We start from the raw sequence: 549,363 nt of genomic DNA, 5'->3' as shown, positions 1-549,363 counted from the left end.
TGAGACTGTAACGTGCCAGGCAAGTGTAGACAGCAGGGCTAGTGTATAATTGCTATTTTTGTTGTTGTTGTTGAGACGGAGTCTCGCTCTGTCGCTCAGGCTGTAGTGCAGTGGCACGATCTTGGCTCACTGCAAGTTCTGCCTCCCGGGTTCACGCCATTCTCCTGCCTCAGCCTCCCGAGTAGCTGGGACTACAGGTGCCCGCCACCACGCCCGGCTAATTTTTTGTATTTTTAGTAGAGACAGGGTTTCACCGTGTTGGCCAGGATGGTCTCGATCTCCTGACCTCATGATCCACCTGCCTCGGCCTCCCAAAGTGCTAGGATTACAGGCATGAGCCACCGCACCCGGCCATATAATTGCTATTTTTTAAGTTCCAGGGTTGTGGTCACTCTGATGCAGGGACGGTCCCTTTCTAGGATCAGGATACCCAGACTTCTCCAGCCCTTCCAGACAGCCTCAGACACCTCCCTCAGCTCTGACCCTGTGCTGAAGTATGTGTGGGTGTGTGTTGGGGAGTGGGAGGTGGAGGACTAAGGGTCCCATGAGGACCACTGATGCCTCTGGCCCCAGGCTCCTAACCAAGGGGACCCCAGTTGGCCTTTCTTCCCTGGGGAAAGCTCCTCTACTGTTCTCTCCTTCCCAGGGCAAAGGTCTCTTTCTGGGCAGCTAGGTTGGGGTGTGTGTGGGATGAGCCTCCAGGTGTGGCTTCCGAGGGCCAAGGGGAGGGTTCTTCACTGGGGTGATGGGGAGGCAGGACAAAGACCAGCAGTCCCTGGAACTTCCTGAGCCTTGCCCCGGGATGAGATGATCTTTTTTTTTTTTTTGAGATGGAGTCTCACTCTTTTCGCCCAGGCCGGAGTGCCATGGTGCAATCTCAGCTCACTGCAAGCTCCACCTCCTGGGTTCGTGCCATTCTCCTGCCTCAGCCTCCCGAGTAGCTGGGACTACAGGCGCCCGCCACCACACCCAGTTAATTTTTTGTATTTTTAGTAGAGACGGGGTTTCACTGTGTTAGCCGAGATAGTCTCGATCTCCTGACCTCGTGATCCGCCCGCCTCAGCCTCCCAAAGTGCTGGGATTGCAGGCGTGAGCCACCGCGCCTGGCCGAGAGATGATCTTTACCAAACCAGCCAGTGAATGGTCTTTCCTGGAAGCTCTGGATGTGCCTAGAGTGCATCACAGGTCCTCAGGCCTAGCTTTGGCCATGAAGGGTAGGGTTGGGGGCAGAAGCAGAGCCCAAGAAGGGTGCACAGCCCTCCTGCCTTCCTGAGGGTCCCTCTCTCTCCAGGGAACACACAGACCCGCAGGCCAGTTAAATCTCCAGTCCAGGACCACTCCAAAGTCACCCTTTCCTTTTGTTCCAGAGTTGGAGTCTGAGCCCCACTAAATACTCACTGTGTGACCTTAGGCAAGTCATGTTCTCTCTCTGTGTCTTGGTTTCCTCATCTGTAAAATAGAGGAGATTGTTGCTGTGATTGTTGGGCCTAGAGTACATCACAGCTGGCGATGCTTTACAGAAATAACCAGGCAGGGCAGGTGGCTGAGGATCCAGAACTCTCCCCAAGGGAGTGCAGAAATGAGCCATAAGATCATCTTTGTAGCTGAAGAACATAGGTCCTCGTGCCTAACCTCCTTTTGCTCATCCCCTTACTATACAGATGAGAAAACTGTGGGTGTCACAGGAGTGACCTGGGTTTGATTCCTGGTGCCACCAGTTACCAGCTTTGTACCTTTGGGAAAGTTAGGAAAAGTCTCTGGAGTTAGTGTCCCTCTCTGGGGAGGGAGGGTCATGGGATCCTCAGGACAAAATAAGGGGTGCAGGTGCAGGTGCAAAGGCTTGCCCAGCCTCTCCAAGAGACGGCATACTCCAGACCAGTGGGTCTCCACTGCGGCTGCACACTAGAATCACTCAGGGAGCTTTCTAAATACTCTTTTTTTTCCCCCAAGACAGGGTCTTGCTCTGTCCTCCAGGCTGGAGTGCAGTGGCATGATCTTGGCTCACCGCAGCCTCCACCTTCTAGACTCAAGGGATCCTCCTACTTCAGCACCCCACCCCACCCCTACCCCCCGCCCCGAGTAGCTGGGACTACAGGTGCACGCTACCATGCCCGACTAATTTTTGTGTTTTTTTGTAGAGACAAGGTTTCGCCATTTTGCCCAGGCTGGTCTCAAACTCCTGAGCTCAGGTGATCCTCCTGCCTCAGCCTCCCAAAGTGCTGGGATTATAAGCGTGAGCCACTGCACTCAGCCCAAATACTCCTTTTAAAAATAGTGATTTTTAAAAGCTTCCCAGGTGACTCTAATGTGCAGTCAGGGTTGCGATCCACTCATCTACAGTCTTGCTAAGCTAAGTATGGCCCAGCAACATGGCCATCACTTGGGGGCTTCTTAGAAATGCAGAATCCCAGGTGTCTGGGGCTGTCTGGAAGGGCTGGAGAAGTCTGGGTATCCTGCCCCAGACTTGCTGAACCAGAATCTGCATGGTGACAGGATCCTGACACCCTTACAATTTATGTAACTGCAGTTTTACAGCTTGGGAACCACTGGCTGGACAGATGTGTGTTTAGGGGAAGGATAGAGGAGGCAATTTGACAGCACCTGAGGCATGTGAAGGAGGCGAAGGGGGAGTCTGTGACTTCCATCAGAAAGATGGACATTCAGACACAATGGACTTTGGGGACTTGCAGGGGAAGAGTGGGAGAGGGGCGAGGGATAAAAGATTACAAATATGGTGCAGTGTATACTGCTCGGGCGCTGGGTGCACCAAAATCTCATGAATCACCACTAAAGAACTTACTCATGTAACCAAACACCACCTATATCCCAATAACTTATGGAAAAATAAAATAATAATAATAAATAAAACTAAAAAAGAAAGATGAACGTTCAATTTGTACAATTATAAGACTGAGGCCAAGAGACAAAGTAGTAAAAGGAGATTCTCCCCATCTTGCAGATAGACGCGGGTACTTACCAGCCTGATCGCATTCTCAGTGCAATGGCTCACATGCAGAGACGGGGAGTTTCCATTGGATCTTACTGCTTGCCACCCCATAACCTTGCTTTTCTTTGAATTTTATTTGTTTTCATGTATATATTTAAACTGAGCCTACTTTGGGGAGGAAGGGGGCAGGGAGGCTGTACTCCATCCGTGTTGGATAGAAAAACAGGCCGGGCATGGTGGCTTATGCCTGTAATCCCAGCACTTTGGGAGGCCAAGGCACGTGGATCACTTGAGGTCAGGAGTTTGAGACCAGCCTGGCCAACATAGTGAAACTCCGTCTCTACTAAAAATACAAAAATTAGCCAGGTGTGGTGGCGAACATCTGTAATCCCAGCTACTCAGGAGGCTGACGCAGGAGAATTGCTTGAACCCGGGAGGCAGAGGTTGCAGTGAGCCCAAATTGCAGCACTGCACTCCAGCCTGGGTGACAGAGCAAGACTCCGTCTCAAAAAAAAGAAAAAGAAAAAGAAAAACCAAAAAACAGTTAAGGCCTCCAAGCAGGCAGGTGGCAAGAGAGGAAGTTTCTTAATAAAATGAACAAGGCAATTTCACACCAACTTGATGTAGGCCCAGCCAGCTCTGCAGTGCCGCAATACTATGGTTTATTTCAGGGAAGCTGCTGCAAGTTTCTTGGAGTGTAGAATTTGGGCAGATATGAAGGGGGGAAAAGGAGAAGAGAGAAGTAAAATGGCTAAGCAGCAAATGAAAATAGTGTCCTTGAGCTCCGGGGTCCCCTGTCCCCCATGGCCAGGTGCCTCTGGCTGGTATCCTCTGCTCCTTCCTCGGCCTTGGCTCCCCTGCCAAGCTATTTCCAGGCTTTGAGGGATTCATCCTTCATTCTTGGGCAAGGAGAGGAGGCAATGCAACCCCTCTAGTGTGAAGGTGATCTTGGGCACACTGAAGGCCAAGGTCAACTCGGCATCATGTCCCAGGAAAGGGAGACAGAATTTCGGACCCAGGGTTGCCTGGTAAACTTCTTGGATCCTCTTCCTGCCTACTTTTTCCCCCATGACCAGGCTGACGGGCCCATTTGGTGCTAGGTGTGCCCTGACCCTGGCCTGGTAAGGGTGGCCCTGTGTGAAGTATGGGTGTTGGCACTTGGCTGGAGGACTTTCTCCTCATGCTTGGCAGGGGGCCAGGAACAACCTGGAGGGCTGTAAAGGTCAAAGCCAAGCCACCCAGGTGATGCCACTGGTAGGCTGGGACATCCCAAGCTACTAGGCCAGGTGGGGACAGGCCTTAGCATCATCGCCTCCTAACTTCCTTCTGGGTCCCACAGTGAAGGAAGTTATCTCATGAATCGCCAGTGGGCTAGCCTGCCCTCCAGTGGTGCTCAGCTGTAACTGCACCCTCCCGACCTGGTTTTTCACAATGGGGTGGGAGGCTCCCCCTAAGATCAACTTGTTTTAACTACACGAGGGAGACAGGATGCTGATCTGTCATTTTGGGCATCTCTTCACATCATATGATATTCGGCTACAAAAAGAGAGGAGAACTAGGATAACTCCTTTTTTTTTGCCGGTAACTTTGCTCGTCTTGCTTTCCTGACCTCTCCAACAGTCTTAATGTGTGTGTGTGTGTTGGGGGGGTGGCTGCTAACCCACATACCTCAAAGACAGGTAGCAAAGGGTTAAGTCACATTCTATTCCATGCCTGTCTGACTTCCAAAGCCATGTTCCTCTGGTACAACATACCCATGCAAACTCTCTAGGCCAGGGTCAAAGAGCAGCAAAAAGTGGGGTCAGGTGGGGTGTCAAGACAATGGGGAGTGGTGGGGACTGCAGCAAGCTGAGGCATGTGTGCACATCTAAAAGGCACAGTCATGTGACTCTTCAGTGGGAGTGCTGGATTAGCACTTAAAAGCAAGCAGAATCTGAATTTTTATGTAAAATTCCCAATTTTGAATACTGACAATGAATTCAGAAAGTAGTTTCAATGTTATGCAAGTCAAACAAAAAATGTTTCTAACATGCTGAGCTTCTATAACACCCTCACGTTGCAGGCGAGGTCTGGAGAGAGAAGGTAACTTGCCCATGGGCACGTGACTAGAGACAAGGCCTGAGCTGGGAACCCATGTCTCCTGACTCCCAGGCCAGTGCTCCACTCAGCACACCTCTCTGTTGTTTGCGCTGCTGTCCAGTCCTTACGGCAGGGGGTGAACCACTTCTGACTTCAGTGGGGTAAGAGGAAACATTGGATTCAGGCTAGACGTGGAATACCATTGTGTTTATTGATCAAACCTGGCTTCGAGTGTGACAGAGCCATTCTTGGTTCTCCTTGGAAGTAACAAGAACACTGGGTAACATGTGAAGTGCATGGAGACTCACCTGAATCCCACCAAAGTAGTAGCTGGACCCAGTAGCCTAGCTTATTGTCTTGGCAGTGCCCCCTACCCAGTACCATTAGACCTGGCTTTGTCCCTTACATAGGACAGACTGGGCTTCTCCACTCCTGCCAGGCTGGCCCTACCTCCACCTGTCCTTGGAAGCTAGTATGTAAGTAAGGGAGGGGTCATCAAGTTTATAGATGGGTAGGCTGAGGATTGAGGCAGGAGGGGACTTCATGGCTGAGTCCCTGGCTTGTTCCAGAGCTCTGGCCCTTGAGCCCCTGGAATGGTCAGTGCATGGACACTCTCCCCTCCCAGCTCGGGCGGAAGACTTTTCCTGACTTAGCTGCTCCATACACACAATCTATAAATATGTATTTGCTTTAAAAATTAATAAATTAGATCTTGGGCCAGCCTGAGGTCATCTGGCCAGCCATGAGTCCTGTGACATGGACATTTGTCATGTGTCATATATAGACCAACAATCATGTATCCTGCCACTTGGGATGCCAGCACCCATGCCACAGAACACGTGCCACACTGACTTTCATGTAACGCCACATGTCAAGGGGTCACACTGCCACATATAACCGTATGTGTCATGCATTGTCATGACACCCTCATTGTGTGTCGCATGTCCCCAATTGATCACACATATCCCACGTAATGCAGGATACTCCTTTGTCCAGACCCAGCTCCTGGTTCCCAAAAAAGTTCTCCCTGAGGACTGCAGCAGGACACACGTATCCTTCCTCCTGGGTGGAGTGCAGAGCGCCCTGCCGAGGCTCTTCTTTCCTGAGTCATTTATCCCAGTGGGCGAAAGGTGGATCATTTGGGTGCATCACTTGGCTGGATTCCAAAGGTCTTGAGGGGGCCATCAAGTACCCCAAGGGGCCTGGGGCTGGTTGTCAAAGAAGGCAAAGTCCAGCCTGGGCTCCTGGCTCTTCAGGTGCTGGACCATGTCGCAGGGAATGGGGTTATTCCAGAGGCTGTGGGGCACAGATATAGGCACTCATTCATCCTCCCATCTCTGCCATCTGTCGTATCTGCAGATTGGGAGGCTGAGGCCCAAAAAGGTAGAGCTGTGCCTAGAGTTACCTGGCAGAGGCAGGTGTTAGACCAGCATAGCTGACCTAGGGAGAGGGTGTACCCCACACCTGCCTCCTGAGTCCTCCAACTCAACCTTCCTCCCTGGGAGATAGTGATGCCAGCTAAGGCCACACTCATATGACACATTTGTGCAAATAAGGAAAAGACCCTCTTTCAAGATGTTTTACGGCCATCTGTCTGAAATTGTCATAATATATGATTTTGGTAGAACAAGGTACTTTACTCTCATCTGCTAGAAATCTAGCAGGTTGACAATGTGAATGGTGCCCCTTAGGTTTAATGCCCTTGTGCAGTGCACAACCTATACAACTGTATGTGATGGCTCTGACTATAGCTGCCATTTTAAGTGCTTACTATGTGCCAGGCATTGGGTTCAGTGCTTTATATGCTCATTTAGTCTTTACAACTCTCTGAGGTAGATACTATCAGTATCCCCATTTCACAGATGAGAAAATTGGGGTTCAGAGAGGTTGAGTTATGGCTACGAAGTTACACAATTGGCAAGTGGCAGAGCTGGGGTTTGATCCAAGTCTGCTTGCTGCCAAATTCTTGGTGGAGTGGTCCAAGTCTCCTTTGATAATCCCCAGCCCAGGCCCTGCCGCCTCCTCCAGGGAGTCCCATTAGATCTGGGGGTTGGTGTAGCCTCCCACCCACCATCCCTGCCCCTGCAGGCCTCTGTTACCGGATGACTTGGATGCTAGACCCCTGGGCCAGTCCTTCAGCCAGGAGCCAGGCCCCCAAAGCTGTGATCTGATTCTTCTCCAGGCTTCTCAGTGGACAGTGAGGGGAGGGGAAAGAGAAACACGGCCATGAGAATGGGTGTGAGAGTTTCCTAGGTCCCTTCCTCAGGCCAAGGTCAGGGGACACAGTCTCCCACACTACCTTCTCAGGGAACCCAAAAGACAACAGGGGACTTGTGGCAGGTGCAGCAGGAAGGCTGAAGGCTAGAACCCAGGGGGAACTAAGCCTGGCAGGGGCTTGGAACAGGCCAGAGTGTGCAACTCAAGGAAGGGCTTTCTGGGAGGCAGGGGACTGACCCAGTGGCCTCTTGGTGTTCCCGGGATGTAGGTCCCCCTTTAGCCCGTCCCATTCCTCCCCCGGCCCCTCATACTCCACTCTCTTCAGCCGGCCCATCTGCGGCAGCACCTGGGCCAGCTCGGCAGCCGCCTCATCTCCCAGGAGATTCCAGGACAGCCTGCAGGGTAGGGGTCCCAATGTCAGCGGCAGGAGAGCAAGGAGGTCGAGGGGTGGAGACAAGGCAGCGAATGGGGAAAGCGGGGCGCCAGTCGTGGGGGCAAGGGTTTTCAAGAGAGGCCACCTGATAGGGTGCTTGTGTGTCCTCCCCTGAAGACGTTAGGGTGCAGGTTACCTTCCTCCCTGCTCCCCTCCCCGTCAAGTTTGAATCATGACGTTGTTCACTAGATGTTGCCATTTTTGCCACATACATGTATATCCTGTATTTAAGATGCATCATATTTTTCTTTAAATCGGCCCCCTCTTTTTTCTTACTTTAAAAAATTAATCTTGGCTGGGCGTGGTTGCTCACGCCCGTAATCCCAGCACTTTGGGAGGCCAAGGTCAGGTGTTTGAGACGAGCCTAACCAACATGGTGAAATCCTGTCTCTACTAAAAATACAAAAATTAGCTGGGTGTGGTGGTGGGCACTTGTAATCCCAGCTACTCAGGAGGCTGAGGCAGGAGAATCTCTTGAACCCGGCAGGTGGAGGTTGCAGTGAGCTGAGATTGCACCACTGCACTCCAGCCTGGGCAACAGAGGGAGACTCCATCTCAAAAAAAAAAAAAAAATCTTGAAAGGAAACATTTATTACTACTACCAATGGAAAACTTGTGTTACAGACTCCATATAGAAGGTAGTTACAAAAATAAATATAGTACAAACAATGGTATTAACTTCTAGTTGGAACATATGCCCTTCCTAAGATGTTGGGTTTTTAACCCTTTTGGTTAAAAAGGGAGAATCCAGTGTTAGGTGTTAAAGATGAATTACCACTGATCTGAGACTTTCGCTTTGGTGTAATGAGAAGGGTTAAGACCTTTAGGATGCAAACTAACATCATCTCGTAATCACTTGTGTCCTGTTCTTTAGGAAACAGCTTTGTCCTCCATACCATGGTTAGGGTCCCAGGCTAGTCCTAGAATTCTAGTTTACTCATGAGGCAGCACTGCAAAGCCCCAAGGTCTGGGGGATTCTGATTGCTAAGAGACAGCCAAGCACGGCCAGCCAGCAGGTCTGGGGGTGGCTTTCTCCTGGCTTTAGCCACTGTTTCTACCAACAGTGGTTCATAAATGGAGGTTTCATCAAGCAGGCAAGGTGGTCTATCCAGTTGCCTCCCAAAAGGAAGGTTGGACCAAAAACCTTTAAAGACCATCTGGTCTACCTCCCCTCCCACCAATCTACAAATGGGGAAAAAGGCAGAAGAAGGTAAACTGTTTTACCCAACATTACCTGCAGCTCAAGTGTTAAAATGTCTTTGAGACGATGTCTGAGTAAGGATGATCTTCCCCATTTACAAATGGGAGGACTGGCCAGAGAGGATGGGAGCAGCTCCAGGCCACACAGCAGGCTGGAGCCAACTCCCCCGACCCCTCCCGACTTTTCCTTTTCCCAGCCAGCTCAGGGCTCTTCCAATCACTCACAAGATTACTTCCAGGGCAGGGCAGCTCGTGAAGCTGGAGGTGAGGAGCTTGGCAGTCTGGTTGTCAATCTTACAGGAAACCAGGCTGGGGATGGAGAAGGGCGTGGGATGGGATGGGGGTTGTTTGAGTCAGGGGATCTAGCAGGTCCTGTCTCCCACAGGCAGCACAGGAGGGAGCAGAGCCACCAGGGTCTGGGGTAAGCTAGGCGTTTTAGGAAAGACTTCCTTTCTTGAGCCAGGCCCCCACCATCCCTGGGGCTTCTATCACTTCAAAGGCCTCCCCAGGTGTTAGGCTCAGTCAGAGAAGGGCTGCCCTCAGCCTGCCACTGGTCCCCCAGGCAGGCAGGGGAGGCTACTTACTCTATCTGTCTGAGCAGCGGGAGCTCCTTACAGAAACGCAGGACCCCTCCAGCCAGGTTGTTTTCCGCCAAGCTGCAGGGTAGGGGAGATACCTGTGAGAGGAACCCCCAGACCCGCCCAGGACTGTCCCCGTGCCTGGGCTGGGCAGCCCCTACTTACCTGATCTCTTCCAAATGGGGGGATCCATCCAGGGCCTGGGCCAGGCTCAGGGCCCCACCTGGGCCCAGATGGCTGAATGGTAGGCTGGGGAAAGAGGAGAGGGTGAGAGGAGCCCGAGGGACTGGCGTTTCCAGAGCCCCACCCTCAGCCTTGTCTCAGGCTGCAGTGCCAGCCCGTAGACAGTCTCTGGCTAATTCCCCATCCACACAGGACCTGGGTAGGTATCAAGGACCCTGGCTTTGGGGTCTGAGATCCCAAATTCAACACCCGGGTCCTTCGTGTATGAGTAAGGAAAATTCTCCACACCTCTCCTGGCCTTCATTCCCTTGCCTGGAAAAGGGAGCACATAAAAGTCCCAGCACCAGCCAGGCATGGTGGCTCACGCCTGTAATCCCAGCACTTTTGGAGGCTGAGGTGGGTGGATCACTTGAGGCCAGGAGTTCAAGACCAGCCTGGGCAATATGGTGAAATCCCGCCTCTACTAAAAATACAAAAATTAGCTGGGCATGGTGGCCCATGCTTGTAATCCCAGCTACTCTGGAAGCTGAGGCACAAGAATTGCTTGAACCCGGGAGGTGGAGGTTGCAGTGAGCCGAGGTTGCACCACTGCACTCCAGCCTGGGCAACAGAGAGAGACTCCATCTAAAAAAAAAAAAAAAAAAAAACAAGGTCCCAGCACTCTGGGACTGACTCTGGGGGCTGCCATGAGGCTGCAATGAGGTCAATTGTGAAGTGCTGAGGCCACGTTGATTGGCACCGTGCTCCTGCGAAGCCCTCTGCCAGGATTTCTCATTCGCCCTCAGGGACCCGCTTACAGGGCACAATGAACTGGGATCATTGTACTTCTTTTGCACGTGAAGAAACTGAGGCTGAGAAGGGGCAGGGGTTTGGCCAAGGTCAGGCAGGGGCCAGTGGCAGAGCCAGGACTAGGCTGGGCCTCCTGATTTTCTTGCTGCAGACATCAGAGGCAGGGAAGGAACAGGCAGGAGAGTGGGTACATGCCAAGCTTGACTTGGGGCAGGGCAGCTCAACTGATGGGGGCCTGGACCCCCTCACTGCTCCCGGGGACCCTCCTCCCCACCAGCCCTGCATGGTGTGGGCAGGGGGCCACTCACTGTAGGACCCTCAGGTGCTGGGGCAGCTCCTGAGCCAGCCCCAGGGCTGTGGGATCCCCCAGGGCATTGCAGCCAAGCCTGGAAGAGGAGAGGAATGAGCACTGAGTACTGGGCCTGCCCACTCGGGACCCCCGCCCTGCCCTGTGCCCACTGCGGGAGAGGAGGCCAGGTGGACCTGGGGGGCACAGAGGGCAGAGGCCACCTGGGCAGACACTCACATCAACTCCTCCAGGCGCCTGCAAAGAACAAGAGACTCTGCCAACTGCACTCCCCCGGCTGAGCTGATGCTATTCACTGAGAGGCTGTGGGAGGGGGGCAGCCATCAGGTCCTCTGATGCCCCCTCTCCCCGACACCCCAGCACATCTGCTGGGTCTGCCACCCCTGCTTCAGGGGGCCTAAGAGACAACCCCCCGACACCACACACCTACCCAGACAATGAGGCAGAAAGGCCCAGGGAAGAGCAGGGGCTGGGGTGGCTTAAGGTCCCGCAGTGAGGGCCAGGAGGTCACCGAGCCCCACTGCCTGGACACTGAGGTTGGCACAGGGGAGATTTTACCATGCTGGCCTGAGCTAGGGGCCAGTATCTCCTAGGACCATGGTGTGACCCCTGTGGCCCTCCTCTGTAGGGCTGGCTACTCACTCTATCTTCCTGAGCTCTGGCAGCCCAGGCAGGATGGTAGCTAAGTGCTGGACACCAGCGTCTCCAATCTGGTTGTGGCTCAAGCTTGGGGGAGAAAACAGCTTCATCAGCCTTCTGCCGTCTCATCTTGTCCACACCCCACTCCCAGAAAAAGAAGGGGAGGCTGAAGTCCCAGGAAGGGCCTCGACTCACACAGAGAGCCCCATCACCCCATGTTGAGTGACAGCTCCTAACCCTTGGCTTCTGTTTAGGATGTTCTCCCCATTGTCTGACCTAAATCCCTCTTGCTGCAATTGACACTCTTACATCCTGTCTTTGGGTCCCCCAAGCTTCTAGGCCCCAGGTTGTTTACACAGTGTAGAAGTGGGTGAAGGAGATGAGATGAAGAAGCAAAGGGCGTGCTCAGGTAGCCCCTTGCCCTTGTCATCTTTCCCGGCCAAAATTGTCCTGGGTCTGGGGGCAGAATGGGCAACTCACTCCAGCTCCTCTAGGCTGGTGGCAGCCCTGAGAGCCTCAGAAAGGTGGCAGCAACCGACATCACCGATACTGTTCCTGTTCAGTCTGGAAAAGCAGGGAATAGACCAAGAGGCTTTCAGGAGCTTAAAGGCCTTTGCAGGTGCTGTGCTAAGAACTCTACAGTTTGCAAAGCCTTACACACCCAGAAATTCATATGCTGGTAGCAAAACTTCTGGGGGTCATGGCAGGTGGGGAGTGGTGAGCAAGGTGGGAATTATTGTCCCCAGTGTCCAGGTGAGAAAACTGAGAGCCAGCAGTGAGCTGTGACTGGCCAGAGACTTAGGGACTTGCAGGCTGGGTGGAAACAAATCCAGAGCCCCTGGCCCAGGAGCAGTCTCTACATTTCTTTGCCAAGCTTCACCTCAGCCTCTGTGTCAGGGATCTCCGGGCTGGCCCGGCTGAATGCCAGTTTCACGTGGGATTCTCTGATTCACGCAGATCAGTTCTTAGGGGCATATGTGTTCTCATCCATGCAAATGGTAGGTTTTTCCTTAAACCCAGGGTATTGTCTTTACTGAGCCCTGACCTTGCTCTGCCTGGGTAGGAAAAAACAATAAATAGCTGAGGCAAATGGTCTTAGCCCCTTGGGAAGTATTTGTTTGCATGTTGTTTTTACTTTCTTTTATTTTGCAAATTAAATTTTAATGGGGCTGGGCGCAGTGGTTCACACCTGTATTCCCAGCACTTTCGGAGTCTAGGCAGGTGGATCATTTGAGGTCAGGGGTTCGAGACCAGCCTGGCCAACATGGTGAAACCCCATTTGTACTAAAAATATACAAAAATTATCTGGGCGTGGTGGTGCATACCTGTAATCCCAGCTACTTGGGCGGCTGAGGCACCAGAATCGCTTGAACCCAGGAGGCAGAGGTTGCAGTGAAGTGAGATCATGCCACTGCACTCCAGCCTGGGCGACAGAGTGAGACTGTGTCTCAAAAAATAAAAATAAAATAAAAATAAATAAATACATTTTAATGGATCACCTTTCAGTAAATTAATTTTGGGTGAAATGGTCCAATATGATATAACCTCCTGGAACTCTCTAACCTCATTTCCTACCTACTCTGCTCTGCCCGAGGTAGGGGGTAGGAGGTGTACTTGGATATAAACAAAGCAATGCTTTGTGTCACTGCTTGGATTTGTTTTTAGTCACAAGATTTCATGTTCTGAAAAATCACATTGAAAGTAAGTGTCATGTTTATTTATCCTAGCAGCAGGGAGTGAAATCACAAAGGGAGTGTAGGAAGGCCACCCCATCTGAGTCTAGACCCACACTACTCAAAGTGCACACCATGGCCCCCAGAATTGATACCACCCGGAAGCTTGTTAGAAATGCAGAGTCTGAAGCTAGGCATGGTGGCTCACGCCTGTAATCCCAGCACTTTGGGAGGCCGAGGTGGGCAGATCACCTGAGGTTGGACGTTCAAGACCAGCCTGACCAACATGGAGAAACCCTGTCTCTACCAAAAATACAAAAATTAGCCGGGCGTGGTGGCACATGCCTATAATCCCGGCTACTCGGGAGGCTGAGGCAGGAGAATCGCTTGAACCCGGGAGGCGGAGGTTGCAGTGAGCTGAGATTGCGCCATTGCACTCCAGCCTGGGCAACAAGAGCGAAACTCTGTCTCAAAAACAAACAAACAAACAAACAAAGAAATGCTAAGTTTGGGTGCAACGCCTTAGGCCTGTAGTCCCAGCTGCTTAGGAGGGTGAGGCAGGAGGATCACGTTCGCCCAGGAGTTTGAGGCTGCAGTGCAACACGATTGCACCTGTGCACTGCCACTGCACTCCAGCCTGGGCCACACAGTGAGGCCCCAACTCAAAAAAAAAAAAAAAAAAAAAGCACAATCTAGGCGGAATTCCAGACCTGGGGAATCAGAATGAGCATTTTAACAAGAGCCCAGCGTGAACTGTGTGTGTGCCTCAAGGGTTGTTCTACGACGTGGGCCTAAGCCCTTTAGGCCACTTTTGTAACCAAGAGGAAGCTGATGGCATTAGAAGGCAAGAGCAGTGGGCACCCACCTGGGAGGGCACAGGGATGGGCCTGGGAGGGATCCGCAAAGGATCCCCTGGGAGGTGGCCTCAGTGCTTCCCTGGATGTGGTCCCAACTGCGTGGGAAGTGTTTCTTCCCACTCATTCCCATGGGGCCACTCGGTCACTCACCTGAGGCTCTGCAGGCAGGTCATGTGGCTTAGTCTGTGAGTAAGCAAGGCCAAGGTGGAGCTGTTCAGCAGAAGGTGACTGAGGCTGGAGAAGAGGAGGCCAGGTGAACTTGACGTCTGGGGGTGGGGCACTGTCCAGTCTGGGGGTCTGAGGCCTCTGTGCTTAGCAAGCCTAGGGACCTCCAAGACAGCCACTTATATCCACATAGTGTAAAAATTCTACAAAATGAACTGTACTGGGAGGTCCAAATGCTGTTTCTCTGCATGAATTACTGAGGTCAGGCAGGCAGCAGTTCTATGTTCTGAACCACATGGACCCAGACTAATGATCCGTAATAATGGCGGTCACACATTGATCATAAAATGTGGGCCAAACTCAGGGCTTGGGGCCATCTGGAAAGGTGGGTTTATTATCGTCCCCATTTTACAGGTGAGGAACACCAAGGTTCAGAGAGTTAGAGAACTTGCTTAAGGTCATACACAAAGTGGCTGCTTCAGGAACAGAACCCAAAACTGTAGAACTCCCATTCCTGAGCCCCAACCATATGTGACCCAGGCGATTGTACTTCTAGAGGCCCCCAGCCTAGGCAGGAGAGGAGAATAACAATAGTTAGCACTTGTAGAGTGTGAACTCTGACCAGACTCTAAGAATGTAACACATATTATCTCATTTAATCCTCACAACAACCCTAGCAGGGGAGATTGCTCTTATCCTCAAAGTTAAGATGAGGAGGCCAAAGAACAGAGAGGCTTAGGGACTGGCACGAGTTCACACATTAAGAAACAGAACTGGCTGGGCGCGATGGCTCATGTCTGTAATCCCAGGACTTTGTGAGGCCAAGGCGGGCGAATCACCTGAGGTCAGGAGTTCGAGACCAGCCTGGCCAACAAAGTGAAACCCCATCTCCACTAAAAATAGAAAAATTAGCTGGGCCTGGTAGCATGTGCCTGTAATGCCAGCTACTTGGGAAGCTGAGGCAGGAGGGTTGCTTGAACCCGGGAGGCGGAGGTTGCAGTGAGCCAAGATTGTGCCACTGCACTCCAGCCTGGGCAACGGAGAGAGACTGGGTCTCAAATAAATAAATAATAAAATAAGAGGCAGAAGCAAAAGATGGTCAACTGTCTTGGTTGGCTCAGACCAGAAGGGTTTTTCCTGGATGTGGGACTTTGGGTGCCAAAATGGGGAAAGCTCCAAGCAAACTGGAAGTGTCAGTTACCCTACCCAGAGTTGAACCCAGGCAGTGAGGCTCCTAACTAGGGTCCATGCTCCTACCCACTCCATCACAGGTATACAGCTGGAAGAAGCTGACTGGATTTGAGGGTAACTGCCTGTGGGGAGTTACACTTGGAAATGACAGATCTGAGATGGGAAGAGACCTCCGGGCACTGATGATCCATCCCCTTCCTTCGGACAGGGAAGATATCATTATGCCCAGTTTACAGATAGGGCAACTAAGGCAGCAGGAGGTAAGGAGCAGCACATGGTGCCTGGGAAATCAGGAGGAAGAAAAAGGCCCCCAGGGGCATGGATGAATCTGTCCTGTCCCCGGCCCAGGTGCCCAGCTCAGTACATATTTGTCGAATGCATGAATGAGCCAATGAATGACCTCACTGGGCCTCCAATCCCCTAAATAAAAGCTTCCAGAAGGCTGAGCCAAGATGCAGGTACATGGACAGTGGGCAAAGAAACAGACCAGTGAGACGACAGGAGGGCCCTGTGGTCAAAGGTCTCTGTAATCCCTCTTCTCCTTTTACCTGATCCTCTCCCCAGGAGAAGCAAAGAGGGACAAGCGGAAGAATTTCAATGTTAAGGGGCAAAAAGTCAAAAGGCTACTTTCAAGCTGAATTCAAAACATATGTAGAAAAAAAAATCTGGAGAAAAATTCACAAACTGTTCAACAGAAGTTTTCTCAGGGGGTGTCATCTCCAGGGCATTTCATGTTATTTGTTACATATTTCTAGAATGATGGAACTTTTTATAGCCAGTGTGTATTTTTGGTCATCAGAAAAAGTTAAGAGATGAAAAGCAGAAGATATTCTGTTAAATTTTCTGTCCAGATACTGTCTAAACAGGAATCTGTGCAGGACGGGGACCTGTCTTTTAGACTGAGGCTGTTTCTGGCATTTCTAAGAATTTGATGACTTCAAATTATGGGGGAGAGTAGTAAAAGCTGCCAGTTACCAAGGAAACAACTGTAGACAAATGTAGTGGACATCTGTAGATTTTTTTCTGCCCAGAGTTTCTTTCCTCTTCTGTTACTCACACCCTGAAATACCACCCCTCTAAGTCCAGAAGATAGGGTGTGCATGCGCCCAGGTCTGGCCAGTGATGAGAATATTTTGTGCTCACAGCCACAGTGATTGCTTTAGGGTGGGGCAGGTGACTCAAGCTAGTCCAGTGAGACTCAATCTAGGACCTTTTGTTGTAACCACAGGGAGAATGGTACTCCCTTTCCGCTAAGCTGAGAGAAAGTAAGCCTGCAGGTGCAGGGATGGCCTGCCTGAGAAGGAAGCCAAGGTGGACAGAGAAAGGGTAAGGGCCAGAGTGAAGTATGTGAGAGAGAAGCCTGACAAATACAGAACCCCTGGATCCAGCTGTGCCTGAAGTCATTGGCCTCGTAATTTTCCATGACATAAGCCAATATATTTCTGTCTTGGATTGCTTTGAGTTGTGTATTCTGTTTCCTATGACCAAGGTTCTTGCTGGCACTGAGATCCAGAATAGAAAGTAAAAGGTCATGTAAGGGCATTCAGCTCACCTGGGTCCATCCAGAAACACGGCGGTTTGTGTTCACAAAACATGCAAAGATTCCTAGGCATGCTACTCACTGACCATGCAGCACTAAGCACCATCACCCATCACTCACTCCTTTCCCCATTAACCACTATCACCCCTCACTCACCCCCTTCCCCATTAACCAACCCCACCACTCACTCACAACCCTTCCCCATTAACCACCATCATCACTCACTCACCCCCTTCCCCATTAACCACCAACACTACTCACTCACAACCCTTCCCCATTAATCACCATCACCACTCACTCACAACCCTTCCCCATTAACCACCATCACCACTCACTCACAACCCTTCCCCATTAACATCACCACTCAGTCACAACCCTTCCCCATTAACCACCAACACCACTCACTCACAACCCTTCCCCATTAACCAACCCCACCACTCACTCACCCCCTTCCCCATTAACCACCACCACCACTCACTCACAACCCTTCCCCATTAACCACCATCACCACTCACTCACAACCCTTCCCCATTAACCACCATCACCACTCACTCACCCCCTTCCCCATTAACCAACGCCACCACTCACTCACAACCCTTCCCCATTAACCAACACCACTCACTCATCCCCTTCCCCATTAACCACCAACACCACTCACTCACAACCCTTCCCCATTAACCACCATCACCACTCACTCACCCCCTTCCCCATTAACCACCATCACCACTCTCACCCCCTTCCCCATTAACCACCATCACCACTCACTCACCCCATTCCCCATTAACCACTCCCACCACTCACTCAGCCCATTCCCCATTAACCACTCCCACCACTCACTCACCCCATTCCCCATTAACCACTCCCACCACTCACTCACCCCATTCCCCATTAACCAACCCCACCACTCACCCACTTCCACCATCCATTAACCAACCCCACCACTCACCCACTTCCACCATCCATTAACCACCCCCACCACTCACTCACCCACAACCACCATCACTACTTACTCCAGCCTCTTTAGCATCCATTTCCCCTCAAGGGCCCTCATCAGCACCTTGGTGCCCTCCTCATCAAATTGATTGTTAGACAAGCTGCAGAAGACCAGACAGAGGCGAGGGTTAGCGCAGCCTGCCCAGCCCTGGAGCTGAGCTGTCCTGTCAGCTCCCCTCTCCTGCCCTGTCCCCTGGGAGGCCAACTCTGCATCTGCATGCCCTGGGCCACCCTCGCTGTCCAGGTTCCCCATGGGTATCCCTGGCTCCAGGGCTCAGGCTCTGGGTAGGCATGATAGTCACAGCTGGCCCAGCTGAGAAACTATGCCCTGGATGAAGGCTGCAGAGAGGAAGCTGGGGGACTAGGGACACACACACACACACACACACACACACACACACACACACCCTCTTGTTCTTCAGCCCTCTCCGTAGCCTGACTCCCACAGCCAGCCCAGCAGAGCAAGGCTCATGAGCCCCATTTTCATAGATGAGGCAATCAAAGCCCAGAGCGGAACAGCCATGCCCACAGCCCCTCTGTGAGTCAGTGGCGAAATTCAGACCAAAACTGTGGTGCTCTTCCTTCCCCAGGCCACACCCAGAACTGCTGTACTTCATCAGGGGAAGGGTCATTGGTTGAAGTCTCATTGCCTGCCCTCCCAAACGCCCTGCTCTCTTCTCCACCCCTCACCCTCAGCTGGGCCACTTGTCCCCGATCCCTCCACTCTGCAACTCACTCCAGCTCCTCCAAGTGGTGGCAGTGGCCCAGACCAGATGCCAGGTGGGCGAGGCCCTCGGTGCTCACACAGCTGGAGGTCAGCCTGGTGGGGGTCAAAGGGCAACAGGTCAGGCAGGAGCCGCCCTGGGTCTTGGCAGCTCTGAATGCTGGTGGCTGAGGGCAAGGATGTGGGGTAGGGATGGTGGGGGGCAATGTGAGGAGACCTCCTTCCCTTCGTAAATCTCTTCCACCATGAACTCATTAAGCCACCACAGAGCTTGGAAGCAGAAGCATGGACTAGTTCAGTATTTCCTAAACCGCAATCATTCAGGTAGCAACTTCACAACTTAAGCCAGGATTAGGTATCACTGTAGTTTAGCTAGTTACTGTTGTTTATTACAAACTCTGCATCTTTAAAGCAAATACTGAAGAAGTGTCAAAGATCTCTCTGTCCTAAAGAGTTTCTTCCTTTTTAAACATTTATTTTATTTATTTATTTTTTGTAGAGATGGGGGTGGTCTCGCTATGTTGCTCAGGCTGGTGTCGAACTCCCGGGCTCAAGCGATTTTTCCTCCTCGGCCTCCCAGAGTGCTGGGATTACAAGCTTGAGCCACTGTTCCCAGCCCAAGAGTTTCTTCTTGGTGTAATCAGTTAGATGGAAATAAAATGTAAAGTTAGGAAAGCTACATTTTGCAACTGTCATGCTGATTCATTGATTTAAGTAAGATTTATTAACGGCTGCTAAAATTTGCCGATGAGAGTTTGAGGAAGACTTAATACATAATCTTAAAGTATCTCCCCACATAATCTATGTTGATTACAAAGGGAAAGTTAGTAACTTTGCAAGTGGAGAGACCTGGCAGACGCCACTGTCACAGGTGATCACAGTTAACATCACCAGCCCGAGGACTCTGACACATCATGTGCCCCGATGGAAGGCACGATAACACAGCATCACCTGTGTGATATTCCTGCCCAAAGGGCAGACTCTAACTCTAAACATGAGGAAACATTGGACAAACCCAAGTGGAAGGACATTCTATAAAATAACTGGCCTGTAAATGTCAGAGACAATGCTATGAAAGACAAAGAAGGGCCAAGGACGTGTTCCGGATTGAAGGAGACACTAAAGAGATGACACTAAATGAGACGTGTGATCCTGGATTGGATCCACAAATGGGAAAAAAATGCAATAAGCAACATTATTGGGAGAACTGGTGAGATTGGAGTATAAACTGTAGTTGAGATAATAGTAGTGTATCAATGTCACATTTCCTGGATTTTATAATTTTACTGGATTATGGAAGAGAATGTCCTTATTTCTAGCAAATTCGCTGAAATGTTAACGGGTAAAGGGACATGATTACAACTTACTTCTAAATGGTTCAGAAAAGGAGAGAGGGAGAGAGTGAAAGAAAAGGGAGGTGGAGAAGAAAGAGGGAGGGAAGAAATGAGCAAATGTGGAAAAATATTGGCAAAGGGTGAATTTGTTCTTTTTTTTTTTTTCGGAAACAGAGCCTCGCTCTGTCACCTAGGCTAGAGTGCAGTGGCACAATCTTGGCTCACTGTAACCTCAGCCTCCCGGGTTCAAGCAATTCTTGTGCCTCAGCCTCCCAATTAGCTGGGATTACAGGCATGCACCACCATGCCCAGCTAATTTTTTTGTATTTTAGTAGAGATGGGGTTTCACCGTGTTGTCCAGGGTGGTCTCGAATTCCTGAGCTCAGGCAATCCACCCGCCTCGGCCTCCCAAAGTGCTAGGATTACAGACATGAGCCACCACGCCCAGCTCTAAGGGTGAATTTGGGTAAATGGCACACAGCAGTTCTCAGTCTTCTTGAAACTTTGTGTTAGTTCGCAGTTATTTTAAAAGAAAAACAATGAAAGAGTGTTAAAAAGGGAACAACTTTCTTGCCATGTGGCTCAATGTTCCTAAGGTCATGTTTACGACTAGGTACCCCTAAAAATCATCTCCAGGGCCACCTGTGGTTTGTGTCCACAGGGTAAGACACCGAGTCCTCTGAGCCCAGGGCTGGGAATAACGGGAGGTGTCAGGGCAGGGCAGAGCTGCAAAGGGGACTGAGTGAATGTCTTGTCTACATACCGAAATGTCTTCAGCTCAGAGAGGGACAGCAGGAGGCTCTGCAGCAGCAGGGAACTGGCATCATCGTCCTCACAGAGGTTAACCTGAGACAAGCTGAAAAGGTCCAAGGATATTCCAGAGGATTTCAGGCTGGACACACCTCAGAGGTCATCACATCCAGAAGGGGGTGCCAAGAGAGGAGAAGGGGCCACCCAAGAGCTCCCCTGAGCCACCCTGGGGCTCTCCCTCCCCTCCACTGGCCAAGTATGACTTTCTCCTGCACAAGGAAGTGAGAATGCCAGGGTCACACATGGCCTGGAGTAGGTACCAGGGTCAACCAGAGAACTCAGGGCCCCACACAGAGTTTCCAGGCGCTGACCTGAGCTGCTGCAGCCTGGCACATGTCTCCATCAGCTGCCCGACAAGAAGGCTGTGGTGGGCCCCAAGGTCACAGTGAGCCAACCTGGACACAGACAGGGAGATGACAGTTTTGGAACATTTAGTCTAGTATGTGGGATTCAGTATCTGCCTGCAAGGAGCTTATGGTGTAGGGGTAAATAAATGCTGATCAAATGAAGTCCTACAGTTTGCTATTCACTTATGAGAAGTGCTAGGAAGCAGGAGTCCAGATGGGGCAGCTGGTATGGTTGTGCAGGTTGTTCACTGCACAAGGACACACAGCCGAGGAGGTGAGGTGAGGCTGAGATCCTACCATGCTCTATTTCCCAGAATGTACACATGCAGGGCTGCATCTTAATTTCCCAAACTGTGCCATATGGATTAGAGGTGCTGTGAATCCAGGGATCTATAAGAGTGGATAATGGAAGTGTGTGACTAAGTCTTGGGGTCCAGGGGGCCTCCCTGAGGTGGTGGCATTTAAGCTGAGACCTGAGGGATGAGGAGGAGTTAGGCAGGTGAAGCAGGTAGGCGTGAAGAGAACATTCTGGGCAGAGGGCACAGCCTGTGCAAACGCCCTAAGGTCTAAGCAAGATGGTGTTCGGGGAACTGAAAGTTCATGGGGGTGACTGGAGCTGAGACTGGGGCCTGGAGTGGGGCTGAAATGCCTCAGAAGTGGGTTGGTCAGACCTCTGTAGGCTGTGTAAAGACTTCGAACCCCTAAGGTCTCTGGGCAGGGTGGTGAATATTGGTCAGAAGCAGCCCTGCCCCCTCCCCAACACCAGCCCCTGCCTTGGGGTCCCTGGTGCTGGGTCCCACCTGAGTGCCACAGCTTCTGGATTCTCTTCCTGGCGAGGAAATTCCAGCTGGACACAGAGCTGCTGCTGGGTCTTGGAGATGCTGAGGAGTGAGCAGTAGCCAACGTGAGGTTGGGCAGCCTTCCCCGGAGGGCCCAGCTGGCACCTGGGCTGCCCGGCTCCAACTCTGAACTCTCACTTTGCCTGGGTCCCCTTCTCCCCTGCCAGGGACCAGCTTAGGACTGGAAAGTAGGTGCTTCCGTGAGTCACACGCAATACCCCAAGTAGTGCCTTTTCAACAATTTTTCTCTTTCTTTTTTTTTTTTTTTTTTAAAGAGACAGGGTCTTGCTCTGTAGCCCAGGCTGAAGTGCAGTGGTGGGCACGATCATAGCTCACTGCAGCCTTGAACTCTGGGCTTCAGTGATCCTCCTGCCTCGGCCTCCCAAAGTGCTGGGCTTACAGGCGTGAGCCACCGCGCCTGGCCCTTTTCAACAATTTAAAGTTAATAAGTTGATAAGCCTTTTCAGACCATGACAGAAAGCCATTAGAGGGATCCAAGGGCAGTTCCAGAATTTTCTGAGGGAGGGGCACAAGGACCACAGTGTGGTGGAAGGGTGGGGTAGGGGATGTGTCTGGAGTCTGCATTTGCGCTCTAAGCTCACTGCCTTCGCTTGAATGTTATGTTCATGGGGTGCTTATGGGGAGAGGGCTATGGGAGATGATAAAGTCCCCAGAGCATCCCCTTGCTCACTCCTGGAGGAGAGAAGGAAGAAGCAGGGCAGGCTGTGTGGCTGGTGACAGTACAGCAGACATCTTTACAGGCTCCAGTTCTTGTAATCCTCCCAGCCCTACAAAGGGCTGTAATTAGACTCTTTTAAGAGCAGGAGGTTGAGGCCAGAGAGACACAGTAATGGGCTCCAACCAGTAAGTGACTGAGTTGGGATCTGAACATAGCTGAGTGGGATGCTAAAACCTTTGCTATAAGCTACTCTGTGTGTCATTGTGTTATTTCTGGTTGAAGAGCCATGATGTGTGTTACTGCATCTGGGGGGCCACTTCCAAGCAACCAGCGTGGACTCCCAGCCATGTCTGCCTGGATCCAATAGCCCTTTGTTTTGACTCTGGAGATGTCTTCCTCTGACACTGTGGCTTGACTACTGCACTAGTCCCAACAAATGTGTAGCCCCTCACATATGCCCCAGGAGCTCCTGCTACCCTGGGGACATGGAGAACTAGCTGGTGACACAGCTATTACCCCACAGGATGAGGGAAGGTCAAGGAAAAGTCCCAATGCTTATGAAAGATGAAGAATTCCAAGGGGGCCTCTTCTCTGGACTCACCTGATTTCAGTGACACTGCCTGAGGCCTGGGCGCAGACTTCTAACAGGGAGAGAACCCCGGCTCTGTCCGCCCACGGCTCCTGCACCCTGTCACAGAAGGGGACACAGATAAGGCCCCCCCAAGGTAAGCAGCAGACAATCAGCACACATGACAGGGCTGGGGGGGGAGTGTCAAGGGGGGACCTAGAGGCTTTTTGATTTTTTTTTGCTTATTTTAAAACTATAAAATTGTACAAGTAGGCATCAATCTAAAAAAGGAAATTAACATCACCCTTATTCCAACAACTATTGTTGTGACAATCCAAACAGAAAATATTATTTTTTAAATGATATTTTTATATTTTGTTTTATTTTATCTTATTTTATTTTTGAGACAGAGTTTTGCTCTTGTTGCCCAGACTGGAGTGCAATGGCATGATCTCAGATCACTGCAACCTCTGCCTCCTGGGTTCAAGTGATTCTCCTGCCTCAGCCTCCCAAGTAGCTGGGATTACAGGCATGCGCCACCACGCCCGGCTAATTTTTGTATTTTTAGTAGAGATGGGGTTTCACCATGTTGGTCAGGCTGGTCTTGAACTCCTGACCTCAAGTGATCAACCTGCCTCAGCCTCCTAAAGTGCTGGGATTACAGGCGTGAGCCACTGCACTGGGCCACTGATATTTTTAGATTTAAGAAAAGATTCACATAATGTTACATCACAAAGGTAAGGAAACCAAACTGTATATAAAACATGATCCCAATTTTGCATTTCAAAAAAAGGAAAGTATCTGGAGAAAAAAAGTGTGGAAAGAAAGAGGGAGAGAGAGATGTGTGGAAAACATAGGAAAATATATTAAATGTTTATGGTGGTTGTTTAAGATGATAGAATTCTCATGAGTGATTTTTATTTTATGTCTTCTTTAATTTTCTATATTTTCTAAACTTTCTACAATGCATGTGCATTAATTTGAAAGTAGGAAAAAAGAGAATTAATTCAAATATTACTGCTTTAAAGTTCTGCTGAATTTTTAAAGCACTATTTTCTTTATGTATTTCTGGATTTTCTGCACATTTCAACAATGATTAAATTTTTATTTTTATTTTTATTTTTTGTAGACATGGGGTTTTGCCATGTTGTCCAAGCTGGTCTTGAACGCCTGAGCTCAAACAATCTGCCCACCTCAGCCTCCCAAAGTGCTGGGATTACAGGCGTGTGCCACTTCCCCCGGCCAATATTATTTTTAGACTAAGAAAAGTTTTATTTAAAAATGTTATTTTGGCTGGGTGCGGTGGCTCACGCCCGTAATCCCAGCACTTTGGGAGGCTGAGGTGGGGGGATCACGAGGTCAGGAGATCGAGACCATCCTGGCTAACACGGTGAAACCCCGTCTCTACTAAAAATACAAAACATTAGTCAGGCATGGTGGCGGGCACCTGTAGTCCCAGCTACTCGGGAGGCTGAGGCAGGAGAATAGCGTGAACCCAGGAGGCGGAGCTTGCAGTGAGCCGAGATCGCACCACTGCACTCCAACCCGGGCAACAGAGCGAGACTCCGTCTCAAAAAAAAAAGTTATCTTGGGTGCTCTAGCAATTCTGGATATACAACCAAAATAATTGAAAGCTGGGACTTTCTGGCTGGGCATGGTGGCTCACGCCTAGCACTTTGGGAGGCTGAGGTGGGAGGATCACTTGAGCTCAGGAGATCAAGATCATCCTGGGCAAAACAGTGAGACCTCGTCTCTATTGTTTTTGAAATAAAATAATATTTAAAAAAAGAAAGCAGGGACTGTCAATTGGGCACTTGAATGGACAACCCAAGTGTCAACTGATGGATAAGTGGATACACAAAATGTGGTCCATCCACACAATGGAATATTATGCAGCCTTAAAAAAGGAAAGGGCTGGGTGCAGTGGCTCATGCCTGTAATCCCAGCACTTTGGAAGGCTGAAACGGGCAGATCATCTGAGGTCAGGAGTTCGAGACCAGCCTCGCCAACATGGTGAAACCCTGTCTCTACAAAAATACAAAAAAAAATTAGCTGGGTGTGGTGGCGGGCGCCTGTAATCCCAGCTACTCCAGAGGCTGAGGCAGGAGAATCGCTTGAACCCAAGAGGTGGAGGGTGCAGTGAGCTGAGATCGAGCCACTGCACTCCAGCCCAGGTGACAAGAGTGAGACTCCGTCTCAAAAAACAAAACAAAACAAAACAAAACAAAACAAAAAGGAAGGAAAGTCTGACACGGTGACACACGCTGCAACATGAATGAACCAGAGGACATTATGCCCAATGAAATGAGCTAGTCACAAAAAGACAAATACAGACAAATACAAATGACTCCACTCATATAAACTATTTAGAGCAGTCCAATTCATAGAGACAGAAAGCAGAATGGTGGTTGCCAGGGGCTGGGGTAGGGGGGAAATGGGGTGTTGTTTAATGGGGACAGAGATTCAGTTTTGCAAGAGGAAAAGAGTTCCGGAGATTGGCCGTACAAAAAAGTGGATGTACTTAACCCTCCTGAATGGTACACTTAGAAATGGTTAAGATGGCAAATTTTGTTATGTGTATTTTATAATAATTTTTTACAGGTTATTTTGGGGAACAGTCAGTCCTTAGGTGCCTTGTCACAGGCTGCAATGAGAAGTGCACAGCTCTGTTGGTGACGTAAGTTTTTTGGGCACAAACATGAAACTGAATGTCATGGAGCCTTTTGATCTAACGTCCAGTTTCCAGGAAAGTCGGGGTTAGAGGAACACGTGCCATGACATCATGAGAAAGCCACCAGAGTCAGGAGCGGGACAGTCTGCAGTACACACAGTTGCTGATTTTGTCAACAGACACTGACATGAAACAGAAAGCTGTGGTGAGGGGGTGGGGGCAGTGATGCCGCAGGTTAGAAGAGTCAGAAGACCATCGCCATCCCGTGCAAATGCAGACCAGATGTGACAGATCCTGGATCCCAAAAGCCAGCTGTCTCATCTGGGGGACAATGGGGACATTTTAGATTAGACTAGGTAGTACCCGACACTAAGGAATCGCTAACTGAGTTTCTTAGGTGTCCTGATGGAACTGTGATTACAGAAAAAATGTCCTTATTTTTTGGAGCTTCACGGTGAAATATTTAGGAGTGATGGATTATGAGGTCTATAACTTAACTTGAAACCGCTTCAGCTGAAATAAAAATAAAAATAGAAGCAAATATAAAAAAAGTATGAACAACTGTCAAACCTAGGTTCTGGGAATAGGAGTTTTAAAAAATTATTCTTTCTACTTCGGTATCTTCTTTTTCTGAGTGTTTTAAAATGATCATAGTGAACAGACAGACAAGAACTTCGTTTCAGTTTATTTTTGTCCTCAGTTCAGTATCCTCTGAAACCTTCTTTCTTTCTTTCTTTCTTTCTTAAATCCCAAAGCACAGGCCTCCAGTCTGGGGAAGGACAGTTTCTCTGTGTGCCTTGTGGAGTCTCTGGGACAGATGGACAGGGTTTGCTCAGGGTCCAGATGGCAGGGTTGTGGGTACAGGAGATGACTGGGGCCATGATCCTGGGGGCCTGTTACTCCAGTGCCCACCCCTGCTCCCATTCATGCCATGGCCCCTCCCGGAGGCAGCGGGGGAGGAGGTACCTGAGGCTGAACAGCCCTGCGGGTCGCCCCACCAAGCTCAGGAGGATGGCCAGCTGCTTCTGGCCCAGGCAGCACTGGGTCAGCCTGGGGACAGAGGTCAGTCACTGAGGTGGCTCTGGCAGGGTGCCCCCACCCCTCTGCTGTCCTCACGGGCTGGGTGGGTCACTCACGTGAGCTCCGTCAGCTGCAGGGACTGGCTCAAGCCGGTGGCCAGCCTGGACACGTGCTCTGGCCGGAAGCTGCACTCACTCAGCCTGAGGGCAGAAAGCCAGGGCAGAGCCTGGGTGAGGCCTGTGGGCACTGCTGCCCAGCTTCATCTCAGCCTCCCTGAGGGCCTATTGGGGGAGCATCCCACCTCTGAGGGCAAAGGCCTGGAGCAGGGCCTGAGAGGCCAAATATGCAGCTCCTGCTCTGGGAGCTTCCTGTCTCTTTGGGGAGGAACCTCCCACACCCCCTGTAAGAAAGTATTAGGAGTAAGTTATTTAGGGAGGCTGACTCTAGGTCAGGCACTGTGCCAGCCTCTGGGTGCATGGGACTTCCTGCCTTACCCGCAGGGTCTCCTTTAATTCTCATAGCACCAATTAGAGGTGGGGAAACTGACTAACCCAAGGACACACAGCAGATAAGAAAGAAGGGCAGAATCTGGTTTCCATCCAGGTCAGTCTGACTGCAGACCCCAAGCTCTTAACCACTGCCTTACTCTCCAGGACCAGCACTGGCTGAGCTCCCTGGGGAGGGAGGTGTGCCTGGGATTCTCCGTGGGGCTCTGCTGTCCAGGCATCTCAGCCCTGGGTGGCCAGCAGACGGGCCCAGCTAAGTGAAAGGGCCCAGTGAACCTTGGGGCAGTTCACTCTGATGAGGCAGGGCTGCTGGGATACTTCCAGGAGGGGCTGATGTTTGAGCTGGGTGTTAAAGGATTGGGAGAATTTTATCTCAGAAAAGGCAAGGAAGAGAATGTTGAGCTGAGTGCGGTGTGAGCAGAGGCAGAGAAGCTTCAGGCAGGGCTTGATCTAGGAGCAAATAGTGAAGGTTATGGCTGAACTGTGTGTGTGTGTGTGTGTGTGTTGTGTATGTGGTATTTGTAGGTATTATGTGGTGTGTGTGCTGTATTTGTAATGTGCCAGGTATGTATGTGGGGGGTTTGTTTTTGTGGGGTGTGTGTATTGTGTGGTGTGTGTGGTGTATGTGTGTGTGTATGTGGTATGTGTATGGTATGTGGTGCGTTTGTGTGTTGTGTGTGCTGTGTGGTGTGCGTGTGTTGTGTGTGCTGCGTGCTGTGTGGTGTGTGTGGGGTGTGCTTGGTGTATATGTGGTATATGGGTTGGTGTGTAGGGCGTGTGTGTGGTGTGGGGGAGGTGGGAAGTAACATGGTGGAAGGTGACAGTTGGATCAGAATGTGAGGGAGAAGATGCTAGGGACTTTGAACTTCACCCTGGGGTTAATGGGGAGCCACTGAGGGGCACAGAGTAGCAGAGGGGCACTGTCAGATGTGTGTTGTGAAAATCTCTCTGGGGGCTGTGGAGTGAATGGAGGGGAGGAGGCCTGATAAGATGCAGGGATCAGTTTGGAGGCCCTGTTCACAGCTGAAGTAAGACATGTAAAGGAACTGGCCGTGGCAGTGAGTCAGGGCTACCAGGGGTAATGATAATGATAATAATAATAATAATAATAATAATAATAATAATAACAGTTACAATAACTGCTGACAGCACTCCCATGAGCCAGACCTTTTCCTGGCACTTTATACTTATTAACTCATTTAATCCTCACAATAACCCTAAGGGGTAGGTTGTGTTATTATCCCCATTTTACTTGTCCAGGGCCACATAGCTGGTAAGTGGCAGATCAGGGATTTATTTTCAGTTGACTTCAAAATCTTTAACCATGACACTCAGAAGCCTCAAGGCCTGTAGTCAGGACATGGCAAGGAAGAGAATGTTGGGCTGAGTTGGGCTTAGAATGGTGGGCTAAGAGGCACAAGTTCAATGCCAAGGCCCTGGCTGAGACTGGAGTTACCAGGGCATCGGGGGCAGATCTGGAGGAACAGACCCAGGCAGTGAGCTTGAAGCTGCTCTCTAAAGGAGGAGAGGGCCCAGGGAAGAGGGGGCCATGGAGGCCGCCACAGGGTCAGCCTCCTCTCCCCTCTCTGTCCCCTGTCCCATCACCCTGCAGGGATTACCTGAGTGTCTTCCCAGCCTGGTCCTCTCTGGAGAAGTGAATCCGGAAGCTCTGCTCAGAGCCCAGGCTGCAGAGAGAAGGGCCTGGGGAAGCACGGTGCCCAGACGTGCCAGCCTCCTAGGCACCTAGGGCACCCACGGGGCACAGAGAGGGAAGCGGGGCTGCACCCACAAGGACAAGGGAGGATGGAGGCCTCAGAACCAGAGGAGACCCCCAAACTCATTCTGTGAGCATGGCAATACCTGGCCTTCCCACCCCATGGCCTCCATGGTCCCCATGGCACCCAGGCATCAGGGGATAGAAATTATGATCCCATGCTCAGGAAACCCTGAGATTCAGAGAAAGGCAGAGGTTGCTCCAAGCCACCCAGATGGAAGGCCACAAAGTGTGGGTGCCTTGCTTCTCCCATCATCAGCCAGGGGCACCTGTTGGCCAGCAGAAAGGGGCTTTTCGGGGATCAACATCCCCTTACTTCACTGAGGCCTCCCGGACACGTGGGCAGGAGGGCAGTGTCTCCACCAGGTACAGGGCACTTTCCTGAGAAACGCTGTTGTGACTCAGACTAGAAGGGAAATGGAGATGAGAATGGGGGTGAGGGCAGGACCTCCTTGGAGCCCTGCCCAGCCCCCTCCATCTCCCTTCCAGCTGTCATTTCCAAGAAGAGAAGCCTCCATGTCTAAGCATCTATTCTCCAGATGGACACACTGAGGCCCAGAAGGATACCATCCCCACACAGGCAGAACTGGCACCAGACCCTGAGTCCTTGAGCGCTGCACTCACCCTGCCCGCTGCCCCTGTGGTCTGGGGTCTGGGCACTGGCAAGGCCAGGCTGGCAGCTCTAGCCCCGCATGGGTCAAGGACTCCCGAGCACGAAGCTCAGTTGCCTAGCAACAAGTGGTGTCCTGGAGCTGGCTGTCACTCCCGCGGGTCACAGGGGAGATGGGGCAACCATGTGGATGACTTCCTAAGGCCCCTTGCCTGCCACGGGGACATCTCCAAATTTATGTTCCACAGATTGGGTCAGAAGAATTTCAGGGGCAGGATGGACAGGAGCCAGGCAGCTGCAATCCCGCATCAGCTGGTTGGGGATGGAATGTTGCTTCCCTGTCCCCAGGTCAGTTTGGCTGTAGGGGTGTGTCACCCTGCCATGAATCACAGCCTCTCTTCGGTGTTTGGTGGAGGCTCTGCCCATGGTGGGTGTGAGGGACAGAGGAAAGGACCCAAGGCCAGGGGAGTGAAGGCAAGGGAAGAATCGCCCCTTGCCCTCCACAGTCCTTGTCCTCTGGTGCTCTGGCGGATGCCCTTAGAAGGAGCCCCCATCATGCTTTTGGCCTAGGGGAGCCTTCCTCCTTGCTATCTGTCCTTTATGCTGCTTTCCACTTACTCAAGCAAACCGGAGATGGGCACCTGCGGCAGACATTCCAGAAGGCATCTGAGTCCGCTGTCGCCCAGCAGGTTTGCTGAGAGGCTGTAGGGGTTAAGGAGCAGTGGCGGTGATCAGAGGTGCCTCCTCAGCCTGAGATGCTCCTCAGTCACCAGGAGCCTGCATCCACTGTCACTGCTACTGGACCCCATGTCAGGGTCACCAGTGCCACCACCATCACCACCATCACCAGTATCACCACCATCACCACCACCACCAATGTCACCACCACCAGTATTACCACCATCACCACCACCACTTTCATTATCACCACAATTCTACACCACCAAGCCCAGTACCACCATCACCATCCCTTCCATCACCACTAGAATGACCAGCAACTCCTAAGTTCTCTGCTACTATCCCCTCCCCAGCACCACAGTAAACCCATCCTCATGGTCCTCTTCCATATCGGGTGACCACTGACAGCTCAGGTGCCTCCAGCAGGCTTTCAAGGGTTAAAGAAAAACCAATTTGCCTTCACCACGCCCTTGGCCGGCATCATTTGGGATCCACAGTTTTTGAACGAGAGGAAATTCAGGAAAAAAAAAATGTTTGCAGGATGCATTAAACCCATAGATTTCTTCTTTTAATCTGGGAATGCAATATCAATATTGGAAACCTCACCTGAAGTTTCTTACTTCCCTTCATTGCAGCATTCTGTGGTTTTATTTATTTATTTATTTTGAGATGGAGTCTTGCTCTGTTGCCCAGGCTGGAGTGCAATGGCACGATCTTGGCTCACTGCAACCTCTGTCTCCCAGGTTCAAGAGATTCTCCTGCCTCAGCATCCCGAGTAGCTGGGATTACAGGCATGTGCCACCATGCCCGGCTAATTATTTTTGTATTTTTAGTAGAGACGGGTTTTCACCATGTTGATCAGGCTGGTCTCAAACTCCTGACCTCAGGTGATCCACCCGCTTTGGCCTCCCAAAGTGCTGGGATTACAGGCGTGAGCCACCACGCCCAGCTAGTTTTAACTACAGTTTCAGAAATAATATAACCAGTGTGTCCCGGAACATCTGATTTTCCTCCTAGGTCTGTGACATTTTTGATGTTTGTTAATTTCATCTTTTCCTGAGAAACGTCATTTAAAAATTGGTTTGTCTTATGAAGGCACTTAATAAAATAGTCTTTAAAATAAGAAAAATTGGCTGGGTGCGGTGGCTCAAGGCTGTAATCCCAGCACTTTGGGAGGGCGAGGCAGGCGGATCGCCTGAGGTCAGGAGTTCAAGACCAGCCTGGCCAACATGGTGAAACCCCGTCTCTACTAAAAATACCAAAATTAGCCAGGCATGGTGGCTCATGCCTGTAATCCCAGCTCCTTGGGAGGCTGAGGCAGGAGAATTGCTTGAACCTGGGAGGCGGAAGTTGCAGTGAGCCGAAATTGCGCCACTGCACTCCAGCCTGGGCAGCAGAGAAAGACTCCATCTAAAAAAAAAGAAAGAAAGAAAAGAAAAATTTCCCTCTATAATGAAAAACAAAAAACTCAAAGACATATTTCTTATTCATATCTCTTTAAAATACATTCCAAGCACAGCGGCTCATGCCTGTAATCTCAGCAACCTGGGAGGCTGAGGATCACCTGAGCTCAGGAGTTTGAGACCAACCTGGGGAACATGGTGAGACTTCATCTCTTACAAAACTAAACTATTAGCCAGGCATGTTGGTGTGTGCCTGTAGTCCCAGCTACTCCAGAGGCTGAGGTGGGAGGATCGCTTGAGCCCAGGAGTTGGAGGCTGCAGTGACCTATCATTGCACCACTGCACTCCAGCCTGGGCAACAGAGTGAGACCCCAGGTCTTAAAAAAAAAGAAATCCATGATTTTATCAGTCACATTTTTCTTCTCTGCCACATCACAACAGAAATGAAAATTGTGTGGCATTTTTGGCGGACTGCTCTCTCTATTTCCCACTGGTCCTAGGCTGGATTCCCAATGCGTGTGAGCAGGGACTCTGCATTTTACTAGCTGTGTGACCTTGGGCAAGTTCTTACACTCTCTGTGTCTCAGTTCCCTCATCTGTAAAATGAGAACAATACTAGTATCCAGGGATATGGGAAAGATAAAAAGAACATGTCAAGCACTTAGAACAGTGGAGAAAGTGCTCAGTAGGTGTTAGCTATTGTTATTCCACCCATGCAGGGGCTGACTATTTGAATATCCAAGACAGGCCACGCGGATACCACATCTCAACAATACAAGAGACTGCAAGACCCCACCCTGGCTGGCTCTGCGTCCCTCCTCAGGCAGAGTCATCCGGTACTTTTAACCACCTGCTGGGCCAACAATGAATCCTGCGTTTTAGCCCCCATCTGCCAGCAGAGCTTGCACATACTTGAGGCTGAGGGCTGCCCAAGTCAGAGGGCACACCATGGAACTAGCTCCACCATGGCGAGAGTGGGGGCGGGAGAGAGAAAACTGATTCAGGGAAGCTTTGGGTATGTGACCCAAAGTCCCAGGCATCCCTGACAGCTGGTCCTGAGAGGTGTAGGCAGGCACACATGAGTGTATGTGCACACACAGACCCTCATACCCCCTCCAGTGCCCCTCAGGCATGCGTCCATGCTCCTCTCCTTCCTCCTCCTCCCTCAACTTACTCCACCTGGCTGAGGTCTTTACACTTGCTCAGCAACCAGCAGAATGACTCTATGTGCTCCTGGCTGAGGCTGCAGCCTGTGAACCTGCTGGACAGAGGTAAAGGGGACAAGCAGGGGATGGGGCGTTTGGCCACTGAGACCACCTCCACCCCGGCTAGCCCAGGGCACAGCCTCTGAGCTCCAGGTGGGCCTCCGCTCAAGCTTGGACCCTCTAGAAGTGTCCAGAATCCACTGCTCCCACCCCCACAGTAGATCCCACCCGGACCTGTGTTTCTTCATCCTGGGTGAAACAAGTCCCTCTGCAGGGTTGTTCCAGGGGAATGTTTTGTGGTAGGCAGTCTGCATATTGCTCTGGCCACCCAGGAGGCAGATCTACTGGTCCCCAACATCAACTAGCTGCCTAGGCATGGTTCAAGGGGGCTTACCCACAGCACACGCCTTCCTCCTCCTGGTTGGATCTGAAGTGCAAAGTTGCATGGTGCAGGGACCTGGATCAGACAGCACCTGGGTCAGACAGCTGTGGCCACAGCCTCAGGATGCCCCCACGGGGCCAGCACCCCTCCTCCAGAAGCCCAGCCTCTAGTTGGGTCCTACTGTCTTCATCCTACCCCCTCATACCCACCAGACTCCAGGCGCAACCCTTCAGGACTAGTCCTGGCTGTCCCAGGGGAATGCCCACCTGAGATCCACCTTTTTAACCCGTGGACACAGGCTTAAGGTGTTGGCCAGCAGGAAGGGGCTTTTCGGGGACAGTCCCGTCTGGCTCAGCCTGAAAAGGAAAGGAGGTAGATCCGGCAAGATGAGTGGACAAGGAACCTGGCTAGGCTGGAGGGTAAGGAAAGGAAGGGTGGGGAGGGCTAGCAGCTCAGCAAGGCAATAGGGAAGCAGGCAGGGGATCAAGAGGCACAAATAGGGCTGAGGGTCAGGCAGATTTGGATTTGAGTCCCAGTTCTGCTTACTGGCTGTGTGACCTTGGACAAGTGACTTCACCTCTTTGAGCTTCAGTTTCCTTATCTGGAAATCAAGACTCGTCATGTATGACTCTCGAGGTATATGAGGATTTAATTACACCATGCAGGTGCACTGCCGGGCATGGGACCTGTGCTCGCTGTTATTATTACTATTGTTTTTACCTGCAAGCACAGATTTCACAGGCGAGTCCTTGCTCACAGAGAGTGGGAAGCTTCAGGCCCTTCGGACACAGTTTTTAAACCTTAGCACTATTGAGATGTGAGGTCCAATAATTCTTTGTTGTGGGCTCTCCTGTGCCCTGTAGGATGTTTAGCAGCATCCCAGATCTCTATTCATTCGATGCCAGTAGCAGCACCCCTCACCCGCAGTCACGACCACCAAAAATATCTCCAGACATTTCCAAATGACTCCCAAGGGTGAAAATCACCCCCAGTTGCAAACCACTGCCTTAGAGAAAGTGAGATGGGTCCACTCTGCCCTCAGAGGCAGCCTCAGCACCTCCATTTGCCTCATCCAGTAATCCCCCTATCAGCTTGTCTATAAATTCCACTCTCAAGATCCACCCTGAGTCTACCAACTTCTATCCCACCCCAGCAGTGATCAGCCCCCAGCACCCTTCGCCCTGCTGCACACATCTCTTCCCACTCTCATTTCCACTCATATCTCCCAATCCATTCTCTACCCAGCACTCAGACTGAACTTTTGAAAACCCAAATGAGGACCGGGTGCAGTGGCTCCTGCCTGTAATCTCAGTACTTTGGGAAGCCGAGGCGGGCGGATCACTTGAGGTCGGGAGTTTAAGACCAGCATGGTCAACATGGTTAAACTCTGTCTCTACTAAAAATACAAAAATTAGCCGGGCATGATGGTGCACGCCTGTAATCCCAGCTACTTGGGAGGCTGAGGCACAAGAATTGCCTGAACCTGGGAGGCGGAGGTTGCAGTGAGCCGAGATTGCGCCATTGCACTCCAGCCTGTGTGACAGAGCGAGACCCTGTCCCCACCCTCCCCCACAAAAAAGAAAGAAAGAAAACCCAAATTATTCCTCTCCCTTTCATGTTCCCAGGAACAAAAGTCTAAACTCTCCCTATGGGCGCCAGGCCCCATGCAACCCAACCCGAGCCCATCTCTCTCTTCCTCCTCTCCTAGGACTGTCCCTGGCAGTCACTGTGCTCTGGCTGTCTCGGTTCCGCGCTGTTCCTGGAGCCCACCAAGCTTAATCATGCCTCAGGGCCTCACACATGCCGTTCCCTCTGCCTGGAATGCAGTTCCCTGCTCTTCACAAGGCAAGCTCTCTCTCTTCCTTTAGGTCCCAGCTCAGCATCCCTCCTCAGAGATGTTCCCTGACGGCTTCTGCCACATCTAAATCACCTCTCCAGCCACTCTTCACCACATCCCGAGAAAATTCTCTTATCACTGGCTAAGTTCATCTTATTTGATTTTACTTTACTTATTTTTCAGCTCCCACTATTGTAAGATGAGCTCCAAGAAGATAAGGACATGGTCAACTTTTTCTGCTGTGTCGTCACACAATGCCTGGCCCACAGTAGGGGCACAAGCACTACAGGTTGAGTACTACAAAGTTTAAACCCTGGCAAGGGGTCAGGCTGGCCATGCCACTCCAAAGGCGGACGAGGAGTCAGGGGTGAAGCTATGTGATTTAGGCAAAGAGAAGTCCCTCTCCGGTCTGAGGTTTCCAACCTGTTCAATTTTAACCTGCCACCTTTTATGTCCAAAGGAGTCCTTTCTGACTCATTATCTCCGGGCAGGGTGGGACTATTACAGGGTGCCATGGGGTGCTGTGAGCTGGGCTGTACTTGCCCCCGGAATGTTGTCACGTCTCTTCCCTCCCTCCCAGATAAAACCCAAGCATAAGCGAGATCCTGGAGGTGATGCGAGCCATCTTAGACATCCCAGAGAGCCCCAGCCTTTGCACTGATGTTATTAACATTATGATTTACTTTCCTGTTGTATTTTTTCATCTTAGCTGCAGCTGCTTCCCACCCCCCCTCCCACCGCTAGAAGACTGTTTAAAGTAAATCCTTCTAAAATTCTTTCTTTTTCTTTTTTTCCTTTTTTTTTTTTTTTTCTGAGATGGAGTTTCACTCTTGTCGCCCAAGCTGGAGTGCAATGGCGCGATCGCGGCTCACTGCAACCTCCGCCTCCCAGGTTCAAGCAATTCTCCTGCCTCAGCCTCCCAAGTAGCTGGAATTACAGGCACCCACCACCACGCCGGGCTAATTTTTGTATTTTTAGTAGAGACGGGGTTTCACCACATTGGCCAGGCTGGTCTCAAACTCCTGACCTCAGGTGATCTGCCCGCCTCGGCCTCCCAAAGTGCCGGGATTACAGGCATGAGCCACCACACATGGCCTAAATACTTTTAAAATTCTAACCAGTCTGAGCTGAAATTAGAAAATAGTTTTAATACTTTGGGGGAATTCTGCTTAAATTCCCTTTTTGCAGAGTTTGACGGTGACCTTCAAAAAGCAGCATGTGATAAGTACAGGACCTACATCTGTACAGCCCCTTTCTACGAGTGGGTGACCCTCCGTGGGTGGGGAGAAGTTGGACAGCTCATTTGTCACAGATCTTCTATTTCTTAAGGTGATTTTAGAATAACTTATTTGAGTCCCAACTCTGGGGGAATGGGCGGGGAATATTAATCCCATTTGTCAGATGAGGAAACTGAGACGCAGAGGAGGCAAACGACGCCCCCTGAGGTTGACAAAGTATTAGGGTGGAGCTGGAAGCAGATTGGAGTCCCCAGTTGTGCCAGGTAAAATGATAAAACAACCTAAGGAAAAATGGAGCGGGTAGAGGGGGTTGGAGGGGGTAAAGGCGGGGGGTTGAGGGGTTAGAGGGCAGGTACAGCTTTGCCATGGAGAAGCCTTAGAAACACGAGCACAAGGAACCGGGAAATAGGAAAAACTCTTGTCTTACTGCAGCAGGCTCAGCTGAGGGAGTTGAGGTAGGCAGTCCAGCAGAGTCTCCAGGCTCTGGTCACTCAGGAACTCACAGGACAATCTGTGAAACAAAGCAGGTGGATGAGGTGGGGGAAACCTTCCAGGAAAGCAGGGAGCACGGCCTCATAGCCAGAGCCTTCTGGAGATGGGACCTAACCAGGGTCACCTGAAACATTCCCTCCCAGCACTGGGTCCATGGGTTATCCATGAGGCTGGAAGAAGAGGAAGGTCTTTTAAGTTTGGGAAATACGGGGTTAAGCCAAATTAAATGGTTTTGTTTGCTGCAGGGCTTCTCTGAGGCTGCGATAGGCTGCTGTGCATTATGAATTTCCAAGGAGCTACAGCAGACTTTTCCCCAAACTAAATGGACTAGCAGAATTAATTTTTAAGGGCCATGAAGGTTAGTGTTCCACAAAACATGTTTGTTAAGAAAAGAATGCAGCTGGGCATGGTGGCTCATGCCTGTAATCGCAGCACTTTGGGAGGCTGAGGTGGGTGGATCATCTGAGGTCAGGAGTTTGGGACCAGCCTGGGCAACATGGTGAAATTCCACCTCTACTACAAAAAACGAAAAAAAAATTAGCCAGGCGTGGTGGTGCACACCTGTAGTAATAGCTACTCAGGAGGCTGAGGCATGGGAATCACTTGAACCTGGGAGGCAGAGGTTGCAGTGAGCCAAGATCGTACCACTGCACTCCAGCCTGGGTGACAGAGCGAGTCTCTATCTCAAAAAAATAAAAAAGAAAAGAAAACAGTGCTGCCTTAACCCAGAGGAGTGGATATGACAGTGGAAATTCAGCATACAACAGGTCAGCGAAGGAGACAGGGACTGGCTTGGGTCTCTAGTTGCCCATTAACACCAGACCAACCAGCTCATCATTGTTCAGATAATTCGTCAGAACCCAGTGCATTTAGGAGAAACTCCAGATACCTGCCTTGCTGTCTCTGCTCTAGATGGAGGACCAGGACAACTCAAGACTCTGAGTTCCCTGGGGTTTACCTACAGCCCCTTCCTGGGGGGCCTGGAGCCACTTCCCAACCCCCGCAGACCTCTACTCTGTTCTCCTTCTGCCTTCTCCACCTTCCCCTTCCTCTCTTTCTGTTCCTTCGTCCTCTGCAGGCTGCCCTCTCCCCTCTCCGGGGCCTCCCAGGGCCTGGCCCATCTCTGCTGCTTTCTCCTCTGGCTGTTTGGAGGGGAGGCATGGAGTACAGGGACCCTACATCAACCGGCTCAGTGAGCTGGGGGGCAGGGTAGGGCGGGAGGAGCAGCCTCATGTTGGAGCCTCTGCCAGGGCCCAGGCTGGAGGCCCAACTCTACCCTTTCTGCCCCAGGGACTGGGCATGGGCCCCTGAGGCACAGTCAGGACTGGGGCCTTTATTGAGGGTGGCCTTTCCAGAAACACATCCCATATAGTGTCCCACCAGACCCCCAAATACACCACGGGCTCTGGTTGGCAAAGGAGGTGATTACACCCTCCTTTTTTTTTTTTTCAAAGCAATGGAATCTTTACTCTTTACCACATCCCACATGGTATGCCCATGTGTACACAGGCAAAGAAGACCTGCAGTGCTTGAATTCAGGGATGGGGGATGGAGCCCCACAATCTATCTTCCCTGGCTTCCCCGGTGGAACCCCGGGGAATCACTGGACTTCAGCATTGAGTACCTTGATGACTATTTATAGCAATAATCCTGCAAGTGATCACAGTACTCTACAGTTGACAAAGTGCTTTCATATTCACTATTGCACTTTCCCCAACCACAGGTAACGGAGGGGGACCTGAAACTCCCACCTGTGCTCAGACCGCCCAGCGCTGCCAGTGGGCTTTATTTATTTATTTATTTATTTATTTGAGACGGAGTCTTGCTCTGTTGCCCAGGCTGGAGGACAGTGGCGCAGTCTTGGCTCACCACAATCTCTGCCTCCCGGGTTCAAGCGAGTCTCCTGCCTGTCTCCAGAGTAGCTGGGATTACAGGCGTGCACCACCATGCCTGGCTAATTTTTGTATTTTTAGTAGAGATGGGGTTTCACTATGTTGGCCAGGCTAGTCTCGAACTCCTGACCTCATGATCCAGCCACCTCGGCCTCCCAAAGTGCTGGGATTATAGGCGTGAGTCACCGTGCTGGGCCGCCAGTGGGCTTTTTATATTAAGCTTCCTCTGCAGATGATTTGCCTTGGACAGCAGAGCCTGCATCCCAGTCTCCTTGTGTTCCCAGGATCTGGCCCAGTGCATGGTATACAATAGGTACTTAACAGTCAAATCACGTAAGAGTGCTTTTTGTAGCACTGACTGCAGTGCTACACAAAACAAAACACAACACCTAGAAGCAGTTTGGATTTCAATCTAGACCAAGCTTGTCCAAGCCACATGGCCTGCTGCATGCAGCCCAGGATGGCTTTGAATACGGCCTAACAAAAATTCGTAAACTTTCTTAAAACACTATGAGATTTTTCTTTGGAGTTTTTTTTGTTTTTTTTTTTTTGTTTTTTTGTTTTTTTTTTTAGCACATCAGCTATCGCTAGTGTTAGTGTATTTTATGTGTGGCCCAAGACAATTCTTTTTCTTCTTCCAATGTGGCCCAGGGAAGCCAAAAGATTGGACACCCTTGATCTAGACTCTAGAAGGGTGTGGTGGAGTAACTTGCAGCTTGTCCCGTACTGTGGCAATTTAGTATTAAAAGGCATCAGTATATACTCTGTGAAAACAGGTAAGAGACAATCAGGGACCACTGACCATTGGTTGACTTTAAGGAATTACCATTAATAGGGTAGGTCTGGGCCAGGTGCAGTGGCTCAAGCCTGTAATCCCAACACTTTGGGAGGCTGAGGAAGGTGGATCACTTGAGGTCAGGAGTTCGAGACCAGCCTGGCCAACATGGTGAAACCCTGCCTCTACTAAAAATACAAAAATTAGCCAGGCATGATGGCGGGCGCCTGTAATCTCAGCTACTCAGGAGGCTGAGGCAGGAGAATTGCTTGAACCCAGGAGGCAGAGGTGGCAGCAAGCCGAGATCACACCATTGCACTCCAGCCTGGGCAACAAGAGCAAAACTCTGTCTCAGAAAAAAAAAATAGTGTAGGTCTGATAATGGTTTTGTGGTTATATGTTTGAACCTGGAGAAGGACATGGGAAGGCCACACTCCAGGGGGTCAAACCGGATTATCTGGTTGGAAGGGCTGGAAGGGCATTTGAGATGGGGGCTAGAAAGCAAGAAAAAAGACTGAAGCAAAATGGAAAACACAGATGCTATGAAAACACAGTGCATGAAACTAGAATGCAGCTAGTTTATGACTGCAAACAGGTAGAAACTGAATATGCAAATAGGCAAGGAGTAGACAGTCCTGTGGACACATGACAACATGGATTTGATGAGAGAAGAGGTTGTTTAGGTGAGGCAGGTTTTGTCTTGGATTTCTTTATTTTAAGGTAATTACTATAATAGAATCACCACAATGACAATAAAAGGAAAGGCTGACCATCCACTGTGCAGATGAGGAAGCTGAGGCCGGGGAGTTAAAGCCCTTTTGAGCCAAGAGTCCTGATTCCAGGTCCAGTCTCTGGTTACAGACCCAGATGTTCTGGGGCGAGTGAGGTGGTAACCCCAAGGAGAGTGGGGGTGCCTTGAGGAAGGGCTTTCAGAAGTGCTACGCTCCAGCCATGCAGGCAGGTCCAAGTGGGTGCCCTGGTGAGGCTCCAGGGGTGGGGTTGGAGGTGGACAGGGCTCCCAGGTGCCCTGAGTTGAGTGGATGGTGCAGGTGAAGTCTTCCCCAGTCCAGCACAGCATCTCCCAGTGGGAGACATGCGCTGCCTAAGGCTGGGGGCTGCCGAGAGACAGCCAAGTTTCTACCAAAGGCCAGGGGACTCTCATGGGGCAGGGCTGGTGGGAAGAAACCGAGAAAGACTCACCTGTCTTCTAACCAAGAAGCCCCCTCCCAGGTCACTGGGCAGATCCCCACATGGTGCCCTCTGGGGCTGTGTCCTCATTACTTACTGGAGTTCCAGGGGTCCCGGGCAGTCCTTCAGAGTGGCACAGAGGCGGGTGAGGCTTGGGGGCTCCAGAGGACACTCACTGAGGCTGCAAAGGGGCAATGGGCAGGGCAGGGAATCAGAGAAAGCCCAGGGTCCCTGGCTAGCCCCAGGGGCTCTATCCTTCTCCCAGCATCCCTCACTCTAAGTGGGAGGCCACAGGCCCCTTCCCCTGTGGGGCACTCGCTTCCCTCTCGAGTCTCCCCTGCAGCCCCCAATCCTCCTGCCCTGACAGTGACAGTGCAGGACCCTGAGTTTCCAGCTGCCCTTGTCAGTGACTCTCCAAGTCCTCCCCACCGCCCCCTCCAGAGCCCAGGCCACCATCCTCACTCACCTTGACCATTTAACACCCTCTGGGCTTCCACTCTTGCCTCCCTGCAATCCCTCTCCGCCCCACAAGTGTCTCACATTTTAACACTGCACATCTCACCAGGCCTCTCCCTGTTACCCCCTGTGGCTCCCCATTGCCCTGGGGCTAAAAGTGAAATTGAAATGTCCTTCCTAGGGCCTCACTTGCCTCCACTTTCCTGGAGGCCTAGAGAGAGGTGGGGCCAAGTTAGGGTCTCACAGCCTCTCATGGCAGAGCTTGCAGATGCGGAGTGGATTTGTGGGGAGAGAGGCCAACCCCTTTCTTTCTGGAAAGTGGGTGTCCCCCAGAGCAGATGGAGACCCCAGGCAGAGAGTGGCTGAGCTGCTCTGTTTGCTTCACAGAAATGTGGAATCTTCTCTCCAAGGAGAATGCGGGGCATGGGCCAGCTGAGCTGCCCGTCAGGGGCCAGAGCCCCCCAACTCCCAGCACCCCTCACACCCACGCCTCTTTCTTTTCCTCTTCTCTTAAACTCCCTCTCTTCCCTCTATCCCAATCCCCAGCCCTAGCCCCCTGCCAGCTGTGCCCCCTCTGACGCCTCATCCCTATTATGGTTACCCCAAAACAAGAAGGGCTGGGACAGTACCAGAGGCTCCTGGGGATGCAGCGCTGACGGAACCCTAAGAACTCGGCTGCAGCTGGGAAGTCTGGCAAAGATCCAGTGGCCCACATATCCCTAGGAGGGGGATCATTTAGAAAGGAAAGTTCAGATCACCCCCTCGGACTCCCAGCCCAGCCCATATACCCCTAGGAGGGGGATCGTTTAGAAAGGAAAGTTCAGATCACCCACATTGGACTCCCAGACTTGGAAAGTCAGGGCTGGAAGGCATCTCAGAGACAATGCAGTCACTAGATCCTAGCTCAGTCCCTCATTGTTCAGATGGGGAAACTGAGCCTCAGGGAAGGGAAGCCTGAGTTAGAAAAGCCAGCAGCTTGTTCCTGTCCAGGTGAGCAGGCAGGAGGATCCAAGACAGAACCTCTCTGACCACTGCTTGGCATCACATGACTTCTGCCTCCCTGTACGTCAGTTCTTTGGGCCTCAAGAACCCGGGGGTTCCCCAGAAACAGAGATCCTATCCTGGGAAGCAAGACCACCCAGGCTTGAGCCACCCCTGACTCCTGACAGCTCATCTGTACGGCAGTGCCTCTTCTTCACACACTAGCTGTGACTCTCTCCACCCAGCCAGCTGCACATGGGCCCACCCTGTCCGCTGCCACTGCTCCCAAGTGAGGCCAAGAGGCCTGGTCCCACTAGAGGGCAGCCGGGAACATCATGAAGAGCTAAACTAGTATTGGTTGTTTACTGCGAAGACAGGGAAAATGTTTTTTCAGAGCACCAACGGCCCCTGCCTTCAGAGCGTGAAAGGGCAGTGACATGTATGGAGGGGTAGGTCTACAGAATTCCCCGAAAGGCAGAAGCACAAATGTTCTCCTGTCTCCTCCCACACAGCAGCAATCTGCGGGCACCTGCCCTGCTCTGGGACCTCTCCCAACTATATCCCTCCCTTCCTCCCATCTGCATTGCCTCCTTCCAAGGGGAAAACAGGGCAGTTGATTACTGACAATTTATTGGGGGGGGGGGGCGGTGGTTACTGAAGTGGTGATTAAACCTAGTGTGCTGGACTTGGGTGGTTTAACTGAGAGCTGAGTGGTCAGCATGGGTCTGGGGGTGGGGGGACCTCCAATAGACGGGGACCAGAGCGGGAGGGGACTCCGCCACCCCGAGCGTTCCCTCCTCACCTGCTTGTCTTGTCCCCTCTCAGGAGGATGTGTTGGCTTTCAAAGCTGGAAGCAGAGAGGAAGCAGCAGTTTGAAAATGGTCAAAGACCAACTTCCCTGGCAGTGGCAAGAACCCAGACTGGTCAGGGCAAGGAGGGCCTGGGGTGGCCTGCTTTCTTAGCAAACAAGGAATAGATTAAGCAACAATTACACGTATCAAGCCACATGCAAAACACACCATCAACATTTCTCATTTGATTCTCACAATAAACAATGAGGTAAGAAATTCTTCTTTGTTGTTGTTTCGAAGAAAGGGTCTTGCTCTGTCGCCCAGGCTGGTGTGCAGTGGTGCAGTCATGGCTCACTGCAGCCTCAACCTTCCCTGGGCTCAACTGATCCTACTGCCTCAGCCTCCCAAGTAGCTGGGACTACAGGCATGCCCCACCATGACTGTCTAATTTTTGTATTTTTTGTAGAGATGGGGTTTTGCCATGTTGAGCAGGCTGGTCTCAAACTCCATGGCTCAAACGATCCTCCTGCCTTAGCCTCCCAGAGTGCTGGAATTACAGATGTGAGCCATTGTGCCTGACATTTTTTTTTTCTTTGAGACAGAGTCTTGCTCTGTTGCCCAGGCTGGAGTGCAATGGTGTGATCACAACTCACTGCAGCCTCGATCTCCTGGGTCTAAGCAATCCTCCCACCTCAGCCTCCCAAGTAGGTGCATGCCATCACGCTTGGCTAATTTTTAAAGTTTCTGTAGAGATGGGGGGGTCTCACCATGTTGTCCAGGCTGGTCTCAAACTCCTAGGCTCAGGTGATCCTCCTCCTCCTGTCTTGGCCTCCCAAAGTGCTGGGATTACAGGCTTGAGCCACTGTGCCAGGCCAGTAATTATTCTTATCTCCATTTTACAGATGAGGAAACTGAGGCCTGGAGAGGCTCTGGGACCTGCTCTGAGCTCGCAGCAGGTAAGTAACTGAGCCTGGTCCATCTGCTGTGGCACCTCCCATTCTTGGGGGTCCTTAGGGAAGGGGAAGGGAAGCAGACCTCCCCTGAAAATCATGGATGCGGTGCCCTGAGTGCCTGGGGTGGCTTGGCTGGCTGGTGCCTCCCCTTTTATATTCTCATCAGCTCCCACAATTAAGACAGGTCCCTGAGTCCCCAGTGGCAACTAGGAAGCTCCCAGTTTTCTTTTCTTTTCTTTTTTCTTTTTTTTTTTTTTTTGAGATGGAGTCTCACTCTGTCGCCCAGGCTGGAGTGCAGTGGCACGATCTCAGCTCACTGCAACCTTCGCCTCCTGGGTTCAAGTGATTCTCCTGACTCCTGAGCGGCTGGCACTACAAGGGCTCACCACCACGCCCAGATTTTTTTTTTTTTTTTTTTTTTTTGGTATTTTTAGCAGAGACAGGGTTTCACCATGTTGGCCAGGCTGTTCTCAAACTCCTGACCTCATGTGATCCGCCCACCTTGGCCTCCCAAAATGCTGGGATTACAGGCGTGAGCCACCGCGCCTGGCCCCCAGTTTTCTTAAAACTCTCTGCAGCATACCAACATGGCACATGAATACATATGTAACAAACCTGCACGTTGTGCACATGTACCCTAGAACTTAAAGTATAATAATTAAAAAAAAAATCCTAAAAAAAAAAAAATCTCTAAGGATTATCCAAAGAATGAGTGAGGCAGAGTCAATGAACTCTCTAATGGTGAATTTGGAGAAATTTGAGCATCCGTGAGGCCATACTTATTCATTCATTTGATCATTCATTCATTCAGGGGATGCCCATCACATGCTCTGCGGATCTGGTACTGCCCAAGGTGCTGAGGATGACAGGTTGGCATGAAACTGGTGGACAAGGGGCCCACGTGGGAGCAGATGACCTGTGGGATGGGGGACAGGGGCAGGGCTGGGGGCGGAGAGGCACGCTCACCTGATGTCCAAGCGGAAGAGCCACTGCAGAGTGGAGAAGCACTGAACCAAACCCAACACGGCATCCAGGGACAAACCATTCTCACTGAGGCTGGAGATCACAGGGGTGGCACAATGGAGGTCACTCAGGACCCAAACACATCCTCTTTGTGGTCAGGGCACAGGGCGGGGGAGGGATCCCTGGTTCCAGATGACGGAATCCACTGAACCCAAGATGGTCAGAGAGCACCCCTTGCAAGTCCTCATGGTGGAGATGGGGAAACAGAGTCCTAGAGAGAATCAAGATCTAGCCCAAGGTTATGAGACATGTTGGTGACAGAGCTGAGATGGGCACCCAGTGGGTCCCTCGGTCTGTGATGGATCTGAGGAGTGCTTTCTGGCTGGAGCTGGGCCTCCTTTTCTCCACCTGATAAGGGAGGGGTGGTGCCCAGGACAAAATGAAAATGCAGGGTCTCTTGTGCAGAAAGCAGGAACAAAGTGTCTCCTTTCTTTCAGGGTCTCCTGTCAACTTGTTATTGTTTTCTATGTACTATTTAATGCTGCACTCCCCTCCCACGGGGACACTGGTAGGGCGAGTGTGGACCCTCACAGCACCAGGTCACGAGTCCACACTAATAAGAAGGTCACATGAGGACATACTAAAACCTCCAGTCTTCATGTAATTTGCCTGCAATGGTTAGACCTTCCTTCCTTCCCAGGTGCAGGCCCTGAACAGGAACCAAGGCAACTCCCTTCCTTCCCAGCATTGCACAAAAACAGGGTGTGAGCAGGGGGTCCTTAGGCCCCAGCACTCATTTCAGAGATTGTAGCCACCAACAGAGGCCACGCCTGCAATTTATGTATTTACTGACTGGGAACCAGGGACTCGGAGAGGGGATGTAACTTGCCCAGAATCACACAGCAAAGCATGTTCACAGAGACAGCCTGGAATATAGGACCTGTGACCTCTCCCCCGGGCTCCTCTGGCTTTGGCCCAGAAGTGCCTGGGAGGAGGGGGCGCTTTGTGAGCCAAAAGCACCAAGGGCATTTAGGGATCAAGAACTCTGGTCCATTGCAGGCAAACTTTGGGGATTCCTCCTACACACTCTCTGCCAGGTACTCAGGGATCCTTGGCAGCCCTGGGCACCCTGCTTGAGTGTCCTCTGTGGTACAAACCCTCCCTGTCTACCCTGACCATACCCCAGCTAACAGCCCCAGCCCCTCCCGGCACCCCAGGGCCAGAATAACAACTGCCAGCCGTTAGTCATACTTCGCACCCACACCTGCCCTCCCCAGGGTGGCCTCAGAAAGCCTGTTCAGAGCTGCAGAGACAGGTTCCAGAAGTGAAACCTTGAATCAGAAGTGGGATTATTGAGTCACAGACTCTCTGAGTAAGAATCTATTAGCTAGCCTTCACCGAGCACTTACATTGTATTAGGGGCAATTTTCATGCATTTTCTGATTTAATCTTTACAATAACCCCAGGAAAGAGGGGGATGGGACAGAGAATGCTCCCCCTCTGCCCCAGCCTCAGAGGCTCTGCCTAGCGGGCTACTCACTTCAAGGACTGCAGAGCTCCCAGCCCTGGGAGCAGCTGAGCCAGCCGGGCTGCACCTTCATCCCCCAGAGCATTGCCTGAGAAGCTGGGGGTGGGGAGAAGGGAGGGGAGAACATTAGCAGGTGGGGAGTGGGTTGCTGGCAGCATGGTCCCTGCATTCCAGTTACTCAACTTCCTGAAACTGGACACAGCCCTGGGCTGCCAGGCCAGATCTCAGCAGATCTGGCATGGGCAGCTGGGGTCTCCCCCAGGTTCTTATTCTGAGGTTCGTGGACCTCTGAGGGACCAGGGGTGAGCCTCCGAGAGTGTCAGACATGGGGGATCTGTATCTTGGGAGGAAGAGTCACAACTTTCACCAGATTCTCCAAGGGGTTTCTGACTTCAGCAGGGAAAGAACAGTTGATCTAAATCTTAAAAACCAAACCCAAACACCAACACTAACTCACTGTAATTGGCCCCACCCACCCACCTTCCAACACACAAACCACTCACTCGAGGTGGAGGTGACCGAGGTGGCAGCTTCCTCCAAGAGCCTTGCAGAGCTGCTCTAGGTGCTTTGCTTGGAGGCCACAATGTGTCAGCCTGCCCAGGGACAAAAACACAGTGCTGCATGCCCCACTGAACAGAGGCGGGAAGGAGCCGCTTTCCCACCCCCCAGACACAGAGGCAGAGAATGAGGCTTGCAGGAGAGGAGGGACTGGGATGTATCTGGCACCTAGACAGACAGACAAAGAGGGACCAACACACACGACACCCACAGGATGTCACATATAGGCAGAGGGTGGGCAGAGACACAGATGGAAGGAAACCAAGGCACAGAGACCTCAGAGAGAGAGAGCAGATCAGAGGAAGACAGATAAGACTGAAATAACAGATAAATAAACTGATAAAACAGAAATACACGATGAGAGAGGGAAGAAATGAGAGAAACAGGCAGAGGGACAGAGGGAGATTAGGACAGACAAAGACCAAGAGAGAAGGGGGGAAGAGTGCTGATGGGAGCCCCCAGGCCCAGGCACCAAGATCATGACAGAAGGAGCCCAGTGCTCCCCTTCACCTCTTTTCGGAGTCTCCACAACCCCTCAGCTGCTGGGGGTCAGGGAGCTAAGGGGAGTGGGGTCTCCTGGGCTTGGGAAGGTGGTTGACGGGGCTGCCTTGTGAGCCCTGTCTGGGGTGGGCTGGGCAGGGGAGGTAGGAAGTAGGGAAGCCAGGCCATGACCCCTGGACACAGCAGGTCAGGTGTCCTTCAGGGAGCGTGTGGGGCCTGGGCACAGGTTTGGGAGCAGGCTCTGAGCAGGGGAAGGGAGGGGGCTGGAATCACACACAGGGCTGGAGGTCATCACTGTACCTCATCCTTCGGGAGCTCAGAGGCAGCTCAGAGGGCATCTGGAGCATGAGGCTGTCAAGAAATGCAGCCCTGAAGGGACATCACCAAGGCCAGGCTGAGCAAAGGCCATGTCTGCCATCTCCAGAATCCATCCTCAGCCTGGCCTTCCACCATCGAGCCCTATCCTCCACCTAGAGTCAATCAGACCTTGGTGCCAATTTGGCTTCTCCACTTCCTGGTTGTGTGACCCTGGACAAATCACAGCCTCTCAATGGGAGACTGTATGTGAACTGCCTTAGTTTGGTGCTTGGTGCATACATGGCAAGTACTCAATTGACCTTGACTGCTATTATCATTAATCTCATCCTCCTCCTCATCTGTGCTTCAGAGATGTCAGCCCCAGCTGGAATCGAGCCTTCAGTAGTCCAGACTCTACAGAAGAGATTGTGGGTGGGCTCCGGGAGCAAAGAGCTGAGTCTCTACCCATGCGCTAGGCTGGGGCAATCCAGGACCCTAATGGGTTCTTGTGTGAAAGGGATCCAGAAGTTCCGACCAGGACCAGAGCTACAGGCCAGGCAATCCCCTGGGTTTAAGCTGGAGGGCTCTAGTCTCCCGGAATCCCCCTCTGGCTACCCAACTCCTGCCCTGGCCTGCTGTCTATATCCTACACACTGGGGCTCCTTTCAGGCACCATGAGAGGCGGAGGTGGTCTGGCTTTGGACCCTCCCCCTTTGGGGCTGCATCCTTTGCCAAGCCTGCTCACTTCCCGCTCTTCCGTGAATTTGTCCAGATCACCCTGGCAGTTGACTGACTGGCACTGCCCAGCTGTGGAGGGTAGAGAGGGGAATGTCCCTGACTGAGCATGGAGTTGGGGTGAAATCGGGCCCTACCTCTCCTGGGACCCCTTCTGCTCCTCTGGCTCCTGGGCAAACATGAAGATCACAGTTTTGTGCTGCAGGCTGTGAAGAGAAAAGAGGGGTGAGGAAGCGAGAGGTTATTGGCTCCCTGTTACTATTTCTTTTTGAGAGAAGGTCTCAGTCTGTTGCCCAAGCTGGTGTGCAGTGGTGCAATCATGGCTCACTGAAGCCTCCACCTCCTGGGCTCAAGCAATCCTCCCACTTCAGCCTCCTGAGTAGCTGGGATTACAGGCTTGTGCCATCATGCCCAGCTAATTAAAAAAAAAACGTATGTAGAGACAGTCTATGTTGTCTACTCTGGTCTCGAACTTCTGGGCTCAGGTGATCCTCCCACCTTTGCTTCCCAAAGTGCTGGGATGATAGGTGTGAGCCACCGTGCCCGGCCTGTCACTTTTTACCCCTGGCCCGGGAGGACCTCTCAAGTTCCATCCCCCTGCCTCCAGCTGCAGCCACTTCCTCTGACTCCCCTCTGACTTCCTCTGAGCTTTTGGAGGGCTGAAATCTTTCTACCACAGATATTTCACAAAGGTATCTATTGCCTAAGTAAGCCCCATTTCCTGGCAAGTCTTAAAAGAAAACAAATTCTGTGTTCTCTCTTTTAGCCCCAGACTGAAACCCCTCTCTCTGCTAGTCAGTGTTCTGTCTGTGCTCAAAGTATGTGCGGATTACCCCTGGTAACCTTTGGAGTGGGTCCTTCAAACCTTCCATTTTCTAGTGCAATAATTTTTGTCTTATAAACATGGGATTAAACTATAGATTCTCTTTTTAAACATTAGTTTTTTAAGGGCTAGAAGCAGGGATGACAAATAATTATTAATACTTGATCATTATTGATGGGAACAGATTATATATACCATGCTCTCTCTCTTTTTTTTTTTTTTTTAATTTGAGACAGAGTCTTGCTCTGTCTCCCAGGCTGGAGTGCAGTGGCACGATCTCGGCTCACTGCAACCTCCGCCTCCCAGGTTCCAGCGATTCTCCTGCCTCAGCCTCCTGAGTAGCTGGAATTACAGGTGCACGCCACCACGCCCAGCTAGTTTTTGTATTTTTAGTAGAGACGGGGTTTCACCCTATTGGCCAGGCTGGTCTTGAACTCCTGACCTCAGGTGATCCCCCTGCCTCAGCCTCCCAAAGTGCTGGGTTTACAGCATGAGCCACAGCACCTGGCCCAGATTATACCATTCTTTCTGCCATTGCATATCTTGAAAAACTTTATTATAATCTTTTATAATCTTTTAAGATAATGAGTTAAAATTTTTATGTTTGGCCTGGTGCAGTGGTTCATACCTATAATCCTTGCTCTTTGGGAGGCCAGGGCAGGAGGATCACGTGAGCTCGGGAGTTTGAGAACAGCCTGGTCAATATAGCAAGACCCTCTCTCTACTAAAAATAAAAAAAATTGCCAGGCATAGTGACTCATGACTGTAATCCCAGCACTTTGGGAGACTAAGAGAGATGGATTGCTGAGCCCAGGATTTGGAGGTTACAGTGAGCTGTGATTGTGTCACTGCACTCCAGCCTTGGTAACAGAGCAAGATCCTGTCTCTAAAGAAATTTCTGTATGTTTACTTAATAACTCCCCGTCACCCCTCCATATTGAAACTGCATCTATATTATCATTTTTTTTTCTATGGTTCCACTGAGTTCTCTCTGGAAGTAACTTAGTCTAACTAATATCCCTCGGTTAAACATTCCAGCTATTTTCTTTTTTTTCCTATTATAACCAATACTGAGGTGAACATCCCTACAGCTAAATGTGTTTGCACAATCATGATAATTTATTTAGTATAAGTTCCTGGAAGTGAACAGGGCATCGCTTGGAATGCACTAGGGACCCTTTATTGAATCATCATATACAGTGAACCAAGGTCCCCTAATCTACCTTTTGGGTGAATCGGTTTCCCTCTCCTCCCTTGAGGGGTGTTTAAAGCAGGGACCACCCTACTGGGTTGAGAATGAGGCTTTCCTCCAAGTGGGAACTGAGTTGACATTAATCATCATCTGTCCTCACCTCCCCATACTCAACGGCGAGACTTACAGAAACAGGATTGGGTTCCCTAGTGGCAGAGCCTGGGTCTGTGAGTGGGGTAGGGGGTCGCATGTCACTTGTCAGTTGCGCACGTCATGAACTGACGGTCTGCTCTCAGGAGAAACAGTAAGGGACTGAGGGAAGCCAAACGGAGCAAGTCCTTGGCCTAGTCTCCCAGGGAGCTTTGTCCCACTGGAGAGTTTGGGCTGGAGAGTTGTGCCCTCTGCCTCTGTCATTGGCCACTCTAGGTTAGGGGGAAGTGGGGGTTGTACCCTGCCAGGCATCTCTGGTTCTTATCAGCCAAGGGTAGTTCTCCAGAGGTATAAACCGTGAGCAGCCTATATCCACAGCAGCTAGGAAGAGGGGTGCCGGCTGTAACGGGGTCTGGGTGGGACAGCAGCAGCATCTTCTGCCCGTCCCAAGGCCTGGGCCCAGAAGGAATTCCAAGGGCTTCAGAGAGAGCATGATGGGGGGGGGTGGGTACCGTGGTCTGGGGGAGCTCCCACCTGATGTGCAGCTCTGCCAGGGTCCAGCACGCACTCACGGCCCTCAGCACACAATGCACCCCGGCCACAGAAAGCCCGTTGTCGCTGAGGCTGTGGAGAGCAGGAGAAGGCAGCCGTTGGCATGTGGCTGAGGTACCCAGCCCCAGCCAGCTCTAGCCCCTCCCTGTGGCTCAGCAGCTTGCTGGCTGTCACTCCTGGATGTCCTGGGTCCCTTGCCAGGGGATCTCAAAGGATTCTGGTGCATGTGAGTAAGCCAAAAAATGCATGACACCCCCACCCCATTTGGAAAATAAAGTTGTCCAGCTTGACAGCAAGAACTCAGTGTTTTCACCTCTCTGACCCCCAGTTTTCTCATCTGTAAAATAACCACCATTTTCTGAGCCCTGACTGTACCAGACTTTGTACAAAAGGCTTTGTACATATATGGTTTCATGTGATCCCATTTTACAGAGGGGGAAACTGAGGCCCAGAGACATTCAATTACTTTCCCAGGGTCACAATGCTACTAAGTGACAGAGCCAAGATTGAAATCCAAAGCTGAGGCCCCAGACCACTGCTACCCAATCTCAACACTCCCCAACCCCAACCCACACTTGATCCTAAGACCCCCAAGACACCCCCACCCAAACATCACCCTCACCCCATGCAACACCACAGCACACCCAGCAGCCTAATAGCCTACCTTTCCATCTCACCACCCCTCACCCCAACAGTGTATCCCCACAGGAACACACCACTCCCTACCCTAGCACCCCAGCATGACACCTCCCCAGTGCAACATCCCACCCACCCTGACACCTCCCCAGTGCAACACCCCACCCCACCGTGCTCCAGGGCAGCTACAAAGATGAATTGGACTGCAAGCCACTGATGTATAATGAACGCATTTTACACATGTAAGGGTGCTAGATGATTGGACTAAGACAGTGGCTCATGCCGGAGGCGAAGGCAAGGCATGGTCAAACCATCTTGACTTTGCTGGAGTTGGGAGGAAGCAGGGGTGGCAGTGGATCAGTGCCCTTACTGCTGATTGTGAACACGGGGACCACCTGGGGCTCTACAGGGCCTTCCCTGGTACCCAGCGGTGGAATGGACAACTCACTCCAGCTTCCTGGCGATGTGCAGCTGGGATGCAGCCTCTGCCATCAGCCGACAGCCTTCATCTTCCAGCTGGTTCCCTGAGAGGCTGAGACAGGGGGGCCCAATGCACTGTACTGTGGGACTGGAGTCCTCCCTCAAAATCCCCATCACTTACTCCTCCTTTGCTAACTTTAGTCAAAATGTCACTCTCAGGAATGAACCTTGATAATAACTGAAATCGACAGACTCCATACCACATGCCTGGCAACATCCTAGGTTCTTCTATGACTATTGGCCTATTTCATCCTCACAGTGCCGAAGATGTGGGCACTGTAATTATCCTCACCTTACTGATGAGTAAACTGAAGTGCAGAGTGGTTAAGTGCAGAGTAAAGTTAAGGCACTTGCTCGAGGGAGAACCTGGATTTGAACCCAGGCAGCCTGCCTTCAAGGCCCCACCCTCAACTCTTCCTTTATGCTGCAAGTTACATAATTGCTTTTTGTGATAAACTTCATGATTATGGGGGCATCTGACCTAGTCTGGGAGTCGGGGATGGCTTATTTGTTGCTTAAGCTACTTGCTGAAATAACTGGGAGTTCAGTAGGTAAAAGGTGGGGGGAGAGATGGAGGAAGGGTGTTCCTGGTGGTAGAAGCAGTACATTCAAAGGCCCTGTGGCATAACACATATGAGGACCTGAAAGAGAGCCGGTGTGTCTGGATTGGAGATTGAGTGGAAGGATGGGGTCAGATGGGGTTTAGGAGGCTGGGGGCAGGGTTCTGGACCACCTGGGAGTTTAGAATGTGGGCTTTATCCTGAGCAGTGGGAAGGAGTGAAGGGGGCAGGCATCAGTGAAATGTAATCTACTCTCTGCCAGGTGGAAGTGGCCAGGGTGAAAGCAGGGAAGCCAGCAAGGAAGGCAAGGCGAGGGGGTCATCCAGGTAAGAGATGAGGGTGGGTTGGACTAGAAAGGTGGAGGAAAAGAGGATAGTTTTGAGCGCTACCAGTAGGTCCATCTGGAGGGACTAAATGTGGGAGAAGGGCAAGGGGGCTAGGAGGTGGCTGCGTAACCAGGCGGGTGATGGCACTCGGGGAGGGGCATGCTCAGTGCTGGTGAGGCAGGTAGAAGTGTGTGAGCTTGTTAAAAAACCACCTTCTAATTCTGTCCTGGTTCTCCCAATGGGACGAGGTCCAGGATCAAGAAGTGATCACCACGACAACCCTCACCCCTATCCATCTTACCCTGAGGTGGGGCCACTCGACCCAGAACACATCCTGGCGTTCCATCATCTGCCTTCATGTTCACTTGGAGGTTTCCTGGAGGGGCGCCCCTCCTAGGGTCATGACAGAGCCTCCGTCCATCCCCAAGCACTACTCTCATCGGCTTCAGCCAGGGGCTGGACGCCATGGGAATTTCTCCATCCCGAAAAGAGAAGGTTATCCCACTCTACTCTGGGAGAAGGATGAAGGGGGTGGGGGGAGCCCTGAGGGACTGTGGTTTGGAAGGCAGACCCAGGTGTGGTGGGGTTTCTACTTGGCAGATCTCAGCAAGAGAGGTAGCAGTGGTTATGAGGATGAGGCTGCGAGCCAGACTGTCTGGGCTTGAACCCTAGCCTAGACTCTTCCTACCTGTGTGGCCTTGAGCAAGTTTATCTTTCTGCAGCTTAACTTCCTCCTCTATAAAATGAGGACAGTAACAGTGCTTACATCACAGAGATGTGAGGAGTGAACGCGAGGAGGCATGTATAGTCCCTAGAACAGCACCTGACCCGGGGCAAGTGCTGAATAGTAGCAGCTGTTACAATGATCTGATTCCCCCAAATTCTTCATGAGGCAGCATGCCCCTCCCCCACACCACCCACCCAAAGGCGAGGCCCTGCCCACCCTCTCCAACCTCCTTTCCTGGCTCCTACGCCAGGGCTTCCCGTGATACTCACTCCACTTCCTCCAGGTGAGGGCCTTCCTGAAGCAGGGCTATGAGGGCCTCCGCATCGTGGACCTGGAGCTGACACTTCTGCAGCCTTGGGTAGGAGTGGGGGACAGAAGGGCTCAGGGCAAACAGCTACTCCACGGCCCCTCCAGCTTCCAATGCTGGGGGAGTCAGGGGGCCCACAGACCTGGGTCTAATCCTGGCCACACCTCTTAGTAGCTGGGTGATCTTGAGCAAGGGACTTAACCTGTCTGAGACTCAGTTTCCTCCTCCCTCAAAGGGGAATAATAATGTGTACTTCACAGAGGTTCTAAAGGAATTACAGTGAGGTAATGGATGTAAAACTTCTAGCGCAATGCCCGGCATATAGATAGCCAGGGTCCATTAAGTTGCAGCTATTGTTATTATGACAGATGCTCCTTATTCAAGCCAGGATGGGCTATCCAGGATGGGCACCACACCCGGCTAATCCTTTCCCTGTCCCTCATCTGCTTTTCCCATTATCCTCCCTGCCCCTGCTCTCCCTTGCCTGGGACTTTCCCCCATATCATATCCCTCTCCTAAGGCAATAGATCCCTCCAAGGTACCTGAGCGTCAAGCTTCTGCTCTGAGCCCCTTTCCTCTGGCCGTCACTTTCCTGCAGGTCTGGAGCTCTGGCAAGAACAAATCAAGCATTGGCCTGGGCTCAGGCATCTAGGGCCTGGTGGATCAAGCCTCTTTCCTTGGCTTCTAGAGGCTGAAGACCCTGAAGCACAACCCAAAGTGAGTCGGTAACAAAGAAGACTGCTTGCAGATGCTCAAGATGTGATTCAGCAGAGCAGGAGGGGCAACAGGTTTGAGGTCAAATGGAACCTTTATTCAAATTTTGGCTCTGCCATGTATAGCCATGTGGCCTTGGGCAAATCACTGCAGTCGGCTCCCTTTTCTCTTTTCTAAAATGGATGACAACATCTAGCACATAGGTACCTGAAGGATTGAATGAGACAATGTATGTCCGAGTACCCAGCATAGGTGTAAAATCGAAGGTTAGTAAACAGAAGCTGCTATTGTCGATGATGTGATGGTCTCCATTTGTGGATGTGCTGTCTGTGGTTCAGAAGGCGAGGAGCATGAGCTGTATGCAGTGAGTCCAGGCTATGGTAAACCACAGACTCTCTCCCACTGGGCTGAGGGAGCGTTAGGGGATGCAGGGAAGCTAGGACATCATGAGCCAGGTTTCACAGACTTTTTGGATTGGTGCTAACCATTTTTTTTTTTTAAAGACAGGGTCCCACTCAGTCCCCAAGCTGGAGTGCAGTGGCTCTATCCCAGTTCACTTCAGCCTCAAACTCCTGGGCTCAAGTGATCCTCCCACCTTGGCTTCCTGAGTAACTGGTACTATAGGAGTGAATCATCATGCCCAGCTATTTTTTTTTTTTTGTAGAGATTGGGGGGTCTCACTTTGTTGCCCAGGCTGGTCTTGAACTCCTAGCTTCAAGCGATCCTGCCCCCTCAGCCTCTCAAAGTGCTGGGGTTACAGACATGAGCCACCATGCCGGCCTGTTTAATAGAACTTTCTGCAATGACGGAAATGTCCTGGCATCCGTACCACTTGCTATGGGAGCCACTAGCCACCTATGGCCACTGAGCAGTTGAAATATAGCTAATGTGACTAATGAACTGAAAATTTCGTTTTACTTAATTTTAATTTATTTAAATTAAAATAGCATTAAAATTTTAATTTATTTAAATTGAAATAGCATTAAAATTTTAATTTATTTAAATTGAAATAGCCATATGGGGCTAGTGGCTATCCTACTGAGCATCACAGCTTTAAGCAGTTAGAGGGGAAAGAAAGTGACACTGGTCCTAGTGGGTCGTTTTTTGAGACAGAGTCCCTCTCTGTCACCCAGGCTGGAGTACAGTGGTGTGATCATGGCTCAAGCTCCCAGGCTCAAGCGATCCTCCCAGCGTCAGCATCTTGAGTAGCTGGGACTACAGGTGTGCACCACCACGCCTGCCTTTTTTTTTTTAGAGATGGGGTTTTGCTATGTTGCCCAGGCTGGTCTTGAACACCTGGACTCAAGAGATTCTCGTGCTTGGCATTCCAAAGTGCTAGGATTACAGGCATGAGCCACCACACCCAGCAACATTGGTCCTACACTACCAGGTCATTATACAAGCAAGGAATCGAGATCCAGAGAAGGGAAAGAGATTGCTCAGGGGCATACATACATCTGTCTCTGAGTCTTAGCCAGGAGAGCAAAGTGTGGTAGAGCACAGCTGGGATGGTCTTTTAGGGAAAAGCAGCTTCCTTTTCTCGGCCCATCCAAGACTGGCCAAGCTGGAATCCATGCACAGCTGGAATAGCCAGCATTTGATTGCCCACTGCATGCCAACAGTGCTCTAAACTCCTTAAGTGTAGTAACTCATTTAATTCTCAGAACAACCCTAAGATGTAGGTACCATAATTGCCCTCCCTGTCTTTTTTCAGTTGTAAGGGCTTTTCCAGAGTTTTCACCATCTAGTAATGCCAGTCTAACAGTATCTGTATGTTCTCCCCAAGAGTTTGCCTTCCTCTGAGTCTTCTGGGGATGCTTCCTTCCACAGGGACCAGATGTGGTCTGGACATGCTAGAGGAAGTTAAAATCCTTTGCCAACCTAAGCAGTAATTCATTCCTCAGTGCAGCAGTAGCAGGAAGAATTCCCATACCCCAGCTCTTCCTAGTCTCTTGGTCACCTTTCCCCTCAACTGCCTGAGCCCAAGTTGCTTCTAAGGATGGCCCCAGGCCCACCGCCTCTTGGCTTCTTACCTTTGTAGCTCTGCAGTTGTCTCTGTGGGCGGGGAAAGAAGGAAGATGAGGTCCGCCTCCCTGCAGGATCAGATACCAAGCCATGAAACCCAGAGACTGGAAACCAGCACATCACCCACCACAGGCACACCCTTTTCTGCCCCAAATGTTCAAACATCCAGATAAAGCTGATTTTGCAATTGACAGGGAAACATAACGGAACTAGCAAAAGTGTTTCAAATCAGGCATGTGAAATACTGATTATGTCTTTGCTTGATGAATCCTGCAAGAGTGTTTTAAAAAGTCAGAAAAACAATTTTCACAAGAAATATAATAAAAATTAAGAATGCTGTGAGTTTTTTTTTTCCTTTCTTTTTAAATTTGAGATGGAGATCTCACTCTGCTACTCAGGCTGGAGTGCAGTGGTGTGTTCACACCTCACTGCAGCCTCAACCTCCACGGCTCAAGCAATCTTCCCACCTCAGCCTCCCAAATAGCTGGAACCACAGGCATGCACCACCATGCCCCATTAATTTTGTTCATTTTTTGTAGAGACTATGTTGCCCAGGTTGGTCTCGAACTCCTGAGCTCAAGTAATCCTCTTGCCTTGGCCTTCCAAAGTGTTGGAATTACAGGCATGAGCCACTGAGCCCGGCTGAATTTTTTTTAATAGAAATTTTTATGAGTAAGAAAAATGACACCTAACTTACCCCATGATCAAAACTGGCTATATTGGTTCAGCACCATGGAGGGCAACACACAGTTAATTATTCCTTTGGCTATGCCTGTGCTTCGTAGACTTGTTGACTCATTCCTTCATCCATCCATCCATCCATCCATCCATCCATCCATCCATCCATCTTTTCACACACCTATCCATCTTTTCAGCTAGCCATCTATCCATCCATCCATTCATCTATCCATCCATCCATTCATCTTTTCATCCACCCATCAATCTTTCCATCCATCCATCCATCCATCCATCTTTTCATCCACCCATCCATCTTTCCATCCATCCATCCATCCATCCATCTTTTCATCCACCCATCCATCTTTTCAGCCATCCATCCATCCATCCATCTTTTCATCCACCCATCCATCTTTTCAGCCATCCATCCATACATCCATCTTTTCATCCATCCATTAATTCAATATATACCAAGTACCAGGTGCCAAGCCTGAGCTAGGTTCTGAAGGTAAAGCTGTGAGTAAAACAGTAGGGTATGCACAGATTTATCCTGCAGACGAGGGGCCTCCTCCATTTCCCATCCCACTTTCCCCTCCTCTTTTCTCAAGGCCCATAAGGCCAAGATCCCTTTCCTTCTGCTCACCTGGCCTGAAGCATCCTGACGGTAGGACACGTGACTGCCACCCTTGCCAAGCAGAGTAGGGTTGACACGCAGATGCTGTTGTTGCTCAGGCTGCAAGATTGTGGCAAAGGTGTCAGGAGTGGAATCCCCTACCCCATGGGCCCCAGACCTTCCTTGCCTTGCAAGGGAGTGGGGTGAATCAGGTATAGAGAGGGACTGGGCTGCAGAGGCAGTGGAAAGATCACTTACTCAAGCTTCCGGAGCCGTGGTAGGTGAGGGAGAACCTCCACAATGTTCAGCACCACCTGGTCACTGAGCTGGTTGTCCCGAAAACTGCGAGGAGACCAAGGCCCAGTCCCTTTGCCCTGGGGTTGGGGCACTTGCAAGCCCCAGTTAGCAAGTGACAGGATGGCCACCCTCATGTGGGAGACATAAGACAGGGGCCCAGAAAGAGCTGATGGCCTGCTCGCCGGATTCCAGCAGGCACGGCTAGGAGGAAAGACCCTCTGCTGGCCTCAATTCTGGGTCTATTCTGTTCCTATGGGGAAGTTTTTGCCTGGCGGCTCAAGGGATCTAGAAGACAGGCTGACGGCCTCTTCATGAGGCACAATGAGGAGACCTAGCACCCTGCTCCCAGGGCTTATGCCTGGGATGTGCCTGAGGCCCCCCAGGCAATGAGTAAAGTCTAGACTGGGACGCTGCAGACATCGCTTCCAGCCTCGGCTGTGGCCCTGACTCACCCAGAGCCCTGAGCCAAGCGCATTCCTCTCTGACCTCACTTTCCCCACCTGTTCACAAGCCAGCCTTGCCTGGGTTCCTAGCTGGGGAGACAGATGAGTTGAGGGGAGTGAGGGTGATTAAGAACAATGGTGGGTGATGAAAGACAAAATTAAAGTCACTTTCAATAGCCAGGGAAGAAAAATGTCAACAAGTTCAGTACTTCTGAACCTTGGCTTAATCACGGTTCACAGATGCCCAGCCGAGACGACAATAGGGACTGTGGTCCAACTTATTATTTTCACTCAACAAGTGCTGAACCTTAGTGACAGGCAGCATCTGTGTTGATGAAGTGGTGCCTTCTCTAAATGTCATAAAGGTGCCATATAAACTAGCAGCGTTCTGCCAGGGAGGAGGGTCACTGGTCCCACTCCTCCCCATGGTACTGAGTCCCAGACACAGGGCAGGAGTATATTTGTGCATACACGCTTAGTTAGTTAGAGTGTGCTGGCATCAAAATGTGTACATGCAGTTAAAGGTGCATGTGTGCGCTGCATACATGTGCACACCTATGAGTGGGCATGTGTGGGTGCATATTCTTGCTTATGCCTGTGTACTTCTGTGCAAGTGTAGACATGTGTGCACAAATGTGAAGGTGTGTGGTGCTTCATGTAGTTATGTGTACCCACAGTGCCTGATTCCTGCCTACGCACTGCCATCCCTTCTCCTGGGATTTCAGAAAGAGGGAGGGAGCCTTAACACTCATGCTCCTCCAAGACAGTCCAAAATATTAGATGAAGGAAGCCTTGCTCTGGGGACTCTGGGAGCCTTGGGTTTGGACTCAGCCCTACTGAGTACTTGGACTGATGCCTTCCCTCTCTGGGTCTCACTGAAAAACTACTGGTCAGACTTGGAGGAACATGCAGGCCCCAGGGGGACTCTGGGACCTGGACAGTGGCTCATCTCCCCAGTCAGTGAGCCCTCCTGGAGATCACTCACCTGACTTCTTTCAGCTGTGGACAGAGAGGCAAAGCTTTCACCAGGTGGCTGATGCCTCGGGCAGTGATTTTACTTCCTGCTAACCTACAGAGTAAGCAAAGATGGTGGGGAGGAACGAGGAGGGGAAAAGGGCGGGGCCAGGAATCTGCCTTGTGTAGGATTAAGGAGAGGGAGGAGAGTACCAGGCATCCCCAGCTGAAGACCCTTCTCAGCTCCAAGGCCTGGCTCACCCCAGCATCTGCAGCCTCCCCATTGTCGGCAAGCTCCTGGAGAGGGCTTCTGCAAAGGTGTCCCCACACTTCCTGCTCTTAAAGCTGCCATAAGAAGAAGCGAAGTGTCAGAGGATCAGTGCTGGGCAGAGCTGAGAAGTCATCGCCATCCCCTCAGACAGATGGGGCTTAATACAGTAGTACTAACAAATACATATTATGGCCGAGACTTCTAATCATCCACCAAAGCCCATTCTCCACTTCATCTACAGCAATAGAGCTATCGTGAGGAACATGGTTTCCCAGCCAGAGATCACATTTCCCAGACTCCCTTGCAGCTCAGTGTGGCCAGGTGACTATGTTCTCACCAATGGAATGTGAGTGGAAGGGATGTATCCTAGTTTCAGGACTGAACTTTAATGCATTGACATGCTCCTCCATGCTCTTTCCTTGTTCCCAAGCCAGAGCACAGATATACCCATGATGTAGCTTTGACTGTGCAGATAGGATTCCCAAGGGGATAATGGAGCAAAATGGGAGGGACCTGGGTACCTGCATGACTGCGTGGAGCTGAGCCATTCCACTGACCTGGACCGCCTACCTCTGACTCTTCCAGAGAGAGAAATAAAATTCTACATTATTTAATCTACTGTACTTGGGGAGGAGGTTTCTCTGTTACTGCAGCCTAGCCTTTTCTCTAGCTAATATGCACACTGAGCCTTTGCTCTGTGCTAGGCACTGTGCTACAAAATGTTTTTCATGCACCATCCCATCTCATTCTTGCAATGACCATATGAGTTGGCTATTGTTACAGATTCGTTTTAGGAACGAAGAAACTCTGGCCTAGACAGTGTGCATGTGTGTGCTCCATACACCTGCCCAAAGTCCACCAGCCTCTATAGACAGCCTGGATCTGTGGTTTCAGCCCACGATTGACAGAGAGACTGAGAGTCCAGAAACCACAGACAAGAGGAGGATCCATTTGGACTCCAGAGGTCCTGTCAAGGTATGGAGCTTCCTCTCTTGCATTGCAGGCCATTATGTTCTGATATTCAAGATTCTTATCCAGTCCTCTTGGCAGAGGTTTGCTAGACTGGTTGGCCTCTGCTACCCCAAAAGCCCAATCCCCTCCCCGGTCCTCCTCCACTCTTACTCACCTGAGATTCTCTATCTGCCCACAGCCTACCAGAGCCTCAGGACAGTGGGGCTCCAGGGGACAGCCATCAAAATCCAGGTGGATGGGGGCCTCCCTGTGCTCTAGGATGTTGGTCAGGGTGGCCAGGTCGGTGCAGGTCAGTGGGAAATTGTGGAAGGGCAGTTGATAGGGGAGGCTTTGTGCGGTGAGACTGGCCAGCTCAGGCTCCTGTGTCTCATCCACACAGTGACACAGCTCTACAACCTTTGGCCCTGTGAGCTTGCGGGTGGCCAACTTCTTCAACACCTGCACTACAGCAGCCTGCTTGGCACCTACACAGTCCTCATTGCCCTGCGCCAGGTGGCTAAGGAAGGGGCGGCAGGTGCAGGATGCCAGGCCCGCCAGGAAGGTGGGGAGGTGGTCTGAGAGGCCCAGTCTAGCTTTGGTCCGCTGTACCCAGCGGGAATGGAGGGTAACATACTGGGTAAGTGTGTCTTTGTTCACCTTGGGGCTGGCCATCAGGTGCAGGGCAGCAAGAAACTCCTGCAGGCTGAGGTGGGTGAAAGCATAGCCTGTCTGCTGGTGCCCAGGGCCTGTGCGGACGCAGAAGGAAGTCAGCAGGCTGTGAGTGGCCCCAAAAGCTATCAAGGGTGGAGCAATATCTTTTGCATAGAAGATAACCTTCCCTGTCTCCAGGCCCCTCAGGGCCACCTCCCCCAGGTCCAGTAGGGACGAGGTGGGCAAGTGCCCAGGGGGGCTGAGGGCGAGCACCATCTGCATATAGAGCTGAGTCATGGTGGGCAGGAGGGCCACAGACTGGCCTGGGGCGTGGTCAGGAAGCAGATGGTGGAGGCAGAGACAGGCGACTTGGCACAGCGCGGGCACCGCACACAGGCTTCGGAGACGTCCATTTGTCTGTAACTCCACCAGGGCCCCCTCCCGCGATGGCTGGGCGCTGAAGAAGTGATTCACATATTCTTCCACCCGTGGCCCATCAAAGCCCAACATGTGGACCATGGCTGCCTCTGCAGGCAGGCAGGCAGGCAGCTTCCCTGGACGGGAGGTAGCCATCACCCGGCAGCCAGGCAGGAGGGTCCCATTGCAGAGATGGGAGAAAAGGGTGAGGACTGGGCCTGGGCCATCAGGACCCATAGGCTGGAGGGCCTCATCTAGCCCATCAAAGATCAGCAGGACTTGGTCAGCGTTCTTCTCCAGGTACTGGAAGACAGTGTCGTGGTCCGATTCAGGGCTCAGGTACAGATCAAAAAGGAGCTCGGACGGTGTCAGGAACCTCGTGATCAAGTTGAGCTGGCGGAATTCAAAAAGGAACAGGGCCTGGAAACAGTTCAGATGGCCCTCTGCCCACTTCTGGCAGAGCCGGTGGGCCAGCGTGGTCTTGCCCATGCCAGCCTTCCCCAAAAGCACGGTCACCCTCGGGCCCTTGTTAACCCTGGTGTTGAAGAGGTCCGAGATGCTCACGTCAGCACCGTCTTCCACCTTGAGGTCCCCCATAATGGCCCCCTCCGGAGTGTCTAAGGACGCTGTGGCCCGGCGCAGGATTGGAGGGACATAGACCTGGTGGAAGGCGTGGGGCTGCCCTGACCCAGGGATTTGGCTCCTGTAGCGCTGCTGGGCAGAGGTCCGCAGGAGCTGCAGGTACTTCTTGGCCAACTCTGCAAGGGGCAGGGACATGGCATGAGGAGAGGACCACCCGGCCCTCTGCTCATGTCTTCTCGCCCCAGTATTGGGCTGTTGGGAGCCTGTAGCCCCAGATGTGTATGTATGATGGGGTGAGGGTGGGGGTGTCAAGAGCACCATAGGGGGATCTGTGCCACCCCAACTTCCAGAAGGAATCAGTTCTAAGGGAGCATAGGCTCTCCGGTAGCTATTTAAACAGGCAGGTGGGAATGGGGAAGTGTGGGTCACGGTTCTATCCATTCTGCAATAGTACACATGGTGTAAGGGTTCAGTAAGATGGGGGGAGGGGAATAGGGCACCTCCTTTGCAACATCTCTTTTTTTCTTTTTTCCCGGAGACAGAGTCTCAGTCTTGCCCAGGCTCCAGTGCAGTGGCACGATCCTAGCTTACTGCAGCCGCAAACTCCTGGTCTCAAGTGATCCTCCTGCCTCAGCCTCCTGAGTAGCTGGGACTACAGGTGCACACCACCACACCCAGCTAATTTTTGTATTTTTAGTAGAGACAAGGTTTTGTCATGTTCGCCAGGCTGGTATTGAATTCCTGGGCTCAGCTGATCCACCTGCCTTGGCCCTCCAAAGTGCTGGGATTACAGGTGTGAGCCACCGCACCCAGCTCCTTTGCAATATCTTATTGAAACAACCTCTTTCTGTAATATCTGGATCCCCAGTGCCCCTTCCCAATATTTCAGTTCTGCAATGCCCAGGGGTGAGCACTAACAACCTGTAGGCCTAGGCATTACCGATCGGAACTGTGGGAGCTGGGCCCCTACAGTGCCAGATGTTAACCTTTTAATTCCTGGGTCATTGAGAGGTCTCAGGTGACCCAGGGAAAGGGCTGGGGCTGCTTTTGGGGGAACCCTAGGGGGAGAGGCCAAGGTAGTGAACTATTTTGAGTGGATGTGAATCCTCTGGTTATAGCCATGGTTGGCAGCAGTGGGGGCAGAGAAGGCTCTAGTTAGTGGGACAACTCGTGGAGAACGAGGACCATTCTGAGAACTGGTCAAGAATGAGAGAAGTCCCCTTTCTTCTCTCACTGGCCTGGCCTGCCCTAAGCAGCTCCATGTCTCCCCATGGGCCCCCAGGGCCTCTGTCTTGGAGGTTTCTCCCAGGCCTCCTCACCCCTCCCCATCCCTGCTCACCCCCAAACTGGTCTCCTCCCTGGGTCTCCTTCAACACTGAGGACATAGGGTGTCCCTGGAAAAGCCTGGACAGTGAAGCTGAGACCTGTATGGTGCTTCCAGCTCCTTCAGCGGAGCCCTCTTCAGAGAAGTCCCCATGCAGCCAGATGGGTGGGGAGCCCCTTCGCTGCCAGCGCAGCCCTCTCCTCTGCCTGTGCAAGACCTCCAGTCCTTTTCTCCTGGAAACTTGCGAGACGAGTCACTGGGCCTCTGGAGGCTTGTTGGCAGGGGACAAGGTCCAGGGTCCAGGTCTTGGCCCCCAGGCAACCCCATCTCTCTGTTTATGTTCCTCCCCACACTGGTACCTACCTAGCTGCTGCTTCTTGCACTGCTTCCGGCGGGGTGAGGACCCACAGCTCTGATGTGGGCGCTTCAGGCCTGAAAAAGCAAAGGAAGGGGTGGAGGAGTGGGGTCTGGGGATCTGGGCTGAGGGGGTACCCAGAACCTTTGGGGAACTCCAGTCCACAGACAGGTGGCAGGCAGCCAAGTACACCCACATGCAGGGACTGGAAAGGCAGGCAGCAGGCAGAGGCTGGGTCAACACCAGCTTCTATTTGCCGAGTGGACTTCTAGGCACCCCCATTGGAAGGTGGATGTTCTGGGCCTGGCAGTCTTGCAGTCCAGGATGCAGGAAGCAGGGCCGACAGCCAGCAGCCCCCAGAAACACTCAGCTCCAAGCACTAAATGGCCATGTGTCCATCAGGGAAGGACCAAGCTCTATGGAAGCCGCCGGTGAAGTTCCCAGTGAGTTTGGCCAGGCCTGCAACCTCCCTCCTCTGTTAGGGTTTTATCATCCTGATTTCTTATCACCCACATTTCCTCACTTCCCTTAATAGTTTCTGGAGTCCTGTCTCATTGTATGGATTTTCAACAATCACTTTAATGCCTTTCTGGAAGAGTTTGAGAAAGGAAGAAGGAAAACAAGAAGGAAGGGGACCCAGAAAGGAAGGGAGGGAGAAAGGAAAGACGACTCAGGAAAGAATTTTAAGAAGTCAAGCAGGGTCCTCCTACAGCTAAGCTAAGTGACCAATAGGAACAGCCCCTGGAGCAGGGCCCTGGGCTCCTTGTCCAGCTAGGAGGCTGGAACCAGTTCGAGAGCACTTCAATATCTTAACAAATCCTATATTAAAAAGGGACTCACTGGCCAAATATCAATCAGATCTGGTTACAGCCATGAGACAATGATGCCAGCTCAGTGACACGGGCCTATTGGCCCAGGGACTTGGACAGTTTTGATTCACTGGGGAGCTGAGGTTATAGGGTGGGTTTTCTGTTGGCATTACTGCCATGCACAGCGATAAGTAAAGTCAATGCTTCTGTAGAAATCAAGGTGCCGAGATGAAAGTGTGACCCACGAATCAGTAGGTGGTCATTATTTAATCACTGGCCCTTCCGAGCTCCTTCAGAAAATCAGCCAAAGGCTCCCCCGCTGAAGACAGCAGCTGTGGGTGAGTGTCAAGTCCAAGGTGTACAAGTCGGGAGGGGGTGGTTAGGGCTTCCCCATGAAGCCTGACACTTTGGGGCTGGGAGATGAGGCCCTGCGGGTTGCGGGCAGGAAAGTGAGAACAGGCTTCCTGAGGGGTTCCAGGTTAGACCCTTGAGAATTGGTAACGGGACAAGCTAAAGCCTTGAAAGTCACTGCAGGAGGAGGTGGGGCTGGGAGACACAGTTAGGGGCTTGACACACTTGCAAATGGGTCAGGGACAGATGAAGAGCATGGCCTATGAGAAATGGCTGTGACCAGCCACCACAGCCTCCTCCAGCTTGGAAGTGGGGACTTCACAGTGCTCACTTCCCACCCCCCAACTCCAGTCCTCACCATGGTGGAGCTGAGATTCAGGTTGGCTTTTCCCCTCAGCTCCCAGCTGGCTGGTGAACGCTGCAAGAGAGGGGAGAGTATAATGTGGTATGGGGCTGTCGTGGGATGCTGGGGACCAGCTCTGGCCTGGCGCCTGGCTCAGGGCTCATCTCACAGGGAGATACCCAGCAAGGGAGAAATAAATGGAACACTCAGTTATCTGTTGTGGAGAAAATGTGGTGGTGAGCTTTGAAGGCAGTGCTGGGCAGAAATGTGTGTATATGCAAGTGCATGCAAGTTTATGTATGTGTGCGCACAGGCGTGCATGTGTTATGCATGTGGGCACACTTGCATGCATGTGTACATGGGTTTATGCACATACCCACATGTATACGCACTGTGTGTATCTGCATATGTCTGCACATATGTGCATGCGCCGCCCCGCCCCCCGCAATTCCCACACTCTGCCTTGAAGTAGGGTTCTTAAGTGAGTTCCCATTTTCTCTCCAAAAACGCTGTTGCCCCTCAATGTCCTGTGTTTCCCCTCAGTGCTGTGCAAACAGAAGGTGCCCAAGAAATCCCCACGGATCAGTAGAGGGCAGAAGGCGCTCCCCGTCACTGTTTCTGACCATGTTGCAAAACAAACAAACAAACAAAAACACCTCTAGCCAGGTGTGATGGCTCACATCTATAATCCCAGCACTTTGGGAGGCCAAGGGAGGAGGATCACTTAAGGCCAGGAGTTCAAGACCAGCCTGGGCAACACAGTGATGTCCTGTCTCTAGAAAAGAATGAAAAATTAGCCTAATGTGGTGGCGTGCACCTATAGTTCTACTGTAGTCCCAGCTACTTGGGAGGCTGAAGTGGGAAGGATCACCTGAGTCCTGGAGTTGGACGCTGTAGTGAGCTATGATTGTGCCACTGCACTCCAGCCTAGGCAACAGAGCAAGACCTTGTCTCAAAAATAAAAAACAAACAAACAAAACCCAACAAGAGCAACAACAAACAAAAAACACCCCCCCACCCCCGCCAAAAAAGAAGAAATAAATCTCTCGGGCATTATGGGCTACGTGGGATTTTGTGGCTGGAAGCAGTCACTCAGCAATTCGAGCAATTCGAGTGAAGCCAGGTAGAAGGAGGGGTCCTCCAGGCCCCAGCAGATTTGGGCGCATTAGGAAATTTGTTCTGGGAAGTGTCCAGAAATATAGAATTGAGATCCTGGCTGGGCTACACCCTCTCTCTGACTTAGGTGGGTCCCTGGGCTCCTCCCGGCTCCCCATGACACAGGTACTGGCCCGGCTGCTTTGCGTCTCTCACACCTGCCCTTACCATCATCACAGCCAAAAGTACTCAGCAGCAGCACCTCCAGGTCCAGAGGCACCTCCAGCTGCATGCACACACAATGAATGAAAGACTGCCAGGTGTCCGAACCCTGGACATGCAGCTTGTTGAGTTGCAGGATGACTCTCTGTTCAGGGTCCAAGGTCTCGTTCCTGGAATCCAGGTCCGTGTTGGGGAGGAAGAACTTCATCTTGGCGTTCAGCCATTCTGGGTCTTTGGTGAGCAGCCTCACAAGACAGCTCCACAGGTTCTTGTTGCCGAGCTGGAGGCCAACGGGGTCCATGAGGAGCCGGCCCTGGAGGGACAGGGAAGATAGGTGAGTTGAGGGGGACAGGTAAACTGGGGGCAGATGAGCTGAGGGACAGGGGAACTTGGGGGGAGGTGAGCTGGGGGACAGGCAAACTGGGGGGAGGTGAGCTGGGAGACAGGTAAACTGGGGGGGAGGTGAGCTAGGGGACAGGTAAACTGGGGGCAGATGAGCTGGAGGATGGGGAACTGGCGGGGGAGGTGAGCTGGGGGACAGGTAAACTGGTGGGGAGGTGAGCTAAGGGACAGGTAAACTGGGGGCAGATGAGCTGGGGGAACTGGGGGCAGATGAGCTAGGGGACAGGGGAGCTGAGGGGGAGGTGAGCTGGGGGACAGGAGAACTGGGGGACAGGTGAGCTGGGGCACAGGTGAGCTAGGGGACAGGGGAGCTAGGAGGAAGATGAACTGGGGGACAGGTGAACTGAGGGCAGGCAGGTGAGCTGGGGGACAGGGGAACTGGAAGGAAGATGAGCTGGGGAACCGGTGAGCTGGAGGACAAGTGAATTGGGGGCAGGTGATTTGGGGGACACGGGAGCTGGGAGGAAGATTAGATGGAGAACAGGTGAGTTGTGGGGCAGGTGACCTGAGGGCAGGTGAGTGGGGTAGAGATGAACTAGGGGGAAGGTGATCTGGGGAAGGTGAGTTGGGGGATAAGGGAGTTTCTGGGGAAGTCAAGCAGTCAAGAACCAGTCCCTACATCTGAGCGACATAAAATAGGCAGGGAAGTGGCCTCTCCATGGAGTCTTGATGTCTCTGCCCAGGGATCGGCTCCAGAGATCAGTCTGTTTCTTCTGCACCCCCTCCCTACTCCATTTGTGCCTGCATCCTGGCTCTCTGGAATGGTCGTGTTCATCCCCTGTGGACAGTCCCGTGAGGATGCATTTACTCATTCTTATTTCCATGAACCATTTATGCTGCTCTCAGTCTGAGCTAACCTCATGGCAGAGACAACTAGTTGTCTCCCAAAATCTGTTCTTCCCTTCTTCCTCAGTATTAGAACTACTAAATATTCTCTGGTCATCTAGAATAGATTATTATATCCCAGTCTCCCTTGCAGTTATATGTAGCCATGTAATTTGGCCAGTGGAATGTAAGTAGAAGTGTTGTCTATTCTTCTTTGCTCCTTCCTGTTGTCTGGATTGTTGATGGGATGGCTGGATCTTGGGCAGCCATATTGAATCATGAGGTGGAACCCATACTGAGGAAGGTGGAAGGTAAAGCTGCCCGTCTGCCCTGTGCTCACTGACTTTGGACTTCTGTTACATGGCAGGGAAATACACTTCCATTCTGGTTAAGCCACTGTTGTTTAGTGCTTTCTGCTACTCACAGTGAACTCTAATCCTAGCTAACACAGACCATCACCTCTTTTGCTAAGCAAATTCTTCCCTTCTGAACTGGAACTCTTTTTTTTTTGAGACAGAGTCTCGCTCTGTCACCCAGGCTGGAGTGCAATGGTGCAATCTCGGCTCACTGCAGCCTCCGCCTCCCGGGTTCAAGCGATTCTTCTGCCTCAGCCTCCCGAGTAGCTGGGATTGCAGGTGCACACCACAATGCCCAGCTAATTTTTGTAATTTTTAGTACAGATGGGGTTTCACCATGTTGGCCAGGCTGGGCTCAAACTCCTGACCTCAGGGTGATCTGCCCACCTCGGCCTCCCAAAGTGCTGGGATTACAGGTGTGAGCCATCATGATGGCCGAACTGGAACTCTTAAACCACCTCCTTGTAGAAGTACCAATAGAGGGCACGGGGCATTTACACAGCAAAAGCCTAAATAATGTGCAGTTCCTTTGATTCAGTAATTCCATTTCTAGTACTCTAACCTTGGCAAACGATCATGAACGTATATACAATATTTAATTGCAGAGATGCTCACTGCAAGATTATTTATAATTATTAAAAATTGGAAACAACCTAAATGTCCAACAATTGGGGATTGGCCAACTAAATGGTGGTCCATCATCTAGTGGACTATGCTATCACATTTCCAGATGTACTTTCTGGTACTATGTCCTTCCTCATAGCAGTACACACTTGGAAAGCACTCACTGTGTATTAGGCACTGTCTAAGTGCTTTATATACCTTATTTTATCCTCACAACTCCAGAGAGTCCACCTCTAACTCTGAAAAGAGTAGGAGGTCCACCCAGAAGCCAGCCTTCCCAATTCCCAGAGGCTGAGGCCAGTACTATGCGTCCTGGGGTTTAGAGCCCAGCTGCTCCCTGGGCATGCAGTAGAGACATACTTGGATGTACTGTCAGCCCCACTGGTCATTTCTCCTCAACTGGGCTAATAGCAATAGGTCCTCACTCAGGCAGAGAGTCTTAGAATTTATGAAACATGCTCACACCATGATCCTCAGGCAGGGATCACCACCTCCACTAAGCAGACGGAAAGACCATGGCCAAGGAAGGGCAAAGGGTGTGCCCACAGTCACACAGCAAGCCCATGACAGAGGCAGGAGCAGAACTGAGGTTTCTTGCCTCCCAGGCCAGTAAATTTCCAAGGCCTTGGAGGCCTAGATGGCACCAGACAAGGCTAAGTCCCTGGATTTTGTGTGATCTCGGCAAAAGGATGTGGCCATAGCCTAGGGCATAACTTCTTTTCCAGGCTATGGTGTCCAGCATCCATGCTACCCATGAAGAAATGGTCCAGGGCAGCATGGCACCAGATGGAAGTAAGTAGTGCCTGGATGGTGTGATTTCTGCTGATGTTTCTCATCCTCAAATTTCTCCTCCAGCCAGTCTAACACAATACCTTTGTTTCCATCATTAGTGTTCTATCCCCTTAGGATATGACACAAATCTCTTTAAGGCTAACCATCCTCAGGAGAAAAAACACATGGCATCATTATCAGTCATTGAGATTTCCATGGGGAATAATCTTGGAGACAGAGGACGATGGTTGAAAGATCCATGGCCCAGCTCTGTTACTAATTCTCTGTAGTAGGCATTAGGGCTGTTCACAGATACTCTTTCTCCTCTTTCTAGGCCTTTGGTGGGATTACACTTCTCTGCCTCCTTGAAATTGGGCACAGCCATGAAACTTGCTTTGGTCAATGAAACATGCTAAAAAAGACTCATGTCATGCCTGTAGATGTTTTAAGAACCAAGGTGTAATTCACAGTACTTTTTCTTTTTTTCTACTCCAGGGACCAGAAATATTGCAAATCATGGCTACCCTGTTAGCCTGAGTGTGGGAGACAGGATGATGTGGAGGAGCGATCCCAGTCAATCCACACCAGACAGGAAGCAAGAGCAGGAAATAAACTTTTGTTGCCATGAGTCACTGGGACTTTGGAGGGTGCATGTACTACAGTGTAACCTGGCCTATCCTAGCTGATACACTCATAGTGTGACCTTGAGCAAGCCTTTTTCCTATATAAGCCTCAGTCATACCATCTCTAAAATGGGTAGATTCGATGCTGTCTCAAAACTCTTCCTGATTTTCTGTGTCTGATCATTACATTCTCATGCTGAATGATGGTCAAGGGCAGGTTTGTTGTGTTGGGGGCAGCCCAGTAAGGCAGATTTGGGTAGGGACCAGTCTTGGCAGTAGGAGAAAAGTGAAGAAGTAGATAGGAGGGGAAAAGAGGAGGTGAAGGGGAGAGAAAAATCACCTACTTGGTCTCCTCATTCATGATAGGTGCTCTAGGGTCCCCACGGAGAGGGTCTCATGGGTGTCTGGGCTATGTGTGCCTTGAGCTGGATTGACAGGTTGTTTCCATAGTGCAGACTCCTAAGGGGAGAGAAGACAGGGAGTTTTCCCCACTATTCCAGACTCCAAAAGGAATGCTGTAAACCAGGCACCAGCCCTTGCCCCTGCCTGCCGGAGACACATCTGAGAACATTGGCTCCAGACACAGTCCCCCCAACTCCATCCGCTAGACCTTGTTCTTCCCCGACTGCAGCTCCTTGTGTCCCTGGGTTTACGCAGCCTAACCCTCCTTGATGTCACCTCCTGCCACACCTGGCTCAGAGGATGCCCCTCTTCCTCCTCCAATTCAGATATTCACCTTACAATGTCCTTTGGCATCACAATGAGCCCTGCAAGTCAGCAAAGTTATTACTGCTCATTTATTCAGATGAAAATGAAATAATCCTTACTGCAGATGCCAACTTTTGCCCCCAATATAAAACCCCAGAAAGGTTAGGATTTGCAATCTTCTTCCTATTTAGTTAGTTTTTTAAACAATTGAGAGTAAACATTCTTCTTAAAGAGAAGACCTGGGGGCACTGATAGCTGCTCACAGAAAGCACAATAAAAAGATGAGCTGGCACAAACTCCCACACCACGCAACAGAGATCTTCCTACGAACAAAGAAGAGAACAGGTAGCTACAGAGTACATGGAGGAAATGAAGAGAGGCGGAAGATCAGCGTGTGCTCTGATTGTGTCTCTGTGAAATACGAGGAATGTAACTCGGAGTTCCACGACTTTAGAGAAATCCACGTAAATAGGGCACATTCTGACATAATGGAGGTGGTATGTAGTATGGTAATTAGAAATAAGAAAGGAAAAGAGAGATCTTTTGAAGAGGTTCTGGGGGACTAATAACATATGTCTGTATTTCTGTTCCTCTCTCTTTCTTTTTTCTTGAGATGGAGTCTTGCTCTGTTGCCCAGGCTGGAGTGCAATGGCATGTTCTCAGCTCACTGCAACCTCCACCTCCTAGGTTCAAGCAAGTCTCATGCCTCAGCCTCCCGAGTAGCTGGGATTACAGGCATGTGCCACCACGTCTGGCTAATTCTAGTATTTTTAGTAGAGACTAGGTTTCACCATGTTGGCCAGGCTGGTCTTGAACTCCTGACTTCAAGTGATCTGCCTGCCTCAGCCTCTTTAAGTTCTTCTTTTCTTTTCTTTTCTTTCTTTCTTTCTTTCTTTTTTTTTTTTTTTGAGATGGAGTTTCATTCTTGTTGCCCAGGCTGGAGTGCAATGGCATGATCTCGGCTCACCACAACCTCCACCTTCTGGTTCAAGCAATTCTCTTGCCTCAGCCTCCCAAGTAGTGGGATTACAGGCATGTGCCACCACACCCGGCTAATTTTGTATTTTTAGTAGAGAAGGGGTTTCTCCATGTTGGTCAGGCTGGTCTTGAACTCCCGACTTCAGGTGATCTGCCCACCTCGGCCTCCCAAAGTGCTGGGATTATAGGCATGAGCCACTGTGCCCGGCCTCTTTCCTTTATTTATTTATTTATTTATTTATTTATTTATTTACTTATTTATTTTTTTAAGAGACAGGGTCTTTCTATGTTGCCCAGGCTGGATTCAAACTCCTAGGTTCATGTGATCCTTTTGCCTTAGCCTCCTGAGTAGCTGGGACTGCAGGCATGGGTCACCACAGCCAGCTAAATGATATTTTAAAAAACATTATCACACTGTAACAGGAGAAATAAAGAGAGGCTTTAGCAAATTGAGATAAAAACTTGCCGTGGACTGAATGTTTGTGTCCCACCTCCCCCACCAATTCACCTGGTGAAGCCTAAATACCCAGTGTGATGGTATTTGGAAGTGGGACCTTTGCGAAGTGATTAGGTCAAGAGGGTGGACCCCTTATGATGGGATTACTGCCCTCACAAGAAGAGGCTGGAGGCCGGGTGCGGTGGTTCACGCCTGTAATCCCAGCACTTTGGGAGGCCAAGGTAGGTAGATCACTTTAGGTCAGGAGTCTAAAACCAGTCTGGCCAACATGATGAAACCCCATCCCTAATAAAAATATAAAAATTAGTCAGGCATGGTGGCAGGCACCTGTAGTCCCAGCTACTCAGGAGGCTGAGGCAGGAGAATCACTTGAAGCCAGGAGGCAGAGGTTGCATTGAGCCAAGATCATGCCACCGCACTCCAGTCTGGGCAACAGAGCGAGACTCCATCTCAAACAAACAAAAAAAAAAAAAAAGGAAAAAGGAAGAGGCTGGAGAGCGCTTGCCCTTTCTTTTTGCTCTCTGCCCTGTGAGGACACAATGAGAAGGTGCCGTCTGCAAACCAGGAAGCGCATCCTCTCCAGACACCAGGCCTGCTGGCTCCCTGATTGGGGACTTCCCGGCTTTCAGAACGTGAGAAACAAGTTTCTGTTGTTTAAGCCACCCAGTCTACAGTGTTTCATTATACCAGCCCAAGCTGACTAAGACAAACTTGCCTTCGACCACAGAAAGTGAAATAAAATAAAACCCACTCTAAGTTAACAGGCAGATAAAAAACAACACCACTTTATGTACAACAGGATACTTTAACAGAACTTGGTAAAATTATATTAGCAATCATTTAGAGAAAAGAGGCAGTATTTATATGCCTTAAATATTTCATAATAAAACCGTTGAAGTTACTTTTAAGTCTAATTTTAAGTTAGAATTAGATATAAAGAAACGAATAAAGGCAATTCTATCAAAAGGCTATTTGTTGGGAGGATCAGACAATAGCAAAAAAGCTTCCAAACATAATAAAATATATAACAAGGTGACCATCATTCAAACTTTAAGATTCTTGGATTAAAAATGGAAAAAAATTGGCCAAAGGGATGGAATAGAGTCCAAGTGAGCCTCACACTCATTTAAAATACACTATTTAATCCATGATATTGAAAGAAAAAAGGGGGGAAATAAGTGGCATTAAAATACATAGCAATATGCTGTCTCTTTCCTGCCACCATGAAGAAGGTCTTTACTTCCCCTTTGCCTTCCATCATGATGATGTTTCCCAAGGCCTCCCTCGCCATGTGGAACTGGTGTTTTGAAGCCTGTGGACCTTAATCGTGTCATCAAACTTTTTGAAGAGACTGCTAAAGAAGGCTTAGAAGAAAAACAACTTAAATCTGTCAAGAAACTGGTACAGTGTTATCAGAATGAACTTCCCTTAAGGGATTTAGTACAGACATTTGAAATTCTGAATCTGTGTGCAGTAAAAATTGAAAACCAGCCGCATTTTGTAGAATCTGCATATGATATCATAAAATAGTGCGGCTTGCCATTTTTGAAAAAGAAAGTATCGGATGAAATAACTTATGCTGGAGATACTGCTAGTTCAGTTGCGCTTCTGGGTGACTTAATGAAAATACCAAGTTCTGAATTGAGGATAAAAAATTGTAAACGTATTGTTGACTTTTATCAGGCACAACCACCAAAGAAGCATATTCCAGGTTACCAGCAAGTGAGTTCATCATACAAGATTCAAATGGCTGAAGTTGGAGGATTGGCAAAAACAATGGCCCAGTTAATGACCTTGCTTGAAAATCAACTTGTTGAGAAACTTTGGGTACTTAAAATTCTGCAGCATCTCTCGACTTCTGAAGTTAATTGTGCTGTAATGATGAAAGCACAAGCAGCCAATGGAATCTGTGCTCACCTCAATGACTCAGATTTCTCTGGACAGCTTTTATTTCCTTCATCAGAAACACTTTGGAACTCATCAGAAAAAATCTTCAAAAGAAGAAATTGTTCAACAGCTTAGTAACTTGGAATGTTTACTGGCTTTGAAGGAAGTATTTTAAAATCTATTTATGAGAGGTTTTAGTCATTATGACCGTCAGCTTAGAAATGACATATTAGTGATCACTACAGTTATAGCTCAAAATCCTGGAGTGCCAAAGATTGAATGTGGCTTTACCAAGGATTTGATACTGTTTGCAACCTTTAATGAAGTTAAAAGTCAATCCCTTTGGTAAAGGACTTAAATTTTCTAAATCCTACGAAGATTTTGAGTTGAATAAATTACTATTCACTATAATTGTGATCTTATGTAAAGATTTAAATACTATACAGGTAAAGAGTAATCAAGGCAAGAAAATTAACAAAAATTGTATCACTTTGTAGTATAAAAATATACATATGGCAATATGAGTGTTTTAAATTTAAAGAATTATTTTTAACTAAGCAATTAAATTAAAAATTTCTGCATGGAAATGAAAAACACAGCCACATAGCATTTCACACCCACATAGAATGGCTGTAATGAAAAAGACACATGTTAATGAGGATGTAAAGAAACAGGACACCGTATATATTGCCGGTGGGAATGTAAAATGGTCCAGCCACTCTGAAAAACAGTTTGGCAGTTTTGGCAGTTCCTTAGAACAGCAGTCCCCAGACTTTTTGGCCTAGGGACTGGTTTCATGAGAGATCATTTTTTCCCCGGACGGGAGTTGGGGTTGGGGGATGGATTCGGGATGATTCAAGCTCATTACATTTATCATTAGATTCTCATCAGAAACTCGCAACCTAGATCCCTCACATGCACATTTCACAACTGGGTTTGTGCTCCTATGAGAATCTAATGGCACCGCTGATCTGACAGGAGGCAGAGCTCAGGCAGTAATACTCGCCCGATGGCCGCTCACCACCTGCTGTGCGGCCCAGTTCCTAACAGGCCATGAACCGACACTGATCTGTAGCCTGGGGGTTGGGGACCCCTGCCTTAGAATGTAAAACAATAGAATTACCATCTAATCCAGCAATTCCACGCCTAGGTCTATTCCAAGAGAAACGAAAATATACATCTACACAAAAACTTGTATATGAATGTTCATACCAGCATTATCCATAACAGTCAAAAAGTGAAATCAACCCAAATACCCAAAAGCTCATGAATGGAGAAACAAACTGTGACATATCTATACAATGGAATATTATTCAACATAAAAAGGAACCAAGTTTATGCCATGTGAAAAAAGATCACTAAAGATCACATATTGTATGATTCTATTTATGTAAAACATCCAGAAAAGGCAAATCTATTGAAACAGCAAGTAGATTAGTGGTTGCCTGGGCCTGGGGGCAGAAATAGGAATGATTCTAAATGGGTATGAGGAATATTATGGCAGTAATGAAAATGTCCCAAAACCAGATTGTGGTGATGGTCACATAACTCAGTAAATTTACCAGAAATCACTGAATCGTACACTTAAAATGGATAGATTTTACGGTATGTAAATTACACCTCAATGAAGTTGTTAAAAATAATGCAGTAGAAATTAACATATTATAATAATGTATTCTTTATTGCCTTTTTTTCTGTATAGTAAAAATGGCAACAAACAAAACGAAAGCAACAAACTGGGAAGTGTTTGTACCATCTATGATGGTAGTCTAATTTTCTTTTCTTTTTTTTTTTTTGACACAGGGTCTTGCTCTGTCACCCAGGCTGGAGTGCAGTGGTGCAATCATAGCTCATGCAGCCTCCTACTCCTGAGTTCAAGTGATTCCCCTGCCTCACCCTCCTGAGTAGGTGAGATAACAGGCACACTCCACCATGCCAGGCTAATTTTAATTTTTTTGTAGAGACATAGTTTCCCTGTGTTGCCCAGGCTGGTCTTGAACTACTGGACTCAAGTGATTCTCCCCTCATCAGCCTCCATAAGTGCTGGGATTACAGGCGTGAGCCTCTGCACCTGAGTCTAAATTCAATTTTTTTTTTTTTTTTTGAGACGGAGTCTCCCTCTGTCACCTAGACTTGAGTGTAGTGGCACGATCTCAGCTCACTGCAACCTCTGCCTCCTGGGTTCAAGCGATTCTCCTGTCTCAACCTCCTGAGAAGCTGGGATTACAGGCACCCACCACCATGCCCAGCTAATTTTTGTATTTTTAGTAGAGACGGGGTTTCACCATATTGGTCAGGTTGATCTCGAACTCCTGACCTCAGGTGATCCACCTGCCTCGGCCTCCCAAAGTGTTGGGGTTACAGGCGTGAGCCACTGCACATGGCCCATAAATTCAAATTTTAAAAAGCTGTGGCATGTGTATATTTTAAATGTGTGTGTATTTGCATACATAGAGACCAACTCTGGGAAGCTACACAGGAAACTGATGACAGGCTTGTGTCTGAGGAGGGGTCTGGGGATGCTGGGACAGGAGAGCCTTTCCCACTGTGGACCCTTTTTAGGACCCTTTGAACCATTCAAACTTTTTAATGTGCACATTTCGATTTTTTCTAAAAAAAAGCCACAAGAACATTTACATTAAAAATTAGAATAGACATTTCCCCAATGTGTAAGGAAGAGAAATACAAGATGATGAGTAAATAAGAAATTATCAGTGATAGCTCACAAAAAAATGAAACTTCCCTAAATGACGTGAAATAAAAGAGAAATAGGAAGGCAATAGGTAGGGAAAAATATTTGCACTAAGTATGATGGATGGAGGATGAATATTACAATTAAAAAGCAGCCAGGTGCAGTGGCTCACACCTGTAATCCCAACACTTTGGGAGGCCGAGGTGGGAGGGTAGCTTGAGCTCAGGAATTGGAGACCAGCTTGGGCTACATTGTGCAACTCAGTCTCTACAAAAAATAAAAGATTAGCTGGGCGTGGTGGTGTGTGCCTGTAGTCCCAGCTAATCGGGAGGCTGTGGCAGAGGATTGCTTGAGCCCAGGAGTTTGAGGCTGCAGTGAGCTATGATCTCGCCACCCCACTCCAGCCTGGGCAACAGAGTGAGACCCCATGTCAAAAAACAAAAAATTAAAAAGTTATTCATATCTACTGAGAAAATATTTCATTTTACTTTTGAGTTTAACATTTATGCATGTGTGATAAGGACACTACATTTCTACTGGAAAAGCAGTTGACAAAGTTGAACAGACAATATAACGAATATTTGCTACTTGCCAAGTGAGTACCTTTCAGCATTATTTAATTCTCCCAACTCCACCTGGATGCCTCATGTGCGTTTCAAAATTTCCAAGTCCGAAACTGAGCTCCTGATCTCTCCTCCTAAACTGCTCCCCAGACCACCTTCCCCACTTCAGTTAGGGGCAGCTTCATGCTTCCTTGAGCTCAAGCCCAAAGATGGCTTCATTTTCCAAGTGCATTCCAGAATCTTGCTTCCTCTACTGCTATGGCCTAGCCTGGACACCATCATTTCTCACTGGGATTCCTGCACCAGCCTCCTCCCTGGTCTCTGTCCACCCGTCCCCCAATAACCTACTCCACGCAGGAGTCAGCTATTAAGACAGAGCCTGCATCAAGTCCCATGACATCAGGTCCTATGCCCCTTAGAGCCTTCTCATCTCACCCAGAATGAAAGCCAACTTCCTGCCCAGCACTACCAAGATGTTTGAACAGTTTTTTAAAAAAATCAAACTTGATCACTTTAAATTTATCCTCATTGTGTTGGTTGGTTATTTTTGGCTTTTTTTAAATGAACATTTGACAATTTAGTTTTGAGAAAGTTGCTCATTTTGTCAAGATGTTCAAACATGGTATAGCTCACAGTTGTATATAATATTTTCTTGTATTTTTTTTTTTTGAGATGAAGTCTCACTCTGTCGCCCAGGCTGGAGTGCAGTGGCGTGATCTCAGCTCACTGCAACCTCCACCTCCCAGGTTCACGCCATTCTCTTTCCTCAGCCTCCCGAGTAGCTGGGACTACAGGCACACGCCACCATGCCCAGCTAATTTTTTGTATTTTTAGTAGAGACGGGGTTTCACCATGTCAGCCAGGATGGTCTCGATCTCCTAACCTTGTGATCTGCCCACCTCGGCCTCCCAAAGTGCTGTGATTAGAGGCATGAGCCACTGCGCCCAGCTTTATTTATTTAATTATTTATTTTTGAGACGGAGTCTCACTCTGCCACCCAGGCTGGAGAGCAATGGCAAGGTCTCGGCTCACTGCAACCTCCACCTCTCGGGTTCAAGTGATTCTCCCGCCTCAGCCTCCCAAGTAGCTGGGACTACAGGCTCATGCTACCACAGCCAGCTAATTTTTGTATTTTTGGTAGAGACGGGGTTTCACCATGTTGGCCAGGCTGGTCTCAAGCTCCTGACCTCGTGATCCACCCACCTCGGCCTCCCGAAGTGCTGGGATTACAGGCGTGAGCCACGGTGCCCGGCCTATTTTCTTATAATTTTAAATCTCCTCATGGCTTCACATTTAATTTAGTTTACTTTGTTTTTTCTTCTTTTTAGATTCACCAGCCGTTGGTAACTCTTATGTTTGAAAAACAAATTTTTGTTTTCATTTATCGATTTTGCTGGAGTGGTCCCTTTTCTAGTTCTGTAATTTTTGCTTTTATCTTTTTATTTCTTTCCCCTGATTTAGTGAGGCTGTTTGTTATTCTTTAAAATTATAAACTTTATTGCTTAAGCCGTTGCTAGGCTTTTCCTTTTAAAAAATAATAAAACACTTTTGGCCAATTTCGATAAATGTATATCAATACTTATGTGCTAAGTAGATTGAAATTATAATTTGGAATGGAGTAATTTAATAAAGGGTTGTTTTTAAGGCTTTCTCATTAGTTTTTGTTGCATTACACTGTACAAAGAATAAGTCCTGTGCAATTTCTGCTTTGAGGACTATGTTGAGATTTTTTTTTTGTTTGGTATATAATAAATTTTAAAACATTTCATGAACATTTAAAAAGTGTTCTTTTAGAATAAAAATGGATTTCTATTTCACAATTATATCAAAATAAAGTCTAGATGAAACCAAAATTTAAATGTAAGAAGTTAAACCATGAAAGTACCAGAAAGCTATATGTTCAATTTATAACAATTCATGAAGTTGTACACTTACATTACATTTTTCTATGTGTTATGTTTCACGACAAAAAAGTTAAGAAAATTTAAGTGCTCAAACAAAACATGGGAAAAAGTATTCTTTTTTTATTTAAAAGAATTTCTCTTTTAAAAAATAGAGGCAGGGTCTTGCTCTGTTGCCCAGGCTGGCCTTGAACTCCTGGACTCAAATAATCCTTCCACCTCTACCTCCCAAAGTTCTGGGATTGCAGGTGTGAGCCACTATGCCTGGCTGAAAAAAGTATTTTACAGAAAATAATTTCAGAGTAGCGAGCATCTTGCTAAGCATGACACAAAACTCAGAAATCATGAAAAAAGAAAAAAACAACTGGATGAAACTGATCAGATATAAATTAAAATTTTTGTATTGTCAAAGAATACCACAGATAAGGTCAAAAGCCAGATGACAAATTGGAAAAATATCTGCATCACAGACAAGGTTATAAATGTATACATCATAAACAAAGCTATAAATGTATAAATGTTTTAATAAATCGAGAGTTACTAAAAACCAACACTGAAAAAGCCAATGATCTCATAGAAAACTAGGCAAAGAACATAAAAGGTTTACAAAAAAGGGAAACACCAATGACATTTAAAAAATTTTTTTTGAGACAGAGTCTCACTCTGTTGCCCAAGCTGGAGTACAGTGGCACGATCTCCACTCACTGCAACTTCCACCTCCCCAGTTCAAGCAATTCTTCTGCCTCAGCCTCCCAATAGCTGGGATTATAGGCACAAGCCACCATGCCTGACTAATTTTTTTTTTTTTGTATTTTTAATAGAGACTGAGTTTCACCATGTTGACCAAGGCTGGTCTCGAGCTTCTGACCTCAGGTGATCCACCTGCCTCGGCCTCCCAAAGTGCTGGGGTTACAGGCATGAGCCACCACCCCTGGCCCCAATGACTTTTAAATATATGAAAAGATGTTCAAGCTCACAGAAAATAGAATAAATATAATACATTAGAACTAAAAAGATACACCATTTTCTAGCTATTAGATTCGCAAGGATATTACTGAGTTGGCAAGGTTGTGAATTAACGGGCACTTAGATGCTTTGCATCATTCCACATGGACGTGGAATGTGTATATTTTAAATGTGTGTGTATTTGCATACATAATGACCAACTCTGGGAAGCTACACAGGAAACTGACGACAGGCTTGTGTCTGAGGAGGGATCTGGGGCTGCTGGGAAAGGAGAGCCTTTTCCACTGTGGACCCTTTTTAGGACCTTTTGAACCATTCAAACTTTTTAATGTGCACATTTTGATTTTTTCTAAAAAAGCCACAAGAACATTTACATTAAAAACTAGAATAGACATTTCCCCAATGTGCAAGGAAGAGAAATACAAGATGATGAGTAAATAAGAAATTATCAGTGATAGCTCACAAAAAAATGAAACTTCCCTAAATAATGTGAAATAATAATAATAATAATAATAATAATAATAATGTGTCAACAGTTTTGTGACCCTCTCTCAAAAAATGTGTATACAAATACATGAATATTTCTGGAAGAAATTCATCCGTGGACATGTAGCAGGATACAACCTTTATCTACCAAAGTGGTAAATGCCATGTAATCACACTGAGCAATTCCATACACAGGTATTTAGCCTACAGATATCTTCATAATGTGCAAAATAATATGCCCAGGGATATTTAACGTGGCCTTGCTTGTAATAGCAAAAGATTGGAAAAACCTAAATGATCAAAGAGGACATATTATGATTAAATTATGGCCCATCTATACAATGGAATTCTTTGCAGCCATCAAAAAGAAAGAAGCAGCATCCACCCACTCAGGAGGCTGAGGAGGGAGGATCACTTGAGCCCGGGAGGTTGAGGTAAGCTGAGATAGTGCCACTGCACCCCAGCCTGGGCGACAGAGTGAAACCCTGTCTCAAAAAAAAAAAAAAAAAAAAAGAAAGAGGATGAAGATGAACTTTATGGAATGATATGGAACGGTATCCAAGATACACTGTTTTTTAAAAGAGAGCCGGGGCAAAACAGGGTGTAGAATATGCTTCCTTTGTGTAAAGAAAAAATAAATATGGTGGCTCATGCCTGTAACCCCAGCACTTTGAGGGGCAAAGGCGGGCAGATCACTTGAGGTCAGGAGTTTGAGACGAGCCTGGGTAACAAGGCAAAACCCCATCTTGACAAAAAATACAAAAATTAGCCAGGAGTGGTGGTGCGCACATGTTGTCCAAGCTACCCGCAAGGTTGAGGTGGGAGGATTGCTTGAGCCTGGGGGTATCTAGGCTGCAGGGAGCCAAGATTGCATCCCTGCACTCCAGCCTGGGTGACAGAGTGAGACCCTGTCTCAAAAAAAAATATGTATACAAATACATTAATATTTCTGGAAGAAATTCATAATGGTAATTGTCCCCAGTGAAAGGAATTCTTTTTCCTTTTTTTTTTTGAGACAGGGTATTGCTCTGTCACCCAGGCTGGAGTGCAGTGGTGTGGTCGTGGCTCACCGCAGTCTCCACCTCCTGGGCTTATATGATTCCCCCACCTCAGCTTCCTGAGTAGCTGAGACTACAAGTGCACACCACCACACCTAGCTAATTTGTTGTGTTTTTTGCAGAGATGGGGTTTTGCCATCTTGCCCCAGCTAGACTTCAACTCCTGGGCTCAAGCAATCTGCCCACCTTGGCCTCCCAAAGTGCTGGGATTACAGATGTGAGCCACTGCACCTGGCCTAGAATGTTATACCATATGCATGTGTTATCTAATAAAAATTAAGTTTTAAAAGTTGAATATATCTATTACTTCAGCTATATGAGTTGTCATTCAAACCTCCCAAGTTCACTTTTTTTCTTTCTTTCTTTTTTTTTTTTTAATATTAAGACGAGGTTCCGCTATGTTGCCCAAGCTAGTCTCAAATTCCTGCGCTCAAGTGATCCTCCTGCCTTGGCCTCCCCAAGTGTTGGGATTACAGGTGTGAGCCACTGTGCCTGACCCCAAGTTCATATTGATTTGATTTGAGGTAGCCATCAAAGAATGAGAAAGACATGCTCAGCCACTGTGCTTCAATTGATTTCTCCATGCATAGCTAGTAGTTTTTATATTGCATATGAATTATGAGGTTCACGATATTCAAATGCATAAAGTTTTTTACTGTTCTATAGAAAACAAGAAAGAAGAGCTGCTGCAAACGGAACAGAGAAAATAAAACCCAATGAACTTTCAAGCCCTCACATTTGCATTTTAGCACCAGGACCTCTGGCTTTCCGTTCGAAGTGTTACCTCTAAGAATCCCCAGTGCACCCCTGAGGCCGAGTAATCAAATGGGGGCGCTGAGAGAAAGGTGGAGGGAAAATGGCCAGGGTCACGCAGTCAGTAAGGGGAATCCAGACACGTGGAGTTGCAGTCCTGGGATCATGCCACCCCAGTTCAGACAGAGAGAGGGAAAAGGGCTGGGGTGCACCTGGAAGCTTTATGGGGGCTCTGAGTCTGAGGAGGTGCGAGGGGAGTTTACCCCACCCTGGTTTCAGTGTCCCAGCAGACGCCTCCCTCCAACTGCCCTCACTGCTGTGCTCTTTGGGAATCCTTCCTGCTATCCTGAAAATGCTGTTGACACAGAGCTTAGAGGAGGGAGTGCAGAGATCAAACCCTGTTCTCTCCCTGCAGCCCACAGGCCTTTGCCTTGGCTGTTCCCTTTGCTCAGAAAGCCATTCCATCTCTAGTCCACACTCATACACACATGCACGTGCACACACATACATGTACCCACATGTGCACATGCACGCATACCTCTGGCTGGAGTTATCTTGAAAACTCAGCTCTGGTCTGGCCTCATGCCTGTCTGAACTTGCTATCAGCATCCCACTGCCTCCAGGATAAAGTCACACCATGGAACTGTGACCACCACAAAGCAGCTACATATCAGGTGTCCAGGGAAGGCTCAGGACGAATAAACATTGGCTTATGCCTGTAATCCCAACACTTTTGGAGGCTGAGGCAGGAAGATCGTTTGAGGCCAGGAGTGGGCAGACAGATGCCGAGACGAGCCTGGGCAACATTGTGAGAGCTGGTCTCAATTTAAACAACAAAAAACAAAAACAAAGGATAAATAAACAAATGCCCCTTCATCATCCAGTCCCCGGCCCTCCTAGGCCTCTCCTGCACCTGCTGACCTGCCCATGAGATGCTGCTCACCACCCCCCGGCATTCTCTTTCACAAGTCCCCGCCTTGCACATCCTGCTTCCCTACCTCACATCCCCTTTCCTCTTTTTCCTACCTTGCAGACTTCTCCTTCCAGACCAGACCTCAGCACGGGGATCCATTTCTCACCCTCTCTCCTTCCTTCTGCTATCTCAAGTCTTGCCATTCTCTAGGCCCGTCAGCTTCTCTCAGTGCCTGAATCTTGGTGAGGGCAAATGCCTCCGTACCAGGGCCCTGGATTTGAGTCCCTACTCCACACCAAAGCTGTGTGACCCTGGTAGGTTACGCAGCCTCTTCGTACCTCAGCGTCCTTATCTGTAAAATGAGGATCTTCTAGGTCAGGTCCCTAGAAGCAGAGCCCAAGGGGGTTCCTGTGGAAGTTGTTTATTGAGGGGGTGGTGGAAGAAAGATAGGGTAGCAGAGGCAGCTAAGCAAAGATATGGCTTCAAAAGCCTCGCTTCAGCCTGCCACATGGGAGAACTGGAGCGTGATGATAGAAGAGGTCCATCCTGCGCATGTGCAAGGGGTCTGGGTGGTTGGTCACACTTCACGTCACCGCACCCCCAGTGGGCGGGGGAGGGAGGCATGACTGCCCAGGCATCTCTGAGCAAGGCAATGCCCACCAGGCAAAGGTGACCCCGGAAGAAGGATGTAGGTGTCACCCACAGTGAGTGGGGGCATCCGGGCAGAGATGGGGTTGGGGGAGCTCTGACAGTGTCTGCTATGGGGGGTCATCATAATGCCCACCTGGCAAGATGGTTGTGGGATGGGGCATGTGGAGTCCCTGACATGGAACCTGGCACATGATACAAACTCAATCCAGGCTGGGCATGGTGGCTCACGCCTGTAATCCCAGCACTTTGGAAGGCTGAGGCAGGCAGATCACCTGAGGTCCGGAGTTTGAGAGCAGCCTGGGCAACATGAGGAAACCTTGTCTCTACTTAAAATAAAAAAAATTAGCCAGGCGTGGTGGCGGGCGCCTGTAATCCCAGGCTGAGGTGGGAGAATAGCTTGAACCTGAGAGATGGAGGCGGCAGTGAGCTGAGATCACGCCACTGCACTCCAGTCTGGGCGACAGAGCGAGACTTCATCTCCAAACAAACAAACAAACAAACAAACATCTCAATCTATGTGGAGAAAAGGGAGCCCTCATACATGGGTGGGAATGTAAATTAGTACAGCCACTACAGGACAGTTCGGAGGTACCTCAAAAAACTAAAAATAGGGCTGGGCACGGTGGCTCACACCTATAATCCCAGCACTTTGGGAGGCCGAGGTGGGCAGATCATGAGGTCAAGAGATTGAGACCATCCTCGCCAACATGGTGAAACCCCGTCTCTACTAAAAATACAAAAATTAGCTGGGCGTAGTGGCGCCCCATGCCTGTAGTCCCAGCTACTTGGGAGGCTGAGGCAGGAGAATCGCTTGAACCCAGGAGGCGGAGGTTGCAGTGAACTGAGATCACGCACTGCACTCCAGCCTTGAGACAGAGTGAGACTCTGTCTCAAAAAAAAAAAAAAAAAAAAAAACTAAACTAAATTTAGAGCTACCATATGATCCAGCAATCCCACTGCTAGGTATATACCCAAAAGAAAGGAATCAGTGTCTCAAAGAGATATCTGCACTACTATGTTTATGACAGCACTGTTTACAATAGCCAAGATTTGAAATTAACCTAAGTGTCCATCGACAGATGAATGAACAAAGAAAATGTGGCAGCTGGGCATGGCAGCTCATGCCTGTAATTCCAGCACTGAAGGAGGCTGAGGCAGGTGGATCACCTGAGGTCAGGCATTGGAGACCAACCTGGCTAACATGGCAAAACCCCTCCTCTACTAAAAGTACAAAAATTAACAGGGCATGCCTGTAATCCCAGCTACTTGGGAGGCTGAGGCAGGAGAATTGCTTGAACCTGGGAAGCGGAGGTTGCAGTGAGCCAAGATCGTGCCACTACACTTCAGCCTGGGTGACAGAGCAAGAGTCCATCTCAAAAAAAAAAAAAAAAAAGAAAGAAAGAAAAGAATAAAAGAGTAAAAGAAAATGTGGCACACATACAAAATGGAGTACTATTCAGCCATCAAAAAGAATGAGATCCCATCATTTGCAAGGACATGGATGGCACTGGAGGCCATTATGTTAAGTGAAATAAGCCAGGTACAGAAAGACACACATCACTTGTTCTCACTTATTTGTGGGATCTAAAAATCAAAACAATTTAAGTCATGGAGATAGAGAGTAGAAGGATGGTTACCAGAGGATGGGAAGTATAGTAGGAGGCCGGGGTGGGGGAGGTGGAGATGGTTAGTGGGTACGAAAAATAGTTAGAATGAATAAAACCTAGTATTCGATAGCACAAGAGGGTAACTATAGTCAGTAATAATTTAACTGTACATTTAAAAATAACAAAAAGTATAATTGAATTGTTTGCAACACAAAGGATAAATGCTTGAGGTGATGGAAACCCCATTTACCCTGATGTGATTACACACTGCACGCCTGTATCAAAACATCTCATGTAACCCATAAATATATACACCTACTATGTACCCACAAAAATTAAAAATGAAAATTAAAAAAAAGGTTCAATCCACACAAGCTATGATTACCACTAGTGTGGTTGTCGTTGCTATCGCTTCTTCCGTCTCTCCAGCCCCTGACGCCTGGTGTAAGGAAGGAAGTGAGGGATGCGGAGAGGACAGGAGTGGAGCCACAGACTTCTGGCTGCCATTCCTTTGCTTTCCATCCTGTTTCTGCCTCTTGAGGATTAGATTAAGGAGGAGGTCCCATTAGGTCTTGGGATGGAGGGGAAACAAGACCTCAGTTTTCTCATCTGTGCAGATCAGAAAGGATGCAGTTTGTGGGGTGATAGCCAGGCACTCCAGTCATGACTACAGACATTTGGACAGAAATACCTCAAAGAAACAGAAAGTGCTGCTGTTGTTGGTTCTTTAGGTCCAGGTGGACAGGTCAGGGCCTGGGGACCCTGGGGGAGGACCTGAGGCCACAGAGGCCCTCCAATCCTCCCTGAATCCTACACCAAGCCCTACCAGGGGGACACAGAGAACCCAGCACCTCTGCCTTCCCCCCGGGAATGGCTGATGATGTCAGAGCTTCGGAGAACACCTGAGCCTGGATGCACAGGGTGGCAGAGCAGAAAGAGCCCCAGTGATGGGGTCTGTGCTGGGCCCATTGTAAAGATGGGGAAACTGAGGCCCTGGGAGGGAAAGGCCTTGCTGGCATTCAAAGCAGAGGAAACAAAACTAAGAGCAGGGCTGGGCTGGGCCACTGGTCTCTTTCTGGGAGGCGTCACCCTCCTTTCAGGGGTCCCTTGGGAGGTGCCTTCAGGAATGGTTAGTGGCCATTTCCTCCCCCGCCCACAAATGCTGGCAGGGCAAGCAAGAGATGTCCTTATAGGGCATATCCATTTCTGTGAGTCAGTGATGATGCAGGGGTGACTGTTGCCTTTGAAAACCATCGTCTCTGTTATCCCTCACAAAGACAGGTCCCTAAAGGACTTAAAACACACAGTCATGATGCTTTACACATGAGGAAATTGAGGCTCACAGTGGGAAAGGGACCTGCCTAGGTCACCAGCTAGAGTCGAGGAGCCAGGAGTTGAAGAGGTGTCTCCCTGCCTGGCGGCCCTGGGGATGTTCCTGAGCCTGCACTCAAATTCCTGCCTGCACTCCCAGCCTCAGGCCTGAGCCTGGGTGGTCCCTGTCCCCAGTCCAACAAGGCCATCTTCTTCTGGTCATTGGAAACCCAGCAATCTGGGTCCCAGCCCACATCACTAGTCTTTAAACTGCCTCCTTCACCCCAGCCACCTTCCTATGCTAAAGGCTTGAACTTTCCACCAAGAGCCCCCAAGCTTTCCAGTTGCACCCTCCTCCAGGACTGGGGTGCCCTACTGCCAGCCTGAGCCTGGCTGGGACAGCAGGTGGCCAGCTGGTGGCCTTGCTTCTCCTGCTCAGCCCTGGCAGTTTGGGTCTAGCACCCACAGGAAGGGGTGGGTGGCTAGCAAGGCTGCTAGGAGAAGGCTCCCGCTTGCGTGTCCCAGGCCCCAGAGGCCTCTCCCTGGGGCTTCCAGGCCAGTGGTTCCCATGCTTGTCTGCACGACGGCATCACCTGGGAAGAGGGTCTTTAAAAAATCCCAATGGGCCACACTCCAGACCCATCACAGCACCATCCCAGGAGGTGGAACGCAGGCACTGGCACTTTTGGAAGCTCCCGGGGGGTTCCCCATGTGCCGATGTCTGGGAACAACTGTTTGAGGCTGTGGCACCCAGCTCTCCACTCCCAGTGGGGAGAGACAGGCTTCTCACTACCTCCCACCTGGCGCTCTGCTTCTCCAGCAAACCAGAGCTGAGTGATTCTTGTCCTCTGAGAGCCCCAAAGGCCCTGGGGACAGGAAGGCCACCAAGTTGACCATATTTAGATGGAGACCTTGAGGATGTCTCCCCATAACCAACACTCAGCTCTATCCCCTTCCCAGGGCAGAGCACCTTCCTCAGACTGGGAGCTGTTTCTTGGCACCTCGTGCCCCAACTCTGTGGCTCTGCCAGGGCTTGGCACACCCAAGCCAAAGTGAAAATAAAACCGAGGTTTGGAAGTCCCCTCCTCAGCTCCAACCTTGCCATGGGGCCTGGCAGGAATGTCCCAGAGGAATCTTGCTTTGGTTTGGTAAGTAAGGCAGGGGACAGAGTAAGCTCGAGACATAAAGGAGAGAAGGCCTGGATCCAGGGCTCAGAGCTGCAGGCTGGGAAGTGGTTTGCCCATCTTGTAGGGCAAATCAGCAGTGACTTCTAGATCTTACTGCGCTTCTACCCTTTGACCTTACCACTAAACTTCTCAGCAGAAAGCAAAATGGACAGCCATGGGGCCCAGAATACACAATGTGATGGACTGAATATCTGTGCTCCCCTGATATTCACATGTTGAAACTCTAACCCCTAATAGGAGGGTATTAGGAGCTGGGGTCTGGGGGAGGTAATTAGGTCAGGAGGGAGGAGCCGTAGTGAATGGGATTGATGTCCTTATAAAAGAGACCCAAGAGAATGCTCTAGCCTGCTTTGCACCATGTGAGGATACAACGAAAAGTCCGCCATCGGCAACCCGGAAAAGGGCTCTCGCCAGAACCGGACCATGCTGGCACTCTGATCTCAGACTTTAGTCTCCAGAACTGTGAGAAATAAATTTCTATTGTTTAGAATCCAGCCAGTCTCTGGCACTTTGTTACAGCAGCCCCAATGGGCTAAGACACACAGAGTCTTGGATAAAGAAATTCCAGCAGAGGTCTTTAAACACCCTAGACAGCCATAATAAAGTTTGGTGTAACCACGCTGTGGGATTATGTACAGGAAAGGGACTTATTTTTTGTTGACGTGGCTGTATCTTCAAGATGTATCATGGAATAAACAAGACACATTGTATAATGATATGCACAACATGATATCACTTGTCTCAAAATACACATCAACAAACAGCAATACTGTTTCTTCCCACAGGTCGATAATAGCATGTTTTATAACTTAGAGGCTAAGAGCATGAATTTCGGAGCAAGGCTGCCTAGATTTGGAACTGACCTTTCCACCAATTGCAGGCTGGGTGACGCCAGGCCAGTTACATAGCCTCTCTGGGCCTCAATGTTCTCATCTGTAAAATGGGGATAAGAGCAGCACCTACCTCACAGAGTTATTGTGGGGCTTAAATATGTAAAGCTCTTAAAGCAGTGCTTGGAAGTTAGTAAGCCCTATATAAGAATTATTTTTATTATGTGAAGGTTTAGATAAAGTTCTGGAAACATATCAAATAGGGGTTACTGCAGGAGAGGGGACAGGCATGGGGCTGGAAGCAGTGAGTAAAATAGATTTCAGCCTTATGTATAAAAAGTTTAACTTTCTGCAAGGAGGACTGATTCGTGTCTTACTTGTGTGGTTTAAAATGAATACATTTTTTAAAAGTAAAAAAAAAAAAGACATCAGTGACTTGAGGCTGGGCCCTTTGAACTTAGAAGAATTTTGCCTCCAGACTGGATCATCTGAACTGCTCCCTCCCATCCTGGCAGACATTGCCAAACCCATAAAACCGGGGCAGAAGAAAGGTTGGAGGGGCTAGACGGCTGGAGCCTTGGTTTTGGGTCTCACTGACCCAAAACTGACTTAGAGGCTGACATCCGAACAAGTCCCAGCTCCCTTTGGGCCATGGTTTGTGTATATGTCAAGCAGGAGTAATGCTTTGTATGCAGCCCATCTCACAGGGAATTGTGGAGCTGTTACAAGAGCCTCTAATGCTGGGCATAGTGGCTCACACCTGTGATCCCAGTACTTTGGGAGGCTGAAGCAGGAGGATCGCTTGAGCCCAGTAGTTTGAGACCAGCCTGGGCAACATGGAGAAACCCCATCTCTACAAAAAGTACAAAAATTAGCCAGGCATGGTGTTGTGTGCCTGTGCTCCTAAGCAACTGGGGGTTGGGGGACAGAGGTGGGAGGATCACTTGAGCCTGGGAGGTTGAGGCGCAGTAAGCCGTGATATTGCGACTGCACTCCAGCCTGGGTGACTGTGAAAGACCCCCATCTCAAAATAAAATAAAAGAACATAATTTTTGAAAAAAGATCCTCTGGGGTCAGGAGGGCTGGGTTTAAATCCTGATTTCAACATTTTAGTGCTGTGCAACCTTGGAGAGTTTTCTTAACCTCTCTGTGCCACTGTTTTCCTCATCTGGGTGGTGATTTTACATTTACTTGACAGGATCACTGTGAGGGTTGGAGACATTAATACTACAGCACAAGGAGGGGACATGTCCAATCCGCAGCCAATGCTCATTGGCTGTTATGTACTGAGTTCCCGGCATAGGCTGGGCATCAGGCTACAGTATTCCACCTGCACCTCCCCATTAGAATCTCAAGCAATATTTCCAGGCACGTTTCCTGCATTTCATAGATGAAGAAACAGGCTCCGAGAAGTCAAGCAACAAAAGGTGGATTTAAAATCTATGCTGGCCGGGCGCAGTGGCTCACACCTGTAATTCCAACACTTTGGGAGGCCGAGACAGGCAGATTGCTTGAACCTGGAAGTTCGAGACCAGCCAGGGCAACATAGTGAAAATCTGTCTTTACAAAAAATGCAAAAAATTAGCCTGGCATAGTGGTGTGCACCTATAGTCCCAGCTATTTGGGAGGCTGAGGCAGAAGGATCACCTGAGCCCAGGAAGTTGAGGCTGCAGTGGGCTGTGATCACACTACTGCACTCCAGTGTGGGCAACAGAGTGAGACACTGTCTCAAAAACAAAATAAATAAAACAATAAAATCTATGCTGATTCCAGAGGCCATTTCCTAACCGAAATATAATACTGCTTTCAACAAATGGTCGTCTTTTAAAACTAAATTATCATTTTATTATGTCTTTATTATTTTTCCTGTTTATGAACATAACCTGTACTCATTTGGAAAGTTCTAAACATTCTGGAAGTATACATTATGAAATTTCCCCCACAAACTCACCCTCTAGGGGTAAGTGTATAATTTCCAAAACTCTTTACTCATGTTTGAGATTTTTTTTGACTTATCTGAAAGCCAGAACACCATTTCCTTAAAGCTTTTCTAGAAACCATGTCACTTTTAACTTTATTTTTTGAAGTACCACTTGCCACGAACTGAAGGTATCATCAAAAAGAAACTCAAGGGTGGGGCATGGAGGCTCACACCTGTAATCCCAGCACGTTGGGAGGCTAAGGCAGGAAAACTGCTTGAGCTCAGGAGTTTGAGATCAGCCTGGGCAACATAATGAGACCTCGTCTCTATCAAAAATAAAAACAAAAAACAATTAGCCAGGTGTGGTGGTGCACACCTGTAGTCCCATCTACTTGGGAGGCTGAGGCAGGAGGATCGATTGAGCCTGGGAAATAGAGGCTGCAGGAAACTAGCACGGAGCTGTGCAACCAGTGCTCTCCAGCCTGGGTGACAGAGTGAGACCTTGTCTAGAAAAAAAAAGAAAGAAAGAAAGCCAAGGAAAACAAAAAACACTATGATGCTGTTGAACTATAGCTGGGTATTGCTGCAGACCCAGGGCTCTGACCGGAAGCCTGGCCTCCCCTTGCTGAAAATATCAAGAGTGTGAGAGGTTTACAGATGCGTTAGCACCTGACTGAGGCTTTCTCTTTCACTAGTCTGGAAGAATGAAAAAGAACTGAAAAGGGAACAAATTTGTCACTTTACGATTCAATGGAATCAGATGCCCTCTCCACACACCTCCTAAAATCCTCTTGTGAACTCCTACTGGATAGGTCTTTCTCTGGGAAAACACTGACCTGTCCATTTCAATAAAAGGATTCTGCAGCCCAGAAACACACAGGACACCTTCAAGAACTCAGTGAATAAGACTATTGAGAGACACACAAAACAGCAAGCTATTTCTCTCTTCAAACATGATGCCACGGTAAGATCTGAATGCCTCAAAGCACCAGCTTCCCAAGGCATGCATGCTCCTTCCATTTCACCAGGAGGGACAGAAGGGACCGTGCAGGACAAGGGGTTCTCGAGGGTCTGGCGATGGTACAGGATCCATCCCACCCACAAGGGATAGGTGCTGGAGGATTGGGAAGCTTCCAGGGGTCGGCAGCCTCTCTACATTGGCACAATCTTTTAGGAGAGAAATTTGACAACACGGTTTCAAACATTTAAAAAATAAAAGTTCATATATCCCTTTAGGAGTCCACTTTGAGGATTGAGCCTAAGGAAGCCATCCAGAATGTGAGCAAAGCTCTAGCTACGAGGATGTTCACCAGGGTGTTGCTTACGCCTGGATGTCAGTGGGAGCAGCCCTTCCTTTCTTGAGACAGAAACAGCCAGCTGGGACACCAACCCACCTGCAATGCCATGACCTATAGGAGGCTATGGCCTCTCCTGGGAGCTCTGCGATTCCTGGGGAGGAGGTGGGTGGGCACTCCTCTAGCTGAGGGCTCCTGCTTTAATTCAAGCAGTTTGTTGCTTTTTTTGAGACCGAGTCTCCCTCTGTAACTCAGGCTGGAGAGCATGACACGATCTCAACTCACTACAACCTCCATCTCTCAGGTTCAAGCGATTCTCCTGCCTCAGCCTCCAGAGTAGCTGAGATTACAGGCACGTGCCACCACACCTGGCTATTTTTGTATTTTTAGGAGAGACGGGGCTTCTCCATGTTGGCCAGGCTGGTCTCAAACTGCAGACCTCAAGTGATCTGCCCATCTCAGCCTCCCAAAGTGCTGGAATTACAGGCGTGAGCCACTGCGCCCAGCCCAGCCCATTATTAAATTACAAAACAAAATTGCAAAAATTGCAAAAATGTCATTCACAATGAGCATCTGGGAGCACAAAAGCAGACTTTAAGCAGCATTTTCTCCTCTTCTCCCTCCTCTCCTTTCTCTGCTTTCTTCTTCTCCCCACTTTTTTGTTTCTTGCCATCCCCTCTGACTGGTTCCCTCTTCCTCCAGATGCCATGGCCCATGGTTCCCTGCCACGCTCCCTTTAAGTTCTCTCTCAAATGTCCCAACATCCCTACAAGAAGGCTACGTCTGCCTCTCTATCCAGCATGCTCCACCCTCGCCTGCCTTGCCTTCTTCACTGCAGTCACTTCCATCTGACCTCGTATGACATGCACATCTTTGTTTACTTGTTTGTCTGTTTCTACTGCCTCATCAGCTCCACAAGGCAGGGAGTTGGTTGTGTTCCCGGCTGTAGCCCAGTGCCTAGAGCAGGGCCTGGTGTGTGGAAGCTCAGTGGAGAAGCTGAATGCACTCATGATGGCAGGTGGTGAGCCAGAGCCGGTGTCTGCGGTGCTGGTACCTGCCTCACACGGAGCAGAGGGCATTCCTGGACTCACCGAAAATGCCCTTTTGCCATCCTACCCCTAAGAAGTTTCTGGGAGTCATCTCCCTATGTGGCTAACCTCCCTCCACCTTCTCTCCTTCCTTTCTTCTCCCCTCCCTCCACCCCCTTTTCTTTCAGGAGCAAATACAGCCCCTCCGCCCCACACACATACACCATGCAAAGCACTCTTTTCCCACCCAACATGGTCCTGGTCCCTGTTGGCCATTTTGCACACAGGTTCCAGCCACCTCAAATCCTATCGAAGTATTTTCCCAAACGTATTTCCTTTCCTTCACCATTATGGTGAGAACTATTGGAAGAATTAAAATGTCATATCTTGCTTTTTCTTTTTTTTTTTTTACAAAAAACAGGGAAAACATCCCATATATAATACAAGAAAATGAGACCCGATATAAATATCTAACAATGACGGATATGGTTCAGACATTCTATAAGCAACTATGCCACCATTTTAAATGACAGTATAACCATATAATAGACAAAGAGCAAATTCCCTTAACATGAAAAGTGCTTTTACAACTCAACAGGAAAAAGACCAAAAGCCAATAAAAAAGTGGGCAAAGGATATGAACTGACAGTTTACGGAAAATGAGCTACAGGTGACTCTTAAATATTTGAAAAGATGTTCAAACTCCTTCGTAATAAGAGGCATAAAAAACACACCATTGTTCGTCTCCCAGATTTGCAAATATGGAAATTTGGCCCCTCCCCCTCCAGCTGGTGGGAGCAAAAATTAGTACAACATTTAAGGGGGGATAATTTGCCTTATTTATCCAAGTTCAAACTGCATATTCCCCTTGACCTTGCAAATCCACTCCTGGTTTTCTTAAAGATTCACTCCCACGTATGAAAAATGATGCTTGACCAAGGATATTCATTACAGCACTGTTGAAATAGCAAAAGACAGGAAATAACCTACGTGTTCTACAACTGTTAGATCAATTACAGAGCAGTCGTACCGTGAAATACTATGCAGCTGTTAAAAAGAAAGAGGGAAAGGGCAGATTTTAAAATTTTGATGTAGAAAGATTTCCAAATTGCACTAAGTTTAAAAAAAAAAACCCAAGTTAGAGAACACTACATATAGTACCCTGCCATTTGTGAGAAGGGAAAAGTACACGTGTGTGTGTGTCTATATATGTGTATATGTGTGTGTGTATGTGTGTGTGTGTATATATATACATATATACGTGTATATATATATGTATATATCCATGTTTGTAAAAACACACTTAGACTGTCTTTAGAAGGAGACACAAGAACCTGATAACATTGGTTGTCTTCGGGGAGGGCAATTGGGTGGCTGGGAGACAGGAGATGGAAGGAGACTTATTTTTCATTATATCTTTCCAAATGTTTTACATTTTTAAAACTACATAAATGTATTAGCTATGAAAAATTAAAAATTTTAAAACATGATATCATAAGATTTAATTTTCCTTTAACGCATAATTCCATATCATTTATTTTTAAAAGTGGGATACCATTTTCATGTATAAGTCCATTAAAAATATGAATATATGGGCTGGGCGTTGGTGGCTCATGCCTGTAATCCTAGCATTTTGGGAGGCCAAGGCAGGTGGATCACCTGAGGTCAGGAGTTCAAGACCAGCCTGGCCAACATGGTGAAACCCTGTCTCTACTAAAAATACAAAAACTAGCTGGGCATGGGGGCAGGTGCCTATAATCCCAGCTACTCAGGAAGCTGAGGCAGGAGAATCACTTAAACCTGGGAGGTGGAGGTTGCTGTGAGCCGAGATCATATCACTGCACTCCAGCCTAGGCAACAGAGTGAGACTCCCTCTCACTAAAAAATAAATAAATAAATAAATAAATAAATAAATAAATAAATAAATAAAATAAAAAAGATCTGGCAAACAAATCTGGCTCACATCCTTAGATTGCCTCCAAAGTTTTTACAGTGTTTGGACTTGCATTAGCTTGCCTGGTCCTTAGTTCAATTCTGTATGGAAAACAGAGCGGAGATGCTGGGGTGGTGTATTCGTTTCCTAGTGTTGTCACAGTACTGCTGTATCTGCTGTCACAAAGTGCCACAAGCTGCATACATTAAAACAACTGAGATTTCTTCTCTCGCAGTTCTGGAGGTCAGAGTCTGAGATCGAGGTGTGGTCAGGGCCGGGCTCCCTCTGAAGCCTGGAGGAGAGGATCCGTCCTTGCCTCTCCCGGCTCCCACCGGCTGCCGGCCATTCTAGGTGTCCTGTGGCTCCGAGATGCGTCGCCGCACTCTCTTCCTCCGCCGCCCATGACTGTCTGATCCCCGTATGTCTCTGTCTTCATGTGTCCATCTCCTCTCTTATAACGACACCGGTCCTATTGGATTCAAGGCCCATCCTACTCCAGCATGACCTCAACTTCACCAGTTATATCTGCAACAGCCCTATTTCCAAATAAGGTCACGTTAGGAGGCGCCGAGGGTTAGGCCTTCAGCATATCTTTTGTGGGGAGGCACAATTGAACTCATAACAAATGGGAAAAGTCATGCTAAGAAGTTATGGCTGGGTGTGGTGGCTCACGCCCATAATCTCAACACTTTGGGAGGCTGAGGCAGACTGATCACTTGAGGCCAGGAGTTTGAGACCTCATGTCTATTTAAAAAAAAAAAAAAAAAAGGAGTCCGGGCAAGATGGCTCACGCCTATAATCCCACAGGAGGCCGAGGCGGGTGGATCATCTGAGGTTGGGAGTTTGACACCAGCCTGGCGAACATAGTGAAACCCCATCTCTACTAAAAATACAAAAATTAGCTGGGTGTAGCGGCGGGCGCCTATAATCCCAGCTACTCGGGAGGCTGAGGCAGGAGAATCGCTTGAACCCAGGAGATGGAGGTTGCAGTGAGCCAAGATCGTGCCACTACACTCCAGCCTGAGCAATAGAGTGAGACTTCGTCAAAAAAAAAAAAAAAAAGGAATAAAGAACAACAACAGCAAAAGAAGTTTTGCTGAATTTTCCTCAGAGGGGAAGAGGGTATGTGCGTTGGGGTCTGAGGAGGCTGACCTGGCCCTGTGGACACCCGGACAGCTCTGTATCTGATCCAGGAATAAAGTTCAGCATATTGTGAAACTCTTCCAAGATCTTTCCCCTCTGCTTGTCTGTCTTCTTCAAGGATCCATCTCCCCTCACACTTGTGCAGCACTTTAAGGTTGATCAAGGCACTGGGTGGGCGTGCATCATCTCATTCAATCCACAAAACACAGTTTGTAGGATAGATTTGCATATGTTCATTTTACAGACGAGAAACCCAAGTTTCAAGAAATTGAATGGTTAGTTCATGGTCATCCAGCAAATACCAGTTGTTGAGAGCCCCAGTCTGTCTGCCGTCCACACCATGTGCAGGTCCACCTGGCACTGTGCTTCAGGAGACAAGGCGGGTGGGCATCATGGATGGCCATTCTGGGCTATGGTTCAGTAAGTTTTGCAGAAAGCACGCTGGATGGGAGTCTAGATACATCTGAAAAGCATCAGATACATCTAGATACATCTGAAAAGCCCATGGCTTTTCAAGGTTTATTTCTCCCTTAGAGAAACGGGAAGTGATTTGAAGGGACAATGAGGCTCCAGGATCTGGCCCCGGGGTACTCTCTGCCTCCTGCTACCCCCGGGTTTTAGAGGCTGGGAACTGCCAGTTTTCAAACTGCTTTTTAGGTCTGCAGAAACTTCAACCTTTTAAAAAAGGAAACATAAGAACCCCAACTTATAAAATGGACGCAAACGGCACTGAAGGTAGGAGCCTCTTCCGACCTCCCCGAATGATCACCCCAGCCAGTTTCAGGTCCTGGCTTTCTGGGTGAGAATAGTGACCGAAAACCACATGGGAATGCAGAAAGCAAGTAACAAAACAACACCCACATATTCACCTATCACTTATGAGGTTAAATGTTCCTTAGAAATAATCTGGAGATTTGACATTAAGGAATAACTATTAAAATGTTTGTAGTATGCTGGTGGTACTGTGGTTTTGTTTTTAAAAGATGCCTTATCTTTTAGTACATTCTGAAATACCTCAGTTGAGATGCTATGCTGTCTGCCATTTGTTTCAAAATAACCAGCGGTGGAGATTGGGCTACCTAGGTGGCCTTGGGGTCGTGAGTAGGTGGCCTTGGGGTCGTGACTGTCCAAGCTGAACGTGGATAGGTGGGGCTTCATTATATGAAAACCCGCAGGTGCAGAAGGCTCAACCTAATTCTATTCCTTCTACTATTGTATATGTTTGGAATTTTCCACAATAAAAAGTTGTTTAGGCCAAAAAGTCTAAATTGCGTACAATGAACAGTGTAACTTCCGTAATTGTTTTAGAATCAATGAAAAGTTGCAAAGTAAAAGACAGAGAGAGTGGGTGGCTCCGGTAGGTGACAGGAGCTGCGCAGGGAGGGGAGCACAGCCGCTTACTGTGTCCCCCCATCCAGGCGACCCTCATCTGCCATCCTCTGAGGGCCGGCAACTCTTCCTCCAAACTGCCGGGGCGCATGCTGTGCGCGCTGCCGGGCCACTGGCGCCCTGTCCGCTTACCCAGCTATCCATCGGCCAGCCACCCGGCCACCCGCACCTCCCGCTCCAGAGCCTCTGACATCCCCTCCACCCCTCTCCGTGCAGAATTCGAACCCCGATCCTCTCCCTTCCGCTCGCCCCAGCCCGGGTCCCGCAGCCCCGCGGCACGCCCGGCACTCACCCTCAGAGCTCCCGGCACTCACCCTCAGCGCTCGCGGCTCCTCCGCGCTCTGCGCGAAACTGAAAGTAGAAGCCGCCTAGAGCTGCTCCGCCAGTGCAGGGAACTGGCGGCTGCTGCCGAGAAATCACGTGGATTCGAGGTGCCAGCCCGAGCCAGATGGGGCTCGGGCGCGGGATGGGCGGGGGCCTAACACACCCGCTCCCCGCTGCGCCCACACCCTGGCACCTCCCCGCAGCCCCGCATCGGACCCAAGGATAGTCCCAGGAGACGTGGGGGCGCTCACCCCTTTTGTGGACGGGAAACTGAGGCAGGCGGGTGAAGGTCGGCTCACATGCGGAGCTCAGGTGGGTGGGGACCCTGGGCCAAGACCCTGTCTCAGTGCCTCAGTGGGACTGGGTTGGATGGGAGGGGGGATACGGTGCAGGAGGAGGGGACTTAGAACCAAGGGGGAGAGCGGAGAGCCTCCAGGATGAACTAGGGGAGAAGGGAATGGCAGCAGCTTTCGCTCCTATTCACCGAACCCCTGGCTGGCTGACCCGGGAAAAACAGTCTACCAATTTATCTCATAAAGTAACCCTAAAATACTTCTGCAGGCATCACCCTATGTTCCAGGTGAGCCACTGAGGCTCAGGGAGGACAGAGGTGAAGGATCTTGCCCCAGTCACAGGAGGAATCACAGGCAGAAAGGGGGAGATGGAAAGAGGTAGGAGGGAGAGCAGGGAAGGAGAGGAGGGACTGGAGGGGGCAGAAGGAAGGGGAGGTGGCTGTCCCAGGATGGGGTCAGGGGCCATCCTCAAAGTCCAGCTTCAGCTTCTCCAGGTTTTTGCCCACATCCTGGGACAGGGGGCTCCTCTCCCCCTGGACATACTCATCCGGTGGGCAGCTGTGCCTGCTAGGAAGGCCTTCTACCCACCTCCCAGACATCCCACAGGGAAGCAACTTTCACTCCCAGACCGCTGGTGCTCCCCTGCCTCCCAGGCCTGGGGTGGGTGTGGGTGTGAGGATGCTGCAAGGTAGTGGTCAGGACACAAGCATCAGCATCGGACATCCCTGGTTCAAGTCCTACTCAGAGTGGGAAGGACACAGACTTTGCAGTGATTCCTTGTGTGTGACTCCCAGCTTCACCACTCCTGGTTGTGTAACCTCAGACAAATGCCTTGACCTCCCCTGGCCTCAGCTTCCTTATCTGTCAAGTGGGGTATTCCTAGTCTCCCCAGGCCACTGAGGGGCATGGTGGGAATGGATAAGAATGTGGGTGTGAGCTGTATGCATGGGAGGGATTGATTATGTTCCAGTATGTGCCTGCTAGGAAGGCCTTCCACTCACCTCCCAGACATCCCACAGGGAAGCAGCTCATGTTCACTGAGCACTGACGGGATGACTGGTCCTACATGAAGTCCCAGGAAAGACCTGTGCATGAAGTCCCAGGGAAGACCCTGACCTGCTCCCTGTGCAGGCAGGGTAGACAGACACTTGAACAAATAACCACAGTCCAAGACACAAATGCAGATCATTTTCAGATGCATTTAATTCTGAACAGCCCTGTGAGGAGGGCAGGACAAAGATTATTATCCCATTAGACAGATGAAGAAGCTGAGGTCCAGATAAATCAAGTGAGTTGCTGAAGGTCACACAGCAATGAGGGGCAGAGCTGGGTCTTGACCCTGGAGCCCTTTTCACTCTGGGGGTACCAGGCCTGCCAGAAAGGTTATCACCAAAGTGTTCTGGAAGAGTGACCTCCTCAAACTTTTCCTGTCCTCAGACTGGCTTGTGGCCTGAGAGTCCGCTATCAGCACCTCATACCTTTGGCTAAAAATGTGCTAAAAATGTGCCAGCCCCTCCAGTGTCAATCAAATGGCCATCAGTCATTTACACTTGAGTGTGGAGAAGCCAATCAGATTTTATGGGTTGGAGATGAGAAGGAATCTTGAGTGTTTGGACTTTTGGGTGGGAAACTGGAGATATGAGAGGAAAGGTTGACAGCAGAGAGAACTCAGGAGGTGGGTGGGGAGGGAGTCATGGTTAACTGGAGGATGGAGTGAGTCCGCATGACCTAGACACCTCTGTGTACCTCACCTCCATGAAGTATAACCAATATCTGGCACTCGTGGAGCACTTAGGATATACCAGACACTGTGCTCTCTCCTTTTTTTTTTTTTGAGATGGGGTCTTGCTCTGTCACCCACGCTGGAGTGCATTGGCATGATCTCAGCTCACTGCAACCTCCACCTCTCCAGTTCAAGCAATTCTCCTGCCTTAGCCTCCCGAGTAGCTGGGACTACAGGTGCATGCCCAGCTAATTTTTTTAAAAACATATTTTAGTAGAGACTGGGTTTCACCATGTTGCCCAGGCTGGTCTCCAACTCCTGAGCTCAGGCAATCAGCCCGCCTTGGCCTCCCAAAATGCAGCCGCTCTCTCCTTTAATCTTTTTGTTTGTTTGTTTTTAAGACAGTCTCACTCTGTCGCCCAGGCTGCAGTGCAGTGGCGCAATATCAGCTCACTGCAACCTCCACTTCCCAGGTTCAAGCAGTTCTCCCGCCACAGCCTCCAGAGTAGCTGGGACTACAGGTGTACACCACCATATTCAGCTAATTTTTTTGTATTTTTAGTAGAGATGGGGGGGTCATCATGTTGGCCAGGCTGGTCTTGAACTCCTGAGATACCCCTGCCTCAGCCTCCCAAAGTGCTGGAATTACAGGTCTGAGCCACCATGCCCGGCCTCTCCTTTACTCTTCATGGCAACTGTTATCTTTCTTTTTACAGATGAGAAAAGGGAGGCACAGAGAGGCTAAATAATTTGCCCAAGATCACACAGAAGCAGAGGAGCTGAAGGGTGGACCCAGGCAGGCCAGCTCTGCAGCCCCTGCTCTTGGCCACCATGGGCTCCTCCTCTGGGCTAACCCAGCCCTTGCCAGAATCCTACATGGAAAGTATTATCATCCCATTGAATAGAAGAGGAAATGGAGGCACAGAGGGGCCTCAGGATGGCAGAATTAGTAACTAGGGTTTGGGGGAGCTGGGATTAGACCCAGGTCTGAAAGCCAGGCCTTCCCTCTACCCTTCCTACTTGCCAAACACCCGGGCCCCATCCTGCCCAAGGTCAGCAGCCCAGGTGGCAGGATGTGCTTCTGCCTGGTGCTGGCCTTGGGGAGCACTTGTTTTTCGCTGGAGGAAGCAGCAGGTGTGGCCTTCTTTATGGAAATGATCCTAACTGGGTTGGAGCCAGGACTCCCCACCAACACACACCCAGGCCAGGAGGACTTAAATAGGACTAGGTCAGAGCTTCTAGGCTTGGATGGAGGGGCTGGAATTTGGGAGAGGGGCTCGGAGGTCAGTCCCATTTTGGTAAGCCTCTTGCCCTCTGGGCTCCATATCTCCTGCTAATCGCACTCCTTGGATGAGACAGTGACATGGAAGTGCCTCCCAGCTCAGCCCTGGGGAGACCTCTCCAAGGACAGTGAAGGAAGCTGGGGGCATGCCCCTACCCTTCTTTCTGGAGCAGAGCCCTGGGACCTTCTGGAGTCCCAGTCGGGCTGGGGTCTACAAGGGTTAAGACTCCAAGTGACTTCTCTGTCTGCCCCTCATGCTGATAAAAGTTTCCATTCAAGGAAGAACTGCCTTAGGGCTGCCAAGTTATCCTGATTCTGTCATTGTAGCATCAAGGTGGGGGCCTTGGGCCTTCCCAGCCTCTTCAAGGGGGCATTCTTGGGTGGGATGTGGCTCCTAACTGGTGTCACCACCTCAAAGGCCAATATCCCAAGACCCAGAATTCCCATGTTGGACTCAGGGACTAGCGAGATCACCCTGACTCCTTCTGCCAGGACCCTTTAAGAGCCGCCCATCCCGCCCATGAGTGCTCCTGCTTAGTGAGTCAGACCCTTGCATTAGGCCCCAGGGGAGGAAGAGAAACAGGCCTCAGAAAGCACTTGGAGGGGCAGGGAAGGGCTTGGAAGAAACCTGGCTCAGAAGATGGTGCCCTCCCCTCACATCTTCCCAGACTTGAAGGGGCATCTTACTTCTGAGCTCCCCACAGCCCCAGCCTCCTGGCTGTCTCTCCTGGCTGCTGAAATAAAGGCCAAGCCCTTTTATCACCTTTGTTATGTGACCCTGCCTGCTGGTTGGGCCTCATCTCTCACCCCTAGTTCTTTGCTTTCAGGGCCACACCAGCCCTCTTGACTGTTCTTGAATCCATCATGATTCTTTCTACCCCAGGGACCTTGCACTAGCCAGCATCTTGCTGCGCTTCATCCCATCTCAATTGGCTAATGTGGGAGAGGCATTTTCTTTACACACCCAGAGAAAATAGAGCCTGCTACCTTCCAAGACTGAGATGGTTGGAAGAAACTTTTTGTATTGTAGCTTGAGGGTGGGAAGGAGAAGACACAATTTGAGCATAAGAAGGTGAGCTGGAAGCTGGGCACGGTGGCTTATACCTGCAATCCCAGTGTTAGAAATGCTTGTTCTCCACTGCTGCAAAGAAATAGCACTCAAACATAAATTTAATTTTCTCAGCAAGGCAATTTTTAGTTTCTGTAGAAAGGGTGCTCCTCATAGATGGAACAATGGTGAGAGCACAGTTGAACAAGGGAGGGGAAAGGGTTCTTATTCCTGACCAAGGTAATCACTGCTGCTATGTTGTTCCCCTGTTGGCTAAGGTTGGACCGCACGGTCTAAGCTAATTCCGACTGGCTATTTTAAAGAGAGCAGGGGTATGAGCCAGAGTGGCGAGGTGAGTAGTTTGGCAGGAAGGACAGTTAGGAACAGGTAACTAAAGGTGACTTACATCAGAGCAGGTGACCTACATCAGAGCAGGTGACCAGGGGCGACTCAGGTTGAAGCAGGTGACCGGGATGAGGGATGGAGCAAGTGACCAGGGGAACAGGTGTGAACTACTGAATAAAACTGGTGGAAAAGGTTGTTTACTGAAATTAGAAGCAAGGGGGCGAAGAGAACCAGGAAGTTAAACTTTAAAATGGAGAATTAAAGAATAAGAGAGCTGAACATACAGACATACTGATTCCTTGAAGAAAAACTTGGGGTTAACTATATTTAACATGAGCACTTTGGGAGGTTGAGGCAGGTGGATCACTGCAGGTCAGGAGTTCGAGACCAGCCTGGCCAACATGGTGAAACCCCGTCTCTACTAAAAATACAAAAATTAGCTAGGTGTGGTGGCGGGTGCCTGTAATCCTAAATACTTGAGAGGCTGAGGCAGGAGAATTGCTTGAACCTGGGAAGTGGAGGTTGCAGTGAGCTGGGATTGTGCCACTGCATGCCAGCCTGGGTCACAGAGAGACTCCGTCTCAAAAAAAAAAAAAAAAAAGGTGAGCTGGAAATAAGCTCAGGCTCGTGAGCAGTTTATCTTCTGGAATAAAGTCGTTTGCCTTTTTAAAGGCTCTGTCTTCCTCCATTTCTACCAGAAACCAGACCTCTGAGGGCTCCTTCCCCTCCCACCATCCTCAGGATCTGAAGCCCTGGTCCTCCCTCACTTCCTGTCCAGCACTGGAACCCCATGGGACAGAGAGTGTGTGACAGCTCCTGCAGGAAGCTGGTCAGACGAGGAGAGTGCTGGGTTAAAGGGGATACATTTGGAAGGTATCCAGGGACCTGATCAGGGAGGACCGTGAGTCCCAAGGAGAGAAGTTTGGATTTCTTCCTCCAGTCACCATGGACCTTGGAGGGTTTGGGGGCAGCTGCCTTGGAAGGGCTGAAAAGAGGTGGACGGCACTGGTGAGACAATCCCTTCCCCCTCCCTCTACCCTCCAGCCACAGAAGAAGGACTCCCCAGCTCTTGGATACAGCACTTTAATGCCAGTGGGCCTTTAGGATAGGGAGGAGTTGGGAGCCAATCTCCATCTCCGCACTCCTAACCCAACTTCCACCACGCTGGAGGAGACACCAGGGTTCCAGCTGTGAGCCTGGTGCTTGCCTTCTGCTACAAGCCCCATCCCAACCTCCTTGGAGACTTCTAGCTCAAGCTCTGGAGGAAATCCACCAGCAGGTGCTCAGGGAAGCCAAAGTCCATCTGCAGCAGCAGGAAGCCCTGAAGGGAGGGGCAGTAGGAGAGAGGGGCGGGCTGGGCTGACTCCCAGGCCACCAGAAGGGAGCCAAGCTGGTAGAGGCCCCTCTGTCTGTCTCCCCAACAGCCCCCAGTCACCCCAGGAATCCTGTCTGGGCCTCTCTCCCCAGGAACAGGGGCTGGTGAGGGGGGCTTTGTACTCACATCTCGAGTGATAATCTCGGGGTTGATGATGTCGAAGAGGCTCAGGCCTTTGCTGTTCATGAGGGCTGTAAACACTACCTCGAGCCCTGGGGCAGGGGACAGAGCCCCAGTCAGCCCTTCTTGGGGAGCAAGGCCGGCCCGAGGCTCTGCCACCCTGGGTAGTGGGAGATGCTGAGACCCTTTTGGACCAATATTCTGTAAACATGTGTTTCACTTTGATTTAGCAGAGTGAGCAAGTGCTTCTGAGGATGAGGAAGAGCAGAGTTTGCCTGGCGGCAGGGCTTGCCACTCTGCTGCCAAAAAAAAGTTCCCTTCTGTCCCAAACTTGAGCTCCCAACCCATCCACAATGGCCACATGACCTGCAGTTAGCTGAATCTACCCTGCTAGGAAGGAAACTTTCCCACACAGCTTCTCAAAGTGTTCTTTGCAACCACACAGAGTGGTCTCCTTGCAAGTAGTTGTAGGAACCATTTAATCCACATCCCCTAGTTTTAGCTTCATGGTTCAGATGGGGAAAATGAGGCCAAGAGATGCCAAGACACCCCACTAGGATCATTCCAGTTTCCACGCCCTTCCTCTCCTACCTAAGCCATGTGGACAAGCAGATGTTCAAAAGGAAAGCACAGTCAGCTCAACATACTCTGTGGGGAAGGGAGCAGAAAGCTCTCAGCAGAGCCTGGTCCAAAATACCCCCAGCACACGTGTGCTATGGTATCTGAGAGTCTACCATCCGAGTCACCTCAAAGGGATAAATATTCTACCATTTCAAGGTCAAAAGGAAAATTGGGAATCATCAAGTTCAACATTCTTGTTTCACAGAAAGGGAAACTGAGGTTCAGGGCTGGGCTAGAACTAAGTCTCAGATTCCCAGCCCAGGGCTCTTTCTGCTATATCAGGTTACTATTAGGAGACCTGCATCCTGAAAGTGGGTTGAGCCATCCCGCGGGGTGGCAAAGATAATATTCTGCAGGTAAACCAAGAACAGGGGTCTGTGCATCTGGCCGAGTCATTGGCATGCAATGCCACCAGCAGGGAGAGGAAAGGGGGCCAGGACCGCTAAGTATCAATGACTGGGAAGAGGGGCACCTGAAGCTCTGCCTGGGAAGGGCCCACAAGGTGAAATGGGAAGCTCTGTCAGGCTCGGCACCCAGTTTCCCCTCCAGCCCACACTTACGAGACATGACCTCAGGGATGCCCACAGTGGTGATCATTGACTGCAGGAAGCTCTGGATGGACTCGGAGCTGCTCTGCCAATCAAATGCCCATGGTGAGTCCTCCCTGGAGCACAGAAGTGACCCACAGGGCAGATGCTGCACGGCCTCGACAAGCATTCATCCTCATGCCCATCCGTGAAAAAAATACATCCAACCCACTCCGTTTTCCTGCCCCAGACGGTGCCCCTCCTGAGTGGTCTTTCCTTCGCCCTGGGGAGGCCCAGGATTGCTAGCCCATTCCACAGAGGGAAAATTGAGGTCCAGGGAGGGGCTGCTTGGCCAGTACTCTTCTGCCTAAACCCCAATCCATACCACCACACTCTCATTTTTGCAGCTCAAGGGCTCTCCCAAGACATGGCAGGGAGAAGAAGGGTCACAAGAGACACAGCATGGACCACCTGGTCCACATTCTTTTGGTCTGGTTGCCTGATTTCCTTTAGGGCCCTCCGCCTGCTTTCTTTAAGGCAGGAGGTCCTACAGGACTTATTTCCCCCAGTCTATCCAAGACTACCTACCTCAGTCAAGTTGGAAACAGTCTTTGGTGTAATCCTGAAATAAAAAAGAGATGATAATTTGACCCTCCATTGGGCCCCCTCCTGTAACATCCCCTGGGAAAGAAACTCTAAGAATAGCAGCCAGTGCTTCTGTCTCATAGCTCAGGCCCTTTGGGGCACTCTCTTGAGATTTGCTATTCTCTTGAGATTTGCTATTCTGGCGGCCAGGCCTTTGCTCGGGCAGTGCTCTCCTCCTGCCAGGCCCTCCCTCCATTCTTCCTGGAGCCCCTTCTTCCCCACGAAGATTCTATCTAGGCAGGGTCTTATCTCCCTGCAGTCAGCCCATATGCCCCAGAGGAAAGGGGCCACATTTCCCCACCAACACCCCGCCCTGTGCCTGAGACTCCAAGGGGCCAGGGAGAGGTTTGCGGAGTTGACCGCCCCCTCTCTTCTCTGCAGCACATACTGGAAATCCAAGAGGCTTAAGAAGAGCTTTTTCTTAGAATAGGAGGCCTGGATGGTAGTCACGATATCCTGGGGAGAGAAACCAAATTTGCTGTGAGCCAGGGCTCTTCCCGAAGCAGAGAGCAACCCTCCTAGCTCAGGGCCCCTGATTCTTTCCACTGAGGGACTGGAGAGGCAAGGGTGACACGGGAACCAGGCTTAGCTACTGCTCTTCTGAAAACCGAGGAAAGTTCCCCAGCACCTGTGGCTGTGGGGTTAGGACCTGAGAAGTCACTTTCTTTTTCTTTTCTTCTCTTTTTTTGTTTTTGAGACAGTCTCGCTCTGTCGCCCAGGCTGGAGGGCAGTGGCACGATCTCAGCTCACTGCAACCTCCACATCCCAGGTTCAAGCGATTGTCCTATCTCAGCCTCCCAAGTAGCTAGGACTACAGGCATGTGCCACCATGTCCGGCTAATTTTTGTATTTTTAGTAGAGATGGGGTTTCATCATATTGGCCAGGCTGGTCTTGAACTCCTGACCATGTGATCCGCCCGCCTCAGCCTCTCAAAGTGCTGGGATTACAGGCGTGAGCCACCGTGCCCGGCCGAATAATTCTTTTTTTAACAAATGCTCAATGTTTCAGATTCTTAACAACAAAAAAATAAGTAAATAAAATAATATGTCTACATCCACATGAGAAAGCCAAAAGGAATAAAACAGAAAAAGGAAAATAATACAAAAATTAAAGAGATATTTAAAAGGCTAAATAAACTGGGCACAGTGGCTCATGCCTGTAATCCCAACACTTTGGGAGGCCAAGGTGGGTGGATCACTTGAACCCAGGGATTCGAGACCACCTTGGGCAATGTGGCAAAACCCTGTCTCTACAAAAAAATACGTGGTGGTGCACATCTCTAGTCGGGAAGCTGAGGTGGGAGGATCACTGCTGCACTCCAGCCTGGGCAGAAACAAACAAACAAACAAACAACAACAAAAAAGAATGGCTAAATACAATGTGCTATCCTGGATCAGATCTTGGAAAAGAAAAAGGGTATCATCAGTGGAAAAACTGGGGAGATTCAAATAAAGTTTAGAGTTTGGTTAACAGTCATGCACCAATGTTAATCTCTCCGCTATGACACTGTAGCATGGTTATGTAAGATGTGGACAAAGCGGGAAGTGGGTGGGGGATATATGGGAACACTCTGTATTTTGCAACTTTTATTCAAATATAAAGTTACTCCAAGATAAAAAGTTTATTTAAAAATAACAAAGCACCAGAAGGAAATGCACCCAGTAACCACATCGAAGGCCCCTGGAGAAGGGGGTTATGGTGACAGTGGTTTTCTTCTTTCTATTTTTCTATATTTTCCACAATGTGCTTGTATCGCTCTTGTCTTTAGTTCTTAATGTATTAAGAAATATTGGCCGAGCACAGTGGCTCATGCCTGTAATCCCAACACTTTTGGAGGCTGAGGCGGGTGGATCACTGGAGGTCAGGACTTTGAAACTGGCCTGGCCAACCTGGTGAAACCCCGCCTCTACTAAAAATTAGCTGGGCGTGGTGGCACGCGCCTGTAGTGCCAGCTAGCTACTGGGGAGGCTGAGGCACGAGAATCGCTTGAACCAGGAAGGTGGAGGTTGCAGTGAGCCAAGATTGCACCACTGCACTCCAGCCTGGGTGACAGAGTGAGACTCTGTCTCAAAAAAAAAAAAAATTGAAGATATTCTAAGGAGCATTAAAGATAATACTGATTCTTAATTCCTTATTTGTAATTATAAAATCAAACAGGATCTGAAAACTACAAGTTTTTTCTTAAGTTTTGTTGGCAAAACCTGGCCATTGTCTAGGAAGCTATGTATGGTATTTATCTTGCTTCATATGAGGAGAAATGCCAATTGAGGCATTTGAGGAGAATTGATTGTGGGGTGCCACCCCACACCCTATTGGGGTGTTCTGCAATATATCCAGTGTCTATACACTATACTACTTTTACAAATTCACAGAAGTTCTGAATTTGGAAACCCTTGTGGCCCTAATGAATAAAGGGTTGTGGACTTGGGTAATAAACACCATTGTCCACTGCTCAGCTTAAGGAGGAAAATATTGGCTGGGCGTGGGGGGCTCATGCCTGTAATCCCAGCACTTTGGGAGGCTGAGGCGGGCAGATCACTTGAAACCAGGAGTCTCAGACCAGCTGGGCCCACATAGCGAAACCCTGTCTCTACTAAAAATACAAAAAATTAGTCAGGAGTGGTAGCGCATGACTGTAATCCTAGCTACCTGGGAGGCTGAGGCATGAGAATTGCTGGAACCTGGGAGGCAGAGGTTGTAGTGAGCCGAGATTGTGCCACCGCACTCCAGCCTGGGCAACACAGTGAGACTCTGTCTCAAAAAAATAAATAAATAATAAATAAAAATAAGAATGAAAGAACATATGCTTGGCATGGTGGCTCATGCCTATAACCCCAGCAACTTAGGAGGCCAAGGCAGGAGAATTGCTTGAGGCCAGGAGTTTGTGAACAGCCTGGACAACATAACAAGACCCCGCCTCTAAGGAAATTTTTTTTTTTTTAAATTAGCCAGGTGTGGTGGTGTTTGTCTGTGGTCCCAGCTACTCAGGAGGGCTGAGGTGGGAGGATCACTTGAGCCCAGGATTCAAGGCTGCAGTGAGCTATGAGTGTGAGGCTGCACTCCAGCCTGGATGACAGAGTGAGACCCTGTCTCTAAAAAAAATAAAAATAAGAAAAGAGAGAAAATATTACCTAAGCTGTGGAAACCACGTGTGTACCCCCTCGTTACTTGCATGATGTGATTTTGATTGTAAGGAGCCATGTGCAAGAGACAACCAGTGCCAGCAGAGGTGGTGAGAAGGATCTGGAGGCTTTGGAGACCCCCAGGCCCCTGCCCTCTGCGGCCCATATGTGAGTCAGGTTCCCCCCCTACCACCTCTCCCTGCACCTGCCTCACCTCTTCAAATGTGTAAGCTACAGAATGTTGCTGGTCTGGGCGTGGAAAGAGGAATTTCACCATCACTGAAGAATTGACCACGACTCCCTTGTCTTGGCAGGAGATCTTGGGCATCTTGAGGCAGTGGACGGTGACTTGGGCCTGGCTGGGGAAGCCGCCGACAACCTGTGGAAGACAGGGGTCCCATGGCCAGGACAGGGGCCCATCAGGGCAGCAGCAGTCCATGCCCTCGGAGATGGGAAGGACAAAGCTGACTCGGGGCCCCAGGGCTGGGGAAAAGAAAGTAGCTTGGGGTAGTGCCCAAGCCCCAGGCTGTGCAAATTAGGACTCTTGTCCTCTCTGGGCCTCAGTTTCTCATCTGTGTGCTAGTGAAGCTATTCCTACCCTGAACTCCTCTCTCAGGATGTGCTGAGGATGCCTTCACTTAGCCTTCTGGGCCTCACTTTCCTCATCTGTAAAATGGGGATAATCATAGATCCTACCTCATAGGGTTGTCCTGAGGATGGAATGAGATAATCTGTGGAAAGAGCTTAGAACAGGACCTACTGCATGGTAACCCTCTGAGGGAAGCTGCTGTAGCAGCTGGGCTAGGGGTGGGGATAGAGCAGAGAGCGCAGGAGCTGCGGGCCATATCTGCAGGAGCCCAGCATTTTCCAGGGCATCCCAGAACAGAACGTAAAACTGCAGCTGAGGAGTATTTAAAGGAGAGACACACCAGGCTGTGGCACGAGGGGACCTGACCTAGTCAGGGAGGTGGGAGAGGCCTTCCCTGAGGTGGCAGGAGGAGGAGCAGATGGGATGGGGGAGGGCAAACCGTTCTGGCAGAGGGGACAGTGTGGACAAGAGCCCTGTGGAAGGAACATGGCCAAGATAAGGAATGCGCAGGCAGCCAGCGGGGCTGGGGAGTGTGGCCTGAGGACCTTCGATTACAGCCTGTGGGACTGGGCTCAAGGAGATCACATGCCCCAAGAAACCACTGAACCGCTGGATACACAAGAAAAGGTTTCATTAAATACATAGCTCAGCTCAAAAGAAAGAAAGGGGCGGCGGGGTGCGGGAGCTCACACCTGTAATCCCGGCACTTTGGGAGGCTGAGGCAGGAGGATCATTTGAGATCAGGAGGTCAAGACCAGCCTGGCCAACATGGTGAAACCCCGTCTCTGCTAAAAATACAAAAAAATGAGCTGGGCACAGTGGTGCAACCCTGTAACCCCAGCTACTTGGGAGGCCGAGGCACGAGAATTGCTTGAACACAGGACGCGTAGGTTGCAGTGAGCTGAGATTGCGCCACTGCACTCCAGCCTGGGGAACAAGAGCGAGACTCTGTCTCAAAAATAAATAAATTAATTAATAAAATAAAATAAAATGAAAATCTCAGTGGGTAAGTAAACAAATAAGACACAGCTGTAAAAAGAATTAATGAACTAAAAAGATACTTGGAGAAACTATCCAGAATTTAGGATAGAGATAAAAGAGATGGAAAACACGACCGAGCAACTAAGAGACACAGAAAATGGAATGAGATGGCCCAATGTGTGTCTCATGGAAATTCCAGGAGGTAGGCATGGAGAAAATAGGGATGGGGCAATCATGGAAGAGAGAGTGATGAAGAAATTTCCAGAGCTGATGTGCCAGGTGCTGTGGCTCACACCTGTAATTTCAGCACTGAGGCAGGAGAATTGCTTGAACCCGGAAGGTGGAGGTTGCAGTGAGTTGAGATTGTGCTACTGCACTCCAGCCTGGGCCACAGAGCAAGACTCTGTCTTTAAAAAAAAAAGAAAAGAAAAGAAAAGAAATTTCTAGAGCTGACAAAAGACCTCGTCAACTTTCAACTAAACAGTTACAATTACGCTGGGTGGGAAACAACTAGATGAAGAAGTAGACAGGATGAGAAAATGCAGGGCCCTGGAGGCCATGGGAGAGCGTTTAGCCTGTATCCTACACCGGCTTTAAGCAGGCAGGTGAATGACCAGTTTTGTTTCTTGAAAAGATTGTTCCGGCTGCTGTGGGGAACAGATTATTGGAGGGTATCAGGACACAGGGAGACCCACCAGGAGCTACAGATGGGTCCCCACTAGAGATAATGGTAGCCTGGGGAGGAGGTGGAGACAGACAGAAATGGAAAGACTAGAAATAGGACATCAAAGGAACAGGACTCAGACAAGGGGCTAAGGGAGAAGAGCAGGTCAGGGGCCTGCCCAATATTGTGAGTTGCGTATGTGCAGGGAGAGAGACATCACAGAGCCAGGGAAGGCTGGATGGTCTGAGTTCAGAAGGGAAGAGGGACCGTCCTCTGTTAGAACAGGAGAAGGGCCGCAGGAAGGCGCAGGTGTGGGTGAGTGGGTTGCGACTGGCAGCAGCGACGTGGGGGGGAAGTTCTGTTGGTGGCTCTGCTCAGCTCTCTGGTAAGCAGGTTGTGTGTGGAGAGGGAAGTGGAAGGTAGACAGGAGGGGGCAGCTGGAGATTTGAGGATGGCAGGGAAGGCCTGAAGAAGTCATTGCAGTGGGTGGGGGAGTGAGGTGACCAGAAAGCTGAGGGAGGCTTACCCAGAAAGCACGAGGTCCATTTGAGGTAGGAGATCATGGGTTCTTAGTGGAACCCTGCACTGAGGAGTGGGATTATGAACATCATTGCCACTGGGCATAGCAAGAAGAGGCTGCGACCTCCAAGGAGCTTGCCTGAAGTCAGCTTTGGGATCAGGAGTAATCAACAGTCACTTATTGCTGGGGCCCTCTGAGCCCAGAGTTGTTCCTGGGGTTCCAGCCCCCTACAAGTCCCTATGCCTGGGTAATGGAGCAGGGAATGGAGCATTATCTTTGGGGGCAATAGAGCTAGGTTCAAACCCAGCCTTGCCATTCACTAAGTTTCCCTGTGTGTAAAATGGGGACGGTTTGACCGCCGCACTCATAGGGTTGGTGTGAGCACTGAAGGAAGTCACACACACTAAGCGCTTCACTCCATGCCGAACACCCGAGTAGGAGCTGAGTTCGCTGTTATAATTGTTGCCATTGGTGTTGTTATTGGCTGTGTGGGGGCTCTTGAAGCCAGAGCAGGATTGGGGTGTGTGAGATAAACCCCACACAGGGGCAGGGGGCAGTTACCTCTTGGAAGATTTCCTGGTTGGTGTTGAAGCCCCAGGTCTCCAGCACTGCCTGAAAAAGAAATGAGGAAGTTGGAGGGTGGGTGGAGTAAAGTCCACTCCTCAGAAGAAAACTTCGCAGGGACCAAGGGCAGTTTCAAGGACTGGACCCCTCCTCAGATGCAACTCCCAACCTCCCAGACAACATGTGAGATGCTCCGGGCAGGGTGTGGAACAGGGAACCCCTGTCCCGGCTGGAGGCCTGGCTTCTGCTCCCCACTGTGCCCCACGCAGGCTGTGTGACCTTGCACAAGTCTCTTCCCCTCTGTGGGCCTCAGTTTCCTCATGAGTTCAATGACAAGCACAGCCTGGAAACTACCTAAGCATTTCTAGTACAGTATAGGTGAAGAGTACAGGCTTTGGGGCCACCTCTTACAGGCTGTGTGATCTTCAGTAAGTCGCCTACCTTCTCTGAGCTTTGTGGTTTTTTGTTTGCAAAACAGAGGTAACAGTACTTATTTCACAGGATGAGTGCAACAAAACAAAGTGTAGCAAATATAACTGCAATAAATGTAAGACTAATATCACCTTATATTTAATGCACAGTTACTACGTGCCAAGTTATATCTATACCTAAATCTATTGATCACTCTGTCTATCTATCCATCTATCTATCTGGCAACACATAGTTGACTCCAATAAATGCTGGACTGTATTTTTTTTCTTGAGATGGAGTCCTACTCTGTCACCCACACTGGAGTGCAGTGGTGCCATCATAGCTCACTGCAGCCTCAACCTCCTGGGCTCAAGTGATCCTCCCTCCTCAGCCACCTGAGTAGTTGGGACTATAGGTATGCACCGCTGTGCACAGCAGATTTTTAAACTTATTTTTATTTTTGTAGAGACAGGGGTCTCCTCATATTGCCCAGGCTGGTCTTGAACTCCTGGCCTCCAGGGACCCTCCTGTCTCTGAGAGAAGAGAGACAGACCCTCTCATATTGTTTTATATTGTTTTATACTCAGAAAAAGAAAGAGAAGCGAAACTAAAGGCAGGTAGCCCAACGCCTAGAAACCAGACCCAAAACCAAGGAACCAGACCCAAAACCAGGCCTGGGCCTACCTGACCTAAGCCTGGTAGTTAAAGATGGACCCCTGACCTAACCAGTTATGTTATCTATAGATTCCAGACATTGTATGAAAGAGCATTGTAAAAATCCCTGTCCTGTTCTGTTTCGTTCTGATTACCGGTACATGCAGCCCCCAGTCACGTACCTGCTACTTGCTCAATAGATCACGACCCTCTCATGCAGACCCCCTTAGAGTTGTGAGCCCTTAAAAGGGACAGGAATTGCTCACTCAGAGAGCTTGGCTCTTGAGACAGGATTCTTACCCATGCTCCCGGCTGAATAAACTCTTTCCTTCTTTAACTCGGTGTCTGAGTTTTGTCTGCGGTTCGTCCTGCTACATCTCAGCCTCCCAAAGGATTGGGATTACAGGTGTGAGCCACTGCACCCAATCTGGACTTTACTGCTATTGCTCCAGCTTAGGTGGTCCCTAGTTCTTTTGCCCACCACCAAGTTTCCGAGTTTCCTCCCTCCTCCCCATGCGTGTGCACACACACACGTACCACATGCCATCTGGATTCCCTAGCAGCCCAGCCCCACCCACTCACCTTGAACTCGTCTCCCATCAGGCTGAGCATGAGGCGGCCATCCTGGAAAGCTACCTTGGCCAGGGAGTGGAAGACTCGCTCAGAGAACCAGAAGTACAGCATGCGGGAGTCCCCCAGCAGTGCGGGCGAGAAGGTGGGGAGGGGGAGGTCCTCTGAGACATTCTTGTAGATGAAATGACCCTGGAGGAAGCCAGGACGCTGGCTGGACCCTGTGTGTCCCTACTGGGCTCAGGTCCAGCTTCAGGGAGATTGGGAGGAGCCCCAGCATTCAGCCCAGAGTGCATATGGGGAAACTGAGGAAACAGCTGTACCCAGTTTCCCCCAGCGGGGCTTTCACTCATTCAACAAATACTTCCGGAGTGCCCACTATGTCTCAACCACTGTGGGAAGTGAACCAGACAGACGTGGTTCCTGCCTTTACAGGGTTATATTCAAGTAACGACATTGGTCAGGAGAGCTGGTGACCACGGACCTCCAGCTCCCACCCCGCCCCAGCTGACCACCAGCCCTGCCCCTGCAGAGGGCAGTCCATTGACCATCAGCTCCTGGAGGCCAAAATCAGGAAAACAAGCTACTGCCCAGTCCCCCGCCCATCTAGATCATCCAGCCCATGGGTTGTGAACAGGCTTCAGGAGTGGCCAAGAACCTCTGAAATGATCCTTCTGTCCAGTTTTCTAGGGAGAGGCTCTGTTACAAAGATGGCTGGGTCTGCCCTAAAATCTTCTCCAATCTCTCCCTCCATTCTGTACCACTTAACTTTTAGCTGGTCTCAATATTTAGCTGAAATAAATTCCTCAGTTTCCCTTGCAGCTAGGGTGGGGTCCTGTGATCAAGTTCAGGCCAACGGGCTGTGAGCAGAGTGGGTGTGGTGGTCAGGCCAGTCAGCCAGGACCCTGGGATGAGGCCACGCCTGGGGCTGGCTGAGAACACGTGGAAGGGGCTTGCGAGCCTGACACCCTGCAGCCTCCAGATCCCCCGGGGCTGCAGATGCTCAGACTGCAACAGAGGGAAATAACTGTCTATTGTGTTTAAGCAGCTATTATTTCAGATTTCTTTGTTACAGAAATCTATATCCTAAGTAATAGAGGGTCCAAAGCTTTTGTCAATACCCCCCAGGGGGGGCCACAATCCACTGCTGTAGAGGATGACAGAAGCCAAATAAGCCCTCTAGGAAGGAGCTGGTGCTTTGCTGGGATCCTTGTAGTGGGCAGTCCTGGTGCCTGCAGAGAGGGGTCCGGGGCACGTCGCTGTGGCCTGCCCTCCTCACAGCATCAGGAATGCGGAGGAGTATCAGGAATGCGGAGGAGCGCCCCGGAACTCTTGGCTGCCATAAGGTTGAAGCTGGGGGACGGGGTTGTCAAAGCACAGGAAAGGACCAACTCCCCCTGGGGAAGCTGGGCCCTGCCCCACCCTCCCACAACTCCTACCTTGTGATGGGACTCCAGGTAGGAGGCTGTGATGATGGGATCACCTGTCAGGGAAATGTCCACCCCAATGTCTCCATCTGAAAGGATGCTGGCTGCAGGAGGAAAAGATCAAGGCAGGGCCTCAGGATGGGGGACTTGCCCTGAGTCACCGCTCCCCTGCATCCACACAGCTACCCAACCCTCCAGCCTCAGTGTTCCCCTCTGTAAAGTGGGACCTGGGTGTGCGGGGAGGGGTGTGGCACTTTTTCATTCTCTCTTTTCCCAAGTCTGTCTGTCTGGGTAGGTAGAGCCCTTCTAGAAGGTTGGTTCAGAGCAGAGTCCAAGACTTGGGCTGAAACCCAGCTCTGCTCTGTACTGCATAGGAGAGTACAGTACATGGATGAGTGCCCAGCCATGTGAGCAATCTAATTATCTTTTTTCCTAATCTACTTCCAGGAGAATCTTGGAGTCCTCTTGGACTTAATCACCCATTTGTCCTGAGTTCTATAGACTTGCCCAATGCCACACAGCTTGTGCGGCTGCAGCCCAAAGGGGCAGAGATTTGCCAAAGTATGCTCATAACTAATCATCAATTGTCAGAGCCAGATAGAGCCCATGAGACCTAGACAGGAAGAGTGACGGTCCCAAGGCCACGTAGTGCAGCAGGTGGCTTTCTGGATCCCACTGCTGTCTTCTGAGGCATGCAGACAGAAATGCACTCACCAGCCCTTGTCTGGACAAAATCGGCCATGATGTTAGAGATGACGTTGACCTCTTTGCAGATCTGGGGCAGATAGAGCAGGTGCTTTCCAGGCAGGAAAGGAGGCCAGAGGCAGTGCCTCCTTCCAGCTGCGTGGTGGTGGCAGTGCTGGGAACCAGCACAGGGGACTGGCCACATGGAGAAGGTGGGAGTGGCACCTTCTCAGGGAAGGGCAGGGAGGAAAGGGCTCCAGCCTCCTGGACATGGCCCTGGACCACAGGGAGTCAGCCAGCCTCACTCACCTGTCCCTTCAGGACCAGCTTCAGGGTGAAGGAGATGAAATTTGTGAACAGCTGCTTGATCCACCCAGGCCTGAAGGCAGCAAGCACCACAATGAGCCCCTGACCAGTCCTGTGCATCCATGGAGCGCCTAGTGTGTACCAGGCACCGTTCATGGCTCTGTTGGCCCTGACTCTTGCAGTGCAGGAAGTAAGAATTATCACTCCCATTTTGCAGCTGAGAACACGGAGCCTCAGACCCAAGAATTAACTGTGGCACCATCCCAGAATTCCTCGGGAGGGCCCAGCTCCTGTGACGCTCACACCTGTCACACACACGAGAACGTGTCGAGTCCAAATTCATACATGTATCCGTCTGCTCCAGAATCAGAAAATGGCCTGAATAGAGGTCTCCTCTCCAGACCCCACCCACCAGTTCCCTTCTGCCTTCCAGTTTTGGCATTGGTTACATGACTAGGGTCTCTCCAAACCTTGTTATCTTCCTCTGTGCAATGGGGTTAACCCACAGCTCCTTGACAGAGGGTGTCGGCCAAGACAAAAAGCCCCACCCTGGGAAGCAGGAGAGTAAAGTATCTAGGAACTCAGCTTCTGGGGTCAGAGAATGCTGGGTTCAAATCCTACTCCCATCCCTTAGTGGCGAGCTGTGTGTCCTCAGCAAGTTACTTAGCTTGGCTAGAGTTTTATCTCTGAGTTAGTGTGGTGCTTGGAATGCAGGATGCACTCCGTAGATACGAGCTTTTCCTTTCTAACCTCTCCGTGACTCAGTTTACCCATATGTAAAAAGAGGATGATAACAGAATCTATACCCTAGGGTTGGTTTTAAGGACAAAATCAATTAATTCATGAAAAGGGCTTGGAATAGTGCTTTGCACACAGCAAGTTCTTAATAGCTGTTAGTTACTAGCTGTTGGTTATTGTTGTTTCCAGCCTTTGAGGGTGTATTGATGGGAGGGGGTAGGAAGTGACCCCACTGAAGGTATTGCTGCCCTCAGGTTTGGCCACCCATAAGCATGCCCTGTGTGGGGTTGAGCCTGGAGGGGGCCATGGACATGCTAACAGGATGGGCACGAGCAGGAATGGGGGCCACAGGGTGGTGTACTTACTCTCGCTCCCCTTGGAGATGCAGGAGCAGCTTATGGAAAGACAGGTAGCAGTCAGGGGCATCGGTCCGCACTCTACCAGAGTCACAGGCTGCAGGGAGACCCGACACGACCTCAGGGCAGCCTCCGCTATCAGATGGTATCCACATGCTGCCCAGGCCAGTCAAGAGCTTGGCCAGCTCTGGGGTCCCCAACCCTGCAAACTTCCCAGGCCGGGCCTCCTTTGGTGGCCCCAGAACCCTCTGCCTGCACAACCTCCCCCTCTGCTGAGGCCAAGCCCTGGACTCCAGCTCCCACTTCCCCAGAGGACGCTTGATACATACTCAGCTGTGTGTTGATCTGGAGGTCAATGGCAGAGTCAATCTCGAAGTCAATGGACTGATCAATACCCAGCCTGGAAAGAGCCAAGGACCCAGGACCCTCATTCAGCCCTCCAGCCCAGAGAGGGCCAGGGCATGGGGCATCAGCTGACAGGAATGCTTACCACCAGGCAGTGGTGTAGCCATACTTCAGGGTCCCCTTGAAGACCACAGACACGTTCTGAATGGAGACATCAATGGACTTGGCTTCCACCAGCTCCACCTGGCTGCTGGCGATGGACAAGTGGCTGATCTGGATGCTGGGAAGGAATGGAAGTGAGGAAGGATGTCGGGGGTCATCCAGGGAGCCCAAGGAGTGAGCCTCCAATTTTGTCTAGGCGAGGGTGGAAGATAGAATCATGGCCCCCAAAATGTCCTCCTAATCCACAGAACCTGCAAATATGTTACCCAACATGTCAAACCCTGGGTACCACACTCAACTCGTGTTACCCATATGCAAGTATGGTTAAGTTAAGGACCTTGGGGTAGGTGGGGAGATGATCCTAGATTATCTGGGTGGTCCCAATACAATCACAGGGTGCCGAAAAGTGGAAGAGGAGGCAGAAGAGGAGAGGAAGGGGAGAGGTGACCAGGGAAGAACGCCCGGAGAGAGTCAACCCTGGTGTGCTGAAGATGGAGGGAACCGTGCTCACAGGGAGATTTATATCTAGAAATGCCTATCTTTAAAAAAGAGAAAGATCTCAACTCAATAATCAAACTTTCCACCTTACGGAACTTGAAAAATAAGGGCAAACTAAGCCCAAAGCTAGCAGAAGGAAGGAAGTAATCAGGATCTTAGTGCCTACGAATGAAATAATAGAAAAACAACAACAATCGGTGAAAACAATAGGTGGTTTTTCCAAAAGATCAACAAAATCAACAAACCTTTAGCTAGACTGGCAAAAAAAAAAAAAAAGAAGAAGACTCAAATTACTAAAAACAGAAATAAAAGCAAGGCCATTATTACCAGTCTTACAGAAATAAAAGGAATTATGAGAGAATACTACGAACAATTGTGTGTCAACAAATGAGGTTAACTAGATGAAATGAAATGGACAAATTCTTAGAAATGTAAATGGTATATGAAGAAGGGTGAAAATTGATTCGGAAGAGTATCAATACACCACCAGAGGTAAAGTTAGATCAAAAATAGGTTGGTGGGCCAGCGTGGTGGCTCACACCTGTAATCCTAGCACTTTGGGAGGCCGAGGAGGGCAGATCACCTGAGGTCAGGAGTTCATGACCAGCCTGGCCAACATGGTGAAATCTCGTCTCCACAAAAATACAAAAAAATTAACCGGGCATGATGGTGGGCGTCTGTAGTCCCAGCTAGTTTGGAGGCTAAGGCAGGAGAATAGCCTGAACCCACGAGGCGGAAGTTGCAGTGAGCTGAGATCGCGCCATTACACTCCAGCCTGGGCAACAGAGCAAGACTGTCGCCAAAAAAAAAATAGATTGACAAAACGTTGCATGTCTATATCAAAACATCTCATGTACCCCATAAATATATACTCCTACTATGTACTCTCATGTACCCCATAAATATATACGTCTACTATGTACTCACAAAAATTAAAAATAAAATTAAAAAAATAGATTGGCAAAGACTTCTGGTATAGGAAACAACTAGATTGCTCCAAATTCTTCTTCTTCTTTTTTTTTTTTAATTTGTTCTTTCTTGTTTGTTTGTTTGAGATAGGGTGGCTCTCTGTTGCCCAGGCCAGAGTGCAGTTGTGTAATCACAGTTCACTGCAGCCTCGAATTCCAACGATCTTCCTGCCTCAGCCTCTGGAATAGCTGGGACCACAGGCATGCACCAACAGTGCCTGGCTAATTTTTGTATTTTTTGTGCAGATTGGGGGGTCTCACTATGTTGACCAGACTCCACATTATTCTAAATGCTCTAATTTAGAATTAGACCCTACTACAATCTCCAATCCTCTTTCAGTTCTACAGAAATTTAAAGCTCATACCATTGTTTTGTTTTTTTTTTTTGAGACTGAGTCTGGCTCTGTTGCTTAGGCTGGAGTGCAGTGGCACGATTTCGGCTCACTGCAACCTCTGCCTCCTGGGTTCAAGTGATTCTCCTGCCTCAGCCTCCCTAGTAGCTGAAATTACAGGCTCCCGCCACGACATCCAGCTAATTTTTGTACTTTTAGTAGAGACGGGGTTTCACCATGTTGCCAGGCTGGTCTTGAACTCCTGACCTCAGGTGATTCCCCCACCTCAGCCTCCCAAACTGTTGGGGTTACAGGCATGAGCCACCATGCCCAACCCGTTTTGTGTGTGTGTGTGTGTGTGTGTGTGTGTGTGTGACAGAATTTTGCTCTTGTCGCCCAGGCTGGAGTGCAGCGGGCAATCTCAGCTCACTGCAGTCTCCACCTCCTGGGTTCAGTGATTCTCCTGCCTTGGCCTCCCAAGTAGCTGAGATTATGGGCATGCACCATCACGCCCAGCTAATTTTGTACTTTTAATAGAGATAGGGTTTCACCATGTTGGCCAGGCTGGTCTTCAACTCCTGACCTCAGGTGATCTGCCTGCCTCGGCCTCCCAAAGTGCTGGGATTATAGGTTTGAGCCACTGAGCCCGGCCGCGTACCAAATTTTTGAGTGGAGTCTCTTCTGGTAATAGCTGCGTAAGCTCCTAATACACTAACCTCCTTGGATGACTAAATTCTTGACCTCCGCACAGAATGCAATAAACACTATCTGAGACATTACAGAGTAAGTGAAAACAGTCAGACTGGGCCAGGCTGTGGCTCACGCCTGTAATCCCAGCACTTTGGAAGGCCAAGGCAGGTGGATCATCTGAGGTCAGGAGTTCGAGACCAGCCTGGCCAGCATGGTGAAACCCCATCTCTACTAAAAATGCAAAAAAAAAAAAAAAAAAAAAAAAAAGATTAGCCGGGAGTGGTGGCATATGCTTGTGGTCCCAGCTGCTCGGGAGGTTGAGGCAGGAGAATCGCTTGAACCCAGGAGGCAGAAGTTGCAGTGAGTCGAGATCGTGCCATTGCACTCCAGCCTGGGTGACAAGTGCAAAACTCTGTCTCAAAAACAAACAAACAAACAAAAAAACCCACAAACAAACAAACAAACAAAAAACCCAGCCGGGCTGCAGGGGAGATGCCGGGTGGAGGAAGAGAACAGCGCAGGGTGCATTTCTCCATTTTCACAGATTCTGGCATGAAGCTGGGCTCCGGCTCTCGCTGTGAGAAAGGACAGTGGGAAAAGTCCCTTTCAAGTTCTTGAACTCTGGTAGATCATAGTTTTTCTGGCCTAGAGAACCAGAGGACAGGATTTGGGACAATCGCAGCTGCTGGAAAGCAGGGGGGAATACCACAAATGAGAAAGTCAGAGCAGGGAGCTTCCCTCACCCTAAATAAAAGGAGATGGAGGCATGCCAAGGAATGGGGGAAGCCTCTAGAAGCTGCAGAAGGCGAGGGAATTAATTCTCCCCTATAACCCCCAGAAGGAATCTGGTTCTGCTGACAGCTTGATCTTAGCTCAGGGAGAGTCATGGTGGACTTCTGGCCTTTTAAACTGTAAAATGGTAAACTTGTGTCATGTTGAGCCACTAAACTTGGAGTGATTTTTTTTATGGCAGAAAACAGGAAACTGATACAGACGGCTTCTGGGAGGAGGTGACACCAGATGGAGGGTGGGAGTTTGGAAGATAGTAGGTGGCTCAGCTTGGAGGAGGCCTCAGCTAGGCCCCGGGGGCAGAGGTGGAGCTGCACAATGGGAGAAGCGTTGGCCCTGGGGTCTTGGTGTAGGTACAGCAGAGGATCTGTGCCACCTGTGCCGCCGGGGACTTGGTCAGAGGTGGGGCTCAGTGAAGATCCTTAGGAAGCAAGGATCAGAGAGGAGAGACTGCAGGCAGGGAGGCCAGTGGGCCACATTCACTCTCATATCCCTCTACCCTTGCTGAACTCTCCCCCAGGGCCCGGCTTGAGCACATGGAATATGACACAATAGAAGCGGCCATCACGTACCAAACACATGCTGTGTGGCAGGCACTGTGCTGAGAGTTTATACACATTTCCTGGTTTAATCCTCACAGTTACCCACGAGGTAGTCACTATTGCTGTACCCACTGAACTGAGACAGAAATGGCTCAGACAGCTTATGTGGCTTCAGAAAACCTCAGTAGAAGGGAATTTGATCCTGGGTCCATCCCACTCCAAATCCCATATTATAAGCCACTATGACACACTGTGCCCAGCAAGGAGAATCCACGTATATCTAGCTTTCCCGGTCTGTTCTGTTCTATTTTATTCCATTCGCTTTAGAGAGAATAGTGTGAAGAATTCTCATCTTACCCATGATCCAATTTCATCTGACATTAATCATGGCCAATCATATTTATGGCCAATCATATTTTATTTCTACCCCACTCATATACGTTTGGGATAACAGTTATATATTAATGACTATGACATCTAGTCTATGGCAGTCTGGTCTTACTGAATTATTGCTGATTTATTAAGGATACTATTTCTTTAACTTCTCAACGCTTTTGCCATGTCTGACCTCTTGCAACACATAGGTCTAGGATAGCATTATCCTCTTTTATTTCTTAGCAACAGAGTCTTGCTCTGTCACCCAGGCTGGAATGCAGTGATGCAATCATAGCTCACCGCAGCCTTGACCTCCCCTTGGCCTCCTGAGTAGCTGGGACTGCAGGCACGCACCACCACGCCCAGCTAATTTTTAAATTTTTTATAGAGACAGGTGGTCTTGAACCCTGGCTGAAGTAATCCTCCTACCTCGGCCTCCCAAAGTGCTGGGATCACAGGCATGAGCCACTGGACCTTGCCCATTATTGTCTTTTACAGAAGCCTAAACTGAAGCCCAAAGTCACACAGAGGGCGTGGCTGCGCGAGACCTGGGACGCCCCACAGCACCCGCTAGCGGCGGGAGTTTTCCTGCAAAAGGCGAAATGGCATCCAGCACCGCTGGCGCCCCCTGGTGGCTCAGAAACATTTACCAAGACTCGAGGCCCAATGTGCGCGGGTAGCAGAGACCACCCCTGGGGAGCGTGTTTAGCAGGGCTGGGGAGGAGGAGGAGATTGGCTTTAAGACAAAGACAAGGTCCCTGAACAATGTCTGCCCCACCCTTGGGGCCTCAGACCGACACACAGACCGGGACCCAGGCTCCAGGGCAGCCTGAGGTGCCATGAAGGTGGCTGAGTTCCCGATACTGAGCTGAGTTTGCACATGAGCTCCGCCAGGCTGCTAAACCTCTATCAGCTCCTGTTTCCGTGTTTGTTAAGCAGGGTCATCCGGGCGATGGCATTATCCTCTTTTACAGAAGAGGCTAAAATATATGATAAAGATTAAGATAGGCCGGACGCTGTGGCTCACGCCTGCAATCCCAGGACTTTGGGAGGCCGAGGCGGGCGGATCACTTGAGGTCAGGAGTTTAAGACCAACCAGGTCAACATGGTGAAACCCCGTCTCTACTAAAAATACAAAAATTAGCCGGGCGTGATGGTGGGCACCTGTAATCCCAGCTACTAGGGAGGCTGAGGCAGGAGAATATCTTGAACCCGGGAGGTGGAGGTTGCAGTGAGCTGAGATCGTGCCACTGCACTCCAGCCTGGGTGACAGTGAGAGACTCCATCTCAATAAATAAATAAATAAATAAATAAATAAATAAATAAATAAATAAAATAAAGATTAAGATAGATAAAGGGCCAGGCGTGGTGGCTCACGCCTGTAACCCCAGCACTTCGGGAGACAGAGGTGGGTGGATCACTTGAGGTCAGGAGTTGGAGACCAGTCTGGCCAACATGATGAAACCCCATCTCTACTAAAAATACAAAAATTACGCGGATGTGGTGACGTGTGCCTGTAATTCCAGCTACTCTGGAGGCTGAGGCACGAAAATTCCTTGAACCCAGAGACGGAGGTTGCAACGAGCTGAGATTGTGCCACTGCACTCCAGTCTAAGTGACAGAGGGAGACTCTGTCTCAAAAAATGAAAAACAAGAAAGAAAAAAATATATGATAAAGGTGAGGATATTGTTTGTAAAAGCACCTGGCCCACAACCGACCCTTGACTGTTACCATCATCCCAAATAAAGTCAAGATAGTAATTTTAGGCTTGGGGTGGGGGACTGGTTAAGCCAAGAGTTCAAGACCAACCTGGCCAACATAGCAAGACCTGTCTCTACTATAAGAAAACAACATTTATAAATTTTTTTAAAAAATACTTATTTTGCTGAGATTTTTCTACCCTACCCCCCATTCACTCCCAAATAAGACCTCCATCTTCCCAGGGCAGTGGGAAAGGACCCTTTGAAGCCTGACTCTTAGAGGGGCTGTTGGAGAGGTTGATACACTCCAATAAATCCCCCCAGGGCACCAGGGGATGGATGGTGGGGGTAGGGAAGGTGTCAGGCTCTGGTTCCAAATCAAGGGGAGAGACCTGAGTCCCCCCGCTGCTGCCTTTCCTCCCTGTGGGCTGGGGGCAAGCCCCAGGCTGTTCCTCCCGCCTCCCTAGCCTGGTCACACCCGAGGCCCGACTCACTTGTGCAACCCGTACTTGACTTGGCCAAGGAGCATCATGGCCTTCTCGCCCGTGATATCTGGGTAGCTGGCTCGCTGGAAGGCGGTCTGGATCACCTTGGCAGTCTCTTGGTTCACTAGAGGGGAGGGCAGTGGCTGAGGGGCTGCAGGCCCACGCCAAGCCCCCTGCTCCCACCCCCAACTGGCCTTGGCCATGACTCAGCCTCTCTGAGATGAGGCTCCCAGCAGGCCTTAAACCTGACGGGTTGGACTGGGCCTCCCTCTGGGTTTAAGGTTGATGGAAATTCTAGGGGACACAGAGAGCTCTGACCCTGACCCCAGCCAGAGATCCTGATCATACCCTAGCCTCTGGATCCTGACACATGGGAACCCCACTATCCTAGCAAATGGGGCAGCCCTGAGCCCAGCCGCACACTAACCCTAGCCTCACCCAGACGATGCTGTGACACTCTCTGTAGTCCTGGGGGTCTATAATTCTGGCTTTTGAACTTGGCGATATTCTATTTTAGAAATTGTATCATTTAGCCTCCCTATACCCTTATTATATTGAGCAAGAGACTGAGGCCCAGAGAGGGCAGGGGAGCTGGCCAAAGTCACACAACAGTCAGTGATGGTGCCTCTGTCACCTGAGCTCATGGCAACCCCTGACTTTGGCCATAGAGTGACCCCCAATACCAAATATACACCAACCTCCTAATATTTACCCCCTGACTCAACCCCCTAACCTGGCTCAGATCTGAACCCTAACTCGAAACCCAGTGATTCTGGGTCTCAGACAAACACAAATCCCTATACCTGGCTGTTTGCAACGCAGCTAGGACCTTCTCACCAAAGAACTTGACCTTGAAGGCGAGGTCAGGAGGGGGTGATGACAGCTCCGCTCAGCCCATCTCCGTCCCAGGGCACTCCTCTCTCTGGGCTAGTGTGGCAGCCAGCTTCAGGGCTGGCTTCAGGCCAGGGAGGCTCCTGGCATAGTGGGTGTCCATGAAAAGATCCCTGGCAGGGCAGACAGATGCACTGATACTTACACACCAGGAGGGCAGGCTTGGTGATGCGGCACACGATGCCTGCCTCGTGCGAGGTGCCTTTGGAGCAGGCATGGGCATTGCCCAGCAGGGCCAGGGTCAGGACGGTGGCAGCCAGCATGGTTATCAGGCAGTGGTGTGTAAGTGGCCTGAGCCGTTCAGCCTGGAGCCCGTATATGTATGTCCGCCCAGCCCCCACGGAACATGAGGCTCTTCCGGGCAGCAGGGTCTTCCTGGCCCCAGAGATTCACCTCCTTCCTGCCCAGCCCCTGCGGCCTCCTCTCGAGTTCAGAGCCAGACATTCAACAAGAGCACCCCAACTTCTACTTGTCTCCCCTCAACCATCTGCACCATTTTTGCCATCCCTTATGTTATCTGGATAATTGCTTAATATGTTTCCATGAATTCATTTATTTTTTACTTAAATACATATATCTAGGAATAAACTTTCTCTCTCAGTTGCCAAAATACAATGACTATGAGAAAAAGACATTGAATTCTTGCCAGATACTGTTGCCCGACAATGACCCCAAGCTTGAAGCCTGCTGTTGCATGTAAAGTAAAACTCAGTAGAAAAAGGGAGAGGGCTTCATGGGTGCTAGAGAAACTCTAGCATCGACCTTTCCCTTGTCTGATTTGAAAGCTTGAAAGGATAATGTCCTCACTGTAGTATTCCATGGCATTTGACGCTGCATCTGGGTACCCCAGAAACAGTCCTCTATGTAGACTTTCCTTGATATGCATAAAATAACTCTGGGTGGGTATACAGCCTCTGAGATCATTGGCTGCCTCCGGGAGAAACTGGGTATCTGGGGGAAAGGGGCGGAGCAGGGGGAATGTCTGTGGCATTTGAATTCTGAGTTGTGTGAATGTGTTATCTTTCAAAAAATTACAACATACAGTACTTTACCTACAGCTGGGGCCGAGAACTGCCCTGCAGCAACTGTGACCAGATGGCCAAGTGCTGCCCCCTCAGAGCCCCTAGGAAGGAGCCAGGGCTGCAGGGATGTGGGCAGGATGCTGTGCCCCAGGCAGGGCCAAGGAAACATGAGTCGGGATGGCCTTGCTCAGTCGCCTCTCAGGGGGTCCTGCCCTAGTCCCGAGTTTGCACCTGCTCCAAGCCCAAAGCTGCCCAGAACCACGTGGGGAGCCGGGCTGACCCTCACTGTTTCCCAAGGCTCAGAGACATAAGCTGATTGCCCCTGGGCACCAGCCCTCGGGTTCGTACCCACAGACCTCTGGAGCCCCCTCACTGAGTGAGCACGTACCATCGGCCCTGCCAGGGTGGGGGCTGGAGGTGAGCCCTTTAGCCCAGGCCTCCCCAGCACCCCGTCCTCCGATCAGGCTGGAGGAACTTCATTAATGGGCTCTATTTATCCAGAAACGTGAGGACTTCCCGGCGGCTATTGTCTTCTTGGCTGTTGTTTCTGTTCCCTTCCTTGGGCCACGGAGGGCAATGACCGAGGGTGCCCCTGGCCAGGGTACTGGCGGTCAGTGGCTGGGCCTGGAGAGAAAAGGGAGGTGGGCCCCATCCTCTAGTGCAGCCTGGGTGCTGGGGGCCTCCCAAGGGTGGGAGACCCTGGGGATAATGGATTAAAAAAAGAAACAAATAACTAAACCAAAAAACCAAAAGAGCCCATCCTTTTAAACTTAGAATCCTGCACCTTAGACTCTTAAAACTTAGTAAGAATTATACTAATATCAGCTGTATTTTCGAGATAATGCTTTTTTGCATTATCTCATTTAATCTTTTTAAAATTATTTTTTAGTCTTTTTAAAATTGTAGTAGAATTTAATTTACTGCATAATGAAAACTTACCACTTTAACCATTTTAAAGTGTACAATTCAGGGGCATTTAGTACATTGACAGTGTTATGCAGCCATGAATTTAATTCCAGAACATTCTCATCACCCCAAAATAGAGCCCCACATCCAATAAACAGTCATTCCCCATCCTGCCCTTTCCCAGCTCCTGGCAACCATAAATGTGCTTTCTGTCTCTATGGATTTGCCTACTCTGAACATTTCATGTAAATAGAGTCATACAGTGTGTGTGATCTTTCGTTCCTGGGTTCACTCTTTTCTTTCTCTCTTTCTTTCTTTCTTTACTTCTTTTTCTTTCTTCCTTTCTTTCTCTTTCTTCTTTCTCTCTCCCTTCCCTCCCCTCCCCTCCCTTCCCTTCCCTTCCCTTTCTTTCTTCCTTCTTTCCTCCCTTTCTTTCTTTCGACAGAGTCTCGCTCTGTCGCCCAGGCTGAAGTGCAGTGGCACAATCTCGGCTCACTGCAACCTCCACCTCCCGGGTTCCAGCAACTCTCTTGCCTCAGTCTCCCGAGTACCCAGGATTACAGGTACCCACCACCACACCCAGCTAATGTTTGTATTTTTAGTAGAGGCGGGATTTTGCCATGTTGGCCAGGCTGGTCTCAACTCCTGACCTCAAGTGATCTACCCGCCTCGGCCTCCCAGAATGCTAGGATTACAGGTGTGAGCCACCATGCCTGGCCTATGTCCCTTAGAGGAATGTCTTCAAGGTTTGTCTGTGTTGTAGGCTGTGTCCATACTCCATTCCCTTATACGCCTATACCGCACTGTGTTGGTCCCTTCACCCGTCGGTAGGCATCTGGGTTGTCTGCTATCTCATTCACTCTTCACAGCCACCCCCAGGATGCCTTGATTGCCCTGCTTTATAGGTCAAACAGTGAGGCAGAGAGAAGTTAAACTACAAGCTCCAGGTCACATAGGGACAGAAAGCCAGGATTTGAGCGCTTCAGGAATTTGGGCTCAGTGCTGGTCCCAGCTTCTAAGAATACCGGAGTCAGAGGGCAAGAGGCTTGGGGTCACGGAAGCTCACCCTCTCTCACAGGGGAGACACAGCTCCTGGGGAAGGGAATCCCTGGGACAGGGAGGGGCGGGATAACCTGCACCCTCTCCCGCCTCTGTAATCATAACCTGTAAAACCTTGTCATGGAGGAGAATGCAAACCCCATGTGAATTTTTAAGCAGACTTTGCTTTTCAGAAGAATTTTAGATTTTCAGAGAAACTGAGCAAGTTTCCCATATACAACCCATACTGAGTTTCCATTATTATTATTATTGTTATTATTATTGAGACAGGGTGTCGCTCTGTTGCTCAGACTGCAGTGCAGTGGCGTGATCCTGGCTTACTGCAGCCTCAACCTCCCAGCTCAAGCGATCCTCCTGTCTCAGTCTTCTGAGTAGCTGGGGCTACAGGCATGTGCCACCACACCTGGCTAATTTTAAAAAATTTTTTGTAGAGATGGGGATCTCACTGTGTTACCCAGGCTGGTCTTGAACTCCTGAGCTCAAGAGATCCTTCCGTCTCAGCCTCCCAAAGTGCTGGAATTACAGGCATGAGCCACCGCCCCGGCCTCATTATGAACATCTTGCATTCATACGGTATATTTGTTACAATTAATGAATCAATGTGGATACATTACTGAAATCCATGGTTATTCAGATGTCCTTAGTTTTTACCTAATATCTTTTTCCTCTTTCAGGATCCCGTCAAGAATACATCACATTTGGCAAGGCATGGTGGCTCATGCCTGTAATCCCAGCACTTTGGGAGGCCAAGTTAGGTGTATTGCTTGAATCCAGGAGTTCGAGACCAGCCTGGGCAACATGGCGAAATACATCTCTAAAAAAATACAAAAATCAGCTGGGTGTGGTGGTGCACGCGTATAGCCCCAGCTACTTGGGAGGCTGAGATGGATGGGAGGATCACTTGAGCCCCAGAGTTCGAGGCTGCAGTGAGCTGTGATTGCGCCACTGTACTGCAGCCTGGGTGACAAAGCGAGACCATATCTCAAAAAAAAAATCACATTTAGTTGTCACATCTCCTTGTAGCTGTGACAGTTTCTCTTGTTTCTGATAGTCTTGACAGGTTTGAGGAGCAGTGGTCACGTATACTGTAGGATGCCCTTCTGTTGGGATCTGTCTGATGTTTTTCTTTTCTCTTTTTCTTTTCTTTTTTTTTTTTTTTTTTTTGAGATGGAGTCTCACTCTGTCAACCTGGCTGGAGTGCAGTGGCACGATCTCGGCTCACTGCAACCTCCGCCTCCCGGGTTCAAGCGGTTCTTCTGCCTCAGCCTCCCGAGTAGCTGGGATTACAGGCACCCGCCACCGTGCCTGGCTAGTTTGTGTATTTTTAGTAGAGACAGGATTTCACCATGTTGTCCAGGCTGGTCTCAAACTCCTGACCTGTGATCCACCCACCTTGGCCTCCCAAAGTGCTCGGATTACAAGCGTGAGCCACCACGCCTGGTCTGATGTTTTCCTTATACTGGCATTACGGGCTGTTGTGAAAAGGGTCGCGGAGGTAAAGTGCCATTTCATCCCATCATATCCAGGATGCCCACTATCAACATAATTCATGACAGCTGATGTGACCTCGATCACTTGGCGGAGGTCGTATTTGTCAGATTTCTCCACTGTGAAGTTAATTCTCCCCGCTCCCCCTTCCCGTACTGTACTCTTTGGAAGAAGGTCACTAAGGCAGCCTGGAGTTGTGTGTGCCCTCCTGTAGGGTGGAGAATCTACAGAATTCATTTGGAATTCTCCTGCACAGAAGATTTGTCTCTTCTTTCCCGTTTATTTTTATTTTTATTTATATATTTATCTTATTTATATATTTATTTATTTTGAGACAGGGCCTCACTCTGTTGCCCAGGCTGGAGTGCAGTGGTGAGATCACAGCTCACTGCAACCTCCGTCTCCCAGGCTCAAGCAATCCTCCCTCCCCAGCCTCCCAAGTAACTGGAACTATAGGCATGCCCCACCATGCCCAGCTAATTTTTGTGTTTTTGGTAGAGACAGGGTTTCATCACAGTGCCTAATCTGGTCTCAGACTCCTGGGCTCAAGTGATCTGCCCACCTTGGCCTCTCAAAGTGCTCTCCCATTTATTAATATGAATGTATTAAATCATTTATGTTAGTATAGACTCATAGACACTTATTTTATACTTTGGGCTATAATTTGATGCTTACTTTATTTATTTTGTTGTTCAAGTTGCTCCATCTTTGGCCACTGGGGGCTCTTTCAGTTGGCTCCTGCGTCCCTGTGTCATATCCCTATCAAAGTGGGTTTTCCCCCTTTTTTGGGCCCCATGTAAATGTATACAGATAAAACACGAGCTTTTCGGTACACTACACTTCCACCTTGCTGTGACAACCCAAACTGGGGCCAGGACTAGGGTAAGGCAAGTGCCTGACAAAATTTAAGGGGTGCCAGAAAAACTTAGTAGCCACCATTTAAAAATCAAAATTATGGACTCGGCATGGTGGCTCACTGTAATCCCAGCACTTTGGGAGACCGAGGTGGGTGGATCATTTGAGGCCAGGAATTTGAGACCAGCCTCCAACATGGTGAAACCCTGTCTCTACTAAAAATACAAAAATTGGCCAGGTGTGATGGCGGACACCTGTAATCCCAGCTACTCGGGAGGCTAAGGCAGGAGAATCACTTCAACCCAGGAAGTGGAGGTTGCAATGAGCCAAGATTGCGCCACTGAACTCTAGCCTGGACAGCAGTGTGAGACTCTGTCTCAAAAAGAAAAAACAATCAAAATTATGGACTCAAATGAATATTTGCACACCCGTATTCATAGCAGCATTTTCCATAGCAGCCAAAAGTGGAAGCAACACAAGCGTCCATCAATGATGAGTGGATAAACAACATGTGATATATCCACACAAGGGAATATTATTCATCTTTTAAAAGGAAGGGCATTCTGACACACACAACAATGAGGATGAACCTTCAGGACATTATGCCAAGTAAAATGAACCAGTTACAAAGACAAATACTGTATGATTCCACTTATATGAGGTATCTAGAGTAGTCATATTTAAGAGCCAGGAAGTAGAATGGGCAGGGTGCGGTGGCTCAGACCTGTAATCTCAATGTTTTGGGAGGCTGAGGTGGGAAGATCGCTTGAGCCCAGGAATGTAAGTCTGGCTTGGACCATGCAGCAAGACCCCATCTTTCCAAAAAATAAGTAAATTAGCAGAGTGTGGTGGCGTATGCCTATAATCTCAGCTACTCAGGAGGCTGAAGTGGGAAGATCCCTCGAGCCCAGGAGTTTGAGGCTACAGTGAGCTGTGATTGCATCACTGCACTCCAGCATGGACAACAGAGGGACACTGTCTCTAATAATAATAATAATAATAATAGAATGGAGGTCACCAGAGGCTGGAGGAAGAGAGAACGGGGAGTGAGTTCATATTTAATGGAAATAGAGTTTCAGTTTTTCAAGGTGAAAAGAGTTCTGGAGATGGGTTGTATAATAATGTGAATGTATTGAACGCCACAAAACTGTACACTTCGAATGGCTAAAATGATCAATTTTATGTTATATATATATTTTATATAATAAAAAATCAAAATTAATGCAAAAGGTCTATAATGGACAAAGTATCAGAACCTTAAGTAAACACTGAATCAGTATTACTAATTTTCTCATTTGCTTCCATGTCCAACAAGGCCTGTTGCGGCCCTGTTGTTGAGTCAGTTCCACGGCAGAGCAGGGTGACAGCCCGCTGACCCCAAGTTCTTCCTCCATCCACTCAGTCATGCCAAAATCGCGCCTTCAGAGGATAAGCCCAGAGAGAGGAATCTGTGGCAGAGCTGAGCCCAGAACCCAGGTGGAAAATTCCCACCCTAGGTGGGCGTGGTGGCTCACACCTGTGATCCCAGCACTTTGGGAGGCTGAGGTTGGCAGATCACTTGAGGCCAGGAGTTCCAGACCAGCCTGGCGAACATGGCGAAACCCTGTCACTACTAAAAATACAAAAATTAGCTGGGCTTGGTGGTGTGTGCCTGTAATCCCAGCTACTAGGAAGGCTGAGGCAGGAGAATGGCTTGAACCTGGGAGGCAGAGGTTGTGGTGAGCCAAGATCACGCCATTGCACTCCAGCATGGGTGACAGAGTGAGACTTGGTCTCAAAGAAAAAAAGAAAAGAAAAGAAAAATTCCCACCTTACCAATACAGGGATTCCATCCATCCAAGCTTGGCCATATGCATCACGTATTTAATTAATAGCAAGAACTAGCTAATCAGTTAAGAATTTCGAGATGTGGAGATTATTCTGTATGAATATGAACGGAAGAGGTAAGAAAGAATTAATTATTTATTTATTTTGAGATGGAGTCTCCCTCTGTTGCCCAGGCTGGAGTGCAATGGTGTGATCTTGGCTCACTGCAACCTCTGCCTCCCAGGTTCAAGTGATTCTCCTGCCTCAGCCACCTGAGTAGCTGGGATTACAGGTGCGCGTCACCATGTCCAGCTAATCTTTGTATTTTTAGTAGAGACGGGGTTTCGCCGTGTTGGCCAGGCTGGTCTCTATCTCCTGACCTCGAGTGATCTGCCCACCTCGTCCTCCCAAAGTGCTGAGATTACAGGTGTGAGCCACCACGCCTGGCAAAGAAAGAATTTTAGAAGTCCAGGCAAAGAAATCAGGGGAAACTTCCTGGAAGAGGTGGCCTTAGAGGGCAAAAGGGAGAATTGGTGAGTGGAAGCAGCCATAGGCCAGTTGGTGGAGCAAAGCTTTGAGAGCCAGTTGAGCTAGCAGGGCAGAACCTGGACGAAGCCTGCTTTCCAGACTCCAACTCAGTGGTGTGCTGGTAAAAGTTTAACAACCAGCTCTTGGGGGGCCAGGCAGGAACCCCAATCTGTAGTCTTTGCCAATTTATACCACACATATTTACCTCCCACCATGGCCAACTTCAAGCTATGAATGTGATGCCACTGAATGCAGAATTGGTAAGAAATACACAGTAGCACACAATTCTACAGTATAGCCATTTCCACTATACGGATCCAATCAATATCAATAACCACAAAGCATCAATAATAGTATGCTGGACAGTCTCTGAGCCTACTTAGGCTCAAGAGGCTGCCCAGTAAAAATAAATAAATAATAATAATAGTGCACTGTAGCAAAGTAATTCACAAGTGATGAGTTTTGAGTGTTAACTTTGTTCACCTCAGCCTCCTAAGTAACTGGGACCACAGGGATGTGCCACCATGCCTGGCTAATTTTGTTTTTATTTTTTGTACAGACCAGGGTCTCCCTGTGTTCCCCAGGCTGATCTCCAACTTCTGGGCTCAAGCGATCTTCCAGCCTTGGTCTCCCAAAGTGCTGAGATTACAAGCATGAGTCACGGCACCCAGCCTATTATTTTATTGTATTTTATTATTTTGAAAGACAGAATCTCCCTCTGTTGCCCAGGCTGGAGTGCAATGGCGTGGTCTCAGCCCATTGCAACCTCTGCCTCCTGGGCTCAAGCAATTCTCATGCCTCAGCCTCACGAGTAGCTGGAATTACAGATGTGAGCCACCACACCCGACTAATGTTTTTGTATTTTTAGTAGAGACAGGATTTTGCTATGTTGGCTAGGCTGGTCTTGAACTCCTGACCTCAAGTGATCCACTGCCTTGGCCTCCCAAAGTGCTGGGATTACAGACATGAGCCATCACGCCCAGCCTATAATTTTGTTTTTAATAATAGCTGTGTTCAATAATTGGCTCACAAAATTCCTGAAAATTTAACAATTGACTCCCATGAGCAGACCAGGCTTCTCCAGCCCTCTTTGAACTGCATGAGACTGCCTCTTGAAACTTAAGAAGCTCCAAACCTTACATCCCACCAAGTTTTGCGCTGGGACAATGTTCTGAGCTCTGTCCTCAAGCATGTGTTTCTCCAGGTCATTGACCTACGGCAGGAATGCCCGGCCCCTTCCTCAGCCCTTGGTTGCAAACAGGAGGCCACAGGCTCCTCACGTCCTTCCAGTCAAGGCGAAAGGTCTCTCCTTGCAGCCTAGAGTGAAGCCTTCCTGCCCCAGCTGGCTGACCCCTCATTCTGCCTCTCTCTTGAACCCAGAGGCGTCTTGATCCCCGGGCCCCACCTCTGCAGGACAGAGCCAGGATTTCTGGGAGGGGTTATTACAACCATCCCCCATCTCTTAGCCTGGGACTTTCTGCAAAAGAGTTAGGGGAGTAGGCCACAGAGCAATGGCCTGCCTTAGGTCACAGCTGCTTTTAATCCCAGCTCCCATCAGGCCTGGGTAGAAGCCCTGCCACCTCAAATCACCAGGCACAAAGTCCCCGCACTGGGGCAAATCATAATGTTGGGCCTCTCTTTTGCCCCAGCCTCTCCACCCTAAGTTTATTTTCATCTTGACAGCACCCCATTCCTCCCACCTAATCCCCACATTCATCTTCCCTTCTTCACGATCAACACTCATTGTCTTAATTTTTTGTATTTTCAGTAGAGATGGGGTTTCACCATCTTGGCCAGGCTGGTCTCGAACTTCAGACTTCGTGATCCCCCCGCCTCGGCCTCCCAAAGTGTTGGGATTACAGGCGTGAGCCACCGCACCTGGCCGCAGAGAGCCTTATGAGGACGTGTGCGTGGATATGTGGGCACAGATATGCACGTGTGCACAGATACACACACACCACATACACACTAGCACCCAGCTACACCTGCTTGTGAGACACACACAGGTACACCTGTATGCCCACAGCACCTACCCCAAATACACACACTCAAACATCTTGGTATGCACCTCATTTTTTAAAAGACATTTTCATGGACTATACATTCACAGAGCTTTTAGCATTCAGTGTTTCCTGCAACCTCAATCCTTCAGGAACCACGGTCATGATGCTGTCTTTTCTGCATCTGCCCTAGACTGTTATTTACTTAACCTTTTCAACGGACTGACTTTTTTACTTATGTGGATTTTAAAGGGGAGCTTTATATCCCCACTTTAAATGGAAAATACATTTATCTAATACATTGAAAAATAGCATGCTATTATAATCAAGTGTTTTTGGCTTTGCACGGTGGCTCATGCTTGCAATCCCAGCTACTTTGGTAGGCCAAGGCAGATGGATCACTTGACGTCAGGAGTTCAAGACCAGTCTGGTCAACATGGTAAAACCCTGTCTCTACTAAAAATACAAAAATTAGCTAGATGTTTTGGTGGGTGCCTGTAGTCCCAGCTACTCAGAAGGCTGAGGCAGGAGAATTACTTGAACCTGGGAGCCAGGGACTACAGTGGGCCAAGATTGCACCACTGCACTCCAGCCTGGGCAACAGACGGAGACTCCATCTCAAAAAAAAAGAAAAAAAAAAAAAAAGAAAAGAAAAAAGAAAAAAAAGGAAAAGAAAGAAAAAGAAAAAGAAAAAAAAAGTGTTCTTCCACCTAGAACGGTTTTGCACACTCGTCCCTGGGTCCCGTGTGCCACTCTGGGGAAGTGCTCCATTATTTCACTCCAGCCTTGTGATCCCTGTGCGGTGGGCAGAGCAGGTTTTATATTTCACAGGGTCTGTTATGATGAGGAAGTGAGAATTCAGTGGGGTGATGTGACTTCCTCCAGGCCCCACGGCTGCAACTCACACCAGCTCCCCTGCCCCACATCTGGTGCCCTTCCCTGGGGACAACCCCTCTGGCCTCATCCCTACAAATCACCTCCCCTTTCAGTCTAATGCCAGCAAGAAGGTTGTCATCAGAAGAGACCATCCACCTTCCCTGCGGCGTATCCTCCAGTAGCACCTCAAGGTGGCGCCTCCTAGCCAGCCAGGGCCACCGCTCACCCTCCCAGGGCTCTGTGCAGCCCTCCCTGGCCCCGCATCCTCCACCCTGCCCTCTGTCATCAGCCATCCAGTGCTTATTCCCCAACCCACTTCTTGGAACTTTCCCTCTACCTTCATGCTCTGACCTGGGGTCTGCTGCCTTCCCTGCAGGCCTCAGTGGGGCTGTTCTTCCTCCCACACGCCTCCTCGCTCTTCCCTCATAGAACTCCAGCTCCTTGAAGTACACAACATCAGACTCTGCTGCTCCCGCCCCATGGTGCTGCGGTGGCTCCCATCCCATCTCGACCACATCCCGTTTCTTACTGCAGGTCTCTGGCCCTACGTGCTGTGGCTCCATTTCTGGGCCTGATCTCCACAGCTCCTCTGGGCTCAGCTTCAGACACCTGCCACCGTGCAGAACACACACATACAGGACACACGTACCCGCTCCTGCCCCAGGGCCTTTGTCCTTGCAGTTCTTTCTGCTTAGAGGCTCTTCCTCCAATCTTTGCTTGGTTTGCTCATCATTCAGGTGTCACCTCTTCAGAGGCCCTCCCCGACCACTGTCTAACCACTCCTCCTCCTGGTGTCGAAACCACTGCACTCTAAAATGTCCCCTGCCACGTTATCCCCTCTCCTTTCCATGCTTTTTATCCTAGCCCTTGTCATTTTATGTCTGCTTGTTTCTTTGTAGTCTCTGTTGACCTGCCAGGGTGTAGAGCCCACAAGGACAGGGATCACCTGCAGCAAGTGAGTCCCCAGGAGCTAATGGGTGAGTGCTGACAATGTGGTACATATGCCTACTCAGGTGCTCTCCAGCCAGCTATGTGCACACAGATTCGCAGCCTATCCATGTATAGGCACCTACGCAATCAGGCACACAGATTCTCATGTACACAATGGGCTTCAGAGGGTCCAACTCTGCAGCTGGGTCAGTGGTGCTGTCCCACCCCACCCTCTGGGTCCCTACACCATTTAAATCTCATCATTTCCACCCTGGAGACATCCTTCCAGATGAAGCCTGCCTCTTCCTGCCAGCCTGCCTGGCCTGGTCCCTGGAGTGGGAAAGCTTTAGGAGGCACAGAGCAAAGCTTCAGGCCCTCCCCAGGGCCACCCCCACCTGCCTTTGCTCTCAGGCAGAGCCAAGGGGAGGGGACCCTGCCTGAACAAATGACACAGCCTGCCTGGAAGCAATTCCCACCCCCACTGGCCAATGCACTACACAGGGATAAGGAACTGGACCTCACAACCTCCAGAGCCGGCCTCTGTGTCAGTCAGGGTTCCTCCAGAGAAACAGATCCAATAGCGTATTCATTAACTTCTAGAAATTGTCCTACACAGTTGTAGGGGCTGGCTAGACGCGTCTGAAGCTGTAGGGTAGGATGGTGGGCTGGAAACTCAGGCGGAAGCTGAGGCTGCAGGCCATAGACTTAATTGCTCTGTCCTTGGGGAACCCTGAGTTTTGCAATTAAGGTATTTCAGATAATTAGATGAGGCCCATGCAGGTTAATCACATCTGCAAAATACCTTCATAGTAACACCTAGATTCACGGGGTTTTTGTTGTTTTTTCTTTTATGTTTTTTTGTGATAGAGTCTCACTCTGTTGCCCAGGCTGGAGTGCAGTGGCATGATCTCCACTCACTGCAGCATCCACCTCCCAGGTTCAAGCGATTCTCCTGCCTCAGCCTCCTGAGTAGCTGGGACTACAGGCACACACCACCACGCCAGGCTAATTTTTGTATTTTTGGTAGAGATGGGGTTTCACCATGTTTGCCAGGCTGGTCTCAAACTCCTGACCTCAGGTGATCCGCCTGCCTCAGCCTCCCAAATTGCTGGGATTACAGGCGTGAGCCACCAAGCCTGGCCTAGATTCGTGTTTACATAACTGGGCCTAGCCAAGTTCACACATAAAACTAATCATTACAGTACTCTCTTTGTCAACCTGGCACCTGTATGCATCTCCTTAAACCACACTTAATCTCCAGATAAAGACAGTAACAAAGCCATACTTCCACCTAACATGACTCAACCATCCTGCATACAACAGAAAACATGCCAATCCTTTCCCCATAGAGGCTGCAATGTCCTTGGGTGATGTTTACTCTTCTGCTTGACATTCTGTCACTTCAATGCTGTGATGATCCATCTTATGTTCGGTGATAAGGGAATGAGAGAGGAAAGAAACAAAAGAGTTTTTTTTTTTTTTTTTTTTTGAGATGGAGTCTTGCTCTGTCACCCAGGCTGGAGTGCAGTGATGACCCACTGAGTGCAGTGACTCAGCTCACTGCAACCTCCACCTTCCGGGTTCAAGCAATTCTCCTGCCTCAGCCTCTTGAGTAGCTGGGATTACAGGTGCCTGACACCGTGCCCGGCTAATTTTTGTATTTTTAGTAGATATGGGATTTCACTCTGTTGGCCAGGCTGGTCTTGAACTCCTGACCTCGTGATCCACCTGCTTCAGCCTCCCAAAGTGCTGGGATTGCAGGAGTGAGCCACCATGCCTGGCCTAAAGATTTGTTTTATATCTATAATATGTATTAGATATCATAGCATACAAGTTTGTATATGAATATACAAATATATTAATAACAAAATAAGGAACAGTGTCGGCCACCTACCTTTTGGTCCATGTTTCAGCCAGCCAACCAACCAACGAACCAAACAACCAACCAACCAAGTTAGAGCCCTTTCTAACCCCTCATGCTAAAGCACTGAGTTAAGAATCTCTGCTTAGTGGGCCCATATCATTACGTTCAGCCAGATCCAACACTATGGTCCTTCCGTGATCTCACAACCTTAAAATCTACTCCCATACATGTCTCTTGGATTTGTCTGTGTAAATTGGAAAAATCATGCAGTTCTTTTGGTGTGTAACACACCTCTTCATGGGTCACAGTGTGTACCTTTGTCTCTGGGGCCTGGTGGGACTTGAGTCTAGTTACAGGTCCAGAAGAGGGGAAGGGCATAGGATCCAAGAAGAATCAGAAGTGCCCTGCAAGACAGCTACCTCAGGGAAGGCCACAGGGTTTCTCAAAGGGCTAAGAAATTGTGATGAGGTCAGGCACGGTGGCTTACGCCTATAATCCCAGCACTTTGGGAGGCCGAGGTGGGTGAATCTCTTGAGGTCAGGAGTTCGAGACCAACCTGGCTATTGGGGTGAAACCCTGTCTCTACTAAAAATACAAAAAAATTAGCTGCGTGTGGTGGTGCGCGCCTGTAGTCCCAGCTGCTCGGGAGGCTGAGGCAGGAGAATTGCTTGAACCCAGGAGGCGGAGGTTGCAGTGAGCTGAGATTGCACCACTGTACTCCAGCCTGGGCAACAGCACAAGACTCTGACTCAAAAAAAAAAAGAAAGAAAAAGAAAAAGAAAGTGTGATGATTACAAGGGTAGGGAAATAACACCTGCACACTCGCTGCCAATCTGTGTCCACACAGCTGGACCCAGGGAGGGGTAGATGGGCTGTTTCTACTGGCAGGGAACATAACAGAATTTAGGGATTCAATGTCCCCAGCTTTACTGGAATCTTCCCTTATGTTCCCATTCCAATTTTCAAGTTGCCCTCACTTTAACTGAAGACGCCCTGCAAGGCTGGAATTTGGGAATTGGATTTGCGACATAATTCAGCCACGTGCAAGATGAGACTTTGGGTTTCCTTTTCACAAATCTCAGCCCTGGCCAGGCAGGGTGGCTCACAACTGTAATCCCAGCACTTTGGGAGGTTGAGGCAGGCAGATCACTTGAGCTCAGAAATCTCAACCCTGCAGCTACAGGAGATAGGGGTCTCTTCTAAGGAAGTCACAGCAGTTTTTATGCAGAGCTTGAGCTGGGAATTTGAAACCTTGAGCTCCTCCTTTTTTTTTTTCTCCACTTTGTCCAGTGTAGTTGGGAGCAACCAGCCAATTTAATACTTCCTAGTTTGACTACAATGTTCTAAGGGGTGGGGGGTGTAAAACATAGCCAAGGACAGATGCAGGGGACAATATGGGTGCTAGCTCATGCTTGCACTCTCCCCTGCATCATGTGGGTGGTGTCTTCTCCCAGTTATGACAGGGGTAACGGAAGGGATGCACTGCAGGATTTCTGGACCTGACTGGGTGACTTCCACAACCTCCTCTGAATTCATGCTCAGTCTCCAATCATGGAGGACCCTGAGGCTGGGAGTGCTGTGCTTCCAGTGCTTTGCATGGTCAAAAGGGGAGCCCCGGCTTCCCCTTTTCTCCAGTCTCAATCTCCCTACCGTCTTCATACTTATGTGGAATTCTCTTCAGTTCCTCCCACACCATGTTCCCTCTGCCTTTGCACAGGCAGAGCTCTCTTCCTGTCTTCGCCTGTCACTCCTGCTCACCCTGCAGCCCTTGTGTCGGTGGCACACTTCCATTGCTGCACAGGAGTACTGGGATGGGGCTGTGGATGTTATTTCCCTGTCCTCGAACTCATCACACCTGTCTGCCATCGCTGCTGTACTTGCCACCCACAGCCGACTACAAGACCCAAGAGGGGAGGGGCCACGCCCAACCTATGCCTCATTCTGTCTCCTGGCCCCCAAGCCATATTTGGCACATGAGGACTGCTAAAAAAATTGTAGAGGAGGTCCACTCCTGAGAGGGAGTATTTCTAGTCTCAGATCTGCCAGTTAGGGGTTTGAGACCTTGGACAGGTCTCTCATCTCTGCAAGCCTCTACAAAATGGGAGAACACCTAGATTGCAGGACTAGCTGATAAGACAAAGAGACTATCCTACACACATCCAAGTACTTTGAAAAGGACCAAGTAATTATTACATAAAACCTGGGATTCTCCAGGGGACCTGGAGCCTCCCCCTTTGTCAGTCAGACTGTAGACAGGTATGGCTTCTCATCTCCCTCCTGGCTATGTAAAGAATATTTATCTCCTAAGACTATACTTTCAGGGATCATTTCTGTGGTTGGTTACCAGAGAAGTTTCTCTGAACATGTAGAGCACTGGTAAAAAAAATAAATAAGAAGTCATTTATTTATTTTTTGAGACAGAATCTCACTCTGACGCCCAGGCTGGAGTGCAGTGGTGTGGTCTTGGCTCACTGCAACCTCCCCCTCCCGGGTTCAAGCAATTCTCCTCCCTCGGCCTCCCGAGTAGCTGGGATTACAGGTGCCCACCACGACGCCCAGCTAATTTTTGTATTTTTAGTAGAGAAAGGTTTTCGCCACGTTGGCCAGGCTGGTCTCAAACTCTTGACCTCAAGTGATCCGCCTGCCTCAGCCTCCCAAAGTGCTGGTATTACAGGCATGAGCCACCGTGCCTGGCCAAAAATAAATTAAAATAATTTTATCTCCATTGGTTATTGTGTAAAATGTCACATCTAACACAGTATGTTTGCTACGTAGAATGCCAAAGGTGGTGTTGATTTAGTAACTCATTACTAAATTTCCCAAAATGAGGCACATGGATAGTCCTGGGCCATTCTCAGGAAGGGAAAGCCCCAGCTTCAGGCATATTAAAGGACCCAGAAGGCCTGCAGTGAAGAAATCTATGAACTTGGATCAGCCTGAGGGTTCCAAAATGTACTTGATCATGAAGCTCATTTTTTAGGGGTGGGGGGTGTGTGTGTGGGGGGGGGGGGTTGAGTGTTTCTTCTACAGAACTAGGATTCAAGAAATTGCACCTTAAAAACACAGACTTAGAAAGCTGCTATAGCCAGAGCTGAAATCTGGGGCTTTTTCAGTTATTTACTTGTTACTTCATAATAAAGGCCCAAACCAATAATTTTCTAAGTATTCAGAGTGGTGTGTGGCCCATGATCATGGCACATTGAGTAGCTGTGGTGGAAGCACTGAATTTCTGCCATGTCCCACCTGTCAGCCGTCTTAGGCCTTAATTGCTAAGAGTCCTGCTTGCCCCAGTGGGGATGGGGTGTCAATCTGAACCCTGGTTAGCTCTGTTCAGGGGCACCTTCCTGGCACTATTTATTTTGGGCCTGTAGAACCCAGAGTTTAAGCCACAAACTGACATTTCAGGGGGTAAAATCCCCACTCCTTCAGAAACAGATGGTACCACAGCTGCCTGGGGCCTTGGGCCCCTTGCCAAATGGTGATGGCCTTGCCTCTGAAAAGCAGCAGGCTTTTCCACCCAAGACTTTGGGAATTCTTAATGTCTGTTTTCCTAAACCAGCAGTACCTCATTCCCAAGCATGTGCAGAATCCAGCTGTTTGGCAGGAAGAACACGTCCTGTGGCTGAGCTTTTACTCCTGCTGCCACCCTTCTTACCTTGAGCTGGAGAGAAGGTGAGTCATTTCATACCTCATCATTTTCCCCCCATCATTTCATACCTACTCTAGTTACAAGTCATTTCTTCCTTGAAGCAAACTATCTCTTCACAATTTGTGAATATTCATTGCCTTCTGATAGTTCTGTTCTAGAGGCACACAGTTATTTGAAACTTTTTGCTATTTAACTCCTTACAAAAGGGTTTCAGTTGGCTTTGAAAGCATAACCACACATAAGACATCTTTGTACCTACCCAGCGTCTTGCTATGAGTTGTTTAGTGAATGTTTATCTTAGGTAAACAATGTTTCCAATGAGGATTAATTTAAATGACCACAATCGTGATAGAAAAGGCTGATTTATTTTGCCAAATAGAACACCTACACATAACATTACTCACGTAAAAATATATAAAACTTTGCTTTAAAGATTAGTCCCTGGCTGGGTGCGGTGGCTCATATCTGTAATCCCAGCACTTTGGGAGGCCGAGGTGGGCAGATCACCTGAGGTCAGGGGTTTGAGACCAGCCTGGCCAACATGGTGAAACCTCGTCTCTACTAAAAATACAAAAAATTAGCCAGACATTGTGGTGGGCACCTGTAATCCCAGCTATTCGGGAGGCTGAGGCAGGAGAATCGCTTGAACTCAGGAGGTAGAGGTTGCAGTGAGCCGAGATCGCGCCACTGCACTCCAGCCTGGGCAACAGAGCGAGACTCCATCTCAAAACAAAAACAAGAACACCACCAAAAAAAACAAAAAAAGATTAGTTACCACAGTAGTACTTAAAGGATTAAAATCACAAACATAAGCTCAGCTTACAAAAGCATGAAATTTGAGCTGGTGAAACTATTGCAGATTTGCCAAGGTGAAACCACTAAATTTACTACATTTAAATTTGGGGAATTTAACTTTGATGGGTTCCTATATAAGCCAGTACTGTTTAAATCAGGAAATGGGGGGAAACACAGGTATATTCTTAGTAAATTAAAACTTTCAAGCTGAGTGTGATGGCGCATGCCTGTAGTCCCAGCTGCCAGGGTGGCTGAGGCAGGAGGTGGCTTAAGCCAGGAGTCTGGGGCTGTAGCCAGCTACCAGCCCACTTGTGAGTAGCCAATGTACTCTGGCCCAAGGAACAAAGCGAGACCCCATCTCAAAAACAAAAACACCAACAAAAACTTTCATGGCCTTACCTGATCATTCTTACCAGCAAAAACAGTCCTCTTTTGAAAAACAAGCATTCAGGTTAAACACCGACAACTCAGTTGTTGACTGTCTAGATACAACAAACGCAGAGTAAACTGCTAGGATGACAGGAGTCTCTGCCAGGGTCATTCATAGTAAAACTTTATTGAACAGAAAACCCAGCAAAGGTTTTCACCTCCGCAAAGTTCCCCTTAGTTTAAAGTAAAGCACTGCATTTTAAAAAGCAATTATACATAAGTCTTTCCTAGAAAAGTCCTGCTAAAACATGTCTAGCAATTTCATTGATTATATAAAGTAGTACACTTAGTGTAATTTAAACATTCCAACAGGAATCAAATCGTACCAGCAGAACCACTTCTGCATCTATGACTTCTATGTACAAACACATATGCAGACACACACATTTGGAAAAGTTCCTCAAGCATAGACATGCAACACCTAAGGCCTTCTACTTACAGTGCTTATTAAACTACATACAGTATATATTAAAGCTCTTCAGAATAAAGACATGAGAAGCCTTGGGCATTTTTTGTTCACCAATTTGTATCACGGCTTCACGTTTCTGCTTTTGCTTGCTCACAAAAGCATATCATCATCCACACTGTTTTTTAAAAACTCATCATTGCCATGTCCAGGAGAGGCAATCTAGCTGGAGTCAGGTGATCCAGTCCATTCCTGTCAAAGCCTCCAACAGCTACAGCACAAACACCATCAGTTTGCGATGGCTGGGGGGCCTTCTGGAAGAAGAGAGGCAAAGAAAGTCTTGAAGACAAGCCATGCTGTGCTCATAAATGAGGGGCTGGTCTGCTCGCCATCTAGTACATCCCTATCTGGAGGGAGGTGGTTGGGGTCTTCAGTTTCAGGATCAGTGCCTTCCTACAGGTAATGAAACAATGAGAAAACAATTAGGGCTGTGATGAACACCAAATAATGTTAGGAAAGGGCAGGGTAAATCCCTGCCCCCTGCCCCATAGGCACAGCAGCAGGCAGCCAGGACCCCAGGGAATGATGCCCTAGGCTGGATAGGGCTGTTTCTCAGGCTTCCACAGCACAACTTTGTTGATGTTGTCATAGTTTTGACTGCTCCTGGCAGCAAATATCAAATGAAACAACTAGATCTGCAACTATTATTATTATTATTTTTGAGACAGAGTCTCACTCTGTCACCCAGGCTGGAGTGCAGTGGTGCGATCTTGGCTTACGGCAACCTCCACCTCCCAAGGTCAAGCCATCCTTCCGCCTCAGCCTCCCTAGCAGCTGAGAATACAGGCACGCCCAACTAATTTTTGTATTTTTAGTAGAGACGGGGTGTCACCATGTTGGCCAGGCTGGTCTTGAACTCCTGACCTCAGGTGATCCACCTGCCTCAGCCTCCCAAAGTGCTGGGATTACAGGCGTGAGCCACCACGCCCAGGCTTCAACTATTATTAAACTAGTAGTTAACCACTTCATACCAGTTCTTATGGTATAACACACTGTTACAGACCACTGAACGCTCAAAATAGTGGGTTTAAAAAAATGTTATTTACTTAAGCCAAAATGCAAATTGCCACATGTCAAAAATATGTGATAGAATGTGATGGCACATTCGACGTTTTAAAAATAGCTGCTGCTCCAAGAAGAAATGTGAACAAATCATGAAATATTTAGCCCAATAAAATGGTAAACCGCAAGCTGGCAATCTAAAGGTTGAGCATTGGAGAGCCTGGCATATCACGTAAAGCTCGCCTGGGCTTCGTGGGAGGCTCCATACCTGTAAGTTATTGTTGGGGTCCTGATTTACAACGTCAGGAGGAGGACCATCATTTGGGAAGTTCTGAACCGGCCTCGGTCTAAATGGAAACCACCCAACGTGATGCCTTCAAAGGAAGCACATAAAAGTCCATCTTAGCTGATGTCACAGTGAGACTTACTCAAGAATCCAAGGCTCCCCACCTCTAATCACAGCAGCACCCTGATAAGCTCACTGCAAGACCCATCTACAGAGGCATTTGATCACACTGTCTCCCAGACATTCTCACCAGTCTGTTAGGTCCTTGAAGGCAGGGACTGTGTTTTATTCATCATTGCACACCCAGCCATATAAACAGCACCTGGCACATAGTATGCACTCAATAAATGCTTATTTATATGAACTAAACCTTACCCTTGAAAACCTGAACAGAGCGGGGAGAATGCATATACCTACAAAGCTATAATTATATATAACATAATGACAACCTACATTTGGTCATTTAAATATATGATTCTAGAGACTACAGAAAATATTAACTAAACGTTTTATTTGAAGAAACCAATTAAATCCCAAGTCTTAAATATAATGAAATATTAACAATGATTACTTGTGGATATTTGAGTGTTCATTATATTCTACTTATTCCCCTTTTTTATTTTTAAAAGCTAAAATAAAAATCCATTTCTACTATACAGGAAAATTTCTTCTTTTAGTTTCAACCACGAAGACCCATCACTCTAGGCCAGGCTTTCTCAGCTTTGGCACTAGTGACATATTGAGCCAAATATTTACTGTGGGAGTTGTCCTGTGCATTGTAGAAAATTCAGCAGCACTCTTGCTTCTACTAACTAGATGCCAGCAGGACCACTTCCCCTAGATGTGACAACCAAAAATATCTACACATTGCCAAATGTCCCCTGGGTAGAGAGGGTACAAAACCACCCCCAGTTGAGAACTACTGCTTCGGGCCACAGCTAAAACCAAATGTCAGGTATGTGAAGGTTCCCTTGCCTTTCAGGGCCATGCTAACAGTCAGTGCCTGACTTTACCCTGGAAGGCAGCTGTGGCCTGATAAAGGCAAATGTGTTCTCATTCAAAACAAATACAGTTTTCTGTTCCATGCCTCAGTATGGCTACATAATTGTGGTTTGTGAGCCTGGAAGGTAAGGTAGCTTATCTAGAGGACAAGATAATATTCTTATATTAACACAGGATTGATATGTTCTTGGGACCATACAACCAAGCCATGAATTCCTTGTATTGAAAGTGCCAGAATACATACTATTTATTATGTATTTATTCTAAGACAGGGTCTTGCTCTGTCACCCAGGCTGGAGTGCAGTGGTGCGATCTTGGCTCACTGCAACCTCTGCCTCCCCAGTTCAAGCAATTCTCCTGCCTTAGCCACCCAAGTAAATTACAGGCCCGTGCCACCACACCCAGCTAATTTTTTATATTTTTAGTAGAGACGGGGTTTCACCATATTGGCCAGGATGGTCTCAAACTCCTGGCCTTATGTGATCCTCCTGCCTCGGCCTCCCAAACTGCTGGGATTACAGGTGTCAGCCACTGCGCCCAGCCACAGAGTGATATACTATTTAAACACATCTCCTTCTACAGTAACTGAGACTGCTCAAAAAAGAGCAAAATCTGGCCAGGCGCAGTGGTGGCTCACGCCTGTAATACCAGCACTTTGGGAGGCCAAGGTGGGCAGATCACTTGAGATCAGGAGTTCGAGACCACCTGGCCAACATGACCAAACCCCGTCTCTACTAGAAATATAAAAATTAGCCAGGCATGGTGGTGGGCGCCTGTAATCCCAACTACCCAGGAGGCTGAGGCAGGAGAATCGCTTGAACCCGGGAAGCGGAGATTGCAGTGATTGTGCCATTGTACTCCAGCCTGAATGACAGAGCGAGACTCCATCTCAAAAAAAACAAAAAACAAAAAGAGCAAAATCTGCTTAGTGTGAACACAGTGTAGTGTAATTTATATTAGAGAAACCATCTGCTTACAGGTACATAACAACGGTGGCCCCCATGACCATGAGGAATCTGCTCAGGGAGGAGTAGAAGTAGAGGATACTGAGAAAAACAGAAAATGTAGCTGCTGAATAGGTCCAATCCAACCAATCTCGATTTATTTCATCATCTTCTTCCACAATAGGGCCACCTTGTGCATTCATCCGCAAATTTTGATTGGCTCCAGGATTGACAACCACTTGAGGAGCAGCATTCTGATTGGCAGGCTGGTTTTCAGCTGGAAACTGGTTGTGAATAGGGGCTGGAGCAGGTGCAGAGACCACAGGTATCTCTTGTGCACTTGGTGGTGGAACAAAAGCCCCTGATGCAGCAGTGGCTGCTAAACTAAAATAAAAACGACAGAGGCAGATACTGTTGAGACCAAAGCACCGTGAAGTCTGTGGCTTATTTACACAGCAGTCTTTTACTGTTAAGAATTTCAAGTAGGTAGATATGCCTTTGATTTTTCTTCAATTTAGTGAAGAACTTCCTTACTAACTACATCTATAAATGCCTTTTCTAAGAAAAGCCACAAGGTGAATTTCACCTGGAATTAAACATCAAGCCCACTGTAAGATTATGGCACAGTAGCAAATTAAAATCCTCACAAAACTTTGAAGATAGCACAAATTGAAAAGAAAGTAACATGTTCTAAATAAAGTCACTAAACTATGTATCAGACAAAAGCACCCTTGTGTCAATATACAAATCAGGTAGCAGCTGTCATTTACACTCTACTCTACCCACAGACCAAACAGAGCAGGGCTCTGCAGACTGATGAAAATACACTCATCCCTCCATTCTGAACTTTACAGGTAACACGGATAAAATTCCCCTCAATTCCCGGGAGCCCTGGCCACACCCAGCATGGCGGGAAGGACTCACTATTGCATGTAGTACTGTCGTGCATATATCTGCTGGAACCAGGAAAGCTGAAGCCACCCATAGGGTGTGTAACCGGAGAAACCAGGACCCAGGCCTTGGAATGCCTGCTGGGCAGCTTCAGGCCTATACATAGATTTAAAAAAACACTCATTTTGAGTGGGTTGAATATGAACAAATGAAAACTAAGTTTAAATTAAAATCAAGAATTCAAATCGAAGAGACAGAAGAATGGAATTTACGGCAGTTACATGGTAAATGACTGCATGATGCACCCATGTACCACAAGCACAGAAGGTACTAAATGACACAGCACTTCTACCACAGTCCCATCCCACAGGAAAACAACAGCCCTTGCCACCTACTTGCTGAGTGCACAGATATATAAACAACCTTTTTGGGTTAAGTAGATCCCACCTCAGTTTTGACTTGTTGAGTCTCACTGCAGGTCTCAACCCACTGTTCATCTTTTAGAGAGCAGCTCAAAAGCCACATTTCTCCCAGTCTTTCCTGAAGGAAATCTCTCCCATCCTCCCAATATCCACTTCTTCCTCCATCCTCCATCTGAATCTATAGTGAAGTGTGCATGTGGTATCACCTGTGCATGCTTACTGACCACCGGGGGTCCTGTACAGGCTGCTGGATCCACAGCAATCTCATGAAGGAGATTTTACAAGGGGAACCCAAGTACAGCTCAGGGAAGACAGGGGCTTTGCACGAGGTCACTGAGCTAGTAAGTAGCAGGGCTGGATTTCAGAGCTGGTCTGATGTCAAATGCACGCTTCTTTTTTTTTTTTTTTTTTTGAGATGGAGTCTCGCTCTGTCGCCCAGCCTGGAGTGCAATGGCGCAATCTCGGCTCACTGCAAGCTCCACCTCCCGGGTTCACACCATTCTCCTGCCTCAGCCTCCCCAGTAGCTGGGACTACAGGCGCCTGCCACCACACCCAGCTAATTTTTTGTACTTTTAGTACAGACGGGGTTTCACCGTGTTATCCAGGATGGTCTCAATCTCCTGACCTCGTGATCCGCCCACCTCGGCCTCCCAAAGTGCTGGGATTACAGGTGTGAGCCCGCGCCCAGCCAAATGCACGCTTCTTTAATCAGGCCATGCAGCCCTCAACTTCACAGGGCAGGTGTATGCGAGTTATCTTTGGCTTTGTGCTTCTTACACAGTCAATTTCTTCAGTACCACATCACAAAATTGAAATCATAATAGAATTGCCCAAAGATCAGAAATTGGTTATGTGGTCATTCCTGCAGGTCAACTCATATCCTTAAGCAAAGTTGTATGTACTGGCTGTTCAATAAATATTTGTTAAAGGAAATCAAGTTTAAATATGGTGAGATTCAGAGAGTCAAATATGAGCCTCAATTCTCAAGTTAAGAATAGTTGAATCAGAATAAGGGAAGTAGTTTTAAGTTTTTCTAACCAATAATTTTCTATCCAATAATTATCCAATTTATATGCTGACAATCTTTTAACTAAATTCCATACACAGAGTATTTCTCAAATAGTATTCCAATACAAGTAAGCTTTGGTATGATGCTGTTTTTGATCATTTAAGAAAATTACAGTGCATGGAAATAAAATGATAAGTGCTTTTAAGATTTCTGTTAGATTTGATAATGGCATTCTAGATATACAAGATAACTAAAAGGTTTTCATAGTTATATACTGAAGAATATAGGAATGAAATAACATGATGCCTGGGAATTACTTTTAAATACTTTTTTTTTTTTTAAAGGGAAAGGGTAATAGATGAGCTATGGTAAAACTCTGATTGTTATTTATTAGGCCTGGGTGATGGTGTGGGGATTAATTATCCAGTCCCCACTGTTGTGTATATTTGAAAGTTCCATTCGGGGGAAAAGGAAGAAAAACTCATTCCTAAAACACCTGGCTTTATAAAATATTGTGTATAAAAAGTACTAGAAAAAGGGGGACGGAGAATTGGAGAGTTACAGAATTGCAACTTGCAGTTAACGAATTTTTCCCCAAAAACAATGTATTCCAAGAGCTATAAAAATCCAAATAACAGAGCATTTAGTTCTGACTTTCGCTCTAAAGAAAAGCTTTAATAGTTATAAGAAATTGGCCAATTTTTCTAGTACCCCCAAGTCTTTGGAAGGACACTTCTTAAACAGTCTCTCCCTTGTTGTCACCCATTGTTACAATAAAGCACAAAGCCACTCAGCAAAGCAGCTGCACAATGCTTACGACAGCTGTTTTCTCCTGCAGCAGCACTAATTTCCTATCATGACGGCAACCAAGCGGTCAGCACAATGGAAGGATAAAACGCCTACATTTTCTTTTTTTTTCAATATATGCATTACCTACTTTTTAAATTTGTGTGTACTAAAAGGCTGTGTATTAAGAAAAGTTAAACATATAAGAGATCTTTAAAGCGAAGCTATTTATAAAGCAAAATTCTGTATGTTTAAAAGTTGATTATATACGTGTAAACATACCTTATTCTTAAATTGATGCAAACGAGGAACATTCATGTTGCATAAGCCAAGATCTTTATTATAACACTCACCTTGAGATGTTTTCCCATCCAGGGGAAGAAAGGTTCCGAAGAACTTCCCTTTGCCTTAAACCATCACTTGAGGAATCCTCAGGATACTGTCCCCGATTAGAACCAGCAGGCTCCTCTGTGGATTCAGCCACCTAAATAAGTGTAACATGAACACAGAACAAAGGAGCTGATGCAACTGTCTGAAATCAAGCAAAAGGAATTATTTTGCTGTCAAGGGCTTACATCTCCTACCCCCCACCTCTGAACGTGACAAAATTAAATAGAAGCAACGTTATGTAAAAAATAGTCTGACATTTATTCAACATAATTTTCAATACATAGATGCTAAAATATTCATATTTTTTCCCTAGAGTACGCTACACTTTCATTAAAATCTTCCAATGAAGTTGTCATTGGTGAGAAAGCTTCCTGATAATGGTGCTAAATTTACTCATTGCAGACATCTGACCAACAAGATTTATAAATACAACCCAGCCCACAACTTTCTAAAATAGTATTCCAATATAAGTAAGCCTTGGTATGATACTGTTTTTGATCATTTAAAAAAATTACAGTGCAGGGAAATGAAATGATAAAGTGCTTTTAAGATTTTTGTTAGAACTGATAATGGCAAAATAGGGAACTTCCTATGCTCTGTTCAGATGTTCTAGGAAATATAATGCAAATTTAGAGTGCATCACTACATTAGAATACTAATACCATATATGTGAATGAACATTGTGAAATGAAAAATAAATGGTTTCGTGTGTCATATGTAAGTCTTTAGAGCCAGGTCTAGTGGCACATGCCTGTAGTCCCAGCTACTCAGGAGGCTGAGGTGGGAGGATCGCTTGCCCTCAGGAGTTTGAGAAAAGCCTGGGCCACACAGCGAGACCATCTTTAAAAAAAAAAAATTCTTTAAAGATCACTTGATAAAGACTCTGATCTTTTCCTATCCAACTAATCACAATGAAAATTTCCAAAGGAGATATATTCACTTTTGTACTCTTTATATAAAACTCTATATAAAAAAATTTTATAATTTTTTATAAAGAGTTCTTCAAAGTTCTCCTTTGAAGAAACTTGCTATATGCTAAATTCAATAAAAACCCAATTAGTGTTAGTTCAGTAATCTAGATACACAGTAACCATAGATCAAATCATATCCCATAAGATAGTGCAATATGTAACTCCACCTTTCTACTGCAGCACTAACGGAACAATCTGCTACTATTAACCCAACACTTGTGTTGATAATACAGTTTCTAATTCCTAGGAAAGAAACAAAATATTACTTGGTAATAACACCATACAGTCTCTCAATAAAAGTTTTATCCAACTTCTTTTATTACTCCCCTGAAAGTCTGAATGATACAAATTGTTACCATCATGAAGAGGCAGACACACCTTGGCGTTGACTTCTGGCATTTTTGAAGGACTCTTCACATTGCACACCAGATGCAAAACATGCCGTTTTTCCTGCTAAAAGTAATACGAAGGTACTTAAGGACCTGAACCTAACCTGGTGAGTGCTTAAAAACATTCAGAAGTTAATGTGTAAGTGATGTACCTTTGGAAGCAAGTCCCTGAGACATTGGTGATCCAACAACAGCTTCCCAGAATAAATTAACCTCTGGTCCTCTGGACGCTGATCATGGAAAGAAAGAGTAACACAGGTCAGCATTTCACCCATACAAGTTCCTAAACACAGAATAAACTGTTTTATACAAGTAATTTGAATATGTGTGTTTCCCCCCAGCATCACGGGAAAACACTTTCTCAAAAGCCCCATATACAAGACTTCTATTTAGAAAGTGTCTAACTTTAACTGGTCTCTAACACGCAAATAAATACAGAATGGCAAATTATCGGCTGGGCATGGTGGCTCATGCCTGTAATCCAAGCACTGTGGGAGGCCAAGGCGGGCAGATCACCTGAGGTCAGGAGTTCGAGACCAGCCTGGCCAACATGGTGAAACCCCATCTCTACTAAAAATGCAAAAATTAGCTGGGCGTGGTGGCTTGTGCCTGTAACCCAAACTACTCAGGAGGCTGAGGCAGGGGAATCGCTTGAACCAGGGAGACAGAGGTTGCAGTGAGCCAAGATCATGTCACTGCACTCCAGCCTGGGCGACAGAGTGAGACCCTATCTCAAAAAAAAAAAAAAAAAAAAAAAAAAAGAACGGCAAATTATCTCCAGTCCAAACTTAACTCCCAGATAAACTAATTCCTATTACTAAAAGCAACAAACAGCAAACAGGGAACCTACAACCAAATTGAGTTTGGTTTCAGAGAAAACTCAGAGAACTCCCAAGACCAGCCTTAACCAAAATCACCCAGCAGTGCCCCAAAATAATGTGAAGCTATTCTAAACTGAAGCCTTCACAGACAATTTCCTGGCATACAATGCAGTTATAGAGGAGATGGCGTGTGGGTGACATTATACACAACCACCCTGTGAGATTTAGTATCCCTATTTTAAGGGAGGAAAGTCTGAAAAATTGACTTGTCCAAGGTCATCTGCTGCCACAGTGTCACAATTCCAACCCCTCTTCTCCTCCATATCAGTGATTTTAACGCCATGGGGACTGCAGACTCTTTTATACAAATCTCATTTTTAAAATCTATTTGAAACTCCATCTAAATTGTACTTAAAAATAATGGCCTCAAATAATATTAACATATAATCTGTCTATTGGAGATCACTAACGTGTTAATCTACTCTTGCCAGAATAACTGATTATGCGAAACCTGGAATAAAGGTGTTCCTGCCAAGTAGCTTCAGATAATTAAAGCAAGCTGTTTAAACAAACAAAACAGCAAAAAGTGCATCTACTTATCCATATACATCAGAACTTTTTGACACTGTGTAACTAAACCAAAATAAATATACTGAATGCTGTGTTCACCGTTTTTCTGACGGATGAGAACTTTAAAGGTAAATGCTAATACATACATGAATTTGGAAAACAGTACCTTTTGTATATGTAGGGTCCTGCATTTATTACAGAGTTCAACCACTAGAAAAGGCTGGAAAACCACAGCTGCCAGTGGTTTTGAATTATTTTCCCCCTTTTAAAGGCCTAACTTGATATTGAGTCTTCACACAGATGGCTGATTTGAAAAATATTAAGTAAAGCAAACAACTATTACAAAGTAGGCCTTCTCATATTATGCCATTTTCTACTACAGAAAACAAATGATAAGTATGTTTCAGCCATAATAATTTTTAGACACAAATTTGTATACCTGAGAGGTATTTGTTTACAATGTTAGGTCTTCAGACTGAACAGATGGTAGCGGCATTCCTCATCAAAGGAAGACCTTAAAAATCCTCCTCCAAAATCCTCCCTTTTGCCATATGATGCAACCATAGGCTACACCTGCTTCACCAATTTGTGTACCCAATAGTCATTCTCATGGCAACACAGCCACCCAGTTTCTTGGAAGCAGCTATGGTGAAACTGAAAAATGTGCCAGGGTGAATTCTAGAGGACATGGAATGCAAGCTTACTAAATAAATATGCAAATTTAAAATAACAACTCAGAAGGAAAACTCACTTCTAAAACATTCTTGACCATATGAAACAAAAACAGACACAGGCGCTACCACAAGCTGGAACTCACGACTTCACTATCTTTTCCTGCCCGGATGCCCTCTCCTGTGTGATGAAGAATTATGCTCGTGGGCAGTGAAGAACACTGCTGACACTTACATAATATCAGAGCAGAAAGTAAATACAGGAAGGGCCAGCTTACAGCCTCATCACGTGGTGGCCAGGGCAGGCGGTGCTAAGGGTGATGTTGACAGATGTGTCAACCAAAACAAAGCAAGGAAGTCTTGCTAATAATGGAGAGGCTGCCGTCCTAAAACCAGACTGAAGGCGACTCCTGCCTGCTTCTCAGTCGCTCTTGGTCAGAAAGTGCACGGGGCTCCACCCCGGGACTCGGCAATGGCTGCTCGGTCCAGTGCGACAGGGAGGGGCACGGCGGAAGGTGGCCAGGGAGGAGAAGAGCCACGTCCTGCTTCTGGGTGTGGGGCCTTCCGTCCACAGTGTCTGGGCGGTCCCCAGGTTTCTCAAGCCACGGCCCCGGGTGGCACCTGCCCGCTCCTCTCCCTGCAGAGAGGCTGCGTTCAGAAACCTCATTTTGCAGCACGGATGTTTTCTTACTTCTAGCCATTGGATGCAAGCCCAATTAGGAACACCGAGTTCCCTGGCCGCTGGGGGGAAACAGGCTTGGAGGGTGAAATGACTCGCCCAAGGTCAGGCTGCTGATTACTGACGACTCCTGGGCAACAGAGGGGCGCCCGCGTCGGCGGGGCAGGGAAGGGGAGACCACAGCCCTGGGGGAGGTGACCGGCCGAGCGATCGCAGCCGTCAGCGGGAGGAGGCCACAGGACAGGGCAGCCGGACGTGGCATCCCCAGCAGAGGGCGGGGGGCCACAGCCTAGGGGCGGGAAGTCGGGGCCGCTCTCACCGGACGCTCGGGGTAGACGCGGCTCAGGTGGGCCTTGAGGTGGCCCACACTCCAGCCGCGGTCGCCACTCAGCTCCAAGTCGCGGTGACGCTGGTTGGGGCTCTTCACCAGGAGCGTGACGGGCTCGGGTTCGGTCTCGGACTCCATGGCGGCGGCGGTGTCGGGGCTCCGCTGCGCTCCTAGGTGCCAGGCAGGCGGCGTCTCAGCCGCCCGCAATCTCTGCAACGACCGTTCACGTCTCTGGGGCGCGCGCCCCCGCTTCGGGCGCCTTTTATAGAAGCCCCGCGCCTGGCTCTGCGGACAGAACGCTCTGTGGCTGCCGCCCATTGGCTGAGGCGGAGGCACTGTCCCAACGTGGCCCAATCGGCGTCCGGATCCGGGGGGCAGAGGGCGGACCGAGCACGTGGGCACAGGCTGATGCAACCCGCCGCCTCTGCGTCACCCAGAGGCGCGGCTGTGCCCCGGGAACCTGGGTTCGGTGGCCATGTTTGGGTGCGCTGCAGGCCGCGCGGGGAACTTGGTCTGAGACCTGCGAGGCCCCCAGCTCGGGTGGCTGAGGGCGCCCGAGGCAGGGGGTGGGGAGTGGGGTATCCCAGCAGACCCCAGTTTAGCAGTCTCTGCAAATTATTTCCTCACAAAGCCGCACCCCCACCCTTTTTCACCCCAGGTGTCAGTGCCCACTTCCCTTTTTCCTGCCTCTGTGGCCCCACGTGGAAACCTACGGGGAAGCCCGTCCTACAGGGGAAGCCTACCCACTCGAACCCTCAAAGAACGGCTGGGCGACCCCGAGTGCAAGCCCACCTAGGAGAACTCCACGTGCTCCTAAGAAAGACAACGAAGGAGCAAGGCCAGATTTTCCTTGGGCTGGGAGGATGGAGGCATCCAGGCAGCTGTTGCCAATTTCCCTGGGCCTCAGACTTGAACGTGTGGGACATCACCCTAATGATGATTGACAAGTCAGCCACAGTCCTGCTCACGCTGGAGTCCCCCTCAAAACGCGTCACTTTATAAGATACTCACACATGCAACCGTTAAATTGGGGCTGAGACGAGGAGGGCGGGGTTCTCCGATTCCTGAAGTGGGACCATAAAGGCCTCTTTATTGTAGGCGTTCCCTCCTCCTCCTCTGTAGGAAAAAAAAAAAAAAAAAAGGCTTGAAAAACAAAACTGACATTGCCCCGGCTCCCTCCTTGTTCCAACCCCCTTGGGACATCTGTTTTTTCAGGTGTTGTCAGGAGCTTGTCAAGGTCAGGAAGGTAACAGGAGGAGCCTGGTCTGGTTGGTGGGTATATTCATCTGCTGCAGCTGCCATAACAAAGTGCCACAAACTGGATGGCTTAAGACGGGGTCCCCAACCCCCCTGGGCCACGGACCACTATGAGTCCCTGGCCTATTAGGAACCAGGCGGCACCGCAGGAGGTGAGCCACCAGCGAAGCTTCATCTGTATTTACAGCTGCTCCCTATCGCTGCATTACCACCTGAGCTCAGCCTCCTGTTAGGTCAGGGGGCGTTAGATCCTCACAGGAGCCGAACCGTATTGTGAACTGTGCACGCAAGGGAACTAGGCTGTGCTCCTTACGAGAATCGAATGCCCGATGATGGGAGGTGGAGCTGAGTTGGTGATGCTAGTGCTGAGAGTGGCTGCAAATACGGATTAACATTAGCAGAGAGGTTTCACTGCACAGAGGCCACCATAAATCAATTGCTTGCAGACTCATATCAAAACACTATCAGTGAGTGGCAAGTGACAAGCTGCATCTGGTGGCAGGCTTTACAATGGTAAGTGTATGTACTTCAGTTGTACAGCTGCATCTGGTGGCCTTAAAAGTACGTTTGAGGCTGGGCGAGGTGGCTCACGCCTGTAATCCCAACATTCTGGGAGGCCGAGGCGGATGGGTCACAAGGTCAGGAGTTCCAGACCAGCATGACCAACATGGTGAAACCCCGTCTCTCCTAAAAAATACAAAAATTAGCCGGGCATGGTGGCACATGCCTGTAATCCCAGCTACTCAGGAGGCTGAGGCAGGAAAGTTGCTTGAACCCGGGAGGTGGAGGTTGCAGTGAGCCGAGATTGTGCCATCGCACTCCAGCCTGGGCAACAGAGCGAGACTCCGTCTCAAAAAAAAAAACAAAACAAAAACACAACAACAACAACAACAACAAAAAAACAGTATGTTTGAGACAACTTCAAATCTCCACGTTCTGGGTTAAAGTCTAGGCTTTAATCCTGAGATGGCCACAAAAACACTGAAAAGCCTGCTTTCATTTCCAACATCCTTTTTTTTTTTTTTTTTTTTGAGACAGGGTCTCACTCTGTCGCCCAGGCTGAAGTGCAATGGCACGTTCTCGGCTCACTGCAACCTCCGCCTCTCTGGTTTAAGCCATTCTTGTGCCTCATGCCTCCGCCTATCAAGTAGCTAGGATTACAAGAGTGCACCACCACACTTGGCTATATATATAATTTTTATTATTTTTAGTAGAGACAGATGGGGTTGTGCTATATTGGCCAGGCTGGTCTTGAACTCCTCGCCTCAAGTGATCCAGCTGCCTTGGCCTCCAAAAGTGCTAGCAGTACAGATGTGAGCCTCCATGCCTGGCCTATTGCAACATCCCATCTCTGTGAAGCAGGGTTTTCTGCAGTGACAGCAGCCAAAATGTGTAGACTCAACATAAGCACCATACTTCGGGTGTCACTGTCTCCTATCACCCACAGATGAGACTGTCTAGTTGTAGGAAAACAAGCTCAGGGCTCCCACTGATTCTACACCATGGTGAGTAGTATAATTATTTCATTATATATTACAATGTAATAATAATAGAAATAAAGTGCACAATAAATGTAATGTGCTCGAATCATCCTGAAACAATGCCCCCACCACCCCACCTCTGGCCTGTGGAAAAACTGTCTTCCACAAAACTTGTCCCTAGTGTCAAAAAGGTTGGGAACTCCTGGCTTAAGAAACAGAAATTTATTGTCTTGGTTCTGGAAACTGGAAGTCTGAGATCAAGGTGTCGGCAGGGTTGGTTCCTTCTGAGGCCTCGGGGGAGAATCTTCCAGGCCCCTCTCCTATCCTGATGGTTTGCTGGCACTTTTTTTTTTTTTTTTTTTTGAGACGGAGTCTCGCTCTGTCGCCTGGGCTGGAGTGCAGTGGCATGATCTCGGCTCATTGCAAGCTCCGCCTCCCGGGTTCACACCATTCTCCTGCCTCAGCCTCCCAAGTAGCTGGGACTACAGGTGCCCGCCACCACGCCTGGCTAATTTTTTGTATTTTTAAGTAAGGACAGGGTTTCACCGTTTGCCAGAATGGTCTCGATCTCCTGACCTTGTGATCCACCCGCCTCGGCCTCCCAACATACTGGGATTACAGGCGTGAGCCACGGCGCCTGGTCGATTTTTTTTTTTTTTTTTTTTTTTTTGAGACAGAGTCTCGCTCTGATGCACAGGCCAGAGTGCAGTGGCACAATCTCGGTTCACTGCAACCTCTACCTCCCAGGTTCAAGCAATTCTCCTGCCTCAGCCTCCTGAGTAGCTGGGACTACTGGCGCCTACCACCACACTTGGCTAATTTTTGTATTTTTAGTAGAGATGGGGTTTCACCATGTTGACCAGGCTGGTCTCAAACTCCTGACTTCATGATCCGTCCACCTCGGCCTCCCAAAGTGCTGGGATTACAGGCGTGAGCCACCGCCCCCGGCCTGCTGGCACTCTTTGACGTTCCTTGGCATATAGAAGCATCACCCCAACCTGTCTTCATCTTCTCATGGGTTCTCCTTTTGTAGGTCTCTTCACATCATCTTCCCTGTGTGCATGTCTGGCTCTGTGTCCACATTTCTTTTTTCCATAAGAGTACCAGTCATCATGGATTGGGACCCACACTAATAACCTCATCTTAACTCCATCATCTGCAAAGGCCCTATTTCCCAATGCTGCCACATTCACAGGTACTGGTGGTTAGGGCTTCAGCATCTCTTTGGAGGACTCAATTCAGTCCACAATAGTCAATCTTAATATAACACACAATACAGGGTGATTTCTTTCTCAGCTGTCTTTATATTAAGATGAGAGGTTGAGGGCTTTGGAAATAAATTGTCCCCACACTCAGCTTTCTGCAAGTGGTTTTGGTCGGCTGAGAAGGCTCTGACCTTTTTTTGTTTTTTGAGACGGAGTCGTGCTCTGTTGCCCAGGCTGGAGTGCAGTGGCATGATCTCCGCTTACTGCAAACTCCACCTCCCAGGTTCAAGCAATTATCCTGCCTCAGCCTCCCAAGTAGCTGGGATTACAGGTGCCCACCACCAAGCCAAGCTAGTTTTTGTATTTTTAGTAGAGACAGGGTTTCACCATGTTGGCCAGCCTGGTCTTGAACTCCTGGCTTCAAATGATCCACCTGCCTCGGCCTCCCAAAGTGCTGGGATTACAGGTGTGAGCCACCACCTGGCCTAACCCTTTTTTCATCAAAGCTGGCTTCATGGGTGTGGGACCCATGTAGTGGATGGGGCCTCATGCTTGGTTTAATGCTCTGCTATTATCTTTAAATTCTTAATAAATTTTAAACAGAAGCCTTGCATTTTCATTTTGCACTGGGTCCCACAAATTCTGTAGCTTTTCACACATCAGGATGGGAGATAATAACTGATTATGATCTGGTAGTCTTGCAACTAGGGAGAAGCTAACCAGTGGAGCAAGCCCAGGTAAAACCAACATAGGCATTAAAGGAGGCAGCAAGGCAGGAGGTGACAGCTGCATTGAGAAATCAAATATGCCAGTAGTGTGGTTTCCCCTCACCTGCAGTGACAAGCCTCAGGGCCCCTTAAGACGTTAAGATATCTTATCCCTTTCCACTCAGAAGAAAGAAAGTTTAGGAGTGTGATTTTGCATTTTCTTCCCCTAGGGAAAAGGCAATCTAATTTCTGTGATTCTCTCTTGAGTTATCGCCTGGTGAGATAGCTCCTTTTAAAGAAATTTGGGGACAGGAGTGGTGGTTCATGCCTGTAATCCCAGCACTTTGGGAGACCAAGGCAAGCAGATAACTTCAGGCCAGGAGTTCGAGACCAGCCTGGCCAACATAGTGAAAAATCATCATCTCTACTAAAAATAGAAAAAAAAATAGTCAGGCATGGTGGCGGGCACCTGTAATCCCAGCTACTGGGGTGGTTGAGGCAGGAGAATCGCTTGAACCTGGGAGGTGGTGGCTGCAGTGAGCTGAGATCGCGCCACTGCACTCCAGTCTGGGAGACAGCGCGAGACTCAGTCTCAAATTAAAAAAAAAAAAAAAGAAAAGAGAAATTCGGTGATTCTGCTTATAGCACATTTAGGAAAATGTTAAATACAGGTCAACAAATGTGCCAGGAATAGAAAGATAAACACAGCATGACCCTATTCTCAATGACTTTACAAGTATAATGAGGATGCTAACAAAAACACAGAAATAAAAGACTATCCCAAAGTCGAATACATTTCTGAAGGACTTATGATTACATTGAGAAAAGAAGAGAGGGAGTCAGAGAAAACTTGATGGAAGAGGTAGAATTTGAGCTGAATTCTGAAGGATGGGTGAGATTTGAATGAAAGTAATAATGGCAGCAATTACTGACTAAACACCATGGAGTGCCAGTGACTTTATACACAGAATTTGTATGGGCAGGTAGAGCTCAGTGGTTAAACTCATGGGGCCACAGCCCAACTGCTTGTTTTCAAACCCAGCTTTTGCCACTTACTATGTGACCTTAGCAAGTTACTTAACCTCTCTACCTAATTTTCCTCATCTGTAAAATAGGAAAATTAGGAATAATAACAGTATCTTCTGTTTCATAGGGTTTTTGTGAGGCTTAAATAGCACAAGTTGTCAAAGTTCTTGGGACAAACCCAGACATTTACTATGTGCTCAATCAATGTTAGCCATTAATATTTAGAGGACTGGACTGAGTCCAGTACAGTGGTTCCCAAATCTGACTGCAACAAAATCACTCCAGGAACATTTTTTTTTTTTTTTTGAGATGGAGTCTTGCTCTTGTCACCCAGGCTGGAGTGCAGTGGCGTGATCTTGGCTCACTGCAACCTCCGCCTCCTGGGTTCCAGCGATTCTCCTGCCTCGGCCTCCCAAGTAGCTGGGATTACGCCTGCCACCATGCCCAGCTAATTTTTTTTGTATTTTTAACAGAGACAGTGTTTCTCCATGTTGGTCAGGCTGGTCTTGAACTCCTGACATCAGGTGATCTGCCTGCCTTGGCCTCCCAAAGTGCTGGGATTGCAGGCGTGAGCCACCGCGCCTGGCCAGGATATATTTTTAAATAAGAATAATGACCACATCATTATATTAAGATAATGATAATATCAGATAATAGTGATTGGTAAGACTGGAAAAAAGTCTTGGGACAAGCTTAGAAAAGACTTTGAATGGTCACCCTTGGGAGTTTGGGCCTTATTTTGTGGACAATGGGAGGTTTTTGAGCAGTAGAAGGGACAGATCAGAATCAGTATGGATCCACGTCATTATGGAGGGGGACAGACTCCAGGCCAGGAGACTGATCAGTTCATTCAAGAGGAGATGAGGGCCAGGATTAGTGGCTCATGCCTGTAATCCCAGCACTTTGGGAAGCCAAGGCAGGCAGATCACCTGAGGTCAGGAGTTTGAGACCAGCCTGGCCAACATGTCAAAACTTTGTCTCTACTAAAAATACAAAAATTAGCTGGGCGTGGTGGTGGGCGCCTCTAATCCCAGCTACTTGGGAGGCTGAGACAGGAGAATTGCTTGAACCCCAGGAGGCGGAGGTTGCAGTGAGCCAAGATCACACCACTGCACTCCAGACTGGGCAACAGAGCAAGACTCCATCTCAAAAGATATATATATATATAGGCCGGGCGTGGTGACTCATGCCTGTAATCCCAGCACTTTGGGAGGCCGACATGGGTGGATCACGAGGTCATGAGATCGAGACCAGCCTGACCAACATGGTGAAACCCCATCTCTACTAAAAATACAAAAATTAGCTGGGCATGGTGGCACGCGCCTGTAATCCTAGCTACTCGGGAGGCTGAGGCAGGAGATTTGCTTGAACCCCGGAAGCGGAGGTTGCAGTGAGCCAAGATCGTGCCACTGAACTCCAGCCTGGTGATGGAGCAAGACTCCGTCTCAAAAAAAAAAAAAAAAAAAAAAAAATAGGAAAAAGAAATAAAGTAGGAGAGAAAGCATGTGAGGGAATGCAAGTTAGCAAGCTGAAGGGAAATCCACAGTGTTCAATGGGATTTCTGGAAATGTGGAAATGAAAGGAACATGGAAACTCTTTAAGTTGACTGTGGTAGTGCTGCAGTGTTGCTGTCTCTCTGCCATGATCTAATTCATGTCTGCATTCTGAGATGGGGACAGGAATGGAAGAATCAAGCGCTATCTTATTTTACAATCAGGCTGTGAAGGTAGAGCCTTTGCAAAACCCAAGTCAGCAAGAGATCATTGCCAGTAATCATGTTTTATTTGAAGTAGTCTGGTGTCTTAGGCCCTGCTGAACTTCTATACTTTGTTTTTTGAACTCTTGGGGTTTTTTTTGTTTTTTTGTGTTTTTTTTTTTTTGGAGTAATTTAAACTCCAACCAGAATCTGTGCTTTTTATGGTCATTCTGAAGTCCTAATTTGACCACCCACATAAGCCACCTTCTTTAGCCCAGGAAATGGACGTCCTGTTCCATACTCATGAAACCCTTCCCACAGCAACTCTCCTGCCCTTGCTAAGCCAGAAGCAGCTTTCCTTCTGTACAAAAAGTAGCCCCCCAAGGCAAACCCTCCCTTAACATTGTGGCCCATGACGGGGAAGTGTTTTTGTTTGAAGGAAGGAGGAATCTCAGACTGTGGTTATCAACTTTTGAGGACTTGGGGCAACCACTTCCCTGTTATTCCCCTGTGCGACCTGAGTCCTTTTTTTCTTTTCTTTTCTTTTTTTTTTTTTTTGAGATGGAGTCTCGCTCTGTCACCAGGCTGGAGTGCAATGGCATGATCTCGGCTCACTGCAACCTCTGCCACCTGGGTTCAAGCAATTCTCCTGCCTCAACCTCCTGAGTAGCTGGGACTACAGGTGCGCACCACCACGCCCAGCTAATTTTTGTACTTTTAGTAGAGACAGGGTTTCACCACGTTGGCCAGGATGGTCTCGATCTCTTGACCTCGTGATCCACCCACCTCAGCCTCCCAAAGTGCTGGAATTACAGGTGTGAGCCACTGCGCCTGGCCGCTACCTGATTCTTAAAGGTGTTTGTTATACACAGTTTTTAAATGGAAGAAAATGAAAACAGAGCTAGTTTTTGAGAACCTCAAAGTGTCTCTTGAATAGGAGACACCAGAGGGTAAGGCCAGTCAAGACTGACAACGGGGGCCAAGCTATGGCAGCAGAACAATAGGTCTGATAGTTAAACTCAGCCCTTAGAAAGTTTTACAGTGTACCCAGAGTTGCTGGATAAGTCAATATAGAATTACCAGATGACCCAACAATTCCTCTCCTAGATATCTATCTACCCAAAAGAACTGAAAGCACTTTTCACAAAAATTTGTCCATGAATATTCATAGCAGCATTATTTATAATAGCACAAAAGGTGGAAACCACCTGAAGGTCCACCAGCTGAATGAATAAGCAAAATATGGTATATCCACGCAATGCACTATTATTCAGCCTTAAACAGGAATGAAGTGCTGATGCATGCTACAAGATGGATGAGCCTTGAAAACACGATGCTAAGTGAAAAAGCCAGACAAAAAAGGCCACATAAGGCCACATATTGTATCTACTTACATGAAATATCTGGAACAGGCAAATCCACAGAGACAGAAAGCAGATGAATGCTTGCCAGGGGTTAGTGGGGATTTACTGCTTAATGGGTCCAGAATTTCCTTTCGGGGCGATGAGAATGTTTTGGAATGAGATAGTGGTGATGGTTGCACAACACCGTGAATGTACTAAATACCACTGAATTACACTTTAAAATAGTTCAGGCCGGGCACAGTGGCTCACACCTGTAATCCCGGCACTTTGGGAGGCCGAGGTGGGCAGATCACCTGAGGTCAGGAGTTGGAGACCAGCCTGACCAACATGGCGAAACCCCGTCTCTACAGAAAAAAAAAAAAAAATTAGCTGGGCCTGGTGGCGTGTGCCTGTAATCCCATCTACTTGGGAGGCTGAGGCACAAGAATCGCTTGAACCTGGGAAGTGGAAGTTGCAGTAGCCGAGATCTCACCACTGCACTCCAGCCTGGGTGACAGAGTGAGACTTTGTCTCAAAAAAATAAAATAGTTAAAATGGTGAATTTTGTGTTATGTCTTTTACCACAATTTTTTAAAGACCTTGGCCTGGCACAGTGGCTCATGCCTATAATCCCAGCACTTTGGGAGGCTGAAGCTGGAGGATCGCTCAAGGCCAGGAGTCCAAGACCAGCCTGGGCGTGAGACCCCATCTCTCTCTCTTTTTTAATAAAATAAGAAAAGAGAAAGAAAGAAAGAGAAAGAAAGAACAGGAAAGAAAGAGACAGAAAGAAAGAAAGAAAGAAAGAAAGAAAGAAAGAAAGAAAGAAAGAAAGAAAGAAAGGAAAGAAAGAAAAGAAAAGAAAGAAGAAAGAAAGAAAGAAAGAAAGAAAGAAAGAAAGAAAGAAAGAAAGAAAGAAAGAAAGAAAGAAAGAAAGAAAGAAAAAGAAAAAAAAAAGGCCCTGCTTGGGCTTCCCTGTTCGGGCTTCCGTGTTCTGAGTGCTACTCCCTAGCCTTTCTTCCAAGAGTGGGAGGAAGGCAAATAAAATCACCTCCACCACACATAGGAAACTTTCACTGATTACTCCAACAAAGGACTTAGATCCTGGAGAGGACAGGTAGATGGGAGGCATCTACCTGATTTGGTTGTCTCTCCAACAGTAAATACTTGCTTTTGCCCTAGAGCATGCCAGGTTTATGGCTCTCCCTGGCTGACCAGGTTTGGATCCAGGACAAACAAGAGTCAGGTGGAGCCCGCCCTCCAGGCCAGCATCTAGGGCAAGGGTCATGGCTGAACTCGGAGGCCCCAGGTAACCTCTGAAGCCCACATTCTTTTTCTCCCATCACAGCATCCTTCTAAATATTCTGATTGCTGTCCAGCGTTTTACTTTAAACAGAAAAGAAAAAAACATGTATCTTAAATGTCATGTACCTTTTCTTTTTTTTTTTTTTTTTCTTTTTTTGAGATGGAGCTTCACTCTTGCTGCCCAGGCTGGAGTGCAATGGCACAATCTTGGCTCACTGCAATCTCCGCCTCCCAGGTTCAAGCAATTCTCCTGCCTCAGCCTCCCGAGTAGATGGGATTACAGGCGCCTGCCATCACGTCCGGCTAATTTTTGTATTTTTAGTAGAGACGGGGTTTCACCATGTTGGCCAGGCTGGTCTTGAACTCCTGACTTTGGGTTATCTACTGGCCTCAGCCTCCCAAAGTGCTGGGATTACAGGCGTGAGCCACTGTGCCCGGCCTCGTGTACCTTTTCTTGTACACAGAATATTCTGTAGCCTAAGTAGGATTTTGATCTTGTATTAGTTTCTTTCTTTCTTCACCCAGCAAAACTCCCACCTTCCCCAAGCTGACTTCAGACTAGACCCAGCACTTCAGCAAAGATGCGTAAGACACCAGAAATAGCTTAGGCAACATTTTTGTTCAAATGGTGGGACTTTTGATCTCCTCCATGAATTTATTTCTGCTTGCTCAGCCCTCACATTAAGTCCTGGACTTATCCTCCTGTCTTTATTAGCCCATTGCAAACATCTGCACTTATTCCTGCAACTCTTATCTCTGACGTGGCCCAGTTGGCCTTTCCTGCCCTAGGCCCATATCCATCACTGAGATCTCAGGAATTAACCCCTGGGTGTAGTTCTTTGTGTACAGGCTCCAGTCTCCTCCCGATACGTGCCTTGCCCCAGTACCCCTGACATTAACCAACCCTGTCTTTTTCCAGGAAAGGACCCTGAATATCACAGCACTGAAGGAGGTTCTTCCCTCCCAGCCCACCTCCTCGGTGTGCTTATAAGAGCATACCTGCATCTAATTTGGTGCATATCTTAGCAGCCTTTTCTTTTTTTTAAATTTCAACTTTTATTTTAAGTTCTGGGGTACACGAACAGGTTATGCAGGTTTGTTACGTAGGTAAATGTGTGCCATGGTCATTTGCTGCAGAGATCATCCCATCACCTGGGTATTTCTTTTTCTTTTTATCTTGTTTTGTTTGTTTGTTTGTTTGTTTGAGATGGGGTCTCACTCTGTCACCCAGGCTGGACTGCGGTTGTGCAATCTCGGTTCACTGCAGCCTCTGCCTTCTGGATTCAAGAGATTCACCTCCCTCAGCCTCCCGAGTAGCTGGGACTACAGGCGCCCGCCACCACGCCTGGCTAATTTTTGTATTTTTAGTAGAGATGGGATTTCACCATGTTGGCCAGGCTGGTCTCAAACTCCTGACCTCAAGCAATCTGCCTGCCTCAGCCTCCCAAAGTACTGGGATTACAGGCATGAGCCACCGCACCCGGCCACCTGGGTATTAAGTCCAGCATCCATTAGCTATTCTTCCCCATGCTCTCCCTCCCCTCAGGCCCCTCCCACACTGACAGGCCCCAGTGTGTGTTGTTCCCTCCCACGTGTCCATGTGCTCTCATCATTCAGCTCCCTTTTCTGATCTGAAGGTTTACCTGTCTGCAGATACAGGTAGTGACCTCCAGGGATCTCTCTCAAGATCTCACTCAGCACCTTTGACAACTGGCTCACAAGCTTCCCCTCCACCCTTTGCCCATTTTAACAACTCCAGCGTCCAGCTCACACTCTCAGGATATTTAGCTCACTTCCCTTTATCTTGTCTCCACTTTCCTCTACCACTCATTGGTATGATCCATTCATTCATCGTTCATTCATTCATTCTGCAAACATTTATTGAGTGTCTACTCTGCTAAGCCCTGTGCTGCACCCTAGGGTAAGAGATGAATCAGATATGTTCACCCTCAAAGCTGACATGCAGTCATTCAGCTGTTTCAGCAGTTAAGATACTGAAATACTCCTGTGCCTGTTGGGTCCATAGCCCCTGCCCCGAGTGCCCTTCGGCTGCCCTGGGCCCTCCTCTGGTCTCCCTGCCATCCAGCAACTAAAAGGTACATCTCAAATCCCGCCTTTGTAGACCTCATAGGCAAATGGTGGACACCTTAGAGTTTGGTGTGCTTAAGATGTTTAGTTCCTCCAGAATGTCAAGCTGTGAAGTGCACACGTACTGACCACAAACTTTGTTCTTCTCCTTCTCCCCATCTCCCACATCAACTGCATATTCTTCTTTGTTGTTGTTGTTTGTTTGTTTGTTTGTTTGTTTTAGAGACAGGGTCTCACTCTGTTGCCCAGGCTGGAGTTCAGTGGCACCATCTCAGCTCACTGCAGCCTCAACCTCCTGGGTTCAAGCCATCTTCCTACCTCAGCCCCCAAACAGCTGGGACTACAGGTGCATGCCATCATGCCTGGCTAATTTTTGCATTTTTAGTAGAGATGGGGTTTTACCATGTTGCCTAGGCTGGTCTAGAACTCCTGACTTCAAGTGATCCACCTGCCTTCGCCTCCGAAAGGGCAGAGATTATAGGTGTGAGCTACCGTGCCCGGCCCACTGCATGTTTTTGTTGTTGTTTTGGGTTTTCTTGAGACAGAGTCTCACTCTATTGCCCAGGCTAGAGTGCAGTGGCACGATCTCGGCTCACTGCAACCTCTGCCTCCCAGATTCAAGCGATTCTCCTGCCTCAACCTCCTGAATAGCTGGGACTACAGGTGGCCACCATCATGCCTGGCTAATTTTTTTTTTTCCCCCTTAGAGACAGGGAAAAAAAACCTGTTGGTCAGGTTGGTCTCAAACTCCTGGCCTTAAGTGATCCGCCTGCCTTGGCCTCGCGAAGTGCTGGGATTACAAGCATGAGGCACCGCGCCCAGCCTGCGTGTTCTTTTTGTCTTCATGCTACTAGCATTTCAAGTCTTGTCAAGTCTTGCAGCTCACTTCTGGTCTCCCCATCCAACTGGGAGCTCACGGTCATCATTCTTGAATCCCTCCCTCGTGCCTTCTCCTTCCCTGTTTGCTTGGCCAGCCCCATTGTTGGGAAACATGTCACCTGCAATTTCCATGTTTGCTTTCTGACCTGGTGCTCAGGGGCCCTGCCAGGGCAGATCACAAGGGCAAGGGTCCTGAGAGTTTTGCACCCCAGGGCTACCAGACTTCAGCTACGCCTTTCCTGCTGTGTGGCAAAAATGTCCCCACGTTTTGTTGATTCATCATTGCTACCTTTTCTGCAGTTATTCTTTTGCTTGCATCATCAATCTCTCCCCTCTGACCTATCGATACACTCAGGTCTCTATTACTCGCCCTCACTCTGTAACAGAGACATTTATTGTTCAATGAATATTCATATCTTCCCCCAAATTTCCCAGCACCCTTGCAGTTAGGTGGAGCCATGTGACTATTTGGCTTTGGCTAATGGGCTTTGAGTGGAAATAAATAACGTCCCTTCTGGGTGGAAACACTTAAAAGCCAGTGCGTGACCCTCCAGCTCTCTTTTCCCTTCTTCAGTGAGCTGGAAACTACTGGTCAAGGTGGTGGCTTCCCAAGACAGGAGTAATTTTGATCGTTGAGTCCCGATGTGGAGAAGAGGAACCCCGAAGAGCTGCCTGACTGTGGTAGGAATATTTGTAACAGAAACAGAACTTTGTCTTGTAAGCCTCTAACATCGAGAGGGCAATTTGTTACTGCAGCATAGCCTAGCATTACCCTAATACACGCCCTACGATAACAACAGTCAAAGCACTTTCCTTGAGTCTGTTATTCCCTCAGGTTTCCACTGTATCTCCCTCAATCTCTCCATTGCTGGCTTACTCAAGTATGAAGTCTCTAAGCAGGGCTGCTGTTTTCTTTTCCTGCCCACAAATTCATTCCTCAGTCCCTGGCCCCTGACCTGCCGCTTTACCGAATTATTCACTGCAAGGCTCCCACTGATGCCTCAACCCCAAATTCAACAGCACCTTCAGTGGCTCCAGCCCCTTCGCAGACAGCTACTACATGGTCGACTCTGAGCTTCTTTGATCCCCTTCTCGGGTGCCTCCTCGGTGATCTGAGTTTTCCTCCTGTCCCTCCAATGCTCTTTTCAAGTCTGCCTCACCACTGACCCTTCTTCATTCTGCCTCCTAAATATAGCCCTTCCCAAGGTCTAGCCCTGTTCTTTCTTTGTACTTTCTCTCTTGATCTCACCCAAGCTATGACTTCCATGTCCCTGACCATGAGCATGACTGCCAAATCTATTTACGGTCACTGCTCTCAAAGAGCTGCAGGCTAACAGGGGAGCACCTTGAGCCCTTCCCAGGTTCCAGGACCACAGTTCTGACCACCTGGGCATTCTCACACTTAAAGTACCAAACCCAAATCAATTTGCTTTCTCTTTCCCTTCAGCATTAAGCCTGTTACTCTGCCCTTCATATGACAGGACTGCTACTTCTCCTCCTCCTTTTTTTTTTTTTTTTTTTTTGAGATAGAGTCTTGCTCTGTCACCCAGGTTGGAGAGCAGTGACACAATCACAGCACTGCAGCCTCAACCTCCCAGGCTCAAGTGATCCTCCCACCTCAGCCTCTGGGGTAGCTGAAGCCACAGGTGCGCACCACCACATCCAGCTAATTTTTTTTTTTTTTTTTTGTAAAGAAAGGGTTTCATCATGTTGCCCAGGCTGGTCTCAAACTTGTAGGCTCAGGTGATTGCCCTGCCTTGGCCTCCCAAAGTGTTGGGATTACAGGCGTGAGCCACCGTGCCCGGCCAAGTCTTATTTTCCTATACACACTTCCCTCACACTCCAGGAAAACTGGCTTGTTTCTTGTTCTCCAGACATGCCCGGGGCAATCCTCACTCTGTCTTTTGCTCAAGCTACCCCTGCTGCCCAGAAATCCTTCTTCCCACCCCAGATCTCATTTCTCTCTTTCTATTGAATCCCACCAATCTCTGGAACCTATTAGGCCAAATAATGATCTAGACAAACTCGAAATCCTTGGATCCAAAGGCTCACACTACAGGGGAGTAGGAAGTGGTGGGCTGGGAAGGGCAGTGGGTTGGGGGTGACAAAGGAATGTGTACCCCTTTTGTACACCATGTTCCCTATAAAGACTTTCCTAATCCCCTTGACCTTATGTGTTTGCTCCCTCCTTTGCAAACGTAGAATGTTTTATTTGTAACTTTTATGAGTTAAAATAAAACCACTTGTCCTTTCTTGCCGCTGTCTTTCATCTATCAGACATTTTGCTCTCTGGCCTCCCAGCCAGGTGGTTCTTCTGAGAGTACTTATAGAAACTGTATTTGTGATGGCTCCACTTTTAGGAAGTGGGTGCGTATGTTGTACTTTTGCTTTCGGTCACAGGATGAAACCTCACTTCAAGTGGGAAATTACCAATGAAGCCAGTGGCTGGGCTTTCCTGCGCCCCATTTCTGTGAACATTCTTGGAGCTGGCAGCATTTTTTCCCTGATATCCTGAGCTGTACACAGCTATGAACCAAACCTGGCTGCTTTGCATGTGCCTGAAGGCCTCCCAGCCAGGTGGTTCTTCTGGAACATTCCAGCTGGTCTCATCCCTGTGAACCCCTCCTCCCCCTCACCACTCTAGAGAGTCCAGGCAGGGGTCTAGAAGGGAATTCAGTCCACACGGGGACTCTCCATGTGCTAAGGAGGCCCACAGCTTTCTGCCTGGGTAAGCAGAGCCCAGAGAGCCCATTGGGTGAAAAATAGGTGGTACTGCAATTACTTCAAAGCCATAAGAAGTCTGGGCAGGCACTGAGGGAGGATACTAAATCTGGAGGCTGAAATGCTGAGGGCAAAACTGGGAGCTGACTGGGCAGGGATCCCAGGGGAGAGAAGGGAGGAGCCCCTGCTGGGGTGGCCACTGGGGCTGAGGCTGGCCCTGGCCCTGATGGTTCCCTCCTCTGCCAGCACAGAGGAAGGGAAGGCTTCAAGGATAGTACTTCCCACTGCACAAACTCCTAAATGGGAAGCATTTTGTCATCCAAAGGCAGGGACAGAGAGGCAGTGTGGCCCTATATCTCTTATGCTAATAGGCCAAATAATCATCTAGAGAAACTCGAAATCCTTGGATGCAAAGGCTCACACCACAGGGGAGTAGGAAGTGGTGGGCTGGGAAGGGCAGTGGGTTGGGGGTGACCAAGGGATGTGTACCCCTTCCCCTTAACCCCCACCTCCTGATGCAGCCACAATTTTTGTCAACCACTCCTGGGCCAAACCACAGTCACTGTTGGGTCAGCTGGCTGGGGACACCTGTTCTGGTCCAATTCTTTCATTTCATAGACTGGAGGCCTCCCAGAGACGCGAAGGGGCATATCTGAGGTCACACAGCCAGTTTTGGGGAGACATTGAAACTCAAATCCCAGTCACCTGGTGGCCTTGCCATGGCTCCTTCACTCAACCTGTTACCTCTCTGTGTCAGGCAAGATGGGAAATGCTGGGGGACTTTGATAAAGGCTGAGAAAAATGGTTCCCCGTGAGTCTGCAAATGCATGGAAGAGAATCAAAGGGAAAATAAATGGCTCCTATAAATATTTATGTTGAAATCTGGCACTATGACCTGCAGAACCAGTAGGGGCTCCGAGAAGAGTTCAATCCAGGGTTGGAAAAACAATAGTTCATTTTTTCAAAACACTCAGCAGAGTTGAAAAACAGTGTGTTCCAAAACAAATAAGTTCCGTTGACTGAGTGACCATAGTTTTTATTCATTTCATTGTTTATGGCCTCGCTGTTAAAGCTTTTTATTTTTTACAAAGCTATTATTATTGTTAAAAACATACTATTTCTGACATCGTGAAAATTTTTTTTTTGACACCCAAAGCCAAAACATTCTGTTTTTTGGACCAAGGACTCTTTGAGGTTTGAAGAACCAGAAAATTGTTTTCTACGTGGCTCTAGAAAGGCCAACACTCCCTGATGGATGCTTCCCCTTATTTCGAGTTAAGAATTATCCCAGGATCCAGCTCAATGGCTGGGAGGCAGGCCCATCCTCCAGGTCCCTCAGGAGCACGAGAGCTGTTCCTAGTCAGCTTGGCCGTGCCCCAGTCCCTCGCAGCAAGCCCTGAGGCAGTCAGACAGTGGGGCTTCAGAACAGCCTGGGAGCCCCAAGCCTTCTGGGCTTTGCAGTGGGATGACCTGAGAAATGCTAACATCCTTTGGGTTGTAACTCCAGAAAGGAGACTTCAGACCTCCTTCTAAAGTCTAGAAGTCTTTAGTCTCCTTCTGAAGCCTAAAGTGTAGGCACTGCAGCAGTCTTGGAGGAGGCTGATGAAACCCAAAGATGTCTGTTCCTTCAGCCACCCCAGTGCCATCGGAAGAAGGCACAGGCAGTCGTCCCACCAAACAACTCACCTTTACGCTTCTTGGTTATGTCTAGAGCTGCAAATACCCTCTCACTTGGCCTCACCCACTGGCATTCGATGGCAGTGCTCTTGCACCCTAGCTCTGGGGGCTCAAACACTGGGGATGTTCAACGTGTAGTGACCTGAAGGCCTTCCGTGAGCCAGGTATAGGTCCTTTCTCCATCTCCCTTGTCCTAGCTTCTCTCCCACCTCCAACCCCACTCTTAACAGCCCCTCCCTGCCAGCCCCCTCTGCCGCCTGCTCTTTCCATCTCTTGCAGGTGGCTCCTCCTCCCCTCTCCTTTCACCTGGTCTTGGGCTAGGCTTGGCTCGGACCTGCTCCTGCCTATCTGTTCCTTGCCAACCTTGCCATCTCTACACCCCTCTCCACATCTTCATTCCTGACATCCTTGTCGTCTGTTCTTAACCATGCCTGAAATCTTACCCTTGCCACTAGACTCCTTCAACCTTGCCCCTTCTTTAAAACTCTTTTTTGACTCTCCTGCCATCAATACCCCTCCTCACGTGTTCTGTCAATCTGCTTTTCTTCCCGGTGAGATGAGCTGGGAAAATGGCAATGACACCCAGCCGTGGCCTTTCCCCAGCTCAGCCAGACTCCCTGTGTGTGGACAAATGCAAGGCACAACAGAAAGGTGGCCATGCCTTTCAAATGTGTGGGTCCCCACCCATGAGTGGATCCCAAAGTCATTTTATTGGATTGCAACCAACAGTGAAAAATAAACAGAACAGAACATACTGGAGGACGTCCCCCAGGGAAGGGTAAGTATTGTTTTGTGACATTTTTGTTTTGGTCGTTTCCGTGTGTGTGCGCTGCAAGTCTCAGTGTGAAATATATTTCTTACTGTGTGTTGCAACCAAAAAAGTTCGAAAAGTCCCTCGTCCAAAGAACCAGTGAAGACATCAAAGACCCCTTATTGAAAGTGACGGGAGTGAGAAGTGGTTCAAGAAATTTGCCTGGGCCGGGCGCAGTGGCTCAGGCCTGTAACCCCAGCACTTTGGGAGACTGAGGTGGGTGGATCACCTGAGGTCAGGAGCTCAACACCAGCCTGGTCAACATGGTGAAACCCCATCTCTACTAAAAATACAAAAATTAGCTGGGTGTGATGGCAGGTGCCTGTAATCCCAGCTACTCGGGAGGCTGAGACAGAATAAATGCTTGAACCCGGGAGGAGGTTGCAGTGACCTGAGATTGTGCCATTACACCCTAGCCTGGGCAACAAGAGAAAAAACTTCATCTCAAAAAAATATATATATATATATTTGCCTGGCTGTGGAGGCTCAGAGAGAGACCTGCTTTCCTTAGAGAGCCTGTAGGTCCTACAGGTGAGGCTCCCATTCTCCTATTGGAGGAAGCAGGGCATGATTTAGGAACTTTCACCCAGGAAGGTCTGTAGAAACTGTCAAGATTCACGCCCAGCATTGGGACTCCAATTTGCATACAAATCAAAGACTGAACTCTTAATTAATGGTCATCAAAATCAAAAGAAATCCTTTAAAAGGAATAGGATGCTTTAGAGAGTTTTCCTTGCAGCTCCATCTGCTATTTCTCTAGCCCATAAACACAAGACCCAGGGAATGTGTCCCATGGAAGTGGAGTCCAGCCAGATTTGGAAATCTACCATCTTTTTCGGTGAGATCATCAGATGCTGCCACTTAAAGTGCAACAGAACATGAGTCTCATCCCTGTGGACTAGAGGCAATCAAGTTCCAACTTATCCCACACACTCAGAGCTGTGGACAGGGATGTCAAAGCCTGGAGTTACTGGCAGTAAAAGGTGAGCACGTTTTCCTGGTTTCCTCGGATCAGGATGACTGGAGGTCTGAGGTCCTGGGACAGGGTCTCCAGCCAGGCCATGTACAGCGAGCTGGGGCACTTCCCCTTCCTCCCTATGGGCAAAGTGCTGCAAGGCATGAAAAAGTGGTAGAAGAGAGATTACCACGGGGCCGCTCCACACGCCCAGCTCCCAGTTTGTTTTCAGAACAGCGAGTCTGTTTACTGTCCCTCAGAGCTCCTTCCACCCACCCTAAGAATGACCTCCCCACTTTCCGCACAAACATGACCCAGAATGGACCTTCTGCCGTGAAGCGTTTCTAAACAAAGCCATGGCCCACAAGCCCTATGGGATCTAGTCCTTGCCAAGCCCACGACCTCACCTCCTCCCACCCTCGCCTTGCTCACCCCCGATGCCCTGTGGCTTTCTTTCCATTCCTAAAAAAATGCCAAGCTCACTCCTGCCTCCAACCTTTGCACTTGACGTTCTCCCCACCCACCGGGAAAGGAGCAGCCCCAGCTCTGCACCTGGTCACTTCCTTTGAGTCAGGCAAGTGCACCCACCTCCTCCCTGATCACTCCTCCAGGGCAGGCCGCCCACGCCTCTTCCTCACATCACCCCACTTTACTGCCTTCAGAGCCCTCCACAGTCCCAACAGCATCTTCTGATTTATGTGCTTGTCTCCCCACATTAGAATGTTCGCTCACAAGCAGGCCAGATCTGTCTTATTCACCCCCCTTTTCCCAGTGCCTAGAACACAGTCTGATACAGTCAGGCTCAGTATATATTTGTTAAGTGGGCGACCCTTCCCTATCAGGCCACCCACTTCATGCCAGGCTTGCCTCTCCAGCCCTGTGCCGGCCTGTGGCCACAGCAATGTGATATGTTCCTGTTCATTCATTGTCCAGCTCAGCGTCTTTGTCCTGCCTCCTGCCCTGTGCAGGAGGCCCTGGGAGCAAGACTCCACCGCTGCCTATGGGGAGGCCCCTTGTCTTAACTGTGCAATGCTGCGTGAATAAAAAGATGCCCTGGGAATGCTGTCCAGCCATGTCTTCCAACTATTTCAGGAAGTGACTTTTCTACTATCTGGAGAATTCCAAAAATGCATTGGGATGGCCACAGCTGCCCAGCTCTGGGCTCCAGGAGGGTCTGTGGGCTCCAGCAGTGTCTCACAGGTCCAGCTGGTGCCGCATGAAGTGGGGGCACCAGCACCTTCCGTGGGACTCACTTGAATGTCTGTTTTCCCCAAGTACATCCCCCTGGGGAATGGGCAGGGCCCGCAGCACCGCACTCCTTCACAGGTGGGAGAACTGGGGCGGGAGGAGGATGCTGGAGCGCTGAGGTCAGAGCCAGGCTCTGGCGTCCGAGTCGTGGCTTTGCCACTTCCTCAGCCAGATGACCTTTGCAGAGTTTCTCTTCCCTAAAGCAAGCACACAAAAACCTCCCTCGCAGGATGTTTGTGATGCTAAAGCCGGCAAAGCACACGCAGGCACAGCACAATGCCTGGCACACAGTGAGCGCTCTGTAAGGTCAGCAGCTGTCATCACCACTTAGTACTGACCAGCACGCGACAGCTAAGCCAGCGGCGGCAAAGCTGGAATTCGAACCGAGGTCTTGACATCTTCCCTCCGCAGCAGCCTCTGCTCACAGCAACTCCAACCTCCTCTGAGAAGGGTAACTAGGATCCTAAACAGCTATGTCACACTTGAAGTTCCATCCACAAAGCTTCACCTGGGACAAGCCCTACCCTCCTTTAGAAAGCAATGTCCCGGGCCAGGCATGGTCACACCTGTAATCCCAGCACTTTGGGAGGCCGAGGTGGGCAGATCACTTGAGCCCAGGAGTTTGAGACCAGCCTGGGCAACATGGTGAGACCCTGTCTTTACAAAAAATACAAAAATTAGCTGGGCATGATGGCACATGCCTGTGGTCCCAGCTCCTCAGGATGCTGAGGCGGGAGGATCATTTGAGCCTGGGAGGTCGAGGCTGCAGTGAGCATGATTGCGCCACTGCACTGCAGCCTGGGCAACAGAGTGAGACTCTGTCTCAAAACAAACAAACAAAAAAAAGGTCTCAAAAATTAGGGAAGTTGGGTTGGACCAAGGCCATTTCATTAAGCTATAGTCATCTGAGTTCAAATATTTAGTGACTTTCCAGGAGAAAGGGACATAGGAGTACCGAGACCAAACTCTCCTGACTGAGCAGTTATGCAGGAGGCGGACAACATCCAGGAAATAGTACATGATTTCAGGGACTGAATTCAGAAACTTCAAAGGCCACGAGAGAAATGGTGCCTGCACCATGGGGGTGGGGAACATCCAACACACCTGTGGCAGACTTTCAAGCTTCAGCATGGAGTTCCCTCCCCCAACACAGCCTGTCCACCTGTCCGAGAGACAGCTGTCTTTAAAATCACCCCCGCCCCCACACCAATCAATGACGTGCTCTATTCCTGCTCACAGGATGTGCATGCCTTGAGCTACTAATCTTCAGAAATAAAGCTGTTCCAGAACAAAGGAACATTTTTTCAGAATTACATCTCTTAGCCACAAAGAAAGGCGACTTCAGATCTAACCTAGATGTGAAAGACAGCCCTGCATCAGAACCACGGTCACAGGCTCCAGATGCAATTCCCACTTCCTGTCTGCAAGACCCTGGCCAAGTTACTTAACTCCTCTGAAGCTGCTTCCTCATCTCTAAAGTGGGAGTGAGGGGGTGATTATAATAGAGTTTTGAGGCCAGGCACAGTGGCTCATGCCTGTAATCCCAGCACTTTGGGAGGCCAAGGCAGGTGGATTGCTTGAGCTCAGGAGTTGGAGACCAGCCTGGGCCAACATGGTAAAACCCTGTCTCCATAAAAAAATACAAAAAACTAGCCAGGCCTGGTGGCATGCGCCTGTAGTCCCAGCTACTCGGGAGGCTGAGGTAGGAGGATTGTTTGAGTCCCGGGAGGTGGGGGTTGCAGTGAGCTGAGATCTCACTACTGCTCTCTAGCCTGGGTGACAGAGTAAGACCCCGCCCCTAAAACAAAGAAAATTATAGGACCAAAGAGGCCCAAAGAGGCCTGAGTCACAGGTTACAGAAAGAGAAAAAACAACAACAACAAAAAAACAAAGAGGTTGCCGTGAGCTGAGATCCTGCCACTGCACTCCAGCCTGGGTGACAGAGTGAGATGCTCTCTTAAAATTAGGGCTTTGCAAATTCATAAGGCCTATTGCCTTGAGTACCATATAGAGGCCCAAGCCATGAAATGCAATGTTGATTATTACTATTTTGATTATTGCTGCTTGGCTTTGAGGAGGGAGTGTTTTTAGAAAAAAAGAGGCGTCTGGACCCAACAGGAATATGTTGCTAGGCTAGTCAAAGCTTGCTGGGCTTTTTATGAGGCTGGTTTATCAGCTGTGCTGGGGTAGCCGAGCTCAAACCCGGGGCCATTTGATAACCCACTGATTAGTGAACAGCAATCAATCAAGTGCTGCCTCAAACCGGCTCTAGAAAATGCTCCAAGCACGCTCTCCCAGATGCTAGACAATGTGATCTAATCATTTCACGGAGGCTTGGGAGATTTTTTTTTTTTTTCCCTTCCTCAGAATTTCTGGGCTCCACCCTAGAGCCTGGTCTGGAAGGCACTGAGGAACTTGCATTTTTCACAGTCCCCTGGTGGTTCTGATAAAGCGGACCCCCTGACTGAACTTGTAGAGAAACACTAGGCATGGCTCCAGGTTGGAGATTAGTGATGGAGAGATGCAGCTGCTCTGTCCTCCCGGTGGACTTGGCCCAATAGCTGGGGCCTCTTTGGGCAACAGCTGTAGCTACTGGCATGGGGTGGGATGCCCTGGGCAGGGGTCTTCTCTTGGGTCACTGGATTTATAATTACTTGTATTGGCAAATCCCACAAAGGCTGGTGGGTGGGGGATTGATTTTCCCTGTGAGTTTGGGGGATGGTGGTAGGGATGGGGGGTGGGAAGGGAGAGATTCCAACAGGTGGTCACCTCCCGGGATGAAATTCTTCATCTTATGGCTTAAGAGACTGAGAGACTGATTCTTTTTTTTTTTTTTTTTTGCTTTCTTTTTTTTTCTTTTGGTAGTGACAGGGTCTCACTATGTTGCCCAGGCTGGTCTCCAACTCCTGGGCTCGATCAATCCTTCAGCCTCAGCCTCCCAAAGTGCTGGGATTACAGGCATGAGCCACTATGCCCAGCTGAGACTGACTCATTTTAATGACAAATAAACTTAGAATCACAGCATGTTAGCGTGAAAGAGAATCTTGGAAATACTTTTGTTAACTCTTTATAATTAGGGAAACTGAGGCTAGAGAGACATGGGGTCTTACCCAAGGCCACACAGTGGGCTAATGGCATAGACAAAATGCACACATGCCTCTCTGAACAGAGGTGGCATTCATTAAGCCGTGGTCTGGCACACCCATGCATACCCACCAGGCACCATGCCCAAGGAAGAGTCTGGGGAGGCGTCCCAGGACAAAGCCATTTCCACTGTCTTGCGCTCAGACCCAGCGCTCACCCTGGACCAACCTTGCCCTAGGAACATTCTCTGCTAGGTGTTGGCAAGAGGTTTGGAGATAAGCCCAGCCCCTTTCCTTATCACCGTTCTCCAAGGAAACATGGGGCACTTTCTTTGTACAAAAAAATCATGTCCCTAAAGCCCCAGGAAGCATTGTTCTGGGCAGAGCCAGCTTCCTGGGTGTGCAACCAGCACAGTCACATGGGGCCTTCTGCTCAGGAGGGTCCCTTGTTTATCTAATGCCCTGCTCTCACTGTCTTGACATTCTTCTTTTTTTCTTTTTTTCTAATGCCTTAAGTCACACAAGAAAATGTTGCAAGTGGCAGTTCAACCCAATTGACTACACTATAAATTATATCACTATCTGCAGCTGGGCACCGTGGCTCACGCCTGTAATCCCAGCACTTTGGGAGGCTGAGGTGGGTGGATCACCTGAGGTCAGGAGTTTGAGATCAGCCTGGCCACCATGGTGCAACCCCATCTCTACTAAAAATACAAAAAATTAGCCGGGCGAGGTGGTGGTATTCAGGAGGCTGAGGCAGGAGAATCACTTGAACCCAGGAGGCGGAGGTTGCAGTGAGCTGAGATCTCACCACTGCACTCCAGCCTGGGTGACAGAGTGACTCTGCCTCAAAAAAAAAAAAAAAAAAAAGTTATATCACTATCTGAGAAATAAATACAATCATTCTTTAAAAAAAAAAAAAAAAGCACACACTGGCACTGGGGACATCGGGCATGAGGAATACTGAGTCCCAGGGGCAGACTGACAATGGTCTGCTTCTGGTCTGTTGTTAGACTTCTGCACTCTTACACCCATCTGCTAAGAAGGGTTTGCACACTGCATAGGATATTAGGAATCATGAAGAATTCTACATGCTCTACTGTCTACTGGCACATAGGAAGTGATTGGGAAGAAGAGAAACTATAAGTCAGAACCATTTGCTACAGTCTGAATATTCATGTCCCCCCAAAATTCACACGTTGAAATCCATATCCCCAGAGTGATGGTTTTAGGAGGTGGGGCCTTTGGGAGATGATGAGGTTATGAGAGTGGAGCCCTGTGACCTACGAATAGGATTAGTGCTCTTATAAAGAGGCCCCAGAGAGCTCCCTGGCTCCCTCTGCCAAGTGAGGACACAGAAAGAAGGCCCATCCATGAGTCAGGAAAGGAGCCCTGCCTCTGACTCTGAATTTACCATGCTTTGATCTAGGACTTCCCAGCCTCTAGAACCATAAGAAATAAATTTCTGTTATTGATAAGCCCAGTCTAGGGTATTTTGCTATAGCAGCCTGAATGTTCTAAGACATGATTTCTGAAAACTGCTGTCGTGTATGGAAGTAGCGTTTGAGTATTATCCAAGCACATTTCTAGCTCTGTCATCCAGGCTGGAGTGCAGTGGCATGATCTTGGCTCACGGCAACCTCTGCCTCCCAGGTTCAAGCAACTCTCCTGTCTCAGCCTCCCAAGTAGCTGGGATTACAGGTGTGCACCACCATGCCTGGCTAATTTTTTTGTATTTTTAGTAGAGATGGGGTTTCACCATGTTGGCCAGGCTGGTCTCAAACTCCTGACCTCAAGTGATCCACCCGCCTTGGCCTCCCAAAGTGCTGGGATTACAGGCGTGAGCCACCATGCCCAGCCCCAAGCACGTTTCTAATTGCCTGAACCACTCTCCTGGTGACAAAATTCCGCTAATTGGTAAAAGCAAAAATTTTACCTCTGTCCTGTCAATGAAGAGTAACTGGTGCTGGTGCCTTTTGAATTCTCCTGGGCATCTTTTTTTCATGTGAGAGTTTTTAGTTTATTAATCTTCTTGTAAAAAATCCACAATGGCTGCAGATAACATCACTGCCGCCCCTTTACTCCTTTGGCTGTGATCCAATCTCCAGCCCACCTTTTTTGCCAGCACCAACGTGGCCTTTACAGTCCCCTTAACTTCCTTCATTCTGTTCTTGCATTCCTTTCATTGCTTTCTTGAGGTCTTTTTCTTCTTATACAGGTCATGTCTTGCAAGTCTATGTTTGGGTTCACTTTTCTTTGCATAATCCAAGGAATCATAAATCATGCCAAAGCTAGTTGTCTTGCCACCACCAAAATTAGTTCTAAATCCAAATGCAAAGATGATATCCAGTGTGGTCTTGTATATTTTGGCCAGTTGGTCCTGAATTTCTATCTTAGGTACTGTTGCCTTCCCAGGGTGAAGGACATAGATGACCATTTGTTTCCTCTGAAGTAGTCAGTTGGTCACGACCTTCCTAGTTTGGATACTTACTGATTCATTCAGGATGGCAGTCAGTCCTCAGACATCCAGGGAGGAAAAACCCTCATGGACATCTTAAGACAGACTGGAGGTCCAGAAACCTCCAGGTCAGGTCTCCAAACTGGTTGCTCAGCTTCTAGCCTTTGATGAGACCTAGGAGGATGCGTATCCTCAAGCTTTATCTACTTATCTGCTAGAAGCCATTGGCCAATTTCAGTCTGAACCCATTTGCTGTTTTGATCTTCTCAAAGGGGCACTTACACTACATAAAAGAAACATTGCTGGTGCTCTCCTGAAAGAGGGTATTGCAGACACAGCAGTAAGGGATGCATGCAACTTATACAGTACTCAAGCAACAGAAGTAGGGGGAAAATAGTTTGAGTTGCTTTTATCACCCTCAATGGACCACTTGTTCTGAGGTCTCCTCTCATGAATCTAATATCCTTAGATCCTGGCATCTGCAGTCTAGGTCAAATGGTGACAAGTCTGGGAATGGGTTGTATCACCAGAGCTGAAGGATCCCTCCTATCTGAGCACATCTTCCTAGAACAGTGTGTGGCGCTAGGTTTTTGGGGACCTTCTTGCCAGAGAAAGCAAGCTTGATGAGGCACTTGTGGTTGCTCTCCAAGGCAGGATGCATTTTGCAGATTTATGGAAACGTTCAAACAGGTGAAGGTTGAAAAATGATACCCTGACGTTTCATGCCTACGTCATCATCTGTCTACATCAATGATCAAACTATGATCAGTTGTGTTGAACCCCCATCCCCTCCTCCTTTCCACCACTGTGAGATTTTTTAAAAAACAAATTCCATACATCCTATGTGAGGATGTAAGGGAGACTGCTTTGAAAGGGAAGACCACAGACCTTCTTAATATTTTCTGAGCAAGGTGCCCCACATTTTCATTTTGTCCTAGGCCTTGCAAATTGTGTAGTTGGTCCTGGCTTCAGGCTATGAACAAGCAGTTTCCACGAACATTTCGGCTGTCCTGCAGAACCTGGCATCTGCAGTCCAGGTCAGATGGTGACAGGTCTGGGAGTGGGGTGCATCACCAGAGCCAAAAGATCCCTTCTGTCTGATTCTCAGGTGGTTGGCCCCCAGGAAATGTAGGAGAGGCCAGTTACTTGCCTTGGCAAAGACCCCTTGTCCCCTGAGCTGAGGGCTTGGCTGATCATGTTCTTCTTCTTCCTTTTTTTTTTTTTTTTTTTTTGGAGACAGAGTTTCGCTCTTGTTGCCCAGGCTGGAGTGAAATGGTGCAACCTCGGCTCACCGCAACCTCTGCCTCCCAGGTTCAAGCAATTCTCCTGCCTCAGCCTCCTGAGTAGCTGGGATTACAGGTATGCACCACCACGCCCAGCTAATTTTGTATTTTTAGTAGAGACGGGGTTTCTCCATGTTGGTCAGGCTGGTCTCGACCTCCCGACCTCAGGTGATCTGCCCGCCTCAGCCTCTCAAAGTGCTGGGATTACAGGCGTGAGCCACCACGCCCGGCCAATCATGTTCTTCTTACAGGCCTCAGAGAGAGCAGAGCCACCCTGAGACCTTTGCTGCATAGCTCTCACCTTCCATCCCACATTCTGCTTGCTCAGCCCTGGCTAACACACCCAGGGGTAGCTCAGAACTGGACGTGGGTCCAGTAGGAACAGCCAGGGCTAGGACAGGCCTCTGTTTCTGTTGCTCAGGCTTGGAACCAACATCAGCTGGGAATGGCCGATAGCCAAGGAGGGCCAAGTAGTTCCTGAACAACCAGGAGTTGATGTCCCTCTGGAAAGAGCTGGGTTCCCTCTTTGCCAAGTGGAATTTGGTAGGAAAAGGCAGCCAACAGGAAACAGCAATGGCAAGGGGAGGTCACTGATGCCTGGGACACGTGAGGCCCTCGACCCCTGCCAGCTGGAGCTCAGGTGTGGGGCAGGCTCAGGCCCAGCCACATGCTAAGAATCACCAGGGCTATGTTTATGGGAACTTTGGCCCTTCTGCTTCCTAGGGGAAGGCTTGGGCCCTCCGTGGTGCCCCTGCTGAGCCCCTTCCCAGAGCTGAGACACCTGACTCTGGACAGACTGGTCCTCCCACCAGCCAGGCACTACTTACATGACGATGAGAGCAGCGTCTCGGGAGTAATCCAGCAGAATCTCATTCAGCCTCACCTGCCGAAGGGACTGGGCGGGAGAAAGCCGAGTGGTCACTTCCCATATCATCGAAGTCACTCAATCCTTCACCACGTCTATGGCCTCATTAACATTTTCAACTGGATTCATGATTTACCTGTAGACTCTGCTGCCTCATAAATTCTTATAGAGTCTCCTGTCTCCAGGAAGAAGGGGACCCTCAGAGTAATGGAGCACCAAGCTCACCTCCTCCAAGAAGCATTCTGTGGCTTTTCCTTGCCTGACTTTATGACCATAACCAGCAGGGTAGAGGGAAGAGAGAACACCTTACTAGGTTCAGATCTCAGCTCTCACATTTCGTAGCAGAGAGAACTTGAGCAAGTCAGGTTGCCTCCCTGACCTTCACCGTCTTCATCTGTAAAATGGGTATGATGATACCTTCTCTAGGGGAATTTGGGGAGGATCAAATGAGACAACCTATGCAAAAGCACCCGGCAGAGGGCCTGGTACACAAAAATACTCTATAAAAGAGAGGTTGCCCCACTTCTTCTGTAACAGAATATTGGAAGGTCTTCTTCGGACATGAGGTTTTATTCAGCATTTTCCAAAGAGCCAGATGGCTGCATGGGCCCTTTGGGGCAGGGTCTCGGGGCTGACAGATTAGAGAAGTCCCCAAAACTTGCGTGGGACTGGGTTGGGGGTGGGAGACTCCTTCCAACCCAAGGCCTAGCTCAAATTATTCAGAAATGATTGACACTCAGGAACTGATCGTGGACGGATGCCCTATCCTGGAGACCAAGAGACCGAGGGGAAGGGAGTTAACCTGGGTAAGGGATTCTGGACCTTGCACTGTAGTTATTTGGGGCATACAAGTCCTTGTTGTGGGAAGTGTCCTGCACATCGTAGGATGTTTGGCAGCATCGCAGGTCTCTCCTCACTGCCTGACAGTAGCAGCCCCACCCCTGAGTTGTGACAAACAATAATGTCTCCAGAGATTGCCAAATATCCCCCAGGGGGTAAGCTCACTCGTGGTGGAGAATGACTGACACTGGGGGTAGAAGTAGGACCCGGCCCCTGCCCCCATCGCTCTTGCTCGCGCTCCTAGAGCCTGCCCCACCTTGACACAGTCAGAGCATGGCTACAGGCACACACCCTTTCTTAGCCCTTAGAGTCCTGAAGGTGCTGTCCAGGAAGGGGCACCATAGCTCTGAGCTGTGGCAGGGGTAGGGTCTAGAGGCTAAGCAGGGAAGGTCAGGCAGCCGTGTTGGCCCACAGGACAATTTTTTTTTTTTTGAGACGGAGTCTCACTCTGTCACCCAGGCTGGAGTGCAATGGCACAATCTTGGCTCACTGCAACCTCTGCCTCCCAGGTTCAAGCGATTCTCCTGCCTCAGCCTCCCGAGTAGCTAGGATTACAGGTGCCTGCCACCATGCCCAGCTAATTTTTTTTGTATTTTTAGTAGAGATGGGGTCTCACCATGTTGGTCAGGCTGGTCTTGAACTCCTGACCTCAAGTGATCCACCTGCCTCGGCCTCCCAAAGTGCTGGGATTACAGGGGTGAGCCACCACGCCCGGCCTAACAGGACTAATTATACCTTGGCTGTCACCATGAGTCTCAGAAATCTCTTCCACCCGGCATAGAGGAAGTATGGAGGAGGAGGAGGACTCCGGGCAGTCAAGCCCACTGCCGGAGCTCACTCAAGATGGGCAGGAGGACCAGGCTCCCAGGTCAAGGATAGCACTGAGTTCCACAGCCGGGTTACCCATCAGCCTGAGCGACTGTGGCTTGAGGATACCTCAGGGGCCGGAGTGGAAGGCAGGGTGGAGGATCGAGGGAAGGGGCTGGGGGAGCTCAAGACATGCAGGACACCCGTCCTTGACCCAGTGATGTGTCGCGTTTCCCACCCCCACCCCTCTCTGCACCTTGACTCTGTTCTTCGTAATCTCCTCATCTGAGATCTTCCAGGGGCAGTCCCGCCGCATCTCGTTGACAGTGGCCTCATCCTTGAAGCCATCATTCAGACGGAAGGGTGCAATCATGTCCTCAAACCTCTTGGTGCTGGGGACGAGAGAGTGGGTTGAGGCCGGCTGAGATGATAACCCCATTTCTAGGGGTGCCAGGTCCCTGCGGGGAGCTGGCAGTGTTGCCACAGCTCCCATTTTCAGGCTGAAACCCATCGGACACTGCCATTTACAAAGTGGCTTCCATGTTGAATTCAGCTCTGCTGGCTGGGTCTGGCATCCAACTGAACTTTCACAAGTTGCCCACAACCACTGACCTGTGACCCACCCGACCATCCAGCAGGTATTTACAGAGCATGATTCTGTACCAGGCTCTGTGCTACACAACAGTGAACAAATCAGATTGTGTCCCCAGTCCTCACAGAGCCACGGTGATAAGCAAGTAGCAAATAAGTATGAAGTGGAAGCTTATGAAGGGACAACCAAGTACTGGGACAGAGAATAATGGGTGGGGAAGGCCCTTCTGGGACCTGAAGGAAGTCTATCCTTGCAAAACCAGCCATGCATGGGACACAGGGTGCAGAAGCGAACAGAACTGAACATGCAGAAGCCCTGAGGCAGAGCGTGTTTGGCTCATATGAGGAGCAGTGAAGGATCCTGTGTGCTGGAGCAAGGTGAGTGCAGGGAAGGGTGGGAGGAGGTGAGGACAGGCAGGCAGAGACGGCCCAGTCAGGCAGGGCTTCCTTATCTGCCCCAAGTGAGACCAGAAGCTGCTGGGGGGTCTTCTGTGCGATGTGACTCACATCATTAAAGACAGAGATTTAGGGCTGGGGCCGGGCACAGTGGCTCACGCCTGTAATACCAGCACTTTGGGAGGCTGAGGCGGGTGGATCGCCTGAGGTCAGAAGTTCGAGACCAGCCTGTCCAACCTGACGAAGTGCTGTCTCTACTAAAAATACAAAAATTAGCTGGGTGTGGTGGCACACACCTGTAATCCCAGCTACTCAGAGGGCTGAGGCAGGAGACTCACTTGAACCCGGGATGTGGAGGTTGCAGTGAGCTGAGATGGTACCACTGTACTCCAACCTGGGTGATGGAGTGAGACTGTCTCAAAAAAAAAAAAAAAAAGAGAGAGAGAGAGAGATGTAGGGCTGATTGGCATTCAGATGATGCTATCTGAAGCCACAAGGATGGATGAGCTCACCTGGGACAGAGTAAATGGAGAGAAGGGAAAAGGGTCAGGGCCAAACCCCAAGGATGCCAGCAAGGGCAAGTGAGGTCAAGGAGGAAGAACCAGCAGAGGAACTGGAGGAAGGGCCCCTGATGCAGGAGGAAACCAGTGGAAGGGGTGTCTTGGAAGCCAAAAGAAGGAACGGTCTCAAGAAGGATCACTGTCAAGTGCAGCTGAAAGGTAGAGAGAGGACTCTGTGGGTGTGGCAACGTGGAGGTCACTGATGATGCTGGCAAGAGTGGTCTCAGACAGTGGGGGCAGTGGGTTGGGAGCGGGAGGATTAGGGGAAAGGAGGAGGGGTCAACAAAGAGTGCAAACATCTTGGAGTCTGGCTGTGCCAAGGAGGAGAGAAATGGTCCAGGAGCTGGAGGCAGATGAAAGGTCAATGGAGGGGATTTTTAAAATAAGATGCTAGGCTGGGCGCAGTGGCTCACGCCTGTAATCTCAGCACTTTGGGAGGCCAAGGCAGGTGGGTCACCTGAGGTCAGGAGTTTGAGACCAGCCTGGCCAACATGGTGAAACCCCATCTCTACTAAAAATACCAAATTTAGCCGGGTACGGTGGTGTGCTCCGATAATCCCAGCTACTTGGGAGGCTGAGGCAGGAGAATTGCTCGAACCTGGGAGGCAGAGGTTGCAGTGAGCTAGCTGGGATTGCGCCACTGCACTCCAGCCTGGGTGACAGAGCAAGACTCTATCTCATAAATAAATAAATAAATAAATAAAAATCAGATGCTAGATGGGGTCTGTATGTTGCTCCTGCTGTCTCTTCTTCCTGGAAGATCTCCCTGATCTCTTTTTGATCATCAAGGCCAGCCTTTCGCAAGGCTTTGCTTTTCCACCAACAGAGACAATCCTACTCTCCTTGGCACCCTGATCTGTCTCTGCAGCATTGCAACTGCCCTTGGCTTTCACCAGCCTGCAGCCATGCTTGGAGGATGGGGCTGCAGATTCCTCATCTCTGCCTCTGCAGCACCAAGCACAGCTCCTAACAAATGGTTGGAGCCAATGTATGCATCACTATTACACAGCTCCTTTCTGCTTGTCTTGATTTCCTTCCCTGTCCAGATGGGGGACATCCTTATGGCTGGGAGACGTAAGAGAAAAGTTAGGGCTAGGAGGTCAGGAGGAAACATACCTTAGTGAGGAGACAGTCCTGGAAAACCTCACGCACACTGATTGACAAAATACAAATCCTGTTTGTAAATGTCTTATTTGAAGAAGACGGAGTTACACCATTTGGAAAGCAAACAGTCTCTGCTGAACCTGCCATTGGTCACTGCTACAAATTCACACAGGGGTTTGCTTAAAATCTGTGCTCTTGCCCTTGCGTGGAAGGAGGAAGGAAGTTGTTGCCCAGGTCACTCACCTTTTCCCCTCTCCCAGCACCAATGTGTTAACACAATGTCAGGGGCTGCAGCCGCCTTGCCCTGTGGTCCCCTCAGCCCCAGGGAGGGGACAGGCCCCGGCCACAGCCACTGCAGAAGTTGTGCCCTCTGACACATCTAGGAAGGGCTTGGAGGAGAGACCCTTGCTCCTAGTTTACCAAGGAAAAAGGGGGCAGCCGGCGGAGGGGTCTCCAGACACACAGTTGGCCCTTCTGCCTGGAAGCCCCAAAACAGAACTTACTGCTCAGCCCGAGGGTTCTGGTTGATGTCAGGGAGGATGTGGACTTCATGGAATCCCAGTCGGAACTTGCTCAGCAGAGAAATGATCCTGGAGGACACATGGAGAGGTTTATTGTTATTACTTTTTCTTGAGACAGCGTCTTGCTCTGTCTCCCAGGCTGGAGTGCAGTGGTGCAATCTCGATTCACTGCAACCTCTGCCTCCCAGGTTCAAGCGATTCTCATGCCCCAGCCTCCCAAGTAGTTGGGATTACAGATGTGTGCCACCACGCTTGGCTAATTTTTGTATTTTTAGTAGAGACAGGGTTTCGCCATGTTGGCCTCGGGTGATCCTCCTGCCTCGGCCTCCCAAAGTGCTGGCATTATAGGCTGGAGCCACCATGCCCAGCCTGAGAGTTTTAAAAATGTATTTCTTCATTCAACTAATTTTCACTGAGCACCTACTGACTACATAGCAGTGAGGAAAATAGATCAAAGCCTGCCCTTGTAGAACATGGGGGTAGGGGCAGACAGGAAACGAATACCCATAAAATGGGTTAGATGATGACAAGTGAAATGGAAAAGTAATTGATCAGACTTTCCCAAGTATCTGGTGGCCATCTCTGTACTAGCGCACCCCAAATTTTCACATGTCTACGCATCTGCTGAGGATCTTGTTACCACGCTGATTCTGATTTGGCTGGTCTGGGGTGAGGCCTGGGATTCTGCATTTCTAACACACTCCCAGGGGATGCAATGCTGCTGGTCCACAGACAACACTTTGAGTAACAAAGGTCTAAGGAATAGGAATGTTGAATAAAGGAAATTCTAGAGCGGCTGAGGAAGCGAAGATAACCCACAAGAAACTAGGTACAGACCCAGGAGTAGCAAGACAGACGGCGCTGACTTAGCATCTAACAGGGAAGGAGAAGCCTACTGTGGTTTGTAGCAGTCAGGGAAGACTTCACAGAGGTGGCGGTCTGGCTGGACGGTGAAAGAGGGGTAAGATTGTTACAGGCCAAAGTGGGTGGGGCAGGGGAGGGTCTACACTGATATTACCCAAGAAGCCTTCAAAACAATATACCTGGCCGGGCGCAGTGGCTCATGCCTGTAATCCCAGCACTTTGAGAGGCCGAGGCGGGTGGATCATGAGGTCAGGAGATCAAGACCATCCTGACTAACACAGTGAAACCCCGTCTCTACTAAAAATACAAAAAATTAGCCGGCCGTGGTGGCAGGTGCCTGTAGTCCCAGCTACTCGGGAGGCTGAGGCAGGAGAATGGTGTGAACCTGGGAGGTGGAGCTTGCAGTAAGCTGACTGCACTCCAGCCTGGGTGACAGAGCAAGACTCCATCTCAAAAAAAACAAAACAAAACAAAACAAAATCAAACCAACAAAAAAATACACCTGCCTGGACCCTTCCCCCGACCCCCTTGCCCACCATTGAGTCAGAACCCCTGGGAAGGACATGGTTTTGGTAATGCCCCAGGTGATTCCGATGTGCCAGCCTGGTTAGGGACCACTGGACTGGTTGGTGGGGAACAGTCAAAAGGAGGGAAGGCATCGGGGTGCAGGGGGGTGGAACAGGGCAGTGAGGAGCTGGCTGGGATGCATGGAGTGTGCTGGGAGAGAGGAAGAAATGGGAAACAAGTCTGGAGGACCAGGCTGGGACCCAGCAGGCAAGCCGCTGCTGGTCCCTGATCTTGGGGAGTGAAATTTTGAAAGCAGAGCTGTGGGCAGATTTGTCTTGGTGTGCAGTAGAAGCGGAGGCTGGCAGGCTTGGGCAGTGCCTAGGCAAGGGCAGCATAGACCTGCCCCAGGATTATGTAGAGAGCAGAGGATGTGGCCCAAGAAGGGACAGAGGGAGGCAGAGAAGGGTTACCTAACCTTCCCACCAAGGACATGCTGTTAGCCCAGGCTTCCATAGCCTTGAGCTATACCAAACCCACTGAACCCAGCTTCCATTCAGAGCCAGGACAGGAAGCAGAGACTGCAGAGCAATCTCGTATCTTATTTACTTTTTGGAGATCACAGAGAAGGCAGATGCTGCTTTTCCCAAGCAACACTTTCCTTAGCATTGCTGAAAAGGGGCTTTCCCAGGAGAAAGTTCTTAGTGGGGGTGAGGACAAAGTGATAGGATTGCTGGGTTTCCCTTAACTCACACTGCGGGTGATAGAGAATGGAGCACGGGAGGCCATCCTGGCATAGGACCGGGTGGTGTAGGCCGGGGGATCCCCTCCTACTCTGACCCTGGGGCATCACAGCCAAGATAGTTGCAAAGAGCACTAGAGACCGGGCAGGAGTTCTTCTCTTTGGCTAATTAATTGGATGACTTTGGGCAAACTGCCCCATCTGTCTGTATCCTCCAGCCAACCTCCAGCCTACCACCTCCCACCTCACCTGAACTTGCTCAAAGCAGCAGCTGCCCAATTCCACCTGCCGACATCTGTCAACTCCATACTTGTGTGCCACCTGCCTTACTATTTACTTCCTTTTCTGTTTAAACCAACTCACATTCTGAATTAGATACTTTTTTTTTTTTTTGAGATGGAGTCTTGCTCTGTTGCCCAGGCTGGAGTACAGTGGCACGATCTCGGCTCACTGCAACCTTCGCCTCCCAGGTGTAAGTAATCCTCCTGTCTCAGCCTCCTGAGTAGTTGGGACTGCAGGCACATGCTACCATGCCAAGCTAATTTTTGTATTTTTAGTAGAGGTGGGGTTTCACCATATTGGTCAGGCTGGTTTTGAGCTCCTGACCTCGGCTGATTCACCCACCTTGGTCTCCCAAAGTGCTGAGATTGCAAGCATAAGCCACCACGCCTGGACCAAACTTAGATACATTTCAAAGGGAAATTTTATATCATTATAAAATATTATTATTTAAAAAATAGAGATAGCATCTGTTCTTTCACCCAGGCTAGAGTGCAGTGGTGCAATCATAGCTCACTGCAGCCTTGATCTGGGCTCAGTGATCCTCCTGCCTCAGCCTCAAGTAGCTAGTACTACAGGCACATGCCACCATTCACAGTTAATTTTTTTTTAAGTTTTTTGGTAGAGATGGGCTCTCACTATGTTGCCCAGCCTGGTCTCAAACCCTTGGCCTCAAGCAATCCCCTGCCTTGGCCTGCTGCCAGAGTGCCAAGATTTATAGGCAGAGCCACTGTGCCCAGCCAACATCACAATTTTAAACAGAAAACCAGCACCTCTTGCCAGGGAGAGGTGTCCAATAAAACCCATGTCGATAAACCAGGGTCACTAAGTTCTGGCCAGATGCCATTGCCTGCCAAGCCCATGCGTCCAGCCTACTCCTCTTGCTCAGGGAGACAAGCACAGGTTACCAAAGGGAAGGACGGGCCAAGGCTAAACCAGGACTTTCTGCAGAATCAGCCCCAGAATTGGAGGAGAATTAAAAGGCACTTCTCACCAAAAGACTCAGTGGTATTTGCTGCCTCAACCCCTGGCCACTAAAGTCACCTCTTGTCTCACCCAGAGTCTGCATCCCATGCATTGGAGACACTGCCTTAAAGCAGGGGCCCCTGATCCCCGGGGCTGCCAACAGGTACTGGCCATGGCCTGTTAGGAACCGGGTGCATGGCAGTGAACGCAGCTTTATCTGTATTTACAGCCACTCCTCATCGCTTTCATTACCATCTGACCTCTGCCTCCTGTCAGATCAGCAGTGGCATTTGACTCTTAGAGGGCCACGAACCCTCTTGCAGGATCTTAGAGGGCCACGAACCCTCCTGATGATCTGTCACTGTCTCCCATCACTCCCAAATGGAACCATCTAGTTGCAGGAAAACAAGCTCGGGGCTCCCACTGATTCTACATTATGGTGAGTTGTATCATTTTTAAATTATATGTTACCATGTAATCATAATAGAAATAAAGTGCACAATAAATGTAATGAGCTTGAACCATCCCAAAACCACCACTCTCCCCCAAGCCTGTGGAAAAATTGTCTTCCACGAAACCAGTCCCTTGTGCCAAAAAGGTTGGGGACTGATGCCCTAAAGGATTCTAGCCCCTACTTCATTTCTCAGGAGGAGGCGTGTTCTCCAGCCTTCATTTCCTTTTTTCAAAAAATTATATATAAATTTTTAAATATATATAAAATATTTATATAAAAATTTAAAATATTGGCTGGGGGCAGTGGCTCACACCTGTAATCCCAGCACTTTGGGAGGCTGAGGTGGGTGGATCACTTGAGGTCAGGAGTTCGAGACCAGCCTAGCCAACATGGTGAAACCCCATCTCTACTAAAAATACAAAAAAACTAGCTGGGCATGGTAGCGCACGCCTCTAATCCTGGTTACTAGGGAGGCTGAGGCAGGAGAATTGCTTGAACCCAGGGGGCGGAGGTTGCAATGAGCCGAGATTGTGTCACTGCACTCTAGCCTGGGTGACAGAGCAAGAATCCATCTCAAAAAAAAAAAAAATAATTAAAATATATAAAAATTTAAAACATAGAGACAGGATTTTGCCATGTCACCCAGGTTGGTCTCGAACTCCTGGACTCCTGGATCCAGCTGCCTTGGCCCAGCCCATCCTTCATTTCATACAGGTTCCTCCTGGAGGAGATTTGTTTTTTGTTTTTCTTTTTTATCTTTTTTTTTTCTATTTTTCTTGTATTTTTTTAGCTTTAAATTTAAAAAATGGATTCCTTTTCTTTCTTATTTTTATGCTTCTTGTTATCCAAACCCAGAGATTTGTGACTTTACAACCTAACTCCCCTCCCTGTCGTAGCAAAGCCTAGGGCATCTGCATTTATTGAAGGGGGCAGGAAACCAGAACAACTTCTGGAATGGAGAGAAACCTGCTCCTGCTCCTCCCCACTGCCATGGCCTGGAGAGAGCTGGCCCTGGGCTTTGGGACAATCTCAGTGCCCACCTGGGGGTGGTGGTAGAGGATCTAGGGTAGGGGACAGCCTTGGGTGGAGCTAAGATGACACTGGTCCCTGCAGTCACCCCCGGGCCAGCCCTCCACACTTACGCCTTTCTCTCCTGGTCCATCCTGTTAATCTGGCCGCCTACGAACACACGGATCTTGCATTTGCTCCACCTCTTCTTGCGGCCAAGGAGATAGGGAATGAGGAGGGTGAGGCCTGGCAAGGAGAGTCCCCGTGAGTCATGACAAGAATACACTCAGGACAGAGCACTATGTGAGTTCCTGCCCCGCTCTGCCATTAGCAAACCCCTTCCTCTCCTCGCTGGACCCCAGTCGACCCATCTGTATAATGAACATGGCTGACTGAACTCAAGTCGCACACGGTGCTCTGTGGGGTAGGGTTTATTTGTGCTTGTGCAGCATATTTAAATAAACAAGCTGGCGGCCGGGCACCATGGCTCATGCCTATAATCCCAGCACTATGGGAGGCCGAGGCAGGTGGATCACCTGAGGTCAGGAGTTCAAGACCAACCTGGCCAACATGGTAAAACCCTATCTCTACTAATAACACAAAAAATTAGCCGGGCCTGATGGTGCACGCCTGTAATCCCAGCTACTCAGGAGGCTGAGGCAGGAGAATCACTTGAGCTCAGGAGGCAGAGGTTGCAGTGAGCCGAGATCACACCATTGCACTCCAGCCTGGGCAACAGAGTGAGACTCCATCTCAATAAATAAATAAATAAATAAATAAATAAATAATAAAAATAAAAATACAAAAATTAGCTGGGCCTGGTGGCAGCCGCCTGTAGTCCCAGCTATTCAGGAGGCTGAGGCAGGAGAATTGCTTGAACCCAGGAGGCGGAGGTTGCAGTGAGCCGACATCATGCCACTGCACTTCAGCCTGGGCGACAAAGCGAGACTCCGTCTCAAAAAGAATAATAAAAAACAAAAGTCATTTAATAATTGAGGAGTTTCACATAAAAATCGAGGTCATTGGCAGTTCTTGAAGAGTGAATATTTGACCAGCGTGTGGGAGCCCTCATCCCTCTCTGTTGTCTCTCCACACAAGACCAAGGGCCAGCTGTCACATATCACCTTGTAATCCTCTGTGCCTCATTTTCCTTATTTATAAAGCGGAGTTAATCATGACAGCTCCTACCTGGGGACTGCATTAGGTAGGGAATTCCCTGTCAGGCAGGTAGTAAGTGCTCAGCCTATTTTGGCAGTTATTAATAGGACTCGTTCCATTGGAGCGAAGACATTTTCTTTCTATCTGTGACTCTATCAAAGGTAGGAGCAATAAAGCTGAAAGTCACTTTTTTTTTTTTAATGGGAGAGGTTATATTTCATTGTGAAGTGAAAAATATTCCTCCAGCTTTCCTGGGCACCGCCCATCTCCCCATTTATATCACCTGCCTGTGCCCCTAAGGGCCATCCAGTCAGAAGTTTCCATCTCATGGCGACTTCAGCTCTTCTCTCAAAGCTTCCCATTTTATAACCAAAAAACTAGAGGCCAGACAGAGGGGTCCCTCTGGGCTCCCCTGAGCTCACTGCTGGGCCCAGGAGCCCCTGTCCCCTTTGAGAGCAGGCCAGGAAGGAGAAGGAAGGAAGACCATCACCACCCTGCCCCCGCCGGGCAGGAGGGCTGATCCAAGGGGGTCACTGACCTCCATCGTCAAAGAGCCAGTAGATGTCTATGGTCTTCTTGCCCTGCTCCGACTGGAAGATGGTGGTGGCCTCCTCCTCCTTCACCAGGGCCTTGGGGTCCACTGCAGGAGGTGGGGGCGGGTCAGAGCAGAGCCAGCTGCCACGCATCCAGGCAGGCCTGGCCCAGGGCCCCACCAACGCCCCTTCTGATGTTGAACACGGGTTCTCTGGCAGGTGGAACAGGAACCGGGGCCCAGGACGCTCAGTGCTGTGATGTGCCCCTGCCCTGCTTTCAGCTTCTCTCTCCCGGGATTCTGGTGAGTACTGGGGGTGGGGGCAGTCCCAGAGCCCTCTGGGTAGGTAGGGAAGTGCACTCTCCATTCCCTTAAACACCCCCTGCACCCTTCACAAATGCCCACAGCAGCCCTCCCGCCTGCACTTCAGGCCCCCTGTCTCCCAGAGTGATGGTGGGAGAGGACGAAGGAAAATCCCACCCCACCCTGCATGGCTAGAGGGGCCTTGGCAGGGGTGGGACAAGGGCCCCAGAGCCTGCTAGGTGGGTCCCCATGATGCCGTGACCCTGAATTCTCCACCTCCTGGCAATATTTTTTCTTTTTTTGAGACAGGGTCTCACTCTGTCACCCAGGCTGGCAATGTAGTGGTGCGGTCACAGCTCACTGCAGCCTGGAACTCCTGCCTCAGCCTCCCACAGTGCTGGGATTACAGGCATGAGCCACTGCGCCTGGCTGCTGGCAATCTTTGACACGGCCAAGCCCCTCCAGTTCCCAACTCCAGTTACTCAGGCACCACTGTCACAAGAAAAAACCACCTGTCCTCGACCAAGTTCCCAAGTGGCCCACCCCTAGCCGCCCCACAGGGCGAGAGTGCCCTGAGCTCTGAGTGGGAACACTGACAAGCGCCAGAGACTGATGGCCTGGCACCTCTGGCGCTGGCTTCCTTCCCGTCCTCCGCTGGGTCAAACACGGGGTTAACTGCAAAAGAAGAGGCAGCTTTGTTCACAGGCTCTCCTTGTCTGAGGGCACCGTGGGTTCCTCCTTGACAGGGCTCCCTTAATGCTAGGAAGAAAGTCCCGACGCCCCGCCTGGCCTCCACGGCCCCACTGCACCTGGCCTTGGCCTCCCTCTGACCTGCCTCCTGCCCGGCTCCTCACATTCCAGTCGCGCCTGGCCTCCTCTTGCCCCTCAAACAGGCCACGTTCATCCCCACCTTGGGCCGTGGCGGTGGGTGCGCCCTGAGCTGGAACATACGTCCCCTAGCCCTGGCCTCCTCAGCAAAAGGCCCCCTCCTGAGGGAGGCCTTCCCTGGCCACTACGCCCTGCACCCGTTTTCTCCAGACACTCTCACAATCTGAAATAACTTATGGGTCCACTGGCAAGTGTCTGCTTTTCCCTCTGGAGTGTCAGCTTCTCAAGAACAGAGGCTTTTTGGCTTTTGGTGTGCCTGTAACCCCAGCACCAAGAGCAGCGTTGGTCAGGAGTGGAGTTACTGCTCTGTAAATATTGGTGGCATAAATAGTTATTGACCAGCTGCCATGTGCCAGACATGCCCTCAGCAATGGCACAAATGAACGGATCCTGCCCCTGGCTGCAAGAGACGCGGACTCCAAGCTCCCAGTCTCTCCAGCACTGCCTCTCATTTGTTGCCATACACGTTATTGCTTTCACACACCTCTAGATATTTCCTTTTTTTTTTTTTTTTTGAGACAGGGTCTTGCTCTGTCACCCAGGCTGGAGTGCAGTGGTGCAATCACGGCTCACTGCAGCCTCAAACTCCTGGCCTCAAGCGATCCTCCCACCTCAGCTTCCCAAGTAGCTGAGACTCCAGACACGTGCCACCACACCTGGTTAATTTTTTGTTTTAGTAGAGATGGGGTCTTGCTATGTTACCCAGGCTGATGTTGAACTCCTAGACTCAAGCGATCCACCTGCCTCAGCCTCCCAAAGTGCTGGGATTACAGACACGAGCCACCACACCCAGCCTCTCTAAATATTTCTAATTCAGAGTCTGCAGTCATATATGACTTTAAAATGCAAAACACATCCCTACTCAGTGGACCAAAATGCCCGGTTCCCATGGTCATTATGTATTTTCATATTCTGGCATCTTCCTGCAGGCATTTTCCTCTCCCCTCTTTCCTGGTTTTCTATTACATCTTTTTTTTTTTTTTTTTTTTTTTTTGAGATGGAGTCTTGCTCTTGTCACCCAGCCTGGAGTGCAATGGCGCGATCTTGGCTCACTGCAACATCCACCTCCTGGGTTCAAGTGATTCTCCTGCCTCAGCCTCCCAAGTAGCTGGGATTATAGGTGTGCACTACCCTTACACCCAGCTAATTTTTGTATTTTTAGTAGTGACAGGGTTTCACCATGTTGGCCAGGCTGGTCTTGAACTCCTGACCTCAGGTGATCCACCTGCCTTGGCCTCCCAAAGCGCTGGGATTACAGGCGTGAGCCACCATGTCCGGCCTATATTAGATCCTTTTGCCCCGACCCAATTGTGATTTGGGGAACCCTGAGTTCCAGTCCTGGCTCTGCCCCAGCTGGGAAGCATGACCTTGAACGCGTTGCTTTCTCTTTCTGGGAAAACTGATGGGCTCTAAGGGACCATTAAGAGGCGACTTTCTACGAGTCTGTAACCTTTTATTTCTTACTCATTTTTCCCTCTGCCATTTAAAAACAAAAAATGTGTTCTAGAACTTTCTGGGAGTGGGTGGGGCATGTACTCACTGTGCGCCTGCATCATCTTGGACACGTTGAGTCCCTCCCGCATCCTCATGACACACACGCCATAGTTGAAATCAAAGGCATCACTGGAAAGAGAGGAGGTGAGGTCTAGCTTCTCCCCCAGCTCCCACTGGGAAGGTGACCTGGCACCCAGGAGACCAGATGTCTAGAGTTGGCTCTGCCTCCTACCACGCCCTTTCTGTTCTCTGGGCCTCAGTTTCCCCATCTGTATCCTGTACAGGCAGAATTGGAGAGTACTCCAGGACTCCTCCAGCTCTACAGTCTGTGGCACTGTGGATCCTGCAGATCCGGTACTCGGGGGAACCAAGTCAGCCCTGTCCTCCTGATACATTTGGATAATCCCCCACAACTCAATTCTGCCCATGGAGGTGGGGATGCTAATTATTCCCTCCATTCTATGGATGCAAAAACTGAGTTTTGGAGAGTAACTTGACCATGGTCACACAGCTAAGGGAGTGAGCAGCTGGGATTAGAATCACATGGCTGAGACTGTGGACCAAAGGACAGACATGCTCATGAGAGGAGCTTTACTCCTGCAATAGGCTGTCTATAAAGATGTCTGGAGGCCGGGCGCAGTGGTTCACGCCTGTAATCCCAGCACTTTGGGAGGTCAAGGCAGGTGGATCACCTGAGGTCAGGAGTTCAAGACCAGCCTGGCCAACATGGCAAAACCCCATTTCTACTAAAACGTACAAAAATTAGCCAGGCGTGGTGGTGGGCAACTGTAATCGCAGCTACTTGGGAGACTGAGGGAGAATCGCTTGAACCTGGGAGGCAGAGGTTGTGGTGAGCCAAGATCGCACCATCGCACTCCAGCCTGGATGACAGAACGAGACTCTGTCTCAAAAATAAATAAAATAAAATAATTAAAGATGTCTGGAAGACTCTTGTTCCAAAGGTGTATGTACTGCCTGATTGACACAGTGCCCAAGAGCCCACCCACCACTGGGGTTTGGGCCAATGGGCTGCGCACTGCCCTCCCTGGGCTCCTTAGATCACATATCTCCAGGACAAGGACCTTTCAGGCCCTGCTTTTTGAAGGTTTGGAATGTTGGAGCTGGAGGGAGGCTGGAGATCAGGTATTCTATCAGTTGCTGCTGTAATTCTGTTAGCAACTGCTGAGAGGATTGCTCCGAGTCCTACAGCTGGTTAACAGCATACCTGGAAGCAGGTCTCAGGGCCCCAACCCTCAGCCTCATGTTGTTCAGTGATATCTCACACAACAACATCAACACAGAAAAGCCACTGAGGGAGGCATCTCTGGACCTCACACAGCAAGCACTGATGAAGAGTTTGGAGTCAGCCCTGAAGTCCCCAGGGAGTTCCGTCCTCAGGGCCTGGTTTCACTTCCCTGTTCAGGGGCACCACCTCAGAGCTCTTGAGCTGGTTCCCTGTGCACCTTCTGGAGCCCACAGGGAGGCATGAGGTTCTCACCTAAAAACTCACATTTGCAGTTACTCTGAAAAATTAAAAGATCTGGCGGCCGGGCACGGTGGCTCACGCCTGTAATCCCAGCACTTTGGGAGGCCGAGGTGGGCAGATCACGAGGTCAGGAGATCGAGACCATCCTGGCTAACACGGTGAAACCCCGTCTCTACTAAAAATACAAAAAATTAGCCGGGCGTGGTGGCGGGCGCCTGTAGTCCCAGCTACTCAGGAGGCTGAGGCAGGAGAATGGCGTGAACCCAGGAGGTGGAGCTTGCAGTGAGCCGAGATCGCGCCACTGCACTCCAGCCTGGGCAACAGTGTGAGACTCCGTCTCAAAAAAAAAAAAAAATTAAAAGATCTGGCAACATTGGGCCCACATTTCTGCACGGGCACTAGAGCCCATTCTGCATGGACATGAGCCAAGTAGAAGCCACTCTCTCTGGGTTGCCACAGTCTCCACTGCTCCCTATCACCCCATGCCTGGCCCACTTCACTCATGGTGCTACCTGCCTGGCCCCAGCTGGCTTTGGTGTCCATGACTCACAGGTCAGAGACGGGCATCTTCAGCCTCAGCGTGTTTCTTCTTTAGCTTTGAGAAAATGGACTCAACTTCTTTTTCAAAGATGGGGTCTTGCTCTTTCGCCTAGGCTGGAGTGCAGCAGTGCAATCTTTGCTCACTGCAGCCTTCAACTCCTGGGCTCCAGTGAGCTTCCTGCCTCAGCCTCCCAAGTAGCTGGGACTACAGATGCCAGCCACTTTGCCCAGCAGGACTCAACTTTTTAAGCACCCACCACTTCTTTTCCACTTCTCAAGGCCCAATGGGCCCAAATTAACAGACCCCAAGCCCCTTCCTCTCCCCCGACTCACTGGAGGATGCCAATGTAGTCTTCCACTGTGGCCGGGTGAGCCGACTGCCAGTTCTTCTTGAACCCGACCACCAGAATGTTGGGCTTCATTCTCCCGAGACCTGCGGCCTGCCAGGGGATAGGGGTGAGATGGGGAACCCATCAGAGGGGCAGAGTTGGTGATCCACCTGGCCAGGGCCTCAACTTTCTGATGTCTCCAGATGTGCTGATTCTCAAAAAAAAAAAAAGTATATATATATATATATATATATATATAATCTTAAAAATTTTTGTTTTGCACAAAACAAAACTTTATTGGGAGAAAGATGACTGATGGGAGGAAATATCTGAATTCCAGAATCCTCGATTCTAGTTCTCGCTTGGTCACCAACACCCTACATCCCTCCCAGTGCCCCCAAGAGTTAGAATTGGCCAAGGTGACACCAGCCCCCACAGGCTTCCAAGTCAGTTTCCCAGGTCCTGGGCATTCCGAGAAAGTGCCCAGAACCAGCACATCTGGAGACATAAGAAAGTTGGGGCTCTGGCCAGGCATGGTGGCTCATGCCTGTAAACCGAGCACTCTGGGGGGCCGAGATAGGTGGATCACCTGAGGTCAGGAGTTAGAGACCAGCCTGGCCAAAATGGTGAAACCCCGTCTCTACTAAAAACACAAAAAAACTAGCCGGGTGTGGTGGTGGGTGCCTGTAATCCCAGTTACTCAGGAGGCTAAGGCAGGAGAATCGCTTGAACCCGGGAGGCGGAGGTTATTGCAGTGAGCTGACATCACACCATTGCACTCCAGCCTGGGTGACGAGCAAAACAAGTCTCAAAAAAAAAAGTTGGGGCTCCTTCTGCAGCAAAAGGGGCTTAAGCAAAGGGGCCGCCAAGACTTTCTGCCTTCCAGGTTGTGCCACCAAGCCGTAAGTCCTGTAGGGGAGCCCCCAGTCCATGGCACCTGCATGAGGATCTGGACGCCTCTGCGGAGGTCCTCGGCAATGACATCCGAGTAGAAGGCCTTGATCTTCCTCTTGTTCAGCCACTTGGTGTGCCCGTTGGCAATGAGCTGGAGCTCAGGCATCCTCTGCTTGTGGGGTCCCTGTGGGTGGGAGGGGCAGGGGACATCACCAGCTGCCTTCACCCTCCAGCCTGAGATCCAACCCCTCTCCTGCCCTGGAGGCTGCCCCAGGGGCTTGGCAGCACCCACGGTGCCCTTTTCTTTTGCCCAGATAAGGGAAACACAAGGAGTGGGGGAGAAAGTGGGGAGGAAGGGAGAGGGAGGGGGCAGAAAAGAGGCAGGGCAGCTGGGGGAGAAGCCAGCAAGAGGGGCCAGGAAGGTGAGAGAATGGGGTCCATGGGGGAAGCCTGGCTGGGTGCCCCTTGCTCCGCATCCCCTCGGCCCCCACTCTGTGGGTGGACATCACACCCAGGCGACTCCCCCAGGAGCTGTGTTGGCCAGGCTGGTCTCAAACTCCTGACCTCGGGTGATCCACCTGTCTTGGCTCCCCAGAGTGCTGGGTTTACAGGCATGAGCCACCATGCCTGGTCCCCTGTGCCCCTCCAGGGGCCACTCACGATGAGCACGTGGCCACAGATCATCAGGCTGAGGTTCCGGGTGAAGGTGCCCACAAAGTCCACCAGGGCCGGGCGGAAGTTGGGGGGCCCCGTGAGCACCAGGCACTGGGGGCTGAGGAGGGAAGGGAAAAGGGCAGGAGCCATCAGGAGAGAGCCCACGGGGGTCTGGGTGCGAAAGGCACCTCCCAGGCTCCCTGAATGGTGGTGTGGCCACCAGCATGACCCTATATGCTTGGGGCCTCGGCTTCCCACCTATAAATCCAGGGTGACTTTTGGGGCCCTTCCTGCTCTTTTGGTGACCTCCACACTAGTCTCCCTGGTCCTTCCTGCTCAGGCCACAAAATGCTACCCCCCATGCATGTCCCCTGCCCTGCCTAGCCCAGCACGGTGGGGGAAAAAACAAAGCCTGGGAGTGAGGAAACCTGTCACTTACAAACTCATCAGTTACCCGGGAAGGTGACTCAGCCTCTGCGTCGAGAGGTAGCAGAGGGCAGTGGTCAAGGGCCATGACCTGAGTCAACTGGAGCCAGACTTAATCGGCCACTCGCCAGCTGTGTGACCTGGGGCCAGTTACTTAACCTCTCTGTGCCTCAGTGTTCTTGGGACTGGGTTAGTAATTTCCTGGACCTCAGCCGGTTCTTGTAAGGCTGTGTAAGGCACTTTGCAAGTGCCTGGCTCACAGTAAGCATGACATAAATAGATATTGCCAATAATTATTAGGATCTGGTGGGAAGAGGATGGCAGGTGCATAAACCTCCTCTACAAAGAGGAGAATCAGCTTTGAAGGGTACCCAGGGGAGGTTCGTCACCATTGGCTCTGGCGATACTGTGATGGGAGCTGCAGCAACAATCACCTCAACAACAAAGCACGTTTCCACTGTGGAAACCGAGGCATGGGGAGGCCCCTTGACTTGCTTGGTCCCCATCAGGATATGTCCACCCCTGTCTTGTGGTGGCTGGGTGGCTCCTCCATGTCTGTTCCCTCTCTGAGTGGAGGCTGCACACACCCTGGATCTGCCTGGGTCAGGTGACAGGTCTAGGCTTGGAAACTCCCAGGGTGGAGCCATCACTGGCCCCGGGGTCCCAGATGGGTCCCGGCAGCTCTGCTCACCGGTAGTTCTTGATGTGGTCTTCCACCTCATTGAGGCCCACCGAGTAGCTGAGGGCCAGGTTGTAGGAGCCAGCCTGTACCGAGGAGCCCCAATTTACCTCTGGGAGAGCAAGGGAGCAGCGGGGGTGAGAGCAGAGTTAGGAATCACTAGAAGAAACCAGACACGTGGAGGGACAGAGGTAATGTCGGCCTTCTCTAGGCACCGGGCACCCGTGGGAGCAGGGCCACCTGGGATGGGCAGCCTGCAGGGTGGAGGCCTGCGGACCGCGTGGCTGCACGTTGAAAAGTTACACATCAAGGCCAGGCGCGGTGGCTCACACCTGTAATCCTAGCACTTTGGGAGGCCGAGGCAGGCGAATCACCTGAGGTCAGGAGTTCAAGACCAGCCTGGCCAACATGGTGAAACCCTGTCTCTACTAAAAATACAAAAGTTAGCCAGGTATGGTAGCATGCACCTGTAATCCCAGCTACTCGGGAGGCTGCGGCAGGAGAATTGCTTGAACCCGGGAGGTGGAGGTTGCAGTGAGCCAAGATTGTGCTGCTGCACTCCAGCCTGGGTGACAGAATGAGACACTGCACCCCAGTCCCCCCCGAAAAAAGTTACACATCAAGCTCCACACGATATCCTCTTGCCTTGCCAAACCTTTGCAATGGCCTAGAAGCCCGGGTTGACACTTAGAATCCCAGGCTTTCTTAGAGTCCTGTTTCCTGCCCTTAGGTCGCTGCCACCCCAGGGTCCCTGCCTGCAGCCAAGTAGAGACCTTGCCCGGAGTCCAAGCTTTGTCTGCCTGCCATCCACACAACCAGCCCTCAGCCACCTCTGAGGCCTAGGTGTGCACAGCAGCCTGCTGGCCCCTCTTGGGGGACAGCCCTAGGGAAGAGGCTGAAGCAGGCCCTGGAAGCTCACTCAGGGTCCTTCGGACAGGGGATTCCAGGGTCCTGGGTGCCCAGGGGTGGCTTAGAGGTCGAGGCATAGGCCCTGAGTGGGGACATCCCCTGGGGTTTCTTGCCACATCGGGAGGGATAAAGGGGAGGGGCAGAGAGGGGCCCTGGACAGCACAGAGCCTGACTCAGGGCCCTCCGACTGGGGTGGAGGGCAGGGCCGCCTGCATGGCTACCCTGGGGGAGGAGGACCGAGGCCCCGCAGCTGAGATGCGCACCTGGCTTCTTGTAGATGACATAGAGCAGGAGGAAGAGCACCACGCCAATGGCGATGAGGGCCGCCCACCAGGTGAGGAGGAACATGATGACCACGGAGATGATAGCCCCAAACAGCGCCGCCCACTTGTTGTAGTATTGGAATGAAGGTCTCCACCCTGGGCCAAGGGCACCAGTCAGTGGGCATGCCTGGCAGTCGAGCCTCTTTCTAGGCCAGAGCTGCTGGGCAGGGCCTGGCAGTAATGCCAGCAGTGCCCAGAGCCGGGGTCCCAGCCTGTACCCACCAGCCATGAGCACCACCCACCCTGCCTCCTGGGCTGGGTCTACAGGCTCTGGGGCAAATCACACGCCTGCTTCGGCTGGCATTTCACCAGGAGCATCCAGCTCTGGCCAAATACAGCCACGGGACATCCCATGTCAGCAACAGCACCAGCTCCCATGGTGCCAAGGGGGTGAGATGGAAGGGGAAGGACATGATTCTGCCTGGCTCCCCACCAGCAGGCCAGGACAGGGCTGCCACTAGTGACAGCTGCCTCATGGTGCAACTCCAGGGCCATCATACACATTGGGGTCTATGTAAAAGGTGGCCTAGTAAAAGACAATGGCAATTTGGAGCTGGTTAGAAAAAGTCTTCCTCAGCCAGGCACAGCTGTAATCCCAGCACTTTGGGAGGCTGAGGCGGGCGGAACATGAGGTCAGGAGATCGAGACCATCCTGGCTAACACGCTGAAACCCCATCTCTACTAAAAATACAAAAAATTAGCTGGGCGCCTGTAATCCCAGCTACTGGGGAGGCTGAGGCGGGAGAATGGCATGAACCCGGGAGGTGGAGCTTGCAGTGAGCCGAGATCGTGCAACTGCACTCCAGCCTGGGCAACAGAGCCAGACTCCATCTCAAAAAAAGAAAAAGAAAAAGTCTTCCTCAAGACTCTTTATTGCCATCTGCCAGAAGTTTTCCATCATAAACATGCAAATGTATGAAGTCTATGATATGAATGGTGCCTCCCAGAGTTATGCAGTGTGCAACCTGCAACACTGTCCGTGACAGCCCTAGCTGTGACTTTGGGCAATTCTCTTTCTCTGAAGAACCAGGCTCCTGATTCCTGTAAAGCTGGGGAAGGAAAAGACTGGAAAACCCCTACAGATGGTAAACAATGTATGAATCCATGTAAAGTGCACACTGTCAGTGCACGAGAAAGGAGAGCCGCTATTATTATTATCATTATTATTATTACTATTATTTGAGACAGAGTCTTGCTCTGTCACCCAGGCTGGAGTGCAATGGCGCGATCTCTGCTCACTGTAACCTCCCCTTTCCCAGTTCAAGTGATTCTCCTGCCTCAGCCTCCCGAATAGCTTGGATTACAGGTGACCGCTACCACATCTGGCTAACTTTTGTGTTTTTGTAGAGACAGGGTTTCACCATGTTGGCCAGGCTGGTCACAAACTCCTGACCTCAAGTGATCCGCCCACCTCCGCCTCCCAAAAATGCTAGGATTACAGGCATGAGCCACCAAGCCCAGCCGAGAGCTGCTATTATTATATTAATGTTCCCTTTCAATGGTTTTAAATTGAGAGGTGACCTTGGGCTGCCAACCTCCACCCATGCCTCCCACTCCCACCCCATGCCCCAGTTCCCCCTGCCCCCTGGGTGCCTCCTCCTGAGGTGGGTGAAGGGTTTGCTTACCAGGCGAGTTGGTGATGGAGGCGTGGAAGCAGCTGAAGTTGATGAGGGCATAGGAGCAGAGGAAGAAGTTGGAAATGATGGGGGCTATGGTGTTGAGCTCAGCTTCGGGGACCCAGGGAGAGAGAGGACAGCCTGTTGGGCAACTCTGCCAAGGACTGGCTTGGCACCCTCCTTCCCAGGGTGGGGGGCCCCAGACAGGCCACCAAGGCTCAGTCAGTCTCAACCTTCTCATCTGTGAAATGGGTCCACCTCATCTGTGAGATGGGTCCATCCTTTTGTGAAGCTCAAAGGGATGGTGTCTTGTAAACTGTAAGCGCCCAGCTTTTAAGACAGTGGGGGTCAGTGTGAGAGTAGACCCCATCAGGCTATGGGATGACCAAGGGTAGTGGCTGTCACACTGTTTTGACCACAAATGACAGCAAGAAATACTTTTTTTTTTTTTTTTTTGAGACGGAGTCTCGCTCTGTCACCCAGGCTGGAGTGCAGTGGCGTGATCTCGGCTCACTGCAACCTCTGCTTCCTGGGCTCAAGAAATTCTCCTGCCTCAGCCTCCCTAGTAGCTTGGATTACAGGCATGCACCACCACGCCCAGCTAATTTTTGTATTTTTAGTAGAAACAGGGTTTCACCATGTTGGCCAGGCTGGTCTCGAACTCCTGACCTCAAATGATCCACCTGCCTCGGCTTCCTAAAGTGCTGGGATTACAGGCGTGAGCCATTGTGCCTGGCCAGAAATACATTTTGCAATGTGGCCCAGGACACCTAAGGCTGTAACACAGCTCCACCCCACTGGTACCCCAGTGGTAACCCACCCAAGAACTGCTTCCTCTTCCCTGTCTCCCTGTTCCCCTCCCCTGCTACTGCCCCCAGCACCCCAGATAAACTTTTACATATGAATCCTTGTCTCGGGGCCTGCTTCTGGGGATCCCAAAACACGACGTGCACCAATGTGCCAGGTCCTCTGTCCATGATTTCATGTAATCACCTAAGAACCCTGCCCGGAGCATCTGAGATCATGGTCCTCAGTCTGAAGTCAAGTCAGACCCCCCCTAGATGAAAGGACATCGAATCTGCATCAGGGTACATTGCAGGGAAATGTGTTTCTGGGCCCCGGTGAGCAGGAAGCAGAGACGGGGCCGGGGAACATCAAGTCTGACCAGACTTTTCCATCCCTGCCACCTCTTCATGTGGTCCAGGACCCAGTAGTGCCTGGTGTCTGAAAAGCTTACCTTGGGTAATAGTGACTAGGCTATCAGGGCAAATCTCATGGACTGTGATACCAGCCTGAACGGCATGGATTCACTGTTGGCAGGAGGGTGCCCATGAGCCCAGGGAGGCTGGCCAGTAGTCTACCCCCATCCCACTCCTGCATAGGGAGCAGGGGCCAGGGGACATCATGTTGCAGCATGGCCACTGCCCGTGCTTGGTGTGGCCACCTCTCTCCTCGCAAGTTCTGCCTCCGTGGCTAAGTAAATTAGGCAAATATCGGGCATGTGCACATGTGAGTATGTGTGCACATATGAGTGCGTGTGCATATATGAATGCATGTAGGTCTTCCTGCACAGGTGGTCTCTTCCTGCCCATCTGAGACACACCTGTTAGGCACTATTGCTCCCATTCTGCAGATGAGAAAAATGAGGCTCAGAGAGGTGAAGTACCTTGTCTAAGGTCACACAGCTGGCACATGGCAAAGCCTGGATAGGAAGTTGATCTAATGAACCGATTACCTGGGCTCTTTTCTCTTAAGACATCTACCACCTTGAAGCCCAAGGAGTCTAGAAGCCCTAGGCCTGAGGAACTAGGTTTGTCTAGTTTATATACCTATGAGGATACTGACCAGCCATTGGTATCCCATCCCAAGGAGGGACCAGTCAGCTTGTCCCATGCTCCAAAGGTGTTCTGGGGTTCATTTAGGCCTAGGGAGGGGGATGCTAGCTGCCAGGACACGTGAACGCAGACCGGGGGAACAGGTAAGTTCTCTTCTAACAAAGCAGAAGGCTCTGCTGCCTGACATGGTTTGGGAGCCACCCTGCCTGGAGGTGGGAAGGGGAAGGATCACATGGCCCCCCGATGTCTCCTCCCAGGTGGGGCCTCACCCCTCAAGACTTAGCCTCTTAGTGCCCACTAACTGTCAGGCCCGGCGGGGAGATGAGGAGGCAGGAGAAGAGCCCGGCCCCCAAGACCCTCATGGCCGGCCAGGGGAACAGGAGGCCAGGCCCTGTGAGCCCTGGCAGAGCCTTACCGATGATGATGAAGGCCACGGCGATGGCGTAGGCCAGCAGGTAGCCACGCACGGGCTCCTTGTTCTTGCCGTAGCCTTTGCCGAAGAAGCCGATCAGTGGGTACAGCTGGTCCTCGCAAAGGCACTGCAGCACCAGATGCCGCACTCACCCTTAGGCTGGGACCTGCCACTTCCCCTCCCCTGGGGCCACCTGAGCTCCAGCCCCGGCTCGGTGCCCTCTGTGACCTCCCCAACCTGGGTCCTGGTGTCTGTTTCTATTAAACAGGGATGCTCACCCCCTCCACCCTCCCCGCCCTACCGTAAAGACAGTAAAAGAGCATGACTGGGGGATGGATGGCTTCGGGTAGAGCTTGAATGGTGGAGTTGCGGACAGGATGCTGGTGGCACAGGTGGGAGTTTGGGGTAGGGACTGCAGGTGTTTGTCAAGTCGGAGGGGGCTGCTTCCTTCATGAGTTTGCTGATAGCTCCTTTTCCCTTCTGGCTAGAGACCCCAGTCTAATGACACCTTCAGGTGTTTGTAGCAGTCACCCAGGGACCCGCCCTATTGTGCCTCTAGCCCAGGGTCCCCACCCCCTGTCATCTCGACCCCTTTCTGCGGCCTCACCTGGAAGACTTTGGCAGCAGAGACAAGGCAGGCCAGGGCAGAGGAGAGGGTGGCCCCGAAGATGCCAGCCGTGATCAGGGGCGCGAAGCCTGACACCATGCTCATGGTCTGTGGGGATTTGGGGCTCAGGGACTCCACGGTGGGGGCTGAGCCAGGAGCCCCATCTGTGGCACTTCATTCCCTACTGCGGGCAGGGGCTGGGTCCTGAGCCTCCACCTGAGTCCACAACCCACCCCTGAGTCCACAACCCACCCCTGGAGATTCCAGTGTCCACCCACAGGTCGGGACTGGACAGACCTGGGCTCTCCTAAGCCTAGGCCTCAACCCCCAAAACTATGTCCCCCCAACAAACTTCCAGGCCTGCAAGGGGCCCTGCAGCCTCCACCCAGCCCCCACTGTGTCTGGTGGGTCAGCTCTCCTGGCAGTACCTGGTAATAGTTGATGAGGCCGTAGTGGCAGCTGTGCTGCTGGGTGCACTCGGTGAAGTTCCAGCCATAGCTGCAGGCCAGCCCCTCGCAGGCACCCCAGCCAGGGGTCACCGTGTCATTCAGGACCCCAGAGGCATCACGCACCACGCAGGAGCCTGAGAGGAGGAAGGAGAGCATGGGGAGGTCTGCCTTCCCTCCTTACTCTGTCCTTTTCCAGCCCCACCTCTGCAGAGGGCAAGGTGCTGCAGATGATGGGCAGCTGTCCCTTCATTATGCAATGATAATGATGACAATGAAGGTGTGCCCGGAGCCATGATAAGTACTTTACAATAACCTACGAGCAGGCATTACTATTATTTTTGTTGTCGTTGCCATTTTACAGAGGCGCAGAGAGCTTGAGTGACCAAGATCACAATGTCCTCCTTAGATCGGAGACCTGGATCTCAAGCCTCGAGTGGCTGTGAGCTGGACCAAGTCCCTTGGCCATTTGTGAACAGCTTGCCTCAAACGGGGCCACTGGGAGGAAGTACACCTGTGAGGATCTCAGTTCAAGGCAGGTGTTAACAGCCCAGACCTGGGCTCAAAGCCTGGCTCCACCATTCAGTGGCTGTGTGACCCTGGGCAGGTCACTTAACGTCTCTGAGCCCCCATTTTCTCCTTGGTGAAATAGGGAAAATGACAATGATAGGACTGGCATGCAAAGGGCGGGGCACATGGGAAGTCAGTTGCTGGTATCATCATCATCATCATCATCATCATCACTCCTAGATTTGTCCTGTAGGATCTTCACACTCATGAATCTGGGCCTTCAAGGGACCCAAGGAGCCTGGTCTGACCCCACCACGCCCACTGCCATGAAGATGCTCTGATCATTGCCAAGATACCCCAGAGATAGGTTCAAGGCTTCACATCCTAAGGTCTCCACACCCTCCCAGTCCAGCTCTCCCTGTTGTTAGAGAGTCGAACCCCACCCTCTGATCCCCTCCAGTGGTCAGGGTTTTGGGACACTGCAGGGTGGAGGCCAGGTCCCTCCCCCTCCTGACTGGCTGGGCCGGCCACTTACCAATGGTGGCTGAGATGGCCAGGTAGGAAATGGTCGTCCAGAAAATGGCCATGAGGGTCCCCTTGGGGATGGCTATAGCAGGGTCCTGCAGGAGGGAGGGAGAGAGGGAGGGAGGGAGGGAGAGACGGAGGGAGGGAGGGAGAGAGAGAGGGAGGCAGGGAGGGAGGGAGAGAGGGAGGGAAGGAGGGAGAGAGGGAGGGAGGGAGGACATTAGGCAGCCCCTGGGCCTCCTTCCAGGCCTGTCCTCCTTGTCTAAGGCTGAGGCTGGGGGCAGCAACCTCTGACCTTGGCCCCTCAGAGTCCCTGTTCCAGCACAGAGAGGAAGGAGCCTCATGACTGAGGACCCCCAGAGAGGGATGAATACAACCAAGATCACGGGGCAGAGACTCCACCCAAGGCCCTGGGAAATGGAGGCAGAGAGAAGAAATTCAACAGCTCCACGCCTGCGCCATGGAGGACACTTGGCCAGGGTTTGCTTTGAGGGTGGTAAGGGCGGGGGCAGGGTGGTGGGCTCTGGAGTCGGCCTGCCCGGGTTCACTTCCAGGCGGCCAGCTGGGCAGGGGGCTGTGCTCTCACACCCCGGCCCCTCATCTGTCAGGGATGTTGGTGAAATAAATTAATCCACATTGACATCCTAGACCAGGACTCCCCTCCCCGCCAGCCCTCACGGCATGTTCAATCATTATGCACCAATTGGTTTGTCTGGTTCCTCAACCATAAATAGGATACACCCCAAATTTTCTCCTTCCATTCTAGGAAATAAATCTCTGCTCGTATTTTCTTGCTTTCTTTTTTTAAATTATTTTTTATTTTTTGTTTTTTTTTTTTTTGAGACAGAGTCTTGCTCTGTCACCCAGGTTGGAGTGCAGTGGCATGATCTCGGCTCACTGCAACCTCCACCTTCTGGGTTCAAGCAATTCTCCTGCCTTAGCCTCCCAAGTAGCTGGGACTACAGGCATGCACCACCACTATAGGCGCCCTAATTTTTGTATTTTTAGTAGAGACGGGGTTTCACCATGATAGCCAGGCTGGTCTTGAACTCCTGACCTCAAGTGATCCACCCACCTCGGCCTCCCAAACTGCTGGGATTACAGGCGTGAGCCCCCGCGCCCGGCCGCTCGTATTTTCTTAACAGTGATAACAAGCCTTCACGAACACAGCATGTGTTCCACTCTTCTAGGCACTTTCTCAAATGTAATTTCCTGAGAAGTGGCCTGGGCACCCCTGCACAGCTGGTGGGGAAACTGAGGGCAGAGAGCTGCGAGGAGGACACAGCTCTGGGCCTGACCACACCAAAGTCAACAGCCTCGGGCTCCAAGGACTGATCCTGGGTGCAGCAACACAGGCTGGGATTTTTACAGTAAGTTCAAGACCTGCTCACTTTCCAGACACAGACCCCAACCTGAAGGCAAAGGCCAGGCCTGCCATGGGAAGTCAATTTATAAACCCCCCCAGCCTTCCCTGGGCTGTTCTGCTCACCATCCAGTTAGCAGATGGCACCGCAGATTAGGAGCAAGTCAAGTGTGTTGGGGGGCTGCCAGGAGGAGGTGGGAGGGAGGATGTGGCAGGCCTGGGGAAAATGGGAACAGGGGTGTAGAGCTGGAGTCTCTGGAGCCCAGGTCTGCTGGGATCTCCAAGCCTTGGCCAAGTGCCCTCTGTGGCCCAGATGTGGAGCTGTTGAATTTCTTCTCCCTGCCTCGGTCTCCCAGGGCTTTGGGTGGAGTCTCCACCCCAGGGCTCTGCAGGGCCCCTGTAGGCATGGACCTGCCAGCCCTGCCCGGTAAACCTGTTTGACTCAACTGGGCCATGCACATGGGGTCCCCAGACCCAAAGCCAACAGAACACGCCAGCCTCCCACCCTGCCTCTAGTGGATTGAACAGTGTCCCCCAAAATTCACATCCACCCAGAACCTCAGAATGTGGCCTTATTTGGAAACAGGGTCTTTGCAGGTGCAGTTAGTGAAGCTGAGGTCATACCGGATTAGGGTGGGCCCCAAATGCAATGACTGGTGTCCTTACAAGGAAAGGACCCACAGATGAAAGAAGGCCATGTGAGACAGAGACAGAGATTGGAGTGATGCAGTTGCCAGCCAAGGAAAGCCACTGTCAGCAGCCACCAGAAATTAGGAAGAGGCAAGGCAGGATTCTCCCCTGGGTTTTCAGGGGGAGCTTGGTCCTGCTGACACCTGGATCCCGGACTTTTAGCCTCCTGAACGGGGAGGGAATATAGGTCTGTTTTTAAGCCACCCAATTTGTGGTGAAAACACAAATACACCAGCCATCAGCCCCCATCCTGCCTCCTGCATCTAGATCTGAGATCTCAGCCCCTGGATGTGCTGGGAAGAGGCAGGCAGAGAAGAGGTGAGCTGGGTAGAGGTGGGCTGAGATGTGGACCTGGATGTGCCTAACTCTGAGACTGTTGCCCGGGGATTTAACAACGTTAGGCACATCCAGGTCCACATCTCAGCCCACCTCTTCCCTGCTGTGTGCACTGGGAGAAGCCCCTTAACATCCCTGAGCCTCAGTTTCCCCATCTGTGAAATCAGAAAATAACTTGGCAGGTGACAAGTGCCCATAAATGTGAGCTGTTGGGGTGGGGACAGGATTGCGCACAGGGGCATGCCCTGAGGCAGCACAAAACATATTTGTTAGATGATGAAATTGTGATGTAGTTGAGGCCTCTCTGTTTTAGAAACTGGCATTCCGGCTCCTCTGCCACCTGTGTAGTCCTGGGCAGGCCCCCGAACCTCTCTGACCTTGGCTTGCTTGTCTATATCATGGTAAAAATGACAATGATAACAAGAAGCCCTTAGCTCCTGCTCTGAGCCAGGCACTATTCTAAGCACTTTACATGAATTAGCACATGGAATCCTCCCCACCGCCCTGCAAGATGGGGGCTGTACTCGTCCCATTTTAGAATTGGGGAAGCTGAGGCCCAGGGAGTTTTAAAGGGACTTGCCCAAAATGTCACAGTGAGGGCTCCACAAACAGTGGCTCTGCTGCTGAGGATGCTGTCCCACAGGATGGGTGGAGGCCATCCAAGAGCCCCTTAAAGCTTGAGGGCATTTAGGACAGAGTGCAGGCACGCGGGCCTCATCCAACTTCGAGACAGCTGACGCCTGCTGGTTGGTAACCTAAAAAGCTTGATGAGGCATCGAGATAAATTCCCAGGCAACGATCTATTGAGACTGCATGGAATCCAGGCTGTCTGAGCACAGGCCCAACCTCTGCGGGACCTCAGGGCAGGCAGACCAGGCCTCTGCTGGCCATTCCCCAGACAAAGGAGAGGAGCCAAACCAACGGCTGTTCTCCAATTTCCAGGCCCTGCCCAACACCGCCTGGTGCATAGCTGCTTAAAGCCACGCTGGCTTCACAGTCGACTCCATGTGCATTCCTTTTTTTTGCAGGGGATGGGGTTTGAGATGGAGTCCCGCTCTGTCACCCAGGCTGGAGTGTAGTGGCGCCATCTTGGCTCACTGCAACCTCCGCCTTCCGGGTTCTAGCAATTCTCCTGCCTTAGCCTCCCGAGTAGCTGGGATTACAGGAGCCCACCACCACACCCGGCTAATTTTTATGTTTTTAGTGGAGACTAAAACATAGTTTCATCATGTTGGCCAGGCTGGTCTCAAACTCCTGACCTCAAGTGATCCACCTGCTCTGGCCTTCCAAAGTGCTAGGATTACAGGCATGAGCCACTGTGCCTGGCTCAATGCACAGCTCTTAATTTGCTTAAGAAAATGCATCAAGGAGCGCCTTCCAAATGAGACTGGAGGTTTGGGGTAGGGGTTAGCTGTGATTTCCAGTGTGGGGCTAGGTCCCCATTCATCACCCCCTCTTGCCTGCCACCTCCTTTGAGCAAAGGTTCCGCCAGCTTGTCACCTTTCAAAGCCCAGCTCTGGCGCCTCCTGCACCCAGAAATTCTGCTGGAACCCCTGCCAACATCAGTCTCTCCTTCTCCCTGCTGGTGCAGCACTTTGTGCTACTGCTCAAACACTGCATTTCACCATGATTCAGTCAACAAACATGTACAGAGCACCTAGTATGTGCCAGGCTCTGAGCTGGGAGGGAATAGGGAGACAGAGGCAAGTCTCTGTTCTCCAGATGCCGGGGCAACAGATACGCATTTGGCCCCACATCATTATGCTGGGGGAACCATGACTCTGATGGAAGGGCTGGGAGAGATGATAGTTGAAGGCGGTATTTGAAAGAGAAACAGGCCAGGAGCAGTGGCTCACTCCTGTAATCCCAGCACTTTGGGAAGACAAATCGGGTGGATCACTTGAGGTCAGGAGATCGAGACCAGCCTGGCCAACATGGCGAAACCCTGTCTCTACTAAAAATACAAAAATTAGTCAGGCGTGGTGGCAGGTGCCTGTAGTCTCAACTACTCTGGAGGCTGAGGCATGAGAATCACTTGAACCCGGGAGGCGGAGGTTGCAGTGAGCTGAGATCGTGCCACTGCACTCCAGCCTTCCAGCCTGGGCGACAGACCGAGACTTCATCTCAAAAAAAAAAAAATAAAATAAAATAAATAAAAGAGGCTAGGCATGGTGGCTCACCCCTATAATCCCAGCACTTTGGGAGGCCCAGGCGAATGGATCACCTGAGGTCAGGAGTTTGAGACCAGCCTGGCCAACATAGCAAAACTCCATCTCTACTAAAAAATACAAATATTAACCAGGTGTGGTGGCAAGCACCTGTAATCCCAGCTACTCAGGAGGCTGAGGCAGGAGAATCGCTTGAACCCGGGAGGCGGAGGTTGCAGTGAGCCAAGATCATGCCATTGCACTCCAGCCTGGGCAACAAGAGCAAAACTCCATCTCAAAAAAAAAAAAAAAAAAAAAAAGAAAAAAAAAGAAAGAAAGAAAGAGAAACAGAACAGACTTTCAGGGTAAAAAAGCAAGCATACAGAGTTGCAGGTAGAGAGCGCAGCACAGGCAAAGGCGTGGAGGAGGGACAAGGTAACACGGGCAAAGCAGTAGAGCCTCAGGGCTGCAGCAGGCTCATGGGACGGGTGGCACTGGTCAGGGATGAGGCTAGAGCTGGAGCCTTGAATGCCAAGCCAAGAAGCCTGACTGCAGCAAGGCAGTGGGGAGCCCTGGGAGGATGTCAGCCCAGCAAAGATGTGCATGAGCAAGGCTGAGCTCTTAAGGTCACAGCTGGGCCAGTCTTCCCCTAAGGCTGAGAGTTCTGGGAACTAGGGAGGAACCTAGCCATTCTGTGGTGTCCCTCAAGCCTAGAACGCAGCTGGTCTTCATAAACAACCTCAGAACGGAATGGAATCGGTTGGATTGGGTTGAACTGAGCTGAGTTGGACTGGACTGGATTTTAGAAGCCCTGCCTCCCAGGTCAGCGGCAGATGCCACTAGAGCAGGGAGCAGGATTCTGCTCATAGCCCCTGTGCGGTGCCAGGACACAGGAGGGGCAAGTATTCTGCTCACCTTGAGGTCTCCGGATATGTTGGCCCCTGCCAGGATGCCTGTGGCCGAGGGGAAGAAGATGGAGAACATTCCAAAGAAGGTGCCATCTGGACCCCGCCAGTCAGGCACCAAGTTCTGGACAAAAATGTCCGCTGGAAAAGCAAGGCCTGATGAGTAAGGCTCACCTGGAGGGCTTGACCCTCCTTGCTGGGACCCACTGGGCAGGCAGCCCCTGACCATGGGATTGGGTAATCCCATCCTCCCAGTGTCCACACAATGGGCCAGATTCCTGGGTAGAGAGTCCCTGTCCCCAGAGCCATGGTCAGGGCCTTGATCAGCACATACCCCGGTAGCTGAAGAAGCCTTTGGAGGCCTTGTCCTCAGATGGGGGGATCAGCGTCCCCACTAAATAGTTGGCAAAGGAGACCATGATGACAAGGAAGAACAGCACCTGGGCCTGGGGGGGGCGAAGGACCCCAGAGGTCAGATAGTCTGGTTCTACCTCTCTGGGAAGCCCCGCCAGAAAATGATTTGCCCAGGGCCCGTTTCTCCATTATTCACTCACTCATTCATTCAACACCCATTATGCAGCAGGATCTGTTCAAGGAGTTGGGAATATAGCAGTGAACAAGACCACCTAAGCCTCTTGTCTTGGCTGATAAATAAGGAGGATGAATTTAAAGTAAGAAGAGGTTTGGGAGGCCGAGGTGGGCGGATCACCTGAGGTCAGGAGTTTGAGACCAGCCTGGCCAACATGGGGAAACCCTGTCTCTACTAAAAATACAGGCCGGAAACAGTGGCTCAAACCTGTAATCTCAGCATTTTGGGAGACCGAGGCGGGCAGATCACCTGAGGTCAGGAGTTCGAGATCAGCCTGGCCAACATGGTGAAACCCCGTCTATACTAAAAATATAAAAATTAGCCAGGCATGGTGGTGGATGTCTGTAATCCCAGCTACTTGGGAGGCTGAGGCAGGAGAATCGCTTGAGACCAGGAGGCGGAGGTTGCAGTGAGCCGAGATCACGCTTCTGCACCCCAGCCTAGGCGACAGAACGAGACTCCATCTCAAAAATAAATAAATAAATAAATAAATAAATAAATAAATAAATAAATAAAGAAGAGGGAGTGTGATGGGGACTGGGTAGAGCTCATTTAGCAGGATGACCTGGGAAGGTGTCACCAGAGAGAAGGTGTTTAGCAGACACCTTAAATGGGAGAACAAACAAGCCAGAGAACTGTCCAGGGAATTCAGCTCAGGGCATCCAAGGAAGAGCGAGGAGGCCACCCTCTGACAGCTGCAGGTCAGAGAATGCGGGGAGAGGACAGGCTGCAGGGGCCAGGTCCTGCCCTGCCTGTAGGGCCTGTCCGGCTGAGTCTGCCAGCAGGATCCATGATTCAGTTGAAGGCCACACCTCCCCAGGCTCCCTCGCAGCCATGTGTGACAGCGATAGTGAAACTTCCAGATGGTGCCATAAAAAGAAAGAGAAAAGGGAATTCCCTCCCTTTCATTTCCCCCTTCTTTGCTTTCCCTCTGACTGGAGGAGATGTGGGTATGGTAGACCAGGTGGACAAAGGCCACGGCGCAGGGATGGAGGGAGCACAAGACGGAAGGAGTCTGGGTGCCCGGCCCCCTGAGCCACCATGCCCACCCTGGGCCATGTGGACCTAGGTTGTCACACAAAAGAGATACAAAGCAGCAGGGCACAGTGGCTCACACCTGTAATCCCAGCACTTTGGGAGGCCAAGGCGGGCAGATCACTTGAGGTCAAGAGTTTGAGACCAGCCTGACCAACATGGTGAAACCCCGTCTCTACAAACAATATAAAAATTAGCCGGGTGTGGTGGCAGGTGCCTGTAATCCCAGCTACTCGGGAGGCTGAGGCAGGAGAATCTCTTGAACCCGGGAGATGGAGGTTGCAGTGAGCCGAGATGGTACCACTGCACTCCAGCATGGACATCGAGCAAGATTCTGTCTCAAAAAAAAAAAAAGAAAGAAAAGAAAAAGAAAAGGCAGAGGACCAGGGAGGGCCCAGGCCTGGCAACCCCCGCTTCTCCACGTGACCACCTCCACCTTTCCCTCCTCCATGGCCTCCTCACCTTGGACTCCCACTCCATGCCAGCCAGGGAGATGGCCAGCAGCACAGTGACCGAGACCACGCCAATGATGCGGATGTCGTTAATGGGGTCCACGATGGGTGCCCCATACTCCTGGGGAGGGAAAATGGGCCAGGCTGCAAGCCACCCTCTGAATTCCCCATCCCCCAGACTCTGCCCACCTAGGAGGCACCTCCTGTGCGGTGCACTCTGCTAGGACGATGTTAACTCAAGCACCACCCCTGCCATCGAGTCCCCAAAGCAGCTGCTGCACGGGCCTGGACAGTGTGGCTCTAAAGGCCACACACACCCCCAAAGGGGACTTGTGGGAAAGCAATGGCCTTTATTTGATGAGATTGTCACTCTCACCCACAGTGATCAGGCTGTGGTTCCTAATGGGTGAAGTCAGGCAGAGCAGCAGGAGGGCCCAGCCCAGATGGGGCAGAGGAGAGTGCAATGGGCTGCCCGGATCCCTCTACCCAGGGTCCAGCCCCCCGGCCTCACCTGGAGCAGGTCCCGCACGGTCTCTGCAAAGCCCACCGTGTGCATGGCCACACCCACGGCATTGGCGAAAGCGAAAATGAGGCCGATGGAGCCCCCAAGCTCTGGGCCCAGACTCCGGGAGATGAGGAAGTAGGTGCCACCTATCAGGGCAGAGCCGGGAACCATGAAACCAGATGAGTCGGTTGGCTGGGGTGGACTCAGGGCAGGCAGAGGCCAGGAGAGGGTGGCCACAGGACCCACGGGGCAGGAGATAGCTGAGGCCATCTCGTGGTGTAGACAGCCTGCCTAGAGCCCTCTCCCGGAACCACAGGAGCGGCTGGGTGTCCCATTGGGTTGGGGAAGTTGGGAGTCCTGTTCCCAGGATTAGGAGCCCACGAGAGGAGGGCCTTGGTGGAAAGGGGGATGGCCCACCTGACTTGACCTTGCCATTGGTGGAGATGGCTGAGATGGAGAGGCCTGTGATGGAGGTCACCGTGACCGACAGCAGGATGATGATCCAGGTCAGGACTGCAGGGGGCACCCAAAGCTTAGGCAGGGCATTTCCCAAGGGAGGAGCCCCAGTTTGCCTACTCATTCACCATGCGACCTACGTTCATCTCCCTTCTCTGAGCTTCAGTTTTCTCATCTGAAAAATGGGTCTCTGTCACTTTGGGAGGCCGAGGCGGGCAGATCATAAGGTCAGGAGTTCAAGACCAGCCTGGCCAACATGGTGAAACCCTGTCTCTACTAAAAATACAAAAATTAGCCGGGCATGCTGGCACATGCCTGTAATCCCAGCTACTTAGGAGGCTGAGGCAGGAGAATCGCTTGAACCCAGGAGGCGGAGGTTGCAGTGAGCCGAGACCACGCGACTGCACTCCAGCCTGGGTGACAGAGTGAGACTTCGTCTCAAAAAAAAAATGGGTCTCTGTCTACCTCCTGCCATACTCTGAATAGCCAGTGAGCCCTTGAGCCAGCATTTATTGGATTGTTAGGTATGGAGGGGAAGCTACCCTCGTTTAATAATAAAAAATAAAGTAGCAGTTACCACTCCGTGATCACCTCTGGGAGCCAAATCTGCGCTGTGTTTTTACTTGCATCCTGTAAAAGCCACAACGGTTCCATGAGGTAGGTTCTGTTATCACCCTCATTTTCCTAATGGGAATCCAAGGCTCAGAGAGGTTAAGAAACTTGCCCAAAGTCACATAGCAGGCTACAGAGCTAGCATCTGAGTCCTGTTCTGTCCAGAGTGCAGCTTTTTTTTTTTTTTTTTTTGAGATGGAGTTTCACACTCTGTTGCCCAGGCTGGAATGCAGTGGCGTGATCTCGGCTCACTGCAGCCTCTGCCTCCCAGGTTCAAGCAATTCTCTGACTCAGCCTCCCGAGTAGCTGGGATTACAGGCACCTGCCAACCACGCCTGGCCAATTTTTAAATATTTTTAGTAGAGACAGGGTTTCACCATGTTGGCCAGGCTGGTCTTGAACTCCTGACCTCGTGATCCACCTGCCTCGGCCTCCCAAAGTGCTGGGATTACAGCCTCCCAAAGCGTGAGCCACCGTGCCCGGCCAGAGTGCAGCTTTCTAACCTGCACGCTTTGAGGTAGAAATGGGCTCTGAGAGGTTAAGTGGCTTACTGAGGGCAAATAGCCCTTAGGCCTGCTGACCCCATGTCCAGCGTGCCTCTGCCACACCACCCTGACCCCTGTCACTGCAGGGGCCCGAGACTGAACCAGGGAGGAGAAGGTCTGGCCGTTTGGTCTCTGCACCTCAAGTTTAATCCTGCAACCTTGGGGTCTGGGAAGAACGGGATTCAGGCAAGCTGGGAAGAACGGGATTCAGGCAAGCCCTCCCTCCTCTTCCCCAGAGGGGCACTCACCGATGCCTGCCTGGGCCGTAATCCAGGGCAGCCGCAGGTAGAGGATCACGCCCCAAATGTTGAGCATGCAACGAATCTGGGAGGACAGGGGGGTCAGAGGCCACCTGGATGGACACCCCAAGGCCAAACGACAAGTCCCTGTCCCTTGCTATGGCAGGGTATCGAGCACCTAGGCCCTGGGGACACCTGGGTCCCTTCTTCACCCACTTCAGTAGGTTCCGAGTCTGGTTCTATGGGGCAAGAGGGTGAGAGGCACCCAGAGACCCACCTATCCCTCCCACCTATTTTCCCACCCTCCCGTTGAGTCCTGACGCTAGGCTACCAGCACTGTTAGCCCTCACTGTATCCATCCCAAGCCCAGGATCCTGTGTCTGCCAGCCCCAACCATGGCCCCAGTGGTCAGCAGTTGATCCAGAGCCTGGCATTTACAGGGAGCTCAGCAAATGCCAGGTGAGCCAGCGCCCCATGTAAGAGCAGATATCAGAGCTCAGGTGGCTGTGACTTCAGCTTCCAAATTTAAAGCAAAGCCAGAGGCCGAGATGGAGGCTGAAGCTTCCAGGTGGGAGGGGCTGGTGTGGTCGCTGGCCCCACTGAGTGGCAGGGCCGTTCCCGGCTCTGGCAACACAGCCCAAGAGGGAGATCCCAGCTCTGAATATGAGCATCTGGGGGTCGGGGAGGGCTCGTGGTTCAGATGGAGAAACGGAGGCACAGCCAGTTGGCAGCGTTAAGATCAGAACCCCAGCCTCCTGCCTCCTGGAGCAGGGCTAAAGCCTTCTACATCCCATAAGATCCCCTCTGTAAAGTCCCATAATGTCTCCAAAGCCAAGTGTCCTTGATTGTCTTACTGTCTGGAAACAATCCTGCTCCTCACTATAGCAAACCTTTTCCTTCCCTTCATGGAGGAGAAAAACACATTTACGGATTTGTGTGTTTAGTGCAGCCCCCTGGTGGCTTTTTAGGGAAACACAGTTTCTTCTAATTACTCCCCGGCAGGCATTAATCTATTGTCTATTGATCTATTAACTCATTGAATTCATTGTACAGATGGGGAAACTGAAGCCCCACCAGGGCCTGAGAGTCAGAGCTGAGCCTGGATGGAGCTCTGCCACCCCACCCCCATTTCTGGACATCACGCATCACCCACACCCCACTCACCATCACCCCCTTGACCCAGCCGAAGCGCACGGGCTCCTCGGGGTTCTTCTCGCTGCTGGTGCCTGCCTCGCCCTCCACCAGCCCATCAGTCATCTCGTGGCTGGGCCGGCTGTCAAAGGCCAGGGCATGCAGGTGTCTGCCTTCCTGCTGGCAGCCCAGAGACCACAAGTCAGGCAGGTAGGGGTGTTAGGGACAGCGTCTCTGCATCCAGCCCACTGACCTGCACCACTGCGCCCCATACCGAGCACCCCCCGACCCCTCAGCCCACTGGGTGTTGAGCTGCTTGAGGGGCTTTTAAAATGCTCCCTAGGCCAGGAGCAGTGACTCACGCCTGTAGTAAAAGCACTTTGGGAGGCCAAGGTGGGTGGATTGCTTGAGCTCAGGAGTTCAAGACCTGCCTGGGCAACAAGGTAAAACCCTGTCTCTACTAAGAAATACAAAAATTAGCTGGGCATGGTGGTGTGCACCTGTGGTCCCAGCTACTCAGGAGGCTGACATAGGAGGATCTCTTGAAGCCAGGAGGTGGAGGTTGCAGTGATCCAAGATCAGACACCATGGGAGACTGGGAGTCCTGGGCGCTCCTGCTCATAACACCTCCTCCCCCTGGGAGAGCAGTGGCCTTCGAAGTGATTAGGCAGTTGCCCAGACTTGTAACGGGCGACAGGATTATCATCACCCTGGAGAGGTGAAAGCTTGTCCAAGGCCATATAGTTGGTCCCTGGAGGGCTGGGTCTTGAAACCAGGCCTCTACCTCTGGGGCACTGGGAGGTCTCCTAGTTTGTGCCCCAACTGACTGACACCCTCCTCTGGGGCTTTCTTCCTGGCACTTCATCTCAGTATGGAGCCAAGGGCCATGTCTTGGTTTGCTCTGGGGTGGAGAAAAGGCCTGCGAATTTAGTAAGTCTTAGCCTCAGAATCAAGAACAATTCTGGGCTGGGCGTGGTGGCTCATGCCTGTAATTCCAGCACGTTGGGAGGCCAAGGTGGGTGGATCCTTTGAGGTCAGGAGTTCAAGACCAGCCTGGCCAACATGGCAAAACCCCGTCTCTACTAAAAATACAAAAATTAGCTGGGTGTGGTGGTGCACTCCTGTAATCCCAGCTACTCGGGAGGCTGAGGCAGGAGAATCACTTGAACCCAGGAGGCGGAGGTTGCAGTGAGCCGAGATCACACCACTGCACTCCAGCCTGGGCGACAGAGCCAGACTCCGTCTCAAAAAAAAAAAAAGAAAGAAAAAGAAAAGAAAAGAAAAAAGAACAATTCAGCCCAATTGTCATATGGGAAAAGTGAGGCCAGACAGGGGTCATGACAATCCACCTTCCAGCCCTCCACTCTTCACAGTCCAGCCTCCCGGGCAGCAAACCCGGCGAGCCCTCTCTCTGAGGTGAACCTTCCCAGGCCCTTCTTGCCCTGTCTCTTTCAGGGGTGTGCAACCTGCTTGCATGCTTCTACTCACTGGAAGCTCATTACCTCTCTAGGCCTCCCACTCTAGCTTTGGGTTGCTAGTGATTGGCTAATATACATTCCAACATGTGCCCAGATTTCTGCAGCTCCACTATTTCACTGGGGCCTCTCAACCCAGGAAGAAGACTCTCCTCCATCCCCATGGCACAGGTGACCGAACTGAGGCTCAGAGAGGTTAGGTAGCTGGGTCGAGGTCACACCGCAAGGAAGTGGCCAGTCTTCTGAGACAGCACTTACCTTGAGGAAGGAGTGCAGGTCAGCCAGTGTGGGCCGGACCTTCCGGGGCTCACCAGGCTGGGTGCTGTTGGCATAGTGCTCATATGCGGGCACCACATCGATCGTGTTGTAGCCAAATGTGCGCATGCAGAAGGTGCTGCTGTGGGTCAGGTGGCTGGGGTGGCTGCTGTCATAGGCAGCTGGTGGAGAGGGCTCATCACTGCTCAGCAGTGTGCTGATGGTGAAGCGCCCGCTGCACAAAGTGGCGTCCCCAGGCGTCTCTGTTGTGGTCAGTTCTGCCATTGTCGCCTGGGTGTCCAGGGAGGGGCCAGGGTCGGCAAGGACACACAGGGTGGTTTTATAGGCTGCGTCTGCACTGGGGAGGAGGCAGGGAGGTTGGCCTAAACCGCCTGTGGCTGGTGAGCAGGGTCCCCGGACAGGGCCGGAGGCAGAACACCATTTGATTGTGGAGATAGGGGACCCGCCTTGGATCTGGAGGGCTGGGCTGGCCCAAAGCCAGCCACTCCCTGAGTCCTGGAGTGGCTCTTCTGAGTCTGGGGGCAGCAGAGATCTTCAGCCAGGATCCAAGAAGGAGTTGTCAGAGAGGACCCTGAGGGGCCCCATAAGGGATCCTAGAGATAGCCTGGTGGCTTTGTAGCAGGACGAGCTGCAGTCAAAACTCCTCAAACACCGAGTTAAAGAAGGAAGGGGTTTATTCGGCCCGGGGGCATCGGCAAGACTCCTGTCTCAAGAGCCGAGCTCCCAGAGTGAGCAATTCCTGTCCCTTTTCAGGGCTCACAACTCTAAGGGGGTGCGTGTGAGAGGGTCGTGATTGATTGAGCAAGCAGGGGGTACGTGACTGGGGGCTGCATGCACCGATCATTAGATTGGAACAAAACAGGACAGGGATTTTCAAAGTGCATTTCTATAAAATGTCTGTAATCTATAGATTACATAACCGATTAGGTCAGGGCTGGATCTTTAACTACCAGGCCCGGGGTGTGGCGCCGGGCTGTCTGCTTGTGGATTTCATTTCTGCCTTTTAATTTTTACTTTTTCTTTCTTTGGAGGCAGAAATTGGGCATAAGACAATATGAGGGGTGGTGTCCTCCCTTAGCCTGAGGACACACTCTGGGTCCTACTCTATGAGAGTTCAAAAACCTCTCATATTAGTATTTGGTTTTAAAAAATTTGTTTAATATTGGGAGGCTGAGGTGGATGGATCACCAGCCTGGCCAACATGGTGAAACCCCGTCTCTACTAAAAATACAAAAATTAGCCGGGCATGGTGGTGGGCACCTGTAGTCCCAGCTACTTGGGAGGCTGAGGCAGGAGAATTGCTTGAACCCAGGAGGCAGAGGTTGCAGTGAGTCCAGATCGCGCCATCGTACTCCAGCCTGGGCGACAGAGCAAGACTCTGTCTCGAAAAAAAAAAAATTATTTAGTAGTTTTGAATAGATGTATTATATAATTTTTTTTTTTTTTTTGAGACAGGTTCTGGCTCTGTCACCCAGGCTGGAGTGCAGTGGCACAATCGCAGCTCACTGAACCCTCAACCACCAGACTTCAAGAATCCTCCCACCTCAGCCTCCCAAGTAGCTGGGGCCACAGGCATACACCATCATGTTTGGCTAATTTGTTTTTACTTTTTGTAGAGATGGGGTCTCAAGTCACCCCAACCACCTGACCCTGGTTGCCCAGGCTGGTCTCAAACTCCTGGACTCAAGTGAGTCTCCTACCTCAGCCTCCCACCTCCCAAAGTGTTGGGATTGCAGGCGTGAGCCACTGCGCTTAGCTGGTATAACATTTAAAAAGATGTATATATATACACATACACACACACACACACACACACACACTCTCACACACACAAAGTTAGTCTCTCTAGCTCCAACCTATCTCCCAATGTCTATGTGTACCTCCAGAGACATCTACAAGTAACTCCAAACCAGAGCTCAGCAGGTCAGAATTGTAATCCATATCCACCAATAGACTGACAAGCCCTGGGGCTTGGGACCAGGCGGTGGCCTCCAGGGCCCCTAGGCATCACCCAAAGTGTGGGCCATGTTTCCCTGGGCCCTGCCTGCAGGGCCATTGGGTTATAAAGCTTGGGGAGCCAGCGCCTTTCCTGGCTCCTGAAGCCATCCCAGACAGGGCACCCCAGCTCCCATAGGAGCAGTCACCCTACCAGTGCTGGACCAGATCAGGACCCGATTTTGCCAGCACTCTGAGGCCACACCTTGCATGCAGGTGGCATGGGAGCAGCACTCTTGTTACCAGAGGTGCCTAAGCCATTGCAGGGAGGCAGTGGTGGAAATTTGAGCTGTCAGGGGATGAAAGAGGTGAGTTAGGGTCTGGAGAGATGAGTTAGTGGGCGCACACTTGATGTGTCACCAGAAATGGAGGGCGTATTTTCCCAGCTGTTGTGAGGGCTCTCAGTGTCAGCCCCTATGGTGCTGGCCTCACCTGTTGTCACCTTTCCTCCAAGAGGCCAGCATTCAATGACTGACGGATGTGGCTATAAAGAGCTGACACCCTGCCCCAGCTGAGGCTTTGGGTATACACCGAAGCTCACTTCTCCCTCTGCCCAGCCCTGCTTCCTTCCCTTCTACCCACAAGTACTGACCACAAGAGGCTCCCTGTTGAATGCCCTGCACACACTCCCCTATCTTGGAGTCTGCTACTCAGGAGTGGGGTGATCTAGCGGCTGATAAGAAAATCACTGATCTCTTTGTCACCTCTGCTGAGGTTTCCATCTTGCAGCCATTCACCCAACAAACTTTTATTGACCACCCACCATGCCATAGGTGGCGACAGGAGCCAAGGACACACATGGTGGGCACTGCGCCTGTGCTCATGATGCTGCTAAGTTCGTTCAGGAAATCAGCATGGAAACAGATCAGCCCAGCTGTGTAGTGAAGGTAGCAATGGGAGAGATGTCCCTGGAGGAGGGTCAGGGTAGGGACAACCAGGGAAGGCTTCTGGAGGAGGGGACCCCTGACCTGATTCTTAGAGAATAAGTTGCTCTTCCTAGAGGCAGGGGATAGAAAGGCTATTGCCAGCTGTAGACATCTGAGCTTGGCTTATGCTGTAGCTCTGGTCATCCTTGGGAGGGACATGGAGGGACATACTTCCTCTCCCTCCCTAGCCCTGCCTCTCGGGCTTGGGCTCACAGAGTTCACACAGGTCCCCCAGAGGACTGGCTCCATGGTGCTCGAAATCCTTAGGGCTCCATGACCCCCAACAGCCAGTCAGCACTGGATGATTGAGAACTCACAGGAAGGCCTGGCTGGCTCACTCTGTCCCTCTTGCTAACCTCTTACTCCTCTTCCAGAGGTGCTGGGGACAGGTGTACCCACCCAGCTGTAGGGCCAGGCAGAAGGGGTAGATGAAATGCTCAGCCTGTGTTAGGGCAGCAAACACTGTTGGGGAATCCACCTCCAAGATGAGTGTCTAGGAGTCCCACAAAATCATGGATAAGTTTTCATACGTCAGTGCACTTTTCTAGGGAGGAGACAGAAATTTCATCCACCTTGTTAGACTCACAAGCGCAGGGATCTGGCCCTGTTTTGTTCAGGGATAATCCCAAGCAACAAAACAGTACAGAGTGGGTATTCGACAAACGCTTGTTGAATTATGAAGGGGACGCAGAAGCGAAGAGGGCAAAGGGTGGTTCCATGGAAATCCTTGGCTGACAGAATGACCCCAAGCGGGGCTGATGAAAGTGGCCACTCCACAGGCCCTCCCAGCTCAGCATTCGGCCTCTAGTTTCGCATCTAGAGGTGAGCTGAGGATAACAGGACCTCAATGACAAACCCCAAAGGTTACGATCACTGTGCACTTTTTTTTTTTTTTTGCAAAGCTTATACATTTACCATATGTGTTAATTTTTAAATCTTCTCAGGGCGCCTCTTAATGACCCACAGGCCTCCCTACCCACTTCCCTGGATTCCCAGCCCCTCCTCAGAGAGGCATCTGCCAGTGGGGCTGAAGGCTTGAGGGCCCCACCCTGGCTTTGTTAGGGGAGAGGATTTGTGGAGGCCTCTCTCTGCTCATTACCTCCCATTGGGCCCTCGGGGTAGATCTTATCACTCGTCTCCCTTTTAAACTGCCATTTGACTGGCGAAAATCATAGCTGCCCTTTATCTGCTCACACCATTCCTACACACCCTGTCCCTGGGCAGCTGTGGAAAATTCTTGATTAAGATCTCACAGAGGAAGGAGCCTGAGGGGGCCTGGGCTGGTTTCCAGCAGTGCTGTGGTCCTGGGCAGAGTGAGGGGCCCTGACTGTGCTTGCCAAGGGTGACCTTGGGCAAGTCACTTGCTCCTCCCTCCAGAAAACCCTGGCCTAGACAGCTCCAAAGTCCCTTTCTGCTCTGGAGGGGTACATTTGCTGCTTCAAGAAACCTCTTCTGCCCCTCTGCCTCTCTATGGGGTAAGAGAGGGTTTTAGCAGGTCCCCTGGAAGGACTCATCAATAGGACATGCCAAGAGACTGTCAGACACCTTGTCCCAAAGCACAGACCCCCAGGAAGGGGAAGATTGCATTTGGATGGAATTTAATCAATTTCAGAAATGTTTACAGAGGCACTCTTTTTGATGGTTGGTGGGGACACAGTGCTAGGTCACACACAGTCCCTACCTTTCAGGACTCTGGCTTCCAGGAGAACCCATGGGCCAGGCCTTTCTGATCTGAGGTTCTATGTACCTGGAACAAAGCCCTTGATTTGGCCACAGAGTCTCAGTTCTCGCCGTTTCTGTATGACTCTGAGCGTGAAATTGACCTGGGTGAACATCAGCTTTGCAGCAGCAAAATAGAAATGACACTTCTACCAGGCATCCCTCGCCCCTGGCTGAGTGCAGCGGGCCCCTCGGATCTCCTGGCTCTCAGACAGAACAGGAGCAGTGAAGAAACTGAAACTTTCAGCCGTCAGGAAACCAGAGATGCGGAAACCCCAGAGAAGCAGAAACCCCAGATGCAGGTCCTGAAATGGTGAGGACAGAAGGCCCTGCTGCAACCTCAGAATCTCGGGGCCTCCTGTCTTTGCGGCTACAGAGGCAACTCAGCATTTATTGTGCTCCTCCTGTGTACCAAGCACTGGACCTCACAGCCTAACCTGGCAGACAGACCAGCAAGGAGATCATGCAACTGGCCAGCAGAGGAGGAACGCTGTCCAGAGGAAGGAGAGGGGAGAGGGGAAGGGAGGTGTGTGGGTGAGGGTGGAGGGGAGATGACAGGGGAGAGGAGGGAAAGGAGCTCAGGAGGGGTGTGGTCATTGCAGGGGGAGAGGCAGTGGGACTGAGGCCCACATAGTGCTGTGGGGTGGGGAAAGGAGGGAAGAAATACTGGGAGATGAGGCTAAAAGGGATCCAATTGTTTCTTCATTCCACTGCGTTTATTGAGTGCCCACTGCATACCATGCCCTGTGCTAGGCAAGGGAGGCACCACAGGGAACAAGACAGAGACCCTGCCCTCCTAGAGCTCACATTCTAATGGAAGAGACGGTAAATAAACAAGCAAGTATTATAATACATTTAGTGATAAGTGCTGTTAAGAAAACAAAGCTTTTTTTTTCTTAGGAAGGGTACATTAGGCCTCTTTGAGAAATTCGAGCCAAGCTCCAACAATGAGAAGGAGCCACCCACATGTGAGCAGGTATGAGCACAGGGGTTCCAGATGAGGGCAAAGCATGTGCAAAGGCCCTGTGGCAGGACTGTGGTGTGGGCTTCGAGACTGGCAAGGAGGCCTGTGTGGCTGGAGCAGAGGGACCAAGGAGTTGGCATTCAAGACATGTAAAAGGGAACATCCAGCCTTATAGGCCAGGGTTAGAAGTGTCCTATTCTATTCTGCAATGGTCAGGTTTATTTTTACAAGCTTATTTTGGCTGTTGTCTGGAGAATGGGCTGAGGGAGAAGGGCTAGGTAAGACTAGTCAGTGGGCATGGTGGCTCACACCTATAATCCCAGCACTTTGGGAGGCTGAGGCAAGCAGATCACCTGAAGTCAGGAGTTCAAGACCAGCCTGACCAACACAATGAAACCCCGTCTCTACAAAAATACAAACATTAGCTGGGCATGATTGCGGGTGCTTGTAATCCCAGCTACTCGGGAGGCTGAGGTGGGACAATTGCTTGAACCCGGGAGGCGGAGGTTGCAGTGAACCAAGATTTCCCCATTGCACTCCAGCCTGGGCGACAGAATAAGACACCGTCTCAAAAAAAAAAAAAAACTAGTCAGGGTCCATTGAAGGTACAGGACAGTGATGGCCAGACTTGGGGAATAGCTGTGGGATGGCAGGATGGTAAGAAGGTTTGGGAGCTGAGACAGATTGTGAAGGCAGAGCCAACAGAACCAGCATGTGGATTTGTGTGGGGCAGGATTCAAAGGAAGGAGGGACACGGGAGAGCTCTATGGGGGAAATTATTGTATTGTTTCCAAGTAGAGAACCCTGATGGGAAGGCCTTGAAGGCCAGGGTAAGAAGCCTGGCCTTTGTCCTGGGGTCTCAGGCCCCATCTGTTTCTGAAAAGCTGGCCCAGGGCAGCAGTGGTGTGGTGAATGGTGCAAGGCAGAAAGAAATGGGGCCAGGGAGGGCCAGGTGAAGGCTATGGCAACAATCAGGCTGGAACAGACAATGACCCCGGCTATGAGTTCCAAGGCCCACCCTTGACTACTCACAGACTTCGGCATCACACTGGAACCTCTAACAAATGCTGATTCCAGGGCCCCACCTTGGAGATTCTGTGGACCTGGGCAAGAGGAGGTGAGGGGCAGACATCAGAGTTTTTTGAAAGCTGCCAGGTGATTCTGAGGAGCAGTCTGGGCTGAGATCCAGTGAGCTACAGAGGACAAGCTTTCACACACAGACTCCCACCCCAACCCCATCCCCAGGTCCTTGCGTCTGGCCCGGTCCCACGAGGCTCGCCTGGAGAGGATGGGTATGATGCAACCCTGGTGTCGTGAAATAGCCGGGTAAGAGGATGCGCTGCTCGTCGGCCTGATTCACAACACCAGCTGCAGCAACGATACCAGAACTCCGCCGGCTTCCTCCTCTGGGCTGTGGCTCCTCCGGTGTTGAGACAGTGATGAACCCATACAACATCTTCCCCAACCAATGGCTCCCCCAGGCCAGTATGGCACCAGGGCTCAGGGGTGCATATGGTGGAATCTGGGTCCCTGCCCGCAAGGGGCTCACAGACTTGATGTTCATGGGGAAGAGGGGAACAGACATAAAAAAAACAAACCTGTACAATGCAGGGGGTGCAGAGAAACAATGGAGGTACTGAGCACTGGGAAGGCCTGGGAAGCCAGAGGCTGGACTGCAACCTCTCCAGCAACCAGGACCAAGAAATTGAGCCTTGAGGACGGGTGCAGGGGCTCACGCCTGTAATCCCAGCACTTTGGGAGGCTGAGGCGGGTGGATCACGAGGTCAGGAGATCAAGACCAGCCTGGCCAAGATGGTGAAACCTCATCTCTACTAAAAATACCAAAATTAGCCAGGCGCAGTGGCAGGTACCTGTAATGCCAGCTACTTGGGAGGCTGAGGCAGGAGAATCGCTTGAACCCAGGAGGTGGAGGTTGCAGTGAGCCGAGATTGCATCACTGCACTCCAGCCTGGGTGACAGAGTGAGACTTTGTCTCAAAAAAAAGAAAGAAATTGAGGCTTGAGGAGCACACAGTTGTGTCTATTGCAGTCCTGGTCCTCTACCTGGACAATGTTATAGCAGTTGGACACTAAGGTAATTGAAGCTATCGATAGCTAAAGCAAAAAAGGAAACATATATGATGAGTTAAGACATTTTCATTGTTAAAGGAAGGACTCCCAGCCAGGTGTGGTGCCTCACGCCTGTAATCCCAGAGCTTTGGGAGGCTGAGGTGGGAGGACTGCTTGAGCCCAGGAGTTCAAGGCTAGCCTAGGCAACATAGAGAGATCCTGTCTCTACAAAAAAATTTTAAAAATTAGCCAGGCATGGTGGTGCACACCTGTGGTTCCAGCTACTTGGGAGGCTGAAGTGGGAAGACCACTTGAGCCCAGGAGGTTGAGGCTGCAGTGAACTGTGTTTGCCTGGCTCCAGTCTGAGATCTTGTCTCAAAAAAAAAATAAAAAAGAAAGAAAGAAAGAAAGGAGTACTCCTAGTTCCTTTTTCTTCACGGACAGACTTAAAAAAAAAAAACAACAAAACCCTATTTAGCCAACATTCATTCCATACTTGTAGATATTAATAATGCATTAAACACAATCTGGCTATTTTGAAGGACACACAGAAGGATAAGGCATGGTCATCATCCTCAGAAGCATACAGTTCATCAGAGGAGGTAGCCAACAAATAGCCACAAGCTGAGGCGGGAAGACATAAATCCCTGGATAAAATGCTACACGGGTTCAGAGAGAGGATGATTTCCTCTGGCTTGTACCAGGGTAGAGTGAAGTAGATGACACAGAAAGCAAAAAGATAAGCAATTATTTAAGAAGGACAAAGTCCAATGTTAGCCTGGAGCTTCGTGGCAGCTCCAGGCAGAAAGCACAACGATGATCAGTAGTCACTACCTGATGAAAGAGTGAGATTTACTTTCTTCCCTTCTTCCTCTTCTCATTAAAAATAAATAAATAAATAAATAAATAAATAAATAAATAAATAAATCCCCATCAACTCTTTATCTGTCCATGCAGGTTTAGCTGGTGCTCAGCCCTACTGCATCAACACGAACTGGAGCAGTAATTCTAATAAAAATTCAGTCCTGTAATAACAGACACAAGCATATGTTCCTCCACCCTGATGACTCTGCCAATGTGCTCTCCAAGAAACCAAGGACTCGAACCCATTGTCTTCACTATCTTTGACCTTTCTTTTTTCTGAGACAGGGTCTCACTCTGTCACCCAGGTTGGAGTGCAGTGGCACGATTACAGCTCACCACAGCCTCACCTCCCAGGCTCAAGTGATCCTTCCATCTCAGCCTCCCAAGTAGCTGGGACTACAGGCTGTGACTACACTACACCCAACTAATTTTTTAAATATTTTTTTGTAGAGACAGGGTCTTGTTGCTCAGGCTGGTTTCGAACTCCTGAGCTCAAGTTATCCACCTGCCTTGGCCTCCCAAAGTGCTGGGATTACAGGCGTGAGCCACTGTGCCTGGCCAGCCTTTCATTTTCAAATTTCATTGGAAACCTTTTCTTTTTTTCTTGAAAGCAATAGGGGAAACATGATCATTCTGTTCCATTTTGAATTCCACAGGTAGACTTCCAATCAGAACACTCTTTAATGGATATTTTTGGAGTCTAGGGGCCTATGACTTGCTCCTGTGACCAGAAGCAGGAGGCCTAGAATCTCAGAGCTGCTTTTGAAAGCTAAGCTCCCCAACCCACTCTCTCAAGCCAGGCCCAGTCCAGGGAGTGAGGAAAGATGTGAGCCGAGAGGCCTGGCTGAGATCTGTACAGCCTGCTTTCTGACCTGGTGCTTTTAGGTCACTGTTGGTCAAATGGAGATAATTCTACCCAGCCATGGGTTTTCCGATGATATTAAGAGGGGATCTGTGAAAGCAGCATTTTGGAGGACATTAATAATGCTCTGCAAATGTAAACTTTCTGGTTTTTTTTGGTTCTAGCCCTTAAACTACCAGAAAAGAAAGGTGGGAGAAAATGTACTCATCCTCTACTTGTTTAAGGCAGTGCTCTTTGGTAAGGGCAGCTGCTACATGTTTTTGTATGTTGGTTTGTTTTTAATTTTTAAAATTTGAGGCAGAGGGAAGAGTGGGAAGAGGAGGAGCTCAGGTCCAAAAGCAGAAACGCAAAGAGTTGGCTTTTAGAGTCATCAGAGCCCAGGCCTTGACAGGCATTGCATGCATGTAAAAGCAGAGAACGTTCAGCCTCCTAGAAGCTCAGTGTCCAGAGGCTCTCCAACATCATCTGGTTGACTCTCCGCCAGATACCTGAAATAAGCGGCTTACTTCCTTACCATCCCCCAGCAGAGCTGTAAAGGATCTTCTGCCAGTGGTCACCCAGCACCCCAGGGTTCAGATGCAAGAAGACACAGGGGCTTCCCTCCAATGGGAGTCTGCACTCCAGGCTGGGGCCATGGTGGACCTTCATGCTCTGGCTCGGTGCAGGTCCTGCAGGGTATGGAGCCCCACAGCAGGAAGTTTGAGGGGTGGCCTGGAGAACAGAAGTCGGCTCCTTACCCCGAAGGAGCTTGCAGTTAGCAGCAGCACTGTGCACTGAAGAGGCTCGGGACAAGCCCATTCAGGGCACGTGCCTGCCAGTGGTGAATGCAGGAAGGCCAGGGGCAGCCGAACACTGGGAAAGAGCATCTTTGATCAGGGTCCCCGGGCTCCAGCCAGAGCTGTCAAGTGCTCATTCACTTGTGATCTCCTTAAAAATGTGCCCCCTGAGCCCCTCACACACAATGATGCTCTTTAATGTGTGTTTTTTTTTTTTTTTTTGAGAGGGAGTCTCACTCTGTTGCCTAGGCTGGAGTGCAGTGGCACAATCTTGGCTCACTGCAACCTCCAAAGCCATTCTCCTGTCTCAGCCTCCCGCGTAGCTGAGATTACAGGCGCGCGCACCACGTCCAGCTAATTTTTTTGTATTTTGGTAGAGACGAGGTTTCATCATGTTGGCCGAGCTGGTCTCGATCTCCTGACCTCAAGTGATCCACCTGCCTAGGCCTCCCAAAGTGCTGGGATTACAGGCGTGAGCCACCGCGCCCGGCCTCTGATGCCATTTTTAATGGTTAACTTCCCAACATTAAAAACCATGTTGGACGGCTAGGCTGGCTTTGACCTTGATGGGTATAGAGTTGGCAAGCTGACCCAATGGGACTTGGGGTGGTGCATGTTTTTCCCTAACCAGATAGAATTTGTATCTTCCTATTTAGTACATCTCAGACATTGTATGAAAATCTGTGTTGGGGAAGGGGTTTGGGGGATTTCCACATTTAGAAAGATCCACAGGCCTACTTCATCACTCCCTGCTTCAGTCACAGCAATGGTTCCTGACCCTAGCAGGGCATGAAAATCACTCGGAAAACTTCTAAAAAACAAGAATCAGTGCCTCGGCCCCTCCCCAGGCCAATTAAGTGGGAAGCTCAGGGGGCAGGGGCTAGGAAATCAGTAGCGGCAAGAATTCCTTGGATGATTCTAAGATGAAGCCAGGGCTGTGAATTGCAGGGCTGGCGCTGTGAGCTAGAAGAAAGAAGACGTTAACTAAGGCTGTGTGCAGCACAGAATCTGGCTCTTCTTGATAAAGGGATTGCTGATCTCAAGTTGTTTTTTTTTTTAAAGTTATCTTTCATGTTGTAAAATGCTTTTAAAGAGCTTTTTCTCTCCTGGTTAGACACAGGAATACATAAACTGGCTACCAGCCCTTTTGTGCTGGATTCATTGCCCAAGGACAACAGGTAACCTTATAATTATTGGTTTGCACAGAAAGTGTGTGCCCCCAAGTCAGACCACCCCTGACTCATCTCTCTGCCTCATGGGCCACATACACCCCAGGTGCCCTCCATACCTGCCACACACTTACCTCTTGAACAAGGGAGATGCCCTAGTCAGGCTTCTGCTTGGCCAGGGAAGGGATAAACATGAGGCCTGGGACCTCTGGCAGGCCCCTCAACTCACCTGAGTCCTGCTGTTTCTCCTGCTTCAGGGTCATAGGAGAGATTAACAGCTGCACGACACCGCTGGGGCATATGAAGCAGGCCAGCTGCAGCCAGGCCGAAGGGACCTGGGGGTCCCTGCATCCTGGGCTAGCAGGATGGCCACACCCACACAGTGTTCTCCCATCCCTGTAGGTCTGAATCCTGGTCACTTGCAGACAGCTCCTGCATCCTGGCCAGAATCTTTCCCCTTCATATGGCCCTTCCTTGTGGCTTTTTTTTTTTTTTTTTTTTTTTTTGACACAGGGTCTTGCTCTGTCACAGGGGCTGCTGAAGTGCAGTGGCTCAATCTCGGCTCACTGCGCCTTGAACTCTGCCTCCCAGGTTCAAGCTATCTCCTGCTTCAGCCTCCAAAGTAGCTGGGACTACAGGCTTATGCCACTACACCTGGCTAATTTTTGTATATATGTATTTAATAGAGACAGGGTTTCACCACGTTGCCCAAGCTGGTCTCAAACTCCTGGGCTCAAGTGATCCTCCTGCCCCAGCCGCCAAAATGTTGGGATTACAGGTGTAAGCCACCGTGCCAGGCTCCTTGTGGCATTTCTTAAGGCTTCCTATTTGATTATGGTGTCTGTGTGCACACGTACATAACCTGCTTCTCTCTTTTCCCCAACCACACAGTGAACCTCAGAAAGCAGGGATTGCACCTTAGTCTCAGAAATCACTCCACAGTGGGCCGGGCACGGTGGCTCACGCCTAGAATCCCAGTACTCTGGGATGCCGAGGCTGGCAGATCACTTGAGTCTGGGAGTTCGAGACCAGCCTGGGTAACATGGCAAAACCTCGTCTCTACAAAAAATACATAAAAATTAGCTGGATGTGGTGGCACGTGCCGGTAGTCCCAGCTACTCAGAGGATTGAGGTGGGAGGATCGCTTGAGCCCCCAAGGCAGAGGTTGCAGTGAGCTGAGATCGTGCCACTATACTCCAACCTAGGTGACAGAGTGGGAGCCTGCCTCAAGGGCCATGGTGGGTGCTAAATGGATGAGTGAAGCTCTTGAGTCAGCCTGGAAAGAGAGACCCTTATAGGAAGAGGCCCCTTATTGTCTCTCACCCCAGTAAGAAGGAAGCTCCTTGACGGCAGAGATCTTGATTCAGGTCACCATTGTGACCCTGTGCCTAGAACAATGCCTGGCACAGGGCAGACCCTTAAACATTTGTTGAACTGCATTCTCCACTTGGCAGTTCCTAAACAAACAGGAACCACAAGTTGAACTTGACATGTCAATGTCTTTCCCCATTAGCAAATTTTTGGCTCATCAATGTTGACCTAATTTTGTCTCTTATCAAAAAAAAAGGCATCCCTGAGGTGGGAGTCATTGATTTGACCTGCACCCATGTGCAGGCCCTGTTGTGAAGGGCAGAAGCCCAGTGGTGGAGGACATGCCTACAGCCTTGGAGACCGTCTCCACAAGGCAGGGAGCTGGGTGGCCACAATGAACGTTTATTTATGGAGAGCCCCCTGTGCGACAGGCAACAGGTTTTAACTTCCTCTTCCCAGTGGCCTGATGGAATAGAAACTGGCGTGCCTGCTTCCTACAAGAGCAAACTGGTTCAGAGCAATGGAAGGACTCGCAGCTCCCAAGCTCTGAAGCCTTGTGGTGCAGGGTGGCTGCCTGGCCAGGACTTGCTCCCTCCGGCCAGGGCACGGTCATTCCATGTTCCTTACCTTTCCCTCTTCCCATCCTCCGCCTCCTGCTGTTGGGAAGACCCTTACTTGCAGAATTTAGTTTTCAAAGAAGTCTGACATTCTTGTGCTTTCTGATGCTACTGGCAGCTGCCAGCCACCAGAGGGCCACATCTTAAACGTCTGTTTTTGAAGGAAAAAAGTGCTCTATTTGGTTTGGTTCGAATTTTCCTAAAAATTCAAGCCAGCTGCTCCGTCAAGCTGATCAGAGACCCACCCCGAGTGTGGTAGGGTCAGTGGTGTGGTGGGGGTGATGCCTCTAGACTGGCGCTACGGGAAGGAGACATTTGGGAAAACTGAGGAAAAAGAATTTCCAGCCAACCTCTCCAACGAAAATGTCTCTCCCCAATAGCACTCCCAGCAGGCAGCTTCCCCAGCCTCTGGGGCCTCACTTCCCACCATCAGTCCTCATATTTCTCTGTGGCTGTTTGCTTCTCAGGGCTTCTATGCAAACCTGGCCATTTCCAGGAACAGCTGAGGTGCCACTCATGTTGGGGGGACCAATGGCCTTAAATTTGTCTTCTTCCCTTGCCATCTGGGTGGCATTTTAATGGTTGTAACTGAGGACCCAGAAAGAATCTTCACCCCACTGAAAAGCCTATAGCTCTTAAGAAACCTGAGGCCGGGCGTGGTGGCTGAAGCCTGTAATCCCAGCACTTTGGGAGGCTGAGGTGGGCGGATCATCTGAGGTTGGGAGTTCGAGACCAGCGTGACCAACATGGAGAAACCCTGTCTCTACTAAAAATACAAAATTAGCTGGACATGGTGGCGCATGCCTGTAATTCCAGCTACTTGGGAGGCTGAGGCAGGAGAATCACTTGAACCGGGGAGGCGGAGGTTGTGGTGAGCTGAGATTGCACCATTGCATTCCAGCCTGGGCAACAAGAACTCTGTCTCAAAAAAAAAAAAAAAAAAAAAACCCAAATAAACAGGGCCACCCTTACCCCCAGAGGCCCTCTCTCCATCTGCTCCCAGCCCCTGAGAGTCTCCCTCCACAGCCACAGGCTGCCAGCCCCAGCTCCAGGAGGTGCTGTGCCATCCCACAGGAGGCCATTAAACCGGCTGATGGGGTCTGAGGCCCAGATTCCCAGGTGACTCATCAGGAAATGGCCTCCCAGATGCCAGCACAAGCTGAGGGCCCCAGGCAAAGGGGAGGGGCTGAAACTCTTTTGTGGAGCCCCTTCAGGGATAGCACACAGGTGTGGAGCCCCTTCAGGGATAGCACACTGGGCCACTGGGCAGCTGACCCACGTCACTTCGGAGCTCCTGTTAGGGCAGGTCTCCAGGTGGAGAGATATGAACACCCTACCTCCTTAGCCATCTGCACATCCTTGAGCAGAATCCCATGACCCAGATCCTAAAACATCTGCCCTGGTCAAAAGCACAGGCAGCTACTGTCTAAGAGAGCAGGAGACATCTGTCCCAAGGTCAGGCCCAAGCCTCTTCTGCCACCCCACCAAAACATGGCCCCCAAATTCCGGCTCCCCTTCCCCAAGGCCAATAAGTGGCTCTCAACCCCCATTTAAAATGCTTTCCACTGAAGGTCTAAAATAACGGGTTACAGATCTTAGCTGTTCCTAGCCCCCAGAATGCATGCCACATGCTGGGTTTATCACCAGAATGCTTCTGACTTACTGTCCCACCACAGTCAGAATCTGACCTTTCCCGCCAAGAATTCTGAAGTTCAGGGGGAGAAAGCACAAATTCAGAGCTGGGATGGGAGTCCTGTACTTACAGAGACCTCTGGGGACTTCGCAGACCCAGGGACTGGATAGGCCTTAGGAGCCTTCTTTGCAGGGAGTGGAGAAGGGGCCTGGCTCATTAACCCCCGAGGCCAGGTAGAGGCACTTCTGTCACCTTCTGAGGAGCCCCCAGGCTGTGCCTCAGCTAAAGATATTCCCAGGAAAGGCCTGAGAGAGGTTTCTGCTCCACTGAAGGACTGAACAAAGAGGGCACATGGCACTCTGGGAGAATATTCCAGAAATTTACTGGCTACAGACAGGGATAGTGGTGAAGGAACCATCCTAAACAGAGTAAATGCAGAAGTTACTGTACAGAAAGGAACATGCAGAACACATCCACCAACGCTCTCCCACCCTCTCCCTTCTCCCACAAGCACCACACAGAGTGACTCGAGAAAAGCAAAAAAGAAAAAAAGGAAAAAAATCAGTCAACTGAAAAATGCAAAGAATTCTCCCCCACTGAGTTTCTAACACAAGTTACTGATCAAGTGAGAAAAGGCTGTACTTTGGCTCTTTCCTTTCTTTCTAAAATACACAGTATTTGAAATTCCTGGTTGAAAAACACAGTAGATGACAGCCACTGAGGTCAACTGGGGCCCACATTATCCCGCTCAGCTGCCTGCCTAGCTCTTCAAAACTGCGTATCTCAGTCATTTCCGATGCCCACACAAGCACAAACAATGCACAAAATCAGGGTAATCCAATTCCACTAGAGAGTTCCCGGCAGCCCATGGCAGGCCTGAAGGTCTCTGGGCAGCTAGTATCAGCAGAGGCAAGCCCAGATAGGGCAGCCACATAGAACTGGGACATACTTACACTAGGAACTTCTTCACTGTTTATCCAAAATGCAAACTTAATTGAGTGTCCTATATTTTTATTTGCTAAGTCTGACCCGGATGAAGGGGACTTACCTGCAGGCCATAAAGCCCCTGGGTGCCACCTGAAAGCCTGCCTAGGCCAGGTCTGCTGAGGCCACCAAAGCATATGTTCTGATGCTGAAGTCCCCTCTGGGATCACTGGCTCCCCACTTCCTGTTCAAACAGAAGCCAGTGTCTGGGGCAAACTTTTTTGCCCTCCCCATCCCCAAGAAATAGAAGCTCAAGGGCAAAGGCAGCCAGGCGTACAGATTGTGCTAGCGCAGAGCTGGGTTTCTGCCAGCACCCCGTCCCTTTTTCTTTTTAAAGATCCGGCCTTCATTATTCACAGTACATCAAATTTCCACCCCCTTCTCAATGTTTCCCTGCTGCTGTGCAGCTCTGCAAGTTTCTGTCTTTGAAGGAACAGCCCTGAGTCTCATCTGATCCTGGGAGACATTATTCTCCTCCACCTTCTTTCAGACTGAATGCCTATTAAGGGCCCCCACGGTGAATCACGGAGTCTGAATCTAGGCACGTGGAGCTGATCCAGAGGATGTGGGGAGGAGCTTGGCACAGGAGGACAAAGCAAAGCATCTGCTCATTCAAATATCTGCTGAGCAATCTACTGTGGGCCAGATACCCCAGAGAGGGCACACAGGAGAAGCATATTGCAAAAACCAAGGTTAGGACAGGAAAATATCCTCTTTCTCTGGGTTAGCAACTTAGAACCACAAGTACTTCACTTAGGTGATCCTGGACAAAAAACGAAAAAAAACGAGCCTACTTTTAAAGAATTATGCACAACTCTGGGAACAAATCAGTGCTTAATTTACCTCAGATATTCCAGCTACCTAGCACGGCCCAGCACACAAAGAGGTTTTGAAATGATCTGCGGCAATGGAATCTTGGCTGATAAATACATGTGGCCTATCTAGCCAGTCACAAGTTATGTGCGTAACAAGGCAAAAAAGCAGCACAGACCACTTGAAATCTCTTTTCAGAACACTGTAGTAATTTTTAACTTTTTTCCTTTTCAGTTGGAAACAAGTGGCAGAAAGATTTATTTCCTTCCTGTCCCTGCCCTGTGAGGGATACCAATATATTATGGAATTGTCAGAAGATGGCGGAAGATGGGAAGACTTGTGGATTCAGCGTAGGATAAAGAATGGGGGATATTTTCTTCCACAGTTTAGACAACTCCTGTTTAATGAGATGCTGACTTCTTCCTGGTATTTCTGAGATGCAGGAACAAAAGCCCAATTCTGATATAAAACACACATTTCCATCAAGAATTTTGTATGTAACACTTTCTCCCAATTTGCTGACACAGGGCTCAATTCCTTTCCCAGCTGACTGAGGCTAAGGGAGAGTTCGCAGTCAGTGTGGGGACTGCCAAGACTTTGTCAGGCCTGGGTCAACCCGCCAGCCCAGGGGTTCATTTTCTGACTCAGCATTCAGCATGCTCAAGTCACTTCCTGAGTGGCATGCTGGAAATTTGGCAACTGATGTGAACCACCTAATGAACTAGACAAAGGTTCTGGTGCCTAGTAGAGAAAAAGGATAGTAGAGATCCAGTCTAAAGCAGGAAGGCGTTGGCAGAGTTGCATATAACGCTAATTTAGTATTAAGGGTTCTGGCTAGGTGCAGGCAATGGTAAAAATTCAAAGAGAGAAAAATCACCCTCAGGTTTTTTTTGGTCAGCAAATGCTGGACACTGCGGAAAAGTCTGTAGTTCTTTGCTTTAAAGTTGCCTGTTCTAGGATTTAAATGATGCATCAAGAGTTAACAGTGGCTGCCAAATTGTCCTTAAGAGGCTCTAATTAGACTGTAAGTTCGCGGAGGACAGGAGCTGGGTCTGCATCCTGGCCCCAGTGTAAAATGCGCACTTCCTGCTCTTTGATGAGCCCGCCCAGCTCATGAGTGATAAAGGAAGGCATCTGCTGTGGCAGAGCTCACCAGTTTCGCTTCAGTTTTCCCTCTGAGGTTGGGGAGTCAAAGAGTTTTTTGTTGCTGTTGTTGTTGAGCCAAAAGAAGAGAATCTGTGAAATTAAATCTCCAGGCCTCTGAAAAGGATCCAGATCAAGTCAGTACTTTCCTCTGAGTGTTTCAGTGAGTTTATTATGAGCCATTCTGAGACAGGAACAAACCCTGACAGTCTCAAAGTGCCCCCAATTTCATTAGAAAGATCGAAATCTCACATCTGGAAGACAAGACGCCTAGTGCCACTTTCTCTTAGTTTCTCTGGGTAAATAGTGAAATCCTGGCCCAACATCTAAGGAAAGAGTTAGTTCTCTGAAAAAGTGGGCTGAAGATGAGTTTTTAAGATAATAACCTGTCACAGGGTCAGGACTTCTGGGCATAAGCTGTAATGATGGGTACATGACAACCTGATGTTGTGGCCTTGCAAATTCAGCCTGTTTCTCATCTCTGCACAATTCCAGAGGCCTGTGCTCAATCGCACAATCAGCTTGTAGGACAAGAACTGGGATTTGCTCCATCTGAGGCCTGGCCCTTCTGGTATGAACCTACTTATCTTCTTTCTCCTACAAATGTCTCTTTCAGCAAGTCCTTAACTGCCAACCAGTGACCACTTTTCTCCCAACTCACAGCTCCCCTAGCAGAGCAGCTCAAGGTCTGGCTGCTTTTCTCTCCCTTCTCATTTTAGGACTCATCTACAGGTCAAAGAACCTCATCCCCTGGATGCAGGGCTGGTGTGCAGTTCTCTTTGGGACAAGGAGAACTGCAGGATGCAAGGAAAGGCAAATCCACGATTCTCATGGGATAGTGAAGAAGAGGTAAGCCAGGAGCAAACATGTATTTAAACAACTTGAGCCTTCTCATTTGTGGCATTGTTATATTTCTATCCGCAAGTAAAATCTAGTATTAGAAAAACAAAGCACTAAGTTGCACTTTATGAAAAGTCCAGAGTACTCTTATTTTTATTTTTGAGTCAGAGTCTCACTCCATCGCCTAGGCTGGAGTGCAGTGGCATAATCTCGGCTCACTGCAACCTCCGCCTCTTGGGTTCAAGTGATTCTCCTGCCTCAGCCTCCCGAGTAGCTGGGATTACAGGCGCCTGCCACCATGCCCAGCTAATTTTTGTATTTTTAGTAGAGACGGGGTTTCCCCATGTTGGCCAGACTGGTCTCAAACCCCTGACCTCAAGCGAACCGCCTGCCTTGGCCTCCCAAAGTGCTGGGGTTACAGGCGTGAGCCACTGCACTCGGCCAGAGTACTCTTTATTTTTTTGAGACGGAGTATTGCTCTTTCACCCAGGCTGGAGTGCAGTGGCATAATCTCAGATCACTGCAACCTTCGCCTCCCGGGTTCAAGCAATTCTATCTCAGCTTCCTGTGTAGCTGGGATTACAGGTGCCTGCCACCATGCCTGGCTAATTTTTGTATTTTTAGTATAGACGGGGTGTCACAATGTTGGCCAGGCTGGTCTTGAACTCCTGATCTCAGGTGATCCACCTGCCTTGGCCTCCCAAAGTGCTAGGATTACAGGTGTGAGCCACCCCACCCGGCCAGGAGTACTCTTTTTTAAAAAGCACTATTAAATCATTTGATTAGCTTAAATCAGCACATATAAGCAGGGCACAACTTGCTAAATCAAGGCCTCTGCAGGGCTCATGTTTCAAGACTTTCTAGTAAAGCTCAATTGAAGATAGTCCTCCAGGGTGACAAGATGGGACTAGAGGAGGAAGGCAGAACACAGCTCCACTGACCCTCAGGCCGCATCCTTCCTGGAACATGGAATCCTACTGATAAGCAGCAGTTGGTTCCATTATCTACAGATTATTTCTTCCCAAAAGAAAAGGTAACAATTATTTTAACAACTGGGGGACAGTGGGGATGACCACACCCTGTGACAAGACAGAAACTTCTCCCTACAAGCAAAGGCACCTTTGGTGACCCTTTGGGGATCTTAATATTCTGCTGGGAAAGAGTCTACCTCAGGGAGCCGTCCATCAAACCAGCAGAGCAGACCACTGCCCAGTGTCTCAAGGCTCCAGTTGGCCCATTCAGGAACAAACACGACCTAATTTGCTCTCTGGTTTAGTCTAGGGCTTTGGGACTGATGGTGGGGGAAACAGAGCAAATGATGGGTGACAACTACTGCTCAGGGAGCAAACACCCATGGTGCTGATGCCATGTGGTGGTCTGGATTCTGTACATTGCAGACTCAGCACGTGACCCATGAGACTGCCTGGCCAATTACCTTAATGAGTGGGGAAGGGGGTCGTCTGAGCAGAGGAACTGACCACCAGAGAAGGGAAACAGGGGCTTAAACGTCTTTCTAGGAGGGGTGTGTACAAGTCCGAGCAGTCAACTCACAGTGGAGCAGCTACAGAGGAGTGCAGTGGCAAGGTTTACCCCTTCCTTAAGTGCAAGCTGGGGGCACTTGCAACCTTCCTTCTTAAGGCTTTTTCTAGGTCTATGCTTTTATCTCCACTGGGTTTGCAACAGAACGGCAAACTGATGAATCCTGCAATCAGAGCTGATGATTTGGGGGATGGTCTTGGACCATCTGGACTTAAGTCACACTCTAGAAGAGGAGGACATGGAGTGCTTGATATTTCACACACAAATCTTATATCTTCTAAGGCTGAGGTTGACTTTCACATTCAAATAAAAATGTGAAAATGAATCGTGACTCTGCTATATGGAATATTATATCTAAATAAAAGTAACTCCCAAAGGCTTTGTTTCCTGGCTCATTTTGGGTAGATTTTTAATTAAGGTCAATTTAACCAAATAATGAATATCTACATAGCCTCTCATTCCCTGGCCCAAGAGCTAGTGATGGTATTTCCCATTACACAGATAAAAATGTAAACAAAATTTCAAAGGAAAAAAAAAAAAAGAAAATAAAAGAATGTTGAAAAGAAATACAAATCAAAGAAATTTATTGGTGTTGACAAAAATACATAATACAGAAACCAAAACAAAACACAACAGAAACAAAACCAGAAACCCCAGCCTAGTGGGCCCATGTGCCTGATGTACTGACAGTGTGCCGACCCAGACTCCCCCAAAGCATGGCACTTAATTCATGAGGACCTCCATCTGCACCAGCCTCGCATTGGTGTCCCCAGATGTTCGGTATGGTATCATTCCAGCAAAGGTAATCAGGGTGCGGGCTTGACTTCGGAGTTGCTGAGAGAGAAGGGAAGGAAGGGAAGGAAATCGGTTAACTTTCGAGTCAGGGCACTATTCCATATTCTTCCATCCTCTATTCCATGTTCTTCCCTCCTCTACCCCAGCGTGTCAGGGACAGATCCCTGATGGGTGGATGACAGTCATACCCTCCTCTGTCACATTCCTTCAACATGACACAAAGTTAGCAAAGCTCGTCCCCCGAGGCCCCTGTTCCACAGGCATCCAAACCCATCTATTAAGCAAAAAGCAGATGGGTTTGCCAGGCAAGCCGCCTCGCCCCAACACATTTGGCTAGCTTTTGACACAGCCCTGAGCTTCAGAACTGCCTGCTCCAATCTTCTGAGCCTCTCTCTCTGGCTGGTTTCTGTCCATCTGCTTTCACAGGGATCTGACTCTCCAGAGCCCCATGAAGCCCTTGTAACACCGTGGGAGGCAAGGGCTGTGACTGTGCAGTCCCAATCCAGCTCTCTTCCTCCCATGCATCTTTCCTCTTCCTTCCTTTCATTCCTCCTGTTTCTCCCTTCCTGACATACATGCTTAGCCCTTCTTTCCCCAGGCAACAGTATTTATGGAATTCCCGGATTGTTCAGGAGGGAAAAAGGTGGCCCTACAAATTTAAACCAAATCTGGACTAGAAAGGGAGAATCTACCACCAACACCTTTCTGGACTAGTAACAAGAATTTAAAGAAACACTGAAGAGTCATCTACTAGGCTTACTTAAGGACCATTCCAGAAGAAAACGGAAAAGCAAATGCTTTTTACCTGATGTGTAAAACAAACTAGCGAGTGTATGTCCTTATTAATGTCCAAACAAAAAGAAATCTGACTTTGTGATGTGAATATCCACTGTATTTTCTTTAGAAGTGAATAAAAGGGCTCTCATTAAATGAGCTCTAGGGATGTTCAAGTAAAAGGATTCACCCCCTTACTAGGCAGCATCTCACTTTAAACCATGAAACCAAGGACGTCAGTGGGCTTGCAGACTTCTTGGGCACGCAGCTTTTATACACAACCTTTTACTTAATCCTATCCCTCCCTACCTTTCAGAAAAAGAAAGAAAAAGGAGAGTGGTGGGCAAAAGGAAGGCAGGAGAATGATCTTCAGACATGAGACATGGCCTGCCAGGGGACCAGCTCTTCTCAGTGGGCAAGCCCCACTGAACTGTAAGCAGCACACAGAGCACCAGGAAGTATCCACCATCTCAATACTCACATTCACAAACATCACTGCACTGGGTTTCTATCATCAAAAAAGATTCCTGCCAAATGGTGGGCACCATGAACCCACCGCTGGCACATCTGACATTTAGACTCCTATCTGTCCAGGGTAGGCAGAAGACCAGCAAATGCTCTGGTGCACACCTGGATGGGCTGACCGCTTCAGTGGACCACTCTTGAGCACTGTTACCCACATTCCTAAAGGTGGAAATTTCCGCCATCTTTCACTAAGCACAAGTTTTGTCAACAACAATGCCTGTGGGGTCACAGTGGAAAGAGCTCACAGACATCTTGGAGGCAGAAGACAGATCAAGGCTTCTTGGCTGCCAAAACCAGGTCTGATGTTAGACACTGAGATGCTGAGAGTCTCATCAAAAATTAAGTGGAAAGGTTAAAGGAAAGGTAATTTTAAAAAACACTATTGTGGGGCCCGGATTACAGGTGCTCACATCTGTAATCCTAGCACTTTGGGAGGCCGAGGTTGGGGGATGTCTTGAGCTCAGGAGTTCGAGACCAGTCTGGGCAACATGGTAAAATTCCATCTCTATATAAAGTACAAAACTCAGCTGGGTGTGGTGGTGCGTACCTGTAGTCCCAGCTACTTGGGAGGGTGAGGTGGGAGGGTGGCTTGAGCCCAAGAGGTAGAGGTTGCAGTGAGCTGAGATCGTGTCATTGCATTCCAGCCTGGGCAACAGAGCCAGGCCCTGCCTCAAAAAAAAAAAAAAAAAAAAAGCAAACACCATTGGACTGTCCCCTTATGGTTTAATTGGGTCAAAAAAATACCTTTGCTCTTTTTTTTTTGTAATCAGACAACATATGCTGTGAGCCCCAGGGTTCTAGCTACCTGGACTCCACTTGACCCATGCACTGCTGGAGGTCCCACAGGCAGCAGAAAGGGCACAGGTGTCAGAGAGACCCAGCCTCCAGACATGGCCCCTTCACCTACCTGCCACCTGAGGGCAGTTGCTTCCCAACTCCACAGCTGTTTCCTCAGCTGTGAGAGGGGATAAGATGCTGTCCTAGTTACCTCTCTAGGGTCACTGTGAACACAGGTGACAGGAGAAACAAGGGTTCACATTAATGTGTTGATCAAAAATAAAGTATGGTTTTAATAAAAGTGTTCACTAATGAGCTAGGACTAACAAAATAAACTTATCTTTTAAAATGTGCAGGAAGTTCTTATGGAGTCAACTAGAAATTAGCATTCTGTTTGATTTGTTAAAAGGTAAGATTTGCAGACCTAGCACATCTTTTTATTTTTTTAAGCTTGAGAAGAGCAGCAATCCCTTTAATATTTGATTTCCTCTGGGAGCCTCCTAACACGAGATTTATCCAGCTGCCAGGTACTGAGGAGAAAGAGCAGTTTTGGGTCATGTGGTCTCATAAGAGTGCAACGGATTCCAAACCAGAAAGGTGGTGCTTAGCAATGTTTCTCGCGAATGCTGGGATCTTACAGAGTCGCGGTCCTCGATGACTCGCTGGGGCCTGGATGACGAGGATGGACTTGTCCCCTTCAGCCTCTTAAACTGTGTGAACAAGATGTTCATGGTGGCAAGAAGCACTTCTGAGAGGTTGTGCCTGATCTACATAGAGAGAAAAACAGAGTAAAGAAAAAGAACCAAGCCTTTGAGGCCAACCACAGATGGAGGGAGGGTGGGCTGCTCCAGGCAGGCCTGGTTGCATCACTCCTCACCATTGCCAGGTGGAGAGCCACACAGTCACCCAAAAGGAGCTGATGGCACTGAAACGTCAAGTGTGAGAAAAAAAACCCAAGCAATGCTGCTCAGGTCAGGTGGTTACTGTTCCTGCTCCTTTATGCTGTTTTTCCCTTAGTCAGGGGCAGTGAGCCAAAAGCATGCTGACATCTGGTTAGCATTAGGCTTAGACTGGCCAGCAGAGTGGCTGCCATTAAATAATTTGAACTTGAATGTCAGGAGGTACAGGTGCACACGCTACTTCTCCACAGTCCCTACCACTCCTCACTCTCTCAAACTCACTGGGCTGTTTCCACTGGATCTGCATGACCCTACCAGAGTCCTTGGGAGTGTCTACAAGGCCAGGCCCTGGTGTACCACTTTAATCCCTGATGCAATGAAGAATGCATTCAAGGAAAGGCTAGAAATAACAAAGGAGCAAGTGGCTAAGGGTAGAAGCCACAGCAGGTATAAAGGGAAGGTCAGCAAGGGGCAAGACCTTCTGAACTGTGTGTACCACAGCAGTCAACATCCCTCTTCATGTGCAGAACTGGCCTTACTTCTTTCTCTAAAACAGAAACTTTTTTTTTTTTTTTTTGAGACAAAGTCTCCCTCTATCGCCCAGGCTGGAGTGAAGTGGCGCAATCTCGGCTCACTGCAACCTTTGCTTCCCGGGTTCAAGTGATTCTCGTGCCTCAGCCTCTGGAATAGCTGGGACTACAGGCATGCGTCACCACGCCCGGCTAATTTTTGTATTTTTTAGTAGAGACGGGATTTTACCATGTTGGCCAGGCTGGTCTCGAACTCCTGACCTCAGGTGATCAGTCCGCCTCAGCCTCCCAAAATGTTGGGATTATAGGCGTGAGCCACCGCACCTGGCTGGAGACATTTTATAAAAGGCATCTGCTCAATGAGGAAGAATTGTAAACTGCAAGACCACTAGTGACATCCCAGAGCCAGGCAGCTGGTTCTAGAGTCTATAGTGTCGACAGCTGAGTTGAGTGTTTGTAGTTCTAGAGAAGAATTTACCTGGCCCACACACTGGAATGACTGGGGGAGGTCTGGGCTGCAGCAATCAGGGAAAACAGAATCTCTGGGGTCTAGGCATGAGGGTTTTTAGAAACTTTTCTAGAGATGCCAGTATGCAGCCCAGCTGAGCACCCTAGGCTAGATGCTGGCAATATGCTAGAAACCCAACAGACAGTGGCTCTGGGGCTTATGGGGTGATAGCTTAGTCCACGGTCACTGCATTTGCTTCTTTAGACAAAACAGATTGGCTGGGCACGGTGGCTCACGCCTGTAATCCCAGCATTTTGGGAGGCCGAGGCGGGCAGATCACGAGGTCAGGAGATCGAGACCATCCTGGCTAACATGGTGAAACCCCATCTCTACTAAATATACAAAAAATTAGCTGGGCGCGTTGGCGGCACCTGTAGTCCCAGCTACTCGTGAGGCTGAGGCAGGAGAATGGTGTGAACCCGGGAGGTAGAGCTTGCAGTGAGCCAAGATCGCACCACTGCACTCCAGCCTGGGTGACAGAGTGAGACTCCTCCGTTTCAAAAACAAAAAAAACCAAAAAAAATCCCAAAACAGATAAGGGAGGGCAAAGGTGGCAGTGAATCATGATGTGTTTCATGTACCCAATGGAACTACTTATAAGATGATCAGAGTTAAGCACTAAAATACCCTCTAGCACAAGCGGATAATAGAAGAATTAAACCAGACTTCACAGATCAACCAGAAACCTGTTTCTCCCAAGAACATGTCAATCACTGAAGTGACTGTATTTTCTCAATTAGGAATTCAGACAATAATCTGATGGGGATGTATGCACTCACAGAAAAGCCAGGCCAAGGTATCTGAAAGGGAACCACTCTGGAAAACTCAGTCTGGATAGTTACTGTAACTAGAATTCTTAAAGCTGTTAGGTACAGGAAAAGAAAAAGCTTTTGGTGGAAGTGGGGAAAAAGGAATTCCACAACTCAGGAAGAAGGAACTTACTTCATCACTGAAATTTCTGAAGGCAGCCACTCTCTCTTCCACACTTTCCTGATTCAGGGGCACCAGCTTCAAGCGCTCAATGATCTGTTTAAAACAACCACCGGCCCCATGTAACACAACCATCACAGTCATTTCATCTCTCTACATGTAAAGTCAGCACCTCACATACTCCAAAGGGCTTCTTCATAGAAAACGCCATTCCTCCTTGTACACACAAAGGCTTTGATTCTAACTAGCTAACTTAATTCTTATCCTCATTTCCTGACACAATTTTTAAAATTCTGAGATTGCAAATTACTTTGAGAAACTTATCTGTTTTCAGATTAAAGGGGAAAGGAATAGGCAAAAAAAAAAAAAAAAAAAAAAAAAGCCACACAGGAAACTCCTTCTAAGTCCCAGGATTGTACTTGTCCTTCTTCATACAACAAACATACTGGCAACAGCTCCTTTGTTTTAAGTAAATTCCATGAAGTGTTTTGAATTTTCGAGGGTGTACATTAACCTGCACTTCAAACACCTTTCCTGAAACTTACATCAAAAGCTCTATCAATATGACCACTATGATACTCGTCAAAAAAGGTGATCAAGTCCAAAAGAAGATAGAACGTGGAGTCCACAAATTTATTTGCGCTTATTCCTTGAGCCCTATACCTGAAAGACAAAAACGGGGTGGGGGTAGTAAGAGTGTATCAGGAATTTCTGTGTAATCCGTAACAGTGGAATAGCATTTAAAAAGACAGTGGGGTGTGGTGGCTCATGCCTGTAATCTCAGCTACATGGGAGGCTGGGGCGGAAGGACTGCTTGAGGCCAGGAGTCAGAGACCAGCCTGGACACACAGCGAGACCCCATCTCCACAAAATATTAAAATATTAACTGAGTGTGGTGGTACATGCCTGTAGTCCTAGTTACTCAGGAGGCTGAGGTGGGAGGATTGCTTGAGCCCAGGAGTTCAAGGTTACAGTGAGCTATGACTGCACTACTGCACTCCACTCCAGCCTGGGTGATACAGGGAGACCCTGTCTTAACGTACAAAAAAATGTATAAAAAGCATCAAAACCTCCTGAGCTCTCTGGGTGAAGTTAATTAAAGAGTGTAAAATGGTGTTTATTTTGAAACAGCCAAGCACTGATAGTGGATTTGGTATGAATCCACCTACAGGTACTCCACCGCATGAAGCGTGGTTCTCCAGCCTTGATCATCATCTCAGCATCCAATCTTCATGAAAGGTGGGAGGTCGTGATGGGCAAAAAGCCGAGCGGCCCTCACTGGGGATTGTTTGCTAGTTGGAGATATCTCATTTACCAAAGAATGTTCTTTTTTGTTACCCCGGGAAGGCACCCCAAACCCAGTTTTCTCTGGGTCATTTTACTAGGAATATCTACAGAGAGCGCAAAAAGTAATGTTGTTAGCCTCAGCCTGGGACTTAAACTAGTTAGAAGTCTGATAATTCAGTTAACTCACTGGGGATCCAGGTAGTTTGAAACACTGGCCACGACACCTCTAAGAATCTCCCCCATCCAACCATCACTAGCTTTGGTCTTGAATGCCTTTGAGAGGGCTGATGAAAGTATACAACAGTCTACAGGCGAGCATAATGCTTAAAATTAAGCTTTATGTGCATGATTAAAATACTGAGATGCCCTTTCATACCCATTTCTTTGGCAAAAATGTTAAGTTTGATAGTACCAAGTACTAGTTCTGATGCGGGGACAAAGGAACTCACACAGTGCTGGTGGCATGGTGAGTTAGTAGAACCACTTTGGAAAGCTGTCTGCTGTTACCTAGTAAAGCTGAACATGCATTTGGGCGGGCATAGGTGGCCTGGCACTGGCAGTGGCACCCTCAGGGTCCCATGGAGCCAGCTCCTGGCTTACCGTTCGGCAATGGAGAGTGCCATGTTCTTCAGCCTCTCCTTGTTGGATTGCGGGGCACTGATCTGGGGGACGACAGGGCTCAGCAGTTTGTTCATCAGCTCCAGTACCTTGTCAGCATTCTGCTCAAGTTTTTAAAATTAAGGAAGCAATCAATAAAGTAATCAATAAAAGGAACAACTATATAATGCCCCCTACCCACCAAAGAGAACTTTCTGGGGTGATGGATGGAAATGTTTGGTATCTTGATCTGGATGGTGGTTACAAAGATATACGCCTATCAACAATTTGTCAAGCTATACACATAATTGTTGCACATTTTTCTACATCTTAATTATACCTCAATCAAAACATTTTTTACCGCCTCCCAAGTTCAAGCAATTCTCGTGCCTCAGCCTCCTGAGCAGCTGGGATTACAGGCATGCACCACCATGCCTAATTTTTATATTTTTAGTAGAGACGGGGTTTTGCCATGTTGGCCAGGCTAGTCTCGAACTCCTGGCCTCAAGTGATGCGCCTGCCTTGGCCTCCCAAAGTGCTGGGATTACAGGCGTGAGCCCCTGCACTTGGCCTATAGCTGTTTTTTTGTCTACTTTTCTCAGTTGATAAAGGAGAGAATGTAATCTTGTTTAGGTCATAGAATCCTTAGCAGTTATCATATGTTCTTAGTCATCATTTGTTCTTCGGTAGAAACATGTATTCTAGTCCTCTCAAAACGCCCAGCTGTGGTCTTATTTTCTTTCACTCCTTCCTGCACACTGATGTGGTCTTATTTTCTAACACCACTGTTCCCCAGTGTGTCTGTGGCTGCCAGGGTCAGCATAATGTAATTTTCAACAGTGGCTTCACCATCGAAATGTGATGGATGCTAATTCTGCTGCCAAGTGAGACAACAGTTCAATGCCTGCAGGACATCCTTTCAATATGTTGTTTGGTCAGAAAAATCTTATGGGCAGAAATAATGCTGTAAAATGGGAATTCTGTCCTGACTGGACCATTAACTGTCTAAGCACTAGAGCAAATGCCTCTGCAGGGAGGGTGCTACAACAATGACACTGTCCAAGTGGCTGCACATTTAATGCCAAAAGGCCAGCAGACCTGTGAAGTGCAAAAGAAGGAAGTGGGCACACTTTACCTTGGCAAGGTCATACAGCTTTGCTGCCTCTTCAAACAGTCCTTTATTTTCTGCCACGGAAGCAACTTTGTTGATTATAGGCTTTGTGTCACTAGTAAACTTATCTATGACTCCAGGCTGACAAGACAAATTATGGAGGGGGAGGAAGAGAGAGACGGGTGCACAGAGCTATTATTTTAAACACAGAGAAGCAATTAGGATCCAAAAAATACTTCAAGTGAAATTGCTTGCCCTGGGCAACGCATATATTTCATCAGCCAGACTCTGGCTTTCTTGAAGATATAAAGTCCTATTAAAACTATAAAAGAGACCAAGGAAACTACACATGAAAGGGCAGACTTACTAGAAGCACAGAGGAGTCAGCAATAAGACATCTGTGCTTTCTAATTTTCCAAAATGACCCAGAGAGTCAGTGAAATCAATGATTTTAAGTTTGCTGATAAGTAGGAACTAGAGAGAAAAATCAGGAGGCTTAGAAAAAATATCTGAAAGATTTTGGATTTGCTTTCTAAGACAGATGGCAAAAGGAACTCAGTGCTGAAAAAACACACAGCAAGTGGTAACAGGACATTTCTTTTTTTTTTTTTTTGAGACAGAGTCTTGCTCTGTCTCCCAGGCTGGAGTGCAGTGGCGCGATCTCGGCTCACTGCAAGCTCTACCTCCCAGGTTCACACCATTCTCCTGCCTCAGCCTCCCGAGCAGCTGGGACTACAGGCACCCCACCACCATGCCTGGCTAATTTTTTTTTATTTTTAATAGAGACAGGGTTTCACCGTGTTAGCCAGGATGGTCTCGATCTCCTGACCTCATGATCCGCCCGCCTCGGCCTCCCAAAGTGCTGGGATTACAGGCGTGAGCCACCGCGCCCGGCTGGTAACAGGACATTTCTTTAAAAAAATCACCATCACCACTCAACAGCAACTAAATGGTCAGGAGAGCATGAGAGAGGCCTTAGGCACCCTGGGAGAATGAAGGCAAGTGCATAACATCTCTGCCTGGCCATTCTGCTTCTCCACTAGCGCTGGACTCTCAGGGCTAGACCAGGTCAAGGTGGCTGGACCAGGTTGAGGTGACTTGCCCTGCCACTTGGGAGGTAGCAGAGGATAAGGTCTTATCTATGTTTCTAGCTCTGTCAACTCACATACAGTAGGAGCCTCCTGGCCCCAGTGCAGCCTGTTAAAGAAGAAACTATGCAAAGCGCTCAGCACAATGCCTGGTGATTGTCATTGCCCAATAAGCAAGGCCACTGTCATCAGCGCTGTCACTTGCCTTTCTTCTGAGGTAGATGGTGTGAGCAGTGTGAGCTCATCTACAGATTGCTGGGTCCAAATCACTCATTTTTACAAATGAGAAAACTCAGTCCCTGAGGGGCAAGTGACTTTCCAAGGGCCACAGGGAGATTCAGGGTCATGACTGGTCTCTGACAACAGGACCTCTGACCCTCCTGCCATGACAACCAATGGGCATAGTGAGTCCTGAAATCCCTCAAGCTTCCAGAAGTATTTCCAGGGTCACTGTGGAGTTCAAAGCCCTTGGAAACTGCATTTTGAAGGAGGTCAAGTGCACGTCTAACTTTCCCATCTTGGGAGAATGGGTGCAGTAATCAATTTCTTTTCCTTGCATGCTTTCTGAGCCAAGAATGGCAGAAATGTATAATAGCATTCTCAGCTCAAAAAATGACAGGCATGAACAAATGAATATTCTGAACATAATAAAAAAGCTATGTAATCACAAATTAACATATTTTAAGGAGATATAAGTGTGTGTAAAACCAAGGTCATCATTTGGGCCCATAATTTTCATTCCATTTTTTAAATTAAGCAACTCTGTTCAGATTTGCATCTTTAGTACCTTGAATCTTAAAATCTAAGTGTATTTTTTGATATTTATAAATCCCCAATGGCTAACGAACATTTCTCTAAGGATGCATTTAACTCACCTTTCTACTTCCGTCATTCTCTAGTTTCCCAAGAATCATATCGAACTGTGGAAGGAAAAAAGTTTACTCAAATTATTGGACAAAGATATAAACATACTCCATAAGTCTTCAGAGAAAAAAGAGGGGAATCAAATGGGATGAATGGGATAAGTCTTAGGCAAACTAAAAATCAGTGTGACTGAAATAAATATTTTCATTGTTAGAAACCAAAGAAACTCCAAAAACTCCCTAGGCCTTATCCACCACAACCATATTGAAGTAAACACGCAATACGGAATGAGCATGGGACATGCACACTGAAAACCATGGGGAGGAGAGAAAAGGAAACCCACTCACCTCTCGGCTTTCAATCACAAGCTCACTCACACAGCGCAGAAACATGTTTTCTCCTTGACTATCTTTCTCATCCCTATAAGGGAAATAAACAACTCAGTTTCCAGTCTGGACATGAGGTCTCTAACAGTCATTCTCAGAATGGCAGAAATTGAAACTAGCTGAAGTAAATGGTCAAAAGCAAATGTTACCTGAGGAAATAGAAGTACTGGAGGGCTTCCCTTGGGTCCGTGGACTCAAACTTCCGGGTGTACAGCATGAGGAGCCGCACAAAGTTCAGCCGCCGCATGCAAGGAGGGTCACCAGGCTCGTGGCTGACTGCATTGTGGGGGTCAGAATGGGTCACAACCACACTGCCCCTCTGATCCATGCAACCCAGAAACTATGGAAGCTGAATCCACAGACCCAGCAGCATCTACTCCTGCAGCCCAGTCAATGTTTGCTAATATAAGCTTTGGCCAGTCCCTTTTACCATCCTATCCTCAATTCATCCCCAGGCCCAGAGTGGAGAAAACAGCACTTTGCCATAAATTACTAATATGCTGGTCTTTGAATGAAAACATAATCCAACTGACAATTATGGCATGTGCTCTGGGATGACTTTGCTGCAACAATAAGGAACCCGCAGCCATTCATCCACATTTACTTCCTCTCTCTCCCCTGACTCTCTCATCCCAGGCAGGTATGCACATGCCTGGCTGGGGTTTCCAATGTCATTAAAGCCAGCCCTAATGGGAATCAGACCCATAACTCTAGGGGCTGCTTCTTCAGCATTTTCCAGGCAATCAGACTGGCCACAAAGCTAGTACTTTGAATCACTTTATATACTTAACTTTCAAGGGAATACTAATGCTGGGGGGTGGGGGGGAAGCAGGAACCCTTAACACTAATCATCTAAAAAGCTCAACTGTCCGCATGCTCTAAAATGACTGGTACCCTTTGCTCAAATCCTTATTGGTTGTGGTTTTGTGGCCACCGTCACCCAAAGGGGGACGTGCTGTGGTTACATTACTGTCAATCCAATCCCAAATACTCACGGAGCTGAGCACTCTGTCCAGAGGACTTTAAAAGCAGCTTCAGCTCAAACAGCACCAGTGCTACATGGACAGCATGGCAGCGCAGCCGCTCCATGCGGAAAAGAAAGGCAACTGCTGCTTCAAACTGCGCTGTCAGGAACAGGACTTGGAAGTAGAGGAAGGGTTGCTGGTTCACCGTAAAGTGGGACTCGCCTGGGAGAGAGGAGAGGAGAGGAGATAAAACCAACTTAGAAAGAAGGGGCTCACTGGTGGCCCAACCCCCAGGCAGCAGCCCTGTGAGCCCACAGGACTTGCTGGACAGGAAGAAAGCACCAGATTGAGTCTGAATTGATCAAGGGGGCCCTGAATACAGTAAACTGCCATGTGAAATGTGACCTGGCTCCTCCACCTTCTCTAGACCTCATAACATTACTGGAAACTGTGACTGTGCTGTAAAACTCCAACTGCTTGCATTAGGTGGGAGAGAAACAGAGCTAAGGACCTTAAAATGGACCACAGAGAGTGTTTATCTCCTTTACCCTGTTAAGTCACTCAAGGAGAGAAATGAAGATTTCAAAGGAGCGTCAGTTTACTCACAGTCACAGAAATCTGAATGCAACAACTGGTAACCACTATTTGGAATCTTCTTTTCTTCTCAGTTTTTAAAAAATACGGGAAAAAAGAAGAAAGGCTGTTTCTCTCTCCTTTGTTCTCAGATCTAGTGACTGGTACGATCGACTAGGAAGCAACAGCTAAGTCTTCTTTTTCTCTCCCTGAGCGTATGTCTACTAGAACAGTTCAAAGAATTAGAGAAAACAGATTATTGTGTATGACCATATAAGTTTTATGTATTTCTTAAGGCCACATGCCCTTTATTTGAATTTGGAATGGTAGTTTTGTTGTGTTTTGCCTTGACAATCTATAGGAGTTTTGGAAGAAAGACAAAAGTTCAGAGATGAAAAATTTTCCCAGAGGAAAACTGAAGTAGTCACCTTAAGTGGACAAGAGAAGGGAAAGGTGGTTATGTCCAGAATCTTACCATAGTCTTCCAACAACTGCTTCTGGAACTGTGAGAGAGTGAGCCTGTCTTGTGGGGAGCTGGTGCCATCGTCATCAAAACACACTTGGTTCAACTAAATCCCCAAGAGAAACACATGCATTGGTACAAATGACACCCTGAGCCACATGCACAGAGTTGTAGCTGTTCAGCAGCCATGCTCAACGATGTCAGCTGGAAGCTGTGTTTAAGGCTATGGTTATGAGCTGGGAATTACACAACAAAAAATGGGGACAGAAGACGAGGAACCCACTGGTCCTGATCACTGTATTGGCATCATACATTAAGCAGGTAAAATCTTTGCGGGGACATGAGCACAGAAAAGGGGTAAAGCCCTATGTGGGCAGGGGAAACAGTGCCTACCTTCAGCCACAGGTAATCCTCAGTTTTGTCCGCCACTTCACTCTGGTTGTCGGTGACGTCACATCTGCCAATGATACAGTACACGGCCCGCTTGTAGGGATCTGTATTGTTCCTGAGGGCCCTACGGTAATGCAGCCGGAGCTTGTTTTCCGTAGCTGGGGACAATCTACAGACATAAGGGAACAGACAGATAGATACATACTCAATAAAGATCCTCAAGGGCATCTGAAAGCGTCCCAGGTCCCAAACACATAAAAGCAGGGAAGCCTTCCTTCATTCGGGGTAAGAGACACTGTCTCTGCCCCATCCCCTCCCCTCGGTACCATCGCTTTAACCTGACTTGCAACTACCTGCACCTGTATCTATTGGCCTGCCGGTTTTCTATTTGCTGAGGCCTTCATGGGCAGGTGAGAAATGCCAGGGAATTAGAACTCCATTGCACAACCCAGCAGCACTCAAGCAGTGATAGACAGGAGTGAATCCTTCCCTTAACTGTCTTAGCCCCTCTCTGGCCTCCACACTCCCTTATTCATGTGAGATCACCTCCTAAATAAACAACTTGCACTCAAATCTCCTTCTGGGGGAACCTTAAGACATTAACCCTACTTTAAATTCTAACATGAGCAAGACAGGGGCTTCTGGTTTGAGGCAATCTCTTGATATGACATTATTAATGCTGCCAAGAAAAGTATCCTAGTTTTTCACAAGTACAGCTACAGTAACCGCCATCATTTCTTCTACATACATGTACATATATATAACCTCAGTTTGAGTATGAGCTTAAGTCCAATTACATTAGCAAAATCCAAGGAAAATTAATGCTTAGCAGTTCCTTAATGCAAGAGAACTTAAAGACTTAATGAATCAATTCAATGATTATATTTCAATTTTACTAACTTCTAATTCTAGCCTTTAAGCTACGAAGTACATGACAACATATTTTCATATTGGTTGACCAAAAAAGCATTAAGTGTTAACAAGTGTAACTTTTAAAAAGTCCCATTTTATAAAGCATCCTTGATGTGCCTTAGATTTACAGAATAAGTCAAATCATGCTCCTGAACCTGGCCCTCCCTTGTAGGAACAGAAAAATTCCCAAACACAGATGCATGCATGCCTAGACATCAGTGTCAGAATGGGGCATTCTTTTAATGTTTTCACTCCTTATTCCCAAGAGAGTTATATTTGCTTTCAAAACTTCCTTTTTCCCCCAAGCAGAAACTTGTTTTGGGCCCATCCAGGGAAAAGAGAATAATGACAGTGAAGGATGCCCCTTTGATTCTGCATGGCTGCCCCTGGGTGTGCCACCTCATTCACCATACCTTCTGTCCTTGCTGTTCATGTACTCCTGGAACCAGGTTTTAAACTCTCCCAGCTGGTGCTGGGCTCGATTAACTACCTGTGAAGCGGCAAGCAGGTCTCCACAGCGCATGCAGTAGTAAATTAGTGCCCACACAGGATGGCCTTCCACCTCTCCATCCTAAAAGAGGAACAGTTAAGTGCTCAAAATAAACAAGGAAAAGCTGACTGCTTTCATATGTGCTAAAACCGAGCTAAGCCCCTCTCCTTTATAATATGTCACTTAATCTTCAGAACAGCTCCCTGCAGTGAGAACCATTAACAGCCTTTTCCTGTTTTACAAACAAGGAAACTGAGGCATAGAGGGGTTAAGTCATCTGTTCAAGTAAGCTGTTAAGTGGCAATATGGCTCCAGAGCTTTTCCTCTGAAGTGCTATGTACCCAACTTGATCCAAAGCCACCCTGTGGTTTTTCCATGGAATCCCAGGGGCCCATAGTAACTGGGTGATGTTCTTTTGTGATAATATACACACATGCACTCCTACAATCCCACAAAGCAAAGGCTAAAGATGTCACTGACCAGTAAGAGACTATCCTTATAGTACTCAAGTTTATAAAACGTCATAAACATTTTACTCAGTATCTTGGTGTCAGGTACTGCTGGGCACTGGGGATCTGAGAGACAGCTCCATTCCCACTCTCTGAATACTACAGCTTATTTATCCCAAGTCTGGTTTTGCCATTTGTCTGCACAGCGGCCTGCGCTTACGCTTCTGTCTTTGCTTTTCTTCAACTCCTCCAGAAGTAGACTTCAGGCCTATCTTGGCACTTCCACCCTTCCCTCAACAGGACTCTTTCTAAAACCCAGATCTGAACTTGCCCACTTAAACCCCTTTGAGCTGTTTAAGTCCAAAGTGCTGGGCCTGGCACTTAAGGCCTTCACTAGTGGGCCCCAAGCTTGCCAAGCCCTACTGTGCACCCAGTCCTCCAGATACTCTCTCCTGCCTCCATGCATTTGTGCATGTGTTACCTCCTCCTGGAATACTCTTTTCCAAAACTTCAGGTTGGTGAACTCCTATTCTTTAAGAGCAAGTGCGAATCTCACCTTCTTTATGCAGCTAATCTCCTCTGTATCCTGCCACCCTTTGCATAAGGCTCCAGTTTAGGGCTTTGCATTACTGTATGATAATCTCCCCAACTGGACCACGAGCTGAGAAGAGACCACATCCTAAAAACTACATTCAACTCCATTCTTCCAGCTGTTTTAGCCAAAAATCTCAGAAGTCATCCCTGACTCTGCCTCTCACACTCAAATCCATGTTCTTCAGCAAGTCCTATTGGCTCAGCTTTCAAAACATGTCCAGAACCCAATGACATCTTCTCCATGCACTCTTCTCCACCCGGAGCTGAGTCCACCATCACCTGGACTTCTGTACTATCAGCCTCCTAAGAGGTCTTTACCTTCTGTCCTCACCCCTCTCTGGTCCCATCTCCACACAGTAGTCTCCACAGATACCCTCATTTTAACTGAAAATGCCCATCTGAGGGCAACTGCTCTGGGGGTGTAACTGATCACACAGAGAAAGTTGTCAGTACCTGTAGTCCAGGCAAGGGAGCTGGCAGTTTAATGTTCAGGAAACTTCGAACCAACTGGTAAGTCCCAGGCACCCCGCCCAGCTGGGCCTGATGCAAATTTCCAAAGACAGTCACAAGGGTGTAATTCTTATAACTGGAAAAATTTTAAAGGAAAAAACAGGGAAGACTGAAAACATTTATTACACATCTCTATGCCCATACCCATGACATTACACTGTAGCTTGGAAGGGCAGGGCCTAGACTTCAAGCTCAATGCAGAAGAGGAAATAGTACATGCTTAATGAAGCAAACTACATTATTACTCAGTGGGCTGTGGATCACAGTAGATTTCTCATCACTGCGGAAACTCAAAAGAATCCCTGGAGGAACACAACTGTGGACTTCAAATACATTAAGGGTGGATATACAGAATAATAATTGCTCCAGCTCACAGCCTAATGTTCTGATTGGTTCTTGTTAAACTTTTTATTTTGAAAACTTTCAAACCTACAAAAAATTAAAAAAATAGTTCAATGAATGCACATAACCTTTTACCTAGATTCACCAATTTTTAACATTTCTTTATGTTTTCTCTCTACACATACACATAACATTTTTCTCCCCTCAAACCCCTTGAAAATATGTTATAAAAATGAGGGGCTACTTTATCCATAAATACCATATGGCTCTGAAGAACTAGGACCTTCTCCTGCCTAACCTCAGTATCATTATGATACCAAGAAACTTAACATTAATTTATTATTATCAAAAATATAACCCACATTTCTTAATAGTGTCCTTTACAGTTTTTAAATCCAGAATCTCATCAAGAAAATACAATTGTCAAGCCACTTTCCCTTAATCTAAGATAATTCCATTAATTCTACCACTATTTTTGTCTTTCATGACAATGATCTTTTTTTTTTTTTTTTTTTTAAGAGGCAGGGTCTTGCTGTGGTTCCCAGGCTGGGATGCAGTGTCTATTAACAAGTGCCCTTATTTTTTTTTTGAGATGGATTCTCACTCTAGTCGCCCAGGCTGAAGTGCAGTGGCATGATCTTGGCTCACTGCAACCTCTGCCTCCTGGGTTTTCAAGCATTTCTCTTGTCTCAGCCTTCCAAGCAGCTGGGATTACAGGCGTAGGCCACCACGCCCAGCTAATTTTCGTATTTTTAGTAGAGATGGGGTTTCACCATTTTGGCCAGGCTGGTCTCGAACTCCTGACCTCAAGTGATCCTCCCGCCTTGGCCTCCCAAAGTGCTGGGATTACAGGCATGAGCCACCATGGCTGGCCCACAAGTGCCTTTAAAGCACTCTACTGCCTCGAACTCCTGGGCTCAAGCAATCTTCCCCCCTCAATCTCCTGAGTAGCTGGTGCTAGAGGTACATGCCACCATGCTCAGCTGGACACTGACCTTTTATTTATAGAGTCCAGTCCAGCTGTCTGGTAGAATATCTTGTAAGCTGGATCATTATTTGATTCAGGTTCAATTTTTTTGCCAGTAGCCCTACATAGCTAATGCTGGCACTTCCCACTGAATCCCACAATGAAGTAGGTAGTAGGTTTGCTTCTTTATTGGTAACACTAGATATGATTCACTTGCTTGAAAGATGTCCACCAGATTTCTCCGTTACAATTTATTATTCTCTTTGTACTTAATAAGTAGTCTGTGGGGCAATACATGGAAGTCATGCAAGTATTCTATTCACCAACAATCTTTTACTCAACGGTTTTACTTTCCATTGATGGTCCTTGCCGCACCAGTTATTACACTGGTGGTCGCAAAATGATGATTTTTCTACCATTCCCTCTTCATTTATTTGCTAGCATGCTTCTTAAAATCCTCTGCAGTGGTTTTAAGTGTTTCCATACCAAGATTAAATAGTCCAATTCACAGATACCCAAATATGTGGTTAATGTAATAACTTTCTAAATATAATATGTTCTTGTCAAAAACAAGAGACTACCTCAAAAAGTCAGGTGTTCAACACCAGGTTAAGTAAAACAACAGAGAGAGTAAAACAACCTAAATCTTAATAACAGGAAACAGACTCAACAAAAAAAAATTTTTTTTTTTTTTGAGACGGAGTCTCATTCCGTCCCCAGGCTGGAGTACAGAGGCGCCACCTCGGCTCACTGCAATCTCTGCCCCCCGGGTTCAAGCAATTCTCCTGACTCAGCCTCCTGAGTAGCTGGGACTACAGGTGTGCACCAACATGTCTGGCTAATTTTTGTATTTTTAGTAGAGAAGGGGTTTCACCATGTTGGCCAGGATGGTCTCAATCTCTTGACCTCGTGATCTGCCCACCTCGGCCTCTCAAAGTGCTGGAATTACAGACGTGAGCCACTGCACCCAGCCGACTCAATGAAATTTTATGCAGTTATGAAGAAAAATACACATCAAGAACAGGGGGAAAAAAGAAATATAACAAGGTAATAGGAGCCTCTAGATGGTATACAGGTCCTCCCCTCTTTTTTCACGTCTTATTTTTAGCATCTTCCAAAGTTTCTATAATAAGGATGTATCATTTTTATAATGAAAAACAAACAAAATTTAACAAATGTTAATGAGTTCCCCATCATTGGAAGTTTTTTTTTTTTTTTAGACGGAGTCTTGCTTTGTTGCCCAGACTGGAGTGCAGTGGCACGATCTCGGCTCACTGCAACCTCTGCCTCCCAGGTTCAAGTGATTCTCCTGTCTCAGTCTCCCAAGTAGCTGGGACTTGCGCCAGGTGCACACCACCACACCCAGCTAATTTTTTCTATTTTTAGTATAATCGGGGTTTCACGATGTTGGCCAGGCTGGTCTTGAACTCCTGACCTCAGGTGATCCACCCACCTTGGCCACCCGAAGTGTTGGGATTACAGGTGTGAGCCACTGCGCCCGGCCTGGAAGTATTTATAAGCAGAGGTTGGATAAGAAATTGAGGAGTTCTGTAGCAGCCAGGACAAACAGATGCCCACTATGGTCTCTTCCAATTTGAATTAAGACAGTCCATGTGCTGACAAGGGCCTAAGCTGAAGAAGTCTAAATTCCTTGAGGGCTAAGAAATATATATCATGCCTCAAATCTTGGAATGTGGCAGGGAAGAGACAGACCAATCCTATATTTTCACAACATTTCAGCCTTGTAATTGAAAAATTATTTGGGACTGGTCTACTTTGCCATCTGGTGCATTACATCACTTGAACTATTATATGCATACTGTCAGTGAATCAGCAGCAGAGAAAAATATTTTAAAACTCAGTATAATTATTCTAAAATACCCCCTTTATCAAAGGTGACAATGAATGCTCACAAAAGATGCCATGAGAGAGTGATGCCACTAGAGTGAAAAATAAACTTAAGATTACAATTATGAACAGGAAATTCCCAAATAGCTCCAAGAAGCACCATTAAAGAAATTAATGGAACAAGATAATTTTTAAAACTAAACGAAAAGACTAAAAGAAATGGACTGGCTTACCAGCAATTTAAAACCAAGGAAAGCAGCCCAGTACCATTGGTGAAGTCAAGGACCAATGTTAAGGATTAGGGTGATCAAGAAAAAAGTAGTCATGAGCAGTCATACACTTACACTCACTGAAAAAAAATAAAAATTAAAAAAAATCCTAGGCCAGGCACGGTGGCTTACCCCTGTAATCCCAGCACTTTGGGAAGCTGAGCCCAGTGGATCACCTGAGGTCAGGAGTTCAAGACCAGCCTGGCCAACATGGTGAAACTCCATCTCTACTAAAAGTACAAAAATTAGCCAGGCATGGTGATAGGCAACCATGCTATTCAGGAGGCTGAGGCAGCAGAATCGCCTGAACCCGGGAGGCGGAGGTTGCACAGAGCCGAGATCACACCATTACATTACAGCCTGGGCAACAAGAGCGAAACTCCATCTCAACAACAACAACAAAAAAAAAAAAAAAAAAAAAAAAAAGCTGGGCATGGTAGCACACACCTCGGGAGGCTGAGGTGGGAGGACTGCTTGAGCCTGGGAGGCAGACGTTGCAGCGAGCCCAGATTATGCCACTGCACTCCAGCATGGGTGACAGAGCCAGACCGTCTTACCAAAAAAAAAAAAATTCCTGGAAGTTTTTATATAGTATAAGAAATTCTGACTCATTTTGCCGACTGGTAACAAATAAATGCTACTATGTATGTAGGTTCTTTATGGCTGAAGATTGATAAACCCAAAACTTAAACACAAAAATTCAGCCAACGCTTGGATGAATTATTTTATAAACCCTTTATTCCTATACTAGGAGAATAAAAATCCATTTTGAGCTCCAGATTTTTCTTAACCAGGGAATGGAAGCTAGTGAGTATAATGTGTCTGATGGTGTTCATTTCAGTAGCTCTCATGTAATTAATACAGTATTTGGTATAAAAACCTATTCTCTGCTGTACCAAGTCTGAATTACCTCAGTAACATACAAGGAAATCTTCTGACTTCCTAATGAAGTATTGTTTTATTGACAAAAGGCGATCTTACTGCAAGGCTGCTGGCAGGTGCAGAGGCTGAGTGGCAAAGGCCTGCAATTTAGCAAGTGTATTCAACTTGGCTTTCTCTTCTCAGGCCAGCAGGGAGGGGCCCAGCACCCTGTCTCTAAAATAAAGAGATTCTATTGCACACTCATGACAACCCCTGCTGGCCAATTCAGAGTTGGAAGGAGTGTCCACAGGGAGGGATGATAGCATGGGTCCTACTAACGAAGGGAACAATACTTTGGGCACAAAGGCACTGCCACAAACCCCTCAGTGACCAGCTCTGATTGGTGAGGAGGTGGCAAAGAAACCCAGGCATAAATCACAGGCATTATCAGCTCGGAATGACCCTGACTTATGGGAATTAACCAAGTAGAGTCAGAACAAAAATAAGGGGAAACGAGTTTTCCTAGGGTTTGAAGGTAGTAACATGCCTGGGAGTAAAATTAAAATGTGGAGAGAAAAGAGCCTAAGGAGTAATGGCTGAACCACATTAGAAAAAGATTATGACCTAAGGCACTACGGCCTTACGTATTAAGAGAGAGTGTGGAGAAAGAAAAAGGGAATTCGAACAGTGCTCATTTACCATGATTTTTTAACGTGTGATTTTTATACCACTGCAGAAACAGTCCTGGTAGGGAAGTGAAACAGGATTTCTGAAACAGGATTACAACTCTGAACCTTGTTCAATTTAACATAATAAATCTTAAATTATACCTACAGCACACTTAGCCTGAGGACAACTTAAGATCTGAGAAACAGTTGACTGCAAGGGATGTGAAAGCCAGCCCCACTGTGCTACTGCTGCCTTACCTCTGCTCAAGGTACGCCAAGGCCTGCCTGACAAACTCCATGCGCACTTCCACGCTGCTGCGGTTCTTCAGGGCATCAGTTGCCGGTGTCAACAACACGTCTGTCATTTGTTTTACCATGGTCCACATGTCAGAAATGCTCTGCACATAAATGAAACTGCATGTGACAATGCTGCAGGGCCAGAGAAATTATCTAGTTCTTTGTGGCACTCTGACCTCCAAAGGGGGCAGAATGTGGTGGGGGATGAGGTTAATGTCATCTGTCTGTGACGGCTAGGCTTAAGCTCAGTGCAGAAGATGCGTCTCTGCTGGCCAGACTTCAGAGTTCCATCTACCGATGAGCACCCCTGCCCCTGCCCTGAGTTGGTTTTCAGATCAATTACTATTCCAGGTCTGACATAACCATGTACATAATTAAAACCACACCCAAGTCACGAGAACACTGAATCTCAGTGGGTCATCCCTTCAGAGACAAGGAATCCATTTATAATCATCCAAAGTTCTAGAAGTTTAAACTCAAAGAGCTGCATTTCAGTCCTTACAAGGTTATCTGAGTTTCTAAAGGCTTAAAATAAGAGTTTAACCTAATAATACAGGTTTTTGTCCTCCCAGAGACGCTCCAGGGGCCACTGCTCTTACCTTACTTGGTGAGCGTCACAGCCTCCCATTTTCCTTCCCACTCACTCCCTTCAAAAGACGCCTCCCAGGAAAGGAGCGGGTGTTCTTTCCTCTGTGTTACCACCACACAGCTGGGACTCCCTCTCCCCAGAATCCTTCTGCCTGTAAATCGCTCCTTAAAAACAACGTGTTCCCTGAACCCTTGGCAATACTTTAAATGTACGAGTCCTTGCAGGATAGCACTGATTGGAGAAAAAGCAGGTTTATACTTGTTCCAAAGCAAAAGAGAAAAGCCTGTTTTCATGGTCTGTCTCAAAAATTAAAACTTTAGAATGTCCAGACAAATGTGACTCTTCCTAAGTGGTGGAATGATTGGTGAAACCTGACTTTCTTCTTTAGATCTGTTTACATTGTCTTATATTTTAGTATTTAAAAAAATTAAGCTTGAGACCATCCTGGCCAACATGGTGAAACCCCGTCTCTACCAAAAATACAAAAAAAATTAACCAGGCATGGTGGCAGGTGCCTGTAGTCCCAGCTACTCGGGAGGCCGAGGTAGGAGAATCGCTTGAACCCAGGAGGTGGAGGTTGCAGTGGGCCCAGATCTCATCATTGCACTTCAGCCTGGGCAACAACAGTGAAACTTCATCTCAAAAAAAAAAAAAAAAAAAAGAAAAGAAAAGAAAGAAAGAAAGAAAAGAAAAAGTTACTTTTTTTTTTTTTTTTTTTTTGAGACAGGGCCTCACTCTTTGTCACCCAGGCTGGAATACACTGGCATGATCATGGCTCACTGCAGCCTTGGCCCCCCCTGGACTCAGGTAATCCTCCCACCTCAGCCTCTCGAGTAGCTGGGACTACAGGTGCATGCCACCACACCTGGTTAATTTTTCTATTTTTTGTAGAGAAGAGGTCTTGCCATGTTGCCCAAGCTGGTCTTGAACTCCTGGGTGCAAGCAATCCACCCACCTCAGCCTCAAAACGTGCTAGGGTTACAGATGTGAGCCACCACACCGGGCTGAGCAATTTTTAAAAAGACAAAAAAAATCTGTGTATGGGTGCTTGCTTCCATAATAGCCTTCCCTCCCTTCTTCCTTCCTCCTAGCCACCCACCAAGTAGTCATCCATCGCCCCCCCGCCTTTTTTTTTTTTTGCCCCTTATGGGAGAAAACTGGCCAGGAATAAGGGGTGAGGCAGGAGAACAAATAAAGGCAGTATATGTGTGTGTGTCAGAGGAACAGAACCAGTGGTATATAAAGAATGCTCACAAAGGCCCCACCGAGTCAAGTTCGAGGGCTCACAGGTGTGAAAAGCCATCACCTTGACAATTCTGCTCTCATTAAGGAGCCTACTAGATTGTGTAAGGAGGGAAACTGGTGAGTGGGGAGTAAAAGCCTGATGGGACTTCAAAGCAAATACAGCTTGAAGAGAACTCTTGTGACTATCAATTGATACTGGCAGGGCCTTTTGAAGATGCATTTTTAAAAATTCATCATCAAGAAAACCACCCAAAGTTATTTAAAATAAAACTGAAGAACAGTTAACATTTCATTCCACAGAATGGCGTGTCTCCGCAGCACATTTCAACCAAATCGGCAAGTTGCTAGCCCCATCGGAACACTGGACCCCGGTTTCTACCTGAGTTAGCTCTAGGTGCTACCTTATCATCCAGCTCTGCGACGGAAGCACAAAGGTCCACCAGGTTAGGCTGCAGGTGTCCATTTACAATTTTCTCATTATAGATATAAATCTGAAATGATAAAAAGCAAAGTAAATGGCAAAGTATCTATTTTCTCTTCTTTTTAAACCTCCTGAAGCAGGCAATGGCCGGCAAAAGCTTCGGCCAACCTTTCCTTCCTTGGAGTGGCTGAGCCATCCAGACTGGCCAGCTCCCCAGTTGCATTGGGGTTGTGGGTAACACACCAAAGCTAACTGCCACCCCGCCTTCCAAACACCTGAGGAATGGGAGCAGCGGGGTCCAGGGGGAGAAGAACCACAGGCAGGTCTGTGCCTCTCTGTCCTAGTGAGGAAGCACCCAGGGGAAGACAGGAGAATGGAAGGGCTCTGGCTGCTGCTTCCTAATAACCAAGGCAAAGGACTCAATTCTTTCAAAAGGACTGAATGGCCCTGGTATAGGGTTCATGGATGGAGTGGGGAATGTTGGGCACTGCCTCCCTCCACACGTGTTAGAATAGCAGGTGTGGCACATGTGGAATATCCATTTCTCCTGGAAAGAATCTCTGTTCTTCAGGTAAAATTTTCTTAAGGAAAATGAACTAAGGTATGGGAAAGCCACTCTTACTTTAGATTTTATTTTCAAGGAGCTAAAATGATGATAGTAGAAATCGTAAATTCACTCTTCTAGATTTAGAACTAGTTAAGTCCTGGTAGGGAAGTGAAACAGGACTTCACTAGTTAAGATTCAGAGCTTAACTAGTTCTAAATCTTAACTAGTTAAGCTCTAAATCTTCTTGTGGAAGATTCTACTTTGTATATGAAGTCTTTGCTCTCCCATAGTAGTGATGTTAGACAAATCATGACCCTGTTGAACTGTAGTTTCCTCTACGTTAAATGGGGGAACATCGGTATCATTCATCTTCCAGGGCTGTTATGAAGATTAAATGGTTTCGCTGGGTGCAGTGGCTGAAGCCTTTAATCCCAGCACTTTGGGAAGCCGAGGCAGGTGGATTACCTGAGGTCAGAAGTTCAAGACCAGCCTAGCCAACATGGTGAAACCCTGGTCTGTATTAAAAATACAAAAATTAGCCAGGTGTGGTGGTGCATGCCTATAATCCCAGCTACTTGGGAGGCTGAGGCAGGAGAATCACTTGAATCTGGGAGGCAGAGGTGGAGGCTTCAGTGAGCTGAGATCGCACCACTGCACTCCAGCCTGGGTGAAAGAGCAAGACTTCGTCTCAATCAATCAACCAACCAATCAATAAAATGGTTTTAAACCATGACGTAGTACTTATTCACTCAATGAGCATTTCTTACAGGCCTTCCTTTGCAAGGTACTGTTCAACATGGGATATAAAGCTTCACTCTTTAGTGGAGAGGACAGCCGTGTAAACAGACACAATATTACGGAGTTGTATGTGCTATGAAATGTTAGTTTAATGACATCTGTAGTCTCTGCAGGTGTAGAAGACACACAGTCTCTCTTCTCAGAAGCCTGTATTTCATCAGGCTTCTCTCCATGGCAATAGAGGAGTCAGCCATATAATGAAGGTGAAGGGTAAAGGATGCAGATGCACAGGGGGAGTAAAAAGAGAGAGGTATAAAATTGGAGCAGGAGGAAATAAATGAAGGCCAGTGGCAAAACATGAAGGGGTTGGAAGGAAGGGATCTCATGTGTGGGAAGGTGATGAAGCTGGGGGCTTCAGCTGCCTGGAGTCTGACGTGGCAATGGCACCCCAAAGAAGAGAGACTTTCAAAAAGACATTTAGAAAATTTCTCTCAACAAAGGGTAAAAGAGGGACTTCTGATAATACCATCAGCTAACCAGGTAATTCAATTCATGTGGAATGCCACTGTCTAAATAACTGGCAGCTGAAGAGAGACCCCTTGGTTAAAGAGCCCAGGGTCTAACAGTTTCTCACTGTCCCCTGCTCACCTCCACAGCTTCCCTGTTTTTGCTTCCAACCACCCTACTCCAGGCTGGAGGAGGATGAGGTGGGTAATGTTGAGGGCCACAAGTGGGACCCTTGGGTCCCCCCTCAAAGAATCTGGGAGGTGGTAATGGCTGAGCAGATATTCCTGGACCACTGCTGGTGGAGGATAATCTTAAGGGGATGGAGGCCCACTGCCCTCAATTCAAGAAACAGGATATTTTTCCTTCTTTGTACTTTGTGGGAGAAAGCAGCAAATTACAATAAAGCACAAAGTTGGCTGGCACTGCTTTATTTAAAAAGTCAATTCCAGCTATGTATGGTCCTCAGGGTGGTTTCAGTCCAACAGAATTCCTGTGCTTACCACAAAGCATCTCAGTCCATTTCCATACTATTGGACGGTCCTCATCTACAACCAGAAGGATGACCCCTAAAATATTATGAGCTTTTCTAGGACAACAGTGGTATTAAGTAGTGAATACACTATGCTTATTAAGACAAAAAAGCATTTAGAAAATTTCTTTCAACAAAGAGTGAAAAAAGGATTTGTTAATACCAACAGCCTACCAGGTAATTCAGTTAATATGGAACTCCATTTGCTAAGCAGCGCAGTTACCTGAAGCTTTACTGTACATGGGACTATTGCCAAAAATGCATACTGAGATGCCATGGTCAGTGTAAAGGACAGATTTCAATTTCCTCAAATCAAATGTGAGTAATTCTATTACCCTATTTGATAGAATTCTCCAGTGGCCTATGCTAAAATATTAACTAGTTCTCTAAATGAAAAAATACAACTTGCTTTCAGGGTTTGACTTTTACAAGTTTTTGTTTCCTTTTACTCCCTAGAGGTTCACAAAGGATTTTCCTGGCTTAATCCCCATTAAAATCACACTCACTTGCCGCGCATAGGCCATCTCGATGTTATCCAGAGAGCTTCGACCAGGGGGTCCCACATCACTGATGTAGCTTGGCTGTGGATAAATACACATTCAGAATCAGTTAGGGACAGTATTCAGTCACGTGAAGAAATCAAATCACATCATAAACATATTCTTGTCTTTAACAGAGCTGTGAAAAGTCTATTTCCTAGTTAAGAATTCCTCAAAGTGATGATTTTAGGGATTTCAATAACATGCAACTTTTACTATGAACACATGAGAAGAGAGCAGGCATGAGATTGGATTAACTAAAAAAGAGTGAGGGGCTGCATAAACCCTATCGATACCTCAATGACTGTTTCTGGAAATGTACATCTTTCCAACATTCTGTTTGAATCTCAAGCCCCCTCTCTACCTCATCCTCCCTTCCCATGTCTTCACACTAGTGAGGCCATTATTTTTATCAGTGGGCCTCTTTTTCATCAATCGTATCAGGCAGTTGAGGGAAAGCAGTTTATAGAGTCAAACACCTGATTCAGACATTTCCACACTAGAATCCACACTAAGACAACAGCTGTTGATTACTTTTCTGTTATCTGAAGATGTGAGACCAGGGCAAGTTGGACATTCATTCAGTAAATATTTGCTAAGTGCCTGCCACATGCACAGCTGTACATATATCCATCTCCATAAGAACAAAAACCAGCCAGCCTGCGAAGCCTGTCCCCAAAGAGCTTACAATCTGAAGAGGAGAGTGCAATAAAAATACAGTCATATATTACTTAAAAATAGGATAGGTTCTGAGAAATGCATCATTAGGAGATTTCGTCATTGTGTGGACTTCATAAAGTATACTTACACACACTAGACGGTTTAGCCTACTCCACACCTACGTTGTATGCATAGCCTATTGCTCCTAGGCTACATACCTGTACAACATATTACTATACTGGATACTGTAGGCAACTGTAACACAATGGTAAGTATGTATATATTTAAATATAACTAAATATAGAAAAGGCACATAAAAATACGGTATAATCTTATGAAGCCAGCCACCATCACATATGCAGTGCATGACTGTGTATGAAAAAAGTTTCAGTCTTTTTTAAGAAAGAATATTCATCTTTAGCCAAGCTTATTTCTTCTGTAAAGAAGTACAGATCAAAATTAGGTAAATTCTTAAGTTCCCACTGACTAGTTTGTACTGTAGCATAGCAGAGATCAAATTCTTTAAGCTTATCTCATTTATAAAAAAAAGCTGAATGTTCCATACACTAAAATCTAAAATAAATCAAAGTTTAAACTAGGCTTTCTGCGAAACCAATGGGGAAGATAACAGCCAAGCTTCCCAGCACTATGAAGCTGGTAAAAGGAAGAGTACAGTGGGCATGCACCAGGAGAGGGGGAGAGAGGGGAGAGGAGTTATCAGAAAGGCAGTTTGAAGCCCCTGGTTCTGGAGAATGAACACTGGACTGTCAAGGATGCCTGGGTTCCAGGACGGCCACTTCACTTCCTGGCTTTGGCTTCTGGAGCAAAGCACCTCCTCAGATTCCCATTAGTCAAATGAAGGGGCTATCCTAGGTGATCTTGAGAGGTCCCCTCAGCTCTGATCTCCAGCTATCACTGGTATTAAAAGAGCTTAAACAGTTCACTGATCTGGGTAGATGCTGCTGGCTGGCACAATGACCACTCCCAATTCCTACTTCTCACATCTTTACACTCTGCCACCTTTCAAGCTGGCATTTAGAGTTATTAGGTTGGTGCAAAAGTGATTGCAGGTTTTGCCATTACTTTCAATGGCAATCACTTTTGCACCAACCTAATAAATGTACCCAATAGTGTGCTGGTAAATGTTTTTTAACAGCCAGCTCTTGGGAAAAGGGATGATGGGTAGCATTGCTGGTGTCTGCGGTTTAAATTCTCCCACCATGGCAGATTTCAAGCTATTCAAGGTGATATCAACTAGACTGCAAATTCCTTGAAAATTCAAGAACAGGTCTTCATGTGTTGATCCCTATACACCACTGAATATACCCTTTTCCAGACTCTACTACATCAAGGAATGGCACACCCTAGTTCTAGCCAATGAGATGGAAACACAAGCCTGCTAGTATAATTGAGGACAGCTTCTGCTTTTACTGATTGGAGGGTTGAGGCGGGGGGCCCGTCATGGCTTTTCAGCTCTCTCCCCTTCTTTCTGCCTTGAATGCAAATATAATGTCTAGAGCTCCTGCAGCCATCTTGTGAACCTAAAGTAAATAGATGTGCTAGAGAGGGTAGTGTACCAGGACAGAAAGGTGTTGGGTCCCTGACGGCACTGCAGAACAACTGGATTAACATCAACACTCTCCACACCTGCAGACATCTTGGTAGGTGAGAAATATATACCCCTATTCAAGCTACTAAAGCTCAAGGTTTCCACCTGTCACAGCTGAAAGCATTCCTACCTGAAACACAGATTTAATTTAAAAAACCACTGGGTTACAATAATAACAACAGCTATTAATGAGCACTTACTATGTGCCAAGCACTGTTTGAATTTCCATGTTATTAACTCCACAACCCTATGAAGTAGGTACTTTTATTTATTTATCCATCTTACAGGTGAAGACACAAAGGCACACAGAGAGGCGAAGCAATTTGCCCAAGTTCACTTCAGTAGGAAGCAGTGGAGCTGTGGCTTGAATCCACAGTCTGGCACCACACTCTGTATTCTTTGCTACTGCTCTATCCTGCCTGCCAGGGCTGCCCAGGGCAACTCTCCAAAAACATTCATCACAGAACAGTAGAGAGTAGTAGTAGTAGTAGTAGTAGTAGTAGTAGTAGTAGTAGTAGTAGTAGTGGTAGTAGTAGTAGTAGTAGTGGTAGCAGCAGTAGCAGTAGCAGCAGTAGCAGTAGCAGCAGCAGCAGCAGCAGCAGCAGCAGCAGCAGCAGCAGCAGCAGCAGCAGCAGCAGCAGTAGCTGGAAATCCTGGATCCACTACTTACAACAATGTGACCTGGAGCATACTGCTGCCTTTAAGCCTCAGTTTCCTTAGCTGTAAAGTGGGGGTGGTAATGGTATCCACCACAGAGGATTGGGATGAAGATTAAATGGGGAGAAAAATGGTATGAATCCCTACCTCACAGCACTGTTGTGAGGAATAAGTGGAAGACTTCAACACAGTGTCCAAGATATGGTCAATAAACGCTAGCTGTTATCACTTTATAAACAAAAAGAAACCACCACAACGAACACAGGAGCAAATCCTACGCTCAACAACAACAGACAGATATGGACACCTCAGAAATATGACCTAAAGTATTTCACTTTGTGCAGGCTGAAAGTCTCATTTCATTTTTCTACAATGAATACACATTCCTTGTTTGATGGAAGCCCCCCCAAGCCCCCCGGCCAGGGCATTTTATACTTCTGGACTCATTCTGAGTCTTCCTATTAACACTATATTAAGGACTGTTCTCTAAGACAGCCACCTTTCTAAAACAGAGCTATCCAAAAGCTGGAGATTCCACAGTCTTTTTACAGGACACAGCACTAAGCCTGTTAATTCCAGAAACCTAGTCAAGGAGAATAAACAAGGAAATGAAAAGGAGAACAGCACTAAAGCATTTTTGCAAGGACACAGTTGTTGTAGCTAAATATACATGAGCAGCCTTGAGAAATATTTTCCAGTGCTAAAAACCTAATTTTTAAAATTATCCATTTAAACAGTAGCTGGGTATCAGCCTTCAAATTTCCATTTAAATTAATTTTGCCTAATGCTCTTGTTTTCAAACATACCTATCCTTCAGTTGCCCTTGACCAAGCCGCTATTTCACCGCACATAAAGTCAATTATCCACAAGAGGATGTGTACGTGCACATTCCTGAACAGAGGAACCGGCAAATATTTAGCTGGAATTCCACAGCCAGGGACTGCCTGAGGGCTGGGAAAGCCATCAATCTCTGGGGTTCTCTGCACTGGGGCTTGGCGGAGCCATAGCAAGGACGACAGGACAAGATGACAGGAGCAGGGAGCCAGAGACCAAAAGAGCAGGGAAGACAACAGGGTTTCTTCTTTTAGAAGAAAATGAGCAGCTCACCCAGGAGTCTGGAGACAGATACGTGGAAAAACAGCAGCCTCTGGGAGCACAAACTGAGAAAAATCTCGTCAGAGTAGATGGTGTTCCCAAGACAGCCATTCCAGGACAGGATGGGGACCGAAAGTGGCAGGAGGGAACCGCAAACTTGTATTAAGCACCTACTATTGTACAAAGTGTATTCAGGGATGCATAAAACTCTTTTCCCAAGGAAAGCACATTCTAGTTAGAAAAAAACGAAATGCAGGCAGGGCGTGGTGGCTCATGCCTATATTCTCAGCACTTTGGGAGGCTGAGGCAGGCGGATCACTTGAGTCCAGGAGTTCAAGAACAGCCTGGGTGACACGGCGAAACCCCGTCTCTACAAAAAACAAAAACAAAAATTAGCTGGGTGTGGCGGAACGCGCCTGTAGTCCCAGCTATAATACTTGGGAGGCTGAAGCAAGAGGATCGCTTGAGCCTGGGAAGCGGAAGTTGCAGTGAGCTGAGATTGCACCACCGCATTCCAACCTGGGTGACAGAGACCCTGTCGCAAAGGTGGGGGAGAAAAAGAAAAAAAAGGAATGCAACTAGCACTCCTAGCAAAATGAATATAGGGTAGTAAGAAAATATGATGATACTGCAGACGGAAAAGAATTTAATTTCTAAGTGGAATGTTTTGGCTTTATGTAAGCAAAATGGAAACACGGTGATTAATTTACAATAGTTAGCTTTAAAATTTGTAGGCAAAAGTCCAGTACTACTAGGAAAAAAACACCAACCAGGAACCAGAGAGGACTAGGGTCCTAAATGCAACCCAGCTAATAACTGTGTGACCTTATTAACCCTACTAAGATTGTTGACCATGGACAAAATGAGAGGAATACTTGGGCCACACATAGGCTGGAACACTATTAGAACTACTAAAAAACGACAGACACCTATGTGTACTAACCTAGGAGAAGTTGTAAAATATGTAAAACAAAAAACATAATGCAAAATTATAGGAACTAATATATAAAATGATACTATTTGAGATAATAAATCGTAAGATATACAGATGTGCATGTAAGCCCCTGGGAGAAACTGGAAGGGTGTACACCACTGACAGGTTGTGTTTGGGTGCAGGATGGGGAAGAGCAGCAGAGTGGGTCTACATTCCTCTACTGTCAGAAAAGCGCACAAGATCAGACAAGGGCCTGTTGAGATGAGGTTTTTAAAAAATCTTTTTGAAAGAGCAGCAGAGCACTTTCTATACCTGAACTCCTACTCAAACCCCTAACAGGTGAACTGGGTCCATCCCCAAGGAAACTGCCAGGGAGCCACAAAATACAGCTCAGAATCCTATGGTCTGCAGTTTTCAAACTGTTAGTTCATATTCTACTATATTTCATTTCATCTAATAGTCCACCTATTGTAAAACACTGTTATGTATCAATAAGAAATTTTAAAATGCTGTTAATGATATACTGCTGAATTTAAGACATATCCTGATTTGAGAGATGTTGAGATGTAAAACAGATGCATGACTGAGAAGTGATGGAATATGGTATTAAGAGTTATCAAAATTAGAGACTATGTTCAACATACACTGTTTACATATCACAGTGTGGAATGTTACCATCATTATCTATACTTATTAAGCCACAGTTTAGCTTCTCTAGTGAGATTTCCTGCTGAGTCATGTTCCAGACAATACATTAAGGGATTGTTCATAGACTATGTCTAATAGCACAAAGCAGCCACTAGACTACACTCAGGTTAAATTTACCTTTAAATGTTGTTTTAAAAGTTGGCTAAGGTACATCATAGATTCCCCAAACTGCTCAAATCCTGCATGCTGTCATGCAAGCCTCAATAGGGAAGTTCTTCCTCATGCTGAGCAGATGCAAAAACTGCGATGTGAGGATTCGTAGCCAGGGGCCTCATTTTTGTTTCAAAGCACATCATTTTTATTCACACCACAACTTAAAGAGTTAGTAACAATCTTTCAATTCCTACTTTCCTCTAAAAAGTATACCTTTTTCTTCCAATGATATCCTAAGGAAATTAATTTCCCAAATTGACTCTATGCTACTGAAGCATCATTTCCTTTATTAAAACTTGCTAGGGGGGCCGGACGCAGTAGCTCACACCTGTAATCCCAGCACTTTGGGAGGCCGAGGCGGGCAGATCACGAGGTCAGGAGATCCAGACCATCCTGGCTAACACAGTGAAGCCCCGTCTCTACTAAAAATACAAAAAATTAGCCGGGCGTGGTTGCGGGTGCCTGTAGTCCCAGCTATTCGGGAGGCTGAGGCAGGAGAATGGCACGAACCCGGGAGGTGGAGCTTGCAGTGAGCCAAGATCGTGCCACTGCACTCCAGCCTGGGCAATAGAGCGAGACTCTGTCTCAAAAAAAGAAAAAAAAAAAAACAACTTGCTAGGAACAGATATTACCAATGTCTCCTTTAGAAGGAACTGGGGGAAACTCCTGTTATTGGAAGGTGTGGGGGAAAAACATGTTTCAGAAACCACTATATCCTAGTCTACTTTTTGCTAAACAAACAAACAAAAAAAGCTTTGAGCCTCTCTTCATATTAAATTACCAAAATTTGGACATTTTCCTTCAAGTGTTAAGGTCAGCTCAAAATTATGTGAAGCTGTCTTCTTAACTAATGACTCTGTATTCCAACGACCTTATTCCTGACAATAAGGTGCCCAGAAAATAATGTTTTAGATATTGTCATACCCCTTTAATTATCTCCTCTATTTATATGCAAAGATTTTTTTGATTCCTAACAATACTTTATAAATCAAGGAAAACACTTAAAAAGAGATGGATCCATATTAAAATGATTGAAGTAAAAATGTGTATCTTACCAAATACCAACAATCGCACAAAGAATGCTAGAATATGCTGACTGTGTACACTATGCTAGGCACTGGGCCGGCCACTTTACATATTCTACATTCCTTACAACAACAGTTTTTTAAGAAAGACATTTCATGGCCAGACGCAGTGGCTCACACCTGTAATCACAGCACTTTGGGAAACAGAGGAGGGCAGATCACTTGAGGTCAGGAGTTCGAGACCAGCCTGGCCAATATGGTGAAACCCTGTCTCTACTAAATATACAAAAATTAACCAGGCATGGTGGCACATGCCTATAATCCCAGCTATTCGGGAGGCTGAGGCATGAGAATCACGCCATTCCACTCCAGCCTGGGTGACAGAGTGAGACTCTGTTTCAAAAAAAAACAAAAACAAAATGATATTTCATAATGAGGAAGCCCAGGCTTGGGGACCCAAAGCCTGCTGAATACCAAAACCTGTCTTATGCCTTTTACATTGTGTAGTCTCCTATAAAGAGGGTGGACAAGGTGTCCGTCCATGTGAAGTATCACCTTTCCATTATTTTGAAGGAAATCATATGGAAAAGGCCTATAAAAACACGAGGTTCCACATACACACTGGAATGGTTAAATTTAAAAAGACAGAAAACATCAAGTGTGGCAAGGATATGGAACAAATGGAATTCTCACATACTGCTGGTGGGAGGGTACTCCAATATAACCATTTTGGAAAACAGTTTGGCAGTATCTACTAATGCTGAACATATGCATACCCTCTGGCTCAGCAATTACCCTCTTAGGTGTACCCAACAGAGATGCAAATATGTGCTCACCAAAACACACAAAAATGCTCACAATAGTACTATTTATAAAAGAACTGGAAACTAAAAGGTTCACCAATACTAGAATGGATAAACAAATTGCAGTTATACTGTTTAGCCATGAGAATGAATGGCTTAAAAGTACATGCAATAATATACAAAAGGTTACATAAAAGCAGCTAGAAACAACAGTAGATACTATATGACTCCATTTACATAAAGTTCAAAAACAGGCAAAATTAATTTATGATATTGGATGTCAAGATAGTGGTTTCCCTTGTTGATAGTGGGTGGTGACCAGAAAGGACCATAAAGAGGATTTCTGGGGCGCTGGTGACCAGAAAGGACCACAAAGAGGATTTCTGGGGCGCTGGTAATGTTCTGTTTCCTCATCTGGGTGTGTTCTATCTGTGACGATTCATTGAGTTGTACACTTTTTAAAAATTTTTTAATTTTTTGAGACAGAGTCTCACTGTGTTGCCCAGGCTGGGTGTACAGGCTGGGGTACAGTGGTGCGATCACAGCTCACTGCAGCCCCAACCTTCTGGGCACAAGCGATCCTCCCACCTGAGGCTCTTGAGTAGCCCGGACTACAGGAGCATGTAACCATGTCCAGCTAATTAAAAAAATTCTTTTTGTAGAGACGGGGTCCTACTATGTTGCCCAGGCTGGTCTCAAACTCCTGGATTCAGGTGATCCTCCTGCCTCAGCCTCTCAAAATGCTGGAATTACAGGCATAAGCCACTGCACTCAGCCTGAGTTGCATACTTACATCTGTGCACTTTTCCATCTATACGTTATACATCAGGAAAAAAGTTCAAACAACAAACAACAAATCTGTAAGATTCCAGAAAAGGGCAATTCCCTGGATAATCTTAAGAAAGACCTGTATGCATCACTTGCCAACATTTACAAACTACTCTGCCAGGTGTCACAACAGAGATAGGAAAAGCATAGATAACTCCCTTCCAAGGGGACTTGAGGTCAAGTAAGAAGAGTCTACTAAACAGATTATTCTATTTTTAAGAGAAGAGCAATCAAGAAAGAACATCCCATTATCAATTTATAATTACATCCAAATCCCAATACAGAACACAACCTATTAACACCATTTTAAAAAGTGAAGTTTATAAAACCATGAGCTGTTCTAATTATTTGCTCAGATTCACAAAGAATTGAGAAAGGAACATTAGGCTGACCAACGATATTACACATTTGTTTTTCGTTCCCAAAGACTCTGATTTCAGTCTGAAATCTTTAAGTCTAAGAAATAAGGAACAGGGTCCTTAATGAGCAATTTCCCAACACAATGACTTTGGCATCTATTTATTTGGGGGCTAGTTTAATAAAACAAAACCAAAAACCCTGGTGTTTAAATCAGGAACAAACCAGGAATAGATACCGGATGTGCAGTTAACCTTTGCCAACCTACCTATCCTTGACCTAGACTTCAGTAGAGTAAGAGTCCACAGGCCAACCGTCCTGGGTCTCACGAGCATATTATGTGTCTCTCTGAGCCTCAGTTTTCTTATTTCGATGTGCAAAAAGAATCTTAGCTACTCATGAAACAACTTCTGGGGAAAAAAAGACTTATCAGGAAGCACTGATGATATTACCTGAAAACACCTAGCACCATAATTTTTGTAACGTAATTTTAAATCTTCACCTCTAAATTACATGAAACTGCTTTTTAAAAGATAATAGGGAATGGCTATTATGGGTCAGGTGCTTTACATTATCACTAATCTTCCCCAATAATCTCACTTCAATCAGTAAAGACCCTGAAGGTCTGCAGGGTTAATTAAATAACTTGGACAAAGCCTCAGAACTAGTCACTGCTGATTTGGAAAAGCTAGGAAAAAGCCCAGGGCTGTCCTCCCTCAACACCAGGGTGGTAAATGTGTGGCAAGCCCTGGCTCCCTCTGGCACAAAGGCAAAAATCACAGCTAAAGGGAGACAATCTTTTTTGCTGCTCCTGGATGTAGCCTCAAAATCCCTCTCAGGAAAGACCTCTGGGATACATGAAGGGAAAAAAGAAAAAATGCAGAACAGAGCATGCAGTAAGCTAACGTTTCTGTAAGAAGGAATGGGGATAAGAACATACGGTCTCATATACCTGTATAAAGACACTTCGCAAATTTACACAAGAAAGTACTAATAGTGATTACCTATGGGGAAGACAAAGGGAGAAGAGAATAGGGTATTTGGGGACAGGGTGCTTTAATATCTGAATCATACAACCACACTGCATATATATATGTATTTATATATATTTATATATGTATTTATATATATTTATATATACATATTTATATTATGTATTTATATACATATATATGTATTTATTTATATACATATTTATATATGTATTTATATATGTATTTTTATATATATTTATATATGTATTTATATATTTATATATGTATTTTTATATATGTATTTATATATTTATATATGTATTTTTATATATGTATTTATATATTTATATATGTATTTTTATATATTTATAAATATATGTATTTATATATTTATAGTTATAAAAATGTATATTTATATTTATATAAATTTATATAAATGTATATATTTATAAATATTTGTATAAATTTATATAAATGTATATATTTATAAATATTTATATAAATTTATATAAATGTATATATTTATATTTATATAAATTTATATAAATGTATATATTTATATTTATATAAATTTATATAAATGTATATATTTATATTTATATAAATTTATATAAATGTATATATTTATATATATTTATAAATATTTATATAAATTTATATAAATGTATATATTTATAAATATTTATATAAATTTATATAAATGTATATATTTATATATTTATAAATATTTATATAAATGTATATAAATGTATATATTTATAAATATTTATATAAATTTATATAAATGTATATATTTATAAATATTTATATAAATTTATATAAATGTATATAAATGTATATATTTATAAATATTGATATAAATTTATATAAATGTATATATTTATAAATATTTATATAAATATATTTATATATAGTTATATAGTTATAGAAATATATTTATATAGTTACATAAATATATTTATATAACTATATAAATATATTTATATATAATATATAAATACACATATATATTTATATAAATATTTATATTTATATGTGTGTATATATATTTTTTTATATTTATATATTTTTATATATTTAGAAATATATATATTTTTATATATTTAGAAATATATATATTTATATATATTTTTTGAGACAGAGTTGCCCTTTGTCACCAGGCTGGAGTGCAGTGGCGGGATCTCAGCTCACTGCGACCTCCGACTCCCCTGGTTCAAGTGATTCTCCTGCCTCAGCCCCTGGAGTAGCTGGGATTACAGGCACACGCCACCAGGCCCAGCTAATTGTTGTTATTTTTAGTAGAGACCAGGTTTCACCATGTTGGCCAGGATGCTCTTGATTTCCTGACCTTGTGATCCACCCTCCTTGGCCTCCCAACATGCTGGGATTACAGGCGTGAACCACCGCGCCCAGGCCACACTGCCTATATTTTTAAATTAAATTTTAAAAAGAGGGAAAAAAATCTCAACTTAGCACTACTGTCAGTCAATTAACACTGGCAATTAAGAAAAGGGCTACTTAACATAATCATTCTATAATACACTGCTTCAATATATCCCTAATAGTTCAGTTAGTATGAAGTTAGCTACAGCCAAATGATTCACTCAACAAATATTTCCTGAGCATCTACAGTATTCCAGGCACTGGAGATAAAGGAATAAACAAAACAAAGATCCTTATCTTCAATAAGCTTATATTCTAATGGGAGAAAGAGACAATATAAAGACATAAAACATATACTATGGCACATAGAAGGATGTGCCAAAAAGAAAAATACAGCAAGAGAAGGGGATATGCAAAGTGTTGAATAAGAAGGGGTTGGTTTGGATTTCAGGGCCTTGGAAGGTCTGAGATAGCAATGGGTAAATATCTGAAGGAAGTGAGAGAGACTGCCATGCAGTCCTTTGGGGGAAGAGCATTCCTGGCAGAAGCAATAGGAAGCACAGAGGACTGGAGGCAGAGGCAGGGCTACCAGGTTTGCCGAAGGAACCTGTAAGAAGCCTGTTCGGCTGGTGCAGCAAGAGCAATGGGGAAAGCAGCACAAGATGAGCTTGGAGAGGCAACAAGACCATGTCATGTAGGGACCCACATGTCAAAGTGAAGACTTTGGTTTTCATTCCATGTGAGATGAGAGTCACTGAAGGGTTCTGAGCAGAGAAGTGACACAATCTAACCTGTCCTTTAATAGTTGCGTTCTTGCTGCTGTGTTGAGAAGAGACTGTAGCAGCGTCCAACAGCAAAAGCAGAAAGAGTGGGTCAGCAGCCTCTAAGATGGCCCCAGTAACTCCCACCTCCTGGTAGTCAAGCCCTTGTATAATCCTCTCCCCTGGAGTGTAGGCTGGATTTAGTGACTTACTTCTAACCAACAGAGGTGGGATACTACTTTTAAGTTATAGAAAGATGATAGTTTCTGTCTTGGGGGCTATTTAGCTCTGCCTTGGACCCATTCCCTCTTGTTCTAGGGGAAGCAAGCTATCATGCTGTGAGCAGCACAATATAGAGGCCCATTTGAAAAGAAAATAATGTCTGCAGCCAAGAGCCAGAAAGGACCTAAGGTTTGCCAACAGCCATATGAATGACCTTGTGAGTAGATGCTCCTTGCATCTAGCCTTGAAATGAGTGCAGCCTCGGCCAATACCCTGATTGTGCTTAGAGACCCTGAGCCAGAAATACCAAGTAAGAAGCTACACACTTGTTTTCAAGAAACAAGGTTTGGAGTAATCTGTTACATGGCAATAACAACAACCAGTTAGGAGGCCAAGTTCAGTAATCCAAGCAAGAGATGACAGTGATTTGTACCAGAGTGTTAAAAGTGGAGGCAGTGAGAAGTGGTTGGATTCTGGGTATATTTTAAGGTAGGGTTAACTGGATTTGTCAACATGTGAAAGAGACTGGGTGTGAGATGGGCAAGATGGAGAGGACAAAAGTGAGGCTGAGGTGTCTGATCTGAGCAAGTGAAAAACTGGAATTGCCATTTATAAAGATAGGGAACTCTGTGAGAAGAGAAGGGGGATAGGGAAGGAGTTGCTATCATGACTCAATTCTGTACATATTTAGCCTGTGAGGGCAATGAGACATACAAGCAGAGCCAAGAAGGCAAGTAGATAAATTAACACTGGCTAGATAAATTAACCAGATAAATTAACACTAAGGTTCAAGGCTGCAGGTGTAAATCTGAAACTCTTTGACATACAGATGATAGGTATTTAAAGCCCCAAGCCCAGATGAAATCACAGGACAGTGATTGAGAGAGAAACTGAAGAGGTTAAGGACTGAGCCCTGGGACACTCAAACCTATAGAGGTCAGGGAATTTGAGGAAAGCTCAGCAAAGGAGACTGAGAAGAAGCATGCAGACATGTTGGAGGCAGTCCAGGCAAATGCAGCATCCTAAAAGCTAAGTGAAGAAAGTGTTTCAAGGGGAAGACAGTGATCCAGTGTGCCAAAAATACTAGTCAAGTAGACAAGTATTCTTTGACTTCACGTTTTTATTAACAATAGTTTATCTTTTGCATTCAAGCTACCTCGCTTTCTTGAGTAAAGTCAAGGGCGTCTTCTCCTGATGCCAGCAGTGTGTGCAGAATTCGCTGTTTCACTTGCTCCCACTCAACCAACATTGACTCCCGATGGTACTCCTCAGCCATGCCGAAGGTCTGCCAGAAAGGAACAGAGAACAATGACCCTCAGGAAAAAAACAAAAAAAACATGGTTTAAGACCCAACAGAAACCTAAAGCCCTCCAGACCAACCACTTCTCCATAGGTAGAGAAAAAGCAATCTACTTTAAAAATTATCTTTGAAGAATTTACTGGCTGAGCGTGGTGGTTTACACCTGTAATCCCAGCATTCTGGGGAGCCAAAGCAGGCAGATTGCTAGAGCCCAGGTGTTCGAGAGCAGCTTAGGCAACATGGCAAAACCCTCTCTACAAAAAATTAGCTGGGCACGGTGGTGTACACCTGTAGTCCCAGCTACTTGGGAGAGGTGGGAGGATCACTCGAGCCCAGGAAGTCGAGGCTGCAGTGAGCTGTGATCGCAACATTGCACTCCCTCCTGGGTGACAGAGCAAAACCCTGTCCCAAAACAAAACAAACTACACTCCAACCTGGGCAACAGAGCAAGACCTTATCTCCAAATAAATAAATAAATAAATAAACTTACTGACAACTGTTTGCAACATACCGTATTTCACTGATTTTAAGACATTTTAATAAAACTTTGGTAAAATATAAACTTTTTTTTTTTTTTGAAACAGAGTTTCACTCTGTCGCCCAGGCTGGAGTGCAGTGACACGATCTCGGCTCACTGTAACCTCCGCCTCCACGGTTCAAGTGATTTTCCTGTCTCAGCCTCCCGAGTAGCTGGGATTACAGGCGCCCACCACCATGCCTAGCTAATTATATTTTTACTAGAGACGGGGTTTCACCATGTTGGCCAGGCTGGTCTCAAACTCCTGACCTCAGGTGATCTGCCCACCTCGGCCTCCCAAAGTGCTGGGATTACAGGTGTGAGCCACCGTGCCCAGCCCACATAAACCATTTTTAAGTGTATAGTTCAGTGGTATTAAGTACATTCTCATTATTGTGCAATCATCACCACCATCTCTTAGCTCCTGGCAACCACCACTCTACTTTGTTTCTGTGAATTTGACTACTCTAGGTACCTCACATAAATGGAATCATACAGTATTTGTCTTTTTGTGAGTGAAATAAGCCAGAGACAATCAGCATAATGTCCTTAAGAGTTGTAGCAAGTGTCAGAATTTCCTTTCTTTTTAAAGCTGAAAAATATTCCACTGTATGAATATACCACATTTTCTTTATCCATTCATTCACTGATGGACACCTGGGTTGCTTCCACTTCTTGGCTTTTGTGAATAATGCTATAAACGTGGGTGTACAAATATCCCTGCTTTCAATTCTTCTGGGTATATACTCAGAAGTGGAACTGCAAGTGGAACTGCATGGTAATTTTATTTTTAATTTTGTGAGGAACCGACATACTATTTCCATAGAGGCTGTACCATTTCACATTTCTACCTGCAGTGCCCAAGGGTTTCAATTTCTCTACATCCTCACCAACACTTAATACGTTGTTTTCTGGTCACACGTGGTGGCTCATCCCTGTAATCCCAGCACTTTTGGGAGGCTGAAGCAGGCAGATCACTTGAGGTCAAGAGTTCAAGACCACCCTGGTCAACATGGCAAAACCCTATTACTACTAAAAATACAAAAATCACCTGGGTGTGGTGGTGTGTGCCTGTAATCCCAGCTACTTGGGAGGCTGCGACATGAGAACAGAGGTTGCAGTGAGCTGTGACTGCACCACTGCACTCCAGCCTGGGCAACAGAGCAAGACTGTCACAGAAAACAAAAACATAAAAACCATATATATATGTATTTTTTTTCCCTGTTTTTTGCTTGTAACCATCCTAATCGGTGTAAAGTGGTATCTCACTGTGGTTCTGATTTATGTTCCTGTAATGATTAATGATGTTGAGCATCTTTCCATGTGTTTATTAATATAAACATCTTTATAAAAGCTCTGAAATTAGATCGTATGTCATAGCAGTATTTTTTCTTTGTAGCATATAAAATAATGACGGATTATAAAATCAATAGTATCTTACGATATAATAAACATCTAAGATAAGAAAAAACAAGTTTCTCCCAGTGTTTTATTATTATTATTATTATTTTTTCTGTTGCCCAGGCTGGAGTGCAGCGGAACGATCTCAGCTCACTGCAAACTCCGCCTCCTGAGTTCATGCCATCTTCCCACCTCAGCCTCCCAAGTAGCTGGGATTACAAGCATGCACCACCACACCTGGCTAACTTTTGTGTTAAGACTTTTAGTAGAGACAGGGTTTCACCATGTTGGCCAGGCTGGTCTCGAACTCCTGACCTCAAGTGATCCGACCGCCTTGGCCTCCCAAAGTGCTGGGATGACAGGCGTGAACCACTGCACTAGGTCCCAGTGATTTGATTTGATTTTTTAAAGAAACACTAAACTTTCATAGGAGGAAGCAAACCAGTAAAAGAAAAAGAGCCCTCTGGGATTAAACTGCCTAACAAGCTACTCAAAGTTACTGAAAAGCCACTGTCTACTGGTAGTTGCAGGTAGCTGCCAAAATAAAGGCATTCAGAAGGAAAATAAAAAAGAAAGGAAGTCTGGGGAGGGGTTGGGAGAGGGAAGAAGGAAGATGACAAAAAAAAATCTGAGAATTAAAACAACATAGATAGATTGAATTATGACCATTCTCAGCCTATTATTCTCCAATTGGCAGACCAGGTTTCCCATCAGCTTAAGCCTTTTCAAAAAGCCATTTCATTTACAATCAGATTGGCATCTAATTAGGCAGCAATAAGGGAATGAGTATTAGCAATGCCTGCTTTATTATTGGCAACACAGATAATTTATACTGATAATATTGATATGCATGAGCTTTGGGGAACTGTTAGAAAAATCACATACATATACTCTTCCTACAATTGGGATGTTTCGTTTCAGACCAATATTTGTTAAAATGTGAAAAAAGGACATCAGACATACATACACAGAGACACGTGATTAGGAAGAAGGTTGGTGCATTGCTGGACCCTTTTCTAATACATATTCTGCAGACACAGGAGAAATGATAATTACAAATTTTAAAAACAGTCTTCCAACTGTTTTTTTTCTTTTCACTGAGAGTCAGGCAGAATGGACCATTCCAGTCAGTTAGCCTGAGCTGAAAAATACCCAGAGAAAAACCTTTGCTTCTTGCTCACATCTGTAAACTTTAAACATGAAAGTTATGCATTTTAAATCAAGAGAAGTATGATGGAACACAAAGGTGGGGTGGGGTGGGGGGGGAAGAGATAATTTTCTTAGAAGTTGTCCAGAAAGAATGGACAAGTGTGAGCCACAATTTTGTCTAAAACTTTCCTACACAGTGGTCAAACCAACTGCCTCCTCAGCCTCTAGCCTCTCCCAGCAAGGTAAAATGGAGGGCCTGGTGGCATAAGGATCAGGTAGGGTAGAAGTTAGGAGGCAGGGGGAGGTTGATACGCTATACAGCCTACTGAGCTGCAACACGAAGTGAGCACACCACAAAGTGTAGCAAGTCTTTTTTTCTTAAGGACAAGACCTCTGGCTAAGAGTGGCAGAGTAGCAAAGGCAATTAAAGAAAACAGACAATACACCACCCACAGAGACTGCTGAAGAGGACAGTGGAGACAGACTTTCAGCATCAGGTAAGGGTCAGAATGACGACAGTGGGAATTAACCATTCCCTGTTAATTGGGCTGCCTGCCTGTGTGCCAAGAACTCCTGCTTAGCACTTTGAAAGTACTTTGAAAACTATCAGCTTTCCGGGTTCAAATCCTCAGATATATCTGAAAGTATGCCAGGCTACTCATTTAGAAACACCCTCACAACCTGAATGAACAGTGCTGTAGTTCTATTTACCATTAGTGTGATAAGGAGCTTCAAATAAAAATAAATGGCCCAGGTGGGCAAATTGCTTGAGGTCAGCATTTCGAGACCAGCCTGGCCAACATGGTGAAACCCCATGTCTACTAAAAATACAAAAATTAGCTGGGCATGGTGGCAGACGCCTGTAATCCAAGCTACTCGGATGGCTGAGGCAGGAGAATCACTTGAACCCTGGAGATGGAGGTTGCAGTGAGCCGAGATCACACCATTACACTCCAGCCTGGGTGACAGAGAAAGACCCTGTCTCAAAAAATAAATAAATGATCCAATATCAAAATTCTCTTCCCTTAATTGCATCACCCCCAGCTTATCTTAATTAGAGGTAATGGAACATTCAATCTGTGGGCTAATCAGGGATGATCAGCCACCCATCTGTCCCATTCCAATCTATTCTGTTTATATCCACATCTGAACCATTGAACTAAAGTGCAAAGAAGAATGCTAACTAGAGGAACTAATGAGAGGGAATCAACAGAACTGCTCAACTAATAACTAAGAGAAGAGGAGGGCAATGAGAGTCTAAGGTGAGGTGGGAAGCAGTGATAAGAAGAAACTCAATAGAAAAGAAAAAGGATAAACTGGAAGTGTGGAGAGATCTAAAAATTAAAAGGAAGGCAAAACAATCCACAGAAAATGACAAAACAGTGGAGAAATTATTATAAATTAAATCTGAGTCTTTCAAGTTTTTGTTATGTGTGGAAAATATTTCTCTTTGAACACAGTTAAGAAAAAAAGCATGGGAAGAATTGGACAGCTGAATTAAGAGCAGGTGGGGGGCATTTGAACCCCATTTTCATAAAGGGAAGAGGGCAATATGCTGTGACTTCACACCTGTTTATTACTGCACTGTTGCTGGCTTTTAGAAACAATGCATATGTTCTGATAATGTTGTTCTGTTTTTGCCGGGATGTACCAAATGGGGAAAGACAGGACACACTTGTGGTTTTGTAGCTTGTTTTCTTGGCATTTCAGCAGGACACTGGCAAGTTATTCAAACATGAAATTGTCACAAAAATACCAGAAAGTTGCTCACTTTTTGTGTGAAAATGATTCTTGCTCAGTGGCAGTTTCCTGGTGTCCAGACAGGTCAAAGGTCTCCCCCTAGGCTGGCTCCCAACACTGGAATGCCTCCCTCACAAACACATATGCACACATTTTGCACTGTGGTATGTCACCTAAATGTTTTGGCTGGCTGCACATTTAGTCTCAGTATGGCACAATGTTCAGAGACTGCCAATTCCAGAAACACATTCTGCGGGGTAAATGGATTAATAAAGCTTGGTAGCATTCAACAATCCTAATTTAATTTCACTGGTCCTTTACAGCAGGAGAATCAATGTTGGTGAGTAACTAACTTAATGTGTGAACCAAAAAAAACCCTTTTAAAAATATTTTCAGATCTGAATCAAGTGAATTTCTCTGTATCTATGACTAAGTACTATTGCCAACAATATAATTAATGAAATTTTGGGGATTTTATTTATTTTTTTGAGACAGAGTCTCACTCTGTCACCCTGGCTGGAGTGCAGTGGCACGATCTCAGCTCACTGCAACCTCTGCCTCCTAGGTTCAAGCGGTTCTCCTGCCTCAGCCTCTTGAGTAGCTGGGACTATAGGTGTGCGCCACCACACCTGGCTAATTTTTGTATTTTTAGTAGAGACAGGGTTTTGCCATGATGGCTGGGCTGGTCTCGAACTCCTGACCTCAAGTGGTCCACCTGCCTTGTCCTCCCAAATTGCTGGGATTACAGGCGTGAGCCACTGTGCATGATGGGAATTTTATTTTGATAACTAAACATATCAGTCATTTAAATAATGACTTTGGAACATTTCCTTATAAACTGGAGCTGGCAAGTCTCCCTGCTGCCCTATTTCACCTCAGTACTACTGAGACATGTTCACCTTCACAGAATATTTTAATAAAGCACACTGAGAAGCAGCATTTTTTTCACTTTATTATTTTTGAACTACATAATAAATTTCACTGGATATAAGAATTAAATAAGTAAACAGCAAAACAGAGGTGTCACTTCAAGCCTACACCCTTTGCAGAGAGGGCCACTGCTAGCTGATGGAATGTATCCTGCCAGCCTCCTTCCTGGGGAAAGCTGCACTTCTAGAACCAATTCCACAGGACAACTAGCCTTTCTTTTCCCTCACCAAAAGGCCCCAGTAGCCCAAAAATCTCTTTCACTATAATGGGATGTTATGGAAAGGTTTTGATATTTGGATCCTTGTCAGAAATAAATGGAGATAACTCACATGTTAGTAAACAATCTTTGAGTATCTTGCAGGACTGCTTGTTGCAGAATACTGTTGCACATATAATGGCTGCTCTTTGGCGGACTTATTTACCATCTTTTCAAGCATGGAGCTAGTTTCATGTGTGTGTGCTTTTTTTATTTTTTTTTGCTTGGAGAAATTGTTAATATAAAAGGTGGTCCACTCATATTGTGTAATAAAAGGAAACTAAGTTGAAGGAAATTGTCAGCGATCACAGCTGCTTTTCTGAACTGCTGATTCAGTAGAAACCAAAATGCCATTTACACAATAACAATGAAACCACTAATTTTCTGGTCTTTCCATTTTAAGATTAATTTAATAGTTAATTGTCCAGTCCAGTGTCTCAGATGCATTTCAGTCACTAAATACATACAGCGTTATAAAGCATGGTATTCTCCTCAAAAAATGGTTCCTGTAGAACTCTCTCTGTAGGAGAGAACTGGGCATAGGATAGATTCCAGCTTCCAGATCCCACACTCCCCTAGTATATACTGCTACCCCTCATCTGCTTTTTTTTTTTTTTTTTTTTTTTTGAGACAGGATCTCGCTCCTCATTCTGTCCCCCAGGATGAAGTGCAGTGGCGTAACTCGGCTCACTGCAGCCTCTACCTCCCAGGTTCAAGCAATTCTCCCACAACCACTGGAGTAGCTGGGACCACAGACGTGTGCCACCATGCTTAGCTAATTTTTTGCATTTTTTGTAAAGATGGGGTCTCACTATGTTGCCTAGGCTGATCTTGAATTCCTGGGCTCAAGCGAACTTCCTGCATCAGCCTCCCAAAGTGTTAGGATTACAGATGTGAGCCACCACGCCCAGCCCTCTTGCCCTCATCTGTATACATCTATATTTTAGTTAATTTTCTTACCCTCTTCCGGGACTCTTCAATGGCAGACAGCAGGGCATTGTCCTTCTCATTCTTCAGGAAGCCCTATAAATGGGGGAAAATTAACACAACTTAAAATTAACTTTCAAAAAATCGAAAGTATACTGCAGGGCAAACAATAACCATAATGGTATCTACTATGCTACCTACACCTCACAAAACTCTCCCAACTTGAAAACATCAACATAGATGACTTTTACAGATGTTTCTTAGTTTCTTCCATTCTGGGAGCACATGATGATTGTTAGAAAGTAAAGTCCCCATGAAACAACAGTGTGGGGTTCTATATCACATAAACATGTAAAAAGTGGATCAAAACTGTCCTTCAAAATTCCTAAATGGCTCATATTGCAGATATAGCCTTGGTGATGGAGCTAGTCACAGTTCCTCAGTCTATATTTCTCTGTTGGTTTAAATTAATTTCTTCCTAACATTGATGACATCATCACTGCCCACTTGTCTATGTGCTTTTCACTTGTTGGCCAATATCTGGGAAATTCTAAAAATCCTTTCTTTACACATTTCTTCCAGCATTTTGCCATGTGCACTCTCTGTTTCAGGTCTGATGATGTCCACTGCTCGTTTAATATAGGTGAGGTGAAAAGACAGCCTACAAGTCTAGTTTAATATAAACAGGTTAAATGTCTGTAACACAATGGCCAAAAGGATAGGCTTTGAAATTTGACAGTTTCAAATCCTAGTGCCTCCATTTACTACTAGTAGCAGGACTTTAGCCAGGTCGCCCAAACTCCCTAAACCTCAGCTTATTTGTTTGTAAAAAAAATAAGATAATGTAATCAAGTTATTGACCCAAGGCTCAATACATGTAGCTCTATTATTAGGATCGATTAGATTTAGGTCTGTTGGTGACTTCCATTAGTGAAAGAGATGCCCAGGATGACCTCTTTGCTGCTGTTCATTGTCCTTATTTGCTTCAGCCGAGATCTGACAGGAAAAGGGCTGAGACATTATTCTGATAGCCACAGTTGCAGACAGACAGACAGATATACAGAGTGCACTTCCCCGCCAACACCTTGCTCTTCATACAAGGGGGCAGTTTCTTTTCCATAGCTTGGGCTGGTGGGGGGCTGAGTAGCAACAAGGAAGATGACCCATCAATTGACATGTAGAGATCAAAGTCTTAGTTGTAATATGAAGAACTCAAGTTACCTTACACATCAGATCCACCTATAGGTGGTACAAGCATGCAAGGTACAAGCATGTCACTACTGGTGCATTTATACATGTCTAAAATCACTCTGTCACCCAGGCTGGAGTGCAGTGGCACAATCTCGGCTCACTGTAAACTCAGCCTCCTGGGTTCAAGCAATCCTCCTGCCTCAGCCTCCCAAGTAGCTGGGATTACAAGCATGCACCACCACACCCTGCTAGTTTTTGTATTTTTAGTAGAGACAGGGTTTCACCATGTTGGCCATGATGAGGCCAACACGTTGGCTCAACCGCAAGTGATCTGCCTCCCAAAGTGCTGGGATTACCGGCATAAGCCACCACACCCAGCCTCGTGTTTCTGCTTTTTTTTTTGAGATGGAGTCTCACTCTTTTGCCAGGCTGGAGTGCAGTGGCGCCATCTCGGCTCACTGCAACCTCTGCCTCCTGGGTTCAAGCGATTATCCTGCCTCAGCCTCCTGAGTAACTGGGACTACAGGCACGTGCCACCACTCCAGCTAATTTTTGTATTCTTAGTAGAGATGGGGTTTCACCATGTTGGCCAGGATGATCTCGATCTCCTGACCTTGTGATCCAACCGCCTTGGCCTCCCAAAGTGCTAGGATTACAGGTGTGAACCACCGTACCCAGCTGTGTTTTTGCTTTTTAAAGAAACTTTGGGAAAATGTAATACAAAGTAGAATTTGGCAAAAGCTTTTCAAATGACAAGCTAAATTAAAACACAATCGTTTTCTTGCATTGGAAACTTACTGTCATGGTTAATTAGTTTTTGATCATTTTATAATTTAGCAACTGTAATGTTTTAGTATATAGTCAAGCATCATTTAATAACAGGGATACATTCAGAGAAAGGCTCCTACTAGGCGATTTCATCATTGTGTGAACACCATACAATATACTTACACAAACCTAGATAGTATAGCCTACTACACCAAGCTGCATATGGTTTAACTTGTTGCTCCCAGGCTACCAACCTGTACAGCATGTTACTGTACTGAATACTACAGGCAACTGTAACACAATGGTAAGTATCTGTGTATCTAATTATAGACAAGGTACAATAAAAATATGGTATTGTAATCTTATGGGACCACTGTTGTATATTTGGGTCTGTCCTTGACCAAAACATCATTATGTGGCACATTAGTGTATTCTGTTCAGTCTTTTTAAGAAGGTGGGGGAGGCAGGTTGGGAGGCAGGATAATATTGGGGATATACATTTAAATAAAACATTACTAATTATAGATTTCCCAGATTCCTTACATATTGGCCTATGTCTCCCCAACACGTGCTGTCACACCCCAAAAACCTGGGCAGTGCACTGGGATGGATAGGAACAATGACCAGCAGAGCCCAGGAAATAGTTCCCTCTTAAAGACTCCATGGCCGAGCGCGGTGGCTCACGTCTGTAATCACAGCACTTTGAGAGGCCAAGGCGGGTGGATCACTTGAGGTCAGGAGTTCGAGACCATCCTGGCCAACATGGTGAAATCCTGTCTCTACTAAAAATACAAAGATTAGCCAGCCGTGGTGGCGGGCGCCTATAATCCCAGCTACTCGGGAGGCTAAGGCAGGAGAATTGCTTGAACCAGGGAGGCAGAGGTTACAGTGAGCTGAGATCACGCCACTGCACTCCAGCCTGGGTGACAGAGACTCCATCTCAAAAAATAAAAATAAAAATAAAAAGACTCCTCCAGCACAGCCTCTCATGCAGCTCTGAGGACACAACATGAAGACTCTCCAAATACATATACTGATAACGGGGGTAGGATAGGGAATGGCATCGGTCATTTGCCTAATAATGTAATGACATCAATAAACCAGAGCACATAAAGCTAGGAACCCACATGGTTCATTCAGAAGGGCAGCTTGTCACCACCTACCTGCTTTTGGCTATCACAGGGGACCCAGACACAAAACAATGGCAGATTTTAATGGGCCTTGTTTGTACCTTTCACAGCAAATGATTATGTCAAGTCAACAAACCTTTAGTATAAACACATTTTCATTAGTGGTCTCCAATGTGGCTAAAGCTAAAGGCTTTAGTGTCACGGTTCACAAACAAAGCTATGAAACTATTATCAATGACTAATGCTCCCAAACAATGAGTAGGCATGGATTCTGCTCTGTGGCACCTTTTTGTGGCTGCCGCTATGCTGCTGATTGTCCAAACAAGCTACGTTTGGGGGTAGTGGGGGAGGGGGGAGGGGATTACCACTGCCTCACAAAGCCTGGTCTAATATTTTCTTTTTGGTTGTGGGGAGGGGAGGGACCTGGGTTAAGTCTGGTGTTCTGTCATATTCCTTCTCTGGGCTTCTTCTGTTCTTCCCAGTCAATAATGACCAGCCTATCCAATTCTTTTTTTTTTTTTTTTTTTGAGACAGAGTCTCGCTCTGTCGCCCAGGCTGGAGGGCAATGGCACGATCTCGGCTCACTGCAAGCTCCGCCTCCCGGATTCAAGCCATTCTCCTGCCTCAGCCTCCCGAGTAGCTGGGACTACAGGCGCCTGTAACCACGCCCAGCTAATTTTTTGTATTTTTAGTAGAGACAGGGTTTCACCGTGTTAGCCAGGATGGTCTCGATCTCCTGACCTCGTGATCCGCCCGCCTCGGCCTCCCAAAGTGCTGGGATTACAGGCATGAGCCACCGCACCCAGCCTATCCCATTCTTTTAATGACACCCATGTTCACATCTCTCTCTCTCTCTCTCTCTATCACACACACACTTACAACACAAATGCAAAGCAATGACCACATTTGTTGAAAAGCAAAATAATATTCTGCAAGAAATGCAATTCCCAAATTTCTGAGAGACGAAATTTCAAGTAAGAATGAAACAGAAGAAAAAAAAGACATTATTGTTTTGGGATAGATTACTCTGGTCTTTAAAATATTTACTGTAAAGCTACATTTTAGAACTCTCAATAAATTAAATGAAGCGTGTGTGTGAGTCAAACCTCACCCACATATAAACAAAGACCATTAACCATTACATACTTAAAAAACTGGGCTCTAAGCACAAACTGAGCCCACAAAATAGATTTTGAATTTTAATTTTTCATCCTTTCTTCCTTTCTAAAATGAAGTGCTAAATAGGTTATACATCATATTTTATTTTAAAAAACACACGTGGTCTGTCTTTTCAAAATATTTTTAAAAATAATAACACATCTATCTATCTATCTATCTATCTATCTATCTATCTACCTACCTACCTACCTACATACCTATCTATCTATCTAGAGATGGAGTCTCGCTCTGCCACCCAGGCTAGAGTGCAGTGGCGTGATCTCGGCTCACTGCACCTCCGTCTCCCGGGTTCAAGCAATTCTTCTGCCTCCTCAGCCTCCTGAGTAGCTGGGACTACAGGCACACGCCACCACACCCAGCTAATTTTTGTATTTTTAGTAGAGACAGGGTGTCACCATATTGGTCAGGCTGGTCGCGAACTCCTGACATCGTGATCTGCCCGCCTCAGCCTCCCAAAGTATAAAATAGTAATTTATACATCAGAATACTGCTGGGATCTGTGTGCCATCTAGTGGCAGTGAGTTTCTTTCAAATAACCCACACCTCAAGGAAAAGTAACAGCCCACTGGAATTAAAGAACTAAAAAGCTGGGCAGAACCATACCTGCCTCAGTCCAGGTCCCCCACAGATCTCCTGACTTCCCTTTCCTACCCATGTGTTTCCTTTCTCTCCAAACTCCTTCTCCTGTGATACGCCTCTCATGCCTCACCCAGGAGATGTACTCGTATAGCTTATGGGAAAATGAGTTCTCTGGAGAAGGGAGCTGGAATGTGAAGGATGAACTGGCTCCCTGCCACTGAGATGCCCCGTGGGTACAGAAAAGGCCCAACAGTTCACCTCCCACTGGTAGATGCCAGCATCTAATGATGACCCCCAGAGCTCCCCATCACTACTATCCCTTCATTCCCATCAACAAGTACTTGTAATTGCTCACAGTCCCCCATTTGATCCTTCTGCTGTGGGTCAGCTCAATAAAGAACACCTCCCAAAACATCTGCAGGCCAGCTAGGTAAACTAACTCCTCCTGACTTCCCCATCTGTGTACTGCTCCTCACTGCCAGGGTGCTGAAACAGACCCTTGCCTAACTGGCTCCTCAAATGTGTTTTGGTTTCCAGCTTTCTATAACACATAATAGCCACCATTCAGGAAGCAATTAAGGGCCAGACACTGCTCTAGGCAATTCAAAGACATTATTGCTAATCCTTTAACAATATGAAAGAACAGACATGATCATCCCACTCTCCCCTACCCCCATCCCCTGCCCCATTTTACAGGTAAGAAGCTGAGATTTCCACATTTAACTAACTTGAGCAAAAATTCCCGACCAGGAAGAGGCAGAGGCAACATTCAAACATAGTTCCGGCTCTCAAGACCAACTATTTCTGAGATACTTAAGGAAGAGTAAACCTCTAAACAGCAAAAATAAAAAAAAATTTCTCTCTCTAAAAGGATGGAACCCAGGAGGAGAGTAAAATTTCCTTAAATTTGTTTTCATCATCAGGCTACTCTTTACAAACAATAAAGTTGAGGCTCAGAGAATGCTTATGGCATACTAATAATAGCTAACACTTAAATGGTGATCACTTTGTGCCAGGTATAAGTGTGTTACACACATCTGGTTCTAGCCCTCATTTTTAACCCAAAGCTACTATCTCTCAATACTACTTAACTGGATCATACTTTGAAGTATATCCTTAATAGAGATTTAAAAGTTGAGTGAGCTGTACAAAACGGTTTCTTGAGCCTCTACCAACTTAAAAGCTCTGTGGGGTTCTATGTCCAGATGACCCAGTTCATACGTAGCAAAGTTCAGACTCAGAACCCAAATTTTGTGACCCCTTGTTTTCCCTCTTCCACGCTCCATGCTATCTCTCATCATAGCAAATCAAGGTGAGATAAACTGATATTTTATGTTTGCACATTTATTCCTCCCCCCCCCCATACATTACATAGGAAAGAAATGAAACAACAAATGTCAAGTTTTTGGCATTCCTTTAGAACAGTGGTTTTCAAAATATGAATCAGAACTCATAACTGGGTCATGAAATCAACCAGTTTTTTGTTTTTTTGTTTGTTTGTTTTTTAAGAGATGGGGTCTCGCCCTGTTGCCCAGGCTGGAGACAAGTGGCACAATCACAGCTCACTGCAGCCTCAAACTCCTGTGCTCAAGTGATCCTCCCACCTAAGTCTCCAGAGTAGCAGGGATTATACATTCTTGCCACATCCGGCCCAATCAGCATTTTTAAATAAAATAAATGCAACAGAGATATGTGGTATGGGTATTGATTTGTGAAACTTTTGTTTCAATTATATATATGTAATTGTATGTGTGTATGAGTCACAGTCTAAAAGCTTGAACTCATTGCTTTAGAGGTCAACACCACAGTGTTCCAAAACAGTGCTATTATTGTTGTAGAACAATAAATGCTACACATCTGTCCAAGCAGTATCTCCAGTCGTGTGTTCCATCTTTGACAGAGAAAGTGCTTCGCTGCCTTGCAATGTATCCTAGCAAAGAACAACCCAGAACGTAACATCGAGGTTAACTTGATTCTCCTAAGGAATGTGTAGTCACATCTCAAGGACCTGGCAGCCAAAGTGGCTCTTAAATGGCTCAGGTCAAGAAAGGCATGAAACTGCCTTATTTTTACCTATCATGCAAACTCTGGGTTTCAGAATACATATGGCAGCTAATTCCTACTGTAGAAAAAGGGAGCGAGCAAAAGGATGTTTTTGCCAAATGGCCAAATTCTCTTGGCTTATTTGTTCCCAAAAGTGAAAACTACAATAAATAAGAGCCTTTGTGAAAAAAAACATTCAGTGTCCACCTTAGCCAGGAAAGTCAGATGGCAAAAAAGTACTCACATTGGTTCTTTCACAGTTCTGTCCTTCCCACCTATAGCAGATAAGTGATTGGACAGTTGGACAGTTACATAGAGTCTGAATTGATGAACATACAAATTTCCTGTTAAAATAAATAAACAAGAGCCTAATTTGGGCTTACAAGGCAACAGTCATGTTTTCATGACATTCAAAACACAAGAGACTATCTCATGTCTCTTTCCATTAAACAGACCAACCAGCAATCCACCATATCAAAATGTAAAAGTGAGGCATCTACAGCAGGCTGAACATTTACCAGAAGGTACCTGGTATGACACAAAACTAGGTGCCGGGTGCTACAAAAATCATGTCTCATTTTAATATGTACAATACATACAAATTAATAGGAAATCTGCAGCCAACATTCCAAATCAAAATAACATCAACACAAAATGAGCAGTGGCATCAGGAATGGTCATTGTTGTTGAAAAACCATTGCTAAGACACAAGCAACAGCTAGAAAGCAATGAAGGAGGAAAGAAAATATAATAAAGCAGTTAAAAATTAATCAATAAAGGATCTGCTCCAAGATAAAACAAGAAGTCCAATAAGTATTGGAATACTGTTGAGTATTCAGTTGGTACTAAAGTTAGTACTTTAGTTAGTGCAATGGAGAAGTACCCACATTCTAAGAAGACAGGAATGTAAGTTGTACCATTACTTTGCTTCAGCTCATTCTAAGTAAAATATTCCCTGAACCTCTCCCAAACCTTCTTGCCAATTTCTGAACAAATGAATGACCTCTTCTAAAAACTTCTCTTGGATAAAATTAGTACAAAGATAAAAAACTACTTATGGAGAAAATGAGGAAGGATGAAATAAGATACTGTTTTCAGATGAGCACAACAGAAATCCTACCAGTACCTGGAGAGCCTCTGGGCTTATCAGACGGTGTGGACTCGCTTTTCATTAGCTCCCTTTTGTGGTGCCTACACGGAGAGCGCCTCAAGGATTTTTTCAAGTGCAAAGAGATGTTCATTACTGATAAAGCCCAGAAAATGAACAGAGAAATTTTTTAATTTGAGCAGTTTCAAGATTTGGGTGAACTTCTATAAGGGTTTATAGCATGTTTGGTTATTTCATTAGACACTATTACTGCAATAAAATAAGAATACATAAAACGTCAGCTTACAAGGCCCATGAGAAACTGAATTTCCTTCTGCAAGGAATACAGACTGAATAGCAAAAGTCCAGGCTCTATTCTCCAACTCAGATATTTAAAGTCCCACTGCTTGTTTTTTTGTTTTGTTTTGTTTTGTTTTGAGATGGAGTTTTGCTCTTGTTGCCCAGGCTGGAGTGCAGTGGCACCATCTGGGTTCACTGCAACCTCTGCCTCCCAGGTTCAAGCAATTCTCCTGCCTCAGCCTCCTGAGTAGCTGGGATTACAGGCGCACACCACCATGCCCAGCTAATTTTTTGTATTTTTAGTAGAGACAGGTTTTCAGCATGTTGGCCAGGCTGGTCTCGAACTCCTGACCTTAGGTGATCTGCCTGCCTCGGCCTCCCAAAGTGCAGGAATTACAGGTGTGAGCCACTGCACCTGGCCCCACTGCTTGTTTTCTACAAAAATTTTAATACTTTAAATTGTTTGTTCACAGATTGCATATATAACTTCAAAAATAACCCTGCAGAAAGCAGTGCTAAGCAGGCAGAGCTGACATTCGCCAACTGTAATATGTTTTTAATGCTGTTATATGATTTCTTGCTGTGCATTTATGCAAAAGCCTAGCTGCTCTCATTCAGCAGGTGGCAGCAGACGCTGTAAGAGTGGCTGTGGAGTTCCACCATTTGCCAGCTCAGCAGATCCATCACTGCTGCAGGCAGCTCTGGAGCCACAGGTGGCAGACCTTGGCGATATAACATGGCACTGTGTGGGCACCAGGCCATCTGTCACTGTCAGACTGCTGGGTCCCATTTTGTACATGGTTTCTGCTATTGGGCTAAAAAAAAGGTTCACACAATTATGTGATGGATTTGTGTCCATTAAGGCAAAACAAATTATTTGCCCCCATGATTTAAATTGGTTTTCAGAATGGTCTATAAGTTCTCACAGGTTAAAGAGAATTGAATGTGCATAAGGTGATTCAAAACCTGACAACACATGGCACTGGGCAATGCCTCCTTCTGGACCAGCAAAGGGCTTTACAGGCAACACTTTAGCCCAAGTGTGCTGGCATGCTTGGTCCCTTCAGGGGCATGCCATTACAGCTGTGATATAACTCCATTTGCACCTTTGCCTTCTGGGAAAGCCACAGGCCTTAGAGACACTAATGTAAGTCTATCCAAATGCCTTTTGCAGACCCTACCTACTACCACCCCTCCACCTCCCAAAAAAGAAAAAAAAATTATCATGCAACAAAAACCCAACTTCAAAGATTTCAGCATCGGGTAAAAAAAAAATAAATAAATTAAGAGGTGGGACTCACCATGATCCAGAGGTGAAAGCTACAGGGAAAGTCATCTGCAATAATGGGGACATGCCATTCCTGTGGTGGGGTACTGAGGAGACCAGAGATGCATGACACATCTCCCTTGTCAACACAATGTAGGCACATAACTACTAGATGGCTCTTCTGATACCTACACCACAGTATCAAGCTAGGGCTGCTTAGTGCATCTGTTGCTGCACTTGGGGAGGAAGGCCAAGGTTAAGGGCATTCCTATGATGGCCATTTAAATCTCCGTGCTACTACTGCAAAGCCAGTTCTGCCCTTTTCAGGGGCCCTGGGGCATTTCTGTTATTTGCACTTCTCTCTCTGGTCATCCCAGGAAGCAGTCCTTCCAGCTCAGTTACTGAAGGGCTCTGAGACTCCGTATGGAGTGCAAACAAGTTAAGGGCATAATATAAATGAATAAAATGATAAATGATGGCCACCCAGGCACTAATGGAAAAAATGCTTCTCAGCAGAACCTCCCTCTTCTCCAAAATCCAGCAAAGCCCTATGCTACCCTTTTAGGGTTGTAGAAGCAACTTTCCTTTGGAGGTCACAAGAGGCATAGGGAAAGGAATTGACTGCTCTGTACTGCTACTTTACCACCTCCAGAAAATCAGGCCAGAGCCCGTGTCCTAGTGAGAAGGGCTGTGATGCAGCAGGATGTGCCAGGCTGTGGTGGAAGGGCCTCTGCTGGCCATCCTCTCTCTCCTCTCCTGGGAGGGTAGGGGAAGCAGGACCGACAGAAGTCCAGTGGGGGAGGGAGAGCAGCCAGGCAACTGCTGTCAGACTGCTGAGGTAACCCCAGGAGAGAAAGCAGGGATAACTCTGAGCATTTTATCCCCCTCCCGCAATCACTCCAAAAAGGTTAGGGCTAAACTTTGGAGACACAAGAAAAGAGAGGATTTGGAAGAGAAAATGGTTCAATCTAGCTTCACAAATGGAATATTAACAGTGTGTCACAGTATGTCTGGCTTCAAAGAGCAGCAGCAGAGCCCTCTCCTCACCCAAGGTATAAATAGATCTAAAAAATATTAATCACATAGTCACGCTAAGGTGATGGGCAAGATAAGATAAGGAAGATACATTCAGGGATGATAAAAAATGCTTCAATATGTCTTCAGGGAACTGATTTCCACCTTGGAAATGCATTAATCCACTTCCAAAGGACTCTGGATGCTAAAACCGCACTGCAGTATAAAATGGGAATGCATCAATAGTGGCCTTTATCATGACCAGCATTCCTTCCCACAGCTCCCGAAACCCACCCTACAAGAACCCACTAAAGCAATTCTTTACTATTTAAAGCACACACACAGATCCCCAGCTTTGTCATATCTAGTGTCTTTTTCCCTTTGGAAAAAAGAAACAAAAGCAAGATTTGGGGGCCACGAGCAGGAAAGGATAGCAGAGGGTGTGTCTCGCAGTCAGTCAGGAAGGAGCTGAGCAGCTTTGCCAGGCTGGTTTCTACAGTGCTCAGGATTAAGCCTCGAGTTCTACTTAGCAAGCACAAGGAGCACTGTTAGTCAGGACAATGTTTGGGAACCAAGTCTCACATTTCCCTGCTGGTATACGGTGTCAGTCATTTACACTGCAGTCGAAAATCACAGCTCCTCCTGCTATGCAGCAATGCTTATGCTGATGGGATTGGAGCACCAATCATCACAGATCTGTTACAGAAAAGGGAGCTCTGGTTTTGCTGCAGTTTCTTCTTATTCAAACATTCTTTCTTCAAAAATGGATTTGTTTGGAGACTACTAAAACAAACAGACCTTCCCTTTTGTAATTTCCCGTTCTCTTAAATGGAATTCGTCAAGGTATTCCTTTGTTAACAGTATTGGTGATTTCACACTCTCTAAAACCTTAATTAAGTTTGGAAACATTGTGACTTTACCCTGTCAGAGCTGAGGAATACTGCAGAATGCAACACTCACCATTGTCACCACAGGTATGGAAAACTGGAAACACTGCTTAGCTGGAGTGGCAAATACAGGCAACAGAAAGAGAGATGGTAAGACCATTATTCAAATACAAATTGCCTGAAACTGACAGCGAGCTAAAACCTTTCACCTAGCTCATCCTTACTGGGAGGAGAAGGGGAGACTCTGCCCTGCAGGACCCCTCAAACCTAGAGTTAAAAAGGTTGTGACCCACTAAAAGGACATGTCAGAATGCCTGGCTCCATCCTAGCTTACAGCACATGAATGTAACAACTCTGCCCATCCCAGGGGACTTCACCGTTCATGCCGAGCCAACACAATGGACCCAAAAGCTCAACTTGCAAGATAGAGTTTATTTTTAAATGTTTGTTTATAAATGCTTAGCATCTTCAACACAGGCCCAGCAAGACTCCAAGCACAGCTCTGTAAGTAATTTCTGGCACAGCTGAAAAGGAACATCTCTGTGAGTTAGGTTGCTAAGGCAAAGACAAGACAGACTTTGCTGAAAGCTCAATCCATTAGATCAATCAGTCACCAGCAAGCTGGCAGAGACAGACATGGAGTCAGATGCAGACAGAAACACAGCGCAGCACAGATTAGGAGTCAGGTGGTCCAGATTTAGGGCAAAATCGACTGCTTTCCAGATGTATGACCTTGAGAAAGTTATTTAACTGCAGTTAAGCCTTCCTTTACTTAACTATAACATGAGCTGATTGCACTAAACCCTAAGGCCAGCAACAGAACTCCAACTTCATGAGAGGTGGCAACAGGTGAGAAATCAACACTGTCATTACCACTATGACTATTGTTCACATGCAAAATAATCCATACCTTGAACCACAAAAGAAAGAAAATAAGCTTTGTTTTTGAAGGTGGCCAAAATATATATTTCATATATAAAATAACTAAAACCCACAAAGAGCTAGAATGAAAACCAGAGACAAATAACATAGTTTCGTAGGAATGCTACTTCACCTCACCATAAAGAAGCACACTGTCCTTTGTTTTCTAAAAATTCACCCTATGTTGGAAGGAGTAAATTTTTATACTAAAAAAGAAAAAGAAAGCATAAGGCAAGGCATTTCAGAAGTATTAACACAAAGTACTTTAAATTCTATTTTAACCATACTTGCCATCAATTTCTTAGAAGGAACATTTGAAGCCATCTACATATAGTGCTAATTAAATCTTTACTTCGAAAATCTCAAAATTTTTATCTTCTAACAATAAAAAGTGGCTGTAAATAGGCAAGGCAGTGCTCCTAAAGGTGTCTTCGAACTTAATTTAAAGAAAATAATTCGTGCGGTCCACCCCTTATCACAGTGTTCCTGGTGACGCCATTTTACTCCTTCCTCTCTGCCATCTTAGTACCACGGAATGTTTCCTAGCGAGCTGGCTGACATGCTTGCTTATCCACATTATGGTACTGCCAGAGCAGTAAAAGGTTTGATACAAATACATTTTTTGTTGCAAAAAGAACCAATCCCTGACTATTCACTATCAGCCAGGCTAAAATTTCATGAGAAAACTGAAGAGTTTCCAGATTGAAGAGGTTCAGGAATCCCCTACAAGTACCAGAAAGGAGAGGCTCTTCCGAGCAGCCAAACTTGAGTAGACCATGGTGGAGGCAAAGAAAATAGGAAGAAACTGGGTCTCTCCTACCTCCCCCAGGGTACTTAATACCTAGCCTTATTATAAAGCCAAAAAAAGGAAAAAAGACCAGGATCTTCAACCAAGTTTTACTGCAAAAATTTCAAAGGGAGGCTTTGTGATACCCCCCATGTCATCCAACCAAACAAATCTGCAGTTAAAATGGAGTTCTAATTTGCTGACCTAAAACTCTTTCATTTTAAGGTGCAAGCCTCATAAAAACCAAGGGAAAAGAATCCCTTTGCATTCTACCATATATTTAAACATGTTAAATGCTGTCCCCATAATTAAAAATAGGTTTTGTGAGTGATTTTAGCACATGATTTTAATTATTCATCAGTAATTTAAGTTAATGAGAAGTATGAATTTATCACTAGTCATAAATGGAAATGACACTTGAGAGGAAAAAGAAATCTGAGATCTAGGCTCTTATTCCGTAAGTTAATATTTGCGCCACAGATTTATGGATCTTGTAGGATTCTAACCTGGGCTTACAACAACCGAACCTTCCTATGTCAATGAAAAGGCTGATGTGAAGAAAATCATTGTCTCCCTAGTTTCCAACATCTATTAATTAGAGAAGACAGCACTCAGTGAGTAGGATAAACAGGAGCTAGTGCAACAAGAGCTAGAAGAACAGCTGGCTTTATAAATTTGATATCAAGTTAAAAGGATTTTCAGATACCCAGTTCTGTGAAGCTTCAACTCCTGAAACAGCTAATAAAGCATGTTGAGCAAATTCTTCATGGTAAAGTTTACTATAAAATACATGCACTATAAATTCTTCAGGGTTTAAAAGATAAAAATTCTTCAGCCTTTAAAAGAAACACAAATCAAAGTTAAAATCCACTTGTTTCCTCTTAGTAACAGTATAAAGGAACAAAGAAATAAGCCGGGTCAAATCCAATTAATTTTAAGAATCAAGATTTATAAGCTTACAATTACAAACAGGAGTTTTACACAAGCAGCTTTGAAGTCACAACTATTAATTAAGCAGAAGGCACTAAAAATTATCCCCATGAGTGAGAGTGAAAGCCTCAATCTATTGATCTTTGAAAACAAAAATCTTGTTTTGTCAAAACATTTGTTTCTTGTGTATTTTAATCAGCTATTATAGGTCATTAACCCGGAAGCATTTTCATTAAAAACAAGAGCAAAAATAAGACACTAAAATTAAAATCCAGCAATTCTTTTCAGGAATGGAAAACAGACTGCTTTTAAAAGACAGTGAAAAGAAACCTGAACTCTTTTAAATTTACTATATTCAGATTTCTTTTTCCTCTCAAGTGTCATTTCCATTCATGACTAGTGATAAATTCATACTTCTCATTAACTTAAATTACTGATGAATAATTAAAATCATGTGCTAAAATCACTCACAAAACCTATTTTTAAGTATATATATCACACCTGGTTTTTGAGAAATACATTAAAAAAAAATCCAGTGTAATGCAGAACCTCTGCGTTACACTTTTCATATTTGCAGCGTTCATTTAAAAGTCTATTTTGCATATTCAACCAAAAGCAAATTTTCAACCTCTCCCCGTTATATGAGTACAAGAAATACTTACTGTAGACAAAAGAATTCCATTTTCTTTCTGGGAATATTCTCCACCTTCCTAAAGAACTCCTCTATACAATGTGCAAATTCATTTTCTTAGTTTTACAGTAACAAAGCTCCTGTGCCATGGAACCTAATGTAAATGAAATGGCCTTGCAGCTGCCTTCAGAATACAGCTCACCTCGACCATGATACAGCTAATTGTTAAAAATGGTGGCTGAGACATTTTCCATACATTAAATTAAGCAGCTCTGATGAAGGCGCTGGCATCCACCCACTTCAGACAAAGGAAAATAATTTGCAACTGTACCAAGGCGTGGATAATTGAGTCATCTCCCATACAGGGTCAGTGTTAGAGGTTTCCTCCATCTTTACAAAATGCAAACCACATCTCATTGTCTCATCTCAGAAATCGATTCTTTGCAATGCTGCACTGGGTCAGAGTTTCAAAGGAATCTTAGTCATGGGTAAATCCAGAACTCCAATGTCAAGAGGAGCCGAATTCTCACAGTTCCTCTCCCTCTGCTGAGCAGCTCTCCTGTATTCCCCAATTGACAGCTCCTCAAGTCTTCCTATTGTTAAGAGTAAAGAAAGTCCCCACACCTCCAAAGGGAAATAAACCCCTCAACTAGGGTGAACAATTTCCAAGTACATGCTTCAGAAAGAGGTCCAGACCCCACAGGTCCCACAATACAAATACATTCCTTAGGATAAAAAGCCATATGCATCATCATATTTTGTTGTTGCTTTTAAGAGAAGACAACAAACAAGCTGCTTTTTAATGCCGAATTAAATGTATTGTATCTTTGATATTAAGGTATTAAAAGTATTGCAGGCAACATTTATAATTCTATCACCCTCCAGATAATGCTTACATGACTTAGGAAGTTTTCATTTCACTTACACAAATTATATTCTCTAGCCAAAAATTTGAAATATACTTAAAGGACTCCTATGATCTCTTTTGAGGCTGAATTTAAGAAATAAAAAAGAACCATCTCAATTTAAATTGCCAATATTTAGTAAATACTTAGGAATCCTCCTCTTTGGTGTTACTGTTTAGTTCTTCTCATTTCAAGCCTTATGCTAAAACATTTCCTGTGAGATAGTTCAAAAAAATCTCTAATAGTACTTTTTCCCTAATCACCAAATATAAAGGACTGAATTCCTAAAGAATCCTACACACAGACACACCACACACACAAACAAACACACACACGCATTCACTCTCACCTGCAATCCCAAAGAAGGATCTGGTTTTAGCAAATAAAATAAATTCTATTTTCATATTCCACCTCATACAAGAATTTTGCACTTCACATGTATCTCCTTTAAAAATCCTAAAGACCACACTACTTGCTACTTAAAGAAGAAGTTCACAAAAATCCCAATAACCAACTATTTAAATATTTAAGCAAATTCTGCCCCACCCAATACATTTTTAAAAGAAAAATACTAGAATGGCAAGATACAAATCTGAACAATTCTCAGAAGAATCAAGTACTTCTTCTATCAAATGAGTTAACTGCTTCCAAATTTATCTCAAATTTTCAACAAACCAAGACCTTGTCTTTCAGAGGCACTGCAACAACATGCTGCCACTCTATTTACCAGGGTGCATTTGTCTTAATTTCTTTACAAAACACGGCCAATCCTACCTGCAGCTCTTAAATTTAAGGAGTTACAGAACGGTCGATGCTGTCGATCACTGCAGCTCTTCCATACCTTCTTACATGAGATGAGCTCTGTCGGAACCAGTGCTCAAGTTTTTCCCACCCCAAACTGCCTGAATTGAGGGATGGGGGTGGGGAGAAGGACAGAGAGAAGAGAAAAAGAGAGAAAGAAGAAAAAGGAAAAGAACAACCCCTCTGCAAGTGCTGATGTGACTGAAGCACTAAAGAGTCAAATTAAACAATGAGATTGCAGGGTCCCTTTAAAAAGGGTGCACTGCAGCCCCCGGAGCACAGCATCACCATTCGTTGTGCGCTACACAAATTCAGAGAAGTCAGCCATCAGTTTGAAAGCACAAACTGATGGGAGTAACAGTTTATAGGTTACAGAAGGGTATTTTATTGTTAACGGACTGTACCAAGTTAAGATTTAAGAGGGGGAGAGACAACATGTAGGCAAGGAATGCTATGATACTTTTTTTCCCCAACCCAAACCACTGCAATTACTCTGATGTGAATCTTTGATGACTTCCGACATCTTGCATGGTTAATAATTGCTTCAGCTGTCATGTTTGGTTAATGTGGAAAATGCATTTGCTGCATTGTGATGCAGTGCTGTGGCCACAGATTGTAACACCAGTTGTGAAGCTGGTCCCTTAACTGAGCAGCAGGAATTTGCACATGCCATGATGCTAAAATAAATGGTAGTTAAAAGATTTTATACAGCAGCAGACAGATTCTGCCATTTTAGTCTACAGTATGTGTAGATACAACATACAGAAGCATCTCGGATCATTGTGCCCTTGTCAATTGTACTGTCCTTCAAGCAGAACAGTAAATTCGCCATCTTAAATGTTTGGCCTCTTAGTAGTTAAAAGATTTTGATACTGTTTAAATAACTATTCAGATTAATTATAGCTTTGAAAAGAACAGAGGTTATTTGCATTTCAGGAATATACAGCCAATGAAACTGTCACTGACACAGGAAAATGCAGACCTTTTATTAACATATGCTCAGCTCAACTGTCACTTCTTTGCACAACATTTAGGGGAAAATATATGATGTGTAAGTAATGAATATTCCCATTCTACTGCAATGATTTTTAAAAGTGCTCCTCAGGAAGGGATTTTTTTCCTCCACGTTTTAACATATAACCTGAAAATTGAAGACTACATTAAAATATTATCATGATTTTCACTGTCAAAAAAGGAAATTCAGTGCGGCAAACAACTGTACAATTACAGGAAAGCTTGTGAAAAAGCAAAGATAGAGCCACGCTAAGACCAAGGCACCAGATGATTAAAGTCAGGCTGGTCAGGTGATGGGCCATCATCATGGTGCAGACTGCAAAAGGAAAATAGAACCATTCTCTCCTCAAAAACAAAAACCACAAACCCTAAGATTGCAATCTGTTGGTTGCAAAACCAACATCTATACTGCAGAATCTGAAAGACACATAATATTTGCCAATTTCATGATGTATTTTTATATAAATATTAACTTGGCTATTTAGCATACAGAATTTGACTACTGACGGTTCTTACTCACCTACCATCATCATTTTTGTATTTTAAGAAGCAAAACCAACTTACATTGCTCCTTTAAAAGAATAAATATAATTAACTTACTTCTTACATCAGAACTTTTGCCAATTAAATAAATACCCAGAGTTGAGATGTTTCAGACATTTCTGCCTTACAAAAACAAACAAAAAACCCCAACTAAACTAAAAAGAATGAACATAGGAACACACTGGTGTCTGAACAGTGAATAACAATGAAAGAACTTATGTTACAAGCATAAAAATCAACTCATGATTTCCTTTGTTTTATTCATTGTGATAACACCAAATGCATAATTTGGAGGTGCATGTGTTAACAAGCACTGTAAAGCTGAAGAGCTTTCTAGTTTTCTTACCCTAACTTAAAATTAACTGCACCAACAGTGCTATGTGGTGCCATAGCAGATGTCACAGTAGTTGTAGCTAACATTCAACAATCAAGCTTTTTTTGTTCCAGACCCAATACAAGGTACCACTAACAGCTGAGAAAACTGCACAAGGAGGGAGGGAGAAACGTGTGTGTTGAGGGTAGCTTTGAAATTAACCAGGCTCAGCTTATGCTCCAATTACTGAACAAAAGACAATCCTGGGGGACCTCTCTGAACCAGTACAAGAAGCAAACTCTTTTGTTTCTGATCAAATAAATACTGTACTGGAGCATGGTGGATATATAGCAATAGGAGTCTCTGCCTGGGGATGAAAAGAACCCGAAGACCCAAGTGTGGTTAAAGTCAAACTATTTCACGGATGTAAAACCTGTTCCCAAGGGATACATCTGAGGTTCACTACAGGGGAGTAAGAAAACCCTCTTTATTTACTGAAAAAAACTTCACCAAGTCACTGTTAAGACATTTTTCCTCTTTAGTATTGCCAACAAATAAATTAAGAGGGTATTTCTTTATGCTAGAATAAATTCTAAATCAGCTCAGCCCCTTCTTCCTCCAACTACGAGTATCCTAAGGAAACTAGATGAGTGGCTGGCTTGGAGTTGCAAGATATGCTGGCTGGAAAGGACCTCTGAGCAGAAGTGTTAACTATCCTGCCTTCAGACCCCAGATGCCTGAATAGGTAAGGAGGTCACAACAAAAATGCTACAAAGAAGCCACCTTACAAAGGAGGTGCTTCTCTACTTATTCGTCACTAACTGAACATAAAGTGATCTATTCCTAAATTTGGTAGTCCATTGTTTAATTTTGTATTTTGGCTTTACATAACCCTAGACACCAAAAACTAAAGCAAAAAGAAAAGGGTTAAAAACTAACGGGTCCAGCATTCATTAATATAAGGGATTAAAGTGGGCTCACTTAAACAAATGTAGAGATTACAGTCTAGAAAAGGGAGCTATTGAACTTTTGTGGTTCAAGTGGAACTATAATAATTGCCAGGTAAAATAATATTCAAGTGAACAACTGTAGAGCTCTACAGTACAGTGACCATATATAGAACTTTACCCAGAAAAACTTTTACAGATACTTGGTGGGCTCTGCTCTGTCTTCTGCCAGGTTCTCCAGGCTGCTGGGAAGATCAATAGTACTGGTGGGTAAGTGCTTTTAAGAGTAAAGAAGGAAGCCAGGTGAGGCTGAGTGATGACTCCCTCTATGAGCAAACTCCCAGCTTTCTGAGATATAGCTGGGAGAGCTGGGTCCCTGCTCCCTTTCCACCCCACCACTACCAACCTCCTCCTGGCTTCTTCTCCTCACTGAGACCTTGGCCCTTTGCCTCCTGCTAAACATTTCTCCTATTACACATTCATTTCTACTGCCACAATTCTTCTCTCTAGGCCTGTGGCTCTTGAAAATTCTGTATGGAGCTGTTTTCTGAGAAATTTTCTTACCCCATCTCCAAATGCTTCAGGAGCATTTCCACAGTGATAGCTTACCAGAACATCAGAAACGGAAATGAAATCTCAACTCTCAATCTAGTTAATCTTCCAATTCCTTAGCCTCAACAAAAAGCACCCATCCTTCTCCTTGCCCCAAACCTCACATAATTTCTGAACATCCTTCTTAAGCCCATCAGGCACCACGTGTGGCAGATGTTTTATCCCAAATGTCCCTCACACATCTTTTTCCTCTGTTTTCTCAGCTACCACATTGGTCCTGGCTGTTGTCACCTCAAAGCTGTATTACTACAATTGCCTCTGAATGTCATCTAGCAGCTATCCTTCCACTGGCCAAACCAACTTCCATAAGTACTGCCATGCCCTCCCTCCTTTCTGCTCAATATTTACCTGCTTCGAAACTTTCGACACCTACCGCCTACACTCCACTGCCTGGCAGTCACTCCTTCCATGTCTGACTGCCCTTCCCTGACAGATTTTACTTCTTAGCACATAACTTCCATTTCTTACCTCCCTGACTTTGGTCAGGTTATTACTCTTCTTTCACTTCCTGCAAGCTAAACCCATTTCATTTTTCAAGGCCCATCTGTTCCAGGGAGTCTTTCCCAACTACCCCAGAATTCACTCGTTATTAACCGCTTCCACGCCTCTGAATTCCCATGGCATTTAGAATCCTGTGTCGCTCTCATTCAGTCTGTCCATCACTTTTCACAGCTTGGACAGTTTGATCTTGCAGGAATGTCGGTGTTGGCTCTATAGGTAGAAGACAAACTTCCAGAGGGCAGCATCCAGAATTTGTATTTATTCGAATTATCTCCATAGTGCTGTCCTTAACGGGCACTGAACAAAACCACTTCTTAACTTTTATTAGTGTCTACTAGGCCCTGCCCAGGTAGATGCAGGCAGTTATACTTAAAGGGGAGCTAAGTATTACTTTTGCTTGTTCTTTCAAATCTTTTCAGCTCCCTGAGATAATTCCAGCCTTAGGTGGTAACATACTAAGGCGGTTCTTGGCCAATGTGCCGAGGCACTAAGCTCTTCTTTGTGACTAAGCATCATTACCAACAGTATTCAATTCCCAAAGTTGGCTTCCTCATTATATGCAACTAGAGCCACGGAAGTTCGGGGAAAATGAGACGGCCTGACCCAAAGTCAGTGGTATGGCATTCACAGCTCATCTGTCCTTACTAATTAGCTGAGAATGAAGAAGCAATTCTGCTAATTTATTGCAGACATTTCATCCTGAATATTATTTTAAGTGAGGAACACCAGATTTAGGCAGTCAATAAAAAAAAAGAGAAGATTTCTGCACAGCCTTATTTAGCACTAAAACAAATTACAGTTCATTCTCTCTTGCTGATACCCAAACTAGACTGCCCAGGAGTTAAGAAACAACAGGGAAAAGTAAGCTTTCCCAGCTAATAAGTTCCTGCTGCCCCAGAGTGGTGGTTCTGACTTTGATATGACTATAAACCAAAAGGGTGAGAGCAGGGTTTATAAGTGGGCCAGATACGAAATGCACCTCGGTGAAAGAAATTTCAGAAGTAAGATTTCCATTTTAAATGTGTTTTCAAGAAGTAGTTCCCCAATAAAAGCAATTACTAATGGGAAGAGGCTAAAATGGGAAGAGGAAGTATAGTCCTCAATATTTCTCCAGGGCAATTCACTACAGTTTTAAGCAGCCTTCCAGATTTCTAAAAATCAAAATGGGAAAGGCTCTTTTCCTATCAGTCTGTCTCTGTTTCTGTCACACACACACACACACACGTGCGCGCACACACACACACGCTCACTCTCTCTCTCAGCATCTATTAAGCCTTGGTATTTAGACAGAGGGAACAAATGAGACTTTCAGCAAGAACTTGCAGAATATGTGAAGAAGTTCTACCACAGTAAAAAATAAATGAAATAATAAGATATATGTTAACTGGATTCATAGCCACAAAATTTCAGGCACAAAGAGACTCAAACTCAGGTTCTGGCCCAGGTCCTAGCTTTGGGCCCAAGACCTGGCTTTCTTGTTTCCTTACAGAGAGAGCTCTTGGCACAGCACTATGGGACACGTACTGAGAAAAACTGCATGGGTGCCTGCTAGAGCCCCAGATTTCATGGAATTTTAAGTCATTACATGGGGGATGGTGGTGGTTGCACAAGAACGGCTTCTAGCTTGTTAATTCTTGTTACCAATGTACTTTTCACAACAGATGTATTTCTTGCCAGGTTGATTGTAAATAGAATTCTTTTAAACAAATTCTATTTTAAATTCAGCAGGGAAGCTGTTATTTGAAGGAATACTAAAGCTGAACATTGTCCCAAGGTTTCTTTTACAAATCTAGATATTCAGATTTGGATTTGCTTATTAAAAGCAGAGTCCATCATAATTTTACTATTATGTTAAAGAAAAGACACTAAAACCTTAATTTTTATATAGTTTTTGCACATATTTATTATTTGTGCTACTATCTGGAAAACAGTGATATGGCCAGATACTGGTAAGAAAAATACAAAATAAAAGACTCCTCGACAGAAAGAAAAGGTTTATTAAAATTATCCAACCCTCAACGATTTAAACAAGGGGGAAAAAAACTGTATTTCTTTCATTATCAGGTTATAATTTTACACACTGACATAAATAGAATGTAGCTTTCTCAAAGTTTTCTATGAAGAAAACTTAAACGCAAAATTCTATTTTTTCATCAATCCCTATTATAAAATTGAAAATAGCATTCCTCAAAGCAATAAAAAAAAAATCTGGCACCAACAAATAAAAGTATATTCAAGGATATAAACTTTAAGAAAAAAAAAATATATATATAAAATAACCAGAGTAAAAATGATAAGAAATGACAGTAAAATGAATTTGAAACAGCAACTATGGTGATGACCTGTGGGTTACTGGTCCTACATAAATGGTGCAAGAGGTGAGGGGGCCCCTGCCTTTCTTTACCCCTACTTCAGGTCAGGATAGACAACCATGGCAAGGGAGGGGTGGCCTTGTCTATGGGGCCCTATAAAATACTGGGTTGGGCTTTCATCGCCATACCTGTGCCCTCCTTATCTCAAAATAGGTGCACAAGGATCTGCAATTCTAACATTTTTCTGGGAAAAACAGGCTGATTCTAAAATCCGCTTTCCCCACACTGTTCTCTCCATCAGGCTTCCAGCAGGGACGGGCAAATGGTTTTAAAAACAATGGCCCAGTTTTATCGACATGCTTCTTAACAGTAAGTCCTCCAGCAAACTACTGAGGAGACCAAAAAGTTTCCAGTTCTACTACTTTGCCATCTCACACCCTTAAGATACTGGAGCATTTTAAGTAGCCAGTTTCCCTCAGGAAAACCTACAACACTGAAACTGTAGTAAGAATGGGGACTATATTATATCTACTTAAAGTGCTTAACACAGCATCATGCACAGAATAAGTGCTCAACATGACTGATTAACCTATAAATTGCTGAGTATTATTATTCAGAAGTTCTAGAAATGTCTACATAACTCCAGATGGTCATCAGCCTTTTCCAACTGTAGTGTTTCTTGGCAAACTATCATTTAGCATTTAATCTGGTGAAGTGTTCCTATGAAGCTACCTACACATTACTAGAACTTAATTCGGGCTGGGCGCGGTGGCTCACATCTGTGATCTCTGCACTTTAGGAGGCCAAAGTAGGTGGATCGCTTGAGCTCAGAAGTTTGAGACCAACCTGGGCAACATGGTGAAACCCCATCTCTAACAAAAATACAAAAAATTAGCCAGGCATGGTGGCATGTGCCTGTAGTCCCAGCTACTCGGGAGGTTGAGGTGGGAGAATCACTTGACCCTGGGAGGTGGAGGTTGCAATGAGCAGAGATTGCACCACTGCACTCCAGCCTGGGCAACAGAGCGAGACTGTCTCAAAAAAAAAACCAAAAAAAACAAAAAAAACCTTAATCTGGTGACTGATAGGACTACCCACATATGATTTCTAAAATCAAGCAGTGATCAAGTCCAGTGGAAAGCATACTGAAGCTAGAGTCAGAAGAACTGGGTTCTAGGCAACCAAATCATCCACCTCATGCCTCAGTTTCTTCATCTGCGAAATGAGAAAATACCACCACACCAGCATAAAGTAAGAGCACTGCATATATTTTCAACTATCTATACAATAGGATTCTCTTCAAAGCCAAGAGAAGCCATTTCAAATGATTTCTAAAACACAGGCAGCACATTTTAATACATTTTTCAAATATGCAGACTGATTTAGACATTTCCAAAGAAATACTTATTCTGCTTCTCTGCTTTCTCTCATGGCATCTGTTGTTACTAGCAGCTAAGGAAAAGTAAAATCTAATGTCATTAACAGTAGACCCAAGATCCCTAGCACACATTTAATGGTGGGGGTGGGGGGCATACAGAGAGAAGCAAATGAAAAGGTGAACAAAATGAGAATGAGAGGAGCTGGGAAAAAGGCAGAGAAATCAGGTTAATGAATAAAAACAAGTCCATCTTTCATCTCTCCTGGCTCCTACTGATGGCAGACGGTGTATTTAATCTGCTGAGAGACCAGATTTAAGGCCTCCTTTTGGCATAGTCCATCCATGAATTATTAACATTTGCAGAAGCAACAGCACATCCGCTCACAGCAATCAGAGAGGATAATGATGATTAACTAAAATGGGATTATTAATCCTCCCACTTCCCTTTCCCATGTCTCCCTCTCTTCTTTATTCTCCTCTGGGCTCTGACTACTTTTTAGGTAGTATATTTTGAGCTACAGCCTTAATATCAGATTCAATACCTCTATGATGAAAACAATTATAACTGACAAATTATAAGTCATAAGTTTTTAAATATATATGTTTTAAACACATATTATATTGAACACTATGTCCTTCATGAAGCAAAGATAAAAACAAAGGTGGTTATAAATTCTTTATGGACTCAAACACTTAAAAGATAAATACACTGCTTTGCAGTCTGCTTTGTTTACAGTTTGTTTAGTGAAAATTCAGTATTAGTCCACAGGTGGACTGAGTTTAAAAGTTGGCAGAGACACCTAGAAAAGCAGGTTTACCTACAGTAGACTTCTGTTATCACTTAATTCAGTACATCTCAAGCTGGAGTACTTGCTAAAACACAGACTCTGGGTCGCACCCTCAGAGATTTGGATTCAATAGGTCTGCGGGGAGCCTGAGAATCACATTTCTTAAAAGTTCCCAGGTGATGCTGATGCTGCTGGTCTGAGCGCCACACTCTACAATCACTGACCAAAAGGCTTTTCTCTGGTTGCCAAAGGTGTTCAGGGCAGGAGAGGAATGGAGTAGGAAATTAAACCCAACCTGAGCTAGAAAGTTAATACAAAGACAGAGATGAGATCAGTGGCTCCTTCCCCTTCCTAACCCCCAAGGAAAAGCCTAGATGCCTGAAAGGCTCTGCAATGCGTTTGTTGCTCCAAAATAAACCCCATCCCATAACACTGCCCCATCCTCAAAAAAGAAAGTAGAATGAATAGTTAACAAATAGTGAAAAGCATATATGAGGTTGGGAGGTAGATTAATTTACAACTTCATTTCCGAAACACAAGAAATGCAACCAAATGTATTCTTTTCCTTGGTCAGTTTCTTCCCCGTTCTCCCCCTACTTAGATTTGGCTTTAATGTATAATCAATCATCTAATAATAAATAAGTTGCAACTCTCACCTCAAACCTTGGCTTACTAAGTACTTGTGAGGAAAAACCAATTCAAACTGTGTCTACTCTGCTCTCACCACACAATGACAATCAACACAGAAGACTTCCTTTTGGGTTTTTATGGAAGCTTCCTTATGTAGGCATGCCTGAGTAAACCACTGGCCACTGGTGATCAACTTAACCTTCAGATCCTCTCTCTTCCCAGCAGGCTGGAGGAAACAGGGTCCAAGACCAATTACATATTTCGCACTATCACAGTACTGTAACAGAAAACTCTTACAGGCCCTCAATACCAAGCTGAGTCAGACACTAAAAAACAAAGGTAGAAAATTAGCAGAGGCTTCAGGCAATGGCCAAAGTAAGGAAATGCACTTCAGGGTACATATTACAAGAGCAGAACATGAGCAAACTGGCTAGACAAATAAAACTAGATTCCATTTATTTGGGGTTTGCAAATGCAGAAAACACAAGTAATGAGAGTATGTAGGGCAGTGGAGAAACAAGGAAGAGGCCCACCTCTGATAGACAGCAAGGCTAGGCTTCCACAGAGCTTCCGGGCCCCTGATGGGGAAATGTCATTCCATAGAAAACAGGTAAGAAATGGTCAGAGGAAAGGCAGGGACAAAACATTAAGAAATTCGACCAGTGGTGAAAGAACTAGCTTAGTGTCTTTGCAGAAAAGAATAATATGGCATTTACCCAATGAATCCATCACTTGATGCCTTCCTCAGCAAGGCATAAGAAAAGTAAGACTACAGGACAAGGTATAAAGAATCTGGAGTCCAATCTCACTCTCCAACTGTGCTCATTCCACAGGAAGATAGCTTTGGTGGGTGCATACTGCCAAGCTGTGGGAGCCATTCTAACAGCCATGTTTTAACAGCTAACACTTGATCAGAAAAATGAGAAAAAATTCTACCCAACCATGTTCTTTACCCTTTTTCTGCCCTCAATACCGCTGAGGCATCTGGTACACTCCCATTAGCAATGGCAGCTCCTGCTGACAGCCAGTCTAAAAAGGCTGAGGCAAGGGGACAGGTGGCAGAGAGAGGGATGCAAAGGACAGAAGGAAAGCAAAAGTGAAAGGAAGAAAGGAGAAAAGACCAAAAAAGAAAAAGAAAAAGAATGAAAGGGAAGGGAACAGAGAAGGTGGTATCCAGCATAAAACAGAAAGCAAAATAATGGCAAAAACAAAAACAAAACCAAGAAATCTTTCCTTCAATCTGTTCTAAAACCCCTGACATTCCTTCCAGTCCACCTAAAGTTCCAAATATGGCATTTGTTTCAGTTTGCTACTTTTCATTTGCTTGGGAGCAATGACCTACTCAGATAGCATAAACCCAGCACCACGTCACATAAAGGAAAACAGCAGTAAACTATGTCAGCAGTATCAACAAACATCAGTATCACTTTTTGTTCCAAAGTATATCTCAGATGGAAAAAATGAGGTTTATCACCACTCAGTGTACAGTCCACAGAAGCCAATCATGCCAAATTACTCTTCTAAGTAGCATTTCCATCCCTAATTTAGTTAACCAGCAAGTCTTCCGTGCTGGAGGGAATAAATGGAAATGTCATCCCATAGAAAACAGGTAAGAAATGGTCAGAGGAAAGGCAGGGACAAAACATTAAGAAATTCGACCAGTGGTGAAAGAACTGGCTTAGTGTCTTTGCAGAAAAGAATAATACGGCATTTACCCAACCAATCCATCACTTGATGCCTTCCTCAGCAAGGCATAAGAAAAGTAAGACTACACGACAAGGTATAAAGAATTATTTGGGTTCAAGTTCCACCTTTTACAGTAACTAATCTATCTTAGTCTCAATTTCTTCCCCTTTTAAATAAAGATGATGCCAACACTCAATCAATCCATCTCATACACTGCAGTGTGGAACAAGAGAATGACAAAGCCCACTGTAAAGTATTATACAAATGAAAAGATTACGATGATGTGTCCCTCAAACTTCATACAAAGTTCCAGGCCTATTACTTCCCCCTAAATCTTCCAAATTAGGACAAAGTCACAGAACTTCTCAATAACCAGCCTTCCAAATAGTTTGAGAGGACAATGAAATGATGTAAGGGTTGTTCATGAAATCAGCACATCTCTGATCCCTTTTAGCACATAAGGAAGCTTTTCCGTTACAGAATAAAGGAACAGACTGTGTGTCAATTTATAGGAATTGACCAATTTTGAGCTAAGAGGGTCACGTGTTTTTTTGTTTATTTTTTTTTTAAATTTTTCAGTAGAGATGGGGTTTCACCGTGTTAGCTAGGATGGTCTCGATCTCCTCACCTCGTGATCCACCCGCCTCGGCCTCCCAAAGTGCTGGGATTACAGGCTTGAGCTACTGCGCCCGGCCTATGAGGGCCACTTTTACAGTCTATTTCTAACACACACTTCATGTACCAGTCCCTCACTTCTCTATTATCAATTTTCCTTGTCATTTCAAACAAAAGATGTCTACCGTTTCAAGTATGCTGTTTAAAAAGTTCAACACTCCCCAAATGGTATCTGTTCTAACAACTTCAAGGGGGAGTACAACAGTCAAGAAAGTGACTATGGAGCCATTTTCCAAATTTTCTGAAGTAAGTCCATCTTATTTGTGTGATTGGAGGGGGTGGTGGAAGTCAATTTCCCCCCCCTTAAAGCCATTCGGTTCTCATTTACTCTCAAAGTCACAGATTTAATGTTTTTGTCATCTCACTCCCTCAGCCTTAACTCAAGGGGTGAAAACACACCCTTTATTCCAGTCAAAAGATGCCCAGTCTGTGAAAGAAGATGGTGAAAGTTTTTTGTGACCAATGATGACTTCTCCAACCACTCCTAAGCCCCTGGCCAGCTCTCTCCATAAACAGGACACTGCACCAGCCCTTCAGCTAGATTCTAATTTCAACTCCATGCCAGCAGAGTGGAACCAGGCAAACCTAATTGTCACCTACTCTTGCATACTCACTGACACCCCTTCTCCCTTCCCTGCTTAGTCTTCTCTTCCTGATTCTGTTATGTTAGTTTGCGTTTGTTTATAAAAGCCAGATAGCCCAAAGAGTACCAGTTTGCAAGACATCAGGTGTTAATGTTCAGCTGAATGTCAATTCCTCACTTTTATACTCTTAGACGTGAATAATTTTGCTGTAGAGAAATCTGTCTTGTATTCTGGAATATACACACAAAGTTGAGGGCTTTGTGTCTTTAAAACCAAATACACATAATACCCTTAGACAGACAAATCATATTATACAATACAAGATTTCAACATTCCGGCACACTGCCAGGGCTTAATGGCCAGTCAGACGCTAAGTAAGGAAATGGGTTTGCATTAAACCTACAAATAAGTCAACAATCAATAGTTCAGTATTACAGTAAAAATTTGATGTGCCCTTTAAATTGCTTCTAGCATCATGCTTCTAACTCAAGTTCAGCTTCAGAAGCAAAACAAAACAAAGATGATCAAGCAAAAAGCTGAACACAACCTATTTTCACAAGCACAAAGCTTTGGCATTTTGAAACTAAAAGCTGCTCCAGGATTTCACAGAAATCCTTTACAGTGTACCTGTAGGGCAGTAAACTTGAAAAATAATAGGCTGAGCTTTAGACAGTAAATTAAACTGACAGCTCAGCAAGCAGAAAACTATGGCAAAAAAAAGCAAGCACCTGGAGATAAACGGATGAAGCAGGTTTGGTCTTTCTGTAAAACTGAATGCCCCTCAACCACCACCTCCCAACGCTCCGCAAGAGTTCACATCAGGGTTGAGAAAGTACGCTCCAGCTTCTCCCTCAATCAACGTTATTTTACTACTAAGCTTGTGTAAATAAGAGCTATGCCTACCACATCCATTCAAAAGATACTTTTCTCCGGCACTGTGGGCTTTCTACTCTTTATTTTGCTCTAAATGAATGATCAATTATACTTCTATTTTATACTTTCACTAACTTTCCTCCTTCTAATACATCCTGAAAAACTTCCCTCCTTCACTAAAACAGTCTTAGTCTGCAAATGCAATTTAAATCCTAGGCAGCTAAGAGCACAATATTGGACTCAAATCAACAGACTGGAGCTCTGGTCTGGCATATCTAGCCTCTGTAAGCCTTAGCTTCCTCATCTGTGACATGGGGTTAACAGTAAGTATCCACCTCAGAGGGTTGCTGGGAAGATTAAATGAGCAAGCCTAGGAAGTGCTTAGCACACGTCTGAACATAATAAATGCTCAATAAACCTTGGCTTTGCTTCCCTGATGTTAGCTGGGGTAAGACAAAAGTCAATTTTTTTTTTTTTTTTTTTTTTTGAGACAGAGTCTTGCTCTGTCCCCCAGACTGGAGTGCAGTGGGGCAATCTCGGCTCACTGCAAGCTCTACCTCCTGGGTTCACACCATTCTCCTGCCTCAGCCTCCCGAGTAGCTGGGACTACAGGCACCCGCCACCACACCAGGCTAATTTTTTGTATTTTTTAGTAGACACAGGGTTTCACCGTGTTAGCCAGGATGGTCTCGATCTCCTGACCTTGTGATCCGCCCGCCTTGGCCTCCAAAGTGCTGGGATTACAGGCGTGAGCCACCACACCTGGCCAAAAAAAAAATTTTTTTTTTTTGAGACAGAGTTTTGCTTTTGTCACCCAGGCTGGAGTGCAATGGCGTGATCTTGGTTCACCACAACCTCCACCTCCCGGGTTCAAGCAATTCTCCTGCCTCAGCCTCCCGAGAAGCTAGGATTACAGGCATGCGCCACCATGCCCAGCTAATTTTGTATTTTTAGTAGAGATGGGGTTTCTCCATGTTGGTCAGACTGGTCTCAAACTCCCGACCTCAGGTGATCCACCCACCTCAGCCTCCCAAAGTGTTGGGATTACAGGCGTGAGCCACTGCGCCCGGCCAAAAGACAAGAACGTAATGTGTCTCTGGTACTATGTTTCACTGCAACGGTGAGAAACAGGGAAGGAAGAAGGAAGGAGAAAAAAACACAACTATTTAAACTTGTGGTGCTCAAAATATGGTCAAAGGAGCACCGGTCCACAAATGGTTTGCTCCCAGTCTGCAGCAGGTAAGTGCAAAGACTGACAATAAGGATTTAGAGATTTTTACAGCAAACTGAGTAATTTTATAGCTAACAAATCCCATTTTAAAAAGGGCTTGTATTTTGCATGTCTTTTTTTCCTAGTAATTCATTTTTGTTATATTTTATAAAAGTATCTCTCAGTCTGAGACAAAGTGAAGAAAAAAACTGGTTTGAGAAGCACTGATTCAGTAAAAGCACCTTTTGAATGAACAACACCCACCACTATATTCATTCAATGCTAAGACATCTGGGGCAGTTTAGGACCTCATTACAGAATTAAATGATCCTGTAAATGCCCATAAACTTTCAAGGGTCCGCCAGGCCCTGCTCATTTAGAGACGGGTCCTCCTGTTGAGAAAGATTGATGTGCACTGTGAGAGAACCTACTAGAAGAAGAGAGAAAACTCCCAGGGAATATCACACTAGTGTATTTTGGTACCTTGAGCAAATCAAGCATATCATATAACCTTCCATGGCGGTTTCTACCTGTCCCTAAGATAGCAACAGCATTTTTAAATAGACTATTTTTTTAAAAGAAAAGGGAGGAGTGGAGGAAACTCTCCCCCATATCCTTTTGTTCATCCCATTCAAAGAAATAAACCAAATTAGTCAGTAATTTTTAAAAATCAGGAAGTAAATCCATACTCCCACTTACATTCTGCTGACCTAACCCTCCCTCCCTTTTGTTTTATAAATTAAACAAATAGTCTAGTCTTCATTGCAAATATGTCTTATAAGACAAGGGTTCTTTCTGAATAATTTCTTGGCAGCTGTGTCACGCCCAGCCCTGCTCAGCAGATTCTGCTGCAGTGCTTCAAGTGCTGCAGCTTTCTGGAAAGCACAGGCAGGATTTTGCTGATGGCATTTCAGCCTCACAGCCACTCCACAGTGAGAGGCAAGGACTGGCCCTTCTGTCCTCCAGGATAATTAAAGTGGTGCGTGCACCACTGCTGATCTTGTGATCGCTGCAGACCAGCAGCTGTCAGAATCAAGGGCCTTAGCCCCAGCATGGCTGTCAGCAACCTGGGCTTGGGGAACACATTCAGCCTCTCCATATCTGAAGTGCAAGATGGAAGCTGAGCATCTGTGAAATGGAAAGATGCTTTAAAAGAAAGCGATACACACTGGTTCTTAGAGCACTGCAGCACAAGAAAATTCTAAGTCTAGGTCTTGTCAGTAGGGGATGTTACCCATCTTACCTCCCAGCTTCTTTTCCTGGTCCCTACCAAACAAACAAATGAAAAGAAGTAAAGCCAAGGGTCTCCCCTCTATGTAATCCCCTCTCTCGGTTCCATCGCAGATCATGGATTTTTAGTGAGACACTACCAACCTGGGCCCCAAAGTTTTGTAACTGAGAAGCCTCAGTTTGCCAACTGCCACATCAGGCTGCAGGCCTGCACAGCTTTGGATCGAACATTCCAAAAACAGAAATAAGAGATCACAAGGTGCTGTGGCAAGCAGATCAAAGTGGCACATGGGTAAAAGGCTGCCATCTGAGAACAACAGACTGGTCTACAGTAAAACAATTCAATATTTGACAAGGCTTTAACCACCATTTAAATCACAACCACTCCAGTATCAAATAGTTCAGCAGATAAAAAGACATGCCCATTTCTGGTTCCTGCAACCGAGCAATTTATAGATGCCAGACTGAAGATGTCAATCTATGTTTCTCATCTCCAGAGTGCTGGGGCATCAGTGGTATCGGCAGGTTAAGAGATAGCTGGTGAAGGAGGGAGGGGATGACTCAACTCCAGTTCAAAGGCACCAGAGCCTGGCCAATATCTGAAGTCTTCTATTAAAATGTTAAATGTTTCAGCCACGGGGCTTGTTCCAAAATACTCTTAGAGAACCATTCCAACTTCTTTCTTCTTTAAGTTGGTAATTGATATTCTCTTGCTCACTACAGGATATAAGAAACCTCCTAGAAGACAAAAAAGCCTGTCATTTCCAGCTCGTTCAGAATGCATTCAGCATCCATTTACTTGCTTCTTCTGAAAGCCTTGCATTCAGGAGTAAGTGTGAATGGATAAATAAAAAGGCTGAAATCTTATATCCCTGGCTCACATAAAAGCAGTTTTTCACATTTTCCCCGACCCATTTTTATTCCAAAGTTACCATTTTTAATTCCATTCACAGAATACTTTAATGTAATTGCATACTTTGCCACCAGACCACAATGCCTACCTTTTCCCTTATCATGGACAGGCAGAAAAATTAAATCATTTCAATTTCTTACCACTGTGATCAGCATTAGGCTACCTAATTACAAACATGAAACAGGATGGCACATTAGCCTGCCTCTGTGAAGACATTATTTTTTTTTGTACAGGTTTACTGGTTTTTACCAGCTCTAAGATTTATACTGGGTCAGGGTTTAATGACAAGGAACAGCAAATATGTTTATTAAGTAGGTGTGATGTAGACACCACTGTGTTCATATAGGGGACAAAGCTTGGCACCACTTATTGTCCCTCAACCAGAACAGGGCACAGTAAGATGTAATGTCTTTTCTACATGCAATTCAGTCACTACACCCAAATCTTGGCCTAAAATGTACCCGGTGTTCCAGGAAAGGATTTCTCTTCAACTAACAGACTTTGGATCTGGTGATAATCAGATTCATCACTCCTACTGAGCCCAGGAGCATTAACTATAGGTTGTTTTAAGTCCAGGATGGGCAGCTGTCATAAGCTGAGAAACAGCAAGATTCAAATATCCATTAAATCCCTCTAAAAACTCAAAAGAAAGGGTATCATGAACATCCTGTTCATTCTCTTAGGGACAAGAGGAATATAACAAAGGAGATCAATAAATGCAAATGCTTAACTAAAAGCCTTCACACCATTAGATTCCACGGAATAGTCTCTTATATTTTTATATTATGTGAAAATATTTAGAGAGCAAAGTCTTATTCCTTCAGGGTCCACAGTCCATTAGTTCAAAATCATCCAATTTGGGCTAGATCACCATTTTGTGCAGAAGAGCCTACTCAGGCATATTAAGAACAGAAACAAGATGGAAGATAGGGATGTTCTGCCTACTTAAACCATTTCTCAGAATCGTTACACAAATTATCAGTAGGCAAACAGATGCAACTCTTAAGAACTTCATCTCTTCCTTAGATTTGCTAAAGCAGCTCTGGTAATAATACTTTTCCTTGGTAAACATGCTTAGCAGTTTCAGTTTCAGAAACAGATGAAAATGACAACTGCATTTCTTTCAGCCTTAGAATTAAGATACTGTTTACCCATTCAGACTGTACTTTCCCTTGACTGATTCAAGCTAAGGAAATTTTACTGCACTTTTTCTTCAATATTAATATTTTGCCAGTAATTCCTGAAGAGCTATTCGCATATTAATCATTCTAGGCAAATCTGACCCTCTTTCCAACAAACTGCCACAGGATTTCCGCAACCTGTTCCCAACCAACAACTTGCCAGTACTACAAACATCCAATTAGTGAGCAACTACTTTTCCTCTTTGCTGTTATATATAGCTGCATTTAAGGAGCAGAAGATAGAAAACTAAAAGATAGACTATAAAAATAATTCAGGTGATAAGGGGTTACAAGACTATTGATTCATTTTTAAATTTTATTTATTTTTTGAGACAGAGTCTCTCTCTGTCAGCCAGGCTGGAGTGCTGTGGTGCCATCTCAGCTCACCACAACCTCCACCTCTCGGGTTCAAGTGATTCTCCTATCTTAACCTCCTGAGTAGCTGGGATTACAGGCGTGCACCAACATGTCCAGCTAATTTTTGTATTTTTAGTAGAGACGGGTTTCACCATGTTGACCAGGCTGATCTTGAACTTCTAACCTCAAGTGATCTGCCCGCCTCAGCCTCCCAAAGTGCTGGGATTACAGGTGTGGGCCACCGCATCGGCCATTGATTCATTTTTAAACTTACCAAAATCATTTAGTTTCTTCTTTCTATTTAAAAGACAAACTAAAAGTGGTTTGAGCATATTCTACATTTCCAAGGACAGGAAAAGGAAGAAAATAATGAATATGTTATAGATACAGTGTGGCAAGCAAAACAAGTTTTTAACAGTCAATTATTATCACACCTTTAGTCTTACATATGATAGTTCAGTTTCCCTAACTCTAATTTTTTTATGGTTATTTTATCCTGTTTATCACTTCTTTTCCTCTTTACTTACATAGGACAGATTTCCATCTGGAGATTTAGGCAGATTATGAAGACCTTCAGAACAGAGTCTTTTTTTTTTCTTTTGGGTAGAAGGGGCTGAATTTTCACTTAACTATGATTAGAATTGGCAGCTAAGTCAATTCCAACAACATAATCTAGATTTCTATTTACTTTGTAAGGGAACATTCAGAAAGTTTTGTCTTTTCCTAAGCAGGGAAGCCAATATACTATATTTGGAGGCTGTGGGGAAAACAGGTCTATTAAGACTGTGGAAGAGGTGATATCTAAGGAAAGCCTTAGGGTCTTAGACTGAAATTAGGGCTTGGATGTTCCAGGACAAGTGAAGGCAGTGAGCAAAGATATGTTATAAAAGAAAAAAGAATGCGTTGGGCATTTACATACACACACACACACCCACACACCCACACACACACACAAGCAGTTCCTTCTACCTTGGAAAAATGCCAAAATTTAATCCTATCTATACTTACCTTAAAAACTACATATTTAATAATTTAAGAAGCAGAGAGTTTCTAGTTGAAAAATGTCTCTAGATAAATCTCTCAAACACATTACAGACTGTTAACATGTTTAGAAAGAGTAACTACTATTAAATTCTGAAATCAGATATAAGTAGTCACCCTCATTTCCCAAAGGCTCAGAGGAGAATGAGGAGGATGACATGAGAAACTTAGTTGGGACCTGCAGTACTGAACAACTAGCAATGGATATCTTATCCCAATACTGCCCATGGATATGAAATGGAGTTAGATTTGAAGATGTTTCATTCTTTACAGTAACAGTTTTAAAATTTCTGGCACTATAAGTACAGTGGGTTGAAGTGTGTGTCCCACAAAAAAGATATGTCCAAGTCCCAACCTCTGGTCCTTGTAAATATGACCTTACTTGGAAATAGGGCCTTTGCAAATGTAATTAAGGATCTCAAGAAGAGATTATCCTGGATTTAGGGTGGGTCCTAAATCCAATGACTGGTGTCCTTATACGACATGAAAGGTAGACCTGACACACACAAGGAAGAACCCTGTGAAGATGGAGGAAGAGACTGAAGTTACACTGCCATGAAAGGTAGACCTGACACACACAAGGAAGAAGCCTGTGAAGATGGAGGAAGAGACTGAAGTTACGCTGCCATAAGCCAAGGAATGTCAGGAGCCAATCAGAAGCCAGAAGAGGAAGGAGTCTCCCCTAGAGCCTATGGAGAGTGTGTGGTGCTGCCAATACCTTGATTTCAAAGTTCAGGATTCCAGAACTGTGACAGAATAAACTTCTGTTGTTTTAGGCCACCAAGTTTGCAGTACTTTGTTACAGCATCCCTAGGAATTTAATATAGTAAGTTTGGCAATTATTTATTATTGCTCTGCAATGGTCTAATGCCATTAAAAATATTTTTAATTATTAGGGATACATCATATTTATTCATGTTGTACATGTGATACTTTGATACAAGCATACAATGTGTAATGATCAAATCGGCAATCAGGATACCCTTCGCCTCAAGTGTTTATCATTTATTTGTGTTAGAAACATTCCAATTCCACTCTTAGTTATTTTGAAAGTCTAATGCCATTTAAAAATATTATAGCCTAATGCTGGGAAACTGCAGCTCCCATTTTCATGGCCAATTCAGGCTATTTCTGCACAGACTTCTTGAAATATACATGCAATCTAGTGAAAAAACCCAGAATATAACTGGACTACGTAAATTTGCACTTTATTATTATATAATACACGTATCCATGACACATTAGGTCTGTTCAGACCACAGTAAAGATGTGCAATATGCCGTCAATATTTTTTTCTCCAACGACAGAAATGAGCAAGTGGATCTCTGTGAGAGGACGCATACTCCCAAGCACCACAAAGTCATTTAGAACAGATCCAGTACAGCTGTTTTAGTAGCATGTCCTGTTATCACTCTTCACCTCTATTACACAAATGTAGGCCTTCTTTATGACCATTTCCAAAAAATAAAATCAATAAACATTAAAAAAATTCTACTAGTATCATCCCTACATATATTTAAGTGGCGTTTCTTTAATATACTACCTTTGGTGGTCACAGCAATTTTTTTAAAATGCATTCACAATGCACGCAAACATTATTGATTATGACAAACAACAAAATGGTAACAACAAAAACCCATATTAATTTCAAGATCCATTAGAAGCAGAAGGAAATATAATCAATGTTTACCAAATAGAAAAAGACAATGCATAAGTGGCAAAATGCCTTTAAGCTTATAAGTAATGCAAACGATGGATAGTACAAAGTCCTGGACGGTATTTGTCAAAGAATGCATCAGCATTTCCTTTTTATAACAGTACTTTAAGTGGCTTATAAACTGACATAATAATTTCCCTCTGACTGACAGCACATGGAATTAGGGTGCATTCTCACCTCAAAAAAAAAATGCATTGATTGAAAAACAAAAGTTCAATTACAAAAGTCCACCACATTTATGGTATGTGAATTATATCTCATTTAAGCAATTAAATGAAAAAAAAAGTCCATCAAATAGTATATCTGGCTTTTCTAAAGACAAATCACTGAAAATGTCCAAGTTTACTCTTCTTGGATAACCAACACATTATGAGAAGAATTAAGAGGAGGATCACTCCATGCCAGGAATGCAAGCTGGCTTGGCTCTTATGCTTGGTTACTAAACAAGAAGTCAGGGAAGGATACGTGTATAGGAAGTTTAAGCACAGGTCAACTGAGCCACACAATACAACTTAAAACCTCCAATCCCTACTGATAAAACGGAGTTCCCCCAGATCAGGCCAAAGCTAAATTTTCTCCTTTAAGCCTTTGCTGGCAAGAAGATGAAGTGAACAGAGAATTTATTTCAAAACTAGTAAGCCTTAAACTTTTACTTCAGGTCTAGATGATCAATTCCTAATTAATCAAAAGTTATCTTGGACTGACCATTTTGCATTTTTGAAGCTATTCTGGAACAGCACAACGAAGAGGTGAGTTGTTTCTGGTTTTTTTTTTGGTTTTTTTTGAGACAGGGTCTCAGACTTGAGTACTCACAGACTTGAGTACAGTGGTGCACACAGGAGGGACTCACTGCAGCCTCAACCTCAACCTCCTGGACTCAAGTGATGTTCCTGCCTCAGCCTCCCCCTGTAGCTGGGACTACAGGAGTGCGCCACCATGCCCCGATAATTTTTTATCTTTGTAGAGACAGAGTAACGTAGTTTGAATACATGTCTCTGCCAAATCTCATGTTGAACTGTAATCCCCAGTGTTGGGGGTGGGGCCTGGTGGGAGGTGACTGGATCATGAGAGCAGATTTCTCATGAATGGTTTAATACCATCCTCTTGGTGCTGTCCTCATGACAGTGAGTTCTTATGAGATCTGGTGTTTGAAAGTGGCACCCGCCCCTGCCCCCAACTCTTTCTAGCTCCTGCTTTCACCATGTGACGTGCAAGCTCCCACTTTGCCTTTTGCCATGAGTAAAAGCTCCCTGAGGCCTCCCCAGAAGCAGATGCTGGTTTTATGCTTCTTGTACAGCCTGCAGAACCGTGAGCCAATTGAACCTCTTTCTTTATATATTACCCAGTCTCAGGTATGTCTTTATAGCAATGCAAGGATGGCCAAAAACAGGGGGTATCACTATGTCGTCCAGGCTGGTCTTGAACTCCTAGGCTCAAGCAATCCTCCCACGTCAGCCTCCTACCATGCTGGGATTAGAGGCATGAGCTACTGTGCCTGGCCAAGAGGTGAACTTTTGAAATGGAAGCATCCTTAACCTCAAAGTTCAGAGACTTCCCAGTGGTACAGGACCAAAGCTCTGATGCGCTCATTCCAAATTAAGAAATTCTCTTTGATGTAACTAAGCATATATTGTTAGAAAACCATCTAATGGCAGTGTTGAAGGAGAGTATTCTTCCATTAAGTAGAAGGTTAGATGAAATGATCATTATGACTCAATACATTTACAAACCTGTCAATACCTTAAGGTAAAAAAAATGGAGTTTCACATCACTGGAAATGCATGAAGTGCATCACAAAATGCTGTTGAGTATTCCAAATACCTACTCCAAGAATATCAAAGAAAATGTAAAAAACACTTTGTTTTTCAAACAAACAATTTCTCTGGTATTTTCAACATTAAAAACGAACAAAAACCCTTTCAGCAGGTGCCATTTCTTTCCACATTATTAGGGATGCTCCCAAAATACATGGTGATTATTCATCCCTGTTACATGTATTTGTTAACAGAGAGCCTCAAGCAGTTGTACGGGGGAGGGGGGCTAAAACTTAAAAAAAAAGTTTAAAAAGTATACATGCCATTTCAAGATTACATGGAAATGAGAAGGCAACTATGAGTTGACATGCAAAAATGATTTAGCATATAAAACTGGAAAAACTGGATTCTCATACTTTGGGAACATAGCAGCAATAGGAAAAATATCTATAGTTCTTCAACTCTCAACTCAAAGTAGTTTTAGGTTTCTGAATTCAAATAAATGCAGGAGAAATGTGGCCATTAGATGGACTAAAATGGTTCTTAGGAAGGTTACTAGGATAGAGAGTAATAATTCAAATTGAGCCCAAATAATATTGCCCATTTCTACTAGAATTTTCAGGTAAATCCTCTCATTTTCAGGTAAATCAATGATAAAAAAATAAAATGGTGCCCCACTGTCCCTTCACTCTAACGCAAATGCAGTGTTCCAATTCCTCAAAAACTAAACAGACCGTGAGTTTTTTCCTTAACAATTTTATGTCAGTTTCTGATTAGATTAAAACAGCTATCAATTGCTTGTGGCATGTTTGGTTAAATGAGACTGGAGTGCTCTATTAGACTATTTCCTGGTGCCACTAATGCAGCCAAACACTTCTTGGAAATCATTGAGTAGGTTTCAGTAAATAGTACTCTAAGTTTTCCCCAGCTCTTTGCCAACCAATACAAGCAAGATGTAAAAAAGAAATGTGGAAGACGAATAGTAAAATTATTTGAGATCTAGCAAAGAAAGCGAAAGAAACTTGCAACTAATGTCTCTGAGCCTTGGATTAAGCCCAAGGAAGGAAGAGAAATCTGTTCTCCTAATTATAATAATCTAAAAAGTGCAGGTTGGAATTGCTTTCTTAAATTCAGCCACACAGAGAGCTCTGAAAATAACCCAATGTTTTCCACTATACCTCCAAAGCTGAATCTACTGTTCTCTTAATATCTGAGGAAGAAGAAAGTTAACAAAGAAAACTGAAATTCCTCAATCTGCTGGCTAATAAAGGGCCAGGGTCTTCAGCCTGGGTTATATGCTCTGGGTTCCACCTGCACTTGGCAGCCCTTACCTGAATGTCAGTGTCCTTCACAGGCTCAAGAGGCTCAAAGGTGGTGGCTGCACTCAGACTCTCCAATCGCTGGGAGATGTGCGATATGTCAAGTCCCCGAGACCCGAGGAGAACTGACCTATGTAAGGATATAGAATAGGGAGATATAAGTAAGGGGAAAATTAGGATTAGGACATCTAATATGCTTCATCAAATACTAGAGAGCATTTTTAATTCAAAACTTCCTATATACTGCCCAGACACTTTTACATAGTTGTTTTATATCTTTCCATAGACATCACCTGGAATAAGAGCCATAACACTGTACTTTGTAGTAACAGATTCAAGTTCTAATCATGCCTGAATTTGAGAGCCTTGTCTAGAATAAAACGATACTACTACCATAGACTAGACTGCTCCAAACATGTCATAGTAAAGAAACCCATGAGGTACATGCTATCATTCATCCCCATTTTATGGATGAGAGAACTAAGGTACAAAGAGGTTAGCCAGGTTGCCCAAAGTCACAGAGTCAGGAAGTGGCAGAGGCAGGTCATCTAGTTCTGCGGCACAAGCCCCCGCTTTTTTTTTTTTTTTTCTGAGACAGAGTCTCACTCTGTCGTCCAGACTGGATTGCAGTGGCATGATCTCGGCTCACTGTAACCTCCGCCTCCCAGGTTCATGTGATTCTCCTGCCTCAGCCTCCCGGGTTGTACAGCACAACTCTTAACCACCATCCTACACTTACAGCCTCCGTAGATGAATACAGTGAACTACAATATTGTAGAAGTTTCAGGAGTAACCTAGTATAAACGTCATTCATGAGCTAAGGAAACTAAAGGTTCAAGGTGATCAATGATTTGCCCAGGGGCAATCAAACCAGAATTCAAGGCCAGTTCTCCATGGCTTCCCTTCAAAAGCCAAACGCCATGTTCAGCACATCTGCAGGTTCCCTCTCTGCTGCCCAGTCTAATAATATAGGAGGCTGTTATCTGATCAGTAAATGCTTTTGAAGAGAAATGGGAATAATATAGCCATCTTTATTTCTACTCACCTGGGGCAATGTAACAATGCAAGGGTAGTTTTTTAAAGAAAAGGTTGCACTAATATCTAGAACACTCTCTGTAAAAAAGAAACTTAGGGGAACTCGTAGTGTAGCGGTGGGGTGGGGTCGGGTCGGGTCAGGTCGGGTCTAGTCTGGTCTAGTCTAGTCTATTTTATTTTATTTTCAGACAGGGTCTTGCTCTGTTGCCCAGGCTGGTCTCAAACTCCTGGCCAAGCGATCCTCCTGCCTCAGCTTCCAAAAGTGCTGGGATTACAGGCGTGAACCACCACATCCAGCCCATTAATTTGTAGACTGTTCTTGGATTATAAATTAGTACCAAAAACTCTCACTGATAACATTTGTGTTCACTTTGAGTAACTTAGTAGTCAGAGAATTTGGCAGCACATGTAACCCTAACACCTACAGGTATAACACCTAAAAGTTTCAATCCTGAACTAACAGACTTACTGGAGAAGAGAAAGGATTTCGCATATGTAGTTCTAATCCAATAAATACTACAGCAACAGATTACATTTACCCAGAGGTTCCTTCCTATAGATTTTTGTCTCTTCCACGTCAACTATGATGCCATCCCTGGAGCTTTCCCTCCAGGTTGCCATATCTTGCCTCTCTCCTCTAATAATCCTAAAAAGTTAACTCTCTAAAAGAGTGGGTCTCCCTTCTCAAAAGAAGACATTTATGCAGCCAACAAACATATGAAAAAAAGCTCAATATCACTGATTATTAGAGAAATGCAAATCAAAACCACAATGAGATACCATCTCATGCCAATCAGAATGGCGATTATTAAAAAGTCAGGAAACAATAGATGTTGGCAAGGCTGTGGAGAAACAGGAATGCTTTTACACTGTTGGTGGGAGTGTAAATTAATTCAACCACTGTGGAAGACAGTGTAGCAATTCCTCAGGGATCTAGAAACAGAAATACCATTGACCCAGCAATCCCATTACTGAGTATATAACCAAAGGATTATAAATCATTCTACTATAAAGACACATGCACATGTATGTTTACTGCAGCACTATTTACAATAGCAAAGACTTGGAACCAACCCAAATGCCCATCAATGATAGACTGGTTAAAGAAAATGTGGCACATATACACCATGGAATACTATGCAGCCATCAAAAAGAATGAGTTCATGTCCTTTGCAGGGAGCTGGATGAAGCCGGAAGCCATCATTCTCAGCAAACTAACACAGGAACACAAAACCAAACACTGCATGTTCTCACTCATAAGTGTGAGTTGAACAGAGAACACAGGGACACAGGGAGGGGAACAACACACATAGGAGCCTGTCAGGGGGTGGGGGGCAAGGAGAGAGAGAGCATTAGGACAAATACCTAACGCATGCAGGCCTTAAAACCTAGATGACAGGTTGATAAGTGTGGCAAACCACCATGGCACATGTATATCTATGTAACAAACCTGGACATTCTGCACATGTATCCCGGAACTTAAAGTAAAATATTTTAAAATTAAAAAAAAAAAAAAGAGTGGGTCTCAACCCTGGCTGCACATTAGAATCACCTAGCTTCAGGAGTAACCTAGTCCAAACTTTCCTCCCAACGACTGTGATTAGTTGTGATTAATATTGGACTCAAACTCCTGGGCTCAAGAGATCCTCCTGTCTCGGCCTCCCAAGTAGCAGGAACTAAGGATGCTTGCCACTGCACCCAGCTTTACAATTTATCATTTAAAGTATACAATTTGTTTATTTATTTACTTATTTATTTTGAGACAGTCTTGCTCTGTTGCCCAGGAAGGAGTACAGTGGTGCAATCTCAGCTCTCTGCAACCTCCAGCTCCCAGGTTCAAGCAATTCTTGTGCCTCAGCCTCTCTAGTAGCTGGGACTACAGATGCACACCAGCACACTCAGCTAATTTTTGTATTTTCACTAGAGACAGGGTTTCTCCATGTTGGCCAAGCTGGGGTTGAACTCCAGGCTCAAGTGATCCACCCACCTTAGCCTCCCAAAGTGCTGGGATTACAGGCGTGAGCAACCATGCCTGGCCTACAATTCAGTGATTTTTATGTATTCATAAAATTGTACAATCATCACTACAATCAATTTTAGAATATTTTCATCACCCCAAAAAGCAACCCCTGACCAATAGGTGGTGATTCCCCATTTCCCCACAAACCTCCCCCATCCCCTGGCAACTACTAATCTACTTTCTGTCTCTATAAATTTGCCTATTCTGGACATTGCTCATAAATGCAATCACACAATATACAGTCTTTCTAACTGCCTTCTTTCATTTAACATAATGCTTTCAAGGTTCATTCATGTTGAAACATGTATCAGTACTTCGCTCCTTTTTATTGCCAAATAGTATTCTACTGCATGGACATACCACATTTTATGTATCCATTCATCAGTGGATGGGCATTTGGATTATTTCCACTTTTGGCTATTATTTTCAAAAGTTGCCATGAACATTCCTTCACAAGTTTTTGTGTGAGTATACATTTCCATTTCTCTTAGGTATATACCTATGAGTGGAATTGCTGGGTCATATAACCCTATGCTTAATCTTTTGAGGAAATGCCAGACTGTTTTCCAAAGCAACTATACCGTTTTACATTCCCACCAGCAAGGTATAAAGATTCCAATTTTTCCCACATCCTCACCAACACTTGTTACTATCTTTTTGATTACAGCCATTGTAGTGGCCCACTTGTTTAAAGCTATTATAGAAAAAAATTAAAAACACAAAATTTTGGGAGCCTCCGAACAGCTACCAGAGAATGTAGAGAAATGTCTGGATATCCAGGCAGAAGTCGGCTACAGGGGCAGAGCCCTCATGGAGAATCTACTAAGCAGTGTGGAGGGGAAATGTGGGGTTGCAGCCCCCACAAAGAGTCCCCACTGGGGCACTGCCTAGTGGAGTTGTGAGAAAAAAGCCACCATCCTCCAGAACTCAGAATGGTAGACCCACTGATGGTTTGCACCATGTGCCTAGAAAAGCCACAGGCACTCAACACTAGCCCATGAAAGCAGCCAAGGGGGCTGTACCCTGCAGAGCCAAAGCAGCATAGACGCCCAAGGTCTTAGAAGCCTACCCCTTGCATCAGTGTGCTTGGATGTGAGACATGGAGTCAAAGAAAATTATTTTGGAGCTTTAAAATTTAATGACTGCCTTTCTGGGTTTTGGACTTGCATGGGGTCTGTAGCCCCTTTGTTTTGGCCAATTTCTCCCTTTTGGAATGGGAACATTTGCCCAATGCCTGTACCCCCATCGTATCTTGGAGGTAACTAACTTGTTTTTGGTCTTACAGGCTCATAGGCAAAGAGACGTGCCTTGTCCCAGATAAGACTTTGGACTTGGACTTTTGAGTTAATGCTAGAATGAGTTAAGACATTGGGGTTCTGTTTGGAAGCCATGACTGTGCTTTGAAATGTGACAAGGACATGAGATTTGGGAGGGGCTAGGTGTGGAATGATATGGTTTGGCTCTGTGTCCCCACCCAAATCTCATGTCGAACTGTAATCCTCAACATTGGAGGGGGCACCCAGTGGGAGATGACTGGACCATAGGGGCAGACTTCCCCTTTGCTGTTCTCATGACCGTGAGTTCCCATAAGATTTGGTTGTTTAAGCGTACATAGCACTTCCCCCTTCACCCTCTATCCTGCTCCATCATGTGAAGATGTGCCTGTTTTCCCTTCACCTTCTGCCATGATTGTAAGTTTCCTAAGACCTCCCCAGCCACGCTTCCTGTACACCCTGTGAAAATGTGAATCAATTAAACCTCTTTTCTTCATTAAAAAAAAAAAATTAAAATAGTAAACCTTCTTATACCCATCACCCAGCCCCAACAATTTGCATGTCGTAGCCAACCCTGTTTCATCTACATCCCTACCTATTTTTCTCTATCAACAAATATGCTTATTTGTTATATCCAAGATATTGCCTAATTTTTTCACAACTTTTAAAGTTGTGTTTGTTTAAATGAAATCCAAATAAAGTCTCTACTTGTGGATGATTAATATGCCTCCTAAATCTCTTTTCATCAACAGGTTGCCCCTCTATCTCATTTTTTTCTTATAATCTTTGTTGAAGATTCTGGATTATTTCTCTTGTAAAGCAGTGTTACTCAAGCTTTAAATGTACATGTGATGACAAAAGTACAGAGCAGAAAAAAAAAGTGCATATGAATCACCTGGAAAGCTTGTTAAAAATGTAGATTCTGATTTAATAGGTTTGGGATGGAGCCTGAGAGTCTCCATCACTAAAAAGCTCATGGTTGATGCTGATGCTGTTGATCCATTGACTACACTCAAAGTAGCAAGGCTATAGTTCCCCACAGAAAATGTTTTACTGACGGAATCCCCATGATATCATTTAACATGCTCCTTTATCCTCTCTATTTCCTGCAAATTCAAAGTTCCAAGGGTTTGATTAGATTGAGGTGCCACTATTTTTATGGCTAGATTACTATATACTTTTCATCAAGAGGTATTTAATATCTGGTTATCTCTATCTGAAATATTTGCAGTCTTGATGATGATTGCTTAGATCCATTTACTCCTCAGTAGTTGCAAAATGGCGGTATCCTAATTCCATCTTCATTAGCTGGAATACTTCCATTCCAAGAAACTCTAAAATCAACTATGTAATTACCCTGAATAATGAGTTGGTTCTCTAGTATTCTCCAAAGGCGATCAATGAGTTTTGTTTTAGTATATAAACTCATAAATTTTAAACATATTTGATATGTTTCAATCCAATGCAGTTATTATCCTAATTGATGATCAAATAATCTCATCTTTGGCCAGTAGAAGCCTCTTCAACTTGGTTTCTGGGTCCTTCTGACATGTGACTGTCCTAGCATCATTTGTTGAAAAGACTGTTCTCTTCACAATGAATGGTCTAGGTACCCTTGTTGAAAATCAGCTGATCACAGACACATGGGTTTATTTATCTGGATTAATAATTCCATTCCAACAATCTACATGTCTATCCTTATGCCAGTACCATAGTCTTAATTACTGTGACTCTGTAGTAATTTCTGAAATTGCAAGTGTGATTCTTCCAACTTTCTTCTGCTTTTTAAAGATTGTTTTGGCTATTCTAAGTCTCTTGTATCTCTATATGGATTTTAGAATCAGCCTGTCACTTTCGGCAAAAAATCCCAGCTGGGATTTTGATAGAGACTGTGTTGAATCTGCAGACCAATTTACGGAGTATTAATATCTTACTATTAAGTCTTCTGATCCATGAACATGGAATGTCTTTCACCTGCTTTCTTATACAAATGATAGAGTACTAAATACTTTTCTCTACCCTGCATTTTTTACTTAATAATATGTCCTGGAATCACTCCATGTTACTGTATATTCTCATTCCTTTGTACTACTGAAGAGTACTCTACTACATAGACATACTACATTATTCCACTAGTCACCTACTGATGGACATTTGTTTGTTTTCAATTTTTGCTATTACAAATAATGCTGTAATGAATATCCCTGTGCACAGGGTTTTCTTGTGTGTGTTTTTTACCAGTATATCTTTGGGACAAAACCCTAGAAGTGGAATTGCTGGGTCAATTTTGCTAGCTATGTCTAAATTTTGTCCCATGGTGCTGTACTCTACCAGAGACACATAAGGATGTATCCAGTGCCAAAATAATTTTAATATATACCAGGATTTTGAGAACCTCAGAATTTAAAAATTATCTACTAGAATTGTCAGAAAAGAAAGGTTATTTAAGTAGTTGACACCTGTAGAAACTGTTCAGTGTGTGGCTTATGCAGTGTACGGCTTATACGATGCATATGCAGGGAGAGAAAGGACTGATGAAGGAGACAGGGAATCTAGGGTAGGGACAGCTTTATAAATAAAGCTTGTACTAGAAACTTCAGTCTGTAAGGGTGCAAAAATCCTTGGAAGGTTCCCTGCCTTCTACCTGCTTCAATTCCCAAAAGCCAGGCAGTCCCATATGAGCAGAAAGTCATGGAAGCTGGAGTCTCCTTCCAGTTCCAGGAGAGTAGAAGGACAAGGACTGTTCCCAGCATACAGGGGAAGCATATAAAATGTCAGGAGGCCTGGGTTCAAATCTCACCTGTCACTCACTGAAAATATTGGATACATCACCTTTCTAAGCCTCAGTTTCTTCCTCTGTTGAATGTGGGGGAAAATGCCTATCCTACCTCTCAGGCACTGTAGACCAGTCAGGAGAGTGCCTGTGACAATCCTTCAGAAACTGAAAAGTACCATACAAATATGAGGAATTCCTACTAAGTTGGATTTGAAATTCTGGCTTGGCCACTCACTATTTGACTTTCCTCAAGTTTAAAACACAGATAACACTTTCACAGGGTTATTTTAAAAAGAAATTATATAATGCGTGTAAAGTGTGTGGCACAGCGCCTAACAAACAGTAAGAGCTTAAACAACAGCTTATAGTATTATCACAAGGAGAGTTATAATCTGCTGTAAAACTTTGGGGTAATAAATGTTTATATATGCTTTGCGTGAACATGGAGAAGTATGTGAAAAAATAAGCAAATTAATAACATCCAACATTAATTACGTTGGATGACAAAGTTAGGGAGAAAGAGTGACTACTGGCTTTTTCTTTATACACATCTAGCTTGCCTGATTTCAGAGTTTGAATGGAAAAATCTAGTGTGGTGTCTTTGGTGAGAAAAGAGGGATATGCAATTGATGATGGGCACCCTCCAACCTCCTGGGCTCAAGCAATCCTCCTACCTCAGCCTCCCGAGTAGCTGGGACTACAGGTGTGTGTCACCATGCCCAGCTAATTTTTTGTAGATGGGTTTTGCCATGTTGTCCAGGCTGGTCTTGAACTCCTGAGTTCAAGTGATTCACCTGCCTCAGCCTCCCAAAGTGCTGGGGTCACAGGCATGAGCCACGGCACCCAGCTCAATATTCTGTTTCAGTTGATAAAATGTGCACATGGGTATTCATTCATTTTATTATTTATACCAGGAGTCAGCAAACTTTTTCTGTAAACAGCAGATAGTAAACATTTCAGGCTTTGCAGGGCACATGATCTCTGTCAAAACTACTCAACTCTCATACTGTAGCACAAAAGCAGCACAGACAATACAAATAAGCCTGGCTGTGTTCCAATAAAACTTTAAGGCTGGATGTGGCTCATGGGCTGTAAACCCCGATTTACATTTTTATATATGTTAAGCATACTCTTCTTCATGTGTGAAAAAATTTAACAATTGTAAAAGGTCAAACCACACACGTAAAAAAAGCTATCAAAGCTATTCTCTAAAACAAAATATTCAACACAGTGTATTTGGACAAATAAATAAATGTGGCACATAACATTTCAATCTTAAATCTACAATCTAAAATCTTAAAGACAGAATTTTCTTCCAAAACTTATTTCATGTAAGAAAATTTTTCCTACTCAGTTCTCTCTTCTGCCCTCATCTTGTATGTACTAAAATATTCACACCACACTTTATGTCTCTGCCTATCAAGAAGATGGAAAAATACAGTCATCAGCCCTTTGGTTTCTTTTTAAGCACCTGCCCCACCCTATGCCCATTCTTTCAACATTCCAACTTCCTCCTCCCTAAAATAATGAATTTAAGGTAGAAAGAAATGAAAAAGAATGGAAATTTACAAGAGAGCATGACCGATAATTGTTACCAAGAAAACATTTTCCCTTTTTGCTCTTAATAGGCTGTAAAGCTGATGCAATTAAATTATAACTATAGCAACTAAGATGGCATCATGGGCCTTTCGCTCCAGCAGTATCTTTGCATACAGCACAGAGCCTGCATGCTCAAGACTGGGGGTAACTGCAGGCAGCCAGGAGTAGCAGGTAAGGAGCCTGCAGGGAAGGCAAGTTAGTAGAAGTGTCTAAAGGCTGGTTGGGCTGTGAGAAAGCAGTGTAGGGAAGCAGTTGGCTGCATTTAGCTGCAAGGCTGTAGGGTAAAAAATCCCTGCCAGGGTTCCTCTGACTTGCCTTTACCAATGCCAACAGAACCAAAACCAACTAGTTATTTTAGAAAATAACATTTTGGGGAGGTCTACAGAAGAATTTCCACAACATCCTTACTGACTCGACAGAGCAGCCAAAACAGTCAGCTCTCAAGAACAAGAATGTAGCCCACTCCTACATAATACTCCTGTGACATCTGTTAAATGCTTAGAGCAGACGATGTCCCACATTAACACCAGCACTTAGTTCTTTCTCAAGTTCAAGGAATGAAGACTGAGGAGATGACCGACAATTTTCCATATTTCCTGCACAGAATCTCAGTGTCTTTCCGGACCCATCAAAGGCACAAGTAGCAGCACCCTCTCCATCCTCCTATGCCCTTCCATCACAATCAGAGGAGTATGCACTCTGGAGTCAACCTCACTAGGTTTGAATCCTGACTTTACCACTCGCCAGCTGTGTGATCTGGAAGAGTTACTTGTCTTCTCTGAGCCTTTGTTGCTCAACTCTAATGTGGAGATTGTAGCCTAATGATGGTTGTGAAAATTAAGCAAAATCTCACGTCTAGCCAAGCTTGTAACACACAGTAAATAACCAGTAAATCACATTTCTTAAGGAAAGCAGCATAGTTTTTTTCTGCCCCACTCCCCACATTATAAGCTCCTTGAGAGCAAGAACCATGTCTAATTCATGGTTGTCACCCCAGAGATGGTCCAGACCTGGCACAGCGTGGACCTTAAACATGTTTGTGGAATCAACAGCCCAACTGATGCTGTGTGGCAGCAGTGGCTGCCAGCTCAGTCAGTCAGCACTTTTCCCCAGCTGCACTCTCTTAGGGCTCACCCACTCTCCTGTTCTACAATCAGCTGGGGGCACTGTATTTCCAAGGCCTTTCAGAAGCAGCCTCCCGGGTCACTGACAACAAGCAGACAGAATCACTCCTCACTTGGATGGTTTCTCGTCACTAACTGCTCATCAATTTCTTCCAAATGCTCTTAAAAACTGTCCTCATCACTGAGTGCTCTCTAGCTTTGAAGGTAAAACTTATCTGTGGGGCCCATACGTATTAACATAACGGGAGCCATTTATGACCCAATGATCATTGAACCCAAGCAGGAACTTCTGTGACCAGATTCAGCATGACAGGGCTCTTTCACCCCCTCCCACCTTGTGATCATCTCTCCCTGTGATATCAGCTCATAACTTGGTGAGGCAGACAGGCTAGAAAACCTGAGAGGCAGGGAAACAAACCAAGGCTGCTGTCCTGTTTACAACACCTTTCTGAGTTCCGAAGAATCTGGCTAGTGGCTGTCATTCACAGATTGGATCTGAATTCAAGGCAGGAAAGAAGAAACAGATCCTGCCCGCAAGCCACCCAGTACTAATGCTGTCTCCCTACCAGTACTCACGCCTTGACATCTGCCGTCTCCTGGGACGTGCGTGTTAGGGTACGGGAACGCAGGCGCTCTCCCGCCTGCTGGATCTCCTGTAAGTTCCGTTCCACATGGGGAAGCTCTGAGATGCCCTCAGTCTCAGCAGCAAGCTGTTCAGCTTGCTGAAGGAGCTCACCAAACCCCTCAGTATCCATTGGAGATGCAGATCCTAGATGGGAGAAAAAATGAAAAGATCTAAATCAAGGGAAAGACAGGTTTCAAACACTGCCTGAATCTGTTACAAGCTTAACAAAACAGCAGAACTTTTTGTAAACAGACGAGGACACAGCTCATCAACAAGCAGGATTTGTTCCTGAACATAGCCCAAGAACAGGCCCGACAGAGAAAATGAGTCAGGCTGTGAAAAAACAGATCATTTCTGTGCATATTGACAGCCCCAAGATTGATTTCTGCCATCAGAACAAATGCACAGATATCAAGTCACAGACCAGAATTCCTGTCTCCTTCCACAGACTCAAAGCAGATAAGGAAATGGAAACCACTGTGGCAACCTCTAGGAGGCTTAAAGAACAGTCAACCTGCACCTCTTATTCTCCACCCATCTTAGAAAAACACTACCACCCCAAAAGCACCAGGCAATTTATAAGACCTTATCTCAAATGATCCTCATAACCACTCCGTGAGGAACAAAGAAAGAAGAACAAATTCCAATCCACAGAGGCTGAGTTACATGCCAAGAATACTCTCTACTGTGATTTGGCTGAACCAAGACCAGGAAAACAAAGGCATTCTTCGGACTAACCACCACTAACTCTCCCTCTCTCCCCTACTGTTATTCTAACACACCTGCTCCTTCACTAACATAGAAGAAATTCTTCTTTTTTTTTTTTAATACTCATGTCCAGGTCTCCATTCACACATTCTTTATCTTACAAGGTTAATGAGAGCACAGATCTGTGCCTGCTTGTTATATATGACATTCGGGACATTAGATTTGTTACTGTACCTGCTACTTTTAGAAATGCCAATAGTACAGAATATATACTGCACTATTCTTATATAAGGTTCTTGACCAAGAGAATGTTTTTAACTCCTACCACTAATTAAATCAACAGAAAATAAAAAGTAGCACCATGGTAAGAAAATTGGGCACAGTGGCTCACGCCTGTAATCCCAGCACTCTGGGAGGCCGAGGCGGGCAGATCGCCTGAGGTCAGGAGTTCGAGACCAGCCTGGCCAACGTGGTGAAACCTCCATCTCTACTACAAATACAAAAATTAGCTGGGCATGGTGGCACACACCTATAATCCCAGCTACTCGGGAAGCTGAGGCAGGAGAATCACTTGAACCTGGGGGGCGGAAGATTGCAGTGAGCCAAGATCACACCACTGCATTCCAGCCTGGGCAATAGAGTTGAGACTCTGTCTTGGAAAAAAAAAAAAAAAATTACATTGCTAAAAGGTTAAGAAGAAAATCTTTTATTAAAAAAATTACTTGTACAATAGCTCTTGTTATACTTTTTTTCCTTCTTTTGGGAGACAGAGTCTCGCTCTGTCAGCCAGGCTGTTGTGCAGTGGTGCGATCTTGACTCAACGGCAACTTCTGCCTCAGATTCAAGCAATTCTCATGCCTCAGTCTCCCAAGTAGCTGGGATTACAGGCATGCACCACCACACCCAGCCGGGGTGACACTACCAGCTTTTTTGTATTTTTAGTAGAGATGGGTTTTGCCATATTGGCAAATAATTATATGTCAGCTATGAAGCACAGGTTAATTGTCAAAAGGACACTGTTACTGCCATAAATCCATTATGAACTTTTAAAAATGAGCATTAAAGGACATTAACTTTAAAGGCAAAGGCAAAAGGTTAAAACAAAAATAGCTCAGCTGGAGTAAACATAAAGACACTTTGGTATTCTTTATGAAGTTCCAAGCTGACTTTAATATTCAACAAAAATTCACGTACACAATAACTCTTAACCTCAAGTTTCTAAACATATATTGTAATTTTTTTGACCCATATAATCAGGCTGTAATTCGCAATCTTTATTGTGAGAAAATGGAGATGAGAGAATTAGGAAGGTATCCTCAGGGAGAGAGAAGGAAACACAAGAATTTTGAGAAGAGGGGCATTTTTAAACAACTACTCCGGCCTGATAGAGAAATGTGTTTTCTCAGGAATGTTCAAGGCCAATGACATTCTACTAATTACACGAAACCATGGTCATTCACCAGAAAGGGAAAAGAAAAACAAAGCATTCCCTTCTCCAGAATCCCACCCCACCCCTCCGCCCATTATTTTTACTCTAAGATAAAAATAATTTTTCTAACAGAGTCAAGGAAAAGAAAATACTTTTTTCTTTCATGAGGAAAACTTTGGAAATCCCTAAATAAAGAACTGAATGAAGCAAAACTTTTCTATGATTAAAAAAGAAGACAAAAAAAGACAAAGGAAGAAAGAAATACAACTAATATTTCATTCCTACGTCAGACAAAGGAAATGCTCACCTTCTCAAATGACCAGCCCACCCCCAAGATTTTGAGCAATGAATTTAAGTAATTAATACAGAATCAGTCATTTCCTTTAACATGGTCTAATAAAGATTTTTTTAAGTTAATTATATAGAATTGTTTTTGACAATGGTAAAATAAAGGTTGAATCTCTGAACAACACCCTAAACGTAATATCCCAAAACTGGGCTCTAACTTTTCATCCACAAAACCTGCCCCTTGGCCTTCTCAGTGTGTGAAGACTTCATTATTCAGTTGCTTGGACCAAAACCCATGATGGCCCCATAACTCACATCCTACATCCAATCAACCAACAAAGCCTTTCAAATCTACCTTCAAAATATATCCAGAATCTGCCTGTCCTTGCCATCTCTACCTAGACACCTCCCCACATCCAAGCTGCCTCCCTAGACTCTCTCAGCAGTCTCCCTCCCTAACCTCCCAGCTTCAGCCCTTGCCTCCCACAGTCTATTCAGTCTATAGCAACCCAGCAACCAGTGATCCTTTTACCGTCAGTCAGATCACATCCCTCCTGCTTAAATCTCTTGTACAGAATGAAACCCTACAAAAGGGGCCCCACCCCCCTCATCACTCAGACTCATCTCCAGCCCTATCTCCCTCCACTCCTTTCATGGGTGCCAGCCACTCTGGGGCCTCTTTGCTGGTCCCCAACAGATCAGGCACATTCCTGCCTTACAGCCTTTGCACTCTGTGTTTCCTCTACTGGAATGCTCCTCCCCCAGAAACACTCAAGGCTGACTCCCTATCTGTTTCGGCTCACCTGTCACTCTGCCTTTGAGGCCAACCTAGAAAGCTATTTAAAAATACAAGCCACCCCCCAGCAATCCCCCATCTCCTTTACTGTCTGTCACCTCTGCGAGAATATAAGCTGCACAAGCACAGTGTTTTGTTCACTGACGTACCCCAAGCTTCTACAACAGTGCCTGGCACATAGCAGGTACTCATTTTTTGAATGAATAGGAGGTGTTTTTTCTTCCGTTGGTGAGAGTCTGTCCTTCTCAAAGGCTTCCTGCACTCCTTTGCCAAATGGGCACCCACTAGCAAGCAGAGATCTGAACAGAAACATTCCCTTCCAGTTGGTATCAGACTACCAACTGATACTTAACATTTCTGAGGCAGCACAGCATAAGGCAGTGACAGTCTAAATGGCATGAATTCATATCACACTTGGTCCAGACTAGTGCTTTCCCTCTAAATACCAAGACCAAAAACCAGGTGAACAGAATTACAAACCGAAAGAAACAGATATATATAGAAAGAATTTTGCTACATAACTTCAGGGTAGGAGTAAAAAGAAAATAAGCTTGTTCCACATCTGCACAGAAGAAGAGAGATATGTATGAAATACTATATTTGGGAAAAACTGGATCTGTCCTGCATTATTACTCAATCAGTAGAAATTAATTATACAAAAAAGTTTTATTAAAGTTTCCAAATTTATACATTTTTTGTTACCATCATTGTGCAACTAAATCTATACTTTGATATATTAATCATCCCACTGCGCTAAAATGCTTCAATTTATGGCTAATTTCATAAATTTAGGACAATTTTTATCCTCACCACAAAATATCAATTTAGCCACAAAATAGAGAGATTAAACCACTAAATCAACTTTGACCCAAGAGACTAAAAACTAATCATGAAAATAACCTCGGTAAGCTTTGTCCAGCAGAAACAATTAAAATGATCTATGGGGGAAAAAAATTGAAGTCCAAGCCATGTGTTGGGAAAATCTGGCCATGTAGCCTGGACACCAGCTGCATCCTTGGGGAACTATGGAGGAGAGGCACAGGAAGAAGCAACACTAAGAAACCACGGAAGCAGGACCCGGAGCAGTCAATGCAGCACAATTGGGGCTGGACAGGAAAAGGCCAGCAGGGACAGCAGAACAGCACTAGGGCTCCTCTATGACAGCAGTGACTAAGACCTTGAGCGTGATTGGGAATCTTTTGGCAAGGCAACACTGGCAGGCACTTCAGAGAGCATCGCAAAGTATCAGGGCCTTGGGCAACAAATTACTCTCCCTATAAGTAGGACTTGGCAGAAGTGCTACTGAGCCTCCATAGAAACTCCTCAACAACCTGGGCAACTGAGAACCTTAAAATGAATGGCAAACTTATCATTGCTGTTAGAAGGCAGGATTGGTTACACTTGTGGGAGGAAGGACAGAAGTGGAAGGATGAGGAAGGCTTCAAGGGGGCTGGCAATTTTCAGTTTTTTGATCTAACCGTTGGTTGATAGTATGCTCACTTTTCAGAAAATCAGTCAATCTAGACTCATGATTTGTGCATCATACTTCAATAAAAAGCTCCCCGCCCCACTGCTGCTGCCAATCAAACAAAGGACAATGACCCACCTTTTTTCAGAAGCTGCAGTAGGATACCCCACTATGCTAAAAATAAGGAATGTTCTCAGTGGGAAGCTCCCATAATGCAGATCTCTTCACCACACCTAGAGGATGCTGAGCAAATAAACTAAATGAAAACAGTAAAACCCACAGTTTGAAAGAGAGGGCTCCTACCTAGAGCTAAACCAAGGGCTGGCCAAACTTCTACTTCCTCATGCTGGTCTGCGTTCACCTGTCATTTAGTGTCTAAAACACATGTCCCTTTAGGGCATATCAACATTCATAAATGAGGTGGAAAAAAATTCCCAAACTGCATATAAGGTGAAATGAACTAAATATAAAGGCAGAGCAAAAATGCACAAAATAATTTCAGTTCATTTACTATTAACATGTGAGTCTTATGAAAAATAAAATCATTTCCACATTCCAAATATAACTATGTTAAATATTTAATCGAGCTAGAAAGAGTAGATACTTAAATATTCAAACAGCCAAGCACTTCTAAACCATTGTAAATCAGTATTCTCAAAGAGTGGCCCCCTTCAGGATTTTGTAGATGGTCGGAATCTTAATCTGTTATAGTATTCATGCTTATTATATTAAAATCCCACATATCTGTTTTCTGATATTATTAGTTCATTGGTTTCTTTTATTTTTAAAGCATCAGCCATGAGTAGAATACCTCTCTTCCTTTACTCAGGGCTTATGGACTCTCAAGCTGGGGAATCACTGAGTCATCCCAGAAATAGCTGTTACTCACTAGTTCTCTAGACTTAAGCCTATGTTACTCCGAGGATATACTCCAGAAAATTAAAGCACCAAAGCTACAAAGGGAAAAGGAAAATGAAACAAAGGAAGCTACAAAAGAGCCTCAGAGCCATACATCCTAGACATATCTGCCAAACGCTTGCCCAGTTTCTAGTATCCTAGGGCAAGAGTGAGCAAACTCCTTCTGTAAAAGGACAGGTAGTGAATAGTTTGGGCTTTGTAGGCCAGGCTCTGTAGCAACTACTCAACTGTGCTGTTGTAGCTTGAAAGCAGGCATAGATAATATGTAAACCAACAGGCGTGGCTGTACTTTAATAAAACATTAATCATGAACACTAAAATTTGAGTTTCATATAATTTTCACATGGTTATAAAATATTTTTCTCTGGATTATTTTTCCCCCGAGGATCCAAAGACGTAAAAACCCTTCTTAGTTTATTTGGCACATAGGCCATAGTTTGCCAACTCTTGGGCCTAAGGTATTTAAGCTAGACTTGATAAGTAAGCTACCCTAACTAGGCCCCAGTGTGAAAACACTGTTAAAAAGATAAAATGAATGACACAATAGGTGTGTTGCCATCTCGTTTCCTCTTTAAACTGTTCATTTGGAGAGCATATTTCGGGAAGAAATCTGTTTTGTAAATGATGATGCCTGTCCCATTGACCTAATGCACAGGATGCTAAAGGGAATCCACTGCTCTTTGTAAGTATAACGCAACATGTTAAACCCATGTGAATTTTCCCTTTTCCTTATCACCCACAATCCAAACAGCCCAGTCATGCAAGAAATACAAAGGGCTGAGAAAAAGATGAAAGAACAAAGACAAAGCCATCTGTCTTTTCTTCCATGTTAAAGAAATCTCTCTCCATTCACTGACTTGCATGGGGAGATGACACCAGCTATGTTCCTGCAGAATTTCAATATAATCAAACAATACTGACTGAGGAATTCTAATTTAGTAAAATGTATGTAGTAACATACCCAAATATTGTCTCTTTCAACTTCAAAGATCATGCAACCTAAAAAAGACAGTTGTTAGCACTGCTATTTTTTTTTGATGTTGTCAAAGGGGGAGATTTTATATACATCAGAGAAAGTAACAGATGTTGCTATTTATATCCTTTCTTCCAAATGTACAACTGACAATGATCTTCCTTTTTTGATTACTTTAAATAATTATTTTTGATTATTTTCAATATTTTAAATAATAACAGTAAAATAACAGTAAACAGTACTGTTTTTAATAACAGTAAAAGAAATGGAAAATAAAAACATATTTTAGACAGAATGGGTGAGAAGATTACACTGTGAACCCAAACACCTGGTTCCAATCCAGACTGTTCATTTACTAGCAGATAAACTGATTTACCTCTGAGATAAAACCCCAATTTCTCTGTCTCAATTTCCTCATCAATCAAAAATGGTAATTCCTACCTACTTCAAGGAGTTGTTGATACATAAAATTATCTTATAAACTCTGCTGATTTATATCATTGTAAAATGCTATTTTAGCTTTTTTCCCAAGTTGCCAATTTGGCAACATTTTGTCATTTAATCATAAACATCTCTGCTTCAAAAAATCTTTTAGTAAATATTTAATCCCAAATTATAACTTATTTAATCACAACTTTATATCATTAAGTAAGAACTTCTGGAAGACAATTAAAATGTTTAAATGTATGTTGTATTGCCCACTACCAAATATGCTTTTTATTATAAATCCAGATTTCCATAATGAAGGTGTGATTCAAAAGAAATTTAGCATTTAATTTTAAGCAGAAACTTTGCCCTCAAACCTTATTAATCAGACTATGACAGGAGTAAAACACAAGAATGGTGTTCAACATTCTTGTGAATGATTCTTTCTTTTCTCATCCAAGATTGATGAGAAAAACCTCCACCCAAGGTATCAAAAGTTTAATACTGATTCTGTTCTCCTCTCTTTTGAATACATAAACTAGCTAGATGACAATATCATTCCACTTTTTACTATTATCTGTCAGCTGTCAATTACAACAACAACCCCCAAAAAATTAAATCTTGACAGACATCATTGTTTCAGATGCCTCTGGAAGAGAGAGGAGAGGAAAAAAAAAATTGTTGGAAAGTTCTTTAGAGCCCTGTGAGACTAAGTAAAAGAGACCTTATCATTATTCAGAAGCTCTGGAGAAAACAAAGACCTAAAATAAATTAACCTAGACAGAAGAAAAAGACTTGGGTGATTTAGTAGCAGTACTGCCCTCAGTGACTCAATGTTTGCAATAAGGAATGGGTAGTATCAGCTTTCCTGATACATAAAATATCACTTGTATTATTTCCTCTTCAATGAGCAAAGAGAAGTAATAACCTGGCATCACAAAGAAAAATAAATTATCCACATAGTAACTTTCTGATAAACTCTTGGCTGTCCAGCAGAAGGCCCAGCTGGGAAGAAAGTGCTGTGGACTACAGCTTGGCTCCATCCCACGCCAGCCCTCTGACCCTGGGGCTGGATCGTCTCTGGATGAGGGGGTTGCTCAGGTGATCTCTAAGGGCCTGCTCACCTTAAAGAATTTACAAATGTGAGATGTTTTAATTCGGTCTTTAAACTTACTTGATGCTTCCTGGGAAACAGCCCCATTTTAGTGGTGATGGAAATTATCTCTACAGAGAACCTTAGGAATGATACTAGTTCTGTCTTACAACTAGCATAAACAGGGGCAGATCACCAAGTCGGCCCCAAAGGGCCTGTGGCTTTGGCTCTGGCTCTTCTCTCTAAACCAATGCTACTCAACTTTGCCCCACAGGGGGCATTCAGCAATAGCTAGAGACATTTTTGGTTGTCACAACTTGGGAGGCAGAAGGTGTGCGGATTCTAACAAAAGTCTGGGTCCCTACCATTATAATTTTAAAACCATTGCATTTACAGAATTATCCCACTTGGGCTTTTTATGGCAGTATATTCATACCTTGGTATACCACACAGCAATGGAAAAGAAACTACAGACTACACAGAACATGGATGAATTTCACAGACGTCACAGTGAGCTGAAGAAGCCAGATACAAAAAGAAAAAAAAAAAGCACCGTATGACTCCATTCATATGGATCTTAAAAACAGGAAAAATGAATCTATGGGACTAAAGATCAGAATACTGGTTATCCTTGGGAGTGTAGGGGGAGTGCTGATTGGGAGAAAGCACAGCAGAGCTTTTCGGGTACTAAGGACTGAACTGTGTTCTCTCAGAATTCCTGTGTTGAAGCCCTACCCCACAATGTGATGCTATTTGGAGATGGGGTCTTTGGGAAGTAATTAGACTCAGATGAGGTGACGTGGGTGGGGTCTTCAGGATGGGATAAGTGCCCTTAGACACACCAGAAAGCTTGCTTTCCTCCACCTACCTCTCCCCACACATACACATCAAAGAAAGGTCTTGACTACACACTGAGCAGCGAGGAAGAGGGCCCTCACCAGAACCCAACTATGCTGGCATCCTGATCTCGGACTTCCAGCCTCCAAAACTGTGAGGAAATAAATTTCTGTTTAAGCCAGAACAACAGATATTTTGATATTTTATTATGGTGATCTGAGCTGACCAAAGTACCAGAAATGGTTTATATTTCAATATGGACAGTGGTCACATAAGTGAATAAATGTGTAAAAATTCCCTAAGCTGTATACTTAAGGTTGACTCACAGTTTTTTAGAAGGAATAGCAAGAAACAAAGCACTGACTTAGCAAGAAACAACCTAGCATTACCAAGGTGAGAGTTGGGAGACTTTTCTACTTTTCATTTGATTCCCTTGTCAGGGCAAATTCTTTTCCATGAGTATATGTGATCTTACATAATTTTTAATAACTTGTTAATTTTAATATTGCTCTAAATTCCCTGCTTCAGAGTGTGTGTCTCACCACTGCCCTTGAAGCCTCAATGGCAATGACTGTCAAATCCACACCTGCCCCCGTGCACTCAAACTCCAACCGTGAGTTTCCAGGCACCACTGGTGCATCTCCTCTCAAGCACATAACTGTCACACCCACCATGTCTCCAAATGCAGTTATCCACCCCCAACTCCTCCTCCGCCTCTGCCCCTGGCTTCTGTCTCCCAGGTTCTAACTCAGCCTGTTCCTTTGCATCTCTGTGTTACCTCAGATTGTTTACTTACAGGTGTCCCTCCACTCTCAGACTCAGAAACCAAACACATGTAGATACATTTTTCCATAGCAAGCAGGCAGGTATTCCTCATTATCCAAACTATTGCTACTCTCTAACTAAAACTCAGGAAACGAAATACTACAGACTCAGATAATATGATATTCCTCACTCTCCAAACTCTCATTACCGAAACAGATTATTTATTTATTTATTTTTGAGATGGAATCTCGCTTTGTTGCCCAGGCTGGAGTGCAATAGCGTGATCTGAGCTCACTGCAACCTCCACCTCCCGGTTTCAAGCAATTCTCCTGCTGACTCAGTCTCCTGGGTAGCTGGGATTACAGGCACGTGCCATCACGCCAGGGTAATTTTTGTATTTTTAGTAGAGATGGTGTTTCACCATGTTGGCAAGGCTGGTCTTGAACTCCTGACCTCAGGTGATCTGCCTGCCTCAGCCTCCCAAAGTGCTGGCATTACAGGCGTGAGCCACCGCACCCAGCTCCTAAAAAGATTTAAATAGCATGGGGTATTTATATTTTTGCAACATCCTCTAACTATTGCTTTCATCCCCATCACTATCACCTAAGGCCAGACCTTCATTCCTTTAAGTCTAAGTCCTTCTTACATGCTAGAACATGGCCTTCCTCCTCCTAGCCCTGCCCCCAACTCTATGCACCCTACTCTCTGTGGCCACCTCTAGCTTCCTTTTTTTTTTTTTTTGAGACGGAGTTTCACTCTTGTCCCCCAGGCTGGAGTGCAATGATGAGATCTCAGCTCACTGCAACTTCCACCTCCCAGGTTCAAGCGATTCTCCTGCCTCCGCCTCCCGAGTAACTGGGATAACAGGCACGCACCACCATGCCCAGCTAATTTTTGGGGTTTCACCATGTTTGCCACGCTGGTCTCGAACTCCTGACCTCAAGTGATCCGCTCGCCTTGGCCTCCCAAAGTTGTAGGAATACAGGCGAGGGCCACTGCGCCCAACCCCACCTCTCTTTCTGACACGGCTGTTGCCCCTGCTCAAAAAACCTCACTGGCTCCCATTCACAGGGATCCATCCGGGTGAAACACTGCTTTTAACTTTCTACCTCCCAGAATAAACCTTGTGTACCAGTCACTTGATTTACTTGGTCCCTGACTATCCTTGCACATGTCCTGCTCTGTGCCATTTTTCCCAAAAAGAAACACCTACCCAATCTTCCACTGCAGCCCTGAGCTCCAGCCAGCTCCTTCACTCTTTAGCTCGATGACTTTGGGCAAATTAATTACTCTCTCTGGGCCTCATCTGCGAAATGGAAAAATAACTGCATCTCCCTCGCCTGTCACAAAGTAACCACTCAATAAACATTAGCTATCATTATTACCACCAACTCAAGTCCTACCTACCAAATGGTCTTCCTCAATACACATTACCTACAGAAATTTTCCCTCATCTAAATTCCTTTTACTCCATTCATTTATTTGCCCGACATCATCTCCTGAGCTCTGTCTGTGTATGAGTCCCCACTATGGGCTTTATTTGTATAATCTAATGTCATCCTCACAGCAGACCTCTGGTGTCCAAAGGGACCAACTGGTACACAGGTTTTTCAGCAGGGCAACAGCCGTGTCAGAAAGATAGAGATGGGCACAGACAGTAGGGTGCATGGAGTGGGAGGGGTTAGGGGGAGGAAGGCCGTATTCTAGCATCTAACAAAGACTTGGACCTTCCCCATCTTCCTCATTTCAGTAAATAGTATCTTCATGCTAGAAGTTGCTCAGGTCTAAAACCGTGGCATTGTCCTTGACTTCTTTTCTCCTCTTATACCCCACATTAGCAATTCATTTCTACACTACATTTATTCATATATACATGAGTCAGACCCACTTTTTGTCTCTTCTACCACTATCATCCTGGTGCAAGCCACTCTCATGTGTCACATCTGGGTGATACAGTAGCTTCCTGTCTCCCTGTTCTTACTTTGTCCCCTCCCACTTCCCAGTCTGTTCTCCACACCACACTGGGAAGGATCCTCTAAAGGGGCTCAAACCTTCAATAGCTCCCGTCACTCACAGGCTGAGATCCAAAGTCCTTACCCTGTGCTGTGAGGCCTACATGACTGTCCCCGACCCAACTCCTTCTGTTACCACTCTTCCCCAGGATTATGTACTTTGGTCCTATGGCCTTCCACTCTTCTTCAAATATGCTAAATACACTGCTGACATGGGCTTTCAGTCACTGTTTCCTCTGCATCTGCAGGAATATTCTCCTCCAAAATACCTACCTAGCTAATCCCCTTAATTCCTTCAAATCTCTGCTCAAAGGTTTCCTTTTTAAAGAAGCTTCTCAGCACACCCCAGCTAAAGCAGCCCCACCGTCCACTCTACCACATTTCTGTTTTACCTCGTTGGTAGTATGTTATCAATTTCTGGCATCACATGCCTACCTGTCTGTTCATTTATTGTCTGTCTCCTAACAGGCTCCTTGAGTCTGGGAACCTTGTCTGGTCTGTCCACAGCCCCATTCCCAGTGCACTGAACAACAGCACCTAATGCTCAATAAATATGTGTTAAATGAATGAAGGAAGGAAGAGAAGACTATAACTTTGGTGTACCTAACAGATCAATGTAGGAATTTTTGGCAAGGTTTGAGAAAGTTTCTTCTGGCTGTTAGCAACTGTGTATGGGGGATCTAGCTGTTGGAGGACACTGTTGAAACTATAAAAAAGTATAAAGCTATAAAATATTTCAAACGTTATGTTATTCAGGGGAGAAGAGATGGAGGTATTAACAGACATTAATACAAGGCAAATAAGTGAGCTAGGAGGACTCTAATCTATCAAAACAAAGGGGATTCTCATATCTCTATGTCCAGCCCAACTCTTTTCCCAAGCCAGTGTTTCCAACTGTCCACCTAATACCTACACCTGGATGACTCATGTGGGTGCCTCAAACTACACATGTCCCAAATCAGACTCATCACTTCTCTCTCCTTAGCCACTGCCACCAACAATGCTTCCTTCTCGTGGGTTCCCAGTCTCTTTTGGTAAAACAATTAGCACACAGTCAGGTAAGCCAGGAACCACCTTCGAGTCACCCCAGCGCCCCTTTCACCTCCTCAACACTCAGCCAATCTCAAGATCTACTTCTCAAACCTTTTGCAAAGTCATACCCTCATCTCTCGCCCCTTCTCTGACTTGCACGCCGACTAAGCCTTCTTGTTCCTCCAATCAACCTCCCCATGGTCAGGGAGGTCTTTCTGAAATGCTTTCCTGCCTTAAGTCCATCAGGGACACCTTCCATCCCCTACAGAATAAGATGCTCATGTTTTGACAGAGCTATAAAGGGTGCTCTCCATAGAACAGACACTGCCACCCTTACTATCCTCATCCCTTGCTGCCTTCCCCCAATTATATACCCTAGCAATTCTCTATTCTTTGGGGTGCCTGTTTCCTCCCTTCATACTCCTGTACATGCTAAGTACACACTCTCTATAACACATCCCCACCCCTATCTTGTCACATGGGGAACTCCTATGTATGCTGCAGCCAGCTGGGAAAGTCCCACCTATGCCAACCCCTCCCACACTACTCTGAATCTTCTATACTGTTCTTCCCTAGTGCAGCAGTTGTGATTATTTCATCACACATATGTCTCCCTCTCTAGTGGCAAATTTCCTATAGGGTAAGGTCCACAGATGCTCAACTCTGAGTCCTCAGCATTAAGTCTGGCACATAATAGGATCAGATACATATTTGTTGAATTAAAGTGACCTGTTCCCTGAACACACCAGTGAAAGATCTTCCCTCTAACTCCATATTCTTTAAATAAACTTTTTCATGAGGAGTGGGCCCTCTCACCTTCGGATCTTTGCTCCAACCTGTCCCCCTCCTTGGCACATCCATCTTTCTGTCAACCTTATTTTCTACATCAGTCTATCAAGAGGCTGGTTCAGACCCTCAGGCTCACCACATCTCCAGCTGCTCACACTGCAGGGTCTTTGCACCTGCTCTACTCACTACCAGCAATGCTCTCAGATAGTCCCATGACCTGCTCATTCATTTCAAGCAGGTCTCTATTCAAATATCCCTGTCCTCCTTTAAGAAACAGCCCTGACATCACACTTCCTATCTGTGCTTTTATTGCTAGTGGTACCCTCCATAGGCTTATCAGTTCAATGAGGGCAGGCCTGTCTCATTCACCACTGCATCCCCATGCCTGCGAGAGTGCCAGTAACATTCATCTAGTTCATATTTTTTGAGCACCTACTGTGTGCCAGACCTAGGTGCTAGGAACACATCAGTGAACAAAACAGATAAAAATCCCCTCACTCACATTCTACAGGGGGAAGACAACAATACACAAGAAAAATACGTGAAATATAAGTGCTAAGAACAACTAAAGCAATGAAGGGAGGCGGGAAATGGGGAAAGCTTCACTAGGTGCCTCCCTAGTGAAGACCTGGAAGAAGTGAGTGCAAACTACATGGATATTAACTTGCAAGCACAAATGCCCTGAGGCTAAAGCATGTCTGACATTTGGAAAGGGAGGGAGCAGAAAATGAGACTGGGAAAGTAACAGTGGGTCAGATTATGTAAAGCCTTATAGCTCACTGTAAAGGGGTTTGTCTATCATTATTAATGAGATGGGGACCCATTGGAGGGATTTTTTTTTTTCTTTTAAGTAAAGGAATGATACGATCTGACAGCCTGTGTTTTAAAAAGATCCCTCTAGCTGCTGTGCAAAAAACAGGGGCCAGGACAGAAGCAGGAAGACCAAATGGGAAACTATTTCAATAATCCAAACCAGAGGTGGTGACCTGGCCCAGGGTGGCAAGTATTATTTGTGGCGTGAAAAACAGAAGGCTGGGTGTGGTGGCCCACACCTGTAATTCCAACACTTTTGTGGGAGGCCGAAATGGGCGGATCACTTGAGGCCAGGAGTTCAAGACCAGCCTGGCCAACATGGTGAAATCCTGTCTGTACTAAAAATACAAAAATTAGCCAGGTGAGGTGGTACACGCCTGTAATCCCAGCTACTTGGGAGGCCGAAGTAGGAGAATCGCTTGAGCCTGGGAGGCAGAGGTTGCAGTCACACGATGACACGAGATCGCACCACTGCACTCCAGACTGAGCGACCGAGGGAGACTGTCTCAAAAGAAAAAAAAAAAGGAAAGAAAAGAAAAAGAAAGACAGCAGTCAATGATGGCTCAAAGGTTATTAGCCAAGGTCTTTCCTATTATTGACATGAGAAAAAAAAGGCAACAGGAGCAGTTTGGGGAGAGTAATGAAGGGGAGCTTGCTAGCCCTCTCTTGGCATGTTTAATTTGAGTTGCCTATAACCCATCTCAGTGGAGATATTAAGTGGGTGGCTGGATAAAGGTCAGGGGTGAGGCCTGCGATGGAGATATAAATACGGAATCTGTTAGCCTCTGATATGTAGGTATTTAATGCTATGAAATCACCATCAATGAAAATAAAAATATTGCAAACACAAATGCACAAAGGAGAATTTAAAGAAAAAAAAATAAAGAAGAAAAGCTAGGATGACCGAGGATACCCTCCCACATACCCTGGAAAGAATACAAAAAGGTGACCCTCGCTTTTGCTGAAAGACAACTCGGTCAAAATAAAAATTAAATAAATAAAACCTCCTTCCCACGTCTAGCAGAAGGGAAAATCCAGACCAGAGGCTCTGTCAACGTGTCTTTCATACTTTCACCAAGGACCCATGGGGTCGGCCCCATAATTTTTTCAAAAGAAACCCAGTGAACTTGGGCATCGCCTCTGCAGGGAACGGGATGGAGTAAGCACAGAGAAGGGCGGGCCACCCCTGGGTTCCAATCACCAGCATCCTCCTGGATGTACAAAAGGTAAGCCAAGGGTTGGGAGAAGTTCCCCTCGCCCCAAAGACCCCTTCCCTCGCAGAGCAACGCCTCCCTACAGGGTGTGCCCACGAGGGGTAGGCAAGCAGGCAGGGCACGGTCAGGAAGGTAAGCAGGCGGGGCGTTGTGGCGCAGGCTTAGGCAGGGTGGGCTCGCGGGGCACGAGGTGGAGGTGAGGGCAGGGGGGTGGCGCGAGGGCACCACAGTGGGGAAGGGGGAGTCGGGAGGCCTAGGTTCTGCATTCAGAAAGTGGACGAATGAAAGGCACCCCCAGGGATGCAGCCCGACTCCAAGCCTCGGGGGCGGCTCGACAAGGCGTTGTGTCGCCGGCGTCAGGCGTGCCCGGCTGCCATGAGGAGAACGGGAAGTGTGAGCGGCGGGGTTCCGAGCGTGGGGACGGCGCTCCACCCCGTCACGGGGTCCTGGGTTCAAGGACAAGCCCAGGGTCGCAAGGACGCGACCAGACACACCCTTACCTTGTGCTACAGCCGTCTCCGCCGCTCAGGTGCCGGCTTGAGGACGCGGCCGCCGCTTCTCGCGCCGCTCTCCCCCGCTTCCTGATTGGCCAAGGCTGGCCGCTCCCAGAAGCCCTCGCGCGGTGCGACGCCAAATGAACTTTATGGAGACCCGTGGGGGAGGACAAGAACAGGGGCGGGGCCGGGGGCGGGGCGGAGGTGGGGCCTTGGGCCAAACCGTCACCCCTGGGCCACAGGCAGCCACGGACCTCGCCTTTCCCACTTGGTTAGAGTCGGCTCTGCCGGGAAAAAGCGATTCCAGAATTCCCTAAGTTAAAGGAATTTCTTACTCCTTCTTGAGCGCCATCCAAGGGCCAGGCCTTAGTCTAGGAACTGGCAACACGGTAGCGACCACGTCAGACAAGATCGCTGCCCTCATTGAGTTACCAGGTTGGCAGGGGAAACAAAAATGTAATAAATAACTGCACTTTGCAAGAAGAGCTATGAAGAAAAAACAGGGTGATGGGAGAGAGAATGCTTGGATGTTGAAGGGAGGCCTTTCTGAGATGGCGACATCTTGAGCTGAGTAAAGAAGGATGAGAAAGGATGGGGCTTGCAAAGTTCTGGCTTCAAAGAATTCCAGGCAGAGGGAACAAGAGTGAAGTCTCCAGGGGAAGCCAGCTTAGTGTTTGGAGACTAGAAAGAAGGGGTGTGCGGCTGGAAGATGGTGAGTAGGGACAAGTGGGGTCAGACTCATCCATAGACTGGATGGCTTATACACAACAGAAATTTTTTTCTCACAGTTCTAGAGGCTGGGAAGCCTTAGATTAAAGCACCCGCAGATTCAGTGTCTGCTGAGGGCCTGCCTCCTAATTCATAGATAGCACTTGATATGGTTTGGCTCTGTGTCCCCACCCAAATCTCACCTTGAATTATAATCCCCATAATCTCCACATATCAAGGGTGAGACCAGGTGGAGGTAACCAGATCATGGGGGGCAGTTTCTGGCATGCTGTTCTCACGATAGTAAGTCTCATGAGATCTGGTGGTTTTATAAGCGTCTGGCATTTCCCCTGCTTGCACTCATTCTCTGTCCTGCTGCCCTGTGAACATGTGCCTTCCACCATAATTGTAAGTTTCCTGAGGCCTCCCCAGCCATGCGGAACTGTGAGTCAATTAAACCTCGTTTCTTTATAAATGACCTGGTCTCAGGTATTTCTTCACAGCAGCATGAGAACGGACTAATATAGCACTCTTCTCCCTGTAACCACACACAGAAGGGTGAGGGGAGCTCTCCAATATTTCTTTTATTAGGGCTCTAATCCCATTCATGAGGGCTTCACTCTCATGACCCAATCACCTACCAAAGTCCTCCCCTCTTAATACCATCCCAATGGAGGGCAGAGTTTCAACATATAAATTTGAAGGGGGAGGACACAAACATTAAGAAGTCTATAGCAACTAGTGTCCAGCTTTGTTTATTTTTAATACCTCACACCAGCATATTGTGAGTTCTCTATAAATAATTGGTGCTGATTAACAATATGTATGAATGTGGCCTTTGCCCTGAAGCTATTATATATGTAACCAGACCCCGCTATGGTCAGAGAATATCCACAAAGATAATAGTATCTTGCATCTGAATAATGTTTTATACTTTTACCTTGCTTTTCCTTTATGTAAAAAAAAAAAAAAAAAAAGAACTTTTAATGACATAGACAAATGCTTGTGCAATATTGCCAAATGAAAATTCCGGACACTTGGCTTTTAAAGCTGAATATTTCTACATTGTAAAACCCAGCAATTCAACTCCTAGATATATGCCCTAGAGAAACTCTTACACATATGCACCAGGAGTTATAAGCAAGAATCTTCATAGCAGCACAGTTCATATTAGCAAAAAACTTGAAACAAGCCAAATATCTGTTAACCAAAAAAAAAAAGGATAAATAAATTGTGGGATATTATGCAATGGAGCATTACACAGCAGTGAAAAATGAGTGTGCTTCAGCCACAGATACACCATGGATGAATCTTGGAAACATAATGTTAAATGGAAAAAGTGGCCAGGCGCAGTGGTTCACGCCTGCAATCTCAGCACTTTGGGAGGCTGAGGCAAGAGGGTAGCTTGAGCCTCAGAGTTCAAGACCAGCCTGGGCAAAATGGTGAAACCCTGTCTCTACAAAAAATACAAAAAAATTGACTGGGCATGGTAGTGTGCAGCTGTAGTCCCAGCTACTGGGGAGGCTGAGGTGGGAGGATCACCTGAGCCCAGGAGGTCAAGGCTGCAGTGAGCCCTGGTCGTGCCACTGCTCTCCAGCCTGTACAACAGAGTGACACCTCATCTTAAAAAACCTTGCAGTTTTCCAGATGGTCTTCCCATATACCTTCCTATCCCCAGAGATAACCACAAACTGACATTTCATATTTATCATTCCAATGTTTTATAGTTTTATCACAAATGTATCTGTGCATAAACAATATATTATTTGTTTTTTTTGGTTTGTTTTTTGTTTTCTTGTTTTTAAGAGAACTGGGTGCATTGGCTCATGGCCTTGCCAGAAGAGCTTCCTTAAACATCACTTTATCTGAGCTCAGAATCTTTCAAGAGCCTTTGCCTTGAGAATTGTTCTGAGATGTGCCCCAGAGCCCCCGCAAGGCCCCTTTCTCAGAGGTGGGGATTTTCAAGCTCTTTCCTACTTAAAAGGGAGCTGGGTGGTGGTGGAGAGTCCTTACCTTCCCTCATTTAGTCCTACTGGGTCCCAAACATTATTTAACAGAATCCTGTTTTTCAAAGGAAGTATTTGATGGAACCCTGTATTGTAACACAGATTTTGCATGTCTTCTATACATACCAAGTGTATAACTCTACCTTTTTTGGCTGCATGATGATATCAAACAAACACATGCCTTTGTACTCTCGTCTGGTTGAATTGCGCTTTTGAATATTCTTAGTCTTCAGATGAACTCATTGAGTATATGGGATGTGTATTCAACGCACTATACCGTATTACCAGACATTTGCTCTCTAATGGGACGTCTTTTAACACTTGGACTCCCCTGTGGAGCGTTCCTGCCCCAAATCTCAGTCCCTGTGTTTTGATTGGTGGCATGTGACTCAGGCCTCGCCAATCAGAGCAGAGTAGTGCAGTACCCTGGCCACAGGGACTGGTTCAGGAACTGGTTTATAACCCAATAGGATCAAGAAAATGCACTCTTAAGATGTTCTGCTCAGACACTTATCTTTATGACTGGAATAAATTAGAACTGTGAAGATGTTTTTGTAGGCATTATCATTCCTTTCAAATTTTTGTTTGTTTGTTTGTTTGTTTATTTTGAGACAGAGTTACACTCTGTTGCCCAGGCTGGAGTGCAGTGGCACAATCTTGGCTTATTGTAACCTCTGCCTCTCAGGTTCAAGTGATTCTTGTGCCTCAGGCTCCCTAGTTGCTTGGATTACAGGTGTATGCCACCACGCCCAGCTAATTTTTGTATTTTTAGTAGAGACGGGGTTTCACCATATTGGCCAGGCTGGTCTGGAACTCCTGACTTCAAGTGATCTGCCCTCCTTGGCCTCTCAAAGTGCTAGGATTACAGGCATGAGCCACCATGCCCGGCCTGTTTGTTTATTGTCCACAAGGGAAGAATTTGTCTGGGGAGGAAGACAATACAGAAGAGAGCAATGTAGTGATGGAGAGAGAGCCTGTACTCAAGTGACATTGTGACACAGCTTCTGGATCAAGCTGTGCCTAAAGCTAACCCTATCCCTGGAATGTTTTGTTGCATGACCCAGAAAATTTTATTTTTTGCTCAATTTCACTGAGGTTTTACATCACTTGCAATCAAAATAATCCTGAAGGATGCAGGTATTACTTGAGCCCTTATAACGTCTCATCTAACATGCTTGTTATAAGGTCAATAGGCCAGAATTCAGTAAGCTTAATTCAGTAAACTTTTCCCAGTCGAATTGCTTTTCCATCACATGCAATATAGGGAGGTATTTTCCACAATGTCAAGAAGAATGTTTTCACCATCAGATTACATTTTATTCTACCCATTAACAAAATAATATTAAACAGTTCCATTTACAAAGAAGCTGAGAAAGTCTTATTTTCATGTTCATTGCATTTTGTTCCACAATGACATTGTAACTTGGCAAGGAATACAGAATTATATTGCATGGTTTTGTTTCTGTGTAAGTTCAATGAAGACAATGGTCAACTTTAATTATTAAAAAGATGAGGCTTTTAGATACACGGCATTACAAATTTGCTTGAACCCACAGAATGTACACCACCAAAAGTAAACCCTAATGTAAACTACAGACTGGGTGATCATGATGCGTCAAATGGGCTCATCAGTTGTAAGAAATGTACCACTCTGGTGGGGGATGTTGGTAATGGGAGAGGCTAGGCGTGTGTACAGGCAGGGGGTATGTGAAAAATCGCTATACCTTTGGCTCAATTTTGCTGTGCTCCTAAAACTGCTCTAAAAAAATGTCTATTAAAACATTTTTTAAAGTAAGGCTCAGCCGGGCACGGTGGCTCATGCCTGTAATCCCGGCACTTTGGGAGGCTGAGGCAGGCAGATCACTTGAGGTCAAGAGTTTGAGACCAGCCTGGCCAATATGGTGAAATCCTGTCTCTACTAAAAATACAAAAATTTGGCTGGGCGCGGTGGCTCACACCTGTAATCCCAGCACTTTGGGAGGCTGAGATGGGCGTATCATGTGGCCAAGAGATTGAGACTATCCTGGCCAACATGCTGAAACCCCATCTCTACTAAAAATACAAAAATTAGCTGGATTGTGATGGCACGTGCGTCTAGTCCCAGCCACTCGGGAGGCTGAGGCAGGAGAAGCGCTTGAACCCGGGAGGCAGAGGTTGCACTGAGCCAAGATCATGCCACTGCACTCCAGCCTGGTGAAAAAATAAATAAATAAAAATACAAAAATTAGTTGGGGTGGTGAGCACCTGTAATCCCAGCTACTCAGGAGGCTGAGGCAGGAGAATTGCTTGGACCTAGGAGGCAGAGGTTGCAGTGAGCCAAGATTGCACCCCTGTACTCCAGCCTGGGCAACAGAGCAAGACTCCATCTCAAATAAAAAATAAAAATAAAAAATAAAAGTGATTCATTGTTCTTCTTGTGACTTTGTGGGGAAAGGGCCTCCATTTGACCTCCTTTCATTTAGTCTCTTGAAAAATATTTGTTGAGTGCTGCTGTGTGCTGAGTGCTGGGGATTCAGAATGAATGAAATTGATGAGATCCCTGGCCCCATGGAGCTCACATTCTAACAGGGCAAACACACAATAAACAAATGAACAGATTTTGGGGAAGGTTAGTTTCAGGGAGTGATAAGCCTGTATATAAAAAAAATAGAAAGGGCCAGGGGCAGTGGCTCATGCCTGTAATCCCAGCATTTTGGGAGGCTAAGGTTGGGGATCACTTGAGCTCAGGAGTTCGAGACCAGCCTGGGCAATATGGCGAATCCTCATCTCTACAAAACATACAAAAATTTGCCGGGTGTGTGGCACGTGTCTGTAGTCCCAGCTACTTGGGGGGCTGAGGTGGGAGCATCACTTGAGACCAGGAGGTCGAGGCTACAGTGAGCTATGATTGAGCCACTGCACTCCAGCCTGGGCGACAGAGTGAGACCTTGTCTCAAGAAGAAAAAAAAAAAAAATAGAAAGTGCAGCTGAGGGGAGTGAGTGCTGCTTCAGCTGGGGAAGTAATGGAAGACCTCTCTGAGGAGATGGCATCTGAGCAGAGACCTGGATTCCCAAAGGAGCAGCCATGTGGAGCTATGCGGGGTCAGCAAGTGTCAAGGCCTCTGGGACAGACAAGATTTCAAAACACACCTTCTACTTACCACCAAATCAAACAAACACACCAAAACCAGAAAACTCCAGGCCCAGGTGTCTTCACTGGTGAATTCCTTCAAATATTTAAGGAAGAAATAATACGAATCTTACATGAACTCTTCCAGAGAACAGAAAAAATAAGAACACGTGTCAACTAGTTCAATGAGGCTGGCATAACCTTGATTCCAAAACCTGGCAGGACCCTACAAGAAAAGAAATAGAAGAACAGCCCTACTAAACATAAAGGCAAAAATCTGAAATAAAATATTGAGAAACCCAATCTAGCAATATAGCAAAAGGATAATACATCAGGATCATAGGAAGAATTATTTTTTACCAAGAATGTAACATTAGAAAATGTATGTAATTCTCCACACTAACAACATAAATGAGAAATATAAATGTTTATCTTAATAGATGCCAATAAAAAGCATTTAATACAATTCAACATGTATTTATGATAAAAACTTTTAGCAAAGTAGGGATAGAGGGGAACTTAATCTGATGCAGGGTATCTATAAAAAACTTTCAGCAAATATCACTTAATGGAAAAATATAAATATTTCTCCTAAAGTCGTATAAACATAACAAAGATGTCAGCTGTTACCATTTATATTCAACATTGTATTAGAGGTCTAAGCCAGTGCAGTAGGCAAGAAGGAGAAATAGTAGGCATAAAGATTGGCAAGAAAAAAATAAAATCACCATCATGGACAGATGACATGAATACATAAGAAGAAAACCCAAAATAATCTACAGACAAAATATTAAAATTAATTAACGAAGTTAGCAAGCCTGTAAAAAAAGGTCAGTGTACAAAAATTAATTATATTTCTATATATTTGTGAAAAATAACTGGAAAATGAACATTTTAAATGATATCATTTGCATTAGCATAAAAATCATATAAATAGGATTAAACCTCACAAAAAGATGTACAAGATTTTGATGCTAAAAACTACAAGGCATTAATGAGAGCAACTCAAGAAGACCTAAATAAATGTTGAGATAAGCCATGTTTTTGGATCAAAGACTCAAGATGCCAGTTCTCCCCAAAGTGATTTATGGATTCAATGCAATCCCAACCATAATCCTAGCACATTTTGAATGGAAATTGACAAGCTGATTCTAAAATTTATCTGAAAATGCAAAAGGCCAAAAACATTCTTTTCAGACATTCTTAAAGAAGAAAATGTGGGAGAGGGACTTATGCCTCAAGATTTCAAGACTTATTTAAAAGCTGTCATAATTTAAAAAGGATGATCTTGGCAAAAAAATGAATAGACCAATGAAACAGAATAGAGAGCCCAGAGACAGACCCACACTTATATAGTTATCTGATTTTAAAAACAGTAACTCAGGTGGAGAAAGGATTCTATTTTCAATAAATGGTATTGAATCTATTGGCTCTATAAAAAATTTAAAAAGAACAGCAGCATTCATCTCATCCTTACCTCACACCATAAACCAACAATGAATTCCAGATGGCTTATAGACCTGAATGTGAAAAAAAAAGTACAATAAACTTTCTTAAAGACAAGATAATAGGCTTAATGACCTAGAGGTTCTGGGGGTTGGCAAACATTTCTTAAACAAGACACAGTAAACATTAACCGTAATGAAAAGACTGATAAATTAGATGGAACCGAGAGAGTGAAAGGCAAACCACTGGAAGAAGTTTGCAATACACTAATCTAAGACTCATATCTAGACTATATAGAGAACTCTTATAAATCAAGAAGAAAAAGACAGATCCTGTTAGAAGTGGGCAAAAACCTAAACAGGTATTTCACAAAAGAGGATATGTGATGGTTAAATTGTATGTGTCAACTTGACTGGGCTATGGGATGCCCAGACATTTCATCAAATGTTATTCTGAGTGTGTCTGTGGGGGTGTTTCTGGATGAGATTAACATGTGCATGGGTAGACTGAGTAAACAAGATTGCCCTCCTTAATGCAGGTGGGCTACATCCAATCAGTTGAAGGCCTGAGAAAAATGCAAAGGCTGAGTAACGGAGAATTCCTTCTACCTATCTTTAAGCTGGGACATGGGCTTTTTTTTTCTGTCTTTCGACTCAAGCTGAAACATTAGCTCTTCCTGGGTCTTGAGACTGTCAGACTGGGACTGGAACTACACCAACCACTCTTCTAGGTCCTGGGTCTCCAGCTTGATGACTGCAGATCTTGAGACTTGTCAACTTTCATAATCATATTAGATCAATCAATCAATCTATCTATCTATCTATCTATCTATGCACACACATCTGATTTGTTGTGTTTCTCTGTAGAACCCTGACTAATACAATATCTGACTTGCCAATAATATATGCAAGGTGCTTAACACAGTTGGTCATCAGGATAATGCAAATTAAATCCATAATGAAAAACCACTACATATCTGTCAGACCAGAATAACTAGATATTTTATGGAGGATACTTCCATACAATAAAATGCACTTGTTTTAAGAGTACACTTAGATATGTTTAGTACATGTATATATCTGTATGACCATCACCACAATCAAGACGTGGAACATTTCCATCATCCTGATGTTTCCCTCATGTCCCTTTGCAGTCAATGCCTGTTGGCTAAATTTCATGTAAATGTAATCACCCTTTATCTTTCGTGTCTGGCTTCTTTAGCTCAGCATCATTTTTTTTATGTTTGTCCATGTCTGTATCAATAGTTCATTCCTTTTTATTGATGATTAGAATTCATTATATGGATATATCACATTTTATTTATCCATTCATCTTTGTTTTGTTTTGTTTTTTTGAAACAGAATCTTGCTCTGTGGCCCAGGCTGGAGTGCAGTGGTGTGATCTTGGCTCACTGCAACTTCTGCCTCCCGGGTTCAAGCGATTCTCCTGCCTCAGCTTCCCAAGTAGCTGGGATTACAGGCATGCGCCACCACACTCCACTAATTTTTGTATTTTTAGTAGAGATGAGGTTTCGCCATGTTGGCCAGGCAGGTCTTGAACTCCTGACCCAAGTGATCCACCCACCTCGGGTCCTAAAGTGCTGGGATTACAGGCGTGAGCCACTGCACCTGGCTTATCCATTCATTTTGGTGGATGTTTGGGGTTATTTCCAGTTTTTGGCTATGAGGAATAAAGCTGCTGTGAAAATTCTTGTATAAGTTTTTGTGCAAACATATGTTTTCATTTCCCTTGAATAAATACCTAGCAATGGAAATTCTGGGTCATATGATGCATATATATATATAACTTTATAAGAAAATGCCAAATTATTTTCTCAATGGTTGTATCATTCCCACCAGGAGCAATGTATGAGTTCCTGTTGCTCCAATCTTTGTTCACACGTAATATTGTCAGGTTTTTTCTTTATTTGAGGCATTCTAATAGACATACAGAGTATCTCATTGTGGTTTTAGTCTTCATTTTCATGACAACTAATGATGTTGAGAAAATGGCTACACTTTAAAACTGACAATACTAACTGTCCAAGAGGTTGTGGAGCAACTGGGACCATCATATGCAGCCGAGGGTTTATAAACAGGGACAACCACTTGGGAAAACTGGCAAAATATATTAAAGCTAAATATACACATACTCTATGACCTAGTACATCTATCTATCTATCTATCTATTTACTTATCTACCTATCTTCAGCATAAATGTGTACATATTTTCATTAAAAGCCATGTACACCAATGTTCATAGCACCATTATTTGTACTAGCCCAACAGGGGAAACAACCCAGAAGTCCATTAACAGAAGAAGGGAAAAATAAATTATGTTGTGGTCATATAATAAAATAATTCAGGAAAAAAAAAGAATGAACTCCATCCTCAAGCAACAACATGAATGAATCTTGCAGACATAATGTCATACAAAAAAAGCTAGACACAAAAGTATAATTTCATTTATATAGAGTTCAAGTAAGGAAAAACTAATCTATGGTGACAGATGTCAGGACAGTGATTATCATGAAACAGGGAGAGGTTGTTGCCTGGGAAGAGGAATGAAGGAAACTTCTGAGATCTCTTAATGTTCTATTTCTTCATCTGGATGCTGAGTGCATGGATGTATTCACTTTTTAAAAATTCATTGAGCTGCACATTTAAGATTTGTGCACTTTACCATACATATGTTATTCATTATGCTACAATAAAAAGTAAAAATAAAATAGAATATTCCCTTCACCATGGAATATTAAATATTTTTGCAATCCGAAATTCACGTCACTTTCCCTGATAGTTTGCAGTCTGGAACCTTGCTTTCCTTCTTTGGTATTCCCCACAATACCTAGCATGTGGTTCATGGAAGGAAAGCAAGAAATATTTCTTAAATAACAGAATCCAGCTCCACTAATTGTTACCCCCTATCTTGAGCTGCTGCTTCCAGAGACGATTTCTTAGTGGGGAGTCGCAAATTACATAAAGCTTGGTGAGCTGTGGATGAGTGATTAGCAATATTCTTCAAAAGTCATTAAAAACTTTGGCTAGGCAAAGTGGCTCACACCTGTAATCCCAGCACTTTGGGAGGCTGAGGCAGGGAGATCACTTGAGGTCAGGAGTTTGAGACCAGCCTGGCCAAAGTGGTAAAACCCCGTCTCTACTAAAAATACAAAAATTAGCTGGCATGGTGGCACGCACCTGTAGTCCCAGCTCTCAGGAGGCTGAGGCAGGAGAATCACTTGAACCCAGGAGGTGAAGGTTGCAGTGAGTCAAGATTGTGCCACTGCACTCCAGCCTGGGTGACAGAGTGAGACTCTGTCTTAATTAAAAAAAAAAAAAAAAAGCCATTAAAAGCTTAAAAGGGAAGCTTCTTACTTTGCCTTTCAGATGGGTTTCATGTCAGCGGCACAGAAGGTGACTTGACATTATCCAGGATAGCAAACAGGCTTTCTCTAGAACACCAACCCCTGGCAATTGGTTGAGTTTGTGGGAAGCCAAGGGTTAAGGATAGTGAGAGCAAATCCCAAATCCAGGCCTGGCTAGTTTTTATATTTTTAGTAGCGACAGGGTTTCACCATGTTGGTCATGCTGGTCTCAAACTCCTGGCCTCAAGTGACCTGCCCGCCTGGGCTTCCCAAAGTGCTGGGATTGCAGGCATGAGCCACTGCACCCGGCTTAGGACTGGACTATTTTGACTAATCAGAACTGAACCAGTTTGAATCCTTCATTTGTATAAGCAGACCTAATTGAGAATTTTCCCTACTGAGGCCAGACTCTACCTTTATTCTTCCCAGGGTAAGCTTTCACTTATGCTGAAGACTGTGCCTCCCCATTCTGCAGATTGTTTTCCATATATGTAGAGAGAGAAAATAAAGCTCTCCCTCTTCCTCTGCAGATCTCATGGTCTTTTGTTAATGGCAGCTTTATTCATAATAATCCCAAACTGGAAACAATTCAGATGTCTACCCACAGGAGAAAAATGGATAAACAAACTGGAATAGCCACCCAGTGGAACACTACTCAGCAATGGAAAGGAACATACCACTGACTGCTGCACCAATAGAAATGAATCCCCAAAACCTATGTCAATTGAAAGCCAGACATAAAAGAATACATACTATGAGATTCGACTTATCTCAAATTCAAGAACAAGCAAGCTTATCTCTAGTGATAGAGGTGAGAATAATTGTTCCTTGAAACTATGGGCCAGGAAAGAGCACAGGGAACTTTTTGAGGTGTCAGAAATATTCTATATCTTGAGCTGAGTGGCAACATAGGAGTATACATACGCAAAAATTTACTTATTTATCTATTTGTGTATTTATTTATTTATTTATTTTTTTGAGATGGAATCTCGCTCTGTCACCCAGGCTGGAGTGCAGTGGTGCAATCTTGGCTCACTGCAAGCTCTGCCTCCCAGGTTCAAGTGACTCTCTGGCCTCAGCCTCCCGAGTAGCTGGGACTACAGGCACCCGCCACTGCGCTGGGCTAATTTTTTGGTTTTTTAGTAGAGACGGGGTTTCACCATGTTAGCCAGGATGGTCTCGATCTCCTGACCTCGTGATCCACCCACCTCTGCCTCCGAAAGTGCTGGGATTACAGGCGTGAGCCACCGCACCCGGCCCTATTTGTGTATTTATTTAATGTATTTTTTTTGAAGTAGGGTCTCACTCTGTCACCCAGGCTTGAGTGCAATGGTATGATCTTAGCTCACTGCAACCTCTGCCTCCCCGGCTCAAGCTAACCTCCCACCTCAGCCTCCCAAGTAGCTGGGACTACAGGTGCAGGCCACCACGCCCAGCTAATTTTTGTATTTTTTGTAGAGACGAGGTTTCACCATGTCACCCAGGCTGGTCTCCAACTCCTGGACTCAAGCAATCTGCCCACCTCAGCCTCCCAATGTGCTGGGATTACAGGTGTGAGCCAGTGGCCATGGCCATAAAAATTTATTAAGCTGTACACTTAAGATTTGTGCATTTTACTGGATGTAATTATTTCTCAAAAATTTTAAATTAAGGAAAAAGTGATTGACAGCAATTATTCCACTTGAGCCTTGCAATAACTTAGGAGTAGACAGGGCAGAGTTTATCATCATTATGTATCCTATGGGGAACCTAAGCTCCAAGGGGATTGAATGACTTACCCAAGTCATATAAGGAAAGAGTGGCAGACCAGGACTTGCACTCAAGTCTTCTGAAATCAAGGCCAATCTGGGCACAGTGACTCATGTCTGTAATCCCAGCACTCTGGGAGGTCAAGGCAGGTGGATCACTTGAGGTCAGGAGTTCGAGACCAACCTGGCCAACATGGTGAAACCCCATCTTTACTAAAAATACAAAAATCAGCCAGGTGTGGTGGTGCAGACTGTAGTCCCAGCTACTCGGGAGGCTGAGGCATGAGAATTACTTGAACCCAGGAGGATGGGGTTGCAGTGAGCCGAGATTGCATCACTGCACTCCAGTGTGGGCAACAGAGTGAGACTCTGCCTCAAAATAAAAATAAAAAAATAAAATAATAAAAATCAAGGCCAGTGCTTTTTATCTCAAGAAAGCCTCCAAGGTGAATTTAGAGCCCTTCGTTAACTCTATTAAGGAATTATCCAGAGAAGTCCTTACATGGACATTTCTGCCAGCTTTCTGAATTGAGATTGGAATATATCCCACACTCATTAATCAGCAGCAGCTGACTATCAGATGACATTGTCAAGGTGGTAGGTTTTTTTTTCAACATCTGGTTGTTTTATTTGTTATTAAACATACTGACTGTTGAATGAGAAAAATCCCCATCCTACACATCTCTCCATTGCTGCTGTTTAAAAACAGCTTTGCCGACATCTATCAACTTTGTTTATGTCAAATTGCACAATTTGTCACTGATGCTGAATTTGCCAAAAGAAAAGTGAATTTGATTGACAAGGCCCAAGGGCTTCTCTCTCTTCCTTTTCAACATTCCAGATGTTTAAAAAAGTTGGATCCACTCCCAGGAAGGCTCATCTGTGGGTGAAAAATGTACCAAAGGAGCTTGGAGGATATGGTTTCGGTTTTTGTAGAAACTTTGCCTCCAAGAGACCCCATCTTCTTGATTGGTTCAAATTACCCTCCAATTTTAATTGCCGCCTTTCAATGGAGCCATCTGTTTCAAGGCCCATCTGTCAAGGGCTCTCTTGTGGTTGATTATTAAATGTATTTGCAGCTGGAGTTTCAAGAAAAAAAACTTAAATGATAAAAGAAAAGTGTCCCCAAGAGTGAAAGTAGAAAACAGAAACAGACTTGTAGCTATTGCCACTCTTAGAAATCAGAGGACTTAGGCCAGGCACGGTGGCTCACGCCTGTAATCCCAACACTTTGGGAGGCTGAGGAGGGTGAATCACTTGAGGTCAGGAGTTTGAGACCAGCCTGGCCAACATGGTGAAACCCCATCTCTATTAAAAATACAAAAATTAGCTGGGCATGGTGGTAGGCACCTGTAATCCCAGCTACTTGGGAGGCTATGGCACAAGAATCGCTTGAACCTGGGAGGCAGAGGTTGCAGTGAGCTGAGATCACACCACTGCACTCCAGCCTGGGTGACAGAGAGAGACTCTGTCTCAAAAAGAAAGAGACAGAGAGAGAGAGAAAGAGAGAAAGAAAAAAAGAAAGAGAGAGAAAGAAAGAAATCAGAAAACTTAGTCCTTCTCTGCAAACCCAGAAGAAAATTAATATCAGCAAACCAGTGTGGAGAACAGTAGTGAACACAGCTGGCTTTGGGGCCTTCCAACACCCTTCTTTGGTAACTATACCAAGAACCTCTCCCCGTTTACCTTCCAGGGATTTACTTCTTTCACATTGTGGGTATTCTTATGGAGATAATGGTAACCCACCATGAAAGGTTGTTACAAGGATTGAGCTACTTAATACATGTTAAAGACTTAGAACAGAGTTTTGCATATGGTAGGTGCTCAGTAAGTGTTAACCATTTTATTTTTGGCAAGGCCAGTGGCCCCAGTATTCTAGAATTGAGTAGAGGTCTCCTCGCCCCACCAGTGCAAAGCTGTCAAGTACCCTACACACATCATAAAAAGTTGCAATTTTTTATTTTTATTTTTTAGAGACACGGTCTTGCTGTGTTACCCAGGCTGGAGTGCAGTGGTGCAATCATAGCTCACTGTAACCTCACACTCCTGGGCTCAAACAATCCTCCTGCCTCACCTCTGGAGTAGTTAGGACTATGGGCACATACCACCATGCCCAGTTATTTTTAAAAATTTTTTGTTGAGATGGGGTCTTACTGTGTTGCCCAGGCTGGTCTCAAACTCCCTCAAGTGATTCTTCTGCCTCCGCTTCCCTGGGATTACAGGCGCAATTTTTGTTTTGTGCATAAATTTCACTAGAATGGAAGCCCTTGAAGGCTTTGTGTCCATTAGTGGGTGTTCGGTGAATGTTAGTTTAAAAAGGTCCTGAATGAGCTGCCAGGAGACTCTCAGAATGGAGGCTCCAATCACACAAGTTATCCAATTGCTTGAAGCAGAGTCTTAACTCAAATTTGACCCAAACTGGGGCTAACACTGGCATGTGTGGCATAGCAGGGAAGACCAGCTCCTATACATGACCTCTCTTGGGGGTCAGCCAGTTCAGCTGTTCTGTAATGTAACTGTCTAGATCTTATCAGCCTTGAGGGATAAGACTGTGCCCAATGCTGGCCACTGGGCAGAACTCAGACTTCAGTAAACCAACACCACAGTTCTGAAAACCGTGGGACACACAAGCTGGAGGCTGTAGCCCCCTGGTTGATGGCTGTCTTAGAGGTCTCATTCTTTTTTAGAATAAGAAATAATTTTTAAAAATCGTGAAAAAGTCAAGCAAAAAGTCAGGAAAGAGAGGATGCGCAGGCAAAACCAAAACTTTCTTTATCCATCTGGCTGACAATGTTGTAATTGCTTTTCATGGAAAAGTATGTTTACGTGCTTTTTTAATCCCTAAGTGTCTTCACAGCATTTACTTTTTGTAATGTATTTGATTTTGTATTATGAGAAGTCTGATTTTTAGTTTCATGGTTCAGTTAAAATTGGGAAGTATGTGGCCAGGTGCGGTGGCTCATGCCTGTAATCTTGGCACTTTGGGAGGCCAAGGCATGAGGATTGCTTAAGGCCAGGAGTTCAAGACGAGCTTGGGCAACATAGTGAGACTTGTCTCTACAAAAAATGTTTTAAAATTAGCTGGGCTTGGTGGCATCTGCCTGTAGTCCCAGCTACATGGGAGGCTCAAGCAGGAGGATTCCTTGGCCTGAGGAAGTTGGGGCTGCAGTGAGCTGAGATCGTGCCACTGGACTCCAGCCTGGGCGACAGAGGGAGACACTGTCTCAAAAAAAGATAAAAATTCAGAGGTGTGAAGGAAGAGTTTTTATTCCAATATGGTCTTAATTTTTTTTTTTTTTTTGAGACAAGAGTCTTGCACTGTTGCCCAGGCTGGAGTGCAGTGGCGCGATCTCGGCTCACTGCAACCTCTGCCTCCCGGGTTTGAGAGAGTCTCCTGCCTCAGTCTCCTGAGTAGCTGGGATTACAGGCAGGCACCACCGTGTCCAGCTAATTTTTTGTATTTTTAATAGAGACGGGGTTTCACCATGTTGGCCAGGCTAGTCTCAAACTCTTGACCTCATGATTTGCCTGCTTCAGCCTCCCAAAATGCTGGGATTACAGGCCTGAGCCACCACACCTGGTCATGGTCTTCATTTTTTAAATAACCAAATTCTCTGCTGTTTTTTGAAAATCTATGCTGGCAAAAATCAACTTTTCTATTTTGTTTTTCCTGAAATTAATTACCACAAATAAAATGAAAATATGTTCACTTCAAGCAAAGCCCTGTGTAGAATAAGCCATTACTATACGTGTGCAATGAATAAAAGAACTACAACAACCTGATCAGAACAGGAATAATTTCTGTGCTGTGGGTTTGGCTGGGCAGGGCTTAGCCCATTGTTTCATTACACCTGTTGACAACAATGACATTTATAGAGGCTGCAGGGAACTAGTTAGGCCTTTTTGGCTTGTTTTTGTCTTGTCCTTCTGCCTTCTGCCATGTGAGGAGACAGTGTCCAAGGTGCCATCTTGGAACAGAAACCAGACCTTCACCAAACACTGAACCTGTTAGCACGTTAACCTTTGTCTGCCCAGCAGCTCCAGAACTGTAAGAAATAAAGTTCTATTATTTATAAATTACACCGTTTGTGGTATGCAGTCATAGCAGCACAAACAGGCTAAGCATCCATTAACAAAAACCAAGAAGTTGATTTTCCCTATCCCCTCACAGGAATAGAAATTAGACTTCAAGCCAGGTATAGAAATTAGACTTCAATTCAGCTACGTAAAGAAACAAAAAGCAATGGTGACAATAATACCAACACTTAGGGGCTTGAACAAGATAAGACATTATTTCTGTCACATGAGAGAAGTCTGAAGAGAAGCCATCTAGGCTAGGTGGTGGCTTCAGTCATCAAGGACCCGGCCACCTACATTGCTGCTCCCCCATCCTTAGCATCCTGCCTCAGTCTCCAAGATGGTTGCTGGAGCTCCAGCCATTATGCTCTTGTTCCAGCCATTAGGAAAGAGGACAGGGACCAGAGCGGCACCTCGTCCCTTTCAAGGATACATTCCTAAAGTTTTACGTCCACTTCCACTTACAAATCATCGGACAAAACGGTCACGTGGCCACTCTTGGCTGCCAGATAGTCTGGGAAATGTGGTTTTGGCTGTATGTCTACGTCCCAGACACTTGTGAGGTTCCTATTACTAAGAGGAAGAGGGGATAGATAGTGGGGCAAACCCATTGTCTCTAACCCACAATTTCTTGGGTTCTTAAATTCTGGGTTTCTTGTTCTATGTGGCAGGTGTGTGTGTGTTTGTGTGTGTGTGCGTGTGTGTATGCGTGCACACTCAAAGGCATGTATGTTAGGGGAAATGTTGTCAACCAGGGCCAAAAAAAAAAAAAAAAACCAATAGTGCTTCATTATCTGAGACCAGTGGACCTCAAATTTTAGTGCATAACAGAATTACTTGAGAAGTTCATTAAAAATATAAGTTGTCAGTAGGCAAATATTCTTAGAAAACTAGCACTAAACAAAAGAGACAAAACGATAAACTGGTCCTCAGGAAAAATGAAAACTTCTGATAATCAAAAGATACCATTAAGAAAATGAAAACTGTGGCCGGGTGTGGTGGCTCACGCCTGTAATCCCAGCACTTTGGGAGGCCGAGGCAGGCAGGTCACTTGAGGTCAGGAGTTCATGACCAGCCTCGCCGAGTTGGTGAAACCCCATCTCTACTAAAAATACAGAAATTAGCCAGACGTGGTGGCACATGCCTGTAATCCCAGCTACTCAGGAGGCTGAGGCAGAAGAATGGCTTGAAACTGGGAGGCGGAGTTTGCAGTGAGCCGAGATTGTGCCACTGCACTCCAGCCTGGGCAACAGAGTGAGACTCCCTCTCAAAAAAAAAAAAAAAAAGAAAATGAAAAGTGGCAGTTTTCTTGGTGCAGCTGGCAGCATGTTGGTCTCATAAGCTGAAGAAAATGAAAAGGCAAGACATAGACTGAAAGGACATCTTCTCAATACACATATATGACAAAGGACAGGTATCCAAAATATACAAAGAACTTCTGTAAATTAATAATTTTAAAAAACCGATTTTTTTAACGAGCAAAAGATTTGAATAGGCGCTTCATAAAATACAATATAAAAATACCAATGAACACATGAAAAAATAGTCCACATCAGTAGTCATCAAGGAAATCTAAGTTAAAGCCACAATGAATAACACTTCATACCAGTAGAATGGCCACAGTTTAAAAGTCTGACACTAGCAAGTGCTGGCGGGAATGTGAAGCAACTGGACCTCCCATATTCTGCCAGTCGGGGGTGTAAAATACTACAACCATTTTAGAATATGGTTTGGCAGATTCTAATAGGGCCCCAGCAATTCCACTTCTTGGTATCTATCCCAGAGAAATAAAAGAACAAGTCCACAAAATGACTTGCACAAGAATGCTTATAGCAGCTTTATTCATAATATCCCCAAACTGGAAACAACCTAAATGTCCATCAAAGAAGAACGGATAAACAAACTGTGATACATGTATACAATGTAATACTACTTAGAGATATGAAAGAACAAACTCTTGACACATACAACCATATGGATGGATTTCAAAAACACTGGGTTGACTAAAAGAAACCAGAACAAAAAAGTACACACTCTCTGATTCCATTTATATGAAGTTCAGGAACAAGCAAAACTAATATGGGATAAAATCACAATAGTGTTTTCTGGTCAGGGAGAGGTGAGGTATTGACTGGCAGGGGGATGAGGGAACTTTCTAGGGTGATGACATGTTCTAGATCTTGAATGAGATATGGGTTACATGGTGGTGTACGTTTGTCAAAACTAGTCAAACTGCTGTTAAGATTTGTGCATTTTAGCTGGGTGTGGTGGCTGACACCTGTAATCTCAGCACTTTGGGAGGCTGAGGCAGGTGGATCACCTGAGGTCAGGAGTTCGAGACTAGCCATGGCCAACATCTCTACTAAAAATACAAAAACTAGCCAGGCGTGGTGGCACACACCTGTAATCCCAGCTACTCAGGAAGCTGAAGAAGAAGAATTGCTTGAACCCAGGAGGGCGAGGTTGTAGTGAACCGAGATTGTGCCACTGCACTCCAGCCTGGGTGACAGGGCGAGAGTCCATCTCAAAAAAAAAAAAAAAAATATATATATATATATATGTGCATTTTATCAAATGTAAATGTAATTTTACCCCCAAAATTCTGTGTATGTGGGCGCAGTGGCTCACGCCTGTAATCCCAGCACTTTGGGAGGCCAAGGCGGCGAATCACTTGAGGACAGGAGTTGGAGACCAGTCTGGCCAACATGACAAAACCCTGTCTCTACTAAAAATACAAAAAACTAGCCAGGTGTGGTGGCGTGCTATTGTAGTCCCAGCTACTTGGGAGGCTGAGGCAAGAGAATTGCTTGAACCCGGGAGGCAGAGTTGCAGTGAGCCAAGATTCCACCACTGCACTTCAGCCTGGGCAACAGAGCGAGACTCCGTCTAAAATTAAAAAAAAGTTATGTGCGTGTGTACGTGTGTGTATATAAATTGCTAGCCCTGAGCTCAGAGATTGTGACTAATGAGATGGGGGAATTGACATTTTGGGGCATTTTTATTACCCCTTCTCCCCTGGGGAATTTTGATGTAAGTAGACAGGATGGACAGGGGTTGCTCACGCTGGGGAGGAAGGTGTGGAGGCGTGTGGCTCTGAAGGGAGTGGTTCCCCAAAATCTGGAGGACCACAAGGTCTTGGGTCTGCTGCACACAGTGCCCTGGAGGAGGCTCTCAGATACTGCTGGTACCAGAATGTCTGGGGACACTGGTGCCTAATACTGGGATCTTGGGGGAGTAGACAGGGTCCCATTGTGGAGGCTTGTGGTCAGTGGTGAGGGTGGCTGGGAGGGCATCTTTGTGGCCTGCTGAGAGCAGCTGCGGCCAATGGCCGCACAGTGGAAGCACAGCCCCGAAGCAGCCTTGTTTGTGCAGCAGGATGCCTGGTGACAACAGTGTCCGGGCTAGTAATCACAGTCACGGGTGACATTAGCTGAGCACTTCATCAATGCTAAGTTTTACATGTATTTACTCATTTCATTATTCCCATTTTAGGGATGAGAAAACTAAAAATCCAGGGGGATTTTAGCAACTTGCCTACCTCACACAACTAGCAGCAGAGCCAGGATTTTAACCCAGACAGTTCCAGGGCTCAGGTCCTTACCCTCTGGGCTGGCCTTCCCCCTCCACTGCCCCCGATACCCTCACTTTTCTGAACATTGGACTCATTCCTGTAGCTGGAGGTAGAGGATGGAAACTCAAAAGATGATTGAAGATTAAAAAACAAGATGATTGAGGCTGGACTTCTCAAAACCTTGGTGAGTGGGAAGCCACAACCGCCTGCATGGCCAACCTGGTCTTGTAAATGATTAAAACGGCAGGTGTGATGCATTAGGGAATAGTGGGGCCCGTGGCAGGACTGCTTTAAAGGGGGTGGCCATTACTGAAATGTGCCCTTGGGGCCATGCAGAAACAATGGCCCAGGGCTCCAGAAGATCCAGGTTTTTTAAGATTTTGATTTTTATAGCCCATGTTGCAGAAAAATAAAACATATCTGTAGGTGTGCTGCAGCCCAGGGTGATGGCAATATCTGCTCTCCTCTCACTCCTGGGTGATCTGCACCAGGATGGGCAGCAGGCCAGTGACCTTCAGAGGCCCAGGCCTTTGAAGGATGAGGGTGCTTAGCCCTGTGTGAACCCACTCTCCCCTGCACCTTGAACCAGGGCTTTCTGAGACTGCTCTCCTGCCTGCATGCCCCCATCTCCTAACAAACAGGAGCTCCATCTCAGACTCAAATGATCCTCTGCCAGGTCTTTCCGTTGCTTTGTCCAAAGGCCTACACATGTGCCAAAGTTCAGGGTTATCTCCCCTCCACCTTTCCCTTTGTCTCCAGCCACCTTTCTGCTGACTGATTTTGTTGTTTCTTTTTATAATTCCATTTGGGCTGTCATGCGGCCCGATCTTCCATCTCATTCCACATCCAGCTGCAGCCTGAGCTTGAGTGTTTGTGAGCTTTGCAGCCAGATATGAACAGAAGACAGATTCATTTCCTGCTGCCTGCTTCTCCAACCCCAGATCTCCCAGTTTGATCCGAGAGCCCTGAAGATTTGCCTTCACCCGGCGCCCCCCAGATGCTTCTTTTTAAGCCTTGCTTGTAAATAGGTGTCAGTAAGGGTCTCACCATGCAGGATGTGGGCGTGTGGGTGCTCCAGATCCCCCCACCGGCTGTCACCATCCCCCTGCTGTTGCCAGTGCATCCCTTGAGGATGCCTGGCAGGTTACACCCCACCCCGGGGGCAAATGGTGACTGACAACAGAACAAGCGCTCACCTGCTTGCCCCCCAGCAGGACAGTTCAGTGGGAGGAATTTGTTCTAGAGCACTCTGGATCAGGCCGAGGCTTTCCCCTTCCATATTCGGCTTCTTTTGCTCCTCTAATAAGTCAGGCATGTGGAGCCCTAAGGAGCTAAAAGAAAATTGGAAATGAGCTTAGCTGGCAAGAACAGACACAGGGGTAGAGGGGAGTGAATGTTCTGAGAAATAGGGTCAACAGCAAACAGCTCACTAGCACCCAAACATCCTGTTGCAAGCATTCAGCTCATAGCCCACCTGCACCCAAGCTTCCTGTCTGCAAGCCTTCAGCCCAGACAGCACAACTTTATAAAGTCCCCTGCAGCCCCTGCCTTTTTGCAGACAGCATTCCCTCTGCTATGTTGCTCGTTGCTCCCTTGGAACATATGTCCCGCTTTTCTCTAATAAATCTACCTTTCTTTCCCCACAACTGTCTTGGTAAATTCCTTCACCACCTGTGACACTGACCCCAGGGGGTCAGCTTTTTATTTGTTTGTTTGTTTGTTTTGAGACAGAGTCTCACTCTGTCACCCAGGCTGGAATTCAGTGGTGCCCTCTCTGCTCACTGCAAGCTCTGCCTCCCAGGTTCAAGTGATTCCTGCCTCAGCCTCCTGAGTAGCTGGTATTACAGGCATCCACCACCACGCCCGGCTAGTTTTTGTATTTTTAGTAGAGATGGGGTTTTACCATGTTGGCCAGGATGGTCTCAAACTCCTGACCTCAAGTGATCTGCCTGCCTCGGCCTCCCAAAGCGCTGGGATTATAGGCGTGAACCACCGAGCCCAGCTAGCCCCCAGGCAGTCGTTGACCATGATAACGTGCACCTGAATCCCTGTCTCCAGCTCTGCATCTGAGAAACTCGGACATAAGACAACTCCTTACAACACTACAGTGGGAGAAGGGGTGTCTGTGGGCAGAAAAGGGGCAGCGGTGGGCTAAGTGGAGACCAAGGCAAAACACTCCCATGCTTCCATTACCAAAGGCAAGGCATGTAAATCCTACATGTCATAGTGAAAAATTAAACAATCTCAACCCTCCAACAACAAGGAACAGACTCAATATATCATAAAACATGCTTATGATACATATTATGCCATCATTAATGGTGCTGTATGAAGTATTTAAAAAGGTGATATTTATTGAAGCTCAAGAAATGGGTACATGGGGGTTCATTTTACTATTCTCTCTACCTTTGTATATGTTCGAAATTTTCCATAATAAAATGTATGTTAAAAATGGATGGAGAAATTGCTGTAGTATATTGAGTGGTATTTAGAAAGAACTCACACTGTATAGTTAGGTGAAAAACTGGCTAATATATAACATAGTAAGTCTATATGTATGTGGATTTTTTTAAATATTAAGAAATTGAGAGGCCAGATGTGGTGGCTCACGCCTGTAATCCCAGCACTTTGGGAGGCCGAGGTGGGCGGATCATGAGGTCAGGAGTTCGAGACCAACCTGGCCAACATGGTGAAACCCTGTCTCTACTAAAAATAAAAAAAAAAAAAATTAGCCAGACATGGTAGTAAGGCCTGTAATCCCAGCTACTCAGGAGGCTGAGGCAGGGGAATCGCTTGAACCCAGGAGGCAGAGGTTGCAGTGAGCCGAGATCACGCCACTGCACTCCAGCCTGGGCGACAGAGTGGGACTCCGTCTCAAAAAAAGAAAAAAAAAGAAAGAAAGAATTTGAAAGCTGGGTGCTGTAGCTCACACCTGTAATCCCAGCAACCGGGGAGGCTGAATGGGAGGATGGCTTGAGCCCAGGAGTTCAAGGCTTCAGTGAGCCATGATTACACCACTGTGCCCCAGCCTGGGTAACAGAACAAGACCCCAAAGCTTAAAAAAAAAGAAAAGAAAAGAAATTGAAATGTACTTTCCCATTGACCCAGCAATTCCACTATAGAGAAATCCACACGGGAAAGGACATAGGTACAGCCTAAATGTCCGTTAATAGGAAAATGGCTTTTAAAACTGTACCATATTAAGCTGGGCTCAGTGGTGCATGCCTGTAGTCCCAGCTACTTGAGAGGCTGGCTCACGCCTGTAATCCCAGCACTTTGGGAGGCCGAGGTGGGCGGATCATGAGGTCAGGAGTTCGAGACCAACCTGGCCAACATGGTGAAACCCTGTCTCTACTAAAAATAAAAAAAAAAAAAATTAGCCAGACATGGTAGTAAGGCCTGTAATCCCAGCTACTCAGGAGGCTGAGGCAGGGGAATCGCTTGAACCCAGGAGGCAGAGGTTGCAGTGAGCCGAGATCACGCCACTGCACTCCAGCCTGGGCGACAGAGTGGGACTCCGTCTCAAAAAAAGAAAAAAAAAGAAAGAAAGAATTTGAAAGCTGGGTGCTGTAGCTCACACCTGTAATCCCAGCAACCGGGGAGGCTGAATGGGAGGATGGCTTGAGCCCAGGAGTTCAAGGCTTCAGTGAGCCATGATTACACCACTGTGCCCCAGCCTGGGTAACAGAACAAGACCCCAAAGCTTAAAAAAAAAGAAAAGAAAAGAAATTGAAATGTACTTTCCCATTGACCCAGCAATTCCACTATAGAGAAATCCACACGGGAAAGGACATAGGTACAGCCTAAATGTCCGTTAATAGGAAAATGGCTTTTAAAACTGTACCATATTAAGCTGGGCTCAGTGGTGCATGCCTGTAGTCCCAGCTACTTGAGAGGCTGGCTCATGCCTGTAATCCCAGCACTTTGGGAGGCCAAGATGGGAGGATCACTTGAGGCCAGGAGTTTGAGACCAGCCTGGGCAACACAGTGAGAACCCTGTCCCTACAAAAAATAAAAATAAAAAAATTAGCCAGATGTGGTGGCCATTGCCTGTAGTCCCAGCTGCTTGGGTAGCTGAGGTGGGAGGATCACTTGAGGCCAGGAGTTGCAGGCTGCAGCGAGCTATGATAGTGCCATTGCACTCCAGCCTGGGGGACACAGCAAGACCTTGTCTATAAAAAAGAAAGAAAGAAAGAAAGAAAATAAAGAAAAACAAGGGCCGGGTGTGGTGGCTCACACCTGTAATCCCAGCACTTTGGGAGGCTGAGGCAGGTGGACTGCTTGAGGTCAGGAGTTCGAGACCAGCCTGGCCAACATGATGAAACCCCGTCTCTATTAAAAATACAAAAATTAGCCGAGTGTGGTGGTGTGTGCCTATCGTCCCAGCTACTCAGGAGGCTGAGGCAGAAGAATCACAGGAGAATCGCCTGAATCTGGGAGGTGGAGGTTGCAGTGAGCCAAGATTGTGCCACTGTACTCCAGCCTGGGTGACAGAGCGAGACTCTGTCGCAAAAAAAAAAAAAAAAAAAAAAAGAAAAGAAAAGAAAAAAGAAAGAAAAGAAAAGTGTCTATATTTCTATGTATGTAAAGAATAGTCCAGAGTGCTATTTATTACCCTGATGAAGTGGCCATCTGATCTGAGAGGTGACAAGGGTTGAAGGGAAAGGACCAGGAGTGGGGCTGGCTGACTACTGAGACTTAAGACTTATCTGCTATATTTTAATTTTTTACAAGAAGAATATATTTGTCTATCATGCATAATTAAAAATTAATAATGCCCAAGACTACATGTATATACACTAAAGTGTTCACAAGGATCCTCTCTGGGTGATGAGAGTTTCTTAGTTCTTTTCTATAATTTATGAATTTTCTACTGCAAGCACATATGACTTCAGCAATCAAGGTTGGGGGAGGGAGGAAGGGAGAAGAAAGAAAAAAGAAACTAAAGTATCATTATTGTGCCAAGATATGCCCCCACTTTCACCTCCGGGGTGCATCCAGTTCATTCTGCCTACTCAAGGCCTCCCCATGCAAGGTTTCCTGATCCCCAGCCCCTCCCTCCTAAAAGAGGCTGCTCTTTCCTCAGTGCTCTCTGAGCCTTGGATAAGACCCCCCATAGCAGACACAAACCCCACAGGCCCACACTGGATGGATGTGTAGGTTTCCATACCCAGGGCAGGCCCTCCCTGCTGGCCTCTGACCTCCTGGCAGCATCCCCTGACCCCACTCTCCACCCTGAGCCTGGCCCCTGGGCATCAATTATAGTTGGTGAAATTTACATTATTCAGAGACCTTCAACAGAGAAGAGGAGTCCTTCACATGTGCCTTTCCCTCCCCACTTGGGGCTCCTTGTGCATCCCAGGGGTCTTCTTACCATTTCTCCCACCCCAGTACTCCCAAGGGTGCATTGCCACCCCAGCTTCTTGCTCACCTGTTCTTTCTCACTAAGCACCTATTGTGTGCCAGATATTGTTCTGGGCACTGAGATACAGCAAATAAGTGAGCGGCCCACAGTGACATGCTCAGTAAATGGCAGAGACAGGACTTGACCCTAGGCCTTCAGATGCCATGTCCGACACTGACTCCAGAACCTCATACCCCAGAACCATTGAGGGTGAAATTCTTGTTTTTATTAGAGCCACAGCAGCAATCACGATTCATTTCTTGGCACTCATCTGCCAGTGCGGTTATTCTGAAGTTCAGGGCAATTACTTCACAATTGCCTTTGCTGTTCTTATTCCTTCCTTGACTGAATAAATCTTTAAGGTAATAAGAAGGGAAAATATAGTCAGATCTCCTCTGGGCCTGTAAAACCAAGATGTGAGATCATTATATTGCTTCATGTTCTAAGTCAAAAAGATAGAATATTTTAATGCATCATTATAAAGCATCTTTTCCTATAACGACATAATATATGTCAACTTATAATTGCTTTCCTTCAAATACTGCTCCTATTTCCAAAGAAGGAGATCTTTAATTTGCAAGTTTGCCTTGTCTGACTTTTTTGTTTTGTTTTTGTTTTTTGTTTTTTGGAGAAAGGGTCTTGCCCTGTTGCTCAGGCTGGAGTACAGTGGCATAATCACGGTTCAATGCAGCCTCGACCTCCTAGGCTTAAGCAATCCTCCTGCTTTGGTCTCCTTAGTAGGTGGGACCACAAGCACATGCCACCATGCCTGGCTAATTTTTTAAATTTTTATTTTGTAGAGACGAGGTCTTGCTACGTCCCCCAGGCTGGTTTCAAACTCCTGGGCTCAAGCAATCTTCCCATCTCAGCTTCCCAAAGTGCTGGGATTATGGGTGTGACCCACCGTGTCCAGAGTGTGACTTATTTCTTAAGTATACACCCTGCCACTTAGGTATTTATTTATTTATATATTTTTATATATTTATTTATTTATTTTGAGACAGAGTCTCGCTCTGTCGACTAGGCTGGAGTGCAGTGGTGCCATCTTGGCTCACTGCACCCTCTGCCTCCCAGGCTCAAGCAATTCTCCTGCCTCAGCCTCCCAAGTAGCTGGGACTGCAGGCCTGCACCACCAGGCCTGATTAATTTTTGTGTTTTTAGTAGAGATGGGGTTTCACCATGTTGGCCAGGCTGGTCTCAAACTCCTGGCCTCAGATTATCCACCTGCCTGGGCTCCCAAAGTGCTGGGATTACAGGTGTGAGCCACTGCGCCCGACCACACCTTGCCATTTAATGTCTGCATTAAGAAAGAATTTTTCCATTTACAAGATCCCTGCCCTTATGGAGTGCGGAGTCTGTCAGGGGAGATAGACAACACATCAAATAAAAATATGGGAGGTTAGATTATGACAGAGGCTCAGGGAAAAAAATAAAGCTGGAAGAGGAGTGGGATGGGTTTCTGACGGGGAGGGAGCTGAGTGAAGACTTGAGAGAAGTGAGGGAGGGAGGGAGGCAGCTGGCAGAGCATCCCAGGCCCCCAGGCAGCAGGTGCAAAGGCCTCAAGGCAGGAATTCTTGGTGATCTTGGGGAAAAGGAAGAGGCAAATGTGGGTGGTGGGAGAGAGTCATGAAGGGCCTTTTGGGCCAACATAAGGACTTCAGCTTCTACTCCAAGAGAAATGGTGAGCCATGGAAGGGTTTGGAACAGAGGAGTGACCTGTTCTGCCAGGATGAATCCCGTGGCTGTGCTGAAAATACATGACGGTTCTGGCTGCAATCGCCTGAAGTATCTCCCAGCCTCTTGAAACTTCATTGTTATTGCTATTAAACACCCAATTAATGATGGTTTCCCTTAGGATTTCTTGACTTTACAATGGTGCAAACACATTCAGTAGAAACTGTACTTCGAACACCCATACAGCCATTCACCTTTTCACTTTCGGTGCAGTATTCAATAAACCACATGAGATGTGCGACACCTTCTTATAAAATATGCTTTGTGTTAAATGATTTTGCCCAATTGTAGGGTAACGGAAGTGCTCTGAGTGTGTTTAAAGTGGGCTAGGCTAAGCTATGATGTTCAGTAGGTTAGGAGTATTAAATGCATTTTCAACTTACAGTATTATCAACTTATGATGGGCTTATCAGGATGTAGCACCCGCCTGCCCCCTGAAGTCAAGGAGCATCTGTATTGTTTAATCTAAAAACAGCCGAAGAAGTTGACTTCTGCCCAAGTCTAAACCTCAAATAACCATTTTATCTGGGCTGGATGGACAGGGAGGTGGCCCAAGCCTGGAAACTGAGAGTCAGCAAGACTCCTCACCCTCAAGGTCACCCAGCTCACTGAGTCACTATAGCAACAGCTCTGACACCCCACGACACAGGATTCCCAGATGGTCTTGCTCCTAACAATGTGCTGGAAGGTTCTGCGCATTAATTTGTCTATTTCTAATGATCAGACAAATTTGGAAAACACTGCTTTGACACATAAGATGTTCCTGTCTTATGGCACCCTAAGTGTGTCTAATTATCTCCAAGTATACAAAATTCTCAAAAATATACTCACAGAAAGAATTCAGATGCACTGGATCATAAGTTATACATGCATTTCAAGTAGAACCTTTAGCAGCAGGAAGGGTAGGGGCAGAGTGGGTGTCCTAAACATTCAAACTACGGTAGGCCCGAGGAAAATGGGCAGGTCACTGCTTATTCCAGCTCTTGCTAACTCCAGACTATTTTCTCAAGGGCCTGTGTGTGCACCTCTCACGTGATCTGAGCTGTGAGCCCCAGGGCTTCTTTCTAGAATCTAAGGAAAGCAAGTCTGACTGTCTTAACCTTTTTTTTTTTTTTTTTTTGACAGGGTCTCACATTGTCACCCAGGCTGGAATGCAGTGGCACAATCTCGGCTCACTGCAGCCTCGACCTCTCAGGTTCAAGCGATTCTCGTGCCTCGGCCTCCCAAGTAGCTGAAGTTACAGGCATGTGCCACCAGGCCCAGCTAATTTTTGTATTTTTAGTAGAGACGGGGTTTCATCATCGTCTTAACCTTTGCATGTGCTAGTTGGGGTGACTACGCACACTGAATTGGGAGCTCCATCAGCTTGCAATAAAGAGAAATGACCACCAGGGGACAGCAAACGTCCAGTAAGCAAAGTCAGTGCCTTTAGAAAAAGTACTCAGGCTTTGCGGAAGTGAACAGAAGGGCGGGGAATCTGTGACAGTGGGCGGCGGAGCACTTAAATTCTTGGTAACCATAGCTGAATTGTGTTACTGATTTTTTTTTTTAACATACCCAGCTTTCAACCTGCCTAGAATCCCCCTACCTTTATCTAGGATCTTAATTTTAAGAAGGTACTTACTTGATAAACTAATCAATGCATTAAACTAGTTCTCAACTGGCACTGGTATTATTTTGCTTCCCAGGAGCATTTGGCATAATTTAGGAAAATTTTTGTTGTCACAATTAGGGGTATATAATACTACTGGCATCTAGTAGGTTGAGGCCAAGGATAATGCTAGACATCCTACAATGCACAGGACGGCCTACAGCAAAGGATGATCTGAACCTACATGTCGATGGTGACAACGCTGAGACAACTTGGGTTAAACCAACAAAGTCCTGCCTCTCATGATGTGAAACTTGAGCTCCCCGTGTCTCTTCTCTCTGTAGCCCAGCGCTGATCTAGGATGTAGCAGGGGGAATCACCCGTAATGTCTGGGAAAATAAGATATTATCGCTGTCCTCAAGGAATGACAGTCTGCAGGAATTGAAATTTCAGATGCCTACAGGGCCAGGGAGGTAATATAAAGAGATGAAGCAGGCAGGTAGGAGATGGGATGAGGAGTGGTGAGGAATGGGGCAAGTTGGAGAACGCGGCTCTAAAAGAACAACCACCACTTAGCTCAGCTTGTTGCCATGTATAAAAGTGGGCCCACAGGCCAGGCGCAGTAGCTCACACCTGTAATCCCAGCACTTTGGGAGGCCCAGGTAAGTGGATCACCTGAGGTCAGGAGTTTGAGACCGGCCTGGCCAACGTGATGAAACCTTGTCTCTACTAAAAATACAAAAATGAGCTGAGTGTGGTGGTGGGCTCCTGTAATCCCAGCTACTCAGGAGGCTGAGGCAGGATAATCACTTGAACCCAGGTGGCGGAGGCTGCAGTGAGCCAAGATCGTGCCACTGCACTCCAGCCTGGGTGACAGAGTGAGACTCTATCTCAAAAAAGAAAAAAAAAAGTGGGCCCACTATTGCCAGACCTCCAGCAGTGGGGAATAAAAAGCGGTGACATTTGGGCCAGTTCTTGAAGGATCAGCAGAATTTTGCTGGGTGGAAAGGAAATAGGTGAGAATTAGTATTTCAGACAGGGATGTTCCAACCAGAAGCTGCAAATTGACCAGATCTGGCCCTCTGACTTTTCTTTGGTCCACACAACCTTTTTCTTTCTTCTCCTTTCTTTTCTTTTTCTTTTATTTTACTTTATTTTATCTACTTACTTACTGAGACAGGGTCTCACTCTTTAGCCCAGGCTGGAGTGCAATGGCACAATCACAGGCCCCTACAGCATTGACCTCGCAGACTCAAGCAGTCCTGAGCCTTGGCCTCCAAGTAGCTGGGACTCCAGGTGCAGGAACAATGCCCAGCTAATTTTTTTTTTTTTTTTTTTTTAGTAGAGATGGGGTCTCTGTTGCACAGGCTGTTCTCCAACTCCTGAGCTCAAGCAATCCTCCCACCTTGGCCTCCCAAAGTGTTGAGTTTGAGGTGTGCCTCTTTTATCTTATCTTCTTTTTTTTTTTTTTAGTTTAAGCTCTTAGAACTGACACTTTTCTTTTAATGCAACTTTTTATTGCGGTAAAATATGCATAGCATAGAATTTACCATTGTAACCATTTTTAGATATATAACTCAGTGGCATTAAGTACATTTACAACGTTGTGTAACCATCACCACCATCCATTTCCAGAACATTTGCATCATCTCAAGCAGAAACTCCGTACCATTAAACAATAACTCCCCATTCCCTTTCCCACTAGCCCCTTGTAACCTCTATTCTGTTTTCTATCTCCATGAATTTGCCTCTTCTAGGCACCTCATGTAAGTGGAATCATAAAATATTGGTCCTTTTATGTCTGGCTAATTTTAGTTGGCATAATATTTTCAGGGTTCCACACAATCTTTTTAAAACTTGGATATTTTACATAAAAATCTGGATTTCTGGCTTGTCCTAAAAAATTGCAAGATTTGAGTGGCCTAAGAATGGTTTCACATTTTCAAAGGTTTTTTTTTTTTAAGAGAAGGAGGAGGAGGAGGAGGGGGAGGAAGAGAAAGAGGAGGTAAAGAAGAAAGAGAATATGCAACACAGATTGTATGTGGCCCACAAGGCCTAAAATAATTACCCTCTGGCCCTTTACAGAAATGTTATGCAGACTTCTGGCCTGCATAATAATAAAATACAGTATAGCAATTAAGAACTGATGAGTTTTGAATATTTATTCCCTTTATTTTATTTTCTTTATTTTGATTTTTTCTAAGATGGAATCTTTCTCTGTCGCCCAGGCTGGAGTGCAGTGGCATGATCTCGGCTCAATGCAACCACCACCTTCCAGGGTTCAAACAATTCTCCTGCCTCAGCCTCCCGAGTAGCTGGGATTACAGGCAAGCGCCACCACACCTGTCTAGTTTTTTTGTATTTTTAGTAGAGACGGGGGTGTCTCACCATGTTGGCCAGGCTGGTCTTGAATTCCTGACCTCATGATCTGCCTGCCTCAGCCTCCCAAAGTGCTGAGATTACAGGTGTGAGCCACCGCACCTGGCCTATTCCCTTTATTTTTAATATAACTGATGTAATTGTAAGTTTATATAATTTTTAGCAAAGGCTGGGTTTGAAAGTGGTTTGCAAAATTTCTGAAAATTTAACAATTGACTCCCATGAGCCAGTACTGGCTGGCTTCAGAACCACTGTTTATCTTTCCATTTGTTTAGAAAGTCTTAATATCTCTTAATAAAGTTCTATAATTTTCCCTGTAACAATTTTGAACATTATTTGTTAGATTTATTCCTGGGCACTTGGTATTTTCTGATAATGCTGTACATGGGATTTACTCTTTCATTGCACTTCTTAGTGGTTTGCTCCTGGTATATAGAAATACAAACAACTCTTGGAGGTACACAGTCACTTTACTAAACACTCCTATTATTCCTAACAAATTAAATGTATATTCTTTTGTTTTTCTATGTAAATGAATGCATTACCTGCAAATAATGACATTTTATTCCTCCCTTTCCAATCTTTATGCTTCTAATTCCTTTTTCTTTTTTTATTCCTCTGGCTGGGACCTCCAACAGAATGTGGAGAGGAAGTGACAGTGGGCATCTTTGTCTCATTCCTGACTTTGAAGAGAATCACTCTAGGTTTTCTGGCATATTTGGGTTTTTTTGGGATTTTTTTGTTTTTGTATTTTGTTTTGCTTTGTATTTTGTACTCCCTCTGTCACCAGGCTGGAGTACAGTGGCAATGATCATGGCTCACTGTAGCCTCAGTGGGCTCAAGTGATCCTCCCACCTCAGCCTCTTGAGTAGCTGGGACTCCAGAAGCCTGCCACCATGCCTGGATTTTTTTTTTTTTTTTTTGGGGTAGGGATGGGGGTCTCGCTGTGTTGCCCAGCCTGGTCTCAAACTCCTGGGCTCAAACAACCTCCCCACTGAGCTTCCCCAATTACAGATGTGTGAGCCACTACACCCAGCCTGTTTTGTTTTTTAAATGAATATGCCTTACCAGGTAAGCCAGTGACCAGTTCATTGTCTCTTCGCTCCAGATCTACCCTTCTCTTTCTGCTCTGTGACCATGGAGGAGGGCTTCATAAATATTTCTCCTGGGCCATCCGGAGCATGGTGAAGCATGTCAGAAGGCACTGGAGGGACAGTGGAGGAGGAAGGCATTTTCTCCTCCGGGTTGCCGGGTATCTTTTTTGATGGGTTCCTGTAGGGTGCTTTCTCCAGCACAGTCTGTAGAATGCAGTTTCTCCAGCACCCAGCTCCTACGGGGCACGGTTTCTCCAGCACTTGGCTCTCACAGAGAGTGATTTCATAGACTGAATGCTCATGTCCTCACCCCTAAATTCCTATATGGAAGCCCTAAGCCCCAATGTGATGCTATATGGAGATGGGAGCTTAAGAAGGTAATCAGGGTTACATGAGGTCACGAGAGTGGGACCCCCATGATGAGATTAGTGCCCTTATAAGAAGAGACGTCACAGAGCTCTCTTTCTCTCTGCACGTTAAACTGAGGAAAGGCCATGCGAGGACACAACAAGATGGAAGCTGCCTACAGGCCAGGAAGATGGCCTTCCTCAGAACCCAACCATGCTGGCACCCTGATCTCAGACTTCTGGCCTCCTGAACTGTGAGAAAATAAATTTCTGTTGCTTAAGCCACCTAGTCTATGGTGTTTTGTTATGGCAGCTAGAGCTGACTAAGACAGGTGTTTCTCTAGCTCCCAGGTTCTATAGCATGGTGTCCATCAGCAGCCAGTGGCCCAGCAGCTCCCTGGCATCCTCTCAGGTGACTCTGTAGCAAGTTTCAAGGTGCAATGCCATTCTGTGGACAACAGCTTTCCCCAGCATGCCAGATGGCAGATTCCCAGCAAGTCCCATCAGCAAGGCACTTTAGTGACGTCTCCACCAAACGCTAAGCCACGGCTGAGCCCTCCCCATCAAGGTCTGCATCCCAGCCCTGGGGTGGCTCTGCTTCCTCCCTGGGTTCTCTAGCATCCTTCTCTAGCACAGGCCCAGGGTAGCGGCTGCTCCCTGTATCTGCCATTCCTGCATCCTTTCGAGTTTCCTTTACTCTTACCATCAATTCTGTTACTCCAATCCCCTGTTAATAAGTCTTTACAGTAAACTTTAACTTTCTCTATTCAAAATACTGTCTCCTGATTGGACCTTGGCTGATTGAGCAGGTTAAGAAAATTGCCTTGTAATTTACAAAGAATCCTTTTCATCAATGGTTGTCAAATTTTATCAAATGGCTTTTTTCTCCTGTACCTATTGACACAATCTTATGTTTTTTTCTCTTTTACTCCCCTGTGGTAACTAATATTTATTTACTTTATCATATTCAACTTTCCTTACATACCAGGACAACTTGGTCATAATGTATTTTGTTATGCATTGTTGAACTAGATTTTTAAAAGATCATATTAGGCTGGGTGCAGTGGCTCATGCCTGTAATCCCAGCACTTTGGGGGGCCAAGGAGGGCGGATTGCTTGAGCTCAGGAGTTCGGAGTAGCTTGGCCAACGTGGCAAAACCCCGTCCCTACTAAAAATAGAAAAAGTAGCTGGGTGTGGTGGCACACACCTGTAATCCCAGCCACTCGAGAGGCTGAGGTGCAAGAATTGCTTGAAACCAGGAGGCAGAGGTTGCAGTAAGTTGAGATCGCACCACTGTACTCCAGCCTGGGCAACAGAGTGAGACTCTGTCTCAAAAAAACAAAAGATCATATTAAGCATTTTGCAACCATACTTATATATGAAATGGGCCTAACAGGAAGCCTTTAGTTCCTACTCAGGGTAGCACTGCATATTAACTAGATAATTAGAAATTACTTCAACTGCTTTCCAGGCTTCCTTCAGTTCTTTTGCAGGTCTTACCTGATAGTAGCAAGTTAGCTCAGTGGTGGAAAGGAGAACACTCAATAAATGGACCTGACGGCTCACCAGGAAACATGAAATTGGATCCGTCTCAACTCCATATGCAAAAATACATTCCAGATGAGTGAAGGACTTAGATATAAAACACAAAACTTTAGAAAAAATATTTTAGATAGTTTTAGATATTCAAATATCTTTTTGACCCTGAAATAACAAAACATTCCTTAAACAAGTCACAAAAGAATTGATTATATAATAAAATGTGATACATTTGACCACTTTAAAAGTAAGACCTTGGCCAGGTGTGGTGGCCTCACACCTCTAAGCCCAGCACCTTGGGATGCTGAAGCAGGAGGATCCCTTGAGCTCAGGATTTCAAGACCAGCCTGGGCAACATAGGGAGACTGTGTCTCTATGAAAATTAAAAAATTAGCCAGGCGTGATGGCACATGCCTGTGGTCTCAGCTATTCAGGAGGCTGAGGTGAGAGGATGGCTTAAGCCCAGGAGGTCAAAGCTGCAGTCATTACAGGATCTTTGGGGTGTCAATTTTCTGGCCGGACACCTCTGTGGCTGGTGGCACCTTTGCAAGAGTTCTTGTCCTGCATCCAGGAAGAATGAGCTATGCAGACAAGCGAAGGGTGAACACGATGAAGAGGAGCTTTATTGAGTGTTAGAACAGCTCAGACGAGACCCGCAGTGAGTAGCTCCTCTCTGCAGGCAGGTTGTCCTTACTGTTCAGCTCTCAGCAGGGAGGAGGCCTTGGAGAGGGTAGCTCCTCTCCGCTACTGGTTGTCCTGTTGTCTGCCCAGCTCCTAGGAGAAAGGAGGCCCTGGAGTGGGTTGCTGGTAGTCCTGAGGTCTCTGCAGGTCTCTGAAACTCTCAGCAGATAGGGTAGCTCCTTTCTGCAGGTGGTTGTCCTGTAGTCTGCTCAGCTCGGTCTGGGGCTTTTATGGGCCTTGAAGGGAGGAAGGGCACACCGATTGGCCCATGGGTAGCCATTGGCGGGCCCAGAAAAGACACTGTAAGTTCCTACTCTGGTCAGTGGGACAGGCAGCTTGGCCCCCAGCCTTCAGGCCCTCCTTGGCTTAAAGGTGGGGTCTCCCCAGAACCACCTACTTCCTCCCAGGAACCTGTCTGCCTCCTGCTGTGGTTCATGGCCCCCAGGCTCAGCCCGGACTTTGCTCCCACATCCCAGTGTGCACTGACAGCAGGGAGAAGCCAGGCAGTGGGAGCAGACACTTCTGAACCTGTGTGGGCATGGGGGGGCCTTCTTGCTCCCCCAGGAGTGAAGGGATGCCTGAGTCTGCAGCCACAACTTGGGTGGTTGCAGCCCCACCCAGGGGGGCAGAACTCCTGCCTGCTTCTGGCCCCCCAAGAACACAAGGTGGCTCAGATATGCAGCCAGAGTTTGGGTGGCTGCAGCCCCATCTAGGAGGGTGGGGCTCCTGACTGATCTGTGGAGTGTGCAGCCTGCATGATGGCAATGGCAGCCATCTGGAGTGGTGGCAGCTGCCATGACAGTGAGCCCTGATGGCGTCACTGCACTCCAGCCTGGGTGACAGAGTGATAGCTTGTCTCAAAAAATAAAAGTAAAAATAAAAACAAAGAAAAGTAAGATGTTTTGCCCATGAAAAGACTCAGTCAGGCAAGAGATGCAATTCAAACATATATAAAGAGCATCTATAATGCAATAAGAGTCACACAAGTAACTCATAGAAAAATGGGTGCAAACAGAAAGTAATGAAGTACTGAAAAAAAAAAGATAGTCCATAAGGATAGGGATATGTCAAAGGGACACAAGAGCCACCTGAAAGAGCCCCCAGTTGCCAAAGTTGGAACAATTAGAGCAATGCAATAAACTGGTATTGGATTATAACCCAAAGTATAAAATACATATCCATGAATCCATTCTGATATAACTAAATAATTGAATATATAAATAAAGGAGAAAAAAAAATCTCCTGTATAAAGGAATTCCAAATAATTTACGTAGGTCGTTGCCCTCAAGGAGCATAACTTCCCATTCCTTAAGTGTGGGCTGCACATAGTGACTTTTTTTTTTTTGAGACAGGGTCTCACTCTGTCACCCAGGCTGCAGTGCAGTGGTGTGATCAGGGCTTACTGCATTGATCGCCCAGGCTCAAGCAGTCCTACCACCTCAGCCTCCTGAGTAGCTGGGACTGTGGGTGTGCGCCATGACAACTGGCTAATTTTTTAAAATTTTTACTAGAGATGAGGTCTTGCTATGTTGTCCAGGCTGGACTCAAACTCCTGAGCTCAAGCAGTCCTACCTGCCTCAGCCTCCCAAAGTGCTGGGATTACTGACATGAGCTACTGTGCCCAGCCCATAGTGACTTCTTTCCAAAGAATACAGCATGTAAATGGAAAGAGGAGGAAAAAAAAAGAGTAACTTCACAGTGGAGACACCAGACAACCACTAGCTCAGCCAGGTAATCACGGTCATCATCAATAGTGATAAGTCATATTGATAGTATTATACCATTGAGACTGCATGATGAGGAAGACCCTGTTGCTTTCTTCCCAGAAACCCATAATTCCAATTTAAGAATGAGGAAAACATCAGAGAGATTCCAGCAGAGGGATATCCCACAGTGCATCCGCTCAGGACTCCTCAAAACTTTCAAGGTTACCAAAGCAAGGAGAATCTGACAAAATGATCACAGCCCAGAAAAGCCTATGAAGATCCACAAACTACGTGGTATCTTGGATGGGACCCTGGAACAGAAAATAGGCATTAGGCAAGAAATCGAGAAAATCTGAATGGCATTGGACTTTAGTAAATTTTTAAAAAATTGTTTGTTTGTTTGTTTGTTTTTTGTTTTTTTTTTTTGAGACAAGGTCTTGCTCTGTCACCTAGGCTGGGGTGCAGTGGCACCCTCACGACTCACTACAGCCTCAAACTCCTGGGCTAAAACAATCCTCCTACCTCAGCCTCCCGAATAGCTGAGACCACATGTGCATGCCACCACGCCTGGCTAATTTGTTGTTGTTGTATTTTTTGTAGAGACAGGGTTTTGCCATGTTGCCCAGGCTGGTCTCAAACTCCTGAGTGCAAGCGATCTGCCCATCTTGGCCTCTGAAAATGCTGGGATTACTAGGGCTGTCACACCCGGCCTAGTAAATTTTTTTGAATGAGGCAAGATATAGACAGGCATTTCTCAGAAAAGGAAATATACAAATGGTAATAAATATATGAAGATCACTAATAGACATCATTAGTGATCAGAAAAATGCAAATTAAAGTCACAATGAGAAACCATTTTGGACCCATTCGATCTGCAGAAATTTAAAATTCCAATGTACCAAGAGAGGATGTGGATCCATAGGTTCTATTTCAGCCCTGAGGGCCATTGTAAGGACTCTGACTTACATGGAGTGAGACAGGGACCAGTGAAGCTCCTATAAGTAAAGGAGAAGAAAAAAATCTCCTGTATAAAGGAATTCCAAATAATTTATGTAGGTCTTTGCCCTCAAGGAGCATAATTTCCCATAGTGGGAGAGGAAGATCCCCTTAGCTTCTGGGCTGAGCGTAGGGTTCAGGTAGTAAGGACAGACTAGGGAGAGCAGGTTGGAAGCTGGGGCAGTCATCCAGGAGAAGCAGGTGGTGATTTGGACTCATAGGCGGGGGGATGGTAGGAGTTTATGGGGTGGTGGGAAAGTGACGGGAGCTGGTTTGATGCCACACTGTCTTCTTTCACTCTATGTTGAATTTATTTGTGTCCTTGACTCCCCTGTCTTCATGCCATAGACTGAGGACCCCAGGAGGGCAAGGATTATCTTATTCACTATTATTAATAAGTCCTTGTCGCAGGCCCAGCACAGTGGAAGTAGCCAGGAATTAATAAATTAATACCTCCAATCACGTTGTTTCCTTGTCCCTTAACCCTTTGTGGCTCCCTATCACCTGGGAAGTGATCAAACAAGACTCTTTCCCATCTCTAGGCCTTTTCTTATCATCCCCTCCTCCATGAGAAGCAACGGTCCATACCGGGGCGGGTGTGCTGGAGGGGAGTCAGGGGTGCCAAGGACCCTGCACACATACCCTCTTTGGCCTGTTTCCCTCTAGGGGAGCTTGCCTTGGGGATTTTGGCTTGGCTTTTTCTTTTTCTTTCTTTCTTTTTTTTTTTGAATCAGAGTCTCACTGAATCACCCAGGTCACTGAGACTGGAGTGCAGTGGCACGATCTTGGCTCACTGCAACCTGTCTCCTGGCTTCAAGCAATTCTCCTGCCTCAGCCTCCCTAGTAGCTGGGATTACAGCCACGTCCCACTATGCCTGGCTAATTTTTATATTTTTAGTAGAGACAGGATTTCACCATGTTGGCCAGGCTGGTCTCAAACTCCTGACCTCAAGTGATCTGCCTGCCTCGGCCTTCCAAAGTGCTGGGATTACAGGTGTGAGCCATCATGCCTGGCCTTGCCTTGGCCTTTTCTTCCGTACCAGGGATTCAGCCCATGTGACCCACCAGACTCTGAAGAGCCACTTTGGACTGTTACAAACTTTGAATCCTTGCCAGGAAAGTAAGTTTTCCCAGGCCTGAGAGTGGCAGGCCCCAAGCGCAGGAAACGCCTACCTGCTCACTCAAGGGCGTGTCTCATCGGCCCAGACAAGAAGGAATGTTGCCCCAGGATGAGTCGAGATATCCAGTTCCCCATCCAGTTCCGCCCTCAGAGTCTCAGGCCCTGGAGGTCAGGTGAGGACAGTCTTGCTTGGTCACAGTGGCTGGCCCTGCGATGCCATGGAGAAAGCCCCCTCATGCCACCAACACCTTCCCCACCAAAGGGATGTCTGTCCAGACTCTGGTTGCAAGCAATAAAATTAAGCTGAGGCAGGAGAATCGCTTGAACCTGGGAGGCGGTTGTTGCAGTGAGCCAAGATCACATCACTGCACTCCAGCCTGGGCGAGAGAGGGAGACTCCATCTCAAAAAAAAAAAAAAAAAAAAAAAAAAAAAAAAAAAAAGAAGAAGAAGAAGAATTAAGCTAAGGGTCATTTGCTAGAAGGGTAAAAGGTGGGGGCTGTGGGGTCATTCTCAGGAATCAACAAATGCTGTGGGGTTGGGGTGTGCGTCTGTGATGGATGCCCTTTGAGACACATTCTACCCCACGTCTCAGAGTTCCCAAAGGGAACATCCGATCGACTGAGGCTCCCTGGAGAACACGATTCTGGCCCTGCAGCTTTTATAGCTGAAGCCAGACCCTGGCTCTCCCCTCCCTTCAAGGCTGTGCCCAATGGAGGCGGGGGAATTCTCCTAAAGTAAATTGGGGAGATGGATACCAGACAGTCAAACTTTACCAAAGCCCATGCCAGCCCAAATGCACCCCCAGAGAGTCACTTCTCTGGGTGAAGCATTGCCCTGTCTCTCTGAAGGACCACTGATGCTGGCAAACTCTCCCAGGCTGGGAAACCCAAGATCATTGACCCACTGGTGTAGGTTCCGGGTTAGCCTTACTCAGGTTTGAGGGGGGTACACCCACCCCCAGGATGGAAATGATATTTCGAATGGGCAAAAGTGGCTGGTGATGGGGCACAGGTCTATACCCCGGCTTTGTGAGGCTGCCTCTGGAATCCCCAGGGGACCAGTCCACTGAGCCCTGCATATCACATAGGCCTGGGTGACAACAATAGCTTCCCAGCCTTGTCTCTGCTCCTTCCCATGCGGACTCAAGAATCCCCAAGTCTGTCCAGCAGAGGCAGAGGCTCAGAAGAGGGAGGGGCTCTGACTCCTGAAAAGCAGCCAGCCCTTCCATCCCACCCTAGCCTCCCACTCCCTGCATAGAAGAGTTGTGGGTTTCGGCAGGGAGGGAGAATCTTTCTCTATGGAGGGTGAAGGGGGCCAGAAAGGAACTAAGGATGGCTGATGAGGGTGAGGGGAACTAGGGCCAGCCTTGCTGACTTCACGGCTTTGCCCAGGGCAGGAGGTGGATGTAGTACTTCGGCCATCCAGGGATGGCCCCAGGGATCACCCTGAAAAGGTGGCTCTTGTAGCACCGTTCACAATAGCAAAGACATGCAATCAATCTAAATACCCATCAGTGACAGACTGGATAAAGAAAATGTGGTCCATACACACCATGGAAGAGTATGCAGCCATAAAAAAGAACAAGACCATGCCTTTTGCAGGAGCATGAATGGAGCCGGAGGCTATCATCCTTAGCAAACTAAAGCAGGGACAGAAAACCAAACACTGCATGTTTTCACTTATAAGTTGGAGCTAAATGATAAGAACTTATGAACACAAAGAAGGAAATAACAGACAATGGGACCTCCTCAGGGGAGGCGGAGGAGGGAGAGAAGCAAAAAATATAACTATTGGAAACAGCTTCATACGTGGTGATGAAATATTTACAACAAACCCCCATGACATGTGTTTATCTATGTAACAGACCTTCACATGTACCCCTCAAACCTAAAATTAAAAAAAAAAGAAAAGAAACCTGGAAAGAAGGAAAAAAAAAAAAAAAGGTGGCTTAGTAGGTATTGTGATGCCACAAATGAAGCCAGGTAAGCGTCCCATGGGGACACACAGGTGTGTGATTCAGGTTCTTCCCCGACCTCCACTCCTCACGGGAGTCTGAGCAGACTTGCTCAGCCACATCTGCAGACAGACATTCTGAGAGCCCTCACATGCCTGCACTACCTCCACCCCACCCTGACTCCTGCTTCCACCATACATGGCTTCCACCATCACCCCGACCCCCTCCAACCCCGTAAGCTGAATTTGTCTTTAGATTAGTTCCATTCTCCCAGGGTGTAAGGAAGAGACGCACATGGCCTTTAGTGACGGGACACAGCCTATTTGCAGGTGTGCTGGGTATTTTCTAGACGCACTCTCCACCCTCCTCCCGCCACCCAGAGAGAGGGAGGGAGCGGTAGGGCCAGCATCTGTTTGGGTTCAGCCAATGAGCGCATTGGCAGGAGATGGGAGACGAGAAGAGGAGGTCACAGAATGGAGAGGAGGTCACAGAATGGACTCCCTCTTCACCGAGTTGTGTGGCAACCTGAGAGTCACAGCTCCCGTTGGGACACCCTCTCCTGCAGCTACTTTCTCTGGGTTCCAGGGATAGCCACGCCCGGGCCTGGCAATTGCTCCCCAGTGTTGCAGGCCTGGGAGTCTTTGCATCTTTTGTTCATTTCTTTTAATCCTTCCTGCTCCTTTGTAAAGAACCCCTTTATTAAACTCTCCCCAATGACTCACTGATCTGCCAGGACTCTTCCTGGTATAGGAAGAAACTCTACAGTGAGTCTCAGGGTGTGCAGAGTCCCACGTCCCACTAGGGAACCTGAAGGTGGCCAGATTCTCCTCCCCACTGCCAGCCAGTGGACTTCCTGAGACTTTGAATCCTAAGCTGGAGGCAAAGAATTCAGTGAATAGTTTAGAACTCATTCATAGTACCAGTGGCCAATGGCAGTGGTGGGGGCATTTGGGAACAGCAGAAGCAGTGGTGACAGCTGTGTAAACTGCTGCAGCCCAGCCGGGCTGCTCCTGTGACATGACCTGCTACCTGACCCCTCACAGCAACCACCCATTTTCTGAGCCTCGTTTTCCATCCTTCTAGTTGACTCCATGGGTCTCCAGTATCTTTCCAATGAATTTGTTCTGCCTAATTTAGCTGGAGTCCATTTCTGTTGCTTGCATCCAAGGAACCCTGACTGATACAGAGTTTGCTTTCAGGATTCAAAGGGAGGTGGGTATCACTGGGATCCCAGTCAGCAGATGTTCAGCCTCTCTGGGTCCCTAGAGGACTGAGATATATAGCAGTTCCCACGGAAAAGCAGGCATGTGGTTTGGTCTAATTGTCCTCATGGCTACTATTTAGGGTGGGTTCTTTACTATTCTCATGATGCAGCTCCAGTTTTATCATGAGCTCTGGCAGCCCTGTTAGCCCCTCAGGTCTCTCAGAAGAGAGGATCTGAGTGGTTCAGTTTGCCTTTGTCATCCACATTGGGCAGTGTCAGGGCAGCCCCCCCCAGAAGAGTTAGCTTCCTGCTTTGTCCAGCCTACCCATCAATGCTCTATCTGCTGTGGCCAAGATGTGACCATGTGAATGAATGAATGAGTGAATGAGTAAATGGGTTTTGTTTTGTTTGTTTGTTTGAGATGGAGTCTTGCTCTTGTCGTCCAGGCTGGAGTGCAGTGGAGCGATCCTGGCTCACTGCAACCTCTGCCTCCTGGGTTCAAGCGATTCTTCTGCCTCAGCCTCCTGAGTAGCTGGGATTACAGACTCGCGTCACCACACCCTGCTAATTTTTGTATTTTTAGCAGAGACTGGGTTTCACCTATTGGCCAGGCTGGTCTCAAACTGCTAACCTCAGGTTATCCACCCACCTGGCATCCCAAAGTGCTGGGATTATAGGCTTGAGCCACCGCGCCCAGCCTGTTTTTGTTTTTGTTAAGGCCAATTGCAGTAACTTTATTTTAATGGGTTTTCAGACTCACTTTCTGTGGGGCTCTTTAGGTGAGGCTGTGTCATTAGTCAACCATCTTCACTGTGGAGTCCTAATCACTATGATTTTGTTTTATAGATCATGAGGATTCATTCAAATTGTCTTTGCTTCCATTCCTTCATAGTATGTTACATGGTGCGAAAGTACATCTTTCTTTCTCTAGTACATTGTATTCAAACAGGTTGCTGCTGCTTCTCCATTGTCATTCATCTTTTCATCATCTTCTTATTCCTCTTAGCACAGTTAGCACACGACATATTATCTTCTATGCCTAGGGATGGAAAAACGCAGGCAGGTAACATGAAGAGAGAAATCATCTTCCTGTGAGTGGTAGGCACCCAGGCCTGACCTGCATGAAACTGCAGGTGTACCCAACCCTTTGTGTCTACCGAGATAAGTCTGCCATGGACCATATGACACCCCACACCAGAGGCTTACCTCAAAAAGGCCTCAACAGAAGCAGGAATAGAACATGAATTCACAGCCTTAGGCTGAACAGCTCTCACAGCAATTCTTGCCCATGATGCCAACATGGCTTCCTGAGTTGAACTTATCACTTCAAATGTATTAGTCTCTTCTGCTTTCTCATTCATCTCATGACTTTTCTGAAGCCTTGCTCTCTTGGTCAATGCCTTGTGTTTCCTCAACCATGGCTGTAATCTGGTCTCCTGTGACATTTCAGGAATATCTTGCTGCTGTTCAGGGTAAGCGTGTCTATGGAGCCTCAGATAAACTTCTTTTTTTTTTAGATGGAGTCTTGCTCTGTCACCCAGGCTGGAGTACAGTGGCGTGATCTCGGCTCCCTGCAGCCTCCACCTCCCAGGTTCAAGTGATCCTCCTGCCTCAGCCTCCCATGTAGCTGGGACTACAGGTGCATACTACCATGCCTGGCTAGTTTTTTTTGTTGGTTTGTTTGTGTTTGTATTTTTAGTAGAGACAGGGTTTCACCACATTGGCCAGGCTGGTCTCGAACTCCTGACCTCAGCCTCAGCCTCCCAAAGTGCTGGGATTACAGGCGTTAGCCACCACGCCTGGCCCTCAGATAAACTTCTATTTTCTTGCCATTAGGACTCAAAACTCGTTGTTGACACCAGTTCCACAAAGTCTCCTGACACAACTTATTAAGGGAGGCAAAATGATTGGCAAGGGAAAGACTGGTATTTTGCATCTAGCTTTTGTGGAGCTGTGAATTGTTTGTTTGAGGTAGATGAACTTTATTGTGTTTCTTAGGCTTCTCCGGTTTGACATCAGAAGTTGAAGAAACACTTATTCTATATTTGGATCATCTTTAACTGGCACCAATGTCAAAATCACACTTTCCTCATCATCTATTTCCCCCTCAAAGAAATTATTCTTGCTGCTATCAAAATTTGAGTCTGACATTTTCAGCAACACCCCTGTCTTGTCCATTCAGTGACAAGTTTTTTAAAAAATTAAGCCAGGCACAGTGACCCACGCCTGTAATCCCAGCACTTTGGGAAGCCCAGGCGGGCGGATCGCTTGAGTTGAGGAGTTTGAGACCAGCCTGGGAAACATGGTGAGACCCCCATCTCTACCAAATAATCTGTTTTTGTTTTTTGAGACAGGGTCTTGCTCTGTCACCCAGGATGGAGTGTAGTGGCATGATCACAGCTCCCTGTACCCTCGACCTTCCAGGCTAAAGTGATCCACCCACCTCAGCCTCCTGAATAGCTGGGGCTACAGGTGCACACCACCATGCCTGGCTAATTTATTTGATTTTTTTTATTTTTGTAGAGACGTTTCGCCATGTTGCCCAGGCTGGTCTCAAACTCCTGGGCTCAAGCGATCTGCCCTCCTTCACCTCCCAAAATGTTGTAACTACAGGCATGAGCCACTGTGCCCAGGCGAGTGAATGTTTTTCTCCTGCTCCCCTGGCCCAGCTAAATCACATTCTTCTCCCAAAGTGTCGATACCTCTGTCTTAACCTGTCTCACGCCCAGCCTATCCCAGAGTCAGCATGGAATGGGTGCTTCTCCTGGCAGTAGAAATCTTTAGCCCCCATGTGGCTCTCTGTCCCAGCCCAGCAGCTGCATCTTGCACTGGTAAATAACGGCTCCTTGAATTCAACAGAGACTTGAATAAGATCTCCAACAAAGGAATTGGCTCTTATTTATATATTATCTTACCTCTCTGTGGGCAGTACAATGGTTTACATACTGAACGGGGTCCCATAAGTGCTCATTGAATTAAGTAGAGAACATTTATGGGTCGCTTACTGATTGTCAGACACCACACCTGGCCCATACTTACTGAGGACTTGATATGTTCCAGGGACAGTGCTCGCCACATTCAACCTCACCACAACTCTATGGCATAGGTCCTATTATTGTCCCCACATTGCAGTTAAGAAATGTGAGGCACAGAGAGACCACATAATTCGACTAACTAATGGAGCTGAGGGTCTAGCCAGGCAGCCTGGCTCCAGAGCTGACGCACTTAACTGCTTTACCAGGCTGTTTCATGATGGTGTGCTTGACACTGAAGCCTCTGGAAATTAAACAAGGCATTCCAATAAGAGCCACATCAAAAAAAAAATTGAATGACTGTACATTAATCTCTCCAACAGACATCACAATAATCATGTCCCACCCAGCCCCAAGGAAGATGGGGCTCAGGACTGGGGGTGAGGGATGGAACAGGATGCCACTTCACACATGACTTGGAAAAGAAGCCGTAAGTTGAATGATCATGTTTGTCAGACCTGGCAAAAACATTTTGTACCTATCCCTTCAGAGTTTTGGCAGCTGCAGTTTCCCAAAACAGAGTTATGAAACCAGCAATGGCTGGGTGAATGAAATGCACCAGCAATGGCTGGGTGCATTTGTGACGTTGGCACCAGGGCTTCTGGATCAAATCTCAGACAAACAGGGCAGTGCCCACATCACGCTCCTGCCCATGCCTTATGAGGTCTCTGTCAGATTCTCTCCCCAGAGAATGGCACCTCAGACACCAACCCAACCTCAGTGAAGTGGTGTTTCCCTAGCATGAGCCCCCGAGGAAGCTTAAATCTACCCTCTGAGCTTGGTTTGGTCTCCATGAAGACATTTGCCACACTACATGTTGAGGATTGCCAGCCTCTCCCTCCACAGCCAGCTGGAAGCTGGGCACCTCCAGGTTCCCTCGGCCACCAGGACAGGCAGCCACATGTTGGAGAGTTGCTCCAAATACCAACTGGGATGGAAAATATCTCCTGGTCCTGAGACCAGAGAGGAACTGGCAGAGGCCATTTTATTTCACCAAATAATTCCGTGTGACTGCTTCAGTGGGTTGCAAACCTAGGTACTTATTAAAAATTAAAAGGTAGGTTCCCTGGGCCCACTTAGCCCTAAACAAATTGGAAAGGGGGCTGCAGGGGTGGGGGAAGTGGAATACCAGCTGGAGCACTTTTCCAGCCTCTCCAAGTGATTTAGCTGTGCAGCCAGTGAGGCCATCCTTCAGATGAATGAGGCACGTGGCCTCTGCCCTCCCCTCTCCAAACGGAACATGGGCTTCTCCCCTCACACAATCACACATTGGTCTTCTGTTCCCCCAGTGCCAGACTCTTCCCCACTTCCAGACCTTTGCTGGAGCTGTGCCCTCTGCAGGAATGCAGCTCTCAGATCCCAGTGGAAAGAGTTCTTCATTTGGGCTCACCCCAAGTGCATTCAGTCACAGCACTTTCTCCTTTATAAGATTCCTTATTCTATAATTCTCTCTCCCCTCAGCAGTCCATAAGCTCCCTGTTCCCCTCACCACTGAGGACCCCATGCCTGTGTATGCAGTAGGTGCACCATAGGTGGCTGGTGAGTATAGGCTGTGTCACAGCTACACAAAAAGGGCAGCTACTACCAGTTAACCGTTGCTAGAGGGTGGTAGAATAAACCCCCTAGTTTGCCATAGTTCACAAAGGAGAGCCAAGGCCAGGCAGGATTGCAGGAACCTTGCACCCAGACCCCCACTGCCATGGTCCCCTCTCTGAAATGCCCCACAATCTGGGTTTCCTACAATCCAACTGGAACCAAGTGCCATATACCCAGTGACAAATGAGGTGCCCAGAGCCAGAATAGTCTAGATGAATTTATTGCCATTCACATATTTCATAGAAAAAAAGATGAAGCAAATGGGTCAGGGTTGTACAAAAAAAAAAATCCAGGTTTATATAGGTTGCTCTATTTACATCTGAGAGCACAGCTGTCCTGGCATCAGGCACAGCAGCTGCACTTGTCTGACGTCCCTTTGCAGATGCAGCCCTGGGCACACTTGGCACAGCCCACAGGGCAGCAGGAGCAGCAGCCTGGAGAAGAAGGGGAGAGTGAGAGGTCAGAACAGACTCAATCAGGCACCTCCCTGCCCCAACAGAGGCCTGGCTCGAGCCCTGCCTCCAGCCCCAGAGGACCATCATTTCAGGATGGCATGGCTTTGTCAGAAGAGAACTGGTAGATCTTTGGGATGAGGGTTTTATATGAAAAAGCTGCCCAGCCCCACCTGAGTCTGGGACAGGACAGAAGACTGGACAGGTAGTGATTGGGGGTACAGGAACAAAAGGAGGCCAGTTCCCCAAAACCTACCCTTAAATGAGGAAAGTCTTCACAGCCGGACAGGGGGCAAATCCCTGACACAGCAGTTCTGGGGCAGGCTAGGGAAGCTCTGGGCTGCCCCTGCAGAAAAGGACTGGATCATTAGGTTTGAAATCACCCGGGGTCTTCCAGATCCTGGGCCTTAAGTGCTTCAGGACCCAGAAGGGTGAAGAAGGCTGCATCAGGAGGCAGGAGACCTAGGTTCACATTCCAGCTTTGTTCCCAACACTATCTGGTAACCTCTCTGGGCCTCAGTTTCTAGTTTGGTAATAAGAGGCTGGGACTCACCCATTTTTAAGGCAATTTGAGGTCTGATTCTGAATCAGGTGTTGAAGGAGGGGTTTGGGGAAGCTGGTCATTGGCCTGCCCCTGCCTGCAGAGCTCTGGGTTCCCTGCTCTAACTTGGCCCATCCCCCAGATTCGCAGGGAAGGCCCTGCACTCACTCTTCTTGCAGGAGGTGCATTTGCACTCTTTGCATTTGCAGGAGCCGGCACAGGCACAGGAGCCAACTGCAAGGAAGAGAAAAAGGCAGTGAGCGTGGAGTGAGATGCAGAAGGTACAGCAGCTGGTCAATAACGCTTCAGTGACCCCTCCTCTGTGCTGCAGGACCAGCCCTCAGAGCTCCTTTCCCACTCAGGGGAGAGGAAGAGAAGCCCCATCTCCTCTCCCTTCATTTTGGGAAGGGCAAGTGTCCTGTTGCTTTTACCGCACAAGCAAGGTCCCAGGCTCCAGATACAGCCCAGGAAGGCTAAGACAGGAGGCCAGAACCTTCTGTCCTGAACTCCGAAGAGGCAATGGCCCCCCACTTCCCATCCACCCTGACTGCTCAGAGCCTGGTCAGAGCATTGGGGCTCAGCCAGCAGCCCCCTGACCAACTGGGTGACATGGAGCAGGACAGCCTTGGGCCTCAGTACCCTCAACTCTAACTTAGAGGCACAGGGAGGCGAGAAGTGGTCTCAGGGACGTGATCGGGAAGAAAGCACCTAACGAAATAAAGGAGCCCCTTCAGCTCAGAACTTTAAATGCGACTTCTTCAAACCCAGGAAGAGTCTGTACTGTGGCTGGGAAACGGGCATCCCAAGGCGCGGAGCTAGGTGTCCCTTACCAGGCGAGCAGGAGCAGTTGGGGTCCATTTCGAGGCAAGGAGAAGCAGGAGTTCCCGATCAAGAGGAAAACACGCAGCGGGACAGATGAAAAGCGTGGTGGAGCCCAGAAGCCGGCGGCTCTCTTTATAGCCCGGGAAGCGGGCCGGGCGCAGAGGCCCCGCCTCGTCCTTGCACCCGCCCCTGCTGAGTCTGCACCGCCCGCGATCCTGGGCCGGGTGCAGCAACCCGTGAGCCCAGCGCCGGGCGCACCGCGGGGCCTGCCCCTTTGGCTCCACCTCGTTGTGAACCTGGCAGTACGTGGCGTCCCTGGCGTCTTGCCTGCCCTTCCCAATTTCCCTGACATTGCCTGCCTCTCCCTCTCCTAGGCGTGCCGGGAAACTCGGAATCCCGGTGGTCTACACACCCCCAGCCCCCGCTCCACTGTGTGTAGCTTTGCATTTCCCAGAGTCCCTGGATCACGTCCCTGGATCGGCGGGAGCGGTGAGCATAGCGAGGGAGCAGTGTGCAAATGAGAGGCAGAGGATGTGACACTCGGATTTCCTGCATTGCCGGTCCCTGTCCCCGTCCCCACCTCGGTCTGTTGGCCACGTTTCTCTTATGTCTAGGGACAGAACAGACACAGGGCTCTGGCCCCGTCCTTGCATTCTCCACTCTTGAGAGGCTGAATGGGCACATTTGCCCAGGTCCTCCTTTGCATAAAACTCTCCAGGTCTCCCCACAGCCTAGCCGGGCACCCCACCACAGGATGACAGTTTGGAAAATGTGGAATGCTCCCAGAAAAGGAATCATTTTAGGTGATATGCGGATTCCGGATTAAATTAAAATGCAAGAAACAGGGTTATTTTTCCTTCCATATTCCTATTACTCGACATAACATTAATCCGTGTTAGGCCCTTTTTAGTCACTTTGCATCTTTGAACCCTCACAGCAACCCTAAAGGGACATACTTCTATTTATGAACCCATATTCTAATCTGAACAACAACAATAAAAGGAGTTCAAGCCACCAGCCCAGGGTCAGAGGGCTGCGAAGTGACACTGCTGGGTCTGAATCCGGTCAGCGTCCCAAAGCAATGATGAAGCTTCCCTTTGGCCTAGGTATATTCATCTCTTTACTGCTTGAAATCTTTAAACAAAACCAAGCATCAAGGTCAGTCCTGGAAGCAAAACAGAGATGCAGAGGGGATATGAATAAGCATAATTTGATGGCAACCTTCTATGTCTGGAAGTTAAACTGATTCTTTTTTCAGTGGTGCTAATGAGTTTGCTTTTCATATAAAAATATCTAAGGAAATAGGAATCATTTGAAAGAAAAACGTTAAGTCACATATTGGTGCAGGTGGTAGCAGAACTGGCAGGCATCCTTCCGTTTCTGTGATGGGGACAGGGACTATCTTGCTCATGGCTTTATATTTCTGGAGTGAATCCCTATTTTGTGGGCAGAGTGCAGGACACTGTCAGGACCACAGGTCAATGCTCATGTGGCTGATGAGAAAGACAGAGGACACACAGGGAGGGACTCCAGGCCTGGCTCTTTTGTCTGGAGTAAAAATGTCAACTATGCTATCGTCTGAGTCCATTTGGGCTGCTATCACCAGATGCCTTAGACTGGGTAACTTAAAACAGCAAAATATATTTCTCTCAGTTCTGGAAGCGTGGAAGTCCAAGGTCAAGGCACCAGCATATTTGGAGTCTTGTGAGGGCCCCGTTCCTCACGGATGTCTCTTTCTTGCTGGGTCCTCACATGGTGGAAAGAGTTAAACAAGCTCCCTCAGGCCTCTCTAATTAAGGCACTAATCCTATTCATGAGCACTAGGTCCTCTTATTTCAGTCACCTCCCAAATGCACCACCTCAGTACCAACACACTGAAAATTAGATTTGCACATATGAATATTGGAGGCACACGAGCACCATAGCAGCCATGAATAAAAATAACAAAATAATAGTTAATATTATAGATCATTTGCCATGTGCAAGGCACCATTCTAATTTCTTTATACCTATTAAATCATTTATTTCTACAAGTCAGACCCCATTACAGTCATATGCTGCTTAGTGATGGGAAAACATTCTGAGAAATGCATTGTTGGGTGATTTCATGTTGTGCAAACAGTGTAAAGAGTACAATAACAAACCTAGATATTATGGCCTACCACAGACCTAGGCTATGTGATATGGCCTATTGCTCCTAGGCTTCAAACCTGTACAGCATGCTACTCTACTGAATACTGAAGGCAATGATAACACAGTGGTATTTGTGTATCTAAACATAGCTAAACATAGAAAGGTAGAGTACAGTTACCTTATAACCTTATAGGACCACTATGCTATACGCAGTGCATCTATAACTAAAACGTCCTTATACAGCACATGATGTATTATTATATTCTGCCCCTTTTACAGTGCAGGAACTAAGCCACAGAGAGGTTGTGTCACCCAGGTATACATGATGACACATCCGGGATTGGCACTCACACAGGCTGACCATAGAATAATGCCCTCAACCACAAGCCTGTGTCATCCGGTCGTGTGACACATGAGGACACTAACTCTGGCACAGAGGCACAGTGGTAAGAGCACTGAGCTGGCTGTCAGAGCCTCTGAATAGCTGTGTGTCCTCTCTGGCTTCAGTTCACCAGCTATCAAGTCAGGGTCACAATTGGGCTAACTAACCATGGGCCCTTCCAGCTCTGGAATGTGAGGGGCCGGGCTTAGCATCCATTGACAGCGGATATTTCACTATGGCGAGGGCATGAGGACACCCACAGCATAGATTCATTCATGCCTTTACTTCTAAACTATGTGACCTTGGGAAGATTGCTTAACTCCTTTAGAAGACAGTACAACTCCTCTAGAAGACAGCACCATCTCACCAAACCCTTCACATTCATTGTGTCTCTGGTTTGTGTGAAGATCAAATGACTTGAAAGGTGGGAAAGGCTTGTTCTCTGAATGCTGGAGCAGTGTCTTATCCTGGAGAGCAGGTGCAGGAGGTCATCCACATGCCCTTGAGACCAGAACAGCAAGACTCCAAATCCATCTCCAACTTCCAGTCCACATAATACCTGCAGGCAGATGGGCCTTTTCCAAGGAGCTTGATGGGAGCTAACAGGATTGTCTGTCTAGAAAGTCCACATGGACAAATGATTATAATAGCACTGTTCAGTAAGACCTAGGCCACTAGTACCAGGCCACTGTCCCATTTGATCCCTACATGGAAATATAATCTCCTGTATACAGATGAGGAAATGGAGGCTCAGAGAGGTTAAGTGACTTGTGCAGGCCACACAGCCAGTCAGGAGTGAAGTGGGCTGTGAACCCGGTTGTTTGACACCAAAGCCTGCACTTGGCCCAGGCTACCTTCTGAAATTCCCTCATCACAAAGAGCACCTGCAGCCCATCTAGGTCTTGACTCCTGGGCCACTTGTCTCATCTTCCCTGTGATTGAACCTCGAATAACAATTCCCTGAGCAGATAGCTGGAGGTACCAGCTGTTGGTAGCAATGATCAATCCTCATCCTTCTCAATGAACACCACACACCTTCAAAGTACAGAATATGCCATCACCCCTGCAGAGGCGGAGTCAAAATACTTCACCTGGGAACCCCAGTTGCTATCTATAGTCAGCTTGCCAGGACGATGCTGGACACTTTGCTCCACCTGCCTATTCACTGCACTGGCCTGAAGTAACCAAGGGCTGGAATTTGAAGGAGACTGCAGCCTGACCTTGGGAGAAACTTCCAAAGATTCAGAGCCAAGTCAGAACAAGGAGCTCTCAGGGGTAGCGAGAGTTCCATGAGTGACATGGTGCCGTTCAGGACTGATAGTTTCTTTTGGACATGTCCAGGCCAGCACTGCTGAAGGTGTGTGATCCACGCACGAGGGTCAGTCTACAAACTGTTCCCAGTCTGAAATACGCAACCTAGAACATATATGCAATGTTTGTAAATTTTTATTTTTCTGTTTTTTTATATATTTATTTAAATATAGTCATATATTTTGCTTTTCATACATTTTTTTGTATGTTTTTTTGTTTTCATATATTTATATTTATTAATAATTTGCCTGTTTAATATTAAAAAGTAGATTTTGTTTTTATATTTCATACTAATTCATTTTAGTTCATTTTCCCAAAGCTTAGGTCTGTTACAGATGCCCACGCCTATGCCATTATATCTCTTACATGTATACTGTTTTTTTGGTTTTTTTTTGAAATGGAGTTTCCCTCTTGTTACCCAGGCAGGAGTGCAGTGGTGCAATCTCGGCTCATTGCAACTACAACTTCCCGGGTTCAAGTGATTCTCCTGCTTCAGCCTCCCAAATAGCTGGGATTACAGGCACCCGACGCCACTCGTGGCTAATTTTTGTATTTTTAGTAGAGATGGGGGTTTCATCACGTTGGCCAGGCTGGTCTTGAACTTCTGGCCTTTTGTAATCTGCCCACCTCGGCCTGCCAAAGTACTGCAATTACAGGTGTGAGCCACCATGCCCGGCCTACATGTATAATGCTTTTACATTTTTTTAGCAGAGACAGGTAATGTGATTTGTCTTAAGGCACTCAGTGTGTAAGGTGATAGGACATGGTACCAGCACCCATGTGTCTGGACTCTCAATGCAATTGCTTATCCCAGCTCTGTTGGGTATCAGATCACTTTTTTCCAAGGCACACAAAACAAAACTGAGCCAGAATAAAGTCAACTTTTATTATCATTAACATATTTTATTTTTAAAAACCCAAATGTACTAATGGGTCAGGGTTGTATGGAAAACAATTCCAGGTTTGTACACTTTCTACTTCTGGGAACAGAGCTTTCCCTACATCAGGAGCAGCAGCTGCACTTGTCAGTGTCCCTTTGCAAACACATCCCTGGGCACACTTGGCACAGCCCACGGGGCAGCAGGAGCAGCAGCCTGGGGAAGAAGGGGAGAGTGACAGGTCACAGCAGACTTGAACAGGCACCTCTCTGCCCCAACAGTGGGCCTGGCTTAAGCTCGCACCCAGACGCAGAGGAGCTTTAGTTCCGGATGGTGTGCTCTGTGAGACAATGGTGGATCTTTGGAGTGACAGCCTTCCTGTGAAAAACTTGCTCAGCCCCACCTGAGCCAGGACAGAGCAGAAGACTGGACAGGCAGTGACTGGGACTGTGGGGACAAAGGAAGGGCAATTCCCCAGGACCATACATTTCAGTGAGGAAAGCCCTCAAGAATCAGGTCTGTGGTTGGCCAGCTGGTACATTCTTGTGACCTCAGTTTCCCCATTGTTAAGAATGAAGGTTGGGTAGGAATCAACCATCCCTAATGTTCTTCCAGCTCTGATCCTGAATCCGTTTCAGGGGATGTGGGAAGCTAGTGATGAGCCTGCTCCTGCCTGCAGAATCTGAGATCCCTCCTCTGACTCAGCCCAGCACCCCCGCTCCCTGCGATTCCCAGGGAAGGCCCCGCACTCACTCGTCTTGCAGGAGGTGCATTTGCACTCTCTGCATTTGCAGGAGCTGGTGCAGGTGCAGGTGAAGAGAAAAAGGCAGTGAGCAGTGAGTGTGGTGCAGGGTTAGGAGCAGGCCCTCAGCATCCTCCTGCTCAGTGCATGGGAAACCTGGTACCTTGTTCCACTCAGGCACACGGAAGCCCAGCTCCACCTTTTTTCCCCACAGGCTGGGATGGGCAGGCGCCCTCCTAATTTTACTCCCCAAGGCCTTATATCAGGAATCCCTAAGAGGCAATGCTCCCTGCCTCCCATCCACCTCAGGCAGCTCTAATGCTGGACAGAGCACTGGGTCCCAGCCCGGGAACCCACTGGCTATCTGGGTGACCTGGCAGTTTTGAGCCTCAGTCTTCTCGCTTCAAAAATGGGAGGGCCACTTTGGGAGGCCGAGGAGGGCGGATCACGAAGTCAGGAGATCGAGATCATCCTGGCTAACACGGTGAAACCCTGTCTCTACTAAAAATACAAAAAATTAGCCGGGCGTGGTGGCGGGCGCCTGTAGTCCCGGCTACTCTTCAGGCTGAGACAGGAGAATGGCGTGAACCCGGGAGGCGGAGCTTGCAGTGAGCCAAGATCGGGCCACTGCACTCCAGCCTGGGCGACAGGGCAAGACTCCGTCTCAAAACAAAACAAAACAAAACAAAAAAACAAAAAAACAAAAAAAAGTGGGGGGGGCGCTGGGAAGATGGCAACATTCCAAGTGGTAATGAAGGCGCTTGACAGGGAAAAACACGAGAAGTGCAAAGTAAAGGAGTCCACTTTAGGAAGAGCTAACATGCACCTCCCTCCTGCCCCGGGTACATTCTGTCCTCTGGAATGGAAATGGATATTCTAAAGCCCCGAAACCCGGTATCCCTTACTAGTGGAGCAGGAGCAATTGGGGTCCATTACGAAGCGAGGTGAAGCTAGAGTTCCTAAGGGAGAGGAGAAGAAGCAGTGGGGCAGGTGGGAGGCGTGGTGGATTCTAGGAACCGGAAGCTCAATTTATAGTTAGAAGAGGGGGCCGGGTGCAGAGTACCCCTCTCACCCACCCCCACGCGGAATCCGCGGCGCCTGCGGTCTTGGGTTGAGCTGTGCGCAGCAGGCGGGTCAGGCGCACCATCCCCTGAGTGCAGCCTGGTGGGCTCCCGGGGACCGCCCCTTTGGGGCCCGCTCGTGCGGGAGGGGCTATGCTGCCAGAGGTACGCGCCTCCCCTGCCACCCTGAGGGCCATTTCCCTTTCCCAGGTGGTCGCGCTGTCCCCACCCCCTCCATTCTCCCCGCCCCGCACAGTTGTCCTCAGCTTCGCCTCTCCCGGGTCCGTGTGCATCCGGGTCCATCCTCTTGCTCACCTTCTTCATTGGCTAGAGCCGGGAGCAGAGCGAGTGAGCAGTGTGCAGATGAGCCATGGTGGAGGTGACTTTTGCTTCTCCCTCGCCCTCCCCCCTCATTACCTGTAACTCTTCCCACCTAAGACCCTCAAACTCTTTTCCCCTGTAGACAGATCGTGGCGACCACGGGTCGGCCTCTCTCTTCCCTCCATGCTCCTCCTCTGAGGTGATGGCGGGCACATTTGTCAGTTTCCTCCTTTTCATATAGTTCTCCGGGACTTTCCAGGCCTGCCGGCCATCCCACTGCAGGATGGCAGTTTTGAAAATGAGGGATGCCCTCCAAAGAGGATGACTTTAGGTGACATGCAGACTCTGCGGTCAATCAAGGAGAGAAGTGGGTATTTCTGTTCAATGTTCTTATCATGTAACATTTAGAATGTGCCAGGCCTCTTTAAATCGTTAATTCCTTGAACACTCCCAACAATCCTAAAGGGAAATTTTCACTCGCATCCTTGTGAAGAGACCACCAAACAGGCTTTGTGAGAGCAACAAGGCTGTTTATTTCACCTGGGTGCAGGCGGCCTGAGTCCGAAAAGACAGTCAGCGAAGGGAGATAGGGGTGGGGCCGTTTTATAAGATTTGGGTAGGTAAAGGAAAATCACAGTCAAAGGGGGGTTGTTCTCTGGCGGGCAGGAGTGGGGGTCACAAGGTGCTTAGTAGGGGAGCTTTTGAGACAGGATGAGCCAGGAGAAGGAATTTCACAAGATAATGTCATCAGTTAAGGCAGGAACAGGCCATTTTCATTTCTTTTGTGGTGGAATGTCATCAGTTAAGGCAAGGCAGCGCATTTTCACTTCTTTTGTGATTCTTCAATTACTTCAGGCCATCTGGGTGTATACGTGCAAGTCACAGGGGATGCGATGGCTTGGCTTGGGCTCAGAGGCCTGACAGAAATACTATTTATGACCTGTTTTACTAATCTGACTGTCAGGCCTCTGAACCCAAGCCAAGCCATCGCATCCCCTGTGACTTGCACATATACATCCAGATGGCCTGAAGTAACTGAAGATCCACAGAAGAAGTAAAAATAGCCTTAACTGATGACATTCCACCACTGTGATTTGTTTCTTCCCCGCCCTAACTGATCAATGTACTTTGTAATCTCCCCCACCCTTAAGAAGATACTTTGTAATCTCCCCCACGCTTAAGAAGTTTCTTTGTAATTCTCCCCACCCTTGAGAATGTACTTTGTGAGATCCACCCCTGCCCACAAAACATTGCTCTTCACCGCCTATCCCAAAACCTATAAGAACTAATGATAATCCACCACCCTTCGCTGACTCTCTTTTCGGACTCAGCCCACCTGCACCCAGGTGAAATAAACAGCCATGTTGCTCACACAAAGCCTGTTTGGTGGTCCCTTCACATGGACGTGCATGAAACTGACAACTATAACAAGAAGTTTAAATAACTTGCTCAACATCACAGAGCTAAACAGTTTACACTGATTTGAATGTAGCCAGCGTTTCAAGAGAAAGTGTCCAAGATCAAGCCTTCCTTTGGCCCAGGTTTGTCAGCACTTCTCTATTGCTGGTAATCTTTTTTTTTTTTTTTTTTTTGAGACGGAGTCTCCCTCTGTCGGCCAGGCTGGAGTGCAGTGGCGCAATCTCGGCTGGCTGCAATCTCTGTCTCCCGGGCTCAAGTAATTCTCCTGCATAAGGCTCCAGAGTAGCTGGGACTACAGGCGTGTGCCACCATGCCAAGTAATTTTTGTATTTTTAGTAGAGATCGGGTTTCACCAAGTTGGCCAGGCTGGTCTCCAACTCCCGACCTCAGGTAATCCGGTCGCCGTGGCCTCCCAAAGTGCTGGGAATACAGGCGTAAGCCACCGTGCCCAGCTTTTTCTGACTATCTTCTATGTGTGGAATAAGACTGATTTTCATTTTCACTGGTGGAAAAGAGTTGGCTTTAAATAAAAAAATATACTTAAGAAAATATCAATCACTTCAATGTTATACATTAAGTAAAATACAGTGACTGTGAGTGCAGAAATGACATTCTTTTTCATCTGACATGAAGCATGGAATCTTGCTTATAGCTTTATATCCGTAGTGTTGATGACTATTATATGGGAAGAGCAAATGTCCCTTTTGACCACAGGACACATGTTCATGTAGTAGATGAGAATAGCAGGATACACAAGTGAGCATATCTGGCCTAGCTGTTTTGTCTGTGAGTAAATAAATATCCCCCATGCTATATGTAATGAGAGAAAAAAAAGCAACAGTTAATGTTATAGATGACTCACTGCTTGCCAGGCACCATTCTAAGTTCCTTACATGAATTAAATCATTTAATTTTACAAGCAGCTATTATTATACTCCAGCTGATGAGACTGAGACACAGAGAGGCTGCGTCACACAGATCGTGGCAGAGTTGGGATTTGCACTCATACAGGCTGACTGCAGCATCATGTCCTTACCCCATGCTCTATGCCACCAAGTCAACACAAACATGATGATGCTGAATGTCCTCATATTCCACCTCTGGGATGCAGCGGTGGAAGCACGTTGAGTTGGCAGTGAGACCCCTGTGCATAGCCGCGACCTCCCTGGGCTTCCGTTCCTATCTCTCAAGCCAAGAGCAAAATTTGTTCATCTCAGAGAGTATTAATCATTTCAATGTGAAATGATACATAAAATATGCACATGGCAGCAGAAATGGCAGTCATTCTATATGTGACATGAGGCACAGCATCGTGCTCATAGCTTTATAACCCTGTGTTGATGACATTTTTGTGGTTACAGTGACTGACTCTCTGGTCCACAGGACCCGTGTTTGAGTGGTAGATGACAGTTACAGTATACACAGCTAGGCACTCCAGGCCTGGCTGCTTTGTCTGTGAATAAACAAATATCCCCTACGCTATGTGTAATGATTGTTTTAAAGAAGCAATAGCCAATATTATAGACTACTCACCACTTGCCAGGCATCATTCCTCATTCTCTCTCTCTCTGTCTTTTTTTTTTTTCTTGAGATAGAGTCTTGTTCTGTTGCCCAACCTGGAGTACAGTGGCACGATCTTGCTGACTGTAACTTCTACCTCCTGAGCTCAAGTAATCCTCCCTTCTCAGCCTCCAGAGCAGCTAGGACCACAGGTGCATGGCATCACATCGTCTAATTTTTGTAATTTTTGTAGAGACGGGGTTTCTCCGTGTTGCCCAGGCTAGTCTCAAACTCCTAGGCTCAAACAACCTTCCCACCTCTGCCTCCCAAAGTGCAGGTATTACAGGCATGAGCCACTGTGCCCGGCCCACACTCTCATTTAATCCCTGCATTGAGATATAATCTCCTTTCTACAAATGAGGCACTAGATGCTCAGAGAGTGTGGGTGACTTGCCCAAACCACACAGCCAGTAAGTGCTGGAGTGGGCTGTGAACTAGGACTGCCTGACAACTAAAACTACACCCTAGGCGCTGGCTGCCTTCTGAAATCGCTTCACAGGGAAGCAGCAGGTAAGCGTGGTCCTGACTTCTACACAAGGAGATTCATCTTCCTCTTTGACTGAACATCAAATAGCATTCCCTCCAGAAATGGAGGGACTAACTTGTCATTAACAAGACATCCAGTGACTCTTTCCTTCCTAAGGAACATCACCACACTCAGCAAGCTGCACAATCTGCCATAGCTGTATTCTGAGAACTTGTGTAAATAAAGTATTAGTAATTATGGAAATGATGAAATCACAAGCAAAATTCCAAAATAACTTCATCTGCAACCCACGATCACATTGCCTCTTGCCAGGAGCATGCTGGTTTGAAGTAGTCAAGGGCTGGAGCTTGAAAGAGGAACAAATGAAGCCTGACCTTGGGAGGAACTTCCAAAGATTCTGAGCCAGCTCCCAACAGGGAGCTCTCAGGGTTCAGCGAGTGTCCTGATTGTGCTGTCTGTGTGTGACGCTGGCTAGGCCAAGCCTGATGGTTCCTCATGAGAATGTCCTGGCCTGTGCTGCTGAAGGTGTGTGGTCCACAGTGGGGCCAGTCTGCTGTTTCCAGTCTTTAATGCAAATCACCCATGAACTTAAGTGCAGAGTTTGTAAATCTTCCATTTTTCTGTTATTTCTGTATGTATTTATTGATTTTTTTGTGTAAAATGTAAAACATGGGTTCTATATTTTGTGCTTCATTATCTTCATAATTAATATTACTTTATTTACAAAGGTTTAGTCTGGGATGGATAGAAAATGAAAACTGTCCCTTCACCGTGGAGTTTGAGAAGCCCCGTGGAGGATTCAAGTAATTTAGGCATTGGAATCCACCTCCTGTGGTCACTTTCAAGCCTAAAATCCGCGGAGGAACTGAACTTGGGCAGGGAAACCTGAGAATAAACATGAGGAATGGAGAAGTCTCTGTACCACATTTAATATGAGTGGAGCTGATCGCGTATGTCCCCATCCCCATATGAGCCAGGACAGTGCAGGTTCATTTTACAGAAGATGGAGGTCAGTGATGTAACGGGGCTCACCTGAAGGCGCTCAGACTGCTCAGCACTCACATTTCCATCCAGAGCCCAGTCTTTAAACTCCCAGTTCAATCTCCCACCCCAGTCCCTCATTCCAAAAAACACAACAGGAACCAGAACGGGAATCAAGTCTAAGTGTTTAATTATTATTCACATATTTCACAGAAAAAAAAGGAATGTAGCAAATGGGTCGGAGTTGTAGAAAAAAAAATCCTGGATTTTACGTGTCATTCTGTTTTCATCTGACAGCAGGGCTGTCCCGACATCAGGCACAGCAGCTGCACTTCTCTGACGCCCCTTTGCAGATGCAGCTCTGGGCACACTTGGCACAGCCCAGGGGGCAACAGGAGCAGCAGCCTGGGGAAAAAGGGAGAGAGAAGTCACAGCAGACTTGACCAGGGAGCTCCCTCTCCCAACAGCAGGCCTGGCTGGAGCTCAGACTCCAGCCCCAGAGGAGCCTTAGTTCAGGATGGCACGGCTTTTTCAGGAGACAACTGGTGGATATTGGGGTGAGTCTTCCTATGAGAGACTGCCCAGCCCCACAGGAGCCCTGGACAGAGCAGAAGACTGGAAAGGCAGTGACGGCCTAGGGGGACAAAGGAAGCAGGCACTCAGGGCCAGCCTTGGGTTCCCTCCCAACCTTAGCCACAGCCCCAGATTCCTGGAGATGGCCCCGCACTCACTCTTCTTGCAGGAGGTGCATTTGCACTTTTTGCACTTGCAGGAGCCGGCGCAGGCACAGGAGCCACCTGCAAGGAATGTAAAAAGCCAGTGTGTTGTGAGTGAGATGCAGAAGGTACAGCAGTGGGTCAATGAGTGTCCAGTTCCCCCTTCTCTGTTCAGGGCCAGCCGTCAGAGCTCCTTTCCCACTCAGCAGAAGAGAAGACCCATCTCGTCTCCATTCATGCTGGGAAAACCAAGCACCCTCCGTTTGTATTCCAAAGGTAAGTCCCAGGCTCCAGGCACAGCCCGGGAAGACTGCGACTTCGACTTTCTGTCCTGAACCCTGAAGAGGCAATGTCCCCACCTATCCAATGCCTCCCATCCAATCCGGCTGCTCAGAGCCTGGTTAGAGAATTGGGGCTCAGCCAGCAGCCTCGTGACCAACGGGGTGATGTGGAGCAGGACAGCCTTGAGCCTTAGGACCCTCAACTCTGACATAGAGGCACAGGGAAGAGGGACATGCTCGCAGGAGCTTGGCCAAGAGGAAAGCAGTGGACGAAGTAAAGAAGTCCCCTTCAGCTCAGATCGCAAAATATGACCTCCTCAAACCCAGGGACACTCTCTATGGTGTCTGGGAATTTGGCATCCTAAGGCACAGAACCCGGGCGTTCCTTACCAGCCTCGCAGGAGCAGTTGGGGTCCATTGCAAGCCGAGGTGAGACTGGAGTTCCCAAGCGAGAAGAGAAGAGGCAGTGGAACACGTGGAGGGCGTGGTGGAGCGCAACAGTTGGCAGCTCCTTTTCTAGTCAAGGGAGGGAGCCGGGTGCAGAGACCCTGCCCCGCCCTTGCACCCGACCCACTGAGTCCGAGCCGCCCGCGGTCCTGGGCTGGGCTGTGCGCAGCAGACGGGTCGGGCGCAAAGTACCCTGAGCGCAGGTCGGTGCACACCGCGGGGACGGCCCTTTCGCAGCGGCTCCCGCGGGAGGCGCTGTGCACCCGGGTGAGCTGCTTGTTTCACCCTGCCGGGCCTGCCCAGTTCCCTGAGATTACCTGCTACTCCCGCCCTTTGGCGTTCCGCGTGCCCCGAGATCCTGACCTGCGCCCCATACCCCGGGGCCTGCCCACCCCCTGTCAACAGCTAAGGCTTTCCTGGAGTCCCAGTGCAACCCCAGTCTCTTGTTCAATTGTCTGGATTGGTGGGAGCAGAGAGCACAGCGAGGGAGTAGTGTGCAAGGGACATGCCGAGGATGCGACCTTCAGATCTCTGGCATTGCCTGTTCCTGTCCCCGTCCCCACCTCAGTTCTTCGGCCACGTTTCTCCTGTGCACAGCAACACGGAAGACACAGGACCCTGCCTCCCTCCCATCAAAGTATACTTATTCATATCCCTCTATGTCTCTGTTTTGCTTCCAGGACTGACTGTAATGCTTGGTTTTGTTGAAAGATTTCAAGCAGTGAAGAGATAAGCATACCTAGGCCATAGAGAAGCTTCATCACTGACCTCTCTACCTAGGGAAGCTGACAGGATTCACACCAAGCAGTGCTACTTCCCAGCTCCCTGACCCTGGGCTAGTGGCTTGAACTCCTTGTCATTGTCCAGATTAGGAATACGGGTTCGTGAAAAGGACTCACGTCCCTTTAGGGTTGCTGTGAGGGTTCAAAGACAGAAAGTGATTAAACAGGGCCAAACACAGACCCGTGTAACGTAGAGTTATTAGGAACATGGAAGGAAAAATAACCAGCGCTCTTGCTTTCTAATTTAATGCAGGATCTTCATATCACCTTCAATGATCCCTCTTCTAGGGACTTGCCACACTTTCCAAACTGCCATCCTGTAGTGGGGTAGCCGGCTAGGCTGTGGGGAGACCCTGGAGAGATTTATGCAAAGGAGGACCTGGACAAATGTGCCCATTCAGCTCCTCAAGAGTGGAGAATGGGAGAGGCAGATCCCTGTTTCTTCCGTGTTACTGAGCACAGGAGAAGCGTGACCAAAGGACTGAGGTGGGAACGGGGACAGGGCGGATACTGCCAGAGATGCGAAGTTCGCACCCTTGGCCTGCCCTTTGCACACTACTCCCTTGCTATGCTCCCCGCTTTGGCAGATCCAGAAAGTGGAGCACAAGACTGGGGTTGCCCTCGACTCCAGGAAAGGCTTAGCTATTGACTAGAGACCTGGGCGTTGGTGAAGGTGAGGGGAAAGCCAGAATACTGGGGTAGGCGGAACGCCAAGGGGCGGGTGTAGCAGGCAACCTCAGGGAAGCTGGGAAGGCCTGGCAGGGTGAGAGAAGCCGCACACGGGGGGCACAGCGCCTCCCTCGCGAGCCGGTGCGAAAGGGGCGGTCCTGCGGTGTGCGCCCAGCTGCGCTCAAGGGACCTTGCACTTGGCCCATCTCCTGCGCACAGCCCAGGCCAGGACCGCGGGCGGTGCGGACTCAGCGGGCTGGGCGCAAGGGCGGGGCGGGGCGTCTGCGCCCGGCCCCGTCTCCTGACTATAAAAGCAGCCGCTGGCTGTTGGGCTCCACTCCGCCTTTCACGTGCATCACTGCCTCTTCCCTTCTCGCTTGGGAACTCTAGTCTCGCCTCGGGTTGCAATGGACCCCAACTGCTCCTGCGCCGCTGGTAAGGGACGCCCGGGTTCTGTGCCTTGGGATGCCAAATTCCCAGACACCATAGAGAGTGTCCCTAGGTTTGAGGAGGTCGTATTTTGCTATCAGAGGTAAAGGGGACTCCTTTATTCGTCCAGTGCTTTCCTGTTGGCCAAGCTCCTGAGGGCATTTTCCTCCTCCCTGTGCCTCTATGTCAGAGTTGAGGGTCCTGAGGCTCAAGGCTGTCCTGCTCCACGTCACCTGGTTGGTCACAGGGCTGCTGGCTGAGCCCCAATTCTCTAACCTGACTGAGCAACCGGATTGGACAGGAGACATTGGATAGGAGGGGACATTGCCTCTTCCAGGTTCAGGACAGAAAGTCGAAGTCTTCCTGGGCCATGTCTGCAGCCTGGGACTTTCCTTTGGAGTAGAAATAGGAGGGTGCTTGGTTTTCCCAGCATGAATGGAGAGGACATGGGGCTTCTCTTCCTCTGCTCTGAGTGGGAAAGGAGCTCTGAGGGCTGGCTCTGCACAGAGAAGGGGGAAGTGGACACTCATTGACCCACTGCTGTACCTTCTGCATCTCACTCACCGTTCACTGGCTTTTTCTCTTCTTGCAGGTGTCTCCTGCGCCTGCGCCAGCTCCTGCAAGTGCAAAGAGTGCAAATGCACCTCCTGCAAGAAGAGTGAGTGCGGGGCCATCTCCAGGAATCTGGGGCTGTGGCTAAGGTTGGGAGGGAACCCAAGGCTGGTCCTGAGTGCGTGCTTCTGGGGAACCGGCCTTCCTTTGTCCCTGTAGGCTGTCACTGCCTGTCTAGTCTTCTGCACTTTCCAGGGCTTATGTGAGGTGGGGCAGCTTTCTCAAAGGAAGACCCATTCCAATGTCCACCAGTTGTCTCCTGACAAAAACCATGCCATCATGAACTAAGGGTCCTCTGGGGCTGGAGGGATGGAGACAGGCCTCTGTTGGGGCAGGGAGTTCTCTGGTCGAGTCTGCTCTGACCTCTCAATCTCCTTTCCTCCCCAGGCTGCTGCTCCTGCTGCCCTATGGGCTGTGCCAAATGTGCCCAGGGCTGCATCTGCAAAGGGGCATCGGAGAAGTGCAGCTGCTGCGCCTGATGTCGGGACAGCCCTGCTCCCAAGTACAAATAGAGTGACCCGTAAAATCCAGGATTTTTTGTTTTTTGATAAAATCTTGACCCATTTGCTACATTCCTTTTTCTGTGAAACATGTGCATGATAATTAAACACTGACTTGATTCTGGTTCTGGTTTCTGTTGTGAATAAGGGTCTGGGGTGGCAGATTGAACTGGGAGTTTAGAGACTGGGTTCTGGATGGAAATGTGAGTGCTGAACAGTCTGAGCGCCTTCAGGCGAGCCCCGTTACATCACTGACCTCCATCTTCTGTAAAATGAACCTGCACTGTGCCGGATCATATGGGGATGGGAACATATGCGATCAGCTCCACTCACATTAAACGTGGTACAGAGACTTCTCCATTCCTCATGTTTATTCTCAGGTTTCCCTGCCCAAGTTCAGATCCTCCGCGGATTTTAGGCTTGAAAGTGACCACAGGAGGTGGATTCCAATGCCTAAATTACTTGAATCCTCCACGGGGCTTCTCAAACTCCACGGTGAAGGGACAGTTTTCATTTTCTATCCATCCCAGACCTAAACCTTTGTAAATAAAGTAATATTAATTATGAAGATAATGAAACACAAAATATAGAACCCATGTTTTACATTTTACACAAAAAATCAATAAATACATACAGAAATAACAGAAAAATGGAAGATTTACAAACTCTGCACATACGTTCATGGATGAGTTGCATTGGAGACTGGAAACAGCAGGCTGGCCCCACTGTGGACCACACACCTTCAGCAGCACAGGCCAGGACATTCTCATGAGGAACCATCGCCAGCGTCACACACAGACAGCACACTCAGGACACTCGCTGAACCCTGAGAGCTCCCTGTTGGGAGTTGGCTCTGAATCTTTGAAAGTTCCTCCCAAGGTCAGGCTTCATTTGTTCCTCTTTCAAGCTCCAGCCCTTGACTACTTCAAACCAGCATATTCCCGCCAAGATGTAGTGTGATCGTGGGTTGCAGATGAAGTTATTTTGGAATTTTGCTTGTGATTTCATCATTTCCATAACTAATATTACTGTGTTTACAGAAGTTCTCAGAACACAGCTGTGGCAGATTGTGCAGCTGGCTGAGTGTGGTGATGTTCCTTAGGAAAGAAAGAGTCCCTGGATGTCTTGTTAATGACAAGTTAGTCCCTCCACTTGTGGAGGGAATGCTATTTGATGTTCAGTCAAAGAGGAAGATGAATCTCCTTGTGTAGAAGTCAGGACCACACTTACCCGTTGCTTCCTTGTGAAATGATTTCAGAAGGCAGCCTGCGCCTAGGGCATAGTTTTAGGTGTCAGGCAGTCTTATTTCACAGCCCACTCCACCACTTACTGGCTGTGTGGTTTGGGCAAGTCACCCACACTCTCTGAGCATCTAGTGCCTCATTTGTAGAAAGGAGATTATATCTCAATGCAGGGATTAAATGAGAGTGTGGGCCGGGCACAGTGGCTCATGCCTGTAATACCTGCACTTTGGGAGGCAGAAGTAGGGAGACTGTTTGAGCCCAGGAGTTTGAGACCAGCCTGGGCAACATGGAGAAACCCCGTCTCTACAAAAAATACAAAAATTATATGGCTCTGGTGGCCTGTGTCTGTCCGAGCTACTCTGGAGGCTGAGATGGGAAGATTGCTTAAGTCCAGGGTATAGAGGCTGCAGTCAGCCAAGATTGTGCCACTGCACTCCAGGCTATGCAACAGAATGAGACTCTGTCTGAAAAAAAAAAAAAAAAAGGAAAAGAAAAAAAGAAAATAAGGGAGTGACCTGGCTGCTGCCTAGGCTTTAATAAACAATGGTGATTATGATCATTCTCTCTGCACTGACTTTCTTGAAAAAAGATACCATTAAATCCTAACTTACTCCTGGAGAAAGGCTCATTGGTTTAGAAGCATTGCTCTGGGTGGGATGCAGTGAAGCGGTTGCATACCTGGCTGATCCAGTGCCAGGAAGAGTGTGGATGTTCTCCTGCAGAAAGTCCTCTGTGATAAGACGCTCCCCCAACATTTGAACACACATAAAATCCTTTCCCATTCTTCATGTCATTTGACCTTCATGTAACCTGTTGAATGAAGGTCACAAGCTTCAGGACAGGGACAGAAAATATTCAGGGGCTGGTGTGCCTGAGTCATCTTTCAGAAGAATTAAGCAACCTCCCCAATGCCACACAGCTGAGAAGGAAAGGGATGGATGAACCTATGGTACGGCTGGCCTCTGGCCCTGCCCACAGCTGGCAGATCATGGCATCCCTAGATGCCTAACCCTGCCAATCTCTGTTCAAAGCTATAAAGGACTTTGGAGATGAACAAATGTTGCTCTTGGCTTGAGAGATAGGAACTGAAGCCCAGAGAGGTCCATGGCTATGCACAGCGATCTGACTGCCAACTCAATGTGCTTCCAAAGCTGCCTCACGGCCAGACATTCAGCATCCTCATCCTTGTATTGACTTGGTGGCATAGAGCATGGGGTAAGGGCACGATGCTGCAGTCAGCCTGCATGAGTGCAAATCCCACCTCTGCCACTTTGTGTGTGACACAACCTCTGTGTCTCAGTCTTATCAACTGGAGTATAATAGTATCTGGCTTGTAAAATTAAATGATTTAATTCATGTAAGGAACTTAGAATGGTGCCTGGCAAGGGGTAAGTCATCTATAACAATAACTGTTGCTTTTTTTTTCTCATTATACATAGCATGAGGGATATTTATTTACTCACAGACAAAGCAGCCAGGCCAGATGTTCTCACTTGTGTATCTTGTTATTCTCATCTACTACATGAACATGTGTCCTGTAGTCAAAGGGACATTCGCTAACACTAGGGATGTAAACGTATAAGCAAGATTCCATGCCTCATGTCAGATCAAAAAGAATATCATTTCTGCCCTCCCAGTCACTGTACTTTACTGAACATACAATATTGAAGTTATTAATATTTTCTTAAATATATTTTCATTTAAAGCAAACCCTTTTCCAGCAGCAAAAATGAAAATCAGTCTTATTCCACACATAGAAGATAGTCAGAAGAAGTATAAATGTGTGTTGTATGTGTGTATATATTACAGTTATAGATTGCTTTTGTCACGGCTTATGGTTCAGCTTGTGGCTTGACATTGTTTAAAAGATTTCCAGCAATAGGGAAATGCTGATGACATACCTGGGCCAAAGGAAGGCTTGATCATCGACACTTTCTCTTGAGAGGCTGGCTGGATTCAAATCAGTGACAACTTTTCCATTCCGTGATGTTGAGCAAGTTACTTAAACTTTATGCTATAATTGTCAGATTAGTAAAACGGGGTTCATAAACAGTATTTCCCTTTAGGGTTGTTGGGAGGGTTCAAAGAAGCAATGATTTAAAGGGGCCTGGCAAAATCTAAATGTTATATGATCGCATCGAAGGAAGAGAGAGGGGATGATCCGTGGTCGCCAGGTTCTGTGTACAGGGGGAACCAGTTTAAAGGTCCTAGGTGGGAAGAGCGACAGGCAATGTGCGAGTTGGGGGGGTGGCGCGGAGGAGAAACAAAAGCCACCTCCACCGCCGCACATCTGCGCATGGCTCACTCTCTCGGCTCCCAGCTCCCGCCAATGAAGAAGGCGAGCACGAGGATGGAGCTACACACGGACACGGGAGAGGCAAAGCTGATGACGAAGGTGCAGGGCGGGGGTTGAGGATAACGCGACCACCTGGGAATAGAAAATAGCTCTCAGGGTGGCAGGGGCGCCACGTACCTCTGGGAGCATAGCCCCTCCCGCACTAGCGGGCGCCAAAGGGGCGGCCCCAGGGGGCCCACCAGGCTGCACTCAGGGGATGGTGCTCCCGACTGGCCTGCTGCGCACATCCCAACCCAGGACCGCAGGCGCCGCGGGTTCCGCGTGGGGGTGGGGGAGGGGGTGCTCTGCACCCGGCCCCCTCCTCTAACTATAAATTGATCGCCCGCTTCATGGAATCCACCATGCCTCCCACCTGCCCCACTGCTTCTGCGCCCCTCCCTTAGAAACCCCAGCCGCACCTCGGCTCGAAATGTACCCCAAGTGCTCCTGCTCCACTAGTAAGAGATACCGGGTTTCGGGCCTTAGGATCTCCATTTTCATTCCAGAGGATGGAATGTCCCCGGGGCAGGAGTGCATGTTAGCTCTCCCTAAAGTGGCCTCCTTTACTTTGCACTTCCCGTGCTTTCTTCCTGCCAAGCGCCTTCATCACCACTTAGAATGTTGTCATCTTCCCAGTGCCTTCCATTTCTGAGGCTAGAGGACTGAGGCTCAAAACTGCCCTGCTCCGGGTCACCCAGATAGCCAGTAGGGTCCTGGGCTGGGACCCAGTGCTCTGTCCCGCATTAGAGCTGCCTGAAGTGGATGGGTGGCAGGGAGCATTGCCTCTTAGGGATTCCTGACATAAGGCCTTGTGGAGTAAAATTAGGAGGGCGCCTGCCTATCCCAACCTGTGTGGAGAAAAGGTGGGGCTGGGCTTCCGTGTGCCTGAGCAGAACAAGGTACCAGGTTTCCCATGCACTGAGCATGAGGATGCTGAGGGCCTGCTCCTAACCCTGCACCACACTCACTGCTCACTGCCTTTTTCTCTTCCCTGCACATGGGTCCTGCACCTGCGCCAGCTCAGAGTCAAGCATCATCTTGGCACACGCCTGTAGTCCCAGCTAACTCTGGAGGCTTAGGCAGGAGAATTGCTTGAGCCTGGGAGACGGAGGTTGCAGTGAGCCGAGATTGAGGTTGCAGTGAGCTGAGATGGAGTCACTGCACTCCAGCCTGGCCGACACAGGGAGAATCCGTCTCAAAAAAAAAAAAAAAAGATTTCCAGCAACAGAAAAGTGCTGACGACATACCTGGGCCAAAGGAAAGCTTGATCATGGACAGCTTCTCTTGAGAGGCTGGCTAGATTCAAATCAGTGATAAGTTTTCAGCTCTCTGATGTTGAGCAAGTTACTTAAACCTCTTGTTATAGTTGTCAGATTAGTAAAACGGGTTCATAAATAGCATTTCCCTTTAGGATTATTGGCAGTGTTCAAGGAATGAATGATTTAAAGAGGCCTGGCACATTCTAAATGTTACATGATAAGAACATTGAAGAGAAATACCCACTACTCTCCTTGATTGACCGCAGGGTCTGCATGTCACCCAAAGTCATCCTCTTTGGAGGGTGCCCCTCATTTTCAAAACTGCCATCCTGCAGTGGGGTGGCTGGCAGGCCTGGGATAGTCCAGGAGAACTATATGAAAAGGAGGAAACTGACAAATGTGCCCACCATCACCTCAGAGGAGGAGCATCGAAGGAAAAGAGAGAGAGGCCGACCCTTGGTTGCCACATTCTGTCTACAGGGGAAACGATTTTGAGGGTCCTAGGTGGGAAGAAGGACAGACAATGAGAGGGGAGGGCGAGGGAGAAGCAAGTCACCTCCACCGTGGCTCATCTGCACACTGCTCACTAGCTCCGCTCCCTGCTACAGCCAGTGTAGAAGGTGAGCACGAGGATGGAGCTGCACACGGACCCCACAGAGGGAAAGCTGGTGGCGACGGTGCGCAGAGGGAGGAAGGGAGGGGTTGGGGATAGCACGTAAGAGATATAATGGTATGGGCATCTGTAACAGACCTAAGCTTTGGCAAAATAAACTAAAATGAATTAGTATGAAATATAAAAACAAAGTCTACTTTTTATCCTCAACAGGGTGGGAAAGGATTGTTCTCTGTCCAAATGCTGCAGCAGTGTCTCATCCTGGACAATTTTGTGCAGGAGGTCATCCACATGCCCTTAAGACCAGATCAACAAGAGACCCATCCTCAACTTCCAGTCCACATAATACCTCCAGGCAGATTAGTGTTACCCTAGGAGCTTGATGAGATGTAACAGGATTCTATCTCCAGGAAGTGCACGTGGACAAATGATTATAACAGCACTGTTTATTAAGCCCAAGCCAGGTGCCAGGGCACTATCACATTTAATCCCTACATACATTTATAATCTGCTTTCTACAAGTGAGGAAATGGAGGCACAGAGAGGTTAAGTGACTTGTGCCAGCTACACAGCCAGGAAGGTGTGAAGTGGGCTGTGAATCTGGTTATGTGACACCCAAACTTGCACATGACCCAGGCTACCTTCTGAAATGCCCTCTTCACAAAGGGCACCTGCGGGCAAGCATGGTCCTGACTCCTGGGCCACTTGACTCCTCTTCCTCTGTGATTGAACATCAGATGGCCATTCTCGAACCAGCAGCCAGTGGAACCCACTGCTGGCCTAACTACCAGTCACCAGGTGACTCCTCGCTCCTTCTTGCACAGCAACACACCTTCCAACTGCAGAATATGCCATCACCACTGCGCCAGCACACTCAACATCCTTCATCTGCACCCAGTCCTTCTCATGACTCTGCGTTGCCGAGATGACGCTTTCCTCCACATCTCCAGTCACTTTGCTGCCCTGAATGAATCAAGGTTGGAATTTAAAGAACAAAAATAGCTTAATCTTGGGAGAAACTGCCAAAGATTCAGACACGAGTCACTACAGGGAGCACTCAGGGGTCGGAGAGTGTCCTGTTGGCGACACTGGGCCAGCCAGGACTGATGGTTCCTTGTCAGGATGTCATGACCACTGCTGCTCAAAGTGTGTAATCTACACACTAGGGCCTGTCTGCTGTTTACAGTCTGCAGTGCACGGCATCCATCAACATATACATAGTTTATAAAGTTGTAATTTTCCTGGTATTTCTTTTTATATTTATTGAACTTTTTCCTGTTGAGTCTAAAAATGGATTTTGTAATTTTTTTTATGAGCCTCCTTCTGTCACCCAGACTGGGATGCAATGGTGCAAACATGGCTCACTGCAGCCTTCAATTCCTGAGCTAGATGGATTCTCCTGCCTCAGCCTCCAAGTAGCTACGATTACAGACTTGCTCCACCACATCTTGTTAAGTGTTTATTTATTTATTTAGAGACAAGGGTCTCCCTACGTTGCCAAGGCTGGTCTCAAACTCCTGGTGTCAAGTGATCTTCCCTTTTGAGCCTCTCAAAGTATGGGGATTATAGGTGTAAGTCATCCTGCTCCGCCAGATTTTGTATATTGAATTTAATTTCATGACTTCCATCATTAGTATTATTTCATTTACCAAGGTTTAGATGTGGAATGGATAGGAATTAAAAACCCCTCCTTCACCCTGGGGTTTGAGAAGCCCGGTGTAGAATTCAAATAACTAAGGGGTTTGATTCCATTCCGTGTAGTCACTTTCTAACCTGAAATCCAAAGAGGAATTGAAGTTGGGCAGAGAAATCAGAGAAGGAACAGGAGGCTTTGAGAAGTTTCTGTGCCACATTTGAGAATGAAGGTGATCCTGTATTCTGGATCCCCACCAATGACCTGATGAAGTGTTATTCCATTCTACAGAAGAGGAAGCACAGTGAGGCAGCCTGGCTTGCCTTAAGGCACTCTGATTGTTAGGGACTCAGATTTCCATTTAGAGCCCAGGAGTCTGCAACCCTAGTTCGATCCCCCACCCCAGTCTCTGATTTCTGAAGCACATAAGGGAAACTGAAGTCAGAATCGGGTCTAAAGTGTTTAATTATCACTCACATATTTCACAGGAAAAGGAATGTAGCAAATGGGTCAAGGTGGTATCAAAAAAAAAAAAAAATCCAGGTTTGTACATGTCTCTCTGTTTACATCTGGGAGAAAGGCTGTCCTGGCATCAGTCGCAGCAGCTGCACTTCTCTGACGCCCCTTTGCAAACACAGCCCTGGGCACACTTGCTACAGCCCACGGGGCAGCAGGAGCAGCAGCCTGGGGAAGAAGAGGAGCATGGGAGGTCACAGCCAACTTGCCCAGGGACCTCCCTCCCCAACAGAGGCCCCCAACAGAGCCTCCAGCCCCAAAGGACCCTCAGTTCAGGAGGGTATGGCTTTGTCAGGAGACAACTGGGAAATATCTGGGGTGGGTCTTCCTATGAGAAAGCTGCCCAGGCGCCCTGCACAGGGCAGAAGACTAGAAAGGCAGTGACAACCTACGGGGACAAAGGAAGGTCAGTTCCCCAGAAGCATGCACTCAGGGCCAGCCTTGGGTTCCCTCCCAACCTTAGCCACAGCCCCAGACCATGGAGATGGCCTCACACTCACTCTTCTTGCAGGAGGTGCATTTGCACTCTTTGCACTTGCAGGAGCCGGCGCACGTACAGGAGCCACCTGCGAGAAAGAGAAAAAGCCAGTGAGCGGCGAGTGACCTGCAGGAGGTACAGCAGTGAGTTAATGAGTCTCCATTGCCCCCTCCTCTGTGCGGGGCCAGCCCTCAGAGCTCCTTTCCCACTCAGAGCAGAGGAAGAGAAGCCCCATGTCCTCTGCCTTCATGCTGGGAAGGCCAAGCAGCCTCCTGTTTGCACTCCAAAGGAAAGTCCCAGGCTCCAGGCACAGCCTGGGAAGACGGCGACTTCGACTTTCTGTCCTGAACCCCGAAGAGGCAATGTCCCCTGCCTCCTATCTAATCCTGCTGCTTAAAGCCTGGTCAGAGCACTGGGGCTCAGCCAACAGCCCTGGGACAAACCGCATGACGTGGAGCAGGACAGCCTTGAGCCTCAGTACCCTCAACTCTGACACAGAGGCACAGAGAGGAAGGAAATGCTCTCAGGAGCTTGGCCAAGAGGAAAGCACTGGACTAAGTCAAGGAGTCCGCTACAGTTGAGATCTCAAAATACGACCTTCTCAAACCCAGGAACACTCTCTATGGTGTCTGGGAATCGAGCATCCCCAGGCACGGAACCCGGCGTTCCTTACCAGCGGCGCAGGAGCAGTTGGGGTCCATTGCAAGCGGAGGAGAGACTGGACTTTCCAAGAGACAAGCGAAGAAGCAGTGGGGCAGGTGGAAGGCGTGGTGGACCCCAACAGCCGGCCGCTGCTTTGATAGTCAGGGGAGGGGGCCGGGCGCAGAGACCCCGCCCCGTCCTTGCACCCTCCCCGCTAGTCAGCGCTGCGGGAGGTCCTGGGTGGGCTGTGTGCAGCGGAAGGGCCGGGCGCAAGGTCCCCTGAGCGCAGCTCGCTGCACACCGCGGACCGTCCCTTTGGAGTCCGCTCAAGCGGGAGGCGCTTTGTGCCTGGGTGAGCGGCTTCCCTGCCCTCCTGCCCGCCCTTCCCAGTTTCGCCAAGATTGCCTGCTACACCCGCCCCTTGGGGTTCCGGGTACCTGGAGATCCTGGCCTTCGCCCCGCCCCCCGGCCCCGCCCCGGTCCTTCGTCAACAGCTAAGCCTTTCCTGGAGTCCCAGTGCAACCCCAGTCTCTTGCGCCACTGTCTAGATTGGCGGGAGCAGGGAGCCTAGCAAGGGAGTAGTGTGCAAAGGACAGGCCGAGGTTGTGACCTTCGGATCTCTAGCATTGCCTGTCCCTGTCCCCCCACCTCAGTCCTTTGGCCATGTTTCTCCTGCGCACAGCAACACGGAAGACACAGGGCTCTGCCCCCCTCGCTTCCATTCTTCACTCTTGAGAGGCTGAATGGGCACATTTGTCTGGGTCCTCCTTTGCATAAATCTCTCCGGGGTCTCCCCACAGCCTCGCCGGGCACCCCACTATAGGATGGCAGTTTGGAAAATGTGGGATGTCCCCAGAAGCGGGATCACTGAAGGCGGAGTTTGCGGTGAGCCGAGATCGCACCATTTTTGCACTCCACCCTGGGCAACAAGAGTGAAACTCCCTCTCAAAAAAAAAAAAAAAAAAAAAAAAAAAAAAGAAAAGAAAAAGAAAAAGAAAAACTTAACATAAGAAGTAAGAAAGACAAGTGGTTAATTCCCTTCAATATTACTAGCAGTTGCTTAAGGTTGAGTCTGTGCCAGTCTCCTTTTAATCATTTTCATTGTTTGAACCTTTACAACAATTGTAAAGGGAAATACTATGCATGAACCCATATTAATAAATGGACACCTACAACAAAGAAAGTTCAAGGAACGTGCTCATCATCACGGAGCTAAAAAGCTGTGCACTGATTTGAATCCAGCCAGCCTCTCAGGAGAAATTCTCTGAAATAAGGCCCAGCTATGTCTTCTCTATTGCTGGACTTCCCTATGGCTTGAAATCTTTTAAATAATAACAAGTCAGGCCGGGCACCGTGGCTCACGCCTGTAATCCCAGCACTTTGGGAGGCCGAGGTGGGCAGATCACCGCAGGCCAGAAGTTCAAGACCAGCCTGGCCAACATGGCAAAACCCCATCTCTACTAAAAATACAAAAATTAGCCAGGCGTGGTGGCATGAGCCTGTAATCCCAGCTACTTGGGAGGCTGAGGTTGCAGTGAGCCAAAATTGTGCCACTGCACTCGAGCCTGGGTGACAGAGAGAGACTCTGTCTCAAAATGGTAATAATAATAATAATAATGACAAAGTCGCCAGCTCAACCATGGGCAATGACAAAAGCAATCCATAAGTGTAATAAGCATATATATATACATACATACATACACATGCACACATATATACTTTTCTGGCTATCTTCTACATATGGATAGGACTGATTTTCATTTTTGGTGGTGGAAGAGAGTTTGCTTTTCATAAAAATATATTTAAGAAAGTATTAATCATTTCAATGTGAAATGATAAATAAAATGTGCACATGGCAGCAGAAATGGCTGTCATTCTATTTGTGACATGAGGCACAGCATCTTGCTCATAGCTTTATAACCCTGTGTTGATGACATTTTTGTGAGAATAGTGAATAACTCTCAGGTCCACAGGACCCGTGTTTGAGTGGTAGATGACAATGACAGCATACACAGCTAGGCACTCCAGGCCTGGCTGCTCTGTCTGTGAATGAACAAATATCCCCTATGCTATGTGTAATGATTGTTTTAAAGAAGCAATAGCTAATATTATAGACTACTCACCACTTGCCAGGCATCATTCCAAGTTTCTTACATGTATTACATTATTTAATCCTACATGCCAGATGCCATTATTATGCACCTTTTACAGGGGAGGAGACTGAGACACAGAGAGGTTGCGAGGCACAGCTAAAGTGACAGAGGCGGGATTTGCATTCATGCCTGCTAATGACAGCATCATGCCCTCACCCACCACTCTATGCTACCAAGTCACAAGAAAGATGAGGACACGGAAAATCTGGCCCAAAGGCAGCCGTGGGAAGCACATTCAGTTGGCAGTCACTTTCCCCCTCCACAGCTCTGTGACCTCTCTGGGCTTCAATGCTCATCTCTCAAGCCAAGTGCAAAATCGGTCTATCCCGAAGCATCTTTATAGATTTGAACCAGGGTAGACAGAGTTTAGCATCCAGTGATTAGCAGATCATGCTCTGCCAGCTGTGACCAGGGGTAACATAGGTTCATGCATCCCTTCACTTCTGAGCTCCGTGGTCTTAGGCAGGTTGATTAACTACTCTGGAAGACAGCACAGGCACTCCAGGCCCTGCATATTTGCTGTCCTGGTTCTTAGGTCTGTGGCTCTCATTCCCAAGGTTCTGTGAAGATCCAGTGATATGAAGGCTGAGAAAGGTTTTTGTGTCTGTACAAATGCCAAGCAGCAGCATCTTATCCAATACCACATTCCTCCCGGCAGGATCACCAGGCTGCAATCTCATTCCCAGCATCTAATCCAGAGTAATGCTTCCAAACCTATGAGCCTTTCTCCAGGAGGTCGTTGGGATTTAACGGAATTTGTCTAAGAAAGTAGTGTAGGCTATGTGCAGTGGGTCACACCTGTAATCCCAGCATCTGATAGGCCAAGGTTGGCGCATCACTTGAGATCAGGAGATCGAGACCAGCCTGGCCAACAGGGTGAAACACTGCCTCTACAAAAATACAAAGCTTAACTGGGCGTGGTGGTGTGCGTCTGTAATCCCAGCTACTCAGGAGACTGAGGCGGGATAATCGCTTGAACCCGGGAGGCGGAGGTTGTAGAGAGCCGAGATCCCACCACTGCCCTCCAGCCTGGGCAACAGAGGAGACTCCATCTCAAAAAAATTAATTAATTAATTAAAAATAAATAAAAAGAAAGTCAGTGTAGAGAGAATAATCATCAGCCTCATTATTTATTTATTTTTTACATTTTTCTTCTTTTTTTCTTTTTTCTTTCAGAGATGAGAATCTTACTTTTTTTTTTGGCGGTGAAGCAGGCTGTGAACCAGGACTGCCTGACACGAAAATCCATGTCCTAGGCTCAGGCTGCCCTCTGAAATCTCCTCTTCACAGGGAAGCAGTGGGTAAGGGTGGTCCTGATCTCTAGGCCAGGAAATTCATTTTCCTCTTTGATTGAACATCAAATAGCATTCCCTCCACAGAGCCGGTGGGACTAACGGTTGGCTTTTATTATAAATCAGCCAGGGCCTCACTCCTTAATGAGCACCACCACACCCTCCAAACTGCAGAGTCCTCCATCAGCCCTGCATGGGCAGACATGAAGAACTTCTACTGCAACGCACAATCACACACACTGCACCTTGCTGGGAACATGCTGGGCATTTCTCTCCACATCTCTAGTCGCTTTGATGTTTTGAAGTAGGGAAAGCCTGGAATTTAGAAAGAAGAACAAATTCAGCTTGAGCTTGGGTGGAGCTTGCAAAGATTCAGAGCCGGCTGGGTGCGGTGGCTCACGCCTATAATCCCAGCACTTTGGGAGGCTGAGGCAGGCAGATCACGAGGTCAGGAGATCGAGACCATCCTGGCTAACATGGTGAAACCCCGTCTCTACTAAAAATACAAAAAATTAGCCAGGCGTGGTGGCAGGCGCCTGTAGTCCCAGCTACTCGGGAGGCTGAGGCAGGAGAATGGCGTGAACCTGGGAGGCGGAGCTTGCAGTTAGCCAACATCGCACCACTGCACCCCAGCCTGGGCAACAAAGCAAGACGCCGTTTAAAAAAAAAAAAAAAAAAAAAAAAGATTCAGAGCCAAGTCACAACTGGGAGCTCTCAGGGGTCAGTGAGTGTCCTGTCAGTGACACCAGGCAGGCCAAGCCTGATGGTTCCTGTGGGGACGTGCTGGGCAGTGCTGCTCAAGGTGTGTGAGCCACACCCTGGGACCAGTCTGCTGATTCCAGTCTGCAATGCACATAAGCAAAATATGGGCAAAGTTTGTGAATCTCTCATTTTCCTGTTATTTCTGTGTATACTTATTGAAACTTTTCCTGTTGAATCTTAAAATGGTTTCTGTATTTTGTGTTTGATTTCATTATATCTGTAATTAATATTATTTTATTTACAAAGGTTTAGGCCTGGGATGGATGGGAATTAAAAACTGTTTCTTCACTGTGGAGTTCGAGAAGCCCCGTGTAGAGCTCAAGCAACTGAGGAGTTGGATTCCACCCTGTCATCACTTTCAAGCCTAAAATCTGATGAGGGACTGAAGCTGAGCAGGGAAATCAGAAAATAAAAATGAGAGATGGAGAAGTTTCTCTGCCACATTTGCACATTTGACATGACCGGAGGCGATCATGCATGTCCCCCCGACCCCGTCATGTGATCCCACACAGTGCAGTTCCATTTTACAGAAGATGGAGCTCAGGGAGGTAACCGGGCTTGCCTGAAGGTATTCAGACTATAGGGGCTCACATTTCCATCCAGAACCAGGTCTTTAAATTCCCAGTTCAATCCCCCACTCCAACTGTTATTTCCAAGCCACAGAAAGGAAAAGGAGAGTCAGAATCAAGTCAAAAGTGTTTTATTGTCTTTCACATATTGAATAGAAAAAAGAATGTAGCAAACCCGTCAGGGAAGTTAAAAAAAAAAAAATCCAGGTTAGTACTGGTTGCTCTATTTATGTCTGGGAGCAGGGCTCTCCCAACATCAGGCACAGCAACGGCACTTCTCTGATGAGCCTTTGCAGACACAGCCCTGGGCACACTTGGCACAGCCCACGGGGCAGCAGGAGCAGCAGCCTGGGGAAGAAGGGGAGAGTGAGAGGTCACAGCCGACTTGACCAGGAACCTCTCTGTCCCAACAGCAGGCCTGGCTGAAGTTCAGCCCCCACACCCAGAGGATGCATTTTTAGGTTGGCACAGCTGTGTTCTGATGGTACATTTGAGGTTTGTGTCCCAATAGAAAAAGTCTGCCCTGACCCATCTGAGCTCAGAGCAGAAAGCCTGGAGAGGGAATGACACAGCCAACAGGGGCAAAGGAAGACCAGTTCCCAAAAGCATGCACTCAGGGCCAGCCTTGTGTTCCCTTCCAAGCTTAGTCACAGCCCCAGATTCCTGGAGATGATCCCACACTCACTCTTCTTGCAGGAGGTACATTTGCACTCTTTGCACTTGCAGGAGCCGGCGCAGGCACAGGAGCCACCTGCAAGGAAGAGAAAAAGGCAGTGGGCAGTGAGTAAGATGCAGAAGGTACAGCAGTGAGTCCATGAGTGTCCAGTGCGCCATCCTCTGTGCAGGGCCAGCCGTCAGAGCTCCTTTCCCACTCAGAGCGGAGGAACAGAAGCCCCATGTCCTCTCCACTCAGGCTGGGAGGGGCAAGCACCCTTCTTTATATACCCCATCAGGAAGGTCCCAGCTCCACACACAGTCCAGGAAGACTGGGGCTGGAGGCCAAAACCTTCTGTGTTGAACTCTGAAGAGGCTATGTCCCCCACCTCTCACCCTTCCCGGCTGCTCAGAGTTAGAGCAGAGCACTGGGGCGCAGCCAGCAGCCCCCTGACTAGGTGGGTGACATGGAGCAGGACAGCCTCGATCCTCAGAATCCCCAACTCTGACTTACAAGCACAGAGGAGGGAAATTCTCGCAGGAGCTTGGCCAAGAGGAAAGCACTGGCAAAAGTAAAGGAGTTCCCTTCAACTCACATCTCATAATGCAACCTTCTCCAACCCAGGGACACTGTGGACAGTGGCCGGGAATGGGTATCTCAAGGCCCAGAGCCAGGCGTCCCTTACCTGTGGTGCAGGAGCAGTTGGGATCCATTTGGAGCCAAGACAAGCCTGGAGTTCCTAGGCAAGATATGAGAAGTCAGTAGGGCAGGAGGAAGGTGTGATGGAGCCCAGGAGCTGGCTGCTTCCTTTATAGTCAGGGGAGGTGGTGGGGTGCAGAGGCCCCGCCCTGGCCCTTGCACTCACCCCTGCTGAGTCTGCACTGCCCGTGGTCCCTGCCTGGGCCGTGAGCAGTGACCTGGCCTGACTCAGGACTGTTATCATCGTTACCTTCCCTGGATACCGTGTGCAACCCCAGCCCCGTGTTCAACTTTCAGGATCAGCAGCAGCGGGAGCACAGGGAGAGAGTTGTGTGCAAAGGACTGGTGGAGGCTGTGACCTTTGGATTTCCCACCTTGCCTGGGTATGTCCCCACCTCGGTCCCTCAGTCACATTTCTCCTGTGCACAGCAACAGGACAGAGACACAGGGCTCTGTCTCCCTCCCTTCCATTCTCCACTCTTGAGAAGCTGAATGGGGATATTTGTCCAGGTCCTCCTTTGCATAAATCTCTCCAGGGTCTCCCCACAGCCTAGCTGGCCGCCCTACTACAGGATGGCAATTTGGAAAATGTGGGATGTCCCCAGAAGAGGGATCATTGAAGGTGACATGCAGATCCTGGATGAAATTAGAAAGCAATTTCCTTCCATATTCCTATTATTGTACATAACATTAATCCATGTTAGGCCCTGTTTAATCACTTTCAATCTTTGAACACTCACAGCTACCCAAAAGGGACACACATTCTATTTATGAACCCATATTCCTAATCTGGACAATGACAATACAAGGAGTTCAAGCCACTAGCCCGTGGTCAGAGGGCTAGGAAATGATACTGCTGGGTCTGAGTCCTGTCAGCTTCCCAAGGGAGAGAGGGCACTGATGAAGCTTCCATCTGACCTAGGTATATTCATCTCTTTACTGTTTGAAATCTTTAAACAAAACCAAGCATCAAGGTCAGTCCTGGAAGCAAAACAGAGATGCAGAGGGGTATGAATAAGGAGAATTTCATGGCAACCTTCTATGTCTTCATTGAGTCCTAACCAGGCGCTAGGCCACTATCACATTTCATCCCAATGTAGATATATAATCTTCTTTCTACAAATGAGTAAATAAAGCCTCAGAGAGATTAAGCACCTTGCCCAGGTCACACAGCCAGTAAGGGATGAAGTGGGCTGTGAACCTGCTTGTGTGACACCAAAATGCCTGCACTTTGCCCAGGCTGCTTTCTCTTCTTGTTTTATTTTAATTTTTTGTTTTACATAGAGAGAGAGGTTCTTACTGTGTTACCCAGGCTGGTCTCCAACTTCTGGCCTCAGGCAATTCTCCTGCCTTGGCTTGAGCAGAGCATGACGTGAGCCACTGAAGTGTTGTGAGCCACTGTACCTGGCCAGGCTACCTTCTGAAATCCCCAATTCACAAAGCACCTTTAGGCCAGCATGATGCTTACTGTTGGGCCATGTGACTCCTCTTCCTCTTTGAATATCAAATAGCAATTCCCTCACCAAACAGCCAGATAACTAACAGTTGCCATGAAGTACAAGACACCCAGGGCCTTCCTCCTTCCTACTGAGCGTCACTGCACCTTACAACAGATGTGCGGCGTTAGTATTTTATTTTTCCTGTTATTTTGTTCTTCACATCTGTTTTGAGATTTCTTTGTTGAACATAAGAAATAACTTTGTATTTTTATTTTTCATACTTATTCATTCTATTTATCTCACCAAAGCATAGGTCCATGACTGATTCCTGTGCCCTCATATCATCTGGCCCGATGCTCTTACATTTTTAGCTAGGAAACGGACCTGAGACAGGTGACCCGACTTGCCTTAAGGCACTCAGCATAAAGGATGATCCCAGCTCTGCTGGGTCTGAGGTGTCTTATTTCAGGACACCCCCTCAAAAAAACCAGAGGCAGAATAAGGCCAACAATGTTTATTATCATTCCCATATTTCACTTAAGAAAACAGACATAGTAAATGGGTTAGGTTTGTGTTTAAAAAAAAAACTAGATTTGTAGGGGTTGCGTTATTTACAACTGGACGCAGGGCTGTCCCAACATCAGGCATGGCAGCTGCACTTCTCCAATGCCCCTTTGCAGGTGCAGCCCTGGGCACATTTGGCACAGCCCATGGGGCAGCAGGAGCAGCAGTCTGGGGAAAAAGGGGAGTGAGAGATCAGAGCAGGCTTGACCAGGGATCTCCCCGACCCAACAGAGGCCTGGCTCAAGCTGTGCCTCCAGCCCCAAAAGACGCTTAGTTCAGGATGGCATTGCTCTGTCGGGAGACAACTCCTGGATCTTTGGGGTGAGAGTCTTGCCATGAAAAAGCTACCCACCCTTCCTGTGCCCAGGACAGGGCAGAAGACTCCAGAGGGAGTGACATGCTCTTTGCAGTAAAAGGAAGGACAGTCTCCTAGAATAATACACCTAAGTGAGGAAAGTCCTCAAGTATCAGGCCTGTGCTTGGCAGGCTGGTGTGCTCTCTTGGTGTCAGTTTCCCCCTGGTAAGAATAAAGATTGGGAATTAACCATCTCTCGTGTTCTTCCAGCTGTGATCCTAAGTCATTTGCTGAAGCAAGGGGATGTGGGAAGTTCGTCATTGGTCTGCTCCTGTCTGCGGAGGTCTGGGATCCCTCCTTTGACTCTGCCCAGCCCCCAGATTCCCAGGGAAGGCCCCACACTCACTCTTCTTGCAGGAGGTGCATTTGTACTCTTTGCATTTGCAGGAGCTGGCACAGGTGCAGGAGCCACCTGCAAGGAAGAAAAAAGCAGTGAGGAGTGAGTGTTGTGTGCCTCCCGTCCACCTCAGGCAGCTCAGTGCTGGACAGAGCACTGGGTCCTAGTTCAGCACACCTTTGGCCTTGAGGGTGACCTGCAGCCGGGCAGTTTTCAGCCTCAGTCCTCTCGCCTCAGAAATCGGAGGCACTAGGAAGATGGCAATGTTCTAAGTGGTGATGAAGGCTCTTGGCGGGGAGAAAGCTCGAGAAGTGCAAAGCAAAGGAGTCCACTTTAGGAAGAGCTCAAAATGCACCTGCCTCCTGCCCCAGGGATGTTCTATTCTGTGGTATGAAAATGAAGATCCTAAGACCCGAAACCAGGCATCCTTTACCAGTGGCGCAGGAGCAGCTGGGGTCCATTCGGAGATCAGGTGAGGCTGGAGTTCCTAAGCCACAGGCGAAAAAACAGGCGGGCCGGTGGGAGGCGGAACAGGAGCAGGCCGCCTGACTTTACAGTCAGGGCAGGGTGCTGGGTGCAGTGGCCCCGCCCCAGGTCTCGCACCAGCCCAGCTCAGTGTCAGCGCTGCCCAGGGTTCAGGGCGGGGCTGTGCGCACCAGGCGGGCCGGGCGCAGGATCCTCCTTAACGTGGCTGTTGCGCACCCTGGGGGCGGCCCTTGGGCTCACGCTCGCTTAGGAGGGGCTGTGCTCCTGGCGGTACGCGGCGTCCCTGCTATAATCCCGGCCCTCCCGAATTTCCCGGAGATTGCACTCCATTCCTGCCCTTGGGCGGTCCGGGAACCCAGCCTCAGGTGGTCGCGGTATCCCCACCCCCGCACCCCGCACCAGTGACGTGAGCTTCGCCTCTGTGGGAGTCCATGTGCTACCCCAGCCTAGTGCTCACGTCCCTAGATAAGACCGAGGCGGGAAGCGCAGCGAGGGAGTTGTGTGCAGAGGACCAGCCTCCCATGTGATCTTCGACCCACCTGCATAGTCACCCAGGTCCTTTGGCCTCATTTTTCCTCTTCACAGCAACAGGCCAGATACAGGGCTCTGCCTCCCTCCCTTCCATTCTCCACTCCTGAGGGGGCGATGTGCATATTTGCTTAAGTCCTCTTTTGCTTTAACTTCTTTTGGGCTTCCCACAGCCTAGCTGGCCCACCAGGACTAAGGACATCCAAAGCTTGGGACGTCACCAAGGGAGGGATCTTTTCCCTGATGTGGTGACCCTACATTAAATCAAGAAGCATGAAAAGTGCTTATTTCACTTTCAGAATTCCTGACTATTGCCGAGCTTTTGGTCTTGGCCAGACCCTGTTTAGTCACTTTGGCTATTTGAACCCTCTCAGCAACCCTCGAGGATAATACTCTTTATGACAGCATCTTACTAATCAGACAACGACAACACAAGGAGATAGGTAACTAGCCCGAAACAGAGGGTGGAAGTGCTGAGGCAAGAGAATAGATTCTGGAGGCAGTGAACCTAAGGCTGATTCACAGTCTTTCTAGAACTAAACCAAAAGGAAAACCCCAACTTTCCACACCCAAGTAACAAAAGGACCAGAGGCTACTTCGTTTGCAACTCCTCCCCACTTTGTCTGCATGGGAGATGAGAAATTGAAAGTACCTCTGATTTGCCCCTTATGGCAACCAGTTGGGCTGGTCTTGGGCTACGTCTTCATTTGCACAGGAGTAACTTTGTAACTTCACTTCAGCTTCTAATTGGTTGATTTCTGCAATCAGTCAGACTGATAGCGGGCCACTACTTCATGTACATAGGGTGTACACTAAGTAACCAATGAGAAACCTCTAGAGGATATTTAAACCATAGAAAATTCCATAACCAGGCCCTTGAGCCACTCGCTGGGGCCAGCTCCCACCCTGTGCAGTATACTTTTGTTTTCAATAAATCTCTGCTTTTGTTGCTTCATCCCTCCCTTACTTTGTACATTTTGTCAAATTCTTTGTTCAAGGTACTAAGAACCTGGGCACCCTGCACCGGTAACAGTAGTACTGTGGGTCTCAATCCAGTCAGCTTTTCAAGGGAAAGAGGTCAAGAGCAAACTTTCCCTTTGGCCTGGGTATGTCTTCAGCACCTCTTTACTGCTTGAAATCTTTAAACATAAACAAACGTCCAGGTCAATTCTGGAAGTGACAGAAGGGATGTATATGTAATTTTATGGCTACCTTCCATATCTGCAAGTGTGACTGATTCTTTTTCTCAGTAGTGTCAAGGAGTTTGCTTTTCCTATAAATATATTAAAGAAATATGATTACTTAAGAGAAAATGTTAAGGAAAATAACAGCGCAGGTGATAGCAGAAATGGCAGGAATCCTTTTGCATTTGTTATGCAGACAGGGACTGTCTTGCTCGTGGCTTTATATATCCAATATGGATCCTTATTTGTGGACTAGTGGAGGACCCTCTCTGGGCCACAAGTCACGTGCTCCTGTTATTGATGAGAACAACATGGGACACACAGCTAAGCCCACCAGGCCTGGCTTATTTGTCTAGAGGTAGAAAAATATCCCTATGGTATGAATAAAGATTAAAATCAAAGCTATTACAGACTAGTCAGCACAAGCCAGGCACCATTTTAAGTTCTTCACATGTTTTAAGTGATTTGCTCCTACCAGCAGGCTCTATTATTATGTCAATTCACAGTTGAGGAGACTGAGCCACAGAAAGGTTGGGTCACCCACATATAAGCGACGCAGCTGGGATTTGCACTCATGCATGCTGACTGCATCATGTTGCCCTCAACAACCACCCTATGCCACTGTGTCATGTAAAACCCAAGGACACTGAAAATCTGGCACAGAGACAGCAGTGGGAAGGACACTGAACTATCAGTCAATCCCTCTGCATAGCTCTGTGACCTCTCAGCCTCAACATGCCATCTCACCCATCAGAGGCACGGCTGCACTAACTAACCAAGGTCCCTTCTAGCTCTGAATTGTGACAGACAGTTCTACAAAGGAAGAAATGGAGGCTCAGAGAGGTTGAGCAACTTGCCTAGGTCTCACAGTAGGTGGTAAAGTGGGCAGTTAAACAAGACTGCCCTGACCCTGAACCCCATGCTCTTTGCACAGCCTGCCTTCTGGAACCCTCTCTTCAAAAGGAGTACCTGCAGGCCAGCATTGTCCTGATTCCTGGCTCGCTTGACCCCTTTTCTTCTTTGAACATCAAATAGCAATTCCCGCAACAAATAGCCAGAGAAACTAATTGCTGCCATTAATTACAAGTTACCTGGGGCCCCCTACTCCTTCCTAGTGAACACCACCACACTTTAGAAACTGCATAATATGCCATCACCTCCGCATAGGCGGACTCAAAGTACTTCATCTGGAACTAATCCTTCTCTGTACTCCATCTTGCTGGGAGGATCCTGGGTAATTTCCTCCACTCCCCCAGTCACTTTGCTTGCCTGAATTAACCAAGGGCTGGACTTGAAGGAGGAACGGATTTCAGCGTGACCTAGGGAGAAACTTCCAAAGATTCAGAGACAAGTCACAACATGGAGCTCTCAGAGATACCAAGAGTCACATCAGTGACCCTGGACAGGCCAAGACTGATGGTTCCATGTGGGGATGTCCTGGCTGGTGGTGTTGAAGGTGTGTGACCCACATACTGGGGCCAGTCTGTGAACTGTTTCCAGTCTGAAATATACATCCTAGAACAAATGTGTAGTGTAATTTTATTTTTCCTATTTTGTCTTCCATATATTTACTGAAATTGTCCTGTTCAATATAAAAAATGGATTTGGTGTTTTTTTTTGTCATACTAATAGATTTTATCTTACCAAAGCTTAAGTCTGTGACAGATTCCTGTGGCATTGTATCATCTGTCATCACGCTTTTACATTTTTATTTAAGAAACTGACCTGAGGCAGGTACCTGATTTGCCTTAAGGCACTCAGTGTGTAAGATAATAGGACAAGGTCCCAGCACCCAGGTCTCTGGACTCTCAATGCAATCCACCATCCCAGCTCTGTTGGGTATGGGGTCCCTTATTTCCAAGGCACACAAAGAAAATCAGAGCCAGCATTAAGTCAGCAACTTTTATTATCATTCACATATTTCATTAAAAAAAATACAGTAAATGGGTCAGGGTTGCATGGAAAAAAATTCCAAGTTTGTGCAGGTCGCTCTTTCTATATCTTCGAGCAGGGCTGTCCGGACATCAGGCACAGCAGCTGCACTTCTCTGATGACCCTTTGCAGATGCAGCCCTGGGCACACTTGGCACAGCTCATGGGGCAGCAGGAGCAGCAGCCTGGGGAAGAAGGGAGAGTGAGAGGTCAGACCAGACTTGACCGGGGACTTCCCTGCCCCCAAAGAAGCCTGGCCCAAGCTCTGTCCCCAGCCCCAGAGGACACTTAGTTCAGGATGGCATGCACTGTCGGAGATGGGAGATAAGTGGTGGATCTTTCGAGTGAGGGTCTTCTGTGAAAAGCTTATCTCCATCTGAGCCCCAGACCTGGCAGAAGGCTGGAAAGGCAGTGACTGGGGTTATCAAGGACAAAGGAAGGCTGGCTCCCCAGAAGCATACACTTAGGTGAGGAAAGTCCTTAGGTGTCATGTCTGTGCTTGGCAGGCTGGTGCACTCTCTTGGCCTCAGTTTGTCTATTTTAAGAATGAAACCTGGGAATCCATCATGTCTAAAGATCTGGCTCTGATCCTGAATCAGTTGCTGGGGAAGGGGATGTGGGAAATGGATCATTGGCCTACTCCTCCATGCCCAGCTCTGGTTTCCTGCCTCTGACTTGGCTCAGCCCCAGATTCCTGGAGATGGCCCCGCACTCACTCTTCTTGCAGGAGGTGCATTTGCACTCTTTGCACTTGCAGGAGCCACCTGCAAGGAAGAGGAAAACGCAGTTGGCAGTGAGTGAGATGAAGAAGGTACAGCAATGGGTCAATGAGTCTCCAGTGCCCCCTCCTCTGTGCAGGGCCAGCCTTCAGAGCTCCTTTCCCACTCAGGACAGAGGAACAGAAACCCCATGTCCTCTCCACTCACGCTGGGAAGGGCAAGCACCCTCCTGTTTCACCTTATCAGGAAGGTCCCATGTGCACATACAACCCAGGAATTCTGAGATTGCCAGCCAGAACCTTCTGTCCTGAACCCTGAAGACTCAATGTCTCTAGCTCCCCATCGGCCCTGATTGCTCAGAGCCTGGAGGAGAACACTGGGGCCCAGCCAGCAGGACCCTGACCAACTGGGTGATGTGGAGCAGGACTGCCTTGAGCCTCAGTATCCTTAACTCTGACTTAGAGGCCCAGGAGGGAGGGCAGTGCTCTCAGGGGCGCGATCAGGAAGAAAGCACCCCAAGGAAGTAAAGGAGTCCCCTTCCGCTCAGAACTTAAAATGCCACCTCCTCAAACCCAGAGACCCTCTGTACTGGGGCTGGGAAATGGGAATCCCAGGGCGCAGAGTCGGGCTTCTCTTACCAGTGGTGCAGGAGCAGTTGGGGTCCATTTCGAGCCGCGGTAAGGCTGGAGATCTCAAGCGATAAATGGAGAGACTGCAAGGCGCACGTGGACGGCGAGGTGGAGCGCCTCAGCCTGCGGCTGCTTTCCTACTCAAGGGAGGGGGCCGGGCGCAGAGGCCCTGCCCCGCGCTTGCACCCGCCCCGCTGGGTTCGAGCCGCCAGCGGTCCTGGGCTGGGCTGTGCGCAGCAGAAGGGCCGGGGGCACCAACCCCTGAGCTCCACTCCCGGCGCGCCGCGGGACCGCCCTTCTGGCGTCCCTTTGCGCGTGAGGGGCTGTGCGCTCGGCGGTATGCGGTGTCCCCGAGGTCCTGGCCGCCTTTCCCAGTTTCCCCGAAGTTGCCTTTGCCTTCCACCCTCCTCCCCGCACGTTCCGGGACCCCAGCCTTGGCGTCGCGGGCGTCTCCACCCCACCCCTCGCCCCGCCGTTTTCAGCTGGTCCTGTCCCGGAGTCCCGGTGCAGCCCTCCTGCTCCTGTCCCCGGATCGGCTGAGTGCGAAGCGGGGAGCGTGCGGTAGCCAGCGAGTTGTGTGCAGAGCACCCGCCACCGATGTGGCTTTCGTTTCTCCTCGTCTCCCGCCTTGCCTGTCCCTGTCCACACCTAGGTCCCTCGGACCCGCTCCTCCGTACACAGCAACACGGGGAACACGGGTCGGCCTCTCTCTCCCGTCGATTCTCCTCGCCTGAGAGGATGTGTGGGCACATTTGTCCAGGTCGTCCTTTGCTGATAAATCTCCATGCTCCCCACAGCCTAGCCGGCCACCCCTACTACCGGCTGGCAGTTCTGGACCTGTGGGATGTCCCCAAAGAGAGATGAGTTCAGATGATATGCAGACCCTACTTTAAATTAAAAAGCAAGGTGGGAAATTAGCCGGGCGTGGTGGTGGGCACCTGTAGTCCCAGCTATCCCGTGGCTGAAGCAGGAGAATGGCATGAACGCAGAGGCGGAGCTTGCCCTGAGCCGAAATAGCGCCACTGCACTCCAGCCTGGGCGACAAAGCGAGACTCGGTCCCAAAAAAAAAAAAAAAAGAAAAAGAAAGAAAAAGAAAAAAAGCAACGTGGGGAAGGTGGCGGGAAGCTGAAGTCCCAGCTACTTAGGAGGTTGAGGCGGGAGGATCACTTGAGCCCAGGACTTCAAGTCCTGTCTAGTCCACATAGTGAGTCAACGTCTCTAAAAAAATAAAATTAAAAAGCAAGACATCCAGTTATTTCTCTGAAGTATACCTGACTAAGGCATAACATTGAGTCTATACCTGTCCCTTTCTAATCACTTTGACAGACAGCTCTGGAGTGACCTACCAAAGGAAGAACTCACCCTTCACCATGGGATGGCACCAAGCCATTCTTTAGGGATCTGTCCTCATGGCCCCAAAAGCTCCCACTAGGCCCCACCTGCAATAGTGGAGGACACATTTCAACATGAGATTTGGCAGTGACAAAATATCTAAATCATAGCACCCGTGTAGGATTCAAGAAACTAAGAAGTTGTGTTCCAGCACTATAACCACTTTTAAGCCTAAAATCCAATGTGGATCTCAAGTTGTGGAGGAAAATCAGAAAATAAAAATAAGGGATGAAGTTTCTGTGCCACATTTGGAATGACACTAAAAGCAATCACGTATGGCCCCCACCCATATGGTGTGCACAATGCAATACCATTTTACAGAAGTGTAAACTCAGTGAGTAACCTGGATGGCCTGAAGGTGTTCACATTGTTAGCGACTCACATTTTCATCCAGAGACTGGTCTCTAAACTCCCGGTTTAACCCCCACCCAGTCCATTTTTTCCAAGACACACAAAGAAGAACAGAGTAAGATTCAAGTCAAAATTGTTTTATTGTCACTCACATATTTAATATAAAAAGAAATGCAGCAAATGGCTCAGTATCCTATTTTTTAAAAATCCAGGTTGTGCAGGCTGTTCTATTTACATCTGGGAGAAGAGCTGTTCCCACATCAGGCACAGCAGCAGCAGTTCTCTGACGTCCCTTTGCAGACACAGCCCTGGGCACACTTGGCACAGCCCACGGGGCAGCAGAAGCAGCAGCCTGGGGAAGAAGGGGAGAGTGAGAGGTGGCAGTAGACTTCACCAGGCACCTCCCTGCCCCAATAGCAAGCCTGGCTGGAGCTCAGAACCCAGACCCAGAGGAAGCTTTTTTCGTCTGGCACAGCTCTGTTCTGAAACCATAGGGGATACAGTTGGGATTTGTGTCCCGAGAGAAAAATGCCGTTCTGCCCCATCTGAACTCAGGGCAGAAAGCCTGGAGAGGGAATGACATGGCCAACAAGGGCAAAGGAAGCCCAGTTCCCCCAGAAGGATGCACTCAGGGCCAGCCTTGAGTTCCCTCCCAACCTTAGCCACAGCCCCAGATTCCTGGAGATGGCCCCGCACTCACTCTTCTTGCAGGAGGTGCATTTGCACTCTTTGCACTTGCAGGAGCCGGCGCACGTGCAGGAGCCACCTACAAGGAAGAGAAAAACGCAGTGGGCAGTGAGTGAGGGGAAGAAGGTACAGCAGTGGGTCAATGAGTCTCCAGTGCCCCCTCCTCTGTGCAGGGCCAGCCCTCAGAGCTCCTTTCCCACTCAGGACAGAGGAACAGAAGCCCCAGGTCCTCTCCACTAACGCTGGGAAGGGCAAGCACCCTCCTGTTTTACCCCACCAGGAAGGTCCCAGGTGCACACACAACACAGGAATATTGAGATTGCGAGCCAGAACCTTCTGTCCTGAACCCTGAAGAGTCAATGTCTCCAGCCCCCCCATCCTCCCTGATTGCTCTGAGCCTGGACAGACCACTGGAGCCCAGCCAGCAGGAACCTGACCAACTGGGTGATGTGGAGCAGGACTGCCTTGAGCCTCAGTATCCTTAACTCTGACTTGGAGGCCCGGGAGGAGGACAGTGCTCTCAGGGGCGTGATCAGGAAGAAAGAGCACCTAACGAAGTGAAGGAGTCCCCTTCCGCTCAGAACTTAAAATGCAACCTCCTCAAACCCAGAGACCCTCTGTACTGGGGCTGGGAAATGGGGATTCCAGGGCGCAGAGACGGGCTTCCCTTACCAGTGGCGCAGGAGCAGTTGGGGTCCATTTCGAGCCAAGGAGATGCTGGAGCTCCCACCGAAGACGCGAATAGGCAGGCCGGCAGCTGGAATGCGCGCCGGAGCCCTGCAGCCCGCTGCTCCTTTTTTCAGATGGAGGTGGGGCCGGGCTTAGAGGTCCCGCCCTGCGCTTGCACCCGCCCCTCTAAGTGCGCGCTGCCCGCGGTCCGGGGCCGGGCTGTGCGCAGCGAAAGAGCCGGGCGCACCACCCGCTGAGCTCTGCGCGGTGCGCACCGCGGGACCGCCCCATTTTTTGGCCGCTCGCGCGGGAAAGGGCTGTGCGCCTGGTGTCCCAGAGGTCCTGGCCGGCTTTCCGAGTTTCCCCGAGGTTGCTTACCAGCTTTCTCCCCGCGTGTTCCGGGACCCCAGCCTTGGCGTCGCTGTCGTCTCCTCTCCACCCCTCCCACCGTTTTTAGCTGGGCCTGTCCCAGAGCCCGGGTGCAGCCCTCCTGCTCCCGTCCCCGGATCGGCTGTGTGCGGAGCACGGAGCGTGCGGTAGCGAGCGAATTGTGTGCAGAGCACCCGCCACCGATGTGGCTTTCGTTTCTCCTCGTCACTCGCTTTGCCTGTCCCCGTCCACACCTAGGTCCCTCGGACCCGCTCCTCCATACATAGCAACACGGGGAACACGGGTCGTCCTCTCTCTCCCGTCCATTCTCCTCGCCTGAGAAGATGTGGGGGCGGCACATTTGTCCAGGTCCTCCTTTGCATATAAGTCTCCATGCTCCCCACAGCCTAACCGGCCACCACAATACCGGCTGGCAGTTCTGGACATGTAAGATGTCCCCAAAGAGAGATTACTTAAGGTGATATGCAGACCGTGTTTTAAATTAAAAAGCAAGATGGGGGAGGTGGCTGGAAGCTGTAGTCCCAGCTACTTAGGAGGCTGAGGCAGGAGGATCACTTAAGCCCAGGAGTTGGAGTCCAGCCTGGACAACATAGAGAGTAAACGTCTTAAAAAAAAATACAATTAAAAAGCAAGACATGCAGTTATTTCTCTTCAATATAGCTGACTATTGCATAACATTGAGTCTATACCAGTCCCTTTTTAATCTCTTTCATTCTTTGAATCCTCACAGCAATCCTAGAGGGTAATACTATTGATGAACCGGTTTTGCTAATCAGAGGACAATAAAGAAAATAGTCCAAGTAACTGGCTGGTGGTCACAGAGATAAAGCTGTGCACTGATTTAAATCCAGCCAGCCTCTTAAAGGAAAGTGTCCGTGATAAAGCCTTCTTTTGGCCCAGGTATGTCATCAACACTTCTGTACTGCTGGAAATCTTTTAAACAACAGGGGCCGGGCAAGGTGCCTCACACCAGTAATCCCAGCACTTAGGAAGACTGTGGCAGATGGATCACCTGCGGCGAGGTGTTCAAGACTAGCCTGGCCAACGTGGCAAATCCCCGTCTGCACTAAAAATACAAAAATTATGGTGGTGTGGTGGCAGTCTCCTGTAATCCCAGCTACTTGGGAGGCTGAGGCAGGAGAATCACTTGAACCTGGGAGGCAGAGGTAGCAGATTGCGCCATTGCACTACAGCTGGGTGACAAGTGCGAAATTCTGTCTCAAAAAAAGAAAAACAACCAAAAAAATCCCCAAATAAGCAACAGGAAGCTACCAGCTCTACCATGGACAGTGGTAAAAGCAATCCATAAGTGTGATACACACACACACATATTAATTTGGGGCTATCTTCCACGTGTGGGACAAGATTGATTTTCATTTTTTCTGGTGGAAAAGAATTTGCTCTTCATAAAAATACGTGTAAGAAAATAGTAATCATTTCTGTGTAAAATATTAACTAAAACATGGTGCAGGTGGTAACAGAAAGGGCAGTGATTCTTCTGTATCCGACATGAAACACAGAATCTTCCTCATAACTTTATGTCCCTAGTGTTGATTACAATTTTGTGGAAACAGCGAAAGGCTCTCTTTGGACCACAAGACACGTGGCATGTGGTAGATGGGAATAACAGGATACACAGCTGAGCACTCCAGGCCTTTGTGTGCAAATAAATAAATATCCCCTATGCGCCATAAAATGATCAAAAAAAGCAATAGCTAATATTGTAGACCGCCCATCCCTTGTACCATTCTAAGTTCCTGATATGTATTAGATCCTTTAATCCTATAAGCCAGAGGTTAGTATTATGCCCCTCCCACAGTGGAGGAGACTGAGCCACAGAGAGGTTGTGCCATGCAGCTGAAAGTAACAGAGGTGGGATTTGCACTCATGCATGCTGACTCACCCACCACCCTCTGCCACCAAATCACATGAAAGATAAGGACACTGAAAATCTAGCACAGAGGCAGCAGTAGGAAGTGCACCCTGTGGACAGTCATGTCTCCCTGCACAGCTCTGTGACCTCTCTGGGTTTCAGTTCTCATCTGTCAAGCCAAGAGCAACATTCGTCCATTCCAAGGAGGCTTTGTGTCTTTGAACTGAGATAGGCAAGATTTAGCATCCAGCGGCATCGTAATCTACCAGCTGTGGCCAGGGCCACAGGCCAGGTGTAGAATAGGTTCATTCATCCCTTTACTACTGAGCTATGTGACATTGGGTAGGTTACTTAACTAATCTGGAAGACAACATAAGCACTCCAGGCCCTGCATATTTGCTATCCCAGCCTTGAGGCCTGTGACTCTTGTTGCTGAGGTTCTGTGATCAGATGATATGAAGGATGGGAAAAGCTTTTATGTCTGGTCAAATGTGAGGGCAGCATCTTATTGAAAAGCACTTTCCGCAGAAGGTCATCCACACTCTTCCTGGTAGGATTAGCCAGGTTGCAATCCCATTCCCCACATCCAATCCACGGTAATGCTTTCAAACCCATAAGGTTTCTCTTATCTTTGGGATTTAACAGGGTTCATTGTCCATATAAGCCAGTGTAGAGAGAATGATCATAATTGATACTATTTATTAAGCCCTAGCCAGGGGCCAGACCATGCTGTCATTTAATCCCTGCTTGATATAATCTCCTTTCTACAAATAAGGAACTGGAGGCTCAGAGAGTTTCAGTGATGCACTCAGGCCACACAGCCAGTACGTGGTGAGGTGGGCTGTGAACCAGGACTGCCTGACACCAAAACCCATGCCCTAGGCACAGGCTGCCTTCTGAAATTTCCTTTTCACAGGGAAGCAGTGGGCAAGCATGGTCCTGACCTCTAGGTCAGGAGGATCATCTTCCTCTTTGACTGAATGTCAAATAGGATTCCCTCCACATAGCCGAGGGAACTAATCATTGGCTTTAATTAGAAGTCAGCCAGGGCCTCACTCCTCCCTAATGAGCACCAGCACACCCTCCAAACTGCAGAATCTGCCATCATTCCTGCACGGGCAGGTGTGAAGTATTCATGTGGAACCCATGATCACACACACTTCATTTTGCCAGGAACATGCCGGGCATTTCCTTCCATATTCCCAGTCACTTTAGTGGTTGGAAGTAGTCAAAGGCTGACATGTCAAAGAGGAACAAATTCAGCCTGAGCTTGGGAGGAATTTCCAAAGATTCAGAGCCAAGTCACAACAGGGAGCTCTCAGGGGTCAACGAGTGTCCTGTCAGTGACACTGGGCAGACCAAGCCTGAGGGTTCTTTGTGGGGATGTGCTGGGCAGTGCTGCTCAAGGTGTGTGAACCACACACTGGGGCCAGTTTGCTGTTTCCTTTCTTTTCTTTTTTTGAGAGAGAGTCTCAGTTGCCCAGGCTGGAGTGCCGTGGTGCAGTCTTGGCTCACTGCATCCCCTGCCTTCGGGGTTCAAGCGATTCTCTTAAGCTTCTGCAGGCTGTGCATAAGTGTGGTACAGGCATCTGCCTCTGGTGAGGGCCGCAGGAAGCCTACCTTCCTGGCAGAAGGCCAACAGGGAGCAGGCACATCACGTAGAGAGACAAGAAACAAGAGAGTAAAAGGGATGATGCCTGGCTCTTTTAAACAGCCAGCTCTGGAGTGAGCTACCAGAGGAAGAACTCACTCTTCACCACGGGATGGCACCAAGCCATTCTTTAGGGATCTGTCCTCATGACCCCAAAGTTCCCACTAGGCCCCACCTGCAATATTGGAAGTCACATTTTGACATGAGATTTAGTAGTGACAAAACATCCAAATCATAGCACACTTGTAGGATTCAAGGAACTGGGGAGTTGGGTTCCAGCACTGTAGCCACTTTTTTCTTTTTTTTTTTTTTGAGATGGAGTCTCGCCCTGTTGTCCAGGCTGGAGTGCAATGGCGGATCTCGGCTCACTGCAACTTCAGTCTCCCGAGTTCAAGCAATTCTCCTGCCTCAGCCTCCCCAGTAGCTGGGATTATAGCTACGTGCCATCACGTGTGGCTAATTTTTTGTATCTTTAGTGGAGACAGGGTTTTACCATGTTGGCCAGGCTGGTCTCAAACTCCTGACCTGGTGATCCACCCACCTGGCCTCCTAAAGTGCTGGAATTATAGGCGTGAGCCACCGTGCCTGTCCTGTAGCCAATTTTTTTTATTTTTTTTTTATTTTTGAGATGGAGTCTCGCTCTGTCACCCAGGCTGGAGTGCAGTGGCATGATCTCGGCTCACTGCCAGCTCCGCCTCCCAGGTTCACACCGTTCTCCTGCCTCAGCCTCCGGAGTAGCTGGGACTACAGGTGCCCACCACCACGCCCGGCTAATTTTTTGTATTTTTTTTTAGTAGAGACGGGGTTTTCACCGTGCTAGCCAGGATGGTCTTGATCTCCTAACCTCGTGATCCGCCCACCTGGCCTCCCAAAGTGCTGGGATCACAGGCGTGAGCCACTGCGCCTGGCCTATAGCCTTTTTTTTCTTTTTTTTTTTGAGATGGAGTTTCGCTGTTGTTGCTCAGGCTGGAGTGCAATGGCGCGATCTCGGCTCACCGCAACCTCCGCCTCCCGGGTTCAAGCGATTCACCTGCTTCTGCCTCCCAAGTAACTGGGATTATAGGCATGCGTCACCACGCCTGGCTAATTTAGTATTTTTAGTAGAGACAGGGTTTCTCTATGTTGGTCAGCCTGGTCTCGAACTCCTGACCTCGGGTGATCAGCCCGCCTCAGCCTCCCAAAGTGCTGGGATTACAGGCATGAGCCACCATGCCTGGTGTTTGTTTTTTTTTGAGAGGGAGTCTCACTCTGTCACCCAGGCTGGAGTGCCCTGGTGGGATCCCGGCTCACTGCAAGCCCCGCCTCCCGGGTTCATGCCATTCTCCTGACAGCCTCCTGAGTAGCCGCGCCCGGCCTGTAGCCGATTTTAAGCCTAAAATCCAATGTGGATCTGAAGTTGAGCAGGAAAATCAGAAAATAAAAAGGAGGGAAGGAGTTTCTGTGCCACATTTTACGTGAGACTGGAAGCAATCATATATGCCCCCCCACCAATATGGTGTGCACAGTGCAATGCCATTTTACAGAAGTGTAAACTCAGTGAGGTAACCTGGCTGGCCTGAAAGTGTTCACATTGTTAGTGGCTCACATTTCCATCCAGAGCCTGGTCTCTAAAATCCCGGTTCAACCCCCACCCAGTCGTTTTTTCCAAGACACACAAAGAAGAACAGAGTAAGATTAAAGTCAAAATTGTTTTTATTGTCAGTCACATATTTAGTATGAAAAGAAATGCAGCAAATGGCTCAGTGTTGTATTTTTTTAAAAATCCAGGTTGTGCAGGTTGTTCTATTTACATCTGGGAGAAGAGCTGTTCCCACATCAGGCACAGCAGCTGCACTTCTCCGATGCCCCTTTGCAGACGCAGCCCTGGGCACACTTGGCACAGCCCACGGGGCAGCAGGAACAGCAGCCTGGGGAAGAAGGGGAGAGTGAGAGGTGGCAGCTGACTTGACCGGGCACCTCCCTGCCCTAATAGCAAGCCTGGCTCGAGCTCAGAACCCAGACCCAGAGGATGCTTTTTTTCGTCTGGCACAGCTCTGTTCAGAAACCATAGGGGTTACAGTTGGGGTTTGTGTTCCACGACAAAAATTCTGTCCTGCCCCATCTGAATTTAGGGCAGAAAGCCTGGAGAGGGAATGACACGGGCAATGAGGGCAAAGAAAGCCCAGTTCCCCAGAAGGATGCACTCAGGGCCAGCCTTGAGTTCCCTCCCAACCTTAGCCACAGCCCCAGATTCCTGGAGATGGCCCCGCACTCACTCTTCTTGCAGGAGGTGCATTTGCACTCTTTGCACTTGCAGGAGCCGGCGCACGTGCAGGAGCCACCTACAAGGAAGAGAAAAACGCAGTGGGCAGTGAGTGAGGGGAAGAAGGTACAGCAGTGGTCAATGAGTCTCCAGTGCCCCCTCCTCTGTGCAGGGCCAGCCCTCAGAGCTCCTTTCCCACTCAGGACAGAGGAACAGAAGCCCCATGTCCTCTCCACTAACGCTGGGAAGGGCAAGGACCCTCCTGTTTTACCGCACCAGGAAGGTCCCACGTGCACATACAACCCAGGAATATTGAGACTGCGAGCCAGAACCTTCTGTCCTGAACTCTGAAGAGTCAATGTTTCCAGCACCCCCAACCCCACTGATTGCTCAGAGCCTGGACAGAGCACTGGGGCCCAGCCAGCAGGCCCACGACCAACTGGGTGATGTGGAGCAGTTCAGCCTTGAGCCTCTGTATTCTTAACTCTGACGTAGAGGCCCAGGGATGAGGGCAATGCTCTCAGAGGCGTGATCAGGAAGAAAGCATCTAACGAAGTACTGGAGTCCCCGTCGCTCAGAACTTAAAATGCAACTTCCTGAAGCCCAGAGACCCTCTGTAATAGGGCTGGGAAATGGGGATTCCAGGGCGCAGAGCTTCCCTTACCAGTGGCGCAGGAGCAGTTGGGGTCCATTTCGAGCAAAGGGGATGCTGGAGCTCCCACCAGTGAGGCGAACAAGCAGTCAGGCAGTTGGAAAGCGGAATGGAGCCCGGCAACTGGCTGCTCTGTTTATAGACGGAGGTCGGGCCGGGCGCAGAGGCCCAGCTCCGCGCCTGCACCCGGCCCGCTGAGTCCGCACCGCCCGCGGTCCTGGGCTGGGCTGTGCGCCGCAGAAGGGCCGGGCGCACCACCCCCTGAGCTCTGCGCGGTGCGCACCGCGGGACCGCCCCTTTGGCGCCCGTTCGCTCGGGTGGGGCTGTGCCCCCGCAGGTACGCGGCGTTCCCGAAGTGCAGGCCGCCTTTCCCAGTTTCCCCGAGGTTGCCTCCCACCCTCCTCCCAGCGTGTTCCGGGACCCCAGCCTTGGCGTCGCGGGCGTCTCCACCCCACCCCTAGCCCCGCGGTGTTCAGCTCGACTTGTCCCGGAGTCCGTGTGCAGCCCACCTGCTGCCGTCTCGGGATCCGCTGAGTGCGGAGCGGGGAACGTGCGGTAGCCAGCGAGTTGTGTGCAGAACATCCGCCACCGATGTGGCTTTCATTTCTCTTCGTCCCCCGCCTTGCCTGTCCCTGTCCACACCTAGGTCCCTCGGTCCCGCACCTCCGCACATAGCAACACGGGGAACACGGATCGGCCTCTCTCTCCTGTCCATTCTCCTCGCCTGAGAGGATGTGTGGGCACATTTGTCCAGATCCTCCTTTGCACTTAAGTCTCCATGCTCCCCACAGCCTTAGGGCCACCACAATACCGAATGGCAGTTCTGGACATGTGGGATGTCCCCAAAGAGAGATTACTTCAGATGATATGCAGACCCTGCTTTAAATTAAAAAGCAAGGTGGGCGAGGTGGCGCCTACTGCTGTAGTCCCAGCTACTTGGGAGGATCACTTGAGCCTAGGAGTTCGAGTCCAGCCTGGGCAACATAGGGAGTGAACGTCTCTAAAAAAATAAAATTAAAAAGCAAGATAGGCCGGGAGCGGTGGCTCACACCTGTTATCCCAGCACTTTGGGAGGCCGAGGCGGGCGGATCACGCGGTCAGGAGATGGAGACCATCCTGGCTAACATGGTGAAACCCCGCCTCTACTAAAAGTACAAAAAATTAGCTGGACTTGGTGGCGGGTGCCTGTAGTCTCAGCTACTCGGGAGGCTGAGGCAGGAGAATGGCGTCAACCCGGGAAGTGGAGCTTGCAGTGTGAGCCAAGATCGCGCCACTGCACGTCAAAAAAAAAAAAAAAAAAAAAAAAAAAAAAAAAAAAAAAAAAAAAAAAAACAGAAAAAGAAAAAAGAGAATAAAAGAAAAAGAAAGAAAGAAAGAAAAGAAAAAAAGAAAGCAAGATAAATGGTTATTTCTCTTCAATATTGCTGATCTCTTCAATATTCCCGGCTGAATGCACAACATTGAGTCTGTGCCGATCTCTTTTTAACCACTTGCTTTGTGATCTTAAAGAAAAATACGATTTATGAACTTGTATTACTAAACAGACAGCTACTACAGAGTTAAAGTAATTGGTTCAAGTCACAGAGCTGAAAAATTGTCACTGATTTGAATCCAGCCAACCCCTCAAGAGAAAGTGTCCATGGATCAAGCCTTCCTTTGGCCCAGGTATGTCATCAGCACTTCTCTCTTGCTGGAAATCTTCTAAACAATGGCAAGCCACAAGCTCAACCATGGGCAGTAGCAAAAGCAATCCATAAGTGTAATATATATATATATATATATATATATATATATACACACACACACACACACACATTTATAGTCTTCCTAGCTATCTTGTATGTATGGATAGGACCGATTTTCATTTTTGGTGATGGAAAAGAGTTTGCTTTTCATACAAATATATTTAAGAAAATATTAATCATTTAAATATAAAATGATAAGTAAAGTGTGCAGGTGGTAACAGAAATGCCAGTCATTTTATATCTGACATGAGGCAGAGAATCTTGCTCGTAGCTTAATAACCCTGTGTTGATGATGATTTTGTGGGAGCAGTGAATGGCTCTCTTTGGACCACATGACACATGTTCATGTGGCAGATGACAATGAGAGAATACACAGCTAGGCACTCCAGGCCTGGCTTCTTTGTCTGTAAGTAAATATCCCCCAAGCGATGTATGATTATTATTTTTTTTTTTAAAAGCAATAGCTAATATTGTAGAATGCTTGCCAAGCAGCATTCTAAGCTCCTTACATGTATAAAATTCTTTCATCTTACAATCCAGATGCCATTATTATGCTCCTATTACAGGAGACACAGAGAGGTTGTGAGGCACAGCTAAAAGTGACAGAGGTGGGATGTGCACTCATGCATGCTGTCTGCAGCATCATGCCCTCACCCATTGTATTAGTTTGTTTTCACACTGCTGATAAAAGACATACCCGAGACTGGGCAATCTACAAAAGAAATGGACTTACAGGTCCACATGGCTGGGAGGCCTCACAATCATGGCGGAAGGCAAGGAGGAGCAAGTCATGTCTTACGTGGATGGGAGCAGGCAAAGAGAGAGCTTGTGCTGGGAAACTTCCATTTTTAAAACCATCAGATCTCATGAGATTCATTCATTATCACGAGGACAGCACAGGAAAGACCTGCCCCCATGATTCAGTTACCTCCCACTAGGTTCCTCCCATGACACTTTGGAATTGCGGGAATTAAAATTTAAGATGAGATTCGGGTAGAAGCACAGCCAAACCATATCTTTCCACCTCTAGCCCCTCCCAGATCTCAGGTCCTCACATTTTGAAACCAATCATGCCCTCCCCACAGTCCCCCAAAGTCTCAACTCGCTTTAGCATTAACTCAAAAGTCCACAGTCCAAAGTATTATCTGAGACAGGGCAAGTCCCTTCTGCCTATGAGCCTGAAAAATCAAAAGCAAATTTGTTACTTCCTAGATACAATGGTGCTACAGGCATTGGATAAATACAGCAATTCCAAATGGGAGACATTGGCCAAAATAAAGGGGCTACAGGCCCCATAAAAGTCAAAAATCCAGCAGGGCAGTCAAATCTTAGAGCTCCAAAATGATCTCCTTTGACTCCAGGTCTCACATCCAGGTCATGCTGATGCAAGAGGTAGGTTCCCATGGTCTTGGGCAGCTCTGCCCCTGTGGCTTTACAGCCCCCCTCCTGGTTGCTTACATGGGCTAGTATTGAGTGTCTGTGGCTTTTCCAGGCACATGGTGAAAGCCGCTGGCGGATCTACCATTCTGGGGTCTGGAGGATGGTGGCCATCTTCTCACAGCTCCACTAGGCGGTGCCCCAGTAGGGACTCTGTGAGGGCTCTGACCCCACGTTCTCTTCCACACTGCCCTAGCAGAGGTTCTCCATGAGGGCCCCACTCCTACAACAAACTTCTGCATTTCCATACAACTTCCGAAATCTAGGCAGAGGTTCCCAATTCTTGACTTCTGTGCACTCACAGGCTCAACATCATGTGGAAGCTGCCAAGGCTTGGGGCTTGCACCCTCTGAAGCCACGACCGGAGCTTTACATTGGCCCTTTTTAGCCATGGCTGGAGTGGCTGGGATGCAGGGCACGAAGTCCCTAGGCTGCACACAGCACAGGGACCCTAGACCCGGCTCATGAAACCACTTTTCCTCCTAGGCCTTTGGGACTGTGATGGGAGGGGCTGCTGTGAAGTCCTCTGACATGCCCTGGAGACATTTTCCCCATTGTCTTGGGGATTAACATTCTGCTCCTTGTTATTTATGCAAATTTTTGCTGCCAGCTTGAATTTCTCCTCAGAAAATGGGATTTTTTTTTTCTATTGCATTGTCAGGGTGCAAATTTTCCAAGCTTTTATGCTCTGTTCCCCTTATAATTCTGAATGCCTTTAATAGCACACAAGTCACCTCTTGAATGTTTTGCTGCTTAGAAATTTCTTCCACCAGATACCCTAAATCATCTCTCTCAAGTTCAAAGTTCCTCATATCTCTAGGGCAAATGCAAAATGCCACCAGTGTCTTTGCTAAAACATAACAAAAGTCACCTTTGCTCCAGTTCCCAGCAAGTTCCTCATTTCCATATAAGACTACCTCAGCCTGGACTTTATTGTCTGTATCACTATCAGTATTTTGGGCAAAGCCATTCAACAAGTCTCTAGGAAGTTCCAAACTTTCCCACATTTTTCTTTCTTCTTCTGAGCCCTCCAAACTGTTCCAACTCTTGCCTGTTACCCAGTTCCAAAGTTGCTTTTTTTCCTCTTTCAGAGATGAGACTCTCACTTTTTTTTTTTTTTTTTTTGATGAAGTAGGCTGTGAACCAGGACTGCCTGACAGCAAAACCCATGCCCTAGGCTCAGGCTGCCTTCTGAAATCTCGTCACAGGGAAACAGGGAGTAAGTGGGCCCTGACCTCTAGGCCAAGAGACTCATCTTTCTCTTTGATTGAACATCAAATAGGATTCCCTCCACATAGCCAGGGGGCACTAATCATTGGCTTTAATTACAAGTCAGCTAGGGCCTCACTCTTTCCTAATGAGCACCCCCACACTCCCCAAACTGCAGGACCTGCTATCACTCCTGCATGGGCAAACAGGAACATCTGCAACCCATGATTACACACACTGCATCTTGCTGGGAAAATGCTCGGCTCTTCCCTCCACAGCCCCAGTCACTTTGATGGATTGATACAGTCAAGGGCTGAAATTTGAAAGGGAAAATTCAGCTTGAGCTTGGGCAGAACTTTCTTTTTTTTTTTTTTAATTGTTACTATACTTTAAGTTTTAGGGTACATGTGCACAATGTGCAGGTTTGTTACATATGTATACATGTGCCATGTTGGTGTGCTGCACTCATTAACTCGTCATTTAGCATTAGGTATATCTCCTAATGCTATCCCTCTCCCCTCCCCCCACCCCACAACAGTCCCTTGGTGTGTGATGTTCCCTGTCCATGTGTTCTCATTGTTCAATTCCCACCTATGAGTGAGAACATGCGGTGTTTGGTTTTTTGTCCTTACGATAGTTTGCTGAGAATGAGCTTGGGCAGAACTTTCAAAGATTCAGAGCCAAGTCACAACAGGGAACTCTCAGGTGTCAGCAAGTGTCCTGTGATGCTGGGCAGGCTAAAGCTAATTGTATCCTTTTTTCTTTTTTCTTTCTTTCTTTCTTCCTTCTTTCTTTCTTCTTTCTTTCAGAGTCTTGCTCTATTAACCAGGCTGGAGTGCAGTGTGAAGATCTCTGCTCACCGCAACATTCACCTCCTGGGCTCAAGAGATCCTCCCACCTTACCCACCCCCCCTCACCCCCAACCCGAGTAGCTGGGAGTACAGGCACATGTCACCAAGCCCAGTTAAATTTTGCACTTGTTGTAGAGACAGGTTTCGCTGTGTTGCCCCGGCAGGTCTCGAACTCCTGAGGTCAAGCAATCTGCTGGCCTCACCCTCCCAAAGTGCTAGGATTACAAGGTTGAGCCATTGCCCTCAGCCCAGCTGATGGTATCCTTGTGAGGTTGTCATGGCCAGTGCGGATGAAAGTGTGTGATTCACACAATGGGACCAGCCCAACGTTTCCAGTCTGCAGTGTACATCACTCATGAACATATGTGCAGAGTTTGTAAATCTTCAATTTTTCTGTTACTATTTTTTTTTTTTGAGATGGAGTCTTGTTCTGTCACCCAGGCTGGAGTGCAGTGGCACGGTCTCGGCTCACCGCAACCTCCACCTCCCAGGTTCAAGTGATTTTCCTGCCCCAGCCTCCTGAGTAGCTGGGATTGCAGGTGCCTGCCACCACGCCCGGCTAATTTTTGTATTATTAGTAGAAACGGAGTTTCACCGTATTGTTCAGGCTGGTCTCAAAATCCTGACCTCGGGTGATCCGCCTACCTCGGCCTCTCAAAGTGCTGGGATTACAGGCATGAGACACCATGCCTGGCCAATTTTTCTGTTACTTCTTTATGCATTTATTGAATTCTTTCCTGTTAAATGTGAAAAATTGTGTTTTGTATTTTGTGTTTGATTTCATTTTCTCCATAATTGACATAATTATTTTTATCTTCCCACCTAAGAGGACATATCCTCCACCACACCTCTCAGCAGGACAGTTTACTCATCAACTTGCCATGTTTTGGCCAAAGCCAAAATTTTGAAACACGTGTCCATCTGGAGCACCAAGGCTCAGGCCGTGCAGCCTTCCCCAGCCTCAGTGTCACTTGGTGTCAGGGGTCGGGGGTTGGGGGAGCAGGTAGCAACATCTCAGCCTTGAGATGGCTTCCCTTTTCTTCTTTGTAACCAGATTTTGAAACATTGTTAGTTTATTTTTATTTTATTTTACTTTTTAGTTTTTGAGATAGGGCCTCACTCTGCCACCCAGACTGAAATGCAGTGGCACAATCTTGGCTCACTGCAACCTCCGCCTCCCGGGCTCAACTAATCTTCTCACCTCAGCCTCCCAAGTAGCTGGGACTATGCCAGGCTAAAATTGCTAGTTTCATCAGGCTCTGATCCACAGTGACATTTTGCTATCTGCCTCCTGAGTGTTTTACATGCCAAAATTAAAAAAAAAAGGTTTATATCTGGGATGCCTAGGTAGTAAAAATTTCCTTCACCATGGAGTTTGAGAAGCCCGGTGTGGGAATCAAGCAGCTGAGGAATTGGATTCCACCCCTGTCATCTCTTTGAAGCCTAAAATCTGAGGAGGAAACTGAAATTGGGCAGGGAAATCAGAAAATAAAAACGAGAGATGGAGAAGTTTCTGTGCCACATTTGATATGACCAGAGGTGATCATAGATGTCCCCCCATTATGACCTGGCACAGTGCAATTCCCTTTTATAGAAGATGAAGCTCAGTGAGGTAACCTGGCTTGTCAGGAGGTGCTCAGATTGTTAGCGACTCACATGTCCATCCAGAGCCTGGGTCTCTAAACTCCAGGTTCAATCCCTAACCCTGGTCCATTAATTCAAAGCCACACAAAGGAAAGGAGAGTCAGAATCAAGTCAAAACTGTTTTATTGTCGTTTACATATTTAATAGAAAAAGGAATGTAGCAAATGCTCAGGGTTGTATGAAAAAAAAATCCAGGTTTGTACAGGTTGCTCTGTTTACATCTGGGAGCAGGGCTGTCCCCACATCAGGCACAGCAGCTGCACTTCTCCGACTCCCCTTTGCAGACGCAGCCCTGGGCACACTTGGCACAGCCCATGGGGCAGCAGGAGCAGCAGCCTGGGGGAAAAGGGAGAGTGAGAGGTCAGAGCAGACTCAATCAGGCACTTCCCTGGCCCAACAGCAGGCCTGGTTTGAGCTCAGACTCCAGACCCAGAGGATGATTTTTTAGGTTGGTACAGCTCTGTTCTAAGACCACAGGTGGTACCTTTGGAGTTTGTGTCTCAAAAGAAAAAGGCTGCCCTGCCACATTCGAGCTCAGAGCAGAAAGCCTGGAGAGGGAATGACATGGCCAACAGGGGCAAAGAAAGGCGTTCCCCAGAAGCATGCACTCCAGGCCAGCCTTGAGTTCCCTCCCAACCTGAGCCACAGCCCCAGATTCCTGGAGATGGCCCCGCACTCACTCTTCTTGCAGGAGGTGCATTTGCACTCTTTGCACTTGCAGGAGCTGGCGCAGGCGCAGGAGACACCTGCAAGAAGAGAAAAAGCCAGTGAACGGTGAGTGAGATGCAGAAGGTACAGCAGTGGGTCAATGAGTCTCCACTGCGCCATCCTCTGTGCAGGTCCAGCCCTCAGAGCTCCTTTCCCACTTAGAGCAGAGAAAGACAAGCCCCATGTCCTCTCCACTCATGCTGGGAAGGGCAAGCACCCTCCTATTTCACCCCACCAGGAAGGTCCCAGATGCACACACAACCCAGGAAGACTGGGGCTGGAGGCCAAAACCTTCTGTGTTGCACACCGGCTCCGGGAATGGCGAAATACCGCAGATGGGGTGGTGGGGGTGGGAATATCGCGACCACCAGAGGCTGGGTTCCCGGAACGCTGGGTAGGCCTGAGCTGGGGAGCGCAGCGAGGGAGTTGTGTGCAGAGAACAGTCATGGACGTGACCCTTACTTTCTGTCCTCCTGCCCTCCAGCATTGCCTGTCACTATCCCCGCCATGGTCCTTCTGCCACTTTCTCTTGAGCCCAGCAACACGGTGGAGGCGAGCCCTCCCTTCCATTCCCCATTCCTGAGAGGTTGTATGGGCACATTTGTCTGGGGCCTCCTTTACATAAAATTCTGCAGGGGCTCCTCCAAAGCCCCTAGCGTGCCCACCCAACTCCAGGAGAGTAGTCCTGAAAATGCGGAGTGCTCCCAAGGGCGGGATCTGCTTAGGTGACTCCAGACCCGGAGGATGCAGAAGCTACGTTAAATAAGAAAGCAAGAAGTGATTATTTACCTTTCAATTTTCCTATTACGCAACAATCTGCGTGAGTCTGTTTAATCATTTTAGTTTTTTGAGCCCCCTCAAGAACAATAAAAGGGAAATACTATTCTGAACACGTTTTTCCAATGGAAAAACTAAGGCACAAAGAGCCTTAGTAATTTGCCCAAGGTTATGGCTCTATGAAATGGTGCCACTCTACCTGAATCCCGCCAGCTTCCCAAGAGGAGGAAAGAAAACATAAAGATTTGGTCAAGATATGTCTTCAACACCACTGTGCTGCTTACACTTGTTATTATTATCATTGTTTTGAAACAGGGTCTCACTCTGTCATCCAGGCTGGAGTTTAGTGATGAGATCATGGCTCACTGCAGCCTCAGTCTCCTGGGCTCAATCTATCCTCCCACCTCAGCCTCCCGAGTAGCTGAAACTACAGGTGCAGGCCATCATGCCTGGCTAATTTTTTGCTCTTTTTTATTTTTTTGTAGAGACAAGATTTCATCATGTTGCTCAGTCAGGCTGGTCTCAAACTCCTGGGCTCGAGTGATCCACCTACCTTGGTTTTCCAAAGTGCTGGGATTACAGGCGTGAGCCCCTGCGCTGGTCTGCTTGAAATTTTTTAATCAGGGGCCGGGCACAGTGGCTCATGCCTGCAATCCCAGCACTTTGGGAGGCCGAGGCGGGCGGATCATGAGGTCAGGAGATCAAGACCATCCTGGCTAATATGGTGAAACCCCGTCTCTACTAAAAAAATACAAAAAGTTAGCCGGACGTGGTGGTTGGTGCCTGTAGTCCCAGCTACTCGGGAGGCTGAGGCAGAAGAATGGTGTTAACCCGGGAGGCGGAGCTTCTAGTGAGCCAAGATCGCGCCACTGCACTCTAGCCTGGGTGACAGAGCGAGACTCCGTCTCAAAACAAAAAAAAAAGAAATTTTTTAATCAGGGAGAAGCATCAATCTCGACCCTGGACAGCTTGAAAAGTGATGGAGATGGGAAATTTATTAAATATGTATATATACACAAAATACACATTAGAGTAATCGATATGTCTGTAAGTAAGACTGATTCTTGATTTTAGCATTGGTAAAGACTTTGCGTTCATTTAAATATATGTGACGATTAATTTTATGTGTCAACTTGACTAGGCAAAGTGCCCAGTTCCTTGGTCAAATACCAGCCTAGATATTGCAGCAAAGTTATTTTTTAAGATGTGATTAACATTTAAATCAGTAGTCTTTGAGTAAAACAGATATCAGAGGGGATTTATCAAGTGTTACCTGCCCATTCAACCTGGGAGTGTCCAAAGGACACCACTTTCACCATATCTGTGAGAAATAAATTTGTGAGGGGCGCCCTAGCATCCTGGAAGAGCTCTGTGGTCACCCTTTTCTGCAGGTAGAAATTCAGTGGAAACTGCTGCCACTGAATTGGGAATCCTATATGCAATGGCAATAATTTGGTCCCAATGTGGCAGGGGCCAAGGGACAGCACTTAATTGCCAAAGGCAGCATGGGCCTGGTTATTGTCATGGATGGCACAGTCAAAGCAGAATAGGATGACTTGCAGGCCAGGTGCAGTGGCTCACGCCTATAATCCTAGCACTTTGGGAGGCTGAGGCACGTGGATCACTTGAGCTCAGGAGTTTGAGACCAGCCTGGCAAGCACGGGGAAACCCTGTCTCTACCCCTCCAAAAATACAAAAATCAGCTGGATGTGTTGGTGCCTGCCTGTAGTTGTAGCTACTTTGGGGGCTGAGGTGGGAGGATCATTTGAGCCTTGGAGGTTGAGGCTGCAATGAGCCATGTTGGTGACACTACTTTCCAGCCTAGATGAGAGAGTGAGACCCTATCTCAAATAGAAGGAATAGTATGAGTCACAGAGACCTGTGGTGTTGGTTAGTTGATCATGGTAGTCATATGAGCAAATAGAGGAGTCAGCCTACAAAAATCTTACTCATCTGTAGAATCAAAATATCTGTTTCCTGTCCCCATGACTTTATGCTTTGCTGGTCTCAAGGTATTAGTCCAAAAGGAGGAATGCTTCCTTGGGAGACACAATGATTCCATCAAACTGGAAGTTATGACTCCCACCAGGCCACATTGAGTCCTCAGACTTCTGGATCAACAGGCAAAGAGGCCAGCACTGTGGCTCACACCTGTAATCCCAGAACTTTGGGAGGCCGAGGCGGGTGGATCACCTGAGGTCAGGAGCTTGAGACCAGCCTGACCAACATGGAGAAACCCCATCTCTACTAAAAATACAAAATTAGGCGGGCGTGGTGGCGCATGCCTGTAATCCCAGCTACTCAGGACGCAAGTCAGGAGAATTGCTGGAACACAAGAGGCAGAGGTTGTGGTGAGCTGAGATCGTGCCATTGCACTCCAGCCTAGGGAACAAAAGCGAAACTCCGTCTCAAAAAAAAAAAAAAAGAAAAGAAAAGAAACAACAACAACAACAAAAAAACAGGCAAAGAAAGGAGTCACTATTCTGGCTAGGGTGATTGTGGCTACTTCTTGGTAATCACAATCTCTGCAATCAAGGTAAGGAGGAGGATGTCTGGAATACAAGAGATCCCTTAGGGTGTCTCTTATTACTACCATGTCCTGTGATTGAAGCCAATGGAAAACTTTAACAACCCAACTGGGACAGGAATGCATGGCCCAGACCCTTCCAGAATGAAGGTTTAGGTCACCCCACCAAGTAAAGAACCACCATTGGCTGAGGTGTTTACTGAAAGCAAATGGAATAATAGGTCATAAAAGAAGGAAGTTATAAATAGCAGCTATGACCATGTGACCAGTTACAGGTAAGGAAATGAGGAATGTCATTGTTATGGGTATTTCTTCATTATGTTGTTATAAATGTGTACGTGTGTATGTGTGTGTGTGTGTGTGTGTGTGTATGCATGTGTGGCAAATATTTTTGTTTTCTTCCATCTCTTATCCCTTTGTCATGTAACAGAGGATGTATTGACTTTACATCACAATATTTAAGTATTGCTAACTTTATATCATAGTATTTAAGTTATAGGATGTCAAGGAACATTCCTCAAGGATTTTGCAGTCACTTTTGGGGAGAGAGTTTGTGTCATTTCAGACATACACAGGACAGTTGTTTCACATTAGGTGGAGGTGTGACCTTGTTTTAACATTAAGTATAGTTTAAGGAGATGTTTATGTATGCCAAATTAACAAGTGGTGGACTGCAATGGTTAGTTTTATGGGTCAGCTTGGCTAGGTTATCACACCCAGTTGCTTGGTCAAACATTAATATAGATGTTGCTGTGAAAGTGTTTTTTAGACCTGATTACCATTTAAATTAGTAGGTTTTGGCTGGGCATGGTAGCTCATGTCTATAATCCCAGCACTTTGGGAGGCTGAGGTGGGTGGATCACTTGAGGCCAGGAGTTAGATAACATGATGAAACCCTTTCTCTGTTAAAAATACAAAAATTAGCTGCTTAATCTGTTAAATAAAATACAAAAATTAGCTGCTCTTTGAAAAATACAAAAATTAGCATGGTGGTGCATGCCTGTAATCCCAGCTACTTGGGAGGCCGAGGCAGGAGAATGGCTTGAACCCGGGAGGCAGAGGTTGCAGTGAGCTGAGATCGCACCACTGCACTCTGGCCTGGGTGACAGAGCTAGACTGTCTCAAAAAATAAAATAAAATAAATCAATACATTTTGAATAAAGCAGATTACTCATTATAATGTGTGTGGGCCTCATCCAATCAGTTGAAGGCCTTAAAAGGAAAGACTGAGGTCCCTGGAAGAGAAAGGAATTCTACCTGTAGACCGCCTTCAGATGAAAGACTGTAACATCAACTTCTGACAGAATTCCCATGCTGCCAGCCAGCCTTGCAAAGTTTAGACCAGCCATCCCCACAATCACATCAGCTAATTTCTTAAAGCTTTCTTTTTATCACTGTCTATCTAGGGACATTTTATTGGTTCTGTGTCTTGGGGAAAACCATGAGTAATACAAATATATCTTGGAAAATATGAATCATTTAAAGGAGAATTTTTAGGTAAAATTGTGGTGTAGGTGGTAGCAGATATGGCAGGCATCTGTTTGTATGTGCCACAAGGGCGTGGACTGTCCTGCTCATGGTTTTCTATATCCAGTGCTGATCAGAATTTCATGGGAAGACTGAAGACTCTCTGGACCACAGTTAACATGCTCAGATAGTTGATGAGGAATGTAGAGCTCACATGGCTAGGAACAGCAGGCCTGGCTTATTGGTCTGGAGGTAGAAAAACGTCCCTATGCTATGAATAAAGATAATAAAATTATAGCTAGGTTGGGCGTGGTGGCTCATGTCTGTAACCCCAGCATTTTGGTAGCCCGAAGTGGGTGGATCACTTGAGCCCAGAAGTTCAAGACCAGCCTGGACAACATGGTGAAACCTCATTGCTACTAAAAATATAAAAATTAACCAGGCGGGGTGGCATGTGCCTGTAGTCCCAGCTACTCAGGAGGCTGAGATGGGAGGATCACCTGAGCCTAGGAGGTGCAGGTTGCAGTGAGCTGAGATCACCCCACTGCACTCCAGCCAGGGTGACAGGGTGAAACTTTGTCTCAAAAAAATAAAATAAAATAGAATAAAATAAAACAAAATAAAATAAAATCATAGATAATATTGTAGTCTGCTTGATACATGGCAGGTGCCATTCTAAGTTCTTTGCGTGTATTAAGTCATTTGCTGTCACCAGCCAGACCCTATTATTCAGCCTATCTTACAGTAGAGGAGACTGAGGCACAGAGAGGTTGTGTCACTCAGGTATAAGTGACACAGCTAGGTTTTGCACCAATGCATGCTGACTGCATCATAATGCCCTCAACCACCACCCTATGTCACCATGTTCTGTGAAAAACAAGGACACTGAAAATCTGGCAGTGAGGCAGCAGTAGAAAGAGCACCGAGCTGGCAGTCATGCTCTCTGCATAGCTCTGTGACCTCTCTTGGCTTCAGTATGCCACCTCTCAAGCCAGGGACACAATTGGACTAACTGACCAAGGGCTGACCCAGCTCTGAACTCTGAGAGGCAGGGCTTAGAGCCCAGTGACATCATGATCTGCCAGCTGTAGCCAAGATGAGAGGCCAGCTATAGTGAAGGTTCCAGCCTCTGACTTCTAAGCTGAGTGACCTTGGGCAGGTTGCAGGTCCAGAGAAGTTACTTGTCCAGGGTCACACAGCTAGTGAGTGGCACAGCAGGGTGAATGCAACCAGGCCCCAGCAGATGCTAACGGCCTTCTAACATAGAGACACCAAGGAGGAAGAATAAGGGCAAGAAGCCACAAGCTTGGTCCTCAGGAAGCTCAGGGGCTGGGGGAACAGAGAGGAGGAGACCCCATCCAGCCTGGGAGGAGGTGGGCCATTGCCTTGGGCCTGAGGGTCAGAAGGTGTTTGCCAGGCAGGGAGGGGGAAGGATTTGTGTTCTAGCCTGGGGAGGGAGGAACTAGCGGGAACACTGGAATCACCCTGAGACATTTGGAAGGGAAAATGACGTCTGGAAGATGACAGAATCAGTTTCGTCCCTGCACGGTCACTCTTTCACTGGCTCATGGGGTATTCAAATGATAGGAAAAATTAGAATGGTTCTTACGTTTGTTCAAATGCTGTGGCAGCATCTTAATCCCAGAGGGCTTTGTGCAGGAAGTCATCCACCCTCCCCCTGGTACACAGTCAGGAAAGCTTCACTCCACTCCCCAGCCTCTGACCCAGAGTAATTCTTCCCAGACCCGTTTTTCCCCAAGAGCTTATCAAGAGAGATTCTGTCTCCAACAAAGTCCGTGTAAACAGAGTGATCCTAGTGGTCATTAAACCCTAGCCAGGAGCCAGGCCAAGATCTCATTTAATCCATAAATAGGGATACCATCTTTTTTCTACAGATGAGGAAATGTAGGCTCAGAGAGGTTGAGTGACTTGCCCAGGCCACACAGCCAGTGAGTGGTAAAGTGGGCTGTGAACTAGGACTGCCTGACATGAAAACCCATGCCCTTGGCGCAGGTTGCCTTCTAAAACTCTCTCTATAAGGAGCACCTTCAGGCAAGTGTGCTCCTGATTCCTGGGCCAAGGCACTCATCGTCCTCCTTGACTGAACATCCAATAACATTCCCTCCGCATAGCCAGGGGGACTAACCGTTGGCTTTAATTACAAGTCACTCAGAGCTTCACTCCTTTCTAAAAAGCGCCACCACACCCTCCAAACTGCTGAATGCCATCACCCCTGCGTGGGCAGACAGGAAGAACGTCTTCTGCAACCCGTGATCACACACACTGCATCTTGCTGGGAACATGCTGGGCATTTCCCTCCACATCCCCAGCCACTTTGATGGTTTAAGTAGCCAATGGCTGAAATTTAAGAGGAGTAAATTCAGCCTGACCTTGGGAGGAACTTACAAAGATTCAGAACCATGGCAAAACGGGGAGCTCTCAGGGGTGTGCGAGTGAGTGTCCTGTCAGTGACACTGGGCAGCACAAGCCTGACGGTTCCTTGTGGGGATGTCTGGATCAGTGCTGCTCAGGGTGTGCCAGCCACGCACTGGGGCCAGTCTGAGAACTGTTTCCAGGATACAATGCACACCCTTGGACAAATGTGTAGTGTTGGTAATTCTTTTATTTTTCCTATGTTAATTTGTTCATATATTTATTGAAAAGTTCCTGTTGAATCTAAAAAATTGTCTTTGTATTTTGTGTCTTTTAAACTTTCATTTTCTTATTAACTCCTTATTTTACCAGAGTTTAGGTCTGTGACTAATGGAGAACAAAACAAAACAAAACAAAACTGGTCATTCACCACTGGGAGTTTGGGAAACCGGATGTCAGATTCCAGCCACTGGGGAGTTGGATTTCACCCTCTGTAGTCACTTTCAAGTCTAAAATCCCACGAAGAACTGAAGTTGGGCAGGGAAATTGAAAGTAAAAGTGAGGAATGGAGAAGTTTCTGTGCCACATTTGACGTGAAACTGAAAGTGATCATGTATGTGTCCCTCCTGCTCCCATATGATCTGGCACAACGCCATTCAGTTTTACAGAAGCTGAAGCTCAGTGCAGTAGCCTGGCTTGCCAGAATGCACTCTTTCTTAACGGCTCACATTTCCATCCACAGCCCAGGTCTCTGCCCTCCCAGTTCAATCCCTCACCCCAGTCCCTTATTTTTAAGGCATATAAAGGAAACCAGAGACAGAGTCAAGTCAAAGCTGTTTTATTATCATTCACATTATTTCATAGAAAAAGGAATATAGCAAACGGTCAGGGTCAGAGTTGTACATAAAAAATCCAGGTTTGTAGAAGTCGCGTTATTTACATCTGGGAGCAGGGCTGTCCCAGCATCAGGCGCAGCAGCTGCACTTGTCCGACGCCCCTTTGCAGATGCAGCCCTGGGCACACTTGGCACAGCCCACAGGGCAGCAGGAGCAGCAGCCTGGGGGCAGACAGGAGGCGGCAGAGATGAGTACTAGGGACACCGGGAATAAGGATTCCTGCTCTCCCTGATAAGGATCACTGAGGAGGCAACAATTTCCGCGCAATGGGGCATCCCCGGACTGCTTTAATTCCCCTGAGGATGGTGGAGAGGGGACAGGCTGGAGGACAGGGAAAGGGTAGAGGAAAGAGAGGATCCCACTTACTTTTCTTGCAGGAGGTGCATTTGCACTCTTTGCATTTGCAGGAGCCGGCGCAGGTGCAGGAGTCACCTGCAAGGAGAAAAGACAGAGGTGAGAACCGTCCCTGGATACCTGAACAAGGGACGGCGTACTAAGAGCCCGGGGCCGAGTTCCTCAGTCCACAACCGATTCCTGGGAACTTGAGCAAGCCATTAACTCAGATCTCCTTAACGGTAAAAAGGGGGCTCCGAATAACCTAGAATGGAGAGAAAGATACCCCAAAACTCTTTGGGAAGGAGCAACTCCTGTCCTGCAATTGAGTGACCAGAGAAAGAAAGAGGGGTCAGAAATTGCTTCTCTAGCGCTACAGTCTACACTGGGCATCCCCAGCCTCTTACCGGCGGCGCAGGAGCAGTTGGGATCCATGGCGAGCTGAACAGGCGGCTAGAGTCGGGACAGGTTGCACGCGGGTTCGCTGGGACTTGGAGGAGGCGTGGTGGAGTGCAGCGCGGCAAGCAGTGTTTATAACTAGAAAGAGCCGGGACGAGTGCAAAAGCCCCGCCCCGGCCGGGCGCTGCCTGCACACGCCCCGCGCTGAGTCACTTGCGGCTCCAGGCGAAACACCCGGCCGCGCGCACTGGGCCGGGCGCACCCGGCTCTGCACACGGGCCGCGGGCGGTCAGTTCCCTGAAGGCGGCCCACTTGCGCCCCGGGGACGCCTCGGCGCGGAAGGGGCTGGGTGCATCGGGAGGACACAGTGCAGCGGGAGGACACAGTGTACCGGGCGCTGGGTGCCCACGCCGTGCGCCTCCGCCGTGTGCACAGCTCCCCTCCCTCCTGTCCTGTACTCGAACCTGAGCCGTTAGCGCGCGGGTGAAAGCGGGACTTGGGAATGCTGCTTGCATTCCCAAACCGGTTGGAAGTGCAGACAGGTTACAACTCTGTAGCAGCCAAGGCTTAATAATTGTGCAGCATCACAGTAAACCCGTGGGGTGGTATCCGTTGCATGTTGAGTACTTTTAGCGTGTAACAGGGACTGTAGGAAGTGTGTTGTGTGTGAGATGTCACTTAATTCTGTAGCAACCCATAAGATAAGGACTCTCCAGTATTCTCGTTGTAGAGAGGAGAAACTGCAGGTCCAGAGAAGTTAACTTGTCCAGGGTCACACAGCCAGTGAGTGGCAGAGCAGGGTGAATGCGACCAGGCCCCAGCAGATGCTAACGGCCCTCTAACATAGAGACACCAAGGAGGAAGAGTAAGGAGAAGAAGCCACAAGCTTGGTCCTCAGGAAGCTCAGGGGCTGGGGGAACAGAGAGGAGGAGACCCCATCCAGCCTGGGAGGAGGTGGGCCATTGCCTTGGGCCTGAGGGTCAGAAGGTGTTTGCCAGGCAGGGAGGGGGAAGGATTTGTGTTCTAGCCTGGGGAGGGAGGAACTAGCGGGAACACTGGAATCGCCCTGAGACATTTGGAAGGGAAAAACCCCACAAGAATATTCTTCCCCTGTGGAGGCTGAGGGGAAGAGCCCAGGTGGCGTCCACATTCCTGTCCGGAGAGGCACATCCTGCCTCCCTGCCTGCGCGTGTCTGGCGCTGTGTAAGGGCCTTAGATCGTCAACCTTGGAAGGCCCAAAGTGTGTCATGCTAGGAGTCAGGAAGTGGTTACTGGAAGCTTCCTGGCAGGCTTAGGGAATGCCGATTGCCACAGTGGAAGTTTAGTGAGGTGGTGGGCGGGGGAGGACAGGCTGTCCTTGCAGCCCTTACTGTAAGTTCCTGTGGAAATGTCTTTCTAGCTCAGCCGAATCGTCACTTCCTCTGGGGACCCTGTCCTGACCCCCATGACCGTGGCTGCCTGTGGAAGGTGCTGGTAAACATCCTGTTCTTTCCCCTCCTGGCGCTTTCCGTGCCTGTGGTATGTATAAACTGCGGGGACTCTTGGATTGGTGTCTCTGCCCCTCCTCACCAACCCCTGACCACTGGAAATGCCAAGGGCAGTCATTGTCTGCCTCTGGAATTGTGTCTTCAGCTTCCAGCACCGGGCCAAGTTTGCAGTAGACGCTTAATAAATATTTGTCAAATGAATTCATGGGGGTAATGGCCTGGACTGTTCTTCCCTTCCCAGCCCCCACCTTGTATGAAGGCCGACTACAAAATGAAAGTAAACACCTCTTGACCACCCTGGAACCTGCGTGCTCACTCAAGTAAAAACACCGCACAGAGCAGGGGGGCGAGCTCTCAGATGGACTAAATTTCAGTGGTCACTCGGCCACTCACTTGCTCAGTGACCTTGGGGCAATTACATGCCTGGACTCTTCTGATCCCTGGTTTACTCATCTGTCAAATGACTGGGTTGTACTAGAATTTATATCCAAACATCCTCTGATTTTAGAGCCAAGATCTTTTGAAATCTCATGATGTCTGGCAGCTCTGTGGATTGAGAGCTCTCTGGGCAGTGGACCAATTTTGTTGTTGTTATTTATGTATGCACAGTATTATATACCAAATCCCTGGTTGCTAATAACTCAGATGGTCACCTATCCACTCAAGGCAAACAATCCAACTCTGTGAAGAAACAGAAGGGCTTATTTTGCCCTCAAAAGCATTGGTTCTAGCCCTAAAGCATTGGTTCTAGCCCTGGGTTTGTGCCAGCCATGTTGGCGGTAAAACTTGCTTGTGGGCCTGAGCTGTCTCTTTTGAATCACTTTGACTCTGAGGGGAGAGAAGGATAGTGACTCAGGGAAGGTGGAGCAGGCCACAGGCCTAGTCTGTTCATCTCCATGCCCCCAGAAGCTTCACTGTGCTTGGGACAGAGGTGAAGAGGGAGGACCCACGTGCACGTTTGCATCCCTGACTTGGCAGAGGATAAGGGAGTGAAACCAAGCGACATTAGGTAAGGAAAAACATCCCCCTGAATATCTGTTGTGAGTTATCAATGTGAAGTGATGACGTGACCCTGGGCTGCATTAAGAGAGGTATGCCATGTAGAATGAGAGAGGTTATGTTTTTCATTCTCCTTTTAGCTGCAGGGGTGGATATATATAGATCTGCTGCCCAGCCATCCACTTGTCCTTCCCCTGTGATGATATCCTTGGTTTCCTTTGAAGAACTACCCCTCCTTATTACCAGTCCATATGGTTTTGATGGCGTATGTCCCATCTGTGAGCTCCTAGGCCATTCCACCTACCTAGTCACAGTAATTGGCTCTGATTGGGCCACACAGCCACGAACCAAAGAAAATCAGTGATACTTTTGCTGGGAATGCTGGGAGAATGGCAGATAGTCTTTCCATCTGGACTTGAACCTGAGAGAATGTGAAGCTGAGTGAGTTTCTAAAGCTTTTTGGCTCTGTGAGAAGAGCCCAAAAATAAAATAATCACAAAGGAAATGGAGCCTGACAATATCTTGGAACACCTGGATCCAGCCATGCCTGAAGCCATTATGAGCCAATCATTTCCTTTTTTGCTTAAATTATTCCAGATAGAGTCCTAACTGGCATAGTTGGGCAGAACCCCCCTCTGCCCTGAAGGCTGTGTTCATTGTTGGGCTCCCATTGTCCAGAAGACAGCTGATCACAGGGGTCCTAAGGCCCAAAACCCTCTCATGTGAGCATCAGCTGAGAGAGTTAGGCAGGTTCAATCTGGAAGGGAACAGTTACCTTCAAATATTTGGCAATGGTTGCCCCAGTTATCTGTAGCTATGCAACCAATTACCCACAATTTAGGAGCTTAAAACAACGACCATCTTATTGTCTTTCCTGGATTCATGGGTCAGGAGTTGGAGCAGCGCTCACTTGGACGATTCTTTTGTTTTATTAGCTGAGGTCACTTGGTGCTGTTCGGCTGGTGGATGGGCTGGTCTGGAGAATCTAAGATGGCTTCAGTCACACATCTGGCACTTTGGCAGGGATGGCTGGAGGCTGGGCTCAGCTGGAACTGTTGACCAGAGCTCTACATGTGGCTTCTTCAGCATGGTGGCCTCAGGGCAATTAGGGTCAGGTCATACAGTTGAGAGTTTCAAGAGATGGGAGTGGTAGCTGCAAGTCTCTTAAGCCCTGGACCCTGAAACTAGCACAGGTCGCTTGCACCATATTCTATTGGTCAAGCAGTGACAGAACCTGCCCAGATTCAAGAGGAGGGGAACAAGACCCCCTGTCTTGAAGGGAGGAGTCAACGAATTTCAAGCATGTCTAATCTGCCATAGTAGTCATGGGGAATAATATTGAGCACCTGCTGTAATTCAAGATTTGTGCTAAGAACACTATGAGTTTATCTTAAAGCCTAACATAGCCCTACAAGGCAGGTGCTGTTATCTCCATTTTACAGATGATTCACTGAAGAGTTATGGGACCTGTTCAGGATAACGCAGCTTGTAAGTGGCAGAGCTGGGATTTGAACTCATACCTACATGTTTATACCATGCTGAAAAGAGGAAATTAGGCTTGCTTTCTGTGGTCCTAAGGGCAGAATCAGGATAATCGCAGGGGGTGGGGTAAGGTTACAGGAATAAAGGTTGTGTTCTAGGTAGCAGGGTCTTTCCCCTCCTCTCCTCTCCTTCCCTCCCCTCCCATCGCCTTTCTTTTCTTTTCTTTTTTTAAAGACAGGGTCTCAGCTCTGTTGCCAGGCTGGAGTGCAGTGGTGCGATCATGGCTCACTGCAGCCTTGACCTCCTGGGCTTAAGAGATCCTCCCACTTCAGCCCTCCTGAGTAGCAGGGACTAAGGGACTATAGGTGTGTGCCACCACACTTGGCTAATTTTTTGTATTTTTTTTGGTCGAGATGGGGTCTCACTATATTGCCCAGGCTGGCCTCGAGCTCCTGGACTGAAGCAACTCTCCCACTTCAGCCTTCCAAAGTGTTGGAATTACAGGTGTGAGCCACTGCACCCAGCCAGAAAGGCCTTTCTTGGCAATTAGAGCTGATTTTGAGTGGAAGGGACTCCTTAGGAGATAGTTCCCTGTTACCACAGCAGAGGACAGCAGATGCCAGCATTAAATAGGGGGATAGGAAGAGGTTAGTTTCCTTCTTCCCCAGGAGATTCTGTGACTCAGTGGCTCCCATCACAGGTACCATCTATCTGCTCTTAGTTCTTCCTCCTTCAGTGGACACTGCCTTCATTTTGGAGGTGTATTAGTTATCTTGCTGCATTACAAATTACTTAGCAGCTTAAGACAACATACATGAACTATCTCATAGTTTCTGTGGGCAGGAATCAGACAGGCTTAGCTAGGCCCTGTGGCTCAGGATGTCTCCTGGATAGCAATCAAGGTGACAGCCAGGGCTGCAGTCAGCTCAAGTGTCAGCAGGGACAGGATCTGCTTCCAAGCTCCCTCATGTGGTTGTGGACAGAATTTGGTTCCTTGTGGGCTATGGTACTGCGGCTTCCTTCCTTGTCGCATGGGTCCCTCCACAGAGCATCTCACCGCAGAACAGCGAGCCAGTGAGAGGGCCAAAGAGTGGGAACAAGGGTGGGAGCAAGAAAGAAGTCATGGTGTTTTATTTTTTTTAAATTTTATTTATTTATTTATTTATTTGAGATGGAGTTTTGCTCTTGTTGCCCAGGCTGGAGTGCAATGGCACAATCTAGGCTCACCGCAGCCTCCGCCTCCCAGGTTGAAGCAATTCTCCTGCCTTAGCCTCCCAAGTAACTGGGATTTCAGGTGTGCGCCACCACGCCCAGCTAATTTTGTACTGTCATGGTCTTTTATTCATTCATTCTTAGTGAAAGATGATACTAACTTTATTCAAGAGGCATCCAAGGCATGGAATCTCAATCACATGGCCTCCAAATAGTGATATGATAGCGGCCATATGGGGCGGGGATGAAGAGGAAATTTTTCATTTTAAAACATCAGGAAAATTAGGCCGGGCGCAGTGGCTCACACCTGTAATCCCAGCACTCTGGGAGGCTGAGGCGGAAAGATCACTTGAGGTCAGGAGTTTGAGACCAGCCTGAGCAACACAGTGAAACCCCCGTCTCCACAAAAGATTTTTAGAAGTTGCTCGAACCCAGGAGGTTGAGGCTGCAGTAAGTTGTGATTGTGTCACTGTTCTCCAGCCTGGGCAGGGAGAACAAGACTCCAGCTCTATTTTTAAAAAATTAAAATAAATAAATAGGCCAGGTGCAGTGGCTCATGCCTCAATCCCAGCACTTTGGGAGGCCAAGGCGGGTGGATCACCTGAGGTCAGGTGTTGGAGACCAGCCTGGCCAACATGTTGAAACCCCATCTCTACTAAAATTAGAAAAATTAGCTGAACGTGGTGGTGGTGCCTGTAATCCTAGATTCTCAGGAGGCTGAGGCAGGAGAATCACTTGAACCCAGGAGGCGGAGGCAAGAGAATCGTTTGAACCCAGGAAGCGGAGGTGCAGTGAGCCGAGATCGCGCCACTGCACTCCAGCCTGGGTGACAGAGCGAGACTCTGCCTCAAAAATAAATAAATAAACATCAGAAAAATCATACCATTGACAACCTATAGTCAACCTAGATGGAGGTTTTCATTCTACAAGATTGTTTCCATATAGTAGAAATCCTCTTTGTGAACCTTCACTTCTCTCAGTACTCTCCATTGTTCCATAAAATAGATATTTCTCCCTTTCCAAATTATTTGGAAAACAACTTCCTCCCTTCTTTTTTTCTTCCAATATTTGAATTAAGAAGTCATCATCTTTTGTAACCTAATCACGGAAGTGATCTCCCATCCCTGTTTCAGTATTCTATTCTTTAGAAGCAAGTCACTAGGTCCAGGCTGTGCTCAAAGGGAGGAGATTACACCAGGGCACGAATACCAGAGTCTGGCATCACTGGGACCATCCTCAAAGCCTGGCTACCACTGGGCAAAGGCGCTGGTATGTATGTGACTTCAGGCTCTTTGCATGTGCTGTTTGCTTTGTCTTGGATGCTCTCCCTAACCCTCTGTCTCCTTCATCTGGTGGGTCTCAGTTTAAAGGCAATTTGCTCAGGAAAGCCTTCCTGGAACCCTAAATAGGCCAAATCCCTCGGATACCAGCAAGCACATCCCTTCTTTGTAGCACTTATTGCAATTACAGTTGCTAGTAAGAAAGAAGCTAACACTTTTCTTTTTATTTATTTTTAATAGAGATAGGGCCTTGCTATGTTGCCCAGGCTGGTCTTGAACTCCTGGCCACAAGCAATGCTCTTTCCTCGGCCTCCCAAAGCACTGGGCTTACAGGTGTGACTCACCACACCCAAACTGCTAACACTTTTCTATATCACACATCCCATGCCAGCTGTTCAATTCTTTGTATATGTGAACTCAATCCTTTCGACGGCCCTATAAGATGGGGACTGTTATTATCCACATTTGACAGAGGGAGAAACCGAGGCTCAGAGAGGTTAAGTAACACTGCCAGTCACTCACTAGGAAAGGGTCACACCAGGCGTTGGAGCTCCAGAGCCTGAGAGCTTGGCCTTCTGTCCCTTAGCCTCTCCCTGCAGCCGGTGCTGTGTGTGGCTTTTTGTTTAATCCTTCTCCCCAGGAGGCTGTGGGCTGTGCCTGCTGCATTCACCGTCGCAGCTCTGGCACCTGGCACTGCGCCCGGCTCATGGTGGGTGCTTAATAATGCAGAGGAATGGAGAGAATCGGATCCTGCCAGGAGCTGGAAGGAGGCTCTGTGAAGGGCGAGGCCTGCCTTGTGGAGAGCCAGCTTGGAAAACCTGCATTCAGAGAGAAGCTAAATTCCTGCTGCATCATCCCTTCCTCACCCATCTGGCCTCAACTTTCCTTCTCTGTCTTACCTGTCCCCAAGCCCTGTGCTTCTGCTGTTGGGTCAGACCCTGCCATGCCACACCCTTCTCCAAACACACACTGCATGTTTTTGCTCCTCTTCTACCATCCCCCAAATGCCCCCTCCTCCAAGGAGTCTTTACTGAGCCCCCAACCTAATGGCATCTCTCCCTTCTTTTTTTTTTTTTTTTTTTTTTCTTCTGAGACAGGGTCTCACTCTATCACCCAGGCTGGAGTGCAGTGACTCTGTCACAGTTTACTGTGGCGTCAAGCTCCCAGACTCAAGCAATCCTCCTGCCTCAGCCTCCCGGGTAGCTGGACCACAGGCATACCCTAGCATGCTCAGCTAATTTTGAATATTTTTTCGTAGAGACAGAGGTCTTACTATGTTGCTCAGGCTGGTCTCAAAGTCCTGGCGTCAAATGATCCTCCTGCTTTGGCCACCCAAAGTGCCAGGATTACAGGCATGAGCCACTGCACCTGACCATCTCTCCCTTCTTAAAGCCCCCAGAGATTTTGGGTTTCACCTCCCCTCCCTCCCTGAGCCACAGTCTTCCCATCTATCAAATGAGCACAGCCTACATGCCTTGGCCTGGACTTTTCTTCCAGCTCTAAAGCATCCAGGATTCCACTCAGGTTGTTCTTGCAACGGTCTTATCCTCCCCATCAGTCTGTGAGCTCCCCGAAAGGCAGAGACTGTTTCTTTTCATGTATCCCCAGTGACCAGCAGAGGGCATGGTGACTTTTGGGCATCCATAAATATTTTTGTGATGAAACGGTGTGGAGGGCTGGGTTGAGATGCAGACTCAGTGGATATGTACGTCTCCTGTGCGTGCCCAATCCCATGCAAAGTCAGAAAAGGTCATTCGTTAAAAGGCTGAATGGCAGAAGTTAAAGAAGAACCCAACCAGGAAAAGAACAAAGTTGGAGGACTCACACTATCCAATTCCAAAAGTTACAATAAGCCACAGTAATCAGGGCTGTGTGGTATTGGTACAAGGACAGGCATAGATCGATGGAACAGAATCGAAAGTCTAAAAGGAAATCACATGTATGGTCAATTGAATTTTGACAAAGATCTCCAAACGATTCAATAGAGAAAGGGTAGATGTTTAAACTAATGATACTGAGACAACTGAATATCCACATGCAAAAAAAAAAAAAGAAATTAGATTTTTACCTCACATTATACATGAAAATTAACTCAAAATGGATCATAGACTTAAATTTAAGTGCTAAAACTATAGAACATAGAACACCTAGAAGAAAGCATACGAGAAATCTTTATGCCCTTAGGTTAAACAAAGAGGTCTTAGATATGATACCATAATCACAATTTATCAAGAAAAAAATTGATGAATTGGACTTTCTTAAAATTAAAAAGTTTTGTGCTTCAAAGACATCATTAATAAAATCAGAAGACAGTCCCAGAAGACTGGGAGAAAACATTTACAAAGCATATATCTGATTAAGGACTGGTATCCAGAATATATAAAGAACTCTTATAACTCAATAATACAAACAATGGAATTTTAAAAAGGGCAAGGCCTGTAATCCAAACACTTTGGGAGGTTGAGGTGGGTGGATCACTTGAGGTCGGGAGTTCGAGACCAGCCTGGCCAACAGGGCAAAACCCCGTCTTTACTAAAAATACAAAAATTAGCCAGGTGTGGTGGTACACGCCTGTAATCCTAGCTATTCAGGAGGCTGAGGCAAGAGAATCGCTTGAACCCGGGAGGCAGAGGGTGCAGTGAGCCAAGATCGTGGCACTGCACTCAAGCCTGAGGAACAGCAAGACTCTGTCTCAAATAATAATAATAATAATAATAATAATAAAATAAAAATAAAAAATAAAAATAAACTGGCAAAAATGCATACTCAAAATAATTGAAAGCAGGGACTCAAACAGATATTTGTATAACAATATTCATAGCAGCATTACACATGGTAGCCAAAAAATGGAAACAGCCTGAATGTCCATTGATGAATGAATGGATAAACAAAATATGGTATAGACATGCAATGGAAAATTTATTCAGCCTTAAGAGAGAATGAAATTTTAACATATCTTACAACATAGATGAACCTTAAAAATGTTATGATGGCTGGGTGCGGTGGCTCACACCTGTAATCCCAGCACTTTGGGGGGCCGAGGTGGGCAGATCACGAGGTCAGGAGTTCAAGACCAACCTGGCCAATATGGTGAAACCCTGTCTCTACTAAAAATACAAAAATTAGCCAGGCGTGGTGACGCACACCTGTAGTCCCAGCTACTCGGGAGGCTGAGGCAGGAGAATTGCTTGAACCCGGGAGGCGGAGGTTGCAGTGAGCCAAGATCATGCCATTGCACTCCAGCCTGGGCAACAGAGGGAGACTCCATCTCAAAAAAAAAAAATTATGCTAAATGAAATAAGCCAGACACAAAAGGACAAACACTGTATGATCCCAGCTTATATGAAGAAAGTAGCATAGTCAAATCCACAAAGACAGACAGTAAAATGGTGGCCCCAGGGCTGGGCGGTGGGGGATGGGGGGGGTGGCATGGAGTTAGTATTTTATGGATAGAGTTTCAGTTTGGCAAGATGGAAAAGTTCTGGAGTTGGATGATGGTGACGGTTCACAACAATGTAAATGTACTTAAAGCCACTGCACTGTACACTTAAAAATGGTACATTTTATGTTGTGTATATTTTACCACAATAAAAGAGGAAAAAATGGGCAAAATCTTCTAATAGACATGTCACCAAAGAAAATACATGAATGGCTAATAAGCACATGAAAAGATGCTTAACATCATGAGTCACTAGGGAAATGCAAATTAAAACCACAATGAGGCCGGGCGTGGTTGCTCACGCCTGTAATCCCAGCACTTTGGGAGGCCAAGGTGGGCAGATCACAAGGTTAAGAGATCGAGACCATCCCGGCAAAACTAAAACAAAACAAAAATTAGCTGGGCGTGGTGGCACACGCCTGTAATCCCAGCTACTTGGGAGGCTCAGGCAGGAGAATCACTTGAACCTGGGAGGCGGCGGTTGCAGTGAGCCAAGGTCGTGCCACTGCACTCCAGCCTGGCGACAGAATGAGACCCTGACTCAAAAAAAAAAAAAAACCAAAAAAAACAAAAAAACCCCACCACAGTGAGATACTACTTTATACCTGCTAGAATGGCTATCATAAAAAAGATAGATAACAAAAAGTGTTGGTGAGAATGTGCAGAAATTGAAATGCTTATGCATTGCTGGTGGAAATGTTAAGTGGTTTAACCACTTTGGTACCATATGACCCAGTAATTCTACTCCTAGATATCAACCCAAGAGAAATAAAAATATATGGCAAAGCAGAGCACAGTGGCATGCACCTGTAGTCCCAGCTACTCAGAAGGCTGAAGTAGGAAGATCAATTGAACCCAGGAGTTCAAGGCCAGCCTTGGCAACATAGCAAGACCCCCATCTCTAAAATATACATATATGTATATATCCACACAAAGACTCATGCACAAATGTTTACAGCCATTTATAAACATAGCTATCATCCAAAATAGCAAAAAATGACAGCAACTCAAAAGTCCATCAATTGGTGAATGGATAAACAAAATACAATATCTAAACACTACTCAGTAATGTAAAGGAAGAACAAATTAGTAGACATACAACAAAGTGGAATGAATCTCAAAAATATTATGTTAAGTGAAAGAAGCCAAATGCAAAAGACTACATATTGTATGATTCCATTTATATAAAATGTCTAGAAAAGGCAAACCTATAGAAACAGAAGGCAAGTCAGTGGTTGCCTAGGGGTGGGGTAGGAGCAGGGATTAACTACAAATAGGCACAAGGGAACTTTTGGATGATGGAAATGTTCTAAAACTGGACTGTGGAGTTGGTTTCACCACTCTAAAAATTTGCTAGTATCATTGGATTGTACCCTTACAATGGGTGAATTTTATGACATGTAAACTGTACATTGATAAGGGTGTTAAAAAATGAAAGAATACCACAAGGAGGCCAGAGACTTTGAAAACTTTCTGAAAAATGAAAAGCAGATGGAAGACAATCAGTGACCAAAATATATAAAGAGCTTCTACAAATGAATAAGAAAATGACAAATAACTGAATGTAGGAAGAACAAAGAACGTGAAACAGCAGTGCACAGAAAATGACAACTAATAAACCAGTGGGAAAATGCTGAACCTCACTGCTAAAAGAAAAGATGCAATTTAGAACCTAGGATGTCATTTTTCACCCACCAGGTCGACAAAATGTAAGGTTAATACCTAGGTCTGATGGAGGGATAAAGCACTGAAAATTCTCAGACACTGCAGGTGGAATGCAAATTGGAACAGCCTCAGTGGAGGGCTGTCTGGCAGGATATGTGAAAAGTAATAAGGGCTATTTCCTGTGCTCCAGTGATTACACATCTCAGCTTATAACTCAGAGAAACTCACTGGCACAGGTGCACAGTCTGCATATTGAAAAAAGTGGAAGCCACCTAAATGTCCATCCATGAGTCTGTAAGACAGTTGCAAAATGAACTATGATATAACCATTCCATGATGTTTTCTGTAGCAGTTATTAGATCTTTATCTCTTAACATGGAAAAATTGTCAAGACATTTTCTTTTTCTTTCTCTCTCTCTTTTTTTTTTTTTTTTTTTTTGAGACAGGGTTGTGCTATGTTGCCCAAGCTGGAGTGCAGTGGCATGATCATAGCTCACTGCTCCTTCAAACTCCCAGGCTCAAGTGTTCCTCTCACTTCAGCCTCCCAAGTAGCTAGGACTACAGGTGTGTGCCACCATGCCTGGCTCATTTTCTATTTTTTTGGAAAGACGGGGTCCCACTTCTCACTATGTTGCCCAGGCTGGTCTTGAACTCCTAGGCTCAGGTGGTTCTCCCACCTTGTCTTCTCAAAGTGCTGGGGTTATAGGCGTGAGCCACCATGCCTGGCCAAGACATATTGTTGAGTGAAAAAAAGGTAAGTGGTACTATTCACTTGCATACTTAAAAATTAGTCAAACAGAAGTGAAACATTAATACGTGTAAAGCTAAAGATTCTCCCCCTTGATTCTCCTGGAAAATCCCATTCCCTTTCTATACATTTGTATTCATATATACACAAATGTGGAGTTTTTATTTCTCTTTTTACATAATTGGCGTTATACTATATGTATTGTTTAGCATTATATGATACACTCTGTTCTACGGCTTCTTCTTTTTTTTTTTTTCTTTCACTTAATGGTAAGTTGTGGAGGTGTTTCCACTGCATTATCCAAGCGTTACCTCATTCTTTCTATTAGATGTTCATTATGATCTTTTTTTTTTTTTTTTGAGACAGGCTCTTCCCCAGTCTGGAGTACAGTGGGGTGTTCTTGGCTCACTGAAACCTCTACCTCCTGGGTTTAAGCAATTCTCCTGCCTCAGCCACGTGAGTAGTTGGGATTACAGGCATGTACCACCACCTGGCTAATTTTTGTATTTTTAGTAGAGGTGGGGATTCGCCATATTGGTCAGGTTGGTCTCAAACTCCTGGCCTCACGTCATCTGCTTGCCTCGGCCTCCCAAAGTGCTGGGATTACAGGCGCGAGCCACCGCACCTGGCCCATTATGATCATTTTTAAAAACTACTTCTCTACTAAAGGGTATTTAGCTTGTTTTGAGACTTCTGCTGATACAGATGATAATACAGTCCTGGGTGAAGGTATATACTTGTTAAATTTCAGTAACTACTGTTAAGTAGGTATATCCCCAAAGCGGCTGTACCTATTTACACTCCAGCAGAGGATGGAGGTATGTAACCAGTCCCCCACCCCTCACTATTAATAAAAAATAACAACCTTTTATGATTTTGCCAAGTGAATGACAAAATGTTATTTTAGTTTCTATTTCCTTGATAGAATGAAGTAAAACATTGATTCTATTTCGTTTCATTTGTTCTTTAGCCTTTGGAGTTTATTTTTCCATGAATTCCTTAGTTATATCCTTTGCCTAATTTGTTTTTTTCTTTTTTTGAGATGGAGTCTCGCTCTGTGGCCCAGGCTGGAGTGCAATGGCGCGATCTTGGTTCACAGTAACTTCCGCCTCCTGGGTTCAAGTGATTCTCCTGTCTCAGCTTCCCAAGTAGCTGGGATTACAGGCACCCGCCACCACACCTGGTTAATTTTTGTATTTTTGGTAGAGACGGGGCTTTGCCATGTTGGCTCAAACTCCTGACCTCAGGTGATCCATCCACCTTGGCCTCCCAAAGTGCTGGGATTACAGGCGTGAGCCACTGCACCCGGCCTTTTGCCTAATTTTTAAATTGTCGTCTGTTTCTTATCTATTAATAGAAACTATTTATATATTGTAGATAATGATCTTTTGTCAAACGTGTGTGTGTATGTGTACAAAAGATCAATATGTACGTAGACAGTAGTACCCCTTATCCACAGGGGATACTTTCAAGATCCCCAGTGGGTGCCAAAGCTGTGGATGGTACCGAACCCTATATATACTATGTTTTTTCCTATGTGTACATATGTATGATAAAGTTTAATTTATACATTAGGCACAATAAGCGATGAACAAATAATAGAACAATTATAACAACATACTGTAATAAAAGTTCTTTGAATGTGATCTCCCTCTCTCATCTCATAACATCTTATTGTGTGTAATATTTTTGGACTGCAGTTGATTGTAGGTAACTGGAAAGTGAAACTGTGGATAAGCGGGGACTACTATATACACACACTATATGAGTCAGCTCAGGCTGCTATAACAAAATACTGTAGACTGGACAGCTTAAACAACAGATTTATATTTTCACAGTTCTGGAGGCTGGAAGTCCACGATCAAGGTGCCAGCATGGTCAGTTTCTTGTCCTGGCTCATAGGCTGCCCCCATCTTGCCATCTTCACAAAGAAGAGGTGTACTCACGTGACCTCTTCTTTGTGCACAAGAGGAGAGAGTGAGCAAGTGAACTCTTGGTGACTCCTCTACAAGGACACTAACCCTATAGTTGGAGGGCCCAACCCCTGTAACTTCATTTAACCTAAATTACCTCATTATAAACCCTGTCTCCAAATACAGTCACATTGGGGCTTTTGGCTTCATCATGAATTTTATTGAGGGGACACAATTAAATCCACAGCACACAGTATATTAATAGAAACTATTGTCCTTCGTCATTTAGCTTTGTTTGTTGTTTAAAATTGTAAAATACGATGACATAAAATTTGCCATCTTAAAGATTTTTAAGTGTGCAGTTCAGTAATGACAAGTATATTCAGATTGTCTGTGACCCATCTCCAGAACCCTTTTCATCTTGCAAAACTGAAACTCTATACTAATTAAACAACTCTCAATTCCCACCTTGTATTAGTTTGTTTTCACACTGCTATAAAGATACTATCTGAGACTGGGTAATTTGTAAAGAAAAAAGATTTAATTGACTCACAGTTCCGCATGGCTGGGTAGGCCTCAGGAAACTTACAATCATGGTAGAAGGCAAAGGGGAGGCAAGCACCTTCTTCACAGGGTGGCAGGAGAGAGAGAGAACAGAGGGGGAACTGCCGAACTCTTCCAAAACCATCAGCTATCATGAGAACAGCATGAGGGAGACCATCCCCATGATCCAATCACTTCCCACCAGGTCCCTCCCCTGATTACAATATGAGATGAGATTTGGGTGGGGACACAGAGCCAAACCATATCATCCCTCCCTCCAGCCCCTGGCAACATCCATCCTACACTTACAACTGTCTCTGTGTAGATAGACTATAACGGCTCTAGGTGTCTCATACGCATGGAATCACACAGAATTTGTCTTTGGGTGATGGGCTTGTTTCACTCAGCATAATGTCCTCAAGATTCATTCATGTTGTAGCATATGTCAAATTTCCTTGCTTTTTAAGGTTGAATAATATTCCTTTGTATGTATATAACACACTTTGTTTATCTGTTCATCTGTCAATGGACACTTGGGTTGCTTCCCCTTTTTGGTGATTATAAATAATCCTATGAACATGTGTATAAGAATACCACTTCAAGACTCTGCTTCCAATTCTTTGCCGTATACCTGGAAGTGGAATTGCTGGATCATATGGAATTCTATTTTTAACTTTGGGAACTATAGTTTTCCACAGCACTGCACCATTTTACATTCCTACCAGCAAGGAACAAGGGTTCCAATGTCTCTACATTCTGGCCAACACTTTTTATTTTGTTTTTCCGATACTAGCCATCTTAGTGTATATGAGGTGATTTTGCTTCTTTTTTTATGCTTTTTGTAACACGAGGCAAGCCAGAAGCAAGAAAACAATGCGTGCTTAAGTTTAGGGGGCTACCCTATAGTTAGACAGCCTGTGTTCAAATCCTGGCTATACCATACCACTCTAGCTGTGTGTCCTCATGCAAATTTCCCCAACCCCTACTGCCCCATCTGTAAAATGAAGTTAAAAATCATACTAATAGCCTTGGCAACCTAGCAAAACCCAGCCTCTACCAAAAAAAAAAAAAAAAATTAGCTGGGAGTGGTGGGATGCACCTATAGTCCCAGCTACTCGGGAGGCTGAGGTGGGAGGATTGTTTGAGCCCTGGAGGTCCACACTGCCCTGATGGCACCACTGCACTCCAGCCTGAGAAAAAGAAAAAAAGCCTGCCTCTAATCCCAGCACTTTGGGAGGCCAAGGCAGGTGGATCACTTGAGCTGAAGAGTTCGAGACCAGCCTGGGCAACATGGTGAAACCCCATCTCTACAAAAAGTAGCCAGACATGTAAATTGTTCCAACACCTTTCACTGAGTAGTGTGTACTTTCCCACTGGTTTGATCATCTCTTACTTCCAGCAACACAGAGGTTTGTTTTTGAACTGTCTTCAGTCCAACTGATCTCTTCCTGACCCTCCACCATTTTCCAGAGCTTTGGGAACGAGTGGAGCTACCAGGTTGGAGCGAGCTCCCTTTGTTGTTCCTTTTCAAAGCTGGCTTGACTTTCCTTGCATTCTCCTTTTCTAAACTCAGCCTGTTAGGCCATATATGTATGTATGTATGTATGTATGTATATATATATATATATATATATCCTGGTGAGCTTTTGAATTAACTGTCAGCGAAAAACTAACTTGGAGGAAAAGTGATGTGTTCACAGCATTGTATCCTCTTATTGGGAAACTTTTGTTTCCCAGAATTCATTTCTCCCTTCTTAGCTCACCTAGGTAAACCTGAGTGTTCTCTTTCACCAAGGACTGGATCACAACCACTGTGGATAAAAGCTCTTATTACCCTACTTCCTCTTGAAGACAGGAGGGGCTGGAGACAAACTGCCAAATGAGAAGATGCGAAAGGGAACTGAACAACGTGCTTTGGGGAAACAGGCTATTCAGGGTGGTGACCTTGGGAATGCAGCTGACAGTCAGCCAAGACAAGCCCCTGGGCCTCCTGGACTCTCCTCTAATAACTCTGAAAACAGGCAGCTTTGCAGGAGCAACTAGAAAATCCCCAAATTCACAGGCCCTACAGGCTAGGGGCTGGCCTTAACTCCCCCTAACTCTATCCTACAGATGAGGAAGGTGAGGTTAGGAGGTTGGAGAGGGACAAACCTAGATGAGCCTGGTCTCTCCTGTTTCCCAGACTTGAACTTGACTTAGCAGGAGGGTGGGGTGCCATCTGAAGGTGGGGGAGAATGCACTCTGTCCCCTGGGCTCCACCCCAGCCCCAAACAGACCAGTGGCCAAGTCTCAGTGTTTCTTTTTCTTTTTTTTTTTTTTGAGACAGAGTCCTGCTCTGTCGCCCAGGCTAGTGTGCAGTGCCGTGACCTCAGCTCACTGCAACCTCCACCTCCTGGGTTCAAGCAATTCTCCTGCCTCAACCTCCCGAGTAGCTGGGATTACAGGCACATGCCATCATGCCCGGCTAATTTTTTTATTTGTAGTAGAGACGGGGTTTCACCATGTTGGCCAGGCTGGTCTTGAACTCCTGACCTCAGGTGATCCACCTGCCTCGGCCTCCCAAAGTGCTGGGACTACAGGCGTGAGCCACTGCACCCAGCCAGGGTTTCACTCTTAACTGTGTGGCTCCCTTGGAATAGGCTCCCCCACTGCTCCACATCCTTCCCCCCTTTAAGAAGAGACCAGTCCTTGGCTCATGCTGTTCATGGGATTTATTGTCATTCCCCCAAGGTCAGCAGGGGAAGGGGACACCAGCCACACCTCACCACAGGCATAGGTGGCACTGAGCCACCTGGCACTATCTCCACGTGCTCCACACGGAGGGGTGCCTTCTCACTGGCAGCAGCTGCACTTCTCTGCCTCTGCCTCAGCCGCCTCTCCGCCTTTGCACACACAGTCCTTGGCACACTTCTCACACTCCGCAGGGCAGCAGGAGCAGCAGCCTGCAGATAAAATGGAAGATGACCAGTCTCTGATGCACACTCCCCCAATTCATCCCCATCAAAGGGGAGGGAAGGGTGCTGGGTGGGGAGTCATCCTGGTTCATTCAGCCAGGGCTGGTCGCAGCCCCCTTCTTAGTCTCACACCTGCTTTGACTCAGCATCTATGTCGCGGCAGTGGCATCCTGCACCACCATAGGAGTGAGGTACCCAGGAAATAGACCAGAGCCCCTTGGGTGGATGCCAGGAAGTCCTGGGGGCTGGTGGGCTTAAGCCCAGGTTAGGTGGGTACTAGGCCTTAAGGAGAAAGCATCACAGGGTAAACGACCTTGAAAGGGGCCTCAAAGGATAAACTTGGGAGGGGCAGATATGGTGCAGATGTAAGGGGCCCAGGAAAGCCGTGGGGAGGCGGTGGGGACCTGTGCCTGGTTTTATACCTAGGGAAGAAGGGAGCCTTCCTCCCACCTCTTACTCCCTATGCATATTACACTGCCGTGAGCTGGGGAGATTTTGAGATCAAACTGAGAGGATCCGTAAGGCCCGAGAGAGGCCAACGGACCGGAACTCCAGAGCTGAGCCCCAGCCTCACTAATGGCTTCCCCAGGTTTTGGGGAGTTTTTGAGGGGTGGGGCGGGAAAGGTTGGACCAGTGTGGCAGTCCTCAATCCCAGCTGCCATTGGAGTCTTCTGGGGATTTACAAAAACCTCTCGTCCCACGCCTAGGCCATCAATTCCTGGGTGTGGGGCAGGGGCATCTGCATTTTAATGTCTGCCCGGGTGGTTCTATTCCAGCAAGAGTCAGAAACCACGGGATCGGGGCCTGGCTGTCTCTCCACATCCTGCGTGGTGAGACACCGACTCCGCAGAGCAGAGGGGGCGGCGGCAGAGGGGAGGGGTCCCCGCACTCACTCTTCTTGCAGGAGGTGCATTTGCATCCCTCGCACTTGCAGGAGTCCGCGCAGGTGCAGGAGCCACCTAGAGAGGGCGACGCCACAGGAAGGGTTAATGTGGACGAACTCGGGTCCCCACGCCTGTCACGAGGAGATGGGGTGCCAAGTCTCCCTGTTCTCCGCGACACAGGCATGCCCGCCCTTCACGAGGTGAAGAATAGGGAATCAGGAGCCCTTCCCCCAAGTGTCCTTGAGCGAAGGCGCAGGGCGTGGGTTTCTTTGCAGGTACAAGGGCGCGCAGTGCCGCAGGATGGGAGCGGGGGCGGGGGCTCACCAGAAGGGCAGGGGCAGGTCTCAGGGTCCATGTCGAGGCGAGCAGCAGCTGGAGGCGGTGAACGGGCTTCTCCAAGCAACTGGACGCGCGGCTTGGCTAGTGGCAGCAGGTGGCGATGCTTTTATAGCCTCGGGCGGGGGCGCGCATGCCAAGCCCGCTGGGCGCCCGCCCCTGCGCACCGCGCCCGCTCTTTCCGTTTGTGCGCTTGGGCCCCGGCGCACGCACTGCATCTGTCGCCCGCCCCGCATCTGTCGCCCGCCCCTGCCGTGTGTGTGCACTGCCGGGGCCCGCTCGCCCACGCCCGCGCGTGCGCCCCCACTCCCACCCCGCATCCTCGTGCACGACCCATTCGCCGCCGCTATGCGCGCACTGCCAGCCCACTCCCCGCGTGGGTCCCGCAGGGGACGTGCTCGCCGCAGCAGCCGCCACTGCGTGGAAGCGCGCACGTACCATCTCCGAAAGTGGAGAAAAAGGCGCTTTGCGTATTTCCCAGCTCTTCCCGGCCTCTCTTCCCCTTCATTCTAGAATTCTCCAGGACGCCAGATCTGTTCAGACGGGTTGCTGAGCTGGGGGCAGAAAGAACCTGCTCACGTTGAGCCCAACACTGACTCTTGCGCCCTTGCGAGGGGCGTGTTCCATTTCCCCGCTGTCCTGCCTGGCATCTTCAGATCCTTGACTCCTAACCCTCCATTATACAGATAAGAAAAAGTGAGGCCAGAGAAGCAGAAATGTGCCTGGGTCCCCGAATAAGCCTGAGGCCGAGCCAGGCCTAGAACTCAGAACTCAGGTATCTAGAGGGATTGTCAGTGGGGGGCATGTTAAACTCGAGGCAGGTCGGTGAGATTTTTCTATTTATAAAAAGGAGGCCGGACGTGGTGGCTCACCCCTGTAATCCCAACACTCTGGGAGGCCGAGGCCGGCGGATCACCTGAGGTCGGGAGTTCGAGACCAGCCTGACCAACATGGAGAAACCCCATCTCTACTAAAGATACAAAATTAGCCACGCATGGTAGCAGGTGCCTGTAATCCCAGCTACTCAGGAGGCTGAGGCAGGAGAATCACCTGACCCTGGGAGGCGGAGGTTGCAGTGAGCCCAGATCGCACCACTGCACTTCAGCCTGGGCAACAAGAGGGAAACTCCATCTCAAAAAAAAAAAAAATTATCTGGATGTGGTGGCATGCACCTGTAGTCCCAGCTACTTGGGAGGCTGAGGCAGGAGGATTGCTTAAGCCCAGGAGGTTGAGGAGGCTGCAGTAAGTAAGCCTTATTGCACTACTGCACTCCAATCTGGGTCACAGAGCAAGACCCTGTCTCAAAAAGAAAAGAGAGCCTAGGTAGAATAAGATTGATCAATGTTTATATGAATATAAGGGATTTGGGTGCAAAATGAAAGGAAAAGAGGTCTAAGCTGCCAAGGAGAATCATTTGTGACTGAGCCGGGTAGCATGAGTGAGAATGAGACCCCGAGAAGTGGAGAGGAGAGAGGTCATTGCTCCTCAAAAACGAGGGCCATTCAGGGGTCTAGATGAAGTTTAGGGGGCAGCAAAGAAGGGACCAGAGCTGGGAGAAGACCTCTGTAAAAAGCATTTTAAAAAATGTTATTGTGAAGTGTGTGAGTGTCACTCTCTCTGCTGTCCCTCTGAGATTTTCTGAAAATCTTCCTTGCTTGCTAATGCTTTCACAGAAGGGGTTGTGTTTCGGGGTACGTGGAGCCGAGCATTAAGATGACTCCCAAGGCCAGTGGCTCACGTCTGTAATCCCTATGCTTTGGGAGGTCAAGGTGAGAATCACTTGAAGCCAGGAGTTTGAGACCAGCCTAGACAGCATAGTAAGACCCCATCTCTACAAAATAAATAAATAAAATAAAAATTTTAAAAATCAGCCAGTAGTGGTGGGGAGCACATGTACCCCTAGCTACTTGGGAGGCCGGGGTGGGAGGATTGCTTGAGCCCAGGAGTTTGAGGCTGCAGTGAGCTATGATAACACCACTGAACTGTGGCCTGGATGACAGAGCAAGACCCTGTACCTCCCCCGCAAAAGAGATGGCCCCCAAATGAAGGCAGGGACAGAGGAGGTGTTTGACAAAGAACTAGTCACACTGGAGTAACCCAATAAGGAAATTCATCCTGAGATGAGAATTTTTAAAGCAAAGCCCGCACTGGGCAGGGCGAGAGCAGCTGCATGCTGTGCTACCACAGGAGAGGGGTAGCCAGGCCAACCAAGGCTAACCAAGGTCCAAAATAGAGCCTTGTATGGAGAGTCAGAGGCTATATTCAAGTGTAGGCCCTCACACGGACAGTGTAGGTTCCAGCCACTGGACAATTGGAATATCAGATCTCAGAGTTCGCCAACTCTAGCATCAGCCAGTCATCTGTTTCTTTGCTTCCATTTTGCCTAAGGGCACTCTGGCCTCTAACTTCTTTGCACTAGGCCCTGAACCTCAGGGTTTCTGTATCTAGGACCTTCACGCTTGGGATGCACTCAACTGAAGCTGCCTCCCCGGCAATCTCCCTCAGGTCTCTCAGATTTCTTTGGGGTTGAGGCTTCAGAGCTGGCATAGCAACCTCCTTCCTGCCCCAAGGGTGGCCAGGATATTGAGGGGTCTGAAAACCACAGCATCTTTCTGATACCCCCTACCCCTCATCCTCCATGTGGCCTTGCGTTCTAAGCCCCCATGAGGAGCATGCCATGCAGGTCTATCGCTCCAGGAGGTCCCTTTCTCCCCTACCTTTATCCTCTCTGACCCCTTGTTAATTCTTACATCTCGAAGTGGCCAGGTGCAGTGGTTCACACCTGTAATCCCAGCACTTTGGGAGGCCGAGGCAAGCGAATCACTTGAGGTCAGGGGTTCGAGACCATCCTGGCCAACATGGTGAAACCTCGTCTCTACTAAAAATTTAAAAAAAATTAGCCAAGCATGGTGGCGGGTGCCTGTAATCCCAGCTACTTGGAGGCTGAGGCAGGAGAATCGCTGGAACCCAGGAGGCGGAGGTTGCAGTGAGCCGAGATCGCACCACTGCACTCCAGCCTGGGCGACTGAGCGAGATTCCATCTCAAAAAACAAACAAACAAACAAAAAACAGCTCAAAGTTATTTTGTCTATGTTTCCGTAGCCTGTGATTCTCCTTCCACAGATAACCATGCAAGTCACTCCTTTCTTTACTTCTACATCTTTGTTCAAATCTGCTTTCTCTGTGAAGCCAATCATGATCACACTACGTAAAATTGCATGCCTCGATGCCCCAGTACTTTTCATCTCCTTTACCTTGCTCTATCTTCCCTTTTTCCATAGCATTTAACATTTACAAGCAAACTAAATAATTTACTTATTTGTAATGATTATATGTCGTCTGTCTCCTGCTAGAATTTAAGCAAGAAAGAGCAAGGATCACTGTTTTTGTCCACTGGTGTCTCTGAAGTGCCTATAACAGTGCCTGGTACGTGGTAGACATTCAGGACACATTTACTTGATGAGCGAATGAATGAATGAGTCTGAGATCATGCTAGTTGAGTTTACAGTGTGACTCTGCCACTTAATAGTAATATGGCAGCCAGGCATGGTGGTGTGCACCTGTAGTTCCAGCTACTTGGAAGGCTGAGGTAGGAAGATCATTTGAGCCCAGGAGTTCAAGGCAAGCCAGGGCAACATGGCAAGACCCCTTCTCTCTCTAAAGCAAACAAACACCATAGCAAGTTACTAGCCAGGTCAACTTAACATTTCTGTGCCTTGAGTTGCTCAATGGTAAAACGAAAATAATACTAATAGTAATAATAGTTCCTGCTTAATAGATTTGTCAGGGACTTAAATGGGATGGCATTGGGAAAAGACTTAGAGCAGCGTTCTCACCACATTGGTTCTCACCATTTACAAATGAAGAAGTCAGGTGAGGACTCTGCAGGGGGCCTGGGTTCCTAAAGCTCCTGCTTGACACCCAGTCTCACGGTTGGCCTCAGCTCTGCGCTTCCTGAAACACAGTCACCTGTGGCCTGTAGTTGATACAGTACTGCAGACATCAGCATGGGCCACCAGTCATAGACATCAGTCCTCAATCGAGACCTTGCACCCAATCCTAGAGCTTCCTGGCAGAAGGGAGTTCACAGAAACTTTTACTTTTTCAATTAGACTGGGGCCAAGAGGCAAGACCAGTAGGCTGAGGGGTGGAGATCACTCAAGGTCACACTAAGGGATTTTCCATCCCCATATGATCCCCAGATGATCTCAGAAAAAAAGCAAGACCCCCCAGCAAGTCCCACACCCTGACTGAAATTGGTCCAGTGCAGCATTAAGACTATTGCATCGCTCTCAAAGAGTTTCCCAATTTACTATCCTGGGACTGAACAATTGGCTAGGATTTTAGGAGCCTGGGCATACAGTGTACAAAAAGAGTTTGCAAATATGCAAATCTACAAATAAAGTCATTTCTTGGAGAGATCCGGATTTATTAATGAACAATTTTGTGCACAGGGCAGCTGAAGCTAGAGAAAAGGCGGGGGTCTAGAAGTCCCGTGGTTTCTAGTTTCAGCTTGTCTAGTAAGTGGTATAGTGAACCCAAGGAAGCCTCTCCCCAGTTTGTGCCCCACTTTTCACATGGGTTGACCAGATGACTGCTAGTGGCTGCTATGGACAATGTCTTCCACTTGCTGGGAGTTTACCATGTGCCAGGTACCATATAGAGCACCATGGGGAGCTGATCTCATGTTATCTCACTGACTCCTTCACATATTATCTCATTGACTCCTTCCAGTTACCCTTATGGTAGGCATTGCTAACTCCCTTTTGTAGGGGAGGAAATCGAGGCTCAGATTCAGTGGCTTGTCCTGGAGGCAGACCCTGGACTTAAATCTAAGTGCATTACTCTTCAGCCTGCCCCGGTGTCTTTAATTCAATCCACTATGAATTCTAGTTATTAGGCATGCTACCCGCCAGGCTCCTGGATACTTGATAATGCTTTGATACCCCAAGCAAACTTTACGGAATTGCAGAATCTTCATCTGCAACAAAGAAAGTCATCCTGCCTCCTCTCTCTACCCATAAGGCAGGTCCTCGACCTCTGGAAATGCCCCATTCAGGCCCTACATGACCTGCACAGTCCTGACTCAGCCCACAGCCTGGCCTGTGATAGTGTATGTGGTTTCCTACACAAGAGAACATCAAAGCACTGACTTTAGGCCAGGCGCGGTGGTTCACGCCTGTAATCCCAGCATTTGGGAGGCCAAAGCGGGTGGATCACTTGAGGTCAGGAGTTCGAGACCAGCCTGCCCAACATGGTGAAACCTTGCCTCTACTAAAAATACCAAAATTAGCTGGGTGTGGTGGCGGGCATCTGTAACTGCAGCTACTCGGGAGGCTGAGGCAGGAGAATCACATGAACCTGGGAGGTGTTGCAGTGAGTTGAGATTGCATCACTGCACTCCAGCCTGGGTGACAGAGTGAGACTCCATCTCAAAAAAACAAAAACAAAAAAACAGTACAGAACAAAACAAAACACTGACTTTAGACCTCTCTGTGAAGGTAGATTCTCCATTCCAAGCAGATCCTGGCCCGGACCAAGTTCCAGCCCACAACAACGGGGTCCCAGCACTTATCTGGAGGAGACCAAGTCTCTGAGCTTAGTGCAGTCACTGTGAGCCACAGGAACTAGCTTCTGGGAGCCTACATTCTTTTAGGTCTTTTGTGATGTTGTCTTCCCAATTTTCACTGGATCATTGATGCTCCGAGATCTTGCCCTCAAGTTGACAAAATGCCCCTCCTCCCCTGTCCTATCCTTTGCGGAATCCTAATTAGGGAAAAGGGGTCAGACTGGTGGGACCAGAGAGAGCAAAGAGATAAAGTAAATAAGTTCTAGGTCTACCTTGGCCCAGGACATACGGCCCTCCCATGCAGATAACGTACATAACTCGCAGACTTCCTGCTTACCATCAAACGCCTCAATTTATCAAACACCCCCGCTGAGGAAAGAATGCAAGTTAAGCTCCCTGCTGCATTGGTGTTATCAATCAGCCCAAGTTCCATTCTATAAAATCCTCAGAAAGCCTTTGCTTCCTTGCAGTCGGTTCCTCTTCCGTTGGTTTTGCCAGTTGCTCCCCGGCAATGTATTTTCACACTTTCTTTAATAAATCTGCCTTCCTTTATCTACAACTGTCTTGGTAAATTCCTTTACCCCCGCATCCCTAGCCCAGATAGCTGTCACTCACCTATGACATCCTTGCCCCACTTACACCAGGGTTTGAGTAGGGATCCTGAGATTCTTTCTGAAAACTCATCCCATGAGTACCATCTGCCTTATTTTAGCAGATAAGGAAACTCAGAGACAGCAGAGATTTTGTCCAAAGTCACACAGCAATGTTGTAATGAAGCCAGTACCTGAACCATGTCTCTTGACTCCAAGCCTGATTCCACTGGTCTAGCTTCCCAAAGTGAGATGATTGTATGAAATAACCTCGAATCACATTAAAAATTATTCTCTTTTCAGTCTTAATGAATCTTCCTGGTTGCTCCAAGGACACTCAGCTTGGAGCTAAGATGTCTTCAGTGCCTCTCCTTCTGTCTCTCAGTGCCCAGCTTTTCTCCCTCTCTCTCTCTCTCACTCCCTCCCTCCTTCCCTCCCTCCCTCGTTTTTCCTTGAGACAGGGTCTTGCTCTGCCACCCAGGCTGGAGTGCAGTGGTACAATCATGGCTCACTGCATCCTTGACTTCCCCGGCTCAAGCGATCCTCCCACCTCAGCCTCCTAAGTAGCTGGAACCACAGGTACACACCACCATGCCTGGCTAATTTGTATGTGTGTGGTTTTCTGGGTATTTTGTTGTTTGTTTGTTTTGGTAGAGTCAGGGTTTCACCATGTTGCCCAGGATGGTCTGGAACTCCTGGGCTTAAGTGATCCTCCTGCCTCAACTTCTCAAAGTGCTGGGATTACAGGCATGAGCCACCGTGCCCGACCCCAGTTCCCCTTTTTAACAGAGAATGGGCTGAGGAGTCAGGAAAGAACAGGGGAGCCCTACCATGCCACAGTACCTAGCTAGACATTTAATAACTTGGCTTTATGTTCTCTGTATTTGTCTCCATGGTTACCTCCTGTTTATGGCAAATGATTCAGCATCTCTTCTACAGTAGTGATACGAGATTTCCTTTTAAAAGAAATTTCAGGCCGGGCGCATTGGCTGATGCCTGTAATCCCAGCACTTTGGGAGGCCAAGGCGGGCAGATCACCACCTTGATCAGGAGTTTGAGACCAGCCTGGCCAACATGGTGAAACCCTGTCTCTACAAAAAATACAAAAATTAGCTGGGTGTGGTGGCGCATGCCTGTGATCCCAGCTACTCAGGATGCTGAGGCAGGAGAGTCACTTGAACCTGGGAGGCAGAGGTTGCGGCAAGCTGAGATCTTGCCACTGCCCTCCAGCCTAGGAGACAGAGTGAGACCCTGTCTCAAAACAACAAAACAAAAAAAAAACACTACATATCATTTTAGGCCCTGCTCAAATACCACATCCTCCAGGAAGTCTTCACTCCTGCCTGCAGCCAGCTGTAATGTAACCTCCCCTCCTTGGTACTTCTGTAGGGTCTTGTCTAGATATATTCTCCCCTACAGGAGAGGAGACAAGACATTCTGACATCTCCAAGACAGACTCTGAGGTCCCTGAAGTTGGGGACTAAGAGGGATGATTCCTTCCCTTCCCCACTCCTGTGCTTAGCAAAGTTCCCTGAGTACCTGAAATGTCCTTTGAATGTTGAGTGAATGAATGCCTGTGAGAATTGAGTGAGTCTGACTTTGGGCTAATTATTTTTGTGGGACCCCTTGAAGGTTGAGTCATGAAGAGTCAGGCTTAGTTAAATACGGAGCCATGAAGTTACCCTGTAGCCCCCACCATCCTGCTTGGCTTAAAAGAGTAACATGGTGGTGAATTTCATTTCAGACCACAAACATCTGTTGAGCATCACCTTAATCCAGACTTTGTGTTAGGAATGCCAGATACAAAGATTAGTAAGAAATGTCCTTCTTCAAGAACCCACAGCCTGGGTAAAGAGAAAGCTGCTTAATAAAAGATCCACACGTGGGCCAGGTGTGGTGTCTCACGCCTGTAATCCTAGCACTTGGGGAAGCTGAGGCGGGTGGATTGTTTGAACTCAGGAGTTCAAGACCAGCCTGGGCAACATGGTGAAACCCCGTCTCTACAAAAAATTAGCTGTGTGGTGGCACGTGCCTGTGGTCCCAGGCATTTGGGAGGCTGAGGCAGGAGGATCCCTTCAGCCCGGGAGGTCGAGGCTGCAGTGAGCGGGGATCATGCCACTGCACTCCAGCCTGAGTGACAAAGTGAGACCCTGTCTCAAAAAATAAAAAAAAGAAGAAAGGAAAGAGGGAAGGAAGGAGGGAAGGAAGGAAGGGAGGGAGGGAAAGAAAGAGAGAGAAAGAAAGAAAAGAAAAGAAAAGAAAAGAAAAGAGAAAAGAAAAGAAAAAAGAAAAGAAAAGAAAAAAGAAAAGAAAAGATCAAAATGCTGCTAGGAGTCTGCATAGTAGATTGGTAGCACCCACACCATTTTACATAAACCAGTATCCCCTCTCTGCCTTCCTAATTATTAGCTTCCCAGGTGCAGGAACAGGCAGCATTCCCTTCTCCCAGGAATGACTTCGGGGCATCAAAGATCCCTCTCACACCTCATTTATCTCAGTGGTTCTCAGCAGTGGGTGGTTTTGCCCCCAGGGGTCATCTGGCAATGTCTGGAAACATTTTTGATAGTGTTAGGGTTTTGGGGGCAGTGGTGCTACTGGTGTCTAATGGATAGAAGCCAGGGATACTGCCAAATATCCTAAAATGCACAGGATAATCCCCCAAAACCAAGACTCATCTGGCCCCAAATGTCAATATTGCCAAAGCTGAGAAATCCTGCTCCACTTTTTCCTGTAACAACCCTGCCTTGATTTTTAGCAGCTCAAACATGTAGGGAAAAGAGCCAGGGAAATCAAAAGACCTGCTTCGCAATCCCGGCCTTATGGCCAACTTGCATGTTTGGCCTCTATCAAATGTAGAGTGTCATGAGCTGCCCCTGCCCCCAAAGGTGTTTGGGGGTTCAAATATGTCAAATCGAAGGAGGACACTTGGGGAAGTAATTTTCTTTTCTTTTTTTTTATTATTATACTTTAAGTTTTAGGGTACATGTGCACAATGTGCAGGTTAGTTACGTATGTATACATGTGCCATGTTGGTGTGCTGCACCCATTAACTCATCATTTAGCATTAGCTATATCTCCTAATGCTATCCCTCCCCCCTCCCCCCACCCCACAACAGGCCCCAGAGTGTGATGTTCCCCTTCCTGTGTCCATGTGTTCTCATTGTTCAATTCCCATCTATGAGTGAGAACATGCGGTATTTGGTTTTTTGTCCTTGCGATAGTTTACTGAGAATGATGATTTCCAATTTCATCCATGTCCCTACAAAGGACATGAACTCAGCATTTTTTTATGGCTGCATAGTATTCCATGGTGTATATGTGCCACATTTTCTTAATCCAGTCTATCATTGTTGGACATTTGAGTTGGTTCCAAGTCTTTGCTATTGTGAATAGTGCCGCAATAAACATACGTGTGCATGTGTCTTTATAGCAGCGTGATTTATAGTCCTTTGGGTATATACCCAGTAATGGGATGGCTGGGTCAAATGGTATTTCTAGTTGTGGATCCCTGAGGAATAGCCACACTGACTTCCACAATGGTTGAACTAGTTTACAGTCCTACCAACAGTGTAAAAGTGTTCCTATTTCTCCACATCCTCTCCAGCACCTGTTGTTTCCTGACTTTTTAATGATTGCCATTCTAACTGGTGTGAGATGGTATCTCATTGTGGTTTTGATTTGTATTTCTCTGATGGCCAGTGATGATGAGCATTTTTTCATGTGTCTTTTGGCTGCATAAATGTCTTCTTTTGAGAAGTGTCTGTTTATATCCTTTGCATAGGGGAAGTAATTTTCAAGGGAAGCTGGACAGTAAGGCTGGGCACAGAGAAGGGGGAATCCTCCATTTAGCCTATATCTCTTGTCGTCAAATGGCCCAACTTTTCCAAGAAGGTTTCAATTCCAAATATTCTATCCTTTCCTTGTCTTCAAAATTAAATTTGATAATTCATGTCATCTGTGCCTCAGATTTTAAAAACACCTGGGTCTCCACCTGGATCTAGCTCTTCTCCTCAACTCCTCCTCCTTCTTTGTTGATTGTAGAAAATTCTGGAAAAAAATGAAAAGTACATATATAACCCCTTTAAATATAAAATTAGAAGCCCACAGTACATGCTGATTTATAAATGACTTTATTCCTTGCTTATCAGTAGATCGTGAACATCCATGACATGAATTTCACTTCTATAATTTTATTTTAATAGATTTATTCCATAATTGACTTATCCAGTACCCTACTTTGAGACATTTTGATTGTTTCCAAATCTTCACTATTATAATCCATGCCATGATAAACATCTTGGGAGCATTTGTATGTGTATATTCATGGTTCTTTTTTTCCTTTCCATACAACATTTCTTAAAGTAAAATTTCTGGCTCAAAGAATACATACTATTTTTTTTCCTTTTCAGAATGTATTTATTTATTTTAAAACATGCTACTTGAGAAAATTTTGGGGAATTCTAAAACACAGAAAGAAGGAAAAGTAAAAATTATCTTTTACTGTGATCTGAACACAATCCCTGTTGACATTCAGTATAGTATATTTTGTATTCTATGTGGCTTGAAAAACTACTGCATAACTAATTTATGGCCTATTATCTGTTTAGGTTTTGCTATAACCATTTTCTGTGTTTTTGTTTTTTTTTTTTTTTTTGAGACAAGGTCTCACTCTGTCGCCCAGGCTGGAGTGCAGTGGCGCGATCTCGGCTCACTGCAACCTGTGTCCCAGGGTTCAAGCGATTCTCCCACCTCAGCATCCCCGAGTAGCAGGTGTGCACCACCACTTCTGGCTACTTTTTTTTTGTATTTTTTGGTAGAGACAGGTGTTTCACCATGTTGGCCAGGCGGATCTCGAACTCCTGACCTTAAGTGATCTGCCCGCCTCGGCCTCTGAAAGTGCTGGGATTACAGGCATGAGCCATAGCACCCGGCCTGTTTTTGTTTTGTTTTTTTTATAGTCTTAGCTTACTTGAACATTTTCATGGACTTGGACTTTAGGTTGTTTCCAGTTTTTCACAAATGTAAATAGTACTGCAATGAATCTTTTTGTGAGTAAGGTTGTCTTTCTCTTTTTTCAGACAGAGCCTCACTTTGTCACCCATGCTGGAGTGCAGTGGTGCAAACATTCACAGCAGCCCTGACTTCCTGACTTCCTGGGCTCAAGTGATCCTCCTGCCTGATCCTCGCAAGTAGCTGGGATTCCAGGTGCGCGCCACCACATCCAGCTAATTTTTGTATTAAAAATTTTTTTTTAATAAACATTTTGACAATTGAGATGGGGTCTTGTTATGTTGCCCAGGCTGGTCTTGAACTCCTGGGCTCAAGCGATCCTCCCACCTCGGCCTCCCAAAGTGCTGGGATTGCAGGCATGAGCCACCATGCCTGGCCAATTTTTGTATTTTTTGTAGAGATGGGGCTCTGTTGCCCAGGCTGGTCTCAAACTCCCTGGGCTCAAACGATCCACCTGCCTTGGCCTCCCAAAGTGCTGGATTACAGGTGTGAGCCACCGTGCCCAGCCTTCTTTTTCCTTCTTTTCTGAATTTGTGGTGAACTCCTTAGAATAGGTTTCTAGAAGTAAAACGACAGGGTCAAGCAAGAAGAATGTTTTTATGGTTCTTTGATGTACTCATATTGCCAAATTATTTTAAAAGCCCATGCCTTGTGAATCTGGGTGATTTGCACGTTGTTATGGCCTGGTGAGCCCTTGGAGAGCTTGTCCTGATTTGTACTCCCAGCAGCCATGTCTGAAGGTCCCAGGACTTTTCTAGGCTCTCTTGGGCCCCAACAGCGGCCAGAGTGAAGTGAGAACATCCGCCCTCAAAACGCAGATGATTCCTGCTGCCCCGTCTCTGGGCCTGGAGCGCCCCCTACAGCCCACCTGAGGACTTTGTCCAGGTATGGCCTGAGCAGGTGCAGAGTGGGTCACAGCCTTTCTGAGGTTGCCATTGTGCCTTAGGCAGTACAGGAACACAAGCCATGACGTGTCAGCCTCCTGACACAGCACTTTCCTGCTCTCGGCTGCTCTGACGTGAGAGAGCTCTTCTTTTTCTTGACCTAAAATCTGTTTCCTTGGTGTTTCCTCTTAATGCTCAAGTGTTATCCCTCAGGGCCACACGTAGCCACTCTGCTCACTTATCCCTGTGGCCTTTCTTCCCCTCCATCTCACCTTCCCTCATGGCCTTCAAGCTTCTCCACCAGCTAGTTCTGCTTGAGCTTGGGGCAAGGTCTCTCACTTCCTTGAGTCTCAGTTTTCCTCATCTGTGGAATGGACAATTATCTCTATCCTGCAGAGTTATTGTAAAGATTCAAAATCATACCAATGAAAAGCCTGGCTCAGATTTTTGGCTAAAGATGAGAGGCTGAGCACATGGATTTTCCTCTCCTCCTCCTGAATATACACTGAAAGAAAGTAAGGAAGGATAAAGAGGAAAAAAGAAAAACCAATAAAAGAGCTGTGTTGGGGGAGATGGCTTGGACAGTACATCAAGAGATCAGAGATTTTACCATTCTGGAATACTGGAATGAGTTAAATCACATTTATGGGTAAATGGGAGTAGAGAAAGCCACAGCTCAAATCAAGAAGTGCGGAAGTCTATAGGAGATTTTGGGGTGCTTTGTTTTATTTTGGTGGGGTGAGGTGAGGCCAAGAAAGCAGAAGAGGAAGGAGGAGTAAAAACCAAGATGGCAGCTAATGGAAGGTCTGGCTGTAGAACTGACATGTGTTTGTCACACTTACCTCCTGTACACTAGTTTGGGCAGCCCCACCATTTTCCCCCAGTCTGAGACTGCAAGATTTTCTCTGAAGAAATTGAATAACCAGCCTAGGAGGAGCCAGGGCTTCCAGAGGTGGGTCAACTCCACAGAAGATGGCCCTTCTTGTTTTGACCCCAAGGGGTGGCCAAACTTGGCTACCATCTCTCCACCTGGGCATGCTAAAACCAAGCTTGCCAGTCAGCAAACTCCGCTCACCCACAGAGTCTGCTTTCAGCTCAAAGAAGCAGAAATAATTCAAGGAAAACTTAACAATATATTATCCCTAGGTCAGAGTATAAAATCTGGCTTATAATAGGAATTTAATAAATATTTGTTTGGACCTCCAAAAAAAGAGAAAACAATAAGAAATTAAAACCGTTTAACTCATCAGAGTGATTCAAGAAATAACTCCAGGCTAGGCGCGGTGGCTCAGGCTTGTAATCCCAGCACTTTGGGAGGCAGAGGCGGGTGGATCATCTGAGGTCAGGAGTTCGAGACCAGCCTGACCAACATGGAGAAACCCCGTCTTTACTAAAAAAGAAATGCAAAATTAGCCAGGAGTGGTGGCACATGCCTGTAGTCCCAGCTGCTCGGGAGGCTGAGGCAGGAGAACCGCTTGAACCCAGGAGGCGGAGCTTGCAGTGAGCCAAGATCGCACCATTGCACTCCAGCCTGGGCAACAAGAACAACACTCTGTCTCAAAAAAAACAAAAACAAAAACTCCACTCATAAAATAAAAACAGAATATTATGATGAAGAGACATTCAAAGAAGAAGAGGCCCTTATATATTTAAGTATAGTTGACAAAATTTTTAAACATCAGTGAAAGTACTACAAAAAGTACTTTTCTAATGTCCCACTTAAAAAGGTGAAAGAGAGAGAGACACATACACACAGAAAGACAGAAATAGATGCATACTAAAGGAAAATATTTTGAGACATAGAGGATTGATCCAGGAAAACCAGTAACCACTGATAGGAGTTTTGGAAGAGAAAATGGAATGGAGGGGTGAAAATTACTAAAGAAATAATCGTTTTCCAAGACTTTAGGGGAAAAAAGTCAGTCTTCAGAATGAAAAGGTCTAGCAAACACAGAGCAGTTTGAATGAAAAAAAGGAACATTCAAATTTGGACCCATACTATATATCCTAGAGTGCCAATGATAAGTTAAACACCCAAAAGCTTCCAGTGAGAAATAAAAGGCAGGTAATGTTGGTGTTCACAACAGCAACACTGACTCTCAGAAGACATGGAGCAATGCCTTCAAAAGTGCTAAGAGAAAATGATATTGAACTTAAACTGATATCCAATCAAACTGTCAGTAAGGCATGAGAGAAAAATAAAGATATTTTCTGACATTTAGGGACTCTGAAGTTTCTCCCAATTCATCCTTTTGGTAAAAAATTGCTTGAGGATGTACTCCAGCAAAATGAAAAGGAGTCCAAAATAGAGAATGATAGGGGAATCCAAGAAGCAATGGTTCTAAACTAGGAGAGCAATGAAAATACATCCCAGAATGACAGTTGTATAGCAGATCTGGAAACAAGTCAGTGAATATTAGATCACTCAACAAATAGTGTGATTAAAAATGGAATTATCTTCATGATAGAGTAAAAAAGACATATCTGCCCATGTGCCTATACAAGGGGGAAAAAAGACAGTTGAAATGCCAGGAAAAACATAAAAGTCCTGTAAGGAAATAATAGTCCAAATTGTAAGCAAACTAAAATGTGACCTGATTCTGAGCAAGTCTCAGAAGAGAATATTCTTCTTTCTTTTATTTCTATTTTTTTATGGGTTTTCTGTTGAGAAGCAGAAAATCTGCTAGACAAATTCTGAAAGACCTTAACTTCTTTCTCTAAGTGGCCCACGTTTATTGAGTTACATATTCTTCTTTGTGGATCCATTTATCCTTGGCTCTCCAGTAAACAGTACTTACATAATCATAATATTGTAAAAATGATTTATTAATTTTATTATTATTATTTTTTAGAGACAGGCTCTTACTGTGTCAGGCTGGAGTGCAGTGGCATGATCATAGCTTGCTACAGCCTCAAACTCCTAGGCTCAAGCAATCCTCTTGCCTTAGCCTCCCAAAGTGCTGAGATTACAGGCATGAGCCACCACATCTGGCTTTAAAATTTTATTTGACATTTTATTTCAAATTTTATTTTATTCCAAATTTCATAACAACTTAAGAGACAGAGCATAGAAGACTTACTCATGGTTGTACAATATATCAGATTGCTTTTAGCTGAACAGTGGCTGAAACCCTAAATAGGGGTTTATTTTTCTACTGTTATGAGGCAGCCGAAGTGGTCATCCCAGAGATGCACGTGCTTAAGAAAGCTGCCAAGATCATCTACGTTTCTTCATCCAGCTTCAATGTCCTGTATTATTTAATTTCTTTTTCTTTCTTTCTTTCTTTCTTTCTTTCTCTTTCTTCCTTTTTTTTTTGAGATGGAATTTCACTCGTCGCTATGACTGGAGTGCAATGGCGAGATCTCAGCTCACTGCAACCTCTGCCTTCCAGGTTCATGCGATTCTCCTGCCTCAGCCTCCTGAGTAGCTGGGATTACAGGCACGTGCCACCATGCCCAGCTAAGCTTTGTATTTTTGTAGAGACAGGGTTTCACCATGTTGCCCAGGCTGGTCTTGAGCTCCTGATCTCAAGTGATGCGCCAACCTTGGCCTCCCAAAGTGCTGGGATTACAGGCATGCACCACCATGCCCAGCTAATTTTTATATTATTAGTAGAGATCGGGTTTCACCATGTTGGCCAGGCTGGTCTTCAATTCCTGACCTCAGGTGATCTGCCCACCTTGACCTCCCAAACTGCTGGGATTACCGGCTTGAGACACCACGCCTGGCCTATTTAATTTCTTAAGGATTTAATGAAATTTTATTAAATATTTTTATTAAAATAAAATGATTCATTGTTCTAGAACTTGATGTTCATCCAGTTGAAATATTTAAAAATTCTATCTACGTATAGAAAGGTATAGCTCACATATTTATGTATGTCTTAGTCAATTCAGGCTGCTATAACAGAATGCTATAGACTAGGTGGCTTAAGCAACAGAAATTTATTTCTCATAGTTCTGGAGGTTGGAAAATCCAAGATCAAGGCACAGACATATCTGGTGTCTGGTGAGAGCCCACTTTCTTGTTTATAGGTGGCCGTTTTCTGTTTGTATCCTCACATACAGTGAAAAGAAAGACAGAGAGATCACTTCATGCCTCATTTTTTTTTTTTTTTTGAGACAGGGTCTCACTCTATTGCCCAGCCTGGAGTGCAGTGGCAAAAACACAGCTCACTGCAACCTCCTCCTCTGCCTCCCGGACTTAAGCAATCCTTCCACCCCAGCCTCCTGAGTAGCTGAGACTACAGGTGTGTGCCACCATGCCTGGCTAATTTTTTTATTTTTTTTTAGAGATTTTTTAGAGATGTTGCCCAGGCTGGTCCCGAACTCCTGGGCTCAAGCAATCTGCCTGCCTTGGCCTTCCAAAGTGCTGAGATTATAAGCATGAGCCACTGGGCCTGGCCCATCTCTTCTTATAAGGGCACTGATTCTATTCATGAGGACTCTGCCTTACAACCTAATTACCTCCTAAAAGCCCCTCCTCCAAATACCATCACATTGGGGATTTAGGCTTCAACATACGAATTTTGGGGGCACACAGACATTCAGTCCATAGTATGTATATCTGTATATTTATCTGTAGCTATAGCTCTATCTACACCAATTTAAGAGTAATATGAATTTATATGAATAATATGAATTGCTTAATATTACAAAACATTCCTCAGTTGCCTTGTGCAGCTTCTGCAATTAGCATAAAATCATAAATATTCTGGAAACACAAATTGGAACACAAAGAAAAGCAAGAAAATGGACAAGTCACACTCATGGGAAATGATGGTGTGACATGAGAGTCTGTTGCATTCATGCTTTTTGAGGATTTGATGAGTTTGTTAATTTGTCTTTTTTCTAATTTCTACACTTAAATCCTCCCTGTAGTTTGAAGACAGTGTCTATCTCTGACATCAGCATTGGGACAATCTATAAAACCATCCTGGCATTCAAATATCGTCACTCTTTGTTTTGAGGACATAGAGCAAGAGATGGAGAAGTGTTTCCCCAGGGCCTGAACAGTGTTAGTAACCAGAGAAGATATTTAGGATTACTTGATAACACTGTAACGGCAAATACAAGATCCTGAGTGACAGGGGCCCCAAGTATTCTTTAATACGGGCTTCTCCAAACCCCGGACTGCAGTACTGCTCCGTGACCTGTTAGGAACCAGGCCGCGGGGCAAGTGAATGTTACCGTCTGAGCTCTGCCTCCTGTCAGATCAGAAGTGGCATTGGAATTCCATTGGAATGAGAACCTTATTGTGAACTGCACGTGCGAGGAATCTAGGTTGTGAGCTACTTATCAGAATCTAACTACAGTTTCATCCCAGAACCATCTCGCGCTGCCCCACTGCACTGTCCGTGGAAAAGTTGTCTTCCACCGAAACTGGTCCCTGGTGCCAAAAAGGTCGGGGGCCGCTGCCTTAACACATTTGTGTGCTTGTGGTGTGTGTGCTCTCTAAAGTACAAGGCCCCAGGCAAAGACTCTTCTCCCCTGGGTCTGGGGCAGCATTGCCTGCAGCCTCCTCTCTGCCTCATCCATATCGCATAGACAAGAGCATGGCCTCTGGGTCAGGCAGACCTGAGCTCAGTTCCCAGTTCTGCCCCCTGGAAGTCTTGTGACTTTCAGCCATTGACTTTCCTGGAGCCTCAGCATCTCCATCTGCAAAGTGGGGGATCTAACAGGATCCTATTATGTAACAGGATTGTCTTCTAGGGTTGTTAGTGCAGGTCTGCCCCTACACTTGCAGAGCCTGGGGCAAAAGCAAGAATGGAGGCCTAGGTGCACTTCACCCCCTGCTCTTCCCACACTGACTTCTCCACTCTATGTAGACATAAAAACTCATGTGTCCAATCTCTATTCACACATCCTCCCATCTCTGAATACCTCTACCCTTGGCCATCCTTCGGGCCCAGGAGTGTACAGACTGATGGCATGGTGCACCTTAGGGAAGGACAGACTGCTGGGAGAGGGGGCCTACGCAGACCCTAGAACTAGCCTTTGGGGTCCCAGGTACCCAAAGCATTGTCTAGATGGTGCTAGATGGGGGACTTAGGGGAGGAATGAGCATGAGTTCTAGTTGGACAGATCTCGTGGGACCCTTGGACTCCTCTCCTGTGGGGACAGGAAGACCAGGTCCTCTAAGGCAGAGGGCCCAGAGCAGGGCCCTGGTTGTCTGGCTCTGAAGTGGTCCTGATAGTGCAGAGTCCATGAGATGATGTTTATAAACTGCTTAGGACAATGCTTGGCACTTATTAGGTGTTGAATCCATATTAAGTGCTCAATAAATATTAGTTGTTAATATTATTATTATTAATATAAGAATCTGAAGGCTGAATCTCCTTTTCAAGGTTGTGATGGGAGTAAGTGAGATCGTGCAGAAGTACCGACTCTAAAGGCATTTGGATGAGATGAGTTGGCATCCCAGTGGGTACCGAGGCCAAGGTTGCAGGGTGAGTGTCCAACCTGCTTGCTGGAGGCACAAGGGACTGTTCTGTCCGCTGGAAGGTATAATCCCTTGCGTTGTGTCCTTCTCAAGGTGCTTAAGAGCTCTGCAATGACAGAGAATGGCTTGGTAGGGGCCTTTTCAGAGATCAATAAACAGAAGCCTAGGATAGGCTGTAGCTCTGCTAAAATCTATGTTAATGGGGCACTGCTATGTGCACAGATTCTGTGCTACAGTTTCTCTCTACAACTCTGTGAAGGAGACGCATTTCACAGATTAGGAAACTGAGCCTCAGAAGGTTAAATGACTTGGTCAAGGTCATGTTGCCAGGGAGGGGTAGAGTGTCTGACTCCCAGGGCCAAGCTGTTTCCACTGCACTATGATTCTGTGTCTAAGGCACAACTCATGGACAGAGGGTGAAAATCTTCCTAGGGAAGCTCGAGCTAAGTTCCAAACAGGGATAATGGCAGTGTGGATTATGAAAGTGATCAGTTCCAGGAAGCATGCAGTAAATCCTGCTAGCTGAGCCCAGCCCAACCTGGGGCTGCTCTGTGACCTTGGCAAAGGCTCTATTCTCACCCACTCCTGTATCTGATGGTTGCTTGACAGAGGCTGGTGGAGGAGGAGGCCGCTCTGGTCTCTGATGGGCCCTAGTTCAGGCCCTTGATGGCATGAATGAAAATGATCTCAGAGCTTGGGTTTGTCTTCAGCTGTGTTGAGGATGGTGGTGTGGGTGAGAGCTGGGGATCACCCCCAGTCCCCAGTGCCAACCTCCAGGGACTTCAGCTTTCTCAGCTGTTTAGCTAAAAAGTCATCTCCTAGGGGGTCTGCTTAGGATGCTGTTTCTGCACCTCCACCACCATCTTCTTCCTGGTTCATGCCTTCCAGGTCATCCAGTCCTAAAGACTGATCCAAATAACCAAACCAGGGCAGCTAATGCCCTCAATGTCTTGACCTTGGAGATTTCCTTTAGATACACACAGCCTCCGTTCATGACTGATTCCATGCTCAAGCCCATTAAACAGCCACATTTGCACAATGAGGCATTCTGGGCTATGCCAGGAGAGCCTGGCCAAGATTAGGTTACCCAGAAAGCGGACCCTGTACAAGTAGTTTCTTTGGGTGGAGATCCCAGAAAGCAATGGTGGGGAATTGGGGAGGTGAGGCAAGGAAGGAGGCCACCGTAAGTTACATTAATGAGCAGGTTACTGCTGTGAGCTTTTGAAGCTCAGTGCTTCTAGAGACTTCTGGGAGACAGCATAGAATGAGTCTCAGAGTTGTTCCTTTTGAGGGGTAAAGATGCTGGGATATTTACCCACCGACCTACAGTTGTCATTGGCTAAGGGCTGTTCCCAGTGACTTTAGCTCCTCCGTACTCCTGGCCTGCCCTGTGCATGGGTCAAGCAAGCTTGTGCAGGAGGAGAAAGCCCCCAGGCAGAGTCATAGGACCTTGCAGTAGGCAGCCACCTGTCACAGGTACATGTGGGTGGTGGTTACAGGATCTGCAACAGAAGCAGCACCTTTTGGTCCTGCTGGGTTAGGGTAAAACAATGCTCTGAGCCACCAGGCAACCAAGAGTGAAAACTTTATTGCCCCAAGTACTTTACATGAATGTGACCAACACCACATTTGGGCAAATATATAAAAAGCACAACCTATTGTACAATTATTCCACCTTCTCGATTCATGCACTGTACAGACACTTCCCAGCTTTCTCTCCTTGGAAGGGGTGGGCACGATGGATGGGTTTCATGGGCAGCAGCTGCACTTGTCTGAGCCTCCTTTGCAGATGCAGCCCCGGGCACATTTGGCACAGCCCGGAGGGCAGCAGGGACAGCAGCCTGAAAGAGTCAGGAGATGCGCAGATCCACTGTGGGTCAACACTTCCATCTCACCACTGCCCCTCCCACTACTTAGAGGAAGTAGGAAAAGAGGGGTGTGTGCATGAGGTTTCAAGCCACATTAGCAAAAACGCTGGGATAGGAGGTTGAGGGATGTTAGAACTGGAAGGGATCCCAGGGACCATCTAGAGTCCATCAGAAGCCCACAGAAGGGAGGGGGTTTGCCAAGGTCATGAGACAGTGGCAAAAGCAAGACTAGAACCTAGGGCTCATGACTCCAGGCCAGTGCTCTATCCCTGTTACCACTGGGCAGGACAGAACTTCCCCTCAGTCCTCTTCCTGCTCCAAACACTGTGGATGCCCTCATCCCTGGGTAGAGACCTGCCATAGGTCTCTACATGGTTCTCATTTCAGATCTCTCCCAGATGGGTAAAAGGCATCTAGACCCCCTCCCCACAAGCCCCAATCCACCATGGCTGGAGGATTGAGGGTGGGGATGGGATCTTTCTTTCTTTCTTTCTTTCTTTCTTTCTTTCTTTCTTTCTTTCTTTCTTTCTTTCTCTCTCTCTCTTCCTTCCTTCCTTCCTTCCTTTTCTTTTTTGACTGAGTTTCACTCTTGTCACCAAGGCTGGAGTGCAATGGTGTGATCTCTGCTCACTGCAACCTCTGCCTCCTGGGTTCAAGCAATTCTCCTGCCTCAGCCTCCTGAGTAGCTGGGATTACAGGTGCCCACCACCATGCCCAGCTAATTATTGTATTTTTAGTAGAGATGGGGTTTCACCATGTTGGCCAGGCTGGTCTTGAACTCCTGACCTCAGGTAAACCAACCGCCTCGGCCTCCCAAAGTGCTGGGATTACAGACGTGAGCCACTGCACCTGGCCTGGATTGGACTTTTCTAACTCCCAGCCCATGGTGCCCCCAGTCACCATACTCACTCTTCCGACATGTTTTACAGTTGCAGGTTGTGCATTTGCAGTTGTCTCCACACATGCAGATTCCTCCTAGAAGACAGGACAGAGCCACCACAAACGTGAGGATGGAGATGGAGTGGGGAACATAAGGCATGATGCCGACTGTCAGAGTGGAAAGGCTCCTGGGCTGTCCTTGGGGACTGGCTGGACAAGAGGGTGACAAGGCTGCTGAGCATCAACCCAGTGTCAAGGACTCTGCAATAGTCCACAGTCACAGGCCATGGATGGGAACTGGCATGGCTGCATCAATCATGCCTGGGATAACTGTGAAAATGCAGATTCCTGGGACCAACCCTTGAGATGTTCTGATTCATAAGTCTTGGTGGGGAAATGGAGTCCATATTTTTGAAAAGCAACCCAAATAATTCTTATGTACAATGAGAACCAACAGACGAGGCCAGCGTTTCCAAGCCCAAGGTTCCTCTAAGAACTATCAAAGCCTTTCACACCCTCTTGGCTAGGCACAGTGGCTCACGTCTGTAATCCCAGCACTTTGGGAGGCCAAGACAGGTGAATCACATGAGGCCTGGAGTTTGAGATCAGCTTGGCCAACATGGAGAAACCCCATCTCTACGAGAAAAAAAAAAATTAGCCAGGCGTGGTGGCACACACCTGTAATCTCAGCTACTAGGGAGGCTGAGACACGAGAATCTCTTGAACTTGGGAGATGGAGGTTGCAGTGAGCCGAGATCACACCTCTGCACTCCAGCCTGGGTGATGGAGTGAGACTCTGTCTTAAAACAAACAAACAAACAAACAAAAACCCCTTTCACACCCGTGTCACCTTCACAAGTCAAGATGAAAACTGTGAATGGTTTAAGAAAGGTCAAGGAACGTCAGTGAACTCAAAACAAGAGCCACAGAGCCACACCTTGTTTTGTTTGTTTCTTCCTTTCCTTTCTTCCTTCCTTCCTCTCTCCCTCATTACTTTCTTTCTTTCTTTTCTTTCTTTTCTTTTTCTCTTTCTCCCTGTCTTTCTCTCTCTTTTCTCTTTCTCTCTCTCTCTCCCCCTTTCTCCCTTTCTCTTTCTCTCTTTCTCTTTCTCTCTCCCCCTTTCTCCCTTTCTCTTACTCTCTTTCTCTCTCTCTCTCTCCCTTTCTCCCTTTCTCTCCTTGTTTCTTTCCTTCTTTCCTTCCATTCTTTCTTCCTTTCTTTTGACAGGGTCTTGCCCTGTCACCCAGGCTGGAGCGCCATGGTGGGAACACAGCTCACTGTAGCCTCAAGCTCTTGCCTCAGCTTCCTGAGTAGCTGGGACCACAGGCATGCACCACCACACCTGGCTAATTGTTTAAAGTTTTTGTAGAAACAGGGCCTTGTTATATTGCCCAGGCTGGTCTCAAATTCCTTGGGCATAAGTGATCATCCTGCCTTGGACTCCCCAAGTGCCAGGATTACAGATGGGAGCCACCACCTTGTTTTTATATCATAATGATCATCTACACTTAAAAAAATTATCCCATTTTTCATTTTGAGTTTCAAAATGCTGGAAGCTTCTGCCTCTTTTGCAAGTTTTTCGTACAGAGACATCCTGTTAAGGACAAGGGAGTCTTGTGAGACTTCGTTTTCTTTCTTTCTTTTTCTTTTCTTCTTTTTTTTTTTTTTTTTTTTTTTTTGAGAAAGGGTCTTGCTCTATTACCTAGGCTGGAGTGCAGTGGTGCATTCCTAGTTTGCTGCAGCCTCGAACTCCTGGGCTCAAGTGATCCTCCCATCTCAGCGTCCTGAGTAGCTGGGACTAAGGTGCACCCTACTACGCCCAGCTAAGTTTAAAAAAAATTTGTAGACATGGAGTCTCGCTATGTTGCCCAGGCTGGTATTGAACTCCTGGCCTCAAGTGATTCTCCTGCCTCAGCCTCAAAGTGCTGGGATTACAGTTGTGAGCCACACCACCCAGACTTGTGAGACTTCTTCATACCATTTCCATGATTGTAAAAGCCCAGGATGGCTTTGAACCCTGATTTCTCTCCTTCTGGCTAACATGCTCCGTGGAATTAAGCAGTTTCAGAGACTCAAGAGTCCACATAAGTTAGGGGAGTCCACAACTCCCCTGACATCTGCAGGTGCTTAATGGTTTTAGCACTTTCATAGCAGCTCTGGGATGTGGTTGGCTGGGAATAAGGAACCTCAGTCTACAGATGAGGAAACGGAGGACCAGAAAGAATAAGCGCCAGGGAGGGGATGGCAGCAATGGACCCAAACCAGGTTGCCAGGTTCTGGATTAGAGCTCTTCTCCTCACCCTGGTGACTGCCCTTAGGGGCCAACGCTAGAAAGACCAAAGTTTGCAGGTCCCCCTCTCAGCCATTCCCTGAGCTAGGATATCGATTCTAGAAAATCAGGCTGGGAGCCAACAGAGAGTGGGAGCTGCCCCACAGGTGGCCAGTCCACCTGTCGGCTCCCAGGACGAACCCCATTGGTGGCTCCTAATTAGAGGGAAGAGAAGTTTTCATCAGGGACCTGCAGGCTCCCTGTAGGAAGCTGGTCCAAGGTTCCCAGACCCCAAGGAGGGCTTCTTTACTCACCAGACATGCAGACACATTCCCTGGGGTCCATGGTCCAGGTGTCCGAAAGGCTCCAGTGCTGTCACGGCTGGGGAAGGGAGGCTGAGTGAGCAGCAGCCAGAGGCTCCCCATTTATAGCCATGTGGGTGTAGTCTGCAGCTCACCCCACCTCTCCCTGGGGCCAGACGCCCTGCACCTGGCCCAGTCAGACGCCTTGGGCTGGGAGTTGGGAAGAGCAGGCGGAGGAGGGCAGAGGAGAGGCCGAGCAGTACGGTCATTTGGGTGGCTTTTCACCAGGGGTGCAGGTGGCTGCACCCACCTCACCTGCCTGCCTGGCAAGGTTTCAGGGAACCAGGCTCAGGCTGAAATGCACACATGGAGCTCAGGTTGGCAGCTACGTCCACCCTGTCCCCAAGTCCTATGCATTCTATTATCTGCCATTTCTGTTCCCTCCTTCACAGGGGCTCCTCCTGCCTCGGCTCGGGGCCTCATCCTATCTCCCTGGTTGACTGTAAAAGCCCTTACTATGGGCAGGCAGGGGCCTCTATCCTTGGCCCTGAGATTTAGAAGTTCCCACCAAGAACTTCTACTGACCGCACCCTCCCCATGAGTGAGAGGGTGGAAAATCAGGGAGTTGTGCCCATCCAGAGCATGCAACATTTCCTTCTAGACCACACACAAAGCAGAAGCAGCAAGAGGGGACTTGGGAGAGATTTAACCACCTCTTCATCTCCATTATAACCCCAATCTTTGGTATGGGCAGCTGACTACTTTTCAGTTTGTTTGTTTGTTTTGAGTTGGAGTTGCATTCTGTTGCCCAGGCTAGAGTGCAGTGGCACGATCTCGGCTCACTGCAACCTCTACCTCCCGGGTTCAAAGGATCCTCCTACCTCAGCCTCCTGAATAGCTGAAACCACAGGCACAAGCCCCCACACCTGGCTAATTTTTTTGTGTATTAGAGATGGGGTTCTGCCATGTTGCCCAGCCTGGTCTTGAACTCCTGAGCTCAAGTGATCTGCCCACCTCGGCCTTCCAAAGTGCTGGGATTACAGGCATGAGCCACTGTGCCCGGCCTACCTTTCAGTCTTTTGTAAAGTGCCCTGTAGAGGATGCAGCTACTAGCTTCCCTGACAAGCTGCCATCCATACCCAATCCCCATGGAGAAATTCTGGAGCTGGTGCTGATTACACTTCCTCCGGGAAGCCACCTCTGATCACTCCCTTTCTTAGTTGGGAGAAATCTCCCTCTCTGTATCCCTTGGCTAATGTGTCTGTACATTTCTTATGACATTTACTACTTGCTAAGCTGCTGTATGATTATTTGTTTTCATGGCTCTTACCTTTCTCACCCCAATCTGGGAGCTCTCAGGTAAAAAACCTGTGCCTGAAGCATCTCTAAACCTGTTCAATGTTCTGCACAATGTTGGATGAATGGATGAATTAAACAGATGAGTAATCAAATGACTGAAGGCATGAGTGAGAGAGTGGATATATAAGTGAACAAATGACTAAGTGAGTGACGAGTGGACAAATGCATGTATCTCCTGCATGTGGCTCTACTGAGGACCTCTGCTGAAATATGCTGTTGCCATTCAGAAAGGCAAAAAACCGGCCTGGCCATAAACAGTGGAGATCATTCCTCCCAGTTCTCAGCTTGGTGGGGTCTCCATCATTCACCCATAAGGACCACCTGGGCCTCAGTCTGACCCATGGAACCACGGATTTTGGGCTGAGAGCTTCTAATGAGGAGAAAGGGATTTGGATCCATGGTCATCAGCAGGTCACTGTGGCAGGCACTGGGGAGGGGAGGAGGGGGCAATACTGTAGTGATCCCCAAGTGGTGCCTCCCTTAAAGGAGTTCACAGCCTAGTAGGGAACATGTATTCATTCATCACCCTCCAAGGGCCAGACACTGTGCTGAGCACTGGGGAGCCAATGGTGAGTAAAAGCAGTTTATGGTTCAGAAGTTTGGGAAGACATCTCAGTCCAGGAGACCCATGACCAGGTGTGGCTGCTCCCAGAGTCTTGAAGCTGGATCCATCTTCCCGGGCTTGCACTCCCAGCCCAGTTCCGGCACATCTCTCGTGGCAGGCCCAGCCTCCTCCACCTCTTGGGCTGCCCTCCAGCAAGTATTAATGGTTTAGAGGGTCTGGCCTAACCAAGTGAGACCAGAGAGAGGAAGCGATTTCCCTTCACCCTTATTGAAGCCATCTCTCTCCCTCCTCTGCCTAGGCCAGGAATCGCTTTTTCCTTGGATGATGGACAGTGTGAAGTTGCTTAAGGCCCCAACTAAATGATAATATGAAAACCAGGCCAGATGTGGTGTCTCATATCTGTAATCCCAGCACCTTGGGAGGCTGAAGCGGGAGGATTGCTTGAGCCCAGGAGTTCAAGCTGCTTGACTTCTCTGAGTCTCAGTTTCCTGATCTGTGAAATCTAGCTCGTGCAAATGACAACCCTACAGCACTGTTGTTGTGGAGGTTAAATGAGAGAATATATATTAAGCACTGAGTTCAAAATCTGGCGCAATATTATTATCACCAACATTATTACTATTAATATGATTATCACAATCTGTGTCTAATACAAATTGGTAGTTTGGTTTGGCCACTCACCCATTTGTATGTTTCAGGCTCGTAGATCCCCACATGGTTCTGCAGTCCTGAGCAGGATGCATTCATCAGCCATAAATACTGTGGCGTTTTAGTCTCGGGGCTCCCAGCTTTTATACTCAACTTAACTTTTGGGTCCCAGGGCCAAGAGAGCACGGGGCACTGTCCTTTCTGATTCTCTTTGCCGCAGTTTCTGTTTGTTTGGAGGCAAAGTTGACCTTTCACCTACAGAGGCCTCTCTTGGGGGTATTTCTGGCCTTATATATAGGATTAGGCAGGAGAGCGTGGGGGTAAAATCAGAGTGGGCAGAGTGGCCTGTGGGGCACCAGCTTGACTCCTAGATGATCAGCACTAGAAGAACCCTGATAAGTCGGAAGCCAGCCCCTTGTTGTCCAAATAGGAAAACAGGAGCCCAGAGAGATAGGGCCAAGCCCTGCCACTGAGCTTAGGTTGGTGACAGGGGATATTTGAATTTGACTTCTCAACTTGTTGCTGGCAGTCATGCCTTACGTCCGAAGCCCTTGTGACAGAATGGTTCAGCACATTAAAGCCTCTGTGGCTTTATAAGCTGTTTATTAATTAATTTTTTGTTAGAAAAAAGTTCAAAGATACTAAAAAGTACAAAGAAAAGTATTCCAAACACCACTGTATCTACCACCCAGAATTAACAGATGTTGAAACTGCCCTATTTACTTCAGCTCTTTTAATTATAAGAAATAAAAATTTAACAGGGCTGAGCACGGTGGCTCATGCCTGTAATCCCAGCACTTGGGGAGGCCATGGCGGCAGGATCACTTGAGCTCAAGAGTTCGAGACCAGCCTGGCCAACATAGCAAGACGTTGTCTCTACTAAAAAAAAAAAAAAAAAAAAAAGCCAGGTGTGATGGCGTGTGACTGTAGTCGTAGCTACTTGGGAGGCTGAGGTGAGAAGATTGCTTGAGCCCAGGAATTCAAGGCTGCAGTGAACTATGATTGCACCACTGCACTTCAGCCTGGGTGACAGAGCAAGGCTCTATCTCAAAAATAAATAACTAAATAAATTAATTAACAGGCTAATGGCTCTAAACACCACCTATGGGCTGGTTGCCCCCAACTTATGCTTTCAACCCAGCCTCTCTTCCGATCTCCAATCTCATAGCCTGGCTGCTACTCCACACCTCCATGTGAATGTCAAACAGCATCTCAAATTCCTCCTGTCCCCAACTGAGCTCCTGCTCCTGCTTACCTCCTGCTAGATCCTCCCGCAGTCTTGTCTGCCTCCATGGCTGCCACCTGATTCCAGCCACCATCATCCCCCATAGACTCAGCACTTGTTTCCTAATTGGCCTGCCCGCCTCTGCCCTTTTTTCTGTCCTTTTTACCTCTCTCCAAACCCTCTAATTAGCCACACAACACTCAGAGTGATTCTATTAAAATAAAAGTTACAGCCAAGCATGGTGGCTCATGCCTGTAATCCCAGCATTTTGGGAGGCCGAGGTGGGTGGAACATGAGGTCAGGAGTTCGAGACCAGCCTGGCCAACATAGCAAAACCCCGTCTCTGCTAAAAACACAAAAATTAGCTGGGCATGGTGCCGTGTGCCTGTAGTCCCAGCTACTCTGGAGGCTGAGGCAGGAGAATCGCTTGAATCTTGGAGGCGGAAGTTGTGGTGAGCTGAGATCCTGCCACTGCACTCCAGCCTGGGCAACAGAGCGAGACTCTGTCTCAAAAAAAAGAAAAATAAAAGAAAAAAAAGTTACATTGTGTCACTGCTCTGCTCAGAATCCATTAGAAGCTTTCCATCTCACTCAGTAAACAAAAAAGCTCTTGGCCACCGGGTCAGCCCCTGTTCCCTCTCTGCCTTTGGCACTTCCCAGCCTCTCTGCCTGCTTAGTCCTTGAACTTGTCAATCATGCCTCAGCCCCAGGGCCTTTGCACATCTCTAAAACATCTTCCCCTAGATATCTGCTTGAGCTATCTGGAGATATTTTTCCTCTCCTTCAGGTGAGGTAATCTCTGACCACCTTATCTAAAATGTCCACACTATGTGCATGGCATTTTGCTTTCTTTTTCCTCTTTGGTACTTATCACCATGAAACATACTATATATTTTGCATATTTTCCTTGTTTATTGTCTGACTCCTTTTCCAAAATGTGAGCTTCACATGTGCAGGGATTTGGGTCTGTTTTGCTCACTGCCATACACTCAGTGTCCAGAAAAGTACCTGGAACAAAGCAGGGGCTCAATTTGTTGAATGTAATATATTGAAGTTCCTTTTATATTTCTTCCCAGACTCCTCCCCTCTCTCTCCAAAGGAAGCCAATGATAAAATTCATGTGTATTCTCCCCATTCTTGTTTTTATTATTTTCTTATATATGTGTATACATATATACAGTATTGCTTTATAGGTTTTTAAAAAGTACATAAGTGGTACCATAACATAAATATTGTTCCACAACTGTTTTTTCCTTCCATCATTATGGTTTTTTTGTTTTTTGCTTTTTTGAGGTGGAGTCTCGCTCTGTTGCCCAGGCTGGAGTGCAGTGGCGCAATCTCGGCTCACTGCAACCTCCACCTCCCAGGTTCGAGCGATTCTCCTACTTCAGCCTCCCAAGTAGATGGGATTACAGACTCCAGCCACCATGCCCAGTTAATTTTTGTATTTTTAGTAGAGACGGGGTTTCACCATGTTTGCCAGGCTTGTCTCGAATGCCTGACCTCAGGTGATCCGCCCGCTTCAGCCCCACAAAGTGCTGGGATTACAGGCATGAGCCACCATGCCCAGCCCCATCATTATGTTTTTGAGATCTATCTATGCTGATGCCTGATTATAATATCATATTGTATAAATATGCCATATTTTACTTATACATTCCCCTACTGACATTTAACTTGTTTCCTGGTATCCTCTATTACAAAAATGCTGCAAGGAATAGCCTCGTTCACGTCACGCAGATGAGTGTTCATTCCTCCCTAGAAGGATGGCTAGGTTGTATGGGGCAATTGATCTCCAAAGATCCTATGCCAATTTATGCTCCTTCTAGCAATTTCTGAGAGTCCCTATTTCCCCAGTACCTCCTCCGATACTTCCTTTATTCAGACTTTGAAAAGTGTGCCCATCTAATCAGTGTGAAGAAGTGCAATGGTATCTAACTGAGGTACAATGTGTGTGTTTCTGCCTCCCAGCTTCATCAACCATTAACATCTGGAGAGTGAGCCACGGTCCAGTCTTCCCCCTGATGACTGTGCGTATCTCATCAGCCCTTCACTCCCTAGCAAGAGACAGCACGGTGAAGATCATGGGCTGCAGACCTTCAGACTTGGTTTTCATCCTGGCTCCTTTCTCTGTTTGCTGTACAACCTCAGACACGCCCCCTTGTCTCTGTGAACTTCAACTACAAAATGGGGATAAGTGGGTCTACTCATGAAGTTATGGTGAGAATTGAGAAAATAAAGGTCTGATGTTTAACACACCAAGTGTTCAAGGAATGGCAGATGATATTAAGGTTTCATGTTTATAGTGGAGGGATAAGGCAACTTGATATGGAGTCACATATATTTGGAGTTCAGCCCCAATGCTCTCAACAGGGCACATCACCTTTCTAAACACAGTGTGTCATCTTTAAAAGGAAGATGATTATAAATGGAAGAACTACTGTCTTAGAGTAGTTCTAAGAAAGCCTCTCTCCCCAACCCAAATATATGCACACACACACACACACACAATTCTGCTTTTCTGGGCCCCTATTCCACTCTGGGAGCCCCGGTAAGGAACTCCACAGAGAATGTGTAGCCAGCCTCCCAGGAGGTGGGTCTCAGCGCTGTGGATTGTAAAAACCAGGCCAAGGCTAATTAGGAGTTGCCTTGCTCAGGGCCCAAACCACCTGTGCACTTGGCAACCTTCACAGACTCTCCGGGGCTTGCGGCTGCTGGTTAATTACATGGGACTCGGCTCCACAGCTATAATTCAGTACCCACTGGGCAAGTGAAATCCTCTGCTTTGCACACGGCCCCCAGGAAGGATGAGTAAGGCTGAAGCCAACAATTACGCACACTCATTGCCCCCAGCAGCAAAGTGACTGGTCCAGGTTGGCTGGCAGCCCAGATGCAGGCTTCGGAGAGGGTGAAGAGTCTCCCTGTCCGTCCTTTCCTCCTTCCCTCCTCTTTTCTTTCTTTTCTTTGTTCTTTTCTTCCTTGCTTGCTTTCTCCTTCCTCTGTTTTTTTTCTTTCTTTTCTTTCTTTCTTTCTTTTAAAGACAGGGTCTCACTCTGTCACACAGGCTGGAGTGCAGTGGCACAATCAGAGCTCACTGCAGCCTCAAACTCCTGAGCTCAGGGGATCCTCCTGCCTTGGCTTCTGGAATAGCTGAAACTACAGGTGTGCTCCACTGTGCCCAGCCAATTTTGTTTTTAAATTCTTTGTAAAGACAGAGTCTTGCTGTGTTGTTCAGGCTGGTCTTAAACTCCCGGCCTGAAATGATCCTCCTGTCTTGGTCTCTCAAAATGTTGGGATTATACATGTGAGCCACCTTGCCCAGCCATTTTTTTCCTTTCTTTCTTTTTTCTTCTATGCTTCTTTAATCAATCTTTCAGCAACAATATTTAAGACCTACTGCATGCCAAGCTTTGAGCTTGCCCTCTGGATGGGGTGAATGAATCAGACACAGAGCTGAGCCGTGGTCCTTAGGAGCTTGCTTTTTTAGTAGGGGTGATGAGTATGTCCATGACCATCAGAAAAGGAGAACACAGGCAGGATTTCTGTGAGGGCACACAAGGGCAAGTAGGCACTTGAACTACCCCAAGAGTGAGCACCTCCTGAAATGCTGTTTCATAGGCACCTCACCCATCTCACTCTAATCTTGTCCCTTCATTTCTGCCAGTCTAGGTAGCCTCCAGGTTCCTCATGGGATGTTGGGGCTGGACTAGGGGTATTCAAGCTGTGCATGCTCAGAGCCCCAGGGGTTCATGGAGAATGGTAGGGGCTGCTGCGGATGGGATGCTAGGTCCATCTGTCCCCCACTTTCCCTATTTACACAGGCAACTCCTCTTTCAAAAATCCATTTTATCCTGTACAGTCCACCTTTCCCCCCCTCACACATAATGCTTTTGTGGTACCAGGGGAGATAGTGCTGAGTGAGAATCAGTTGGAAAACTGTTGAATACAAGCCCTGCCTAGCAAGGTTAGTGGACTTGCCCAGGACAACAGAGGGATTGTAGCAGATCTGCACCTGCAGTCCCAAGTGGAGGGAGCTCATGGCCCAGTGCTTTTCTATGTTTTTTCTTCTTTTTCAAATTATTTTTTCGGCCGATGTGGTGGCTCATGCCTATAATCCCAGTAATTTGGGAGGCCGAGGCAGGAGGATCACTTGAGCCCAGGACTTCCAGACCAGCCTGGGCAACATAGGGAGAACTTGTCTCTATAAGAAATTTTTAAAATGATGGCCAGGCGTGGTGGCTTACGCCTGTAATCCCAACACTTTGGGAGGCCGAGGCAGGCAGATCACAAGGTCAGGAGTTCGAGACCAGCCTGGCCAACATGGTGAAATCCCATCTCTACTAAAAATACAAAAAATATTAGCCAGACACAGTGGCACCCGCCTGTAATGCCAGTTACTTGGGAGGCTGAGGCAGGAGAATCTTTTGAACCTGGGAGGTGGAGGTTGCATGAGCCATGCCACTGCACTCCAGCCTGGGCAACAAAGCGATATTCCATCTCAAAAAAAAAAAATTAAAAAAATTAAATGAGCCGGGCATAGTGGCACATACCTGTAGTCCCAGCTACTTTGGAGGCTGAGACAGGAGGATTGCTTGAGCCTAGGAGGTCCAGCCAAGAGGCTGCAGCAAGCCATGATTGTGCCACTGCACTCTAGTCTGGGTGACAGAGGGAGATCATGTCTCTAAGAAATTTTTTAATAGAATAGAAATTATTTTTTTATTCTCAACTATTTTTAAAACAGACCAGAATTGAGAATTAAATATGAAACCTTCTCACATTATCAAATATTAGCATTAAGTTCTATTCATTTCTATGTTTTAAAGAGTTGGAAAAAGTCAAAGACTGTGGAAACCCCCTGTGTAATCTTTCCTGATCTCGTTCTTATCCCACCACCAAACCAGGGAAACAATTTTACAAATTATATGTTTATCATGCCCACACATAGTTTTCTTTTATTTTTATGACCTATACTGTCTCCAGACCATGCACAGTTTTCTGCTTTTACTGCATATGTATGTATCTATAAAAATTACATAGTCTTGTGTTACAGGTTTATAAACCTTGTATAAAATGGCATCATTCTCCATGTAGCTTATTACCTTTTTTTGTGTGTGTCTTTTTTGTTCCTAAACTGGGAAGTTATTAAAAATCAGAGGTGTGGAAAGACAGAGGCATCCCGTGTGTCTGAGAAAATGATATAAACTGGTCCCAAAGTGGGACTGGCGAGTGCTGTGTCCCACTGAGCAATCAGAGGCTGCAGCATCGGCATGTTAGAAAGAACGCTGGACCACAGAGAGGAGCCCCGCGTGGCCAGAGATCTTACAACAGTGTGAAATTTCAAAATTTACCCATGATTTTAACTGCTTTATGGTATTCTACTGTAGAACTATTTCACAGTTTATCCTTTTCCCTGTTGATGGGCATGTAGACATTTCCGCTTTTGCATTATGATGAACACTGCTGCAATGAATGTCCACATAGACATATTTCCTTATTTGATATGCATCAGTTTCTCTAGGGGGCATGCCTAGGAGTGGACTTGCTGGTTTGAAGGGAATGTGCTTATTCTACTTTACTAGATATTCCCAAATTGCTCACTGTGGAGGTTGACACTCCCATAAGCAAAGTATTCAAGTATCCATTCCTCTACATCCTTATCAACACTTGGTATAATCAGACTTTCTAATTGGTTTTTTTTTTTTTTTTGCAGAAATGGGGGTCTCACTATGTTGGCCAGGTTGGGCTCAAAATCCTGGGCTCAAGTGATCCTCCCACTTCAACTTCCCAAAGTACTGGGATTACAGGTGTGAGCCACCATGCCCGGATTCTAATTTTTGCTAGTTAAATAGTGTGCTAGGTTTTGGGTTAGCCCAACCAGATACAACAGATATGAAATGTCACTTTCTTGGTTGTGGATTTACATTTCCCTAATGACTACTGAGGCTGAGCATGCTATCGTAAATTCTCTGGCCATGTGGACCTCCTCTCTGTGGTCCAGTGTTGTTTCTAACATGCTGCACCCCATGATTGCTTAGTCGGATACAGCACTCACCAATCCCACTTTAGGACCAATTTATATCATTTTCTCAGACACACTGGGTGTTTCTGTCTTTCCACGCTTCTGACTTTTAATAACTTTCCAGTTCAGGAAGCTCAAAAATGCCGTTGGAAGATGAAGATGCTGAACATACTGGTATATCCCCAGGGAGGTCGTCCAAGGTAGCTGGGGAGTGGAGGGAGGTGGCAGCCTGGATCAGCACCCTTGGCCTTCATGTCCACTGAAAGCAGTTGCTAACCCCATGGGGGATGGTCTTACTGACTTGAGCAAGGTCGGTATTAGGCTCCTGGCACTTTATCCCCCGTTCATTTAGAACCTTTTCCTTCCGGTTGTAATTAATTCATAGCAAGGAGTTCTGGACTCAGTCTGTAATGCCTCTCACAAATACTTGAAGAAGAAAGAGGGAAGCAGAATAACTTGGAACTGACATAATTCTAGAATGCCAGAGCTCTAAGAGCAGGAACGTGGTCCAAACTTTCTCTTAGTCTCAACCCCATTTGCAGATTGGGAGCCTGAGGCCCTACAGAGGAAGTGTCTTGCCTGTCATTCCACCCCAGTGCGACCCAGCTGAGTGGGCTGGCGAATTGGGGAGGAAACTCCAGGTGCCTTTGAAACCTCTTAGGCGGCTATGGAGTGTGGCCCCTCGCAGAACCAACTTCTTGGATGAAGCAACCGCGAGGACCCCACAAAGTGCCATATGGCTCAACCCATGGTACAAAGAAGAATGTTTTATGATGTCATTGAAGAGTTCAGATACCCAGAGAAGAAGCCATTGGCGGGCATCACAGAACCGTGCGCTCAGATGTGAAATTAACTAAGGCACCCCCGTGCACCTTAAAAAGAGTCTCTATCTCTTCTCTTGCACTCCATCTGTCTTTTGTTTGTTTCTGTTTTTGTTTTTTTGAGACTGAGTTTTGCTCTCATTGCCCAGGATGGGGTGCAATGGTGCAATCTTGGCTTACTGCAACCTCCACCTCCTGGGTTCAAGCGATTCTCCCGCCTCAGCCTCCCAAGTAGCTGGGATTACAGGCACCCGCCACCACACCTGGCTAACTTTGTATTTTTAGTAGAGATGGGGTTTCACCATGTTGGCCAGACTGGTCTCGAACTCCTGACCTGAGGTGATCTGCCCGCCTCGGCCTCCCAAAGTACTAGAATTACATGCATGAGCCACTGCGTCTGGCCTCATCTCTTCTTCTTTTCCTTCTTCTCCCTTTTCTCTCCTCCTCCTTTTCTCTCATTCCTCCTTTACCCTCTCACCTCTCATTTGTCTCCTGTCTCTTCTTTTCTCTCTCCTAGTGCAAGAACACCAGCCTGGGACTCAGAGCATCTAAATCCTCCAGACTCACCCACTGGCATCGCTCACTCACGAGTTCACTTCCCTGCCCCGGCCTCGATTTCCTTGAAAGAATGAGGGGTTCACACCTGGAAGACTGCTCAGGCCCCTCCCAGCACTGTTGCTGGAGTAAGAAAACAACCGTTTGGAGGATGCCTGTTCCTAAGATTTCCAGAGGGGCGACCCCCCAGCCAGTGTTCCCCAAAACCAATTTGTATAGGAGGCATTGGGATCATAGACCCTCTTGGGAGAAACTTCACTGATTGTTCCTTGTCCCTAGGCACTTTTTGCCCATGCTTTTCCCCCAAAGATATGGGTGTGAATTCAGCAGCTCAGGCCCTGCAGCCCTTGCAGGGTGCTCGACACAGAGCAGGTTTGCCAGATTTCCACCATTTCCTCCTGTTCTGAAATCCGTGGGGTCTGTGAGCTTCTGTTTGAACAACCCTCAGGTAGCGGGACCAAGGCTCAAACCAGAGAGTCCTTACCCACCTAGCAGGGATTTCACTACAAACCCAGACCATTGTACACTGGTTGTGTGTTGATTTCTCCAGTATGAATATATAGTTCTCTGAAAATAATAAGATCATTGGCTGGGTGAGGTGGCTCATGCCTGTAATCCCAACATTTTGGGAGGCTGAGGCCAGAGGATAGCTTGAGCCCAGGAGTCTAAGACCAGCCTGGACAACATAGCAAGACCCCCATCTCCACAAATAAGTTTAAAAAATTAGCCAGGCCATTGTGGTGTGTACCTGTGGTCCCAGCTACTTGGAAGGTTGAAGCAGGAGGTCCACCTGAGCCCAGGAGGTCGAGGCTGCAGCGAGCCATGATCATGCCACTGCAGTTCAGTGGGTGACAGAATGAGACCCTTTCTTAAAATATATATCTCAGGCTGGGTGTGGTGGCTCATGCCAGTAATCCCAGCACTTTGGGAGGCTGAGATGACCTGAGATCAGGAGTTCAAGACCAGCCTGGCCAACATGGTAAAAACCACATCTCTACTAAAAATACAAAAAAATTAGCCAGGCGTGGTGGCATGTGCCTGTAATCTCAGCTACTCAGGAGGCTGAGGCAGGAGAATCACTTGACCTGGAAGGTGGAGGTTGCAGTGAGCCGAGATAGCGTCACTGCACTCCAGCCTGAGGGACAGAGTGAGACTCAGTCTCAAAAAAAAACCAAATAAAAAAAATAAAAATCAGATAATCTCCATTTAATGTTAAGTAGAAAAAACAAAGGTGACAGTTTGAGCATTAATAGAAGGAGAATAATTACCCACAGCTTTCATTTCGTGTGTTGTAAAGGGGCTGACAGAGCTTGTTGCCCCCATCAGTAGTGCCTGTGGGTTACTGACCTAATGTCCTCACACAGATTGGATATGGGAAGCCCAGCCTGAGAATGAGGCAGGGTGGCCACGACAACCCTGGCTGGGCATGAAGGCCTGGGTGTGCTAGAATTCCTGGGCCAGATACAGGTCTGAGGGAGCCTGGGATATACACAGATATATGCTGTCACTGCTTTGATTCTCTCTCTCTCTCTTTTTCTCTCTCTCTCTCTGTAGCCTTGGGCAAGCTACTTGTCCTCAGTTTCTCTGCCAATAAAATAGGGATAATAACATATCCCTTTAAGGGTGCTTCTTAAGAATAATTGGCCAGTTTTTGCAGGGCACTTTGAAGAAAATTGCTGTGGGGATGTTCTACTGGCCCTGGAATTTTCCCTCGTGCAGATATCAAACAGACAAGGATGGCCAATGTTCTGATTCTGGCACTCCCAGCCGAACCACTTTCCCCAGTTCAGTTGGAAGAGAGGAAGCGGGAGGGGCTGTGATCACAGCCTGGGCCTGCCTAGAATATTAAAGGCACAACCCAGCCTTTGATGCCTGCCTGCAACGCTTGTTAATTTTAATAGGAAGTGAGCAGAGTCCAGAAGCCTCTGCCTGGCAGAAGAAAACAGGTCGAGGCCAAAGAGGATGTGTGCCAACTAAATTTAGATCTTGTTTGGCTTTGAAGTGCCTGGCCCCAGTGCTAGAATTACAGGACCTAGAGGTCAGCGGTTGGGAGGCAGGGAGCTGGGGAAAGTGTAGACCTTAGGCCCCTCAGTTCCCAGCTCAGCCAGGAGCAAATGGCCCCGTCTCAATTTGGGAATCACCTTAGAGTCAACAATATCCAGAGCTGATGAATTCTTGGGAAACTTTGAATTAAAGATTTCAAACTGAAGTGCATTCAGGGGCTAGGTGGTTAATACACAAGAGTGAAGTAGGCTGATTGTAGGTAAAAGGGGGTGGTGGGGATATGGCAAACTGTCTGAGCTTCAGTTGAATATTGGGATTTGGGAATAAGGATCAAATTTTGCTGGCTCTTCTGATTTTTTGGGGGTGGAGGAGGGGATTGGGGCAGGGATGGAGTCTCACTCTGTCTCCCAAGAAGGAGTACAGTGGCGTAATCTCAACTCACTGCAACCTCCATCGCTGGGGTTCAAGCGATTCTCCTGCCTCAGCCTCCGGAGTAGCTGGGATTACAGGTGGGTGCCACCACACCTGGCTAATTTTTGTATTTTTAGTAGAGATGGGGTTTCACCATGTTGCCTAGGGTGGTCTTGAACTCCTAACCTCAAGTGATCTGCCCACTTCAGCCTCCCAGAGTGCTGAGATTACAGTTGTGAACAGCCATGCCCAGCTTAGCTCTTCTGATTTTATAGAGAAATTGAAAATCAGGACTGTGTGTGTGCCGGGGCAGGAGGGCAGGGTAATATTGCAATTTTTAAACATGGACAAGTTTTAAACAATGACAAGGAGCTGTTCCTTCTGGGATTTGATACTTCAGGAGCAGAACACTTCATAAGATCCTTCTGAGTCACGTCAGTTGGAGGAGATGTTTCTTTGCCTTGAACGCTTTTAAACTTCAAGGGAGACCTTGAACCCTTCTAATTGTCAAAGCTTCCATCCCTCTGCATCCACTTTGGGACTTTATAGATCTAATTCAAGCCAAACCTCCTTTTCTCCACGTGGAAGAGGCCTCATTTCATAGCTCTGTCATCTCTGTAGGCATCTGCAGTTGCCTGACAAATATACCCAGGTTTGAATGCAAATGCTCCTAAAGTGTCTTCACCCACCTTTCATCCCAGGGCTTCTGGAAAAGTAGAACACATGTACCTGCTGACATGGGCCCGAGGACATAGGGAGGCCAGAGAGTGGCATCCTTTTACCAACCCCACAGGAAGCAGGAAGATGGGATGACTGGACACTTCTTTTTTGTTGTTGTTTGTTTGTTTGTTTGTTTGTTTGAGACGGAGTCTCGCTCTGTTACTGGAGTGCAGTGTCAGGCTGGAGTGCAGCGGCGCAATCTTGGCTCACTGCATCCTCCACCTCCCAGGTTCAAGCAGTTCTGCCTCAGCCTCCCAAGTAGCTGGGATTACAGGCATGCCACCACGCCCAGCTGATTTTTTGTAATTTTTTTTTTTTTGGTAGAGACATGGTTTCACCATGTTGGCCAGGGTGGTCTCAAATTCCTGACCTCAAGTGATCCACCCACCTTGGCCTCCCAAAGTGCTGGGATTATAGGTGTGAGCCACTGCACCTAGGAGCCACTTCTCACAGAATGGATGCCTGGCAGAGACCCACTCATATATTCATTCATTCATTTATTTCACAAATATTTACCAAGGTCCTAAGATGTACTGGGTTCTAGACTGTATGCTTCAGAGGTAGCAATCCTTTAAACTAAGCAAGTCCTTGCCCTCCTAATTCTAATAGAGGAGAGAGAAGACAGACGAATCATCACGCCCATGAGTAATCACAAAGTGTGACATGTGACATGGAAGAATACAGATGCATAAAGGGAAACCCAATTCAGACAAAGGAGGTGACCCTTCAGCTGCAACTTGTGGAGGAAGGAGCGTTCCTGGCAGAGGGAACAGTATATGCAAGGGCCCGGCGGCTGGAAAAAGTTTGGCTTTGAGAAACTGAGAGAACACCAGTGTAGCTAGAAGTAGTGACTAAGGGGAAAGCATTTACTGCAAGAGCTATGAATCGAATGCCCACAGGGTTTAGCAGGTTTCACAAATGAGTAATATGAGCCAGGTCAGAGACAACAGGGAGGAGTGCGGACTGTGGCAAACTGGAGAAAACATGACCTGTAGAAAAGAGGCAGCTACTGTTCAACTGCAGCCAGTTTTACACATATGGAGATGGAAACAGTGAGTCCAGGGTTGCCAGATATATTGATTTTTCAAAAGAACCTCTAAATAGGTAGTTTTACACAAAATCTCCAATTAAAAAAACAACATTGAGATCCTCACAACACATCTGACAGCCTGGGTGCTACCTCCTTGCAGCCCCTGAACTGGGTAAATCCACAGGGGAGAATCAAGGAATTGTACAGCAGGGAACGTCTCACACTCATGTGAGGAAACTGAGGCCCAAAGAATTCTCAGCCCTCAGCCCTTGTTCCATAGGTGGTTTCCTGAGGAACAAGGGACATTTCAGGTGGATTTTCTCTTTGGGACCCAGGCAAACTTTTACTTTGGGGCTTAGTTTTCTAATTTGCAACTGGGAGTGTTGAGGCCAAGTTTGGCCAAGTTTGGCGGCTGCCTGGGGCTATGGTGTGTGGGGTAATTAGGGCTTGGAAATGACTTTGAAGCTTTCCAAAGCAGAAGAAAGAGCTAAGTACCCAGTAAAGCTCAGAAGGGGATTTCAAAGGCTTGTTCCTTAAAGTGCTACCATATGCTTCGTCTCATCCCATGTCCAGGGGACCTGATCCAGAGGGTATATGAACAAGTGGCTGCACTCTGCTGTGGGAACCTGGGGAGCACACCAGTATATTCACATCTCCCCTATCACCCTATCTTTTCCTTTAGTTCCCCTTTTCTTTCTCACCCAGGTACTCAGTGAGCCCCTTCTGTGTGCCAGCCATAGTACCAGGTAGAAATACATCCCCACGGAGCTTGCAAACCCAGCAAGGAAAATAGGGAGTCAGAAATTCCACATGCATGGCTGGGTGCGGTGGCTCACATCTGTAATCCCAGCACTTTGGGAGCCCAAGGCGGGTGGATCACATGAGGTCAGGATTTCGAGACCAGCCTGGCCAACTTGACTAAACCCTGTCTCCACTAAAAATTCAAAAACAAACAAACAAATAAAATTAGCCAGGCATGGTGGCATGTGCCTGTAATCTCAACTACTTGGGAGGCTGAGGCATGAGAATCCCTTGAACCTGGGAGGCAGAGGTTGCAGTGAGCCGAGATTGAGCCACTGCACTCCAGCCTGGCCGACAAAGCGAGACTCTGTCTCAAAAAAAAAAAAAAAAAAAAAAAAAAAAATTCCATGTGTAGTGTGTGTTACAAGGTGGAACTTGTAGGGGCCCTAGAAGCCACAGAAGCAAATAACCCTTTTAGGAGCTTCATACCCCCTAGTCCTGGGTAAGTTATGCTACAGTTGAAATCTGAACATTGAGCAGGAGTTAGCCAGCGGGGAGGAGAGGATGGGAGAATATCCCAGGGAGAGGGAGCTTCCAGGATCAGAGGTTGGAGGGAGGATGAGGGAGCTTAAGGAGTCTCAGACCTCAGAGATGTCTACACTGGCAGAGCCCCAGAGCCCAAGGCCAAGCCATAGACTGGCAGCTAGGAAGTGTATCACACACTCCCAGAGCCTTCGGAGCCAGAGTAAGGGTGTTTTTGTTTTTGTTTTGTTTTGTTGTTGTTGCGTGTGTGTGTGTGCGTGCGTGTGTGTGTTTTTACCTTGAGGGTAATAGGAAGTTTCTGAGTTTCAACCCAAAAGGAAATGTTAGGATTTGATTGCATTTTTTTCAGAGCTCAGTGGTTACTTCCTTGATTTCATCTCCTTACAGGAAAATCTTGGCCAATGAATTGCTTCTAATTGTATTCTTCTCTGGTCACCAAATCTCATTTTTGCATCTTTTCTGCATCCTAAGACACCGGCACCTCACTTGCAAAATAGGTACTATTGTAAATCTGTATTTGAGATGAACACTGGCTCAAAGAAGTCATCTGCAAAGGTCTCCCAGCCAGGAAGAGGCAGAGTGAGGATTTGAACCTCAGTCTATCTGGTTCCAAAACCCAGGCTCTGTGAACAATGCAGGGATGGTCAAGATAATGGATCAGGATACCACTACGTTTGTAGGGGGATGAGGAAATTGGGAGGAGGCAAGGTAACCATACTCATCTGTTTATAAATAGAATACATCTGCCAGGAGACCACTTCCTGTTTGGTACTGAAATGCAGAACCTGGCAGAATGCTTGGGAAGTGACCTGTCTCAGCTACATTTCCGGGTAGAAAAAAATCTCCTACCTGTGCAGCAACCCCACAGATGCTGAAGGGAAAAAAAAAATCCCGCCTCTAAAATCAGCATCTGCAAAGAGCTAGGTTCAGGAGGAGCTAAAGCTTTGCTCTGTGTGTGTTTGCGTACTAATGAGGCTCATTACCAAGGGCCTGACCTCCAGGGTTCTTAAAATGCCAGCTTTTATCCAAGCCTTTTTTCTTTCAGAGAACACTGAGCTGGTTCCTGGGACGGATGCAGCACAAAAGGGCTTTTCAAGGCCTCCTGTTGAACGAAGTGTTCTGTTCCCATCGAAGCTTTGAAAGACGTGGGGAGAAAACAAACCCAGAGTGACTAAGAAGTGCTGCTTCTCAGGGATGGGCAGATAGATGCCCTGCAACGTCCCGGGACAGGACTGCCGTGGGATAGGGAGGCGGCCCTTGGCATGGGCTGCCATCACGTACCCAGCACCTTTGGTAAATTATCGCTGTTGGGCTTATAGCTAGAAAACCTGAAAGGAGACGTGAGTCACTGGACATGTTGAGACACACATTGGTCCAAATGTACCAGAAGATACAGATCCTCCTCTTTCCAGCACCCAGAGAGGACCAGAAAGGCTCAGCCTGGCATTAATACAGTGGGTTTCCCTGTAGAAGGGCTGGGTCCATGGTAGAAAATCAGACCATTCCTATAAGCTCAGGAAGAGATCACAGAGGAAAAAAATAATACAAGTGACTTTTAGAGCAAATGATAAGATTTTCACCTGCACTTTTAATGATAGAAATGAGAATTAAAACTACGAACAGATAGCATTAAAAAACACATGTGACCCGGGCTCAGTGGCTCACATCTTTAATCCCAGCACTTTGGGAGGCTGAGGCGGGCAGATCACCTGAGGCCAGGAGTTTCAGACCAGCCTGACCAACATGGCAAAACCCCATCTCTACTGAAAATATGAAATTAGCTGGGTGTGGTGGCGCATGCCTGTAATCCCAGCTACTCAGGAGGCTGAGGCAGGAGAATCACTTGAACTCGGGAGATGGAGGTTGCAGTGAGCCGAGATCGTGCCATTGCACTCCAGCCTGGGCAACAAGAGCAAAATTCTGTCTCAAAAAAAAAAAAAAAAAATCCACGTGATTAGCAAAGATCAAAAAATGTGAACTGTACTGTGCAGGGTAGCTGTGAGAAGGTATGTGTGATCAAGTGCTGATGGTGATGTGCTAACTGGAGGGTGACCACTGTAGCTTCCAAAATGTAAAAGGCACATGTATGTTCACAAAGCAGCTCCACTTGTGGGAGATTATTCTGTATATTTCTTTACACATTGTGCACAAAAAAGTGGCTGTCATTCATTGCAATCTTGTTTGTAAGAGACTGGAATAGGCTTAAATGTTCATGACAACGGGAATGGGTTCAATGAGTTATGATACGTCCGTATGGTGGAATTCTAAATAGCCCATAAAAATATAAGGTATGCTGGCCACGGTGGGTCACAACTGTAATCTCAGCACCTTGGGAGGCTGAGATGGGAGGATCGTTTGAGCCCAGGAGTTTGAGACCAGCTTGGCATCAGAGTGAGATCCAATCTCCACAAAAAATAAAAATAAATAAAAATTAGCTGGGTGTGGTGGCACATACCTGTGATCCCCGCTACATGGGAGGTTGAGGTGGGAGGATTGCGTGAAGCCAGGAGGTTGAGGCTGCAGTGAGCCATGATCACACCACTGCACTCCAGCCTTGGCAACAGAGCAAGACCCTGTCCCAGAAACAAAACAAAACAACAACAACAACTGCAAATACACAGTAGCTCTATGTGTCACCAAATGGAAGGATCATGAAGATATTATGTTAGAGGAAAAACAAAGTGTAGATTGGTATGGATCAGGATACCACTATTTTTGCTGGGGGGATGAGGGAAGTGGGAAGAGGCAACCTAACCATATGCGTTTGTTTATGAACAGAATATATCTACTGGGAGACCACTACCTGTTCAGTACAGAAACGCAGAACCAGCCAGGTGCTGTGGCTCACGCCTGTAATCCCAGCACTTTGGGAGGCCAAGGTGGGCGGATCACCTGAGGTCAGGGGTTCGAGACCAGCCTGGGCAACATGGTGAAACCCCGTCTCTACTAAAAATACAAAAATTATCCGGAGGTGGTGGTGCACGCCTGTAATCCCAGCTACTTGGGAGGCTGAAGCAGGGGAATTGCTTGAACTTGAGAGGTGGAGGTTGCAGTGAGCCGAGATCGCACCACTGCACTCCAGCCAGGGAAACAGAGCAAGACTCCATCTCAAAAAAAAGAAAAAAAGGAAAATAAATGCAGAACCTGGCAGAATAGAGGTGTACTTCTGAACCAAACAGGTAGTGGTAGTGCCTCTGAGAGGACTAGGGAGCCGAAGGCACACTCAGCTGGGAGGGAAACTTACACTGGAGGTGTTTTTTTTTTTTAGCATTTGGATTATTTTTACCATATGCTTGTATTAACGTTTTCAAAAAAAAAAGTAAGCGAAAAAAAAAGATAAAAGAAAAGCAAAAATAAAAGAAAATATAACATCACTCAGAAATAAGCCCTGGTAAGATTTTGACTCAGAATTTTCTGTTGTTTTGGAATTAATTTCAAACTTAAAGAAAACTGGCAATAACAATAAAAAGATCTCTTTACTCACATGTGTGCCTGGCCACATCTGCTTTGTCATTCCTCTTTCCCCTCTCACTCTCTACATATATGTAGATATATACAGTACATATATATACATATATATATTATATTTCCCTCTGAACTATTTGAGAGTACATTGCCCCTTTACTACTAAATACATCATTATATATTTCCTAAAGGCAAGGATATTAATTTATACAACCATAACGCAATTAACAATATCAGGAAATCTAACTTTGATATGATACTACCATCTAGTCTACAGACCTTACTTAAATTTCCACAATTGTCTCACTCGTGGCCTGTATAGCAATTGTTTTTCTCATTCAGGATCTAACCCAGTACCAACAATTGCATTTAGTTGTCCTGTGTTTTATTCTCTGTTCACGTGAAATAATTCCTCAGCTTTTCTTTTTCCTCATGACCTTGACAGGTTTCTTTTTTTTTAAAATAGAGATGGGGTTTCACCTGTTGCCCAGGCTGGTCTGGAACTCCTGGGCTCAAGCGATCCGCCCGCCTTGGCCTCCCGAAATGCTGGGATTACAGGCGAGAGCCACCAAGCCGAGCTGACCTTGACAGTTTTGAAGAGTATAGGCCAGTTATTATGTAGAGTGCCCCTCAAGGTTTGCCTGATACTTTCTTAAAATTAGATACAACAGGTTCTGCATTTTTGTCAGCAACAGAAATGATGCTATGTCCTCAGTCCATCCTGCTGAGAGGTGTGTGATGTCAGTTTGTCCCATTACTGGTGACATACATACATTTTTAAAACACAAAAACAGTTAGCTTATATTAAACAAGCTACTTTGCAACTTTCCCTCTCCCCAATCATAGACGGTCATCATTTTTATTTTTTAACATTAACCATTTTTAGTTTTAATTTATTATTTATTTATTTATTTATTTATTTGAGATGGAGTCTCACTCTGTCGCCCAGGCTGGAGTGCAGTGGCACGATCTTGGCTCACTGCAACCTCCACCTCCTGGGTTCAAGGGTTTCTCCTGCCTCAACCTACTGAGTAACTGGGACTACAGGTGCCTGCCACCATGCTCCGCTAATTTTTGTATTTTTAGTAAAGACGGGGTTTCACCATGTTGTCCAGGCTGGTCTCAAACTCCTGACCTCAGGTGATTCGCTCACCTTCGCCTCCCAAAGTGCTGAGATTACAGGGGTGAGCCACTGTGCCCGGCCAGTTTTATTGTTTTTGAATAGGTAATATAGTCATATGGTATAGTCGCTGGAACCACAGACATGTGCCACCACACCCAACTATTTTTTTTCTTTTCTTTCTTTCTTTCTTCTTTTTTTGTTTTGTTTTGTGTTTTTGTTTTTTGTTTTTTGTTTTTTGTTTTTGTAGAAACAGTCTCACTATGTTGCCAAGGCTGGTCTCAAACTCCTGGGCTCAAGCAGTCTTCCCACCTCAGCCTCCCAAAGTGCTGGGATTATAGGCGTGAGCCACCGCACCTGGCCAGCAGGCTCCTTTGATCCCTCTGGAAACAGCCAAGATTTCTTGGAGACCAGCCTAGTAGATGAGATGGGACATTCCTTTGGGCTCAGAAAGCAAGGTCTGGGTTTCAAGTGATGCTGTAACCATCTTTCCATGGTGAATAGATATACTTCCACATCAGCATCTAAGGAGGCTCATTTCAGTCCTGTTTCAGGGAAGCCCAAGATCCACACGTCAGAGGCAAGCAGCGGGAGGGAGGGTCTGGGAGCGCCATGAGCAGGAGCTATAGACTGGGACCATAAGCCTAAGCCTGAGCAGGCCAGGGTTCCAGCCAGACTCTGCTACTAATCAGTTAGCTGGGTGATCCTGGGCAACTCACTCTTTTTTTCATCCTTCTTTCCTCATCTGTACAATAGGCATAATTCTACCACTACATTTATTTGTATTTTTGTTTTTTGGTTGGTTTTTTAGAGACAGGTCTTCACTCTGTTGCCAAGGCTGGAGTACAGTGGCGCCATCAGAGCTCACTACAGCCTTGAACTACTGGGCTTAAGCAGTCCCCCTGCTTCAGCCTCCCGAGTAGCTGGGACTATAGGTGGGCGTCATGGCACCTGGCTAATTTTTTTATTTTTGTAGACATGGGGTCTCTCTATATTGTCCAGGCTGGTCTTGAATCCTGGGCTCGAACGATTCTCTTGCCTCGGTCTCCCAAAGCACTGGAATTACAGGCGTAAGCCACCATGCCTGCTCAGCCAACATTTAGCTGTTTTGAGGAATAAATGAACTAATCTGTAGGAAGCCCCTGGTGCTTAGCAGGCACTTACTAAAAGTAACTACAACTTCCCAACCCAACAGGGAGGTAGAAATCACAGCCAGCAGGTGACCGTGGGGGCTCTCCCAGTACACACCCCTTTCAAAACCCACAGAACAGCAGCCCCGCCCACATCTGCTGGACTTGCTGAAAGGCATTGATTTTAATGACAATTTCACTTCCTTTGATGTATCGTTAGTACCTCTAGAAAGCCCAAAATACTGCCTTCCTTTGAGTCAGAGACTCTTCCCTAATAGCCCCTATTCCTTCAAACTATGAAACTGAAGGGAATACTTTCTTTGGTAAGGGGTTTTATTGACTTTTCCTGGGACGTGGGGTTCTTACGCCATGTGGGAGGCTATGAGACTCAGGAGTCATTCAGTCGTTCCCTTCATTCAAGAAATATTAATTGAGGGCCAGGCAGTCTTCCACCTGGGTACTTGGAGTAGATACAACAGCAAACAAAACTGGTGAATATCCCTGGCCTCGTGGAATTTACATTCTCAGAGAGAGCAGGAGGAAATAGAGGAAACATAACCAGTCAATCATGCAGTTTGTTAGATCACGCAGTTGTTTGTTAGAAGGTAATAAATGCTATGGGAAAAAGTACAATAAAGAGGCCCAGAAGTTGCTGGGGTAGGCAACATGTGGTGTATACAATCAAATGGTCAGGGTGGGCTTCTTAGAGGAGATGCAAAGCCCTTCAACAGCCCTGTGAAGTGGTGTCCATTTCACAGATGGTGCAATTGGGGCAGAGATGGGCTAAATAACTTGCCTGAGGTCACACTGCAAGAAAGGGCAGGGCGAGGATTCTAACCCAGGCTGACTGGCTTGAGGCTGCATTTCACCAATTCCTTATATAAGAGCTGCAAGGAATCTGGGGATGAGGAAACTGTGGCTCAGAGAAAGAAGAGAAAGTTGCCAAAAGTCATGGAGCAGGAGGAAGTGTGGGGTTAGTGAATCTTCTCTCACCAGGGAGAGAGGTGCCCTAGCCTGGCGTTCCCAAAAGGGAGAGGCTTTTAGATGATCCACGGAAAAACTTTTTGTTGTTGTTGTTTTAATAGTTTTAACTTATGTATATGAAAAAGAAGTTATAAATGCATTGAAAATAATTTCACAAAGATTAAGTGCTTAGGATGAATTTTTTTTTTTTTTTTTTTTTTGGGACAGAGTTTCGCTCTTGTCCCCCAGGCTGGAGTGCAGTGGCGCAATCTCAGCTCACTGCAACCTCCACCTCCCAAGTTCAAGCGATTCTCTTGCCTCAGCCTCCTGAGTAAATGGGATTACAGGCATCTGCTACCACACCCAGCTAATTTTTCGTATTTTTAGTAGAGACGGGGTTTTGCCACGTTGGGCAGGCTGGTCTTGAACTCCTGACCTCAGGTGATCTGCCTGCCTCGGCCTCTCAAAGTGCTGGAATTACAGGGGTAAGCCACAGTGCCTGGCCAGGATGAATAATTTTTAAGTGAGTTAATTTAATAAAGATAGTACTAAATAAACTATAGCACAGGTGGAATGTAGTTATGGCAAAATTCAGAGGACAGTGCTTCATGCTGAAGTTTGGAATGTTTTGCCTTCAATCTGTTATGGGACCAACAAGTTCGTATGTCCATGGTACAGTAACAGAAAAATACACTAAGACAGCAGGGTTTGCAGCAGAGAAAGTTTTTGCAGAGCACCAAATGAGGAGATAAAAGAAGACTCAAATCCATCTCTCCAAGGAGTGCTGGGCTGGGTTTTTTTTTTTTTTTTTTTTTTTTTGAGGCAGAGTCTCACCCTGTCTCCCAGGCTGGAGTGCAGTGGCGCTATCTCAGATCACTGCAACCTACGCCTCCCGGGTTCAAATGATTCTCCTGCCTCAGTCCCCCAAGTAGCTGGGACTATGGGTGTGCACCGCCATGTCCTGCTAACTTTTGTATTTTTTTTTTTAGTAGAGACGAGGTTTCACCATGTTGGCCCGGCTGATCTCGAACTCCTGACCTCAGGTGATCTGCCTGCCTTGGCCTCCCAAAGTGCTGGGATTACAGGTGTGAGCCACCACACCCAGCCTGGGCTGGGGTTTTTAAGAGGATCATGGCAGGTAAGGGGCTAGAAAATTGGGGCCATTGATTGGTTGGGGTAAGAGGAATGAAATCGTCAGGATGTAGAAACTGCGTTTTTTGGTGAGTCAGCTTCTCATGGTGTCCTTCTGACCAGCTGATGTCAGCGGAGTCCTTCTGATCAGCTGACGTCAGTAGTTTCACTGTTACGCAGGACTTGAAAGACTGTCTCAAATGGAAAACAACGTTTCACAACGTTCCAGTTGTTATCTATAGAGCAGTTAAGGGGTGGCAGGGTTTACGTCATTCTAGGGCAAGAGGCAGTGAATGACCATGAGGAAGGAGGCCAGGGAGCAAGGTGACCTAGTGATTAATGCTGAATGTCCCGAAAGCTTGGTTTATTTTCACTTCTCTCCCTCCCTTGTCAGCTGATTAATTTTATAAACTTTATAGGGTTGGTTTCAAATCGTAGCTTCCTCTGGGCCAGAGAAGGAAATTTTTGGAAGGGCCTGGAAACTCAGCCTCCTTTCTCAAGGATCCCACGTTGTCATCACCACAATCCTCCCCACAAACTGTCCCTGCCTCGCTGCCTGCACCTGTGGGAACCAACCCTTTTTATGGATAATTTTATCTTCAAAGTGCTTTTGGCTCGTTAATTGCCCGGTGCGGCCCTGCCAAGGATGTGGTTTGTCCTGATGGAGGAAGGCTGATGTGAACAGCATGGGGAAGACCTTGCCAGGCTGTCTTGGCAAGGCACGGCTCTGAGTTAGAAGAGCCTGGGAGAGAATCCTAGCTCCACCACTTTAATGCATCTCTGGGAGCCTTAAATAATTTTTTTTTTTTTTTGAGACAGGGTCTCACTCTGTCACCCAGGCTGGAGTGCAGTAGTGCAATCATGGTTCACTGCAACCTTGACATCCTGGGCTCAAGTGATCCTCCTGCCTCAGCCTCTCAAGCAGCTGGGACTACAGGTAGGCACCACTATACCGGCTAATTTAAAAAAAAAATGTGTAGAGTCTGGGTCTCACTATATTTTCCAGGCTGGTCTCAAACTTCTGGGCTCAAACAATCCTCCAGCCTCAGCCTCCCAAAGTGTTAGGATTACAGTAATCTTTTTAAACCTATGAAATGGGGATGATAATGGAATTGTCAGGAAGACTCGATGTAACAAATGGCTGTGGCTCCCTTTCACATCTAAGTGTCACATCCTCCACATGGCATTCAGTGTTCAGTACCATCCCTCCTCTAGCCTCCAGAACATTCTATATGTTCCTCTCGTATAACGCAGATCAGTTGTCTGCCTTGTATTGGGGTGAACTGTGTCCCTGTTGCTCCTCAAGGGTGAAGTTTATGGCTAAGGCATCATTATACCCCTCTCATTAGGAAGCCCAGGGCTTGGCACAAAGTTCAGTAAATGTTTGTGTGCCTGAGAGGCAGCTCATGTAGTAAACAAGAGCAAGGGCCCTAAAGCCCCACTCTGTGCGTTCAATCCCCTGTTCTGTCCTTCATTGCCAAGTGATCTTAGGCAAGATACTTAACCTCTTTCTGCCTCAGAGTCCGGACCTGTAAAATGGGGATAATTAATAATAGCACCTACAACATCAAGTTGTTGCGATGATTAAATAAGTCAACATGCTTAAAGTGCTTATAACAGTAGCTGCTGTGGGATGACAGCCATACAGTTGTTGGCTGTTATTGATTGTAACCAGCATCTAGCACAGGGCCTTTTTCCAGATGTGGCCCCCATAAACTTTGTAAAGCTGACCTAAGAGACTAGACTCCTATCTCATCCTTTCTCCATGCATACACATATTTTGCAGGTTTATGAAATTCTATCATTTCTTTTTTCCTTTTCTTTCTTTCCTTCCTTCTTTCTTTTCTTTTCTTTTCTTTTTTTTTTTTTTTTTTTTTTTTTGGAGATGGAGTGTGTTGCTCTATCACCCAGGCTGGAGTGGCAGAGGTGAGATCATGGCTCACTGCAGCCTTGACCTCCTGAGCTCAAGCAATTATCCCACCTCAGCCTCCTGTGTAGCTGAGGCTACGGGCGCACACCACTATGCCTGGTTAATTTTTTATTTTTGGTAGAGGTAGGGGTCTCGCTCGTTGCCCAGGCTGGTTTCGAACTCCTGGACTTGAGCAACCCTCCTGCCTCGGCCTCCCAAAGTGCTGAGATTACAGGCATGAGCCACCACGCCTGGCCTGAAATTCTACCATTCCTAATTCATTCTTTGGAGTTAAGACAATGTACTTATTAAAATGCAAGTGTTGTCATCTTCAAGTATTATTTGAACACTTCCTGCATACAAGGCTTTGTGCAAGAATACTATGTGGCCTTAAAAAAATGAGGATGCTCTCCAAAGCATATGAAATGAAAAGAGAAAAATATAAAACCGTGCATGTAGTATGCTACCATTTATGGAGTACACAAAATCTAAGGAGGGCGTATGTATAAGAAGAGAGGACTTACCTGTGTAACCACAGACCATCTGTGGAAGGAGACCCAGGGAACTATCTCAGTGGGGGGTCTCCAAGGAGGGGATTTTTGTGGTGAGGACTGGGATGGGAGGGGGACTCTCTTTCATTGTACATATTATGATTATGTCCTTTTTAAAGTAAATATACTTTTGTTTTTTGTAGAGATGGGGTTTTCCCATGTTGCCCAGGCAGGTCTCGAACTCCTGGGCTCAAGTAATCTACCCGCCTCGACCCCCCGAAAGTGCTGGGATTATAGGTGTGAGCTACTATGCCTGGCCTTAAAGTAAATATCCCAGCACCTTGGGAGGCTGAGGAGGGCGGATCACTTGAGGTCAGGAGTTCGAGACCAGCCTGGCCAACACAGTAAAACGCCGTCTCTACTAAAAATACAAAAATTAGCCAGGTGTGGTGGCGGGCATCTGTAATCCCAGCTACTTGGGAGGCTGAGGCAGGAGAATCACTTGAACCTGGGAGGTGGAAGTGGCAGTTAGCTGAGATCATGCCACTGCACTCCGGCCTGGGTAATAGAGGCTGTGTCTCAAAAAAAAAAAAAAAAAAAGGTAAATATACGTTTTATTGTGATAAAATATATATATAACAAAAATTTTACCATTTTAACCACTTTAAAGTATTCAATTCAGTGGCATTAAGCCACAAAGTTGTGAAACCATCACCATTATTTCCAGAACTTTTTCATCATCCCATACAGAAACTCTGTACCTATTACATGATAACTCCCCATTCCCTCCTCCCCCCAGCCCTTGGTAATCTCTATTCTACTTTCTGCTTCTATGAATTTGACTAGGTATCTCACATAAGTGGAACGATACAATATTTGTCTTTTTGTGAGTGGCTTATTTCACTTAACATAATGTCTTCAAGTTTCATCCATATTATAGCAGGGATCGGAACTTCATTCCTTTTTTATGGCTGAATAATATCCCACTGTATGTACTGACCACATTTTGTTTCTGCATTCTTTTGTTGATGGACGCTTGCGTTACTTCTGCATTTGGGCTGGAAGCATTATCACAAATAATGCTGTTGTGAGCATTAATACAAGTGTTTTTTTGAGTCCCTGTTTTCATTTCTTTTGGGTATATATGTAGGAGTGGAATGGCTGGATCATATGGTAATTCTGTTTAATTTTTGAGGACTTGTCCTGTTTTCCACAGCACCATTTTACAGTTCCCCCAGCAATGCACAAAGATTGGATTCCAATTTCTCCACATCCTCATGTATTTGCCTTTATACCTTTTAATTTGGTATATCAAAGTATTACCTATTCAAATAAGAAATTAAAGAAAATATTTTTCAAAGGCTCTGGGCTAAAGAGGTCAGGTGGGTGAGTGGAAGGAGAAAGACACCAATGATGAAAAGCAGCCCCGCTATTCAGAAGGAGCGCATGGCTGGGAGTCAAGAGAACTGACTTAGTCTTGACTCTGCATTGATTGGCTGCGTTGTTACATTCCTCTCTGAGACTCAGTTTCCCCAGGGGTCAAAGGAAAGGTTTGGATCAGGTGCTCCTGAGTTCCCTTCCTGCTCCATTAACTAAGGACCCCACATAGATAGGTCAGAAGGGAAGCATGGACGACGCCCCCTCCAAGTGGGTGCATACTCTTGGCTTGCATCCCCCACCTCCTTTCCTCACCAGCTTCCAGTTGGCTTAGGCAATGCAGGAGACAAGGGTGGGAGGAGAGGGAGGTTGAGATTTTCCGTGCCCGCTCCCTCCTTACACTGCTGCCTCCAGCAGCTCCAGCCAGGTGCCCTCTCACTGTGTTCCTGAGACAGAGTTTCCTTATTAGGCCTAGGGGTGGTATGTTCATTTGCTTGGGCTGCCGTAACAAAGTACTACAAACTGAGCAGCTTAAACAACAGAAATGTATTTTCTCATAGTCCTAGAGGCTACAAGTCCAAGATCAAGGTGTTGGCAGAGTTGGTTCCTTCAGATGCCGTGAGAAAGAATTTGTTCCACGCCTCTGCTGGCTTCTGGTGGTTTGCTGGCCATCCTTGGCATTGCTTGGCTCGTAGAAGCATCATCCTGATCTCTGTCTTCATCTTCATGTGGTACCCTCCCTGTGTGTGTGTCTCATGTCCAAACTTCCCCTTTTTATAAGGACACCAGTCATATTGGATAATGCATTCGATTATGACACCCTACTTTGATTTTGTCTGCAAAGCCCCTATCTCTAAACAAGCTCACATTCTGTGGATAAAGAAACTGTGGTATATATATATGATGGAATACTACTCAGCCATGAAAAGGAATGAGTTAATGGCATTCACAGTAATCTGGATGAGACTGGAGACTATTATAAGTGAAGTAACTCAGGAATGGAAAACCAAACATCATATGTTCTCACTCATAAGTGGGAGGTAAGCTATGAGGATGCAAAGGCATAAGAATGACACCATGGACTTTGGGGACTCAGGGGCAAAGCGTGGGAAGGAAGTGAGGGTAAAAGACTACAAATTAGGTGCAGCGTATCCTACTCAGGTGATGGGTGCACCAAAATCTCATGAATCACCACTAAAGAACTTACTTATGTAACCAAACCCCACCTGTTCCCCAATAACCTATGGAAAGAAAATTTAAAAAAAAATTTAAAAATGCAGTTTTTCTTTCATTGGTATCTATGCCTAAACAACATACTCCTGAGTTTTGCTTGTTTCTTTTTTTTCTCCAATAAAAAGAAATTTACTTTAAAAAAAAAACTTACATTCTGAGATACTGAGTCACCCCAAAACAGGTGGCCCCAGCTTCCCCTTTTGCCTGTTCATCCTGTGTGGTGTCCCAAATCCTACTCTCCATTTCATGTCTTCACAGTCACAGGTGAGCACGCCTTCTGCAGGTAAGCATGCCTTCTGCAGGTGGGCACACTTTCTGTAGGTGACCACACCTTCTGAAGGTGAGCATGCCTTCTGCAGGTGAGCACGCCTTCTGCAGGTGAGCACGCCTTCTGCAGGTAAGCATGCCTTTTCTGTGTTCTGCAGGGATCCATCAAGCCTCAGCACCTCGGCCAGTTCACTTTTGTCAATGGATTTGTCATTTAAGACCTAGTCAACCACACTGGGAGGGTCCAAAAGACATGCTTTTTCCAGTACTGTGAGAAATAAATCTGTGAGGGAAGCCCCCGCATCCTTAAGAAGCTCTGTGAGGGCGGGCATGGTGGCTCACGCCTGTAATCCCAACACTTGGGGAGAAGGCTGAGGTGGGCAGATGTCTTGAGCCCAGGATTTGAGACCAGCGTGGACAAACACGGACAAAACCCATGTCTACAAAAAATACAAAAATTCTGGGTGTGGTGGCACACACACTTGTAGTCCTAGCTACTCAGGAGGCTGAGATGGGAGGATCACTTGTGCCTGGGAGGTAGAGGCTGCAGTGAGCCGTGATAGTGCCATTGCACTCCCACCTGGGTGACAGAGCGAGACCCTGTCTTAAAAACAAAAACAAAAAAAGCAGCAGCACTGTGATTTCTCTGCAGGCCAGAACTTAACAGTGGGAACTGTAGTCACTGAATTAGGAAACCTAAATCCAGTGGGAGTAATTGGATCCCAGGATGGCAGGGCTAAGTGGTAGCAAGCAACTGCCAAGGACAAGCTGGGCATAGTTGCTGCTGCTGAAAGAAGAGAGAATCTGGGGACCCCAAACTCACTACACTGGAGGGAAGTTAAGTTTGGAAACTGAGTCATGCAAGAAACTGCCTTTTTTGTTCCCAAATAGATAGCTATAATTTCGCATGCTTACGTTATCTTATGTAAAATAGAGAGTTACTGAACACGAGAAAATGCTTCATTGACTTTTCCCCTACTCCCTCTTTCCACATAAAAAATGTATAGATTCACTGAGTGCTAATCAGAGTCTCACAAAAATGTAATCACTTGGCTTCATTGCCTACCCTCTCTCCTTTTTATTTCCCTTCCTCTCCTTGAGGAAGAGGAGAGAAAGCTCTTTCCCCTTTACGTATCAAAGGGGATATTGCTCTTTCCCTTTAAATATCAAAGTTCCTAAAATCCTATTTGGAAAAAGCACAGGTCTCAGATCCTACTGTGACTTGTGTTTCTTTTTCCCAGGCACATCCTCGACCTTGGCAAAATAAACCTCTAATCAATTGCCAAAAAAAAAAAAAAAAAAAAAAAGGAGTGCTGATCTTTGTTTCTTGGTGTCTTCCTCTGGAGAGTTCTACAGTGTTGGCACAGCCCTGATCTCTGTGTTACCTCTTGCTTGCACCTGGGAGCTGAGGCGGGTAGAGGGAAAGGGAGACTTTGGGTGTAGGGAGCCAGAGGGGGGTCTCACGACAAGTCCACATCTGTTTTAGAGTTCTGTTTCTCTGGGAGCTGGCCCCTTAAGGAAGATGTTATGCTAAAGTGTGCCAAGGTTGATAAAGAAACTAGGAATTGCATTCCCCAGGATCCCATGAAGGGGCCACATGCGGGTTTCAGCATCAAGAAGGCTTGGAGGGAAGATGATACATCTTCAAATACCTGAGAAGCTGACATGGGCAGAGTGATGAAGCCAATCCATTTCCACAGACAGACTGATAATGTGGCTCATTATAAGTTGGGCATTTCTGAGAATTTCTTTTCCAGAGACAGGGTCTCATCTGTCACCCAGGCTGGAGTGCAGTGGTTCGATCATAGTTCTCTGCAGCCTCGACCTCCTGGGCTCTAGCGATCCTCCCACCTCAGCCTCCCAAGTAGCTGGGACTACAGGTGTACGCTACCATGCCCAGCTAATTTTTTTGTATTTTTTTGTAGAGACAGGGTCTTGCTCTATTGTCCAGGCTGGTCTCAACCTGGGAACTGCACTGAAATGTAATGGCCTCTATGTGAGATGTGAGCCACCCGCACACGGGAAGTATTCAAACTGGGGCAGGATGGCGATTCTCGCCTTGGGCAGAAGCCTGGGCTGGTGATCTCTCTCGCCACTTACTACTTGGAAATGCCATGAGTGGGGAAATGGAACTTGGAGTTTCCTTTAGTCTTCTGTGTCCCCTGAGGACGTGATGTTCAGATTCACAAAGCTGCAGATTGCTTTCAGCTATAGGAGTTCGTACCAAAGTAGACAAACTCAAACCTTCCAAAGCAGGTGCTCCAGAGGTTGGCTTCCCGCTCAGATAGGTAGTTACTAAAGCTGAGTCAAGCCTGAGCCAGCGTCTGATGCTGGTCACACCCAGGAATGGCTCCAGGGGGCTGTAAAGAGCACACTCCTTGGAAAATGGAACAGACTCCAGCTATCAGCTTTGATCTGAACCCAGGACAGGATGGTCCAGAAGCCGGTTCCTCTGCCCCTTGAGACCTGGGCTTACTGCATCCAGGTGTGGCCTCCTCTAATTTCAGAATCATTTGAAGATCTCTTAGCTCTTCGTTGCTCTGGCAAAGCAGGCTTGTCATTGTTAGCACATCTCAGGTCACACCTTCCCATCAATTTCATTTATTACTGTGGGTCTGGCAGGTGGAGATGAAAGTGGGAGGAGTTTTTCACAGATCCTAACAACAAAAAGATTAAGAAGAGTAGGTTGGTAGATTGAAAACAATCACAACTCATATAAGTTATATAGTCATTTCAAAATCAGAAGCTTTTGCCTGGCCAGGCATGGTGGCTCACGCCTGTAATCCTAGCACTTTGGGAGGCCGAGGCAGGCGGATCACTTGAGGTCAGGAGTTCGAGACCAGCCTGGCCAACATGGTGAAACCTGGTCTCTACTAAAAATACAAAAATTAGCCTGGTGTGGTGGCACACATCTGTAACCCCAACTACTCGGGAGGCTGAAGCAGGAGAATCGCTTGAACCCAGGATGGGGAGGTATGGAGGTTGCAGTGACAGAGCAAGACTCTGTCTCAAAAAAAAAAAAAAAGCTTATGCCAAAAGCCAGAGAATGTTAGAAAAGTAACAACCATATCAACAAAAATTAATCAAAATGCTTTGAGGGAATTGTTTAGTAAGGCTGTTATGATATTTGCATCCTGATGGGTCAAATCTTTCTTATTTATTTTCCTAAGATTAATTGACTGAATAAACCTTTGAATAATTGAGGATGCGATGCTTTATTGTTATTTATTAAAACATGAAGTCCTGGTCCTCATATGTGTGCAAATGGTGATCACTCTCCCATGGCTTCCTTTCTTTGCTTCTGCAGTCTCTGGCTCACTCATGTGGCCTAGAATCTTAAGGATACCATTGTATTATAGCAGGTAATAATATGCTATAATATTATTAACCAAACTATACTCTCCAATCAGATTTCACCAATTTTCTCACCAATGTCCTTTTTCTGCTCCAGGATCCAGTCCAGGATTGTACCCAGAATTGCATTTAGTGAATGTCAGGTTATCTACATGATATAGAGGTGGTAAATGGTGCAAAACAAGAAAAAGAACCATCACTTCTCAATGCTTATTAGTGCAAACCCATATATTCTGTACTTTTCAATGGGGAGAAGTTATGTAGGTGAATCCTACAGGCTGGGATTGATAGAGCAGGGTGATGTGAGAGACTAGGGGTGCAGGGCAGTCCTCTCTGAGGAAGGGAGTGTTGAGCTGAGATCCAATTGTAGGAGCCAGGTTTGAAACAATCTGGGGGCAGAGCATTCCAGGTGGAGAGAATTGTAAGATGGTATAGTAGGTCCTGCCAAATGAGTTATTCAAGATGTGAATATTGATTTATTGGAATAGGAAATGATTCATTCACCAAATATTTAAAGAGCACCCACTAGTGCCAGGAACTGTTGAAGGTGCTTGGATGATGTTAGGCTAGAATGTTTCTTGCAGGGGAAGCCAGGCCAGGGAAGTGTGGGAGGAGGGGTAGGCTGATGTTGAGCTAGGATGTGGAGCTGGGAGTGATGCTTAGTGAGACTTTTGAGTTCGACCAAAGTTAGGAGGGCCTGCAGAGCCATCTGAGTTCCACTGGGGATGGGCAGGAGTCAGGGGTGGATGCTTGAGTCTTGATTCTCAGATGAGCCGAGAAGCCTAGGCTGGAGCTTGAGATCTGGAACCTGGAGTAGGAGGTGCCTAGTTTCAGGCTGAGATTGGTGCAGAAGGCTCAGACTCCACCCCTTCACAGCTAGACTTGAAAAGATTTGGGGCAGAACATTTCAGCTGGATTCCAGGTGGAGGGAACTGTAAGTGCCAAGGCCAGGAGGTGAGACCAAATTTGATATGTTGGGATGATTTCCAGACACCAGAGCTCTGTAGACCAGGTTAGGAGTTTGGATTTTATTCCATGTGTAACGGGAAGCCACTGGAGAATTTTATATATGGGATTGACATGATCTTATTTTAAAAAATTAACTTATTTTCTTGAGACAGTCTCACTCTGTTGCCCAGGCTGGAGTGCAGTGGTGTGATCCTGGCTCACGGCAGCCTTGACCTCCTGGGCCCAAGCCATCCTCCCACTTCAGGCTCCCAAGTAGCTGGGACTACAGGTGAGCACCACCCCACCCAGCTAATTGTTTTGTATTTTTTGTACAGATAGGGTTTTACCTTGTTTTCCAGGCTGGTCTCAAACTCCTGGGTTCAAGCAATCCACCCACCTTGGCCTCTTAAAGTGCTGGGATTACAGGTGTAAGCTATCACGCTTGGCCATTTTTTTATTAAAAAATATTTTAAATCACTTCTCTTGAGGCATAATTTACAAATAACAAAATACAGTTACTTTAAAGGTACAGTTTGGTGAGTTTTGACAAATATATCCAGCTATATAACCACCACCACAATCAAAATACAGATAGAACATTCTTATCACCCCAAAAAGTTCTCTTTACAATTGATTCTCCTATTACTACCCCAATCTCCAGCCTTAGGCAAGAGATCCTGCAGACCCTTCACCCAACTTCCCGGAGTTACCATCTTGCATAACCATGTACGTTTTTCAAAACTGAGAAATTAACATTGCTACAGTATCACGAACCAAACTATCAGCTCTAATCAGATTTCACCAATTTTCTCACTAATGTCCTTTTTCTGCTCCAGGATCCATCCCAGGAGTGCACCCAGGATTGTATTTAGTAATCATGTCTCCTTAATCTGTTCCAATCAGTGACAGTTTCTCAGAATTTCCTCATTTTTCACAAACGTGGCAGATTTGGGGCAAACTGGTCAGGTGTTTTGTAGAATGTCCCTTGATTTGGGTTTATCTAATGTTTTCTTATGATTAGAGTTTATAGATTTGGGGAAGAAAACCACAGAGATGACGTGCCCTTCTCATCCCAACATATCAGGGAGTATTTGATACCAAATTCTATCGCTGGTGATGTTAACCTTGGTCACTTGGTTAAAATGGTGTCTGCCAGGTTCCCTCCTATGAAGTCACTATTTTTCCCTTTCCATAATCTACTTTTTGGAATCAAGTCGTGAAGTCCAGCCCATCTATCAATGGGAGGCGAGTTAAGCTCCACCTCCGGAGTGGAGGAAGTATACATACACTATTTAGAGTTATTTATTCACAGAGAAAGCTTCTTTTTTTTTTTTTTTTGAGAAAGGGGTCTCACTCTGTCACCCAGGCTGGAGTGCAGTGGTGCAATTTCAGCTCACTGAAACCTATGCCTCCCAAGCTCGAGCAATCCTCCTGCCTCAGACTCCTTAGTAGCTGAGACCACAGGCATGTGCCACCACGCCCAGCTAATTTTTGTATTTTTGGTAGAGACAGAATCTTGCCATGTTACCCAGGCTGGTCATGAACTCCTGAGCTCAAGCAATCCACCTGCCTCAGCCTCCCAAAGTGCTGGGATTACAGGCATGGGCCACCGCGCCTGGTGGAGAAAGCTTTTTTTTTTTTTTTCCCGATAGGGGAAATAGCATATTTGTATTTTGCTGGAAGTGATCCAAAAGGGAACAAAATACCTGTGAGAGTTTCTTTGGTTTCTCCAGTAAGTGCTGAAAATGTTTTCACACCAGGACTTTTCTCATTTATAAAAACCTTAATAATATACCTTATTTAGCACAATATATGCAAAATACTATGATTTCAAAATATGATCAATATAAAAATATTAGTCAGATATTTGAAATTCTTATTTTATGTGGATTCTTGCAGACTTGTCTTGTATTTTACACTTACAGCTTATTTCAGTGAACTGGCCACATTTCAAGTTCTCAATGGCCATATGACTCAGGCTACCATATTGGAGAGCACAGCTCTAGACCTTTTTGAAACCAGTGCAGGGCAGGCCAGGATCTTGGTGAGTGTGCACTTCATTCTCCAGTCCCCAGTCTCTCAACTCTACTATCTTTGTTGTATTTCTGTGACTGCAATTCCTGAAAGTTCATGTTGAGGAAGCATCTTGATAGTGACTTTTTTTTGTAGTTAAAATGATATTTTTACTTTATTTTTTCTCTATTTTATTTTTTAATTTTTAAAAATTTTATGAGTGTATAGTAGATGTATATATTTATGGGGTACATGAGA

General features: G+C 47.2%; 16 protein-coding genes, 2 long non-coding RNA genes, 1 other non-coding gene and 4 pseudogenes across 53 annotated transcripts; 5 read left to right on the top strand and 18 right to left on the bottom strand.

Moving 5' to 3' along the window:
- Positions 1–5,218: 5,218 nt before the first annotated feature.
- NLRC5 (NLR family CARD domain containing 5) lies at positions 5,219–99,039 on the bottom strand. 26 transcript variants are annotated; one of them, XM_034940223.3, is made up of 49 exons: positions 98,922–99,038; positions 71,317–71,431; positions 67,378–67,684; positions 66,070–66,129; positions 64,560–64,628; positions 61,398–63,048; positions 60,262–60,345; positions 60,032–60,115; positions 58,565–58,648; positions 58,337–58,426; positions 57,027–57,086; positions 54,822–54,887; positions 54,242–54,325; positions 52,328–52,411; positions 51,226–51,315; positions 48,664–48,732; positions 47,795–47,863; positions 46,939–47,028; positions 46,448–46,531; positions 44,911–45,000; positions 43,003–43,047; positions 41,849–41,938; positions 40,861–40,944; positions 36,844–36,927; positions 33,608–33,697; positions 33,354–33,416; positions 32,929–33,015; positions 30,292–30,375; positions 29,380–29,469; positions 28,909–28,974; positions 26,900–26,983; positions 26,730–26,813; positions 23,126–23,212; positions 21,807–21,887; positions 20,971–21,054; positions 20,613–20,705; positions 18,528–18,611; positions 17,809–17,892; positions 14,053–14,136; positions 11,853–11,936; positions 11,376–11,459; positions 10,953–11,036; positions 10,735–10,812; positions 9,620–9,703; positions 9,461–9,532; positions 9,102–9,185; positions 7,555–7,638; positions 7,126–7,209; positions 5,219–6,322 (listed from the first exon to the last, which is right to left on the bottom strand). In XM_034940223.3, the coding sequence occupies exons 3-49, from the start codon at positions 67,670–67,672 to the stop codon at positions 6,211–6,213; spliced, it is 5,601 nt and encodes a 1,866-aa protein (XP_034796114.2). In that variant the 5' UTR covers positions 67,673–67,684; positions 71,317–71,431; positions 98,922–99,038; the 3' UTR covers positions 5,219–6,210. The 26 variants fall into 26 exon arrangements, 25 of the variants coding, with proteins under 25 accessions (XP_034796114.2, XP_024781654.3, XP_034796115.2 ...); XM_024925886.4 differs by having other exon boundaries at positions 32,929–33,012; XM_034940224.3 differs by having other exon boundaries at positions 98,944–99,036.
- LOC103786991 (cilia- and flagella-associated protein 69-like) lies at positions 73,655–99,111 on the top strand (annotated as a pseudogene).
- A 5,421-nt stretch (positions 99,112–104,532) lies between these two features.
- CETP (cholesteryl ester transfer protein) lies at positions 104,533–126,642 on the bottom strand. Its single transcript, XM_034940233.3, has 16 exons — positions 126,443–126,642; positions 125,416–125,530; positions 119,010–119,144; positions 118,849–118,919; positions 118,529–118,616; positions 117,429–117,498; positions 117,150–117,210; positions 116,448–116,539; positions 115,021–115,200; positions 113,371–113,421; positions 110,270–110,434; positions 107,321–107,388; positions 106,876–106,909; positions 106,321–106,393; positions 105,146–105,231; positions 104,533–104,965 (listed from the first exon to the last, which is right to left on the bottom strand). The coding sequence occupies exons 1-16, from the start codon at positions 126,558–126,560 to the stop codon at positions 104,891–104,893; spliced, it is 1,482 nt and encodes a 493-aa protein (XP_034796124.1). The 5' UTR covers positions 126,561–126,642; the 3' UTR covers positions 104,533–104,890.
- Positions 126,643–141,936: 15,294 nt separating this feature from the next.
- On the top strand, positions 141,937–142,047 carry LOC112437491 (small nucleolar RNA U3; annotated as a pseudogene).
- A 2,560-nt stretch (positions 142,048–144,607) lies between these two features.
- HERPUD1 (homocysteine inducible ER protein with ubiquitin like domain 1) lies at positions 144,608–157,591 on the bottom strand. Of its 3 annotated transcripts, none has more exons than XM_003823759.6 (8): positions 156,124–157,591; positions 153,216–153,293; positions 153,053–153,127; positions 151,667–151,797; positions 149,129–149,251; positions 148,238–148,588; positions 146,241–146,346; positions 144,608–145,363 (listed from the first exon to the last, which is right to left on the bottom strand). In XM_003823759.6, exons 1-8 carry the CDS (start codon positions 156,448–156,450, stop codon positions 145,199–145,201), a joined length of 1,356 nt encoding a protein of 451 aa, XP_003823807.4. In that variant the 5' UTR covers positions 156,451–157,591; the 3' UTR covers positions 144,608–145,198. The 3 variants fall into 3 exon arrangements, with proteins under 3 accessions (XP_003823807.4, XP_008975682.4, XP_063453666.1); XM_008977434.4 differs by having other exon boundaries at positions 153,053–153,124; positions 156,124–157,561; XM_063597596.1 differs by lacking the exon at positions 144,608–145,363 and having other exon boundaries at positions 146,267–146,346; positions 148,395–148,588; positions 156,124–156,688.
- A 16,532-nt stretch (positions 157,592–174,123) lies between these two features.
- Positions 174,124–243,817, bottom strand: SLC12A3 (solute carrier family 12 member 3). The gene is made up of 26 exons (XM_003823763.5): positions 223,158–243,817; positions 221,458–221,604; positions 220,303–220,378; positions 218,859–218,954; positions 218,448–218,587; positions 217,947–218,057; positions 216,195–216,306; positions 215,871–216,001; positions 210,430–210,514; positions 209,367–209,521; positions 208,939–209,046; positions 208,335–208,458; positions 206,094–206,195; positions 204,409–204,564; positions 203,249–203,348; positions 202,138–202,249; positions 201,521–201,661; positions 200,588–200,694; positions 198,275–198,357; positions 196,444–196,521; positions 195,550–195,651; positions 193,988–194,099; positions 189,019–189,105; positions 186,121–186,256; positions 184,180–184,247; positions 174,124–175,434 (listed from the first exon to the last, which is right to left on the bottom strand). The coding sequence occupies exons 1-26, from the start codon at positions 223,437–223,439 to the stop codon at positions 175,293–175,295; spliced, it is 3,093 nt and encodes a 1,030-aa protein (XP_003823811.1). The 5' UTR covers positions 223,440–243,817; the 3' UTR covers positions 174,124–175,292.
- Positions 181,635–182,730, bottom strand: LOC103786990 (small ribosomal subunit protein eS24-like; annotated as a pseudogene).
- A 149-nt stretch (positions 243,818–243,966) lies between the features above and the next one.
- NUP93 (nucleoporin 93) lies at positions 243,967–357,224 on the bottom strand. 4 transcript variants are annotated; one of them, XM_003823764.6, is made up of 22 exons: positions 357,085–357,224; positions 340,975–341,167; positions 330,583–330,700; positions 290,606–290,668; positions 283,509–283,637; positions 270,151–270,225; positions 267,304–267,393; positions 265,030–265,169; positions 259,760–259,892; positions 258,187–258,344; positions 256,865–257,030; positions 256,484–256,577; positions 255,466–255,657; positions 254,620–254,746; positions 254,432–254,504; positions 254,096–254,140; positions 252,157–252,273; positions 251,025–251,143; positions 249,683–249,800; positions 249,150–249,233; positions 246,909–247,037; positions 243,967–244,233 (listed from the first exon to the last, which is right to left on the bottom strand). In XM_003823764.6, exons 2-22 carry the CDS (start codon positions 341,151–341,153, stop codon positions 244,123–244,125), a joined length of 2,460 nt encoding a protein of 819 aa, XP_003823812.1. In that variant the 5' UTR covers positions 341,154–341,167; positions 357,085–357,224; the 3' UTR covers positions 243,967–244,122. The 4 variants fall into 4 exon arrangements, with proteins under 4 accessions (XP_003823812.1, XP_063453664.1, XP_034796110.1 ...); XM_063597594.1 differs by lacking the exon at positions 340,975–341,167 and having other exon boundaries at positions 357,085–357,186; XM_034940219.2 differs by lacking the exons at positions 330,583–330,700; positions 340,975–341,167; positions 357,085–357,224 and adding an exon at positions 306,966–307,319.
- Positions 357,225–357,297: 73 nt separating this feature from the next.
- On the top strand, positions 357,298–378,748 carry LOC130540908 (uncharacterized). 2 transcript variants are annotated; one of them, XR_008954940.1, is made up of 3 exons: positions 357,298–357,790; positions 377,211–377,291; positions 377,958–378,748. It is a non-coding gene; the product is annotated as an uncharacterized LOC130540908 (long non-coding RNA). The 2 variants fall into 2 exon arrangements; XR_008954941.1 differs by having other exon boundaries at positions 377,029–377,291.
- Positions 378,749–399,799: 21,051 nt separating this feature from the next.
- On the bottom strand, positions 399,800–401,009 carry LOC100970599 (developmental pluripotency-associated protein 2-like; annotated as a pseudogene).
- Positions 401,010–403,690: 2,681 nt separating this feature from the next.
- MT1X (metallothionein 1X) lies at positions 403,691–405,652 on the bottom strand. Its single transcript, XM_003823769.6, has 3 exons — positions 405,310–405,652; positions 404,648–404,713; positions 403,691–403,920 (listed from the first exon to the last, which is right to left on the bottom strand). The coding sequence occupies exons 1-3, from the start codon at positions 405,335–405,337 to the stop codon at positions 403,829–403,831; spliced, it is 186 nt and encodes a 61-aa protein (XP_003823817.1). The 5' UTR covers positions 405,338–405,652; the 3' UTR covers positions 403,691–403,828.
- Positions 405,653–416,749: 11,097 nt separating this feature from the next.
- On the bottom strand, positions 416,750–418,116 carry LOC100988840 (metallothionein-1H). The gene is made up of 3 exons (XM_008977439.2): positions 417,964–418,116; positions 417,308–417,373; positions 416,750–416,981 (listed from the first exon to the last, which is right to left on the bottom strand). The coding sequence occupies exons 1-3, from the start codon at positions 417,989–417,991 to the stop codon at positions 416,890–416,892; spliced, it is 186 nt and encodes a 61-aa protein (XP_008975687.1). The 5' UTR covers positions 417,992–418,116; the 3' UTR covers positions 416,750–416,889.
- A 1,640-nt stretch (positions 418,117–419,756) lies between these two features.
- On the top strand, positions 419,757–421,136 carry LOC100971258 (metallothionein-1L-like). The gene is made up of 3 exons (XM_008977438.4): positions 419,757–419,906; positions 420,493–420,558; positions 420,900–421,136. The coding sequence occupies exons 1-3, from the start codon at positions 419,879–419,881 to the stop codon at positions 420,989–420,991; spliced, it is 186 nt and encodes a 61-aa protein (XP_008975686.1). The 5' UTR covers positions 419,757–419,878; the 3' UTR covers positions 420,992–421,136.
- Positions 421,137–426,900: 5,764 nt separating this feature from the next.
- On the bottom strand, positions 426,901–430,971 carry LOC100987488 (metallothionein-1F). Of its 2 annotated transcripts, XR_004666855.3 has the most exons (4): positions 429,764–430,971; positions 429,113–429,178; positions 428,574–428,780; positions 426,901–427,426 (listed from the first exon to the last, which is right to left on the bottom strand). XR_004666855.3 is itself a non-coding variant. In XM_003823770.5 (3 exons), the coding sequence occupies exons 1-3, from the start codon at positions 429,789–429,791 to the stop codon at positions 428,689–428,691; spliced, it is 186 nt and encodes a 61-aa protein (XP_003823818.1). In that variant the 5' UTR covers positions 429,792–430,969; the 3' UTR covers positions 428,544–428,688. The 2 variants fall into 2 exon arrangements, 1 of the variants encoding a protein (XP_003823818.1); XM_003823770.5 differs by lacking the exon at positions 426,901–427,426 and having other exon boundaries at positions 428,544–428,780; positions 429,764–430,969.
- A 3,652-nt stretch (positions 430,972–434,623) lies between these two features.
- Positions 434,624–439,222, bottom strand: LOC100987821 (putative metallothionein MT1DP). 2 transcript variants are annotated; one of them, XM_008977441.5, is made up of 5 exons: positions 438,991–439,222; positions 438,567–438,632; positions 435,849–435,902; positions 435,194–435,259; positions 434,624–434,856 (listed from the first exon to the last, which is right to left on the bottom strand). In XM_008977441.5, the coding sequence occupies exons 1-5, from the start codon at positions 439,016–439,018 to the stop codon at positions 434,765–434,767; spliced, it is 306 nt and encodes a 101-aa protein (XP_008975689.3). In that variant the 5' UTR covers positions 439,019–439,222; the 3' UTR covers positions 434,624–434,764. The 2 variants fall into 2 exon arrangements, with proteins under 2 accessions (XP_008975689.3, XP_003823821.1); XM_003823773.6 differs by lacking the exons at positions 434,624–434,856; positions 435,194–435,259; positions 435,849–435,902 and adding an exon at positions 437,801–438,033.
- A 3,427-nt stretch (positions 439,223–442,649) lies between these two features.
- Positions 442,650–444,772, bottom strand: LOC100989170 (metallothionein-1A-like). The gene is made up of 3 exons (XM_024925788.3): positions 444,044–444,772; positions 443,403–443,450; positions 442,650–442,871 (listed from the first exon to the last, which is right to left on the bottom strand). The coding sequence occupies exons 1-3, from the start codon at positions 444,069–444,071 to the stop codon at positions 442,780–442,782; spliced, it is 168 nt and encodes a 55-aa protein (XP_024781556.1). The 5' UTR covers positions 444,072–444,772; the 3' UTR covers positions 442,650–442,779.
- Positions 444,773–445,899: 1,127 nt separating this feature from the next.
- Positions 445,900–447,325, bottom strand: LOC100988170 (metallothionein-1E-like). Its single transcript, XM_003823772.6, has 3 exons — positions 447,138–447,325; positions 446,479–446,544; positions 445,900–446,130 (listed from the first exon to the last, which is right to left on the bottom strand). Exons 1-3 carry the CDS (start codon positions 447,163–447,165, stop codon positions 446,039–446,041), a joined length of 186 nt encoding a protein of 61 aa, XP_003823820.1. The 5' UTR covers positions 447,166–447,325; the 3' UTR covers positions 445,900–446,038.
- Positions 447,326–452,722: 5,397 nt separating this feature from the next.
- On the bottom strand, positions 452,723–454,186 carry LOC100986809 (metallothionein-1E). Of its 2 annotated transcripts, XM_003823768.5 has the most exons (3): positions 453,955–454,163; positions 453,304–453,369; positions 452,723–452,955 (listed from the first exon to the last, which is right to left on the bottom strand). In XM_003823768.5, exons 1-3 carry the CDS (start codon positions 453,980–453,982, stop codon positions 452,864–452,866), a joined length of 186 nt encoding a protein of 61 aa, XP_003823816.1. In that variant the 5' UTR covers positions 453,983–454,163; the 3' UTR covers positions 452,723–452,863. The 2 variants fall into 2 exon arrangements, with proteins under 2 accessions (XP_003823816.1, XP_008975690.1); XM_008977442.6 differs by lacking the exon at positions 452,723–452,955 and having other exon boundaries at positions 452,969–453,369; positions 453,955–454,186.
- Positions 454,187–469,502: 15,316 nt separating this feature from the next.
- On the bottom strand, positions 469,503–470,471 carry LOC100986475 (metallothionein-2). The gene is made up of 3 exons (XM_003823767.5): positions 470,317–470,471; positions 469,943–470,008; positions 469,503–469,737 (listed from the first exon to the last, which is right to left on the bottom strand). Exons 1-3 carry the CDS (start codon positions 470,342–470,344, stop codon positions 469,646–469,648), a joined length of 186 nt encoding a protein of 61 aa, XP_003823815.1. The 5' UTR covers positions 470,345–470,471; the 3' UTR covers positions 469,503–469,645.
- Positions 470,472–487,772: 17,301 nt separating this feature from the next.
- On the bottom strand, positions 487,773–489,488 carry MT3 (metallothionein 3). The gene is made up of 3 exons (XM_057300130.2): positions 489,239–489,488; positions 488,924–488,989; positions 487,773–488,018 (listed from the first exon to the last, which is right to left on the bottom strand). The coding sequence occupies exons 1-3, from the start codon at positions 489,267–489,269 to the stop codon at positions 487,909–487,911; spliced, it is 207 nt and encodes a 68-aa protein (XP_057156113.1). The 5' UTR covers positions 489,270–489,488; the 3' UTR covers positions 487,773–487,908.
- Positions 488,996–491,896, top strand: LOC134729361 (uncharacterized). Its single transcript, XR_010110367.1, has 3 exons — positions 488,996–489,189; positions 489,937–490,025; positions 490,101–491,896. It is a non-coding gene; the product is annotated as an uncharacterized LOC134729361 (long non-coding RNA).
- A 12,059-nt stretch (positions 491,897–503,955) lies between these two features.
- On the bottom strand, positions 503,956–504,017 carry LOC112437448 (U7 small nuclear RNA). The gene has a single exon (XR_003026056.1). It is a non-coding gene; the product is annotated as a U7 small nuclear RNA (small nuclear RNA).
- Positions 504,018–509,345: 5,328 nt separating this feature from the next.
- MT4 (metallothionein 4) lies at positions 509,346–518,542 on the bottom strand. Its single transcript, XM_024925983.4, has 4 exons — positions 516,891–518,542; positions 513,076–513,142; positions 510,523–510,588; positions 509,346–509,586 (listed from the first exon to the last, which is right to left on the bottom strand). The coding sequence occupies exons 2-4, from the start codon at positions 513,104–513,106 to the stop codon at positions 509,495–509,497; spliced, it is 189 nt and encodes a 62-aa protein (XP_024781751.2). The 5' UTR covers positions 513,107–513,142; positions 516,891–518,542; the 3' UTR covers positions 509,346–509,494.
- Positions 518,543–549,363: the final 30,821 nt, after the last annotated feature.

Source organism: Pan paniscus, chromosome 18, assembly GCF_029289425.2.
Source record: "Pan paniscus chromosome 18, NHGRI_mPanPan1-v2.0_pri, whole genome shotgun sequence".
Lineage (NCBI taxonomy): Eukaryota > Metazoa > Chordata > Mammalia > Primates > Hominidae > Pan > Pan paniscus.
This window is presented reverse-complemented; position numbering and strand designations above follow the sequence as displayed.

Coding starts and splice junctions, on each gene's coding strand:
- NLRC5 (XM_034940223.3), bottom strand. CDS start 67,672: ATGGACCCCGTTGGCCTCCAGCTCGGCAACAAGAACCTGTGGAGCTGT. Junction 60,346..61,397: donor GGGCAGATAGAGAATCTCAG/GTGAGTAAGAGT, acceptor TTCTTATGGCAG/CTTTAAGAGCAGGAAGTGTG. Junction 58,649..60,031: donor CCACAGCTGAAAGAAGTCAG/GTGAGTGATCTC, acceptor GTCTCCTCGCAG/TTTTCGGGACAACCAGCTCA.
- CETP (XM_034940233.3), bottom strand. CDS start 126,560: ATGCTGGCTGCCACCGTCCTGACCCTGGCCCTGCTGGGCAATGCCCAT. Junction 115,201..116,447: donor ACCTGGAGTCCCATCACAAG/GTAGGAGTTGTG, acceptor GGCTTCCTCCAG/GGTCATTTCATCTACAAGAA. Junction 106,394..106,875: donor CTGTTTCCAACTTGACTGAG/GTAGGTAGTCTT, acceptor TTTGATTGGCAG/AGCAGCTCCGAGTCCATCCA.
- HERPUD1 (XM_003823759.6), bottom strand. CDS start 156,450: ATGGGCGGCAGCCACAGAGCGTTCTGTCCGCAGAGCCAGGCGCGGGGC. Junction 151,798..153,052: donor TGCCAGAAGTCAACGCCAAG/GTGTGTCTGCCT, acceptor ACACTTATTTAG/GTGGCTGAATCCACAGAGGA. Junction 148,589..149,128: donor CGACAGTACTACATGCAATA/GTGAGTCCTTCC, acceptor TTTTTATTTTAG/TTTAGCAGCCACTGCTGCAT.
- SLC12A3 (XM_003823763.5), bottom strand. CDS start 223,439: ATGGCAGAACTGACCACAACAGAGACGCCTGGGGACGCCACTTTGTGC. Junction 209,047..209,366: donor GCCTCATCAACTATTACCAG/GTACTGCCAGGA, acceptor AAATCCCCACAG/ACCATGAGCATGGTGTCAGG. Junction 208,459..208,938: donor CTGCTGCCAAAGTCTTCCAG/GTGAGGCCGCAG, acceptor CTGGTGCTGCAG/TGCCTTTGCGAGGACCAGCT.
- NUP93 (XM_003823764.6), bottom strand. CDS start 341,153: ATGGATACTGAGGGGTTTGGTGAGCTCCTTCAGCAAGCTGAACAGCTT. Junction 258,345..259,759: donor CTCCCTTGCCTGGACTACAG/GTACTGACAACT, acceptor TTCCTCTTTTAG/GATGGAGAGGTGGAAGGCCA. Junction 249,234..249,682: donor ATATTGATAGAGCTTTTGAT/GTAAGTTTCAGG, acceptor TGTTTTAAACAG/ATCATTGAGCGCTTGAAGCT.
- MT1X (XM_003823769.6), bottom strand. CDS start 405,337: ATGGACCCCAACTGCTCCTGCTCGCCTG. Junction 404,714..405,309: donor CAACTGCTCCTGCTCGCCTG/GTAAGGGACACC, acceptor TCTTCCTTGCAG/TTGGCTCCTGTGCCTGTGCC. Junction 403,921..404,647: donor ATGCACCTCCTGCAAGAAGA/GTGAGTGCAGGG, acceptor CTTCTTCTCCAG/GCTGCTGCTCCTGCTGCCCT.
- LOC100988840 (XM_008977439.2), bottom strand. CDS start 417,991: ATGGACCCCAACTGCTCCTGCGAGGCTG. Junction 417,374..417,963: donor CAACTGCTCCTGCGAGGCTG/GTAAGGAACGCC, acceptor CATTCCTTGCAG/GTGGCTCCTGTGCCTGCGCC. Junction 416,982..417,307: donor ATGCACCTCCTGCAAGAAGA/GTGAGTGCGGGG, acceptor CTTTTTCCCCAG/GCTGCTGCTCCTGTTGCCCC.
- LOC100971258 (XM_008977438.4), top strand. CDS start 419,879: ATGGACCCCAACTGCTCCTGCGCCGCTG. Junction 419,907..420,492: donor CAACTGCTCCTGCGCCGCTG/GTAAGGGACGCC, acceptor CTCTTCTTGCAG/GTGTCTCCTGCGCCTGCGCC. Junction 420,559..420,899: donor ATGCACCTCCTGCAAGAAGA/GTGAGTGCGGGG, acceptor TTTCCTCCCCAG/GCTGCTGCTCCTGCTGCCCT.
- LOC100987488 (XM_003823770.5), bottom strand. CDS start 429,791: ATGGACCCCAACTGCTCCTGCGCCGCTG. Junction 429,179..429,763: donor CAACTGCTCCTGCGCCGCTG/GTAAGGAACGCC, acceptor TCTTTCTCGCAG/GTGGCTCCTGTACGTGCGCC. Junction 428,781..429,112: donor ATGCACCTCCTGCAAGAAGA/GTGAGTGTGAGG, acceptor CTTCTTCCCCAG/GCTGCTGCTCCTGCTGCCCC.
- LOC100987821 (XM_008977441.5), bottom strand. CDS start 439,018: ATGGACCCCAGCTGCTCCTGCGCCACTG. Junction 438,633..438,990: donor CAGCTGCTCCTGCGCCACTG/GTAAAGGATGCC, acceptor TCTTCCTTGCAG/GTGGCTCCTGCACCTGTGCC. Junction 435,903..438,566: donor ATGCACCTCCTGCAAGAAGA/GTGAGTGTGGGG, acceptor TATCTTGCCTAG/GAACTCCAGGCTTGTCTTGG.
- LOC100989170 (XM_024925788.3), bottom strand. CDS start 444,071: ATGGACCCCAACTGCTCCTGCACCACTG. Junction 443,451..444,043: donor CAACTGCTCCTGCACCACTG/GTAAGAGAAGCC, acceptor TCTTCCTTGCAG/GTGGCTCCTGCAAGTGCAAA. Junction 442,872..443,402: donor ATGCACCTCCTGCAAGAAGA/GTGAGTGCGGGG, acceptor CTTCTTCCCCAG/GCTGCTGCTCCTGCTGCCCC.
- LOC100988170 (XM_003823772.6), bottom strand. CDS start 447,165: ATGGACCCCAACTGCTCCTGCGCCACTG. Junction 446,545..447,137: donor CAACTGCTCCTGCGCCACTG/GTAAGGGAAGCC, acceptor TCTTCCTTGTAG/GTGGCTCCTGCACGTGCGCC. Junction 446,131..446,478: donor ATGCACCTCCTGCAAGAAGA/GTGAGTGCGGGG, acceptor CTTCTTCCCCAG/GCTGCTGCTTCTGCTGCCCC.
- LOC100986809 (XM_008977442.6), bottom strand. CDS start 453,982: ATGGACCCCAACTGCTCCTGCGCCACTG. Junction 453,370..453,954: donor CAACTGCTCCTGCGCCACTG/GTAAGGGAAGCT, acceptor TCTTCCTTGTAG/GTGGCTCCTGCACGTGCGCC.
- LOC100986475 (XM_003823767.5), bottom strand. CDS start 470,344: ATGGATCCCAACTGCTCCTGCGCCGCCG. Junction 470,009..470,316: donor CAACTGCTCCTGCGCCGCCG/GTAAGAGGCTGG, acceptor TTCTCCTTGCAG/GTGACTCCTGCACCTGCGCC. Junction 469,738..469,942: donor ATGCACCTCCTGCAAGAAAA/GTAAGTGGGATC, acceptor GTCTGCCCCCAG/GCTGCTGCTCCTGCTGCCCT.
- MT3 (XM_057300130.2), bottom strand. CDS start 489,269: ATGGACCCTGAGACCTGCCCCTGCCCTTCTG. Junction 488,990..489,238: donor GACCTGCCCCTGCCCTTCTG/GTGAGCCCCCGC, acceptor CGCCCTCTCTAG/GTGGCTCCTGCACCTGCGCG. Junction 488,019..488,923: donor ATGCACCTCCTGCAAGAAGA/GTGAGTGCGGGG, acceptor TTTTATCTGCAG/GCTGCTGCTCCTGCTGCCCT.
- MT4 (XM_024925983.4), bottom strand. CDS start 513,106: ATGGACCCCAGGGAATGTGTCTGCATGTCTG. Junction 510,589..513,075: donor GGAATGTGTCTGCATGTCTG/GTGAGTAAAGAA, acceptor CCTGTCTTCTAG/GAGGAATCTGCATGTGTGGA. Junction 509,587..510,522: donor CTGTAAAACATGTCGGAAGA/GTGAGTATGGTG, acceptor TGACTCTTTCAG/GCTGCTGTCCCTGCTGCCCT.